This window comes from Tinamus guttatus, unplaced genomic scaffold, assembly GCF_059628265.1.
Source record: "Tinamus guttatus ecotype Peru unplaced genomic scaffold, ASM5962826v1 Tinamus_guttatus_pri_ptg000089l, whole genome shotgun sequence".
In the NCBI taxonomy this organism is placed as follows: domain Eukaryota; kingdom Metazoa; phylum Chordata; class Aves; order Tinamiformes; family Tinamidae; genus Tinamus; species Tinamus guttatus.
In genome coordinates, this window is record NW_028288623.1 from 3,700,060 (window position 1) to 4,267,764 (window position 567,705).

The window sequence follows — 567,705 nt, forward strand, 5'->3', positions numbered from 1 at the left end:
TAAGGTTTGATTTTACAGACAAGATTTTTGCAGACGTGTTTCTATATTCACAAGCCATTGCAGCTGAAGTTTAGTCCCTAGTGTTACTAACAGGTACAGGAGCAGAAACCCACATGACATGGGCCATCAATCGATGAACGTCACTGAGGACAGGGTTTACATTCACCGGCCGGCACAAGCAGGTGGATACCTGCTAATGAGCGCCCATAATGAACTGGAAATAAGATGCCCACTGCTGGTTGTGGCTGTGCATATTGCCTCTCTACCCTAGCGCCCGATTCACCTGTGCATTTGGAGCATCGAATTACTATGTCAGTGAAGTTCTTTATTTAAATAAACCCCCCAAGAAAGTGTTTCAGAACTAATTTATGCCTGACTAGCAAGATGGTAGGATATGAAGAGTGGAGGATGGACTCTTGCGGATATAACTCAAATTACACACATTTGCTCTGGATGTCACAGAACTTGAACTATCCTGACTGATAATAGTTATTGAAAAGGCAGCCTTTGTTCTCAAACTCTAGTTATTTCTTCTTTGATCCTAACACCTTAACTGTTACCTCCGTTTTCTACTTCCCATCAGTTATTTTATTGGTCTGAAAATCCATACAGGAAACTCTTTAATCACCAGAAGCACTAACTCTCCCTCTTCAACATTAAGGTTACAACTATGTTTCAGTGCTATAAATATATATGTATATATATTTCTTTTTTCAGTCATCACCATGTACAACAATGAAAGCTAAACAAAAGAATCCCATACTACACATCTATAAATAAAGTCTTACAATAAGAAAACAAAACCACAAAACACGACAGCCTCCCAGCTGCCTGCAACCACTCTGCAGGGCTTCAGGCCCGGGCTGAGGAGCCAGGGGCTCCCCAGGGCAGAGCGAGTCTCATCGTGACTCTCCGAAATTCGCTGGGTTGCCTTGGAGAGGTCACTTAAAGAGGACCTAGATGGGGAACGGAAATAAATGTGCATCCTCTTCTGTACATAAATTACCGCAGCTCTTTAAGTGTTGAGAGCAGGTCAATGCTTGAAAGTAAAACCTCTGCAAATAAAAAAATATCTGAATTCTCTCAACCTTCATGCAAACTTAGTAGTTTTTCTGGCAACTCCGTCTCACGCAGCAAAGAAGATAAAATTGAAGAATCTTTAAGTTCTAGTTTGCAGTCTCATGCCTTCTGTCTACTCACCATTAAGTTCTACAGCAACTAAAGAATTAGTTTCCTCATAAAAAATAGACTAATGAGAGCCATAGGAAAACTAGCACCTGATACACACGCATATTTGCTTAGATAGGAAAATGAGACAGAAAAATGAAGAACAAACATCCAAGCATGATAATTCCAGTACCTTAAAAGGACTTAACTTTCTGTAGTTCTTAATATTTTTACAGCACGGCGCATGCTCATCCTCACAATAACTGCTGACCCCTGCGAAGGCCGCTCCGGCGGGACGAGGTGGTGGTGCTGGACACAGGCCGCGAGCTCCTCCGCAGCCGGGTGGCTTTGGGATGACTGCACACACTAGATGAACCGACGGCCGGTTCACACGTGCTCCGGTTTGCTACACTGCTCAGGAAGTGCTTCGCACAGCCGACATCACCAACCTGCAGCACAAGGCTCAGGTCCCAGGAAGGCAGTTTCCATGGCTAACAGCTTCACGTGGCAACAGTTCCATGTCTGCAATGGTGCTACTTAACCTCGGGCCATTCTGGCAATGGGAAGGCACCCTGGCTTCAGTGCTGCTTGCACAGAACTTCTTCCTAGAGCTCACAGCTCTGAAAGTAAGGAATTATCAGTCTATTTGCTCTTATTGACAAAAATTAACTATATTTCGTAAGGCCATACTGAATCAGAGGAGCTTGACAATTCAAAATCCCATACCAAAGACTTGCCAGAGAATAGTTTGTGACCAATTAAACCTGTAGCTTTGGGTCTCAACAACACTCTGGGCATTTGGGCCCACTAGGAATCAACCCAGAGCAGTTCTCGTGGAAAGAGGTATCCACCAATAGGGACGTTCTGCTCCTGAAGATTAAGTGTGATTTTTTTCTTGTTCATATCCAGAGTGCACAGGCAAACTTATATTCTCTTTCTCACTCTCATACTTGTATACACGCACACAAACTACAATAATATACTAGAAAGATAAAATCAAATATATGGCTCAAAAATCACCCCTATTAACAAAGAAGGTCTGAAAAGTTGCACATTTTGCACTGTTTGTTTTCCTAACATAAAGCCTGAGTAAGTAGAAATGCACGATGAAATCTCAGCTATTCAATTTGCTGAGATTTTCTTTAGAGGCCCTAGTGACACGGACTGTAAGCTCTCTTTGGTGTAAGTGTACACGGCCAACTCATGGATTAAATTCTGAAATATTGGGGTATTTTAAAATTTGTAATTTTAACTTTAAAACTCCAGCATCTAGCAGTCACATTTCTGTATCCATTTCTGCCTTCTACTAAGAACATGACCAAAAGAGAAGATGGAGCAGTACTTAAGTATGTTCACTGCAAGCTAAAAACAAAAAGTATTTTAATTTAACACTAAATATCAGAGTTTTAGAAATGTAATTTTTGATTGACTGCTGAAGACCTGACATTAGCTTGATTTTTAAATCACGCTCCATCTTACTGGTCTGAATACAACAGAAATAGCAAGTCACATTTTTAAATAGTCACCTGGATTTTCAGCACTTGACTGTGTATGACCCAGAGCAGCCTGATCTAACTTTGAAGCTGGCCCTGCTCTGAGTAGCAAGGTTGCACAAGATGACTTTAAAAACTCCTTCCAATCTAAGCACTTCTGTGTTTCAGTAGTCTAATTTTTTAAAAAAGAAATTAATTTCTCAGGTGCAATTCCCACACAATAATTCCACTGCTTGCTTTCACTCTGGTAGGATTACCACAGAATTTGACCTGGGTGAAGGCACAGAGTGCTCCCTCAGCAAGTTTGCTGATGATACCAAACTGGGAGGAGTAGCCGATACCCCAGAGGGCTGCGCTGCCATCCAGAGGGACCTGGACAGACTGGACAACTGAAAAACCTCATGCAATTCAACAAGGCCAAGTGCAAGGTCCTGCACCTGGGGAGGAATAACCCCAGACACCAGTACAGGCTGGGGACTGACCTTCTGGAGAGCAGCTCTGCAGACAGGGACCTGGGTGTCATGGTGGAGGACAAGTTGACCATGAGGCAGCAGTGTGCTCTTGTGGCCAAGAAGGCCAATGGGATCCTGGGGTGCATTAAGAAGAGCATCTCCAGCAGTCCTGTGCCACGTGCTCTAGGTGACCCTGAGTGTGCAGGGCGGTTGGACTAGATGACCTCTAGAGGTCCCTTCCAACCTTAAACATTCTATGATTCAGTGAAATGAAGAACATACTTAAACAAACTTTCTTTGATATATACATACACTAGCTTTTTGAGTGCTCCCAGACAACATGCATACATGTGTGTATATATACACACACACACACACACACATATATATATATATATATATAAAAGAAAACACCTCACACACCACTATTACCAAAATGACGATAAACAATTTCAAATCAACTTCAAACTTTTTGTCAATGTTTGTAGAACACAGAGAAAAGTTACTCTTTCATGGGACTGTATTGAAACCAAATACCTCAGTCACAAACTCTGCTGTTTATGATTTGGTAGTCACAGAGGATCAGGAGAAATTCCCCTGGTTAAATGTTTAGTGTGTGGCATTTGAAAGTTTAATAGACTATCTAAATGCTAAGTATCTGTATTTTAAAACGTTCAGTTACATCGATCAGAGACTAATTGTCACCTTATGTCATACAATAAACTTTATACTACTTTTAACTATACTACTACACCTTTGGAAAAAGGTGTAGAAACGAAGAGTCACATTCGTGGCAGCCCCTTGGCACCAGCCCTTGCACCCCGCAAGCTGCTGCGCACAGTGGCTCGACGGCACGCAACGCATTGGTGCCCATCAACACCACGGCATAATTTAGCTTTACTTATGACGAGTCGAGTTTCCTGCAGTTAAAACGCACCCAATTTGGTGAACAAACAGCTGGGCTTCTCCTCACAAACACGTCCCCACTGGGCACATTGCAGAGCAATGCTGTACAGCACTAAGGCCAACTTTGTCTTAAAACACAAAACCCCCAAAGCTACACACACACAGAGCGTTGATGGTCTTTAGACGTGAATCCCTCAAAGCAACAGCGATTCTTCATGTATTTGGAAGGCATTCTGTATATACAAGACACTAGAAGTATCTTCTAGGAAGATAATCATCGCAACAGTTACTTTAATATCATTTATCATTCAAAAATGAAACAGCTCGTACTTCTTAACAGGACCAAACCATGCACCAAGCATGCCCCGGCGGGGCGAGGGCCTATACAAGCTATTTCAAGGGTCGCTTCTGTCAGGCTCCCGTTTCAGCAGCCGCATTGCTAGCGCGGGTGCTGTCATCTCCGGGACCAGGAGCGGGTCTCGCGCGTGCCGGTGCGAGCAGCCCCATCTCCGACGGGAGCCGCGCTGCGGGGGGAGCTGCTGGCCCTGGTGGCCGCGCTGTGAGCGCCAGGGCACACGGGCCTTCCTCGCCCTCCTCCTCCTCGCGCACACCTGCCCCGCACCCTCTGCCTGTCCTCGTGCGATGCCCGCGCCGCGGTGAGGGCTGCACAACCTCTGCGGCCGACGGCCCTTAAACCCGGCCACAGAACAGACACGACTTCCAGCTTAAGAGGCCCAAAACTGACTGCGCTTTGGGACATGTGGGCTCGCTCTCCCCCAGACCATTCAGAAAACTGCCAAGCCACATTTTCAATGGCAGCGCGTGACACCATCAGTATCAATACTATATTTAACATATAGACAGAGCTGAAAGACTCATTACGGCTGAAAGAGGCTATCCCCACCGTATAGAAGAAAAACATTCTTTACAGTCTTACTGAAATACTTTATAGTCTGTAAAAAAAAAACTTTACAGTCTTATTTAAAAACACATGCACACTCTCCTATATAAACAAAACTCTACAAAAAACATTTAAGCAGGTAAAAATTACAGTGTTATTTCTGGTTTCCCACAGCCACCGCTCTATCTGAAATAAACAGGTATTGCTGAATTTTGTCTTTCTGCTGGGGGGCAGTGGAAAAGAAGAGTGGATGGAAAGCACCCCCAAGCTCAGGAGGCAGCAAAAGCAGCAATCCCATTTGGCCCGGAGAATAATTAGTATGAATATGTTTCAAAATCTCTAGAGTGTCCCTCACCTGCAGGGGCTTAGGAGCTACAGGGCTTTGCACTTTTTAACCACACGCACACACACCCCTGTCAGAACCTCTCACACGGATGAGGAAAGCATGTGCTAAAGCCATTTATGTTAGAAAGGGAAAAGTTTGCTCGATTCCTCTACCTCAAGGATTAACCATCTAAGCCATCGTTAAAATAAAACTTATCCTCTCACTTTTCCCATTCATAGACGTTCTCCCTCTTTTCCTAGAGGGCAAAAATAGGGGTTGCCATTTTAAAAATCTCTCCTTAAAGAAAACCACCCTGCCCTTAAAGCGGAAGGGTCACTCTTTTGAGCAAAGGCTCAAAATCAGGGCACTTTTTACCCCTTCACGACTACCTCGGTCTCCTTCCTGGTCTACATTATATAGATGCATAAAGATGCGGCAGAAAGGCTGGGCTTGTTCTTGGAAAGTTTTACTGCATTCTGCACCATTCTATAAAAGTTGCTGAAAACCTACAGTCTCTTTAATTTAGGAAAATATTAAGTTTCAGTTAAGCATCTTTTGCGCCAAAATAAAAATAATAAATAAATAAATAAGAATCCGAAGTCTTCAAACTGGAACCACATTTTTTATTTAAAATTTATCTGCAAAAGCATGCACATATTTGGGAAGTAAAAGATGGAAGGTATATAGGAAAAGTGCTTCTCTCCCAGCTGTACCAAATCACTATTTTGTTTTAAAATTTCTGAAGTATTTCTAAAGTTATTTGCAGTCTACTTTTTTCCCCACGTGCCTAGAAAAATCAGTTCATTAACGCATACTGTCCTTAAGGTGTGCTGCAAATTCATAATCCCAGCAGTTGAGAAGCTGCCGCCTTCCTTGTGCATTTCAGAGAGAGAGAGGGGCCTATTTTGGGAAAGGAGGGAGAAGGAGAGGAAGCAGTTGTGATGAGGAGAGAAGACTATTTTATAAAGAGAACAGCGTTTGAAATAGATTAAACACACATGAAATACAAGAAATTGCTTCAACAACTGAACAGGCAGAGCACAAGACAAATTAGGAAACCCTCCTCCAGCATGGATTTAAACTCTTCTCCGACTCCATTAAGAACAGAGAGATCTCTGGATTTTTGATTTACTTTTTAAACTTCAGGGTGGGTGAAGGGAAATGATATTAAGTGCCAAACTATTTTTCCCCCCTTGGAGCAACCTAGTTCCCCTTGAAGGCCCCTGCAGAAGTTCAGAGGAGGAAGAGAGGAGAAAAAGGAAAGAAAAAGAAAAAAGCAGTAACCAGTCCTTCAAGCACAGGACAACAAGGCCGAAGGACAACTACAGCCTTTCACTTTTCCACAGCAGAACTAAGTGCTATTAGCTCAAATTACCAGCAGGGGGAAATGCCAAACAAGCGAAAAAAAAAAAGTTAAAGAGTAAAATAGTAACAGCAGAGAATAATTTTTTTTTTAAAAAAAAAGAAACCATAATAATAAGATGAGCACACACTCACAGCTTCAACAGTTAAGGGAGGACAAACATTCTGCCCTTAGAACGGGGAGGAGGGCTAAAGATGAACATAACTCACGAGTAACCGAGTTCTGCTCATTCTGCCAGACCGGGGAGGGGAAGCCGTGAAAGTGCCATGCCGAAACGTAAGCCCTGGGGAACAGCATCAGGAAGCAAAAACAGCCCTTGGACACCCCGGCCAGCACAGAGCGACTGCAAATCAAGGGCTTTCTGCAGCCCAGCGCTCTGACCAAGAACAGAGTTATGCAATTGCATGACAGAAAAAGAAAGGAGGTGAATCTGAGGGTTTTTTGGTTTGTTTTTTAAAGGCCTGTCCAACATGAAAGTTGGAACAAGTTTGAAGTGAATGCATATTTTATAGAAAAATCATTCTGTATTACGGAAGACTTGTTACATTTGTACAGAATCCCAAGAGTCCCCATTTTTTTTTTCCTGGAGATATTTCAGAACAGCAGGGGTCCCACTAGACACCCCATTTTTCCTCCACGTTATAAATATTATCTGTACAGCATTTCCATGGTTACAAAGTATCACAAAAGCTACTTAAACAGAATACCAGTTAAGGAAATAAACCTGTTTTAAACATTTTGACGAAGGGCCACTCACATGCAACAGACAGTGAACAGATACGATTACACGAGGCATTTTCAAACTTGGAAATGCAAAACTGAAGCGTGAAACAATTTGTTCAACAAAAGGAATTTAAAATGCGTTAACAACACACAAGGAAAAAAAAGTAGACACACAGACAAGCCCTGCAGTCACTAGGAGCTGTAGTTTAAAGCATTACAAGCTAAGAATTGAAAATAGCACTGCAGGGAAATGCAGTGACAGATATGTGGGGTTTAGCTGCACCACCTTCCACTGCTTTCCGACAAATATGAGAGAGAAGTTAGGTACACAAGTAATAACAAGTTAAAAAATGTTAAAAAAAATCAGATGAACTGTGATCAGAGCTTGTACGTCAGGGTCCTCCAGAGCAATAGGCATCTTTTACACTCCTCCACTCAAAGCTCCTTCCCCATCAGACACTGCCCTGTCTTCTCTCAGCGTCCACAAACCCACTCAATGGACGGTAGTTCCCCAACGCACACAAGGAGGGATCAAGCCGCTCAGTGCCGTGGCAGTGCGAGCACAGCCCCGTTCCACTTGCAGCTCTGTCCCGCGTGCCCGTCACGTCCCTGTGGCAGCAGGGCGGGCGCTCCCACGGGCAGCAGGCCGAGCATCCCTCTCTCCCTCCCGCATTTTCTGCTCCAGCTGTGAAGTTCAACTTCCTCCTTGCACCAACTGTGTTGCTCACTGCAGCCTTTTGCAAAGCAAAGCAAAACAAAACCCGCAGCAGCAACCCCCCTCCACACACACGCAGTTCAGCTCCCCAAGAACGATTCTCCTTTTTTACTGGGGGAAGGAGGGTGCAGCAAACTGCAGCGGTTAAGGGACAGCTCCTGGGGGCCACCAGCCAATGTGTAAGCAGAAGCACCTGGCCAGCGCAGAAGTAGAACCCCCTTCCCTCATCAGCAATGAATCCCTTTCATGAGGGCTGAATAAGAAACTTAGCACCTCCCTGCTCTTCTTTTCAGCTAAAGAGGAAGCCATCTCAGACACACAAACATACCCCAGCTCTGCTTAAAGTTTGGTCTGTGAGTTGTATATTTCACTTTGAGACTGGACTCCCTGGAAAGCTACAGGGGGAAAGAGGCACCTGCATTTGCCAGGCACCCGAATGCCATGTGTCCTGCTTGTTACCTCAGAGTAAGAACCACTGGGGTTTTTTTTTTGCTCATCATCATTATTATGATACAGAGGACAGCAATCCTTTAGTTATTTACTACATTTTCTAGAAAAAGACTGTGTAGAGAGATAGGTGAAAAATAATTCATTATCCCAGACACAGTTTAAACACTAAAATTAAACTAATCTGAGGCATTTCAGCTACAGGTCAACCTGTGTGTCCGTGTGCAGAACAGATACAGGCCCATATAGCCTGGCTGGCATACTATTTAAGATAAAATGAAGAATTAAATTGAAGAGGCCAGTTTAGTGCATGCATTAAAATAAGCTATTTAATGCATACAGAATACAGCAATATAAACTTGAAATTTAGCTGCGAGTGTAAATTCTCATGGTCTGTACTTTATGATACTGTAAAGCACTTAAAAGTAAAAATTACAGGAGATCATTTTACTTTTTACACAATTTTTCTTTTAATAGGAAACAAGATTGCTCAAGATTAGAAACTACACGCAGCTCCTTACCTTTGCAAGGCTACAGATCACTCTGGATCTAATATGCCATAGACTTCTCATTAATTGTCAAAAGATGATACGAAAATGATTTGGTAGTGAACAGATGTTCACATGTCCAAAGTATCAAAGAGGAATCATTTTTTTCCTGGTTCTTCTAATCTGAAGACAGGCCAAGACGAAAAAGGTAATGCCTCCCCTTCTGCAAGTGGCTTCTACAGAAAACACTGGTGATTCGCCCAGTTCTGTGCTAGAAACCTCTCAAGCTACTGCTGATACCACTGGATGTTGGGCGCTCTGAACCCTGCAAAAGGGCACTGGGACCCTCTGTCGCTGTTGGAAAGTTACTACGTTTTCTGCACTCCAATAAATGCAACATCTGTTCCAAGAACAGCCTGCTAATATTTACTAAAAAACATTCTGTATCTGGCTGGCTTTTTAGTCCAAGTCTGATTTTATTTTGCCAGCCATTATTTCATTATACTTGTTGTCCTGATTTCCTGAGCACAAAGGCCCACTAAAAACAAGACAAGTTTAAGACCCTCGGTCTAACAATAACTGCAGCATGCTCCATGTGCGGATTACACAGAGAAAATAAACAGCAACAAGGCTTTCTCCAGTTTCTAGCTTTATATACTGATAAATCATAGAATGCTTAAAGGCAACAGCTTGCATAAAATAAGGACTAGAGCATGAATAAGATGACAATAAGCATGAATAACAGAATGAATAAGAAGACAATAAACAGAATCAGATTAAAAAAAAAAAAAAAAAGCAATTGGCTCCCAACTCTGGGCTAAATATAATAACTAAGGGTCCTTTCTCTACCCCTCCAACCCAAAATAAAAGCACGAGCGAGGACGGACTCTGTTGCATTCGCAGAACCGTTACACGCGAAGCCGAGCGGAGCTGCACGCGCGCCTGGACACGTTGGGAAAATACGCTGCCGAGCTCCCTGCCTTCCCCCGGCCGCCAGCGCCGCCGTCACCGGGGCTAGGTCAGGCAGTGCTGCTCACGGAGCCTCCCCTTCTCCCCATTTCCCCCCTCGCATTCGGCACTGCCAGACCCCGCCAGCACGAGCTGCCCCCGCTGCTGCTTCCCTCAGCAGAGGTGTCCGAAGCACAGTTCGCTGCGTGAGATTTGGCCCTATTTTTTCCTCTCTGCTCCTGCAGCTCTTGCAGCCTCTCGGCCACCGGCGGCTGCTGCTCTTTGTTGCTCGAGCGCAGAGGGACTCGCTGGGCTCGTGCAGCACCTCTACGGGAAAGGGAAAATCCCCCCTTCCAGCTGCTCCATGCTGGGCTCTACGAGCACTCAGATTCCCCATCCTCTCCCAGGTAAGGGCACCAGCCCCGAGGCTTAATATTCACACACTTTCCCTTCCCCACCACCATCTCCTTACCCCTGCTTAGTTCCACACGCAGCTATAACATCAAAAGTGCTACTGAACATGGCCCAGGTGCCTCCAGCATTCTCAGAAACACCATCGCTTGTCAGGTTAAGCCTATTCCAACCATGTTTTAGGCCAAGTCAGCATTTTTCTTACAATGCCCGATCCACCTTGTGTTTTTGAAAACCCAGGTTGAGGACAAACTAAAAAGTTCCGTCCTTATATAGCACGAACTTTCACATCCAGGCGAGATGAAACAACGCTGACATAAACACACACATTTTCTAATGGCTTTACCCCGAATGCCTTTTTGGGCAGAGTACCTGATGCAACAGCAAGTCTCCCCAGGCTGCCACAAGGCTGATGACTGGGGAAACATGGCAGCATAAGCTAAAAGTGCAGATGAACTCCTAAATGTTATTTTCATCAGACCAAGCAAAACCAAGGAGGATTCTGGGAATAAAGAAGTATCAGAATATTGTATTTATATTAAAAAAATCAAAAAATGCTAATTAAAGAGGTCTAAGACATAAGTGGTATAAAAGGAACGCACACTTTACCCAAATACTGCAGGCAAAAATGGTTTCATTGCATCCTTTTTATAGAGTTTGTTCCTTCCAGGGAACAGCCCACAGCAATTCTAAAATCAAAGGCTTCCCAGACAATCCAGAGTACACACAACTTTTTTTCTCTTTTCTTTAATAACTATATGAACAGCTTAATAGCTTTTTGCAGTGAAAACCTAACACGCTTGATACACAAACATTTATGACAGAGTCCCAAAGAGCTCCCAATTTGACAACAACTAACACAAAAAAAAAAGAGAAAAAGAAAAGAAGTGAAGACAAGCTTATATATGACCTCAGGAAGATTTATTCTCTCTCCCTCCCCCATTATTACAGATTTGTTTTCTGATCTCAATGCATCACAATCTTTCCCTATTAATGACTGTCAAAACAACATTTCCTCCAGAATTTGAGCAGCCCATTTTGCCCCTCGCTCCACACCCCCCCCCTTTTTTTTTTTTTTTTTTTTTTAAAGTAGCATATGCCTGAATTAAATCTTAAGATGTATTTCAGTCTCTTGTCCTCCAAGAAATGCTTGCCCTAGACTGAGAGGAGGGGAGGGGGGAAATCAGGAAGACACAGTTACAACACTTTTCAGCCCCTTCTGTTATAAGAAAACATAAATACCTCCTGCTGGTGTGACGATGTAAGTTCCCAAAACAACAAATACAAATATTAAAAAAAAAATCTAAAATGAGAGGCAATTAATGCCTCAGAAGTCACTCCTAGCGAGTAATAGTCCCCACTGTCATTTTAACCTGTGCTAAATGGCATATTTTAAAATTGTCTATTGGAGAAACATTAAGAATTACAATTATTTCAGCCTTTGCTATTTTCTCAAGCTGCATTAACAAGCACATAATATCTGGCACTGATTCCGTGCGGGAAGTGGTTTCCCTACCATCCTTGGAGCCTCGCTACAGGCTTCTCCAGGCCGAGAAGGCGGCAGAGCGCTGAGGGGAGCTCTTCTCCTCCAGAGGCCGGGGTGGCTGTTCCGTGAAGAAACGAAGGCACCCAGGGCTCAGCAGAAGGACCCGCATCCAGCGTCAGAACCGCATCGCTTGAGTGGCCTCCACTAAGTCACTGGAAACGCTTCAGCTTCTAAATACAAACACACAGTCAGTAACGACACCTTACTGGTAACAGGGCAAGGATTCATCCCTGGTCTCCCAAGCACCTAAAGCTGCGCTGCTGCACAAAACAGCGGTTTGTGCGACTGCAGACAGAATCCAAGCAACTTGCTGCTGTTTAAATTATATGTGCTACAAGGGAAAATGTTACTCAGACTTCCCGTTCGTGAACACCTAAAATGTCAGTCCCATTTTTTTCAAAACCAGCATGAAAGTTCACATATGAGCAGTGAAGATAATGGTAATTTTTATGAATTAAACTTCTCTCAGTTAATAGGTTCATGCCGCAGTTACACAGTACACCAGAGACTGTTCAAATTCCACAATAGATTAATACTAACCCACCAAAATTTTCTTCCACAACTTGCCAAGCACTGCAACCATGCACCCACACAAGAGCGCAAGCTGCTAAGAGCTTCTCAATATAATAACATAAAGTTATAATTCAAATTACTAAATGCACAAATATCAAGCAAGTTGAAAGGGGACTGATTCCCCACTAACAATAACCCAAACCACCTAGACACCCAGGAATCCGTACAGTGCTGTGAGGCTCTGTACGTGCTGAGCAAAGCTGAAGCAGAGCAGGCAATTCCGACAGCAGGAGGACTGTTACGGTCTGCATGTCACATCTGCACACCCGCGCTTGAAGCATTAGCCCTCTTGCCCTCCAGGCTAGGAGCCTTCCAGACAGAAGTGTCTGTCACGGCCTCCTGTCCTCAGCCCTCAGAAATGTTAAGAACGAACACATGCACTGCCCTGGCAGCCTCATAATCTCCTATTGACACTTAGGGGAGCAGGGAAAAGACAGACTCCCAATGTAAAAAAGGTAAATTCTCATATAGAAGCACAATAATCAAAGTGCTACCTCCTAAAAATACCTCCCTGAAAAGGGTCTATCCCCACTTCTGCAGAAATTCAACCAGTTAGTGCAAGCTCCTCAGAAAAGCAAACTGAGATGTTCTCAATAAGCAGGGATTATAACTGTGAGTTAACACCTGCCCTAGACCTGAAAGCCAAAATGCTTTATAACTCAGCATAACACCCCTTACTGAGAGCAGAGCTGGGCGAGTGAGGAATTTAGCTTTAAAAATCCACTTCAAAAAAACAAACAAACAAATATAAACAAACTATGAAAAGTTCTGCAGAGATGACAAAAGAGTGTGCAAAGTTTTCCTGGTATCTATTCAGAAAACAAACTTACGGCAGGTTATAACAAAAGCTTGACAGGCTTGGTGAAAAAGACAAAACAGTGAATTTCACAAACTGGAAGAGAAATGGTCTGAAAATAGAAGCAGGGGTGACACTACCGACCAGCAGCAGTGTGATGTAATGCACAGTACTAGAGCTTACAAAGCACTGGCTATTTAAACTATCTTGCAAAAATCACATCTCTGAGGAACACTCTCTTCCAAGTGTTTATTGGAGAATATAGCAGATTGCAATCTTAATGACATGAAGCTCTTCAACGTTCAACTTCAAAGCAAAAGAAAGGGCCCCTGGAAAAAGTAATTCAAACAGCAAAAATTCATACACCATATTGCATCAAAAACAAGGGGAAGGTGAACATATTTGTATTCCCCACACCACCTTGGAACAAAACTCGTGAGAGGGCCTTCCCCTTCTTATTAAGAATACATTTAAAGGACCGAAAAGAAAGGAAAGCAACAAATGGTCACAAAGCAGACAGATTATCAGAGCAAGGATCAGGACTGAGGCTTTGCCATTGAACATACTTGTAAGTGATCTGGCAAAAGGAGAGAGTACAGAGATTATGATGCCTTCCATTATTCCAGATGGTTAAAATTAAAGCAGACTTCAAAGAGTTACTGAGGATCTGATAATAGCAAATGATAGATTTTCATTTGTCATGTTATTGTCCCATGTTGACAAGCACAAAGTAATATACTGGGAGGAGAAAAATAACCCTAGTTATACATACGCAATGATGAGTCCCAATTAGTCACCAACACTTGGGGAGGGGGGAAATAAATCTTGAGATTACTGCAAGGAAACAGTTCAACTCCCAGCTGTGATTCAGAGAGTCAGAGAAGACTTGGAAGTTACCAGGAACACAACGGAGGGCAACGTAACACACGTTCCCCTGCGATGGGTACGACGCTAGTCCCGGTCCCTTCAGCTCCAAAAGCAGACGGCTCGCAGGACACCAACTGCTGAGCACGCCTGAAACAAGGGAAACTGCTTTTCTGACACAGAGCCACCCTGCACACAAACGAGCAGTGCAATTAAACTGCGTGAAACTCGCTCCTGTGAAAGCCAGAGATGCAAATGAATCCAGAAAGGCAATAAACAAATTTACCCATAAATAGGCTTAAAGAGCTATTCACAGCTCAAACGCACCTTCTTCATCAGGCAGTGACCAAACAAGTGTTCATCACAATTTACCCTGTTACTATTTCAGAAGTTGATACACTTCACCTGTTTCTTGCAGAGTTAAGCCAGCTGCTGTGGGCTACTGATAAAGGCACAATAGTGGATTAGATGGACATTTGGTCCAGCACATGATGTTAATTCTTACATTTAATCACACTGAGCAGCCACAGGACTAGGGGAGTCCTTTGGTAAATAATTCAAAAATAATATTAAAAGCAGAAATTGTAGCTTCTGAAGCAGAATATATTGCATCAATAAAATAAAAGAATAATCAAGTATTCCACACAAACAAACAAAAAATAAAAATAAAACCACCACACACACAGTGCAAGCTAAGAAAAAACACAAATACTCTTACAAGCCCCCTCACTAACCCCGATGACAACCCAAGGAGATTCAGGCAGGCAGTCTCTCCCAACCTAGAAAGACCCAGAAAGTTGGAAAGCAGCACTAAGCATAAGCCATGGATATTTGCTGGAAAAACTGCCAAGACCCATTTAAGATTGGCAACAACTTGGCTTCCTCCCAGCTGACCAGAAGAAAGATCTCCTGAACCAATGCCTTCAAAGGAACATGTAGATGAATGTCTGACTCCTGTCCAAGAAAGCTGAACTTGCCAAAGACATCGGGTCTTGTCTGACCCTGGAGCTGTACTGGATGCTCTCCCTTTTAATAAGGCAGCCTAGCTGAAAAAATACTCCTGTTGCATAAAATGCATAACCTCTAGCTGCGACCCAGGACAAACCCTGAACAAAATCCTGCTAGAAATACAGCAAGTGCTGCTAAAAAGTGCTGCCTAAACAAGCCGGTGAATGTCTGTTTTCTCATCACTCAACTTCCTTCTCTTCTGACAGATGAGCTTGTGAAGATAGCCAAGCTGAAAGCCATACAGGATAAACAAGCAGGTCTCAATCTGTGAATCCTGACAAAGAAGCTGCATTTTCTAGAGTCCAAACTGGAAGAGTTTGGAAAACAGTCCATGTCCTGTACACCCCACCTTTCAGTACTGCTGTACGCAGTACGATGAATGTGCCCAAAAGGTTATTAGCTTGATCTGGATCACACGAGCCACAAGGATTAAGAAAAAAAAAAAAAAAGAAGTATGAGGAAAAGAATTGTAGCTTTCTGATCAGGTTCATGAAGACACTGACATTGCCTCAATAAAATTATTGCTTGATGGCACCAGCAAGCAAGCTGGCCATGAAATGGTTCAGATGAGAAATCTCAGAAATCACACACACATACACACACACAAAAAAAAAAAAAAAAAAAAGAGAGAGAGGGAGATGAAATTTCATGTCACTTTATATTGTTTTCTTTTCAGGTAGGTCAGTAGGAAGCTTATCTAAATAAGAGGATGATTCTGCATAAGGGATCGTACAGGTTGCCCTTTTTTTTTTTTGGCTTTTGGATTTTTTGTTATTTAGGCCAAGAACAGCATTGGAATCAGTCCTGCTGAAAAAGAACAGCAACATAATGCCTTTGTCATCCTAAAGACCATTTGTGCAAGTTACACAGGCAAAAAAATACTCTACAAACCAATAATTCAAAGAAATTGGCACTCTAATTCATAGCTGGGAACTTCAGATTTAGTAAATGTTTTCTCATCCAACATTGTCATAGGCTGAATGCTTCAGGTTGAATTTGTTGGTATCCCCTTGAGACAACTGAAGGGAGATTTAATCACAGCATGTGTTTGTTCTGAATTTATCCATGCTTCAAAGCTCCTGCTGATTGTCCATGGGACAAAATTTCTGTTCTCCATCACACCAGGAAACTGTACCACAGATACCCAATTTGTCTTCCTGATGCACAACTTGGAAAGCCCTCTTCAAGTGTCCTGTCTCTTCCTGGGACCAAATTCCATCATCAGACAAGGTAGACAAGAGCTCCAAACGGCACCAGGAAGCCTCTCGAATCTCATTCACGACTTTTGCTCACCATAAAATAGATGTTTATCCTTTCACTCTACTCCTGAAAGTAAAGCGGGGCGGGAGGGAAATTCCTCTGGCTCCCCATATCATGCGATACTATTTCGAATGCTGCAGAAAAATACTGTGACGATTTTGATACATCAACCCTTTGATGCATCTTGCTCTTTACTCACACACCAGGCTCTGTGGAGATGGTGGAAGAAGGGAACAACTGCATGAACTTCTCTGGATTTATGTCTGCTGCCTGCAGTTGCAAGCAATTGGTCTCAGCGATACAGGCTGACCTTTCTAGTGTGATACTGTTCTCATCCTGTTCTACTTCACATTTCCATGTCACCTGCACACAGAACAGGCTCCTTGGCATCACAAATAACAAGGATCCAGTCTTCTCTACTGTAAGAGAATCTGCTCCAGGATTAGAGTAATAAAAACACTCTACCAGACAATACAATCCCATTGGATCTAAGAACTTTAATGGCACAGAAAAACAAGTGAAAAGTATTTTAGAAACAGTATTTCATTAGACACTGGCAATGCCTGTGTGCCTGACTGCACATAAGCAGAATCCAACTGAACTGTTAGCGCAAGAAAACACGCCGGGAAGTTTCTTTACACCTCCTCTATAGCCCATGAGATCAACAAAAATGGGGATTCCTACTTCACAGAAGTCATGCTGTACAGCAATGAATGAGACACAGTAGTTACTGAAGTTGTCTTATTTTTGGCCTTGAAAGTATCTCCAAAATTTCAAAGTGTTGCAATATAACACTTCAGTAAAGGGACTGTACTAGAACAGTTCACTGCTGAAAGTCAACCCAAAGCCGCCACAGAATCAGTCTGAAAACGTAAACATTTCCAACACATATTCAAGGGGCACACACCAAAGGTCCTGAGCTCCAAAAACACTGCAAGACACCAGCTAACACCAGAAGCTCTACTACTTATATGAACTTAAGGCTCTTACCTGGGACGCTCCAGAGTAAGACACCCATGTTTACAGGGCCATGACCCAAAGCACCTCAGAGGTTGAGAGCCTCGTGCTACGGTTAATCTCCGAATCACCACATGAAGTTCTGAGCATTGCAGTCAGCCCTTTAGGCGAACCATTTATGCTAAACACAGATTTAAAAACAAGAAGTTTTACATTTACAACTTTGGATGTTCGCTATGAACATGCTAAATATAGAAACACTTTATTTAAATAAACACAATAAATGGGAGATGGACCTTTCAGATTTGCATTGGTAGATTATAACTGAATTGAGCAGGACTCAGATTCAGGACCAGCAACACCGGGTCCATCTCAACGGGACTAATGGACAATTTGGGTATTGCCAAATTTCCACATGGAAAAGGAGTTCATCCAAACGGTCACCTAGGCGAATCGGAGGATTCTGCTCACAGAAGCTGGGCACAGAACAGCTCTAACACACTCAAAATTTGGGCATTGATGGGACCAGTTACTCACTGTCATTTCTGCCATGCACTGAACCATTCCAGGCAACTAGTTATGCTGCCAGAGCCAGAAAACGCAACACAGAAACCCCGTGGTGCAACGCACCGAGGACACAGCAACGCTGACCCCGTTCACCACGCCGAGCCCGGGGAAGTCTGTTCCGGAGACGTTTTAATTCAGGAACTTAAGTCCTAACCTTAACTCTGAACCTTAGGATGCACTAAGAACATCCACCTAACAGTATCTGTTGAAACATTCTCATATATTATGCAATAAACACAGTAATATGTAATTTCTTGCATTAATTGTACTGTAAAACAAAGGCGCCAGAAAGGTGGGCAAGACAACAGCAGCAAACTTTTTTCTACATTCTTCCAGGTCCTCTGCAACTTGACTCAGGACCATTTTAAACACTAATACTTTTCTTCATAACCTAGATTTCCTTGGATTTCAAGTTCACATTTATTAATCATAATCTCTCCTATACACCCAGTGGTCTCCCATTCATATTCAAACCTCTGCTTTTCCTTCAAGTGAAGATAACCTAATAAAAACATACCCCAAACTTCAAAAACAAGCTACCCTATTTATTATGTACAGTCTGTTTTGCAAAAATCTCAGCTCCTGCGGGGCAAGCACTGCTTACTAGCACACTGTCCGTGCTTTAGCAGTAAGTCGTTTTCAGGGTTGTTTGTTTACAACGTAACACCACTCCTGACTCAGAGAAATCAGGCAGTGTACAGGATTGAACACAAAACAGTGAAGGCCTCCACTCCCAGCTTAAGGCCTTCAATTAATTTATTGCAATGTAGAATAAATCAATTTTTCCCCTGCCTCAGTTTCTAGTCTGAAACACTGCAATACTTGCCAGCCTGATCTATTATCTTTCAACAGAAGCAGATTTTTGAAAGATAACAGGCACACCTATATCCAAGCGAATAAACTATGCTGATTCACAACAGCAGACTGCCCGGGCCCAATTCCATACAGTATTAGCAAGTCAACAGGAAGCACTCTAAAATTATTACACTAATGTGCTCTCTTTTTCCTTCACCTACACTCCAGTTAGTTGGCACTCTGTGTTCTCTATCTATATATTTACTTTTTAAAAACATATATATTATACATATAGAGAGACACAGGTATCAACTTGAAATTCTGCCTTCCCTTTCCCTTTTATTACGTTCTCCCTCATCACACCTTAAAAGGTTTTCTTCTTTTTTCCCCTCTCCCTCCTCTGCCCTCAGCAGCACAGGAATGGGAACTGCAGCATCTGGAGAATGGTATTTGTAGCTGGGGTAGTCACACTCAGTGTGGGAGGGCTGATGGTAGTCACTAATCCAAAAGGAAGAATTCAGAGAAGTGCACACTAAATAAAAGTTTCTTTCTTCTCAAAACCATGATTATTCAATATAAGTAAAGAGATTTACACACTATATCACATCAACACAGTCCTGAATCACTGTGCCAATCTAACAAGGAATTGCATAAGTATACAATTAGTGCTGAATGAAAGAAAAGCAGAGTGCAAGATTGCTGTACAATTTAAGTAGACCTCTGCTACAAGAAAAACAACGCGTCCAAAACATGGCTTTACAATTACTCACCCTGATTGCCATGGATTTTTAACTGAATAATCATTTACTTAGAATAGGAACATTAAAATGTAGATTTCTCTGTTTTTAAGGGCCACTATAAGCAACTGAAAGCTAGTATTTTAATCTTTGGCAATGCTGACAGAGAGTAAAAGGGCAGCAAGGAGCATGGTACAGTCAAACTTTCTAAACAGAAGGATCGGCAGTTTGAAGGAGGCTTTGAAGGAGTTTGGTGGCAGCCAGGCTCCCCTCTCCCTCAGAGGATTCATAGCCCCATAGAGCCAGGGCCTATAACCAGGAACTCCATCCAGAGAGGACGTAGCAACATGCAGCTGGGCCACCCTCCTCCAGCTGCAGATCCCCTCTCGGCAGCGTGGCCACCTCCTCACCTGCTCTCCCTGGGGACCCACAGGGACAGCCCCCACGCAGCTCCAAGGGAGGGCACAGCAGCGGAGATGGCAAAATAGGGCAGGGCACTAACCTAGTACTGCATGTGCCACAGCACCATCCAGACTGGCACGGGCGATCGCACGCTTATAGCCGCAAGGCTACTGTGCCATCAGTGCACTCTCCGTCGGTACTGTCGTTTCCTTGCAAAGCTACTCTTTAAACAAATTCTATGTCACACGTGCCAAAACATTTTTAATGATCTTATTCCTATGCTAGGAAAGATGTCTAAGCACATTCATCTCTCTTCACACACAGAAGCTCCCAGGTATTCTTTTCTTTATATCTTCTTTACATACTCCTCTCTGCTGTTCCAAGGAGGACATATTTTTTTTCCAACCTACTGGGAAAATCCCAGCTCCTCTCAATTCAGATTCTGCATGGCAGAAGGTTAAACAAACAAACACCCCACCACACACACGAAGGCCAGACATAAACTTTATTTTCAAGTGTATAATGTAACTAGTCTAGTGTAACTTTTGATCCCCAAAAAGCACACAGGTCTTATTGTCTATTGAGCTAACACAGATCACGGCAAGAAAAGATACAGGAAAATACAACAGAAGTTTTATTTCCTTTTTGCTAGGATTATATTTTAAACCTACAGCTATACGTGGGATGACGACAAAAAATGAGTGAAAACAAACAAACAAAAACCCACCACGCATGGGTAGCACTTATCACCTTTCCTATATTATGCAAAACTTCTGGAAGCTGACATGGAAATTTCTGACAACCTCCTATTGACCTCGGCCAGTCTGAGATTTCCTGTTGAATCAGGACAGGGACAGCTGGCTCTTACAAAATAGGAGGTACTTACAGAAAAGCTTTTATTTGCATCTATGCACCAAATCCTTTTATACACCCCTACCAGCCTCACTCCTAGCTGGAATGCCATGAGAAAAGCCCTGTTAGAGGGGCTACTGTCACAGGCTCTCTACGGAGGGTGAAACGTCCTTGAAGGACAAGATCCATCGTCATCCTCGGCAACGCACCCCAAGAGATTCTAGCACACGCAAATTTATCTCGTTTTCTTTCCTACTGTTGTATAAGCCCAATCAGTTAGTGAATGGAATTTCATCTTTACAAGGCAACACTGACCATCTTTCTAATCATGTCAATATACTAAGAGTAACCATTTCAGCTAACCACGTGTCCTGTCAGCAGTTTGCTCCATATGTGCTGCAGTAGGAGTAGGGAAAACTCACAGAACTCCCTTACTATCTATTTACAAACTTGATTAAAAGTTACCATATATAGAAAGATTCAACTCAATCCTTATACCAGAATTACTTTTTTGCATCAGTTTTTAAACACAAATGTCAGCAACGTATAGTGTATATAATGCATCAGGGCTGACAAAATAAATTCCTTGCCTCAGAAATAGCTATTTCCACCTAAATATCTGTCTCATTTATAACTTGACAGATGAAGGAGAGCACAACTTTTTGTTGATTTTTTCTGCACAACTGTGAAGCAAATGTGCTCTCTGAATTTTACCAAGTGGAATTTCCTGTCAGTTTCCAAGCACAGAATCTTACCACATGAACCTACATATAAGCTAATTACACTAAATACACAGAAATCTCTTTCCAGCATTAGAAATTTAGAAGTCCTGACCCTAAAGCTTAAGTTCTGGATTTTAGCATTCAGATATTCTCTCCAACTCCTGCAGCACTTAGAGTAAAATACACTTTTTTTTTCCCCTCAAAACTGGAGCTCTAATTAATTTCTCCAAAACATTGAAAATGTTTATTTCACATTGTTTGAGCTCTGCATTACTATTTCACACAAACTTAAAAACAAATAAATTGACTTAGATGAAGATAAACTTTTAAGTAAGCAAACACTTAACATCCAGGCAACTGCAGCATCTGAAACTTGGCGTACAAGACCACAACGAATATTAAACTTGCTTCTGGCCGAACAGTTGGTGTCAAATTAATGTTTACTTAATCTTTAGTAAATTCTACTAAACGTTATACACATTTTCCCAAGAGAAATTAATTTAACTCTTATAGCTTCACAGAATAAGGATTCTAGACCTTACTGTTGTGCTGTCCTCACTCTGACAGCACTTTCAGTCTCTTGGACGAGTCTGGGAGAGTTTGAGCTTGAAGGTCAGGACTCAAACACCCCAGAAAAAAAAAAACGCATCCAGGTGCGACCTGCTTCCTGTCTCACCTGCCAACACCTGGATTCCGGATTCTGTGTTTCCTTGGAAACAACTAAGGACACCGCTAACCCCTAAAGCGGTAAAAGAAATGCACTTCCTGGCTCTGCTGCACGAGTTGGTCACGTCATCACTCGACCTCAAGAAACAGCACATGGAAATCGGAGCTTGGCGGGCAAAGCCTTCCTCCCAAATCACCGCAGCTGCTGGATGGCGATTTAAAAAGACAGCCTGGCGCGAACACGTAATGGAAGCGTCCTCCGGCTAATGTTCCCATCTATAACCTCACCCTGGAAGATGTGAAGCTTCGAAAATATCAAATAGGATACCTCCCATCACAGATCAAGCAGTATTACATAGGCATTGCTTAAAATATATATATTCTTTGTACAGAAACGTATACGCAGTTGGAAGACATCAGCTGCTCTCCTCTAAACATACTACTCGATGAGAAACCATCATCAACTTGTACATAAAAATAGAGGCTGCCGCACACTATTACCGGTGCGCGTCTAAGCTCTCCAGCGAAGAATTACACACGGCATCGCATATTTAGTCACCAGAACGTAAAAGCAGCCTTTCCCTGCCATCCTGAATCCCTAAGTCCTGCTCAGGAAAACTGCAGGTCCCAGGATGCATTACTTGATCTTTTTCCAGGCAAGCAATTGAGATAAAAACAGAGCACTGCACACTGGGGCCTGTAGTTTCCACGAGGCACGCTCCCAGCAAAGACGAGACCAGATGTAGGCCATATTGCCTACTTGCATGGGCCAGCACGCAGCAGCGCACACGCCGCGCGCGCCCCTACCTCCTCCTAACAGCCAGGCAACCCAGACTAACGGCCATTTCTACAGGTCAGAGGACTACTAAAACTACAGAGATTTCAGTAAAAATAAACATCAGCTAAGCAGTAATTCCCAAGGAATCAAAGAATAACCGGCAGCTTAGCTACTTTCAAACACGCGAAGTAGGCTAGAGCTTTCTAACACCTTCACATGAGCACAAGTGAGATTTTTAAACTTCTCCCCCCCCAAGCTGTTAACATTTTTAAACATTAAAGCCTGCTTTCAAAGAGTGCTCTTACCAATTTCAGTAAGCAAAGCATGTTTGGCGAGGGGCATATCCTCCCTGTGCAGAGTTTAGTAATCTGGAAACAAATTACCCGCTCCCTCCGTTTCCAAAACGTACTGCGGCAGGAGCCTGCCCTCCCTTCCCCAAAAGGAGCGGAGCTCGCAGAGAATTAAATAGCTGAATCTCGGTGTAGGCCTCAGAGAGGAATACACTGTGCTCCTGCAAAGGGAAGGGCAGCTCCCCCTACCAGGCTGTTCTAAGAAGGCTTTAATCACGGAAGGAAACAACCAGCCATCAAAATGAACAAGTCTTCCCTCCCCCTCCAGCCCCCCGGCTTCCACAAGCTCCGGATATTTTTTCTTTTTTTTTTTTAATATGTGTGTATACATATATATATACACACACACAAATATATATATACATATAATTCCATCTAAGCACTTGCATGTTTTACTATTCTCAGCAGAACAACACAGTCCTCACAGCATTCCCAGGCAGCGCCCGCACAAACACACGAAAGAAGAAGCTCTGAGCCTCCGAACCCAGCGCGAGGCAGCGTCCTGTCGCGACGGAGCAACACACAGGGACGCTCCAGTCACCTGAAAGGCGTCCTAATGCATTTCCCAACATAGGCAAAAGGCCTCAGAAGCACCTAAAGGTTTTGTCAATACAGCAATACTGTCCATAGGCCAAAAGACAGCTGTTGCCATAGTTACTATCAGCCAGCTTATCAGAAAATAATTATTGTGATTACTCAGAAGTTTTGTTAAAACAATTTAAAGCATCGGTAAGATAGTACTTGATCTCTTTCAATTAACTGTTTGCAACTGCCCTGCCTTCGGGACCCACACGGTTAACGACGCTCCGAACGGCAGGCTCGGAGGGAGCGAGGGAAGGAATCGATGCTCCTTCTCCGGCTCGAGCACTGACAGCTTCTATTTCGCAGGCAGAAGCGATGAGACCAAACCGAGCCTAAGGTCTGCCGCTAGAGTTCCCTTTCCACAGGCCTAAAAGGGAGAGTTCAAGCAAAAAATAAAATCTTACAGGCGCAGGCTCCAACATGCTGAAATCTGTCCCCGTTATTTTTCTCATTCATTCATCGGCACCCCCATTCAAAACGGCACCAGCTACAATTTCAAAATGTACTTCTAATTATATACATACACAGAGTCCCTCCTTCAAGAGGGAAGCAATACAATTTCTGCATTTTCTGTGTTACCCAAGAACCGGGTAATGTATCCTCCTGTCCTACAAGCACAGCATTATCAAGCGGAAGGGCAGAATCGGCAAAACACACGTTTTTGAGACTTCACATTTTAAAACAGTATAAAAGCCAGCGCAAGCGCGGCCTGCAACAGAACTCGCATAAGCAGAGTTGCGCTCCGTACATACAACACACAGGGGTATTCCCATCAAAACAAAAACGTTAGGCTAGGTTTTAAGGGGGCTGCAGTATTTGCATGCCCTCCCCCACACACACACTTTTTTTTTTTTTTTTTAAATAAAAAGTGTTTTGGACATGCAAGCTTTAATCAAGGGGCAAGTGGCTGGTTGCAGTGATCATGAACAATAAAAATCTCAGGTAATAGGGGATGTGCAATAGGGCAAACCATCCATGCATAAAGATATTTAGGCATGAGGCACTCAGTTCCTATGGATGAACTTTAACAAAAAAAAAATCATTAAATGTAATGTTTACATCATTAAGATGGTATAAACAGTAGAGGTTTCTCAACAGAATTTATTTTTCAGATTTACCGAGTAGCATATTCTTTCTTCAAAAGCCTACAGTGATCAAAGTATTAAAGCAGAAAAATCAGTGACAAAGTTGAAGCTTTGTTAGAGGAGGAGGCACAGCAATAATCTGAGACAGAATGAAGGGACCTTTCAGAACTTTCTACAGCTTTAAAAATTATTTTAGAGACACGTGATTCTATTTTTAAAATTTAATTGCCACTTGAGTTGATGACCTTTTCTCAACACTAGGCAAGTTTTTATAGAAACTATTTACATTTCTGCATGTTATAGCCAGTTTGTATCTAAACTTACTGTTTCGCTTTTGCAGGGTTTTGACCTAACAAAGGCAGAGCCAAACAACTTTAATCAGACTTTATCAATTTCTCTACAGCGAAGAACCTGATAAGGGTCAGGAGCAAAAAAAAAAAAAAAACAAAACAAAAAATACCATTTAAAACTTGGGAAAAAAATCCTGTATATTCTGTAATTAAACTCTATTAGTAATAAGGAAAATAAATAAATTGAAAATAAGAGAATGCAAAGTGCCCCCCAAATGTAAATAAACTTCTGTTTTGCCTGCATAATGCATAAACCACCACGAGCATAAGCCAAGTAACCGGCTTTGTGTTGTGCTGCACATGAAATATTAATGTAGGATACCTATAAAAACTATCCTTCAGTTCACCCTCTATTTACAGGGTATGGAAGTATCTCGCCCCTTGCATTCAGTGCACATCTTGGAGCTCTTCTGCACAGCCTCCCACCTTCCCAGGATACGGTCTGTTCCTAAATAATAATCCTTTGTGCGGCTAAAATACATCAGAAGCAGGACGCGAGCTGCTTTCTGGCACGCAGTAATTGAACAAGGGCAATTCAGGAACGTGCAGGAGCCAGGCCTTTTGTGGAGTCTTGCACTTCCAGGCTACGGCTACGCATGTGACTGCACAGTTGTGAGCATAAAGGCCGAGAGGGACAGCAGAGAAATGCTGCTAGAAACCCAGTGAGAGATTTTTAGCACTGCCCCTCGTGCACAAGGTCTTTCTGCGAGATTTGAAACAAACAAAGACCACACCAAATAAATAAATAATAATAATAAAAAAATCAGTACGGAAACAACAATGCTAAAAAGGTTAAGTCACCTACCTATATCTCAAACGTGGAGTTTATCCTGAGTTTCTGGTAACGTGTACAAGATGCCCATAACATATGAAGGGATGAGACAGTCCACCAAGGTTCTCACAGACACATATGAAAATGAAGCAGCAATCTTGGTTGTAAACAAATTCCAGCAGCATCAATTCACTCCAGTGAGTAAAGTTCTCCGTGGCTCGGAGAATAAGTATCAGGGGGATCGAACAGCTACAACATGCCCATATGCCACTATAACCGCCGCAAGCGAACGGCAGGAACAACCAAAAGGGACAGCAGGACTCGCCTTCAAAAAGCACTCAGCATTTCACAACTTTTTAAGGCACCACCAAAAGACATTTTGTTTCACTAAAAAGATACACATGAAACTTGCCTCCTTTGTGCAGATCCAGTCCAAAGACAACTTTTAGAAATTAGTTTCAACAGTGAAGTGGAACACAGACGCACGCTCGCACACAAAACCTCATCTCTAAAAGTAAGAGTAAAGTTGGAGTAAGTACTTTTCAGGTCCAATACTTGAAACACAGCTGAAGCTGAAAGGCCTAGGGTGAAGAATGACACACACAAAAACTAAAGGCAGAGAGAAGTTGCTTTTAAAGCTGGAAAACACAACCCAAACAAACAGCATTGTTCTCTGAACTGTCTGAAAGGCTTTATCTTTTCATTCATGAAAAGCAGAAAATTAATACCATCTCCCCATGCATCCTGTTAAGGATGTACACTAAAAAATAAAAAAGGCGCAAGCTTAAAAGCCTTCAGATTGCAACCTTATAATGAATAATAGTAAAATAATTATTTTAAGAGCAAAAAAATCCTGAATGTGACATCTTGAACCATACACCACATAAGCTTTGTTAGTTAACTGAAAATAAATAAATAAATTACTAAATCCCCTAACGGAAGCCACTCCAACTTTTTTACTGCTCAGGTCAGTAGAGTTAAAAGTTGTAGGTGTGATGAAGCTGACATCCGGCTGGTATTAAGACGTTCTTCTGGCAAACGGTCTTTTAAGACACTGAGGTGATACTCTATACAAGCCACTACACAATAAGAAATCAATGGATAAGGAGGTTGCTTAATATTCCCTCTGTATCTACTGCCAGATGCTCAAACTCCTAGATGATATAACAACAACACAATAATCTAATTTCTCTACCACAGTAAGGTTTAAAGGTTCAAAAACAAGTGAGAAGCATTTCACCTAAAAAAAAAAAAAAAAAAAAAAAAAACACTTCTGAAGTCTCATTTACTGAGCTGCAAAATTTCTAAGCCCCCCTCCCCCCCAAAAAAAATAGCAATAATAATGCAGCTATCATGAAATGTTCCCAGATATAAATGAAATTCCCAAACCCAAGCGTGGTAATTAAGTTCTCTAACTCATATGGGTCGTTGCGGACATTTTTCGGTTTACTTGCTTAAGATCTTGTTCCCACTAGTAATTTAATACCACTTCTTATATGCAAACTATAAAGTTATATTGCAGACAGTCATTAACACGCTTAATAAAAAAAAAAGTTACAGCATTATCTCTTAGCTGGGTAGAAGGTATGAATTTTAGATTTCTAGTGTTCAGGATTTTACAAAGTTTGTTATTTTCTTCCCAAATTACATCTCAAAATAAGCCTCTCTGCACTAAAGTTGAGCACCTCCCCAGACTCGCTACTTAACAAAGCCAGCTTCCCCAGCCAGCTCCCAGCAGGCAGAGCAAAGCCAAAGGAAACTGACTGGCAAAACTGAAACTGATCAGGTGTGCTAGGAAGGAGCACAGTGCCCCAAAGAGTAAACAAGCATCACCCCGGAAAGATTGGGCTCTATCAAAGTCCACGCTGTAAGGGGGAAAAGCGGGGACCCGTATGGGGATAGAGGAGTACCTGTACTTTAGCATGATGCAAGAAATAATGTGTCCAGATAAAAAAGCTTCACCAGCTCGAGCGAGGCTACTTCTTAGTGTAAACGCAGCGCTCCGGGGCGCCCTCGTCTCCCCACGCTCGGGCCTCCCCCGCACGACGTCCCACAACTTCCTCGCGACACGCAAGTTGCCGTCCCCGGTGGGAGCTCGCTGCGCGCAGCCTCTCCCGCAAACAAAAGTTCATTGTGGGGCCCGGCGCCTGGGCCCAGCCGCGCACGCCGGGGGCACGCGCGCCCGCCGCGCTCGTGGGGCTCGCGGGCGAGCACCGTTACTCACAATTAAGAAGGGGAACAGGTGTAGCAGATACCATACTTTGATAGCTGAACAAAGAGTATCACAGCACGTGACTGAAATGTGATGACATTTGTACACCAATCGAAAACAAAAGCCACTCTCCAATGGCACTCTTTCCTCCACCCCCAAGAATTAGGAACTTGGAAATCACTCCATATTGAAACACATCTGCTCACAGCCTCATTTGCTGACACTTGAGAAGAAGTTGAATGAAGAGCTCCCTACACGGCGCCGGCACAAATTCCACCTCAGAGCCCTAGGTGCATGCTCCCGCGAGCGCCCACCAGACTGCCAGCACGGCCGCAGAGAGAAAGGGGAAAAAGATCTAGCAACAATGCAGCTCAGAATAATAAAATGGAAGGAAAAAAATAAAAAGAGATAGAAAAAAAAAAACGAGCACAAAAAGCAGCCAGGCAAGCGGAGAGAGGAGCACGCGCGACAGGACGGTACCAAATGGCAGAGTCCCACGGAGGCCCCGCTCCGCAGGCGGCGGGAGCCGCGCGCGTCCCCGCTCCCTCATCCCCGATCCCGCTACCTGTGCGGGAAGGGCCGCCCCAGGCCGGGCGGCGGGGAGCAGGAGGAGGAGGGTGCGGGGGGAGGCACTTCGGAATAACAAGTTGCAGAAGAAACGGAATTTTCCCGGCGCTGCTTGGGCCACAAAGACAAATGAAAGGAGAGGAGGAAAAAAAAAAAAAAAAAATGGGAATGGAGGGAGGGAAAAAAAATAAAAAACCTGCGGCGGCGGCGGCGTGGCTACGCATTACCGATGGGCTCGGGCGGCACCACCGCGGCGACGGCAATAACGAAACTTGCGCGGCGGCAGCATCGCGGCGGCGAAGGGCACCGCGAGCGCAGGGCCTGGCGGCGGCCGCCCTGGAGGACCCGGCGCGGCGGCGGCGGCAGGAGGAGGAGGAGGAGGAGGGCCGAGCCGCTCCCCACCCCCTCCCGGTGCAGTGTGTCATCCCCGGGCCCGCTCCGCCCCCCCCCGCGCCGCCTCCGCCGCCCGCCCCGCGCCCCCCCCCTCAGCCCGGCCCGGCCCGGCCCGGCCCGGCCGCCGCTCAGAAACTTCTGCCGCGGAGGCCGCGGCTCCCCGGGCGCTCCCGCCGCCCTCCCCCGCGGCCCGCCAAGTTGCTGCTCCGCCTCTCCAAGTTGGCCGGAGCGCCCGGGCGACGCTGTTGCTCCGGCCGCGGCCGCCCCGCCCGGCCCGGCCCCGGCCGCGGCCCGGCCCCGGCGCGGCGGAGGAGGAGGAGGGAGGGAGGGAGGAAGGGGGGGACGGGGACGCGCGCGGGGGCGGCGGCGCAGCCCAGGGGGGGATACTACACCCTGCTGGTGGCGGCGGCGGCGCCGCGGCGGCCCGGCCGGGCTCCCCCCGGCAGGAGCTCCCGGGCACGGGGAGGACTCTTCTTCATAGGGGGAGGCTGCGGGCGCCGCCGCCGCCGCTCCGGGCCGCCCCGCGCGCCGCCGCCGCCGGGCGCCTCTCTCGCTCGGCTCCTCTCACTTTCTTTAAGCTAAGCGGGGGGTGGAGGATGGTAGGTGCTCCCTCCGCCGCCTCCTCTTCGCCGGCGCTCGCCGCCGCCGCGGGCTCCTGCTGCGCGGGGGCCCCGCTCGCTCTCTCGCCGCGGGGGGCTCCTCGCGCCGCGGCGGGCGGGGGCGGGCGGCGCCGGGCGCGCAGCAGCGGGGCAGAAACTGTGACACAAAAACAAGCCGCCAAGCTCAACTCTTCTTCAATCCCATTCACCCGGCCCGGCCGCAGCACCCGCTCGCGGGATCCCTCCGCCGCCGGCCTGCCCGCCCGCCCGCCGCCCGCCCGCCTGCCCGCCGCGCGCGCCCCCGCGCCGCGCGACACCCGGGCCCCCGCCGCCGCGGGGGGGGCCGCCGCCGCCCGCTCCCCCCGCCCAGCCGCGGCGCGGGGCGCGGGGCCGCCGGGGCGCCGGGGCTTTGCTCCGGCGGCGGGGGGGACTACTTGACGTGTCGGTGCGGCGAATTTATTTCCCTTTGCCTAAGGAACGGGCTGTGCTGCGGCTCCCATTGCCTAGGGAAAAAGCCCGGATGTGAAGTGAGTGAAACTAAAGTAGAGTGAAGTAGGGCACCAAACTCTGCCGCCGCCGCGGGCCGGGGGGCGCCGCCGCCCGCGCCGCCATCGCCGCCGGCCCCGCCGCGCGCGGGACCGGGGCGGCCGGGGGGGGCTCTGCGGGCGCGCGCCCCCCCCCCCCCGCGCCGCCCCCTCGCGCCCCCCCCCCCCCGCTCCCCTCCCCCCGGGCCGGCCGGCGCGCGGGGCTCCGCGGAGGCGGCGCGCGCGGCGGCGCGTGCGCGTGCGCCGGGCGCGCTCCCGCGGCGCGGTGCGTGCGCGGCGGCGGGCGGCGCAGCAGCGCCGGGCCCCGCCGCGAGGGGCTGCGCACAGGAAGTTGATGCAACAGGGCGGGCGCGGGGGGCGCGCAGGAAGCGGCGGGCGGGACGGCGGCGGGCGGGCGGGCGCGCTCCCGCGGCCCGTGCGCGCTCCCGCGGCGCGGGGCCCTGCCGCGCTCCCTCCGGCTGGGTCGGGGGGGTGCCGCGTTTTTATTTATTGACTTGCTCACCAGCAGTTCTTGCTCACCATCAGCTTGCTAACCAGCAGTTCGCTCCCCCGCTTCATTTTTACACCCAGCCCCCCAAAATAAATAAATAAATAAATAAATAAATAAATAAATAAATAAATGGCGGTGGGAAGTTAGGAAGTTCCCGGGCGGTGCAGTTCCCACAGGATCGATACTGAGCTGCCGTTCCGGGCGCCGCCGCTGCCACCGGGCAGGGACGAGGAGCGACCCCCGTCCCGCCGGCCCCGGGGCAGTGAGGGATGGGTGTGAACGGGCTTTAGCAGGGAGCCGATTTTGATGCAGTGCAAGCCCGCGTTCTACCTTTTTTTTCTTTCTTTCTCGCCCTCTTTTTTTTTTTTTCTCTCACTGCCTTGCTTCTTCAAAGCGTGCGCGTGCCAGGGGCAGAGAAGCAAGCGCGCGCCTTCCCCCCGCAGATGCTGCAGGAGCCGCGGGCCGGGCTCGGGGCTGCGCTGTGAACCCAGCCGCGGGAGGCGCCGGTTTTGTCGCCTGCGGGATCCCCGGGTGCTCGGAGCGAGCGCGGATTTACCGCGAGGCGCCCCCGCCGCGCGCGCCGCCGAGCCCGCCTTTGCTTCATCGCCGTCAACTTCCCGCTCCTTCTCCATCAGCTGGTGGACAAGCTTCGGGGGGTTTAACTGCGGACCTTGCAACATGCGGTGCCTTTTGTAAAGCTGTAAAGCTCGCGTGATTAATGGGGAGACTGTTTTTTTTAAATTCGATTTTTAGCTTGTGGGTTTGTAGGTACACACTCGAAGACACAAACTTTAAAGGTGCAAGAAGGAAAAGGTACAAGTCAAATAAAATTATCCAAAAAATCATTGTTTTTTGTAACCTCTCATTATTTGGCCGTGTTTTCAAAGCAATCTGCTTTCCTCCCCCTGCCTTTTTTGAAGGCCTTGTGTGATATCCGATCAGCAGGGTTGGGACAGTACTAAAAAAAAAAAAAGAAAATACGAGAATTCACATCGAATAGTTACCGGCATTCATTGTGCATCTCATAGGCTAACGGGTGCCAGGGACTAACAAAAATCAGTTGACATTGCAGTAGTCTCCAAAATGTCCAAGTGTGGCAAGAAATGTCATTGTTAGTGTATTAAAAATACTGTTTTTATATTTTAAATAAACATCTACTTGCTTTTTATGCTTATTTCTGCTTTAATTCTACAGCCACTCAATAGATCAAGTAATCCTGAGATCAGGATGATTATAGTCTGATCTGTACGTTAGTTGCCTGAGATTTCTTTTTTGGGGGGGGGGGCGGGCATTATGTCCAACCACCCTCACCCTCTTTCACTCCTGCAGTCTTGATTTTGTACCCAATAACAGCTCTAATACTCAGATTTTCCTTTCAGATGAACTTGTACTATCAACAGTTCAAGCTGCAGAGGCTGAGCATTACATCCCAAATAACAGCCTGATTTAAATTTTAACTTAAGCAGGGGTTTGAAGTACTTGGTGAGAAGACTGGTCCATATACTCTGAAAAACATCTGACTAGAGTTGAGTTTGTCCTTCAGAGTTTTAAATACAGGCAGCCCAAAATAAATACTGAGTAAAGCCTGTTTATTTCTCTCTCTTTTTTTTAAAAAAATATTTTTGATTAACAAGCAAGTTAAAAGAAGTTAGAACTGGTGATTAGGCGTTTTTACAGATTTGGCATGTTTATCCTGTTGAGGAGTCAATACATGCACTTTGATTAAAGTTTGTTTTAGAGATGAACTTTGGACAAAGATCAAAGAGAAAAAATCATTAGCTGCTACCACAGATGTGCAAAGAAATTTTGCATAGTTTGTCTTAGAATTCACGGGCTGATCAGTACCTTGTGATAGTAGTTGTATTCAGCATGTGCTGCCTACCATGATCTTTTGGTCATAACCAAGTAGAGTAGCTTAGGCCTTTTTACTCTCTGAACTCAGCAATTTCATATGCAGATGATGATTATCAGAAATACACTGCAAGTTTTTCTTTCAATACATGCCCCATTCCTTTGCTCATACTCAGATAAAAAAGAGAAATGATGCCAGTCCCTGTGTTGCTTGGCTTCATCTGCCCATCGCTGATGAAAACTTGCATAGGTGCCCAGGTAACATTCAGTTACTAGTGGCATTGAAAGGGGCTTCATGCAACTGGGAGCAACGGTACTCTCGGGTGTCCAGCTGAATGCTTGAATAAGCTGACTCCTATAGTCCGTTGGCTTCATATAAATAAACCTATCATGCCTTGTTTGCCTGCCTTTATAGAAGCCTAAAAGAATGTTCCTTCTTTACTTGACGAGTTTCTGTCCCTATGTCTCTCACCGAGTTTTGGTTGCCCTCCGTACCTCTCCCTCCAAATGTTGTACTGCTGCTGCCCACCAGAATTCAAAGTTCTCTTTGTACATTTTTTTCCCCTCTCTGGTTGATCACATTGGCCTGGGTACTCACCCAGTTCTCTTTCCCAAGTGCTCCTTACAAGCACAAGCCAAACCCAAAGCCTTTCTGAAGTTAGTGAAAAACTCATACAATTGAGCAAGCCTTCAATTAGAACTTGCTGCTCCAGGGTGATGTTTCTCATTGAATGTTATTTCACCCGTTCGGGCAAGTGTCAGAGAAGGAAGTAGTTCGTGTGAAGTATTAAAGCATTTCAAGAGCTCGTGCCTACAATTCTTGTAATAAGTGTTTTAAATGTTACATCATATCATGACAGTTTCACTATAACCTGCCCATCTCACAGTACCATTTGCTAAGAGCACTTAGAGCAAAATTAGAGATGACAATAGTTAACATATGGAAACAAACGGTCTTGTAGCAGCTCATATTAAAAGGAATTAGCAACAAGTGCAAAAGCACCTAAACTGTGGGTCATGGGTTAAATTGACAGAGAACGGAGTTGACCCATAGCACTTTCCCTTCCCCTGGTTTCCAGCAACCTTAAAAATACCTTTAAAATAATGTAAAAGCTTTTTGCTTGGCTATGACTGTTTTTCTTTTTTTCCGGGCTTTTGTCAAGGATGAAAAATGGCTGCATGTAAGAGGGGAGAAGTCTGTGAAGTTGTATTTAAAAGAGGAAGGCAGAAGACCATTTCAAGCAAGACATGCTGTGGTATACGAACCCACATTGGGCTTCCCCAAGCCCGTCTGGAAGGACTTGCTTGCAGCAGTTGTCAGCTGGACTCAGCTGTGAAGGATTCATCTGCAAATATCTTGGTCCTGATGCTCCGCCATGGCAGCTCAGGGCTGGCAGGACACGTGCACTGTGGGGGTAAGAAATGCATGGGAGAGGGTATTGCCTGTTTTGTGGTAAAGGTGATTCAGCCACTGGGCTGTCCCTTTCTTTTCACCAAAGTCAATGTCCTCTGAGTTGCACCCAGAAGTGGGGACAGGGAAAGGCTGTGAGGATAACACGAAGTTGCCCTTCCCCTGATCATTTCACTTATTGGAGGTACCACTTATTTCTCACAGAAGGTCTTGGGCAAAGAGGGAGATTTCCTCTGATGGGTAGTTAACCAGGAGAGATCAGCCATTCTGGGTTACTTTAAGACCAGCATCTGGCCTGTTCTCACGTAACTCAGGGGAAAGTTGTGAGGAACCGCTGTCATCTCCTAGCCACTAGAAGCCCTCACAGCTTCCTTCCTTCCCACTTCCCATAGTTCCAGTCATGTTAAGGTTTGGGTATGTAGCCTGCAAAGTCGGGAAGGTGAGCTGCTGCTTATCTAATCTTACCTCCAGAATAACATTGGCCATTTTTACCAGTAATTCCTTACCAGATCTGCAATTTGGATAGGCCAGAGTGTATCTCACCCTTCACAAGCCATTGCTCAGTGCTTCTGGAGAAGCATCTGTTTTCAGAGAGTGTGGTGGTTCTGACGGCCAGATTGAAGGGAGATCTGACCAGTGATACTGTCTCTGGGAATGGATTTCTTTTCCTTTTTTAAAGTCTTTTCTCTTTAGATAGATGAGAGCAGTCATAAAGGAGATGTCCCTTATGACTCCTGAGTGGCTGGCCAGGCTGACTAAGCACACTTACAGGTCCCAACTCGTGTTTGGAATAATGACGGGCTACATATTGTGTGCCCACGTGTGAGTGGCCCAGGGAAGAGTCACTCATTTTTAAGTCACCAGTATGAGCTATTTTAGGACATATCATAGCTACATTGCAGGGTAAAAGAAGCTCTTTTTGGCTCATCACCCCTTTTCGCCAAACAACATAATGTCCCCTAGTTCAGGATGGTTTGTGATAACACTGGTCGCTCTGCTACCATTTTTCTGCTGGAGGTATCTTGACCGCTAATGATTATGAGAGATCTAGACTCCCTCAAAATACCCTTTTCCGGACACCTTCACCATAATTCTCACTCCATCGTTTTCAAGGAGTTTGGAGGAGAGACAGTTCAGTAGAATCAGAAACCTGCAGATGGAAATGAAACTGCCGAGTAAGTTTCCAAGGGCTCACTGAAGGGAAATGACAACTCTCATAACAGAGCATTTCAGTGTGTCTCTAGTCTGATAAGCAAACAGAAGCCTACAGTGGTAAAGCAAGGACACAAGTCAGGGGCTATGGAAGCAGCACCGAGGCTTTGACACACACAGAGACATCTCCAGAAGCAGACTTCCCACGTGCACAAGATCAGACATTGCCACGAACAACATGCACAGGAAAATGTCCACCTCTACAAACAGTATGCCACCAAGAGACTGTATGCCATATCTTTTTAGCTCTTTTAATTGCTGACAGTCATTTTGGCGCTTAGCGTGAGCACCACGATAAAGCAGAACCTGCCCTGAAGAACCTACAATTTAAAAGTTCATCATGAGGGTGACCAAGGCTCTTGTGGAAACCAAAGTAATGGTGCTGATTTCAAAACCATAACTGTTTCAAATATCAATACTGATGGCAGTTTGCAAAAATCTCTGCATGTATTTGCCTCCCAAATATTTACCTCTCACCAGATATTTAAAAAGTCTGCGTTTTCAGTGTGTGGGGCACTGAAACAGTAATTTAGGTCTCTCTTAAACATTTACTTAGACATATATTTAAGTTGCCAGTCTGGGTCTACTGGATGACTTCACACAAACTTCATACTATTCATTTCAGTCTTAATCTCAGTATCTCCCCTCCTCTTTCAGAATAACATAGTGAGAATACTATCAGTGTTTGAGAGCTGTGCAAAGTACTAGGCTTTGGAAGCATTAAAACATGGGACCCCCTGTGCTTATCAGGTGTCATCTGGCTTCTGGAGGAGCAGGACCATTCTCTTGACAGCAAGTAGCCCAGCACCGGTATAGAGAGAGGGCAGGGAAGAGATACTGTGAAGCAAGTATTATTAAGGGGTGATGCAAAAGGGGTATCTAGGAGCAGAGCTGTGCATGGTGTTGCATGTGAGAATAAGGGAGTTAACTGTGATCCAGCGGACAGAGAGGTTGGTGGCAGTGCAGAGATTCAAAGTGGCATTTCATGGCTTAACAATAAATAAAGTCATCCAACTCTGGATTCTCCAGGATGCGGTGTATTGCAGGTGCAGCTCTGATGCTGAAGCCACGTGGGCTCCTGGAAGTCACTAAATCCCATGCAAGGTGGAATGGCAGCTTCGAAGGCACTCCGGCACCCCAGCACTTTGTGGCTGCTGGGATCACTGTCCCTTCTGTGCTGCATGTCACCCTGTTCTCTGGAGCTTCCTATACATATGGCTATTTCCACTTTGGCTACATTCTCTTTTCTTGGTGCTTTCTCAGAAAATCGAGAGTTGCGTGGAGCTACATTTTGAACAGACTGTGAAGGGGCAAAGTAAAGATTAAAAAGGAGTCAATAGACCTGATTTACATGGAGTGTATATGCAAAGTGAGACCATGCCCTTTTTACTTAGTTATATTTTAAATAGAGCTACAGTATAATAAATTCAGAGACAAATGCGTAAAGTGAGAGGTCCACACAGATTTTCATAATTTATTTTAGTATCTTCCATTCAAGGCTTCTGTTGTTTGAATGATAGCCAACTTGCAAATGCTATCACTCAGAAGTTAGGAAAATCAGCAATTAAGCTTGCTTGTGCCTTTATTTTTTTTGGTTCAGAATTGATTAATAATAGTAAGATACACCAACATTTTGCTTTGCAGCTAAAAAGACAGTTGGATAATGTCAATATATTCACAAATCTCATTGGCATTGCTTCCCTATATGTATAGTACACGTAAGCATAAGCATATTTTCCTCTCACTAGTGGGGGCATAGCAAAAAGACTGTTTCTCTCAAAATGCTGTTAGGTAATCAAGAGGAAACGTGGCGTAATTTGATTAGTTTCTCTCACAATTGGTTGGATATAAAATAGTAAATTAGAATGAAAGTCTCCGATAGTTTCAGAACATTGCAAAGTTTCTGCTCATCTTAGTCTCACTGGTAATATAATCTGGCTTCTTGAAAACATCAACTCAGTGCTCACCATCAGTCAAAAAGTTAAATAGGCAGCTAGAAAGTATCAGAAGATGGTACAATTAACTGGAAGCCTGTTTTTTGTCCAGTTGTGAAGCCATAGCCTGCCTACCCACCAAGAGTGAGCCAAAGGTCTGTTTCAAAAAGGATACTCTAAAATTAGACAGGCAACAGAAGAGATATGGAATCACTTTCATCTGAAGAAATATAGAAAACAAGTCAACTAGGACTTTTCAGTTAAGAAAAGAGAAAACGGAGAGCCAACACAAGAGGCCTGCTAAATGGTGAGTCACATGGAGAAGGAGAACAGGGAGCAATTGTTCCCTGCCTCTCAAAACACAGGAATAAGTGGTACTGAAGGAAATGACTAGACAATGTTTAAAACAAAGAGCAGCTATGCTTTTCACCCAGTGCATAGCTACCTGTGGAACTCACTGCCACAGGATGTCATGGAGCCTGAAAATACAAATGCATTCAGAAAGGCGTGGAAGACATGTACTGCAGGATCCAATAACTGACTCAGAAAACCTCCTCACCACAAACTGGGAGGCAGGATCAGGAGGAAGATAGGCACCCCATTTCTCACAGTCCTTCCTAAGTATCAGAGATGGACTTTATCAGACCCAGCTGAAGATGTATCTTTGGTATCCTTCAGTATTGCCATTTTTACAAGCATTCAGGAATAAAGGGAGTAGCGACACTTTTATAGAGGGGAAAAAAATCAGTGCAAGAGGTTTCTACTGCGTTCATGCATGCCTACAGTGTATATAGTTCATCTGCCTTCTGACTCTTTAGTTGAATGGAATGAAACTTCTTGTACTGATTTTTTTTTTTACCACTACCTTAGGAAAATGAAAGCAGTCCTTCCCCTGTCATTCATATCATATTTATTGGAACGAGAGACTGCTTATCCTTTAATAAAAATACATCACTCACATAGGAACGACATGAAGGGGCTGCCTGAAGGCCGGGGAGGAGATGCATTGCACACACTCGCCTGACCACTGAAGTAGCCTGTGGCCCCCCGGCTCAGAAGGAGGCCCAGAGGCAGAGGCCAGGGTCAGGACGATGAAAATATTGGCCCATGCTTAAAAAAAGAAAAGCCCAGGTTGCCAGGAAACTTTTCTGAAACTACAGGAAACACGGCTGTCTTGAGGTTTTATTTCTAGAGATTTGGGGCATTTGTTTGTAATCCACTCAGCAAATCTGTATTGAGCATGAAGGACTGCCAAAATATCTGTATTGGTGCACACGAGAGAAAAGAGAGATAGCTACTGGGACAAGCAGTGTCTGTTTTATATCCAGTGTTGCAGGACTGAAAATTATCCTGCTGTTAAATTACCCCTTCTCCCTGCAACATGTGAACTTAGAGGGGCTGCAGATTCCTTATTTCCATGGGGTGATGTGATGCTGTGAAGGCGAAATGTCATCTGCAGCAGCACATAAGAGAGAAAGCAACACAGGTCATAAGTGAAATTTTATTTACAAACATCTATATTTAGCTTGAGGTTCACTGCTTTCACTTTGGACCTATAGAAAGCTTGTGTGCCTAAATGCTTGTGTATGTTTTCCAGCAATACTTGTTATCTAACAACATGCATTACCTTCAAACTTGCCTTTCTTTATCCTTAGGCTATGGCAGCTACAATGCTACTAAATATAATATATTGGTAAAATATCTACTTTTTAATCCCTAGTTTCACATGAACAACGTCTTTCTTCACACAGGATGGTTGCCTTTTTCTAGGACTTCAGTACAAGCGGAACAGAGCTTAGAGGGCCAGGGAGTAATTATATCAATGGATATTTCTGGGGAATTCATTCAAAAGTTTTAAACTCTTCTGGGAATCCCTTCTGGCACAGATGAGAAGCTTGTATTAGGTATATTAACCTTGGTGGATAAAATGTGAGCCCTCAAACTCTGCCTGCCCTCAAGGAGAAGAAATGCTTCCTATACAGATTTAGAGGGAAATTCAAGGAAAATGTCTACATATGTAGAGGTCCTAAAACACCATTTCCAGCCCATCGCAATTCTTGGCAATTCTGTTTTCAACCAGAACTGACAGAAATTAATTATTCCCAAGAAACAAATGTTTCTCTGCTATTTATAAAGAGCTCGGGGAGAGGAAGTTACACCCTTTCTACCTTAAAGTCCTTGGAGGGGATCGGATAGCTTCTGTTTATTTATCTTTAGTAGCATAACCGGCTGTCAGCGGATTATCTCCTTCTGGCATCGAGATGGCTCCTTTTCACCATCAGGCAGCTGCAGCAGCAGCAGAGATTTTCTGCTGATTTTTTGCTTTCTAGTTCATTGTGTGTCTTCCTTTGGTTGGCTGGAGTGAACTGCTTGCTCGGGAATCTGCCTCTGTGGCCAATCTGCTCCGTTTCTCTGATACGCATCTGAAAAGTTTAGAGGCTCCTTCTTTGTTTCAATATTGAGGATAAAATGGTGTGATTAGATAGATAACAGTGACACTTTGTCCTCTCGCTCGACACACAGTTACCCCTGAATGTGCTTTGAAATGGTACAGGCAAGTGAGGCTGTGCTGGGAGGTCAGATTGTCTCACAAGTACAGTTTTTCTCCTGCTACAGCACCGTCAACACCTGGAATAAGAATGTAGTTTTTTAGTGCATTGTGTAAGTAATTAAGGAAAAGATTTTAACATTTCTGCTTCTTAAACAACATGCACAGCACTGGCATTAATAAATGCCAGCCCTCACTGCAGTCCCAAACTGCATGCAGTGAGAGAGAGTGCTCTTAGCTATCACCTTCTTTGCTCCTACTGCTGCCCTTAAGGGTGTGCTTAACATCTGCAGAGGGGATGCACCTGTGCCGGAGCAGAGCGTGCAGCATGGGGGATATTCAGGAGCGGCAGTCATCCTCACCTGGAACGAGAAAACGAATGCAGTGAAAAAGAGTCTACTATAACTATTGGCTGCCACTTTCTAAGGTGTCACAGCTTGGTCCCTGCAGAAAGCTCCTTCTGATGAATTCAGTAGGAGTCATCTTGGGACGTGTCGCACTGGGGGAGCCTTGAGGTGGTGTGTGGTTAGCAAGGTCTCTGTGACACCTCTGCACGGGGGGATCAAGGCCCTCCAACGCCATGTGGGCAGGGCGGCACTTGGGTGCCTGTGCCTGGAGCAGCTCAGGGTGCTGCCATGCGGTGGGACCCAGAACACAGTAATTTGAAGGCTTAGATGGTTCAAAATTTTGAGGTGAGGGCTGGGCACTCGATTACAAGGTGCTTTAGGACCACCTGGGGTTCCTGAGTGGTCCTCCAGGGTGGAGGGGGGATATTCTTTTCTACTCATGTTCAAAGGGGAACTGTAATGTTTTAGATATTTCTCTTTCATGACAAGGAGTGAAATATTGGAGTTTCATTCCCAGAACCCTGAGAAGTTACACAAGATGTTTAAGAGAGGACCTGGTTTTGGTGATAGGTAACGTGCCCATGCTTTGGCGGGTGCAGTTAGGAGGTGACATCCGGAGAGGGCACCTGAAGAGAGATGGAGAAATGTAAAGAAAAGAGACAGGCAACAGAAAGACCCCTAGAAGGTGTCAGAATACGGTGGGCTGCAGGCAGTGAGGAAAACACAACTAGAAACTCTGTAAGTTGTTTGAGAACAACAGGCAGAAAGGGAAACTGGGCTGAGAAACTGAAAGGGAAAGATAAAAGAAAAACAAGGGAGCTAGAGAGAAAGTGAGAACAAAGAGAGAAAAACAGACTGCAAAATCCACCTGAAAAGATAAGTGAGTTCCTCACTCCCTATCTCTCACTGCAGTGAATATTTGGACTTGACTTGCTGCCTGAAGTAAATTATGTTAAATAATGGGGAGGATAATGGGGTTTACACAGGGAGGGATCTTCTTTCCTCCCTGCTGCTGTTTTGGTAACAAGTGTGTGGCTTTACATTATGCCATTTGTATAGGAAAGGGCTGTACACTACATCAAGGATGGCTCAGAATGTGTCTGAAAATGTTTTAGTATTTTTTAAAACTGTGTGTGTTCACATCATTGTTATATTTGTAATATTTGTTGTAATATTTGTAATATTTGTTTGCAGAAGATTCTCTTCATAACTGTTTTAAGGAAGAATTCTGAAATATTCCAAGGCTACTGTCTTTTCCTTCTTTAATTCTGTCTTTTCACCAAAATTCAGACAATCTTTACTTCTTTTTTTTCCTTTAAATGCTGTGGTTTAGGTTCACATGATATCTTTCCTGTTTTCTGCTTCATTTTTTTCCCCTCTCCTGAAATGTCCTTCATCTGTTTTAGGATTTAAGGTTTGTTTTTTGTTTGTTTGTTGTTTTTGTTTTTTGTTTTCCTTACATTCCTTCTTTTCCTCCATCCTTCTGTTCCGCCTTAACTAAGAGCTTTGCCTGTTGCCAGTTTTAATTCTACCTTTAATTACTCCCTTCCACAAAAACTCCCTTCTCGCCTGCCCCATAATGTGTGTTATCTTTCATACCCTTCTCCTTCCTCTCACACCCTTGTACATTCCCTTCTTTTTTCTTCTCTTTCTTCCTCCAGTCTCCCCTGATGTTTTCTCTTCTCTCTGTTTTCCCGCCTGCCTCCCACTGAGGGTCCCTCTGTTCCCTCGCTCTCCCACAGTTCTCCTCCGCGCTCGCTCGCTTGGCTCCCAGCTTTGCCCGTCTGCCAGGCCCCCTCTCCGCTATATCCCTGGCTCTCCTTTTACCCCTGTGCCCCCCACCATAGCACCCCTCCCTCCCCACCTACTGCCTTATGAGGTGGAAATAGCCCACTTTAGGCTACCCTGAAGTAAACCAGGTGAAGCTACTTTTGCCTAGTGAGGGCCTCACCTCATTTACCACCCAGTAAAACTAAAATTCCTTATCTATGCTGTGTTTTCAGTTCAGGCTACCCATGTATATAAGATAGCTGAGTCAAAACAAAAACCTCAGAAAACTCACTTTTCAGAGCTGGAAGCAGAAAGGCAGGGCAATATGGGCTGAGGGGCAGCGGGCATTGCCTGGATTTAGGCAGCATCAAAGCTCAGGGGCAACCAACGCAGGTGCAAGGGGGAGGTGACAAGGATATATTCATGTGTACCCTGCAATGAAAGGGAAAATGTCCCTTGGAGAACAAACCATACGTGCTGGGAAGCAGCAGAGTGGCAGCAGTTGGGTTGCAAGCCAGGGTACCAACTGGGAGTAACGTTTCTATAGTGGCACTGGGCTGGCAGGGGGAGGATTTGGGAAGAGGAACAGTCTGGGGGGAAAAAAACATTTATTGTGACAATGTGAGAAGAACAAGAGCATGGAACAAGCTGTAGGGAAAGTTCAGGAGGAAGCACAGTGTGCAAGAGGCAAGTAAGGGAAAGGAAATGAGATCAGGGAGGCAAAGCCAGAAAGAAGAACGAAGTCAAGGAAACACTGGTACACAGTGCGGGGGGAGAGAGACAAAGAAATAGGCAGCTGGGAAATGCTCGAGAAGAGATAAGGGTGTTCCTAGTTATCTTTCACTGTGGTAATAGGTCTGAATCACTGAATTTCATATCTTTCATTCATATGTAAACAAATATCTCCTCATCCATGCTGCAGTGGCAAGCAAAGGGTGCCAATCAACCCACAAGTACTTCAAGGTTATTTGCACCCTAGAGTCCGTGCAACATCTGAATCATTTCTGCTCTAAGGCAAAGGCAGACACCAGAGGGGAGTGTAGAGCACACGTGCGGAGCTGTCGCGCTGGTGTTGGACAGAGGCTTAATTACTGCTTGGGTTGTTCCTCCACCAAACAAAAAAATCACATAAAGAGAACTCAGTAGAGAAATATTAGCAACATACATATTTTCCTCATGTGAAAATGTGAAATATGACTCTTACGTGAAATATGACTCACTAATAGTGCAATATGCATTCTTTGCACTGAAACAGCAGGAGTGCACATATTGGGAGGTATAAAACACATTGCAAGAGAAGACCAGAAATGCGGCAGACAACATGTCCTTTCTAAAAGACAGACGGAGTCACCTCTGTGATGTTACGGACAGGGATTTTAGGATAATGCTAGGGACAGGACCTGAGTAAGAATGACGGGGTAGCATGATTTATTGATGTATTGTGTTCACTCTTACTTTTAACACCAAGCCTAGTGCTGGTAAGTGATGGAGTGCAGGGAAGCCGCTAGGCAGAGGTTAATGCTGTGGCTGGACACAAGATTTAGTAAGGTAGCACCTGAACACAGCACTTAGCTCGACCCCTGCACAGATAGGACTGGTTTTAATTAATCTCTGGAGTGGCATTAATTTAATAACGGCAGAAGATATTGTTCTGCTAAAGATTAAAAAAGACATGACATGATAATGGCATGAAAACAAGTAATCATTATAAAAAGTGACTACCTTTTTTAGGGATATCTTTGACCATATGTCAGTGTGAAACTGCCTCACCTTTTCATTTATATTTGTTAGGGGAAGCTAAGTAAAAGCTGTATTTAACTACTCTTTGCCCTGGTCCTGTGGTACACAGCCAATGCGAAGTTAAAAGACAATTTAGATTGCCATCACCAGTCCTGGTAATGACATTTTTCACTCCTTTCATTTAATACAAAGGAAATCATACATCTGCTGCTAAATTTTTGGATACAAAATGAAGCTATTAAACATATTTGCTTTTCAGTTTGAGAGCACTCCGTCCCTCTGATGCAGTAGTGCTGACTTCACAGGGACTGCCTGTCTAGAAGTGTTTGTGTAGAGCTGCTCACTGCACTAGAATACTCTCTTAGTGCATGCTTCCTGTTTAAAACCATGTAAATTGGTTGTCAAGCAGAAGGGGCTCTGAATATGGTTTGGTCCTTACAATTGCAATCACTTTCTAGAGAGCAGAAAGTTCCCTCAGGCAGCAAAAATATGTTAGCTTCATCAGCAAGACAGCTAAAAGGCACAAGATTGAGAATGTTAGTACTTAATGTATGTAAATTGCCAGGACTTCCAAGTCACCCTCTAAACCATCTCTTCTGAAGGCGATTCACTGCAGCCCGTTCCTCTCTACAAGTCTTGACCGACTCTTGTTGCATCAGGCTATTTCAAGAATCAAACTGTGAAATCCTTACAGAGTTTTTAGTGCTAAAAGGGATAACATATTTTGAAATGCCATATTTCAAGCATTTAGTAGAGAACAGGAAAACAACATGCAAGAAAAGCGATCTATGTTCAGATCTTCTCCTTTTCAGTGACTTGCTTGTGTGCTAGCCAAATCATTGGATTTCTCTGCCTACTCTTCCTTATGCAAACAAGGGGAAGTGATATTTAGTCATTATTATAACATCTAGGGATGCAAATTACTGTGTCAATGATTACTGTTTGTTCTCAAAATACATTCCATTTCCCTTTATCCCATTTACAACACCGGATTAGTCACTTCCAATGTTACAGAATCATAACCATTCATTCCCTGAGATAAAGTACTAGTTTCCCTAAAAAGAAGAGAGTCTCTTAGAGGTAGGCCACTGATTTAATGCAAGGGGATATGAAATCAAGTTGCTTAGATACTGGAGTGATGGGAGCTATTAAGCACAGAGGTGACCAGTAAACAGGCAAGTCATCTATTCAAGTAAACAGGCAAGTCATCTATTCATTAAAAAGTGCATCATGTATTGAGGATATAGCAAGTGCTTCTCTAATGTAATGTCTGATGGCTAATGAGGATTTTTAAGTCATCTGTAAGAAGAGATTTACTTTCTTGCAATGATACTCACTGATTGCATTGGCAATTTCCAAGTAGTACAGAACAGTACATAAATTAAAATCATTAGTGTGATGGGATATACAACTGCTAGCACCCATCACTGTGCTTCCTTGAAAGTGGGTTTTACAAAGTAAAGAAATATCTTCACGAATTGACCTATATTTTTCTGTTTTCAAATAGGAGCTTTTCACCGAATGCATGTTAGATAGTGCCAAATGTTCTCATCCCTTGCTCAGTTTGGGACTGTAAAAAGTCTCTGATCTCCTAATTCTGACTTTATATTGTCCTAGCATGGGAGGAAAATGTTTTATTGATGTTTGCTGGCATTTTGAATGAGTTTAATCACTCAGACATTGGAGACTATTGTTTAAGCTATAGTTGCACACAAAACTGCAGTGATTGAACAGAAGATTAGAAACTGATAAATCAATTTAAGCCTGTATAAAAATACTCTTAGCTTAAATCAGTGTAGGTTCTATATGTTCATCTTAATAGGTAAGAAGAAAGCAACAGGAGTTATTCCTTTTGACTCTTATAAGGTTCTGACATTTCATGTGACATTCTCATAAGCAAAAAAAAAAAAAGAAAATGCAGTTTAGATGAAATCCTCATAAGGTAGGTGCACAACTGGTTAAAAAAATGTCTTTAAAAAGCAGTTATCAATTGTTCTCTGTCAGACTTGGAGGAATTTTCAAACAGGGTCCTTCCAACATCTGTGTGGAATCCATTTTATGCAGTATTTTCATTAACAACCTGTGACGAGGGAATAAAGAGTACTCATAAAATCTGCAGACATCATCTAGCTGGGAGAGGATGCAAACAGTTTGGCGGATGGACTGAGAATTCAAAATGATCTTGCTAAATTGGAGAAAATCAACGACTCAGTAAAGAAAAGTGCAAAGTGCTACACTTAGGAGGAAATCAAAAGCACAAAGAGAAAATGGGGAATAAGTGGCCAGGCAGCAGTACTGCAGAAAGCGAGCTGGGGGTGCAAGCCATGGGATGAATAGCAGTCAACAGTGTGATGCTATTCCGAAAAAAAGGTAAGGCTAATGCTGGGAGATTGGGTGCACAACACAGCAGGTAACTCTTCTGCTCCTCCAGACACAGGGAAGGCCATATACAGACTGAAGATTTCAGAGCTAAGCAGCAAATATGAGAAGAGGTTTTGAAAGCATGTCCTGCAAAGAAAGTTTAAAAGCATCAGGTTTGTTTAAGAAAGACAAAACCAGACACTGATGTAATTGTTGGCTTATAAAGTTCAAGCATTCTCTCTGACAGCTGGGAGCAGGACAAGAAGACATTTCCTTTTACAAAACAAAGGCTCCAGAAAGGTATGAAAACTCGTGCCATTTGGTTATAAGAGAGTGAAGTAGTGAAGCTACCAAGCTGGGTGGACGAAGTGCCATTCGTGATACTGTGACGACCTTCATCTAGTGATCTTGTAGGAATGCTCAGGCCTTCTGGAAGGCAGTGAAAGTAGCTGTGGACAGAGAAAAACTCAAGGCATCTGCATGGAGTGGTGAACACTGGATCGTGTTACCCCAGAAATGAAGACAAAATAACTTATTTTGTTGAAACCCCTCAACATTCAGTCACAAGGAAACCCTCTGGCAGCTGGTACGAAAAGTCAGTGAATTATTTCCTGACCTTTTCCATTGAGCAGTTTCTTGCCATCTTGGCAAGGACACTACAGTAGGTTTCAGGAGGCAAGCTAAAATGCCTAAGCTCATGTCAATGCAGGGAGTCTCTGCCTTTTCTGGACACATGGACATTTTGCGTTTCAGTAGCTACTAGTCTCTCCTGTGATTTAAATGAAAAATATTTGACAATTTTGTCCTCCACATTTTCAACTCTCTCTAGAGCTAGTTAGAATTTCTTTGAATAGTGGAATATTGAACTCCATTTAGGAAATAAAATACAAAGGAATTTAGGAACCCACTGAGCTTCTCATGCAAGAGAAGGAAAGTGTAGGAGCTCAAGAAGCGATGTAGTGGCAAATACGGTTTTGCTGACTTCTCTCTAAGCTTAGTGCCTAATGCATCCTTTGTTTTTGAGAAACTGAGATTCACAGGTACATGTCTGATTTGAATAAAACCAAAAATAATGAGGTAATATAGGATTCTAGGATAATTTCTTAGTTTGAGAAGTTTTATGGAAGTCCATCAACCTCACTTAGGGAGTCATATGCTTCGTAACAGACTTGTAGCTGAGAAGGCACGGGCCTGTTCATTGAGTACTAGCAGAGCAGCAGAAGAAATAGCACCAAGGAGGAGTGCATGGCTCAGCCCTGGTTGGGCACAGGACAGGAGCTGGGACTAACTGGAGCTCAGAGATGACTTGCTGCATGGTACTGCGGGCAGGCGGTTTCACCTGCCTCTGTGCCACAACATCTCCCACTATCAAACGAGATAATGTTTCTTGCCTTTCCTTATAAATGATTTTAAGGTCTAGATATGACAAATGCTACACAGAAGAAAACAGGCTCTGCGGCATTTTTGGTAATGGTAACACAATTCTGAACCCAAATAACTTGATAGAACGGTTACGGATGCTGTTCTCCTTAAGGAAACCATGTGCTTTCAAAATGTGTTGTTAGTATAAAAAACAATTCACTGGATCAATTTAAATGTATTAGCTAACATTTAACCTGCACAAATTTAATTACAAAATTAAAACACTTAGCAAGGCAATCATCAATGTTCATGATACTGCAATAGTTCACAAATAAATTGATAGTATCTGAAGCATCCTATAAAAAAAAGAACAAAATAATCACAAATTAGATGCATTTTTCACAACATTTTGGGTTAGAGTTCAAACAAGAAACTTTAGCCATTAGTCACTGCCTGACTGCTTACTCAGGCTACAAGGTCCATGCCAGAACTCACGGGATTAAAGAGATTTGCTGCAGCCCAGTGTAACAGAGATCCCCTATGAGACAGTGATTAGTAACTCAAAGAGGTGTCTTATGATCACAATTCATGTCAATGCAGGGCAAGATACACATCTTCCAATAGTTAAGCACTTTGATACATAAACAGATACACAAGCCGAGACCACGGACTGAGTCAATTCACCCAGGAAACCAGGCATACTTCTTTCCTGTAAAGTTCTTGAAATTAAGTGTCTTTTCTTATGCTGTAGCTTGCTTTCTATTTGTAAGCTGAAGTTTATACAATGGCTGCTGCTGTTGGCGGCCCCAACATGCTGTCACATGTCATGTATTTGAGGATGTTAAACATCATCGGTCTCTTTTATGTTCTTTCTGTCCATATACAAACAATTGTAATTAGTTGGGTAACATTTGAATCACCATTGGAGACTTATGGACATCTTGGGCCTCTTTTTCTTTTTGCAGGATGGCTGTTTTGTTTTTGTTTTTTTGCCCTTTCTTTTCCCTGCCTTTGGCTGGGACTTAGGAAGTAAATGTTTTTGATCTAGTTCAGGGGCTTGGGTCATTATTTCCATAATGTTCCAAGAATTACTCAGTTCTCAGAATTTTTCAGTCTTGAGATTGCCAGCTGTGCTGGTGGAGAAGGCTGAATGGATGAACTTGACCTGGCTAGCAGGAACACGCCGATCTTGCTGAATATTTTTGAAGAAGCATCCAGTTGTTTCATTTCATTGGGGTCTAAAAACTTCATTTCCACAAGGTGAATATGTCTCATTTAAATTCTCTTAAGAACAGAATCATGAATTCAGTTCTTCAGCCTCATCAAAATAAATGTCCTCAACCTGGCCACTACTGGGCCTGCTAGCACTACACTAATGATAATAGTATTTCTCCGTATGTGCAGTTGTTCACAAAACTCAGCTTAGCCCTTTCACAACACATTCTTAGCACCTTCAAATTTAGCACTTAGCACAGTGAGCAGTATGTGGCCAAGGAGATGGAACAGGAGAGAGATATGGACTGATGCTTTTTGAGGGAACTTGTTTATTAAAACAGATGATAATACTAAAAAACAGTAATAAAGTACTATCTGGTAGACAGTAAAAAAACCCTCTATAGGACTAAGTATCTTCAGACTATGGTACTGGCTCCATTTTAACTGAAGCAAAATCCATTTGTTCTAAAAATTTCATTGGAATCAGATATTTATTGAGTATATAGTTTGTTTGAGTTTAGTTGACATCTCTTAAAGAGCTAACTTATTGTCCAGTTATTTCCTCCTTTAGACAAGCATGTGATCCATGTGAGTAAAAAAGTGCCCATGGAATATCCATTAGAAGGGATAACTTGCTTGTTGTACTGCTCCAGGATGACCCGCTCTTTAAAAGCTCCCTTATTCACTGTTTCACATGGTCAACTTGCAAATCCACGATTTGGACTTCAGACTTTGCTCCAGGAACTCTTCTATATTGATACTATTTTTGCTGCACAGTTATATGTAAGTAGGCATCTTGGCAGTGCCTTATGGCTTGGAAGCCTTCCATGTACATGGATCCCATGGATTGGACAGCTCACATCTTAGGGTATCTGTTATAATCCTTTTTATTTTAGTCCTTTATATTTCAGTCAATAGACTACCTTCTATACAGTCTCCTACTAAATATACAAACATAGCTTTACTCTCTCAACAATTTCTCTGGCACATTTTGAACCCTCTTTTCTCACAGATCTTTCATAAGTTAGCACTGGTTTAGAGATTTTCCGCTGATACTCTCTGTGCTTCTGTTTATGTGGAAGTTATTTCCTCAGGATTAACTAGATAGAACCTGGTGGCCCCAATCAGCCTGAAATGCATCTTCTACCAGGTGCTACAACAAGCAGAAACTGCAGGTCCAGGAGTGTCATGAGTCAACATCAAAGTTAAAATATTAAAGATACTGACACAGCAATGGCACTGGCAATCAGCTCTTGCATATACGACAGAATCATATATTCCTCTTTCTTCCATTTATTGTATTAAAATGATTCACTATCGGTTACATGGCTTTGTCAACTGAACCTGACTTGCCAGTTTAGTCACTTACTGTCACCTAGAACATTAATATGGAAGTTTCCATGTTCTTAAATTTATCCATTTACCTACTACAAGGTTGGTCACTTTCTGAATATAGTGTTTCCTTTTAGTCACATGCTAGAAACCCCTTATAAGCCCTAGATTCTCATAAGGATGGAGAGCTAACCTGTGAAAAATGGGATAGTTCTGCACTAAGCTTTTGTTTCCTTGCTTTATTTGGATTTTGTTTTAAAAGATCATGTGGCTTTGCAAAAAATACATTTTGTTATAATCCAGAGCATAAGTTGAAAGGCTGCAAAACCAGGAGCAATGAATTCCTTGCTTATCCCATCCCTCTGCACAGCAACCCTTGCTTATCCCATCCCTCTGCACAGCAACTCTAGGCGCCTGCAGGGCACAGATGACTTGACACCATCAACATAACGGCGTGCAGTGAGCATGAGCACTTCTCACTGCATGACCACATTGCCACCAGGGTGGTGGAGACATCCTGGAGCCAGCTGCCGGCTGGGAACTCCTACCGGGAGAGCCTTGGTTACTGGGGGGTTCAGTGCCTGGGTCTTTGCCCAGTTTCTCAGGCAAGTTTGTAGCTTGTGTGAAACTGCATGCTGCTTTCACTGTACCTTTTAGTACCCAAGCTAGTCAGTTAAAACTAGCTCTGCTACATGAACTGCTGTTACATCTGACTTATAGAGTCAGCTTTCCTCAGCAGGAAAGCACAAACTCACAGCCAGCCTAGACAACCCATCTACATCACCACAGTTTTCCTTCAAGACCTTCTTCCCTATGCTACTGCACCTGCAAGACAAAGACACCAGCCATCAACTGATAACCATGAGTGTTTGAGTACAGATTGGGGTGGTTTTACTTAACCAGCAGATTCTTAAAAAAAAAAAAAAAAAAAAAAAGGAAGGTTCCTTCCCTCCTCCTTTTTTTTGTTTCTGTTTTGTTTTGTTTTATGTGCCACTAAATGATGTGATCTTTTTGAAATTCTTCCTCCATATCTTCAAGTCCCTTGCCACATCTCATCTCAGAGCCCTTCACCTTGTCACTTGTGTGTGTTGCATTTCAAGTAACAGGACGCTACCTAGCTAGCAACCCACGTGGCCATGAAGAATGAAGCACGTGAGCACTGGCTTTGTGTAAATGCAAGGACGGGTATGGCAGAGCCAGCCCTCTCCTGAGGATGCAGCTACATATAAGTGGTGATAGTGATGCTTGACTATCCCTGTGATGGCAGAGTGTGCAGTGCCAGCAGCTTTCACTACATAAGGCAACTTCATGATCCCCTCTGCCCTAGGTCTCCCACATCAAATTTCCTTCTCACACAACTCAGTAAAACCAGTGAACTTTGAGGTATTGATGACGAGATATCACTCAACATGAGCCAGCACTTGAGTGTTTGAGGACTTCCCCACCATTGCGTCGTTTTGGGACACAGGAAACGCTGAGCTGCTGGCACGGCCAACTTCTGACAGAGTTTGGCCAACTTCTGAGAGGGCTGTGGTGGGTTTAACCCCAGCCCTGCAGCCCAAGCTCTCAGGCACAGGTGCTCAGGTGGGAGAAAACTGCCCAGCCTGCTTGGCTGGCCTGTTTCTAATCTGGCCTTCCCAGCCTCATATGTGGCACATCTTTAGGCAGCTAATTTTTTTCTTCTATCTCGGTTCTGTAGACAAAAAAAAAAAAAAATAAATAAAATAAAAAAAAACTTTTTTACTACATTTTACTACATCTCTTCATTTTTCTAGGATTTCTGACCAGACGTCTAGGCTCAGGCATTGGCCGACGCCGAGTACCTCTTCGCATTTCCTCCACGGCCCACCGGCACCTGAGCAAGCCCCGAGCAGGCTAAGGAGCCCGCGGGAGGGCCAGGGCCCGGCCGCGAGCCCCCGGGACGGCGGGGCCGGGGCAGCCGGGCAGGGCGCAGCCGGGCGGGCGCGGGACGGGCGGCGGCGGCTCATGGCGGCAGGAAGACCCCGAGCGCGAGGCAGCGGCCATGGCCGCGGCGGCGGCGCCCCCTGGCGGCAACGGCGCGCGAGGGCCGAGACATCTTGGGGACGGCGGCGGGGGAGGAGCCGCGGGCGGCTGCGGGGGACATGGGGCCTCTCGGTCCTTGCCCCTGCTCAGTGCATCAATAAATGACTTTTTTAATGTGGCCAGTGGGCGAGTTTGGGACGGGAGGACGCAGCACGCTGACCCCGCATGAAGGCAGGCCTCGGTAGCTACAGGCTGAGGCGAATCCCAGAGAACCGGGTGGAACATCACTTCCAACTCCGCACTTGTGTCTTGATTGGAATCACCCGTGATGGGCGTCGTGAAGGTGCACATCTGTTCTGAACCTCGCTCTCCTCCAGCAGGAAGACAAAAGTGCTTGAGAATAAACAGTAGAAATTACTGCAATTTGGAAGAGAAAAAGAAAAGAAAAGAAAAGAAAAGAAAAGAAAAGAAAAGAAAAGAAAAGAAAAGAAAAGAAAAGAAAAGAAAAGAAAAGAAAAGAAAAGAAAAGAAAAGAAAAGAAAAGAGAAAAGGAAAGGAAAGAAAAGAAAAGGAGTGTGCCCCAAAGGCAAACAAAAACAGAATGACGTACAGCAACACGTCATCAGGACATTTACGCAAAGAAAAGCTTGAAACAGGTTCCATATCTTCTTGCAAGTTTGTGATCCCTTTACCAATATTAAAGTAGCAATAGAGACAAGCTTTCTCTCCCTCTCCCCGCGCCCCGGAGGAAAACAGCGTTAAACACGAGCACTATTTAATGAGCACTGCAAATCTTTTAAACTTTGTGGGGAACCGCCGCAGCCCCGCGGCGCGGGCCGCGCGCGCCAGGCCGCCCGCCGCCAGGGGGCAGCGCCGCCGCCTCGCCTCGCCGCGGCGCTCATGGCGGCGGGAGGAGCGGGGAAGAGGGAGGACGCAGGGAAGGAGGGACGGAGGGACGGAGGCGACTTGCGGGCTCTCCACTGCCCGTCCCGGGAGCAGGCGGGAGCCGCGGAGCCGGGAGGGCTGCAGCTGCGCTGCAGCTCTTCAGCTCCTGGGACGGAGCTTCGCAGACTCCGCCGCCTTCATGCTGTGTGCAGCCCTGCGAGGAGATCTGCATGGTTTTTTGCTTGTTTTGATTTGTTTTCTTTCGTGCATTTCTCCAACATGAATAGCAACGGAAAATGGGTGGAATTGGGGTCCAAGACAGAAAATCAGTCCCACTTCAGAGCGGGGTGGGGGGAGCAAGAATTTAACTTCTCAGCTCTTTCCCCATTTTCCTGAGTAAGGGGCCAGTAGCACTTCAATATGCATGGCTCTGGCCCACATCTTTCACCAGCACAGGAGGAGTTAGGTTTCTGGATCATCGGTTGGTTCCAGCAGGGCAAGCTGCACATTCCTTTGATGAAGGAATTGGATCGAAGGTTTGACCAACCAGCCAGTATTCAAGAAAAAAAAAAAATCCTGAAACAAAAGGGAAGAGAACCAGTCCATCCCTCTGGAAGATAAAAGCCATCTTAATTGCTGAGCATCTGCAAGCTGCCTGTGTTACTTTCAGAGGATAAGTAAGTTGCAAAGGCAGTGTGAAAACCTAACTGCCAGGGTATCTGGACTGTGTTGGAAAGGCTCTTCCTGTGCTCTGCCTTCTCAGAGCTAAAAGAAAACTCAGTAAGTTGCTGAGTTGAATGCTTCATCCTCCTACCTCCTTCACAAGCTTCTGGAGGTGACAGATGTTTCCTCAGGGCCTGTTATTTTAGACACCTCTATGATTTATATATCTCTGCAAGCCTGGTGGGTGGAATTGGATGTCACAGACATGCTGAAAATAACTCGTAGACTCAGACTCAGATACCTACTAGCCCATGTAGAAATACTCAGAGATCAAATAGAATCACATTATATATGCCTGGCAAGTGCACTGGGATGTACAAATGGAGCAATGGGGGTTAAAATGAAGTTGAAATGTTACATGGAGAGTGCTGGCAAGTACTCCGCAAGAACATTGCACACACAAAACCACCCTAGCTTAGCTGTAATTACTATTTTGCTAAGATCTGCAGTGAGCATATAAAAGAAAAACTCTTCCTTAGAAAAATATGTAATTCCCTGTGTGATCATGGCTGACAGCTGGACAAAATGCCTTTGGTCCCTACAGTGAGAGGTTCTGCGAGATGCTGAACCTCTGAACAGATGGCATTGCAGAGCTGTGCTTGGGTGTGCCTGAAGTGCAGCCAAGGGAATGGAGCCCTCTCCCAGGTTCCTTCCCACTAGAAATAGTGCTCAGTTGGAAAATAACACTCTGTGGCCTTGGAGTCTGAAGTTATTAATGGCTTCTCAGGTACTTTGGGGTAATCTGGTGGAAAGGACAGGCAGCCAAGTATGCTACACCCACACGCCCTTGGTCCTCCAAAAATACACACGAGGAGATTCTCTTCCATTTATGACACATGGACAGGTATGTCTATGCTGAAGGCAGACTCTGGGGCTGAGGTGCAAGGGATAACTCTCAGGTGAACTCCAAAGCCAGCGTCTCTGGAGCACAGCACCTCGGTAGCTCTTCACTAAGGATCCCAGTTTTCCTTGTAGGCAGTGTGGCCTCCGTTGGATATACCTCCCTGAGACCCAGTGTGAGACGGCAATGTTTCCCGAGACTGGGCCACTCTTCCATGGCAGCCTCTAGAGGGTATCAAGAAGCAGTGCAGAAAGGCCTGGGCACACCCTCTGTCTAGCAGGAGGATGTTCGTAGCCTGCCAATGTAAACTGCGTGGTGCGCCCGGCATTCACAGCCAGGCCTCCAGTGCAGGCGCGGTGGAGGAAGAGAGGCAGAACATTAACTCTTTCGGAGGGGCTGACAGCAGAGTTTGAAATGGAGAATTGAAACTTTTGGAGGGATTCCCACATGTGGGGGGAGCATATCTTACCGAGGTTCATGTCAGAATTTCTGCTATGACACAGCCTCAGCATGTGACATTTCTGCATTTAGAATGCAGAAACGGTGCATTTTTTTGCAGCAATCACCTTCAGATATTTGTTCCCACTCCACGGAGTGCCTACAAAGACTGGCTTTAACCCCCCTATTCTCTGCAGTCCCCACTGGGCAGTAAGCCTTGGTGACTAGGACCTCCTGAGGCTTAACCCAGTACTTTCCCTCACGAAAAGATCAACCTGCCTCTAATTAATCAGATTAGATTAGGCTTGTGCTTCTCTCCCTTTCTCTGAGACCACGTGATTTCCACTGTTGCTTTGTATCTTCCAACCTTTCTGTCCCCCAGTATTGTTTGCTGTTCATCTCCTTTGCTAAGTGTTGCACAAAATTATACTTTTGGATGTACAGTGAAGTGTCACTGTGGGAATTAATCCTGTTCTTAGGGGTCTGTTTAGAAACCTGAAAACACTCTTAAAACACAAAGGTCTTGGCCAAAAGATTCTAACTTTGAAGGTGATGAACAGATATTTTGTGCCAAAATACTTGTGCTGATGCTGGTGATGTGGCCCAAGGGAATTCCAGTTTGCGTATCTTACATTACTAGACTTTCAGCCTGGCAGATATCTTGGTCCAGACTACATTTCCCATGTTGCATCATGGTCTTAGACTTATAGCCCGGCTCATGCAGGAGGAAAATATGGAATTTTGGAAAACTGAGATGTAATATGATGAAGTGGCATGACCAAAAATAGCACCCAAGAGCTCGTGCCTTGCTCATCGTTACCCAGCACATTTTGAACCTGTCTGTCCAAAATCTTGGATTAGGTCAGTGGGAAAAAAGTAGTATAAAGTTACCATTCTGTCTGGTAAGATGCTATATCTGCCTTCCTCTCACAGTGTCGTGATGTAGGTGGCCACAGGAAAAAAAAAAAAAAAAAAGCAGTACCTCCTCTGATCTTGAACCCATTGTTGTAGTGGAAAAAATAACAGAAATATCATATAGTTGTTTAAAAAAAAGAAAGAAAGCTTCCCAATTCTCCTGTCAGTAGGTGCAGTCCAGGAAACTTTGTGTTTATAAAGCACTGTGTAAATTTGCAGCTCTCTATAAATGAATAATCAATAACAATGATAACAGTAACAGTGCTTAGGCCAGCTCTATTAAAAACTCAGGACTGCTAACTCCTTGATAAGATCACTTGCTTTACACAGGCACCTCCTCACCGTGTGAAAGCAAAGCACGAGGAGCAGAACAGAAAATACTTGTGTTCCCTGACAAGAAAGGAAACATGGAAACAAAACGTGTTCCCCGCAGCAAGTGGCAATGGCAGCAACAACCCAAGGGACTCTCTCAAATTCTGTCAGGCAGCCCTTAGCCTCTCTGCGGAGAGCGGCAACACAGGCTTCCTGTTCTGCGAAATTAAAATCGCAACAGCTGTCTCCTTGTTTATGGTATCGCTTTTTCATCTCTTACCCCAAGCACACAAGAAGGGGGAATCCCCAGGAACCTGACGGGCTGAAGCAAAATTGGGTGTCTGGTGTGCAGCAAGATCAGCGAACTGCTTGTGTGGCTGGCCCCTCTGAACACTGCTCTACGCAGTGACCCCACCACAGAGCCGGGTTTAGTAGGGCATCACCTGGGCCGTTTCCAGGATGCCTACAGGAGCTGCTGAGTGGGAGGACGCGACCGCACATCCTACATCTCTGATGACAGTTCTGCCACCTCAGGCTACCCCGATCATCCCTAAACAGGAGGGCAGAAGGGCCTTATTTTAGGAGCTTTGGGATTTTTTTTAGCTGGATTTGACTACCGCTGTCAATAACTAAGTCTGTACCTCAGGATAGTTGTGTACTCCTAATCCTGAGTGTCTAACAGTTGGCCTCTAACCCCCTCCCATAGATGAATCCCTTAGTGGTGAAGCTGCCTCAGGCAGCTCAAGTTGGCTCCATGCAGTCTGGTCCTTTTTGACCAGGTCCCCTTTAATCCTAGATTAGGGTTCCCAGATGGTTTATTGCCGTTTCCCTTCTAGGCCCGTCCAGCCTCGGTCGCGACCTCTCACAAGCAGTTAGTTCCCTGACTGAAGTGAGGCGCTCCCCTGGCAGAGACAAGGTGAGAGCCCAGAAGGAATCTCCCTCCCCTTCCCTGCCTACCCCTGTCAGTAAGCCGAGCCTCAGCTTGCTCTTTGGTAGGTTCACAGTCACCCTGGGGGTTTTCTTTGCCCTGCTTCTGTAGTAAATCAAGTCCATTTGTATCTCCATTCTCTTCAGTTATCTCCTTCCACTACCCCTGCTTGCTAACCTATTCATAGATCCAATGACCTCCAGCACAGGAAGAATCCTCCTTAAGTGCCTATCCCAACGGGGGTACTCACACTATTAAGTAATAATCATCCAGTAATAATCACCACAGGGCTGGCAGGGACTTCAGAAAGTCATCAAATCCATCACTCCCTGCTCCGAGGTAGCGTCACCCAGGAACAGTCCCTGACATGTGTGCGAAATGCTTCTAATGATGGGCACGCAACGGCTTCCCCAGCAGCCCCCTGTGGCCCGGGAGACCTTCCTGGGAAGAAAGCACTCTCCTGAATGCAGCCCAAATCTTTTCTCCTGCAAATTAGGCCAATTATTACTTGTCCTTCTCCTGGTGGATCTGGAGAACAATTGATCACTGTCTGCTTTATAGCAACCTTTTATATAATAACAAGACAGCTTTTAGAGTAACTGAAAAAGAGGCGTTTGCTCACTTGCAAAGTCAGGAAATTCCCTGCCAATGAACATTCTTTGTCAGGGATCCTTTGCCAGCATAGGCTGAGTGCTAAGCCCCACAATCTGCGTTTTCCTTTTGAATGACTCCCACAAAATAAACCAAATATCACATCCAAGGAGATTTATTACATCCCTTCCAAGGGCAAAACATTCCTCAGCTACATTCCACTTCTGTCTTTTGTGCTTAGGAAAGGGAAAAAAAAAATCTCTGTGATGCCTCTGGATCCCACCCCTTGAGGGCTTCTGTCATTAATAAAGCCGAGCAGCTGGAGCCAGATTTGTCAGACTAGTTCTGAATGGCTGGCTCGATGCTGCTCGCAAGAGCAGCAGCATGACAGCAGCGCAAGGCAGACGAGGAGGAATACTGCCTCTGCTATAAGGTTAATAAATCATGGCACCACGTTTCCCCAGTAAAAACACCTTTTGTTGTTCCGAGTGACACCCTATCCCCTATGGCAAGAGCTGCCAGAGTGGATCTTCTCACTTCCTAGCTGCTCTGGCTTCTCCTGCCTTTGCATGATGCAAGAGTTTGCAATGCTTTTTGGGAGCTCAGATGTGCTCTCAGGGACTCTCTGCTTGAAGCTGTTGCTGACATTAATCTCTCTAGGCTTTGTAGTGAAGCTTTTATCCAGATGTGCAAAGGAGGATTTGTCTAGAGGCAGGGCAAGGTGGGTGGAATCTCTGTTGTGTTATCTGAGCTTCATTAAGCTTTTCCCTAGGCAGTGACTAATTGATTGACCTTAGGACTGCAAAAGGGAGCAAATTTGCTGGAGTTCATTACAAGAGCAGAATTTGGAATTTGCACTTTTTCTTTGGAGATGTATATCGTTAACTGATGTCTCGCTTACTGATACCCAGTGAAACAAACACTACTCAGCAAATGCTTTTAGGTGAATTTGGCTTCTTAAATCCAAATGAGAGAAGCAGTGAGCCATTGCAGGCCAGTTCATCATCCTCATGTCTTCTGCCACAATTTACAGGTATCAGTCAATTGTGGCTTGGAAATTACTATTTGTCCCAGCCTGGGCTGTGAAAGCCAGCCTTGTAGTCCATGTAAGTGCATGTCAAATCCATTTCAGTCTCACAAGCTTCCCAAGCATTTTACAAAACTAAGAAGAAGCAAAGCAAAACAGAACAAATATCAATTCCCCCATGATAAAATGCAGCCACTGCAGGCATGGGAGAGACAAGTTCTGCAACTGCGTAGGACAGCATTACAACATACCTGATTAGGAGATGAAGAAGGAGAAAAGATTCTATGTGCAAGGGGAACTGTAGAAGGAATGAAGAGGGCTTTTGTCACTTCACAAATGTCGGGGACGTTGACATCACCAAAAAGCCTGAAGGGTCATATACATTTGGGTGGTGTTCTGATCCATCTTCTGATCCATCCATTCTAAAATTCAGTGCCCACAGAGCCACCCACCACATAGGGCAGTCTCTCTTCCACCTGAGTAGGAGTTCAGGCTTGCGCAGGGTGATAGGTGAAGCCTTCTGCATCTTGGGGCTTTCTTTGCAGGTCTTCTCTGCAAGTACTGACGTTGACTTTTTGTTGCTGCTTTTTAAATGATCAAAGCTTATCCTCTCAGGACTGACACATGGCCAGTGTGTGGAAGAGGCTAAAGGAGGACAAAGTGTGGAAGTGACACACACGCTTGAAGAAGAACATCATGAGCACAAGGTGACCATTTCAGATGGACTTTAAAGCTATTTAGAGCATGGAGGGAAGAGTCATAGATTGCAGCAAGTTCAAAAAGCTATGTGAGCCTCCTGGGTGTGATATGTTGCTGGGGCTTTTGAATTTTCTCCTCTCAGCATCTGCCTTGTTTCCCTCCTTTTCCTAGCTGGAAAGGGCTGTCATTCCATTCACTCCTATTATCCATTCCTGAACAAGATGTTCAAACCTCTTCTAAAGCACTTTCTCTGTATTCTGCAAAGTGTTGAGAGGATTTGGTGGAACTGTCGTGCTTAGAAATAACATGGATAAATGGTACCTTTCCTGTATGGCTTTCATAGCAAACACAACCGTGCAGTCATGGCTGCCTATCCCTACCGTGGACTTGTTTTGTCTTTAGGACCTGAACACTTCTGGTTTGCTCTTCTGTGTGTATTGTTTAGAAAATGCCCAACACCAGTGAGCACTTTACAGGAAAGTACCAATTTTCAGACTGTGTTTGGAGGGAAGCAGTTTGTTGGATCTCTGGGTTTATCTAGTGGTGGGAAGAATAAGGCTACAGCGGTACCTGTGAGGAATGGACCCTGTCATTGTCTCACAGGTAGGATGGAGTTTGTCAGTGAGGAGAACAGAAGCCGATGCTCTCAAGGAAAGAGATGAAGCCAAGTGCCCCCTCTCAGGCACACTGACTTCCTGCCGCAGGAGAACACTTGTGACCCTCACAACCCCCTTCTGCCTGCTCTGGCTGCCTCTTTGACTTGCTTCTTTTCCTCTCTCCTCAACCACACCCACTATTTAACCATTTAGATATAAAAATAAAAAATAAAAAAAACACCCAACCCACTAGACAGAGGGTTTGCTGAAGAAGGGTAATTTTAAAAGTAAGTCTTTGAGGTCAGCATGTAATTGTAACATTGGGACTGTGTGATCCAAGACAAAAATAATCCAGTGGGTATTTGGTCAAGGAGGAGATCATGGCTGCCTGCAGTGAGGGCAGAAGAACACTCATGAGATTGATCAGACAAAGCAAAAGACTACTCAAAGCTAGTCACTGGCTAATATTTGTGTAGGGCATTGTAAGATTTTCTGCACGTGACGGGATCATAAGAGCTGCTGAACTGGGTCACAGCCTCCCTTGGTTGATAGCCCTGCCTCTGCCAGGGGCTGGCATAGGATACTTCTCAAGAACTTAACAGTGTTCCACAGAAATCCAGGTATGGTGTGGGGTGTGTTTGTTCATTAACCTGCCCGTGAGGAACCCTCCCGCTAGCTGCCAGCCAGAGCGTTAGCTGCCAGCCGGGCTGCTCTGCAATGCAGGGGGCCGAGGCCCGTCTTTCTAACCATACTTCGTGTTTCGCTCCCCTGCTTCGGAGCTTCCTGAAATCCTGACTTCTTCAAAGCCTTTGCAAGGGGTTGCCAGACACACTCTTCTCCTAAGTGGCGTGATGGAGGGTGCTTTCACCCTTACAAATGCCAGGTCCCTTTCTCTAACCTCTCCACAATTCTAACACGAGATCTAACTTATGGCAATATGTTATGTAGAGCAAATAATATGTTTTTTAACAGTATTTCTTCTAATGTGTTTTGAATGAAGTAATGAGGAAATAACCCTTGTAAGTCCTGGAATGTGTCAGTTGTCCATTTGTCCTGAAAGTACAATAAAAAGGGGGTAGGAGGACCACACAACAGGGCCGCTTTTTGCAAACCACACTGGTGAGAGACATTGGCAGTCGCTTAGAAATACCCATGCTAATCATTAGCATAAAGTACCTAATGCTCACGGAGGACCAAGGTTTTCCTGGCTCTAAAGGTGGCATGGATAAGACTGAGAGCAGCCTTTCACCTGTTCATCTCAGCCTAAGGCTGAATTTCTCTCACCTCTGCTCCCAGATGAAAGCACCAAAAAAAAAAAAGATTTGTTTTACTGTGAAAATAAATCAGAGGAGGAGACAAATAAATAGGAGGAATCATGTTTGTACATTGATGCCAAAGGTCAGGGATACAGAGCTGTGCCTGAATTAATGCCACTTGTTTTTTCATTCCATGATGCGCAGCCATCAGCTCTCCCAGCTTTCTCTGCAGTTCAGTATTCCCCCTTCACAAAGCACATCAGGGCTTGAAAGAGATTTATTTTTAATCAGAGGTCAGCACTGGTTGCAAGGGTCTTTACTTTGTGACCTTCAATTCTGTTTCTAGGAGGAGACAGTGGGTTTCAGTACCTTTTTGCTGTGGCCGTCTCTGGGTTAGCCCTTCCCAGAACAAATGCCACTGATTCAGGAGGGCTTTCTGCCTCCCCTTTATTTAAGTGCTGGTTACATTGCTCCGCCAGGACCCATTGCAGTCGTAAACCACGCTCAAGGGATGAGCAATTTAGGTTTGGAGTCATTGTGGACCAACCCCAGAGACCTCATGGAATTGTTTTTCATCTTTCGTACACCCACAGTTTTACTAGATCAGAGTTACTGCAAAACCCAGGGAGTTTCTGGCTTGAATTTGAGTTGGGAAAGACACACAAAAGAAAAGAATTTGTGTTGTAAATTAGATTTCTCAGATTTCAGTGATTTGTCATGGAAATGTGGCTCAATCTATGCAGTCATTAAAACGTTTTGCATGTTCAAGTGCTTCTCATGATCCTAAATTCCCTGATGTGACATGGAACAGCGGCTGTGGGAGGTAAGGTTAATTTTAAAACTGTGGTGGTAGCAAAAAGACTCAGCACCCCAAGTGGGAAAGCATTAAACCTACAAAATGAGGATCAGCCGAGAAAACGTGCCCTAGTTCTAATGATTTATATTATAAATGTACTTTGCTCAAGGTATTTTCTGCCTTTTCCGAAGTCTCCAATAGGGTATATGCCTCTGTTTTTCAGCTTGTTTCCATTTACTCTCCCTTTGCTTGCTGCTGCTTCAGAGCCAAAATATCTCCACTGGATAAAAGCTGAATGCTGCCTCCTCAGCCGGCCATGGCCCCTCTACAAGGATGAGTTGAGCTGCTTCCATGGTGGGAGGCTGCTCCCATCCCTGTCCTCGCTTTTGGAGAGGTTGTTCTAGTCTCAGCAGGGTCCAGCCCCAGGAAATTAATGTCCTCCAGCGTCCTCCTCCATCCTGAGCACAGCAGGGTCAAGAGCTGCCTCCCTCTTCCCTTGGGAATGAGGCACATGGAGTTTGGCAAGGCCGTTCCCTCAAAGACCAGGCTCTGTCGGGGTGCTGTTCACGCTCCCACCTGGCTCTCTCCTGCACCATGGGGATCAGCACTGGGATCCTGCCGGTGCCTAGGCAGAGCAGCCTTTCACTCAATGCCCCTGCATGTACTGCCTTCTCCCATGTTCCTGATGAAAACTGTCATTCAGGATTCAGTCAGTGGGGTGGTCTAAAACGGGATTAAAAAGCACAAAGTGGTGGCTTCCTATATTTGCCTGCCTGCATCACAACTGGCTTGTCTGCATTTTCAGTTGCTCCCTGCAATCATCAGGAAAGTTTTTAGGAAGTTCCCTTCCTAAAAAAAAAAAGAGCAAGAAGGTTGTGAAGCTTCTCTGTTGCCAGGACTCCAGGATCTGGGGCTTTAAGAAATACATTCAATGTCATGAAATGCCTGATGAGCACATGCTGAAGGAGATGTGCTCAGCAAGCTGAGGGCATGGGCACATGCAGGACAGAGGAGCTGCTCTTCCTTGCCTTGCTTCGCCTGCACTCTCAGTGAGCCTGAGAAACCACATCTCGCGTATCTGCTTCCTTGATGGGCATCTATCTCGCAGGGGTGAAGGCCTTCCTGAGTGGAGCTCTGCAAGGCAGCTGATAATTTTTATCTCTTTATTTTGCGACTTGATCAGTGTATAGCCTGTGGTTGGTACTTGTCTGCTTTTGTTAGAGACTCATTGGCCCAGGAAGTCCCTCCCAACCCTGTTCTTTCGTGCAGGCTGAAAAAGCCACACTATGGCTTTCTACCTGGAAACGCTGACGGGCTCTGCGAGCCCTGCTTACCAGCACCTCACCCGAAAGAGGCTCTTGCTAAGCCCGAGCGTGGCTGCCGCCGTGCAGCGCGCGGCAGGGCCGGGCCGCCTTCCCGCGGCCAGCGGCAGCCCCGCGCCAGCGCCGCGCGCGCAGGGCCAGGCCGGGCACTTTGTTGCTCCGAGTGACAGTTTTGCATGTGCCTGACAGCATCTGTTGCCATGGCGATGCCTATTGGAGCCTGAGCGGAACTGCATCTTCCGCAAAGTTGTGAATTGAGCCGAGCTTTATTTATTTAAAAACAACCATAACGAGTGATAGAAAGAGGAGAGACACGTTACAAATCCCCTCGCGCAGGCTGTAGCCAAATGAGTCAGAAGCACTGCAGGCTTTAATCAGCGCACCTGACGTCAAACCTCTCCATCAGAGGAAAGTGCCGCCTGGAAATGTCAACATGCCCAAATGGAAAGGCCAGAAGGTAAATCTTTTCCTGTGCTCACTCACTAAGTAGGAAAGAACAATTAAAATTCAGCCAGTACCCCAGACACATCTTAATAGCAATCTGATTGAATGCTTTTCCTCTCCTCTTCCTCCCTCATGCCTGCCTCTAGCTCTGTGGTGACGAGGCCTCTCGGTTTAAAGTATCTTTCTAATACAGCATCAAACACCAGGTCCTGCAAGAATATGGTGTTATCACCAGCAACAGAAAATGGGCTCTGCAGATAAACTATTCCTGAAATGAGCTCTCCCATAAACACTAATGTAACTGTGCCATAAGAAGCACTTGCAAGTCTCACGTGTGTGAATGCCCAGAGGTAAGAATAGTAACTAATGCTTGGATCTGTGTCATTTGCTGATATAAACTACAAGTCCTGGGATGAGGAAGAAAGCAATGGGAATGAGACCCTATTTGCTACAGAAGGTGCCAGCCACCTGCCAGCAGATAAACATCAATGCTACCTTGGAGAGTTACACCAGGGCAATGGGGAAGTGGTCTTGTCTACAACAGAGGGGTGACCTGCTCAGAAGAAAAAAATCTCCTTTGTCCTCTTTGCATGTAACAGCTGAAACTTTGGGCCCTGGTGAAAGAGGAAAGACAAACGGTATTGTGAAAAGGAGCCCCCTGCTTTGGATACAAGAAGCCCATGCTTTAGTGCATGTGTTAATTGCAGGATAGATGTGCAAAAGGGAAGGGGTTCAGCCAAGGACACCCCCATCTGCAGATTTATGAAAGGAAAGGAGGCTAGTCCTCCTGTGAGGAAAGTCGGGCTGGGTGCCTCGGGAAACTTTCCCTGCCTGCCTTCTGGCATTTGCCAGGGTGACAAAGGGACACACACAGACACAGGGGATATGAGCACGCGGCGAAGGAGGAAGGAAGGAAGGAAGAATACAAGATGCAAACCACACTGCTTGAAAATAGGGCGTTTTGCCAGTTCCTCCGAAAAGCTCCCCACATCCACTGCTGTGCAGCAGCCAACGTGGTGGGCCTCTGATCTTCTCAAACCCCTTAACACTTCTCCCCCTTTTATTTTTGTGCTAAATGTAGGCTTTTTGCCGTGGTGGATGATCCTGGCAAAGTGCCCCAGACATTACACTGGGGTTTCTTTTGCTCTGGGAGATGTCTCTAATGAAGGTTTCCTCCGCCGTGTCTCTCCCCCGTAGTGAAGGTCTGTAATTACCCACGGAGGGGCGAGGCAGCCAGAGCTCAAACAATGTCATTTGAACTAGGGTGAGACAGGCCTGAATTGCTGGGTTGTACTTTTCTCCTCTGCAGTACTGCTTGTGGAGCAAGCTTGTGGAGCTTCATTTTAACCCTTTGCAGGGTTTTCGTTTCCCTCCTTAAGCCCCCCAAAACCTGCATGTGCCAGATCTGCCTGGCTTTGACCAGGGAAATCCTGCATCGTGTGGTCAAGGGGTAAGTGTCCAGCCTCTCTGCTTGGGGCACTGAATGGCTCGAGCCAGCAAGGGTCTCCCCTTGGTGGCCGTGGGGTAACTCAGGTTTCAGTGCTGACTCTGTATGGCACAGCCTCCTCATCTGCACTCTGCTAGTTCTGTTTGAGCGGGTTGTTCAACTCTCTCCTGCACCAAAACCGTCTGCTTCCAGCTTCTTGACACAGGATATCTTCTTGGGGTAAAATTCAGTCAAACAGGGTGTGTAGCTGTACTACATCTGTATCTATCCTCACCCTTTCTGGAAAAAAAAGGGGTTTTAGATGTGGGAAGCTGTTAAGCAGCCCCCTCAGAAGGAATGTTCCACATTGCCACAGGGCAGCAAGAGCCTCTGCCTGGGGAGCTCTGCCCAGACGCTCTCTTTGCCTGTCCTGCGGCTTCTTGCTGATCTGAGTGTCCTGAAGGCAGGTGATTTAGACTGCTTTGAGCTCTGTTTCTTTAATTAATAAGCAGTAATTTCAAATGCTAACAAATGCTGGAAAGAGCTGCCCTCATATGACAGTTTCTCTGCATTCAGTTAGCCACCTGAATGTTGCCTCCTTCTCCAGGGAGGCTGCCATCAACGAAAGGAGGAATCTCTCTGCTTTTTGTCAGGTAAAGACTAGACAAGGCAGATTGCCTTATACATATAAGGCAAAGAAGTTTTCTTAGTCCACCATGGAGTGAAAGATACAGTATGATTTTTCCTCTTTATCAATTACCCTCAAGGTCGTCAGTTTGCATTTCTCATCTTTTGGTCCTCACCTATTAACTATTTGGGGACATCCATCCCCAGCTTGCCTCATCCTGCCACAGGTAGCTCAGTAGCATTCTCAGCGGGTTGCAGGGTTGCAATATAAGAACACCGCTGGGATGTGATGTCTTGTATTAATGGGTTTTCTTTCCCTAAGTCTTTAATTCCCCATTTCCCTGCCTGTCACTCACTGCATGCTTGGAAAGCTCATTTAGATCTATCCAAGGGCCCTAAATTCACCCCAGAAAGAATAATAATTGCAGCACTGAGCTCTGTGACTTCCCTTTCATTCCCCACATAGCATTAGGGTGCTCACTGAAACCACAGCATTCATGGAGCCCTGCCATATGCAAGCATGCAATTAATACTCTCCTCACTTTCCCCTGCACTTCCCAGGCAAGAGGGGAAAAGAAGCACAAGCTGTAGTATACGTTTCCCTAGCAGGCACACATGTGAGTCTCTGACTCGCTTGAATAATCCAGCATGTCTTGCACCTATGTGGACTGAGTAGATCCTAACAAAACGTGTCTGCTCACAGGCAGAAAGTCAATTTGATGCAGCACCAGTTCTGTGTAGCTGCACGCAAAGCAGTATGCACGAAACAACTTGTTCCCTCTTTGAGCTGCTGCAGCAGATTCATGACCAATCTCATTTCACAGCTCTCTCTCTCTCTGGTTTTAGCAGAGAGCTCAGATATGTGTGATTTCCTCGCTGGCTCACCTCCTGTCTCTCTGATGCTCGTTGGTGGTGCTAGCAGGTGTGTTGGGTACCTGGCAGGGAGGCAGCACAGACGAGAAAGCAGGAAAGAGAAAGTAGCTGAATCTGGCTGGAGGGAAAAAATTATGTGTGTGAGAGAGTTTAAACCAGCCGCTGGAAGAAAATCAAAACTTAGGCAATTTCCAGGATTAGGCGGAGCTGCAGGATACAGGGCAGAAAAAGACTCTGGCATCGGCAAAATCCCTCCTCGAAAGTGACCTTCTGCTAGAAGAGGTTTCAGTAGATTCCTTGTCTCCTGTCTTGACTTTTTTTTTTTCCCCCACAGCTTTTAAATCATTCCCACAAAAAAACAAATGTAGAGATTGCAGCCTGAATGTTGGATCTGTAGCTACTTGTGTATTTGTGTGACTGCTCTCTTAAGAGACTGGCGACTATAGTAGCTCTTCTCTGAACTACATGGAAAGTCCTGTTTCTATCCTCACCTTGTTTCTGTGGGACTTGAGGAGCAGAAGGGGCCTAGAACACAGCAGCTGCTCCCTCAGTCTGTGGTGCACAGATCAGTGAGCCAACTTGCCACCAAGAAGTACGCTAAGGTGTCAAATCCAGAGAACTGGTGAAAAATAAAGTCAAGACAGACAGAAAGAGCAACTGATAGACCCAAATATGCAAGATCTGGGCTCCAGAAAGCCTGACTGGCTAGGGAGATGGCTTGTGGTATGAGCCAGAAGTTCCATTCGTATGAACACCAAAGCTGGAAGAACAAACAAGCCAAATGGCATCCATAGCCATACTGCAAGTAAAACCTTTGTGCTGTGGTGGCAGTCCCCAAAAGCCAGTCTGAACATCCTGAATCTCCAAGCAAACAGTTCTCATAATGTGAATGCTGGCTTTCTAGCCTAAAAAAGAAGGCAAACATCATCCAGATCATCTCTCCTGTAACAAAGCAGTGTGTATGCAGCAAACCAAAAATCACCAATGTGTGCAATTCGCCCACATTCCTCAAGAAACACTCATTCTCTGTGAGTTTTTCAAACCTCCTGGATTGGTCTGGAGGGAAACAAAAACTAGCTTTGCAGGCTGCAGAATGGGCCGGATTGCTGTGCACGTGTTCAAGTTAGGAGTCCGGTTCTCTCGCCACAGCACAGAGTGAAGATGAAGTAAATGCAAAGTGATATAGCGAGGGGCTTGCATTTCTCTCTCTCCACAGGTATAAAGGAATGCAGTGGCAGCAAGACAAGCCAGAATAGAGCACAAACGAGTAGGATCCTTCTGTTAAGAAAATTCATAAGATCATTTTCTGCAGTGATCTTGGTGATAGACGTGCATTTGCAGCATCAAATGTTGCAAAGCCAGGAGGGATTATCTGTGGTTGGTCTGGGGCTGGTTCAGTCTGAGCATGCTTGGCTGCTATTCCAGAATCTTTCTGTGATTAGATTGCAAATAAATATAAATATAAATATAAAATCAGAGAAAACAGGACTGAAAAGAAATTTGAGCTATCATGTGATTTAGCCCCGGTCCCAAGAGTAGATGCTGATCAGAAATATCTATGTCTCAAGGGATGTCTGCAGAAATTACTTTTAAAAAAGCTCCAGTGATAGAGATATTGCTACCTCCTAGACACCTAGTCACTATTTTTGCTATTAGGTTGTTTTTTTTCTTTTCTTTTCTTTTCTTTTTTTTTAATTAAGGTGTGAGTCCGTACTGCTTGTTCCCTCCACTATGGCCATGGAAATTATTGCCTTCCTCTTTCCCACAATTGTCTGAATGCTTAAAGACTGCTGGCATGAGAGTCTTTTCTTTAGACAAAAGAAGACCAATTCTCTCAGTCTTTTTCACGTCCCCTTTTACCAGATCTCCAGTTGTTCTCAGTGCCCTTTGCTGAACTCTGTTCAGTCAGTGCCACCTTCCTGGAGGTGTGGAAGCCCAGAGAGAGGGTGTTCTGGCTAACACTGTACTCTGCAACACTGCTGGGCAGGGCAGAAGGGGAACCTGTGCATGTCCTAAAGGTTTGTAGGAGGGTCCTGCATAGTAGGAGCAGCTTTGCAGCTCAGATATTGAGAAGGAAGATTTGTTGCAACCTTTCCTTGCCTGCTGAGGTACAACAACAGCTTCAGTAAACAAGGGAGTTTGAGTCTAGGCATTTATGTCCAGTACTAAATGTATTAAATACAAACAGGGTCTCAGAACAGACATTTCCACATTTTTGAGGGCTTTGAATCTTTGAGCTGAGCTTCACAAAACTCCTGTTTGACTGTGCCAAAGTAATTTCCCTTTACACACAAGCAAGTCAGGTTTACTTTGCTTGACTTTTCCTGATGTCACTGCCCTCCATTCAGTGCCAACAGTTGCTGTAACTTTCACTGTCTCAGATTCCTCTGCCAGCACTGGGGATAAACACAGTGTGTGCCTTGACTTTTCTTGTTTCCTTGTGTTAACTTGGGTGAGGCCCTGAACCAGAAACCTGTAATTTCATTGGTAAATCCTAGCAGTTACGGAAGTGATATCCGTGTTTGGTTAGTGACAGGTGATGGAAGCTTCCCCTGCTGCTGCTCCACAAAAGGGTGTTGTAGCACTTTGACTGCCATTGGGAACACCATTACTTTCACAGGTCTTGATCCTTCTACTACACCAGAACTGAGAATTCCTCTAACTGCTCGGTTAAAGGAGATATGTTTGTCCCCTTGATTGGATCCACTCCTCTGAAGGCTCAGGATATATTTCTTCTCCCCATCTTCTGGTGGTAAAGGTTGCTTTGTTTCCAACTTAATATCCACTGGCTTCCTCATTGACAAAGTTATTTCTTTACCACTTCAGCAAGACAAACAGATCTGCTAAAACAGCATTATTTTCTCTGTTTAGTGGCAGAGATGAGACGGTTATTGCACTGCAACTGACCATGAGGGATCAGGATGCGATGGCTATCCCATTCCTGAAGTGGCAGCTGCTTATGATACTCCATGGAGGTGACGGGAGAGTGGGCTGAGGTGATCCTGTTCACAGAAAAGACACATTCTATTTAATTCCCAGCATTTTGATGCAGTTGGATCCTAGTGCTGCTTAATGGAAACTGCAAGTGTCTTTTCTTTTTAGAAGATGATTTTCAAATACCATTCCACCCTCATGTAAGTAAGAAATTAACTGATTTTGTGAAAACAGCAGCACGGTTCCTTCCTGGCTGAATTTATGTCTCTGACTGTTTTACCTGAAGGCTCTTTACACATGACAGAAGCATAAGGTAAAAGCAAACGCAACTGAAAGAGCCCTTTGTGAGCAGCAGCAGAAAGGCTTTTGTGCGGGGAAGGCAGTGTGTGGACGCTGGTGTGATGAGCAGCCAAGGAGAGCCTAGGGTAGTGCTGTTAATCCTACCGTTCGCGTGGAATATGGAAAGAACCTGTGATGATGGCCACACCATGGAAACCCAGTGACTCCCGCAGACACAGGCCCCAGCCAGCCTCAAAACTGCATTTCCCCACGGTGACCCTCACAAATGACAACTTCCAGCTATGGCTCTCCCAGGAGAAATGCACTGTTGCCCTTTTCTTTCTTTTCTTTATTTAATCCATATGCTTGTGATCAGGAAAGACACTGATGGGAGCTGGAACTCTTGTCCATTCACCGTGGAGCCATGAAGATTAATAAAACATCAGAGTTCCTGCAATGGGATTATTGTAAGTGGTTTTCTTGAGTATTGGTTAGAATAAGGATCAGGGAGGACAAGGATCCATAATCCTATTTATCTGAAGCCATATAATCTTCCTGAAGCTCTTTAATTACAGCGCAGTCGGATAGGCCGCAGCAGCCAGGCCCACCTGCAAATCCGTTATTGAGAGCCATGGGCACGGAGACCTCCCTGCAGCCTTGTGGCTCTCTGAAGACCCTTTTTTTCTGGCTCTGCTCCCTGGGGGAAAAGCAAAGAGACACCACAGACTGCCACTGCCTCTCTGCTTGCAGTGTTATCTCTGGATCTGCTAAAGGAAGGGTTTGCTCAGTTCATCAAACTGACTGCTTTGCCCTCAGGCACCCTCCTCCCCGCAGCCTGGGGAGCAGCCAGGCAGCCCCAGGCAGCCTCGGGGCAGCAGCAGGAGCCCCGGGCAGCAGCAGGAGCCCTTCTCCCCGCGATCCTGGGGGCCTCCTGGGCACGACAGCGGCTCACCCAGGCCCTGGTGTCCCGGGGCAGTTGGGGGAGCCTCGGGAGGAGGCCCGGAGGACCCTGCGGGAGGGACGCGGCGCCCTGGCCGCGGGTGTCCCGGAGGGGGCCCGGGGCCCCGCGGGGAGCTGAGGGGGCCCGCGGGGATGCAGCGCCCTGGCCGCGGCCCGAGGGGGATGCCCTGCCGGCCGCGCGGGCGGCCCGGCTGCAGCCGGAGCCGGAGCGGGGCCCGAGGCGGAGCGGGCCCGGCCGCGAGGGGCCCGGCGGCCCCGCGCTGCCTTAAGGGGTGTGGGCGAGGCAGGGCCCGCCCCGCGGCCGCTTCGCTATTCATGAGGCGGGGGCGGGCCGGCCGCCCGGCGCTGCCCTCCGCCGCGAGCCCCTCGCAGCCGCTGACAGCCGGCCCGAGCGGCACCCGGCGGGCGCCCCGGCCCCGGCGGCAGCAGCAGCAGCAGCGCCCCGGCCCCGGCGCCCCATGGCCCGGCCCGGCGGCGCCGTCCCGCGCGCCGCGGCGCCGCTCTGAGCCCGGCCGCGGAGCCCCCGAGCCGCCGCGGGCACCATGGACAGTATCCTGGAGCCCTTCCCCGCCGAGCGGCTCTTCCCCGCCGCCGGCGCCGGCTTCCTCGACCTCGGCGACTTCAGCGAGGCGGATTTCCTCAGCAATGTGGTAAGGGGCGCCCCGGCGGGGGGACGGGCCGCGCGTGGGGGCACTCGGCGCGCCCCGGCTGCCGGCGGCGGGACCCGCGGGTGCCTGAGCGTGGGTGCCAGCCGGGCGCTCGCGCGTGCCCGGCCCGGGGCAGCCCACGGCACCAGGCACCGCGCAGCACCGGGGGCGCCCGCCAGAGACGCCCGCTGAGAATTCCTTATGTTTCTTCTTAAAATGCCCGGTTTTTAAGGCTCCTGCCTTGGGCAGAAGCGTGCGGTGCAAGGCGGAGCGCACAGCCTGCTGCGGCTCTGCTCGGACAGCGCGGGAGGCACGGCCGGGAGGTGTCGGGAGACCTTTCAGCTCAGTGCTGCTTTCCATGTGCTTATAACTTTTTTGCAGAGTGGCATTTGGGAGATGAAGCATCTCCCACCTGGTAGAGCTGATGATTTACTTTGGAGAAAAGGGTGAGGGGGAAAAGTGACTTGAGAGAAAAATCTATTGCCAGTCCCAAGAAACCAAAGAGACGTTGTTGACTCTAAGGAAACTGCCCAGCCTCCCTGTGGAGTCATGCGAGCCCTGAGTCCCGCCGCTCCGGAAAGCCTGCCCTCAGGCTCTTTGCTGTCCTGCCTGAGCAAGCGGAGCTGTGCTTTTAGTGGAAGCTTGTGCTGCAAATCCTGCTGCCCCTCTGCCAGGGAGGGTGCTGCCTTGAAGAAGGGGAAGGGCTGCATGTCATGGGTGCGCTGAGATGAGGGTGGGGGGATCCTTCCAGACTCAGCGAGGAGGCACTGCCTGCGCTCAGGGCTTCCCCAGCCTCCGAGCAGCTTTGGCCACAGGACATGCGCCTTCCACAGCCCAGGCTTCCAGGCAGAGGGATTTTCATCCGGACTTGTCATTCCCTTGCCAGAGTACTGGCACCTCCTGTACTCCCACTGCAGCACCAGGAGTGTTTCTGAGCGCCAACCACGCAGTGGGAGTGGAGGTGATGCCTCCACCAAGACACAGGAGCGGGAGGCAGGGAGAGGGGGGCTCTAGCCATTAAGTACCTGTATAAATCCACTTCTGCTTTCCTAAGCAGAAGCCTGAAGCCTTTTATGCTGCCTGCCTTGTGGAGGAGACAGCACAGAAGCAAGATTTGCTTCTATATAACTGCACCGCACTTGTGTGTGGAGACCCACAGGGTCTGCAAGAGAGATTATGAACAGCCAATCCTGCCTCTCAGAAATCTCACTGACTCCTAATTTCCAAGCGGCTGCTCTGCCTCAGGGATTGACGCCAGTTGGGGACGACGGGAGGCAGCAGCTTCCCGCCTCGGTCACAGAGTGGCCAGGGGCAAGTCACCCTGAGACTGCTTGCCAGCACCGCGAGGGCTTGTTTGCTCACGTCTGAAAGACCTGCTGCTATGAGCCTTGGGTTTTCCCTAACGCCACCTACATCAAACGTGAACGAAGCTCTGCTTTATGCCAGGACCATTTATCCCCTTACCTCCACGAGAACAATATGGAAGGACATCAAACCTTTTCTATAGGTGCAGCATGGGCTGCAATAAGGAGGCAAGGAACCCCTTCAAAACCTACCAGTTACCTCCTTATAGTTTGAATACATCTTCTGTGTGCAAGCAGACTATGTCAAAAAGGAGCTTTTGTGTAAGAGTGCCATCTGGTGCCACCTGCCAGGACAGTGTGTTTAAAGTATGCACTGACCATGAAGAGGCTGGCTCCTTCCTACCTCTTTTAAATGGCCTTTCTGCTTGCAGTGCTGCTGTCTCCACTTTTATTAGGTTGCACTGACTCTGGCACTGCTCAGTTTACCAGTAGAAAAAGGAAAGATTTTTTTTTCTTTTTTTTTCATTTTTTCCCCCCAACTGCCAGCACCATAAACTTCCATGGAATATGAGACTCAAGCTAATACCCTTTTTTTTTTTCCTGTTTTTCCTGGTAAACAGAAGAGATTCTGTAGCTATTGCTCAACTATCAAATCGGTTGATTATATATGAGACAGAACACAATATATTATCACTTTCCTTGTTCTAGTTCTGCATGATAACATGGTGGAAAGGAATACACTTATACTTTGTTATTAAATTCAGCAGTTCTAATGGGATCTTCTTCACAGACATATTGAACTGTGCACAGCATCATGATGCACAATAGCGTGCAGAGTTGCCAGTGCCTTTGCTTCAAAGATGGGCAAACTTTTCCAGATATTGTTCAGCAACTTTTTTTTTTTTTTTTTAGCACAGGAATTTTGGCCACTATGGAACCTTTTTTTTAGGAAGATTTCTTCTGTTCAGAATTGAAACAGAAAGAAAGAAAGGATGGATAAACCTTCATATTCCTTGCTGATGAGGCCATGCTCATTTGGGATGGGAGTTACATTGTTCTGAACTGCTCTCCTTTCTTGAATGCTAGCGCTCTTAACTTATCATCATGTCCTTTAAAAATGATTCTCTATATTCATATGATAATGTGACAAGCTGAAATAATGACAGCACATGTGTAGATGGATCCTTGAAGAGGTCTGTGTGCTTGATTTTTTTTTTAATATTGTTTTGAATAAGTCTGAGGCCTACCATTCAGAGGGACCTAGACAGGCTAAAGATGTTGATAAATTTGAGTGAGTCCAAGGGAAAATCATTAAGGGAGAGTTGGGGGAAGGTATACAGACTTTGTGACGAGAGGCTCATGGGCCTGGGCTTGTTGAGCCTGGAGAAGAGAAGTTTTGGGGAGACCTATGTGCCTGCCAGCACTTGTGAAGAAGTTACTGAGTAAATGGAGACAGGCTTTTTATATAAATGCGTAGCAGGAGAGAGAGACTAGAAGTGGAAAGGCTTAGACTGGGTACAAGGAAATGATTTCTCACCGTGAGAGCAAATAAGAATGGAGCCAGTTGCCCAGAGAGGCTGTAGGAACTCCATCCCTGGAGGTTTCCAAGACCTGACTGGATAAAGCTTTGGACAACCTGGTCTGCATTTAGTGTTGGCTTTGCTTTGAGCAGGAGGTTGCATGAGAGGTCCCTCCCATCCTGCATGAGTCTCTGATTATATGATGTTTTGTTTTGAAAAAACTTAACAAGAGTCGTGTCTACTTGGTATTTGGAGAGGAGTTCTTCAAGGGATGCAAAACACTTAGTTCACGCAGCTTCTTCTAACAAGAATTGTATACAGTGACTGCTAACACCTGGATCAGTCTCTTTTTATTCAGAAAGCTGCTGAACACCCTCAAACCTAGACAGCTTTGCTTACCTTCTGTTTTTTGCTAGAAAGAACTTATGCTAAATAAGGCTAACCCTTCATGAAGTGTTTGCCTATCGATTCCACCTGCCTGTCTCCTGTTAACCACCCTTCTATATTTCTAGTTTTGCTTCAATTTTGCTAGGACTCATCAATTCATTTACAATCTCTTATAGATGCAATTAGAGAGCTCTCTCATTCTCCTTCAGCTCTTATCAGCATTGTGAAACTCTTCAAAATGCTTATGTTCTGAGTCAGATTTACTACAATGCTCCACTCAGTTTATGGCACTCCAGTGTCAGAATGAAACCAGGATAAACCAGCATGACAGGATGCATGTGTTTCTTCTTAACACTGTACCCTAGTGGATTTGAGTTTTTCCATGTTTCCATATTCTATAATATGAAAAATATCTTCAAAAGTGGCTTTGGAGGGTAGATGTTCATGTAAACACAACTTTGGTTTTGAGTCCATGCTTTTCTGTATCTACTTCTAAAAAGGAGACTTAAGGCAAAAAAAAAAATAGTCTACATGCTAGGTGAATTCTCCTCTGTTAAAATTGCAAAATGGAAATTCAACATGTCTCAGCAGTCTAAACCAAGCTCTTTGGGTGGACACATTGCAATGTGCACTTTCACTGTGATACTGTAAGCCAAGGCAACATGACCAATGGTGTTTTCTGAAACCTACTAGGCTTCAGGAGGGCAAATTCCTACAGCAGAATGGTAAAAGAACTTGCTTGTCGTTGCAGGCTGCTCCTTGGGTGTAAATTGGGTTTAGTGCCTACTGCCTGCTCTTTCCACTGATATTGTCATGGGCTGCAGAGAGCAGGAAGGCATCTGGGTTGTATGCAGTGAGCAAGCTAAAAGCAGTGCTGGCAGAACTCACAGAGGGAGCTTCCCCTGAAGATAAATACCAGCTATTCCCCATGGTTGACTGTCACTCTTGCAAAAGGCCTGTACACACTTCTATTCTTCTTATGCCTACTAAACAGACATAAGGAGCACTCAAGTGGCGCTTAGGTCTTTTGCTGGCCTTAGAATTTCATGCTGGGTAAATTTCCTCCCAGCACCTCTCCACATAGTGAAGATGAAGAACTCAGGCAGATTTTCTCATCCATTTCTCATTCCTTCCAGCTGCTGCAGAAGGAAGCTCAGCTGCAATGGGAGGCAGACACCTGTCTCTGGGATTGATGGTAGTCTTGCATGGGGATACATGCAGAAAATATCATGGCTTTTTGTTCCATGTACATAGTAAAGTTTGGTCGGTGAGACATGCCCGGCTACTCAGACAAGTACTGGGCAAGGCAAGACTTTTTTCTCTAAATTTTGTTTAGAACTTGCCAGTCAGAGCTTCCTGTGGGATCTGGACTACAGCTACATCGAGAACCGGGGCAGACATCAGATTTGGCCTGAAGAAAACAAATCTTAAAATAATAGTTCACAGATTTTCCTTATTTCACAAATCTCTCCGGATCTTCACAGGTCTCTCTGGATCTATCACATAGTTCTTTCACCACATTGCCAAGTTGCTCCTTGACATCTTGTAGCTGGATTTATACCTGTAGCATGAAAACCAATGTAGTTGAACACAGTAGTTCATGGGGCTCTGAGCCTACATCATCATCACCACAAAGTCTTCACCAGGAAATGTATTTCCATTTTGGAAATGAAGAGAGGGAGAAATGTGAACTTCTTTTGGAAGTCTCCAGGCAAATACTCCTTTCAAAGTAACTAGGGATCATTTGTGTATTCCTCTATCTGGAAAGAAACTGAGAAACATTTGGAATACTGTACCTGAATAAAGATGTTCACCTGTTGGACAACCACCGGGACATGCTGGGAATCTGCTGCCCAAAACACTCATTCAGCCAAAGCTGAATAACTCTTTAGCTACGCTGATAGGCCCGAGCAAAGAGAGAGTTTATAATTCAGAGCAGGAGCACAGAAAGGCATGTGTCCAAAAAAGAGTTAAACAATCATCTTGATGGGGAGAAGCAGGAAGGGCTTTGGTGAAAGGCTTGCAGAGTAAACAAGGGCAACATTTGGCAGGGGGGAAACACATGTGTGTACACAGTCCACTCCCCCCACGGGCGTCAGCAGCACCAGCTGGGAGATGCTGGAGGTGCGTTTGGCTCCAGCCATGCCTGCCAGGCAGCCACCATCCCCTCCGTCATGTGGCAGTTGTTCATTGCCACCACTGCTATCAGAGAGAAGGAAACCTGGGGTTCTTATCTCGTAACTTGAATAGCTTAGGAAATCTTAGCAGTGCTCCTGTTAGCTGTTCATGAGAAAGTTTCATGTCCTGAGGACCATCAGGACGTGGTGAAATGCCTTGGTGCCTGGTGGATTCTGAATCACCATTCTGCGACTGTTGGGTTCAGAAATGCAAGGCGGGTTGTGCTACCCAGGAGCCCCTCTGGCACTGTGCTGGTTCTGCTGAAAACTGCAACAGAGATGTCTCTGGTAGAGAGGGTGAACTTACATGTAGTCGCAAACAAGGAGAGATCTTTCTGAAGCAGAGTCCTTAAAGGAAATTCTAGAAAGAGTGATTTCATAGCTACAGATGGAGTTTCACTATTCAAAATACATCACGTCCCTTCCAACCTTAACCATTCTGCGATTCTGTGTGATTCTGTGACACTCCTGTGTCTCTCTCCTCACTCTGAGAAACTTCTGGTCCAGGGCTCCCAGAATCCCAGAATGGCTGGGGTTGGAAGTGACCTCTGCACATCATCTAGCCCAATCCTCCAGCTGCGTCACCTAGACCACATTGACCAGGAATGTTTCCAGATCGCTTTTGAATATGTCCAAGGATGGAGACTCCACAACCTCTCTGAGCAATCTGTTCCAGTGCTGTTACCCTCATAGTAAAGAATTTTTACCTTATGTTCAGATGGAGCTGCCTGTGTTTCAGTTTGTGCATATTGCCCCTCTTCCTATCACCTGGCACCACTGAAAAGAGTCTTGCTCCCTCCATTTGTTTTCAGCATATCCCCATAAGTTTTAAACTGGTAGTATTTAGTTAGCATTTAGCATATTATTTATTCACCATTTACAGAATTCTTGTAGTATAAAGGAAGTGAATTAAAATACGTCACTCTCTGGTAGTGTCTGATAGGATCTCCACGGCAGTCACAGGGCAAGTTCTCTTCTCATAGACACATATTCAGGATTGTGCTTGATATGGAGGTGATTTGATTCTCAAGACTGGTTTATACACTGCATTTTAGCAAAGAAAGCTGCTAAAGCACGTGCATCCTTCATTAGTTTGTCCTGCTGTAGAGAATCCATCACAGGAAACAAGATGAGGTGCAAAAACCTACTGGTGACTCTCCTTGCTGCAGAGATACTGGGGAGCAAACAGAGCACTAAAGGAGAAAGTGGACTGTTATAACTCAGTTAAGAAGCAACAGGAGCCATCCTTCAGCCTGATTTGGCTTGGAGACTTCCCAGAGAAACTCATGTTATGTGCTAAGGAGTCAGATAGAGTCACCAGTCCCTTGTTCCTTGTGCACACATCATTCCTCTGCAGGAGAGAGATCTGTTGGAGGGGCCAAGTCCTCAGTTCCAGGCCAGTCTCAGTCCTGGCATAACCACATCCCACGCACCCTTGCTTCTGTTGAGCTTTCTGCTGGGGTCTTTATTTTCCCCTCTCTGCTTATTTGAACTGCTGGGACTTCATGTCTGCCTTGGAGACGAGAGGTGAGAGTGGCAGTGGATCCAGGGTAGTGCTTCTTGGCTTCCCCCCATGCTGGCATGGTGGCTTTCTTGCTGCAGGAGGTGACTTCTGCACATACTGCGTGAACACAGTTGGCAACCCCCTGCCACAAACCATCCTGGAATTGCGTATTTTCATCAAATGGTATGACAGGAGGGTGCTTGCAGGATCCTTTTCTCACTTGCCTGTCTTTGGAGCTCAACTTGTGTTGTGAGATAGATGTTAGATGTTTTCTTAGGCTGTTGTGTGCATATTTTGCACCAGCCTTCAGAGCAGAAAGATCTGAAAGGATGTGAGGAACCTAATGGCAAGGCCAGAGCATGAGAGGCTGCAGGTAGCATGCTGAAAGGCAGGCTGTGTCTTTCAGCCCAGTTGCTCCCCACATGTCCACTGTGCAATGTTTACATCTGTCTAACCTATTCCTGTCTGCTCAAGAAAACAAACTTTTGTATTGCCTCTCCTGTAGGGGCACTTCATTTAAGATTTTCCTTTACTGTAGTCTCTTGAGCTTACCTGAAATCCCCTCCTCACATTCTCCTTTCACCCTCCCTTCCTGACATTTTTATGCACTGTCTCTTCTTTTTCTTTGCCATCTCTGCTTTTATTCTTTTTTCTTAAATCTGTTAAAGGCTGTTTGTCTTTGAAGTTTTCTGGAAATGCTCTGCTCCTGTCAGTATTCAAGTGATAGATGCTTGACACTGATCTTGATGTGTTGTTCATTCTCATGAAGTCTGTAAATCCACAGGCTCTTTCACTCCTTTCCTTCTCTTCCTTGTAAAAACACATCCTATGTTATCTGTTTCCTTTATAAGATTGCAGAAATTCCGTGTCCAGGATGGAAACAATGTGTATGGCTATTCTGTTTGACATGAGTGCATCATTTAAACCAGTACTGGGATAGCTGGGGTAGTTACTATACCATCTGTAAGGCTCTAGGGAAATATCTTGTATGAGGTCATTCGTTGTGGGCACTGTCCAGCCTAGTACAGAGGAAACTCAGCCTTGACTACCTCAGCAAAGTTGCTTTTGGCTTCTTTATGCTGTGACTTTGTCTTGACTAGGATGATTGCTTGTTTAGGTCGGGCCTGGCTGACCTGAGCAAGGAAGGCCTGTTCAAAAACGAGTTATCAGTTTTCCTAGAATAGATGCAAAGTAACATGTTCAGCTCAGCAATGTCAGGAACTTCTGTGCAACAGGAATGTCAGGTTTCCCTTGGGAGGAGCCTGGCAGCTGAGGCTGGAGGATAAATACAGTTTGGGCCAGTTACCAAGTATGTTACACAGGAGGGAACAAGCTCTAGCGCTCATTTCAGGCACCAGCACTTGGATTATTAGGATTCCTTCCTCCTGCAGGTGAGCTTTCTTAGACCGACATCCAAAGAAATTCCCTCGTGAGGAGCTCCCCCACCACAGAGTCACTGGAACAACTATTTTTTTGCCACTGCAAGCCTAGGTGGGAGCACTTCAGCTCTGGGAAGGCCAGGGTCTACCCTGTGAAGGGTTTTTGCAGTATTTACAGCCCTCCCTCTCCTGGGACGGCTTTTCCAGCCCATAGGGATACACTGAAGCAGGATGCAAGCAGGGGGAAGAAGGACCAAAGTCCAGAGTCTGGCTGCCTGTCAGAACATCTTAGTTTTAAATGAGCTCCATGAATTCATGACAACTGAAGGAAAAGGCTAGGCAGGTGCTTTTGGCTAAGCTAACTGCTGCCCCAGGGGAGGGGTTGTAAGCTGGGCCGTTCAGGGAGCAGGGAGCTAGCCGTGACATTTAGAAAGACTGTTGATGGAAGATTTCTTTCAAAGCCTTTTCAGTCTCTCAGTCTGCGAGCTCTTTGCTCAGGGAGTGTTGGAAATCTGGCTCTTCTTTCCAAACAAATGTGGCAGACTGGGAGTTGATGAGGTGCTGTTTAGCCACAAATACTGAATTGCCATTTGAATGATTTTATTTTCTTATGGCCAGTTGAGCAGTGACTGGGACGTGAGACTGTCAGAGATGAGAACTGTATTTTAGTCCCAGCTCTGCCAGTTACTTAGCATGTGATCTTCAAGATGTCGCTTGCTACACTGCAGCTTTTGCTGGCTATAAAATAACATACATTCTCATTCTCACTTGGTTCACACAGTACAATCAGGAGATGAAACAAACTAATGAAATATTGGATGGTGATGTGTTTTTGCTAGTCAATATCTGTCAGGGAATATTTGTAGGAACTATTACTTTGCTTCCTAAGTTAAAATCTCTTTGACTGTTTCTGCAGTCATGGATGATATTTGCAACATTTTCAGTTTGACAGCTTCTTCCTCAACTGATGTCACCCCCATCCTTCACCCCTCTCTGGTGCGGCACCCTTTTGGACACTGTGAGTCTGACCTCAGATGCTGTAAGCTAAACAGAGCAATCCTGCTGTGTTAGTCTGAATGACTAAGTTGGTCAGCATCAAGATTTAAACCAAACTACTTGGCCCGCTCTTTTGCTGGACAGGCCTCTCTGGGTCATACTGAAAACCAAATAATTTGTTCTTTAGAAATTCAGTGATTGGATTGCCCTCATATCTCATTCCCACTGACCAACCAGATCCTGGCTCAGTTGCAAAACCTATCTCCTTCCCGGGTTTTGGTGCAAGTAGCTGAGAGCACCCCATTACATTTCTTTACGGTCAGGGCTGTGCTGAGTTTCCTGGAGCCCAAAGGATGTGTAATCTGCTTTAGAAGGAGGTTACAAACTGAAAGTGTCAGAATGTCATGGCTTTCTCGGTCCATTAGCAGCGTCATGTCCACCTCTCTCAGGCCTTCCTGCTGCTCAATGCAAAATTTAGCACTTTCTCCTTCTCTTTCAAGGGGTATTTTCCCAACAGTAAGTGTGTCTGGCCTGTGAAGTTAGGATTGCTATCGTCCACTTGGAAGAGTGATGCAAAGATAGTTTTCCCCTTCTCTGATTCCTCTTCACCTCTCTAAGACTTGTCAAACGTAATTGGCAGCAGTGCAACAGCTGGATTACCATTAAATAACAAGCAAACGGCCTGCAGCTCTTTTTCAGACCCAGCAAAGCACATACCTTTAGTTCTTTTCCTGCATGTTTTCTTGCTCTGTTTTTATGACAGTGGCAGAGACCTGAGTACCACATGCTGCTCTGGTCAACTCTGGGGACAGAACAAGGGGCACTACCCTGTTTTTGTAAGTAATTCATGCCCGGCTGATAGCTAGAGGCTGCAGGCTGCGAGAGCAAAGCCCTTTTCTCCCTCCCCCATGGCTGGAGCCAGGGCTGAGCAGCCCGTGGCAGCTGTGAGCAGCTGGGGTGAGCTGCAGCAGAGCGGGAGCACAATGCTCATTCCTTAATTTTCCTCTGCGCTCCAGACGCCAGGGGATCTGCCCTAGCAGCCCCCTCCATCGCGGCCAAGGATGAAATCCCAGGTGACATCAAGGCTTCCAGTGCTATATCAAGCCCCACAGCAACACAGTGAAGTCACCCACTAGCCTAGATGCCTGTGAATGCCTGACATCTGTGTCCTGACTAGTGTCCTGTCCACTGGTCTCAGTTGCCTTTCTGATATTTGAAGAAATTATATTATGTAAACTTGCCAGAGGATTTATTTATTTATTCTGAGGGAAAGGGAAGGGGGAAAGAGGCCAAAGAGGGATGGAGAAAGGGGAAAAGGAGAGGGAAGAAAAAGTAAGGACAACAGAGAGGTAGCTATGCAGTGAGCATTCCTGAGCCATCTGGACCTGTTGGCATGGCCCCAGCTGGCCAGGCTCACAGGTTTATCCATTGCATGATGTAATCTCCATCGTGCAGCTTTTGATTTTTCTCCTTGCTCTGGATGGCTTCGTATCTGGTGCATGTCTGGAGCGGGCATTTTGATTTCCTGTTGCTATTTGTGGACTTTTCCTGGCTGCTCCTCAAGCGCAGCTCCAGCGGCTGGCGCTCCCGCAGCCGGCGGAGCGCGTGCCATCCCGCCGGAGCGCGAGCCAGCGCGAGGCAGCCCGGCTGCCCCGCACGGGGCCGGCGGCGCTCCGCGCTCTGCCGTGGCCTGGGGACGGGAGGAGGGCACCTCCGCCGTGCGCCGGGGCTGCTGCCCCGAGCTCTGCAGCAGGGCGGCCTGCAGCGCCAGCGAGAGCAGGGCTGAGGAGAGCGCCTGGAGGCCACCCGTTCCCTGCCCCTTGTGGGCATCCCTTGTCTGCTCATTCTTGCAGGAGTACAGGAAGAAGGAGAGTTTTATTTGGCCCCAGACCCTTTCCTTTCTCTGGTAGATGCGAGCAAAAAGCAACAGATGATCTCAGGCCCTCTCTCCTGCTGACCACAGCACAGGGGAGCCCAGCGCTCCTGGCTGACGGAGAATCAGCTGGGCATCCCAGGGACACGGGAAGGGGACTGAGGTGAGGACACAGTCTGGCGCTGCCCTGTGCAGCAGCCGCTAACCCTTGCTGGAGTGAGGACTGAGGGTGCTGCACCTTCATCCCGCAGTGCCGCAGGGCAGAGCCGTGCAGCCGCAGGCACAACAGTCTCACGGGCGGCAGCTAGGCCTGGGTGTCCTCCAGGGTCTCCCAGGGACTGGCAGTGCCCCACCAAGGCATTTCTCCCCTTCGGCCTTCCCCGTCCACACAACAGAGAAGGTTTACAGTTCCACCTCCACAACCACACACTGTTTTAACATCTTTAAGGCCACACAGGGGAAAAGTGTTCTTACTCACCAGTTCAAGGTGTGGACGGGCAATGGCCAAGAGCATTAGACTTCAGACCTAGAGCAACCCCCAACACCCCCTTTGGCCAGAAGGTCTGCGATGCCCAGAGGAGGCAGGTGGGATTTCTCTCGTGTAGCACAGCTGCAGCCTCAAACACAGTTAGTCGGTTACACCAGGGACTGCTTCGGAGAACGCTGCGCTCTGCTCTGACTCAAGAAATGTGGGTAGCTGTGCGAGGAGCCATTAGGCAACAGTGTGACAACAACACACAGTATTTGCTCATGGTGCCTCATCCTGCCCACACGCCTTGCTTAGCTTTGCTTCCTGCAGGAGCCTGGGGACGGGGAAGCTGAGCAGTGACCCCCAGGGAGCAAAATTCTCTTCAGCGGAGAATTCCACTGCCCGATTCACAAGTTGTCCTGCTTGCATCCAGAGGGAGCAGGGCTCTGCTTGCAGCAATATCCCAGGGCTGGCCTGTCCACAGCAGCTGGGATGGACTTACTGGAACCACACAGCTGAGCTTTTCCACCAGACTCAGCTCAGCTGAGCGAGAGAGTAGCTGAAAACGATGGCCTCTTTATAAACCGACTGGCAAAACTCTTGCATCTCTCCTGGGAGCAGGCCAGGGATTCTGAGTCATTGCTTCAGCCAGTTGTGGCCAAGGTAATCTTACCCAAGACATTAAGAGAAAGAAGGAGAGATCCACCCAGGAGTGCCAACAGAAAGAGAAGTAATTGTAACCATAATTAATAACAATACAACGATGAAAAGATTCAGAAATGTGCTGCCCACTCCAAAAATAAAACTTGAGGACAATTCAAGTGCTGCGAAGAAAAGAGGAGAGGAAAAGAGCCGAGAAAGACTGTCAAAGTCTGCATGTCAGCTGCAATGTGGGGAGCCCTGTCCAGCTGGCCTTGGTTCAAAGAGCTCCTATTGTCCAAGAGCAATTCCAAGACACCATTCAAAACTTTCAGAAAATGAACCCAAGATGCAGGGTGAGATTTATCACACAATAAAGACAAGCCAGATGTGTGCACCCTTTTACAGAAGGGAGGAAGGCAATGGCAGGGAGCAGAACAGGGGACAGTCGGGCTGCAGAGGCTTGAGCGGAGAGGGCTGCACGAGAAGGTCCTGCTGCCAGGGTGCCCACGCTGGACCGGGCCAGCTGCTTGTGCGCAGGGGCCCAAGGTGGGCTCTTCTGCGCAATGGTGTACACAAGCAGAGCTCCATAACCAGGAAAAGACACTTGCCATTGCAAGTCAGGGGCAGCAGGGGCAGATCTCAAGGATCATTTTTCTCTTTTGTTGAACATAAAGCATCCATTGATCCTATCCTTGCTCTTGGTCTTGGATGATATACCTGTTATACATACCTGCTATATTGAAAGGATGCCCAAAGCCAAACCACTGCAGATTTGGTGTTAATTTTCCAGCAGCCTTTGTTTTTTTTTTTTTTTTTTTTTTTTTTCAGCACTAGCTGCCATGGCAGGGTTGTAACTTCCTTTCCCACAGGAATCACTCAGTTTCTTTGCTTTGATTATGTTAAAATCCCACAATTAGTTATTCAGAAAGACAATTTAATCTTTCAATCTGCTGCTAACATTGACTTGCATGACTATAACCTGCCATCACGAAATAGGTTCTCCCAAATTCTCCCTGCTTGCAATGAGGCCAGCACTACTTTTGCTGTTTGCAGAACAACCTGTTAGCATGGGTACACCATACTCCACTCCACAGACAAAAAAGGTGACTTGTTTTTCTTCTGAGGAAGATGGCTGGTAGGTAGTAAGGGCTGTTCATCTAACAGCAAAAAGCCTGAGAAAATGCCTTGTCTGGAAGCTTAAGCTAGACAACTCACTTTTTGAAATGACTCATACATTTGGTGACTGTATTTAGCTTCTACAACAGGGTTTTTTTTTTTTTTTAGAAAGAGGTGGATTTATTTGAAGTATTTGAACTCAGACTGAGTGTTTCTGTGTGGCTCTGTTGCAAATGAAGACCTGCAGGAGCCATGAATAAGGCCCCTGCGCATCGCTATGGAAGGAACCGTATTTGCGTATATCAGAACTGCTCCCCCTGGCCCTCCAGCTCGTGAAGGCAGCAATCAGCTCCTCCTGCCGCCCCCCGAGCCATCAGCAGAACAGTCTGAAATCCACAGCTTTCTGCAGAAATCCTCGCAATGCTGCAGTGCAGGTGCTTGGCCCAAGCTGAGACACAGCAGCTTTCCAGGGAGGGTATAATAGGTTTAATATCTTCATAGAAATATGGGATCTCTTATCCCCAGGACAAGCTTCTAACTTTTCTTGAACAAAATGATGCCAAATACCTTCAGATTTCTACTTGTTTTTGCTGGTTAGAAACATGAGTGAGAGCAAACTCAGGTCCCAACCGTGGGACCTTGTGATGGAGAAGTCCTGCTCCAGGATATGGCTGGAGAAGAAAACTGTTGGGAAGGCCTTGAGTGCCTTTCTCCTTTGGTGCCGATTTTCTTCCCATGTCTGATGTGACTGAGCTATCTCCAACCACCTGATCTGCATCCCCATCCTTGGAAATGTTTTGGCTTTGACATCTCACTCATTAACATCACTGCCTTTGTTCTCCCTATTAGCCTAGCCTGCCCCAGGAGTGAGGAAGAGTCTGTCTGAGGGGTGTTACCACCTTTCCAGGGCTAGGAAGGATTTCCTCATTCTCCAGAGACTCTTGCTTCTTCAGCTCCACCGCTGAGGTGAAAATGATAGTTTCAGAGTTGGAGCTGAAGTTTAATTTCCGATCTGCTGCTCAGGGCACAGATTTTCCACTGGGATACTGGCAGGAGGTCAGAAATCTGCATTCCTCGCTGAATTGCTTTGAAAACAGTCTTGGTGCCCAAAAGCAGGAACGTTTCTCACTCACTCTCCCTCTCTATCACACACCCACGTACACACACACACACACACACACACCAGGTCAAGCGGGGCTCCCTCTGTGCTGTGACACCTGCAGGTATCACGTCACTGAGCTTTTAAACAGTTCAGCAACTGGTAGGACCCCGCTCAACTTGCTGGTTGCATAACCCAGCTGACAGCAGCTCCTGCTCAGCCTGGCCACTGAAAAAGTCCCTGTTCTGGCTTCTTGCAAAATTTAGGGTATCACAGTTTGCCTGTACCCCAGTCCAGGCTTCCTTGCTCTGTAATTGCCCTTAGCAAACTCCCAAGGAGTGATAGCCACCAGTCATGTTTGCTTGCCTTCGCTTTTGGACTTGAACTGATTATGACTATCTTGCTTTTCCAAGTCCTGCTTTCTTTACGGCTCTCTTGGGACCTGCTGGGGACAAAATGTGAATTATCTCTGATTTTGCTCTCCGAGTATTAAAGAGAAATAGTTCCAAATGAGGCAAATGAATCTGATCATAAAGATATTACAGTCTTTTCTCCTGCTCTGGTTATCTCTCAAAGTAGATTTGTTCTGTTTCCCAGGGCACCTTTCTTATTGTCACTTAGGCTGCCTTTCAAGAAACATGCACAACAAAAGGGCAGGACAGGCTGTTTAGGAATAGAGACCTGCCTGCTCTGATGGCTCCAACCCAATACTGGACAGGGCCAGAAGCTTCCAAGAAAGGTGTAAGAAATAGTGGAGTTCACTGCAGTACATTTCCATTATGGAATAAATTTCCCTGCCCCATTGACTAGTAAATACCTTATGTGATTGCACCTCTCTAATTTATTTTTAATTGTAATGAATGCTTGTGTTGTATTTTGTGTCCTTTCAGGATCTTGCGAATTCAGCTTCATTGCAGCATGGCAATATAATTCAGAGTCACGCAGAGCAAAGCAGTGTTTTCTTTTATGGGCTTTGCCTGCTGCCTTTCGTTATGCTGTGTATCCCTTTCCTACAAGACTATTGAGATCCAAACTGGTGCTCCCAGGTCACTGACTCCAGGCACTATTTTTCCTTGTGTCCTTAGCTATCCCGGATCCCTAATCACTGGAGCTGATGTTCTCTGCATCATTTCTGTTATCACTGTCCTTATGGAGACCCTGTTACCAGAAAGGAAATCAGATGAAGCCCTCCTATAGCAAGGCACAATCTTATTCGAATTACTCTCCCTAACCCACTTCATATGCATTCTAGCCTTTGTTCACCGCACTGACTTTCACTGTGCATCAAGGAGGACTTTTCCCTAAATTGTCCAGGCACACCTGCCACAAACAATTAAATCCATGTGGACTTTCTCTAGGCAGATTTTGCCTTTAGATTTACAGGGTTGGGCCTCAGCTGCATCTTTAGATTGCACAAGGTGCTGCATGCAAATGTGTATGGCTGCTGAAACCCAAGTGCCTTCTGGCTACCTCGCCTTTGCGGGGACTGAGGAACGCCGTGTTTGAGCTCTGCCATAGGCATCTGAGTGACACACAAGGTAGCGCTTCCTCCAGGCTGGTGGACTGTGCCACCACATACCTCACACCATAAAGTCCCCCTTTCTGGCTACCGCAGCTGAGAGATGCATCGGCCTTCTTCACTGCATAGAATTAGGGTGTATCTGGAGACCTGTTGCAAACTCAGCTGAAGCTGCCAACACATGGACATGAAGGCACCAATTTGACAAGAGATCAGTGCTCTTCACCTGAGGGCACTAATGGTCACACAGCTTCATTTTTTCAGAGCTCCTGCTCATACAAAGTCTCTGTCCGGGGACTGTGTTGTCCTGGAGGCTTGGTGGAGGGCAACAAAGAGGAGAAGCTGGCCCTGGGGGTAACTGTACTCTTGTCTTGAATGCCTCTGTTCCAACACAGCCCCTCTGCCACCACAACACCAAAAAAACAGGCTGCATTGCCTGGCAGTAGGCAGCTATCTACAGCTCTCAGAGCTCAAGAAGGGCCTTGAAGCCCAATCATTCTATTTACCTTTCACGGACTTCTAGACATAGTCCCCAAATCCTCTGCCAAGCATGGGTTAAAGATATCTGACCTAAATGTTTCATTTTGAGATGATTGTGTCCACTTCTGAATACGGCTTAAATCGTACTCTGACTTTTTTTTTTTCTTTTGCCCAAGTCAGCTGCAAGCAAGTCATAAGCCAAAGGAAATTTGGGATGTTCATTACATATGTAGAGTACACGCAGCAAAAACTAGCTGGAAAGCAGAGGCATTCCTCTTATCCTCCAGGGTGCTGCTGTTGGGAGGAGAGATGCTCCTGTCTCTGCAGACTCAGCTAGTCTCGTGCAACAGGCAAGCTACATATTCTAGCCATCCTCCACCCCGGGCCAATGGAGCCTCCTTTGCCCTGGTGGAATCCGACATGTCCACCCTCCTCCCTGCTTGCACACCGTGGCTTCGGACACACGGATGGCCACACCACTATGCCCTTTACCTTGTGATTCCTCTCGCCATGGAGCTCTGCCCTGCCCCACAGCCATTCCCTTAGCTGGGTGCTTCCCATCCCTCCCGCAGCACCGCTACTCACAGCCACTTGCTAATCCCATTTATGCTAAGCAAACCAACGCCAGATATTAATATTCTACTGTCCTTGGCTCCTCTGTGATTGTAACAGCAGGTGCCTTTAGTGCCTCTTTCAGGGACACTGGGAAACCCACTCATGGACTGGCAGATTGCAGCTTTCTGTATAACTTTTTTTCTCATCTCTTGTGCTTCAGGGAGAAAAATATTTAAGTTAAAAACCAAACTATCTCTGCCTCTCACTCCCCATGTGTCTGGGTGTCTACCAAATTCTTCCCCAATGAATGGCAGACTAGGAAAGTCCAAGCTCAGTATGACATGACTGATGGCAGCCACAAAATTTTGATGTGGTCTGTATTGTGTGTGTGCTTTCAACAGTATCATACATTCTGTCAGCTGCTTTTCTTTCCACTGGGGCTGTGGGGAGCGAGGATAAAAAATAGAAAACCTTTGTGTCTGATATAGAAGCCACTGGGAACCGTGGGAGTGGTATGTGCCGAAAGTGGCAAGTCAGTGGAGCTCCAGGAGAGACAGGGCCTACCTCCTTCCAGAGACTCATTACATCCCAGGGTGAGAAAGAGACAAGAACACGAAGGAGCAAAGAACAGACACATTAATAGTCACAGGGATAAATGAGGCCACGTTATGGTTCAGCTCATTTAGGGGAAAAGAGGACCGGGTGCTAGGCACAGGGTGGTATTTTTAGTATTTTGTGTATTTTGGACCTGGATCTCGGAGAGGACTACAAGTCCATTATAGAAAGCGGATGGTGGAACTGAGCGAGCGAGCCCAGCTGGCGTAGCAGCAACAGGGCCCGCACGCTTGCGCGAGGGCAAGCGAGTGCACAGCACCCACCAAGTGAACTTCAGGCTTACATACTTCACGAAAGCAAAGCTACACACTTCCAAAACAAAGGGCAGAGCCGGGGGTAATGTGCCCTGGTTGGAGTCCCAGGGGGGTAGAGTCTGACTGGTTTTTTATGACCTCCCTCCCCCCTACAGAGATTAATTGTTCCATGTTTGTATTCCCCAGCGCATGAAGGGGGGAGTGGCTCCTGCTGTATATAATTTGCACTAACATCCTTTAGCGGTCAGAGGAGGCCAAGGTCCTAGAGGGGTTTACAAAACGGCTGGCTTTCCCTAGGCATTTACTCAGGCAAGGTAGTTGGGAGCCTCAGTCAGTGCCCTGTATAATAAATGCAGGACAGTTGCTCCCTGGTCCCTCCACTCAAAAGCCTCCCTGGTCCCCGGTCTCAAAAGCCCTAAGTTTTAATATGCCAAGATGATCTGTACTGATGGCAGCGTGGTGCTTTGAAGATGCAGCAAAGCGCTGCGGACGCTTGTTTAGACCCCGCTGTCCCCCGGAGGTGCTGCCAGGGGAGCAGGAGGCCGCACTCTCCTCGAGCAGCGGCGACTTTGTGCGTCGCTCACTCGGGCCGTCCCGTCCGCAGCTGGAGAGCGCGGCCGCCGCGCGAGTGGGGGCGGCTGCAGGGCGGCCTTCCCACCCCACCCCCACGCAAGCACAAATGACTCAAAGCCTCGGACTCCGGGGCCTCGGGGAGGCCAAGGTCTCGGGGTAGGAAAGTGAGGCAACACTCGCTGCTGGTAAAAATGCCTAACCACAGCCGCAGGGCCCCAGCCGGCCGTGATGGGGCCGCGGGCCGCACGGCGCTCCTGCGAGACGGGAGCTGCCGGCCGCCTGCCCTGTCCCGCGGCACAGGCAGCCTCATCCGCGATCCTGGGGACGAGCAGCCCCTTCCCGGGCGCCCTGGCCCGCGGCCTCGGCGTTTCTGGAACCTTCCAGCCCTGCTCGCCGCGCGCCCCGCAGAGCCCCGCCGCGCGGGCTGGGGGCAGCTCGGCCCGGGGCCGGCGCGCGCTGCCCTGCAGAGGCGCCGCCGCAGCGCCGGGAGGCGCGCGGAGCCGCGGCCGCCGCCATGGCCCGCGCGGCCGCTCCGTCCTAACCCTGCACTCCTCCCGCGCGGCCCGGCCCGGCCCGGCCCCGCTCGGCCCCGCTCGGCTGGCAGCCGCCTCCCCCTGGCCCGGCCCGCGCGGCGCCGGCCAATGGGCTCCCGCTCCGGCGGCGCCGGGACGCGCAGCGCGGCAGCGCCTCGGTGCGCGGCCCGGGGGCGGGCGCCCCGCAGCCCCGCCCGCAGCGCCCGCCGGCCCCGCGCCGCCCGCCGGGCCCCGCCGCGCGAGCGGCCGCCGCGTCCCCGCCGCCCGGGCCGCGCCGCGCCGGGGCGGCTCCCCGCGGAGCCGGGGGCGGCTGCGGGCCGGGGGGAGCTGCGGCTGCCCGGCCGCGGCGCCCCGCATCGCGCCTTCGCCTGGCGCCCGCAGCCGCCCTCCCCTGAGCGTGCCTCGAGCCTGCGTCGTCCCTCCTAGGCCTTGTGGCGCCTGGTGCTGGAAATTGTAAATCCAGGTCCTTGGCACGCGTGCTCCAGGGAAGGAGGTTTCCACAGCGAGCTGTGCCGGAGCTTTGCTGGGGCTCCGCACGGCACCGGGAACAGGGCTGCCAATGGAATGTGACAGTTCACAACACCCCTGCCGTGAGGGGCTCCCCATGTGGAGAGGGAGCTGATGGCTCCACTCCTCCACAGGGAAGCAGGTGCCCTGTGTTGCTTTGGGCAGCAGTGAGCTCCCCGCTTTGCGTCCTCCCGTGTTGATTTTACAGAAGCCGATGCATCCTGGGCCTGGTTCCAGACAGGGACAGGCAAGCTTGGAGAGTGGGTGCTATATGGGGAGGCACCCATATAGCCCAAAGTTGCAGCACTGGAAATAATCCTGGGTTAGCTGGGCATTATCTGGAAAAGACTGAGGGGTGCTGCTGGCCAGGGTGCCATTGAGTAGTGATGGATTCTGTGGATGGACAGGCCTGAAGAGCTTTGGCTGTATCCCGCAGAGATCCGGAAAGAGCAAGGGTGGGCAGGTTAGGATCAAGGCACGCAGGCAGGATGGAGCAGCAGGAACTGGATACCTGGGGAGTGAGAGAAGAGGCCAAGAGCAATACAGGTCAAGGCAGAAGGGTGCCAGAGGGGATTGAGAGCCAAGGGCTGGTTGGATGATCCCTGGTGCCCCTCAGTGTGCAGATGCACTGGCTAGACTGGGTAGGGAAGTGAAGTGTGCACAGCATCTGTCTGTCCTGCCTGGATCTTGTTAATGCTGTCAAGACCTTCACTTTCATGAGCACTAAAACTCACCGCGTTTTAAAGAGAGCAAAAGGACTGTCTGGAGTATATGGGCTCTTCTTTCCTGGAATGTAAAGGAAACCTCGACTGTGAAGCTGGAGTGCAGGGGGCTTCATTCCTTAGTGAAAGCAGAGAAGGGAAATGCAGATGTCACAGCTGGGACAGGAGATTTATCTTGGCAAGCAAAGAGGAAAAATACTTTCAAAAAGAAAAGAGAAAACTTATAAGAATCCCCTCCCCATCTGCACTGCCTGCCAGCTTGAGCAGAGCCTCCAACCTGCAAAGGCCTTTAGTCTCCTGGGCCTGGGCTGCCGCCCAGCTGGATTAGCCCCTTGCCGGTTTCTCTTTGGAGAGAGACCGTTGTAGTGGGAGCAAGGAGGCTGTGAGAACTAAACTAATCCTGAAGGGAGGTTGTCTCTAAATAACTCAGCTGGAGGTGAGGAGGGAGAAGTTAACAGTCAAAAGATGGGGGTGCTGAAAGGAGAGGGAGGCCCAGACCTAACCAGTTGTCCACAGAGTTTTAAGAAGTAGATTCAGGCAGAGGAAGCAGTGGTCTCCTCAGCCATACGTGGTGCCACTGGGCTGTGATCATGGCACATCAAATCATCCCGTTTACAACTGGGTAAAAGAAAAGGCTCTCACCTCCCCAGAAGGCTCCCAGAAGTCTAATGCAGGCTCTGAGTGGGGGGAATTAGAGGGTTTGCATTTGGATGCCTGGATGCTTTGCATTAGCTCCCAAGATAACTGTTGTACAACAGGAAGGGGTGTTCGAACGAGAAATGCATGCACGCACACACAGTTTGCTATTTAGACAACCCTGAGCATGAGGTCAGGGTGAAAACATGTGGTAGAAACATGTTTGGAAGAGTCAGTGCCTATGTCAGTCACCAGGAGTGGGAGGGAGCAGGAGCCAGCGGCTGACAGATTCGCACTCTATGTGGCTGAGGTGGCCTCAGCCCAAGCAGATTCTCTTGTGGCATCAGAGCAGTTCAAGGCTCTCTCTTGTGCTTGGAGAGGAGGTGATTTTTGCCTCCTCTGTACCTGCCATGCACCGGAATGTCCCTGTCTGGTGCTGTCTCTCCATCCTCCTAAAATTGTACTGGGGGGGGGGGCGGGGATGGGCAGCCAGGAGTCAGGCTTGGATCAGGCACTCGAGCACATCCTCGCCATTGTGTTTCTGTCCCTTGGCTGCCCCCTCCCTGACCGCTCACTGGTAATACGGCTTTGGAAACACATCTCGTGCTATTTCTTGGCTTTGAAGCACAGTTAGGAGATGGAAGGAGGGTGTGAAAGGGAGGGGGAGATAGCAAGGGGGAATAAGGCGAAATGAGATTGTACTGTGAGCTTTGCATCCCATCTGGAAGCCGTTTTCCCCCAGTACACTTCACACCCGCTCCCTCTGGGCCAGGATGGTAAGGATCACGTTTCCCAGTTGTCTGGTCCCCTTTGCTCAAGCCAGGCCCATCTGCTTGAAAGCTACTGGAGATAACTTAAAGGAGAACCTCAGCAGAGTTGCAGAATCTTTCAGTGTCACCGTTAGAAATATTTGGCCAATTCCCAGAAGAGCAGGAGCTGGAAGATCTCCCAGGGAAAGAGTCTACACCTTAAAGAGGCTGCAAGATGAGCCTCTGCTTGCGCATGCCCGTATGCCCCACCTTCCTTTGGGTCCAAGTCCTGTGGACCCTTGTGGACCTTCCACTTATGCATGCACCTCCTTGTCTGCTGAGATTTTCACTGCAACAGTGTTAGCAAAGGCACGTGCAGGTCCTCAGCTGTGCTAGTTTCAGTCTGGATGGGAAGGGTTAGTGACTGCCCAGCATCTCCCATGGAAAGCGACCTTCTTGGAATGACCGCTACAGTCCACTACAGTCCAGGGTGACATAAACCTGCTTCTGTATTACAGAGAAGTAAGTGTTGTGTTTATTGTGCAGAAGTACCATGGAAAAGCTAAGCACCAACCCCCATGCTCCGTCAGTGATCCACATAGCCATGAGACACTCCCTTGGCTCCCTTGGAGCCTTCTCTCTCGATTTAAGGAAGAAGACAGCTGTGGCCTTCTCTGCGTTTTGCCACATAAGTGCAGCTCCCTCACCATATTCATGGAGACTGAGTGAGAAAGAGTTGGCACATCCTGGGCTAGGTGGATGAATCTAAGCTTGATAGCAATGGTTTTGATGGCATCTATCCAAAACAAGCTTTGGATGGCCCGCCACACTGCCCAACTCAGTTATATCTGGGCAAGAGGACACTTTCTGCTGTTACCAGGTGACTAGGTCTTTGGATACCTTTACTGCTTAGAAGATTCTAAGGTTAATATTATCTGCTGACATCCCTCTTCTTGGAGAGAACAAAGCCAAGGCAATATGCACAGCAATCTGCCAGGGAGCTGAGTTGGCTTCCTGCTTGTCCTTCAGTCTCCATTGTGAATATAGTGGGTTATAAAGCTGTGTTTTTATCTTTTCCTTTGTCCTTCCTTTCTCCTGGCTTCTTTTTCATTACAGAGAATAGCTGACCTCTGCTCATCACCCGTGTTTTCTCCTCAGTGTGCAGCAGGTCTCTGTCCCTGGGAAGAGAACGGGCTCTTGAGGAGTTGACCTCTTAAACACTGGGAGAACAGCAGTGCTTCCTCACTTCCAAGCAGGGAGGTTCTCCAGAAAGCCTGCTTTGTGGTGTCTAAAAGAGGCACCAGAAATCTGCAATGGCTTCTGCCAATTATGTTGCCCATATCAAAGGTCTGATATTCAGCCCCTTGCCCTCATTACTGATCTGTCACCCCTTCACTGCTGTGGTGGTGACTCTTTGGTTTTAAAATAAACTGAGACCCATCTCCTCCTCGTCCCTGTGGGCAGGTCTTTCCTACAATGGGAAGACAACTGATTGACCAAGATAACTAACTGTGGTTAGGGTGCTGCTAAAAGGTAACTCCTGCTTAAGTGCAACTTTTCCCTGTCTTCCCTCCCACATCTGCCGTTGTTATTGCAGAGTTGTGAAAGAAATGACAGTATGAGACTTGGATGCCTCATGGTGGAGCCAGCTCCACTGTGTCTGTTGGCAGACAGAACCCCGAATCCCATCACTCCTCTGCAGTTGCACTCTCATCCTTACCATGGGGCTATCCTGTCCGTATCCTGTGTTTGCCTGTTTTGTTTAGAGAAAGCAAGACAGAGAACAGCTGTTACATGAGCAGGCACTCTCTGGGGTTAATGCTCAGAACTGTACACTCACACTCAGAGCTCTCCTCTCTGCTACAGGATGGAAAAAAAAAACGTTTTCCAGTACTTTTTGATAAATATCTATTCCCTCTGCTGACTCAGCTGCCTTCTAAAAAAAATGACTGTGCTCAGCACAGATGGGAGGTGTTTTCTGTCACTTACCCTAGTGCAGAAGTGCTTCTAGGCACCTTGGAAATGGCTGGGTAGATTTTACCAAGCTATCTCACCAGTTTTACTGCCGGTATGGGAATGAGTGGAGAAAACTTCAGCACAGAAGTCCCAGGGAAGGCCTCAACACTGGGATTTGCCATGAATTTGCCTTTTCCACCTTATCTTCCCGGGAGAGGCCTGGATGGTGTGTCAGGCTGTCACTCAAGACAGTGTGAGGACCCGACAAGTGGGAAGGATGCAGAGGGAGAGAAACCCCGTGTGCAGCTGGTTACAGGCATTCTCCCTGCTTGCAGCACGCGCCAGGGGCACCTCCTTTTTAACCGAGTGGCTGGGGGATGACGCGGGCAGGGAAGGGGCCCTGCCGTGCTGCAGTTTGCTGCGCCAGCGACTCTGCCCGCCTGGAGGGAGCTTTGCCCCCCAGCCTCACCCTGACATTTGACAGCCAGCGTTGTGTTGACAGAGCAATATCGTGCTCAGGTAGAACAAACAGACCTTCCTGCAGGAACAGGAACTTGCCGGCTCCCGCATCCGGGGTCCTCTGGCCAACTCCTCCCTGTGTCCTGCTGCTGGGGAAGGAGAGGCCCGAGCCCGGCCGCGCCGTCCCGGGCTTTCCTGGGAGCGCGGCTGCCCGCGGGGCTGGGCCCTGCGCTGGGGATCACGGTGCTCGTGTCTCTGCTCCAGGAGCTGCCCGCTCCCCCCGCTCTCCCTCTCATCCACACCCTGTTGCTCTTGGTATTTCAATACGCTTCTTTCAATGCCTTTCTGCCCACCCAGATGCTTTTCCAGGCCGAGGCGGGGACCCCCCCCCCTCTGACTTTGCTCAGCTCTCTCCAGTTCATTTAAGTTACACAGTTCCGCCTGTGTAATACAGTCACTTGAATGTATCTGTCTTTTCTTTCCTCTCCCTGAGCCAGAAGCCTCAATCTGCCAACAAATGGGATAATTTTTCAGCTGGTGTTTGGCAGCCATCATTTTTCTCCCTGCCCAACCAATGCTTTGTTGTAGCAAATGGAAAAGTTAGTGATCTGACTTCTGAATAGGAGAATATGCCTCAAAGGAAGCAGGTTCCCTGTAGCATCAGGAACTCGGCTCTGCAGCAGCACTGGCCAGATTTAATGACTGTTACTGGAATGATTAGTGGGACGATTGTTTGTTGTTAACAACCCATCTGTAGTGTTTAAACTTCATTGGGGAGCAGAATTTCACAGGCATTATCTGGCTGGAGGACAGCCTCATATGGTCCGCAGAGGGGCTGTGAAATCCCAGAGGAAATTAAATACAACAGGGGGCCTTCCTGTTATGTTGATCCAACAGATTTTTTTTCCTCTGATAGAAATCAGCAGCTGGTTCAGTGCTCTTCAGGGCATAAAAGTGCCCACCGCTGCTGGCAGATAACATGAAAAAGTACCTCTCATTGAGGACAGGTGCTGAAGAGCACGTCTATCTGCTACCCTTGCACTTTGTTTTCATGGGGATTTCTTGCCTTTGCGCCTTCTTATGCTAGATGTCATAGCGAGAGGATGCTAGGAAGCAGAGAAGAGTTTCCTGGGCGCTTGTGGTGTAAATAAATAGATGGAAAAGTTGCAAAGCACTTAGGCCATTTCCATCTTAATTGAAAGTGTTTTTAATAAAACTGATGGGAGCAAGGGATAGGAACTCCTTTTTTCCCATCCACACAGAGGTTTGCTGGGGTTTGGCCCTTCCTTAGGGCTGGGGAAAGCTCTCAGATCCCCTTGGAGTTCACACTAACGCTCTCTCTCCCTGGTCCTTCCTCAGCATTTCTCTGAGAACCTCGATCACTTCTCCGACAACATGGAGGATTTCTCCAACGAGCTCTTCAGCAGCTTCTTCGATGACCCAGTACTGGCTGAAAAGAACCCGCTGCTGGATATGGACCTGGATCCACCTACTCCAGGCATCCAGGCAGAGCACAGCTACTCACTGAGTGGAGACTCTGCTCCCCAGAGCCCCCTCATGCCTGTCAAGACTGAAGAAAATGCTAACGGTGAGCACGAGGCATGCACGTTGCTCAGCTTCAGCCACATCTGCTAGCAGAGGCTCTGGCTGTCTTCTGTATATAAGGACAAACTGGCTATTCCTTGGACTTGCGCATGGCTAATCCAGGGAAGAATTTGATCTGCTACTTTCTGAATGCAGCCCACATTTTTTCCTTCAGTTTGCTCTCCGGCAGTCACATTGCTTCTCCGACGGGCTGTTATTTATGAGAATGGTAATGGGTTGTGGTTCTGTGCTCTGCCAGCTTCTGGCAAGCAAGAGGCAATATCTCTTTAGGACCCTGCAAGTCTGGGTGTGGATGCCCTAGATCCAGGTCTGTTTTGGCACCCGCCAGCAAGGCTTTGGCTTCAGTATTGGAAGCATGAGTCTCTGGCTGCAGCCAGTGCTGGTACTTGTGGAAAGCTAAGTGGCTTCCTCACCAGCAGATCCTTTAGCAGGAGACGGAGAGGAACAGTCATTTCAAAACCTATTTTTAAAACAATTCCTTTCTGGATAATTTATGATGGCTAGATATTTTTAGAGCTGTCCTAGCAGAGAGTCCTGCAATTTGTGGGATTGTGTGGGTGTCCCAGCAGCTGATGGACACCAGGCTGCCTGAAAAAAGCAGTGGCACTGGCTCAGCATATACAGAAGAAAGCCATTCCTTTGTGTGAGAATGAGGCCTGGTGCAGAGTCTTCCTATCATGGCCAGGAATGATCCCAGCTCTGTAGTACCAACACCAGAGCAGGAGGAGAGGAGCTGCCTTGCCCTCCATTGCCTGTTTGTTCCCTGCAGAGGGCACAGCCATTGGCAGCACATTCTCTAGGGACCACTCGGAAAAGTGCTGTGAGAGAGGTTCATAGCAGGCTGAGCAAGTTCTGCCCTAGCACCAAAAAGCTGTCCAGCAGCACCCATCCTGCTCACCAGCTTTAACGCCAGCTTCTCGGAGGGTGCTTGGCCCAACAGGCAACTGGACGACTAACAGAAAGCCAACCAGCACCAGCGCACACAGACACACACTGATGTTACTCTGGCAGTGAGCAGTGGGGGTGAGAAAAGGAAAGAACATGAGGTTGTGGGGAATAGTGAAATGGCCCTTGGAGTCAGGCTGCAAAAAGCTAACTCAAGGAACTGTCTTGGGGACATTTGTCACCTTTTCTGCTCTTCCCATATGTATCTGGACATGCCTCTGCTTCAGTTGTAGTCTCTCTAAGGCAAGGCCATGATGCTTCTGCATGGAGGGTGACATTCACCCTTGGGCAGAGGCCAGCGCTTCTTAAAACCCAGGGGATTGAGACGGACCTGGCATTTGCTTTCTGAGGGTGCAGGCTAGTTCTCAACAAGGGCATGAATATTAACGTGTCAGATACAAGGCTATCTGCACCCAGGGCTGCAGTGGGATCATTCAGCCCATCGTTCCAGGGCTATCTTGGCTCGTAATTGGATGAGTCATATTCTAGTGCAGCCCTGAGTCAGGTCCAGTATTTGTAACACTGTGCAGTCGTTTTGGCACAGCTCCATCCAGTCTATGTCCTTTTTAGACATTCACTTCAAATTAATTACCCAGGAATGGCTTTCCTTAAATGCTAGCTGTGGTGTAGCCTGCCTGCTTGGTCTGCAGAGCTTCCCAGGAATGCCTGGGCTCTCTCCAGACTTGGAGCTGGCTGAGGCTGGCCACTTAATCAGCTTTCTTCCAGCTTTTCTGTGATCTCCAGCACTTCCAAATCCTGCCCTTTCCCCCATGGTACCCCACTAATATGGTCACCTAGAGGAAGCTGCTGGGTGCATTTTGACTCTGTTTATCCATGGAGCTTGCCTGCCAGATGGTTTGCACGTTCAGACTGGATGGTCCAGTTCTCAGCAGCAGCCCTCAGTTCTGCGGTGATTCCATGCCAGGAGCAGGGGCTGTGCAGAACAGCATGTGCTGGGCCAGCCCCTGGCTAGTCACTATGCATCTCTAGGGGTCCTACAGCTTCACTGCCCTTCACCTTCCTCCCCACCCCGGGAAGCTATGGATATCGCACGGCCAGGCCTGTGCCTCTTATGTCCAGAGCACCTGGAGCGGAGGATGAGCTTGCTGGCATCCCTCGACCAGCAGGACACGGTGGTATATGCAGTGATTACGTACCTGCAAAACCTCCTCTCAGAGAGCAGAGCGTAGATATGTCCATACATGCCTCCTCCTCGATGACCCCTCATGGCTTATGGATTTCTGAGCCTGTAACCTAATCGCTCCCCAGATGAAACTCAGAGGGTGGGAAAGAGATCAGGGTCAGAATGTAGACAGGAAATGGGAGGACAGCATGTACTTACTTGGGTGTCTGCTCCTCGGACTGTCTGCACTGACAGGGGGCTGCTCTCTTGCCTAGTCAAGTCTGGACAGGGAGACTCCTTGGTGGTCTGCTTGCCTTTGCCTGGTTAACTTGCTTCAGCAGCCGTTCCCACAAGCAAAGGATGCCCCACACCCTGAGAGAAAGAGAAGTGCAGAGCTCTGAGACAGAAAAGGAGCGTGAGAAATAATGGACTTAAACCACAGTAAAAGAACTTCAAATTAATCAGTAGGCAAAACCCTTCTGTGGTGGGTATAGTGAGGCCCTAAAAAAGATTTGATGGGAAAACTGAAGTCTCCATCACTGTGAGTTAAGCTAAGGAGGACAACCATCTGTCGGGCTGACACAGGTATAATTGAACTTCAAGTTTGGAGACAGGGGAATGGACTGGAATCCCTTTCAGGATCCCTCGAACCTTCATCTCTGTGACAGGCTGCGGTCAGGCAGAAGAGGGCTAAGTTTTCTGGTTGAAAATACTTGTGGCTGTGCAACACTTTGCCTCCCTCCATAGGATAGGGCTGTTACTGAGTCAACTGGGACTTTATTAGTTGTGGGTTTGGTGTCCTTAGCAGGACAGAGGAAAAAACAGTTTGGTCTGCGTGAGCTTAGCAGCCTCTCTTGTCCTGGCTGTGTCTGAGCTGCTCCCTGGCACTGTCAGCCCTGTGCATCATGAGACGCCCGGGGAAGCTTCCCTGGAGCGCTGAAGCCTGGGCACAGAGCACAGAGCTCAGAGCAGGGCACAGCAGCTTATGGCTCCCCTTGAAGATGTCCTGCCACACCAAGAGCTGGAGGGAAGGACCCGCAGCCAGACAGACCTATCCAGAGAGCAAAATAAAAGGTGCCAAACCAATAACAGGAAGACAACATACACCACTGGCAAGGACAACTGTATTAACTGATAAGATTCCTCCCTGAGCTTTAAGCCCGCTATGTGCATGCAAAAGCCAGAGGCAGGATTCTGCCCTGTCCCCTCCTGCTGGGCCACACAGCTTAAGATGGGCAATGATGACACAAGGGTGCCTTTAAGTTCTGTGTGGATGGCAGCTCCTGCAAAGACAGCTGCTGCCTTGTACCCCTGCTCGTGTGGGCTGTTCTACAGCTGAGGAGGACCCTTCCCTTCCACCCTCCTCTGCCCAGGACATCTTCCAGACTGGGAGCTGCACTGAAGAGCTGCTTTAGGCAGCCAACATCCAGGAAGCTCCTCTGAGCCCACGGGGGTTGCAAGCAGAGAGAACAGTGCAGAGGGGCTGGAAAGGGAGGCCAAACGCGGTCCTATGCCTTGAGCCAACTGGGACACTCTCTGGTGACACACATGTGTCAAGACAAATGCATTTCTGGTTGTCAGATAAAAGAGGAGAGGAAGGGATAAAGATTAAGGAAGAGGATGTAGGCTCCAGGCCAGCTAGGAGTAGCTTTTTGGCAGACTGAAGTGTTTGAGGAGCAATGAGGGGACCGAAACTTAAAAGCAGAGGCCAGGCAGCTCTCCTGCCTAGCTGTTTTTTGTTCTTTTTTCCCCTGATCCGAGCTGCAGCTCATCCCCTCCTGCCCACACAGCTCAGGGAGCTCTGCTCCCCTGGCCAGGCAGGGCCGTGTCACAGGCGTGCGTGGGGACAGAGCAGGCAGGGGACAGCAGAGCCTCCCCACGGAGCTCCGCTCGGTTCTCCTCGGAGGCCGCCTTGCCCTGCGCGTGGCCCCGTGCTCCGCGGGCAGCCGCGGCCAGGCAGGGCTGTGCACAGCAGGGCCTCTGCAGCGCGGGCAGCAGGAGGCACCTCCGAGGTGCCACTCATGGCAGCAGCCGTGCAGAGGGTGCCGCGCTGGACCTCCTTCCACAGAAACGTTCCTCCTGTCAGGGGACAAAGCTGCTCTTCACCATCGTGTTCTCAGCACGAGGCTGCAGCAGCACATACGGCTCCCTGTCAGCCCTTTGCTGTCATCACATTTGCCCTCTTGCCAGCTCTCTAGCACAGGGATGGTGCCATTCTTGGTAACACATCTGCACCTCCGAGATGCTGGCCATAACTCCTACAGAACAAGAGCCCAGCATCCTCCTCCCACAGAGCTCTAAATATAAATAAGCTGCAGAGGGCCAGACTCAGAGAGCAGTGCAGGAAGAGCCCCGCAGCCGCCCGCCGGCACCCTGGCTGTGCAGGGAGAGCAGAGCCGAGCCCCAAGTCCTCTAGCCCCAGCCTGTCTGCTCCGTGCATGCCAGGGGTTCCTTCCTTCTTGTGCTGTGTTGTGGGCCTGCTCATGCTTGTGTGGTGACAGCGCTAGATTTGGAAAGGCAGCTTCCCCACGCTGGGGGAAGCTGTCTGCATGGGTCTCTCTTTTTCTTTGTCCTGTCCTTGCCAGAGTTTGACTCTCGCATTGTGCGTGTTTCAGAGCTGGAGAATGGAGTGTGGTCTCTGGGGCCCAAGCTCTGCTCCATCCTGGTGAAACAGGAACAGAACGTGGCTCTAGACCTGCCTGAGCCCCAGCTAGCTGCCAGCTCCCTGCCAATGCTGAACCTCAACCCTCTGCAGAGACTGCCAGCCCCTGAGGAGGTGAGCCCATCTAAGACACGTGGGGAGCCAGCGCGCCGACAGAGCTGCAACCAGGGGATGTGGACCCTGCCATGTCACTGCAGGGGCCTGCTGGGTGATTAAACATTCTGGGCAGAAGAAGGAAGGTGTTGCAAAGTCAAAGTCCAAATACTGCGTTATTTGTCTTTCTCCTCTTGAAAGGGCAGTTAGAATAGTACCAAACCTGATGCTAGTTAGAAATGTGCTCTTGATCCCATGAGTGAAGGTACAAGACAGCTTATCCTTCTGGAGAAAATGATGGAAGGAGGATTTTCTCCAGCTTTACAATCTGGGTTAAATACAAGCCTATTTCCTTGGCACAGACCCCAAAGGCTTTTAAGCTTGTGCATGCTGGAGGCCTCTCCCCTCCAATTTGCCAAAATTTCTGCAGCCACTCTTATCTTATTTTCATTGACTAGGGATTACATTCTGCCTGAGAGGAGAGTGTCAATTAATTTGGTGCCAATGACCCCACTCCTCCTGAGTACAGGCCCCTGTCCTGCCACTGGCTTTTTCTTTCATAGTCTTGGGCTTCCCACACCTCTCTGAACTCTTCACTGGAAACGGTGGTCGCCCTCCAGGTCCAGCTTGCTTTTGGCTGTGAAGCAGCCATTACTTCTAAGAAGCAGCAGGCTGAGTATCTTACTAATATCTAAGTTCTTAAAAAGTTTGTTTATGTGAAGCAGACTCATTCATGCCGTTGGTATGTGGGAGGAAGCTAGGGCTCAGTTTGGCTGGCCTTGAGTTCAGCTGGGTTGGAAAGGAAGGTCTGGCCAGTGTCATCCAGACCTGGGCTATTGAGTAGCAGCTCTGCAGATAACAGCAGAGCATCTCTGGGTTGCACTTCCTTTTTTCACTCGCACTGAGCTTCTTCCCTTTTAAACAACCATCCAAAGCAAACGGGCACTTCCACCCCAAACTGCAGAACCTTCCCGCGCTGTTTACACAGCTCGAACTTGCCGTGTGTGCCCTCGCCGCGCGCTCGGCGGCAGCGCCCTGGCGCTCTCCAGCTGTGTTTACCGTCTGGGGCAGTTTGCAGTGCATCTGGTCAGTGTAAAAACTCCCCCAGCTCGTGGTGGGTTGGGGGTCTGGGAGCTGAGGGACAGCACAGCCCGGCTGGGAAGAAAAGTGCTCTTTATTTAGCTCTCAATCCCCTCCGATTGGAAACAGCTGCCTGGTGGCCCTGGCAAAAATCATGTGAGCAGGAGAGGGTTTTGTTCTTCTGTGCAAGCTCTATTTATACTCCCATATCTAATGAAAGCACATCAAAGAGGGACTTCCCATGGTAAGGCAGAGGGTGGTTTAAACTGGTTTCTGGATGCGTTTGCACTCTGTGTGCCCAGCAATGGAGACTCTCTTGGGTTATGTTTGGACTTCTGGTTGCTGCTGGGTGCAGTGGGAGGGGGGCTGTGTGACACAGGTGTGAAATGGGGCAGAACAGAGTGTTGGAAGCAACAGTTATGAGCAGAATTGGTGGGAGCCCTATGGGCAGAAGAGGTTTGTGACAGTGCCCAAGAACTACTTTGCTTCTCTTCCACAGACTCCCATAGAAATGGCTCCAGCACCTGTGATCAAAGCTGAGCCCAAAGAGGTGAACCAATTTCTAAATGTACCTGCAGGTAAGAAGACAGAAATTGCAGACTGTCACACACCCCTCTAAATTACCCAGATTATTCCTACAAAGTGAGGAGAAACAATACCTGAGAACAGAGCCACGCATGCAGGGTGGTGCTGGAGTGCAGACTAACTGAGCAGTGAACACTGTTTCTGATCAGTGCCTGGATCAACAGCCATGCACAGGCTTGCTCAAACAGGGACTCCCTGTCAAAACAGGCTACCCCAGAGCTAGAAATGTGCAAAAGTGCCTTTAAAATGCTATCAGGGACCTTGTCATTATATATAAAAAAAAAAAAAGAAAAAAAAAAAAGTCAGGAAATTCAGTATCCAGTTTAATTTGAAAGAAACCCAAGCATCTGCAGATGCACAAATAGAAGCACTATTACAACTCCCACTCTGCTCCTGAGAGACGCTCCTTGGGCATATTCACACCTCCATTAAGAATCCCAGGGCTCTCCGATACAAAGTGGGGACAGTTTTCAAGTGTTTGGCAAACGACTGACCAGAGCGCCTTGAGTCAAGTGTGCTGGCAAGTGCGTGAATCCTGTGGTGCTTTTGGAAGAGCTCTTCTCCCAGAGAGCTTCCTAAGCATGTGAACAAGATACGCAGCAGAACACCATAGGCTTTGTAGTCTGTTTTGATTGGGGTTTCTCACTGCTTTGTAAATACCCTTAGTGTGCTGGCAAAGCCCTTGCCTGTGCTGTGCCTCCTGCAGCTCCTAGTTCAGCCTCAGCTCTGTGTTGTGCAGGGCTCAGCCCAGCACTGTGTTCTGACCACCCATGTGGTGAGGCTCCTCCATCACCTTCTCCTTTTGGTCCTGTTTTACAGCAGTGCCTTTCCCTGTTGCTACTCCCAGCCCTATGCCTGTCACAAGGGCTGACATGATAGCAATTGACTTCATCTCCTTATTTCTCAGTGGATGACCTGGTGCAGATGCCTCCAACTCCCCCCAGCAGCCACGGCAGTGACAGTGACGGATCCCAGAGCCCCCGGTCCCTGCCTCCCTCCAGCCCAGCCCGACCTGCTGCTCGCTCTTCTACTGCCATCTCCTCCTCACCTCTCCTCACAGCACCACATGTAAGGAGGCAAGAGGGCATCATTGAGAAACAGGGCTCCTTCATGCTTAGAGGGGACAGGAGGTTCATGTGGTTAACATCTCCATGCTGAAATGTTCTGGCAAAAAGGTGATATCCCAGAAGGAGGGTTTGGGGATGTTGTGGAGTTCACAACAGCTAGGAGAGGGCCAGTGAGTCTTGTACAATGCCTACTAGTGGCTACATTGTTTGAGTAAGCACTGTCTTTCATCCCATGCTTTGGGAAGTGGCCCACGCACTGGGGGACTCTTTCAGGAGAATAATGGAAGAAAAAGGAATTCCCATAACCAGCCATTTTTTTTAACCTTTGCCAAAAAAATGAGCTTTGGCAGGGTGCTTCAGCCCAAGTGTCTAGCCAGCCACACCACAAGGGAGCAGATACCCTCCCAGGTAAAGAGGGAGGCAGCTGATGAGTTGTGCAGGAGTTGGAGGCTGAGGGCAGGGATGAGCACTGCTTATTTGTTGTCTGATCTATTTGCAGTGAGCCCACAGCTGCTCTGCAAGACTGTAAGGAGGACCATTGGGATGGGGCTTATTGCTGACACTGATAACTCCTCCCTATGTATTTCAGAAGTTACAAGGGACCTCTGGCCCTCTGCTCTTGACTGAAGAGGAGAAACGCACCTTGATTGCTGAGGGCTACCCCATTCCTACCAAGCTGCCCCTCACCAAAGCAGAGGAGAAAGCACTGAAGAGGGTCAGAAGGAAAATCAAGAACAAGGTGACTGTTGCCCAAATACTTACCCATGCAGTTCCCATGAGCTCAGAGCATCCTCAGCCAGTCACTGCTAGTTTCTTAAGCTGTGGTGCAGCTCAGGGGGATGGGACCCTGCTTTTTGCTGTGGGGTGTAACTCTGCGCACAGCTGGACCTAAGGAGACAGGCAAGGGCTCCTGTATGGCCCCCGTGAAGGGAGCCGAGAACCACTGCATAATGGTAGACATGAGTGATACATGGGGGTCATTAGCCAGGCAAAGGCTGATTTTAAGATTTTGACTGATTAGCAATCATCCTGTGGGAGAGCTCTTGAGACCCTGCATTAGTCAACTGATGACTCAGAAGTGGTCTGGGGCAAAATCTGCCCAGATGGCCACAGCACGTACCCATATGAGTCAGAGGAGGCTAGGACAACCTCAAGGATGCTCTCAGCAGTGAGGAGTTCAGGCATACTCTAAAAAATGGTTGTGACCTGCACAGAGGTCTACAGCCAGAGGACCACACGGATGCCGTTTCCATCCCTCCCAGTTTTGGCCTGGAAACCAGTAGGAATCATAAACTGAGAGGTGACTTCCCCATTTACTTCAGGGTACTATGTGTACAGGGAACAAATGAGATGAGGGGCACAAAAGGAAATATCTTGAGACTTATGATCCTGATTTTCTCACGTCCCCCACCCCTTGACAGATTTCTGCTCAAGAGAGTCGCAGAAAGAAGAAAGAATATGTGGAATGTCTAGAGAAAAAGTAAGTGTCATCTTCTCAGAATTAATTTTGGAAAAGGGGCCCAGGCCCTTTTCAGCCCCCCTTCATAGTGCTTTTGGCTCTGGTATCTCTTTTGTTTCCATTAATCCGTAATTATTATTCCCCGCTGCATCTCAGCTCAAAAGTGGCGTAGTCAGAGTCAAAGCTTCTCCCTGCCATTCCCAGTACGGTACAAGGATGGTCCCAGACCCTCTGCTCCCACTGGCAGTAGCACTGCAGCACTGGGGGGCTGACTTTGAGAGCCATTCCTTTTCAAGGCTATGAAGTTTACAATGCCAGTGGATCTCAGCTATCTCCTGTGACACTCAGCAACTTGTGCCACCCTGTGCCACATGCTCTAGGTGACCCTGCTTGAGCAGGAGGGTTGGACTAGATGATCTCTAGAGGTCCCTTCCAACCCTAAGCATTCTGTGATTCTGTGTTCAGCAGACACTGCACTTGCAAGGGCACTGCAGAGAAAGAAGCTGCTTTTCCACACACTACGCTACCAGATAGCTCAAAGACTGCAAGTCTGGCTGCACAGAAGTTTGGTTTGGGATCCTGCCCTGACTCCCCTCCCTCCTAGAAATCCTCTTGCAGGATGAAGATTGCTCTAGAAACCTTGTGTTTCTGACTGCTTAGATTGGCTGGTTTCCTGCTGAACACAGGCCATTTTGGCTTCTGGCAAGGTGGGATTTTGGATGAGAGTCATGTTTCCCCACTGGAAGTTGCTCCTATTTTGCATATGCCACAGGGAGCAGGCCATCTCAGGGCACTAACACAGCTTTCTCCCCTCACTCTGTGAGAGTGAACACAAACATTTGCTGGCAAGAAAAACCTTCCCCTATAGTTACTCCCCACAGTCAAATCCATTCCCCCATGTCCTGCCCAATACTTGGTTTTCTGCTTGCAACCCTCAGTTCCTGCCTGTATAGCAGATGCAAGCCTAAAGTGACACTAAGAAGAGACCTGACACTAACAGGGTAGAAAATAACCCCTGTGTTCCTGCTCCCATGATTCCGTCTGTAGGAGCAGCCTCCCAACACAAGAGTCTCCCCATAGGCCTTCCCAGCAAAGAAGCATGCAGGGATCCAGGTGCAAGCTCACGCTTAATACCACCTGAGAGCAGCAAGATGGAAAGTTGGGGGAAAAACAAACAAGCAAGCAAACAAAAAAACCCCAATCTTAATTAACTCTTTTCCCTGGTTGTATTTGTTTATATTGTCTAAGTGCAAAGAAATGGCTTTGGTCAACTGACTTTCTGTAAAAGCTGGTTTGTACAAAATTTTCATTTGAGTGCTTAACCATTCAGTTTGAAACCTTCATTGTATGACCAGTTTTTATGTGGAACTCCTGGGTCAGCCTCCCACGTGATCGGTTATGTCCTTAGCTGTTCGTCGTCTTCTAGTGCTCGAGGTAACCCCTTCCACTCTCCCAACTGCAGCATAACCACTTTTCCCAGAGAAAGGGTGGAGGGAGCCTGCAGGTTCTCTGCTGCCCTCAAGTGCCCACAGTCAAAGCTGGCCCAAGCATTTGCACCGAACTGCCTGGTTTTCATGTGCAAGGTGCACAGCGAGGGTAGATTTTCCATTTGTAGTGTTGGGTCCGTCCTGATTTACCCTGCATGTAACTCGATGCTAACAGCTATTCCAGTCCTAGCAAGAGCTTGAACCAAGACTCATGGGCGTGCTGTTGGACATAACGTGTTCCACCTGCAATCTCATCTCTGATCTGTTTGCCTGGCTGCGGACAGACTAGTCATGGACTCTGGGCTGCAGGGCCATATCTGCAGATGAGGGATGAGGCCGCTGCGCTTTTGCAGCCCAGGAGAGGCAAGAACTACATTTGCTTCATCTTTCTGGCCTTCAAAACCAACTAGCCGTGTGTTTTATCCCTGCAGGGTTGAGACATACACATCAGAAAACAATGAACTCTGGAAAAAAGTGGAGACCTTAGAAAATGCAAACAGGTGAGCGGGGCCAAATTCTGTGGGGCACGTGGGCAGGCAGGGAGGCCAGGGGAGTGTGTGAGCAGGGTGGTGAGAAGAGCAAGGCAGTTATCCCCCATGTTCTGGCAGGACGGGCGCTGCTCGGCGAGGCGCTGGTTTTCGGCCCGTGGCAGCAGCGAGGCAGCTGGGTTTGGTTAGCAAGCTTGGAATGTTTGTGTTGGGACGGCCAGGCCACGCCGCAGCGAGAGGAGGGAGGAAAGAGGTTTTTTCACATCTCTTCCTCCTTCTCCCTGCAGCCCTTTGGGCTCCTGCTCCCCTCCCGACAGCCCTCCAGGCCTCTGGCTGCCTCCAGGGCAGCTGCACCAAGGGAGGCCTGCAATATCACCCTCTCAGACCTGCTGTTTCAGCTGTCAGGCTCATGAAGGAAGAGCAAGCCCTGGGCACAATGTAGCTGTTTTGGGTTCCCTTGGAGAACCCTCTAATCAGGGTGGAGATACCAGCTCCTAGATAATCCAAGGCATCTCCCAGTGCATCTGAAACCCTTGGGAGCCCCAGGCCTTGGCCTGCCTCTCCTCCATGCGAGGGAAGCTGGGAGGATCTCACTCCCATCTGCTCTGTAGCGGCTCCCTGGGAGGACTAAGCCGGTAGGGCAGCCCCAGTGCAGGCCACGGCGCCCTCCCCGAGCCTGTGGAGAGCGCTTGTGCTCCCCATGTGCAGGGTCGGAACACTGACTGCCGGGTGAATTTGTGCCTTTGGAAGCCAGGAAGGAAGACTCATGCCTCTGCGGCGGGAATGGCTGCAGAAGCTGGGGGAGGGCCCATCTCCTGCAGGGTAGGATAGGTTTGAGCGAGGGCAGCATCAGCTGCAGGGTGGGGAGGGGGAAGCCCATTTTCCTGTTGTCATTTCTGCCACCCTGCCAGCTCTGATCGTGGAGGAGGGAAATACAGTCAGGAAGACCCTTCCTCACCACCCCCTGCACCCTGGCCCTTTCTTGCTGCTCGAGCTTGCAAGGGGCTGCAGAGCACTCTCCAAGGGGCTCTCCCACACCTTTCCTCTCATCCCTGACACGAGTGCCGTGACCCAGCACCGAGGCCCAGCACGGTTCCTCAGCGGCCGGCGCTGAACGAGGCCGGTAGAGCGGCCTGGGCGGCCGGAGCCCGCCATCTGCTGGAGACATCCCCCGGCCAGGCCCGTGGGGCACGGCCGGCTCCCCGGCCGCTCCTGGCAGCCCTGGGGTAGAAAAAGCACCAGCCCCACCCCACAAAATCCAGAGAATGGCCAAAAAGCCAGGAGATCAGCCTTTTTTTTCTTTCTTTTCTTCACAACACACTGTGTTTTTTCTGGTTGGGTTTGGTTTCTGAGTGCTGCCAGGGAGACTCTCTGTGCTTTTCTCCAAATGCATGGGGAGCAGAAGGGGATTTGGAAGGAGACATAGGTGGGACTCTCCTGTGGTGTCCTGGCTCTGGGACCTGGCATTTCATAAAAGTTCTGACATATTTGTACAAAACCGCCAATGCTCCCTGGAGAAAACACTCAGTAGTCTGTATTTCAGTAATCTTGGGCCCTTGGGAGCTATGTGGTCAGTAGCTAGTTTCCCTTGTCCCAGACTTCTTCACCAGCCCAGCGAAAGGTTTGTCTGCTCATAGTAACACACCTATCACTGTTCTGTGTTTATGTGTGCAGATGTCTGTGTTCATTTAAATGGGGCAGAGAGACCTTTGCATGCATTCCAGTCAGGCCAGCCAGAGGATGAATTAATTTCTGAACTCAGCATTTGGCCTTGCCCACATCCCTCTGCAGAGTTTGCCAAGAAGAAGCTGGAGGGGATCAAAACTGTTTTTGGTTTCTCTCTCCAGCTTATGGTTTGGGGAACAGACAAACTGCAGAGCACATGCCTCTGAGTGTAGTGGAAGCAGGAAGGCCTCTCTGCTTTGTCTGATCCTGACTGAGAAGTTCAGCCTCCCTCTCAGAGCTTAGTTTTCATGGTAGCGCATCCCTCCACTGCTTTGGGAAATGATTGACCGAGCTTTGAGGCACCCAGGGATCCTAAACAAACGGAACATCCATTCCCCTGTGTGGCTGCAGTGAACGTTGTCTTGGTTGCACCAGTGAGGAGACTCTGAAAGAAGGTGCTGCAGCAGTTTACCATGGCACCTCCCAATTTTCCCTCAATTGCTACACAATTCATATCTCAAGTTCACTCTTTTTTCATTTTTTTTTGCTTTCCAGGCATGTTTGATAGTAGAATTTGGGAAAGATAGATCAATGTGGGGACAGGTATTGTTATAAGAACAGAAAATCATGTTAAAGGCATCTCTCAGTATGTGTTACCTCTTCATCAAGGTTCAGTTCTCTTTTTTTCCCCTCTTCCAGGACTCTGCTTCAGCAGTTACAGAAGCTGCAGGCTCTGGTGGCTGGGAAAGTCTCCAGACCTTACAAAATGGCTTCCACACAGACTGGGACCTGCCTAATGGTATGGGCTTCATTTTCTTCCTTCTGTATCTGCCATGCATCCCTAGTAGGCTTTGTCCAATTGCCTGCCTCTGCCCTCTTTCTCTGCCTGCTATAACTGTTCTTTTTTTGTTAGTGACCAGAGTTGGGCGCTATGTTGCACAGTGAGGGCTGTCAGTTGTTTACACAGCAGCATTAGAATAGTTCCTGTATTTTCGCTATCTCATTATTTGGGCAAAACATCACTTGGTTTGCTTTTCATTAGCAACTGGAGATTCAGCAAAAAATCTTCAATCAGCTCCCATCATAACGGGTAGATTTTTCTTTCGCTGAGTTGGTAATGCTTAACGTTTAACTCAGCAGGGTGGACGAATTGTTCGAGTATTCTTCCCAGTGGGCATTACCTTCTGTATATCAGCAAGAAATGGCATCTGCTCATGCTCTGCCTGCACATCAGGCATCTGAAATTCTTCCTGTTTGCTCTCTTGACTAACCGAAATGATTTGGGGTCAGTCATTGGTTTTGGAAATCCCTGCTTGCCTCTCATTCCTCATCGTGGAGGATCGTAGGTAAGCAATCTTGGCTTCACTGTGGAGCTTTAGGGTATGTCAGTCTGTATCCATAAAAGTCAGCTGTTTAGTCCTCCTTTTTTTTCCCCTCTTGCCTGGCAGTCATTTTCTGACCCATGACCAAAAAAAAAAAAAAAACCCAAAAAGCTCTCCAATCCTGTGATGTCTTTGAAGGATTGTCGTGGTGGCTGTTTGTGACAACTTTTTCAAGGCTATCTAGTTATCTGGTCATCACTTCTGTGCTGGTAGCAGTGATGAAACACAGATAACTCGTGAGATACTTGCTTCAGGGTCTCAGCACCCCCAGTGTCCTCAGGGCCTGCTGGTTCAGAGCCCCTACTCTGTAATTCCCAGTACTTTCTGTTTTCAAAATCTGCTCAAAGCTCAAACTTTTGCTATTCTTTGCTGCCACCATGTCAGAACAGATTTTAATGAGAGATTGTGTCTTCTGCTGACTACTCTGTTGCTTCATTCCCAAATTTTTTCCATGTTTTTGGGTGTGACCTAGCTGGGCCCAGTGACTCATTGCTCCTTAATGCAGCAACTCATCAGAGCACTGTTGGCTACAACAGTTCTTCACCACAATTACATGGAATGAGAAGTCCATCCAGGAAAGGTACCTTTGAGACACCTCATGTGCTATGGGTTGATAAAATACCCAATTTAACTTCGCAGAAGTGTCTTAAATCTCTCCTTACTGCTCCCTTCATACCATAGCATCCCAGCCCACACACCAGCTCTTTTACAGGCTTCTGAGTTTTTTAGCATTTCAGGATTTGCAATTTGCTTTTCTCTTTGGTCCGTTCCACTCATAGGCCTCCTACTTCCCATTGTCCATATCCTCTCGAAATAGATCACTCCTTATCACAGCAGCTATGTAGAACAACCGGGCCCTGTGGTATGGGCGTAGAGCGGAGAACCCTTCCCTTCTATCTGTAGTCATTCCTTGTGGATGTTTGTCCAATCGATTTTTGAAGGTCTCCAGTGGTAGAGTCCAGTGCTTTGCTATCTTAAACAGATAAAGCTTTCTCATATGTCATCTGATTCTTCCTAGCAGCTGTTCAAGCCTATTACAACCTTTCCTACTCTCTGTAAGCAGGATCAGTTTATCCTCCCTTTTTGCAGCTGCATTTTACATATTAGAAAACTGTTGTTTTCAAACAACTGTCTTCAGTCGGCTCTACCAAATAACAGTGTCTTCAGTCTTTGCTTCTAGGCAGAGTTTTTGAATCACTGCTCTTTCTCGGTTTTCTTTTTCAAGCTTTCTCCAATTGCCCCACGTTCTCCAAAACTGGACAGATCCAAAACTGGACAGATCATTCCACCCAAAAACTGGGTCCAAAACTGGACAGATCATTCCACCCAAAAGCCCGTGCAGATCCAGCCAGTCATCCAGAAGGTTTATTCATGTGCCCAAGGCTGAGGTTAGCTCTTTGCAGAATGACACTGACTTGTGTCCATCTTGTGCTCCCCTTTAACTCCCCAGATCGTTGTCTGCAGGATAGCTGCATGACCAGTTAGTCACCGTCATGTTTTTTCTGTTAATCTGTCTTGCCACCTCTCCATTGTCTGCATTTGTCTGTGTGGTTCTGCCAGCTGTTCTCTTGGGCCATTCCTCTCCTTGGTCAAGATCATTCTGAATTTTAAACCTGACCAAAAGCCAGGCTGCTTGCAATCTTTCCCATCTGCAGATCTGACACAATCCGTTGTCAAAGTCAAGCTTAAAATATTGACTTTTTTAAGAGCCACAGTAGATCGCTACTCCATCTGCTACATCCTCCGAGTTTGACTGAGAACCATTGGATAACTACTCTCTTGAGACTTTTTTTTAAATGAATTTTTCATCCACCTTTCCAAGATTTTGCAGTAGTTTCCTCTATTTTAGCTTCCCTAGATTTTTAAGAGGACACTGTGTGAGATGGTCAAAAGCAGGGAGATGAACTGTGCTCAGACTCAAAAAAGAATTTTTGTTATGAAATGCTGTGGAATTTGAACCAGAACCGAATCAGAACATCACTCAAAGTTAAGCTGAAATAGAACAAACCGAAAAGTGAAGAGTTGCAAAGCCCTAGTGGAAAACCTTGCTAAAGCAAGATGTTGTGTATACTGCTCTTTCCCTGCCCATAAAGCTGTTTTGTTGTAGAGGAGAAGAAAAAGCTTTATGGGACTGGCTCCCCTTTCTGAAAGCTGTGTATTTGGCTGTGATTATTCAAAGCAACATCTATTTAGACTTTTTTTCCCGTCTTAGAATCATAGAATCATAGAATGCTTAGGGTTGGAAGGGACCTCTAGAGATCATCTAGTCCAACCCCCCTGCACACGCAGGGACACCTAGAGCACGTGGCACAGGACTGCATCCAAGCGGGTTTTGAAGATCTCCAGAGAAGGAGACTCCACAACCTCTCTGGGCAGCCTGTTCCAGTGCTCTGTCACCCTCACTGTTAAGAAATTTTTCCTTAAGTTCCTATGGAATTTTTGATGTTTCAGTTTCCGGCCATTTCCTCTAGTCCTATCAGTGGCCACCACTGAAAAGAGACCATCCCCGTCCTCTGCACTCCCTCCCTTGAGGTATTTATATACACTGATTAGATCCCCTCTCAGCCTTCTCTTCTCCAGGCTGAACAGGCCCAGCTCCCTCAGCCTCTCCTCATAGGGCAGATGTTCCAGGCCCCTGATCATCCTTGTAGCCCTGCGCTGGACTCTCTCCAGCAGCTCCACATCCCTCTTGTACTGTGGAGCCCAGAACTGGACACAATACTCCAGATGTGGCCTCACCAGGGCTGAGTAGAGGGGCAGGATCACCTCCCTCGACCTGCTAGAGATGCTCTTCTTAATGCAGCCCAGGATTCCATTGGCCTTCTTGGCCACGAGGGCACACTGCTGCCTCATGGTCAATTTATCATCCACCATGACACCCAGGTCTTTCTCCGCAGAGCTGCTCTCCACAAGGTCGGTCCCCGGCCTGTACTGGTGTCTGGGGTTATTCGTCCCCAGGTGCAGGACCTTGCACTTGGCCTTGTTGAATTGCATGAGGTTTTTCACCGCCCAGTTGTCCAGTCTGTCCAGGTCCCTCTGGATGGCAGTGCAGCCCTCTGGGGTATCGGCTACTCCTCCCAGTTTCGTGTCATCAGCAAACTTGCTGAGGGAGCACTCTGTGCCTTCATCCAGGTCATTGATGAATAAATTGAACAGGACTGGACCAAGGACTGACCCCAGGGGGACCCCACTAGCCACAGGCCTCCAACTAGACTCTGCACCGCTGATCACCACTCTCTGGGCCCTGCCATCCAGCCAGTTCCTAATCCACCTCACTGTGCACTCATCTATCCCACACTTCCGGAGCTTGCCCAGGAGGATGTTGTGAGGGACGGTGTCAAAAGCCTTGGTGAAGTCGAGATAGACGACATCCACCGCTCTCCCCTCGTCTATCCAGCCGGTCATTTCATCATAGAAGGCTATAGAAGGCATAGAAGGCATAGAAGGTCTTCACAAGCTCTTTCTTGGAGAGAGGGCTTTCAATGACTTGTGTACCTAGTGAGATGTGCATAGACAACATCCATACAATCCATGTTCAATTGACTTTAAAACCAACCATGAAGAAGCTGGAAAGTGGAGCTCCTGCTGTGCATAGCATAATATCATTGTGCTATTATTTGGTCTTTCACATCTTCTGGAATCTGCTGGTGGTTGGTCTTACCTTGATGTACCAGCTTCTCTGTGTTACTTAGGCATGAGATGAAAATAATCACCTCATTGGTGCAGTAGAGTTGACTGTTTCAAAGAACAGTCAAGAAATGCTGCTTGGATCTCTGTCCCCAGAGGTGACATTGATCACGTTTATATATAAACAGTAGAAATCATCAGCAGACACATTGCCTCTTTGGACTTTTCTCAGGCTCATCAGTGAGCTAGCATTATGCCACCCACTAGCATTATGCCACCCATGCCACATGGGCCAGGTGATTTAAGATTTAGCTGTGTATCATTTCTCGTGTCAGGTCTTGTTTTCTGCTGGTAGCACCCTAGACTCTACAGAGCTGTTTAGGGTCACCACAGGCTTCTCATTTTGAACCTTGACCATTATGGCAGGATTTATGGTCAGCGAGCCCCAGATGGACTTTACAGAGGGAGATTTCCAAGAAGCTTGCCTGTGCCGTTCTTCTTTTAGTACTGCCCAGTGGCTCTGGTTGATCTGCCTTCAGCCAGAAGTTCCAGACATTTGGCCCTGCTTGCATGCAGATGAAATCTGCAAGTGCTGCGTAGCCATTCTCAGCCCAAATTAGAGGTTTGCCAGATGTCCAAGGCTGCACATGCACTGCTTGCCTGGACTGCAGTACAGGTACTGCCCTAGCAGATGCAGGGGAGTTATGTGTAAATGTGCCCATGTCCTGAGCTGAAGTGATAGCCCCATGTCCATTCTTCTTTCATGTCAGAGCTGTGCCATTCCCTGGGAATACCACCAGGCAATTTTTATTATGTTCCCATGAGCAAAAATCTGGGTATACCCATCTTTTCTTTCTGCCAGGAATTTGCAACCCCCTGGCTTTGCTTTTAGCTATCAAGCATGGAGATCACTGGAATCATTACTTGTGATCTAACACTTACTTCTATTCAGCCTTCATTTGACAAGTCCATTACCAGCAAAACCATCTGGCATTGCTTAGGCTCACAGGATTGAAAATTTTCAGCTCAAGAGAAGCAGCAATCCTATTGTTGCCACTACCAGTAGCTCACCTCTGTAGCTGTCAAGCATAAATTTAACTTCTTCCTTTGACATTCTGCTCATGCTGTCATAATTTTGCTGTCATTTCTGTCCTAGCATACAGAATAGTTTCACTTCACTGTATGGTACCATACAGATTTTTCCTAATGAGCTTTTTTTCTTGCAGTTCACTTCAGCTCCTTTTGTGCCAGTGGTTAGGTCCTCTTTGGCCAAGACAGAGTCCAGCTCTTTTGTTAAGCCTCTTTCTCCCTCCTTCCCAGATTGTTACCCAGCCATTCCTTCTGCCATCTCTCATAAGCTGATGGGCAGGTTCTCACTGTTGAACCAGAAATGCTTCCGAGAAAGCAATAGGAGAAAGCTTCTGACTTCGCCCTCTTAAATCTTCAGAAGAGATTAGCAGCGCAAGCCCTTTCTTTTGCAGGAGGACCACGGTGACCCAGTTGCCAGCTGACCACATGGCCTCTCACAGCCTCCTGTTTGTGTGCTGGGGGGTGCATTCCTTGTGGCTGGCTGCACTGACTGTGTTCTGATACCTCCTTGCTAGGTGCTGGCGCTCTGTTTCGTTCTGATCCTGGGATCCATGATGCCCTGTCTCCCTGAGTTCTCCTCAGCATCACAGACAGTGAAAGCAACACCAGCACCAGACATTTACACAACTAGTAAGAGTGAGTCTAACATAGCACGTCCCATTAATCCTCTCAAAGCGTTTCCAACTCTTCTCCTGACACAGTGTTCAGGGGGAGCATCTTCCCCTCAGCACCAGCCCTGTCTGCTGGGGCCCTGGCAGGGGGAGGTTCCCGGCCTCTTGGTGTGAGCCCTGATAGCAGCAACTTGTCTGGACCTATTTTCATTCTCTCCTAGTCATTGTCCTAAAACATGACAGATACTAATAGATAGACCACAAGGGAAAAATCCCAGGGCAGACTGGTTGTCTTCTGGAGAGCCTGTGTGTCCAGGGGAGCGTTTGCCTCACAAAACTGGGGGGAGTGGGGTATCCGGTAGAGCAGACTTCCTGCACAGTCACACATGGACTAGGCTGTAGTTGGGTGAGCATGTGCTAACCACCACCATGACCCACACCCTGTGTATGAGCCCTTGTCCTTGCTGTTAACCCACACTCTCCTTGTTTCCAGTTCAGTCGCGGAGCCTCCTGTTCTATGATGAGGGTGCTGGCTCCTTAGAAGAGAGCTATAGCTCCTTTCTAACCATAGACCATCCTGAGGGGTGGGAGGCTGAAAAGGGGCCGTCTGAAGAGCGAAGGCCTCATCTGGCCAGGACACACGAGACAAGCAAATATCTGAGCAAATCCCAGCTGGAGGGTCCTGACCAGAACCAAACCAACCCAACTCTCACCCACCTCAAAGAGCAATTCCATGAGAGGTAAGCAGGTGGGGGACACCCTCAGAGCCCCGTACCATATCGTGATAGCTGGGAGAGACCACCAGACATTTTCCCTGTGCTCAAAGCTAAAGACAGCTGAGCTCCCTTGGGCAGGCAGCTATTTAATGGAGCCTGGAGGAGGCCACTGCTGGCAGGGGATATAAGAGCAGTTTGTTTCTGAGAGCAAAAATCTGGGGCTTCCATAAAGTGGTGTCCCTCTGGCACAGAGCTGAGAACCAGGTGACTTCAGGTGGTCTCAGATTTTTTGGTCATTTGCTGCCCTGAAAAAGGGGTTCCATCCTATCAGAGCAAACCAGCTGGGCACAACAGCAGGGAATATGCCCAGGAGGGTGTAGCGAACCTTTGCTGATGCTGTGTCTTTTCTTTTTTCCAGGGAGACAAGCTCCAGTGAGACAACTGAATATTTGTAGCAGCTGCTGGACCTCAAGGCCTCATCTGTCTGATTGCAGGATTCCCTCCTCACTGAACAACCGAGGGAACTTGGCGGGAGAGGACGCTGCATTCAGACCCTCCTAAACTGGCCTTGGGTTCAGCTCCTCCCCTTCCCCATGGCCTCCTTAGTACTAATCTCTCTGAGGGGAGTTGCAGGGCTGCCAGAACCAGCAATAAAAGACTGGCAAAGTCCTGAGACACTCTTCCCTCCTGGCCTTGTCTCCGGCTTGGATGAGCACCACCCTATGGGTGTGGACTCATCCTGGAGTGGAAGGAGGTGAGAGGGAAGCCCCTAGACTATTCAGCACATTCCCAAAGCCCTCAGACCGAGGGGGCTGTCCCCAGGCATGTTCCCCTTGGTTACATCAGATGCACCTGAAGGAGCGAGAATGAGTGCTGGGTTTACTACCATGCCTGAAGGACTCGGGTGGGTGATGCTGGGGTAGGAGAGATGACTATGGAAAGTTTGAACTCATTCCTTCCCCTCCATCTGTTAATATGCTCATGCCTCCGTTGAGAGAAAACCTAGTTCTTACTGCTCTAGTTTGCTCTTGATGGATGTGCCTACATAACTTCCACACCAATTCTCTGCAAAGATCTGCACACAAACGGAGTGGGGGAGACAGATCCCAGACTCAGATAAACCACCATGAAAATTAACAGGCAGCTTCTGGGCAACCAGAGCTCTCAAAGATAGAGAACAATTTCCTCCCACAACCCACTTCTTCCCTTCCTCAGCACCCTTGCTCTGGTAGGGTGATATTTCCCTTTCTGTCCCCAGCTTGGGCCCTACAGTGCAGTGCTAACCAAGTCAGTGGCCTTCCTACTGTCCATTCTGCAGCCTGCCCTCTCCAAGTATGTGGGAGAAACCTGCTTCCACTACCTGCACCTTGTGCCAGCTCTCCATTCCCAATTCTGCATTGGCGCAAACAGGGCCTGTTTAGGAACCACGAAGAAGTGCTCTGCAACCCCTTGGAGGGCTGTCACTGGGAGCCATCATCCACCTCACACCCTCTGTGCGTGCAGCAGTTTTGTGAAAGCCACCGAGGACATGTGGGCAGCTCTGGTGAGAGGCGCTTCTGTCAGGAAAGAGATGAAATTGGCTAGTCACTAAATACTGTTTTAGGCCTTTTTCTTCCAAGTGCTGGCACCAAAGGTTCCAACATCTTGCCATATCACCCTTCAAGCAAGATCTGTTGAATGTGGTGCTGGAACAACCTCATCTCAAGCTAATACCATTCCCCTTTGCCATCCAGACACCTATTTCTGCCCCTTCTCCCTGCTGAAAGTATCCCTTCAGTCCTGTTTCCTTGACCACAATTTGCTGGAAGGACAGTGTGGGACACAAGCAATGGAGACATGCCTGTTGCCCCATGTTTGTACATGGGAGGTCTCCCAGCAGGCCTCCCTGCAGGCCCTCCTTTGCCTGGTTTCTCTGGAAGCAGGACGAGCTCCGCCCCATCACCACAGCCGCTCCACCAGCCCTCCTTTCTCTGCAGACCAGGAGAGGGGAGGGCTCCCTGGACAGGCAGCGTGCGGTGGCTCTCATCCAGGGACATCCAACACAAGAAGAGAGGGATGAGTCCTCAGAGCTCTTTTCTTTCTTTGAAAAATGTCTTTTCCCCCTGAAGCTGTTTGGGACAAATTTGGACACATCTAGCTGTAGCCATGTATGGTTGGCCAGTGGGGTGGGGAGGAGTGAGGCCTTCAGCAGAGCTCTGCTCCTCTCAAGGTTCGCACAGACCCGCTGGTCACCACATATCACTGTGCTCCCCATCCTCTTCTTCCCCACCAGCACAAAGAACCACTGCCGGGCCCAAGTGTAGCCTCCTCCACCCCAGCACTTCCACTGAGCATGACCCATGCCTCCCGCTCACACCGTTGTACAGAGACCAAGAGCAGAACTCAATTGTACATAGTGAACCTTATTTTGTATTATTGCCAATCCCTTAAGATATTGTATTTTGGAGACTCTCAGATCCTATTTTCAGTATTGTATTTTATTAAGAATTAGTGCGGGCTTTGCATCTATGAACTTTCTAGCAGCTCACCTTCTCCCTATACTCCAGCAGCTGCCTCTTTCTTCCATTTTTTATTTTTGTTTTTGTTTTCTTTTGTTTTCAAGACACTTCTCCTCCTCCTCCTATCATTTGCTCTGCGTTCGCTTTAGAGAAGCAAAAAAAAAAAACAAAAATAAAAAAGATGCAGCATCAGCCCTGGGTTGATGGGTCCTTTTGTTCAGACGCGGTTGTCCTGTGAGTGCACCTGCACGGCTCCTCGCCCGGTGCTCGCTGCCCGCCCCATTCTCTAGTCATGTGCAGGATTGCTTCAGCGCTGTGACCTCCTGCACAGCGCTTGTGGTTAGGAGCAAACTGGAGACTTGCGCTGCGATTCCTTTTGCGGTTCTGGACAAGTCAGTAAGACGCAATGAGCTCTGATGAGAGGGGCGTCTGTGCTGGGCCATGGTGGAGTCCATGTGGCAAAGACAGTGCTAGTAGCACTAGATTCTGGTGCTATCCCCTTTGAAGCAACACTTCTTAGGTAACTGTAGAAGTTCTTAGTTAGCTGTAGAAGTAGAGCACCTGCACTCTGGTAAAGACTTGAGGCTTGGCTATCCGTTAACCTCTGATAGTTCATTTACATCTTCAAAAAGTGGTAGGTTCCATCCTGATTTTTTGTGGAACAGAGGCAATAGGGAGCTGGTATCTACATTTTCAAGCAAACTCCAAGTGCATTTGTTAAGATTTGGGCACTGAAACAACTTCTCTCACAGTCAGCACCTCCACAACTGGAAGGGAGCCAAATCAAGAGGCAGTGGGGGTCTTGGGGTCTTGGAGATGCTAAAAGGGGCTCCATCGCCTGCCTCTGCCTGTGACAGCTCTGCTTGTGAAACCTCAGCAGGGAAATTTCTTTGCCAAAGGAGGGGATATGAGGGTCAGTGCAACTACCTCTTTCCGGGGATTATGATTTTTCAGTAGGGATGAGTGAAGCACTAATCTGATGCCACCCGTTTATGACAGGGCAGCTAGAGAACAGCTTGGGAGAGAAAAGAACTCTCCTTTACTGTCTGGGTCTGTACTGTTAGGCTGGGATTTGATGCAGGCTCCATGGCTGGTTAATCTGACAGTTTTTGCCTAGCTCCTGCAGAACACCCTTCCCCTACACAAAACCTATAGACACAAAGAAATGCTTGTTTTTCCCTGCAGCTTGTGTCCTGGGCCGGAGCTGCGTTCACGGCACACCTGCAAGCAGGTGCTGCACCCAGGCAGGTGACGGTGTCGTTAAGAGGAGGGCAGGTCGCTCTATTTCCCACTTGGATCCTCTCTGAGAGGCATGTTTTCTGCAGGACTGAGCTAGTTCTAAGCAGAGGTTCTGGCATTTTTCCTTTGGCATTTTGTCCAAAAGCAGCCTCCTAGTCTTGTGTTAGTGTGGAGCTGAGACACCTTTGCCCACTGTATGCTGTGGTTTCTCCCTGCACTTGCCAGATTTTATCCGAGGGAAGGGCCCTTGCCTTCATTCCCCCTAAACCAGTGAACTCTTCAGATATCATCTGCAGGAGATTTTAGCCTTCGTCCCTTGCACTCAGAAATGTCAAGGGAATTTCTTCCCTTGCACTCACTTGGAAATGTCAAGGGAAATCAGTGCGAGGGGAGAGTTCTCAAAAGGACATGTTCTCAGGCTTCTGCCCCTTTAACACTCATGTGGATCCAGAAACAGAACCCCCACCCATCAGGAGCAAATTTCCCTTCATCTTGACAAATCCTCCTGATTCTGCAGCCTGCTGAATAATTCTCTGAGCTGCTCCAAATAGTCACATTAGGATCTTTAATCCCTGCTAGGCCTCCCAAAATGCAGCCAGCCAATCACACCTCCCACTTTGGCTACAGCAACTAATTAGAGCAGAACAAGTGAATTAGCAAAGTAAGAGGGCACCTTCTTGACAAGCCACCTTCAGCTTCACTCAGTTACGCTTGGTCTGCTCCAAATGCCCACAGACATAAACTCTGCTACTACAAGCTGTTTTCCCCCGCCATTTTCTTAATAAGCTTGTGTGCTGTTAATATGTACAAGTCCCAAACAAAAAGAGCGCTAACAGAACACAATCTTCATTTTTCAGAGACAAATTATTCCAAACTGCTTTCTGTTACCAGGCCAAGTCAAACAAAAACACAACTAAATAGACTTTGCAGCTCATTGCTGCAGAGTGGGCTGCTGGTGGTCTATGGGAACAGTGTAACTGATACATTGATTCCCTGTAAAAGGACGTGTGCCGTTGGAGTTCTCTGTAGAGCCTCTCTGCTCTCTAAGTCCAGCCTGTTCCCTCTTGGTGTTAACGTTTGGGATGTCGCACAAGTTGAGGTCAGATAGGCATGGTTTGGTCCTGCTTCTTGCTTTTGGACATCTTTTGAGGAGACCAGAGCGCAGAGGTATGAACAGTCATGATAGTGCATGTAGTCACTCAGTGATCACAGCTCTTAACACCTGGCTCAGCTGTGCTTTTAAGGGTTTCTTAGTGATGATGGTACCCCTGGCCAGACAGTGGCCAAGCCTAAAAGCCTACAAGGTTTGGATTTTGAACCTGGATGCTGATACGGGGCTTGCAGGTGAGCAAGGCAGAGGTCTGTCTTCCTGTGCCTGGAGCAGAAGCCTGTAGGCTCGCAGAGCTTCACTTCAGAAACCCAATGCCCTGCCTGTGACCTGGAAAGACGAATAGAGGAAGGGGTCCATATTGGAACCCTGAGCTGTCATTGTGCTGTCCCATGTGCTCGGGGAGCTGGGGAGGCCTTTGCCCACATGGCTCCCCAGTATATCCCAGGCACAGGGAGGACAGGACAGGCCTCTGAGTCACCCTGTCCCTGACTAGTATCTGCCTGCTTTTTTAGAAGCCAGAAAACCAGAGAGCTCTAATAGCTTCCAACTGAAGGCCAAGGTAAAAGTGTTCTCTTCAGGAACAAGAAACATAAAATCTCCTGCAGAGACACCGGGACAGAAAGAGATGCAGAAGCCTGAGCAATCTTTATCTCCTTCTCTTACAGGCTGTTATACTCCATTACGGCTCCTTTTTCTCTCTGGTGGCTAACAAGCCAGACACCTGCAAGCAAAATTAGAACGCACTGCCTGTATGGCAGCCACAGATTTTGTCACACAAATATAAAGGGCAAAATCCTCTGCTCATCAATCTTACCCTCCAAAGAGGTTTTCTCCAGCACACAAAGAGCTCTTGTGGGAGGACAGAACGTACCTAGTGACTTGTTCCTCTCTCCTCCTTGACAAGAAGTGCTGAGACACCAAGGAGCTGCGGTACTGGTGCTCTTGGGAGGTGTCCTGCCATATGTACCTCCACTTTCCTCCTCAAAGCTGCTTTCAGTGCAGCCACCAGCAAGAGAAAAGCATCCCAGGTCACCTTCCCCTCCTTCCCATAGCTGGTTTGTCTGACCCCCCCGTAAGTGGCACCTGTCAGCCACACGTAGGGTTTGCACCCAGCGTCAGCGCTGGCTGCAGTGGAAATGTCACAGCACGGAGAGCACTAGCAAACTTGCTGCAGGGGTGGAACTTAGAGAGCCTCTTCCCAGCATGCTGGCAGCATGAGGCCAGGGCTGTGGGCTTGCACCCTGGCTCCCCAGGTCCCTCCTGGAGCAGGATCCTTCTCGAGGCGCCCTGCCCTGCTCCCCGGCCAGTGCTGAATGCAGGAGCTCCCGCAGCAGAGCAAGGGCCTGCGCATTCCCAGGCCTCCGTCCCACAGGGAGGCCCTGCAACCTGCCTGGCAGGGCTCTCCAGGCTCATTCACAGCCCTGTTAATCACCCATCACCACGCATCGTCTCTGGGCACCTCACTATTGCTTATAAAACAGCTTTGGGTTGGGAAAAACCCTGCCCCTCACCACACTGTGGGGGCTTCCCTTCCCTTTCCTGGCTGCAAACTGCCCTGAGCCCATGGTCTGGGAGCAGAGGGGCCATCCTGGCTCAGCCTGCAGGATGAGCCATGGGCTCTCTCAGTGCCTACCAGGAAGGCACCTTCCAGCTTGCACAGAGTGACCTGCCAGTGGCCTGGTCATCCCCTTCTCAGCATGGCAGAGAAATATCCCCCAGGGACCAAAAAAGGGCTGAGAGACAGCAAGATACAACTAAGCCCTGCCTCCTGGGACCAAGCAGCCTGCTGCTGGTCCCACTGCAGGGGCTGAGCCTTGGACCCCATGGCAGAAGGCCGGGAGAGGCCGCTTCCCAGGTGCAACGTCCCCCTGGCGAGGGTGCTGCGGCGAAGGCGCAGCCAGGAAGGGGAACGAAGCCTCTGTGGGGGCTGTCGGGGCTGAGTCACGCTGCAGGAGGGGAGCGTGGCTCCCCAGCGAGTCACGACTGCGCGGGGGAGTCACTGAGGGGCCCGGGGACTGGCGGCGCCAGCTCTGCAAGGACTGTGACGGGCAGCACACAGGGCTAACGTCATTGCGATGTTTAGGATCGGACAGCGCTTTGGCCCCTTGAACTGGAGGTGCCCGTCGTGGTTCCAGGGGAAAAACACGGCCCTTTCACAGGTCCTGCTTCTTTCTGCATTTAGGACAGGAGAAATGTGGGAGCATCTTCCTTCCTTCCTGTCCAGAGCCGTGGATCCATCCTTCCTGTGGACGGGTCAGGGAACTTGGTGAGAGGGAAGAGGGGCTAGTGAGAGCTCCCCAGATGAGCAAATAGTAAGAGGAGGTTGAAGACTTTCCCCAGATCCTATTCTGCCATGGAAAGATAGGGAGTATTGCTGGGATTAGAGGTGACAGCAATATAGTCTCGCTGTAAAACATGATTACAGGACTTCGCCATGGGCAACTGATTCAGGGGGCGACTGTTACAGACTCGAGGCATAAATATCTCAGTGCTCAGTTAATGAAACCTCAGTATATGAATCTGAGTGAATACAGGAATGGTCATATGACTGGTCAGAACAAATCCAAAACAAGAAGCCATAAACATACGGGAGCTTTGTAGGGATCTCTCAGCCCAGCAGGCATCCTGCAGCACTGGCATGGACAAAGCGAGGGCAAGCCAGAGATGAGACTGGGGTCACAACGTCCAGCGCCTACAAAGCACATGCAGACAGTACGGCTCTCCTGATGACTGTGGGCCAAAGGGCCTTTCTACAGCTGGACACAGCAGGCAGTTTGTTCTGCTTGTGCTGCTGTCATGCAGCTTTTCAGGGGGCTCTGACTTCACCTGAACGTGTATATCTGGCTAACGAGCACAGCTCAGAGCCACCTCGCTGAGCATCCCTCAGACACCGCATACGCCAGCCCGGCTGCCAGCAGCGAGGAGCGGCTCGTGCTGTCAAACCCCTCTGTCTCTCTGGTCTCCAAAGAGTTAAGTGCCAGTTTCTGAGTGTCTCTAAGGTGACACCACGCTCGCTCGGTGCACACTCCCCCTCCACGCGCACACAGGCACACGCTCACGCTCCCATTCCGCTTTGTCTTGGAAGTGCTGCCGCAGGATTGCTGCACAGGCACCTTCCTGCCTGCCGTCCTGTCCCTGCTTCTTGAGTTTACCTTTTGCTACAGGAGACGCTGAGCACCGGGCCTGGTCCTGGCAGGGCTCAGCCCTGACCCCCACAGAAGTCATCCCAGGCTCTTCTTTGTCTGCAGGGAGCATCGGCCTCCCTGGACTTGCTGTCTCTTAAGACCCCATTTCTGATCAGGATTGTGTTTCCTGCTCCCTCCTCGTGCCTCTCCTGTCCTTGCAGTGCCGGCACCTCTGAGGAGCAGCAACAACGTTTCTAGGTTTCTGTGAGTTATTTCTTCCCTCCAGGTTCCTCCTGTTCCACTGCTGCAGGGCAGAGGAGACAGACGGAGGCTGAGCTGCGGAGTCCGAGCTGTGCAAACTACTATCAAGAGGGCAATAAATATCACTGCAAAAAGTTAGACTGTTGCTCTTCTGTTTTTCTCCACGATTGTGCATCCTCAGGAAGTTAAGCCTTGCCAGGATCATCCTAGGGCCCTGGGGAGGCAAGGCAAAGGAGCGCTGCGGGACCGTGCTGGGCTGGACTGAGCTGCCGAGCAGCTTGAAGCAGCACAACAGGCTTCCCTGCCTGGAGACACATCTCGCCCGAGCATGGCTGAAGGTCGCGGGAGCTGCAGAGACGTCGTCGCGGCCAGGAGCGACAGCGACGTGGCCAGGGGGGCCGCAGCGGGGCCGCCGGCAGGGACGGCCGCGGGCGGCGCGGGGCGAGCACGGGGCACAGGCCGCAGCGGCGCGCACGGTGTGTGCGAGGAGGCGAGCGGCGCCCCGGCCGCGGCAGCGGAGGCGGCGGCGGAGCCGTTCCTGCACGTGGCCATCAGGAAGCAGGTCTCCTACAGGTAGGGCCCCAGCGCAGGGGCGGAGGAGGGCGCCGGGGAGCAGGGGCAGCTCTTCCCGCGGGCTGCTGGTGCCCCCTGCACATGCAGGGTCCTGCCCGGCGGCGTTGCAGGTGGTGCTGAGTAAACAAGCCCTTCGGGGGCCTGGGGCAAATCACCGTGTGCCCATTGTGGTCCCTCAGGGCCGCAATCAGTCAGGGAGGTCAGCAGTGAATGGGCCTCTCCCTGACACTGAAATTGGTCCCCTTATCCCTAAAATCTGTACTGGAACCAACGTGCTCCTTATCTCCAGCATCCCTTTCCTGTTGCAGCCATCTGACCATAGGGATGAGGGGAGTGCCTTCCCCATGCTCATGACAGCCTGCTCCCTGTTTTCCCCTTGTCACCTTTACAGGCCCCTTATTTTCTTTCTATCCAACTCCCTTTTCCTGTCCCAGGACTGTGGTGTCTCTTAGGCCCTTCTCCCTGATGCTCTGGGTTGGAAAATTCCCAGTTTCTCTGCAGTACTGGCTTATTACAGGTTATTTCTTTGGATAAAAGTAACTTTGGATGAAATCAATTATCCTCTTCCTCCTCCACCCCAAAGCCCCTTGCTTGGCTGCGGGCCCGGAAGCTTTGATCCCACCTGGGGAGGCTGCGCATGGATGCAAGGATGAAGGGGCTGAGGTTGGGGCTTGGGCTGGAAAGCCTCCGGGCACATACTGCAGCAAGAGGAGTATCTGTCCCCGCTCCTGGTGTATCTCCTCTGCCACGACTGCTGTGTTTGCAGCTCAGTACCCCTGCTGGAGCCGAGCAAAATCTGTGGAGAAAAGGAGTGCTTCTCATAGCTCCCAGGCTGCTTATGGGAGCCCTTGCCTGCTTATTCCCAGAGGAGCTCCTATTCCCATCTGCAGCCAAGCTGTCCCAAACCCTGCTTGGGTCAGCCCCTCCAGGAGCACAGCAATACTTTTTCTCCTGAAGGAAATAAGGTCCTGTGTTTCATTTCCCCCTTTCTTAGAGCATTTAAGCTCCAGAGTCTGCAGAATGGCTCTCAGATCTTCCTGGTGTAAGCGAAGATCCTTTAACCCTGCCCCATCCTGGAGCAAAAGTGAGCGTGTTCGGTATCGCCGCTGGGCTGCTGGTGACTGCTGGGGGGACTGAAACTGCAGGAGAAGGCGAGAGCTGCCTCCTTACCCTTCTCCTGAGCCGGCTCGGCTCAGGGGCATCTCTGCATCCTCACAAGCGCAGGGGTCATCCAGCGCTCAGGAAGCGCCAGCTGGTTTGGGAGCAGGCGGGATTCGCGCGTGGCGCTCTCGGCACTTCCCACTGTCCCACGCCACACGCTGGCGCCCCGGGGGACGTGGCGGTGCAGAGCTCTGCGGCCAGCAGGGCTCCCGCGCGAGCCCTCGAGCACGCTTGGTCAGCCCTCGAGCACACTTGGTCATCCACCGGCTTTGCTCCCCTGAGCACAGCAGCCCTTTCTGCCCCTTGCCGGGGCTGCGGCACAAACTGTGAGCAAATTGCTCCCTAATACTGCAGTAATGGGAATTAATGGGAAGCCCTATTAGTGCCTGCGGAGCAGGAGGGCCCCAGAGCTGACTCATCTCAAGCAGATGTTATTCCTGCAGCGGGTGGCGAGCAGGAGCCAGGGGTGGCAGAGTCCTTTGCCACACAGCCCTAGCTCCCTGGGCCTTGCTGTGAGGTGGGGTGATATGCTGAGCTTGTGACCCTAATTCGGTACCCAGGGCTGTCTCTATAGCACCAAGCAGCGCTGTGAAGGTTTCTGCCCCGATGCCAGGAAGGATGGGGGATTATTGTGCAAAGCGGCGGGGCAGAGCAGGATTTTCTTCCCTCAGCTGTCTTCCTCCAGATGTGCACGGTGCATCTCATGAACGGATTAGCCAGCTGCAATTATCCAGACTCCACAGGGAGGAAGGGAACATATTGCAACCTAATTTGATCAGCCTGAATTTGGTCCAGAATTGTCTGATATTGCTGGGGATTGTTTACATCCTGCTATCCTACCCCAGCATATCCACACATTGCAGCTCTGCTAGCATGGGTTAGTCTGTGCTGTCCCTCCACAAAAGAGTTCTGTCCTGTGATCCCCTCGTGATGGGTTTCGTTGTGAGAAGCTCTACTCAAAAACAGTCTGTCCGACCCTGGCTTTGCAGGGGCAGGCAGCCTAAAAGGGGCTGCCACAGCTATCTGCAGCCCCTATGGCGAAGGGAAGGGGTGGCATTCAGGATGAGCTGCTTCCTCTAGCCTCCATGTGGCTGAGCAGAGGGAATGGGAACCACGGGGAAAAGGACGTGTCTCAGGGTGGGAACGTGCTCCTGCCATCCTGGGAGAGCTGCCCAGGGCCAGGCTAAGCGTGTGCTGGGCACAGCGGCCCGCAGCCCCTTCAGCAGCAGGGCTGGCCCCGCAGTGGGACAAGCCCCGAGGTTGCCCAGAAGGGATCCCCTGCGGGTGCTGCCGGCACCCCACTCTTGGCGAACTCTTGCAGGGCGCTGCAGGACCTCCCCCATGGCCACGGCCATCGCAGGTGTCCTTCCTCAATGTCGAGTGAAGGTTGGAGGCCCCCATTCTTGTGCTGCCAACCTGCCTCTTCCTGCTGGGACTCATTAGTCATCACACGGAGCAGGCAACGTTAGCTGCTATATAAAGGTTTTGAGATGAACAGAAATGATATTAAGCCTATGGAAATAAAGTTCCTTCCATAAATAGCTGCTGTGGTGTGTGGAGGCGCCTTGGGCGGGTAGAACAGAGCGCAGCACTCAGGTTATATTTAGGGCTTTGAGTAGCAGTTTCGTGCCAAGCTTGCTAATGATGCTGGCTTGTGCATCAGATTTGCAGATTCTGGGATATTTTTCCCAGTCGGGAGGTGCTTCTGCAATGGCAAAAGGACCCTGTGCTCTCCATCGCTGCAGAAAAGCTGAGCAAGTGCCAGGCCTTTACACTCACTTACTGGAGAGCCTCAGTGCTCCACAGGCATCATCCAAGCTGAAAGGCCCCATCGAGGACTCGGAAGTTCGGCCTAGCTGCTGCTGTGTTTAGGTGTCTTCATTCTGCTCTTGCAGTGGGACAAGAGCATCTCTGTCTTCCAGAGGGCTTAGTACAAGCTTTTTTTTTTTTTTTTTTAGAATGTATCTTAAAAACGGCAGTACGAGGAATTGGTTTTGGGTACACTGCAAAGGGCAAAATCTCTGTCCGACCTTAGCAGCTTCTGTGTCTGAGCGTGCCATTGCGGAGCTCAGCACTTGGGGGTGCCTTTGGCACTTCCTCAGTTACTCTCGGAGTGACACTGCAGCAGTGGCCGTCCTCCACCTCGAGCCAGCCAGGGCACAGGGCCATTTACCCGGGAGGGAAGGCACGGGCGTGCAGACACCACCAGGGCCGTGTGCGCGGGCGAGCAGCGCATGGGGCGCTGGGCCGTCCCTCTTTGCTCTCAGCTGTCACTTCTGCCCTCCCCGGGGCTCCTCCTGAGGCCTCCCTGAGCGCCAGGGCCTGGCGCTGCCTGCACACAAGCAGGACAGGGCTTGGCACGGGCACCTTGTGGCAGCTGAGGGGCTCCTGCACCTCGCTGTGCGCTCCAGCCAGGGCTTAGCTCCCGTGGAGCAAAGTACCGTGCTGCCTTGCCCGCCTCCATGTCTGGTGTGCAGAGAACAGAGCCTTGGCAGCTTGCAGAGCTTGGAGACCACTGACGGGACCTGGGGCACCTCAGCCCCTTGCCGTGGTCACTTGGGTGGCCAGTAGCATGCAACTAATGCCTCTCTCAAGCTGTTCTATGCCGGGAAGCTAAATATAACCCAGAGAGCTGGAGCGGGGAGCAGGGCGGGTGCTGCTTTGTAATGTAAATAGCAGAGAGGCCAGGGCTGGATCACGGGCCCCAAGCAGAGCCGCGCGCAGGGCACAGCCGGGAGCTGGCAGGGCCCGCTGGGCACAGGAAGGTGGGAGCTGCGCTGCCGGCGGGAGCTGCCTGCATTCCCAGCTCTCCGCTGCTGCCTTTTCCTCCTGCCTTTAGATCTGGCTGGGCTCTGGCTGAGTCTCTTCCTCTTGGTGCTGCTCACTGTCTCCATCTCACCTCATTAGCTGCTCCACTACCCCCAGGACAGCCCCAAAGACTTGAGAATTCAAAAGCTCTCCAAGCAGCAGATGAACCCCATCTCCTCCAAAGCCACAGACCGCTTACCACGCTCACCCGCTGGACTGAGGGTGCATATGGCCAGTGCCTCAGCAGGGCCAGTGACAAACAAACAGCTCATTGCCCCTGGTGCTTTGGCAGTGACTTAGATCAAAGGAACTGCTCCTGTCACTAGGGCCTTCCAGAGGACGCAGGACACAAGCCCATCCCACGGGGATGCGGAGCTGAGTCTAAGCCCCTGCAACAGCAAAGGATTTGGGGACAGAAGGCTTTGCACTGAAGCAGGTGTTTATTGCAGCACTGCTTTTTCTTGCGTATGGGTAGGTAAGTCTCAGCCCCTCTGCTGCACCTCAGGAAAGGGAGATTTCTGTGTGGCCGTGGGCCAAAGGGTACGTGTCCCCCCTATCCCAGCTGGGCTATGTAGGCTGGGTGTGAGCCTGCGCTGCGAGCAAGGGAGAGCTCCGGCTGTGCGGGAGAGGGGCTCCTCGCGCGCAGAGGCCCCAGGAGCTCCCTCCAGCTCAGCCCTTCCTCAGGTCCTGCCTGCTGGCCTGTTAAATCGCATTAATCGGGCTGTGCAGAGCAGCATAATCGAATTCCCATTCATCCCCATCCAGTCAAGCCTGTGTGGCTTTGGCGGAGACGCCTCTCAGCATCCCTCTGGACAGCAGCAGCAGAGGAGGTAGGTGGCTACCCCCGTCCCCCAGCACTGCTTGAAGGAAGCTCACAAAGCCAGGAAGACCAGGAGAATAGGGGTAGAGGGAACCAGAGTGTGTCCCCAAGCTTCCCTTGTGCCACACTCGCCTGCTCTGGCCCTACGTGGGGCCCCTGGGCAGAGCAGTTCCCGCATGTGGCATGGGACAAAGGTTCAGGGGGGCCATTTCCTGGCCCTCCAACACCACAAATCCTGCTCCCTGGGCACAGCCCTTGTGAGAGCTCCCAGGTACAGCAGCAGCCCCATCGCCAGCTGTTTGCCCCGTGGCCCAGCCACAGGCTCTTGCTGAGGCAGGAGTGGGATGGTTTGGGCCTGGTTCGGGAGCCAGCATCAAGCAGTGCCCAGTGATAGTCATGCACTTGCTCCTGCACTTGCTCCCTGGCTCTTGGCCTCAGTGCTCCTAGCCCGGGAGGCAGCGAGGTTTAGGAAATTGGGATGTAGGAATTCGTTCAACCTGTGGTGGATGGAGATGTGGTCAAGCAATGGGCAGCCTTTCCAGGGGTTTTCTGCTTTCTAGCTGCACTGTCTGTCCTGAATGATGGCGTAAATCATGTTTGGCCCATATGTAGAGGATGAGGCAAATAGTCTGGGAGGATAAGGCAAATATTCTGGGAGGCAACTGTGGAAAGACCGGGAGACTGTGGGTGCAGCCTGGCTATAGAGAGACAGGCACACAGCAATGCCACGGGCCTTCTCCTGGGCTCCCTCATTTAAGCCAATTAGAGACAGTGCTGCTACCAAAAGGGAAGCTTCTGTCCTTTCTCCCGCTGGCACTTTTCCACCCCTTTCTCTGCATAGGATTTATCCATCAAATGGGCCAGTTCAGCTCAGGATGCAGCAGAGGACTGATGCCTCCTTGGCCTCGACGCACGCAGTAGGCTGGCAGTGGCACTGCCGGAGGAAGAGGTGCAGAGCAGAGGCCGCGCGCAGAGAGCAGAGTGGGATTCCCTCTCTGGACACCACAGCCTGCAGATAGATCGGGTTAAAGGTAGTGCAGAACTGCACCCCAGGCTTAGGAGTCCTCTGTGAGGAGAGCTGGGATCAGTGAACTGAAATTTCCATCCACTCCAGTCCCAGCAGTCCCCTCCCTTATCAGATCCCAGTAAAACAATGGGATGTTAAATGGCAGGTGCGCTTTCAAGTTTGGGCCAAGGTAGCAGCTTAACCCTTTCCTTTACTGGGAACACACTAGCACAGAGAGATGGGCCACAGGGAATATAACCCCTTCCAGCAGGACATGCCTCCCTCCTCCTCCTCCCTGCTGTCCGTGCTGCCTGAGGCTCTGGGCAGGAAGCCTGTGCTGGCAGCATCCGTCCCCTCAGGTTTTCTGAGCAGGAACAACCAGAATCAGACTTTCTTCAGGATGCCCCAGGGGCCAAGGGACAGGACTACGGAAGGACGTGCTGACACAATGGACACAGGATATTTGAAGGTCCAGAGACCTTGCTGTCCAGTGTTTTTATTGCAGATTCACCGGGAACCGAGAGACCAACATACATAGACTGGTAAATGCTACAAGACTCCTTGTAAGGCCTGTTTTGTGCTTGTGCTACCTGGGCAAGCAGGGAGGAGGGAATGGTGAGGGGTGTCTCTGTGAACTGGAGGGTCCTGTGGGTCCTTAACTGTGGCCTGCACAGCAGAGCTTCTGCCTTATATTTCCGAGTCTGCCACTCTCTGGGATTAGAGCATCCTTCCCACGGAGATATGGAGTCAAGGCATTCATATGTGTAATGAATCCGCATGGAAGCAGCGCATTCTTTCTGCTGAAGCTGAAGTGTCTCCCAGTGGGCACTGGCAGCCATGAGCTGTAGGCCACATTTACATCGTGCAGTTTTTTACTTCTGTGCCAGTCTCACCAATGAACTGGTGATGCTTTCCAAGGGCAGTACGAGTCCCGCTGGTAGGCGGACTGAACGTTAATGCCACAGGGCAGAGTTTGAAACATGAAAGGGAAATATCTGCAAGCAGAATGCAAAAGCAAGCAACCTTTCATCATATGCAAAGCGGTGGATGATGAGCCCTTTCAGTAATAACAATACCGCTCCCATCCGATTTCTGAGCGGGAGTTAGGCATTCAGGACTTGCCTTTTCCACCCTGCACATGTTAATTAGCGAAGTGGGCTGTGTTCTTTTGGAGCTGGCCTAGCAAGATCACGGTCTTTACTATTTTCCTTTAGTCGTGAGATTCTAAAGCAAGAACGTGCACCTCTCTAGAAATACCGTCCATGTGGACGGCAGTACAGCATATAGGACCTGGCTTTGCTTGGCTGCCTATCTTGAGCCCTACAGAAGCAGCCCATAGACGCCCTTCAGTGATGTAAAGGTTTTCTGTAGCTAGAGCTGACCGATAGCAGAGTGTCTGGTTATAAAGAGCTGCCTTTTCTATGTTTGGGACATGCTATGCCTCTCAGCTCGTTCTCTCCCCTGCAGACCGGGTGATGCATAAGGAATTTCAGGCACACTCTTCACTCCTTGGAAGCTAAGCCGTAATTTCCTAGATGCCTGGACCTACCCTAATACCTATATCGGGTTTACTTAGCTGCCTTCTGAACCACTGCCAGAGCCTGGCTTAGGGTGAGCAGCTGCTCCCGGAGCAAGGCGGGGTAGGAATTAGGAGACTGATCTGATGGTGCAGCTGGTCCGTGCACAGCCAGGGCTCTGTCCTGAGCGCGTTCTGCGAGCGGTGTCTCCAAGCGCCTCTGGTTCCGCCTGCATCCTGTGCGCAGGGAGGCAGCTGTGCAGGGCCCAGGGCTGCGGGAGCCTTTGAGACTTCACCCCTTTTGCACTGCTAAGTGCCTTTAGCAGTAATACAAGTTATCAATGAAGGGGCACCTCCCAAAGGGCCGGGAGAGAGATCCTCCTGGAGCCCGGGAGCCAGTCCGTCCCCAGGGCACACGCTGCTGGCTCCCGTGTGTGGGGGGCTGCAGAGGGGCAGGCTGCCCCCATGTTGAGGTCTTGGGAAGAGCCGTCCCGTGGGAGGTGCAGTGCCTCCTCTCACAGCCCAGTGCACAGGGCTTGTTCCTGCTTGCTGCAGCGCGGAGAGGAGCCTCTCTGGAAAGGAGCCTGGCGCCGGGGCCTTGCAGAGAGGCTTGCCCTGTGATGTGGGCTGCCGGGGGAAGAGGGTTATGCAGCAGGCTGCAATGACAGCCGCGCTCACACTTCCAGGAAGTGCGGAAAGAGGAACCAGGTGGAGGGTGCAAACAAAGCTCCCGGCCCCATGTGCCGGTGCTAGCGGAGCGCTGCCAAGGACCTGCCCTTGGGATGACTCCGGAACCCGGCTGCTGGGGAAGGAAGAGGGAGAGTGAACCCCGGGCAGGCTGAGGAGCATCGGCTTGTGCTGCAGCAGATGTGGCGGCACCGGTCATGGGACGTTCCCCAGAGCCCTGCAGGGGCTGTAGAGACAAGGTACCTGCCGAGCTGGGGGTCTGCTGCCTTCCTCTCGCTCTTGGGGGTTGCGGTGGTGCTGCTGGTGCTGTCAGCCCCTGCTTCAGCGGGTGGGGGAGAGGTTCCTGTCAGATTTCCCGTGTTTTCCCGGTTCCTTGCTTGCAGTCCCCTCCTCTTCTCCCGCTGCCGGGGCTGGGCTTGCGCAGCACGGCACCAGAGCAGAGATGTCGGGTGGCCGGGCGGTCACTCCTCACGCTGATCCCGCGGGCGCACCGACAGCAGGGGACTGTGGGGGCTCTCCCATTCTTCACAGACTGGAAATGGTTTGGAGGACAACAGCCTCTTGCCCACCCCTCAGGCCATCCTGAGAGAGGTTGTTGGTTCAGGCTGCCAAACTGGAGCTGTCTAGAAAGCGGTTATGGGTTAACACAGGCAGGACATGCCAGGCTCAGAGCTGGCTCCACTCGCAGCGAGGAGCCTGTCCCTTATAGCCTTTACAAGCTCAGCCTCCAGCTTTGCGCCTTTCAGGGACGTGGTGGCAGGGAAGCAACCACTGCAGCAAACTCATTTTCCATGCAAAAAAGGGCTGCCCATCCCTCCTGTCCCTGGAAGCAGGGAGAGTGAGACCAACCTCTCGGTCCCCAGGCACAGGACAGGGCCCGTCTCTGCCCCGGCGCGCGCCTGGCCGGGGCCAGACAGGCACACACACCGCCTTTCCCATAGGAAACCGGGAGGAGAAGCGTGGCACGCAGCATGGTAGGAACAGAGGCCAGGGCAAAACCCTCCGACACGGCCGGAAAGCCTTATTTTCCACTGAGGTGGTGGCTCAGCCTCCGAGAGTTTTGCACCAGCCCTGCAGCTGCTTGTGTCAGGGCAGGGTGAAACATGGAGCATGTTCGTGGGGCTGTTGGGGGAATGGACCGAGAGCCAGAAACTGTGGGCAGAGGAGAGGGGAGCAGGAGGAAGCTGAAAAATAGCAAGTAGGGGGAATTCTTAATTTGTGCCACAGGGATACTTAAGAATTTAGGAATCAGGTCCTGTCTGAGGGCTCATTGCTGGGCAGGCTGGAGCAGGCGAAGGGGCTTAGAGGCTGAAACCGCAACTGTTCTAATGATGAAGACTGTGGAGGGTCCCTGCCGAGAGGGTTCCTGTTTCTCCAGGCACAGGTGCTTGATCAGGCACTTGTCCAAGGTCATGGGCCTGCGCACGGCACGAGGAGAGCCGCGGTAGCGGGGACAGGCTGCAGCAGGGCCCCGCTGTGCAGCCCGGAAGGCACCCCCAAAGTGGGGGACACGCCAGCGGGTGGCCCATCCTTCGCCGCTGTGCACCACCATGGTGCTGGGGCTGCTTCTGATGTGGGCAAAAAGTGGGGGTCCCTCAGAGGGGCCCAAGATCAGGCCAGCCCATACCGAGAGGTCAGAAGTGCTGCGGGGAAGCGTGGGCTGGGACAAGAGATGGGGAGACAGGAAATTTGGAGAGTCCCCGCCATCTCTCTGGGGCTTTCCGGTGTCAGCATGCAGGCGGTGTACGGCACAGGACCCCAAGGAAGCAGCCCCCAGGGCACCCCATAGGCACGAGGGTCCCAAATGAGGACCCCGCTCAGCCGGGCTGTGGCCGTCCTACTCCGCCGGGCTGTGGCCGTCCAGCTCCCACCACGGTGCAGCCCGGGCCTGCAGCAGCACGTGGGGCGCTGGGGCTGATCTGCACCCCAGCTCTGCTCAACCGCAGAGCACACCCGGCCTCCCCGGAGACACCAGGCAAGCGCCAAGGTGAGGTGACAAACAATAGGAGGACGAGGGAGGCCCTGCTTTTGTTTGCGAGCTTTTCCCCGGCGCGGGGGCGGGAGTGCGGCTGACACTTGACTTCCTGAGCGGGCAGGCGGGGTGGGATCGGACCCACTCGGCCAGGCCCCAAGGCTGCCTCGCTGGGACACCGGGGCCGGCATGACGCCCGGCTCGGCCCTTTCCTTCCCCACTTCCCGCCACTGCAGCAGCGCCAGGTCTGCCATGCCTGGAGCTCGCCTTGGCCGAGAGGCCAAACACGCACGGCTCCATCCTTGGCTCCTGCCAGTCCAGGCTCCGTCCCTCACTCCTGGCACCCCACCGCGCTGTCCGGAGCCCCGGGTGGCCTCGTGCGGCGCATTTTGGGCACGCGGACAGCCCCGCGGCCGCGGCGGGGCGGAGCGCGGGGGAGGAGCAGCCCGGCCCGGCCCGGCTCGGCCCGGCCCCGGCGCGGCGGCAGGCGGCGCTGTGCGGGCGGCGGCGCCGCGGGGGCCCCGCGCGGCGGCACTTCCTGCGCGGCGGCCGGGCCCGCGGGGCGGGCGGCCCGCGCCGCCCCCTCTGCCCGCCCCGCCCGGCCGCGCCGCGCTCCGCCCCGCGCTCCGCCCCGCGCTGCCCGCGCATGGAGCCGCGGCGCGGGCCGGCGGCCGCAGCGGCAGCAGCAGCAGCAGCGCCGAGCGCCGGCCATGGAGGCGGCGGAGCCGCCGCGGGGCAGCTCGCCCTCCTCGTCCTCCTCCTCCGGGGCGTCGGGCGGCGCCGAGGCGGAGCGCGGGCCGCCGCCGCTGCCGCCGGGCCGCCGGCACAGCAACAAGCGCTTCACCGGCCTCAAGCTCTTCGGGCGCAGGTGAGCGGCGGGCGGGCGGGCGCCCGGCCTCGCGCCGCCCGGGGGGCCCCGCGCGCCGCGGCACCTGGGCACCGGCGGCCGCCGCAGCCCCGGCCCGCCCGGCCCTTCGCTGCGCGGAGCTGCGGGCGCCGAGCTCGGCCCTGCCCGGCCTGGGCTCCCGGGGCGCGGGGCGGTCGCGGCCGGCGCGGCGGTGCCCGGGGCCAGGCCGAGGTCGGGCACCTGCGGGAGGAGGCGGCGAGACGGTGCCGCGTGGCCGGCGGGGGCCGCAGCCGGGGCGGGCGCCCCTCGGCCGCTCGTGGCGCGTCCCCCGTCCCAGCTGACGCGGTCCCGGCGGCGGCAGCGCTTGCGGGACAGGCAGCCCGGCTGCAGGACGGGGGTCGGCAGCCCGAGGCTGAGAGCAGCCCGTGCCCGGTGGCTTCGGCAAGTGCAGCTTGGGGCTGAGCGTGGGGAGCGGCAGCATCTGGGAGAGGGGTGTCTGAGAGGCGGCAGCACTTGGCTGCTGCCTTCCCCCTGCTTGGGACCTCCTGCCTCGCCTGGGGGTCGAGGTGCCACCATCGACCTCCGTCAGAGGCAGACTGTCCCCGTTCAGGGAGGTTTCAGCAAACCGCTCCACGGTAAGTTGTGGCACCAGGGCCCAGGGAGGCTGCTGGCCCTGGCTGTGGAGCAAGAGGCTGAACTGCGGCGAACCTGCCGAGGGATGCGGAGCCCGAGAGGTGCTGGAGGTGATGGAGGAGGATGAGTTTGCATTTTTTGTCCTTTTGAGCTATTGACATGAATAATGGGAAGTTGGGAAGCATTGCCCTTGATGATTTCAGCCTCCTCTCTAGAGGAGTCAGAGCCTTACGTGTGGAGGTTTTGTTTCCACATTCTCCGAGCTTGTTTTCATCCTCAGCCACGCTGCCTTTGCTGCCGGATCAGCCAGTGACTGGGAAGGGCTGTGCTAGTCCCGGGATGCTTGCTGAGGGGCTGTTTAGCTGCAAGGTGCTGGTGTGCTTGCTGCTACCTGATCCAGTGTCCTCAGTTTGTGTGCCTGGCCTCACCCCCAGCATCAGGCAGGTTCCTTAGCGCTGCCCCAGCCTTGTGCCCGAGCTTCTCTGAGATTCTCAGCATGCTTTTGCATGTGCTATCCAGGGGCAGACAGAAACAGACTAACTTAGGTCCAGAGGGGGCTCTGTAGGTTATCTAGTCCAACCCCGCCCCCCGCTTCCTTCAAAGCAGAGCCAACATTGCTCAGGTTAAATTTTGAATATCACCAGAGTGGAGATTGCACTGCCTTTTTGGGCACCTGTTCCAGTGCTTAAATTCCCCGAAAAGGAGAGGGGGGGAAAAAAAGAAAAACAACAAACAAACTGATATCTAATCAGTTCCTTCCATGTTGCAACTTGTATCTGTTGCCTCTGGGCCTGTCACTGTGCACCTCTTGGCTGACTCTGGCTCGATCTTCTCTACATGCTCCCAGTACGTAATTGAAAATTGCATTGATACCCTCCCCCGCCCATAACTTTTTCTTTTCTAGGCTGGACAAGCCTATTTCCTTCAGCATCTGCTTGCGTGTTAGGTCTCCTGGCAGCAATCATGCTGGTGGCCCTCTGCTAAACTTTCTCCAGTTTGCATACACCTTTCTTGTGCTAGGGCTTCCAGAGCAGGGCATGGTGCTCCTGGCGTGGTGTCACAAGTACCGAAGGGAATAGGCTCTTCCCCCAGCTTGCCGTCTGTGCTCTTGCTGACGGAGCCCAGAGAGGCTTAGACCAGAACTCTTGGTTCAGAATTTCCTCTGCTTGTTTTCTGTCCCTTTCCCCTCATGAGCAGGAGCTGGGAATGAAGAGTTTCCAAGGTTACACCACCAAAGGACGAAGTGGAAGCGTGAGATACTTTCTTCTTTTCTGCTTTCGGTTTTGGCAGCAGTAGCTGCATGAAGCATCTCGCAGCCTCTGTCCTTTTCCCAATTCTGGATGGTGTCTCCGTTCAGCTCCCAGGAGTGCTTGGGTCCTTGAGCAAGTAGACTGTCATTGCTGGAAAGTAGATCAGAGCCTACACAGAAAAGGGCTGAACAAAGTGTGTCTGGATGGACTTCGATGCAGACACATGTGGGAGACGCAGTGCGACGAGCAGGAGCAGGAAATGCCAGCCCAGCACATGTCCAGCAAGGCTGGAATTCCCCACACACTTGCTTGGTGCCCATGCTCGTCTCTTGTTCCGCTTCCACTGGTTGCGACTCGGCTCCCTCTGGCTCAGGATGATAAATGGCACTTGGCTATAAAAAGGTGTAGGGGAGTAAGAAGAAACTCCCATGGGCCTTGAAGGAGGAGGGAGCTCCCACATATTTCTGTGGGTGGGTAGAGTTGGGGGAAGGCTGTGGAGAATAATTGCGTGAAGCTGCTGAGTGCTGTTGAATTTGTACCCACGCGAATGCTGGAGTGGAAGGTAGCGTGAAGTTCCACTTCAGTGGAGGAAATTGCAGGGTAAGGTGTGTGTTCGTTCTTTGCTTTGGAGAGAAGTACAGTCAGTGCCTATCCCTGGAACACAGTGATTGGTGGAGAAAGTTGTACCCCCTGTAGATTCTGGAGCATAGCCAGAATGTGTTTGGCCAGGAACTAGAAGAAATTTTATGCTTGGCAATGAGCAGGAGCTTGCCGTATCTGGAAAAAAATCCCCTCAAGCAGCAGTGTTGCTGAGTCTTTGGATGGCCCTGGAGAGAAGTCCAGGATAGTCTGGATAGCCCTGGAGACTTAAAGGAAAGGAGTCTCCTGAGGTGGGTACCCAGCGTTCGCATCTACCTGTGTGCTCCTTCGAGGCTGCTTATCCTCGTGTTGCTCAGGCCTTATGCATCCACATGGGAAGGCACAACCACAGCCTTTATGAGTGCAGGCAGACGAGTGACAGATCCAAGGAACGGTGCCTCTGAGAGAAACAGTACCGATACTAAATGCTTCATGCCTTGTTTGGCCCCCACAGTGCTCTGAGAGCCCACTGTCCTTAAGAGTTGGTTCCTGGTGCTCTGCAAATGAATCCTGAGGGAACTGTAAGCAAAAGAGGAGGGATGAGACCCCAAGTTTTCTCTGGAATTCAGAGCTGCAATAAGTTAGTCTCTTGTGTTCTGCAAGCAGACTTATTTCTGTGTCTTGTAATTGCCTTAAAGGAGGGTGGAGTAATTGGCTCCAGCACTGACAGAGACAAGTGTACAATATATGCATCCGGGGCACAGATGGGTAATTCTTTTAACTGGGCTGATAAAGAGATTGTTGTTGATAAGATAATAAGCGGTTAGGATTAAATTTCTTTCCTAGGTGCCTCGCTTCTCATGCTATAAGCGAACAGCAGAATTTGCCCCTTCCAAAGAGGACCTGGAAAGGGAGTACCATGTGAGCATTTAGGATGAAATCCCTTTCCTGCTCCCTCCTTCACTGGAGAAAGGAGCTGCTGAAACGAGTCTCTCCCTATGGGCTTCAGGGCCTTTAGCACCTTTTCCTATAGGGGAGGCGTGCAGGATGGTTGGGCCGCGCGGCGTGGTCCGAGGCAGCAAGCGTGGAGGTCCTGTGAGCCAGGTTTCAGCGGCAGCCCTTGGCCGGGCTCCGTGCGGTGACTTGCTTGCGAGCCTGGGGCTGTGCGCGTTACCCTGGGGAAGGTCTGTGGGTGGCATAGCATGTGGGTAAACGGCACTCGAGAAACTGAGCCGAGCACCCGCCTACATCTTTCTGGGTTGTTGCTTGTCACCGTCTTTCTGCTTGATGCTCGCACTCATGTGAAAGCTGGGGGAGAAGTGCCTTTGTGAGTGTCACGCAGCGTGCGCTGGCCCCTCGCCTTCCCCAGGCTCGCTGTGCCAGCGATACCAAGGGTGTCCCTTAACTAGGGGGCCCCTTGTCTGTGAGCCGAGCCTGAGAGCTAGAGCTATCCCCAGTGACCGGCCCAGACATGAGGGCCGCCAGTCCGGAGCGCAGGGCTGAGGATCTGCTTCAGCCTGGCGCGAGTGTGGTAAAGGAGCTGTGCCATGACGTAAACCCCAGGTGCTCTGAGGGGAAACCAGACAGCTGTGGCAGTAACGAGAACCCTGAAGTTTAAAACCTGCACACTAACAGCGTTAGAGCGGAGCTTACCTCAGGACATGGTTTTCAGAAAGCACCTTTGTTGCCAGCTAGCTCTTGAGCAACAGATACCTACTCCACCACGCATGCAGACTTTGATCTAACTGGGAAGCCTCTAGCACTGGAAACTTGCAGCCTCTGGCCTCATTTCACAGGCGAGCAGCAGCAGGAGGAAGGCAGGGGACGCCAGCCGGGCAGCCCCAGGGCTCCTCGAGCTGTGCCGAGCCGGGCCGGCGGAAGCGACCCGGGCCAGCCATGCCCGAAGGAGTCCCCAGCTGCTCTGGCTGCAGCGGCACCTGCACTCGTTTGCATAGTACGTCCGATGTGCTGGGAGCCCTGTTCCCTCTGCTGCGTTTGCTCTATCCTCTTTGCTGCAGGCCTGGCCTTCCGCGGGATGGATCAGGGAGCTTCGATCTTGCCTGGAAGGAAATGCAGCTGAGCAGCCATGCGCTGGTGCAAACACGGCCTCCCGGCAGAGCGAGGCTGGGCCAAACTGGCTGCTAAGCCCTCGCAGGGCTGGTGTGACAGAGTAGGTGGTATGGGAAGGATCGGAGCGCTCCTGATGGTGGGCTGGCAGTGTGGCCGGCAGGGCTGTTCACCTGAGGCTAGGATCCCCTCTGACTTGCTCCCTTCCTCCCAGCCTGCTCCACTCCTGCCGTCTCTGACTCCAGGTCACCCTCCAGCTGGTTTGGCTACAGAAATTAGAGCTGGGGTTGCTGTGGTGCAATGCACCGGAGCTGGAGCAGGTGACGAGACCTGTAATCTGATTAGGAGTTACAGTGTGCCTTCCAGGAAAGCACGTAATCCCATCAAGAGGATGACAGATGGGGTGGCAGGAGGGCAATGGACTTCTTTCTTCCTGCGAGAAAAGATGCTGGGAAAGAGAGAAGGAAAGTGAAGGGGTAAGGAGAAGCATGGTGCTAGTGGAGGGCGTGCAGATCTTAGCAAGAAAAAGGCACTTAGAGCAAAGAGGCCGAGTACCGAATCATGCGAGGCGAGAGAATCTGGGAGTGGTTTGATTGCGTCAGTTTGCTGGAGACGAAGAGTAGCAGATGCTCATAGGTCAGGAGCAGCCCTCTGGGATTGGCAGAGATGCTGTGGTGGAAGGTGACCTGAGCTCAGGCAGAGTTAGGGATGCAGTGTTTTTTTTTTTTTTTTTTTCCTTCCTCTCCTCTCTTCATAGTGTCATGCCCAGGGAGCAGACAGTCCTGCTGGAGACTTGGAATTCCTCTAAACAGATTAACTTCCATATTCAGCCTTCTTTAATTTTTTTTTTTTGGCTGCTATGCCCAGATGACTCCGAGCTGAAGCTGGTGAGTTAGCTCACAACCACACATGTGCTTGCTTCCATAAACGGGTGCTGATTTTTGAGAAGCTGAGTCCAGAACCAGTGCTAGGACTTAAGACTGATGCTTGGACTCGTTGATCCTTGGAGCAGTAAACCTTCCAACTATGCTTTTGAGAAGAGACTGGGGATGGGCAGGAGAGGACCTCTGGCTGTAGGGCTCTGCAGGACATATTTGGGGTCATGCACAAGGCGTGGAAATATAGGAAGCCTGTCTTGCTGTTTTTTGAGCTGGCCCCAGCCTTTGGAGGAGTAAAAGCCACTTAGTGATTCTGAGTCCAGAGGACTTTCCCTGGGCCCTGCTCTGCAGTGTTACAAGAGTGCCATCCCCTTTCCCCAAGTTTCTGTTCAAACTTGCAGGCTTGGCAGCAGCTGCAGCCTCCTCCTGGGAATTCAGAGCAAGGGAGGCTTTTGTCTGTTTTTAGGCAGATAGTCTCCATCCTCGTGGCAGGCTCTAGTCACAGTCTCATGGCCCCTTGGAAGCCTAAAAATCCAATCCGGACCTGCAGAGGGAGGATGAGGGCTTGCCCCTTGCGTGGCTCCTGACAACACCACTCAGCCCATCTCCCTTCCCACGCTGCTGGCCGCAGCTCACCTCTGCGTGGGGCGGAGTGGGCCCAGGCTCCAAAACACTCTGCGGCTTTGCTGACAGCCGTGTGACCCGGCTTGCTTTCTGTCCCAGGAAGTGGGAGAAGCTAACAAAAAAGCTCGGTGCAGAGGGATTTCCCCTCGTTCTGGCGCGGCTCGGCTCCCACAGGAAACGTGGGTGCTGGAGCAGCTTGTCTCTCACTGGCTGGCAGCCGAGGTGCATGTCTGGAGATGAGATCTTGCCCTCGCTCCGGGCAGAGGGACGGGGCCTCCTTCCCTGCCCCTGTGGAAGAGGCGTGAAGCTGCGAGTCCTCGTGCCACGGGGTGAAGCTCAGAGGCTCTGTGTGGGCTGCCAGGTCCCCGCACGCAGCCCACAGCCACCTCCGGCTCCGCAGAGAGGGAGCGGGGGCTGGCACGTCCGGCCACGTGCCGACCTCTCCGTGTGAAAGTTCCCTCTCAGGCAGATTATCTGTATCTGATCTTGCCTTGCCGTCCCTGCCCGGCCCGCGCGCCGCTCGGATTCAGTGCTAAGCCTCTTACCGCAAAAGCCCGAGGTCACCACGCGGGGGAGCGTCGCGTGGGGCTGTCTGACGGAGGGGGTGCTTTCTGCGGGGATTTCGCACCCATTAGAGACTGGCAGATGGCAGGGTTAAGATGCAGCCCCGCTGGCAGGGGCTGCTCTGTGCTCGCCTGCGCACAGTGACGCCGGCCTGTGTCCCGGGGCTCCTGGAGTGCGCGATGGGCAGCACCGCTCTGGCCGGGGTGGCAGCTCGTGTGGCGCTTGGCCTGCGGCCGCTCCTCAGGGCAGGCAGAAGGGCTAGGCTCTGTGTTGGGAGTGATAAATGCATTTAGTGACCGTTACAGCAGCCTGAGACGGGTGACCCAGAAGCGTGTCCTGTTTAAGACGCGCAGTGCTCTGACCTCTTAAAGCCATCAGGGTGGCTGGGTTTTAAACTTGGCTTTGGGTGTGTAGGTTGAAATTGGGGCCATCGAGCCAGCCGTAAACTTTCTGTAGTCGCTTCTGCTGCGGTTTCTTGCACTCGCTTGGCTTCGTGCTCTGCAGCCTCCTGAGAAAGCAGGCGGAGGGGCGGGAGCAGGCCAGGGCAGAGCACAGCTTGGCGGAGGCTGCCCAAGAGATCCCCTTGTCTCGGCCTTTGAGTGGCGGCATCACCTGCTTTCAAATCTCACTGAGGTTTGAATGCCAGGCCAAGCAGATGAGGCTGCAGCAGGGGTGGGGTGTGTGTAGAAAGCTCCCCCCATCCATCTGGGTGATGAACTCGCTTTGCTCCCCGGCCGTGGGGCCTTGGGGCTCTCTGGGCTGAGCCCAGCACCGTTCCGCTCAGGCGGGCTCTCTGCCTCCTTTCCCCCGGGCAGCGCCTAGGACCCAGCGCAGGGGCTGGCGTTTTCCGAGGAGGCAGCGTGCCCTGCCCTGTTCAAACAATGCTCCTTGTGCGAGGCTGGAAATGCCTTCCCAATTTATGTGAAATTTAAATCCATACCTGGGCCCAGCAGGCGAGGCGAAGGCTGCCAGGAGGCAGGCTGGCGCAGTGGGCAGCGGAGGAGGAGGGAGGGGAGCAAGGCTGCCTCCTCCTGCAGCCTGGCGCTGGTGCCGAGCCGGGCTGGCGAGCGGCTGCGTCGCGCTCCTGCGGCCCCTCAAGTGCGGCACATGCTGCTGGCACCCAGAGCTGCCACCTTGTGGCGCGACTCGAGTCCACTGCTGCTCTCTGCACGGGCACCCGGGACCACAGGGAATGAGAGGGACATGCAGTCTCCCTGCGTCCACTCTTGGCAGTGGCTTTTGGCGAGTGCCGAGACCCCTGAGGAGGAAACTGGCGAGTTACTGTTCAGTCAGCCAGGTGAGGAATAAAGTAGATGTGAGTGGCTAGAGAAGGGTCCTGGGACTAACCCTCTGGGTGCTAGTTGACGTTCTTTGGCCAAGAGCAGTAGGTGGTTCTTGCCCTGTTTTGGCCTTGGTTCCTGGGTCAGGCCTGAAGTGACTCTGGCCAGTTCATTCTCTGCGGTGATGTTGCCTTTATCAGTCTGCACAGTGGCAGCAGCGGTGGCGACACGGTAGCTGCAGGGACTCTCACACCAAGGGACCCACAACACCAAGGCTGTGGGGGAAGCATGCAGGGTGGAGGGCAGATCCAAAGCAGCAAAGCTATGGAGGGGGAGAACACATCGTGTGCCGGGTGGCCACATCAGTTTGCGGGGAGGGCTCTCTGACCACTCTCTTTGTGTCCCTAGACTCCACCTGCCCCACAAAGGTGTCTTCCCTTGTCTCCAGGGCAGCCAGCCCCGTCGATGGGGATCCAGGAGGATAAAGCACTGGCCGGCGGTATATAAGTATGTGGTATTTTTATTGGCTTGCACAGGCTGTGCAGTTCCAGCAGCCGCTGCATCATTGCTGCTCAAGAGCTCTCTTCCCTCCCACCTATGTCTCACCCCACGTCACCCCCTTGTGTCTGCACTAACCAAGGCCGGCAAAAGCCAGGCTACCTGCCCGCTGCGTGTGTCGCTAACCTTGTTCTAGAGGGCACCTTGCTGCTGGACTTTATCTGCTAACGTGGCAGCGCTGGCTTTGCTGGTGCTTGGAACAGAGACCTGTCTAGGCCTTCCAACTCCTAGCTGTTGTGACCATGAAGATTGTAACGCCTCGATCCTATGCTAGCTGAGCACAATGAAGACCTAAGATAAGAAAATTGAGGGGGCAGCTTAACTGGATGCCCATGCAGCCTCAAATTCAGGAGGATTGGGCCTGGGATGTAGTTATTGTGTGGGGAAATTATACTTAGGCTAATCATGGTGCTGGGGGCCTGTGTGTGAATCCCAGTAATGTGGAACTAGGGAAAATCCCAGATCCTCTTCCCAGGCTCCCTACACCAGCCCCGCTTTGTAGAGCACAGTGGCTGGGTGAGGATTTGGCTGCACTTGCACAAGTGCTGTGCAGAAATGACAGGAAGACCTATTCTGAAGACTGTCGTTTCCTGGTTTCTGCTAAACGGCTTCTCAGAGTATTACTCTGTGCAGTGTCCTGGGCCTTTGAGTTTTCTGCTCTTTCTGTGAGTGGTGTTTCTGATCACAGCAGTCGTGAGCTTGTCCACCTTTCAGGCACAAAAGGCTTCATCCTGCAAAGGTGAGAAGAGCTGCTCTTGCTGCTGCTTGGGAGACTTTGGCAGGGCAGTGTTCTGGGTGAGACTCAATCTGTTTGGGTAACGCTCTGCAAGCTAGAGGCAGATGGGGTTTGCATGTCCCAAAGTGCTGTGCGCTGGACAGCAGAGGGCAGGATCACTCTTTGTGCTGCAGGCTCAAGGGGTGCTGGGCAGAAAAGTGCTCATCAGCCCAGTTCTGGTCCTTAGGTGGGCCTTGGTTCAACTGGATGTTGTGGGAAGTTCCCCCTGCACGGACCCTGGCCCTGTCTGTCTTGCTGCTGGGCATTTGCTGGTTTTTCTTTCCTCGCTGTGTCTTTGCAAATAGTCCCCAGGGACCTTGTTCAGCGTCCCTACGGTTGAAGGGAGCAAGCTTGCTGGCCTGGCCCTATTAGCCCCTGCCCTCTCTGTTCCTTGATGCTCAGAGCTGGCCCCTCCGCTGACCTTCACAGCAACCAATATTACTTGGTGTTAGTGGGACTGAGCAAGCACAGGTGGCAGACTGGGCAAAAATCATATTGGTGTGAGGGTGTAAGGGATTGGTGTAAGGGTATAAGTAACCAGTGACTGTCCTCATAGCTGAGGCTCTTTGTGTCCCTCATGACTTTTAGCTCTGGGGTGAAAGCTCCAGCAGGAAGTTTCAGAGTACTCATTGCACAGAGCCCATGTGTTACCTCCCTTTTCAAAGGAATAAAGTCAGTGTTACAGTATGGTTGGAATAAAGAAACTCGGTGAGCAGAGCTAGGCAGCGCTGTGCTGGCCCTCCTCAGAGCAGGGAGAGCGTGCTGTGCTCCACACCAGAAACGCCTTTCCACCTGGGAGCTCCCCCCCATAACACAGTATAAGAATGGCAGACGTTTCTAGGCCAGGCAGTATTAGGAAGAGAGAACAGAGAAGAAAAGGAAGCATGTAAGAGCAGATATGCTGAAGGCAGGCAGAACAAAAGCCGTGGAGGCAGCAATCATCTTCTACTGCTCTTGTATTTATAACAGAGGAACAAATTGACACTTAGCAGAATTGAGAAGTGATGGATTTAACATTGACAAAAAGACTGACTTTAATTTTAGTGTGAGGGGGCAGAAAAACACTGGAAACTCACTGCCAGGAGTTGCAAAAGTGAAACCAAAGATTAGACTCGAGATCAGTAGTAGGGTCATGGTTAAACCAACAAATGCCTCTCAGGTTGTGAGGCACAGCATGCTTTGCTTAGTCATGGGGTTATGATGAAGGCTTGGGATGCAAGAAAGAGGAGGTGCCTTCCCTTTGTGTCGGGGTAGATCAGCGAGGAGCTGGTTTCTCGGATGCAGAGCAGCGCCCCATGTTTCCAGCCTCAGTCCTTCATTGCAGACACCTGTAGTGAGTGCTGCTTGATGTGTGGTTTCAGTGGTGTTCCCCCAAATGAAACGGAGGCCTCCTGGCTTGGAAAGCCTGACTACGTGGGGGAAAACGGTCGCCTGGAGCTTCTCGCTTCAGAGCTGTGGTTTCAGCTTGAACACATCAGAGTGAAACTTGTGAGGGCGCCCTAGGGAGCTGGAGGTCTCCCTGGCCTCCAGCCCACATGTGTGCGCACGTGGGCTCGGCCCTGTCATGAAGCAGGGGAAGGACAGAAGCAGCAGCAGGGCTTGCCTGGCTGCCTTGAGGAGAGGACTCGTGTGCTCTCTCTTCAAGCTGGCTGTCTCTGATGGAAGGGACTTGGAGAACCAGTGAGCTGGTGGTCTCTTGCTAGTCCTGGCTACTTTGGTTTTCCCCAGCCCTGTGACTTACAGCAGAAGGAATTGCAGGGCCCTTTGGGAGGCCTGCTTGAATCTGCACTGGGTGTCCCTCTGAGCTGTTTCTGTTTTCAGGTCCAGGTATGCCAGCCCAAGAAGGAATTTGGAACGTGGTGTAGCTGAAAGGCAAGAGCTCAGCAGGCAGGTCTCTGCTGCCTATAGGCTGATAGGGATGGGGAGATCAAGATGTGCAGAGAGCTGTAGCTGTAAGAAGGAAACGCATTTGACCAAGCAAGGAAAAGAACTGCAGAGATCTCTTCCAATGTTCCTGTTTGCTGTGATTGGACATGATTTTAATTTCCTCTTTAAGTACATCAGGAAAATATTCTGCCAGTCCTAGTTAGTGGATCTTAGCAGTGGTGAACTCCACTGCCTTCCTTGGGTGCCCTTCTAGAGCTTCTGCTCCTCAGCCATCCTTCTCCTGTAGTCACAGCCACGCAGGGCCTGTGAGGGCAAAGAGACAGGCTCAACTGCTAGCAACAGCCAGTCCTTTCCCTTGCAGCTTCTTTGGAATAACGGGCACAGTAAGGTAGTTGCTGCCTCCAGCTCCAAAAAAAAAAAAAAAAAAAAAAAAAAAAAGTCCAACAAGTTCTCCATCCTGGAAGAACTTTGCATCAGGGATTGCTGCAGGGCCTCAAACAGGCAGGGAAGGAGCATGGTGATTAATTGTGGGGGAAGCCCTGGGCGCTTCCTGCAGCAGTCCTGAGCAGATGCCTTTTGGTACTAGGGAGGGAAGTGCAAATGAAGCATACTCTGTGTAAGAAGTAGGAGAGACAGCTCCATCCTTCAGCAGTTGACGGATTTGACAGGCAGCCACACTTCCTGCTGCCTTCCCTGGGGCATCTCCAGCTCCCCTTCCTGGTCAGTAGCATGAGGACAGGGGCGAGAACAACCACAGCAACAAGGTGAGCAGCAGCTTGGGAGGCACAGGGATTTCCTGATGCATTCTCTCACACCCACAGTTCTTGACGCTTTGCAAAGGCCACTTGCTCCTTCTGTGTGACAAAGATTGAAAAGTGTAGCAGTAGTTCAGCCATCAAGCCGAACTCCCCTCTGGTTAATGGCTTCCTGTGAACTGCTTGCAAGATACCCATCAGCAGTGCCGAAGCGGGAAGGCGCCTGGCCGTGTTTGATGTTGCTGCTCTGGCAGTAATCTCCACTGACGTTTTGTTATTATCGTTTTACTGTGTACTAGCTCCAGCTCCCGAGGAGTGCTGGGCACGGTCCAAGCGCACACACGCACGCTCACACACACACACACACACAAAGAGCTCCCAGTCTAATTTTAGCCTGGACATGGACGCAAGGGAAACAAACAGGCAGGGGGGGAAGAGGGTGTGAAAGGACGAGGTCCCAGCTGTGGGATCGTGTGGTGACTCACTGCAGCCGAGCGCGCTTCTATCAGATCCAATTGCCAGTGCTCATTTCTTAAATAACAATAAGCAGTGAGTCATTCCTTACGGGCAGCGCGGAGTGAGCGGGTCTGGAGCGCACCTCTTCTCCGTAAGGGCCCCGTGCTGTGCTTACCTGCTCAGTGTCGGCGGCGCTGCGTGGGGCTTGGCTTTTGTGGCTCAGAAAGGCAGCGGGATTGCGTTTCACCTGAAGTGCTGCGAGCAGCAGGGTTGGTTACAGCTGCCAGCTTGTAGGTGTTCAAGGCAAGGGAAACCCACCAAAGGCCCTAGGCGGCTGAGGAACCTGAATATGAGTGGTGGCATGTGATGGGGAAGACCCTAGCTTGGCTGTGGGGTCTTGTGAGAGGTTTGCAGCACCAAAGGGAGATAAAATACCTTTCTTAAATCTTCTAGTGAAGCCTGTGTGAATTGGATCCTTAGAACCTAATTTGTTTTGATTTTTTTCTGAAGCAGAATTGTTGTTTTGAGAAAGATGTGAGCGATGGTGGCAGTGGCAGGGGGTGTGAGAGTCCAGGGAAGTTCTTGGGGAAGAAGGCACACAGCAGAACTCTCCTCTTGCACGTGCGCTGTGTGTGCCCTTGTGTGCAGAAGGGGACGAATAACAACTGTTAGCAGTGGCTGTACAAGCCTCTGCTGGTGCTTCCTCTTAGCCCTGTGCCCATCGTCACAGCCTTGCTGGATCCTGCGAAAAGACATGCTCACCCTTTGGGTGAAGTGCACTCCTTGCTGTTGATCCCAAGAAAGCGGCAGCACTTTGCAGGAGGACGTTGCTGGTGGACAGGTCCTGGGCAGTTGGCTCTGCTCTTACACTGCCTATTAAAGGAGCTGTGGAAGCTTTTGTAGCACTTGTGCAGCACTGTGTCAAATGAGAAAGGATGTTTGTGCTAGTGCTGTCCGTGCTGGGCCTGTTCTGTGTATAACTGTAGCCTCTGTGGCAGTTCAGCTCTGATCAGCCATGTCAAACCCTTCGGTTTTAACGGTGTTCCAGAGGGGCAAGAGAGGATCACCTCTACGGTACGCTCCTTCCACGATCTTTTTTACTGCTTTGGGGGAAACTGTTGCATAGAGTAGTTGGGAAAAGCCGTTTGTGGGCTGTGGGAGCTGTGAGGCTACAGCGCCCTGCTGTGTAGCTGTAGAGCCTCTGCTTCAAAGAGGAGCTCCCTCTACCTCTGCTTGGCACTGCTTGCTGTGCAGGGGGCCCGCAGGGGTTGCCCCGAGGTGAACTTAAGCATTAAAAAACAAAAAGTCAAAAAGAGTTCACTTCCCAGATGCAAGGCAAGGGGTTTTCTGTGGCGACTCCTTTCTCTGGAAAGGAGTTTTGCTGGCGTAGGCGCAGTGGCCTCGGAGGAAGTGTGATTCAGTGGCAGGGTTGATGCGGCGCGGCTGGGGCTTGGGCATTGGTGGTGTTTTGGGAGGGGAGTGCATGGCTTGGGAGCGAGGGAGGCTTCCCAGGAGGAGCACGGAGGCTGGAGTGAAGGTGTTAGTGCTGCCGCGGCCAGGGCTGCATGAGCAAATGGTGCTTGTGGGCCGGCAGCGGCGTGTTGTGTGATGCTGCCGGCCGGGCTCAGTGCCGGCGCGCCGGGGGCTGCAGGCCGGCGCTCGCAGGGGCTGGTGCCCGGCGCGACGCAGGGGGAACGCGTCTCCCTCCGTGCCCCCCGCGCTGTCTCTGTTGGCGTGGAGCGAGCCTGTGCCAGGACTGCGCGGGGAGGAAGTGCTGCTGGTTATTTTAACGAGCGCTGTCACGGCTCGGCTCGCAGCACGAGGAGGAGGCGGAGGGATAAACAGAGAGCTCGCTCTCCAAACTAGGGCTTGGTTGGAGAGGGCTGGCCCTCCACTTCTGCGCAGCCACCGCCACACGCTCTTCACCTGCAGGGACCTCGGCTCCTCCGATCCGGATCAGGTCACAGAGGCTTTTCCCTGCGCTCGCTCCTTTTTCTTTCTTCTGCTCCTCTTCCTTCTCCACCCCTATGAATCACTTTGGTTTGTCCCTGCTGGGGGATGGGATGGGCAGGGAGCGGACCCTTATCTGGGACTGGGATCTGAGCAGGTACCGGCAGCTGCCACCTGGTTATAGGGCAGCAAGGAGCAGACCCCAGAGCCACCTCTGAAGCCTTCAGCCTCGCTCCTCCTGGGCTCTGCTCGCCTGCGAGGCTGTAGCGGGTCGCATGGGGCTGCAGGCATGGCCCTGGGCTGACACGGCTCAGGAGTCCTTGACTCCAGAAAACACAGACTCAGAGGTGTCTTGCCACATGTGCCCTTTGGGAAGTAGGGGAGGGGTTTTCCCTGGGGGAGGTAGATTTCCAAGGGCACACCCTGGCTGTGTGCTCCATGGATGGGACAGGGGAAGTGGCACGGTGAGATCCGCAGTGTGGGGAGGACTGTGTGGCCTCCCTGGCGTTGGGCTCCCCACGTCCCGCAGCTTTGCCCCAGAGCTGCTGGGAAAGCAGGACAGCGATTTCCGGGCTCGCAGGACCTCCCTGGAGGCTGTGGGGCGCTGCTTCTGCTGGGAAAAATAGGATGGGCTCTTCCCATTCGTGCTCACAATCTGTATTCTGCTGCTGTCCCTTTTCAGCTTCCCGTAGCCGAGTGCCGGGACTTGGCTAGCTTTGCTTCATGCCTTTGGGAGGTCTGCGCAAATGCCGGGCCCTGGGAGTTGCTGTGACTGTTTGTGCTGCGCAACTGTCACCCTGGAACCCTCTGGAAAAGCTGCGCTGCTCTTTGTACCCCTTCACTGCCTCTGCCCTGGGACTGCTGCGGCGACAGATTCCCCTGCCAGGGTGGCACTGCGCCAGGCTGCTCTCCCCCTCACTCCCGGAGTACTGGGAGAGAGCCCCAGGGATGCTCCAGGAGCTTGGATCAAACAGCTGGGCTGTGGGACTGGCCTCCCTTTAAATAACTTTTCCCTGGAGTCCCTCTTTTATGTGAGGTGCAGAGCTCACAAGGACGGGGTCAGCTCTGGGGAGGAGGGTGGGAATCTGCTAAATAAACCACGGATTCAGCCTCCCCGTGCACCCAAAATGCCAGAAGCAGCCTGCCCAGCTCGCCAGTGCTGTGTGTTTAACGCTGCAAAGGGAGCCTCCAGAGATGAGAAACTCTGAACGTCCTTCCCAGCCTGAGTCACCGGTAAAGCTGACAAACGATTTAAAATAACTATATGGAGTGTTTAGCTCCCACTCCCCTGTTCTTGCTCAGTCCCTGTGTGCTGATGTTGTTTGCTCACCCTCTGCGTTTCGTCTTGAATAATTCATTGGCCAAGTCTTGCTTTTTGGCTCTTGGCACACCAGCTAGGCACAGCAACGCACTGTTTAAATCAGAGCTGTCCAATTTCTTGATAACCAGGAGGCAGATTATTTAGTGTAGTGGCAAATAAACTTCATAATGTTATGATGGTGGAAAGTTGTCAAGGGATATAAATGCCCAGACCCAGCCTGGGAGCCTCCAAGGAGACAGCTTCAGTTTAAATTAAGACAAAACACTGTCTTCCATGGATTTGGGGATGGAAATCACATTGCTGTAATGGGAAAATTACTCTGAGCCTTAGGGTTGGCAAACTCTTGACTTTATGAAGGATAAATAGAGCCAGCGTGACAGGGGAGCCTGAAGGCAGGCCTGAGGCCTGGCCTGCAGCAGCGTGTTGAACAAGGCGCGCAAGGAGGTGTGAGGGGGCCAGGGCAGCAGGATTTGGAGCAGGGCCGAGATTTAGGGAAGGAGAAGAGTGGGGAAGCTGCGGAGCGTGTTAGCTCATGCTTTTCTGCGTGTCACCTCCAAGGGGCTCAGCGTGGCCTGGTTTGTGCTGAGAAGGCCGTGAAGGGGAGGGGACACCAGAACAGCACGCAGAGCCGGGAGAGAGGCAGGATGTGGCTGCCACACAGAGATCATGGGATTATGCGAAGAACTGTTTAAAAAAGTCAGACCTTTCTTGCTCCAGTTCTTCCCAACAAGCTGGACCTCGAAAATATTTTCTTGCGAAGGACAGGCCTGGCAGGAGAGTGGGGCAAAGGATCCCTTTTGTCTGACCAAAGCATGACCAAGCACTTGAGACTGTGCCTGGGTCTCTGTGGGAAGGATTTGCTTGTGCAATTTCTTTCACTGTACTCTTTGAGGATGCATCTGTAAAAATCTGCGAAGCGGCAACATTCAGCTTCTCCTGGTTGCCCGCGAGCCCCTTTTAAGACCGCTGCTGGCTCGCAGGCAAGGCTGCTGCCCCTTCCTTACACTGCCAGGGAAAAAGGGCTAGAGGGCTGGGCCTTCTCTCTCTAGTGGAGTGTTAAATCCTGGTGTGCTTTTTTTTTTTTTTTTTTTCCCTCCTTTATATATCCAGATAAATACTGCTTCTTTCCCCTCCCTTTGTGATTTAACTTAACAGACTCGTAAGGTGGAAAGTGAGCTATGTAGTCCTTGCTCCAGTGTTGTGACAGTCTCTTAGGTGATATGTGTTTGAGAAGATGTGGCCAGGGACTGTGGAGTTGCAGATAGGTGGGTTGTAGGGCCTGGAGCGGAAGGGAGGAGGGAACTGTTCTGGCAGCACTCCCCAAAGCCGGGGACTTCCTCCTGCAGGGCAGGCAGGATGTTCAGCCCCTGGCGTGCATGAGGCTAGAGAGGCCTAGTGCAAAGGAGGAGCGAAGTGCTGTGTTAGCTGGTGCTGTTAGTTGTCAGCTTCATGGGGCCTGTGACATGTTTTTTCAACAACTCTTAATTAAAATGTGTCAGTGAAGGTGCCTTCAGCCAATGCCCGTTAGTGTCCTGGGGACAGGCCAGTGCGGGGGGATGAGGGACGGTCCCAGCCTGTCCTTCTCCCCCACCTCACTGGAGCACAGGGGGAATCTGTTTTCCCCCCAGGCTCTGGGGTTTCCTTGACTTCTTCACACGTGTCCTGTCTCCTCCTCCCAACACACGTGTGTGCATGCAGAGACGTTCGCTGTTCAGCAAGAATCGAACTCCTGTGGCTTAATGAAATTGGTCAAAGTGAGGCGATAGTGAAGAACTAGATGGTGCAGAGCAGAGTGGCGCTTGGGTGTTTATGACTGCTTCAGGAGAGGAATACGTCTTGTTTTTTTAATGGTGAATTGTTTCCTTCTGACGTTTGCTGAACATATGGTTTGTGTTTAAACATGAGTGGTAAGCACATGTGATTATGCATGACTGGAACTACCTGAGTTGACAGATGAGCGTCGTCTTCTCTTGGACAGGGCAAAGGGGAAATGGTGACGATCCTGTTTTGATCTGCTTGCTGGGTTTGGTGGCAGGATCAGCTCTTTGGCATGTCCAGCTCCTGGAAGAGTGAAAATATCCAGAAAGCCTATAAATGGTGTGGGATTCGAGTTAGTGGTGACTGTCTGCAAAGTCTTGTCTCATCCCTGGTGCGCGCTGTGTGGGAAGCTGCCCTGGGCATCTGCAGTCAGCAGTGATGCTGAACCGGTACCACTTCACTGACAGCACTGCTGTCAGCCAGGGTGTCTGCGGAGTGCCGAGAGATTCCTGTCCCCTGAAGTAAAGCATGTGGGCAAGGTTTGCTTCCAGCCATCTTGTGCAGGAATCCTATTGCCCTTTGGTGTCTAGAACGCGTCAGACCTTGCGGGTGTTTGGATGGGGTCCCTGTGCTGGCTCTGTGGTGAGGTTGCGGAGCAGAAGCTTGCTTGGGTGGGAGCAGGATACTGGAAGTTTTGCTCATATTTGGCAGGGTGCTCCGCAAGAACAGCTAACAGCCTCTACACTAGGTCTACATCGTGGTGCCCTCCATCCAGTCTGTGTGTACAGACCTATCTGCAAAGCGCCATGGCTGTTGTAGCAGGTGCTCCTCTGAGCTTACAGCATCACCTTGCTGCTTTTCTTTGGCATGGAGCAGGCTAGGAGGAACATGCAGGCACCAGAAGGGAAGGAGAGAAGTCTAGAAGAGAGTTGGGCTGGGGATAAAAGTGGGGGAAGGAGCCGAGAGAAGTGAGACAGATAGTGAATGACAGGAAGGTACAGAGCGGTCAGACTGACACTGCCGCCGTCCCTGGCGATGTCATGTGGTCCAAGCTGCGCTCCTTGGGCTACCTACGCTTCTATTTTAGCATCAGGGAGGGCGTCACGTGTCTGATGGGCTGAGTGTCGGTGACTAATAGCTGCAAAGCGGTGACTTGCACCAGGCAGCAGTGGAGGTGATCCTTGAGTTTGATGAACCAAAGTACCAGCAACACTGATAGATTCCTGATCAGGTTAGCAGAGCCCTTAGCTGTTGGCTGGAGTGAGTTGCCATCGCTGTTGGTGCTCAGACATTCCTGATGGGGATCTCTAAGCAGCTCCCTGCAGAGAAGGTGCTGTGGGGAGGTGCTGGGTAGCTGAACCCACGTGAGCAGCCAGCCAGTTTCTAGGCCCCTGCCATGTTTTCTTGCTAGCAGGGAGGTCGGAAGTCCTCTGGATCAGCATAAGGGCTCGCTTAGAGACGGATAGGGATCTGTTTCCCTCCGAGTGCCCTGCATGGGCCAGAGTCCCCATTCTGCTATGTGTAGGGGCAAAGTTGGCATTACAGCAGCAATCTCCTCCCGTGATGGTACACGGGGTGAGCCACGCTTTGCCCTAGGAGTATTCTTCTCCTGTGACTCAGGAGCCGGAATACTGGTGGCCCAAGTAGGCTGTGGCACTTGTTGCAGTTCATCAAATGAATGAAGCTTAAAATAGGCAGGCACAGCCTGTCGCTCACCCCCTCCCACCACACAGCCCTTTTGCACCCTGCTTTGAAAGACTCATGGTTTGGCCAGAGCCTGTGGCTCTGCGCGGGAGGAGCGGGGGAAGCTGCGGCTCGTTGCTAATCCTGGAAGATGCCATGTCCCCAGCGCTGGGTGACTCCGGGCCAGCTCAGCGCGCTTGCCTCAGTCTGTGAGTGGCAGCATTAGTCACACATCCCTGTGATGATGCACAGGGTGGGAGCAGGGCTGGCCTTGACAGTGAACAGGAGAGCGGCTGCACAGGAGGCAAGTGCTGCAGTTCCTGCTCTGGAAGCTGTCAACAGCTTGTGCAGCCCACAGGCTCTCCAGCACTGCCAAAAGTGCAGGGAGGGCTGCAGGGAAGCTGTTCCGTGCTTCCTTCGGAGCCTGGTGGGCCTCAGCGCTGCCCAGAGAGATCCTGCACTGCTGGAGGAGAGCTGGTCTTCCCTGAGGTACTCGGGGTAGTCGTACTCAGTATCAGGTTATTTTCAGAGCTTTTTGCCCTTGTTCTCATGAAGTTGCCCCCTCAAGCAGCTTCTGGCTCTGTTTTATTTGACTGATGTAGCACAGATTACAACCTAGGTGTAAATTTTGTGCAGGAGAAAAAAAAGCTGCATGGAGTCTTGAGACTTGCTGATAACTGCTAACTTCACCACAACCAAAACCCCAAGGAGTGTCTTCACTCATGTGCTCCCTTCCCCACCTGCACCTGAGGCTAGTGCTTGATGCTTCTCCCACCCTGTGACAGGAGCTAGTGGTTGGTATTTCTGAGAAAGGGGCTCCTTTCTTGTCAAATCTAATCCATGTGGCTTGCCTCTTCCTGTGTTGGAGAGGGCTGGCTGGGGAACCTAGGGGAGAAGAGGGTCCGGTAGCAGATGTGTGGGAGCCAGGAGGGAGAGCGGGGCAGGATCCCTGTGGAGCTGGTATGGGGACAGCAGAATACGTGCAAAGACTTGACTGTCAGAGCACTGGGAGGATGGGTAGTGCAAGCTTGTGATGGCAATTGTGGCTGAAGGCAGCCTGTGGTATCTGAATGGGGTGGGAGATGCCATGTGGCTGGAAAAGCAGTCTGGGTCCTGGCAGAACCAGTCCGCTGGCGGGGGGCCAGGAAAGCCTAATGAGGGCATTAGGCTCAACTGAGCAGCTGTGTGGCACAGCATCAGTGTGCACAGCCAGGAAGGGCCCAGGGGCCTTGCTCGCTGCAGGACACAGGGGTTTACTTGAGGCTCCTGGAGCAAAGTAGAATAACAGGAGCTGAATACCAAGAAGCTCCCTGTGGCCTGAGCAAAGCCTGTGCCTAATGGACAGTTCATGTTTTGGCCTAAGAATTGGCTTTTCTGGTTCTGGAGCTACCACCACCATAGAAGACTTGAGTGCTGGGTATTTGCTGAGTATTTTGGTGGCTCTCTAGAAAGTGGAGTCCCCTTGTTAGCTGATCCACCAGCTGTGAATACACCGAAGTTACGAGATGTCAAGTTTTCTTCTTAAACCCTGGATTAACTTTCCAGGGCTCCTGGATCCTGCTGCTGAAGTTAGCTCTGTCCTGCGAGAAGCAGCTTGCAGCCTTCTCTGGATGCCCAGGAGCTCCCTGCAGCCCCCGGCCCACAGGGGCAGCGCAGCCGCCTCTCAGCGCTGTTCCTGCTTCAGCAGCATCGCTCCGCCTGAGGGTGCGAGGCTGGGAGAGCAGCCTGGTTGAGGCTGAGGAGCGCTGAGGGGTCAGGTTTGAAAAACAAAACAAACAAAAAGACTCAGCATCAACAAAAAACGCTCCCCAAAGCTCCGATTGCAGATTATGAGCGCACCAGAGCTGCTGACTCCTTCCTCTTTCACGGAAGCAGATTGTAACGATAATGTACGGCTGCCTGTAAGTAGAGTTGATATCCTAGTGCATGCAGCATTATTTCCTTTTCCTCCTGTTCTGCGGATGCTGGGCTGCCTTCCATCCAGCCCGCTTACCCAGCTTAACTGAGCATTGCAATCCGCAGAACAGTTACAGACGCTGCTCCTGATCCACCTCATCAGATGCAAGCAATCTTTTAAGAGAAACCTCCAGCTCCCAGAAATGTGCAAGTGTTAGGCCAAAGGCTTTCAAAGCTTAGGTCTCGTTGTTCTCCTCCCCTGCAGTGCATGGTTCTCCAGCTGCTCTACTCATAGCTCTGCTGCTGGTGCACCGCAGCCCTGGGCAGTCCATGCCTCGTTGTCCTTAGTCCTTCTGCTTTGCCAGCAGCAGCTCTCAACGCCCACGATATGTCATTTGTCTGCTAATCTTGCAAATAAGATGCAAGAGATGGGGAAATTCTTCACCATTCTATCTGAACTGCTGCATGGTGCCATTATGGGCTGTCAGCTGATTTCCTGGTAATAGCCCTCACCACAAGCAGCTGGAACAAGAGTCTATGTGCCACTTTTTAATAGCCCTGAAGATAAAAAGGAACCCTAATCAGCTAGTAACTAAAACATAAATGTGAAGCAAAAGTTATTGAGGCAGGTTTCCTCACGAGACTGTGGTGCAAAAAGGAAGGAAGCTGTGTTAAGAGATCTTCCTGCCCATAGTAGCAGCTTGGCCAGCAGCACACCAGCCTGAATGCCGGTAGAATATGTGGGGCAAAGGGAGCACCTCTTCCATTCATTCAGGACGTGTTCCAGCAGTGCATTTACCCTGGCAACTAACCGTTGTCGGAAAGAGTTCCTTGCAGTTTGTCATTCCCAGTGTTCTCTGTTGTTTTTTTAACTCATTTCATTTGTTTAGACAACTTCAAAGACTGTTGTTGATAATTTGGTTTGCTGTGTTACCCCACAAATGATGGGGGAAGGGACAGGAGTAGCACATGAGAGAATCAAGGCTGGAAGCAGAGTGGCTGACAGAACATACTGATTCTTGTGAAGCTGCAAGAGCCTAGGTGGTACGATAATTAAGTGTTCCAGTGATCACTTAGCACTGGGCTTATCGGTATTGTTCGCTGTGGTGAAACTTGAGAAATTTATCTGAGAAGACTCTCTGGTGTTACTTTCAACTGAACAAGGCTTTAACTCCTCCTGTGCTGCTGTCTGAACTGCAGCTGCCTCTGGAGAGCATTGCTTACTTTCTCTTCTTCCTGGGCTGTGCTGCAGAGTGCAGCACTAGCACAGGGACTAGCAGTGGGATTATAGAAACTACAGAGCTGGCTTCCTTGCCTGCAAGGAACTGAGCCGCGTCTTGTCCTCTTCAAAATGCAATCTTGGCGTTGTAGTCTCCTCTAAAAGAAGTACAGCCCAATGGTTGCTCATGACACAAGAACTAAGCAAAATCCCGTTTGCAGTGGCACCCGTATGCTCTCTTAGTACATATCCCAAGCAGAAAATGAAGCGTCTGCCTCTTCCCGTGGCAGTCAGGGTTTAGGCCAGGATGTTCTAAAGGTCTTCCAGGCGTGCTGGCCAGTGAGTGCATAAGAAAACATGAGAAGAGAGGGAGACAGAAATGTGTGCAGCTAATCTTAGTGCAGTGGTGAGTGACATGCCCGCACCCTCATGACTGGAAGAGGAGCAGCCCTTTACAGCACGGAGGAGTTGCTCAAGTGACATTGGTAGCTTGTGTGCCCGGAGGCTGCCTTAATCTGAAGTCTCCTAGCTCTGTAGCACTTACAGAGCCAGAAATCTGTTTCCAGCAAGCTGTATCAGTGTTTCTTGAGTCGTCCTCAGATAAACCCTCTCTGTTTAGAGGCTGAACTCAAGCAGGGGCTGGATGGTCAGAAGAGAAGCGTTCACTCTAGAGCAGAGGAGCTTAGAGTGCTCCTCTCTTAATGGACTGGATTAATCAGATCCAGTCTCTTCCATTTAAACCTCTGCATGCCAAGCTGAGAATGCTTAAGCCAGTGCTGTAGCAGTTTCTCTCTGAGGCCCAGTGCTTTTCATGGGCAGCTCTAATGCCCTGGCAAACTTTCAAACTTTGCAAGTTGGGTAAGAAAAGCTTGAGGGTCATGTTCAAACTCTTTCTTCCAGGAGAGGGAATTTCTGAGCAGGACAGATGGGAAGATTTTCCTAGCCCACCTCGACTCCTGTTCCCTTTGCCGGCCTCTGCCAGATCTTACATGCCCCACTTTTCCTGGCTTTGTTTTTCTTCTTGTGAATTCAGAAGTCCTTATTTTTCATTAGCAACCAGTTCAGTGGAACTGCTGCTTAGTCAGAGTGTTTATCCCTTAAAAATCAGGAGGGCCAACACAAGGGGAAAAATGAGGGTGATTGGGGGTAGTAAGCAAGGGCTGATCTTTTCAAGCAGTGCAAGGGCTGTTTATCCACAGGGTCATCCAGGGGGAGCTCAGCCTCTGCAGAGCTCACAGTAGCCCCGCAGATATTTCTGAGCACCTTCTCCAGGGGAAGCCTTGCTGTCCTCACTAAAGGCATGGAGCACATGTGCTTTTATTCCATCCAGCTCAGCACATGGTATCGTAGGAAAGGTTTTGCCCTTTTTAATGGAAATCTCCTCCCTGCCGCTCCAAGTCAAGCAATTATCCGTTTAACACTTCCAACTCCCTACATGCACTTTTTTTTTCCACCCAAAGCTCTCTGCAAAGAAGTAGTTGCAGGAACCAGATGTCATCCTAGTGCTGACAGGAGGCTGCATTTGAATGCTGAGGTTTTTTTCCATGCATTACAGTGCTTGAAACTGGGAAATCTGAAGAGGGCTGGGTGATTTTTGAGAAATTGGAAATGGAAGCTGTGCAGTACAAAAGAGGGTTTAGGACTATGTTGATCCTGCAGTGGTGAGCATGGGATCCAGGGGGAGCTGGGAATAGCGTGTGACGCCTGTCCTGCCATCACAGCCCCCTTGACTAAGCTGTGAAAATAAACCTAGAAACTGCCTGAAGAAGAGGGAGAGCTTCATTTGGCTCTGAGCTCAAGAAGGGAAGGTGCCTTGTGGCCCGGCTGCTCCTGCAGTGCTGTTAACCAGGGAGCAGTGTGTCGTATACCCGAGGCCAGTCCCGGTCTTGCCGCTTGCTCCAGGTGGAGGATCCCAGTGTCCTGTTTGTGCATTGCTCCAGACCTCTCCCCGTCTTCCTTTTCTGCCCATATAGAGGGCTGGGGCAGGGAGAGGCAGAGCTCAGCAGCAGCCCTAGAGCTCTGGCAGCTGATGGGGGTTTCCTGCTCTTTCACCTTCTTCTTGCCCTCTCCTGCTGCTGTGCCCTGTGAGCTCCGGGCTGTGCTCTGGCCTGACACTGCTTTGATCTCTGCAGCCTTGCCAGAAGGCTCTTTAATTGCCGGTTTCTATGTTAACAGCTATGGAAACCTTTTTTAAGAGGCACTTCCAGCGGAAGGGGCTCTCGGGCTCGCGGCGTGCCAGCGTGGTGGCAGTGCCCACCGGCAAGGCCAGGCGGCGCTCCCAGGCGGGCCTGCCCTCGGCCTCGCTGGCGCAGCGCCGCGCGCGGGCGGGCACCACGCTGCCGGCCCTGTCCTGCCTGGGCCGCGCGCGGCCGGCCAGCCCCGGCGCGCGGCGCCGCTCCAGCACCATGCCGCCCTGCCTCAGCCCCCGCTTCGCCGTGCAGAAGAAGCGCGGCGGGCAGGCGCGAGCCATCGATACCCACCTGATGGGCCCTTCCATGCTCCTGGCCAGCCTCATCCAGATGAGGGAGGAGCGCAAAGGGGTGCCCTGCGCCGACAGCTCCGGATCCGAGTCCCTGGAGGATAGTGGCGGTGGGGAGGAGAGCGCGGCCGCCGGAGAAGGGGAGTGGAGCCGACGCAGGTGGCAGGCCGAGGAGGCCTGGCTCTCCATGCTGCCCGTGCTGCGGCCCCTGCGCGCCAGGCCGCTGCTGAGGCGCCCGCGCTGCCTGCGCCGCAGATCCTCCCATCTCCTGCCCGCGGAGTTCGCGTGTGGCAGGGCTGCCTACGGCCTGCAAGGGCGCTACCGCCGCCTCAGCCAGCACCGGCGCTCCAGCGACGGCGTGGGGCCTGCGGCGCTGCTCGCCTCCGGCGCTGCGTGGCAGCTGCCCGGGAAGTGGATGGGGGCAGCCAGAGCCAGGCACCCTCCTCTTGCCCTCTCCGAGTGCCTGGGATCGGAGTCCGCCTGCCCTGCCGTCCCCGACAGCTGGAGCCCCCGGCTGCTGTATGTATGGCTGCGTGTGACGCTGGCAAGGCACTGTCTGGGAGGGGAGGTGGGTATGGGGCTCCAGGCCTGCAGCAGGGAAGGGCTGGGAGCTTGGCTAGAGGCCAAGGTGTGCCAGGCCTCACTGTTTTGGCCTCCTGCTGCTGCCAGGGTCTTTGTAGTGCTGCTTGTGTGCCCAGAGGAGAGCAAGGAGCCAGAGTCTCCTCTGCAGGTCCCTGAGGACCGAGAGCTTTCTCTGCCTGTGTGATGCTCTCACCCAGCCTTCTGGAGCTTGCCTCACATCCCCTTCCAGCTCACACTCCTGTTCCTTGCCTTTTCCCAGCCCAGCAATGAGGAGAGATGCCAGGGCTCTTTCTGGGCTAGCAATGGCTGTTCCACCTTCTCCAATTGACTAGACCCACAGTCCTTCTTCCACCCTGACATACCTGGGGGAAGCTCACCAGCTCCCTAGCTCCAAACAAGCAGCTGCTTTGCTTCAGCCAAACTCTGACAGTGCTCCAGGCTCTCAGGTACTCTTGTGTGTGGGAGCTACGGGGCAGAGCTATGGGGCAGCCCCGTGGGACAGAGGCTCTGGGCTGCCCCTGCACAGGCAGCCCCAGCACCACAGCATGGTGGAGCCTGCTGGTGGGTTATGCCAGGCTGTCATGCAGTGGCTCGTCATCCCTGAAGGCTTTGACCCAGCAGGTTGAGTCCATCTTGCCGGATGTAGGATGACATGTCAGCAACGTGGCCAGCACTCCTGTATCCCACAGGGCCTGACTTGCTGAGGGATGGATGTTTCTCAGGCAGCGATCCTGCGGCACTTGCTACATTTCTGCTGCTTGGTTCTAAGGATGGTTTTCTTCTCCAGTATCTATTCCAGAGGAAAGCTGTGCTTTGCATGCATTCCTCCTCTCTTGATCTAATAGCCAGCCCTCCTGTGTCTTCCAGAAAAGCTATTGCCAAGTCCAGCCTCCAGCACATGGTAGCCCCGCCAAACCCTGCACTAGCCCTGAGGAGCGATTCGGAGAGGCAGATACGCAGCACTGTGGACTGGAGCGTAAGTTGCATTGTGTTTTGCTGGACATCACGTGGGACGGGCTTTGGGCCAAGAAGCAGCAGGTTCTTCCCAGGCTGAGGCTTCCCAGGTGACTTAGGCTTTGATACATTTGTGGCCTCTGCTGTTGCCACCATCTGTACTGCTGGCAGCAGCCCTTGATGCTGCAAGGAGAGGCTGTGCGGGCACAGCTACTTGCCTAGAAGGGTGGCACAGCTACTTAGTTTCTGTCTCTTCTGGCAAATGGAATCTGCGGGGCATGGAGCTCTCCTTGCCTTATGGGTGCCAGGCTCTGCTCCCACTCTCCTTCTTCTGAGACAAAGCTGGGCAGGTTTTAAGTGGCCCCTATAAGTCAAAGAACAGAGGCTGTTTTAGAAGAGACTCCAGCATCGGATTTGCGAGGTGTCTGTCCTGAGGAGGCAACAGGAGCAGTCAATATATGGGACATTTGTGACTAGACTGTAGCTGTTTCCCTAGGGTCTGAGAGGAGGGTTGGTTTCCTGGGGAGCTGTCATTTCCAGTGTGGTGGGCAGAGGCAGCAGCTTTGTGAGGTCTCCTCTCTCCAGGTGTTTGCCCTGGTTGTTCTGTGCATATTGTCTCCCTACCTACGTCTGCCACCCCTTCCTCCCCCTGCCATCCCCAAATCAAGCTTTCTTGCCTCTAGCACAAAGCATTTTAGGAGACCAGGTAATTGTTTTGGGGTTGCTCTCAGAGAAACGCTGCATTGGCTTGTGCCTTTCAGGAGACTGCAGTCTATGGGGAGCACATCTGGTTCGAGACCAATGCCTCTGGGGATTTCTGCTACGTTGGGGAGCAGAACTGTATGGCGAAGCTGCTGGTAAGTCCTCCGGGGTCACTCCTGCCCCCTGGCAAGCTCCGTGGGGCGGCCTGTGCTGCCACCCAGCGGAGAGCCTGCGAAGGCCCCGCTCCCGCCGGGCGCTGCGGGGAGCGCGGGGGGCTTGGGGCTGGCAGGGGACACTGTGCTCTTTCTGCTGCTGTGGGGAAGGCAGCCTGAGCCAATGCTGCCTCTGAACTCGTACTGGGGGCCTGGCACAAGGTGGCCAGCAGAGCGCAGGGGACATTTCGTGGGGCTTTGGGATCACGAGCTCTCAGAGGGAGAATCCGATTCCAAATTTTTTGGGAAGATCTTTCAGTAGAGGGGGAAAATGAGCAATGGAGACCCATCCCTGACCCCATCTGCAGGACTGCCCTGGGTGATTTTTTTTTATGAGGATGCCGCAGCAAGGGAGAGCAAGGCTCTCCCTGCTTGCAGACTGAATCCTATCTGAGGAGTTGGAAAGCCCTTTGGTATAACTGCAAATAACTAAGCCAGTGCTCCACAAGTGCCTTCCCAACCACCTTTTGTAATGCACTCAGGCAGGGTCAAAAGAGGCCAAGGGTTGATTATTATGCAGTGGGAGAGCATCTTCCTGCTCTGCTGCAGACTGGAGAGCATCTGCTCTAGGCACATTCTTAGATCGCTGTACTTGCAAGAAGCGTGTGTGGTATTTAACTTTCCTATAGGGCTTATTTTACATCCTGAAAAATGCAAGGAAAAGGTGTGGGGGAGGTGGAATGAGCTTGCCAGTCTGTTCACTGCTATTCACATGGATATTTTTCTCCCCTTTTTTTCTCATCCTCCAGCAAAAACCACTCTCCAGGCGTAAGTGTGCGGCCTGCAAGATTATAGTGCATACACCCTGCATAGAACAGCTAGAAAAAGTGAGTAAAGACTATTAAAGCCCTCTTTTTTGTCTCCCAAAGTTGTAGAAGCCTCTTCATGGGCAGTTCTTGTTCTGAGACTTGTTGTGAACTCCAAGAAGATTGGGTCTGACTATTGTCATTGCAAAAAGAGCTTTTTTTAAGGAGACGATTCTGAAAGAAGTGTCTAGCAACGTGATTAGCACCCAAGACCTCATTTTAGTTATGAAGAGAGGCATATGGTGGGTTTCACAGACAGCTACTGAACATATTCAGAGGTTCTGGGCCTGCCGTAGCAAAATAATCTCCAATAGGTTTTCTTTGGGTTTCACTGATTCTTCTCATGTGTGTTCAATCCACAGATAAATTTCCGCTGCAAGCCTTCCTTCAGGGAGTCGGGATCCCGGAACGTTCGGGAGGTGAGAGATGTGCCTGAGACTCTGCCCGTGTCTTCCCAGTTTGGTGGTGGAGGCCCCAGGTCCTATCACATGTTGCCTGTCAAAGGGCAGGCACTGTGCTGTCTTCTGGTGCCAAAATGTGGCGCGTTTTAAAGGAATGCTTCTTTGCAAGGCAGCAGCTCAGGCTGAATGTTACAAGTGGAGAAATCACAGACAGAAAAAGATAGATAACCTGCCAGTTTGCGTGTTCAAAAGCTCCTGTATCTGCATGGGGGAAGCATGCAAGCAGTGTTTCCTGGGAGAGTTTTTCACCCAAGCAAATAACGGATGCTCTGGCAAGCAGCAGTTCCCCAGGACTGCTGCAGCTTGGAAGGGGGCAGTACTGGTTCACTCTGTGCATCCCCTTAACCCTGTCTGTAGTGCCACAGGTACTCCAAGATGCATCCTTTAACTCTTCATTCTTGGGGTCTGGTGTTTGTGTCCTTCTCAGTCTAAACTCTCCATGTCCCCCTCAGTCTAGCCAGGACTGTCCTCTGTGACTGTTTGCAGGGGCCCTCTCTTCTCTGATGAAAGTATCTTTCATGTTTTACCCTCCACCTGTGGAACTGGAGCAGCCCACACAATGCTCTGGAGTGGGTATTGATGGTTCAGTCAAGGGCCACTGGCAGCACAGCTGCTGCACCCACACTGTGCTTGTGCTGGCACAAGAAACACAATAGGAGAAAGAGTACTCAAATTCAGGACAGCTTGTTCAGAAACACCAGTGTGATCTGATAAGATGGAGCACTAAAAACGCTCCTTCTTTCGTTGCTTCTCCTGCTGTATACTCTCATACAGCCTTCCTTGCAGGTTCATGGCTGAAAGAAGAGGGGAGGATATAGGAAATGCAGTACTTCAGTGTAAGCTTCCTTACCTTCCGCAGTGTTCAGGGATCAGCCTGCCATGTTATTGTGCTTCCACATTTGCCCATCAGGCACCAGCCTGTACCCAAAATGAGCCCTTCTCATGCCTGCAGCTGGAGAGAAGGTGCCTCTGAACAGCCTTGTGCCTCTCCCTGAATGCGGGATCCAGGCTGTCAGGGTTGGGTCTGAAGTGATGAGCAAGACATGTCCATACCTTATACCTATGCCTGCATTCTTTCACGTTAAGGGCTCATCATTTTTTTTTTCTTTTCTTTTCTCCATAGCCTACAGTTGTCCGGCATCACTGGGTGCACCGACGACGGCAGGAAGGGAAATGCCGGCAGTGTGGCAAGGTGAGGAGGTGTCTTGTTTCTGGCTCAGGCTGAAGGAAAGCTAAGGTCAGACTAGGGAGGGTAACAGAGCTGGAAATGTGAGATAACTATTTCTGTCAGACAGGAAGAGGCTGTAGCAAATTCCAGACTCACGTCCTGTTTTGCACAGGGACAGGGAGTGAAGCAGTAGATAACCACCATAGTTTGGGGGTTCTTGCATAGAGTTGTTCTTCCCCTGGGCTCAAATTACCTGGAGAGGACTTCCTTCCTGACATACTTTCTCTGGGCAGTTGAGGACACTACTGCAGAGCACAGTGCTCTAGTGGTGATTGAGGCTGTCAGAAGGGGACCCAAAGCACTCTGATTGCAGACATATTCTGTTTAGTGATGTCTCTTATGGCAGTGGAGAAGTCCTGTTCAATGGTAGAGAGCTGTGAGGGAGTTCCCCAAGGCTGTTATCTTTCCCTCCACAGGGTTTCCAGCAGAAGTTTGCCTTCCACAGTAAAGAGATTGTAGCTATCAGCTGTTCCTGGTGCAAGCAAGCGGTAAGCAAAGCCCCCATCTAATATCTTAACCAATCTGTTCTGCATCTATGACCTCTGCTTTCTACTGGGAGCTCCGCAGGCTTGTTCTCTGCAGCATGCCCTTACAGCTCCTTTTACTGGGAGAGGCTCTGCTGTAGTAGCTGGGAGTTTCCATGAGACACTTTCTTCTCAGAGCCTCTCAGGGGAAGCCTTCTTATTACAAAACTCATGCATCATTTCCCACAGCAATCCTTGAACTGGCGTGGAGAAGCCTGGGGGAGGAAAAGGCGGCAATCCCTAGCGAATTGAGCTGCTGATTTTTTTTTCTCTGTCTCTCTCCCTTCTCTCTCTCTCTCTCTGCAGTATCACAGCAAAGTGTCATGTTTCATGCTGCAACACATCGAAGAGCCCTGCTCACTAGGGGCTCACGCTGCTGTTGTCGTTCCTCCCACCTGGATTCTGCGGGTCCGACGGCCCCAGGTAAGTCACTTCAGCTCTCATGGTTTATTCATGACTCCTTTCTCAGCAGTTCCTGACAAAGTTTTGGGATTTGACTCATTTTTTTCCCTTCTCTCTCTAGAATCCACTGAAGTCTAGTAAGAAGAAGAAGAGAGCATCATTCAAACGGAAATCCAGCAAAAAGGGGGCTGAGGTCAGACATGATGGGACTGGGTGCTGCGGGGGTGAAAAGTCTGGGCAGTAAAGATCAGGAAGCAAGGACACTTAGCACGGTCTGGGGTGAGCTGTAGGGCTAAAGAGCCCTACAGTGGAGGGATGTTGGGTCAAGGAGGAACCATGGGAGCCATGGAAGATCTCAGTAGATGCAACAGAGGTATGAGAGGCTGGGAGGTGAGTTTTGCCTTCTGTCAGGGCAAGTTTTAGGATTTAAGGCTTACAGAGTGCCTGGCACTTTCCCTCGACACCTCCTGCTCCCAACCTGTGTGACATTAAGGTTCACCTGAGGGTGTGTTTGCATTTCCCCAAGCTTGTTGATGGACCTGTTGTGCCTTCTGCAGGAAGGGAGGTGGAAACCCTTCGTCATCAAGCCTATGCCAGCTCCTCTCATGAAGCCCTTGCTGGTGTTTGTGAACCCCAAGAGCGGTGGTAATCAGGTACATCCTTGTTCTGAATCTCCCTAAGAAGGCAGCTCTGTGGGGGCTTTGCAATTCAGCTGCTGAGAGCTCCGCATAACATCTCTGCTGCAATACCAGTTGGCTACATAATACTTCCCACCCAGCCCTGAGTTTGCCCAGGTGCCCCAGAACAGTGTTGTCACTGCCTTCCCCTTAGACCAGATGCCTTCTTTTCTCTGTCCATGAGGATCTTGCTGTTCCTTGAAGTCTTTTTTTTATCCCTCTAGGGAGCCAAGATCATCCAGTCCTTCATGTGGTATCTTAACCCACGTCAAGTTTTTGACCTCAGCCAGGGTGGACCCAAGGAGGCGTGAGTATTGATGGGGGGAGCCCCATTCTGCCCCCATCCCTGCTTCAGAGTTTCCTCCCCCTCCTCTTTCTGCAGCTAGCAGAGGCCTGATGCTCTGTAGATTCTTTGTGCAAAGAGGCACTCAAAGCAAGTTCAGGATTTGAGAGGCTTCATTAGGACTGCCTGCAGACAGTCCTGGCCTTTCAGTGTTTCTGTCAGGAGAGATGGTGTAATTTTATAGCTAATGGCTAAAAACTAAGATGCAGAATGATATTCCCAAATCTAGTTCATAATGTTCCATTAATGGCACACAAATTTTATATGCTTGCTGTGCTTCAATATACCACTGTGTACTAGGAATGTAAATACTCTGCTCTATTGCTCTATTTCAACAAGCAGCAGTGAAGGCAAAGTCACTATGGCTGGCCAGGACTGAACTGCTGAGGTGCTGAGAGGTAGCCAAGCATGGCTTTGTGAAAACCACCTCCTGTGCGGGTCAGGAACTCTTCAGCCACTCAGTAACACCTCTCCCGGGCTGCAGCCTCAGTGCTTGTTCTCTCCCCTCCTCACCTGCTCTCCCTGCTTGCAGACTGGAGCTGTACCGGAAGGTCCACAACCTACGGATCCTGGCGTGCGGGGGAGACGGCACGGTGAGTGTCCTGGACCCTTTCAGGCTACAGGGCCCTCTGCCTCAGGCCTTTTCAGTGCTGGCAGCAGCCCTCGCTGTGATCCAGAACAGCGCAAAATGTACTTACTGTGTCTGCGATACAGTTCCCAACACTAGACAGCTGTGCCCTCCATCCCTGCACTGTATGCTGCTTCAGCAGGTGCTAACTGTGCGTCACATCTGAATTTGTAGTTCTGTAAGGGGCGTTGGGCCCCCAAGGTTACTGGGACCCCCTTAGAGCATAAAAGGATGTGAACAGCTTCTGTAGTGGCTAAGAGGACCGCAGTCTCCTCCCCTTTGACCATAGCTGGTGTTCTGACTCACCTTCACTTGCTCCCTGGCTCTGAAGTAACCAGTTGTTTCTTTGTGCTCTCTTGCTTAAATAGGTGGGCTGGATACTCTCCATTCTCGACCAGTTACGCCTCAACCCACCTCCTCCAGTGGCCATCTTACCTTTGGGGACAGGGAATGACTTGGCCAGAACACTGAACTGGGGTGGAGTAAGTGACTTCTGCTGCCATCAAAGCGCCCACTGATGACAGAAGTGGACTGTGTGCTTCAACTCAAGTTACTGAGACAGAGATGGGGATTTGCAGCAACTGGTGTTTTGACTTTTCCTAAATATTGACCAACAAATAAGCTCTTCTGTGATTTGAATTATTCTGAATTGTAATATTGTATCTGATATTAGGACATTAACACAAGCGTTAACACAAACTTAATTTTTATTTGGCTGATTTTTGGAAGGAAAGTATATTGTTTTAAATTCAAAGTTCCAATTAGTTGTTTATTCAAGCAGAACTGAGAATTTTCCTCATCCTTTTCTTTGGCATGCTTGCCTAAGGTCCACCATCTCTGGGGCATCTCTGCAGGAAGCAAATGGGCACTCAACAAGTTTTCTTTATCACCAGGGTTACACAGATGAACCTCTGTCCAAGATCCTATCACACGTGGAAGATGGGAACATTGTGCAGCTCGATCGCTGGAACCTCCATGTGGAACCAAACCCTGACGCAAACCCTGAGGAGAAGGATGAGGCAGCTGCAGACAAGGTGAGATGCTTCTTGCTGTGTTTGTTCCCTTCTCTGGGGCTCTGTGCTGTGCATCTTAGGTTCAGGCAGCCGCAGCACCTCAGGGTACAGCAGAGGGTTGCCCTTGTCTACTCCCTGCTTCAGTTCTATTTTCTCCTCATGGTTCTCATTCACTTTGTCATTGTGGGGTAAGGCATGTAATGGTCAGACCTGAGCATCCATAAAGGATTTTTAATGACAACTTGCAGAAGTTATAAGCCCAGTTCCCTCCGAAACTGTTTCTTTAGCAGATAGCTGATGCTATGGATGGCTGAAAGTATCTCAGGGAACAGAGTGTGTTCCCTTAGAGTGCTCTTCACCTGGACATACTGACCAGGTGTCCGATGCCTCTGCTGGCTTATCTGCTGCACCTCTGCCAAGCAGGGCGTGAGTGGGATGCTGCATTCCCATATTCTCTTGGTCCCTGTGGCTGGATACTCCATCTCCTGTCCAGGAGCTTGCGCAACTGCCACAAGGCCACTGAACTCAAGTGACAGAACAGGCCAGTCTGTCATTTCAGACTGCCTTCCCTGGGAAAAAGGCAGCCCTCACTCCCTCAGCCTCAAGAGTGCAGTACTTGGCTCTGCTGTGAGATGACCTGTCTTTTGCCATGGCTGCACAGTGTCAACCTCATCCTGCAAGCACCAGTCTTACCCCTTCTTTCCATTTCAGCTTCCTTTGGATGTTTTTAATAACTACTTCAGCCTTGGCTTTGATGCACGGGTGACACTGGAGTTTCACGAATCCCGAGGTATGTGGCGGGGGTGGCAGATCCAAGGCAAAATGTGATGGGATGACTCAGAGGTGGGCTAGTAAAATTCTCTTCAGCTGTAGGAATACAGACAAGGAGAACTGACCAGAAAATCTGAGGAGCGAGTGGAGGCTTTAGAAGGGGAGATGGGTTTCCACAAGGGAAGAGAGCTGTGGCCTGTGTTCAGGCTGAGACTGGCTGGAGAGCGCAGTTCAAGGGAGAGCAGGAAAGTGAAATATTTCCACATGCAGGCAAATGACCTGAATTTTTTTCTCCTTTCTCTAGAGGCAAATCCAGAGAAATTCAACAGCCGGTTTCGGAATAAAATGTTCTATGCTGGGGTGAGTACATGGAGAGTATTCAAGTGCTGAGCAGGGCATGCATTCATAATAGCCTTAACTTAAACACACAAGCGTGGCTCCACTACATCCTATCCACACCCTTAAGTCACTTCTCTGACTTAAATGTGCTTTTATGTGCGCCCAAGCTGAACTGTCCTGCTGAAGCTGGTGAGGTGCTACAAAAAGGCTACAGTACTGGCAGCTGCAGCTGCTTTTTGACAGTGAATGCTGCTGGTGGTACAGCTTGCTCCCTGACCTGCAATACAGTCACTCTCTTGATCTCCTTCCACTATTGTTCATGTTCTCATGGACAGTCATCCAAGCAGGACCTCCCTGGAGCTGAGGGGAGGCAGAATGTCCCTACTGCTGTGAAAAAGGAAGCCTCTGTATACGTAGTCCCCAAATTACTTTGGTGTTTTATTTTACACCTCAGGCCAATTCTAGCCTCCTGGCTAGTTACGCCACCCTCCTGCATCTCACTTCCAGAGCTTTGGGTCTTCATGTCCATGCACACGCGTGCATGCGCGCACACACATGTCCTGGTGCACCTTTCTGCCCAGGTGGTTAAGTGATTAGCTGCTTTGTGCTGTCTTCAAGGACAAGTGCTGCTCTGCACTACATCACATCTCTCCTGTCTGCATCTCCTCTCTGTACAGTTAAACCCAGAGAAGACAGATTCTAGGATCTGTGTAACATAGGCCATGCAGTCTCTCTTGGTATCTGTAAATGAGGTCCCATCAGTCCTGTTTTATCATACTTCCTCACAGCTTGACGTTTAACTTCTCTCTTGTGACTCCAGTCTTACTGGAGAAGTCCAGCCTTGCCAGCTCTTCTCTAATACAAGTTGTGGACAGGTGAGGAATTCTGGACTATGTTATTGAAACTACGAGATGCCCCAAAGAATTTTGGTGGGAAAAATGACAAGAGGAGTTGGTCAGGTTGTTCTAAGAGGGGGAGAGAAGATGCCTTCTGTCGTTGGACAGTGACGTGATTTGCCCCTCTTTGCACTGAGGTCTAGAGGTCTGTGTGGCAGTTTTCATGGCTGTCTGGGGAGACTCTGAATGCAAATTATGTTTATTTCTTTGGCAGACAGCTTTCTCTGACTTCCTCACGGGGAGCTCCAAAGATTTAGCGAAACATGTCAAGTTGGTTGTGAGTATGAAACAGTGCTCAGGGCCAGGGGTGGGGGTGCATTGTGGAGCAGGAGAGGAGTTGTCCTTTTCACTCTGCTGAATATCTTGGACAAGGAGTGAGGATGAGTTCCTTGAGGCATTGGCTTCCCTTTGGTTGAAGGATGGATACTTTGGGTTGGAGGAGCAGAAGGGGAGCCCGTTTCCTTCCAGGTGGGGAATGTGAGCGAGACTCCTCCATTACAGTGGCCTGAGTATACCTTTGTTGTCTTCAGTGTGATGGGACAGACCTGACCTCCAAGATCCAAGACCTGAAGCCCCAGTGCTTGGTCTTCCTCAACATTCCCAGGTGAGTAGCCACAGGACCCACACTTTTGTGCCAGGTTCCTCACCCTCATCTATGAGATCCTCATAGAATTGGAGGTGGGGGCTCTCTGCATCACCCACTGTTCCTCCACAGATACTGTGCAGGCACCATGCCCTGGGGCAACCCCGGGGAGCACCATGAGTTCGAGCCCCAGCGCCATGATGATGGCTGTATTGAGGTCATTGGCTTCACCATGACGTCCCTGGTGAGTGTGTGCTGCTGCTGGGGGTTGCGAGCAACCAGGGAACGACTGTTCCCGTTGGCCAAGAGTCATCCAATGCCTCTGGTCCCCCTCTACTGAGGAGTTACGGGGCTGGCACGTCTGGCAGTATCTGTTCTCTAAGAGTTTAGACAAGATGCTGTTGTGCATTGGTCTCTGTGGATCCTTTTTCACTGAAAAGAGGTTTAAAACTCTGGCAACTCAGCTGATTTGTGGCATCTGTCTGACACTGCGTGTTCTCCCTGTCCACTCCTCAATCTTTGCTCTGTTCTCACTCTGGTTCCTTTACAGGCTGCCTTGCAGGTGGGTGGCCATGGGGAGCGCTTGTGCCAGTGCCGGCAGGTGGTTCTCACCACGTCCAAGGCCATCCCCATGCAGGTAGATGGGGAGCCCTGCAAGCTGGCAGCCTCCTGCATCCACATTTCCCTGCGCAACCAGGCCAACATGGTGCAGAAGACCAAGCGGCGCAACTCCATGCCTCTGCTCAACGAGTAGGTTCCTCAGACCAGCCTACCACCTCCTTCCCAAAGCAAAGGGGCATTTTGATCCATGGGAGGGATTGGGAAGGGATTAGGTCACAGAAATACGGCCAAACTCTAATGCTGCTGATGGCAGCACCTCATACCTTTGAGCTATGACCTCATAGCTTTGAGGAGGATGGTGCTGGCCTCTTTTCACTGGTGGCCACCAACAGAACTAGAGGTAATGGCCACAAACTGAAATATCAAAAGTTCCACAGGAACTTAAGGAAAAATTTCTTAACAGTGTGGGTGACAGAGCACTGAAACAGGCTGCCTAGAGAGGTTGTAGAGTCTCCTTCTCTGGAGATCTTCAAAACCCATTTAGATGCAGTCCTGTGCCGCATGCTCTAGGTGACCCTGCATGTGCAGAGAGGTTGGACTAGATGACCTCTAGAGGTCCCTTCCAACCTTAAGCATTCTATGATTCTATGATACCAGTCTTGCCTTCCTCCCTCCTTTGTAACAAGGATGGTAATAGGAAGAAAATTGACTGTCACTTTTTGATATCTTCCTTTTTCCTTTTCCCTCTATGTTCAGCCAGCAGCCAGTGCCGGAGCGGTTGCGAATCCGCGTCAGCCGAATCGGCATGCGTGACTATGAGACACTGCACTACGATAAGGAAAAGCTCAAGGAAGCCTGTGAGTGGCCAGCTGAGTAGCCATGGGAGCCGCTGTCGCCAAGCCCAGCCCTCAGCTGGGCTGTAAGAGGTGTTGGGACTCAGGCATGGGCTGCTCACTCAGTTGTCTTTGTCCTCTCCTACAGCTGTGCCGCTGGGAATCATTGTGGTTCCAGGAGACAGTGACCTGGAGTTGTGCCGGACCCAGATTGAGAGGCTGCAGGAGGTGAGGTGCCATATGGGAGGTTGTCACAACTGGATGCCAAGGATGAAGAGGCTCAGGGAGGGATTTCTAGGCCTCTCCAATGACCTGCACACACCCATACATGTTCCTGCTTCTGATAGCACTCACCATTTGCCTTCCACTCATGGTAGAGGCAGTATCCGGAACTGATTGGTCTGTTGATCTTCCTCTGACTGACAGCTTCTTTTTCAGAATCGTTCTTCTTACCCTGTACCCTTGGCCCAGAAAAAATTGCTGGGCAGTGGAAAGCCAGCACCTATTCCACAAGGGCCTGTTGCATCCCACATGTTTGGGGAGGTGTCTCCTCTGTTTGCTGCACTATGCATCCTTCAGCCAGGCACTTCAGTGCCTTCAGTTTCCAGGCACTGCTCTGCCCCTCTCTGGGTGCCAAATTCCCTCCTCTAAATCTCTCCATTTGCAAGTATGAACTTTTGTGCTCCTGCCAGTGTACTGGTGCAGTGCATGTCCTTGACCTAGATGTGGGCTGTGTAACACTAGCTCTGGTGAGCGGTACCTTCTGAGCCCTCAGTAAGTCCTGCTGCAGAATCCATTCCATCTCAGAAGGTTTAAGGGATCACACTCAGCCCACAGCTGACTGGCTCTGGAGGCTGAGGAAGTCCCATTCCACACATGTGCAGCCTCCTGCAGAGCTGAGTTATGGAGCCGCTGCCCGGCCAGCTCACTGGCACCTGCTTCTTGCTCTGCCTGCTCTCCTCTCCCATATTCTGTTTTACATATGCCCAGGGAGCTGGTGGGGAGACCTACCCAGACAGGAGGCTAGGAGACTCTTGGACTCAGAGGGTAGTATTCTTTTTTTGTGTGGCATCAATCTGGCAGATGCCTCTAAAGCTGCATGTTGAGACTGGTGTGCCTGGGTTACCTCGTATTTCACTTCTCTCTCCTTGAGCAAACGCTGTGCTCTGGCTCCAGAGCAAAGCAAGGCTGGGACCTCAATCTGGCAGCGTGTAAAGTGAGGGAACTGCCTGCCCTGTCTTCTATAAGGGGACAGAGGAAGCCCCTATGGGACAGAGAGGGAAGGGAGTGACCAGCCAAGCCCTGTAACGGCACACCTTCCTTGCCTTTCTGCAGGACTTCTCTCCACAGCCCTCTGCTTTACGGTGCCTGCTCTTTCAGGTGTGTATGGCCTCTGTCCCCCCACCAGGCCCATCTGTCATGTGCACCATGCTGGTATTGTGGGCTCATCTTGTGGCACCTCTCCAGTGAGTTGGTGCATGTCAGCTCAGAAGTGTCCCGTGCTGCTCCCTGTCACCATATGTTGTGCCTGTGTTCAAAATTTCTTTCTGTCTAAGCACCTGCAGCCCTTGGAGTCTGCAGGGACCTCCCAGAGCAGGAGGGACAGCTTGGTGAGAGGCAGAGAAGCCAGGAGACATAACTTGACTATCCTTTCTGTGCAGGAAGGGGATGGAGCCAAACCAAAGACTCTGTCATCCCAAAAGCTGTCCCCCAAGTGGTGCTTCCTGGACTGTGAGTATCGTTTCCCTCTTGATGCTGACTCTGTGCGAATTCGGGGACCAGGAGACAGTCTCACAGTGAAAAGCCGGTGAGAACTGTTTGAGATTTAGGACTCAGGGATGTTTGGGATCTCTGCAGCTAAGCTGGCCAGTTCTGTGACCCAGGCACTAGCTGTGCTCCTGCCTAAGGCCCTCGAGTGGTATCTGCTGGTCACCTGCCTCCACTCAGCTGCAGCTGTGCAGTGTCAGGGCTCCTTTGAGACTCTGGTTGCTGTCCTGTGTCATACAGGCAGGGGGCTCTCATGCTCCAGTAAATGCTGAAGCTGTAAGGAAAGCCTCCAAGGTGGGTGCCAGTGCAGGGGGAAGAGACAGGTCCCCAGCTGGACTGCCTGGCTGGACCAGGCGCTGTGCTCCTCCTCCCCTCTTGAAAACAGCTTTCTGCTCTTCCTTTGCCTTCCCTCACCAGGAGGGTACCTGGTAGCCAGACAAGAAAAGTGACCATGGCCATCACTTTGTTCCCAAAGCCTCCAGGTTGGCACTGCTGCTCTTACTAAGCTTTATTTTAGGGTGTGAGTGTGTGTGTGTATATTTATATGTATATATATTTTTTTTCCCCACTGACCTCTCTGTGGCTCCCTGGGATTCTCTCGCAGCTTAGGGCAGAGGAGGCTTTTGTGCTGTCTTAACAATGCTGGAGCAAGTCCCCAAACACGCAGAAGCAGCCAAGAGAGGAGGCAGGGGGCACCATGCTGAGCTGGCCCATCTTTGCAGCTGACAACTGTCCTGCTTAAGGCCTTTTGGAGCACGAGGCTTATGATCCAGGGATCATAGAAGATCAGCAGGGAAAACCGGCCTTTTCCCTCCCCTCAACAGAGATGCTGCATTTCTGCTGAGACCCCAGGTCTCAGATGTGTGTTGAGATCCTGGGGGGGAAGACAGGCACAGCCATGGTAGGCCTGGCAAGCCTTGGGCTGGGCAGAAAAGGTGCAGCTTCTGCTTCGGGCTTTCATCCATGCTTGTGGAGCTGCTGGGATTACTGCTCCCAGGTGACACTACCAGAACTGCTTTCCTTCCTCAAGCCAGTCTCCCAGCAGCAGGTTCTGAGCTCAGGAAAATGAATCAGGAAAAAAGCCAGAGCCTCATTCAAGACAGCGTGGACTCATTAACGTGACTGAATTACAGTCCTTCATCTGCAGATCCATGGCCGTAAATCTCCAGCTGGGGCAGGATAAATGGCAGCCTTTCACTCCTATAATCTGCTCTGGCTTGTGTCACAGCCATCCCCATTCCTGATCTGTTTGTGGAGAGAGTTCCCCAGACCCTCAGGGGTCCCTTCGGAACCTGTCTGGGATAGGCACAGCAGCAAAGGGGCATGAGAAAAAAATGCCACCATACCGGGGTGGCTGTTTATCCTGCCACTCTGCCTTTGCTTGTCCTGTCCTCCTCAGGTAATGCTGGCAAGTCCCCAGATTCTCCTTGTTCCCCTAGGAGTGTTAGCTGTGTGGGTCTGGTTCCAGCACAGCCACTTGGCTCGTTGCTGTTGAAGGAATTCCTCTCCTGGCATGGGGATTTCTCCTCTTAGGAAGAGGGGTAAGTGGAGAGGTGCACCTGAACAGTGGGCTGCGAACAGCAGGCTGGATGCTAATGTGAAGCTCTCCTCCTGTCCTAGGAAATAGGAACTTGGATCTACTGGATGTTGTGTGTTTTGTTGTGACCAGCAGTTATAAGTTCTGACTTGGCCTCTTGGAGGTCTGTGGGTTGTTACATAGAAAAGCCAGAGCATGGAGAGGCTGTGCTCCCCATTCTGTCAGCCTCGCTTAGTGCTCATCTTTCTCTGTGCACCATAATAATGTGCATCATGTTGAATCAGAGTACTTCCTCACTCAGTCTAGGGATGTTCTGAGATGTGCAGTGTGCAACCATGAGCTTGATCCGTTTTGTGTAGTGTTGTGTTACAGCTGCAACACCAAAGCACCTGAAAGTCCCCAGAAAGGCCCCCAGGGGATGAGAAGCAAAGACTTGTTGCATAGGGATATGGTTGTCTGTAGGCACAAGGCAGAGAGTAGCAGGGTCCGAGCAGACCTGCTCTGGTAGCAGGTTGCTCTTTGCTTTGCTGTGGCCTTTGGGCAGGACAAGAAACGGCTTAATAGTTTATTACCACTCAGTGTAGAAAGTGGCCATCTTCCTTGTCCTACTCAAAAATCACCCTGTTTCTCTGTGTCTCTTTTACAGCAACCACAGCCGATCGTTTTTATAGGATAGATCGTGCACAGGTGAGTGTGGCCTCATCCTCCAACTGTGGTGTCTTCCCCCTGCTTCCAACTGCTTCTGCATGTCCTGACGGGTCAGACTTGTCATGTTGGCTCAGCCACAGGGATGCCCAGGTCTCGCCCCACGCTGCCCTGCCACCGAGTGCTCCCCTTGGCACTGGGGCAGGAGGACCTGCCTTGTGTTGCTGCTGCCCTGCCTGGTGGAGATGGGACAATCCCTGAGGTCGCTAGTGCTGCCTAGCCCAGGGCCTGCCCCAGCACCTCCCGGTCCCCTTTGAAATGGGAGAGAGAGTGGGTGGGAGCACAGGGGCTGGGTTGGAAGCTGCCTGCAGAGTCCTACCCAGGGCAGGAGACAAGGATGCAGGAGAGGTCTCCTTTCAACCTGGCCAGGTGGTGATTATTTTCCAAGCATCGTTAGGATGAGCTTTGGGCATTGGCAAGAATTTGGTGAGAGACCAAAGTCCTGATGAGGAGCAGGGGTAGGATTTGTGCTAGTCTGGGTGTGAAGACCGGGGAAGAGTGATATAGCAAAAGCGTGCATGACCACGACCTTGGAAGCTGGCAGATAGACACTGGTCATTACAAGTTTCCTGGGCATGGATGAGGGGGGATCCAGCTCCATTCTTTTCACTGTCTCTGGCTCCGTGGGCTCCACAGCATGCTTCCCCCCTCCCCGCTTCACATCAGCCTTAGTGTTGTTGATGGGGCTGCCCAGGCATAGGGCCCATGACTCTGAGCCACCATCACCTTGGAGAGTTAGTGGGCTGGCTACAAAGCATGGAACATGAAGGGATGGGAAATGGAGCTATGCAGAAGCAGGTCTTGCTTCTGAAGAAGCTGACTTGTGCCTTCCAGGAGCACCTCAACTACGTGACGGAGATCTCTCAGGACGAGCTCTATGTGCTGGACCCGGAGCTGGTGATCACCCAGAATGCGGGCACCTCTCCTGCCATGCCTGACCTCGTTGACTCATCCTCCACTCCCACTGGGCACCATTTTGCATTCCCCTCCTCTTCCTCTTCTCCACCCTCCTCTCCAGCCCCTGGGTGAGATTGCGTGTTGTGAGCTGAAGTGAGGGGTAACAGAGTGCTGGGCCTCAAGAGTGATGGGGAGGGCAGGAGTGAGAGAGCTGGGGCCTGGCTTCACAGTTGCAGTTCTCAGGACAGGTTACGGAGGGGTCCCCAGGAAGCAAGTGCAATTCCAGTGGTGAGTTTAGGCCAGGGATCGGATGCCTTCCTATCTGCTTGGCTCCCTGCCAGAAAGTAGTGGAGTGTCACCAGGTGATTCAAACACGGGGTGAAGCTCCAGGGCTTGGTCTGCAGGGCAGAGGGCGTGGGTCTCTGTAGGCCCAAATCATGGCAGCCTTGGGTATGGGTGAGCACTGGAGCTCAGAATAGAGGTAGAAATGGAAGTGAGGATGAAAGAGAACCAAGATCGAGGAAAAAGATGGTATGGCCAAAAGGTGGCTCGGTCCTTTGCATGCCTTTCTTTTAGTCTGCTGGAGGAGCATGGCAGATAGGCTTCTCCAGAGCCATTTCTCTCCCTACTGCATGCCCTTCTGGGGGATGTGTTGACAGGGTTAGTTATGCCTCTTCTTTTTGCCTTCCAGCCCTGAAGCTGGGCTCTGCCTCCCTCCTAAAGGTGAGTTCTTCTGTCTGTACTGCAGGTATCTAGCAGCTCTATCAGACTCCCAGGCTGTTGTGCTTCTTCTGGTGTCAAGTTATTTTGGGTCCCCACCACGTTTTTTTTTTTTTTTTTTTTTGCCTGTCCTGTCTCTGAGATGTGTCACAAGAATGGAGTGGAGTTTCCAGGCCCTGCTGCTGGTGTGTAGGTGGGACAGGGTGACCCTGGAGGTGGGCAAGGAGAGATGTGACTGTGATTTGCAGACCAGTCAATCAAAGCACTTTCCTTGCTTTTCAGTGCTGTATGAGGAGGGCAGGAAATGACGTGGCAGAGGGAGGTTAATTCCCGACCTGCAGAGCCATGTGCTGTTCCCTGGATTGGGGAGGGGAAAAGGTGTCACTGCCAGGCACCAGCAGGAGCTCAGGAGGTGAGAGCACAAGGTCAGGGGCCTCTCTGAGCAAATGTAAAGAGTTTCCTGGAGCTTGAGCAGATCCCAGTGCCTGGAAGTGTGAGTGAGTCGCTAGTGAGAGGCCTCTTGGCTGCTCACTGACTTCTCACAAATCTGCTCTCCACTTCCATCGCAGTCATCCCGCCTTGGGTAGAGGCAACTCCTCTCGCATACCCCTGCTTCACCAGGGCTGAGGCCTGGCTGCAACTCCACCTGGGTGTCCCCTGCCTTCCCAAAACAGCTTGTTCCTCACATAGCTGAAGATCAAGCAGCCATGTAAAACCAGCCTGGCTCCCATTTGCCCTGAGAGCTGGGAGGCAGCGCCTAGAGCAGCTCAGCTGACTGCTTTGAGTCCCCCAGCTCTTGGCTCCCCAGGTAGACAAACAGCACTGCAGCTTGGCTTTTCTGACCCTGACCCATCTCCCTTTTTTGCAGATGACCTTCTGATAGAAGCTGCCAAGAATGGCAACTTCAGCCAGGTAAGTGCTGCTACCATGTGATGTGCAGTGCAGCTGGGGCTGGCTCTGGGCACTAGTGGGGCCAGGGCTGGTTCAGATGCCTTTCGGGCATGTGGCAAGCCCTGCCAATGTGAGTTCAGGGGCTTTGGGATTAGAGGTGAGCTGAGAAAGGAAACTCATCCAGGACTCTTTGTAAATCTTGTAGTTCCAGGAGCTGCACCGGGCTGGGAGAGACCTGATGGTGCGAGATTCCTCAGGCCAGACCGTCCTCCATCACGCCGTCAAGTCAGGGAGCAAGGATATTGTCAAATACATCATTGAGAATGGTGAGCTGGGACCATCCTGCTGGGAGCAAAGGGCCCCCCTTGGCAAGAGAGGCTGGCAACGGAGCCTGACCATCTGCTTGGAGAGGATGCTCTTGAGGACAGACCCCAGTCCTTCTGGGTTTGCTACATCCTCCCTCTAGGGCTAGCACAGGCTTTCCCTAGCATCTGTCTGCTGGAATAGGAAATCATGGCAGCTCCCACCGAAATGCAGGCTGCTTTGTTTTTATTTCGATATTTCCCTGTAATAGTGTCCACAAGCAACTCTTCTTCCCTGATCTCCTCTGTGAGACAGGGATGCAGTTGCTCACCTGAATGCTTTGGCTGGGAGACAGGACCTCTTCAGATAGCATGGGTGGAAATTTCTGTCCTGCAGCCTAGTCTCACTTGTCCTGCATTGTATTTCTCTGTCCAGCCCCTTCAGATATCCTGGATGCTGCAGAAGAAGAGAAGTAAGTTGTTGAGTGATTTGTGTTACCTGTTGACCCTCTGTAAGGTGACCAGGCTTGTTGGCTTGCCTTTTTTTTTTTTTTTTTTCAAACACACTTGCCCTTGCTGTAATTACCATCCCTCATTTCCTGCCCATTCTTGGACTGAATGCCCCCTTCTCAGTCTAAGACTGTCGGGGCTGGGAGCAGATGTTGCTGCACAAGCTGCAGCTCCCTGCGAGCTCTTTCATGAGGCCCTGAGCAGTCCCTCGCTGCTGTCTCTGCGCACTGCATGTCCCTGCTCAGCATGTCACACGTGTCCTGCTTTCTTCTCCTCAGTGGCGAAACCAGTTTGCACCAGGCTGCAGCCTTACGCCAGCGCACTATCTGCCACTACATTGTGGAGGCCGGGGCTTCGCTCATGAAGACAGACCTGCAGGTGATGGCGGGAGGGCTGGAAAAGGGCCTTTCCATGGGGTTGGGGGGAGTAGTACCTTACTAGGTCCACAGAGGAACAGAAAACAAATCTTTGGCTTGAGTTTTTGCCAGCTTATGGCCTTATGTATGTGGAAAAGATGTGCAGGCCTAGGAGAAGAGGAGGCATTTATGATTCCTGGTGAGTTGATGTGAAATGTAAATGCTCACCCAGTAGCGCCCACCCGCTCAGCCTGATCCCAAGCTGCATAAAGGGTTAAATCCCTCTCCTCCTTGCTTCTCTGTGTGTTGTTTTATTAAATTAGAAGCGAGGGGCTGGAATGTCTCATCTCTCTCTCCCCCCTTTCCACCCTCTGAGGTCACAGCAAGGACAGTCTTGCTGACAAGTTCCTTCCCAGCTGCAAGGCTCCCCCCGCTCTCCCTGGTATGGAGCTGGGATGGGAGGCCTGGGAGCTCTTCGGGTGAACCAGGCCCACAGAGACCATTTGCAGGCAGCCGGGGCGCTTTCAGTCACATGCCGAATTAATTGAGATGTGCCTTGGTGTCAGGGGTTTGTGCCAGCTCCCACAAGAGGAGTTGTAGGAAAGGAGCTGAAGCTGTGTTTTGGTACACGAGGTTCCCAGAGTTGACATGCAGTGGAGGGGATGTGGCCATGTCAGTCTGGCAGAGGATCCTAGCTGATGGGCTGTAGTGGAGGAGATGAGGTGACAGACCAAGAAGGTTAAGTCTATAGGTCTGGGACACTGGGAAGGAGCCTGACTGAGGATCTCCATTTGCTGGGACTGGTAGAGCTCCAAGGTCTCAGACAATGAGCCACCCCTGTGCCAGCTGCCAGGGAGATGTCACACAGACAATCTCTGGCTCCCCATCAGTCCGCCTTGTTCCTGGCCAAGACTAGAGGCCTTGCGCAGCTGCAGAGCAGAGCTAGTTTGCCTGGAGACTCAGCCAGCAGCCGCAGGAAGAGAAGGCAATGCCCAGGTGAAGAAGGCCCTGTGCAGAGCCAGGAGGAGAGGGCAGCTCCAGAAGCACAGCCGCTCTGCGCCCGTAGAACAGAGGCTCTTTGTGGCAGGAGCTCAGGTCTCTGCTGAAGCATCTGCCTGAAGCAGATGAATGGCCCCTAACCTGCCAGCGCAAAAGGGAGCCTAGTTCAGGAATGACAGACTCCCCCAGGGAATGGGGCTTGCACGTGCCTGTGTAACTGCATGTCTGGCTTTGTAGCTGTCTGGGGACCTGTCTGCTCTTCTGCGCTGACCTTGCACAGGCCCCAGGTTACAGCTTGCCTGCACAGGCAAGAACTAACCTCGCTAGAAATCCCCGCTGGAGGAGCCCTGTGTCAGACCTGTAGTGCAGCTGGGGCATGAGTTTGGAAAAGCCTGGCCCTGTATCCCACAGTGTCGGGGGGGCTGGGTCTTATCAGGTAGCGTGCATCAGCCTGGCCAGGCAGAGGGGCCCCGGGAGCTCTAGTTTCAGGCTGCGGATCTGGGCAGGCAGCGTCACATCAGGGCTTCTGTGGGCGGACTAAAAAGAAACTCAACTCCATCCCTTGTCCCCGGCCCCCCACCCGCTCTGTTAAATAAGTTCTTGGATTCAGTGGATACGGAGAGGGGGGCCCCTGAGGAGAGCTGCGGCGGTGAAGCACAGAACAGTCTCTGTCCCCACGACCTGTGTGTGAGGGGATGAGGGGAGGTCTGTACAGGGATGCTGTGGCAAGGCCAGGCTGTGGTGTGTGAGGAAGAGGAAGGTTCTTGGTGAATGCATACCTTGGTGTGCAAATGGAGATGACCCTAGGTAGGAGTTACCTGTGTGAGTGAGCATGAGAGAGAAGGGAGACCGCAAGTGGCAGCCCTGTCCCCACAGCCTACCTGGTGGCACGGGGGAGCTGTGTGCGTTTTTGGCATCGCTCCGCCTTTGTGGCGAGTGTGTGCGGGTGGGCTCAGGATTTTGTCCATGGTTGTGCCCACTAATGGGGGAGTCGCCACATCTGACCATTGTTTGCGATCGAAAAATACAGCTGTGGGTTGTCCTGGAGGCACTTGGGCCACGCTGCAGCCACCCTGGCCCTGCTGGGCACCACGAGGTGAGCTGGACAAGCCCTGCCTTCCCTCGGGCTGCTTTGCAATGGCACCGGCAGAGAGCCAGATTTCCTTGGCCAAGGGTTCGTTCAGCACCACAGATCCTGGGCACTCAACTTGGAGCAACGAAGAGCAGGAGGAGGGAAGGGGGAGAGGAGACGTAGCTGAGAGCTGTTAACAGATTTGCTTTTTATGGAGTGCGGGAGTTCATTAGTGGACACAGTCCAGATGGCTGCAATAAGCTGGTGAAATGTGATCCTCCACTGGGAGCGGGAGCGCTAGAGAGGCTGCGAGCGGGGAGGGGGGTTGGTATTCCCGGGCATTCCCCAGACATACTCCTCATTCCTCACCCTCTCCCGCCTGCCTCGGCAGTGCGGGAGAAGCAGCAGGTCACAGGGACTGACCTTTGTCTGCTTTTGGTGTGGTGGGCAGGCTGGAGAGACAAGGGCTGCTCTCTGTGCCGGCCCGCATGAGGGGCAGCTCTCCCTTCAGGGGACTCTTTCCATTCTCAGCACAGATGGGCTCCTTTGGAGCATGATTTTGCTACCGGCCCCCTTAGCACATTGCCCACCTTGGGGCTTGGCTCTGAGGACTGCAGGCCCTCCTGGAGCCACCTTCCCCAAAGGGGAATACAGGGGAAGGGAGCCCTTGGGTGCCGAGAGCTCTGCAGGGCAACCCAGTGCTCTGACCCGCTGCCTCCTCGTTGCAGGGGGACACTCCCAAGCACAGGGCTGAGAAGGCCAACGACCCCGACTTGGCTGCCTACCTCGAGAACCGACAGCACTACCAGATGATCCAGCGGGAGGACCAGGAGACAGCTGTGTAGTGCTCAGCGTGCCTTAGCCCAGGCCAGCTCGGGCAGGACAAGAAGAGGATGGCACTGGCAGAGCTGTGAGTGTGGCCCAGCCCTCCCTAAATCTTGGCCTGGTCCTGGAAGACATGGAGGCAGCAGAGCTCTGCTCCAGGCTGGGCTAGAACTCTATTTATTAGGACAGTGGGTATTGGGATTTGCAGCCTGGCTCTTTGTGTGTCCCTGCTTTGTTCTTCCTCCATCACGTTCCCTGCCGTGGATGGGCTCCATCACACAAGGCCTGTTGCAGCAGGCAGAGATGAAGTCTTGTCTCCCTTGCACATGGGAGTGATACCAGAGTCCCCATAGGCTCTTCCCTGTGATCCTTGTGAGATATCGTTGCTGGACTCCATCTCCCCACGGGTGGTCTCCACTGGACACTTTGCTAGGCCCCCATCCAGTTCCTCCTGTCCTTCGCAGCACAGCCACGGGGGCAGAGGCTGTGCTGGGCAGGCTTCAGGATGCTGTGTGTGGAGTTGTGGGTCTGAGCCTCATTCCCAATGGAATCAGCATGGCTCTTCACTCCTGCTGGTCAGGGACTGTGCGGATCTCTGTATTGCCCTACTAGGGCCCTTTTGTGGCAGGAGGAAGGTCCCTGGCAGGTTTGAGGACGTGCACCAGCTCCCCAGAGCAGCTGAGGCCAAGCACTGGGGCTTTGCTGTTTTAAGGCTCCGTCTTTCTTGGCTGCTTTTAGCGTGGTTTTCAGTGTTTGGCCAGTCTGCAATCTGGCATAGGACAGATACACGGGGAAAGGCTGGTGAGCCCCCCGGCTCTGTGGCTCTGCTGTCGCTGTGATGGAGACGCGCTTGGCCTCCTTGGTGATGGAGGCACTTGCATTTCCCTAATGCTCTAGTGCAGTTGCCCTCTCTGCTTCAGCTCCAGCACAATATGAGGAGCGACACGGGGCTGGAGAGGCAGTACCTGCGTCCGTGCTGCTCCTGGGAGTTCCCCACACACCTCCTCAGCTGTGAACTCGCAGCCTCTGAGCGTGGCTTCCACCATCCTCCTCAAAACTGGAGGGTAGTGTGCAGGGAGTGCTGCGGGAGTTCACCCAAACACAGCTTTCCTGGGCAAGGTGCCAGCTTGACCTCTCCAGTTTGAACAGAAGGATTTGGATGCCTAGAAAACAAGCAGTAGGAATCAGAGCGTTTTCTTGTGTGCATTGGGATGGCATTTTTGGGTGCCACCTGCCACTGGGCTCAAGGGCACCGTGGCCCATCTCCCCTGCAGGTACAAATGCAGGCTGTGGGAGCAGGCCAGGCCTGGAGCAGCCCCGGCAAGCTCTGAGATGAGGAGGTGCCAGCACGTGAGGTGAGCAAACAGCCCCGGGGGTCGTGTACCAGCCTGGCATGTTAGGTAGGAGGCGCTTGTGGAACCGCTCTAGGCTGCTGTTCTCAGGGCCCCATGGGCTCCATGTGGGCATCACTGTCATCCTGAGCTCAGGCAGGGTGTGAGTCTTGACAGTGAGCTGTGCCTGTTGAGTAGTGCTAGGTGACACCTTTCCAATCTTTCATTATGCCAATACCAAAAAAGTGTCACAGTACCACTGAGAACCACGGTGTCATTCAGGCTCTAGGGCCAGGGGTCAGGGAGTTATCTTAGAGGACCAGGGGAGTGGTGGAGAGGCACAGAGGCCTACCTGGGGCCAGGGCAGTGCAGAGAGGAGCACAGGGTCTGCTGTCAGGCATCCAGCAGTAGCATCAGCAGCTGGTACCATCAGTATCCCAGCGCATTCGAGCTGCCCAGCGCATTGAGCAGCGTCGGGGCTGCCCAGCAGTGCCGCTCGCTGGTGCCGGAGACGGGGCTGGTTGTCTGGGCAAAGACGCAGACTGCTGCGGCCCATCCAGGACACCAGCCTGGCCTGGAAGGGTTTACAGCCCCAGCTTGCCCCCCTCCATCCGCCTCGCTCCCTAGTTTTGTATGTTCCCTTGGGTTTGTACAGGTAGTTGAGGCACACACTGTCCCCCTCCCGCCTGGCCCGTGCGCCCGCGTGAGCTGAGTTGCTGTGCAATTCCAGGCCCGGCTTGTTCGTAGGCAGAGGCGCAGGGGGTGTTACGTAGCTCTGCCTGTGGAGGGCAGAGGTTCTGTGCAATACCTGGTTCTGTGTTTATTAGATGCTGTCGTAGGACTGTATTTTTGTAACTCTGTAAGGGTGCTGGCTCTAGCAGGCCACTGGCCTGGCGTGAGCCCGTGTCCCCACTGCTTTTCGACTTCAACTGTTTGGATGTTGTTGTTTCTTGCCATTGAAATAAAAAGATGGATGTTTTCCTTCCTGTCTCCCTCCTTCCTGCCCTCTGCATCTGCGGGAGCGTGGTAGGTGCTCTATGTATGAACACCTTTTCTCGGGTGCAAACAAGGTTTTTCCCCAAGGCTTCAGTCCCACGACTTAACCACAGGCTCAGAGTACTCTGTGGATTTCCCTGCCAGATCAGATTGTCAGTTCTCTTCCCTGCACAATTGCTGGATACAGAACCTTTCTCATGTGAGACCTTCTCCCTCAGGAACACTCTGCCATACATCAGTATTTACTGCAACAGGGAGATGATCCAGCAGCATCCCAAGGGGTCTGTGTGAGCCTGAAAGCCTGAGCCCTGAGCTGCCAGCCTGCTGTGCTGCCCTGCTCGCACCGCTCTGGCAGGGAGAGGGCAGTCCCAGGGCCTGGCTGCCCTGCCCTGTGCAGCCACACAGCTAGTCAGTGGCTGCTGCAGCAGCACCCAACCTCCAGATTTCAAAATGCTGGTGCCAATTCCTCCGATGTCCTTTTTTGTGGTGAGTGCAGCTGTCCCCAGCCATGTTCATCTGCTGGGGATGAATTAGCTTTCCCAGCAAGAGCAGAAGCCAGGGCTCTGCCTATTCATTCTCTGCTTCGGAGGGGGCATTTGGTTCCTGCTTCTAGTGCTCAGGGCGGGTGCTGCGGTGTCAGCCCGGCTTATCTTCCCAGCTCCTGACAAAAGGACACGCTATGACTGCAAGAGCGAGGTGACTAAGAGCTCTGCTGCTTCCAGCTCAGCCACTGCCTCCTAAGGATGATCGTGACCATTTCTCTTCCAGAGTTTCCTTTGGAAAATGGAGGTAAGAGTGCCTGCTGTGCCCTGCTGTGCTGTGGTAGGGAGCTGAAGCGGGGCACAGTCTGGGATTCATACCATCAACTCGGATTTCTGAGGGCAGCTTGGCAGCCTGCCTGTCACCACTGCCTCCCCCTCTCTGGCTGCAGAGAAACAGCTCCTTCCCCCAGCACATTGTCCCTTCCACCCCCAGAGCCTCCCTTTCATTGACTTGGGCCTTTAAACCTCTGCCCGAAGCTAACAGTGGGATTCTGTGAGGGGTGTAATGCACACCAAGTTGTCCCAGCCCTCCTGGGTCAGTGCCCAGGGACCAGATGTGCATGTGATTGCAGCGAGAGGCTGAGTTCAGGCCAGTGTCCGGACCGAGCATGTTGGCCCTTGGCCCGTTCCTGCACAGCAAGGATTGTCAGTAACCATGGCAATAAGAGCTTTCCAGCTGCCCTGGTGTCAAATTTATGGTGGGGGAGAGAAGAATTCCCAAATGCAATTTCTCCGATGAGGGGTGTTAGGAAATGGGCGGTCTACCTTCAGCTTCCTACCCTGGAGAGAGCCGTGCAGTTTGGTGCAAAATGCTTCAGCTTTCCCCATCTCTCCCCTGCAGCGGGATGCGGGGATCAGGCCAAACGCTGTGAAAGCCTCTTTGGCATCCCACGGTACAGGAACACCTCTCTGCTGGGTGTACCTGGGAGGGGGGTACACAGCACATGTCAGCGTATGTATGCACACACACGAAGGCTGTGCAAAACCAGCGCTACCTCCACGGACCTGGCGTGACTGTAGGTAACTAAGTTAACTATTGGCAGCGCCTGCGACCCTCGTGTCTCCTACCCACGTATGAGCAAGGAAACTTGCTGCCTTGCACAGCTGTGTCGTTGCACTGCCACTGCTGCACCATACAGTGATCATGCCCCAAGGGCCAGGCTTTTAGTGGGGTATAAAATGTGGAGTCTCATGCCATAAAGTACCTTGCTGTGACATTGTTAGAGGTAAAATCCTCTAGCTAAACAGCTGCAAGGAAATGCACCTGGGTTTGCCATGCTCCCTTCCCTCCTTCCCTTGGTATGAGGCTTCTGTCTAAAAGCACAGAGTTCTGCTGCTTATTTAAGCTGGAAAAGCTCTACATCCTACTGAAAGGGGAAGAAGGAACCAAGCAGAGCCACGCTGGAGAGGGCTGCATGTGATCCCCTTTCTCACACAGTTACCTTGTGGCTTCTCATTCCCAGCCAAGGAGACATCAGAAAAATCCGGAGGAAGGATAGGAATGAGGAGAGCAAAACTCAATGGTGAGCTTCTCAGTGCTTTGGACTGCTCTGTGCTGGGCCCTTGGGCAGGGTCTCCATGGCTGTGCCTGGAGAAGGGCGAAGAAAACCAGCCGAGATCACCCCCCGGGCAGCTCTAGCAGGCCCTAGTTTGCCCATCACAGCCCCACGACTGCGGACTGCAAAACTGATGCTGCTGAATCCTAGCCAAAAGCAACGCACCTCGTCACTTCGCATTCCTCTCTGGACGTGGTTGGTCCCTGCAGCTTTCTCCTCCTTTGGTTTAAAGGCCCCAGTAATGGGGGACCAGGAGGGAGCCACTTTCTGCACTCTGCGCCCCGAGATCTGCTCTGCCTGCCCTGCTGCTGCTCCTCATCTGGCAGAACCCCGACCCAAGCCGCAGCCACTGATCTGTGTGTGTGGAGAAGGAGGGAGATCACCCCCTCCGGGTGCATGCCAGCCGTCATCTAAACCTCCACAGATGTGCAAGAAACCGCCAGCAGACTGTGAGTTAAAAAGCAGGAATTTCTTGGAAAGTGATTCCTGGTTCTGAAGCAGCTCATAAAAAAACAACCCCAAGCCCCACCTGCGGCTGCCCTGCTCTCTCGGCAGCTTTATTCCAGCAAGAGGGGTGGAAAAATGGCTTGGTTCCCCACCACAGCCCCATTCTTTTGGCATAACACCAGACCTCTTCACTGGTAACTCAGGATAGAGCTGTTTGGCCCCAGCATACCCTTTGCCTATGGAGAAAAATCTGTAGTGGACGTGAGAAGTCACTACAAAGTCTTTTCATCCCCAACCAGCAATTTGATAATGCACTGATGCTTCATCCAAGTTGGAAGGCTGCAGCTGGGCTGAGCCCCAGACTGTCACAAGCAGGTTGTGAGGGGCAGGACTGCGGAGAGCCCTGAGTCAGCATGAAATGCAATAGAAATAATGCATCCCAGGGTGGGGTGGGAGGCACATTCTGTCCCTGGAGGACGTAATGAATTGGGAAAGATAAAAAGGGCAGAGACCATGAAAGTCCAGTCCATCAATGCCAGAAGGAGCAGGAAAGAAGACATAAATGGAGCTGATGCAGATACAGTGCTCCCTCTTACCCAGATGCACCAGAGGGACTCTTCAAACGGAATCAGAGTCCTGGCCCCCAGGAGGTATCGGTCCTGCGTGGACGAGGGCCGGGTGGCCCCTGCTCACACCCCTTCCCATCACTCTGCAAGGTGCCCAAGGTGAGCTGAGCCCCGATGGCTCTGCTGGTGTCGCACACAGACCCCTGCGCTGAGGAGCAGCAGAGCCCTGTGAGCGCCCCGGGAAGGAGCGATGCGCCTGCCCGGGCAGGGGGCACATGCCCTGCTCGGACTGCACCCCTCGGGGCCAAAGCCCCCGCGCGCCGGGCAGCAAAGTCGCAGGGAGCGAAACCAACCGCAGCGGCGGGAGCAGCAGCGGGGGCTCCCCCGCGCCCTCCCTCCGCGGGCTCCTCCTCGCGGAGCCCCGTCCCGGCGCCGGGGAGCGGGGCCGGCCCAGAGCCCCCGCCGGGGCCGCCCTGCCTTTGTGCCTGGCCGCGCTCCCGGGGGGCAGAGGAGGAGCTTGGGGAAGTTTGGGGCTAAAACCACCTTTTGCTGCCAGCGGAGCCCGACGTCAGGGGCCGCTGTGCGCCGTGGGCTCCGCACGCGGCCGCGCCGCCACACAAAGGCGAGCAGCCCGCGCGCCCCGCGCACCCCGCGCCCGCCGCAGGTGAGTGGGGCCGGGCGCCGCGGGGATGGGCGCCCCGCTCGCCGCCCCGGGGCCCCCCGCGGTGGGGGCGGCAGGAGCGGGGCGCGGGGCTCTGCGGGCGCCCCCACCCCGGGGTTGAGCCTGGCGTGAGCGGACAGGGAGGGCCCCCCGCGCGGGCAGGACTGTCCGGGGCACCCCGGGGTGCTGAGGGCCCGATGGGACAGAGAGGAGGCTCCCCCGGGGGGGCGGCGCAAGGCGCGGCTGGGCACGTGGGGCAGCCGGCCCAGGGGGCAGCGGGTCCGGACCCCCTGCAAGGGGGGGAGCCGGGGAGGTGTCTGCGGGGATGGATGTGCGGGGGGAAGGAGATTCGGAGGGGAGCCGGGCTCCGGGAGAGGCAGCAGGCAGGGGACGAGGTGTGATCCTAGCTCCTCTCTGCGAGAACGGATCAGAGGCTCTCGGGATGATCCGAGGCGGCAGGAGCTGCTGCAATCAAACTTGACTGCAGCCAGACCTGGGGGCTACTGGAGAAACCCCTTGGAGCATCTGGGGCTCCCCAAAGCAGGGGCTTAGCCAGGGCCAAACTCCCTCCCCATCTGAGAGGAAGAGGGGGAAGATCAGGGAATCCACCTTGATGGGGGGAAGCAGTGTGGGGAAGGGGTGTTGCTGGCAGCATAGCAGAGAGAGACAGAAACTGCCCTGGGAAAGGAGCAGAGGGAAGTGAGCACAAGTGTGGAAGGGCACTGCCTCCCCTCTGCCTTCCACTCCCCTCTGCCCCACTCAATTCAGAGGCAGCAGGCAGGTTTCTAGAGGAGATGGAGCACAAAGCAGAGCGAAACACCGTTCTTCACCTTGAGGGAAGGTCGGTGTTTCTGCTGGAGAAGCTCACAACCCGCAGAGCTCCGCTCCCCTCCTGTCCCGCCAGCAGTGCCCTGCTGATGTCTTGGTTCCTGGGAAAAGCTCTTCCCTCCCCCTCCAGCTCCTGCTGGGAGGGCTCTGAGCTCCCCTGGCCAAGGCTGCTGGGCGCTGGGCTCCCTGCCCTGAGGCTCCACTGCGCGGGAGGGCAGACATTCCTGCGCCCACCTCCACCTCTGCCGCCGCGCAGTGCAATTCCAGACGATCCCTCCAGAGGGTCTGCAAGGGGGCTGCACGTCCTGACGGAGCAGGGCCACGCTGAGGGTGCGGGGCCCGGGGAGCATCGCAGGGCCCACGCCAGGAGGAGCGCTTGCCGATGGCGCTGCCTGGGCCCTGAGTGGTGCCCAGAGAGGGATCCTGGCTCCCCGCTTCTTGCATCTGGTAACTGGAGCCCTGTTTCAGTGTCACCTGATGATTTCTGCGGGGTCTGAGCATAGTTCAGGCAAATTCATAGCACATAAGGAGGGGAAAGGGAGAGGAGGAGAAATGGGGATGCCAAGGTGGAGATACACTCCACACTGCTGTGCCACATGCACAACTCATCCAGGGAGACACCATGTGAGAAAGCTGGCCAGGTAGGAGCATGAGAGGACCCAGTGCATGAGCAAGTGCTAGCGTCCAGCAGAGCCATAGGCTGAGCTGGCTGTACTAACAGTAGAGAGGTCATCTGCAGTCTGACTTGGAGCAGTTCTTGTTTCATTGGGGAGCAGAGAAATGTTCAAGCTGCCTGGAGAAAAAAAAAAAGAAAAAGAAAAGAAACACCTTGAAAAAATTTCTCCCTTGCATTCTCCCCCACCTATGAAAGCTCTAGGATGAGTTTGTGCTGAGGGTCCCTGAACACCTTGTGTGGGGCACAGGAACAGGGTCATGGTGGAACTGGGGAGCTTAGGGGCTGACTCAGGCATCCCTATGGCAGCAGGACTCTCCTGGGGGCATCCCCAGCCTGTCCCTGTGTGCAGGTCAGCAAAGCTTCACGCAGCCCCCCTGTTACCCACTGCTCCATGGGCAGCTCCGGCACTGTCTGCGGGTGGTTCCTGCTCGTCCGGACGGGTTTGCTCTGTGCCCAGGGCCAGGACTCGCTGCTCAGGGACAGCTGGAGGGGATGAGCACAGCCAGGTCTCAGCACCAGCTCTCTCGTCACTCAAGCAAAGCCCCCTGTCAGTGCTGAAGCCAAACGGGAAGAGGAGCTGGGGTTGGTCAGGTGCTCAATGAGAAGCTCCATGGCAGAGGACGGAAGAACTTCTTGGCGCGCCTGAAAGCTGGGGCACCCAAAGAAGTGTGTGGGTGTTGGAGGTGTGGGCAGTGCTTCGCAGCAGGAGAGAGTGTAGAAGCAGGGCAGGGGGCCAGTTACCGAGCGGGCTCAGCCCCAGCCCTGGCCAGCGCTGAAGGCGGCTCTGTGGGGCGAGGACTGAGCCGTGCCCTGGCCGGCGCGGCGCTCCACGGGGTGACTCCCGGCAAGGGGGCGGCAGCTCTCATCGCCTCAGCGTTGCCTTCAGCCAGCTGGGCTGTGAAATTCCCCCTGACAGCTCAATTCAGAGCGGAGCCAGCAGCTCCCCAGTGACAGACGCATGAAAGGTGGGAGCGCTGGAGCCTGCCTAATGCAGGGGCTGCTCCCTCCGAGGCTGCCGAGGGGAGCCTGGGGGCAGGGAGCGCGCGCTGACCGCGGCCTCTGCTCTGCGGCTCCCTCTGGGCACGCGGGGTCTCCTGACCTCCCCATGCCCCGTCCCAAGCTCACAGCGTGACTGGGGCAGGCGCACTCTAGTTGCTCGCTGCTCACGAGCGGCTGATGAGTGTCACTCTAAATGACAGGGCTGTGGGGGCATGGGGGAGAGATGGCTAAACTGGAGACACTGGGTCTGAGCATCCACACTCCTGCTGGGCCCAGGCACACCTCTGTCAATCTCTAGCGGAGGTCTCTGCAATGATATCGCCAAAGGGGGAAAGCGTGAAGTGTGTTCGCCTCTCTTGTCGGGTTGTGCCCTCACTTCCCTCCTGCAGAAAGAGCAGAATCAAGGGCTCAGGCTCACAGTGCTGCCTGCTGTTAGGCAGCTGTGGAGAAGGGACAAAGTGTCATTGCTGGCAGTAGTGTCCTACAGAGATCATGAGCTGCTGAATGATTTCAGAAGTGTGCAATAAGGAGGCTCAGCTTAAGGATAGGCAGCTGAGCTGGGGAATCCTGGCCTAAGGACAGCCTGGAGCTGCTACCAAGGACAGAGCCAGTCCTGACAGTGATGCTTTGGGATCAGTGACCGTTGAGGGGGTGCCGCTGTGGCCAGGCCTTGGCGCACCTGGATGCACACACAGCGCCAGTACGTGCGCTCCTGGGTGCATGCACACGCACACCCACACGTGTACACACACCCACACGTGCACACACACCCACACGTGTACACACATCCACACGTGCACACACACCCACACGTGCACACACACCCACACGTGTACACACACCCACACGTGTACACACACCCACACGTGCACACGCACCCACACGTGTACACACACCCACACGTGTACACACACCCACACGTGCACACGCACCCACACGTGTACACACACCCACACGTGTACACACACCCACACGTGTACACACATCCACACGTGCACACGCGCGCTGCCAGCCGCACACGCACAGCCCAGGCGCGCTGCCGGCACACGTGGTGATGCTGATGCTGGTTGATCCAGCAGTGGGCGCAGCTCTCCCTCCAACTCTCCCCTGGAGCTCCCACACTATGTGGATACGTTCATGTTTAATCTGTTGGTTTAGCGCTCAACGCCCTCATGGCAGTGCGTTGTTTGTTGTTGTTTTCTTCTTTCCACCCTGGAGCCAAAAAGAAGGTCCCTGAGGGCCAGGAACAAGGCTGCAGCAGAGCTGGCAAGCAGGATGGCCTCCCCCTCTGCCCTCCCACCCTGCAAAGCAGCAGCCTGGTGTTGCACCCTTGCCCCTCATAGTGTCCCTTCCTCCCTAGGCATGATGCAGGTCCGGGGCCTCCTCCTCCTGCTGGCCTTGGTGCTCCTGACCGCAGCCACCGAGGCTGGCAAAAACAAGAAAGGTGAGTGGGACCCACCGGCGAGCACGCGCTGGGCCTGCTGGAGCGGGAGGGAGGCTCTGGATGTGCCCTGGGGGACTGCAGCGAGCCCTGGCTCCCCCTGCCCTTCCAGACAAGGGGAAGAAGGGCAGCTCCGAGTGTGAGGACTGGCGCTGGGGGCCCTGCACCCCCAACAGCAAAGACTGTGGCCTGGGCTACCGTGAAGGCACTTGCAAAGATGAGACCAAGAAACTCAAGTGCAAGATTCCCTGCAACTGGAAGAAGAAGTTTGGAGGTGGGTGGTTGCCCATTGCAATGGGGGCCGGCCAACCAGGGCCCCCTGCCAACCCCAGCCTGACCTCCAGGCCAGACCTCTGGCCTCCCTCTGGGAGGCTGGGATCCCGTCCTCATCCCGTTCTCATGTGTCTGACCTCTCTTCCAGCTGACTGCAAGTACAAATTTGAGAGCTGGGGTGGGTGCAGTGCCCAGACAGGGGTGAAAACCCGCTCAGGCGTCCTGAAGAAAGCCCTGTACAACGCCCAGTGCGAGGAGATTGTCCATGTGACCAAGCCTTGCTCTTCCAAGATCAAGTCCAAGTCCAAAGGTCAGTCTGCAGCGCTCCTGACCCCCGAGGGCCCAGTGGCCATGGGCAAGGGGGCAAGGCTAGCGCTGCAGAGGGCATAGCACCACTGCATGCGCCAGGCCCAGACATCTCAACGGTGGAACGCAGGTGTCTCTAGGCAGAACCCTCTTCCTCCCAGCTCATCTCCAGCCTCCGTGGGATGGGTATTTCCCTATGTGCCTCCACATGGCGGGGGCAACGCGTGGCTTTGTGTGGTGGGATGAGGCTGCCGGGATGTGACCTGTCAGCATGTGGGGCCTGCCCGTGCTCCCCGCGCGCTGGTGGCACCCATGCGCGTTCCCTGCTGCTGCGCGTGTTTCTGCCAAGGCCGAGCACGGGGAGCAGCTGGTGCTGCCGGCAGAGGCACTAACTCTTGTCTCCTTTTCTTACTGCAAGCAGCAAAGAAGGGCAAGGGGAAGGATTAGCCTGGGAAGACCCCATCCTCGCCTCCACCTCCTTGACACGGAGCCTGCGCGATTGGAAGAACAGGCCACCCGCGCTGCAGCCAGGCCCCCCTGCTTGGCAATGCCTTGCTAAATGCCAGTCTTCCTCCTCCTCTTCCTCCTCCATCACCTCCTCTTTGACTGAGGTGCCTTGTTCTACACACTAGTTTATAGAGAGCAAACCCACTCCCTTCCCACAGAAGGTGCTGTCTCTTGCCTGCTGCTCCAGTGGCACTGTCCGAGTATTCCCCTCTCTCATTCTTTGGGTATATTTAAAGGTTTTCTGGGATGCACATTAGAATGAGGCTTCTTTCCGTCTCCTCGCTACAGGTGCCAGAGCTTCCTGCAGCAGCTGGGAGAAAGAAAGACATTTTCCTGCCTGGCCCACATATCCCCTTCCCTCCTCTCCTCTGTCCTGTTTCGCCTCTGTGTCTTTGCACCAGAGCTGCTGCCTCTCTGCCTTCAATGCTCTGACTGGTGCTGGGTGGGAGCTCTCTTTTTTTAATGGGGTTTGTTTGCTTTTCCAATAAAAAATCTTAAAAAAAAAAAAATCAGAGCCCAACTATAGTCCTTACATTGTACTGCTGTGCTGGAAACCCCAGACACTGCTGCGCAGGCCGGGTCCTTGCTCCCGGCATGAGGAGGAATACTGGCTCTGCTCACGGCAGGGCTTTGCTTTTCCTTTTTTAACCAAGGGCCAGCATGGGAAGAGAACAAGAAACGAGGCTGAAAGTCCTCAGTCAGCTGCAGCACCTTCGCAGGAGCCCTGCAGTGCCCGTGCGGAGGCAGGAGCAGGGGCAGTGTGGGCTAAGGGACGGTGCCGCTGGCCGTGAGACCTGCTGCAGGCAGGCTGCATCCGTGGTTCATCCCCCACCAACCCCTTTGCAAGGAAGGAAATTTCCCCTGGAGCTTCAGATGTTTCCCAGGGCTGTTCATCTGCAACATGTGTCACGAGCTCAGGCCTCTGGCTGCACAACCCCACAGACACTGGGGCAGATGCGATGGGCTGGCATGGAGTGAGTGTGAGTGTGAGTGCAGCCGGTCTCTCCTGCAGCCCCCCAGGCAGGCCGGCACCTCCGGCACAGAGCAGGATCCCACAGCAGGCAGATACCCAGCTCCCCAGCCGGTGCGTGGGGAGAGCTGCTGCAGCACGGGCAGCACGGGGCTGCCTGGGCAGCACGGGCCATGTTTGCTGCACGCAGGGAGCCTGCAGTCCAAAGAGCCTCTGGTGCCGTGGGGACACGTGCAAGGGCCGCCGTGGCGCAGCCGGGAGAGCAGGGGCTAGGGACAACACAGTCATGCCTCATACGCCAACTTGGGGTTTCTGGTCCGAGGCCTTTATTTGTCTCAGGGGATTCTGCTGCTGCAGTTGTAATAATTTAAAAAAAAAGAACAATCAAACAAAAATACCTGCCAGGCATTTTGGGTAATGCTATGTAAATCCTTCTAAAGGCAGTGGCAGAGAGCAGGAGTCCCCACCTGGGTTGGGCAGCCTTTTTTCTAACCGGCACAGCACTGCCACAGGCTGGGGGCAGGAAGGACCCACAGACCCAGAGACGTGGGCCACACGTGCCAATGCGGCCCCGGCCAGGCCTCACTTGTGCAGCTGTGCCAGACTGTGCCCACAAAATGCTTGCAAAAAGTCTGACTTTGGGAGAAGCTGAGCAACAGTGTTACTTGATTTGGTCTGTATACATAAATACGCCAGGATGGGGGCCGGACATGTACACTGAACCCCACATGCTGAGGACTCTGTGACAACACTGACAACAGGGGTACATCCATTTACAAAGATCGGTGGTCAGATCCTCCAAACACTCTTGGGTGTGCTGCTGCGACCAGGGCAGGAAAGCAGCTTCCACCTGACCCCCAAGCCCAGATCACCCAGACAGCACCCAGCAAACGGTGCGTCCACCCCTGCAACGGGCAGCAGGGAGGGCAAGCGCGGACCCAGATGACACACGGAGCATCTCTGCTGTGTTACAGGGCCACTACCCGCTCCAAGACCCTCTGTCTCTGCATTTCTGCTCTGCCCAATGCCCTGTGCAGCCCTGTCCTCTCAACCGCACAGCAGCTCCCTGTTTCCCTTCCCAAGGGTAGTTACTGCCTGGTTCTCAGAGGCCATATTTCCTCAGGGCTGTGGAAAGAAATCCTACATGTTATCACTGCTTTTCTTTGCAGCTCTAATTTCTTTCTTTTTAGCAGATGACTTAGTTTTTTACACCTCACCCAGAAGAGAGATGTTTATTTTGTCCATCCAACCATCTAGCCAACTACCAGTTCGGGGCAGAAAGGGCACGAGGGGTATAGCGGAGTCAAAGCCCGGAGAAAAAACTTCCCATAGTCTCTAGATCAGCATATCTCTAAAGGGAAAGGAAAGGGAGCCTGCAGCATCCATGTGGACGCAATATCGACTGCCTTGTGAGAGAGGCTAGATGGGCCAAAAGGACTTTCTGTGAGCACATCCATGCCAGAGTGGTCCAAAATGGCTGTCAAATGCTTGGCACTCATCTCTTCGTCTTGGAGACTGATTTAAGAGACTGTTAAAAGCACCCAGTGGTTGGTCCGGCACAGGGAGACACACTTTGAAGCCCTCCAGAAGGTCAGCTCGGGAGAGAAGAGGCAGCATCTCAAGAGCAGAGAACTGAGACAGATTCCTGTTAATCCCATATCCTTGCAGCATCTTGCCTATGGTTTTTTCCTCTGGCTCCCCAAGTCAGTCCCCAGGCCAAAGGCGACTAGAAGGAGCTGCAGCCCAGAGTGCCTTGGATGTTTGTCAGCTTTGGGTGAAGGGCATCATCTGCATTCACTGCACAGTCTGCACTCTTGTGAGTGGGGAGCCGAGGACTCACCCCAGCAAAGGAGGCAAAGGGAAAGATTTCCATAACTTTGCTAAAGTGGTCCCTGAGTGCCAGTTTATCTGGCTGTGCCAATGTTCCTGTATTGGCACATGAGAAGGTGCTTAAAAGTTTTCTTGAAAGTGGCATTGCAGAGGGCGTAGCAGGCTGGGTTGATGGTGCTGTTGACGTAGCAGAGCCAATAGCCGATGGCCCACACTGTCTCAGGGACACAGGTCTCACAGAATGTGTTAATAAGGACCATCACGTTATATGGAGTCCATGTGAGTATGAAGGCTAGCAGGATAGCAAATATGGTCCGGGTGACTTTCTTCTCCCTGGCTGCCATCTGGCGCTTCTTCCGTACTTGGCTCCTGGCGATACTGGCAAACTTTCTGGCAACGTTGGCAGGGCGACTGTTGGCCAGTGAGTTGTGTTCAGAGGCTCCGGCCTTAGCTGGGACAATCTCAATAGCAGTGACACATTCGGTCCCAGTTTGCTTGGTGACGATCTTAATCTTGGACCACTTGGAAGATGGGTTCACCCGGGGGTGGGATGGGCTCTGCCCTTGCCCCACTGGCAAGATTTCTGTTGTTGGCTTGTCTTTTGTGGTCTGGGTCATGCTGACAGTGCTGGACTCATTGGAGGTCTCCTTCTCCTCATGATGGCCAGTAGCCTCTGTCTGGGCTGAGGTCTGGTCATCTACTTTCCCATTCCTCATCTCTTCCTTCACTTCCATGGCCCTCTTGGGAGAGTTGTTGTTGTTCTGTTTGATCAAGGGGCCTTTGAGGAAAGTGATGGACTTGCCTTTCCTCTCTTTCCTGCTTTCAGGCTTGTGTCTCCTCACTCTGCTCCTGCTGGCCAGTGAGATGTGGATGTACAGCACTGTCATGATGACCACAGGCAGGTAGAAAGCAGCAATTGCTGTGCCAAAGGTCACTGCAGGGTTGGAAAGGAACTGGATGTAGCATTCCCCCTCGGGGACTGTCCTCTTGCCAACAATGAACTGCCAGAACAAGATGGCAGGGGCCCAGAGAATGAAGGACAATATCCATGCGGCTGCAATCATTAACCCTGCCATCTTGGTGGTCCTCCTGGCTGGGTACGTCAGGGGTTTGGTGACACAGAAGTACCGGTCAAAGCTGATGATGAGTAAGTTCATGACAGAGGCATTGCTCACCACATAGTCCAGGGCCAGCCACAAGTCACACACTACAGCACCCAGTGGCCAGTAGCCTTTGATGATATAGACTGTGTAGAGATTCATGGAGAAGACCCCAATGATGAGGTCTGCACAGGCCAGGCTGAAGAGGAAGTAGTTGTTGACGGTCTGGAGTTGGCGGTTCACCTTGATGGACAACATCACCAGGATATTCCCCACCACGGTGACGAGGCTGAGCGAGCCAGTGACTGTGACAATGAAAACCAGCTCCACGGTCTTGTAGTTGGTGGGAGACTGAACGGTTGCCTCGGAGCGGTTGCTGGCGGTGAAGTTGTCGTAGGTCAGATTGGCCATCTTCACGTGCCAGGGCTGAGCAGAGAGGTTGTGCACGGACTCTGCAAGGGGAGAAGAAACAGAAACGAAGACTATTATATCTATCTGGTGACCCACATGTCTAGCCAACACCACCTTAACTATGAGCTTCTTTAGTTAATTTTAGTTTAGTCAACGTACCAGCACCATCTACATAAGGTCCAACCCTTTCCTTTTCATATTTTCTCTCCCTCCCTTGCCCTTGCTGTGCTGTTATGCTTTTTTAACCAGAAAGGCTAGGTGTCTCCGGAAGTGCATGAAGCTCAGCCCAAGTGCTTGCAACGCTTTCCACTTCATCATTTTCCCAGGCCAGTGTTCTTTGTAGCTAATACTCAAAAATTTCCCAGTGTTATCCGGTTCCCATCTACATGCTTAACCCATCTCTGCAGGAGCTATTTCAAGCTACATTTAGTATCCCTAGGGTGACACAGTCTTGGGAGCATCCCTTGGCCTTTTTTAGCAAAAAAAGAAAAAGATACACAAGGCTGCAGGGAGTAGGGATCTAAGAGAAGGGATGAGGCCACACTAGAAAGCCCTGACCTTGGGCTTTCTTATGGTCACCCCTGCCCCTGCCGATAGTGCTGCACTGGGCAGACAGCTTGTAGGAGAAGGGAACCTGGAGCAATGACCTGTCCCTGATTTGGAGGTCAAGAGCAGGCGCTGAGGTTCCACCAAAGTCCTTTGGCTTTACAGAATAGCTGTCTCTGGAGCAGCAGGTTTCTTTATCAGGGGGGCTCCAAGGCACTGGGCACTGTCTCAAGTCCTTCACTCTACCTCCTTAAAGGTCTCCTTGGTCTCACCGACTCCTGAAACGGACCACTTTGCTGCCTGTGGTCACAGTGAGCATTTTCATTTTGTCTGTGTCCCTCAGAGCAAGCTCTGCAGTCATCCCTTGTGCGGGGCCAGGGTCCAGCTGGCTGGAGAGGGGTCTCTTCCCTCAGCTCTGGCTCTGTGGGGCCAGGGAGCATCCCTGCATTAGGGAGCCTGAGCTCCCGGGAAGGTGATAGGAGGTGGCACAAAAAGGGCTCAGATCCTGCAGGGTCGGCCCACAGGAAGGTGCTGCCTGAGGTGAGCGCCGCTGGCTGCAGAGCCCGGCCGCCTCCCGCAGCTCTTGTTGAAGGACCTCAGGGCACAGAGCCAAGGTCCTGCCAGGAGCAGGGCCTCAGGCAGGCCCCGCTGCGCCTGTTGGGCCATGGGGAGGAGGCCACCCGAAGTACCTCCAGCTTCCAGAAGGAGGGCGAGCTCTGAGGAGAGAATCCTGCAGAGGGCACCAGGGCCCACACATCTCACCTGCGTCTCCAGCGGCAAACAGCTCCTTCTGCAGCAGGAGACCTGGAACAGAGGACACAGCCCAGCGTCAGCCCTGCGGTTAGAGACTGCCCCACAGTCTCTTAGCGGGTACCAACCTGGACGCCTGGGCCAGCTCTTCCAGCAGAGGCTGCAGCTGGTTTCACAGCAGCTTGGGCACATGCTGCCATTCCAGGAGGAGCCCTATGCTCAGGCCTCTCCCCATGGTCCTCTCTTCTTGCCACGGTGCTGCTAGTCAGTGGGGGATTTTTCTCCCAAATTAAGCTCTCCCAGATGACCAAAGGGGCCATCACAAGAGAGTACAAGCTATTGATGACCCTCTTCTTGCACAAGGAGAGACACTGGTATGAGCAGATGCCTGTGAACCTGCCTGATTGCAAAAAACAGCTAAGCCATATCCAAAACAGCAACATAGGATCAATTACTTGCATGAGAGATGCACAGTAACACCACTTGGAAAAAGATACAGAAAACCTAAATAAGCCTGATCCCACCCCAGCCTCAATGCCATGTGGGATCAGTAGCTCTGATTGCCACTCAGCCAAAGAGCCTGTTCCCAGCAAACACATGGATGGTGTCTGCGCCATTGCCTCTGAATAGACACAAGCCAAACCCTGTAATGTTTTCACAATCTATCCCTCCAGAGCACAGCACTTTGCAGGGAGATCTGTGAGCATGTCAGCAAGCAGATCAGCCTGGGGACAAGGTGTGCATGCGGCTGCGATGCCTCCGAAACAGGCAGTGCTCAGGAAGGCAGCTCTGGGAGAGTGTCCCTCCGTCCCTCAGCGTTATAGGGGCCTGCAGCTGTGACAGCAAGGGAGGCATGCATTAAACTGGGTAGAAACAGCCAACTCTGCTACGTAGGATAATTTACAAAAGGCAGCAAGAAATGACAGAGAGAAAGACTGTCTTCAACCCAAAAATGTCTGTGATTAACTCCCAAGGAATTTGTTAAGAGGAGTATGGAAATTAAACAAACAAACAAAAAAATGGTGTGTTGGGATGAAGGGAAAATATCTGGAAGGGAGAAAAAGGAAGCAAGGATGCTGGAGAAGGTGGGCTGGACAGAGGAGCCTTCTTATCAGACCTCTCTCTCCCTGACTAGACACATCCCGACACATTGGCCAGGAAGAGAATCCCCCAGCAGCTCCACCTCATCCCTGAGCAGGGCCTGAGGCAGAAGCCCTGCTCTCCCCATGCCCTAGGCACCCTTTACCCTCTACCACACTGGTCCCAGCGGTCACTACACTGATGCCAGAGCAACAGGGAGGATGATTTATGAGAGCGTGGCGCGCTGAAAGAAAAGGAAAGAAATGAGGAATATATATATTTTTAATGAAGCTTTACTTATTATTTCGTAGTACTTCCAGGACCATTTCTTTTTTCGTTTTTGTCTCCTGGATCTTTAACAAAAGGATAATATCTTTTGTGATGATTTTTACCATATAGCTAAGCACCTACTGAGAAATCAATCTCCCTCGGACTGCTTGGAGTCAGTGACAGGATCAGGAGGTCACTGCAAGACTGTGGGGCCAGCTGACTCTCCTGGAAGTAGCCCAGCATGCGCCCGAGAGCTAACAAACAGCCCTGGCAATGAGCGTGCTTGGCAAAGCGTTTCTCTCTAAGTTAGCTTAACTAATAAAGCTGGCTTTAAATCCCTTGGGCATTACTAAGTTGTTTTTGCTAAATGCATGAACACTCTATTAACGCTCGAGTTTCAAAAATAGATTTTGGAAAGTGTTGATAACATTCCATATTTTTTAAGTTTGGTTAAAAAAAATGTCCTGTGTCTTTGGTTTGCAGTGAGAGTAGAATTTATTTTTGTCATGAACAAGCATCCAAGATTTTAATGTCCTCTCTTTTTAAAGAAATAAAGAAGTAAGAAAATGGAAACATGATTGCTGAGATGCTAAAACCGAGCATTTAATAAAAAATGGGGTGCCAATGTACCTATTAAGGCCTTTTTTTCCATTAACCATGAGTTAGGATTCAAAATCCTGTGAAAGGACAGTGGCAATATCAAAGCTTCTGTGATCAGTGTGGAAAAACCATGGTGATTTTGAGCTAGTTTCTGCTCTGTGCATGGGAACAGAATCCTGCTGAGAGGCCATAGCTGCTATCGTGAGTCACAGGAAAGCCGGTGGGTGAGGGAGCAGAAATACCTCTGTACTATCATCCTCTTAGAGTGTTACAAATGGCTTATGAAGACAAAAGCGCTTTTAAAAGAAAGCAACATCTTCAGGTGGAAATAGGAGAAGTGCTAATTATTAACCTGGCTGGGAAGCACAGTGACATACACATGGCAATGTCCTGCTTCGTGCAGTGAGTGGCGCTCCAAGTGAAAAAAAAAAGAAGGCCACATCAAGATGAATTTATACATTCTGGGCACTTAGCCAAGGAAGTGATAAGAGGTGGTAAATATATAAATGGGTTAGAAACATATAATCAGGGAAGATTGGGTACTGTTTAAATACAAATGAAGTGAGTTGTAAATTCTTAGCTTTGGTAACGTGGGAAGATTTAGCTGTCATTCTTGTAATATCTGATCAAACAATTGAAAAAAACAATCAAACATCTATCCCAACTCTTTCATAAAGAATTTGTATCTCTTGAAACAAAGCCATTTCTTTTTTTCTACCAAAACCTTTTTTTTCACTTTATGAAATTTTATTTTTGTTTTTAGTTTATGCAACAACATTCCATTTCAAGTGCATTTTGTTAATAATCACATGCTTGAAAGAAGTTTGCACTCCTAGCTGGATAAAGTAAGAAAAGTCCAGCTCATGCATTTACATAGAATCATTATGGCTAGAAAAGACCTTTGCAATCTTAGAGCATGACCATAAGCCCTTCAACACCCTACCTGTTAAACCATGTCCCCACATGCCTCATCTACATGTTTCTTGAACCCTGACAGGGATGGTGACTCCAGTGCTTCCTTGGGCAGTCTGTTCCAATGCTTGACTTCTCTTTCTGTTTAGACTATTTTCCTACATAAAATTGTTTATATATTGCCAAAAAATTAAGACGAAAAGACTGTTGTAGCCCAACTAAAATGTCTTTGGAGGCCAGTCACGGGTCAAGCTGGAAACTTGTGTGCTGAAAAAAAGGAGACTGGATCCTAAAAAATGAATAACTTCAGATGGTGTCTTGAAAATGAGATGTCACTGAAGGGCAAAAATAATGAAGTCTTCTTTGAAGAGTAGATGGGAGAATGGCAGCGGGTAAGGGTGCTCAGTCAGAAAAGGCTGAGTGCTCTTGGCTTGCTCCTGACCTGCCCCAGCACACGAAAATGTCCAGCATCCTGATGTGGAGGGAGACTCTGCCTGACGCTGTCAGCAAGAAGACACATGTAGCATCTGGAGGAACCTCAGACATCTTGGCTGTTTTCTGCCCTGCAGAAAATCAAGCATCTTTCCTTTCCTCATCTTCTGCTTTTCCTGTCTTGCAGCTTCTCTTTTCTGCCCAGGACATTCTTTGCTTTCCAGGACAGCCTGTCCTACAGAGATGCTTTGCATCTATGACTAGAGCAGGCAGCTTGGTCTAGAGCTGGAAACAAGCCAAAGATGGCGTGAGTTTGCTGGGCCTCCGTGTGGCCGACCAAGATGTAGAATCATAGAATCATTATGGTTGGAAAAGACCTTCAAGGTCATCGAGCCCACCTGTAAATGCACGTGGTGCGTGGGACTGACCCTGCGGGGAGGTTCTTGCTCAGAAGAACCAGCTTGCTCAGCTGCCAGATATCTTTGATGTGGGCCAGATATCAGGATGAGGGGATATGACCTCTCTGAGGCCATTTTAGCTCTCAGAAGTGGTCCTGAAGCTCAGGGAAGCAAGGGGTGTGTGTGTGTGTGTCAGTGACGTCCTGGGCATATAGATGGGCCAAGGCCAGGCACAGCCCTTGGGCCTGCCAGGGTTGGAAGGCAGCCAGAGAGTCCCGGCTCTGCCTGAACACAACAGGATGTGTCCAAGGATGGATGGAGCAAACAGCAGCTCTGTGACTGGCACTCCAATGCTCTCCTACTCTGCTTTCCTGACAGGCACATCACTTGAAGCCACCCCCACAGCGTGAGGGACCTCTCCAGCTGCCAGGCACCCACATGTGACGGGGAAGGGTGGAAGGCTGCTTTCCAACCACCCTCTTCCCTCACAACATGCTAAATCCCTCCCCCTTGTCTGCCATGCACCCATCTCTCACCTCCTTCACATCCTCCATGCTGCATCTTCCTCTCTGTCTCTATCTCCCTCAGCGCCCATCTCCCTCTGCATCTTCCCTCCACACCAGCACCCATCAAGAAGGACATGCAGCCTTGGTAGAGCCTAGATGACATTTCAGAAGAGCTCCGAGGGCTGATGCCTGACAGAGAGCATAACCTGAGACACAAATTGGATTTACTCCCGGCACTCACCATCCCTCGTCTGCAGCGCTCAGTGGGTGCCCTCCCAGATCCGCTTTCACCAGTGAGCTGCAGCAAACTCAATCACTGGCCTTCTCCCTCCCTAAGCCTTTTAGCAGTGATTTATGGCTGTTTTTTTTTCTGCTCTCCTTCTGAGCCATTAGGAGCCTCGGACTTCTCACTGATAAGATCTTTTGGTTTAAGGGTTTCTGTGGCCCCAGCACTGCAGAGGCAAGCCATTAGCAAGTGTATGCTCCAGGAAGGAAAATGCCTTTCCCTTCCCACACCCCTCTGGTGGATTATGGATGAGAAGATGGGCAGCAGAATCCAGAAGAAAAGGTTATAAATGGGGTGTGATACACCTTCCTTGGGCAGCACTTTTTATGGCAATATGCCCATTGCTGTCTGGGTTCAGAGCTGCTCCCATGGAAGGGCCAGACAGATCAATTTGCTACAGAGTAGCAGTCAGTCCAGTCCCCTCCTAAATCACGGGATAATACGTTAGTGGAAAGGGGAAGACCCCTGTTCTTCCTTTCCCATGTACTTTGCATACAGCCCTAACAGGACTTCCTGGGTTTTCAGCCTCCTGCAAAGCGAGTGTCTGGCAGCCCACTGCCAGGTAGATAAAAGCGAGTCCTACCACGAACTGCTAATGATCATCCTGTACCCAAAAAACATGCATTAGATGGAAGCAGGCACTCCATCTGGTGCAATTAGTAGCTAAGCACCTGCTGAGCACTCTCAGTGTGTGAGACAGAGGGCCCGGAAAGCTGCGCTCCCTCCTCCCCAGCCCATCGCTCGCGGTGCCGTAGGAGACCAGCTTCCTTCCCCATGGCCTTTGCCACGGCTGGTTTCCCACCCGCTTCCCTGGCGCACACACAGCCGTGCACGGATCCCCACAGGACCAGCTTGTCAGCAGAAAGATGCTGGTATTTAGCCACACGCAGGCTGCGGCACCTCGACCTGCAGCACCAGCTCCTGGAATGAGTTGCCAAAGGCAGGCTGGCCCTGCAGCGCTGCTGTCCGAACGCTGCGCTCATGGGGAACAGGCACTCGCAGGAGAGCGCTGCACATCTCTGTGGAGATAACTTGGTGACTCCACAGCCACACTGAGGCCGGGTGTTCAGACCAGGCGCTCTGACTGTTCCTCCTGGCCTGAACACACTAAGTCCTTCTTCTGCAGCCAAATAGCACGTTTCCTGGAGGTGAAATTTAGACCCTCCACAAGAGGGGAGGGTCTAAGGAGGTCTAAGGGGGAAGGGGTCTCACCCCTTCACAGCTGACGCTCCTCCTGGCATTCCTGCCTGTCCCCGCTGCCTCGGTGTCTCCTGACTCTGCTTCCCGCTGCACACAGCCGTCCTGCTGCACCACGATGTCCCCCCAGCCTCTCCTCCACCCCAAGTGCGGCCACCTTCTCCCTGCTCTTTGCCCCAACTCTGCCCCAGCCCCAGTCCAGGACCTGAAACCTGCAACCATATAGGCTGCAGGGCTTGAGCGGGTGGTGAATGGGAGGCTGGAGATGCAGATTCATATCTGCTCTGTGCATGACTTGTAAAGAGGCCTCTGGAAGAGCAGGACTGTGCAACACACCCAACATCAATGAAGGACATCACACATCATCACGTGAAACAAAGCTTGACACTAATACATCTGTCAGAGGAAGACATTCATAGAAGAAGGACAGGAATTAGACGAACCCTTTGCATTCTCAAGGAATGTGAGTGTAAGCTGCTCCCAGAGGAGACGGGCTTTTGATCTGTGCTTATTAAATCAGGATCTTTGGAAGAACAGCAAAGCTGAAAAACACTGAGGCCAGTGTGCTCCCACCCCAGCAGTGAAGGGGCTGATGCAGCCATCGACTCCTGGTTAGACAGACCCATGTAAACTCCAGGCACATCACTTAAAGCCTTTCCAGGCGTCGAGCTCAGTTTAACTCTCTAGGAGGGAAGGAAGCTTCCCCACTCCCTGCTGTAGGGCCAGGGAAGGCCTGGAGCAACACACACATTCCCGAGTGCAATCTGCTGCACCCTGAGGATGGGTTGAGCTCAAAGGCACAGATGATGCTGGCTGTGGCCAGCCGTGGGTTTTGCTCAACCCCTTGCAGTGCAAGTGGTGGATTCTGACCTGACCAGTACCCCGGAGCAGGGGGCTCTGACAGGTTCATTGCCCTTGGGAAGCAGCTTTTGGTCGCGGTGCAGGGACTGATGTTCACAGGCAGACGCAGCCCTTGGCAGTGAGCTCCAGCTGGGTGAGGAGGGCTGAAGGTCAAGGGTAGCGCAGGGCCAGCCCAAATCAAGGCTGAAATTGCTGCTAAAGGAATGTGTCCTGAGCAGCACAAAGCCCTGTAAGAGCCATCCCAGCCCACATCCCAGCCTCCCCCTGTTTATCTTGGCCTTCCTAAAAGCGCCGAGAGGGTAGAAATCTAATGGGATTAGTTCTGTCATGTTAAATTGCTAATGTAATGCAGGTCTGAGCATTTAGTGCAGAGATAACTGAACTCTGAGAACAGGGAAGAAGAGAAGGAAAGAGGGAGGGAGGGAGGGAGAGAGAGAGGGAGGGAAGAAGAGAGAGAGGAAAAGATGGGGAAATACAGAAAATGCTAAACGGTTACTTGTGTTTATGGTGTGTGTGTGTGTGACACAAAGGGAAGGAGTGAGACTCCGCAAGCAGTGAGGGTTTGTGGTGATAACTGCGTTACCTAATACTCATTAATTAGTTACTGAGTCACGGCAGCAGTTTACATATAGTGAGCGATTGTTCTGGTTGACAGATTCACACCCCTCCAAGAGTGTGAAAATATAGCTCCTGGATACCAGTAATAGGCACCTTAGAAATATGATAGATGGATGGAGAGAGGGGAAGAATACAGGCGGGGAGGAGGGAGTAGTATTCCTGGCAGTGGGATTAGCCTGGGTTTGCACAGTCAGGGAGGGCTCTGCCTGGCTGATGTCAGGCTGGGCCTGCTACTCCTGTGCCTCTACACCGGGAACTATTAAGGCAATAAAACAAACAGGAAAACAGAAGGGAGAACGGCCAGCGGTATTTGCTCCATTAAGATGCCAGGGCTCCCTGAGCCCTCCAAGCTCCAGCTGGCAGGCAGCGCTGGCACCTGGTCAATGATCCCTTGAAGTCCTTATCTATTTCTAAGCAAGACATGATCCATCTCCCTGGCGGAATAGCTCCTCACCAATAATGAATGCGATGGATCCAGGCATCTTATTTGTTTCCATTGAATAATTTATTCCCGTTTCTTTCTCTATTATTCAACCGGTTCTGAAGAGGTAAAAGAAAATTCCTCTGTCCCCACAAGTGGGGCATCTCTGACAGTTTTTCCAGGAGCCACAAGACAAGCAGAGGGCAGGGGAATGGAGAATCAGTCATCCTCGTGCTCAGCACATTTGTGCTTCAGAATTTGAAAATTCCTATAATCACTGCCCATAAGAGTTGCAGTCACCTAACCCAACTACCGGCGCAGCACGAGCCACAAGTCTCTGCTGTATTCGCTGCTGTTTGTGACTGCCTGGCTGTCACTGTATTCCAAAAGAAAAATGAGAGCAAGCCCAAGCTGATGTTGGCTCAGCCATGAGAAATGCCTGCTGGTCAGAGCCCATTGCCTGCTACCCATTGTGGGTAGCAATCACCCCAACAGATTAATTAGCACCTATAGATTCCAGCCCAGGAGCCAGCTGAACACTCACCCTCCATCTCCGCCTGCCCCGGTACTGCTACACCCTCATGACCAGGCAGGGCACTCCCGTCCCTGATATTCCCTGGGTTTGCCCAGATCTCTAACGTGCTTTGCATCATACATAGTTCACAGGGGGCTAAGACACACTCTGCTTGTGACATTATGAGACAAGAAACAAATTGGTGAGAAAGTATTTTTAAGTGTTTAAAAGTCACATATACAAATAATCTTCCAGCATATTGGCCTTTCTGACAATTGATTAACCATCTGCTACTCATTTATTAGACCTAATAAACAATCTATAAACAGAACTCTAATAGAAAGCGCACCAGTTAAACAACATGCAGAATAAACCTTGGCCTTACCCTGCTGTGCCCAGCCCGCGGTTCGTGGGTGCCGGTGGCTCATGAGCAGCTCCCACAGCGGCCCCGGCTCCTGTGGCTACCATCCCTGTGGGCGCAAGCAAGCTGGAAGCGGCTGCGGGGGCCAAACTCTGGCGTCACAGCGGCGCCCGGCCGCCAGCCCCGCGCAGCACCGTGCCGCAGCGGCCCCACGGCGGACCCCCCGGCCCGGCCCCGCTGCAAACCATGCCCTGAGCTGCCAGAAGGCTGCAGGAGGCGGCGAGCGGCTCTCGCGGACCTCAGCCCGCGCGGACCAGCGGGAGCGGTGCTCGGCTTGCAGCCGTGCTCAGCTAGGGCGATGCTTCTCCTCTCCTGTCTACTGCATTAATCCTCTCTGCCTCAGAGAGATGCTCACGTTCTTTTATATTCCTGGGCTGAAGCTTTAATAGGATCCAGCTGTTTCAAGACAGTGCAACAGAAATAACCCTATGCAGCTACAGGTCTCACTGCCGGGAAAGGCTTATGGACTCAGTCAGCAGAGAGGGCAAGGCGGGTGAGGATGACAGAGGATTACAGCAACAAGTGGCTGCCTGGATTAGCTGCGCTCTCCCCAGGGAGAGGTTAGTGTCTGGGATCAGGGGCCTGTGGGACAGGCAGTGCTACAGGCGAGACCTGGGGAAGGAGCACACCGAACTGCTCCACCTGCCCCGGAGGCAAAGCCCGTGCCCTGCACGCGCTGCCCGCCCAGCTGTCCCCAGCCCCTCCACAGGAGCCAGGCTGTCACCGGGCTCGCTGGGCCCTGTGCTGAGCATGGAGCACCCTGTGCCAGCCCCCATGGACCTGGGCTGGGACACGGCCCAGACCAAGCACAGGCGTCCAGCCGTGAGGGCTAGCTGCCCTTCTCAGACTGTCTCAGGAGCAGCCTGCTGGCTGCTGGGCTCCTTTAGAGGTTCAAATCAGGAGCTATCCTTCAGTCAGAGCATCCTGGAGAGACGCTCTCTCCTTCTCCACCTTATAGCAGGGAGAACTTCACCTCCTAGGCCTCCCTCAGTAATCCTTCCCTCGCTGATGTTGCTCAAGGGTTTTGCTCAGGCACCATTCGACTAGGCTCTGAACAGAGTAGAAAAGAGCCATCCAGCAGGACTGGATGCCCTGGAGGCGCGAGCATTGGGTTGGGCACTGGGCTCTGTGCACCAGGGACCGGGTACTTGCCATTGCCTCCACAGACACGGTTACAGAGGAGAGCTGTTAGCAGGGCGGTGGGGAGCCCTGGTAGGCACATAGTCACCTAGCTGAGCAGCAGCGGAGGGGAAGGCACCAAGGTGTTCAGCTGGAATTTCAAAGAACAGGCCAGTGGGACCAGAGATCCTTGCCCCATGGAGCGAGGAGAAGTTCTGCAGTGCTTTGAAACAGACAATAAGTCACATAAGTGATGATGAGAGAAAAAAGGAGCTGATGGAGGAGAATGCCAAGGATAGAAAAAGAAAAGGCAAAGGACAGGGGGTTGTGAAGTGGATGTGGAAGTGACAGTGCAAAACTGTGCTTATGGAAGCAAGAGGGGAGGGACAGTGCATCTGCTGGGGGATCAGAGGAGAGCTCTGGTCTTGGGAATGAATAGGAGAGGTGAATCTTCTGAGTGGCTGTGAAAAAAAGAACTGAAAGTATTAGAGCCCTCCCGGCCATAAGATTTGCCCAAGAGCTTGGGGATGAAAGTGATGCTTGAGCAATGGGCCAGAGTAGAAGGCAGGATACAGAGTCACCCACAGAGATCAAACAAGATAGGAGCAAGATTCTCAAATCTCAGAAAGTCAGAGCACTCTCCTTGCCACACACAGTTTGAAATTAGTCCTACAGGAGTCTCTGAGAACCGTCCAGGATCTCAGCAGAGATGCAGTAACAGTGTAGGGCTTGCAGGGGACATTTCTCAGTGCTGAAGCAGGTGGAGGACAGGGCTGTATGAGATCCTCCTGGTCTGACAAGGCTCTGCAGAGCGCTGCACAGAAGAGCAGGCCAGAGCTCTGGGCCAGGGCAGAGTCATGGGAGGACATGTGTGAAAGTGAGTGCATGGGAACAGGAGGAGGCCTGTGCCTGGGGTGGAGTTTCGCTCATCCTAGGTGCAGGCACGCACTACAGCACTGGCAGAACAGTTCTGTGGTGTTCAGGCAACATGGAGGGAGACACAGCAGTGAGGGGCTCCAGACAGTAACAGTCAGGTTTGGGATGGGATAGAGATGAAAGGGGACAGAGGACACACCCCAGCACATGCTCAGTGCCTGCCACCCTGTGCCTGGCCCCTTTCCTCGAGGCTCCCGCTCGGCCCAGCTCTGCTCCCTTGTTGTGCAGTGCGTGCAGGCCCGTGAGGCAGGGCCGGGCACGGTGTTCCCATGCCATGGCCTCCCTGCTCGGCCCAGCTCTGCTCCCTTGCTGTGCAGTGCGTGCAGGCCCGTGAGGCGCTGCAGTGAGGCAGGGCCGGGCAAGGTGTTCCCATGCCATGGCCTCCCCGCCAGCCTGGCCAGCCGGTGTGTGGCAGCAAGGAAACACCACGCCAGCAGAAGCAGACGTGTAAGGACAGCACCACAACCCCCTCCAGCTCCTGGCTGAGCAGAGGAGCACTGCTCTGCTGGAGCTCCCGCACGTGACGGCCTCCCGTGGCCCCAGGGCCCCCCCAGCCTTGAGGGCCACGCGCAGGGCCCCGGCAGAGGCGCTGGAGCTGGAAGCTGTTGTGGGTCATGGCTCTTCTGCTCACAGAGCCCAGCTCCTCACAGGACTTGCTGTGTGAAGAACTCTGCTCTCTCTTGATGGAGGCTGGTGGTCCCCTGCACCGACTCTGCAGGCAGTGCTGTGTGGTGGCTTTAACCGTTTCGTTGCCTGTGACTGCACACAGCATCAGAGGGTTTTGTGAGTTGGAGAGCATTTACTTATGAGCAATGGTTGGTGACATGGGCTGTACAAGTCCTCAGGCTAGGGTCAGAGGCAACTATGCTAGATACTGTCCCTAAGTACTACAGGATCTTGGCAACTTCCCTTTTCTGTCAAGTAGAGACTGATGCCAATAGGATTTCACTGCTCTGCACTTCTGTACATACTTCTCTGGCTTTATCTGGGACTGAAAACAGTGTAGCTGCCAGTGGAGCAGAGATCCAAACTATCCTAAAACCACTAGAGAAAGCAAGATGCACAGCATGTTCTTTTCAATCTCAATCATGCACAGACCCTACAAGGAGGCCTGTCCCTCTGAGGCAGCAGTCAGACCATTTGACTGCCTTTCTAAGGGAACTAGCTAATATCAACATCAGGGTGGTTTCCAAGTGAGTGGCCACTGAAGCGGCACTTTCCATTCGCAAGCAGCTGTGGTGGGAGTTGCTCTGTGACCCAGAACAGCACGATGGAGGCCAGGACATTGTGTCTCCAAAATGGTATTTTCAAACCTTGCTACTGCAACTAAAACTTTCAGTTTCCCACAGAATAATCAGTCTAACACTGCCTAAAGATGAACTGACACAAATCAAGACAGCATTAACCCTTAAACGTGCAGACAGTACAGTTAATTCTTGCCCTATCCATCACAAAACATGTCAGTAATTTCTGTAGTTACTGACAAACCTGAACACCTTTGTCTTCCAGATGCCAAAATCTGAGGCACCTCTCGTTGTCAATGTAACTTGCAAGCTGTAAGGTGCTGCAAATTACATTTAATTCAATTCCAGTTGTGGTAACACAAAGATTGTTCCCCTGGCTAGATTTCTTATATCTGGTTTCAAGGAGCTCAGACAGAGCCCACTTTGCCCGAGCAGCTCAGTTTGGCAGATGGCTGTGGTTTATGTAGTTCCTCTATAAAGCTAAAAATTTCCAGCTCCTTCACTTTCTGCCTGAATGAAATTCATCTGCAAGCCTCTTGAATGCAAGGAAACAAAACAGTGTGCTCCTCATGGTCCTCTCCAGCCCTCTCTGAAGTACAGAAATGATGAACAGGACTGCTGCTGGTCCTCTACTAAAGACCCATCTTAGCCTTCCTAGTGCTCAGGAAGGGGGAGAAGGAAGTGAGGCAAAGAGGTTGTGGCACGTCTGCAACTGCATTGCTCACTGAGCAGGACTGAACTGCACGCTGCTCAGGAGGAGGAGACTGATGGGGCAAGGGCATGGAGAGACTGGAGAGTCAATGTTGCTCACACATCTCCAGCTTGCAAGACCTGATGCAGGGAAGTGATGCAGGGATTGTCGGAGCAATAACGCTTTGTGCATGCAGCCACTGTTTGAAGACTTTGACAGGCCAGTAAAGTTTATTTTCTTGGCAAAAATATTACATGGTGTTAACCGAGTCTTGAGTTCCTCTGTCCTATTGTGCTGCTTAGGCCTGAATGTGTCTCCTGCAAGGCCATGGGAACAGTCCTGAGATGGAAAGCAGTGCCTGGAGGCTGCCTTGGACCTGCCCCAAAAAGCCTCCACGCAGCTACTGGGTGCTTTTGTGTCAGTGTGGGGGGATTCCCCCCAGCATGCTGGTAGGAGCAGTACCCTGCTCTGCAGTCCTGAACCACTGGGCACTTATCCCTCTGCATCCTTGTCAGAAAAATACTGGCACGGAGAGCCAGCCTGCCTGGCAACCACTTGCCCAGGAAATGCCTGTCTCTGCCTTGAAGATTCAGCTAAGGAATTCCTGGGAATACACTGCAAAGGCCAAACTCATCGGGTACAAGGCTCTGCATGCAATGAGTCTTTTCCCTGACTAAAGGGTTTTATGGATGTCACTGTGGGCAGTGCTCTTCCAGGCGCCACAAGTGTTTGGAAACGGTCAAGGCTGAAACGTTCTCCCACGTGGCTGCTATTTAAACAACAGCTTCCCGTTAGCACCAAGCAGACTGGCCCAGCACTGCGAGGAGGACAGGAGAGCCTTCCTAGGCATGGGCAGGTCTTTCTGCTGGTTGTCCGAATCTCTCAGAAGAGAGAAGGCTTTGGTGTGACTCCAGACGACGACTCGAAGAGGCTGCAGTGTTGTCCAGATGCTGAGCCCGCTCCTGGCACCTGGTGCAGCCACGCACTGGCTCTGGTAGCGGCGTGGGCTGAGGCGAAGGGAGCGGGTGGTGAGAGTGGGCGAAAGGTGGAAAAACGTAAGTATTGGGAAATGACTTGATTCAAACTTCCACTTCTTTGCTGCCCTGGTTCCCGCACCCTTGCAACTTCCTGAAACATGTACTTCGAAATGTATTTTAGACCCAGCGCAGAATAGATACTGAAATGCAAAGTGAACCTCTTCTCTGTGATTTCCAGAGAGTGAAAAGGGCACATCACCATGTCAAACTACGCAGAGACTTTCTCAAAAACAAAGCCTGTTTCTGCAAGAGATGCCCATTAAAGCTCTGACTGAGAGGGGCTAAGAGATTATGTTTGTGCACAAGAAACTCTTGCAGCCTCTATACGCACACGGAAAGTCAAGCTGCAGTTGCGCCCAAAGCAGCAGTCTGTCACAGGTGGGGCCTCCATTTCCCTCTTCTCTCTTGCTGTTCCTCTCCCCACTGTCTTTGCAGCTATCCAGCTGCCTCCTCACCTCTGCCGGGCAGAATGACTTGCTGGCCCAGGCCTGTTCACCTCTGCTTCTCGACAGCTATCAGCACATCAGGGAAAGAAGGGCTCCGAAGCAAAGATCCTAACTACTAATGTGTATCAGCTGTCCTTCTTTTTTTCACTATTTTTACCCCTTGTCCTTTTCTTCCCCTGTGGAGAAGTTTGTTATTTTTCTTTAAAAATGAGCAAACAGACAAACAACCAAAAACAACAAACAGAAAGCACAACAATAGCAAAAAAACCAACATCAACAGGATCCTTGTGGGGACAGCCTAAAGGAAAAATCATGCTCCTTCTGCAAAGTCAGAGTAATTGGATCACAGCATTAATTAATCACTTCATCTCTCTTCTGTGAGAGAAAACAGACGGCCAGCAGAGATGGGCATGCCCCCTCGTGTGAATAAACAAACCAGTTGTGCCCGTAACCTTCCCGCTCCTCCCTCAGCCCCGCTACCTGCTCAGCGGGTCGCTCTTCGTCCCGCATCGCCCCTCTGCTCAGCAGACCCGCCACCTTCCTGCTGGGCACAGGCTCCGGCAGCGACATCCCGGCCTGGCGCGCAGGGGACCGGGACAGGCAGGCGCCATGCACAGCACAAGCCCCTCACAGGTATCCACTTCCATGCCCCTTTCTCCTCCCAGGAGGAGAAAATCTAGGGCTCTGGCCACCAGTATGGCTGAATGGTGAACACAGAATACATCGCTGTCTCCTACAACAACTTTGTGGGTGGAAACATCCACTCAAGATTCGCTGCATTCTGTCGGGACACATACGGGGTCCCAGTCCAGGCCACAGAGCCACAGCAGGAGCTCCAGTCACAGAGATCAATGCACTAGAAAGTAGCAGGCGATACCCAGCAGTAGTGACAGCTAAAAACATCTTGCTGTTGCCTCAGGTTTAAATGTGAGCATCGTCATTGATAATGTGAAAGCCTGAGCGCTAGGACCCTGGCAGAGGACTGTTTTGCTATATAGTGCCAGCATCCACAAGCCACCCCACTGGCTGGGTACCAGCCCTCCCCACACCCCTCTCCTTCTGCCAGTGGATACAGGAGCACCCAAGTCATTCAAGGGGGTCACTCTGGGCACATGAGACAAACAAGGGAGCCTCTAAATATCTAACCAAAACCACACCATTGTGAGCTGCCAGCAGGGCGTAAGGGATGTTAGTTGTTTCTTTTCTCAGGCAGGAAAGTAACTGCCTAGGCATGGTGTTTGCAAAGAACAGCTAGAAAATGTGGCCACAACAGAGCACGCAATACAGCAGGCAGCGAGAGAAGCCAGCACTGCTTCAATAAAAAATATTTTTAAAAAAAGAAGAAGAAAAAAAAAAAGAAAGCAGCAGAAGAAAATGGCAATAACTCTTCCTTGATTTGAAGCCAATGTCATTATTTTGGGAGCAGAGAGGGTGGGGCTGCCTGGTTCTCCAGGCCATGGCCAGCAGCGAAGCTGGGCCACCAGCAGCGGGGAGGGCAAGTGTGGGCTGCGCAGCCCAGGGTGCAGGGGCAGAAATCTCCCTCCTTTGCCTGCCCAGCCTGGAAAGGGCTCTGCAGAGAGGTGGGAGAGCTTCTGATTTGTCGTGTCTTAAAGTCCTGTGAGATGCCCACAAGGACCAGAGGCTTTTTGTCCTCAGCAGGGACAAACTATGCAAAAGATAAGGAATATATTCCCTGCTGTTCCTGTTGGAAAATAAGGGGATGCAGAGAAAAACTGTGGGGAGCTTCCTGTCCAGAAAGCAAACCTTTTCCCAAGAGAGGTAGCTGGGGAGCAAACAGTCCTCGCATCACGCACCTCACTGCGAGGGATGCCTGCCTCACTTGGGTGCGGGCTGCCCGGGTTCCCCTCAGGCTCACCTTTTCCATGCAACGGGGTCCCTTCCAAGGTGATCAGAGGGACCCGAGGTGCCTCGGACTGGGGATCCCGAGGAGCACTCACCGTCTGGGTGGGAGCGGGGAAGGGGAGCATGCCAGTGCCATGGCCGGGCTGCCGCCTTGTGCAACACCAAGGGGCAATGAACCAGGGAGCAGCACCCGGGGTGCAGGAAAGTTGACACGGAGACTCCCTCCCTCCCCGCCGCGCTCCGGGACGGCCAGGACGCGACGTGGCCGGGGAACACGCGCGCACACACGGACACACAGACACACACACCCGCGCGCAAGGCAGGGCGCTGCGCTGCGCCCCCCGCTCCCCTGCCCGCCCCGCCGGGGGCTCCCGCGCTGCCCCGCACCCGCAGCAGCCACTCACCGGGCAGCCCCGCGGGCGCCGCCGCCGCGGAGCGGTTCTCAGCGGCCATGGTGCCGCGCCGCCGCCGCGCCCTCGGGGGCTGGGGCGCGCATGGCCCCGGCGGCGCCCGGCGGCTCCCGCGCGGCGGAGGGGCGGGGAGCGCGGGGGGAGGGCGGCGGCGGCGGCGGGCGGAGGACGCGGCTCCGCCGGGCGCTCCCGCCTCCCCCGCCCCCAGACGTGCCGCCCCCCGCCGCAGAGGCATCCCGGCCCGGGCGGCCGGCGCGGGGCACGAGGACGTCACGGAGACGCGGCCAATCCCGGCGCCGCCGCCCGCCCCCCGCGCAGCCCCCGCTGGCCGTGCCCGGCCCCGCGGGGCGGCCCCGCCGCGCTCCGCGCCGAGCCCCGCGGCGGCGCCGCTGCAGGGGGGCAGCCCGCGACGCTCCGCGCCCCGGGGCTCAGCCCGCAGCCCGGTGCCGCCCGCCACGGCCCCTCCGTGCCGTCCCCGGGACGCGGCGCGATGCCCGGCGCCTGGCCGCGACGCGGAGCCCTGCGATCGGCCCCGACGTCCCGCTTCGACAGCGACGGCCCCCTGCCCCCAGCTTTCCGCTTCCCTCCCCGCAACCGAACGGCGGAGCGCAGGAGGCGCCGGAGGCCGTCGGGGCTCCCTGCAGCACCGCGGACAGCGGCGGCGCCGGCCCCGGGGGGTCCGCGCGGCGGGAGCGACTAAGGCGGCCGCGGGCCGGGCCGGGGGAACCCCCAGCCCTCCCGCATCGCGGGCGGGAGCATCAGCTCCTGCTCGCCCCGAGCCCGGGGCCTCCACAGGGCTGGGAGGGGAGCAGCGGGGTCCCGGGGCGCTGCTCCTCCCTACCCCCCGCCAAATAAAGCTGAAGTCTCGTCCCCTCACACAGCTTTTTCACGCTTCAGAGACCAGAAGAACGCTCCCAGGGCTTGCCTGTAATAGTGTGTTTTTTTTGTTTTTTTTTTTTTTGTTTGTTTTTTTTTAATAACAGGAACAAAAATCTCAAAAGACAGTTTCTCACCCTTCGACTGTTCGCTGTATAGGTTCTGCTTTCTCCTTTCATTGTAGCTGTGATAAAGTGTTAGGCACAAAAAAAACCCAACTTCTCTCTTCCCTTCCCTCTACACCTTTCACCTTCTTTCTGCTCCTAAATAGACCAAGTTTTCCAGACAGCCTTTGCCTCTTACTTGCAGTGTCTCAGAGATACACGTGGGTATCGGTTTTTGCAGCTGCTCTGCTCACTCATACATATATAAATACATGTTAAAAAAAAAAAAAACTTTTTTTTTTTTTTTTTTTTGCCTTCTTGGAGTGATTACAACCCCAGACATGTTTTCACAATCCACTCATTCATCACTGCACTATCCTCTCTGGTATTTCTTCCTCTGGGAGGTGGCATTTAACTAAAAGTCAGTACCTGATGTCAAGTATCTGCAGAACATTAAGCAAATGTGCCCAGCTTACAGATTTGACCTGTCTTTTCCCCAAATCCTGTAATCTAGGACTTCCTCCCTGAAGATGAGGACACATTTCTGAATCTCAGCAGAGAGAACATTGTATGATAATTCACACAATTTTCCCCGATGACACATTTGCAGCTTCAAGTGCTCTGCTCTGCACCTGGGAAGGTTAAGTCTATTGGCATTTGCATGAACACTCAGACTGTTCCCTCTGAACATCTCCAGGCTCCTGCCACAGCAGCAAGGCAGGAGCATCATTTTTATTTTGCTCACCCTTGGCAAGATCGTGGCATTTATTTACTTGTATTCAGGCAACTGGGTATTCATTTTCTCTCCTTTGGAAAGTGTGAAGATAAAGCTTTCCCCACATGGGCTAGTGCAGAGCAGCCCAATTGCACTGACCACAGCAAGGCTTCATTGACTTTCCCCAGCTTAACAGCCGCCCGCAGCATCTTCACAGTCACTGCCCAAAACCTGCCAAAGCCTCAAGTCAGTTAATTGGAGTCTCCCCGCTCTCCCCACAGCCCTGACCCCAAATAATACCGCTCTCTCTTCCTCTCCCAACCACCAAAATAATGTATATAAGACTTTGTCATGCTCTGGCTGAACTCATCAGACAGAGGAAATAACTGCTCCAAAGACTATTTGAACGTCCTGGAGTCTTGTTTGAAGCTGCAGCTCCTTGCAGCTAGACAGAAGACTGCAATGACCTGCAAGGAGTCTTCTTCCAATGCTGATCAGTCAGGTGTATAAAATAAAAGTGCAGCTAAATCACATATAAAGTCCTGAGCTTCCCAACTTTTAACTCATATGCTAGCTTTATCCACCCTCATAAATCAAAAGACGTAGCATTCCTGAAAGAAAAGGCTCCCCATACATATTCCAATTAGAAACAGCAGTTGCTTGTCTTCACACATTCCCTCCTCAGGCACTGCCAGGGAGTTGCACAGGACACTTGCTTTTACTTAAAGTGACATCATCTTCTTTCCTAAGCAGTGTATGAACCAGCCAAGAAAAATGGTATTTGACTCCAGCTCCCATTTTCCCCTGGCCAGATTGTTATGTGGGATGAGTCTTTCCACAGACTAAGGCAGGAGGAACTTCTAGTTGCCATCTCTCTGATAGATACATGTTGCATTAGCTAACGTGTCTCCGTGTTAGTGGCCCAGACAAAGCCAGGAGCTTTCTTGGTCTCCCTAGGTGTAAGTCATTGACAGTCAGGACCTGTAATCTGGGATTAATCTGTAGGGATCTGGGAAGACCCGAGGACTGGCCATGTCTCGTGTAACTGTTGCCAAGGCTCTAGCAGGATCCTTTATCTCAAATATTACCCCTACCCCAGCACAATGTAAAATCAGACTTCTCCTGCCCCCAAAATAGGAGATGTGGTGAAAAGTGGTCACCCTGATGTCCTGTCTTGGTGCACAGCTCCCATCCAAAATAATCTCTGAAGAAGATGAATGCCCTAGTGGGTCATGAACACCACTGACTTGCAAGAGCTCCTACTCAGGAGAGAACTCGATCTGAAAAACCATAAAGGACCATACTTGTGAGTCCTCAGCTTGCCCATCTGCACAGTACAGGCACACAAACACCCATCCATTCTTCCTGCACAGAACCCAGTGCCTGGCCACTATATCTACACATATCCTTCCCAGGATGCTCACAGTGCCCCTTTAGGGCCCAGGGCTAACACACGTCCTCGGGCAAGGCAGGGAATGTGTTTGTGTGTCACCTCCCATTTGTGAATCAGAAATTCCTTCCTCGCACCTCTGAGCCAGCTTTGCTCTTTGCCTGCAGGAAAAGGCAGGATAGGGACTGGGGCCAAGCAGCTGTGTGGGACTCTGGCACAGCGGGGCACCTGCCTCAGCAGCAATTACTACCAGTTCCTGGAGCACAAATTAATGCCAGTCTTTGCCTTTGGAGGATTTTCTTTCATCCTATAGCCCCATGCTCACAGCATGTGCTTTGCAAACGAAGAAACACGTATCACTCATTACTTCAGCGTGTGAAACAGCTAAACAGCTGCTGGACTATTTAGCATGTGGCTGTTCAGCTACCCAGCTCTGCTGCTGCGTCCTGCCCGGGACGAAGCCAGCACCGCCTCCCTCTCCGCAGGCTGCGCTGTGCCCCACGCTGCCCACTCACTGCCCCCTCTCCCGACACACGCTCGCTGCTCGGCAGGCAGCCCACATCTTCCCTACAGGGAAAACCGCTCGGCCCATCTCGACCTCCCATCCCGCTCAGTCTGGGCAAAGCTGCGGCATTGCAGGAAGAGTCTGTTTAAGCCAAAAAAGTGTCGCTTTGAGGGGGCTTCTGGAAATGTGGGAGGGAATCAGGGAGAGTGGGGAGCACAGGGCTGCCTGGAAACATGGAGAAAACTGCAGCGGGAGGGGGAAGGGAAGAGCAAGTGGGGCAAAGGTCTTATGCACATTGCTTCTCTGCTTCCTTTTCTCCCTCAGACATCATTCTTGCCCTCTTGTGCAAAGATGCCCTCATAGATATGCTCAGATTTTTGCTCTCCTTTCTTTTTGTCTGTCTCTCTCTTCCCCAGATTTTCCTTCTGTCTCACATTTACCGTTTCATGCTCTGCTTTCCTTCCTCAGGCGAGAGATCCCTTTGCCCTGAGGCAGATCTAGATTCCAGAGCACATCACACACACTCAGCCCACCTTCCCCCCTTGAACAGACATTCTCCCACAAACCTGGTGAACCCATCCATACGTCTTAAATATTCATAAAAGTCAACTCTAGTCTAAAGGAAACGGGGCTGAAGTATTTACATTACAAATCACTTTTAATAACGCCCCGGGAGTCAGCTTGGTAATAAATGCTAATCTGTCTATCAGCTTCCCCTGCCCTCAAAAGCAAAGCAATCACAACAACAAAAAAAAGAAAATGCAGAGAGGGAGAGGCAGAGACACAAAAAATACAGTTATGTTGACACAGATTCAGCCCTCCCAAGCATCACCGTACGAAGGGAGTTGCGTGTGAAGGCTTATATCAAGAATTGTTGTTAGCATTAAAGTGCCAACATATGGAGCAGGCACAGCAGCTCTCTCTGCTACTAGGCCTAGGAAGGAGACAACCTGGAGAACTCTGCAGGGAGAAAGCCATGTGGGCATGCATGTGTGTATGCCAGACAACATGACAAAAAATGCAAGGAGGTAGGAGAAAAGAGCAGGGATAGGTAGTCTTGTGCAGACATATATGATGTATAGCTGCCAGAGTGTGCGTGTGTGTATGTGAGAAGCAGAGGAAGGAAGGGACAGCAAGAGAAGCGCATACAGACATAGCACATGTCACGGAGAGAGAGCGCGGGGGAGAAAAGCTGTGAATGTTTGTGCAGAAGAGACGGTGCCCGGCAGAGCTGCACGCACACTGCGTGCACAAGAGGTGGCTGCAGTTCAGCTCGGAAGAGCCAGGAACTGGCCCTCGTGCAGCCTGGCCCCCAGGTCTCAGCAGCAGAGCCCGAGGCCCTCCAGAGGAGGTGCGATGGGAGAGGTGGAAGGGGAATGCATTTCCCCTTTCCCAGTCTGTTGCTTGTCTGAGGATCCCCAAGGCAAGCCACGAGCTCTTCCCAGCTGAGGGCATCCTCTGAAGGGGGACAGAGCTGCTTGCCAAAATCCTGTTTGAGGTGCCAGTTGTCATCCCGACTTGCCTTCAGGGAACACCACCCTACAGCCATCTGTCTCCCTCCTAATAGTTTGTTAAAGGAAATAGGATGACACATGTGTAAAGGGAATCAAGACAGAAGTAAGTATTGCCCCTTAACCACATTTGCTTGGAGCCTCCAAGTGTGAAAAGGCTGATCTCTCAAATTAGAAGCAGACAGTTATGAGGACAAATCCTCCTCTTCCTGATGACGCAATTTCCATATTGGAAACAGCCTTCCTGCTCACCTGTGTGCCTGGGTAGCAGCAGATGCACTCCACGGCCAGCTCTGAGAGAGGGGAGTCACTCGTCAACCCAGGACTTGCTTGGACAAGGCCATGCTGTAGAAAAGAAGCTCCTGGAGCGATGCTGCAGGGAGGGCACAGAGGACTCCAACCTCAGATCCTTGCAGGGATCCATGAGGAACAGGGCTGCTGCAGCTCTCCAGAGAGGAGCAGACTAAAAGCGCATGGCCTGGTTTTATTACTACATCCAGGCCCTGTGGGAGGTATCCACAGCCAAATCTTATATCATGCTTCATGAAATGCCTATATCAGTGACAGAGAAACAAACATATCCAAGCCAAAGCTGCTAGACACATCACTTAATGCTCAGCTGTTACCCAGCCTCCTGGGCTGCTTGTAGAGACAGGGTAATGAAAGATTCCTTCATTATTTGTAAAAAGTCATTTTTAGCAGCAGTGAAAGATGCCAGAGCAAGAGCCCCAGGAGCGGGTGCCTATGTTTAGCCACAGAGCAGGTGCAGAGCCAGCAGCAGCGGAGAAGGTTCGCACGGGGCACACCAGCAACCTCCCACACAGGCCTGAAGGGCCCTTGCAATGGCATGGCAGGGAAAGGAGGGTTCAGCCTCTACAGCCCGTGCTACGCTCGGGTTCTCTGCAGAAGCCAGTAAAGAAGCCAGCTGGGTGTGAAGATAATGTTGGGGACTAATATGGAAAGTCATCCCGCAATGCCTAGGTCCAGACCACTAATACAATTGACATAAGTCCCTGCATATCTGTCAGATGTCTGGGGATTACACATCTTCATACTCTTGGAACAATGGCAGATATTAGTGTCTTTCTTCACACAGCTAATTAGCTATTTCTGGCATCTGTGGAATGACTAAGTATCTATAGATTGTTCAGAGCTATTTTTCTGTTTAAATCATGCCGCCAAGGGATGGTGAAATAGCTCATAAATTTAATAAAGGTGTTCCTGAAGACAAAATCTCTGCAGTGACAGGACAGGTGAAACATTGGACTTCATCCCAGTTGACTTCAGTCCTCTAAAGTTGATTGTTTTTTGGGCACAGTCAATTGCTCAAGCACCTTCTCTAGATAGGCACTGCCTGAGGGTGATTTATTACATATATTGCACATGACTGACTTTGGATCACCCTCAGGAATGAGCCTAGCTCTGTACACAGAGCAAGCTTGGATAACTCTTTGAGACTACATGCCCAAGCTGCAGATGGTAAAAACCGGTGTGGGTCCCACAGACACACTAGAAAGAAGATGGGAGTTGAAACTCTCCTGATCCAATTTCACTGGTTGCAGGGATTCCAGAGACATTCCCGCCTCATCAGAATTGAAAAGGAAGCTACAACCCATGCCCACTGCAACTTTCAGGGTGCCACAGAGAGCACATACCTCTGGAGAGAGTTAAATACAATAGACTGCCTCCCACTCTGGCACACTGCAATCCCTTTAGTCAATAATCATCTGCTTTTTGTGTTTTAAAAGATTGCTGCTGCTATTTTAAGGTTGCACTCAATTTTGTCACATTTGCCATATAAGCACGACTTAGAATATTTCACTATAATTGTTTTGTTACAGTCCCATTCTTGCAACTCTTACTTGCTTTCTGGGTAATTTAAGGGGTAAAGTGTTTCTGAATCACTTCTTTTATATCTATTATCACAAAAAGACAAAAAAAAAAAAAAGAACATCACCACAACAAGAAAAAAAAGTAGAAATGTAGGCTTGAGCTCTTCCCTTGGCATATTACTAACCTGTCATTTCCTAGCAGCGGTGGAAGACAGCAAGAATCCCTGGTAATCATCGACACACTGGGCCTGTTCTGGCCTCCTGGAGCCTGCCCATACATTGGGAAGCAGCACCTGTGGTGCTCATAACCAGCCATCTCGCTCCCTCAGGGGAGCTTCTCTCCAAGCTCCCACAGCTCTGTTCTGGCTCGCAGCATCCAACCTTGCAGCAGCGTCCTGACTCTCTGCTCTGTTCCTTCCCTCCCCTGAGGACCAGCAGTGAGCAGCTCCTGCTAGCACCAGAGCACCCAGACAGTCCAGCACAGCTGCATGCCAAGAAGGTGGGTGATGGGTGACCAGGGCCAGAGATTTATTGTCTGAACTGTGAGAGCAGAGCTGAAAGACAAAGGAAGGAAAAAAAATATTGGTTAGAGTGATAAAACACAAAAAAAATTCATTTACAGCCATGAGCAGACAGTGATGGTGGGACAGCATTAAGTGTCAACTTCAGGACACCACTGGTTTGGAGAAAGAGGCAGCATAACCACAATAAATCCACTCATATCAGTATGGGTGGGAACAAGTTCTCAGGGCAAAATTTCTATCAGATTCATGTACATTCAGTGCATGACTAGGGCAGTGCCTGAGAACGAGGAAGGGAATTAGCTATGAATCTTCAGACGAGAGGAAAAGGCGGATTCCCGTAACGGTTTACTGGTGGTAACAAAGGAAATCAAACACCTACATATTCACCTGACAAGAAAATAGCCCAGAAATGTGAATAGAAAAAAAACACCCTTCTTAAATGAATGTCCTTTAAACAGCCTTGGGGAAGGGTATGCAAAGGAGCCTGTGTTCATTGTCTTAACTGATGGATAATTTGTCCGAAAGTGAAATCTGACCCTTGGCTAGTCTGAAATCAACACACTGTGGTTAAAGTTAGGTTCATCCTAGGACGTGGTCTGGTGCACTGATGGATAGTGACGGGGGTCTGAATATGACCTAAAAGTACCAAGAGCAAACTCACAGATTTTGCAAGCAGTTGCCTCCACTTGCACTTGACACCATGTTCCCAGCTCTGCTGCCATTGCTAAGATACTGCCCTATCTGGCATGCCCTTTGAGGGATGAGAAAAGAAAACCCAGAGGCAACCCCGGGACAATGGGTACTAAGCTAAGGGGAAAGGAGTGTCTAAATCCTACAGACCCTCACTAGATCCAAGAAGAACTAAAACAGTGGCAGCCATCCCCAGGAAAGAGATTCACCCCAAGCTCCAGACCCACATGGGTACTGAAGCACCAGCGTGCAGTCACAGAAGCCTCTTTGCTTGAAAGGAGTGCCACGGGCACCGAGGCAAATCCAAGCCCTTCTATCATCTCCCCTGCGGCACCATGGGCTTCTCCTCCCCTGGAAGCAGGGACAGGGAGCCAACGGCCCTCACTACATCACAGTGTCTCTTTGATCAGATTTAACTCACTAGGCAGCTTGATGGAGCCTAGCTTATTGTAATCATGCAGCCTAATAAATATTTGCTTTAATGCACCTACTGTTTTAAAGGATTCTATTTAAATGTTTGATGTAATCACCTATTCTGCTGTGAGACAGAGAATTCTGTGTGTGTCTCACCTCAGGCGGGGCAGCTCGGCCCCTGTATTTGGACAGAATTTGTGCTACCCCCACACATATTTACCTATCTGAGAAACTCCATTAATATTAACGCTACCTACACTCCTGCTCACAAGGAAGGAAACCAGGAGGAACACAGCAAGCAGGCAAAAACCACAGCAGGTAAAAAACAGTTGGCAATTGCTATGTCAATAAAACATTTAACACAGAGAGAAAGAACGTGATAATTAGTTTCCTGATGAAAGGCAGGCTCCAGCACCCCCTCACATGTCCCTGCTCCAGGCTTCACCAGGGGAAAATCTAGCGCAGTTCGAGGAGTCTTCCTCTACATGTTCATCCTGAAAAAGAAATGGGCTACTGTGTAGTCAGCTTGGGAAGCTACAGCTTGGAAAGCTGCAGCAAGGAGCTAAATGGCATCTTTCAAACTCCAAGGCAGAAGGCAAGTGGATATGACAGATGCTTGGGTATGGCTTCATAGACACAACCAGATATCTCCACAAAAAAGCTCTCCAGGCACTTGTAAAACCCTTAATGGGTAAGCAGGACAGAATCTGGTGAACAAAAAAGTAAGAAAATAACTCAAAGCCTGGAGACTCTTCCTAAAGAGCAGTTCAAAAGTGAAGTATTCTATCATCACAGAAGAGAGAGAAAAGGCCTAGATGTCCACTTAAAATTGGACTACAAAAGAGCTCCCGAAGGAAGGCAAATCCAGAACAAGGAATTCACCACTGATAATATTTTATCTTGCCAAATATCCATGAAACCTGGAAAAAATCCTCAGATCAAAAAAGGACAATACTGAGGGTTAGGGTTAATATTTTGGTAAGGGATAAGACAAAGACAAGGTATATGAATGGAATAAGATTCAGGATGAAAACAGGCTGTGAAAAAAATGACATAATGAATGACAATGCAATGGTACCAAAAAGGAGTCTCCAAGGGAAAAAAAAAAAAGAAAAACACCATCAAAAAAAAAAGGCCTGGGTCAGCCTTTTCCAGGGAATCCCTACAGTGCCTCCTTACCTTGACTCAGCACAAACTAGAGATAGGGTTAGACTTGGATTTAGGATAGGGTTTGGAGAGAAATAGTGCATGGAGCTGTCACTGAATCCCCAGTGAAAGAGGAGCCCCAAGGGAAGGAAAACTCCACCAGGTTATTGTCCTCAGACAACATTTTCCTGTCAGACACCTCGGGGTACCCTAGCTTCATCACTGCTAGCTAGGGTCAGAGAAACACAGACACAGATCAGCCATTGAATTGCCAAAGAAAAAGAACCTCCAAGAGAAGGAAAAAGGCACCAGAAGTCTTGCTTTGGGACAAACGTTTCCCGTGAGACACCTATGGGTGTCCTTGCCTTACCTAATTGCTACCTAGGGTTAGCTTAAGAGAAATACAAGGCATAGAGCTGTCAATGCACTGCCACTGAAAAGGGCTCTCCGAGGGACAAAAAGTACCACACTGGTATTCTTATTACGGGACATCCTTAGGGAAAACCCTTTCCCCTTTTGATAGAGACTGCACAAGGGCTGTAAAAGAGTTGTCCTCTCATACTGTTGTCTACCTTTAAAACATATGGATATTCTTTGCTAAGCAACAACCAAACACCGCCTGATGGATTAGGGCTACATTAGGGAGACAGCCTAATGCTTGTGGGAACCCCCACCAAGGAAGACGTAAGATGCCCCAAAATTCTCCTCCGACACCATCTCTGTCTGGACACAAGGATAGGGGTTTTGGAATGGACGCTCCATCAGAGCTCATTGTGAGGGTTAGTGTTACAGAAGGGTTTTGGTACAGGTTAGGTGCAGGGTTTGGTAACAGACAATCCCTTGAGGTCCGCCAAGTGAGTCTGCCGAGGGACTTCTAAGGAAAGTCCTGGGCTGCAGAAAGAAGTGTCCTATGACATTTTCTGCTAGATCTTGTGAGAACACTTTTACCTAGACTCAACTCCAGCTAAGCTTAGAGCTAACATAAGGTTCAAGTTTTAGAGAGAGACAAAGCAGGGAGCTGCAGCTGGACTACAAATGCAAAGGAACTGGTGGACTCCAAAACTAGATCTCCTCTGACAACATGTTCCTCTGTGTGAAGGATGTGTGTTCTACGCTAAGGAACAGCCAGCCCAAGATTTTAGGACAAGTAGTAGCACAGGTAGGGAGAGACCAAACCTTTAATGTCCAGTGAGAATGGGGCTACAAAGTGTCTCTAAAAAGAAGGCGTAGGATGCATGGAGATTTCTCTTCTGACAACCTTTTCTTTTGCACCTATGGTAAGGGTTCTTAGCTTATTCTCATCCAAAGCCTACATTTAGTCCATAGTTAGGATTAGGTGAGAGACAAAGCTTAGTGGTAGAGCTATAATCAGTCTGCAAAGGTGCTCCAAAGGGCTATGCAGCAGAAATATCGTTCACTGATAACGTTTTCCTTCTAGGCTATGGGTTGGACTTCACTTATGTCAAGGTTAGGATTACGTTTCAACACGTTCCCAAAGGTAACACTTCCTCATTACATTCCCATACACTTAGCTACACTCAGTGAAAGCCTCTCCAAATGATTGTTTCATGTCTGTGCCTGTCCTCTGGGGAGGATTCTCACAGAGCCTAAAAGCAAGGTGAGGAAGTAGAGTCCAGAGCCCACAGACCATCATCTTCTTCAGTTTCCCACACTGCTCCCTCCCTGACTTACTTTCCAGTGCTCATTTCTCAGTCACTGCCCAGGGCTGTTGTACCTGCTCTGTGCTAAGCCTTCGGACCGCAGTGGCCCTTGCCCCTCCATAGGGCCACTGGAAGTCAGCAGGCCAGCTGTGAGTCACTTACCTTAACCTCCAGGGTGGGCGAGCATGCTCACAAGGAATTCGTTCAGTATTCACAGCTTCTGGATATGTTTCTCTTCATCACCTGCCCCCTGACTGCCCTACTCCACATCCGGCCCTAGACCAGTACTCTGCCTGCCCCACAGAGGAAAACTCCACTGCCCAAAGCCCTAGCCAAGACTAAACCTCACTAAGGGCTTCAGCTATAGGAAGAAGCCCTTTCACAAGGAGACTCAAGGCTGTGGGATGAGCGCTCTGTACTCTGCTGGCCCAGCTAATAAGCCTGTATTAAATTACAGGGCCAGGGTTTTTTTTTTTTGTTTTGTTTTGTTTTTCTCTTGTTTGCTTGCTTGTTTAGATAAACTGTCTCTTTAGATTTATCAGCATAATTCCTGATACAGCCTTGCTGGGGATCATTACAATAATCTCACTGCTATGTCTGTCAGGTAATTGGGAGGCAGGCGAGAGGCTGCTCAGAGAGCAGGAGTGGTTGGGCAGGAGGTGTCTGCAAGATACAGCCTTGTGGGCACTGGGAGCAGCTAAGGGAAGGGAGGAGCAACACAGTTGCAGAAGATGCGGCCCAAAAACCCCCTTTGCTGTGCTTGGAAATGTTGGCTCAGTGGGAGGCAAAACGCCTCTCCCTCGCAAGGGATGCCAGGACTTTCCTCATGCTGAGGGCCACAGCAAGAGGCAGACTGCCTGTGTGGGTCGCAGTGGTGGCAGTTTGCCTTCCTGGTGGCCAGAGAGGGGCCTGGCTGAACGGCCACTGAAAGCTGCCTCCTCCCAGACAGAGCCTGGAATGACTGAGATTCACTCGAGCCTTCCCCGCCACATTCTCTTAGCAGCTGAGCTCGGGTGCCCCTGCAGCTTCACTCACATTTAACCCAGGACAGCCTGCACTGGGGCTCAGCCCTGAGCAGCAGTCCCATCATTCATTAAATTAACAGCTTCAGTTACAGCGGGCCAGGCCAAAGGGCTGGGAGCAGGTGGGAATGCAGCAACACCACCAGAGCAGAGAACCAAGGGTGGAAAATCAGCTGGAAGAGCAAAGGAAACAAAGCGCTGGGCAGAAAGAGGGTCAGTGGAAAGGGAGCTGGGACACAGGCCGATTTCACGCCCCCAGAGAGGTTACCCACCCTCTGCGGGGGACACTCCTAGTTCGGCCAGCGAGGTGCCCAGTGGAAGCCCATCACTGCATTAACCCTCCTACTGCCCGCACCGAGCAACCCCGCTCCCTCCACCCGGCAGGGAGCTGATGGAACAGCAAGCAGGAGGCAGATAATCACATCAGAGAAATAAATTAAAAAACAACCCAGCCTGATGTTTTTATTAACTAAAATGAGCCTGCGATGGGACTTAATTTCCAGCCTCTCAGTGATTAGGTTTGCAGGTTGAGATGCAGCACAGTGGCACTGCCGGGCGGCTGAAGAGCTTGTGGCACAGGCAAGGGGCGTCCCGGTGAGACCAGGGAGAGACCAGGAGAGCATTAGAAAAGAGCAGAGGGAAGGGAGGGAATGCACATGCAGCCTTACAATCCAGGAATCCGAGGAGAAGAGTTCCCAGCAACTCCAGAAAGCACGCGACTTGCGGAGCACCCGATGTTGCAGCCGTGAGCTCTTCGGCAGCGTGCAGCCCAGGGAACAGCAAGCTGGCACGTTCAGGCCCTCCACACAAGGGGTGCTGTGTCCATTCCTGCAACACGTGTGGCCAGAGGAACAGAAGAGCAGCTTTGTCAAGGCAAACCCCATGTGCCGTTTGTGGGATGTGGTCTACAGAGAGCAGGGTGGTTGTTCACCTACAGCCCTTTGCCCGGCCTCCCCCCAGCAAGCGACACGCCATGCGGCCCCTCCACCCGGCCCATCCTCCCCGAAACCCCAGCTCTCAGCATCCCTCTGCCCACACTGAGCTTTTACTTTTGCCAGGAACCATTCCTTGCATCTCTACATAGCAGGCACTTTGCAGACGTACTCATATTTAGTTCTTTTCAATCTCCCTTCATAAAACTACCCCTTCAGGTCCTCATTTGTGCCCTTCTCTAAGCTCCCTTCAGGTGGTCAACATCTGCTAGGAACTTTCAGGGTTTTTCCTGGTGTGAAATGGAAGCTGCAGGTACATTGATGAACAGATCGAAAAATAATCTGTTTCTTTTTTCTACAGTAAAGGGATTTCACCAACTCAGAGACTGAAGCAAGCCTGGAAACCTTGCAGCATCCCTAGCACAGAGAACAAGAAGTTCACCTATTTTGCAGTGGGGTAGGAGCCCAGCATCTATGCCAGAGCCCGTCCTGAAGTACAGATGGCCTGTCTGGAAAGCACAGAGCAAAGTTCACACAAATAATCCATGCAGAGTTTAAAAAAATAATCCATGCAATGTGCTAAAGCAAAGAGATTGATAGAGAGGAGTAATCCCTTCAGGCAGCAACTGGCCAGTGACAAACTTGCACTGTCCAGGTCCGTACCTGGCACCACGGCACAATGTTGAGCATGCCAGTCTCGCGGTATATTTTGCAGTGCAAGAACAACACGGGGCACCAAGGTATCCTGCAGATGCCATGGCTGAGCCTCCCCTCCTCACCCAGAGAGGATGCCCAGACTGAAGGCAGTGACATCGCCAGACAAGGAGCTTCTCCAGCAGCCATGTCACTTGGGCTGGTGGCTGCTTCTTTCTGTAGGCAGCAGCACAGTCAAGTTCATTTCCATCTCCAGGCGGAGTAAGAGGGTAGCTCTTGGTCTGAGAAGGGATATACTCAGTGCAAAGTCAAGTATGTGCAGAGACACACACTGCAAAATGGGCAAGGAGTCTTCCCTTCCTGGATGAACTCCCTACTTTGGTGAGGCCCAGACTTTGCCTCACGAGCACAGACTGGTATTGCTGGAAGGTCTCAAAATCTGCTTGCTGCAAAAATATCCCTCCCTCCTGGCAGCAGCTGCTACCAGTGACTTCCTTGGATCTCTTGGTGGGACCTGACTATCAACAGTCTGGTGACCATAGCTGTGTTTCCTCACAAAAGCCATTCAAATCCTTTCTTGGCCCTCCCCAACCCAGCTGGGGACTCCAGTTTTCCCCACAAGACTTTCAGAGCACAGCTCCCTCCACCCACCATGTCCGCAATGAACTGAGGCAAACGTGCAACTGGTCCAGCCAAACTGTTACCACCACTATCAAGCCAGGATTCCTCAAATAGTTCTGAACTTTGATACAAAGTGTGCTTTGATGAGGTCCATTAGACCATCTGGACAGCCTTAAACAGCCTTGATGAAGTTGAGGCTCAAGACAGAAGGAAATGGCGGTTTCAGGCCATTTACCACCTCTTTAAGCTAACATTGTGTAGGCTGAAGGAAGAGAGGGTACTGAGACTGGAAGTGCTGGGAGCACCGGCCCCTCCATCAGAACCAGGCAGGACCAAACCCAGCCAGCCCTGAACTCCTGGCTCTCCGGTGCACAGCAAGTGGGGAAGGGCTGGGAGAGCGAAAAACCAGGGTGCAGAGGCAGCAGACAGGCCACACAGCTGCCAGGGCCATGTTCCTCTCCAGGCAGCACGCAAAATGCCTTCCCCAGCCCAGCCCGGGCAGCAAAGCTTAACCTCCAGCTGCAGCGTGGGGCTCCCCACGCCAGGGGTGTCCTGCGCGCCGCAGCCATCCCGGGAACACGTGTGGCCCTGAAGCATCTTGGAGGGGCGGATGGCAGGACGCAAGCCCTGTCCCCATGATCTTCTCCAACCGCAGCAAGGGCTGTCTTCGAACCAGCCCGCCCCCATCAATCCCATTAGCTGCATGCAAGGCAGAGTTCCCAGGAAAAAAAGCCAGCTCAAGCTGACAAGCATAAGACAAATAAAATGCTGGGAGGGGATAATGGGGACTGAGAGGAGGAACCGAATGAAACTGCTGGAAAAAAATCACCTGGCAAGAGAGGTAACAGACAAAAGGGAGCATGGGGCCAGGTATCTGGTAAGGAGAGCCCTCAGGAAGAGCCAGGAGGGGAGGAAACGCTGATGCCGCTAACCCCACAGCTCACTGGGGAGCTCTGGCAAGGAGACCTGGCGGCGGGGACAGCACAGCAAGCAGCAGAGGAGAAGGCCCCAGGAGCCCGGCCAGGCAGGGGCAAGGAGGGAAAAGCAGCCACCCCGCTGCCCGCATCGGGGCCTCCACAGGGCAGCCCGCCCTGCGCGGGGCGGCCAGCACCTGCAGCCTGGCACAGGGGTAACCAGTAGCCCCCCTGGCCTCAGGAAGGCTCCCAGGGCAGGAGGCAACAGCCTCCCAGGTGCCCTCTCCTGCCCCACCACGCTGCCCTTGGCCAGCACCTACTACTTGCACATCCCTTTCTGCAATGGATGGGCCTGGGACATTTCAGCCCCACACAGGCTCAAGGAGCACAGGAGAACTAGCCCCACAGGGATGCGATGATCCCCTTGCCTGGAGCAAAGCAACAAGGGACCCTTGAGCCAGGCAGCAGAGGGTGGAGGACATTGGCCTTGCCAAAGGCTTCTCCTGGCCAGGTAACGGACCCCCAAGGTCACCTCCAGCATCCCACTGGGACGGAGATGGCTTCAAGGCAGGGAGCAGCACACGGGACCCATAGGGAAGTTTTACTCGCTGGCAGTTTAGTGACTACTGACATCCCTGCCCATGCCCTGTGCCCTTCGCGACACCTCTGATTCCTATTAGGGAGTTAGCCAGGATATTCCCAGGGCATTTGGCTTCCAAAATAACCTCTAGGCAGTTAGCTCAGTCGCTCAGCCCCTCTGTGCCACTGGCAGTTGGGCAGGATGCCACAGTAAGTAGCACTAGTCACTTGTGACACCAGGTTCTCAGCTACACTTAGTGCCTGCCATGGCCACCCAGACCCCCTCCTCGCTGCCTGCAGAGAACAGCCCTCACCCCCCTTGCCGTGACCTACATTCTGGGTCCCCAAACATATGTCCCTGCACTTAGCTGCATTAAGCCCACAAAGTGCTGTATAGGGCTAATTTCTGATCAGGCTGTCATGAAATATTATGTCAAATACCTTACAGGAGTCTAAGCATATTATGCCAACACAGCTACCTTTGTCAAGCGAATCCAAAATCTCATCAAAAAACAATACCAGGTTTATCCTTCTTCAGCACTCTTAGGCTTTTCCCAGGGCTTTTCCCAGGTCACTGCACTCTAACCTATGCCAGACATTCCATCTGAGGCCAAAAACGGCAACGATACCAGCCCACACCCCCAACCAGCACATTTGAATGAGTTTTCCAGGAAGGACCAGCCCCTGGCCCTCTTACACCTACAGGGACACCTGTCAGTAGCAGAAAACCCAGTGCCACCACAAAGGAGCTTTTGGGACCTTGGAGTAAAGGACCCACCACACAGCCCTTCTCTCGCACTTCACTAGCAGCAACACAGAGAAAGAGAGTGAGAAAAGCCACACCAGGCACTAGGTGGGAGCAGGGCAGGGGCAAAGGCTGCGCTCTGTCCTCACAAGGCCTCTGCTCAGCTTTCCAGGAAAGCCTGCTCCTCACAGGCTACATCCTGCACTCCAAGTGCTCCCTGCACGTTACCAAACTGCTTTCTCCTTCACAACACCATGTGTCATTGCTATTCACACCCAGCCCCAGAGCCCAAGAGCTGTTTTTTCATGGCTGTGCTCGGACACCCTCTGCAGTGCAGGATCAGCCTTATTTCCTCCCTAAATAATTGTTTTAATTAACATTTGCTTTGATGTAGGTGATTAGTACCAGGCTGCTGGCAAGACTTCCTAGGGAACTTTTGCAGTGGGCAGACAGATAAACGCAACCCTTTGTACTGACATAGCATTTAAATGCTTTAATATCACCCTCCCTAATAGCTGCCAGTCAGCCTTCATTAGACCATTTGAATGTTTTGTAATTCTGTCTGTGGTTGAAGCAGTGTTCGCAGCATTGCTATCAGGTTCGGGTGCCTCCTGACAGAAAACGCTCCCATCTCCATGCCAGCCATCTGCCCTGCTGCCTTCCCAGACGCAAAGTGCAGAGCCGGAGCCCTGCAGCGGCACAGGCGGCTGGCACGACCTGCTTTTCCTGCCACGAGCTGGACTCGGCACCAGGCTGCTCGGCGGGAGCAGGGAGATGCAGAGGGCAGGGGGTGCCATGGGTGGGCAGCCTGCAGGGGGGCACTCAGTGACCTGCCTGGCAGGGCTGAGCAAATCCAGGCTGTCAATACCCAAGAGCAGCAGCAGCCCTGATCTTTGCTGCTCCATTTGCGCTCTTGGGGAGGCTTCACAAGGGCAAGTGGAAGGACAGAGGCTGGATTTGGGGAAACCAGATAGAAGAGAGCGGCAGCACCTAGCAAACTAATCCAAATTTCAGCAGTGCCTGGTCAGCAGCCAGCAACCGCCACACCAATAACAGGAACTGGTTTATCCCCGAGCCTGAAGTCTGCTATGAAAGTAAATAATCTGCAAATTAAAGTTTCTTCTCAATGTGGTGGCATTGCCCCACATTCTGTACTCTGGAGAAGAGATTAGAGCCAATCTGTAATCAGAGCCAGCCACGATCCTATCAGGGTATTACTGTATTATTGAACTGGGAATTGAGAAGGAGTTTAATAGCTACAATGTTATCATGGATCAAACATTAGACTTCAGGAAAGGCCAAGACTTTGAATGCTTTCCCTGCTTTGAGGCAGTAATGGCATGCTGTGAAATTCTTGAGGCTAAAACTATTTTAATCTCTGCATCTAATTAACCCAGATTCATGAATAAAAGCCATCAACAGGGCACATAAACCTATCCTCTAACCCTCACAAGCTTTCCAACAGCACAAGAGATCACTCCTGCCTTTGGGAACATAGGTTCGCAGGGAAGGATGTGGTTTGACTGAGGGTAGAAACTAGCTACTCACAGCTTGAATGTCTCATGGCTCTGCTGCTGCAGGAGCTCGCGTCCAGCAAACGCAGCTGTTTGTCAGCCTGACAGCATGGGCCAGGAAGAGCAGGACTGGAGCACGTCAAAAGCAGAGGCACCTGAAGGTGCCATAGCAGGCAGAGTCAGTATGCCCAGCCCCCTGGATTGCTATAACTTCCCTATCCTGAGACATTAGGAATGCCTAGTGTGGTGGCTGCATGGGCAGAAACCCCCTTGTCCCCAGGTGAGCCTCGTGAATGCTACAAGGAAACACACGGCTTTACTAATGCTGAGCAAGTTCCTGTAATGCTGTTGCCACACGAGGTGACTCTTGTGATCAGAATGGGAAACGGGAACACCTGGGTTCTGTTTCCAAACATGCCTCTCATTTTCTGAGTGAAAAGCCTGGGCATAACATTTAATCTTTCCTCTGTCTGTCCATCTGTAAAATATGTGTTATGTATCTATAAAATTATAAATTTCAGTTTCTCTTTAAAGCCAACATAGGGGCACATGCTCCACTGCCCAGAACTTCCCTTTCTTGATAAACGCCCCTTGAATCCTGTGCACCTGAGGCTCGGGCCCCCCCAGTCCTGCCTGCACAGCACCTCCGCGGTGGAGGAGCCCGGCCTGACCTGGCATATGAGACTCTCCCTGCACAGCGCAGTCCTCGGCACCCACCAGGAACCCCCATGGGGAAGGGGCATGGTTGGAGGCCCAACAAAAAGCACGTGATTTTCAGGGGGGAGGCACTCAGGAAACCTTGCTGCACCCTCTCCAGGATGCTACAGGAGCTGGCTCCAGGCCGGAGCGGAAAGGGGTGCCTTGCAGTCCCCCAGCCCTCTGGCAGGGCCACACGGGGAAAGCACCCTGCCCAGAGGCTCAGATGATGCCCCCAGTGCCAGCTTCCAAGCACAGAGAGATGAGCCCTGCTACTTCCTGCTTGTACTGAACGCTAGAAACAATCACTTAAGAGGAAAAATAAACACTTGTAGAGGGAGCTAACCAAGAACAGATGAGAGATGCTTCTGTTCACGACGCTGCGGGGAAACAAATTCCTGCATTCACTGGAGTGCACTGAACACGCTTTAATGAGCCTCCCACCGCTTACCACGGCAGGAGCGCCCAGCAGCAGGGCAGGAGGAGAGGCCGGTGCTGCCGCAGAGCGGGGAAGGGGGGGCACCGACATTAATTGGCTGGCAGGATGCAGAGGGTGTCAGCTAGAAATCAAAAGCCGTCTCCCTGCCGGCCCCTCCGTGTGCCGAGTTACCCCTCTACACGGAGTCAGCAGCCGTGTGACATTTATGTGCTGTGCACCAAGATCCCAATTACAGCCCGGGTGGCTCACATACTGCACGCTTTAATTAATTTGCCTTTTCCTGCTGGAGAACAGCTTCTCTGACAGATTGGGGCTGAGCAGGGAGAGCAGCTGCTCCCCAGCAAACTGCCTCCTCCATCAGCCCGAGCAGAGGTTGGAAAGGTCAGCTCTGGACTTCAGCTTTGGCCCAGGGAAGGCTGACAGCAGCCAAAGCCTCCTCCTTACTTCTAGCACAATCTGGGCTCCCCCCAGGCCAACAAGGCTGAGAAAAGCCATGATGAGCAGTAGGATTCCTATCAAGTCACAAGCCACTTACGGTCACAAAGAGATCTTACCTGAGGACATGGTTCACATCTCTGCCAGCATCTCCCCCTCAGGGCTGAGCACCAGGCAGTCCCTCAGCTCACGTGCCCTCCGTGAGGCACACCAAGACGTAGGACAACAAGGATGGAGGAAAAAGGGAGCAAAGGAGAGAGGACAGGAATCCTGGTACCCTGGGACATTAAGTGGGCCTCACCTGGCCCTCATCAGGAGTTAATTTGGCCCCAGGGAGCTGGAGTATCATCTAGCACAGCAGATGCACTGAGTCGCAGAGAGCGCAGCCGCTCCCACCTGAGCTGCCCTGTTGCTTCTGGAACCTTCTCCCCTCCCACCTCACCTAAGTGAGGAGGTGACCTCTGGCTTCCCTGCCAGCTCCTTAGGGCTTTCAGGCAAGGCTGGCTCCCACCACACCAGGGCCACCCACCATTAACCTCCATCCACAGCGAGAAGGGGCCTTTATCTCAGACTCTGACTCCCCTCTCAAACAGTTTTCATCTCCTGGAAAACTTTACCCCCTCACCCTTTAGGCAAGCAAGTTTCTTTAACAGCCTTTTGTAAGGAATTTTATCAAAAGCCATTTGAAAGATAAATAAAATTCTTTGCACCGCTTTTCTTCTTTTTCTAGGTCTTTTCTAGCATGTTTAAAGGTTCCTCACAGGCTAGAGGTGAGAAAAGCTTTTGGTTTTAAAGATTATTTCCTGCTCCTAAGCAGCAGAGCTCTCATTTTCTAAATGGGGCCAGCAAACATGCGTGGCTCCAGCTTGGTTTCCTCAGGCAGCTCCTGTTGAATTTCCACCTCGCTGCTGGCAGGGTGTTTGCTGCATTATCACACTGCAGTGCCTGCACGAGGCATGAGGTTTTGGGAAGGAGGCCTGCGACACCACTGCATGGGAGCACTCGCACAGCCTCCTGTCCTGCAGAGACTCCGTGCCCCAGTAATCACACACATTCAAAGGGCTGCTAGGCCTGAGCACATGAACCTGTCCAAACCTTCAACCAAGGTCTGAACTTCAAGACTATTGTGGCAAAACACAGAAGTCCAAGTCAGGAAGAGGGCTTTGTCCCACGGGAAGCACAGAAGGTACAAGTAACATATACCAGGAAAGCAACATGAATCCCCAGAGACGAAATGCCTGCTTTTATATCTTCCCCTTCCCACACCCTTCTGCCCCTCCACCAAGTCTCAGGCAAGGGAGAGAAATGCAGCTTGGCTGATTCTGTGCCCGAAACACAAAAATAAAATGCTGCGCTCTCCATGTTCACAACCACCACTTCTGACACTGAAGAGCACCCAGTAATCTTGCAGTAGCAGCAGGACATCTACAAGCAGCATTTCTAAAGCAGCATCTGAAGATCAAGTCCACTCTCACCTACTCCTGCCCACTTCATAAAGCTTGTATGAACATAGGAAATAGGGTGCAGCTCTTCTCAGCCTTTGCCCCAAAGCTGCAACTCAGTTAGGAGAAACACTGAATCTGCCTGCTCTAATCAGGCCTCCATCCTTACCTCATCTGGAGGAGTTTCCCTACAAGCCTCCAAATGAAAAGGTGCAGAGAAGCGCTGAATCCACATCAAATGGAATAGCTGTGGTTTGCTTCTGCTCCCAGCAGAGTTCCCCAGCTGCTCTGCCACTGTCTCCAGTGGGGGCAGGTCTTCACCGATGGGAGGTCCAAAGCAGAGCAGGCTTCAGACTGTGACAGCCCGGCCAGAGTGTCCCAGCAGTGGTGCACATCAGGGCTTTGAGGATCTGCCAGCACTACAGCAAGGCATCCCAGAAGACCCTTCTTTAATTGTGATGGAAAATTTTCTGTAGGCAGTTAGGCTCTGACTATGGAAATGGACATCCTTAAATGCTCTGCGATACATTTATTAAGCATGTGCCTCAAGACTCTTCCAGGAATCACAAAGGGAGAGGGATCATGCCAGGCTGAGCTGAAGCAAAGGCCGTTTTTTTCCAGGCTCTGTTTTTCTTTGTTTGTTTTCAAGAAGCGCAGTAAACAGCTCTGCCTAGACTCGTACCCGCCCTGTCTGCACAGTCTGTAGCTAAGACACATCTCCTTGGGCTCACAGTGTCAGCACATCCCCAGGCCACTCTACACAGAGGCAAGAGAGGGATGCAGGAAGCCTTCCTCACCACACATGGGAATCCCGTTTTTCAGGCTACTCTTCTATCAGATCAGGGATGTGGTTGGCTCAGGGCAGCTTTTAGAGCCTCATTAACACTCCGCAATGAGGCCTGGCAGCAGCTGATTTGATTTAAGGTTCATTTCCAGGCTATGATTTAAGAGAAGATTTGCTTAATATTCTCTAACAGACTCTTTTGATTGGGAGCTTGAGTGCTGCTTAATGACAGTCTTATTTATTGTAATGTTTTTGCAATGCAGAGTCTAAAGGAGCAGGGTAGAAGCATGGCAGCTGCTGGCAGGTGCTCATACGGCAGGGGAAGCATCTCTCCCTGCAGGAAGTGGTAACAGGCACTGGGAACTGCATTCCGTTATTCAGGGCGGCCAGATATTGTATCTGCTCCCTGCTATAGGAGGTCTGCCAGACAGACTGCTCTTGGTTTGCCTAAGGCAGACAGCACTGCAAGTCTGTATGCCTTTTTTTATTCCTCCATTTTCTTCCTATTGCTGTTTTTCAGTGGTGGGGAACATCAAAGTGCCTGCTTATCTCCAGAGAGGCTAAAAGACCACTCCAAAACAAGACTTCCTGTTTCTCCTCCCTGTTGCCCAGTTTTGGGCTTCCAACTCCTGGGAGGGAGATGGTTGCAGTTTGACATTGACAAACTGCTTTGAGCTTCTGAGCTGGACATACCCATCCCAAGGCCAAATGTGCAGACATCCATCACACAAGTGAAGACAGTAGGTCGAGCAAGGGTTTGTCATATTTTAATGACATTGATCTTTGGTGTTTCCCTCGTTAGCACTCGCGCTCTCCCCGTCTTTCCTCCACAAGCCTGCTAGGGATGGAGAGTTACAAACAAAAAGGAAAATCACATTTGAGACTAAAAACAAAATATCAGAGCCTTGATTTCTCCACTAGAAACTACATGTACAAGGTCAATATTTCACATGCAACACCTTACATCACAGACCCATACCTCACACCCTGGCCTGGAGCTGAAAGTATTCCCTCCATCCTGCTAAGGCGGTGCAGCTCAGACCTGGTGTCAGGAGATTGCTGGGGTGGCTCATTCACGTTAAGATTGGCACAACTTAGAATATCCTTCTGTGAACTGCACCCTTTGGGAAAGCAGTAGCCCCTTTTCCTCTAATCATCTGTAACAGCAGCTCTTCCTAAGGCTCCTGCCAAGTACTAAACCAACACTCTAAAGGGGAAAAGAACTCCACTCAAGCATTTTGTGAGCCATACCGGTTTTGGCAAAACCCAGCTCTTCCCAGAGAATACCACAACTCAGGCAGGAAGGGTCCCAAAACACACTGTGCTCTGAAAGGGGGCAGAGCTGTGCCATGGAGCAGGACTGCGGCCTGGAAGACTCCTCCACTCCAGCAAAAAGCTGGAGCATCACACCCAGGTCTGCCCAGGAGGACTGCCTGTCTCCAGAAGGATGCTGCAAACTCCTTTCCCTTTCTTCATTCTACTATTCAATCCCTAGGCATAAAATGGCAGGAAAGAGGAAAGGAAAGAAGCTTTACAAAGGACGTTTATCAAATTGCAGGACTAGGGTTGAGCTCTGGGGATTCGAGGGGGCTGCAAGATCTGCACAAGATGCAACCAGGCTGGTCTATGTTTCTGTTAACTATTCAGCAGTAGGAATGTTGGAATTTAAGATAATATGCCTTCTTCCCCATATGTTCTCTTGCAGTTCTTATCCCTTCCCTCTTACTTGGGGCACAGATACCTTCTGAACTGCCAACATCCTGCCAGAGCCACAAGTCCCTATTCTTCCAGCTCCTGGCCAGTTGTGAGGTACAGGTCTCCGCTGAGCAGTACAAGGGTAGCACCAACACACAACTCATCTCTACCTGTTCCGCGACTCCCCACTGGTGCTGTCATTACTATAGAAGTTGGTACTGTCAGGAAGATGGTTATTATTAGTTAGGTCACTGTATTCAATTGGTCCCTCAGTGTCCATGGAAGACTGAGCCTGCTCTGACAGGTCCACACCACCAGCTCCTTGTCCTTCGCTCCCGACAGGGGCTGTCCGCGGGCTCAGGCCATGCTCCGACAGCTGCATAGACTCTGAAAGGATCCGTCCCTCCAGCTCAGCTGCCAGCTGCTGAGAAGTGGACTGCTGCGCCGAGGTGCCCTCGGCCCCAGCGGACTCTGCACCAGTCTGAGAGCTGCGGTGGATGCGGTGGCTCACGATGATGTTGTTGCCGAAGCCGCCCATGGACGCCATGGTGGTGCTCTGCTCCCGCTGGACCACAGCGGTCATTCCACCTTCTGCCATGAGCCTTTGGATCCTGCTCAGGGCGTCCTCCCCACCAGCGCCATATTCTGGACCTTCGCCTGAAAGAGAACAGAAGCAAATTTGGCACACGAGGAAAACTATAAGATAAAGAGAAAGCATGCTCAGCAGATGCATCACTGTGCACATGAGTTGGGACAGAAACCATCTTTGCTCCAGAAGCCTGATGTTTTATTCCCCTTTCATTGATGTCCCAGAAAAAAGAAAAGACCCTCAACTCTGTCGAGAAAATTTTGCTGCCATTGTCACAGATATCCCTCAGATTGCATGTCCTGGCCTTGGAGAAGAAGTTTTTACCCAGTCATACAGGTGAGAAAAGATTAAAGTCAAAGAGACAGAGCAGTTTCTCACGCTTACAGAGACAGTCCAGCCAGTCAAACAGGGACAGGAAGAGAAAACCTTGATTTGCGCTGCAATAAAGCAACCACTTTGCAATGGTGTAAAGGAGCCCTGTAGCCTTCCCCACTTCACCCATTTGAGGACATGGCAGACAAACTAGTTGTAAGCAATTCCCCCACTACAGCAGGGAAGCCGGGAGCAGGTAGCCCAGCAGAGATTGCAGCTACAGAACAAAGTCTGTTTCTACAAAATCTATGCTTGGGGAAAAAGAAAAAAGAAAAAAAAAAAAAAAGGAAAAAGAGAAACAAACAAACAAACCCAAGCATTTAGGCTCTCTCAGTTGGTATCTTTTGAGGCCTGCAACCTTGACTTTTGTATAATTAATCTCCTAGCCTTTCCTTCATAGTCGGTTCATACTGAGCTCTGAGTGAAGCATCATCAGGCTCCTTGGTTGTTCCAAAGAACAAAATCTCACAGAAACATGGCTGGCCCATCCAGAATAATAAATCCCCATGGCAGAAAAGTCCAGTCCAGCTCTCTTTCCCAGCATCCTCCTTTTCCTGCAAATCTCACCCAGACTGTTGGGAGAAAATTTTGTAATCATAAACTGCTAGAATGGTTTCACAGTGGCATCCTGCTGGTTCTTATTAAAGAGATAAATCTCACTCCCAGCTCCACGAAGCCATCACAGTACTGATTAGAGGACAAGAGAAAACCATGATATCTCCTGGCACCAGGGAAATGAACACAAATGTCAACAGGCTAAAGAGGCAGGAGTTTAAAAACAATAACATAAAAAGCCACACTGACTAGGAAGACAAAGCAGCTTAGGGCCATGGGGTAGAGAACGTGTCTCCAATATGGGGATGTGGTATTCAGCACAGCCCATGTCATACCACTGTAAAGGCAATTTTTTGGGAAAACAAACAAACAAACCGAAGATAATTAAGGCTGTTAACATGCACACCATCAGTGACAGCTTATTCCTTCTCCTCATGGGCTCAGTGGTTCTTGCATCAAACAGCAGTGACTGCCTCCAACTCAGGGTATGGCTAATTTCACCTTCAGACAAGCTTGCTGACATACTGCCCTGTCACTGAAACAACACAGATATTAAGAGCAAATGTAATTCTCACAAATAGAGGGTTTTTTTTTTTCCCCTGCCAGAGGTGTAGGGCCTGCTATATACACTATACACATGGCAATTTTATAGTTCCTTGGTTAGAGGATGACTGAGACTACTGATACTAGTAGCCATGGAGCGTCTGCAGCAGAGCCTAGAGGAGCATAAACACCCACTGAACAGAGTCTGGCCAACAACCCCGTTTGAAGCACGAGAAATCCTGTGCATGACCTGGTTGATGCATGAACAAGGAACCGGGTTGACCAGCATAGACAGCACTGGGTGCAGAGTCAGTCTCTGTCAAATGGCTGGAAATTTCATTGTGAAAAGTATAAATACCTGTGGACTTTGGAGCCATGATAAGTAGGAAGTAATTGGAGGGTTTCAGAAGCACAATTTTGGATTTTGTCATCATTTCCTGAGGGCATGGTCATAAGTACTTTGTTACTAAGCATCTGTCTGTGCCTGACAGGAAAGCTGAGAAGACCAAGGCTGTGACCTGGCTCAGAGGCCTGCCAGCCAGCCCTGTCCACACAAGCCTGGAACAGCAGGTATTCGGCCCCTCACAGACACTTACTACAAACTGGTCAACACCAGGAGCACTGGAGCTGCCCGCAGCAAGGGCCCCCACCTGATGCTCCTAACGTCACGAGCATGTGCTCAGAGCCACAGCCCATGCAGGCAGCACGCTCCCCAGCACGCTCTGCCCTGCTCTGCTCTGCCCTTAATTACCACCTGCCATGGCTGAAGTTCCAGGTTTTGAGGCTGTTGCCTCCTCGAGGAAGAGGCAAGGGCTGAGGCAACACCAAAAACTGGCAGGTTATTAGGACATGATCTTCCAGACTATAAGCACAGAGGATGCTGGAAATTCCAGAAGTTCCAGCCACCAAAGGCCAGAAGTCAGCCTCACCACCCAAGCTGTCAAGAGACAACTCTTTTTTTTTTTTTTTTTTTTTTTTTTTTTTTTTGCAGGGGGTGGATAGGGGCAGGAGGGAGACAGGCCACAAGGAAACAGCTTGTACAACCTGCAGGCAATTCAAGGCCCATTTTACTTGAATCAAGAGCGGCAATGCTGCTGTCTTACGCCCAGCTCCCCTGAGAGGATAGCAGACATTTTGTCTATACAGTCTTCTGCGTTGAAGTCTTGTCTTGCTGAAGCAGCGTGCCAGACCACTTCCGAGGGGAGACGCGGTGGCTACAGGCCATCCTGGCTGCCATTGCGCTAGTTACTGGAGCCAGTCACCTACCCCGACAGAAATGTCCTGGACTTTGGGATGAGGACACGGAGAGCACACATCCAAAAAAGTGAAAAGCCCATGGAAGCAAGGATAAGACTGGGCTTATCAGTGACGGTTTCACACACTAGCCTCACTTTTCAATTTTTCCAGATTTCTGCTTTACTCCTTCCGAAAAAAGCAGTGTTCAGTAGCTAGGCTTCAGAACAAAGCTTCAGAACTAGAACTAAGTGTAAGCACTGCAGAGATGTCTCTGTCTTCAGCGCACATGAAACAACAGCTCTGAGGTATGAGGTGACCCACTAATTCAGGCGCTCAAAGACAAAAATATTAGCATTTTTAAATTAATTCACTTGATGCATAAGGAGAGAAAAGGGAGGGCCGCAGCTCTGCATAACCAGATATGAATGATTACATATTCCTTTACTGCCACAAGAAACACTACTTGCTACTCTCCTGCCCAGCCAAGCTCAGATGCATGCTCAAACCTCAAGCAATTATGAAGAATTCGGAAAAGGCACAATTCCTTTTGTTTGTGACAAATTCCTTGACAGTATCTCACGTATGAGTGAAACTTACTGTTTAAGCGTACTGTTTAAGAATTTTAAGAGTATCCTCTAACGTTTAACCCTAAGACAGCTAGGTACTTGAAAGGTCAACGTAAAGACTTCTTATGGTAAAACACACTTCTAGAACCCTGTGGTATTTTCTGGTAGTGCTTTTGAGAAGGCTTTGAAGAGAAGCTGAAATTCGTAATTCTATAGGATACACAACATATTTTACAGATGGACAGACAGAGGAAAGATTAAGTGTTATGCCCAGGCTTTTACTGGAAAGTGAGGCACGTTTGGAAACAGAACCCAGGTGTCCCACTCCAATCACAACAGTCACCTCACATGTGGCAACAGCATTACAGGAACTTGCTCAGCATTAGCAAAGCCACATGTTTCCTTGTAGCATTCACGAGGCTCAGCTGGGGACAGGGGGTTGCTGCCAATGCAACCCCCACACTAGGAAGACAGCAGGAAATTTACACTAGGACATTTTCATCTCTATGTGATCTCTTTTCACTACAATTGGAACGGACAATCCCACAAACCTGTGCCTTCATTTTACAAATCTTCTTCCTCTCAAAGCAAAAACTCTCACCATCAAATTACAGATGCCACTTCTGAAAGCACTTGTGCAAGATGGTAGTTTGTAGTGGCCAGTGAAAAATATTTTAACCAAATATGTTATGAAACTATACATGGCATGATAGCAGCCAGCTGCTGCTCCCTAAATACAGGTAAAGCAGTGATCTATTTACAGCAAGTTGTCTGACATCTACAAACACAGTAGTTAACAATACATGACTATTTACTCAATGAGCATCTAGCGATCTAAATTTCAAGCCATCTAGATGATAGGAACTGACATGACAACTGCCATTCACTTACTTCCATCAGGCTTTTTTGGGGGATTGTTTTTAAACCAAGTGCATTAACCTGAAGAGACATTGATATACCGGTGAGGGTCAAGGACAGTGTGCACACACACACTCAATCAGCCAGCGTTCTGCAGCTCTATTAACGCTCCTCAATCTCAGTCTTCAGTACCTTTTGCACTGTTCCAGTTCTGACAGCTACTGCCACTTGCACTATATGCCACAGGTTCAACAGCATGAATAAGTGTCTGCCACAGCTGACCCAATCTTGGGAATTACACCTTCTAAAGGTTAAAACTTCAGGTCATTAAGTCTCATAAGGAATCTTTGTTCGTTTAGGATTTAATTTGCAAACAGATCCCACTGCACCCTTCCATTTCCAAGGGAAAAGGCTGTGTAAATCCCATCAGATTGTTTCTAATTAAGAGTGCCACAAAGTTACAGCTCATCAGAATTTCCACTATGCCTGTTAGTTTAAAAGAAAGTAGGAGATGGCTGAAACATCGTTTCAGGCACTTCTTGGTACCTCTCTTCATTTCTCTCCCACCTTCAGTGCCTTTTTTTTTTTTTTTTTTTTTTGGCTTATGCGGAGTTCACAGAGTTCATAAGGAAGCGATCAACTACCATAAAAAAGATACAGGCATTAGAAGGATTCACTTCTAATAAAATCATCATTCCTCTAAAGGAGGTAGAAAGATAAGCAGAACAGCTACATCCCTGCAGAGCTTTGCATGAGAAAAGGAAACTATTTATACCCGCATGGAGCTTAATTAGATTTCTGATGCAATTCTGCATACATTTTCTACAGTAAGTACATACCGGCAAGATCCTGATCCAGAATTCACCACATCAGGAGGGCTGACAGAATGCTGGACAGAAAACCCATGTTGGGGGCAGCACCAGCACCCTAAATTCTTTTTGTTGTTGTTAAAGAAATATTCACTTTTTTTTTTTCCTCATGGTGAGATGATAGCTAAGACACTTTCCTTTACACTACTCAGTCACATCTGATTTATCCATTCTGCTGCTGATAATACTGCTAAAGCCTTACATAGTAATTTACATCTTCAAAGCCCATACAAAACACTAATTAATCTTCACAGCCCGTGGTGCACTGTACAATGGGAAGATATTTTCCCCTTTTGTAGAAGATTAATAACTTGCTCTGCGTCACGCACCGAGTTAGTAGCAGCACACTATTTGTTTTTAGGTGTGCCTGACATCTAGATCCTGTCATTAGGAAACATTGCTGCTTTTTCAAAAGGCAAAGAATTACAGCAGATTTAGTGAGTAAATTTAACCATCAGAAAAGCCACACAGCACCTAGCCTTCCTGAACACACTGGACTGGGATCTGGGATGAGCTTATGGTCCAGACATAACCGTAACCTTAATGCCCGGGCAAGCTGTGCTAATGCAAAGCACTAAAGGCCCCTTAGATCAAGCATGCCACTAATGCCAAAAGTCCCTGGCTAATTTACTGTGCTGATAACAGTAAATGAGCAAGCCGGTCTATTCAAACTTGTCTTCCCACTTCACAATAGTTCTTTGTACTATTCTTCTGTTATGGATTACATCTGCTCTTGGATCCTACACTCCTGCAGTAGTTAACCTCCTGGCAGCTCCCTGTCTGAGCTGCTTTTGAGCCTTCAGACAGGAGTCTCAGCTGAGAACCCAACTGGCAAAACACCTGATCAGCTACAAGGTAAGGATGCTTGGCTCGTCTCCAGCACATGCATCCATACTAAAAATAATTAACCTGCTTTGAGAATTCTTACAGGAGACAGGAAAGTGACAGCCCACTTCACAGGTCAAACCACTTGCAAGGATATGCAGTAAGTCAGAGCCTGAGACAGAGATCACATGCAGATGTGGAACCTGTCAATCTTCCAAGCAAAAAAAAGGCAGAGAGGACACAAAGTCTCTGCTTTGTTATCCACACTCCATTTCTGACAAATGCCATGTTTTGCTCCTTTCCAGAGACAGCCTGCCCAAGGCACTGGTCAAGGGCACCCTTTCCTCCTCTCATTAACAGTCTGGTCACAAACCTTGCTCTAGATCTGAGAATTAAAAGGCTAATTAAAAAGAATGGGATAATGAAGCTTTCAGATGACTAGCAGTGAACTACTATGGAAGTCCACTGGTTTAATAGCAAGACAGAGACGGCTTCCCAAAGCTGCAGCATCAGCCATCATTATCTTGATGGAAGGATATCCCACATCTGCTGCACACACCACCATGTTTTCAGTCAGCATAATATATTCAGTGGAAGAAGTAAGGCTATCTTTCCCATGAAAGCATTTGGTTTGGCGTTTGTCCTGATACTCTGCTTCCAAACCTGATTCACACACCTTCAACTAACCAGAGATTTTAAATCCAGCTCTGCTGAGATAAGCTGGTGGGTAATCCCTGAAGTCATGAAGGACTTTGCCACTTCACTTTGAACACAAGAGCCAACAGGAGAGAAATTCAAAGTCATGTCACGTATGCTAGATACACTATCTAGCAGAAGTTATGCAAGAGCTGCATGCAAAAACCAACTTCCAGAACAACAGGGCCCAAACACACAGGCACAAAAAAGCATGCCATGGCTGCTTTCCAAAGCCAAGTAGGATGACCACAAACCTACTCTTTCAAAACTGCCTCCTTGATTTTCTCTGCCTTTCCTATGTATAAATTACTTGAATCCTTCCAAGCTAAGCCTTCAGGGTTGGACCTGAGCACCACGCTACAATACGGAGACAGGTAGCTTGGATATAATCACCATAAGATCAGTGGCTTTCAAAAGATGGGAACTGAACATCAGGTGCTTCCAGTTCTCTACATGTTCATTAATGTTTTTAGACTGGAAAATGCTAGAGGTAGTTTCCGAGCAGCTGATCTGGACACACACAGCTTTTACTTATCAGATTAAACAAAATACTCATATGTGCTCTCCGAGAAATATTTTGCAGTACTTTGTTGTCAGAATTGCTGAGCTTGTGAAACTTGCACAGGTTTTATTTACTGGGGTTGGAAGGCCAGGCTAAGCTTTAAAAGAGGATAGAAGAATAGTACTTAGCAGTTTGCAGCCTTACTGATGGTTAAAGTGCAGGGGATTTGGGAGGGGCAATGCCAGTGAAACTGACTTACAAAGAAGCAAAAATCCAGAAAAAGAGTTCATTTTCCCTCTGAAAGCAAGCAAAAACAACTCTTTACCAGATGGACAGAGATTCACTGTCCTGATTATCCTGGCCTGGCTACAGAAAATTCAGGCTAAAGAAATCTTTGCTGAAGAGATGCCAGAGTATCCACCAAATGCATCCACAGGATGAGTCCCCTACGTGGAAGCTCCTTACCACCAGGCTGACCTATGTCGAGTTAGTCACTCCTTGGGCTCCTACCTTCACCAGTCCCTGCAGAGGCGGATTCCTGCTCCTGTACCTCCCTCTCCGTCTGGGTCTCGGCATTCTGCAGCTGCGGTGCCAAGGTCTGGGTACCCTGCGAAGTCACAGAGGTGGGAGGGTTTCGGGGTTGCAGGCCTATGGCATTCATCAGGCCCATGTCCCTGTCTGTCCTCCATGTGGCTCTGCTGGTTCTGAAAAGAGAGAAAAACAAATAAGACTAAGAGCATTAGAGATCACAAGTCCCAACATGACAGAAGCATCCACCTGAGCCTCCTCTTACTTCCCTTCCCACCAGGAATCTGCTAGCCACTGTGCATGTAGACAGGATGGAGGGAATTATGTTCTGGCACTTACTACACACATACAGATACATCCCTCCATCCTCAGCTGGCTGATCTCGAGCCAAGAAAGCCTTTTACACCACTCACCCTTCCACAGAAGCTGTGTGCTTCACCGGCATTGACGTCCCTGCAGTACCAGTAAAGCTTATAGAACAAACTCAGAGTCTCAGGACACTGAGTTGTGGAGGTAATGCAACCTGCAGAGCTTCAGCACATGCAGCCTCTCTGCGAACGTTGGCAGGGCAGTTTCAGCTTCCAGGGACACAGTCTGTATCCCTGCCCTCCTCTGGACCTCCTAGTTCGTCAGCATCACACATGAATGCACTCCAGCAGGCATTTCTGCCCATACCAGTCAGACAAGAGAAATTCTCTGTTCTCCAATGCAAATAACAAGAGCAGCCTCAAGGCTCATTAGCTTCTTTTCAGAAACAGACAACTGAAGTGTATGGCATTACAAGAACTAAATGCTGGCCACGGTTGGATGTTCTTCCCAAAACTAACCTCTGGTAGTAAGTGCTGGGGATCATCAAGTGGCTGTAGGAAAGATTGTCTCATTGCACAATCTACATTCTTTCATAAATATTTGAAATATGCCACACTTTTTTGCTCTCTGTTAGGAACTAGTTTGTTCTCAAGCAAGATTTCTGCCTTTGATGCCTGATCCCCCTAAAGAAAGGAGGGGGAGGTCTCAATTCTCATCCTTCAGCTACTTTTAAGCCCACAATGCCCCCAAATATGAGTAGTGAGTGGACATGACCAGTGGATAGCACACACACACACACACACAAAAAAGTATCTTTACTGTTTATTAATCATCCCTAGTCAGACTAAGGGTGTGGGAAAGGACAGAACATTGCTTTGCACACCAGCTCTTAACCTGCTTAGGCTTCTGGAGCTCACAAGCCAGAAACAAGACTGCCCCCTTACTGAGAAGGGCTGGCTGTGCAAGGTGGAAAGGAATGCAACATCACCCTCCTGTTCGGAATAGCACGTACATCACCAGACAGGTGGGATGAAGTGGCCAACAGTGTACTGAAGGAATTTAGATTTAATAGTTTACCATAGAGAAATAACTGCCCTATGACCAGAAATCAGAGATGGGGGGGGGGAAGACTCCCAGTCCGCACCCAGTGAATTTTCACTCATCTTTACGACCCTCACACCATTCTTCAGTCATCCTCCAAAGGCAGCGTTTACTTTATGTGGTGTTTTTCATGCAACAAGATGCACACATTCCTCCAGCAACCTGCTTAAGGATATTACTGAGGCCAGAGATGACAGATAATACTTGACTATCGCTAGCAGCACTTTGAGGTACAGAACTTCATTTATTTGAAGCATGACAGGCAGCACTGTCATGCTCCCCATGGAAAGGGGAGAGGGGAAATTGCAAGTTTAAAGCAGGTGTAATGACCCTAGCAGAAACAGTCACCTCTTTTGTACCCAGAGCCAGGAGACTCACCCAGGCCGCTCAGTGCTCCTGCTGCTGGAATGCACAGTGAAGACGTTCTCGTTCTGCTGGTCCCAGTGGTACTCAACTCCAGAGTTCACGGCCCTTTAAATGCCAAAGGAGAAAAAACATTAAGACAGAGACTACTATCCACACAAGTTCACTGCCCAGCGAACATCGTTCCAGCCAGGCTGCATTATTCCCACACGAAGAAGATGCAGATCTAGCATAGTTCACATTTGCCTTACAAGGGTATGCCATCATAAACAGCCTTACAGGGTACTCTATTATCCAAATTGCTCTGAAATATCCCATTCATTTTAACTGAATATTGAAGTAGGAACAGAGAGACGTTCAGGAAATAAAGATGAACACCTGTGTGTTTAAAATCAGGTTATTGTACTTCCAAGAGACTAAAAGAACAGAAAGACCAGTCCTCTTTGTAGTGCCAAAGCATTGTGCCAGCATTTCCTGCACTAGGTAATACTAAATAAAATATTGGTCTTATTTAACAGGTTTTTTTCTTCTCACAAAGAGTTCACGTTCTACCAATAAATAAATCTTCAGACAGCTCTCTCACTCACAGTCACTGTAGAGCAAGGACAAATGCAGAGAACATTCTAATACAAATGTCTACAAAAGAGTTTGTACTGAACTAATTGTGTGAATGACAGAAAAACCCAAAGTAGAAAACTTCAATTTTACAATTAATGCTACTGAGTTCAACAAAACAGCCAAAGCTCTGACAACCTTTCACAGTGTATTTCCCCAAAAGATGTGCAAATCCAGGGCTGGCTAATTAGTTCACAGGAGCAGGCAAGGTTAACAACATGCTGTTAATCAACACACCCTCACCAAAGACTACAGACATGCACAGAAACTAAGCTTTCATAAGCTTAGTTTCATAAGCTTTATAGATTACAGCTTAGAAATTCAGACCCCTCATTTCGGAGGCCCAATCGTTCTTAAACTAGGAGAGGCTATAAGGGGAGCCAAAATATTCTATGATGTACAGAAATGCTCAAAACCTCCTAGCTGCATGAGGCTACGCCTTCTCCTACAGAAATGTAGTGCTGAATTACAGGATTTGAGCTAGACAGCCTTCTGGCCTGCACAGCCACCTTCTACTCCCCAGAAGTCCTACAGCCTGGACTAGACCTCACCTACCTGAAACATGCAGCGGGAGTAGAGACATAAATATAATGTGAAGGACCACGCACAAGACTTTGTAAGGCCATTCTCCTCACAGGATCCGTCGTGCAGCATAAGGCCTTACGCGGGAGGGATAGTTTGGGTATGCAAGATAAGAGCCACAAGAGCAGCAACTAGGACTCTAGCGATCACGCTGCAGGCGTAGAGCCAGCCAGCTATGTCAGAGAACTTCACAGAACGCTGTTCCTGCTTGCTCGGTTAGCAGGATCGGGGAACGGGTCACAGGTGCGGCTTTTCTCTACAAGCATGGGTCACCCAGTGAGAACAATGTCTCCAACGATAGAAATACACAAGCAGCCTGGTGGGCTCAACACAGGCTGCAGAAGCAGGGAGCAGCTGAAGCTCGTTCTGTCATCAGACAGAAGGGAATTACATATGAGGAGCCAGACTCATTTCACACCATAGACCTTCCCAGAGCACAGATTAAGGGTAGGCCCACAACCCTGGCATGCAGTTGGTGGCTGGTGATGGCTCAGGTACAAAAGCAGCACTTTACACGTGCGTGGTGTCTGAACAATGAATTGCTTCAGCAGAACTGAGGCAAGAACCCCAGCGTGGAAGAGGCAAGGGGGCTGCAGGTCACATAGGCCCCAAAAGAACTGTGGGTGCTGCAGGCCTAGGGCTACAGCAATAAGATAGCACCCCTCTCAGCTCCACTCTGCTAAAAGGTTTCAAATGGCAAAATCCTCAGCACAATCTCAGTCTTTGTTCTCTGTTTTATGCACCTGCATCTCCCTGACTCGGAACCCACTTGTCTGTTTACAGCATCAAAAAGGATATCCCGGTTGCTCCCGGCAAAGTCCTTCAGCCTTTAGATAATTGACTCTAGAGAAGACACACTTCAGGCTGCATTGAGGCACAGCAGAGAAGGCAAATGTCTGTGAAGGGAGCTGTTTGGGTACAGTAATTTATACAAGCAGACACCTTCCTTCTTAAAGAGCAAAGATCTTACCAGAGAAATTCTGCTATAGTGCAAGTCAAATCCCAGTCTTAAGGCCATTAAAATCTTGACTAGTTGCATTCTAAGCCAAGCTAAGTAAACAGTAATAGACGTGTGACAACTACAATTACCTCAGTTTAAATCAGATTTTCCATTAGGCTTAAAATTTGTACTGGTTCAGCCACATCCATTTAAAAAACTAGAATCACCCTCCTTAGAAAAGTTATTTAAAAAAAAAAAAAAAAACTTCCATTACAAAATATTTCCAGAATTTTGTAAGTTAGCAAACCTTGCACAGTGTGTTACCCAGAAGATGTGCATATCAAGGCCTGACTACTCATTTCACAGAAACACAGCTAACACTGCAAAAAGACTTTTTCAAGTAATGGAAGCACTTAATTTTTGCTCCAGCAAGCTCTAGGCATTGAAATGCTGGAAGTACTTTACATTTTCCAAAGCATGAGACAGAACCTTTGTATAATATGGAACATGTTGCCACTTGGATGTGGAAGCAATAAGGAGGACATTTGTTGCCCAGGGCTTCTGGGTGAAAAATTGGAATTTTCCACACATGGGCAGTGAAGTCCACTTAGTCAAGTTCTTACTTTCTTCCTTTTTATGTCCATCAACTAAGCTCTCTAAACTCTCCTTAGAAGTTTCCATTAGCTTCGCTGAGCACAGAGCTGGTCAGAGGGAGGTTTTCCCAGCAGTTCTGTTCCAAGAGGGACTTTTCCCTTGCCTCTGTCCAGCTCTCATCATAAATGAGCTTGGAGAGTGCGAAGGGCACAGACTTGCATGCTCTGCTGAGAGCTGAATAAGGGATTCAAAGAAGGGCCTGTAAGGACCAAACGGCTAAAACCAAAGAAGCAGAGCCTCTTCCTCCGTGTGGAAGAAGTACGTACTACACTCAGGCATAGCCCCGAAGAAACTAAAACCAGTATCTAGGAATTAGCAACAAAATTATTTACATGTGACAAAAACACAAAATACTATTTACTGTATCTGCTTAGAGAGTATTTAAAGAGTTAACTGACAAAAGCACAAACTAGCACAAACTGACTTAAAAGTTTTGATAACACCCTCCAGCTCACATATTGAAGTTCAAAGTTGAAGAGGAAGAGGAGGAATTAGTTAAACAGTTCATCAACTCTGCTAGAACCCTAAAGCTCAGCAGCAAGATGGCAGGATAAAGAAAACATTTTGCAGGTAGCACATGCAGGACCAGGCAGGCACACGCTGTGTGTGCTTTCTGCATCCCAAACACTGAAGGTTGCACCAGCAGTGAGCAAACGCACCACTCATTCCCCAAATCCTGCCACACAGAAAGACCCAACAGCAGCATACTCGTCTGCTACAGCACTGAACTTGTCTTTTTTCCTGCACAGCCCCATTAGTGGCATGTAAGATTCTGGGAGGTTGGATATGGGGAGAAACAGTTACAAAGTGAATTCGTGCAGCCCATAACTAGGTGAATATCTGAGTATTTTTCCCCACTTTCTCTGCAGAAACAAAAAACAAACAAACGAAGAAGTCCTCTTTCAAGACAGTTTCAAACATACTGTCCATTCAAGATCACTGAACCAGAATGAGAAATTGGGTTAATTTACAATTTCTTTGTAATTTCATAGGATGCATTTTCCTCCCTCTATGAAAGCTTGGCATTCCTGATTCCTAATCCATTCAAAACAGATGTGGGATATATAGAGCGAGCTGCACCACCTAAGGTGACGCTATGCTGAAGAAACAGCAATCCACTGTCCTGGTTTAGGCAGGATGAAGCAGCAGCTCATGGTATCCACACAAAGCTCAGCCGCATCTCGGATGCACCCCTGTAAGCAACTCCTCACCTCTGCTGCCAGCATGTGATGATCACCAGCACAGCCAGCCCAGCTCCCAAGATTAACTAGGCAACAGTATATTAGTCCTAGACAAAGTTTGGCATTTCCAGAGGCTTCCTGGATAGGAAAGCAATAATTTCTAATGCCTCACGCTATAAATGTGTAGCTTTCTGTGCAGATTAAGCTTGTGTAAATCCAGGTGGAAATTGGCTGCAATGCAAACTAAACAGAACCAGCAAGCAAGATTCCTGGAGCAGGTCTGATGGGCAGTAATTCCCTCTGACCGAGGAATAGCTGGCAGCATCACTGACACCAGCTTATTTCAGAGCACATCCTTGGAGCCCAGTCCACATGAGAGCAGCCAGGGGAAGAGCAAGGGGCTGCGTAAAGGAACTGATAAGGTAAATCCTATGGAACACAAGGTCTCCAGTTTAAGGTTTGAGAACCACAAACATTTAAGTGACATGTGAAATTAGCCTGCTCATCCCACTGAGGGGAACAAAGGAAAGGTTACTCCTCCTCTAGGTTACTCCTCACTGGCAGGTGCACTTCTCCTGATTTCTATACTGGTACAGGCTGCATATTTTCCAAAAGTCTGCATTCTTTCTCTGCCTGGAAACCAGCAATCATGCCAAAAGACATCCTAAAAACTACTTGAATTTCTAAAGTGCTGCAGAAACAGGAGAGCAGGGCAGGTTGATGCAGCTGGTAGCCACACTGCTGCTTCAGGGAAGATGCCAACTCAACTCAGATAACTATGCAAGATGAGTGACCCAGTTTATCTGACTTTGTAATCCTACCATCTATGTTAAACCCTGGGATTTTTAAGAGGCTGTACTCAAACTCACACCATTTAAGCAAGGATAGCCTTAAAAATCTGGAAGCACCACTAACAAACAATACTTCTCTGTCTTAACGGGGTGAATTTTCACGAGTTTGTTCTATTCACCAGTGGGCAACTACAGCTAAATACAATCCAGACTCTTGCAGCCTGCGGATCAGGTTTAGATAGAAGGTACACCTCTATCAGTCTTCTTCCCCGGACACAATGTGATAGCTCAGGAATGTAACTGCTACTATAAGCAGTACTCATCTGCCAGCTAAACTGTTAGAGATAACAAGGCAAGAGCACAAGCAAACAAGAGCTTAAGTGAAATAACGAGCATAAGTGAATAAGTGACTTCCTGGCCCCCAAATCTGTAACTTGCCACTTTAGCACACTGCATGTAGCATATGCACAGACTCAGAAAATGAGCAGCATGGAGGACATCCCAAGAGAAAAGACAAGTGTAAGGGGAAATTGTCTCACATTCACTAGGAGAAAATCCTAAATTAGGACTGGTCCTCCAGCACATTCGACAAGAGCTATAAACAGAAATTGGGCTTTGCAACAGTGACGGGGCAGAGGGCAGCAGTTCTGCGTATAAGAGTGGGCACTGGATTATCTTGGGACCCAAGTATGAATATGGTGGTCGGGGAGCAGTGGCCTCAAGGGACCCATACAGGAGAACTGCTGAGTTGAGAAAAAGAACAAAAAAGCCTCATTCACTGTCTTAATGCCCACAGCAATTCTTCCACCAAAATGCATTAATGTCATTTTCCAAATTAGCTTTTCTCCAAGCTCTTCCGTGCTACTGTCAGCATGACACAGGAAGTCGTAATCCAGACCACAGAAACCAAGGGAAACCTCTTGGCCCCAAATTTGACTCTTGCATCCTGAACGTTGTGACTACGTGTCAGCTACTCTGACACTTAAAGGAGAAATACCCCAATTTGGACTGACATGCTAAGGCCATCACTAAATGCATTTTTTTTTCTCTGAACTACTAATGTTTTCAACTACAATGTTTTTGTAAGCAGATAAAGGAAGCACTCAAGAGAAGAAAACCCAGAGCCAGGATCTGTCCTTGCAACACTGCTGCAATCTGTGTACCATGTAGCCAACTACACAACATTTTCAACAATTAACAAATGCATGTCACTTTTATGAGATTAAGAATATATCACTCAGACCAAATAGCCTGGAATAAACAAGACAGAAATAGATCAATTCAGGAACTTCCTGAATTTTTATTGACTTTCCTCCCACCCATAACAACTTGCCAGCATTCAAGGGTATCCTTCATTTATGTGGGCTCCGATCCACTGCAAGTAGCATGTAGAGATACTCTGGAAAGGAAGTCTACGGAATGCAGCCTTTTAGTTCCTTTAACAAGGCAAATTTAGCTGGATATTACCTTAAACCAAGCTCTAACGACGAATAACTTACTTAAAGTCCTTGCAAATCTTAAAGAAAGCCTTGTTAATTGCTTACTGTGTTTAGAAGCAGACTATATGAGCTTTGAACCCTTAGACTGACTTAAGCTATTTATGTCCCATCAACTTGCTCAGTGGCTTAGACAACTTAGGATATTAGGAGTTTTGGGGATTGAAAATTGCTTAAGCCTTGTCAGTATTTAAACATCTTAAACAGCTACAAGTCCTAAGAGCCAAACTCACTCCTTAGTTTACTTGGAGCTTTCACTTCCATTTATCAGAGACTAGCATTTAAGTCAATTCAAAGACAGAAGCTACAAAGTAGGCTTTTCTAGATCTTATGCAAAGATGCTAAAATGGGAAAATGTTTCAAATGGCAGAAACCAACTTTAATAGATCAATGCAATGAGCACATTGGAAACTGCCAATCTCCAGGTCCAAGATGTTGGCTTGATCCAATCTCAATGAGAACCACAAGACCAGACAAGTTTGCTATTTTTTTTTTAAATCCACAAAAGCCTGGAAATTAGCCAACTAAAAAACTAAGTAGTTTTATATATAGTAGACAGAGGGAAACCTGCTCAAAAAAAGCAAAGAAAGAAGAGGGAGGGGTACAATTATTACTCTATTAATCACATTTTCACACCACAGCCATTCACTAGAGACAATTTGCAGAACCAGACAGATTGAGGATTTAAGAAAAGGAAAGGAAGAAATGAAGAAAGTGTTGACAGTTGTACTTGCTGCCTGGAATCACTGTAGTCCCACTGGAGAAAAACAAAACAAAAACACGCACACACAGGACAACCAATAACACTCCACAAATGAACTGGATCAAAGACAGGAAGATTAAAGATGCTCTTACTGGAAAGAGAGGGGAGACAACCAAACAAGAAAGGTCTGGTACAGACTTGTACAGAAAAGAAAGCTTGTAAGAAAGTGGGATAGGCTAGGGCTGCCAAAAAGGAAAAAGGGTCTAAAAATAAGCATGAGGGAAAAGGTACTAGGAAGAAAAAAGGTCTATTCATGAGTGAAGCAAAGGACAAAAGCAATGATGACTCAAAGTGGTGGAGACACTGAATTGTCTCTCTGAAGCCTCCACATTAACAAAAAAAAAAAAAAAAGCTACTTAGACAATTAGAGGTATGAAAGCCTTCAACAAAAGACAAAGCACCATAGGGCAGCTAGCTGTACTGATTAAGAAAGTTAGTAACTTAACTTTTTTGTGCCACTCAAACTTGGTTTTTAACACATTACAAAAAACTGGGGAAGTAACAAAAGGCCAAAGAGCCACCTTAGCAGATTTCTTCAAAAAGGAAGCTATCCTTAAATTGGCAATTACTCTCTTCTAAGCCTATTTTTTTCCTTAAGAAAGTAATATAACAAAGAAGAAGAAAAAAAGAAGTATCTGAAAACAAAGAAAGAGCAAGCTACAAGCAGTAGGCAGGGGGGGTTTAGTAAGTCACCTAATTGCTTGCATAAAATTTAATTGCTCTTGTAGATAGAATTAGAAGAAAAAAAGTAAAGGAAGAGAAGGCGGCAGATGTGATCTGAATAGATATAAATGAAGCAATTGCTAAGTGTTCTTAAAATACATGGCCAGTCTTAAATAGGAAGACTGCTATCTCAACTAAGAGCCAGTAAGAATCAGCAGAAGCCCTGTGACTTTAAAAACAAATGGGTAGCAGCCAGTTTGGTTTCTTTAACATTGAGCTCTGAACCAAGCTCCATTTCTCAAGAGGGAAAACTAAATTCACTACCTAGCTCTTCAGCAAATGTTGAAAAAAAAAAGGATGAAGGAAATGAACTTGCTAATAATCACAGACTTAAAGCAACTCAAAATTTATCTCCAGGAATCACAGACATACAGAATTGTACAAGGGCATCTTCAAACTAATAACATCATTCATCTTAGACATCAAATTCACATACAGAAATAGAAATGGAATAGAACACAATTGCATAATGGAGATAAACATTTCCAGCCTCCAGATTATTACTGTACTTCTCTTGCATCTGCAATGACTGAGTCTCTCAGCACTTAGGTTACTAGTTCCTTGAGCAATTTAAAAATAATCCACTTCAGTTTTAAAACATATGAATGTTAAAATCCAGGTAAAACTGTCAGAATGCATCTTTGGTGCAAACCTGGCCATCTCAAGCCCTTAATTTTCAGTCCTTTTATCAATTAAAACCATCTCTTATCCTCTTTTACAAAATTCAACATGTCCTGCAATTAGCAGACTCTAGAAAAACACTTTCTGGATTTGCCAAGAACAAAGGCCACTGCTCAGATCTCTCCTTTTGCAAGGCCATTTGCAGAGGACACTCGCACATAACCAAGCTCTGCAGCTGCACCAGGTAACGGTTGTGAAAATACTCCCTATTCAGAGGGTTTGCCAACAACTCTCAGTTACACACAAAGGAAGACAGCTCCTCCTTCTGTCTCCTTGTTTACTCCATTCTCTTGAAGCTCTTCTTAAAAAGCAAGCCCTGCACCAGGGCTTATGCTGCTGGGAGGCATCATTGCTGACGGCTGACAAGTGGAGTCAGCTGGCCAAAAGACACGACACGCCAGGCAGCAGGATGGATGACCATCTCCTTACCAGCACTGATAACCAGATGCAGACACATTGTCCCCATTCCTAGATGAGAGGATATGCAATTCTCGGAGGGAACAAAACCCTGGATTGGCATAGGCAGACAGTTGCAATGATCTTCTGCAAAGCATAGAAATCTATTGTGAAGAGAATTTTCACTGAGGAATTTCACTTTAGAGGGAAATTTCACCACAAAAATCAAAATATGCATACTGCATAGCACTGAATCAATTTGCGAGTCTCCATATCTACCTCCCCATGAATGAATTCCATTGGATGCTGTCTCTGAACCAGACGCATCTTCAGGGGATAGTTTAATTCCATTACCAGATGCTCTGTCTGCAGAAGAAATCCTTCTTCTCTTGCAGATGCCCGAATTAGATAGCTAGCCTTAAATGAGGTACTTTCAGTACGTGGTTTAGAAACAGTATTTACAGAGCACTGAGATTTTGGGATTGGTTTAAAAGCACCTGAGCCCTTCCAGAACCCACTCTTGAACATGCGTCCCCCTCAAGATGAGAAGGGAAGGATTGGATATTCAGACTCCCTGGCCTTTCTCCCAGGGCAGCCCTCCCCAAAAGAAGGGGCAGCGCAGGCAGTAAGCAGCATGCAGCCTGCACCAACTCACTTTCAGCCTCACCTGCTCGTGATCTACAAGACTACTAAAATCTGAGGAGCTACATCGTGGCTTGTTTCTGAATGGGAAAGCTCTTGTTGACAAAATAGGAAATGCTGTGACCATTAAAAGACAAATTCCTTTTTAATTCAGTAGAGGAGTCTGTACTATACAAGACACTACATTTCATTCTGTGCTGCAAAAAGAAAAAAACCTTGAACTACAAAGAAACAAGTACAAAACCTTAAGCACCAGCCGCAGATACAAGAACCATAAGGCAGAGTATGGTGAAGGAGAAACAGTTTGGGGGAGGCTGAAAAGCACGGGTGGCTACGCAGAATTCAATTCAGTGTGCAGCAGGATACCAGTGGCGAGGGCTGAATTGACACTGCTCGGTATTAAAGACAGTGACAAGTATACGGTAACCCACTTCACTTGCTAAGTGGAGTATGCTACCTCACACAGTATGCCCAGAGGTATTCCAGTGGAATGGAGGTACTCCAGTTGGAAGAGTATTCCAATGTCCCTCCCAAAGAACACTACTGCCATGAATCGGTGTCTTTATTTAGATCAACTGCGTGTAGCCTTTAAAAGGGCCCAATCCCAAAGCCTTTCAAAATCCTACATTTCTGGACCAAACACAAACCCATACACACCCAAAAAGCACAGGCTAATGTGAAGCCAAACGCAAGCAACATGCATGCAACAAGCATGCAACAATCTCATGATTCAGCATGCATGCTTAAGTCTACTAATTGGCAGACATTGGTACTCTGTACTGTGTCAAAACTGGACTGCAGGACTCTCAAGGAAGGAACAAGTTGTCAAAATCTCAGACTAAAACCCGTTTTATTCCAGTCCACATCTGAAAGACCTTCATGCATGGGGCCAAAGGCCAAAACTGCTCTTTATGGGCAAGACTTTACACCCTTGCTCCAGCCTATCATCGCTACAACTGGGTAAAACACAACAAGACAAGCATTAAGCATCTCCTGAGGACACCACACTGGCCTAAGCTACAAAGAAAGATGAATGGAACACAGTGCATCTTCAGATCTTCCATATGTCCTTCGTCACAACACCTAACTGCTCGTTCCACTTTCGCTGTCTCTAAACTCACTTCCATGAAGCTTCTCCCAGTGACTCCTTCTCTAAAAAGGAGATTGATGATTTTTCAAAGAAAAACAAAAGATCAAACAGACTTTTAAACTTGCAACATGAAAAGTAAATTGCTTGTCCTGTTAGTCACTTTTCAAAGGAAGTTATTTCCAAATGCTAGCTTCCTTTCCTACTGCTTTGAAGCAGACCAAACTTCAAAAAGTCAGTAATTCAGCAGGGAAAGTCAAAAAAGTTCTAAGCAGGTCTTAGAGATCTGATCCAAGATAGGCTGTCAATTGATTTATTTGCAAGCAAGTCACACCAGCAGCTAAACAAGCAGAAGACAAGACAAGAACAAGGAAATAACAGGCAGGCATGGCAGAACACCAGCTCCACCACCTTTACTACTCATTATCCCTATTCAGGCTATTATTTACTTGCTGGAAATTGGGATCTTTGGGTTTTCAATAGAAGTTTGCAATTAACACTAAGTTCAAACTAAGGTATCAGTAAACAAGCTAGGTCAGTTGGCCTTCGCTTGTCTGGGATAGGAAGTCATATCCAAAGTTTCTTCCAATACAGTCGCATAAAAGGAAGAACGAGTAAACTGCTGCTTCTCGACAGGTCAAAACAGTATACTGAATGTTACCCTGAAATCTAAGGAAATGGGTACACAATGTTCCTTCTTTCCCTTGCTCACGACAACACAACAACACAATAAGACACATTTTCTGGTTGCAAACCTTTTAAGGTAGAAATCCAAAAGTCTTTGGCTAATAAGATGTTTAATCTATCCTCACAGCTACTGCACTGAATGCAGTACATCGCCATGACACAAGCGGCAGTGGCAGTTCCCCATGGCTTTGGGGGCACTGCTATCTTCCCATCATTTGCCCAACACTAACCTATTCTACACACGCTTCATACAGAAAAAGCATGTTTTTGTTTAGCATTCGATCACAGAACAGCTTTCTTAGGGCAAACGGTAGCCACAGGGGGTTTAGTGATATGAACTCTTGAGAGAGGGAGTGGGACGAAAGGCCTTTTCTATGTAAAGACAGAGCAGGTACCAATCCAGGTGTTCTGTACTGTGCCCGTTATTCATTAACTTGCCCACGGGGTCACAGCCAGAGCCTGCAGAGCAAGTCTATAACATCTTACAGACAGAACAACCTGTAGTGGTAATACCTCACCATAGCACATGAATTCTTCTCTCTCAAAGACGTCTTTCAGGTCCATTTAGGTGTGTTTCTGCCTGCAGATAAGTGTTGTCATTGCCTCATCCCTCTGTGGTACAACAGCTCCAAGAGCCAATGGGTCTATTTAGAGACTATTAGACTACAACTATTTAGAGAGGGATCTTCATTCAAAATACTAAAATGTGCCTCCTTGGTCAGCAATGCAGTCCCACCCACGTTACAAGCATTAAATTCAAACACTTGCTTTTGCAAGACAGACAAGGTACTTCTCCAAATAGTTAAGCCTTTTGCATCCATCTTACCTACTTAGAGGCTACTGAAGAAGTCAGATGGTTTGAAACTTTATTCTAGCTTGCAGCCACAAGTGAAAACTATAAGTTTAATAAATTTTCCTTGCCTGTGCTTTACATGCATTTCTCTTGTGAAGTATTTATGGAAGACTATATAACCTCATCCTTTGGCTAGGCTGGAGACCCCACACTGCAGGCCTTCTTAGGTAAATAATGGCATCCACTGACTCTACTAGCAGCTCTTTTCAGCTGCAGCAGATCAAAGGTGCATCTTCTAAATATACATACACAAATTTTAAATTGTCACACCTAATGTCTCTAGTTACTTCTGAAGTGATATTAACATTCTCCTATCTCTACTTTTAAGTACCTTGTGTCTCATCTTAGAATTGCATTTGTTGTTTTCACTGCCACGAAATCCTGATGCCTCATAATCGCCTATGAGCAACTAAAACCTGAAGTCTTTCTCTTCCTCTGTCATTTTAACTACCGAGCTTGGAGTTATTAGTCACTGAGTGCACTTTGTAAGAATAAATTATCTCATTTCTGTATCTCCAGTCACTTTCAAGGCAATCCAATTTTTGTGCAATACTCTGATCCTTCTCTGATGACAACAGTAATGTCACAGCCTCTTCAAATTTATTCAGCACACCCTCACAGGGCATTAATGCTAATAGTAATAATAACCATCCTCAGAACAAGTTCGTAACAAAGCCCATCAATAACCTCCCTTGGGACAGAGCTCACCTTCAATCCGTATTCTTTCCTTTAGCCAGACCAGCCTTACTCTTTAAAAATTGAAATAGATTTACTGTAGTAACACGTTAAGTGCCTTCTAAAGTGCAAAGATATTAGACCTGGAGTAACTCCTTCGTTGGAAAGGGGCTGGGTAAGGGAAAGGCAACCTTAAGGGCAGGTATGAGATAAACTTTCTATAATCTGCCTTAATAAACTGCAATGCAATTTTATCCCAGTCTTCACATTTTCAGGTTTTCCTTTCCTTTTTCCTTCAAGAAATCTGTGTACTGAGCTCCCATTGTGGATTTCCAAAATAATCTGACTTCCCCACTTCCATCTGCAAAATACCCTACCATTGGTGCTACGCCAATTTAACAAGATAACTCCAAACTTGATTTTAATTTCCACTTCTTAAGAATTTTCAAATAGCTATTCGGATATTCTCTCATTTATGAGCCAATAAGCTTCACATTACACTTTTGCTTCTGCCAGTCTACTCATCTCATTTTTCCTATACATGTGCTTTCCAAATCCTGTATGTGAGGCACAGCTGCTAGTCCAATCTACTTACGTTGTCCCTATAGCACTCAGTTTCAAATGCCTCTATTATACATGGGAATAAAGAAACAGGGAATTATAACCATCTCTGTTGTTCCGTACTGACCACGTTGCCCTCTTTGCCAGATGAGAACAGTGGGGGTGGTTTCAGCAGTACACTGTCTTCTTGATCCCTGCTGTTTCTTACACTACCCCCATATACTGTCCTTGGCCAACTGCTGAATCCACGAGACAGTTTACCTCTTCCTCTGTAGAACTGCATATGGAAACTACACAAATATTTTTATCTGCTTTCCTCTTTTCTCAAGTTAAGTTTTCAGATATGCCAATCCTGAACCAAGTCCATTAACCCAGGAACTACTGGGATGCCATCTACATGTTGCGGTTTCTCCTTTCCCTGAGCACCTCACAAGGAGGTCTGCAGTAGTCTGGGGCAAACACTGCAGCTGGAAGCCACTTCTGCTCCTCCACAGCCTTATTGATTAGCATACCAAAATGTTAGAATCTCAACGCAAATTGCTCTGTTCTGTGACTATCTCTGCCTTCATAGAGGTTTTAAGTCACTCTGATTGTTCCTGGTCTATAAAATAATGCAATCTAAAACAGCACATGAATCAAGCATCCTTCTCCAAAATGGACCCTTCAGTCCATGTAAGGTCTAAATAACCACCAGAAACATCTGTTACTCAAAGCCACCAATAGAGAACCTGCTGAAGCATCTCCGTCAAACCAACATTAAATCTCCCACATCTACACCCACCCTTTTTCATGTCCATATAAAAGAGTTTATTTTAGCTGGACTTGAGCGTGACTATTGATAAAATAGTTTATTTTTGCTGGACTTGTGTGTGACTGCTGCTGGGATAGAAATAAGTAGACAAAAGAGTGCCCTACCAAGACTGCACGCTGCAAAGGCTGCAGAGATGTTGTGGAAGGCCTGACAGTGCTTCCATAGCACACAGAAAAGGTTCCTATAGAGACTTTAGTTAGCAAAGCACCAATAAGAGATATGCCACTTAACCTGGGCTACTGCAAGCACCAAAATGAATATTTACTGAAAGGTGCAGCAAGCAGGGATAGCCAGATCAAGTTCAGCTCAGCAGAGACTTTCATCAAAGCAGCCCCGCTCTGGCAGATCTCCTTCCATTCCCCTGTGTTCGGGTGCAAATTCACCTCCTAAGCCACAATCAGGAGGCCAGAGCTTACCAGCCCTCTATGCTGAGAATAGCTGGAAATGACTCCCTAGTGTTCAAGAATGAGAACCATTATCCCTGAATAATTCTTCTGCTTAGAAAGTACAGCAACTATTCTTGAAGAAAGCCACTTATCCTGGAAGAGAGTGATTATAGCTTATTTCATAATAATATCTTATAAAACTTCGTGTATAAGTAAGGCCTTAATGAAAGATTATGCTCAAGAGAACAGGAGTGCTGTTTGAAGAGGGCTGGCATTCTGTACTACTGAAATTGGTCCAATCTGAATTCTGACTCCAGATCTCACCAGAAGGCTGTAATAAATAAGTCACTATTACAATTGTATATATTTATTCGGATTTAGATTATTTCTATACTGACCATATGACTCTTCACAGCCACCACATGCTGGTCTCATGCACAACAGATTGAGTCCACATGCATGTGGTGAGATTACCAGCGGTGCTGCAAGTGCCTGGCTGCCAACCTTAGAGCTACAAGGAACTTCAACACAAGAAGCATAACACAAGTGCACCAAGGTAGTTCAGCAACAGGAAATAAATGAAGCAGAGAATTCCCATAAGTGTGCCCACAGCACAAAAGAAACTGTTCCAAAAGAAACACTTGCAGAACACCACGAGGAGAAGGGAATCAATAAATGCATGGTGCAGAGATCTCCCACAAATACTGAAAGCAACATGTGCTTCACTGTTCAGACTGTTGGCCATCACCTCTGTCACAGAATATCCAAATTACCTAGTGTTTTCTTGCAAGCTTTTAAAGGGACAGTTGCACCTTCCATGGCACTGTAATATAGAGAACTAAAGCCTACACATCACACCAACAGGCTTTCAAATGAGTACCAAAACAATTCATTAACTAGCTCATAAAAATGATAAAAATCCTTGCAGTCCATATAATCTTATGCTTAAATACTGTAACAAATATTTGATAGATCGGTATCATCAGCTTTCAGCCTTTGTCTGGTGGATTCCAGTGCTTCTAATCCATGAAAGCTAAGAAAAACAAGTACATTTTAACATCTTAAATTTGCTGTCTCCACTGGAAAGTATAAATCCAAAGGCATTGAAAGACACTGCACTAGACATATACGAAACGTAGCAGAAACCTAGAAGGACATGAGAAGGATAATGAACTATATGAGACAAACCTCCAATGGCCTCAAAAGTTTATAATCAGCAAAACAAACACTAATTTAAAGAGATTAATGTAAACACTGTGGCAGTTCAAAAGTATTAGGACTTTTTTGTTTGCCCTACAAACACAATGCCTTTAGCAGTAAAAAGTCATCTTAATTCTCCACTGCCCTAAGAACAGAAAGGTTGAGAGTTCACAGCAGCATAAAATGTAGAGCAATCACTTACTCTGGTCGACAAATCACCAGGTCCCCCTTGTTGGTACCATATGCCAATCCCAGACCTGGTTCAGGCAGCCAGCGAGCAGAGTTTATGCTGACGTGTCTTCTCTGGTCAGCAGGCATCGGGTACAGAACGTTGAAAACTCTCTGGAAGAGCAACAGAAAGTTACTTGACAGGACAATGCAAGGCAGGAGAGCCAAGGCAGCTCAAACAACGAACGTTCAGTTTCCCTGCAGCAGAACTGCTAGCCCAGGAGAGGGGCCACTTTACAGAATGCTGCAAAAACCCCACTAACCTAGGAACAAAAGCACCTGCCAGAAAAGCACATATGTGTGCCCATGTTTAATAGACTGATGAGCACATAGGTGTAGAACAGAAGACACCACGGGGAGAATCCAGCCATCATTCCCAGTGAGTTGCACAGCCCCTTTACCCAAGGCAGCTACACAAAATGCTGGGGACAAGGGGTAAAGCTGCCAGACAGCTGCACAACGGGGAATCTTCAAGTCTTTTAACTTCTCCTCCCAGCTTAATCCCCCAGGATGTAACAGGAAACTGGCAAACATATGGGCTTACGATTTCAGTTGTTTTTTATTAAACAAAACTTTACACAAAAATGATATGACTTACTTAGAAAAAAAACAAAAACAAAAAAACAGCTTTCTAAAAATCTTTCAGGGTTGGACCAACTCCCTCCCCCTCAAGGGGCTGCAGCAACCTTCTATATGGAGGGAAAAAAATAAATCAAGTCCAGAGCTCATGAGAATGGCACAAGTACAGAAGTAACAAACCCTAAGTCCAACTCTTTTCCCAAAACTATCCAAAGTAAAGCCCTCAGTGGGATAAGAAGCTGAAGAAACATTTAGATTGCAAGCAGTTAGCACTGCTGCAACCCAGTGCTTCCAAGATACTGCATTGAGAAAGGAAAACAAGAACACTGTGCTAAGGTCGTGTCTATAACCCAACAGCAATCTTTGCTTTCAAGTCTTGCTTTCTACACTAGTCTGGCTTCTGAAGTGCAGCAGATTATACCCGTGCAGGTACTCTCCTTCTGCTCCAAGAAGTTGACACCTTTCATACAGCACAACACTTCTGTGCGCTCTACCGTCCAGTAACCAGAATTCAGCAAGCTGACAACATACCACACAGCAAGAGAATGTGACAAATCTAGGGAATAAAACTAGAGTTGTGGGAAGTGGAAAGCACAGTAATGAGCTGGTTTGACTACTAAGAATACATGGGTAAAAACTGTATCAGGGGACTGCGTCATGAGGGCTCAGAAAGGAGGACTAAATGCTCATGTTCACTAGTCCTAATCTTTAGGATTTGAGATTTCTTAAAGAAATCTTCAAGATTTCTGCAAAAAAATTACCTATTGCTTTAATCTGGAATCACTGCAGTAATATAGACTCAGGAACTAAAGTTTCAAGGGGTATATTTTCCAGCACAGATTCAGAAACTAATCATCTAAAACGTCAAAAAGTGTGTATTCCATCATACACTTCTTCGGTAAACCAGAAACCATTTCTCTTTCCTCATGAGGAATGACTGTGTAAGGCACCACAGCTAGTGAAGCTGCTTCTCTGGGCAATTCCTAAGTTCTCTTGCACTGGTAGGTCAGCCTCCACAGTTACCATCATGTAGGCTCAGCAACTCATCACATAAAAGTGGAAGACTTGTTAGATGTAACTCAACACCTAGGTGCTTTACAGTAAGTGGTACCCAATGGAAAGTGCTGCCAAGGAGATGGCCCTGGCCCTACAAACCTGAAAAAATATCAGGTGAGGGGAGAATATCTGATATGGGATGACTTAAAAATTATGCTTAAAAAATAGTTGCTTCATCATTCCACTCCTCTGCTTATTTCTCAACGGCCTGGCTCTCTGAAGAGCTCCCCTCCCCTGCTGCTTCCCCACTCCCACACTAATGGGACAGCTCCATGCAGTGTTAAGGGTGGTGATATCCGTGTGTGTAGTAATTAGTACACAAAAAGGGAGCGCAACTCCTGCATAATCATCACGCGCAGCAGTAACCAGGAGCCAGCTAATCAATCTGATGCATTCGCACAGGTCGACTGCTGCAACTGCATCCATTAGCCAGACCCCCTACTCTACCCATGGCAGGTGGGGATGGAAATCAAGTTATTTCAACATCAGCAGGTCTCTCTCTTCAAAGAAGGTCAGAAACCTGCCAGGAAGCATCATTCTCCATAGATCACAGCCAATTCATTTTGGATTATTTTTTCCTTTTTGCATTTATCACTAAATTTTATAGAAGGTTAACGAAACAAAGTTAGTGAAGTTCCCTTTTAGGATCATTCTACAAACTAGTTGCAGACCATGTGTAACAGCCCTGTTGAGCAGCAAGGGTCCAGGAACCACTTTAGAATGGCTCTATTAAAGTGTCCACCATTTTTGAGGCATCCACCGTACCATACTAAAGCTTCCAGAAAGATGATATCTAGCAGTGTGAAATTTTGACTTAGGATAGGCATCATATTGCACCATTTCCTCAACTCATAATCACTATTAGCAGCCATGGCAAGCTTCCAGACCATTCACCACAGCCAACACCAAATTTGCCCTTGGCATCACTACACTACTACTACACTACACTACTTGGCATCACTACACCACCATTACGCATAGCCACTCAACAGGTTAAGCTGCCATTTACATTTCATTTGTTCCCAGTCACCATGCTGTAACAGGGTTTTGAATTTCATGGTTCTCCAGTTATAAGTATTGTGAAGTTTGAGGTGTGGGAGCTTCAGGAGATGCCCTGCAGGACACTTCAGAGAATTGATATTGAAGCTATAGCCCTGACAGGCAACACAACCATAGCAAGTTATTTTCTTCTTGGCAAAAACATAACATTGAAATGTCATTTAAGTAAGCAGGAAAGATACTCCCCCCTCCCTCTAGGGACCATACAGCCTGGCCTGGATTTCATGAAGCAGTTGCTTAACCTTTGTTTACTGGGTTGTAGAAAATTCTTTATCAAGTGATCATCCCACATTTCATGAGAAACTTCACAAGTTTCCTGTAATTTAAGAAATTCCATCTCTCAGAATAAGAATGCCATCAAGATGAGAAGTTTTCCTCTAAAAATACTAAAACTGTTTAGGTAGCTAAGCAGCTACAGAAAAGGCAACTCTGTAATACTAAAATAAATAGTTGGTTACTTCCATTTTACATCCATGTATCCATGAAGCCTGGGGAGAGATTTGGTTAAGTCATTAAGACATGTCTGCACTCTGCTTTCAAAGATCATACTAGAAGCAACTACTTACTACTTTGGTGTGCCCGTTTCATTAGCTCTCCATTAACAGAGGTGGGCATAGACAGCCTGTACAAAGCTCCCTAAAGCTCTTTTATGCAGCTTTGCATAAAATGCAAAACTTTGCTTTTGCAAAATGCATGCAACTTTGCAGCTACTTCTGTGGCTAAACTAGAAGCAACGTTGGATTGACAGGCTCTGAGAAAGACCTGTAAGGCAGGAGGAAAAGCAAAGAAAAAAAAAAAAAGCCGCCCCCAAAAGCAGCCAAAGAGTTCAGCAAACCTGTGGCTTGGGGAGTGCAAAGGCCATCCAAGTCCCTGCTGCTGCTCCCCCTTTTACTCAGCAGTGCTGGCACATCAGCACTGTAGCACCTGTCAGAGTCACTGCTTAGGTATTAAACTAAATATTTACTTATGGCAGAGAGCCAGGAGACGCTGCATGGCAATCAACAGCCTCGAGGAAACCTTCCTGATGATCTCTCCTTTCCCATCAAGCTGCTATACTTGCATGGGAAGGAGGGGGCCCAGGGCACAACTCAGGCACAGAACTGGAGAGCTAATTTGTTCCTGCCCTGGAGGGGTAAGAAAACTTTGTGTGAGAAGCCTCTGCTCTGTAAAATCCTAGTTATGGACCTACTGCTTCCCCTTTCGCCTCCCACTCTGTTCCAAGGAAGGTGCCGCTATTCAATTACACCATTCAAATTCCATCTTCTCCCTCCATTTATGGGGTCTGCCAACATTAAAAAGCTGGACAGGGCACTCTCCCGGATACTATCCATCATGACAGGAGCAGCAGGCTGCCCCAAGCCTGTGCTACTGCTGTCTGTTGGAAACGGTGCTGTATCCTGCCCTGGTCCCAGCACATGCCTGGCCAACGCAGAGGCACCACCTCATCAGCACAGCCATTTGTTTGACCAAGGTCCTCCTACCTATAAGGAGAGCAAAGGAGAGCAGAAGGCAAATGCCAAATGCTTGCTTAGCAGAGCAGGACTGTTTTTTTACCTCCTTCTCTCTGGCACCCAAGGAAGAAAAACATGTTTTGAACCTGGAGAAGAGAAAGTTGGCACAAGTGGGCAGGGAAACTCAGCAGGAACTCTTGCTTTTTCTCTTTTCAAATTCAATAGAGACACTTCTGCTCTCAATGAGATGCCTCTCCTGTGCAAGATGCCAATAAATTTCAAGCCATTACCTTTCCTTTGGGCTGAGAAATCAGCCTCAATAAAGAACCAACACGACTGGGGGAGCACAGGGTGCAGCTGTTCTCCTGTTTACAGGGGGAAATCTTGTTATCCATGAAGCTCCATCCTGACAGGTAAAAGAAGAGGAAAGACTGGAGCAGGCCAGGTGGGTTTATCAGGCCCTAGACTAAAATTTAATTGTTAGTTTTCAACTGAACTGATGTTCTCACCAGAGGCTGACTGACTGTGAAAATACACAAGAAGAGAAATACCTAACATGCTAAACCCTACAGAGACACAGCAAAGAGAAATATATAAAGGGAACTGGGAGGTGAGATGGGACTAAGAGGAGGTTGCTATGAATATACACTAAGTTACAGAAGGGAATCTGAATGCAAAGATGGCAAGTACCTCAAGTATATCAACCTGCAGAAGAAACAGCATCCTATATGGGGCTGACTCTTCTCCAGGAAGAAGGTGCTAACGCCAGAGCTGACCTGAGGACCCAAAGCTGCATCACCAAAGCACACAGACCTAAAGGACAAGTTGATTTCACCTGCATTACTCCAGGAAAGCTTTTCTTCCTACCCCAGGGCTGTTCATGCAAGAAGAAAGACCCAAGATGCAGCCACCTCATTCGACTCTAACCATGGAGGAGACGCTCTTGCATCCTTCTGCTTTTGTACAACCATCATACTGTGCATCCTAGACAGCAGGGTATCCCAAGTGGCCATATCCAAAGCTTCACAGACACTCTGATATGCATTGTGGGGAACAGAGCTTCAGATCTGGCACAAGATCTGCGTTGCCAGTATAGCTATATACATACAGCAAACAAGGTGTTGTTAGCATGAATACAGGTTACAGAGCAACTGTAGAGGCAGCTTTGCTGATATATCGGCAGCTATTCCGGGGCTTTTAGCCAGGAGCGACACCTCATATGATAATATGCTTTAACGAGCTACGCTACATGAACTACACAGCAGCTTCAGGAGTGCAGTCAATCCACAAGACTATAATGTTCACCAAAAGGACATCCAAAAGCAAAGCCTGCATTTGGTTTGGGACTATTTTAAGAACATTTAAACACAGAGAGAAAACTTGACAGAACTGCACTTGTATTTTACAGAGCAACAGATGAAGCACAGTAACAATTGAAAGACAGAGCAAAAAGAGCAGCAGCATAACTTGAGCTGCATATATTTTGCATTTCTTCATCTACCCATAATTTTCTGCTTCGCAGTTCTGACCTTGAATAAGAACTTGAAGTTTCAGATGCTTTAACTCATTTCTTTCAATTGCAAGCATCTTACTGAGACTGAAGGGTACCTAAATCAATTCAGTATCTTTCTTTGCCCTATTCATCTCAATAGGGTGTTGGAACTTAAAGACTTCACCTGGTTTAATTTTTAATGTCAACATATTAACTAGTCTACCTACCATACTAGGAGATAGGAAGTTAGAAGACAGAAGTTGCTATAAATCATCTGCTACTCTGTACTGAATGTACTATATGCCCTTTGCTTAGCTCTTAGGAAGCCATCTGCATCACTGACTTCTACAGTGTTGTCAATTAGTTTAAACAAGTCTGTGGTTTTTTAAGGTCCAGGCGTGTGAAAGAAACAGACATCATTAGCTGACCTTCTTAATAAATAACACTATCCTTTTTGTGCTTAGATTATAATTCTTTACTCTGCTTGCCTATTTTTCTTTTCTTAAATGAACTTCAGGAAAGTTGCTGAAATTCAAGCTTTTATACGGCACTACCACAGAGCCTTCAGCAGTAGGATTTAGGTCTAGCTTGTCTATAACAGAGGACCTTGAATGTGAAACAAAGCACACACACTCACAAATAGGCTATCAATGGTTCAATATATGAATTCACAAGAAACTGTAATTCAACTGGCATTTTGAAACAAGTACACCAAGAGATCTTCCTCTACTTGTCTCCTTTCTGTAGCTGTTTGCAGATAAAGGGGAAGAGGTGCAGCCCCCCACACCCCCCAAAAAAGTATGCATTTCACATTATCATCCAGAAAAAAAACAATCTCACTTTTCTACTCACAAAGTCTCTTCTTGTTAAACAGGTTGGTCTGTACTGCTCTCATCTCCTCCCCCACAGCTAATTCCTGCCAACACAATACATGTCTTCCCATTAGATCTTCTCTATTAAAATGGATGAAGCAAAAATAATGCATGCATCTTTTTGGATTTGTCAGTCTTATCCTCAAATGGATCTTATCATCCAATGCTCAGCACAAATAAAGTTTCTTTCAACTCCATTTATCTTTCCCAGATGCAATAGGATCTTATATAAAATCCATTCTTCACTGATGCAACAAACTTCCTTCTGCCCTTCACCCTCACTTCCCAATTGTTGTCAGTGCTGAAAATCCTAACTTTGCTTTCTGGACCACAGTGAATTAACCGAGAATTAACCCTTAATTCTCAGCAACAACTGAAACCTGAACTGAGGATACATAACCCATTTCCAAAAACCAATAAGCACCAGGAGCAGCTGTGGATGGAATGGGATATTCTACAGAAAAATTAAACCTTGTTTGTTCTTCCTGACCATGCTTGATCACATAGTTTATTGCTGATCTTTCAAACCAGCATAGGTCTCATTACAGCACACCAAACTTCCCCTTTCTTTAGAGTATCTCTTGGCATTATAATCTGGTACTCTCTATCTCCCAAGTCTGCCATACAACTAATACATAGGAAACAGTTTCTAATTAAAAAGTGGGAAGATCCAAAAAGTTTACAAGAACTAGGTCTAACAAGCTGATCATTTCAGATAACAAAGCTCTCACTCAGAACAATACACACTTGGAGTAAAGTGGCTCATTAATTTGCTAACAGCCTCCCAAGGGCTTCCAAGACAGGGCAGTATCTCCAGAAGCCATTTAAAGGACTAGTCCAAGCCTGGATCTGAACCCTAGGGCTGAGTAAGCAAGAAATTGCTAAACAAAACAATTGCCTTATCAATCGCCTGTGTGTGTGGTTGGAACAGATGAAAGGACAGAAGCAGGAATGCCAAAGGGCCCTTTAGCATGACGGAAGATAGATAAGCAAACTCCTAGTGCAGATGCAAAAGCAAACCAAACTGTGCAAACAGAACTGCGCCTCCAGCTACTGCTATCTCTCATAAAAATCACTGACAGCTGTCAATGCTGAAACAAACTAATAAAAATATGGTCACTTCTGTGGCAAGAAGAATGACAAGTGTCTATTTTTGCCTTTCACCCAGACTGCAGACCAAAAGCAGTCCCTCTGAATTCCTCTCTAAATTAATGACATGCTGTGGCTGTAACAGCAGAATCTACAATATGTTAAAGATCTAAAGACAAGAGCAAAGGATTCGCATGCAGCTGCCATTCCATCCTGTTCTCCGTCTGCTTAGCCTCAATAGAACAGCATACAAGAGCAAATGTCAACAATATGTTGATGACAGAGCTATATGCATCCTCATTTGGATGAAAAGAGGTTGTCATCCAGCTGCCTACACGTCTGGAAGGAATAAATGCTAGAGGAATAGTTGATTTAAAATTATTCAAGAAAGATGGCAGGAAGAAGTACCTGAGAAAACCATGATGAAAACGCATACCTATTCTCAGCCCATAAGCAGATCTGGAAGTAATTCATCTAGGCTATCCTCACCAACCTGAATTTGGCAAGATGACTATACCTAAATCATCTCAAATGCATAACTACCTTCGGCACAGTCATTTCTATATAGTAAAAAAAAGTGTTTCTATGATACAGTAGATACTGTGGGGACATCCTCTGTTTGTCCATGAAGACACAGCACATGCAGATAAGCTGCACCATCTCCATCCGTTATTATGTTATGATTTAGCCCAGAAGTTCTCAAACATTATAGAGCTGCCTAGAGTCCATGCCCAAAGCAGTCTAACATGTGTGCAAATCCACACAAACCTCAAAAGAATTTGCAGCCAAGAACTGAATTTTTGGGTGAGGCATCTTTGATGCTGCACACAGCTCTTACAGAGCAGCCTATACAAGCACGCTTCCCAAAATGAGTTCTGGAAGTCCTCTGTTTACCCATGATTTTTAAATGGGCTACAAAAGCCTATATTTTTTCTTCAAACTTCCCACCACTGAAACTCAGCTGTTTCAACACAAATCCCAGTACAACTGCTACCTGTATCAAGCTAGAGACCAGCTACAAGCAATTCCCTTGCTACACTAGTCAGCTACAGATATATTTCAGAGATGTTATCTCAGTCGCCAGGATAAAATCTGTCTCAGCCTTACACATGCCACACTCTTGATAAAAGCCAACACCACTAGTATGCTTTTTAAGCTCCAGTTTGAAAAACAAACTTGTTCTTTGGTGAAGACAAGTTTCTATCTTAAATGCTAAGCAGATCGATCTTAATGGAAGGAATGGATAGAGCCTAAACCTCTGTCTCATGACTCTGCCATACTCGATGACAGTTCACTTCATTTCTGAGTGCAGTTTCCTAACTACCAAATCACATCAGTCTTGACCTGTAGAACTCTACCCGATCTCTCCAAAATACTAAGTTCCTTTCTACTGTAGCAGGCAGCATAGACAGCGCACAGCTCAAAATCACAATGTTCCTCAGCACAGTAGAGTGACGTAGCCCTCAGAAAGGGCATTTCTCCCCAGCTCTGAAAGTTACATCGGTTGCTAGTTGATTTCTAGGTGCAATTAAATGCATTAGGATTTCATGTAATAAAGCTAATTAAACTGTATCTTCGAAACCTCACTTTCGACAGCACGACGAGGGATGAGGAATAGAATCTTGCACTTCCATGACTGCTAGTCAAGGATAGTAGAGCAATGTCTTGCCATTTTAGTTGGAAGCAGAAGCAATCACCATATTTCACCCCTCAGCAGGTGGCCAAACTTTTGCAGTGACTTAGTGACCACATTGCCAACCCGTAACTCACCCAGTCCGTCATCAGCTGGGAATCAAGAGCTGTCTGAGGAGGAATGACCAACCATGGGACAGCTTTTAAGAATTTCCATGGAACCTGATGTAGCATTTGTCTTCAATTTATCTCTTGGGAGTTTTGCAAAAAATGTGAAATTAAAATATCATAAGGCATTAGTTCAGAGCATGGCTATAACTTATTTTTAATTTAAAAGCTGTGCAACAATGGCTTTGTGTCACAAACTGTTTTGGCAGAGAGGCAACAAAGATGCTTCCTACTTCTCTCTAACGCATATTTTCAATTACAGATTGAAGAATTCAACTCTACTAGTGCCTCTTCCTAGACCATTTTCTACTGCATGCTGGCCAAGCTGCGAACAAATTTTTACTCACTAAATATGAATACAGCAGCCACTGTTAAGACTGTGTGTGCTAGGAATATTATGAAGTCTCCTATTTTAAACTCCATTTATTTTACATGTCCTGAAACGTATTACAAACTTATGGAAGTGCCTTATTGCAAAACTCAAGACAGAAAAAACAAAAGTTGATTTATTAATGTTTTACTAGTAACTGAAGAGATAATGTTTACAAAATTAAACAGCTCTGTTTTCCAAGTCTGCTCCTACAGACAACACAAAGATGACCAACAACATGCCAGAATCCTGAAACAATGCTCAACATCATCCCAGAGGAAGGCTCTTTAACCAAATTAATTCAGATTAATCTAATGGTGACGCTGTCACATAGGCAGAAAAATGGAAGTTTTAAGCAGTTGGAAATTAGACTTATTTAACATCTACAATCATGATGTGGAAGAGGGGAAAAACATCATTAGTTAGAAAATGCTGCTAGACTGGATAGATTTGAAAACACGAGGGAAAGGTTTTTGGAGGCTAAAAATACATGTGCAAGAAAGATGAAAACAGCAGCCTTCGCAACACGCTCAATCCATCTGGAGAAAAATCCAGAAGCACAACAGATGAGAAAGACAGGGGGTGCAGTGACGTGAGTAAGTCTGAAAGAGTGGGGAAAAACTGGATAAAATTTTCTATGTACCAGAGCAACAAAAACAGATGTCAGTTTTTGACTGCCTAAGTAAAGCCCTGTTAATCAAAAAAAAAAAATCCTTTGTAGTGTTCAGTAAGACGTAATATACATTGACGTATATCCTAGAATGAGGTAAAAATGGTTATTTTGGAAAGAACTCAGGAAAGAAAGAAAACTAAAAGCTGGAAGATTGAATTACTAGAAAAGACTAAGGGAACATTAAACATTATTTCACTGAGTGGTGACTAAGAACAAGGATAAAAGTTTTTGAAGAATATAAAACATCATGGGAAAAGAAAATAAATTTGAAATGAAGATGAAGAAATACAGATGGAAGAATTCAGAACAGAAGATATAGGCAGAAGCTGAGGGCTAGAAGCCTCAGCAAATGGAGTTTAGAGCCAAATGTAAAGAATAGATGAGAAAAAAGAATTCTATTGTAGAATAGCCCCTTTACAAGGGCTACAATGTGGGATAACTGGATTTCTACATCTTGATTTGTTATGATGTGGTAAAAAAGGCTGTGGGAAGAGATATTACTGTATCTGGCAGAGCAACCAACAAATTTCAGTGGGATCTTAAAATAAACGAAAAAGAAGTAGATGCAAGATAAACGAGACAGTTAAAAGGATCCTTATAGGAAAATGAAGTCATGTAACTAGTGATTGGCTCCTATCTACACAGCTTTCAGCAACTGCATCTACTGACCAAATAGTCCTGTTTTCATAAATCCTCTTTATCACTCATCTAGGTCTTCTAGCTTCAGAGACAGGAGAAAAACAGCCCAGAACCAGGGCTCAAAAAGTGACTTTGGTTCCCTTAAAAAATAAAATAAAATAAAAAAATAAAAATCTCATCCTTGACCTTACCTTGCCTCCATATGCAGCAGGTGATGAAAATAAATGTGTTTTATAACAGCTGATAGAGCAGCTACATCCTGAAGTTGAATCAAGTAATTTGTCCCGGAGACAAGTCTCTCCCCAACACGAGGTCAAAGGGACAGATGGCTCAGAGCAATCCTTGTCCATGGGGAAAGCTCCATTAGTTGCTGGGGAAACCCAGCAACTAGGCTAGTGCCAAAGCAAGTCAAAATCACTTGCAAAAACACACAGAAATAAATACACATACACTCACCCTCATAGAGGTTTCTCCACCATGAGGCTGTTGCAGCCTGAAGACTTGGGCGACCATGTGTTCTGTGGAGGGGTGCAACAGGATACGTCGAGAAGCCAGGCCCACCATTACGTATCTGCCCATTGGAGACAGGCTCACGGAAATAGCATTAGGGCCTATAAACAGGATAACGGTTAGTTTTCTTGAAGACTGTTAAGCTTCCTGCACCCTTCCTGCACATAGCTGCTTCTTTCCCTCCCAACAGTCCTGTAATGTAGGCACACTAAACTTCTTGCAGGGCATAGAAAGGAATAAGCAGACTTGCACAAAAACATTCTTTTTCAGTAAATTTCCTTGTAGTAAGTAGCTTCCCATAAAAATACTGCCTTGTGAAGTGAAAGGTTCTCCCCTACCAGCTCCCTCCGTTCCAGCACCTATATGCCCAGATAGTATCACAAGCTTCTCCCTAGCAGTGCTATATCTGCAGCTGTGGCAAGACCAATAAACCGTCTCCTCTCACTAGAGCAGACAGTCACCAATGTCCGGGCTACTCCATTTCTCACTGAAGGCTGAGCTCCGAGGTAGCTTCGCTCACTCCCCCCACACTGCCTCCTTGCTACAAGCTTACCAAAGCGCTTTGTGTAAAGCATCTCGCCCAAGTTGTGGGGTGCCAGAGAATACACGGCCAGTATTCCTTCATCAGGGAAGCCTCTCTGACTGCTGGGAATGAAGGCTGCCAGGAGCTGCCCGTCTGCAGAGATATCGCAGCTAGCATCATTGTAAATCTTGCAGTTTTGAACGAGCACATTCACAGAGGCTGCAAAGAAAAGGGAGAACAGTGATTAAAACAATGAAGTTCAACTCAGAATAAAGCAAGATTAAAGTCTGATGTTGGAGGAAAAAAAAAAAAACTGTGCATGCAAAAAGTTTTTGAGACATTTAGCTTCCTCCAGAAGCTTATGAAATGTTAACACCCTGATAAATACAAAACTTACCCCAAAACAGAGATAAGACACTGCAATGAGACTAGGAAACGAAATATACTTACCTCCTGGAGCCTTCATCAGACAAGAACTAGTGGTGGTTGCATTTTATCAAACCCCTCCTTTCTTTAGCACAACACCATCCTTTGCAAAGGACAGCACAGTTTAAACAAGTCCCAGATCATGATTTTCTGACAAACTCCAGCAGCGGTATCATTAGAAACAGGACATCTTGATTCATTTCCCCTTCTCACGCGGAGCCCAGAGTCCCACCTTCCCTTATCTCTAATAAGCAGGAGGTAAGAAAAATATTCCTCTCCGTAGGTACAGATATTCACTTCTGATTCACTTCTGACAGCTAGTTGATTTTTATACCAGCCTCAGATAAAGTTAGTGAGAAAGGCCAGAGACTTCTCCAGCCAGCTCACCACTCGATTACTCCACTATGTGAAACAAAATGAGATTATATTCGATTCACTCATGCAACCAGTGAAGTAACTACTTAGCAGAAAGGGCAGTGAGCACAGTTCAGAAGACCCAAGTTCTACTTCCATCTCTGCCAGTGAGTGTCTGGGTGACTTCCTACAAATGTTTTCCCCCCTGTGTTTTGTGTACTCAGTCTACAGGCTCCTCAGGCTGTTGACTCTTACTATGCACCTGGGTCCCTGCAGCACAGTCAGGCTACAAGGCCCATTAGCAAACTCATAACCATGAACAGGTCAAAGGAGGGTTGATAAGTTACAGATGGGATTGTGTTTGCTCCCTCAGCCTGAGTTAAAGCACTCCATTTTTTTTTTTTTTTTTTTTTTTTTTTTTTACTAACACTGCTGCAACTATTCCAAAAGATTTGGAGCTGAAGTTGCATAGACCATATTTGGGATGCAAAGGGAATTTCAGGTTCTAGCATTTTAAAACTCAAGGGAATATAGAAATTAAATTGCACACCAGAGAATCATACACACTGTCCCACACACTTGGAGCTATGGCATAACACAGAGAATTGTGTCAACATCTGTAGTCCAGGAACTCTCTTCAACACCTTCGCAACCAGCCTAGCATACAAGTGGCTTTGGTTTGTTCAGCTAAAATGGCACAAGTTTTTTTGGGCTATACTACTTTTAACAACAGAGCAGTGCCAGGAAAGCTTTTATATATACTTTTGAATATCCTAAACTTCCAAATCAAATCAAGGCTTTAACAAACTGCTACTGTTGCCAAAAACAGGCCATGCGCCCAACACTTTTGTGAAAAGCTACATGGGGTAAATGATGCAGCTGAAAAATCTCTCAGTCATTTCTCAGTCAGAACAGTTTCCTAACCTGGTGTGCCATGTGGCCACACAGACACACGCACCGGCAGGAAAAAATTAGCCATGATAAGGAGTCAAACAGGACTGCTCCTTCCCCTGGTGTGGCCAACTCAGAGTGCTCACTGATCATCTTTATTTTTCTCTCATCCTGAGGAGATTATTCATGTGAACTGCTTTCCTATGCAGTTAGTAGGAACCACCAACTTATACTGTTTCATTTAAGAAATCCCAATAAAAAGACAAAAAATGCACTGGTTAATTACATTCTATATCAAACCACCTACACCTGTACTCTAAAATTATTCTGCCATCTTTTTTTCAGTCTCAGAACTGCCAAACCCAGCAATTTTTAGGCTTGTATAAACAAAAAGGTGTTGAACATTAAAAGGTAAATAATGCTAGTCACTGCCAGTGCTATGATAACAAAACCCAAAATACACATGGTACTTCAAAGAACAGACAAGATGACAAGATTCCTGAGTACTTAGCCCAAAGCTGCATGAACAGAAAGACCACAGAACAAAGATTAAAGACTGCATCACATAAATTTTAAAAAGGAACAACTAAAATTTACCACTACGTTTTAGTACGCTTTAGTAAAGTACTGCCATTACAAGAGAAGATGGGCATTAACATAAGAACTGCAGTGTAAGCAGGGAACTAAAGGACAGCACTCCTGCTATCCCCATCAAAATGGGGGGATTCCTGCAGAGTTCCTCCATGACTCATTTCAAAACCAGACCTATTTGGAGTCTTTATCAATGGGCTAGACAGAAAGAATGGAGCTGGGTGACGAATTCTGCTGGTAAAGTTGGGTGGTTTCATTAACAGAGCATGATCAGAACACAGATGGAAAACCAAACTACACAGAAACATTAAAAAAAAGAACTGAAAAAAATTCTAGTGTGTTAACATTTATATATTTCTGCTTTATCTAGGAGATTGTCAGTTGGAAACAGAGTATCAACTCTGGTGATGATAACAGTGACTGAGCCACCCACATGGCATAACAGCGAAGGAGATGGCAATCCTAAACTGCATCAGGCTTCACACTTTCCACAGCAATATCTGTGCTAATACAAAGCTTATGCAGAGACCACCTGCAGAATACTGGGTACAGTTTTAGTCATTCACCTTCAGGAAAGATTAAACCCTAAAGGGGTAACAAGTCCATCAAAGAGCTCTGAAGATGACAGAGGAAATGCAAAACCTATTTTTGAGAGAATGAGAGTGTGGTTAAAAAAGACTGAGTGGAAAGAAGATTGCATTTACAAAAAAATATCAGAAATGTAAATGGCAAAGAATATCACCACACTTCCCTTAAAAATACTGTTGGTAGGTGAGTAAATGGGTAAAAGAAAATCCATTAATCTTAGAAACGGTATGATTTATATCTGAAGAGTAAGATTATAGAAAAGCATTTCAACTGTAATGTATGGAGCAACGAATCTGACTAATTTTAAGACAGCACAAGAGGAATTACAGGATGTGGTTGCCTGAGACAGCAGGGAACCAGGCTTAGAGGTTCAGAGGGTCCTTTCTCACCTATTTCTTTGGAGCTGTACTCTAATCTGCAGTGATCTAGAAAACAGTACAAGAAAGGAAGGCTGTCAGATGGCTCAATATTGTGACCCTCCAAGTTAAATAGACCTGTTTCCTAAATGATGCAGTTGGTCTGTCACTTTTTTCCTCCACAAGTCTCTAACCCTCTCCCCCTCATCTAGCTTCTGTATATTTTAAAACAATGTTGACTTGGGGTCACTGTTCACCACAAGTCTCTTCAGCCTATAGAAAACAAATAAACATGTGCTTTAACTACATGTTTTTGGGGTTTTTTTTCCCTTTTTTCTCCCTCCTTCAGCACCTTCAGAGGTTTTCAGTGAGCTGTCTGCAATGATGTCCAATGATGACTGTTAAAGTTTGCTGCATATGGCGAATGCCTCCCAGTAAGACAGATTGTGAGCTCCCCTGCCAAGAGAGAACTCTTTCCCCTTTGATGTGTGCCTGGAGCATAAAACATCACAGGTGAAAGTTGCACTGAACAAGAAGAACACCCTTCATTTCAGTCTTTCAAGATCCAGCTCACACTGACATTGTTAAGGTCCTTTGCTCTTCCCTCATTTACAGAATATGAGGGGCACAGGTAGCACTGACACCTAGAGCCAAGGGAGTCTCGTGTGCCAGAAGGAAAAGCACAGCACAGATTGAGCAGTGGAGATCTCAGCACGGTTTCATTTTAAGGAATGGCATCTAAGAGATTCCCAAGCCATGAAGAGGATGAAGAACCTCATGCATTCAACAAAGCCACAGATATTTGATTTCTTTGAGTCCGAAGCCAATGAAGGCAATACAGAAGATTTTAGGGTAAAAAGTGCTATTTTTGGAAAACCATTTGCAACCCTTTCATCTTGCTTTCTTTTGTACTGTTAATGCAGCCACCAAGCTGACAGAACAGATCAAAAGGAACATAAGAGAACAAATTAATCAAAGTGCTCTACCAACTTGGAGCACTTACACCTACGGCATCATTATGCTGGAAGAGGCCCGGAACACCAGCAGGATCTATTTGCTGGAGGAAACCCAGGAAAGAACGGTGGGTACCGGGGACCATCCACTCCTAGCCACCCTTAAGGATGCACCCTTAACAGCTGCTCCGATTTATACAGCATTTATATGGACTTTTTTCCCCTTCTTTTAAGTTCTGCATTATACTGTGGATTAGTGAGTACCAATCGCATCTCTCTTCTTAAATTCTGGACTGTGTTATAATGGAGGACAAATTTCTGACTCATGATTAAACACGGAAGAACATGACTATACTTTTACACAGCAGTTAAAAATTGAAATAACAAGCAGTGAGCAGTAAGAGTAACTATATTCAAGAGATGAAAAAGACAAAAGCTTCAAATATTTGCATTTTTACTGTGTTCATGGATTGAATTTCCACCTGTTAGCTCTGGATATCACTACCTCCAATCCTTAAAATATCAGTAACACCTACTACAGAAAATAAAATAAGTGGCAAGGGAGAATTTGTCTCTGCTGCCAAATAAACTCCTCAGCCCAGTGCTGCTGTGACTGATGATTACAGTCTAAGATGGGGTGATGTTCATTTCAGAGTTACTCAAAGCAAAACTGGCAAAAGGAGGGAAGAAAACGAAGTCCATCTTCTTTCGATTTGTAATTAACAGGGAAAGATGGAGCAAGATCCCGTGTGTCCCTGCAAAGCCAGCTCCTCCTCAGGCCACGCGGCTCCTCCTCTCCATGCAAGCTGGTGTCAGCGAGGTCCTTCCTGGGAAGTCAGCGGGGTCCAGCGGCCTCAGGTCACCCAGTGCCACTGCGGCCACCGCTCACACATCTCCGCTGTGCTGAAAAACATCCTATTTCCAGAGGAGCTTTTCTTCGTTTAATCGAAGCAGGAAGAGGAGCTCTCCCGAGGTGCACGCTGGCCCAGAGCCTTTTCTCTGATGGGAAGTGGAGCTGGCAGGCAAGCTCACATTTCAGCTGCATCATTTCATGTGCTTCAAGCCTCAAACCTCTTGGGCTCGAGTCAGCCCCAGGAAGCGCAGGAGCACCCCCTCTTTGTAAGCAGACTCTCTCACGTGACCATCACTAGTTTACACATCGGAAACGATGAGGGGAAAGGGAAGGACCAGCCTGGCCACATGCTTTTCTTGGAAAACAGTTTATTTTTAAGATCAAGGACAAAAACAAAATTCTCCACTCCGCCACTCCACCGTCACATATTTAGCTTCACAAATATCTCCTTACGAACTTGTGTACCTGTACCAACACTTGAGTAAGTGTGGCTTGGGATAATGAGTTTCTATAAAGAAACAAAACAATTTTGCACAAGGATATTTTTTATATAAAGCTGAGCCTGGGGTTTAGGGAAGAAAAACAAACGAACAAACCCCGCAACGCCACCAAGCCCCAGGAGGATAGGAGGAAGAGGAGGACGAGCAGCCCTGGTCACCGTGAACATCCTGCGGTTTGGCAACCTTGCTGCTCGCCTTGTCCGGTGCCTGCACCCAGCAGGAGCACAGCTGCTCCACTTCATGCTGCTAAGCCCTGGCAGAGGCACATACGGCTGACAAGGTGGAAGCGCCAGATTGGAGCTCAGCAAGCGGAAGAGAAGAGAGAGAGTAAAAGCAGTCTCTTCCAAACAGTAATATGCCAAGATGGGCAAGCTAAGTACTAGGCAGCACAAAGTGGGGATTCAAAAAAAGGCTGGGGATGGGCTTGCAGCACAAATCCTGCCTGAAGGAAGGGAACAATGACAGCGAAAACCTTAGGAATATCCAGGTCCAATGCCCCACTAATTGGAAGTTATCTCAGAATTGAAGTGTCCCAACAGGGAAGAAGGAAAAGATTTAGATATAGATGTCTTCAGAAACAGATGGTCCTTACTATCTATGAGATTCCATAAATTATAAACAAACATCTTGTAGAAAAAAATTTAATCAGCAGCCTACTGCTCAGCAGCCAGATGAGGCCAAAAAAGCTATTAGCAGCTGTACCACTCTTCAAATGCTATGCAAGCCTGCAGAGAAGCCCCAAAGATCTTAAACCAGTAGGAAGACCCTTCCTGCTCTAACCTCATCTTTGGTCTGGAGTCTGGCTGGGCTGTGGAAAGCACTCCTGCCACAGGGTAGAAAGTTCACCTCATCCACAGCTCTGATCCTCAGCCCACAACCCTTACACTAAAACTACAGCGCTCAGCACTTAACAAGATGTGTCAAAGCCGTGGCATGCTGCAGTCAAATACAATATTCTGCTTTCTGGATGATACTGCATGCTCCTTCCCAAAAGACAAAATAGTTCTCGAAGACAAAACACAAAGCATCTTTTTCTTGAACAACAGAGAGAGTTAACTTTCAGAAAACAGGGCTTTTATTTCCCAGCAGACTGTAAACATCACACCGCAATTCTCCGGACAGCGTGCGGGGGGGAAAAAAAAAAAAAAAAAAGCCAGATATTTTATCTGCAACAATGACATAAAACAGCTTTCTGTGATACAAGTGGCTATTGCCAGGTTTCTCACAACTACTCTGACTTCCAGAGCACTAGCGGGAATAACAGCTCCTCCCCAGCCAGGTTCAATTCCCAACATCTCTGATACTACGGTGTCAATACATGCATGCTCTTTTAGAGGGTTCTTTAAGCAACAGGATACACTGGATATTATTTTTTTGATGTTATAGAACAGACAGGGGTGGTATGGGCAGAAATTTTTCACTCAGTTCACTTCAATGTCTGCCTGTGAAAGCAGACGACTAGAGGCCCCCTGAAAGCAGCGAGCCCGAAAGCAGCGCTCGGCCTGGGTTTTGTTGTGCAGCCAAGCACTAAGTTTCACACGCACACGAAGGTGGCCTAAGCTACAGCCACGCTTCAAATAAACTGTCCTACCCACCCCCTACCTTCACCCCAGGCAGCCACAAACACTTCTTCAGCTGTGCAGCAAGCTACATCAAGAAACTACTCTGAGAAAAAAAATTAGCCTTCCTAGTCAAGTTAGTTTTACCCCCCAAATAATTCCTTGGTTAGCTCTGACCATGAGTCTGAGAAATTCTTGTGCCAGGCTAAGTAAACCTCATCCAGTATAAGAGCTGGCTTACTGCCAGCATAAAAGAGACGTTAAAACTATGACCAAATTTTCACAAAGGGAAGGAAAAATTCAGCAATACTGCTCATATTCTTGATCTGCAAGCAGTTTCCACCTGAGATCTGGGACAATCATTGCTTTTCCAAATGACAAGAAGCCACATCTACCCCCAGCTTACAAGACACCAGGGCCCAGACCCCTCAAAGAACTTCAGTGCTTTAACCCACAGCATTGTCAGCATCTTGAAGAATCCAGACCCAAGTTACCAGCAGTTTTTAATGCAAAGGCATAGAGTCAATACATCAGTCAGCCCTCTAGCAAATTATTGATAATGAGATTTGATACAGGATATTTGTAAGAGGACTGTATATTTTCATGAGAAGGCTCAATGAAATAACAACAAAAGACAAGCCCCAGTTATGCATTAATTTGCTGAGAGCAAGAACAAACAAGCTAAACAGAGTAACAACAGTTTTGTGTCTATTTACTCAACTTTCCCAAAAGGCTACACATTTTATGGTTTCCTATGCAATAAGATAATCAAGTAACCCTAGCGTTTCAACATCTACCCATGTAGCTTTGGAAGAACATAGGAATTACGGCAGCTCTGGCTGGCAGAGAGTTAAAGCAAAGCACTCCCCAGCTTACCGTTGCTGATTTCAGGCAGATCAAACTTTGTGAAGTCCCACCACTGGAGCCGGTAGGTCGTGTTGGCAATGTTGCTGGCCACTGCTGACTGTCCATCCCCAATCACAGCCCCTGCAGAAGAGGGGGAAATAATTAGTAACTTAACCTCCAAAAGATCATGCAGAAAATAGTTCAGGAGACAAAAACCCATAGAATACTTTTCAAAATCAAATACTCAGAACTTTCTGGGTTCTTAAAGAAATCATATTTATAGAAATGGCAACATCTTTTAAATAAACCACAGAGCACAGGAAATTAATAGGAAAGCAAATCCCAGCAACAGGTTTCTGAAAGAAAATTGATAAGAGAGAAATATTTAGCCAGACACAGGCAGAAATCCTGATCAGATTCATTCAATCCAAGCACATCCTATTCTATTGACACTGATGAAGTTAACATTTGTCAGACCCCAAATTTTCCAGTGAAGGTATGAAGGCAAACCAGAGTATATAGTAAGCAACAGTGTTGCACTGTCAGATTACAAACATTTGTGGACACACTCTTTACTTCTTCTGTAAACTCCACTCTTAGAGGGTGTAGGTTGCCTACAATATTTCCTACACAGTGAAAATTACGACAAAATATTGACAACCCTAAGGTGAAACCCAAACTCACTATTAATCTCTTGACAAAGACAGTTCCTTTTGGACCCTCTGAAATAGCTGGAGGGTACCACTCCAGGCAAATGACAATATCCTTGCTAACATCCCTAGGATTCAGGCAACAGCCCGAAGCACAAAGCTAAGCAGAATACTTTAGAAATTTATGCAAAGAACATCATCTTCCAGCCAGAAAGGAACTGCCACTGGTAACTCGAGTTGGCATATATGTAGAAAAGCTCACAGGTGTTAAACGCAATCCTATGAAGAAAAGTGGAGGAAAGAAACACTCCTCCAATAGCAGTACTAAAGTCCAAAAAAGCCCCAACCAAATAAAAACAAAACAAAAAACCCCGACAACCCTCCTGCTATTCCTAGTTGCTCAGACATTGACCTTCATATGCAAACCACCCTTGTACCACAGTCACACACTGATACTCAGAAAAACTCAAGGCAAGAGAATTTGATAAGGGAGAGCAAAACAAAATCACCCCCAAGCAAAATTAGGAGAAACACAGCCTCCAGACTCTAGGCAGTCTGGATTTAAACATCTCAGCACTGTCGCTGATGGGAAGCCCAGGGAAGAGCCGGCAGCATTGCTCTCCCGGCAGGACCGGCCCAGGACTCTGCTGCCACAGCACCAGCCGTGGAAGAGACAACATCTCTTGGACAAATCTGCTTCCGATAAAAGGCAGCCAGCTGCCCTGGCAGAGAGCAAAGTTTGCTAATGCAGGTAAATGATGGCAGTACGGAGGGAGGTGAGTAGACTGAGGCTGGATTCTCTTCATTTCCTTGTAGAGTTCAAGCAGAACACTCAGGGCTGTAAAATTAAGCTCCCCTGAAAGCAAGCGCGCGCGCACACGTTGTACGGTTTTCTGCAAAGTAAAGAGCCAGGAGAGGGGAGGGAGGGAGAGAGGAGGGCAGGGCAGAACAGGCAAAACACATCTTAGACCGATGCTGATAAACAAAGAGAAAGACACCAAGAAGGCTAGTCCCATTTCCATAGATAAGCTGTCCGGGGTCCGTTTTTTGGTTCTGGAGAAAATAGGCTCAGAAAACATGCCAAGAGCAAGATTTCCGAGCAGCCAGCGCTGCGCTGTGTATTCAGCTGTGCCGGGCCTCCAGCGACTGAGACCTCCTTTGTGCTCCTGCTCACTCCCTGTATCTGCCTCCATCAGATGCTCACACATCACTTGGAGAGCAGAATTAACAGTATTTCCATTGCCCTTACACATGCCCAAGGCCTTGTTCTCTATATCCCCCAAAACAAAGGCCTCCTCTGAACAAAAAGACATGCACTTGAGAAGGCAGATTCAATACACAAATGAAATTACATTTGCAACCAAAGTGGAGGAAGGACAATTACATTTCATGGTGCTTCATCTTTCAAAGTCTCCCCCTCACAAATCAGTGTCTGGTGCAGAACGGCAGCCCTTTTGCTGTGCTGCCTCCAACCACCAAATGGAGAACAGAAAATCAGTTTCTATATGAATTTCAAGGTCTGGGACTAGCTGCACAGAAGCAGTAACTAACATTACTAACTAGGTCATAACTGCCTTACTTGACTGAGACAAAGAAGGAAATACTCTGCAAAGACAGGCAATGGAAGTACTACTCATGGCACATAATTCCAGAATATTTATCTCATTATAGATGAACAATTACAAGACCTTCTCCTGCTTTAAAATGAGAATGTGGTAGACATAACAAGTAACATAGGAAGTGGAGAACAATTACTCCTAACAGAGTAATCTTGCTCTCCTTCCACCTGATAGTAGAAGCCAAACAACATCACTAACTACTGTACAAACAGCCCAATGTACCTGGCTCAGGCAAACGTTGTACCTATTACTAAAAGCACCATCAAGAAAGTGCTAGTAGCAAGTGTTCTGAGAGCTATCAATCACTGTGTTAGTGCTTCAGATAACTTAAATACTGTTACCAAAAAGACGAGGACACAAACTCGGTTCATAACTGAGTGAAAGCACATCTTCAGAAGGATTTAGTCCACTCCTCAAATTCCATATTCTATATACCTTTATTAAATAATTACCTCTGCTTACACTAATTATGTCATTGAGAACTATAATTATTAAATTAGATCTAGTTACATATAACAAAAGGAAACATTACTTTTGTATCACAAATCCCGCCACAAGACTCCCACATGCACTGTCCTACCATAAAGGCAATTAAAAGTAAACCACATTTCAGACAGTGAATGTAGGCAGAAGAATAATCCCCAGTACACAACTCTCCTTCCCAACCCCATCCTTTTTTTTTTTTTTTTTTTTTTTAAATCTCTCTCTCTCTTTTCCAGTGTTTAATACGGAAGATTTGTGGCTATATATGGAAAACTTAACACAAATGTTAAAATCCTTGCTACAGAGTTTCCACTGACTGCACAACTTGAGAATTCATTCTCAGTGCTGGCTTTGCTTAGGCAAGCTCTGAGCCTGGGTAAGAGCATAAGAAGAGCTTAAGGGGCTGTTGCCTCTTAAGTTCTAGTGAAACCTGCAGGCAAAAAAAACAAAGAAAAACAAGAAAAAACCCCGCCACTTCATCCTAAATCTGGGCAGCAGAGCAGCTCTTACAAGGCACAGTTCTCACCAAACACTTGACAGTCTGTCCCGATTCCTGCATCTTCCATTGTTTGACGGAATCACAAGTGACTGCAGTAGCTACCCGAGGGTCTCGGGCTTGTCATCACCATGCACAAAACGACCTTTTTCTGCAGAAAAGATGTAGATTTCAGAACACTGAAATCCAAAGTGAAGGCCAATTGAAATGCAGTGAATGTAGGTTTGATTGGCAGCTTTCCTGCGTCTGTCTATCACTGGGTAACAAACACTGGGTGACGGCAGAATTGGAGATAAACGTTTTCAGCAGCCCCCCCAGCTGCTCCCCCCATCTCTCCAATCTCCATCCGCCTCCACTCAGCACATGACAGGAGAGTTTAAAGAGTAGGGGAAAAAAAAGTCTTAACAAAGACTTAAAAATCCAAAACGACTCTTCTTACAGGCCACCTACATGTGGCAATTATTTAACCATCAGTCTCAATCCCCTCAGAGGTCCAAGTCATCTTGACATGTGGAGAAATCAACTTCTGTCAGTCAACTATTGCTCACTTATGAGCCAAGGCATGCAAACCAGTGCTTGAGTTTAGACTGAAATGTGGTGCAAAGCCCCTCTCCAAGGCACTCCAGCATCCCTTCAGTGAAGGGGAGAATACTCCCAGGCTACTACTGCAGGCTCTCAGAGGAAGAAAGTGCACTTTACAGCAACACCGGCGCAGGGGTACAAGCTTCAAGCATGAAGAACACACACTTCCATACTACAGGAACTTCTTTGTCATATATTCAACAGAAACCAGAAGTTTTTTTTTTCTTTTTTTTTTAGATCAGATCCTAGATTCTTAAATTCTTACTGTCTGGCTGTCTGGTAGACCCCCTGATACTTGGAGGAAAAAAAAAGTTGTTAAGATGTTTAAAGATAAGGTGGATAAGCTGGAGAAATCCCTGAGCTAATAAATTTAAGCTGCTACTCAATCTGAGACTGTGATTAGGCCCGTTAGAGAATTCCCTCCATGCTGGTACCTGCATCTTTAAGCAAGAGTACCTTTGAGCAGTAACTACCCCTTTGGAGCCTGTTTGTAACACTTGCTAGTGATACTGTGGTTATCCAACATTTGCAGAGCGAATCTATCGCAGCTGGGGAGTTCCATATTTTCTAGAATCAGATTTACTCTAATCCAATCTCCAGGAAACCCAAAACACAGGACTAAATTATTTAACAAAACAAGGAGAAAGCTCTTTGCTGCAATAATACAAGAAATTCTCTTAGCTGATTCTGAAGCAATTTAAATTCAGTCAAAATATGACTACTGGTCACTGAATCCTAATGAAGTGGTTGGAGTTATAGCAGATTCTTGTACATCTCTGACCCTGAAGTATTCTGTGGGGCAGCCTTGTTTGGGAATACCTTTGATTTCGGGAAACCATTTGCTCCTGGACATGACTTTAAGGAGTTCCAGCAAATCTCTGTTCCCGGCTACTGCAAAGACACCACTTTTGAAAGGAGCAAAGCTGGTATTTTCAAGGATTCATTTTGGTAAGTAGCCATTTCAAGAGACTGTTTTATCAGCAAGCTTTAAATATGAAATGGGTAAAATTATTATTTAATGAACGAACACACAAAATGTTACGTAGTTGAGCATATATTGCATTGAAAGAATCTTAGATTCTGGGATATTAAATGAGAGAGCCCCAAAGAGATCTATGTTGTCCAAAGACTGACCCGTTCAAAAAGGTCATTATTTTTCCTTTATCCCAACTGCACAACAATAAGAAAAAATGCAATTCACCATTCACACCTATTATGGAATTTCCTTTCAACAGGGCAATGTTTAGCATGCTCATTTCCACAGCCCTACAATCAAGGGGAACTTGAGCAGGCCCCAGCTGCAGGTCGTGAAGATAACTGCCCTAACAGGAGCTTATTCATGTGCCCAAGGGCTTCTTCTCACCTTGTAAACAATGCAAGCTTCACATAAAGGAAATTTCACTGTCACAGGCTCCAGACGTCAAAAGAAAATCAGTTGATTTGCAACAAATATGAAAAAAGAGATGTTTGCCCTGTGACCCTCAGTAAGCTCATGATGGTTCTTTGACATCCTACCTTGGTGACATTAGAGACTTTCCTTTGTCTGGCCAGCTAACATTTAATAAAGAAATGCTAACTGAAAGAGTCTATTTTTGATGGTAGGGTCTAGTTTCCCTGAAAGGAAACTGGAAGAGGTTAAGATGCTTTTCAAATGCATTCCCCTCACCAGAATTATTTGCAGTTCAGCAATCAAGGAATTTCTCCCTAAGAGAGAGGATCCCTGCCTCCCTGCTGTTCTTCACCCATAGGATGCCACTATTCACGCCACCCTGCTATACTGGGAAGTAGGAAAATCTGCTATGAAAGAGCACTATGACTTTCCATAACTAGCAAAAGGTAAGACAAAAGAGAATACTGAAATAGTTTCTTGTAGAACCATCCCTCAAACTAGAAAAAAACATCATACTCTCTAGGGTGACAAATAAGGTAGCTTATTTGGTAACATAGACTTTGTACACACATGGATTAATCAGGATTTTTAGAAGGCACTTTCATCCTACTCAGCACAACCAGTAAGGAACAAACAGCTTCATTTCCTTCCTTAAGCTACCTCAAGCCTCTTGGCCACTGTTAGTGAGACTGTGGTCTCAGTCTTCAACTTGCCTAGAACTTCTGCAACCATCCATATCAGATATTCATTGCTGAGCAAGAACCTAAGAAAAGAATTCCTTTTTGCTGTCAAAATCACTACTCATTATCAACTCTAACAGCTTCGCCACAATAAAAGAGTGACAGGATTTAAAACAAAGACTTTTTATCTGTAAGATCTCTCATGCCACCTAGAAAAATCTAAGTTATGAGCAATGCTATCTGAACTCCGGGAATATCAGCATCTTACTCAATCTCACCTTTCTGATAAATTGAGAACAAAATGACTGCTTAGCAGCTGCAAAGGAGTAGCTTAGCTAAGCCTAGCCGGAAAGGGAGAAATGAGGCAAGCAAGAGCCTGACTTTGCGGGGGCGGAAAATCAAACATATAGCATAAGGCTCCTGGAATTCTCATACTACACATCACTCCAATACTATAACTAAAAAGATGGAGATGCTCGATGAATACCACACAGGCATTAAAAAAAAAAAAAAAGTTGTAGAAACATAGAAACAGAAGAAATTATCTGTTTTTACCATTGGCTGAAACTACTCACAAGTTGCCTGAAAAGTTGCTGGGCAAATTTCTCTTTGGGATCCTTGAGCCAAGACTCGAGTCTTCCCACAGCTGCCATTGGAAGCTTTAAAGAAGTGTCTATAGACATTGTTCCTTGTTTTGAGAACACTTATTTATTTCCATGTGACTATACTGTGTGTCAAAAGCATGCCTCATACTACCATGTGATTCATGCAGTAAAGCATGTTTTCTACAGTATAGGCTTTTAGGGAAAATATTCAAGCACTAAAAATACATTCCAATTTGCATTTTATTTCACCTAATATTTTGTTTCAACCTTTTCTGCAGATTCACAGCCTTTTAGATGATTTTGTCATTTGTACACTCAAAGAAAGCCTAGCAAAAAAAACACAATGAGTAAAGGATTTGAGAAAGGAATTGACACTTTCTTCCTAATTTCTATTATTTTACACACCATAAAATCCTCTACTACTCAGGGATTCACAGTTATGATAGCCATCAGCTATTGCCGTGGCACAGGAGTCAGGAAACTATCGGCCAATTAGTGGGGAGATAAAGACAGTTTTACTTTGTCTGCATGAGCAGGAGCAATGATGTGGCTTGAAGTCTTTTCTCCATCTGGAGGTACATACATCAACATATTAAAAATCAGCAAGATACTACATTTGCAATCACTTCCCTTCCAAACAACCAGCACTCAAAGAGAAAAGTGTTTTTCCGGATGAGACTGACAGTGGTTGGGAGGATGAGGGCAGCAAATGAGGCCAGGGCACACAGCTGTGTGAAAAAGCAGGGAGCTGAACTTTGCAATCTCGAAGGAAAAAAGAATTCTTCCTTCACCTTTGTTTGAACCCACACATGAGGGCATGTTCACAGCCTTCCTATCTAAATTTTCCAGAAGCTGTAGGTGACTCTTGAAAGCAAAATGTCAAGTCTCTCCCGCCAGAGTTGAAGTTTCGCAAAATGCCTGCGAAGGCGAACGCAGCCAGCAAGGTCTGCATGGCTGATGTGTGCCGTGGCTCGCTCGCGTCCCTCCCTCCGCCAGCGCCGCCCCTTGCAATGTCTCCATGCTCTTGCTCTGCTAAATCCCTCGCATTGCTTCCAAGCCCATCATTAAATTCTGTTGGAAGCCTGCTTTTTAACCTTCACATCTGTGTTTATCCTCTGCACAAAAACAGAGCGAAATCTGTGCCTGGCAGGCATTTCCTTTTGTAAAACTCCCCTTTCTTTCCCTTTCTGACTTTTCAGAGCATGAAATGTGCCTGCTAATCCTAATTGCCTCAGATGGCGAGTCTTGTGGAGATGAGACAAAGCGGGGAGCTTCCCCCAACCAGCGCATCCCCGCGCAGGCCATGAGCAGGCACCGGACTCAAGCCCTCAAGTCTCCGGAGCTCCCATTTTGCTTTGCCCCGTTTCTGGAGTACACAAGGGCAACCCCCATGCAGCTGTACCAGAAAAGAGGGCTTATTTTCCCTGATTTCCCCTCCTCTGCTTAAATAGTCCTCTGAGCACAAGAGGCTACAACCTCATTGCACCACACAACCCAGGTACTGCTCGAGCTGAGTCCTCAGATACAGCAGCGATGTGCTGAAGCAAAGCAGCCAACTGTCAAATCCTGAAGAATCATTTGCTCGTCTGGGCCCCCGTCCCAGTTCTCTTATCTGAATAAAAAGCTAGCAAAGCCTCACTGGCATGCCCACAGCCAGCCTTTCCAGCAGCAGTGCCCTGGCCAGGAAAACGGGCCAAGAAATGGCACTGTTACAGTATTAATACCCTTTTGCCTCCAGCAGTCATTAATGAAGTTAACTGTCTGGTCTAGCAGAGGTTGCTTGGATTCAGAGGAAAATTTCAACAACAGCTGAAACAAAAACTCTCGAACAAAAACAGATGAACAACAAAACTCTTTTCTAGACTGTTCTCATTCCCCAACCAGAAGGTCCTTACCACCCAAAGCTGATGCTAACTTGGGTTCTCCAGAGCTGTCACACTACCCACGCTATTAGCTCTATTATCATTTACTCAGAAAACATGAAGGATACTGAAGTATCAGACTCTAAAGCAACACTACCAAAAGGGCTGTATGAAATTCTAAATAATTCCGAGCTCCTGCAATTTCCTATGAGATTTTCTTTTACAGACTGACACACTTACCAATACGATATTCAATGTAGGTTATGGATTGGCGTGGCCACAATTTTAGCTCACCCTGATTCCTTTCCTGAGCAGACCCTCAGTGTCAGAGGCACTTCCAACAACTAACATCACTGCACTAGCTGCAGCAGCACCCAGCTGCAGAATAAATGCACAAATAACTGGTGAGACTGCTGTTACGCAGAATGACCCTTTTTGCACTGTGAACATGCATTTTAACTACACAAACCCCATTTATTCAAATAAATTAGCAAGCCGAATGCCTGCTACTGCCTCTGCAGCTCTTACTGCAAAAAGGTGCGCTTAGAACAACTTTCAACGCAAAACGCTCATTTTCAGAGGAAGAAACTCAACAGTATCTTTATAGAACACAAACACCTTATCAGCCACTACCTTTAGCATAAACTTTGACTAATCCAAAAAGCAATATGTTCCCTAGAAGCATATGAATTACAGGATTTTCACTGTATATCAGTATAATACAAAGCTTGCACACCGGAGACACTTTTCATTGAAGAAACAGCAGTATGCAATATCAGTAAAAACTCCAAGCACAGAAACACGTTCAGAGGCTTCTACTGGCCAGTGAATGGAAGACTTAGACAAATTCTTTCCAGCCCTGAACACATTTCAGGACTAGTCATATCACAGCATAAGTCCTAAGCATCAAAACCTACATGGAAAATGCTGTGTTAGTTTAGCAACATGAACCAAGCACCATCACAATACAGAGCACTAGGCTAAACATGCTTAGTGGTTGATTACATTTCACAGTCATAATATCCTGTGAACAGGATACCTCTGCTGAGGAAATACTTGCCTGCTCTGAAACTGTGCTCGTGTAGGGAAGGGGAAGATGAAGCCATGTGTCCTTGGAGGAAATGCAACTCCATTAATAAGAATGCAAGTCCTGACAACTTAAATAAACAAACTCCATATAATAAAACTAACAGAATGTCTTAGGGGAAATGAACAGCTAACAGGTGGCATTTATGTTTTAGTTTTTTCTTTTTTCCTTTTAAACAGTGTGCTGTGCTCAGTGGAGTGCCTACCCAGTCCAATGGCTCACTGTATCTGAGAAGTCAACAGGTATTAACCTTTCCTAGTGAATGGAAACCTGGAAGACCACCACAGAGGGAGCAATTCATGAGACCTCTCCAATTTGATGAGCGAAAGGGGGAGAAGGCAGAACTGCAGCTGCAGAGCAGGCAGGCAGACTGACTAGCGCTTTTCTGCATAAAACAGGAGTAAACAGTCACATGAGAGGGGATGAATATGCTCCTGAGAGGGGAGCAAAGTGGGGAAAAAACAGAAACTTTCGAGAGTGAAACTAATGAGAAGGCAGCTTAAAATTAACGGACAATGAGAGGGAAAGTAAGAAGCCAAAGCTGGAAGAACATAATGGGGAGACCGCACTGTTCCAACTGGAAAAGAACAGAGTAAAAGAAACCTACCGTAAATTAAATACTTGGCTCACACAATGTTTTGAATACTTTCTGATGGAGGAAGTTTTGAGGGCAGTTTGGGATGACCTAGATGACAGCAATGCAAGTGAGACTCCTTCCTTACTGCCGTTACCTTCAATACACAGAGCAGGTTGCAGTATCTCAGTGAGCAATAATCTCTGCGTGAACCCAGTGCAGGGAGTCAGGCTCACAAAGATGATTGAGATCTCAGAGTAAGCAGAACCAGACTGACAAAGCACCCAGGTCCAGACTGCATGGGAGCACTGTGCAACAATATGAAAATAATAGTGCAACACACAAAACAGCGTGACCTTCTACGCAAAATCGGAGTTTGTGACTTGTGTAAATCACTGGCACAGCTGAGTTCAGCCCAGAAAGGTCCGATTCACTGCACTTGCAAAAGCAACTGCAAGATCAATAGAGACTGCCACACTTTCCTTTTATTTTAAGGAGTGTTAAGAGTCAAACTCAGCCTCATAGGCAGGAAATCTCAAGCCAAAGCAGAGCTCGGGGCAGCAGAAGAGCAGCTCGGCTACTCAGCATGCAGGCCCTGGGCTGTACAAGAGATTGTTCCTTCAAATAGGTCTTATTTCCTTTTAGGGCAGACTTGACCTTAATCCGACTTGAATTAATTCATAATACTTTCAAAGGATGCTAAGCAGACCTGACCAAGAAGCTGCTATCAAATATAACCAGTTCAGCTACACCAATGTATTTGTAAGCAAGGATGAAGGGAAATTCAGACACTGTAAATGGGGCAATCCCTATTTGCTGGTTGATACTAAGATTTTAGATTACACAGAATGAAGATGTGGAACAGCCCAGGCTTTGTGGGAGATAGGGGTCACAAACTAGTAGGAAACCCTGATGAGAAGCTCCAAGATCTCATCCTCTCAGCTGCAGAACCTAGAGGATTAGCTCCCACCAACGTAAAGCATCAGCACCAGCACAGACTAAATGACGATGAATACTCCAGGTTACCCTCTGAGTTCCAGGGCTCAGTGTAAAATTGCATCCTCACAGGACAATCTAGTTGGGACTTACCATTCAGAGGGACAGCAAAAGGTAGGCAGTAAGTCACTAAAACTGTAAGAGCGGGAGACAGGCGTGTATCTTTTCACAGCCAGCTGGAGAGAAGGCACTGTTACCAGATTCCCGCTTTTAATTAAGACACTTAAAGCACAGACATTATACATGGGCACCCAACATCAAGAACCTTGAAACAAAAGAAACTTAGGGCAGAGAAAAGATCATTACCGAGCTCTCAAAAGCAACTTTTTCCAATGAAAAATAGAGTATCAGTAAAGCCTACTTTGCAGATAACAATAGATTGCTAGGGTATTAGCTCCTGCACCCTGTTCCAGAAGACACTCTGCTGGTCTGTAGTAGCTGCTAGGTGTCACAGACAGAAAAAAATAAAAACAAAAATAAAAATAAAAATAAAAATAAAAATAAATAATAAATAATAAATAATAAATAATAAAAATAAATAAATAAAATAAAGATCACATTTGCACTACTCTGACCTTCCCCCACAGTAACATAGGAGAACATTTCCATCTAACACTATTTTCCTTGCAAACAGCAAATTCACAGTAAGATGTGGCCTTCAGCTTCCACTTTTTCTTGTGTCAACAGAAACAAATATACACCCAATAAACAACGAATCTTCTGTGCAACCTCAACAGCCAAGCCAAAGCCTGGAGAAGGCAGAAACACACTCTCTTCACACTCCTTCTATGACTCTGCCTTCTGCACTCCGGCCCTCAGCTTAGTATTTTCTCACCTCATCACTCAAAGAACAGCTATGCAGATCTGTTCACCCCATCAGGACTGTAAGCAATTAACCTGTTACTGTCTCCCTCCCTGCTATTCCCTAATGTCTTTCGGTATTCACTATCAATCCTTCCTCACACATGGTCACTCCCTCTTGTACGACTTTCAGTCTATAAACACTATTAGTCACCTACCCTCAACCCTCTTCCTCCTATGTCTTCTTTCTCTTTTGTTCTGTCAAAGCAGTTCTGGATTTTCTCTAATTCCCTCATAAGGAGGGGGAGGTTTCTTTGCCTCTTTCCCCAAAGTCATGTCCCTCACCAGCTTTTGGGCCCATCTCCCTCTGGTTTGCAGGACATCTCTAACGAAAACACCGACACACGGTTAATTCCGTGCCCTCCACAGACTACTCCCGCCATTTCCTCAGGGAGGCCACGAAGGTCTAACCCAGCTGGGCACGAACCGGGAGCCGCTGCGAGGCTCTGCGCGGGCAGCCCGCCAGGGCCGCGCGCCTCGTGGCTGGGCGCACGCGTGCCCACACCGGGGCTGCTAATGGGAACAATTGTTTGAGAGAAGAAAGAAACTTCTCCCGCTTAACCGAAACCCACGCCTGCAATCCCAGCTCCCTTGTCACCACCTTTGACTCATTCCTCAATACCCCCCCTTCTCCAACCTCCTTTTCTCTTGCAGAATCTCAATTACTTATAAGAAAGTTACAAAATTACATTACTTCCTCCATCTTTCCAACTCACTTTACCTTTCCCCTCCCACAGTTTCTTGTCACATACAGAAGCATCTTCCCAGCACTTCTGACTTAATAGCCACCCCAGTGATTTTATCCTCCTCTCTCCATTTCTTTTGTGCCAATTTCCATCCTTTATCATTTGTCACTGTATCTTTTTAGTGCTCTTCTCTTTCCTCTCACAAAACAAAATATTCACTAAATTTTTACATCTCAGAATTCCTCAGATTCACCGGACCACACTTTGGATGTGTAGGATGAGAAGGGAAAACGATCCCAGCCACCTCTTCCCTCCGATCTATTGTCCTCTCATCTCTAGCTCTCAAACTACACCGTGTCAAACCCTAGCACCCACTTTTTTTTTTTTTTTTTTTTTTTTTGGAGAAAACCACTGTGCTTACTACCAGCTCTGAAATTATTTAATGGATCATTAAGCCATACCTATATACTCTCTCCCACCCATTGCTGCAAACAAGACAAGGGGGTTGAGGATGCTGAATGCAGTTGAAGTTCTAGATTCGAGCAATTGTAGTCATTTCAGGCAGTGCATGAGGCAAGAGATACGCATCTTGTCCCAAGGCAAGGAAGAGCCAGACTCTTGAAGCCAGGCTAGCAGGGAATTTAGCAGAATTTGATAGTCCAGAGCAACTACTTCACAGATGAAACGGCAGCTCACTGCTCTTGCTGATTTTGAACTCTCACACATGGTAACTCCCGAATGCCAGAAAAAGCTGGACTACCGGCAGCACTGAGTTCAACAGGAGAGAGCGGCAAGCTACTGTCCAAGGAAACAAAATAGAATCACGTTTAACAGCTCCTGCTCAGCTCAGAACCAACTCCCTGATCTGAGTGAAGACGCCATCTCTCCTGTGCTCTACCTCACAAGCAGCATTAGGCCTTTCCCTCCTGTGCTCTACCCAGCAAGCGGCATCAGGCCTTTCCAAAAAAAAAAAAAAAAAAAAAAAAGGGGGGGGGGGCATGGAGGGAAAACAGACTATCAGAAGAATAAGCAAGAATCATTTCTCTTTCTATCTAACATTTACATTTGACTGAGCTTTGCAATAGCGCATTGAAGGGTTAATCTGAGTTTACACAGTGCCCCTATCTTGCTCAGGGTTTTTGTTTGCTATTGCAGCAACGTTGCTGGGGTTTTCTGCTTGACTGTCTTTAAGAGACTCTGTCCCACACAGAACATTTGCTACCTTTTATGTATTCAACATCCATAACGCTTGCAGCTTTTATGCTTTGGAAAAAGCCCACAGACTAAATTTATTTCCATGGGCTCTGTCCTTATCAAGCCCATTTTCAGAACTCCTTCAGCCTCCATACAGAGAAGGACTTCTTGGCATGGCTTACATTAAGATAAAACATAGCACGAAGGACAAACTCATAAGTTAAAAGTAACTTGAAAGATGCAGGCAAGTTGTGACCAACTTACACTATCTTCCTGTGCATCCTTCCCCTATAATCAGGGAAACCCATCAGAGCAGAACCATAACAACAAGACAAGATATTAACTAAGACGACAATATGCTGAGGGAACATTAGCAATGCAGCATCTAACAGCTAGTGACAATGTTAAACTTGCACACACTGAATGATAACAGACTCATGCATTACTCAAATATCAAACTTCCAAGGTACCAGGCACAAAGATTCAACAGTACAGACATAGGGAAAGAGCCAGAAATCAATATGCAGCATCTTTACCATCTCCCTCATACAGCTATGTTGCCATAGCAAGAGTTTCTCATGTTTTTATGCCCAGGTGTCCACAAAAATCTATACAAAGGTACTATATAGGGTAAGGAAATTTACCCCTTTTTAATGTTATAACAGCTAAATAAAAAAAAATAAATCATGACTCTTCTCCATAAACTGCAGACAAATGCTGCAGGTCGCTGAGCATTTCTATCCTGTTTGCACAGACTGCACAAATTCCCTGTACTCCCTCTGTGCACCAGAGTGTGGGTAACCTTTTCCTTTTTTTTTTTTTCTTTCTTTTTTCTTTTTTTTTTTTTTAAATAAAGAGAATTTGTGGAAAATTACTTTTATGGCTAAGTGCGCTTTACCACCCACAAAGAGACGTGTCCCCAAGGGGCCCTACCAACTCACAAAAAGATGAGCACTTCTGCAAAATGTTACCCCTTCTGATACAACGATATCCAGAAATTCATAACTTTAACAATGCACACAAAACACAAAAGGAATCAGCCCAAATTCTTCAATTGTAGGAACATTATCATCTCCCCAAGCTACATTCTGAGCTATTCTCTGTCTCAAAGCAACCTTTAGCTTTACAGCCACCAATACAGGAAAGGCTTACTGGGACAGCCCACATCAGCATATACGATACAAGCTTCCTCAGCTACCACTCTGGGGCACTGGAACAAACTATATGTAGCTCACGGCATGATGAAAATGGTTGTCTGGACCTCTCCTGCACTGCAATCACTGAGGACATCCAATTCAGACCCCTGAGCACCAGGAACCGTGGACTAGCAGCATGCTCAAACGTTCTTTGAGCTCAGGAATTATCTTCACTAGCTTGAATACTGCAGTTACTGAAAAGAAACATCTGTTTCAGAAGTTAACTACCATAAGGGAAGTGGTGAACTTTATGCACCAGAACCTGAAGGAAAAAGGAAAAAAAAAATAACAAAAAGCATTATCAGTCAAACATTTTCCGTTTGTTTCCAGTCTAAATTGGTCTGGTGTCAGCTTCTGCATCCTTTTATGCCTTTTGTCTATTAAATTAAATGGTGCTCTACCACAAATCTTTCTCCTTTACAGATATATCTAGACCAATCAAGTAGTTACTACTTCTTTGATTAGCTAACTACAATAAACTTCTTTAAGAGCTGCAAGTGGATTTGCACGTCATCTGGAATGGCATTACTAAGATCATACACACAACACAACAACAATTTCCTGCTCCCTGACATTGCCTGCCTTATATAAACTCTTAGAACCATATCCCCACAATAGTAATTCACATTCCCTTGGTTTACTCATCACAAATTCCCAAAGGTATTTTCAGAATTCCTATTTCACCCAAAACAGTAAACAAAACCTGCAAATAGGATTTAAATTACTGGTGGCAAGTACATTATCTCACACTCAACTACAATAACATGGACCCACAGTGTTCCTTTATTTGGATCAGCACAGGGGATTAAGGAATTGCAAGAAAGATCTGCCCCCCAAATACACAAACTGAGATTGCCACTGTCGTACTCCATATTCTACTATCTGTATATTGAGATTGCCCTAGTCACACTCCATAATTTACTATCTGCAGATGAAAGACTGGCGTGGATCAAACCTAGACCCCAAACTCCTTGTTCTTCTAAAGGTCAACAGCAACACACCAGCAATGCTGCACTCCAGGTTTCTAACAGTATCTCACAGCTGGTTTACTTGGAGCACATCATGTCTCCGGCCCTGAGTCATGCTATAGAAACTGCTTCCTTTAACTGCTCAAATAATTCAAGCTGTTCAAACTGTTCAAAATCTTCCATACCAGTTCAGCCTAATTTAGGGCCTTCAGTACCACTCCATGAAATGTCTTTCCAAAAATACACATGGAGACCTAACTGTACACTTACATCTTTACCTCTCTTTTGGAAAGTGCAATCATCACTCCAGCCATCTTCCCAACAGGATGGGAAGCACTTCAGGTCTCCATGTCTAGAAATTCTTAATCTTTTATCAGGACCTCATGTGGAGCATGGGGAAGGGTGGTCATACATATTTCTCCTAAATGAAACTCTCTCACAGGACAGCATAACCAAGGACAATGCGTTGCATCTCCACAGCTCTTGAAATGCAGCCAGTCATAGACAATGTCTGGAGCACTTGAGTTAAGGCAGATCTTCCCAACTAATGCCAATCTCAGTGCAGTCACATTTCCAGACACTAGCCAAAAATCCCCTGATATTTCAGACCTCAAACATATCCGGTAAAACGAAGTGGCCTGCATTTGCTCTGACTGGAAAAGCTACACTCATTCGAAACAGTGATGGCAAAAATATATATAAGTGATGCTTCTAATACACAGCAGCTAATCTTCTCCAAATCTTTCTACAGGCACTTACTCTCTGTAAGCAGGTGATCAAGGATTTAGGTTCAGCTTGCCAGAAGAGACAAAAAATAAGAGAATCTTAGCACAAGATAAGTATTCTTATGGAAAGCTAGTAATGAAGAATGCTCCAGTGAAGTCTGCTCGCTCACAGACAAGACTTGAAAGAGCCAGAAGTCCTCTGCAGTCAAAGTCACCAGAGGGCTTTATAACAGGTTCAGCAGATTATCCCATTGCATACAGCTAGTCACACCTTTATCAACTAGTGAAATACAGGTTTAACCCAAAATAAATTTTCTCTCACCTACAGCAAGTCAAAAAAATCATTTCACTGGTCCTGTGTACTTACATGGCTCAGAAAATCACTGAACAGTTGAGTTTTGAAAGGACTTCGAGATTATCTAGTCCATCCCCCCTTCTCAAACCAGGCTGAATTACAGCAGGTTGCTCAAGACCACATCGAGACAGCTTCTGAGTATCTCCACAACCTTCCTGGACAACCTGTGCCAATATTCAGTCATCCTCACAGTAAAGTTTTTCCTCACGTTCTGACAAAGCTTCCTGCATTTCAGTTTGTACCTGCTGCCTCTCGCCCTATTGCTGGGCACCACTGAGAAGAATCTGACCGCATCTTCCTTACACCCTCCCTTCCGATGCTTAAACACATTGAAAAGATCCCCCACTCAGTCTTCTCCAGGCTGAAGAGTCCCAGCTCTCCCAGCCTTTCCTCATACAAGAGGAATTACTTCAAGCTCTTGAGTGTGAAGGGACAGCTCTTTCCATTTCAAAGAAACATGCCATAATAGCGCAAGTTTATGGTAGAAGTTAAACTGGTTTTGGATCCTCTACACAGGCCTTGAGAGTAGCCTAGTTATTGGAATCACATGGGGGTAGCATGTCACAACAGTTCTCTCCTTAAAACAATTATGCTTCTTGCTTTGATTCAAGGCTGTTTACTCCCTTTTTCCTTCAGTCTCTAGTGCTTTATACTCTCAATGCCCCAGCCGAATAATTCAAATGGAATCTGTTCACAGCCAGCAACACGGAAACCTCTACATCCTAGCCAAGAACAAGCAAGCAGAGACACAGAGTAAGAAAGGCATTGAAGCAGACAACCCAAAGTACTCTTAACGCTTTCATGCTGCCTATGCTTTCTATATCTGAAAGCAAATGTCAGGAGTGGATGTCAAAAAGAGGATAAGTAACTGCATAGATTCTTGCTGCAGAATTTGACATTTTGGATGGCAGTAACTGGAAGCAACACAAGCAACCTTCATCATATTATGGCTTCCTCTCAACATTATATGCTCCCCTCTTTCACGAGATGTCCAACTGGACAGAACTAAATCATCTTTTCTCACAGTAGTATTGAAACCAATGCCACCCGTTCAGGAACATATTGAGGTCTTTGCTGAGGACTAGTATTTCAGAAGAGATGGGCTGTGGCTCATTCCAAACCTAATCGCATTAGCTACCTTTCAGCCTTCACTGAGCCAAACTACAATGCTACAGGATGACACAGATTACAGTAAGAGAAAAGGGGCAGCTGGGCTGCCAATTAAAGTGCAGAGCCGGAAAGAACACAAGTTCACTGGTATCTCGCAATAGATAAGAAATGAGCGATGTACTTCAGAGATGGAACTGTTAGAGAAAATGTAGTATCTGTGGATGAGTTTTGTGACTGCTGTACAGCCACAAGAAGTTAAATACAAGTTGATTTCCATTTTGTCAGCACGAACAAGCTAGTTCCTACCTTCAGGGGAAGTCCACAGGTGGCATTCCACTTTAAGAATGCTTGCTAAGAAGTTCACTTTCAGACCACTTTCATGATGTGATACAATCTTGTAGCCACTACTACAATATCTAAAAAGCAGAATTCAAGAATCAAGGTAATACCGAATAAAGCTAACACACAGCATAGGATTTTATTTCACTCTCATCTGATCCATCTACAATACCAGTCTATGGAGGTATTTTATTTAAGGTATACTCCCCTGTGACTGAGTGTTAATATTTTCCATAGAGAAATACTGGTCTAGGAGAGCACCAGTAGAAGAGGGGCTAAGGCAGGTGAGAGCTGAGCTCTGGCAGCTAAGCTTCATGAAAGCTCACTCAGTGCAAGTACGCTATTAGAACAGATGAAGCCACTTTACAAATGAACTCTTAAATAGGCGTATGTCACATAATTAAAGTCTTATCCACATTTACAAAATCCTGTTGACTTCAGAGGTTTCGGTACTGCACTGGGGAAATCAGCACCTCTGCAAATACCTAAACAATTCCACAAAGGCACATTTTCCATTCCCTTCTCTTCCGCAAGCATTTTCTGTGCTGCACTTTCCTTCTTTACATTTATTGCATGGGAGGTTGTACTTTCACATGCATTATAAACAGTTCCCGAGTCTGTCATGAAGAGGATGGGTGTCTATAGCTCTCCAGTCACAAAAAGAGAGATATGTATTTCAAACCTTCTGTGACATTTAGTGAGCACTCAGACCATGGAGAGAGCAGAGAGAATGAGGCTACTCAGAAGTTCCCATCTTTCCACATTAAGTGGTACCCAGCAGACTTGCAATAGAAACCCTCTGCAGAAGAAGCCACACAGTTATGTTCACCATATAGCCTTATCCCACTAAAGATCTGTTTAAGGTAAACAGGAGGATCAGGACACTACTCCAAATTCCTGTTGCTGACCTACTTCAAAAGGCAAAAGTAAGTTAACAGCAAAAAGTCAATGATACATGTTTGAAGTTAATGGTCCCAAAGCAACAGTTATTCCCAGGCAACTGCTGAGAAAGCCTTCCCAGAAAGTGATGCATACACTTGCTGATGGTGAGAAAAACAAGCATACATCAGAGATAAGAAAAATACATTTTCCCATCAACTCTTGTTCATCATCTAGAGCTCTGATGTCACCTTTCTCAGTCTCCACAGTTGTGCACCACTGTAAGCACATTTGAAGGGTGAAGACATTGCAGAACAGAATTCATAGCTCACCAAGGGACACCACAAGCAACAAAACAGGATTAGGTCAAGGGAACTTGAGCAATGGGAATCAATCACACCTCCAGTGCCAGAGGAACTGGAGCATCTGCCTGCACTACTGTTTCCAAGGCAACCAAGCCAGCCTCTTACCACGATCACTCTTCTCATCAGAGCAGAAGTGAAGGGTTACGGAGCTAATTCTAGTGCAGCAGTAACTGATTCTGTATCCACTGCCTATGTACCCAGGGCTCATCAACACCCATTTTAATTGGTCCTGGGTTGGCACCATGAGTGTGTACTTCAAAAGCAAGCTCTTAATGTGGCTGGAATGATCAGAGGGAACATGCACTAGGAGGCACCTCAGTTGCTGGGTCTGGTTCATAAACTTGGACTCACAAGAAGCCACTGCCCAAACTCTCATTAGGAGAAATAGTATGCCTAACAATACGTCTTCTCATCACAAAGAAAGGACAACACTTACCCACCTTCTTAATACATTTTTTCCACAATGAAACTTTAGATGAACAACTGTGTTCTAGTGGTTTCTGGTACAAGCATAGAAACAAGAGACTGAAGTTCTGACTCAAAGACATGTGACCTGAAATTCTGCCAAGGACCCAAACATTCAAGAATGGGATTGCATACACAATTTTGAGAGAAATGGCATCTGAGCAGATGCTGAACATTACACTTTGGAGTCACAGATCCCAATCAAGGGCAGGCTGTCAACACTCCAACATCATTACCTTCAAGAGAGTTGAGCAAGGCTTCAGCTCTGTTCCAGTAAAAAGGCATAAACAGCCATCACAATCTGCATTACATAGCTCTGTTGGCAAACAAAGCAGAGATAACCACGGCTATACCATTTTCACCTTTATAGCAGGCCACTGTCTGACTAGGAGCAGGCTATGGAAAATCTCAAAGAATGATGAAGCTCGTTCTTTGAATAAGTGCAAGTGTTCAGCCTCTGGTCTGAATCTATTACATAGAAATAGCAAAGGAATCACTCAAAACTGAAGATGAAGTGTGTCATACAGCTCAGTCCTTATGTCAAGCGTAGTTTGGATCTCCCCATTAGGTGCAGGACTCACAGCAATTATGCTGAATTGTATTTATACGGATAACTCTTTTTGGCAATGGCAGAACAGACAAACACTATCTGTGTTCATGCAAAGAAAAAATACTTTATGTATTTTATGAATTGCACAAAACTGAATAAATGCCTATTAAAACAGAGAGAGGTGAGACAGAAGCATTTCATAAAGCTAGGTAACCATATCTTAAACGAGCAGACTTCTTATGTAGGCCTCCTGTTGGGCACCAGAAATGAAACTAACATCTGTGCTCAATTTTTAAAGCCTCCTGCAAGTTCCCTGACAAACACTAATTTTCTTTCTCCGAGTTTCCACTGAATTGAAAATAAAGCATTTTTTATTCCACTACAGCTCTCTGACTACCACAAAGCAGCCAGGTAATTGCTATAATGCCCCAAGGAAAAGCTCATAGAAACACACATGGGGTCACAAGCACTTGGTCAGCAGTGAGTCAGAACAAAGATAAATCTGAGAGAGAAAGCAGTCGGCAGAATTATTCAGTGCCAAGAAAAACAAACAATTAAACAACAACAACAACAAACTGTAGGAGGTCACACACATACAAAACTGAGCTATAGGTTCCTTGATCCAAAGCCTGCACATCACACTGCTGAGCTCTGCAGCAGTACTAGCTCCCATTAGCAAAGGTGCAAGTTCATGCCACAGAATAGCTCTTCCATGCCCCAGGGAAGCACAAAAGCCCACCAGAAGGAGAAAATAAAACGAAACTCAACCCACCTCCGTTAGCTGGCAAATGGAAGAGGACCCAAAAGATTAAAAGACTGAAACAGCCCCAAGACACTGTATTCTACTTGTTACACTGCACACAGCAGGCCATTTCCTATGGAATTAGAAGTCAAAATGTAATTTATCCCTTTCCCAGTTTCAAAACATACTTCAACTAGGTTTCACTTTATGGACTTCTCCTTGGAAACCATAACCTCATCACTTCTGTCAGTTCAACAAGGAAAAGAGAGTCCAGAGGGTAGCTTACAACCCACACTACCAAGAGCTTTAGAAAAGCTGCCAAATGAACTCTCAGATTTTTTGATGAGTCTTGAAATAATAGAGGAGTGTGGAAGACTGAAAAATATGCTAGTGTTATACCAGTATTTTAAAAGGTTGAAACAGGATGAGACATGTCAGTCTTGTCAGCCTGACTTTGATTCCAGACAAAATAATGAAAAAGCTGATATGAGACTCAGTTAATAAAGGATTAAAGGAGGACAGTGTAATTACTGCCAATCAACATAGACTTTACAGGAAAATGTAACTTGTCAAACTAACAACATTTTTTTTGGTGAAATTACAAGTTTGAATGTTAAAGGTAACAATGTTGATGTAATAAATTCTGACACGGCGTTTTACTTGGTGCCACAAGGCACAGTGATACAGTAGATCATACCAGCTAACTGAGAGGCATACACTGTACCAGTAAATGAGGAGTCAGTCAGAAGGGTGCTGTCAGGACTCATTTTTGTTCTAAAACTAAATGCAAATTAGTTTTATGACATGTAGATATGTCTGTCATGTTGACTAGTACTGCTTCATTCTCCCTCTGAACTCCCACCTGCTTCATCCATCTGTTGTCCCCTTCTTACACTTTGCCTGGGAGTGCTCTGGAGGTCTAACCTGGACCTAGCATCTCGGAGCCCCACCGTACTAAAAGAGCTGTTACATTATACTGATGTACAATGTAATGCACAGACTTACGGTGATGTTGTATTAGCCTGTCTGCTTAGGCAACTTGTAAGTTTTAGTGGTTCATTAAACCAGGCTGCTATAAGAATTTATTCATATGATGCTCTTACCTGGCCTGAGGCTGCTGCCTACTACACTTGCATGAGAGCAATACTTAAACAACGGGAAGTTGTTTATGCAAAGCAGACAGCTGCAAGTAAATGCAGACAGAACTCGACAAAAAGATCGTTGACATTTAGAAATTTAACATACCACAAAGCAATTCCCACACTCGTAAGATCTGTCTCCTCTTATTTTCTCTCCTCATACAGCAATAACTGGGGAAGGGGGCAGAAGAGAAAGCATAATTGGGTATTTCCCCCAAACAGTTCTCACTGATATTTGACCACAGTTACTGCACTACAGAAGCCTACTGTTAGTGTTTAGCAAACTGTCAGATTAGGAGTACAGTTTCTTGGCATCTTTTCTCAAATGCTGGAGATGTTGCATAAGAAATATATTTGGCATTTACAAATTTAAACATAATTCAGAAATGACAGTCTGGATACAGGATAAGATCAGGCACACTAAAGCACTCGATCTTAGATTAGCCTATGTTAATGGGAACATAATTGATTTTCTTCCACCAAGACTGGTAATCTTGGCCATAACTGCCAGCCCAGGGTTAATGTGCTTGTCAGCTTGAATGGAGAATTTTGCCATGGTATGGTAATGAAGAAGGAACTACACCACCACCTTGCTCTGGCCCAGGTTAACTAAAAATTATGTTATCAGTACTGTAACTTTCAGTAGCTCTGATGTACAATATTTAAAATGGCAATGCTGCTGACCAACTGGGCTTAACACACGCAACTCTCATTATTCCACAACTCTAACCCCATTTTCTAGTTCTCATCTTCCACGTCTCCACCTAATATTTATGTCTTCAATTCTCCTCGTTTCTGTAACAACGTCCATGTGTTTAGAAACACAAACGTACTGCATTCCGAAAGCTAAAATTGTGGCTATAAAGTAAAATAAACAGAATACCACAAGGAGCTATTGCGCTAGTGGAATGAATCATTTTTGTATTTAAGTCAATAAAAGCCGTTACTGTGGAGTCCCAGCCATTTCCAGTGTAAGGTACCATGATGCAGGAAGAACCAGCAAACACTGCCTTGAGTAAGGCCAGCAGAGTATCATACAGAAAAGATTGGCCTTAAGACCCCTGTTATTACAACTTCTGTCTTCTTTTCCCAATCTTAGCTTACACGCAGCACTAACATGCATTTCGGGAGCCAAGTTGCCTAAAAGATGCAAGTAGAGAAAGCCAGGCTATTTCCCTGCCACAAAGGAATAAGGCAAACTGTGAGGAGCTGTGGAGGAGGGTTAAAGGCAGGTGTCTCCAAAAAAGCCAGGCTGCAGAGAAGTTCTGCAGTGTTGCCTGGCAGCAAGTAATTATCTGCAGCGTGTGGTTTCCACGTGCCAAAGGCAAAGCCCACACAGTCAGCGAGCATGGGGAGGCATGTGCGTCAGCTAAGCCACAGGAGCGCTCCGACTGTTCCTAAGAGAAGGGGAGGAGGTGTCTTGGAGTCCAGCCTTTGGTTGCTCTCTTGTTATTATGGCAAAAGCAAGGACTACAAACCGTACATGCATTCAAACGAGATGTCCATAGAGACAAAAACACAGGAGATGCTTCTGGTTCTTAAGAAACAGGAATCAGTTATTGAAGATTGTATTAAAAATAAATAAATGGCCACCACAACAAATACTGTTATGTTAAATTAGCCATGTAAAAAAAATCACAACAAGTCCACATTGAAATGTTTTGGAAAGCTCCACCAATGGAAGTTCTTAAAACAGTCTTGACAAATTCTATTAAAAATGGTTCAGGTATAGCTGATGCTGCCTTAAGATAAGGGAACGGGCTGCACAGCCTCTTCAGAGGCCTTCCAGCAATCCTTCTAGTGATGCTTTTGTGATTACCTACAGAAGGGAGAAGAAGCACATCCCAACCTAACTGTCCCATGTCTTCCCTCTTTCACCCTTAAGCTCCAAGATGACTCTGCTGCACTGGGGGGTTAATTACAGAAAAATTCACACCCAGCCAAAAAAGCACCCTCAAGAACGATGCCATCCGTAATGGTTTCATTCATGAGCTGCTAAATAGCCATATTCCTTCTTCTCTCCAAAGTTCCCCCTTGTGCCCCACCTCTGCCTGCCCTTTCAGGCTTCCCAAATGCCTGTGTGCTGTATGTGGTGGCAGCAGAGCTCTTAATGCGCAATTACTAAGATCCTAATTGAATCCCGCACTGCCTTGTCTGCATCTTGCCAGCCGGAACACGAACAAGGCACCCTATAATTCAATTAGAAGGACTTGCAGCAAGCTGATCATTAGTCTGTCAGATTGTTAAGAAAAAGACATCTAGGAACAGGGGAGGAAGTTAAACAAAGGGAGATTTGTTAAGAGCAGCCCTCCCCGATTCATGCAGAGATACACACGTTTTGGAGTATGGAATCTGCAGTGCCCAAGCACTTGGATGAAACCTCACCACTCTCTGGCAGCCCTCTCTAAAGAGGACTTTCCCTCAAGAGACTTGGGTAATACCTCAGTGCTTGAAATTAGAGGTCTCCTGATCAATCCTTCCACACACAGATTCCTTAAAAAACACCACTAATGCACACCATACTCCAAACAAGAAAATCTCATTACCTGCCAAAACCCTGTTGACAGAGGAATGGGTGGCCAAGCCAGGTTGTCCACGTTCATGGAAAATCCCAGCATAAGGCAAGTATTCTGGCAGCAAGAAGCGCCTGCAAAATAAAGAGAGGAAATTTATATGGTGAAAAAAATCCCAGAGCACTAGAGCTCTGGAGAGCAACTACAACTTTTTTGGGAACAGGACTGAATTGCAGCAGGGTATAGCACAGAAGTGTGAACTCCTCTGCTCAGCTATTCCCTTCAGTGCTTTAAACAGGAGGCAAGTTACTGATCAGATCCTTTCCAATCAATGTGGCTGTGTAGATCACCACTAAGCTTTCTAATTGCAAAGCAGCAAGCCTTGCTAAGAATCCCATGAGATTTTCCTTTCTCTTCTATTCTGCCTTCACACCGCAGCCCCAGCTTGCATGTAACAATGGCTAAGACAAAATTCTCCTTGTCAAATTGTCAAAGAACGAAACCACCACACTAACCTGTCATCAAAGAGGTTGCAACAACTGCAAACCAAGCAAACAGAATCCCAGTGCAAGAAAAAGCAAAACATCTGAAAGTACCATAGAGCTGTAGTGTAACTGGCGTCTTCTGAACACTCCAACTCTTTCAATGTCACACATGCAAGCCTTACCTGGGGACAAAGCGCCCCAGCGATGGCGCGGACATGCGGGCGTTCCGGGGAGCTCGGTGCCTGGATCGGTCTCCATTGTCCCTTCAGCAAAAGAAAAGAAATTATATATACACGCATATATACATATAAACACATGCACTGTACATTAAAAAAAAAACCTATGCAATAAAGGAAACTTGAAAGAAAGAAAAATCCAGCAATACCAACTAGACATCTCGAGAATACCAGCGAGTTTCAATGATTCTCTTGCATGAATCATATGATTCTAAAGTTCTGAATTCATACAGCTTGCTACACCCAAGACTCCTAAAATTTTAAATACGGGTCACCCAAGAAATAATATACATCTTCTGCACATTTTGACAGTGTCTCAAAAATATCAAACTGCAGAGAGTCAGAAAGTCAACAACAATTCTGAAGAAATAAATATTTGAATTTGGACTTTGAGAGCAAAAGCAACCACATCACAGTCCTGAAATGAATTTTCTCATAGATTGAGAGATCTGTTAAGTTTTAGTCCTTCATTTCCAGCAGTGCTGGTAATGGAGCATAACCTGGAGACTATTCTCTTGACCTCCTGTAAGATCTAGTTTAAGTGCCATCATAGCTTAAGATAATCTTATACTTCACAGGCTTTTCCAGGAAAGTCAGAAATATTAGGTGATATCAGTACAGCTCCTCGAAATCACTCATTCTTTCCCACAGTAAATTCTTGTGGGAATGAAGCGGAAGGCTCTAGTATATATGGTCCTACAGTAGACAGGAAAACTTTCAACCTTCTTTCTCAGGAAGACAGCACAGCCCTGGAACAGGTTACCCAGAAAGGCTGTAGAATCGCCATCCTTGGAGGTCTCAAAACTCAGCTAGACTGGACCTAATGTCTGCAATGGCCCCAGATTGAGCAGGAACCACCAGAGGCCCCAGACAACAAAACTCCTTTAATACTTCATCCATATGTCACATACTACCTATACACATACGGGGCTAAAATTGCAAGGAAATTAGCAGGACTCCATCATCAGTTCCTGAGCTCTGGAACCGACCTCCCCAATGCTTTATTCTCAGTTTAGAAATCTCCTTTCTATGCGACCTTGCACAAGCGGCAAGTCTGCTCTCCATGGATTCCAGACCCCCATTTGTAATCGAGTGGTACTTTTCTCCTTCCCAGACAGTTGTGGCAAGAATATTATTTGCAGAGCCTTAGGATCACTAGAAAACCAAGCATTCCTTCTGCAAGACACCAGCAGCACATTCCTAACCCACTCCAGCAAGCTGTGCATGTGGGGATGTTTTTTTAAAGTCAGTGAGCAAGAAACGTGGGCTGAGAAGAAAGTCCATTACGTGGCTGTTTCCCACACATTTGAGGAACCAAGAACACAAGAGCAGAGGTTGTTCTGCAAAGCTCATTAGCATTTCAAACTATTCCACCAAAACCAAATCTAAAATCAAAGCTCAAGTTTCCACCTCTCCTCCCATTTCGCTGCAGATGCAGCATTTGCAGTTTGCAACCAAGAGACACAAAGCACCTTGCCCTGAGGTTTCTGTGAAACCAGCAGGATTCCTCAAATCAGCAAAGCAAAAGCTGCTGCTGCTCTTTCCTCAGAGGCCGCCAGCCTGTTAAGAAGGGGATCAATAACAGAGGGAATACTGTGAAGTCGAATGCTGACATATCAACTTTTCCTGCCAAAGAGAAACAGCTAAAGGGAACGGGAAGCGTCATGTTCCAGATCTTGCCACACAGTAAAAGGCAGTTGAAGTCAGACAGGCAATACACTTTTAAAAAGTGTTGTTACTGTTCTTGAAACTATGCTGATATGCAGCCCTGCGAGTAAAGGAGCAAAACAGCCTTGAGAATTTGCATTCACTTTGGACATTTACCAGCATTAGAAGATGCTCGACAGCCAAATAGCAGCAAGATGAAGAATAGGAATACACAAGGCAGAATCTTCCAGTTAAAGAGATTTTCCACAGGAGATTTTAAAGGAATAAAGAATTAGCTTTTGTAAACAGAAAAAAAGTAAAGTCTCCCCTACACAGTATTTGTCAAGAGATCTAATGAAACTAATTATTCATTAAACTTTTTTTTAATGCCACTAGCCAAAGTTCTTACCATCTGTGAAATAATTTTGGACACATTTTCCAATCAGCTAGACTTTCTTATGGGAGAGCACTGATTCTGTACTGCCCACTGAATATACATCCTTCACCACAAAAACTCTATACAAGAAAAAATATAGACTAAACTTTTATTCATTTTCACCATAACAGACATAACCTATTTTTTCCCGATCCAACTCTCAAACCATCCCCAAAAGAGACAAATTATTACTGCCCTATACTCAAGTCACAGGATTTGGAGTGAGAAGCAGTGACTATCCTCTGAGCGTGCCAGAATTTTCATTTACCACAGTCCATAAGGAAAGCATAAGACACAATCCTGGAGCTGCCTATGTGAAAGAGCAATGTTACCAAACAAGTACTCTGAAACATTAATTTACAGTGTCATTTACATCTAAACTCTCATGCTCAGCTCTATGTAAGAGTGCTTTAAGCATCGACAGTTGAGAAGCTGGAACAGCCGAGGTGCCAGCTGAAGATTATTTCTGCACCTTCTAAAAAGGAAAATAAAAAAAAAAAACCCTACAGCTCAGTGAAGATGGGTGGCACTTTGTGTTATTTCTGTACTGCACAGAGCCTGCTAACAGGGACAAGAGCAGATGTTAACACGATTGGCATGCCAGTGTGAAGCACTCCTGCAAGAAATGAAAAATTCCCAAAGTTCTCTGAAGCACCAGTGAAGATCTCACACTCTGCTTTCTGTCTAGTGTCATCTTCCTACAGATGCATCAGATAATGATTTGCAGCATACGACCTAATTCCATAACACAATCTGAAAGAGTGGATCCCTCAGAACAGTAAAAAGTCTCTTCTGAAAGCCAAGACAATAACCTTCTTGCAAACTTAACTGAGACAAAAAGATAAATTATAAATAGAGAAAAATGGAGCTAAGTCTAGTTGGAGGCCTGAGGCCAGTACCGGACCCAGTGCTATTCAACTTGTTCATCAATGACTTGGACAAGGGCACGGAGTGCACCCTCAGCACATTTGCAGCTGACACCAAACTGGGAGGAGTTGCCAACACTCCCGAGGGCCATGCTGCCATTCAGGGGGACCTAGACAGGATGGAGAGTTGGGCAGAGAGGGACCTCACAAGGTTCAACAAGGACAAGTGCAGGGCCCTGGACCTGGGGAGAAATAACCCCAGGCACCAGTACAGATTGGGGTTGACCTGCTGGAAAGCAGCTCTGTGGAGAGGGATTTGGGAGTCCTGGTTGACAACAAGTTAACCATGAGTCAGTAATGGGCCCTCATGGCCAAGAAGGTCAATGGTCACCTGGCCTGCATGAAGAAGAGTGTTGCCAGCAGGTCGAGGGAGGGGATCCTGCCCCTCTACTCAGTTCTGGGGAAGCCGCACCTGGAATACTGGGTGCAGTTCTGGGCTCCACAGTACAAGAGGGACATGGAGCTTCTAGAGAGGGTCCAGCGTAGAGCAAGGAAGATGATTAAGGGACTGCAGCATCTATCTTATGAGGAAAGACTAAGCAAGCCTGGCCTGTTCAGCCTGGAGAAGAGAAGACTGAGAGGAGATTTGATCAACATGTTCAAGTACCCGAGGGATGACTATAGGGAGGATGGGGCCAGGCTCTTCTCTGTGGTGGCCAGTGACAGGACAAGGGAAAACGGGTCTAAGTTGAAACACAGGAAGTTCCACCTCCTTATGAGGAAGAACTTCTTTCCTGTGAGGGTAACAGAGCCCTGGAACAGGCTGCCCAGAGAGGTTGTGGAGTCTCCTCTGGAGATCTTCAAAACACGTCTGGATGCCACCCTGTGCCACGTGCTCTAGGTGTCCCTGCTAGAGCAGAGGGTTGGACTAGATGATCTCATTCTGTGATTCTGTGAAAAAGATGCCACTTTTAGTGCTGCAACAAGTCTAGAAAGTTTCCTGGAATATCCTTGGTCACATGTATGCCATCAAATGCGAATAGCATAGGGAAGGTTTTGCAATGAAAAAAAAAAAAAAAAAAGAAAGAAATTCAGCAACCCACTAAGCAACAGAGGAAAAAAAAAAAAAAAACAGATAATCAGCATGCAAAGTGACACAGTCAACTTAATACCATAATCAGTGAACAGACTAATTTGGTTTAGAAGAAAAATGGCAAGAACCAAGAAATGGTCAAAATAATTTCCTAAGAGTTTGGCTCTCAATTCTGCTCATGAATAACCTGCTTAGATGCCAGTATGAGACAAATCAAAATGAAAATGCAGAGATTAAGAGTTACTGGGGGAGATAAAGGGAACACTAAGTTAACACTAACACAGAATGGAGCAGGAAAAGATAGGAATTCAAACATATTCAATGAGGTTGATGGAGCTTTAAAAGAGTAGAGAAAGGATGCAGATTCATCCTAAACTGGATTAGACAGCCAAAGCTTTTTTTTTTTTTTTTTTTTTTCTCTCTCCTGCTACTGTTTTGTTTGCTTGTTAAGGGAAAAGACTGACAATGCAGAAAAAATGCAGCAGCAGTGACAGCTCTGAAAAGAAAGATGGAGATGCAGCACTATGCATCCTAAAGTTAGGAGAAAAAGCGTTCTTTCCATCAGATAAATTGGCTACCACATTAATCAAATGAGTGGATATAGAAGATAGAAAAGCAGAATGTAGTCAAGATTGTTAGAAACGGAAAAACACATATCTTGGCAAGAATTATTCTTAATATTTAGAGATTGTTGTATTAGGAAGTGAAATTACACACACAGCATGGGATTTCTAATGCAATCTGTTGGCCTAACTGTTCCCATTAGAGTCAACATTAAAACTCCCACTGACTAAAGTAGCAGGAGAACTAGGTCAACAGTGGCCACTTTGAAAAGTCATTCAATTAGGAGAACCAGCACCAGCAAGTTCCAGAGTTCCTAAGAATCCGATTATGCCATCGGATATGCCGATTATGCCAACCCAATTCCTTTATTATTTTCAGCATTTGATAGTGTTTCATGTGATCCAATTCAAAATGTTAAATCAATTTCTGTCAAAAAGGTTAGACACTTAAGGAGAAGAGGAATGCTAAATAATCTGTTAAGTGACAGATACTAATATCTTGCAGCATTTGCACAAGATTCAGCTGCACCCTCTCTACATGACAACAGAAAGAATAAAATATTTCCTCAGTACTTCAAGCATAAAACATTTTCACTTACTTGCTTATAAGTGTGTATGATTGCAGCAGGTTATTTAAGAAGAGATAGGAATTGGAAAGGCAGGAATAGCATACAGATCATATCAGGAGCTCAGTAGAAGCTACCAGAAAATACCAGCTTATTTAGATTTTGATATGAACAAATTGATTCTCTCAAGTCTATCCCTAGGTTCTGTAGAGAAGGTATGTGAAGGATGTCTTATCAAATTGGCCCTACCAAAGGATTAAGAAAGATCCTGAGACCATGCAGTTTTCAGGATTCTCTGCTGAGTCAAATGGAAACATCCTGTGCAGGGTATCCTCACGAGAGCTGCACGGGCCTACAAAGCAAATCATGTGCTTCGCTCACGGAGAGTATGAAAGTAATAATAAATAAATAGAAAAGATACATTACATTGTTTTGTGAATCTAGAAACGTGAACCACCTTGGAGGATCACATTGATGGGTAAGGGACATGTAGTGTTGTGACCACTACAACAGAAAATTACCTACCAATTTTATCCACTGATGTCAGAACCTTTTTATTTGTCCACCTGATTCTGCAAGATCCTGAGCGTCTCCTACAAACGTTAGGGAAAGCTAGGGGCATTTTCAAGAAATAAGCCTCTGACAAATAAACGTAAAATAAATAAAACCTAGATATTCTGAATATTCAGTTAGGTGCAGGTATCCCAGAAGGAAAAAAAAAATGAAGGTAGCAAGCTTGTTATAATTCTGCAGTGAGACATGGTAGTCAAATTAATTTCTTCAGGATCAGTGAGACTAGTCTGTTAATGAAAACATCAAGTTTCTGTCCTGTATACTCTGTTTTGCTCCCAATCCCTAAACCTTGGAGGAGTTGCACACTCAACCCATGATCAAGAAACAACTCTACGCATGGTTCTGATGACAAAGGCATCTTACAAAACGAGAAAGTTGTTTAAAAGAAAAGATGCAGAGGAAGTGGAAGAACTGTCCTACCCCTCTTTGAAGATGACCTCTTTTTCTCTAAGTAGGTACAAATAAGCACGTTGGGAGCATTAAGCACATTAAACAACAAACATTGGCATCCACAGACTTTAAAAGGATGAAAACACTAATTTAAAAGAATACGCATCATCTAGTAAAAAATGAGAGGTATAAATCTATCTACCCATGTTTGAAGGATATGACCATTACTGAAGGAGCAGTACTTAAGGCAGGACACAAAGATGCAACAAGAAGGAACCAAGAAATTAAGCAAAATGAAGCATCTCCCACACAAAACACCTTTCCTGGCATGGAAATGTATTAGGACTGTAAAAACAATCCCAAGTGTACCAATGGAAGCCAAAGTTGAAGAATAAAAACAGCAGAGAAACTGTAAGGAGCTGCTCTGCTGGAGAGACCCGAACTAGCCAAATACATCATGCAGCAATTGATAAAGAAGGTAGGTAAGTCAAGACCTGGTGCTTTTCCATTTTCACATGTTCTTCTGAGGAACATAAAGGCAGCCTTTTGCTAGTAACTTTAAGGGAACACCAGAAGAAAAGAAAAAAAATCTTTCAGCAACTTACCAGATAAACTTCTGATAAAATGGAAGTAGCTCTGTAATAGCTGGTTACTAAACTTTTTTTTTTTTTTTTTTTTTTTTTTTTTTAAGTCCTTCGTCTTGATTATCTCTTAAGAGGATCAATCAAGGAGAAATTAATTTAAAAGATTAATAATGGCACTTCAGAAGATCAAGTATTTCAGAGACGCAGCACATAAGTGAAGACTGATCATCTGGTCAAGAGAAACAGTAGAAACAGTAGCATTTGCCTGTTACATGCAGAGGATTAATTGCTTCAGAGAAAAGACCAGTTTGGAACTACTGCAGCGAAGCACTCACCCTTACCTAGGCACAGAGAAGGTATCCAGCTGCCTCTATTTTGACCACCTCATTGTGTGGTGGGCTCATAAATTGATGGCATCTTTTAGAACAAGGCAAACAGATATCACAGCTACAGTCAATCACTAGAAAACAGAAGCTTCAGAAGACAGAGGAAGGTAGATAATCTCTACTTCCCAGTTAGAACTGGCATACGAGCATGAAGAAAACCATTAGATTCAATATGTTATAAAAACGGAACATCCAACACAAAAATCACCCTTTAATTAGGTATTTTCCTACATTATTCAAGGATGAACATAACTAGGGAAAACTTCACCATGGCTAATTCTAACCACGAGGAAGCTTCACAACTGGTGTTGATCGAATACAGTTCATAAAGCAGCTGCTTCATCAGCATTCAATACTAGAATTGAGGGTCAGAAGTACACACCACTTTTTTCTATGTTTTCCACTATCACTCTGCTGCTTCCAAAAGAAATACAGGTGAAAACATAACTGCACAATCAACCCTACTCTTTTAGACCTCCACGTCTGCAGGATGCTAACTGCTGCCAGCTCTGCTCGGCCAGCAACAGTCTTCTAACAGCCTGCTTCCTAATTACTCTAATGCCAGAAGACACCTATCAGGTGTCTTAAGATTATTTCACAGGTACCAAATAAAAAGAATGAGCTCAGCCCTTAAGTAGCCTCGGTGGCAGAAAAACTGAGATGGGGGAAGGATCCCATCTTGAGAAGCCCAGGCCAGCAGTGATGCTCAACACAACGCGAGCTTGCCTGGCAGCTGGCAGCTTCCAGAAGGCCCTCAACTCTTTCACCACCCTCCTGCGAAGACACTTGCCCATTTCTGTAGCCTGAGCTAATGGAAAGAACATTATTCTGGAGAGGTTAGCAACACTCTGGAGTATAGCTAAAAGGAAATAGTCATTGCCTGTTGCTACGTCCAGGCAGTAGTATTAAACATTAAGACCGAGATAAGGAGACCAAAATAAGACTTACAAAAGTTAGAGATAATAACACAGAAAATGAAGCTCCAGGCTACTCCGAGTAGATCATAAACCAAATTAAGACTCTAATCCTTGAAAAAGTGAAGTTCAAAGTATAGAGTCACTATCACTCCCATTCATCCAGGACTTGTGAGCATTCTTAACTGGCAACTGTGTCTAAGATGATGAACATAATTAACATAAATTGCTATGCATTTAGAAGCAACAACCCAATGCTAAGTGCTCAAGAGATCTTTAGCAAAAAGAACAAAACGTGACTGCTAAGTTCCACAAAATTCAGTCTGCCTTGAAAGCTCTTTTTGGGAAGGAACTTCAAAACCAGTGAGGCAGAACCATTTGAACTGAAAAACAGGCATGGCAGTGACGACATTAAAGGCAGAGCTGCATACATAAAAAGCACTTGGAAAGAGAAAAACAAAGGCAGACAAATGCAACAAATAGCAATCCTGCTTTTAATACCTCTATCTGAACTCAGGTAACAAAATAGTAACACAATTTTTATTTGTAGTGGCTCAAGCAAGAGAGACAGTTATGACAAACTGTCACATCTTAGACTTCCAGAAAGCAACTGCTACTTTTTCTGTAGTATACTTGTGCACCAAGGATCCTAAAGATCTGTAACTATCAGATATCTAACTAACGTTCAAGCAGCAGGTAGAGATCACATCTATTCTTACACATCGCTTCTACAACGTTTTTGTTAACCTCAAAAAGTAAGTACCAGAATGGAAACTGTAAAAAGGGAAGAGAGGAGGGGAATTCAAAAACCTAATCTATTTTAGAATGCTTATAAGACCATCAATTGACAAAGGTTACAAGTGTGGTTTGGATAAGCTACCTGACTATCACTAAGTCAAACACAAACCAAAGGGAGATCAAGCGATCTCTTACCCACCTTCACTCTGCCCTGGCAGGGTATTTGGCATTCTCTCCAACTCAACAAATACATTTAGGTGACCAAGTTACCTTACAGAATAACCCCCTTTGCTCACTTCTGGGTTTTCCCTCCAAAAAGAGGGGGCTGCTCTTAGTTGCTTTTCTGGAACTGTAAATCAAAACTCTCAAGTCTCGCCAAAACTTTAGCTACTCTAGCCTCTGTTTTCTCCTGGAAAGAAAAGTTCGTTCATACTTTTAGGAATTTCTTCTGAAGAAGCTGTGAAGGAGGACAGCAAAGACAAAGATTAGCCTCATAAAGAAAAAGACAGAAAGTCACCAGAGTTCTACCCGTGAACTCTGTGCAGCTGATGTGCACAAACAGCAAAACAGCAGGTGCACTGTGAATTGATTGCACTTCTACAGATTCATGCTCCAGTTGTTCTGTGCCTCCAGGAAGCAATGAGATATGGTAAGATTGAAGGGGTAAAGACTGGATATGAATATAACCATGGAATTCCTTCAAAAGAGTGGGGAAGCAACTACTTCAAGAAGTGGTAACCTCAAACCTCTCTCTCCTTGTTCACTGAACTTTCCAAGCTGTCTTGGCCATTAGGCAAAAACCATGCTTATTTGTACTATGACATACAAATTCTTACCCCCTCCCAAATCATTTATGTGATTCCACTTGACAAGCCATAAAGAGAACAGACCCAAAAACCTAAACTATCCAAACAGATACTTTGCTGAATAACCATACTCTTGTGGCCACTACAACTCCCCTTCACTTTCTCATCACATAGTGCCAATTCAGATAACACGGCTTCCAAGAATTTGCTAGTTAATAATTTCAAGTACCTATCCACACACTGAGCTTCTTACACAAAAGAAACTAACAAGAAAAGATGCTTTAACTGGAGACATTCCAGAGAAGAGCAATTTCTCTCACATGAATATCTATCTAGCCAGAGCTCATCATCCTCAATTTAGATCTTAGAACTTTTTAAGAAAAGAGACTACTCAAGTAACACAGATTTGTTGCTCCTCCAGCTGCAAAAATGACAATAAGACAAGCAAGAATGGTGAAGACATAGTGTATCTTACTCACTTATAAGAGATCCCTGCAAGACACTAATCTGAGAATCCAACAGATCTACATCCAGAGCATGCCTTAATTGGAAGGGTTTAAATTTGACGAAGAAGGTTAAAAAATGTTACATTAAACCTAGTACGCTTTCCACAGCGGAATCATCATCTCCCCAATGCCACAGCCTGCTTTCACAGAAGTACCGTACTCACTAAGGTCACAGGAATGCAATACCTGCAAGCAGTGAGATTCTCAGTCTGAGTGTTTAGTAGTGTTTCAGAAACAAATCAAGAAGGTAAGGCACCAAAACAAGATTCCTTGTTTTGCAGCAAGGCTGCAAAGTAAAGCCCTTCTCGTCGTACAGCAGTAATACAGCAAAGACTGTGTGACTGTGCCATAGTCACAGACTAGCAAGGATCTATTCCAGCACTGATCCTTCTGGGCAAAGCAAGGAGGAGAAGATAGAAGGGGAAAAAAAAAAACCCTGCAGACATTAAACAAGTGTAATCGCTAGTCTTCTTCATATCTATATGCTACCAGACAGCCCACTCTTCAAAAAGCAGACAGAGGAGTCAGGCACAGTCACACCTTCAGCCTTCGCTTGAAAGCCGTATGGAGCTGCACTAGAGGATTTCAGCAAGGCTTCCAGACACCAGCGTGGTGCTCTGTCCTAAATATCTGCTTTTCAGTCTGACACACAAAAGGAACCGAGATTCCTTCCCATGCTTACAGCAGACAGGAAAGGAAAGAGACAGTCCAAATTCATCTGCAGAAACATCTCTACATTATGATAGTGGTGACTGATAAAAACTCCAATATGAATAGAACTCGTTTTTAATGTCCAAGGAGTTATAGAAGTTTCATCCACAGTACAGATCACCCCACTGCCAGAGCTGTTTCAGACCAATGGAAATCTCTGGAAGAGACCAAGTTAAACTCAATCCAAGAGCTTAAGCTTGTAGAATTTGCTGAAGTAAAGGCAGGTTGGCCTTTATAAATAAAAAAAAATAATTTATTGTGTGTTCCAAACACGACAGGACACTCAAAAATACCTGGAAACTTCAGCTTCTCTGACTCGTCTACAAAAAATCTGGTTTTACCAATTATGCTGGAAGAATAAAGTGATGCCATTCTCCATTTAGAAACTTTTATACCAGAATACAAGAAGCCTTTTCTTTTTAGCTTAGGATTCTGCTAAAGTTAACCTAAAAACCCACTCATATCAATTCATCTCTTAACAACCTTATATTATAATCTGTATATAGATTACAACCTGTATAAAACACTCTGATGCACACATGATTACATTTACAGTTGTCAGTTGTATTTAATAAGCAGTAAGATGACAACAGTGACAGATTAAACACAGGTAGCGCATGTAGAAAGATAACATCTTATTAGACCAAATAATACAGGTAAAGCTTGTGTCTTCCCCCTCCCCAGTAACAGCTAGCACAATAATAGGGTATTACTAATCCCCAATTTAAAAAAAAAAAAGTGCTACCACTACCACAAATCAAATGCATTCACAGATGAATTCAAATAAAATTCCATTCCTGAAACACAGTCTGGAGAAAATGGCATCAGGAGACTGACAGCAGGGAGGACAGGTTTTAGTTCGAGTGTTACAGGCCCTATGTGCAGAAACAGTGCAGAGGCCAAGTCTCACGTGTCCCTTACTTGCTCATTTGGTAGGCAAAGCTTAAAAGATTTAACAACAAACCATAGCGGGAAAGCCTTTAGAACCCCACGAGAGCAGAGAAAGGTCTGGCCCCCGACACCCTGTGCAAGCTCAGAGCTCCCTCCCTGCTCTGCAATCAAGAAGACTAATTGGTATTTATTGCCACTTACACCTTTCTCCTGGATCTCTAGGAGGAGAGCAAAGGGGAAGATAATATTTACCAATTACATCATCAAGACAAACTGATAATCGCTTTTACATCAGACAAAGTTCACCAGACTCTGGGAGAAAAAAGCAGGAGCTGTAGACAGCTGGATGCAGAGTAGAATGTTCCCTTTCCTATATCCAAGCCTGAAAGGCTGGAAAGTCAGAGCGTGTACATGATGCCAGAACAAAATAAATGACACTGCTTAGGTAAGAAAACAAAGTAGTTGAAGGGGTGAAGGAGCCAAGGGAGAAGAAAAGGACGCTGCACGAAGAAAAAACTCATTGTGAAGCATCAGCAGAAGTCAAATGAGCCATGAGACAAGTTCCAGCTCAAAGGACCCCACACAGCAGCTTCGTGTTATCAGTCAGAAGAGATAACCAAGCAGAGATGGAAAAAAACAGAACATCCCAGATGAACAGAAGGCCACTGTTCAATACGGAACATTCAACCACCAAGTTCAACTACTGCACAGTAAGGAATAAAATATCTTCTTCCATTAGTATGAAATAAAGGAGAACCTTAGCATGGCTGATTGACTTGCTTCCCGAACAAGTGCTCTTACTGCATGAATATTATCTGCAGAGGAAAATGTTTCTTTGAAGGTATCTGCCTGGCTCTGAACGGAGAAGCTGCCATCCTTTCTTTCCCCAGCAGAACAAGTTGCCCAAATGAATGGGACAGAATAATGGGAATATTACAGCTGCTAGACACCCTCCTCACAAAACAGGCCCAGCAGCCACTACATTTCTGCTTCTCCACATCACAAAGCTGCTTTTAAAAGCTACTAGGCAGTGATTCTTCTGCAGCATATCCCCCCTCATTTACATCTTACATAAGCAAGGCCACAATGACAGGGGAAAGACATTCCCTCACCCTGTACTTCTGAGTATTTAATTGCCAGAGCATGAAAGGACAACTTCACAGCATAGCATTCTACACAGGAGAAGAAAAAAAACATCCGCCTTCCTTCCCCCAAAAATTCTGTCACCACTTTAAAAGTTGGAAAGAGATTAATTTAGTGTCTTTTTTTTTTCTTTTCTTTTTTTTTTTTTAAACTAGTTTTACCGGTGCTCTTCACAGAGGGACTTCACCCTCACACAAATGACAGGGAGGTTTAGCATCACCCTGGCTGACACACAGGTTTTTTGGTTTAGCCACCTCATTCTGTGCCCCTGCAGCAAGTGAGCACGAATGCTCTGGTAGTTCACAACATGCTCTGCCAGGAGCAGCATAAAAGCCCAGACTTCTGAGAAGCTCACAGTTTCCCTCAGCCAAACACACCTTCCTACTACAGTACCTCTGTAGACTACTTTCATGATCATGGTCACGATCAGCCTATGTTTTAATCACAATATACACAAAGGAAGGAAAAAATAGGTCAAATATTTAAAGCAGATGGGGAAAATCCCATATTCAAAGGGAATCACAGAAGAGAGACTTAAAAGTTCGTATCCTCTGTTCTGCTGATAGAGAGGATTTTAACTCACGTCAGATATCACTAAGTTGGATCTTGATCAAACTAAATTTGGTCCTGACACTGATTCACAATCACCAAGTCTCCCACAAAGCAACCCCAGGAACTTCAGTTAATCTGACAAGACTCTACAGTTACAGCAAGTAAAAGAAACAGAATATATTGGCTGCCTACCACAGCCTTAGACCAAAGATCTGAAGCCTGGCAAAGCCTCTTAGTGGTTCCTGCTTTACCCTAAGATTTGAAGGCTTTTATATACCAGTCCTTTAAGTCGGTTGATAGCTTGACATGCCAAAGGCACCTTTCATTTTTGTAACAGAAATGATGGGGGCCCATTTGTAGCAATCACTGCTTTCATGATTGAATGATTTAATTTATCTTGCTCCTTTAAGAAGTCTGAGATGTCTTTCCTTGCTAAGTAACAGGAAGCCATAGAGTCTTGCTGCACTGACAACATAAGCAAGAAAGCAAGGCAGCGCACACACTTACTCAAAATCTTCAAATTCCAGATCATTTCCCTCTACAGAAGGGCTTGAGTTCTCTGAAGTGGAAGAGGAGGAGGAAGAGCGGAGACGGTTTTGTTGGTATCGCATAGAGCGCTGACGAATACTGTCCCTCCGGGAAAGATACTGGATCATCCTCTGAGCATAATACGCAGCAGGAGACAACCTGAGAAGGAGAAAGATGGACACTCATTACAAGAGCAGAGAATGACAGCCAGTCTTACTCTTCCTTTTGAGCTCCAAGCTCCAGGACAATAGGAACACAACACAAAATAGGTTGTTTGTATTTTAACAGTGACTAAAGCAGAGGTAAATAAAGAAGCAAGTGCAACTTCCCTTCTATAAATTACACTCCCACATGATTCTGCTGTCATGCAAACAAAAAATATTACCTAAAGAGTCCATGGCACAGAAAAGTTTTTTTCCACTGTTTCTTCAGAGTCTTTCCCTTTTTCATTCTCTTGCCAGTTCAAACAACTAATCCCAGCAAGCATCCCTGCTAAAATTTAAGCCCAAACTCAGTCTAAACTCTGCTTACAATATGAAGAGGAAAGCAGCAACAGTCTTCACACAAATATTGAATCAAGGTCCTGCTGTTCTGTACTTAAAGGAGAGCATCATAAAATATCAAGCGGGGAAGAAAAGTTTGACCTAACTTTATAATCCTAATAGTGGAGATTTTGTACACTAGCAATTTTATGAAGCCTCCCCAGGGTTAAGCTCAACTTTATAGTGGCCAATATCATATAGTTTCGCTTTGTTACACTACAGCTAGTGGCAATCATCCCTGATAATATGAAGTGGCAATCATCCCTGATAATATGACTAAAAAAAAAAAAAAAACTCAGTACTTCTATAGGGAAGTACTGGGAATGAGATGTAGCGTATATATGAGTAGACTCATTCATCAACATGAGCAACAAACAACTAGATCAGGTCCGATAAAGTGCTCTGCTACTATCCTTAAAATCATATTTCAAAGGAAAACTGCATTTAATAGCATTTTGAGAGTGTTCCCTAAAGCAGCATGAGGAGTGTACTATCTCTTGAAAGGATGGATTATTAATGTTTTGGCTGCAGAAACTGATCAAGTGCATTCAGCCTCCCATTCCTCCACGTGTTCAGAGTATATAGCAAAAGAAGGCGGCAAGAAAGAATTACAGCTCATGCAGATAACAAGAGAGAGCCTCTTCCTGAAGGTAAGTTCCCTGTACCATACTGCTACCTTGATAAAAAGGCAGATATAGCAGAGAGTCTGCAGGCTCAAGGATCTAAATATTTAGTCAACAAGCAGCAAAAGCGGGAGGGGAAATCACACACAAGTGCTTTGTTTTCATTTCTTCCTGGATCTTTTATGCACAGTTTGACAAATTACAGCTGTTCATGCTTATATGTACTTCACTGTACTTCCCTGAAGATTGAATGGTCAAGTAAGAAAGAAAAATAAGGCATTATGACAATGCACCAGTATTCTGGAAGCTATTTTCTTTACTGGATTTTTCCATATGCCAGGCCTCTGTGTATTCCTTAGAAGCCCATAACACGAGATGCACAGAGAATGACAGAAAGGACCATTGAAATGAGGCAACACCATGAAACACAAACAGTCTCATCAGCCCAGGAATCTAATCACCAAAACTTTTTCTTTGTTAGCATCAAACTAAGTGAGGTTATGAAGAATGAGATCTGCAGATGTTTAGTCTTCTCAAAATATGCTGTGCATCACAAGAGAGAGCAAAACCATTCTTGTCTGAATAGCAAGAAAGACTAAGCAATGAAAGCTGGCAATAATGGATGACCAGAGGCCAAATTCAGCTTCCTGACAGCACATGTTATGCAAAACAGACAGATTGCAAAGATGATTTCCAAAGGGAAGACAAGAAGCTTAAATCTGATAAACAGAAAAAGGTGTTTGCATCAAATGCAAAGAGACAGAAAGAAACATAATCAACACAATAGAATAGGAAAAGATCTTTGCAGATGGACACATGTAAGGGGAAAAAAGGGGTATTTATCAGGCTGATTCTGTCCTTGAATGAACATAGATGCAACAAACCCGCATCAGAGCCAGCAGAAGAGGTTTAGCTATGCTGGAGACAGAGAAGTCTGCAAAGTGGCATAAGAAAGGCTGGCTAACAATGAACACTCTGCCTATCAGACAGCGATTTAACACAGCTGCAAAGCAGCCCCTGACCAAAGTTAGCCTATCAGCTGTCTAAACATGATCCAGTCAAAGCATATTGCTTGGTTCACTTATTTCTCACCTGTGCTTCTAATCACAAGAGCTAAATTAACCAGCTCCCTGAGGCGCTGGGACCCCAGCGAGTGAAGCTCTCCGAGTAGGAGAGCCCGTCCCGCCAGCACAGGGCTGCCAAGGACCGAGGTGCCAAACGGGCAGAAACCTGCAGGGCAAAAGCCAGAACCCAGCAGCTCCTGTCTTGCCCAGCGAGGGACCTCATGGGGAGGTAGCGCTTTTGTTGGGGAAGGGGAGAAAGCATTTTTATAAGAGAAAGCTCACTGAGCAGTGCTGCTGGCCAGGGAGAGCCTGTAAGAGAAGGAAGCGAAGGAATGTTTTGATGGCATTAGTAAAGCACAAATACCTTGCTCTGAATGGCATCACGAGCATAACAGAGCTACTAGATAGGACACGTCGTCAGTCAGATATCCAAACAGACTAGCTCTATACACAAGCAGCATTTTTTTAAAGCAAAGGCTGCTTCTCTTCACCCTCCCCATTTTAGAATCTTCATAGGAAAATAAAAATGACACAAATTGAGCTAGAGCTGGGGAAGGTCTGGGTCCAGCTTCCTGCAACAGACATAACAAGAAGTGGCACATCTGCATCCAAGAGTAAGACACTGCTCTGCAAATCTCCAAATTTCCTAGCATTTCAGAAACAGTGATGCCGCTCATCGAACCCAGCCTTGATGCAGTTGGCTGTGGTGTTTGCTGTTGTCATCACAACTTACATCTCTAAATGCTTCCCAGCCAGCAAACACATTCTAAAGTGGTTACCTGATGGTTGTTATTAATTTTCTTGCTTATTACCACAGATGCATAGTTATCACTAACCCCTGAGCTGAAGGTAAGGCTTATATAAATAACTACTTTTAGTCATTTCCTTTCCACTGAGACCTTCAAGTTCCAGGCAACACTTGAGACTGCCAAAACATCAGCCTGAGGGCCGGGTACCTTTCATATCAACTGCACTAGTCCTTTAGATTTGCCTAGAGACTCATCTACTAAACACTCCAAATTTATATTACTTTATAGATGTAGTCTAAGAGCATTTTAAAATCTATTTTAAAATGTATTAGTATAGAGCATTCTTTAATGTCAGCTCTACTTGGAGGGTAAATTCTTCCGCAGCTTCAGTTTTCTGAGCTTAGTGAGTGTAAAAACTATGGAGAATGACGTAACAGCCAAGCTGACCTTAACAGAAGTTCAGTGAGGCCACTGAGAAAGACGGCAGCAGGCTGCACCATCCTTCCCAATTTGAGGTAACTTAAAAGTGTTCTCTCTGCCTCATTCCTGACCTAGGTTATTCAAATAAAGCATCACTCCTCAGAAGCAGTAGACACAGCATAAAAGTTTAATAAAATAAAACTAACTAAAACAAACACTTAAGATCCCCAGCATATACATGAAGTTTTAAAAAATTCCACTGGGAACAGTTTGGTCTTAAGGATATATGTATGTTTATTTCACCTTTGTTTCACTTTTTCCGCTTTGTTTTTTAAGGACATCTGGAGGTCTCAGCCTTTCTGTTACAAATTCTAGATGCTACCAAAAACTCAAAATGCAGTAGCTATTTTTTAATCATATCCTTCAATTCCTACTGAGGTCAAAGGACAATTAAAAAGATCCTATTAGCCTAGCACACCAGTTAGTTTTATAGAGGAACACACTGATCTTACCCAACTCAAACCTTCAGCTGATGCTGATTAGATCTATGTATCTCATCTTTGAAAAGGACAGAGCAACACTTAATGGAACAAACTAAACCCCTTAGAGGAGGATTCAACATTGGCCTTTTCTTCCAAAGCTTTTTATAAACTCAGACTGCCGTAGCTACAACCACAAGCTAAAAAGGGAAGCTGAACTTCCATGTGCAGAACGCCATTTCGGTTCAAAAACTGCTACAAGCAAAAACTGCTACAAGAGCATTTTGACAATGTTCCTTATGCTACGAAATGTCTCATGAACGTTCCCTTTTCATACACATTAATAAGGTTCATTGTGGGAGTGATCTGGGGGGAGGAAGGGGGCTAAGAGAGAACAGCAATCCAGGCAGACCCTCCTTCTTTGTTCCTTCCTAAAATGCAGCACCTGGAAAGCCAAAACTACTTCACTGAAGAAATCTCTCTTCGTTAGAACAGGGATTCCAGAAAATAAGGAACTGTCCACTTACAGGCATTTAACAGCTCTTGGCATTCATAAATTGATCTCAATATCATAACTTCTTTTAATTCATTATTTGTAATATTTCACTTTCACCTCTCCGGGTAAATCAATGTCTCTATCTGTCATTTAATCAGCTGCTATGTAGAAAGCTTTTACATCTACCAACACAATTCAGATATTCCACTGCCAAAACTCAGTAACCTCACGATGTCTTCAGGACCTTACACGGAAGTCACACACATACTTCATCTTACTTGCATCTCATTTATTCATACCGTTTCTGAGCTTTGAATTACCATGCTAGAGCAATCTGCTTTGTGATAGGAAAAAAGAAAAATCACCGCTACAGAGGTTTATCGGCACAGAGATAGTTCAGAGTTATTTACAAGAGTAACTACACTGTGTGGGCTGTTCACAACACAGCCTCTTGTTTTAGAACTTGTGCATACAGCATAGTCTATAGCAAAATGCAGATCTTGTCACCAGTGATCTGAAACACATTAGTGGGGAGAAACAACTTTCAACAGAGATACCTGATTTTCAAACAATGTTATTCCTGTAAACCCTTTATGATAAGTTCCAGTAGCCTTTAAATCATGCAACTATGTCAGAGGTTCCTTAACAGGCTAAATCAGAAGCATTTTACACCTACTGAATTTTACTTTTTCATAGCTTTGCTAAATCCACTTAAGAGAGCAGATCTGTCACGATTTAGTCTTTGAAAGTTTCCAATGCTTCTTACTGTTCATGACTTTATTATCCCTTCTGACAAGGTCTATGGGTCAAATTATCCCATCTGTTGCTTTCTTAATACACTAAGTGGTAACTGCAAAGATCACTTCTTTCCATTTTTGATAACTCTATCATGTTTGCTTTTTCTGGTCCTGCGAAATACTCCCACCTCTTCTGGGTATTAAGCAGCACTACAGTTGTTTATATGTCTAATGTCAATGATTCACGATTCTTCAGAAATAATTGTCAGTATTTCGTTCTTAGTTAAGTATACTTAGCACTTTGGTTATGCTATCTCACATGGATACATTTAGGGAGACATTCCATTTTTCTAAGCATGCTGTCTGCTTACATCAACTCCTAACTACTTTTACTGCATTCTCTCTTACTTTCAAATTAACTATTTTTGCTTCAGTTTTCTTGAAAAGAGATTTTAAATTTATTGATTTCATGTCATCTACTGTTGCACCTGCTTGCCACCTAGTGTTCTCCATCCCAAATGATTTCACAAATCCCTATGCACTAACTTTAATGGCAATTTCTTCCTCTTTTCCCCATTCACTCTAAGATCAGACAGCATCTTCTCCTTTGGTTTGCCTTCTCTGCCCATGACAAGTCACACAGAAGGAGATAGGCGAAACACTAGGACCATTTCCAAGAATTCTGAGAGTTACACATAAGTAATGCTTTGGGGTATGAAACAAAAGTGCTTTGAGACAGCATTTTGTTCTTACCTGGCTGGATCTGGGTAGATTGGATGCTCCCGGGACCCTGCTCCATCATAGCGAGATAATGAAATGAGGGAAGACTCCAGCAACCTCCTAAAAGAGAAAAACAAATAGCGAAATCAAAGGCCAGTCAGGATCATCCCTCTCATCATGCTCTACTTTCTGAAATCTCTTAAGAATATTTCTATCACTGGTGCAAAGAACTCTATAACATACTTAACCACTAAATGATAACATAAGACTTTTGCTACACAGCTATTCGAATCACAATATTCTCACTATACATGAGAGTGAGCATCTCAGATAGGAAAGAGTGTTCCCATTCCTGCTTCCAAATTTCAAAAAAAAGATGGAGATGCTAGTTCTCTTTGGAGATATACTATCTCAGTTTATCAGGTTAACAAAACTACACCCGTATTAGCTATCTGTCTTACCAACTCAAAAATAGCACACACACAATGGGCGAAGGACCATGAGAACCCACTGCTTACTGCCTACTCAAATTTAGTCTCAAAGCTCAGAAAAAAAAGAGGGTTTTATCCACAAAAAAAAAAAAGTTGGGCTCCTCTATATCTTAATCTACCACAGGAAAGGATACCAATATTCACCCAAAAAGTAATGTACGCAAATGCAGCCAGACAGCTTGAATATGTGAGAAGCAAGTCTGAGTCACGACAGAGAGAATGTAAGTATAGAGAAGGAACATATCCTCCACCCTGGCTTCTACATGCACCTCTATCTAGCTTCTTGTCACAGAGCAGAGCATGGCTTTGTTTCAAGCCTGACTCATTCAAGCCTGCTGCAGCCATTACGTTAACACTCGCAGCACACTTGAGTTGGGGTGGGTGTAGAGAGTGGAAAATCAACTACCAAAGGCTGCTGAGATCCCCTTTTTAAGGCTTTTTGCCTGGGCACTCCTACTAAATTTCATTTCCAGTCTTGGTAACTCAAGCAAAAATTGTTATGGTTGGAAAGCCAGAGATCCACCAGCATGCCTGTTTTATTTCCCCCCACACACACTTGGTGAGAAAGAGGTTGGAATCAGTCAGTCTCAGCCCCACACTCCTTATTTGCAACTACCAATTGCCATGCAGGACAGTAAACATCAATCTCCTCAGAAAAGAAGGAAGATAGACCAGATATAATCCATGTACAACTTTCTATTTCTTGACAGCAAGTCTTAACATCACAAGAGAAAAGAGATGTTGAACACAAGGCAAACCAGAATGTTTTTCAGATAAATATAGTAGAAATGCAAATCAGAGATTCCTCTCCTTTTCCCTCTCTCACTCCTTCCCAAAAGAAAGAAAGAAAAGAAAGCCTCTCAAGGCAGCTCAGTATTGCTTTCCAAGAATAAAAATTTTCCTTCCGCATCTCATTATAAATGTAGGATACAGAAAACAGCAAGAAATTGCCCAAGTTACTAGGAAAGGCACATGTCAGATGCAAAGAGTTGATGGTTACTACAAAATACTGGGACTCTACAGAAGATAAGCAATCCTCTCCTTTCTGGCAAAAAAATACAAAAAATTAAAAAGTTGCTTGGCAACCCTTTGTCTTATTCAAGAACAGTTATTAAATCTCTTAAACTTTGAGATGAATTAATTCCCCAGGTTACTGAGTCAAAAGCTCTAACCTTCAAAACCAGTAGATACTAGGAAGTTCTTAGCTCCCTAGGAAGATCTCATCATGCCTCATCTTGGCTTACCAAAACCTCTCTCCCTCTCCAAGCACAGAACTCAATAAATGCAAACGCAGCTAAATCCTGAACAAACAGCAGAACAGTTTTATAATGTATACCTAAAGTCACTGTCTCATAACCTAACACTCGCACCATATTTAAGCTGCTTTAATCCATCCCTCTCCAGAAGGAATAAAAATTGGTAGAACTGTCATTCTATGCATTCAACTGGCCCCTTTCTAGCTTGCTGACTCAGAGTTCAGCGACTGGGTTACTGGCATTGCAAAACCAACATATTTCTTTAGAGTCTGATCTTCGGGGCTGCTTATATAACAGAGCACTCTAAAAACAGCAGTCTGCAAGTAGCCTTGATGTGCGGAGGCTGCCACCTCACTCAGCACAGTCCTGCCTCATCGCTGCTCGAGTGGAATATGCAGTGTTCCCCCCAGCAACTTAGACCACTTTATTACTAAGTCCAAAGTGGTGGCTTCTTATTCTGCAAACGATGCTTCAACAAACCAGCAAAAACAGGGCAGTTGCTTTGTTCTGTGTCAGTCCCAAACACACAGAAACCCCCTCGGCCCCTTGCAGCCCTGCAGGCTCTAACCACTAAAGGAAACAGCGAGGAGCAACACAGGGAGATGACCAGTCCAAGCCACCTGGCCCAGCAGCCTTTGCTGAAAAGGAGTCTCTAGGTGTTCGCCTCCTGTACTTCTCTCACATTTCCAAAGGCTGACAATTGCCTGAAGAGAGCACTGAATTAGAGGGATCGTCTTCAGAAAGCAGCCACCAGCTGAGCTGAAGGAAATAAAAAAGTACACCAAGCAGAGGGCACCAGAGGGGCATGGCAAAAAGGAGGAGGCAGAATACAGGAGGGAGGCATGCATCAGAGTTAGCTTGTTAGAGCTCTGGCAGGAGGCAGACTGCAGGGCTTGGAAAGAGCACTTCAAGAAATCCACAGTTCTCAACTTTACACCCCAGCTGACCCTTGGAAATGAATACTTGAAGAGCCCAGCTCTACAAGGTACTTGACATCTTGGCTGAAAACTGTTATAAGTTTCTGTGGCAGCTTTCAAACCAACAGCTCCCTGAGCAACAGACTGACATTCACTGTCCAGTTATCTGGGTACACACAGCCCTGTGATCTTACCTGAACTGCTTGCAGTGCCACCCCATGAAGCAATAGGAACAACTGCTGCTTTGGAAGCACCTCCTTAATCAGACAGGCTCCTTGGAAAGGACTGTTGTTACCGGTGTAGGGGGCAGGAGTGACAAATGCACTCCATTAAACACACTCCATAGGACACTGACTACTTGGAGTTGAACGGTCTCAGCTAACATGACCTTCAAGCAAAGCATCCCAAGGCAGCCAACACCAAAATCACCTCTGTGGTTATGTTATATGGGCGCTTGTGACCCATGTTGCTAGAGCTACATTCAAACCACATGGGCAAAATAGTTCAGTTACCAGCAACCGCTAATGGTTAAAGCCAATTATAAATCTATTTGCCAAATCTTAATCATCCTGCTACTGTGCTCTCTCAGACTATTAACAGCAAAAAATAGTTGGATATCAATCCATAAAAGGAGTACAAACAAAACAAAGGCAACGTGCAATCTTTGAGATCCAGACAGACCATCTCTGTACTTACTGGTCCCAAGTTCAATGCAAAATCTGTACTGAAACCAGGGTACTGGACACAAATTAAATATGTAATTTAACCAATTCATTCTGCGCTAAGCTCTTGAGGCCCAAGTTGCAGATCTGAATGCATTCGGTACTGACAAATGGCTTCAATAACAGATGCATTGCTATGACCACCAATAAAGTGTCGCATTCATGATACTGATGCTGTAACCTACTGTCCCTAAGGAAAGTATGAAAAAGTGTTTTTAGTGTTTTTCATGTTGCATTCCTTAGGAGTCTTGCATACTACACAGTTTTTGTCAACCTGTCCACAGTCTCAGAAGAGTCAAGGACTATTCATTTTCAGTAACCCTGATATCCCACCAAAATATATGCTGAGGTTTATAGCAATTCTGTTAAGAGGGGAAAAGACGATCCATGGAGGAATAGTAGCAGCTCTGACATAGGGAAGTGCTAGCCACCAAGTGTGTAACAGTTTCAGACAGAGGAGGATGCAGAGAGAGGCCAGAAACACATCCTGCTTGATTGCACCTCCTTTTTGAAACATTTCACAAGGTAATGCTCTACTCCAGAATCCTTCCTGTAGCTCCCTCTTCCTGTCCTCACCTCCTTACCATTTCGCTTCCCAGATCTGCAACACACTAACACTAGGCTCTGTGAAAGTGATTGCTCCACTATCCCTGTCTAGACAATATGAAATTGTCACAAATGACATCTAAAGTACAATTAGAAGAGAAACTGCAATTTCCACTCTCCTCCCCCGCTCACTAGGGGAAAAAAAAAAAAAAAAAATCACACATTAACATCCCTCAGGTTGTCAGTCAATGCTGTGGTGATGAAGATTAATTCTGTTCACCCTGGGAGATGCTGCAGGCCCAGCTTGCTAAAAGAGCAGGAAGGGGATTGTGGGGTGAGGGGAAGGGTTGCTTTCTTTTATTATTATTATTATTATTACTACAAGGAGATATAAATTGTCTCTGTTTAGTTGTGTTGAGTTCTCAGCAGCCTCCTTTCCTATCAGACACCAATCACTACGGAACATCCTTCCTATGCTCCTTCATTTACTCTGGCTCTGCAAACAGCAAAAATCACTACTGAAAGGGAAAAATGAAACCCGGTCCAAGTTACAGGACATGCATAAGATGAGAGAGAAACAGAGAGACTATCAATATGCTAAAGGATATTGACAACACTAGCAGCTTATGTGAATCTCCTCCCAGGGTTTTACATCTTCTCTAAAAGGGCTTTTGCATCCCCTGCTGCTGCCCATTTAGAGGTGAAATTACTGCACTGTTCTGTATTACATCCCTCTTCCAGTCCTCTGATTTACAGCTAGCAGTCAGTTGACTGCTGGCCCCTATGGATATGCTCCTACAGTTAAAATACACAAACATAAAATAGTGATAGTGTAAAACTACATTCTAATCAGTCATCTTCCTCTTATGAAGCTGCAAAACTTAACAAGAAAACCAAAGCACAAAGTGAGCTGAATATTCTCCAGCTAACCAATAACGTTGCTACCCTCCCTCAAACCCAAGCCAATTATTAACTGTTAACCGGCCCAGTTGGCTCCCAGAGATCCCTTCTAGTCTGAACATACACACTAAACAAAAAAGTCACCCAGTGCAATCCCTTGGTTTGGGTTTTCAGCTTTACTTCTCAGAAGAATAGGAAAAGAAATATTTCACCAGAAACCTCTGCAATGTATTGCAGAATTTCAAAGAGTAAATTGAAGCGACACAAGCAGAAACTATCAGGTGTTCTGTTCCACAGCTTCATTTTTTCATAAAAGTTTTATAGTTCTTTTCTAACAGCCAAACACTACAGCTATCACCAGTTTCATATGCAAGCTTAAAATAAAGAAGCAATCAGTATGCAGTTCTAAAGATTCCCTGAAAAGATGATTTCCAAAATTAAATTTATAACAATCTACCCTGACACCTGTATGCTAACATTTCTAGCCCATTTCAGCCTCCGTGTGGTTACGGTTAGTCATAGATTCTGGCACTGGGATTGAATCAAAACAGCTCCCAAATAGAAACAGATATATAATAAGGCCATATTTTTCCTCAGACAACTAGAACTACATACAAGAGGTCAATACCCAGCCTTATCCTCGAGAATTCTCAGCACTGAAAATTTGCTATGAAAAGGTATTCCCCCGAACTAGCTCTTCCACCGCTTTGTTCACATCTCCACCCTGAATTCCTCATCCCCAGTGACATACTGAAATAGGTGACTGTCTTGCCTATGAACACCCAAGCTCTGCTAGGCATTGGTAGTGTTTGTGTTTTTGACTGTTTTTTTAGATTGTGCTGCATAAAGGCCACCTCTTACACAAGAGGTCCTCCTTTCTGAAGGCAAGCATGGAAAGCAGTGCAATGGAAAGCAGTAAACATGGAAAGCAGTAAACATGGAAAGCAAAGATGCAATGCACAACCCTACATATGTTCCAAAAACAGCCTTTGTAGAAAGCTTTGGTCTCTGAGGAGTTTTTGCTAACTGTGAAGGGCAAACAGAGACAGAGAAGACATCCTTCCCAGGTGAAGGTGTTGGTTATTACAAACTGAGAGAAGTGGTTCATACACCAGAGGACTGTGCTGCCATTCAGAGGAATCTTGACAGTCTGGAAAAAAGGACAGAGAGGAACCCCATGAAGCTCAGAAAGGAGAAGTGCAAAGCCTTGCATGCAAGAAGGAACAACTTTATGCACCAGCACACACTGGGAGCTGAGTGGCTGGAAAGCAGCATGGCAGAGAAGCACTTGGGGTCTTAGTGGACAAGTTGAGCCTAAGTCAGAAAACGTGCCTTTGTTGCAAAGACGACCAACAGCATCTGGCTGTATTTGGAAGAGGGTTGTGAGCTGGTGAAGGGAGGTGATCCTTCCCCTCTGCTCAGCACTGAGGCCACCGCATCTGGAGTCTGGAGTGCTGGGTCCAGGTCCGGGCACTCTACTACAAAAAGATACGGAGCAAGTGGAGCAAGTCCAGCAAAGACCTACTACAATGATCAAAGGACTGCAGAATCTGTCAGATGAGGAAAGCTGAAAAAGCCAAGATTGTTTAGTCTAGAGAAGAAAGGCTCAGGGGGATCTTATTGCGTATAAATATCGGAAGGACAAGCGTAAAGACAACAGAGCCAGACCCAGTAGCGCCCTGTGGCTGTGAAAAGACACGAGATAACAGACACTAACTGAAACACAGATATGTCTGAAAAAGAAAAAAAAAAAAAAAAACTTTATTTTCTCTATTTTTACTGAAAAGGTGACAGCACTGAGGACAGCAGTGAACGGAGCACAATTACAGGAAACGAAGAATCAGTCTTTGCATTTTGATTAAAGACAGAATTCTGATAGCAGAAACATTTGAATTTTAGTTCTTTAAATCTGAAGAAAGGGCACAGGCATCTTCAAGAACATGGTTAACTGAAACTTTACCAGCTTCAGTCCAATGAGGAAGTAATACCACAAGATGATATTAAAAGGGTCAAGACCAGCTGTGACAGTATTGATTAGTTTGAGAATAACTCTCAAATGAAAAGGACTATGAAACATCTTGCACTCTCATTTTGCACGGGCAAGACTTTGGGGATGCAGAAAGAGGAAAGGTAAGCCAGCTCCAGCTCAGGCTACTGAACCTGCTGTTTTGCTCTGCAGGAGCAGTTTCATACCAGTGCTCAGAATGGAACAGGCACCTCAGCCAAACTGAAGACACAGACAACACATATCTGCACCTAGACTCCTAGCAACACCTGTTTATGTCAAATTCAGCTAGAAGGGATTTGTTTATAGTCATCATGGTTATTAAAACAGGCTTGAATGCACGGCCAGAACAGAGCCAATACACTGTGAACTCCCTGAGCCTACAACTTTATTCTTCTACCCGCTCTCCTACATATAAGGTACATTTCAAATTCTTTTTCTTTTAGGACTTCTCAGCACCACAGATTGTGTGGACAGCACAAATCTCCGCTTACCCACGCAGGCATATCTGCGTCAGCTTCTGGGATAATTACATAGGACTCCTGCTTCTCCACAGGGAATCGAAGAGGAGGTGTCTTTCCTGAGGTGGCAGAGGCATAATGTTATCTCTACAGGTTTCTCAGGTCATGAAAACAGAGGTCCCACTGCACATCAGTAACTTCCCTTAAAATGATGTTTTTCAGTCTAGAGTGATCAAAAGACTCTGGCCAAAAGAGGACCACAGGGCAGCTCAGCCACTTAGCCCTGCCTTGCTCCCCTGCATCCTGAAGGAAAGGGGAAGGACCCGATGCTAATGCATTTCAAACATAAAAATGAGTCAGTTTCCTGGCAGATAATGAACGCTGTTTGTTCACAGACTTCGATTCCAGGAGGTGCTTTCTCAAGACGAGCAATGGAGGGAGGCTCAGCTACCTCACACAAACAGCCATTTGGCGCAGTCAGTCAAAGATGTACGTGGAGAATGTTTCAAATGCCTGTTAACTTTTCAACAGACCAGAACAGCTCAACTGGAGGAATCTAGAGCCACTGCTATTTTAGCTACAGTTCTATTACTGAGATTCCTCTGCTCCAGGCCCAGAGAGCAAACGTGTGTTCTACTGTAAATTCTCCAGCCCAGATTCTGTAAGGAAGAGCAAATAATTGGATGACGACACTTTGTCCCCAGGCACACCATGCTGTGTGCATTTATAAAGAGCATGAAAAATGAGTGCACGCACACATTACATGTAAGTGACTGCATATCTAATGACTAAGAGCTTACATTAGCATTAAAAAATAGGCACATTGTACTGCCAGCGTCTCCAGCACCTCCCCACATCTGAGGAAGCTACCAAGTGCTTTTAGTTAAGCATATAGGACTGAAGTAGGCCTGAGAGCCTGTCCATAAGTTGTTTCTCGGCAATAAAAAATAAAAATGCCTTAGGAATTGTTTTAAGGCAAAGCAGTGGTCATCAAACAACAAGGTCTGAGAAGCAATCTTCTCAAATACTTTTGTGGTATGTCCTCACTCAGACCACTTCCTTTCTCTGGCCTCTTTTTCTGCATGGATTGACTTCCACAATAGGCCTCTGTTATAGTAGCGTTCCTCCATCAGCTTCAATTGTGGCTGAAGAATTAAGTGCAGGCTGTTGAGGCTATTTCTTGGAAAAAACAAATTTACTGTTGTCAGGCCTCCAATTTCTGTTTGGCAGGTGCGCCCTCTCCCATGGAGATCAAATTAGCAAATTGTAAAATGCTTCATATTTTTCCTATTTGTCAACAAAAATGGCAAAGAACAGTCTGTGCTCTATATGAGGTACTGCTACTGAACTCCAAGATTTACTGGTGATCTTTCAGGGACGAAGCATTGTTTACAATCTCAGCTTGTCACTCTAAATGTTCAGCTTCCTCACCTTCTATTCAATACAAGAACTATATATCGTAGATGAGTAAAGCGTGGCTTTTCAAACATCTAGATACAAAACAGCAGATAGATATGTCCTGGTAAACAAAATGGGTGAACTCACTGTTTGATATTCCCGACCTAGCCACAAGCAGTTCACCTTAAAAAGAAACTGGAAGCTATCTGCAATGTACAGATTCCAGTTTGTGGAACTGTTCTGGGGCTTTGTTTGCTGTTTATCTGCCTCTACATGGTAGCAGGGGAACTTGTTGGAATTGGACTTCAGTGATGTTCCTTAATAAGGACCAAAGAGATGCATGTTTCAAAATCTTCTCTAACTTTACTACTTCATCCAAAAAGTAGTAAGATCTGTTTCTCTTTTAAAAATTTCTGAGGGAGGAAATGACATTACAACAAAGATCTCAGTTAAACACAAGTTGATTGAAAGTTATAAGATAATTAAATTCAAACAAATAGCTATTGAGGATATCATAAAAACAGACAATAAGTTCTCAGCTCTTCTACGAATCGGAGAAGATGTGAATAGCTTCCGTACCTTGAAAAGTTCTTCCTTTGGTAGGCTGGCTATGCTGTCTGCAGGTGGCTTCTCTGAGCCCCTCTGGTCCAAGCACAGCATGTCCAGACAAGTTTGCTTCATCTGGGAAGAGCTGCTCCTCTTCCCTTCCGCTACTTGTGTGCATAGAGCTCATGCATTTGTGTCTCTAGAGATGACTGCTCTGTACCCTACAGATAGGGAAATATTCTGGCTTTTTTGTTTGTTTTTAAGGCCAGCATATAAGTGACAAGCACCTTTGCATTCAGTCCTTTACACAGTGAAAATACTACTATAGGCTAATACCAGTTGAGATCTGAACAGTCTAGTCATTTAAACCAAATTGGAGCTTCACGTCAGAGCCATAGGCTCCAGTCTCAACTCAGGAACAGGAGTGACTATTCTCTTTCCCAACTTACCTTTGCTGGGCAGAAGTGTCATTGTTCCTGTCCTGATAACCCAATTTGACCATAGACTAGTCCCAGCTTGACCACAAATCAACACAGTACCTGCAGTTTAGTACTGGAAGAAGCATCCTCTCGAGGTAAATGACTAAGCCTATGCGCAACAACAAAAGCATACCCAGAGCCTTCTTACATGCATGACTAAAATTTTAATAAGAGTTCAAGACTTACTTGAACTAGACAAAAAACACACTCCCATGTAAAAGTTGGACTCCAGTCAACATGTGCTAACCACCTGAGAATAAATCCTGTATTATGAAAGTCTAGACAAGGGATGGGCAAGCATTACAGATTACGAAGAGTACATGAAAGCTTGGCAGACAGCAAGAAGTTGGGATGACTTCTGTGAAGTTGGCAAGTCTCTTACAGGTTTAACTTATTCTTTCATCAGAAAAACAAAATAGCAGTTTCACTCTGAGATCTAGCTTCTTATCCATTTCAATCCCTTATAAAACCAACAGGATAAGCTGCTTCCTTGCTTGCACTCTGTATCCCCATCCACACCTATTTCATGTACAGGAATAATTTGCAGCTGTATGGTTCCTAAGCAGAAACAAAATCACGATTTAGGACTCCGTCGGGAAAAAAATGAAGTTTCAAGGTATATTAGCATCTTTATACAATAATTCAGAAAGTGTGGTTCAGTAAGGAGATGGAGGAAACAGAGAGCAGAAACAACATTACCCCCTTGTGGCTGAAAGGGAATATGGAAACGAAATAGGTTCAAAGAAACTTCTTCCAGAGAAAATCAGAGGGAAACAAACTAGGTTTGTTCTGTGTACAGTAAGCTACATGCTGCCAGGGGGACCACGGTTACTGAAGAAAGGTGCAATATGGGCTGGGATCGCGGTACCACCCGCGCGGGTGAGAATGGCACCACTGCTCCACACTGGCACTTCAGGACAGCCCCAGCCAAAGACACACAGATCGAAGCCTGGCTATTAGAGGTGAAACCACAGGTACAGCTTCTGTACCTTTCTAAGGGAAACACCACACAACCAAACCCGCTAGCGGCGTACAGCGCTAAGGACTGGTTCACACCAGCAATCTTATCTATGGCTTTACTCACGTGGGCCCCAAACCCTGCAGTCTTTGCTTAGGAAAGAATGTTGGCCTCGTGCAACAGGAACACAAGCAGGAGGGACATCCATTTTCAGACAAGAGCTAGCAGTTAAAAACAAATTTAACCCTGGATGCTATTACATGAAGTTCCAGAAAACACTGTTTGCAAATGTCAGTATACACTGTCTCCAACAGACTAGAATATGTTAAAAAACAACAACAAAAAAAACGATCAAACACAGTGCTTTCAAGTCAGCTGTGCAGATTAGACTGTTCCTTTATCCACACAGCACTGAGGACTCTTCATTTCTGTACACTCACCAATTAAAGGAGTTTATACAAATGTCACCAGCCATCATAAACTCTCTAACATCCCCCACTTATTCCTCACTGTGTGGCAAAACCATTACCTGGGACAGTTAGAAAGGCTTTTTAGTTTTACAGATAACTTCAGTAGTTCATCTTGGCTGCCAAACCAAATAGATGAGCAGGACAAAAACATTATGAGTTATTCCAACACAGGCACAGAGGTTACTCAGACCACAAACTACGGAATTTGTCCTCTATGATATGCACAAGGGACTGGTTAGAGAAGCTTGAGATAACTGCCAGACAGCACTTCTTAATGAAAGGATATAGACAATTAATGGCCTTTCCTCCTCAAACACAGGATCCATTCAAACCTGTGGCAATAACATAGAGCTCATCTGTCATTTACAGTAATCCCTAGTCAAAATAAATAGGTAACCACTATCAAAATTTCTCCCTTAGTTAGTACACTATAAGCAGCTAAATTTCGAATGTATTGAGGACCACTTTAACTCTGTGTATGTCTCTTTGCCTTTCCAGGGTGGTTTCATAGGGTGAGGTTTGAAACATGTGAACAGGGAGACAGAGCACACTACTCACTCCTTGCATCCATCCTACGAAGAAGTCTGAGGGGCCATGCCAGACCATGAACCACCATCACATCTAACAGAGGAGTTTTGCTTTTGTGAAATACCACAAGAGTTCTGTAAAAGTCTCTGCTACCATGTTAAAGTGGCCAAAGATTTATTGGAGACATGTGAATATCAGGATCCATTTTACTGGACAGCATTTGTACCGCCTCTGTCATTAACAGAAGAGCCAAAATATATTTCACAGAAGATCAATGTTACCTCTTTTTTAGAAGCTAGAACTAGCTATCATTAAACAACGAGCTGATTAGAAGGAACTGCTCTCATCCACTTCACAACTTTTCATTATAAACTTGAATTGGCCCACATGGCAGCAATGGCTCAAAGTACTCACAGGATCTTTTTCCCACACCAGGTTTATAGCACTAGCACAATGCTTTCTCAACCCATTTTTAGATTACCAGGAAGTTATAGAAAAATTACACCATCTCTCATCTGTTGCTCAATTATTCTCCCGTCATCCAGATCTTGCCAACAGCCAACACCAATTTAATGCAGCATATTTCACATGACACAACTCCAGATATTTCTAAGGCTTGTCTCACTTCGATGTTAGCAGTGAGGCACAGAGATCCACAGGGCGAAAAAAAAACAGCCTTGTGTTTGAATTAATGAGATGAACCTGGAGACCCTCAGGAAAGCTGAAGCTCAGTCTTGGCAACTTCTGCATAAGGTAGACCACAGTCCCCCCTGCTCCCTCTCCAACCTGGTATGAGACCTCAGAGAGCCCCCCGAGCACACAGGCAGCTTCCAGGCCGCGCCGAGCGCGAGGGCAGGGCTGCCGCGCGGCCGAGGCCCTCGGTGACGCACCGCTGCTAATAGAAGTGCCAGAGCTGCCAGTCAGGAAGAGCTTCATTACATGCTTATTAGTGCACTTGTGATGAGCCCAAGATAATTAGCCCAGCATCATCAGAAAGGGCAGAATTCTCTCCCTGCCCAGCTGGCATAGCTGCATCAACAGAATTCAAAGGGGAACAACCTTCATTAAACCACCTATTAACTTTAATTGACCCTCTACAGCAATGTCCTCCTAGCGAGCTACTCCTCAGCCAGGCAAGCCAGGTCAAGGGCTGGACTCTGGTCATGAACAGGGAATAAGAATATATGTGCAGTTTTCAGAGGCAATATTTATCCAAAGTATTTTGGCTAGCGTTTGAATACAGAGCTCTCCTGCCCAATGAGGACACCTAATGGAGAGACAAAGAAACACAGAAGATAAAATGTTGGTTACAAGCTAGCACATGGATTAACTCAAACACTAAATTCTAACCTACAGAGGTCCACGGCACAAAATTACACTGCCTGAAAGCGAACACACAGACACCTCCCACGTTTCCTCAGGCATGCAGGCCTCACCTTCCCTCCTCTTGTTTTCCCAACAACTTGAACATTACATAGCACATACCTCGTGACTCGCAGTTGCCATCTTTGCACACTTCCAGAACTGCAAAAACTAGTGGACCTTTTGCACTGCTGTGCAGAAGCAGTGGCAGCACTGCCCACTGCGGGAGCAGGCTCTAGGCCCAGGGGAAGAGGCTGGGCTCACGGATGTCCCTTCTAGGGAAAAATCAGGTAGGTGGGTACCTGCTGTTATTACTCTATAAGGGTAGAGAAAAAAAGCAGCTAGTTTGGGAAGGCCAAAAAATGAACTTGCAGGATTCATCTGTCCCATATCAAGGGTTGCTTTAAAGAAGAATTTTCATGGCTGGACCTCTGGAGAACTTCGATGTGTTTAATTAGCAGGCAAAAAGTTTCACTTCAGAGAAACTGCTATAGCATTTAACAGTAAATTCCTCACTGCTTCCAGCCTCCTGATCTCACTAATCTACAATTACCATTAAGTTCAGTTAGAAGGGAAGCAGAAGCCTTCACCACATCTGTTCTGAAATGAAACCTATGACAGAGCAGAAGACTGAGAAAGTAAGAGTCCCTAGATGAGCTCTGCAGCAAATTCTGTAAAAGGATTTCGCTGAAGTTCTTACTGTAGGAATTCCTCTGGACTTAGGCTCACATATTGGATCATTTGCTCCAAATTCATATACCTCAGCAAAAAAAAAAGCATCTGTTTGCACAGGTGACTGGGTAGGCAAATAACCGCGCACCAAGATGCTACAGTCACCAAGGCAGCAGCAGCAACCACCATCTGCGGAAATCAAAGTCATCCAGAGACTTAGTCACAGGATCCCAGCTGTCGGGCTGCAGCCAGCCCAGCCCAGGAGAGCTCGAGCAGGCTGCCATGGCATGTACTTCAGGGCATTTTTAAATGACATGGTTTCTACAGAGTTAGCTGGAAGGTAATATCCACGGAGCTCACGGCATCTCACTATCCAAGCAGCTGCCAAGAGCCTCATGAATAAAAAGGCTATTTCTTCCCATTACTTCTGACAGTACAGGGACTTGGTCCACAGAACAAACTACACAGTGGGGATATTACAAGCACACACAGCTATTTCAAAAAAGAACAACAACAAAAAGTGAGACATGCTCAAATATCATTTTAAAGCTAAATTTGTCAGCTCCTTCTCACCTCCCTATCCTTTTAAAAAGAATTTAGAAGATATCTGATTTAAATTAATGGCAGGTAAGTTTAGGCCCAAGAAGCAGTTATCATATAATCAGCTTGAGACTCTCACTACGGTAGACTATAAGAACTGGGGCAGGGATTTAGAAGCAGCTGAATAGTTTCATGACCACCGCCACTTATTTGCTATGCAACTAAGGCAACAAGAAAGGCAGCTAGTGTTCAGCTTGAGTATAATCAGCTTATCTTCAGGAAGAAGGAAAGAATTCCCTTTCCTCAGGCACTCCTGTGAACAAACCCCATTCAGTTAACTGCATTTGCATCAACCTGGAATCTTCACTTTCCCGAAGCACAAAGCATCCATTTCCCAGAAACAGCAGGGCTAGAGCTTTCCTCCAACAAACCTCACAAGTCACTTGAGACTTGTATCAAGAGAGCATGTCAAACCAAAGCCAGGTGGGAGACTCTAAAGTATCAATGTCGCTAAAACAGCAGCACATAAAAGCACAGTCAGCTCTTCATGGTGCAAGCATATTTTAGTTAACTCTGTTTCCTGTAACATATTTAAATTTTTCAAAGTCCCTCCAAAAAACAATCACCTTTCTAAAAAAAGAATCAGATGGCTAAATACAGCAGAGTCCAAAGTCTTCAGCAATCAACACGCTCCTTGAAGAGCTCACGCTAGAGTCAGGTGAATGGAAGGAAAAGTCAAATCTTAACCTCTGTCAAGGGCAAGCAAACCACATGGGTTTGATCAAGCACTCAGAACTAAAGTGTATTCCAAAACCTCTGATAGAAAGCGCTGGCTATTTTAACAGCAATAGCCCAATGTTACAACAGCAAGAAAATATCTGTTCGCCCTCCTATTTTAGCACCCGCAACCTTCACAAGATACATCACTTGTGAAGAAGCTGTCATTACTCTTGCTTGATTTTTCCATGTCTGGTCCCAAGGCAGGCTCTCAGTGTGCAGCAGGTGCTCTGCATGGAGTATAAAGACAGTGTAGTGCCTCCTATGTTCCCAGCCTCCTATAATGCCAGGGAAATATGAGGAGCACAGTTCATCCCAGAGAACTGCTATTAGAGGCTGCCCTTTGGCCTGTCTGCACTGTCCATAAGAGGTCTTCTTTCCATAAGAGGTCTGGCCTCTGCCATTACAACCTTCAGAACCTGTCTGCGGTGTGACAGTGACAACTATAAAAGACATCAATGCAATGGCTCTATTTGCACCTACATAAACAACACATGAGCACATGAGAAATGGAGTTTGAGCTCTGAAAACATGGAAAAACTCAGACCAGAGGGAAAAGGTTTAAGAACAAATTGGGAGGAAGGCAGAGGCGCACATCTTACCTCCTGAGTGAATCCTCCTCTGAGCTTTCCTCAGGCATTTCCTGGTTTAAGGCCTCCTGTGATACATTCCCAGGTCTGCTTGAAGCCGACTGGCTGTAAACTCTTTCCCAGTGCCCCGTCTCCTGGTTAAAGACCACTCCCACGGTCCTCTCCTCCTGCGGGGTGGAAGAGCTGCCCAGCTGCAGCCTGCCAGAGGCAGAAGCTCTGCCCTCGGTTCTCTCTGCAGGCTGCACCTGGCTGGCATTTGGAGGCACACCCTCAAACGTGCTTTGGACCTGCCCTGGTGTGTAGCTAGGCGTGCTTCTTTCCCAGCGCAGCGTGTCATTGTTAAAGGTCAGCAGGTTATGACAAGCGCGACAGCGGTTCAGGTGACCCCGGGACAAATTGGAATTGTTTTCACTGCTGTGTGGAGTCTGCTGATGGGAGGGACCAGGCCGATCAGGCTCAATGTTGTTGTTGAGCATTTCTTGAGCCTGTTGTGACTGGCTGGGCTCCCCACCAATCCCCTGATCTAACTCCTGCAGCCGGTCATATTCCAGGAAGAATCGCCTCAAATCACACTGGAGCTCATTACGGATGCTGGCGGGGTTGCTCGGGCCAGCGCTACCACCACCGTCCGCCTCAGCCCCCGGGGCCAGGAAGCCCCTCCCTTCTGTAGCAGAGGTATAGACTGATGCCTGGGAACCTCCCTCCTGCTGCCTCAGCACGGACAGCAAGCTCACAGACGAGGCACTGGTCCTAGGGGGAGGCATGGCTTCCAGCTCTGACCGAGAGCTCATGTTCAGCACTGTCCTAGACCAGTCAGACCCACCCAGGCCCGAAGCCATCTCTCTCGCGGACTGCTGGTACCGGGACTGGTGGCCTGCCAAGGGCCCGCTGAGGGACCGTCGTGTGGGGCCCAGGCTAAGGTTGCGCAGGGTGTTGCCAGCAGTGCTGCTCTGGACTGTGCTGAAAGCAGAGGGCCTGTTAAGTATCCCCTGCTCCTCCTGTGCTACAGATGCCTGCTCTGGGGGTTGGTAAGGCTCTGTCTGCACAGAGGAGAAGGAGGTGCCAGTGGCCCCAGAAGACGTGGAGGGTGCATTTTCCTGGTGTGGGAAGAGAGAAGAAGGAAGTCTTGCACTAGAGCATCGGCTGCAAAGGCACAACATCCCCAGGTGCTGGCAGCACTCTGCTGTGGGGTAGCTGACACGCTCCCGGAGCCTGTTATAGGCAGATGCCCTCGTGTTCTCACTGGTTGGAGGCGGAGGTGGTGGTGGTGGAGGCGGTGGAGGGGATGGGGTAGCAGAGTCTTGCACGCTGTTTTGCTCTCCCACCTGTATGCCAGAGGAGCGGGAGGACAACATATGCAGGAAGTTGTGGAGGAGAGGTGTGCGCCTCACAGGCTGAGATGGTAGGATAGCACGCTGGCGATAGTGCGGCATCTCCGTGCTGTCCACAGAGATTTCCACTTCCTCATCGCTCTGAAAAGGGAAGGGATCAAAGTTCAGTCACCCCACAGTAAAACCCTGCTCCTGCAAGCAAACAGAAGAAAGCCAGCTACCATCCCAGAAGAGATGAAAGGATGTGATAAGGCTCTCCCAGAAGAGAGGAAAAAAGGCCTGGCCTTCACTTGCAGGAAGTCAGCAGTTTCTTTTACGGATCCAGACAGCCTCTTCCTACAACCCAAACTTCAACAATAAACCAGTCCTACCAACAGAAGCAACAGCATCTGGGGGGAGCACTGCTAATATAATGTAGCTTAAAGGGCAATTAATTCAGCATAATGTCACAGAACCAGAGAAAGGGGAGGATCAGTGAGGCATATGTCCCACCACCAGTGCAAAGGACAAGGCAGGACAAGAGCACTTAAGAGGGCTCATCAATAGCCTCATGCATCAATACCATGTTTATACAATGCATGTATTATGAAAACATTTATGTGACCAACTACAGTGAGATAAAACTCAGCCTAGGAGGGCTTCGGGCTTCAAAAAAGCACAAAGATGTTTAGGAACAGACTAGGGTTAACATATGTGGAACATCTCATAATCAGTGAATCAACAAAAACTCTGATATTATACCTACCTGTTGGTTGGAAGGGTTAACAATTGCTGTAAGCAAGTAGTGCCCCAAGGGATCAAACCGTACCAGTCTGAAACAAAAGCAGAACCAGAATATCAATCATCAGTTCACATTCCACAGTGGTACAGGAAACTAGACACAGTAGGAAAAGTCCCATGTGAAACATTTTCAAGGAGGACATTACCACATTACAGTCTGTGTTTCTGAAGGATGTCAAAGTTTATGCATCAACAACATACTTGTCCAGCTGAAGACTGCCACTATTTTATAGTTCACAACAATACTAAATAGAAATTAAGAGGTGGAAACAAATACTCCTGTATCCAATTAAAATAGTCAGGAAATTTTAGGAAAGATTCAAATACGTATTACACACACTGGATTGCGGCACAATGGGAAAGATGAACAACCCTTGAATGTTATCTCATTGCCTCATTTTAAATTGTTCAAAAGAAAATATTCAATTTCCAGTAACACATTTTTCTTCAAAACTGCTCTGGAGTAACTGTTCATCACTCTTTTGGCAGCTTCTGGGTTCTTTTATCCTTCTGTCATGAAAGTTTAACTATCAAGTTTAAAAATGAACATGTAGTAAATCTTGAAAGCATCCATTGGGCACACAGATGATTACAAATGAGAACAGCCAAGCCGATCTACTATTTCCAGCTGTGTTTATCCTGCCAACAGGACTGTTGTCCTACAGGTTGGTCAGGAAGCTATGAACAATGCTGCTCTCTGCTGCTTCACCACAAGAAGGTATATAGCATCCAAGAGAACCCCCCCGCAACCTTGAAGCCTCATCATTTTTCACATACAAATGTTCTTTTCCCCTGGAAACAAGCACTCACCGGACCCGCTCCATTTCACTAGCTGTTTTCACCACTGCAAAAGGTTCCCGACGACTCCAGTCCCAGAAATGTATCTCATTGGCAGTTGCAATCAGCAAGAGCTGAGCCGTAGGATGAAAAGCAAGCGATGCAATGGCATTGTTGCTATCTGTAAACCAGCTCTCACTTCCACCCTGAGTGAGGAGTCAAGAATCACAAGCAGTTTATTACACAGTTTAAGATCAGTAGGTTTATCATTTCAAGGCCTTGGATGGTACCGACATGCTCTACTGGCAACAATAGCAGCTGCTCTTATTTGAGGTCATGTTCAGAACACAGTACTGCTTGCAACAATGACCACAGACAAGCTTCTGTAGATAAGCGAGTCCCAAGCAGCATGTACAAATAGTACATTTCAAGGCAATACAGCGTTTCAGAGCAATCAGCTACATGTACATATATTGTCTCTGAGCCAATCAGTAGCCTAGGCAAAACTGACAAGGCAGCAGCTTCCCTAATGAAAAGTTCAAATAAACTCAGAAGGATGAAAAAAACATGAAAGTCTTTCATGTAAGCTACATAAACCCCTTGCAAAAAAAAAAAAAAAAAAAAAAAAAAAACCACTTCTCCAGCACTGTTTGTATCACATAAATACTTGGGCAAGGCTAAGGAGCACAACCTACCTGTCTGAATCCAGTGAAGGATCTGCCACCTCCTGTCTTGAGGGAGGAGGAGGCTACAATCTGTTGCATACTTTGAGGGACAGGTCCCAGCAAAACTTTCAAGCAACTCTCTTACCAGGCAATGTTTGGGAAATAAACTTTCACAAAACAAAATCACCACCCTCCAAATATCAGAGACACGTGTGTTTCTGGAAAGACTTAAAGACTTACATGTAAATCCCAGATCCTAACCTCCCCATCTAGGCATCCTGAAGCAATGAGGCCAGGGATGGTAGGATGGAAGGTCACACACCAGGGAGTGCGACGATGCCCCACCAGTGAATGAACACACTTGCCCGTTTTCACTTCTGTGATGTAGATGTTATGATTCACGTGTGTGGAAGCCATCAGGGTCCTGGGAACACAAAAGGCAGGACAAACATTAGCACAAGACAAGTATCACAAAATCAGGTTGCAATTAGCTTCATCTCAAGAGGGCCTGTTCACACCTATCCCAGCCAGCTCCCTCACACAGTCCCACACTCCAAGGTTAAGAGGGTACTGCATCACCAATTGCCATATAGCTTCTTGTGGTCAGACTTCCGAGTTTATGTGAACAAGAACTTATCAAATCCGAAAACACAAACCTGATCTTGAAAGTGAACATCAACATGCATCCCAGAAGGAACTTGATGTGTCAGAGCTCAGGGCAATTCTCCACACCAGTTCAATTACTGTCAAGTCAAGGGACTAACAAAGATACTACCTCCATTCTTTTTTTCCCAGTATGCACATCATTGTGTCCTGTTCTTCGGTATCCCAGGATACATGACCTCCTCATTTGGTCTGTTGTACTGTCTTGGTTCAATAGTGAAACACCCTTTACTCCCTCAAATTATTCACTAAATCCCACAGTGCCTGGATAGAACCTTTTCCCTTAGAACTATCCACCACTTAGGTACCTCAGAAATTAAACACCAACTACGCGTGAACCTGTAAGATGAAGTCCCATCCATGCATGTCAAAATTCACAGGTTCCCCTCGGCTGATCAGGGCTGGACTACTCAAGGGACACAAGCCTCCATCACTTTTGCTTGTGTAAGGAGACTGTTGAAACAGGGGATGAACTAGGAGTTAATTACCTGTCTGGACTAAACGCCAGCAAGAAGGTGGAGCGTGGACTGTCTGGTAACTCAACTTTCTGAAAAAGCCAACAAAGCAGGAAGTGTTGCAAGTGTCATATGATCATATTTTAACTGTAAGCCACACAAACAAGAAGGGGAACCCCCTACAGGAACGTATCTATCATGACATCACTACAGGAACTGAACAGAGCTAAAGAGCAGCTTATCAAATGTAATACAATCATGAAACAATTTATTTCAAATTCCTGCCTCCCTTCCCCCACACCAAGATCAATCAGAGCAGCTCAATTTCACAACCTTACCTTGCCCTCCCACTTCATCCATCGAGTTTTGTCCTCCACCAACTCCTGCAGGAGTCGCTGAGCACCCAGAGCTTGGGTGCCACGCTCCCTACCCCAGAGGATGCGGACGGCGTTCTTCTCCGGTACAACCTTCATGGCTTTCAGCTGCCAATGTTATGCCAAGCACTGGGAGAAGACACCAGCAGGTCCAGATCACTACTACCACCAAGCTATGAACAGGCTGTCCACATTTCAAATGTTTTTCTTAATGGAAACCTAAAAAGAGAAAAGAATTATAAGAGAGTCTCCAAGGAATTATGCAGATTTCACTAACAGTAACTATTACCACTGAAAGGTCAGATGATTAAAACACTTTAAGTCCAAATTACTTCTAAGTCCATCACAAAAGTTTTACACCGCATGGAAGCAGACATATATCAAACTCAAAAAAAAAGTTTTCACTAAGAACTGTAGTGGCATGTAGAACATTTGCTGTGTTAGATGATTTATTTAGCCTCCATGCCTATCAGTATTCCCCGAAGTACAACAGCAACAATAAATTGAAGACGTTTAACAAACATTTTAATGTTTATGTCATAATAAGTCTACATATTGTAAAATAAATAGGCAAATCACATCTATGACTGCATTCAGTGAATATACAACTGCATCATGTATTCATCTTGTGGAAAGATCAAGTCACCTCTACCAGATAAAATCAAGAACCTATTTTAAGCCAATTTATCTAAATCTTCACTGGTTTGTACTAATCTGCTGAACTAATCTGGGTATATGATTACATTCACATTTGATGTTATTCTCTTAAGGGCTCATTTTTCAGCTGTTTTGAACCAACTCACCTACTTACCTGGGAAAACAAAACAAAGCAAAAAAACACACAGCTAAAGCCTAGATAGGCTCCCGCTAACTTGCTCTATGTTTTCGAAAGTGGGAACCTGATCAAAAGGTAATGCATCCTTCTTGAGCACAGCTCACATTTTAGAGCCATCCTGGATTCCTTTGGGAGCCGAGTTTAACCTGATCACAGTTGCTCTCCACTAGTTTGTGACACATGCAGCAGCACTTGAAGACTGCATTTACTTCTCCATTTGAAGGCTCTAATTTTCTTTCCCTTTACTAGTATAGACACAAGCTTACTTTAAAAAGAAGTCTTTAACCTTATTAATAGATTACTAAAAAAAAAAAAAGGAAGAATTACTTTTGTAATAAATTAAAGATAGCCATCAACTCTAAACAGTTTGCTCAAATACAAAAAGCGGAGTATGAGGTAATAGGTTATTAAATATCATTAGCAGATAAAATGCTGAAGTACAAGTGATATTTATAGCCAGACGGTAGCCATCTGACTAACAAAGTTTAAAGGAAGCTCAGTGGCCTTGAAAATACTATTCTGGCTCAGCATAAAGACAGCTTGCAGGTCACTGGATCCAACCTGTCTGGAGCAGGGGTGAACTGACTCAGTAGCAGTGCTGCTAGTATTACAAACACCCAAGCTGGCCCAAGTGATAAGCAGCTAATCACCAGAACAAGAAATTGCTCTGGGATTGGCATAGTTCTCTCGTTAAAGTCAATATGACCTAAAGTGGTGTTCAATAACTGGTAGATTAATTGATGCCCTGGATGCGGCCCAGGGCATCAGAGAAATTCTGAAAGTGGGAAGACAGAAATATTTCTACAATTGGCATCTCTGTTTCCTTAACATTTTTTTTTCCCCTTCAGGGCACTTCAGGACAGTGTGCTGGGCTGTTTACAATTTTGGAAAGAGCATTACACAGCCCAGCCCCAAGCCTTCTAACTTGAGCTGTGCCAACTGTCCCCAAAGAAGCCTTAAGGATTCCCAGCCTCAGAGCAATTTGAGCTCATTTATAACTGTCATTTTTACAGGTTCTAGATGTCTAGAAAGTCAAAATGAAGTAGCAAAGAGAAGAAACTTAGCAGTGGTTGGAGACCCCAGGAAAAGAATGAAAAGTTGGGGAGAGAAAGAGACTGAAAGAAATACCTCCAAACAACCTTATGGCAAGGATGTCAAGGTATTTTATGCACTATGCAGTAGCTGAGTGTACAAATCAGAAACTTCAGCACTTTGTGGAGATCTTGGGCGTCTCCCCACCCACTCCCGCTACCCCTCCATCATCTTTGGCATTGATGATTTGGGGAGAATCTCGTACCCCTGTTCTGGAAGCACAGCTGGCTTTGGTAGAAAGCATTTCATATCTTCCTGTCAGCCAAGAACTGCCTCATATTACTGAATCCTCCATTGGGGAAAAAAAGTTATTTCATGTGGCCTTCAGCTCTCAGACTAAAAAATCTTTCTTACCACTCCTAAGGACTTGTTGGTTGGATGCCGAGCCCAGCACTGAAAGCCTTTCCTGATGTGTGCATGCAGAAAGGGTGGGAACAGCTCTACCAGTTTAAAAAAAAAAAAAAAACTGCAATCAGTAAATGCTATTTATAAAAGAGAGTTCTATCCAAAAGACGGAAACATCCATAACTTCAGACTGTTTTGCTGCCTGAAGAAGTCTCAAGTGACTGATGAAGAAAGAGGCAATATTAAGTGAAATATAAAAGCTGTCTCTGGCTTTGCAATCCGGGAAACACAGAGAATATATATACTCAAGCTTCTCCAGAAAAGTCCAGAGAAAAAAAAGAGACATGCACTATTTGTTCTTATCCCAGAGCTCCTTTGCAGAATTTTAAGATTTCCAAATCAAGTTCGACTGCAAAACTGATGCGATCCTGGTAGGTTACTGACCAGCATGTTCAGTGCACTAAGACATCAGCTAGGGCCAGGGAAAGCTTTCATTAACAGATGAAGGGTGCCACTGATCTACAAAAACACAAGTCACCCTTGTCTCTAGCAACAAGGGCTATCAGATTATTAATACTCTGTACTGCCCCAAGCTCTGGCCATGGCCCTATCCATCTTGTAAGCAAGTATCTTCTATTTTTGAAATGCCTGTTCTTAAGCAAAGTGTCCAATCACTAACAACAAAGGGTGCTTTTTTATTTATTCTAAATTAAACTCTAGAACTGCAGCATCTGAGGCTTTGCCTAAATATCAGAAAGTCATTTTTTAAAACAGTTATCACCTTGCACTGACAGTAATTATTATAAGATCCATCTGAATTTGCAAATATTTTGCAAACAGATGGTCAAAACTGATTCAGAAAAAAAGGCAAATCAACTTCTGCTGGACTATATGGAGCACTGAAAAAAAAAAAAAAGAGGAATCTTTTGATTGTATTTATTAAATACTGACTATATCTTGACAATCCATGTACAGACGAGCGGATTTTCCAAAATGATCACAAGATGTTCAGACAGGCACGAAAATATACCTGGTGGTAGAGGCCAAATGCTTTATCTTCACTGTACAGGATCCTCATATAGGTTGTGGTCACAAGACATGCTATTTCCTCAAAGTGTTTTCTACCACTATTTTCCCTTGCATGTTAAACAGGTTGATTTGAAGCAGACTGCTTTACTGAAACTCCAACATATTCAAGAGGCTCATTACAGCAAAGGAGAAAAACAGTACGGCTACAGATTAATGCTGTCCTTCCTTTTTTCCTTTTTCTTTTTTTTTAAAAAGCAAGAGTTTCATTCCTAAGGCAATACAACCTTACTCTCTGGTACTCAAAGACAAGAGCTCTCCAAGAAAGAACAAGCAGATGTCAGCAAAAACACAACTCCACCCAATGACTTTCCAGATCCCTTTTTACTTATAACCCAGTCAGGGGTATAAATCCACTGCTGTTCCACCTGCAGTGTGGCAGTGATGATGCTGACATCCTCCTGAAGAGCATACATTGAATTCTACCAGTAGTTTTATTAAAAGTATTGATTTGATTCACACCATGTGGCTGTCTAACTCTTTTCATGTTTCCACTTGCAAGACAGCAAAGCTTATTTAAAACCAAACCAAAACAAAAAAGCTGATTTTCCCTCTTTACTGAATTAACTCAGCTGAACAAACAGCACAAGTGAAAGAGTCCTAGTTTGGTAAGTAATCAAAGTATGCAGCAGTGGAATTTGAACAATGCAATAACAGCAACAAAAATCTGTAAAAAAGGGTGAGATGACTCATACAGAATAGCTCCGCTCCTAAACTCAAGATAAGTTGGAACAGAAGCTTAGTACTATGCTCAGTACAAGGCCACAGAGTTTCTGAAAGTGTGTCTGATAAGCTACAAGTTTTCCTCTTGAATTTACTGAATGGAATTTACTCCATTTATAGTATTTTTATATGAGGTTTTATAACAGTGCTCTTCTTGGGACAGGAAAAGCTTCTAGAAGGGACAACTTCAAGAAACATTTTAGATATTGCTGCAAGATATCTTACATACATACTGAAAATATAAGTCATGGTACAGTGAAATTTTAAGCAAGGCTAACTCACAGGTACAGTTCATAGACGCATAACCAGCATATCTTAAGCATGACTAATCAAAATAATGAAAGAGGCAAAACTAGAATTCCAGAAACCAATTCATTGTCTTCTTTTATATGCATATACAAGCGAATATATATAATTATATATGTGCATATGCACACACGTTTGAATATACGCACACACAAAGCACAGTGCACACACACAGAAACAAACAGGTGGCCTAATTTAAGACACTGCAAGCATGCAGGCCCCTGGCACAGAGCTGCTCAACAGCAAAAAGCCAGTCTTCAACCTAAATATCGCAGTTTTCAGTATCTTGGGTAAAGGACTACCACTGTTCTTGTTTCTCACTGACAACTGCATCTTGCAAGGTGGATGCTTTCAAACCATCCTCCTTTTTGACCTGCATTGTTTTCTGCTAGCTTGCTTACACAGAGCCGAAGCTGCCAGTTCTCAAGCTGCATCACCCAATACAACTTCTTCAGGATGAAGGGAAAGGGCAAAAGCAATAAGCTATCACTCTGTTTTAACAAAGTTGTGTTAATCAAATCAAAGGTATTTAACTGGGTAGACCTAAATCTGCAGTCTAGACAAAGTCTAAGTCTACAGTCTAAGGCAAAAAAAAAAAAAAAAAAAAAAAAAAGGATCAGTTTTGCATGCAACTACAGAGTCCAAAATTATTACCATAAAGGTGCTTCTGTTCTACGATCCTGTTTTTAAGTTTTTAGAACTTCCCCAATCTAACATTCTGTAAGCTGAAGCTTTCCCTTGATTAAAGCCAGGGAGACTGGAATGCAATGTCAAAGCACATCTTTTGCAGATATATTAAATACCCTACTCTAAGTTGTATCGGTAGCTCTGAACATTTCAGCATAAATCAGAACAGAAATTTAAAAGAGAAATAGCTTGTATCACCGTTTCATGATTACAAAATTCAGTATCATGTTTTAAAATGAAACCATAAACAAGACAATCAAGGAAATTTGATTAAATTACACACATATCAATAGCATATTTTCAATTCAAACTACTATATGATTGCAAGAAAAAGTTTACTACATTCAAAATTTTAATTTTTCTTTTGAGACTGGTTTAAATAAGCTATAAGACTTTCAAGAGAACTCTTTAGTCAAGAGTTTAATTGATGGTTATTTACAAAAAAAAAAGGTGAGGAAGTGGAAGAGAAAGTTGCAGGTATCAAATGCTAAAGATTAGAAAAACTAATGGAAAAAAAATGACAAGAGAAATTGTAAAACAAAACAAAAAAAAAAGTGACCAGCTGCGTCTGGAACTTGACAGTTTCATTTACCAATGATAACATGGAGAACTTCCATTGCTATTATTATCATTTCTGTGCAAACTTCACGAATTCTCACGATATTAGTCACAATCCAGAAGCAAAGATGAGAATAAAAGTAATTTCACAAAACTGCAAACTAAGCCAAACAGTAGAAGTAAGTTCCAGGGGATTAAGAGTTTTTTTCTGAATTCTATTCTCAGCCTGTGGCATCTTTCACTAAGTCCTGCATGCAGTGGGAAATGAGGAAGAGAAAGAAGAGACAGGAGACGAGGGGAACACAGATTAACCATAAGAGAAGTGCTCTCTTTTTAGAAAGAGAAGAAATTTTAAATCCAAAGTCCTAATACATACAGTAAAAGTCACACCAAACTTCCTCAAGTTCAAGAGCCACAGATTGTTCCAAGTATTGACGTTATATGTGGAAGAGAAATCTGAGAGTACCTATAAGGCAGAGGAGCAAAGGAATATCCACAAGATGCAAATTAAGTGCTTTTCAGCACCAGGGCTACATTTAAGGCATGTGCACATCAGCTAAGTAAAGAAGAAAATGCAACTGGAAGCAAGAACATAATTTAAAAACACGGTTCATTCAATTCCCTGTTCACATGGAAATAATCAAGTAAGGTAACACATCAAAAGCAGAGTGATCCACACACAAGCTGAAGCTGTCCTCATGCACACATGTATAAAAACTAAAGGAGTCATAGGAGAAAAAGAAGATCTCGACTTTGAAAACAGAAACACAGCCATTTCTTAAGACCTTTTCCTTTCTCATTCTGGGATTGAGAGTACGAGAAATGCATCAAGAACGTGTCACCAACCCCTTCCAGCAATTTTACATGACACAAGGTGGAGAACTAGTGCTACGTACCGGGAGCAGGACAGCAGGAACCGCTCTGCCAGGACAGCCCAAAGGACCCCACTGAATGATTCCTTGTGAACATCAGAGGTGGAGCTGCGCTCACACAAAGATTAGAGCAACCGTCTCCGTGCTCAGGCCAGGGACCTCATCTTCCTACGAGCCACCAACAAACAGCTCACAGAAGTTAGAGACAACAGAGTTACTAGGTACAATTATAGTCAAAGTTCTTAACAATAAACATTAAATCTCAAGAAGTAAACAATTATATCTCCTCACACGTTAAACAACCCAGTTATCAGGTCTTTCATTAGCAAACTACTATACAGACGTTTTCAAAAGCTCACATTAGAATATTTCTAATATTCGGTCTTTAGAATATTTCTAATATTTAGTCTCTTCCCTTGCACATTAAATTGTTATTCATTTCTGAAATCCACGTTCTTCTTTCCTCATCTCATTACTGTTTTGATTCTATTACTTTCAAGTTAGCGCATGGCCACTAGCACAAGAGAGAACAAGGTAGCTATTAACACACACTAACCCCTTGACTAGGTCGCCTGGACTGCACTACTGCTATGCAAGCTGTAGAGAAGGGTTTCACATGCCAGAAATGGCATTGCTGTAGTGTTTCAGAACACAAAGGTTTTAACTTCAGGTGCTGTTCCTGAACCTGACTCATAAGGCATTCAAATCTGCTCGGCTTTAACCTCGTTCCACATCCTGAAAACCAGCCCAGCAACAAAACTAAAAAGCACTGTAATGGATTGGCAGTAAATGCACGTTAGCAGGAGGTCATTTTTAGGTCCCATTTTACCATTCCCACTACCAATCTGAAAGAGGATAGGAGTGACAAAGGCTAAGAAGCCACATGACATTTGCAAAGGACACCAAATTGAGTGGCACAGTAAACAAGAACAAATATAGAAGTAAAAAAAAAAAAGAAAAAAAAAGACATTAGGTTCTTCTGTAAAGATCTGTGAACATTTCATACAGAGGAGAAATGGAGCAGCACGAAGCACTCTTCCTGAGCCCAGACATACAACTAATACATCCCCCACATTCATAAATACGATCTTTCTGAGGACAAACTTCCACCTAAAAGAAGACTGCTTTCTATTCTTAAATTTGTCTCTTAAAACAGAAAGTTATTATAAGAAAACATACTGGAAAAAAAAAAAGCGGTCCTCTGAAACTCTATTCGTTCTTGAAGTTAAAACACCTTTTTAGTGCAAGAATTATGCTGAGCACTTTCCAGAGACAACAGAAAGCATGTTACTGGTAAAATTAAAAATAACCCAGAAAAAAAAATAAAAAACAAAACTCCAATAAAACTACAGAAATGGAAGTGTTGCCTGAAGGGCTGCAGGAAAACAACACGCTAGGGAACTAACTGGGGCAGCTCCCGCACAAGAAAGGGGCAAGGCGGCCGCGCAGCGCGGGGGCATCTCCGTGCACGGGCTCCTGGCAAGTGTTTTGCAGCAGGAAAAACAAAAGGCGGGCGCAGCGGCAGCGCCCGCTCCGCGTCCAACGGGCGGGACGGGGAGCAGCCCCCGCGAGCAGCCGCGCGCACTGCGGCTCGCTCACGCCGGCCCCCGCTACCGAGCACAAAGGCGGGAGAGCGCCGGGAGGGCGGCCACGGAGCGCGGAAGGAAGGAGCCGGGCCCGGGCGCGCCCCGCGCGGGGCCCAACGGCCGCTTCCCCCGGGCCGCGCCGCGGCGCCGCCCAGCAGCGCGCGGCCAGGCCGCGGCCGCGGCGCCCTCGCAAAGCCGCAGCTCCGGCCCCGCGTCCGCTCCGCCCGCCGCGGCCCGGCCGCCCCGCAGCCGCCAGCCCGCGCGGCCCGGCCCCGGCGCCGGGCGGAGCGCGCAGGCCCCGAGCCTACCTGGTGCGGGCCGGGGCCGGGAGCAGACGGGGGCCGGGAGCGGGGCCGGGGCTGGCGCGGGGCCGGGCCGGAGGGAGCGGCCCCGGGTGTCGCTCGTCGCCGCCGCCGCTCCGCGCTCCGGCCAGGCGAGCCAGCCGAGCGCCGAGCCAGGCCCGAGGAGCAGAGCCGAGAGCGGCGCCAAGGCGCGAGCAGCCGAGGCTCGAAGGGCGCCAGGCGCGGCGAGCCGAGAGACGAGCGCTCCCCGCCCGGCCCGCCGCGCGGGGGCGGCAGAGCGCAGGCGCGGGGAATCGAGCCCCGAGGGGGCGCGCAGGGCTGGGCGCGGGCGTCATCATCCGCGTCATCACCTCGTCATCATCCGCGTCATCGCCCAGACGCTGCAAGGGCTGCTTGGACTGCAACAACAGCAAAATCCCTCACTTCGAGTCTAGCTGGGATCACACGGAGGGGCTGCTCGTCTTTTGTTTTGTTTTTCCAGGTCAGCCTGCACCATCCAAAGTATTATATGATCGACAAAAACTTACATCTTCTCTCAAACTCACGTCTCAAAGCTCTCCCTGTAAGATGTTTTCCAGGTCTCGTATCCTCAAGATATCAGGGAGGGGAAAATGCAATTGAAAAACAGGCAAGAACAGGCAGATGGTATCACACGTTCAGAAGGAAAGAGATAACCATATCAGATAAAAGTTAATTGAAAAAAAATTATTTTCCTTGAAAAGCAGGCAGGCTGTTAATATTTATTATTATCTATTTGACTCCAAGATCCTGGCTGCTGAAGACAAACATGTACATAACCCCTCCAAGAGGGTCAATCTGTGACAAGAGCCCTGGGGATGCGTTAATACGAGTTGTCGTAATGGTGGTGCTGCCTGCTCTGTATCACACATGAGAGTCTCTGGAGAGACTTGAATATTAGGAGCAAAATCTAAGCAAATGAGGGCACTCAGTGCCTACAGCATCAAAGAAAAGAGTCAGAAGACCCAAACAAATGAAGTGTACAGCACGAGGTTTGCTGCATTATGCAGCATAAGAGGCAGCTAACAGCTGAATGAGGCAGTCTCTGAGGAGACAAACTGAGAAGGGGGGTTGGTGGGATTTTTAGAGCAATTTAGTCAAGCAGTGAAAACTCCAGTACGTTGGATAGTCAGTCACTGTCATCTTCCAGCAGCTGGCTAGGATCTGCCAGGCAGTACCAGCATTTGACACTCAGGGCAGACTTTGCATCTCACAGCTCTGACACTGCACAAACTTCACGTATTCAGGAAAACAGCTGGTAAGCTTGCTGCAGGGGAAGCAAAAAGGAGCTGGAAAGCAGAGAAGAAATGCTTCTCAGCTGTCAGGTTAAAGTGTGATCCTAGCCCAAGGGAAGCAGAAGAGTCCAGATGAGTCATTTTGAAGGAAGCTGCTAGGAACACATAGGGCAGCCTCTTCTCTAGATGAATAAACCCCATTTCCCAAATCAACCGAGAGGCCCTGACACAAGGAACTGCAAGTTGGTCTTGGCAGAACAACCTGATGCAATTTTTGCCCAAAGTGATAAGCAGAGAGATTAGTTTTGAAACTATGCTCTACCAAAACTGACCACGACTCCAGCAAGACAAGTTCCAGTGGTGAAGAGGTTCCAGGAAGTGCCACCACTTTGGTCTCAGCACATGCTGTAGAGAGCTATTAATAGCATAAATTGAGAAACTTCTACTAATTATTTCATGACAGCTGACTGTAAATACACATATCCTAGTCCCGCTTGACTTTCACCTGAGCTCAAATTCATACTGGTGTCTAGGTCTAAAGATAAGCATTTTTAGTGCAGCTGGATACTGTGATGAGACACCAGACATAGGGCAGCAACTCTCCTTTCCTCTGGCATTATGATTATTTTACAAATGATTTTCTAGAAAGTAATGCTTACATGTTTCTTCCCAAGTAAAAGGTTCAGGGTTTTCTCCATAGTAAAAATAGTAGTTCTTAAATGGCACACATCATGGAAGAAAGTATAAAGAAAATAGAAAAACATCTCAGATTGTTGGAGATGTAATTGTACAGTTCTAACCAAGGCCTCTGAAAACAAGCTACTTATGCCTCATCAAGCCTGCCTGTTGTCTATAAAGTAGGAAATGCTTATTGCTACTGCAAACTGACAGAACTATATCTAATTCCAAATCTTCACTCAGTTCTTAGGAACATGTCCTATATTTTCTCATTTTTCAAACTTGTGGCACATGATCCAGGCTCATTTTCCCTACAAAGAGCAGAAAGAACTGCTGGGCTAAATGGCTGTGCTGCTGCCTTTATGGCATCCTATTTTCTTTTTTTCCTCCCCCCTCCTTTTCCTCTCATCTTCTTCTGCAGAACTCTCAATGCCTTGACACTTGGATGTTACATTTCCTTCTCAGTAAACAATAAAATCTCCAAGAAGCAAAATAATCTCAGGGTGCTGCCAAGCGATATCCTTGGAAATGAGTGTATTCTTTGGAAAGAGAGCATTGCCAGGACACTTCAGTCTTGTGCCAGCAACAACTGTGTGCATTAGAGACTTTTTTCCACTGAATAGGGACATTGCCAGCAACATCAGAGTAGCCTTCCCATTCCTCAGCTCTGATCCAAATAGAGAACTTACTTATGCAACCAGTTCAATTTTTGTCATCCAGTCAATCCTTCACATTTCTTTGAGCATAACAAGATGACAGTTTCTGTTGTGGTAGACATCTAGTGAGAACTAGACTTAAATTCATTAGCCTGTTTCCTAATATACATTAAGTAACAAACACAGCCAACCATAAGCTGTGCCAATGAGGCTAAACATCTTCTCAAACTTGGGAAATACGAAACATTCAGCCCTTCTTTACCTTTTAGATATGTGCATATATTAATGTGAATATACCAGAAAAGCCCAACTCCTCCCAGAACACAAGCAACAACATTCACAGCAATCACTGTGTTTTAGGAGGTATGCAAAACCACTGAGGGAATTTAGTAAGAACTTGTATCTGCAAGCCAAATGAGGAGTGTTTTTTGTATGCTGCTGTTTATAAATTGAGAGTAGACTGGAGCCCCAAAGGCAGTTTATTTTTTGTGAAATGTTTAAAAATAAATGTTTATCTTACAAACTGGCATAGAACTGTGCTTTGTAAAATAGTTCAAACCTTATAGATTTTTCTTTTTTTTTTATCAAAGACCATTTCCCAAGTTTCTCCTCTACTCTCACATAACTGTCACTGTTCCCTACAATAGGTGAAAGGAGATATCCATCACAACGGTGAAATATTAACAACTATATATGACATTTACAGAGAGATCAACAAAAGTTCAGAATACCCCTCCTGCCTCAAAATCAAAAGTCGGTCAAATTTCTTCCCGTCTCCCAACTGCTCAGTCTTAATGAACTCACAGAGGAGGAAGATATCTGCCCTGTATTCTTCTCACATCAGCCTTTAGAAGCTGTCACAAACTCAACTAAAATGAGTAAGCAAAAGCTCCTGGCGTATACGACAGGCTTCTGAGTCCATTGATTCCATTTGCTCGTAGTCTTCTTCCGGTTGCTCCAAGTGTCCTGTGGCTGGAGAAGACCATACGTCCAGCCCGTGCTCCAGGGAGATGTTATGAAGCACACAGCAGGCCAGAATTATGTGGCTGGATTTCTCTGGAGAATATTGCAGGGTGCCTTTGGACCCATCCAGGCAGCGGAAACGCGAGCGAATGGTCCTGAACGTCCGCTCGATGACGTTGTGAGTGGCAGAATGAGCCATGTTGTAACGATACTCTGCAGGAGTCTCGGGGATATGCAGAGGGGTCATCAACCAGGTTTGGAGGAAGAAGGAGCTGTCACCTGTTAGCAGCGACAAGCAGGAGAGATTAGAAACCTACGGTGACTTTCAACTCTTTAGCCTCAGTTTTCTGGAACTGAAGATATATCTAATGTAAGACATAATAGCTATAGCTAATGATAATAGTTATATAATAGAATATCTATTTTGGGGCTAAAACAGAACACATAAGAAAAAATGAAAAAGCAACAATAGCTAAGGTTTACAAGTGTGGGGAAAAAAATGAGACATTCTACACAAAGAAATCCTAAGGAATATGGAAGAGGAGTTTAAGAAAACTCACAAAATTGAAACTATGACAAACGGGCAAGAACTGTATGTAGAATTTAAAACTGCATAATTCAGAAAGATGTAAAATACTGAAAACAAAAGATTACCAGAAGGTATATAATATATACAGTAATTGGACTCTCTCTCTCTCTCTCTTTCTATATATATATATATATATATAAACAGATTTTGTTCTAGCTTTCTAAGGGAAGAATGGTCCCAACAATCTCAGATTTCAAAGAATCTGCAGGAAAACAATTAGAAACTAATCACTTGAGCCCCGATGCTCTAGACTCAGTGATAAGCCAATATCTAAAAGATTCTCATGAAAATCAATGGAAAATTGACTTACCAAGTAGCCAACCATCTTTATGTAGCTCACTTTCAAACTGGCTTGTAAGGGCTGCCTGCTGTAGCACAGTGCAGTCAGGCAGGCTGCCTGGCCAGTGTGTTTCTGCACTCAGCAGGACTCCTCTGGCATCACACACCATCAGACAGTTCAGAGAATGGAGACCCTTCCGGTTCACATAGGACAGGTCCTCTGCGTTTGGTGCTTTGATTGCCACGTGAGTGCAGTCGACCACCCCTAGCACTCCTGGCATGCCTGCCAGCCCGTAGAAGTCATCCTTCAGGCTCTGCACCGCAGCCTCATCCTCGGGAAAGTGAATGAACTGGGGGGCTCTTTCCACCAATGCCTCGGTGACGTTGGCAACACAGCGGCTCATGGAGGCTTGGCTAATGCCAATGGCATCGCCCATGCGAGTCTGGAAGGAGCCCGAGGTATAAAAGCCTAAGGCAGCAAGTATCTGCGTCTCCGGGCTGATGGCCCTGGAGCGCTGCGTGGGCCGACACAGGCTGGCTCCCAGGAGATCCACCAGGTAGTAAATGAACTGTCGGGGAAAGCCGTACGTGGACACTAGATACTCATCTGTGACATCGTCCAGCTTGAAGCGATCCAGCGTCCGATGTCCACGGCCGTAGAGCAGGAGGTCGCAGTCAAGGACAGCAATGGGCACAGCCATGGCAGGCGCCCCACGGCTCCTCGGAGCCGCTGCGCCAGAGCCTGCCACCTCCGCAGTGCAAAGAGGAAGGGGACTCTCAACAGCTCTCAATGATGGTAATAATGATGATCAGTCTTTCAGATACTGTTGCAATTTTCTTTTTAACCAGCTTATATAGCATATTTTTTATTCCTTTTCATATCTGCTTTTTTAAAAAATGAGGAGCAGCAAACCCCGTGGCCCACAAGAAGCGCACGGGAGGGCAACGCGGCCCCAGCACAACCACGTCCTGTAGCCTGAGCTTCCCCGAAGCGCCTCAGCCTCACCGGCGCTGCAGGGCGCGGGAATCTCCGTCCTACACCTTGCAGTAACGCGGCTGAAATCCCAACGGCCGAGATCCCCTGCTCGCCCTCGGCCCCCGCGTCCAACGGACGAACCCACGGACTGACCGGGGACTGCGACGCTATGGGGCGAGCTGCCCGCGGCGGCGGGGCCGGCCTGGCCGCCCCACGGCTGCAGGCGCCGCCGCTTCCCCACCGCGGCCCCGGGCCCGGCGCCGCCGTCACCGCGCGCCGAGGAGGGAGGCGGCGCGCGTGCGCACATTCCCCGCTGCAGATTCGACACGGCGGCGGGCTCCGCCGGGGGTGGAGGGGTGCACCGGGCGCTGCCCCCTTTTTGTATCCGGGCCACGACCGGCGCGACCGGGCGGCGCGGGGCGGCCCCCGGTGGGAGGGGCCGCCGGGGCCCCGTGTGGAAAGTGCCGCCGCGGACGCTCAGGCTCCTCCCCCCCGCCGCGAGCCGATGAAAACAAACAGCGGCGATGGCGGCGGCGGGGGCCAGGCCGCGGCCGCCGCTCTGAGCGCCCCGCGCAGTCCCTCCCGCTGCGATCCGCTGCGATCCGCTGCGATCCGCTGCGATCCGCGCGCCCCTCCAGCCCCCGCCGCGCCGAGCCCCGGCGCTGACAGCCGCGAGCCGCGCAGAGCGGGGCCCCCGGGCCGGCCGATAGCGCGATCCCCGCGGGGCCCGAGGGGCGAGCGCGGCGCTGCGGCCACAGCGGGGCCCCCGGGCGGCCGCGGGGCTTGGAGGCGCCGGCCCCGCGCGGGATGAGCCGCCCCGCCGCCAGCACTGCCTCCGCCGCGCAGGTACCGGGGCGCGGGGGTGGCGCGCGGCCGCACGGGGCTGCGGGGGCCCGAGGCGCGCGGCGCGGCGCGGCGGGCGGGGGGTCCCCGGGGTCGGGCTGCAGCCTTGTGCCACCTCCTGCCTTCGCGGCCCGCGTTTCTGAAAGCGGGAGTTGTCTCGAGGAAGTGTCAGTTGGCGCCTGAGTGCCCGTGTGAAGGTGGCCGGGGCTGCTTTGGCGAGGGCTGGTGGCATCCAGGGAAGGGCCGTGGTTGTGGCATGCTGAGTTGCTTGAACTGCCCCCCAGAATGTTGCCTTTTGAAAGCGAAACGCAGCCGAGCCTGTTAAGTAGCATTTAGAACCTGAAACCACAGGGTTTGTTGTTTTTAGCTTTCCTGTAGCACATGAGTTTGCTTTCTGTTGGCAAACAGAAAGGAAAGATCAAGAAATATGCTAAAAATCACATTCTTCTTTCCTTTTGAAGCTATGGCTGCCGCAAGAAAACTTCCTATTGATTCCATAGGAGCAGCAGCTTGTTCCATATTGGCGTCCTGATGGAAGAGGGATGCTGTGACCTGAGTCTATGGACTAGCTGCTTACCAAGTTCAAAAGTGGTGTGACTAGGTGCATTGCGAGTGGGAAAAACATTGCAAATTACTGCCTTAGATGAAAATTAGTTGACCATGCAAATGTGGTCTAGAGCATCTCCAAACTATTGCAGGAGTGGCCTGACCTGGTGAAACCTCCTTTTTACAGGAAGAAGTTTCCAGGTCAGTCACTGATCTTTGTTCATATGACCAAGAAGATCTTACAGGATCACCTGATTTGGTTTGAATGGTATCTACATAATCTAAAGCATTCTTTACATGTATTTTCACAGAAGTTGAGAGTTAGTGATTATACTGGTGGTTGTAACATGGAGTCTGTAGAAGCAGATTCTGTTACTTTGGTCTGGCAAACAAAATGAGAACATGGACTTTTGAACTGATACCATTTTTAGACCTGAGAGAAGTACAGAAGTAACTGCCGGTTAACAGGAATTACTCAATTTTTTTTCCAAGCCCGTGGAGAGCTGGCAGTGCAGGCCATTTCGGTCAGGTATTTCCTAAGCTGGGAAACCATTTCTCAGATAGGAAGTAAATCCTTATAGTTAGCGGGAAAAGTGCCTCTCTTGTGAACTAGGTAGCATTTGAATTGTTGAGAATGTTTATGTAATGTGGAACCATTTTTTCTCTTGAATCCACTTGGATTTTTTTTTTTAAATAACAAACTTTAAAGAGTAAGAATAGCAGATCTCAAATTTTAAAGCTGTTCCCATTCCATCTCTTTTTCTCTTCCCAGGTTTCTGACTAACCTAAGAAGATGAAATGGAAACTAAGTAATTGTAGGATACTGAACTTTAACTTACAGGCTAGCCTTGAAACAGATCAATGTCTTTATGGAGATCTTTTTATAGTTGCTTATTAATGTGCTCAAAATGCCTTTCTGCACTGAAACTCCTTGGTGACGGACAGAAATGTTCTAGGAAAGCTTCACTGGCTATTTATCAAAGGCACCCATTAAGAGCTTGAAAAACTTTAATGTGCTTCTTGTTTCCTGGAATGATCCAACAAGGATTATCTGGAACTGCAAGCACAACATACTCGGTGTGGGATTTGGTTCCTGTATTTACAAAGAGTTTAGAAAAAATGGTAAAAAGATGGAATCCAGTTTTGGAGGCTTTTCCAGTGGGAAAAGAGGTCTCTGTAGTCCTCTCAACAATGACAGCATGTCTTATTTCTTTCCCATAGCCTTCTTGCTGTCACTCCCTGATAGAAAGCTTGAATAATTATATTGCACTGATAATTATCTGTTCTAAAGGAAGCCATAATGAATTTCTGTTGTAGCAGTCATGGCTCAGAGTGAAATCTCAGAGGAGCGAGGTAATGGAAGGGGCCTATGTGCGCTTTCCCTGCAGCAGTAATCATGCCGGTACATGTCAGGTGCTTCTCTCCTTTCCCATTTCTGTGAGTGTCCAACACATGTGCATGCTTAATGCCCATAGGTGACGTTCTATAACATAAGTGCTCACAGGTGTTGCTGTGCACGTGCTGAGTGCCCGGGCTACAAGTGTCTGTGGGCTGCTGCTGCTCCCGCAAGAGCTTGGCACGCTGGTAGCTGCAGCTTCTCCTGTCTTTGGGTTGTACCAATGCATGAAAGGAAGGGAGCTCTTGCAGCTTCTTGCATCATGCAAACAAGATGCCATCAGCTTATGTGGAGTTGCTAATGAGTCCTTCCCCCTTGAGGAGGAGAATTCAAATACTGACTCATTTGCTCATATGTCAAAGTATTGGGTAGGCCTAATATTCATCTCTGCCTCAGAGTCTTGTAAGAAAGAATAAGGCTTTAGCCAAAAAACAGCACGTGGCATTTCTGCTTTGAACATTTGTCTCTGACTTTTCCGTTCAGAGGAAAGAGATGACAAATTCATATGAACTAAGGCAAATAGTATGAAAACGGATGTTGCAAGACGTGAGAGACAAAGCAAAAAGCCATGTGCCTAAGATACTTGTTTTCGCTTGTGAACAGCCTGTGAGTTAGATTAAAGCGGTGAGGTATCTGTTTTTTCAAAGGATTACTTGGTCGAGAGGAAATCAGTCAGTTGTGGGTTTCTTACCTAGACCAAAGGTTATTGCCTTATGGTAGCTATTCAGTAAGAAATTAGATAGCCCCGTCTTTGAGTTAAGCCTGACTAGCGAAAGGCACTTTCCTGCATAAGTGGCACTTTTTTTTTTATGCTGTATTTTATTGCCCATATCAGCATGATTTTGTTGTGCACCTCAAGTCCTCTCAACCCCTACAATGCTTTGCGTAAGACAGAAGAATAATGATTCCTTCTGACCTATTTTATTATGCTATGGCTAGTAATGGGAAGCCTGTGTTCTAAAAGCTTACTTTTTCTGTATTAGAGTACTGCATCAGTCAAACATCTAGCGCTTTTACGTGCTGACTTCTTTTGCAATCCCTCTGTGCTACAAAAACTGTTATAATCTCTGTCTAGTTGAGATAAAGGGGAGAAAGAAAGCGTAATACTGCTGGTGATGAGGTTAAACTATCCAAAGGACAATTTGGTAATGTATCCAAAGCTGACTGAATTGCTTTATTAGCTTGCAATTTAAAGTGAAATCCATAATGAGAAGTGTACTATTCTGAGAGGTGCTGTAGGAATATAGCCTAGGACCTTTTAACAAGATTAGGCATACGAGCTTTTTTTGTGGAGTCATTCAGAAGTTGTCACTCCTCTATAAAGTGCTTTATAAATTGCAGTATTCGAATGGTAGCAGCATCTCTTAGATGTTTCTCCTGAAGCATTACTTCAAATAAGTATTTACTGCTATTCAGGGGAGATATTTTATATGCAAGTACTGGATGCATGTAGTCAGTAAAGATCATACGCTCTTTCCTGATTGAACAGGATTATTAGCCCCTTTGTCCTTTTAAGCTTTAATTTGTATAAACAGAGCACTCGGGCTTGCTGCAAGTTCCCTCTTTGCACAAGGCTGCAGAAGGAGGGCAGGAACCTTGCGCACAGCAGCCGCTCGTGCTTCCTGGCATTCCCAGCCTGAGCAGCGGCCTCCCGAACTACGGGATTTGTTTGACAGGCTGCCTCAGGGCGGCCTCAAAGCAAAAACAGCCATGGAAGCTAAGAACGAGTTAATACTTGGAAGGCTTATGAATAAAAAGCACAACTGATGTTGCTAATTAAGGCAGTCCTCCCCCTGGTCCCTGTATGGTTATTAACTTGCAAGTGGAAAAAAAATGAGACACAGAGAAATTCTCATGTATCCAAGGACACGTCATGTGCGGGTGGCAGAGATCTGATCAGCACCTTGGCACACACAGCTTCCTGCACTGTACCAATTTCATTGTACTGCTAAAACATAAATAGCACTTTGAAAAACAAGCCAGTGTGATTGTAGGAGCTAAGTATCTGTCATCAAAGGCTTTCAAGAGAAGCAAATGTAGAATTTTGATCTATCCTTTGGCAAATTGCATCTTTACAGTTGGTTGTGTTAAATTTGTAGCCTAATGAAGGACACAAATACAGGCATAATGCAAGTACATATTTCTTGGAAGAAAACAAGCAAAGTAAGTCATTCCAGCAACAGTTTGTTGTGCAGATTTCAATATCTGCTGGAATGCTACTGGAATCCAGTTTCAGGATTTGAGACCCAAGAAATGAATTTGATTTGGTTTTGACCAGTGCTGATAATAGGAAAGGTGTTCTTTTTGAAGCTGAGACTGCTGTGTCTGATGTGTAGTTTGGTATTAAACCAAACATGTTGAGGTAGCTTTTTTTTTTTTTTTTTCTTTTTCCCATTAAGCTAGAAAAATTGGAGAACTTCTAGTCAGTTTTAACTGTGAGCTTCCTTTAGTTTTCTTCTGGTACCTTTTGCACTGAGAAGCTGTATCATTATTACTGTGGATTTAACACCCCTCGCAGAGGTGTTAGCATGTTAGACATTTTGTTTCTCTTGAGCCAGCCTCTAATGGCAAAATATTTTGAAATCTTAAAATCCAAACAGAAAGCTGAAAGAAGACTTAATTCCCAGGCGTGTACTGTATTTCAGATTGCCATATGCAATGGACACTGATCTCAGTTCCCAGGACAGGAAGGACCTGGACAAGTTCATCAAATTTTTCGCTCTGAAGGTAACTCTCCCTCTTGTGGGCAAATCTCCCTTCTTTTGTGTTTGTAGAGAAAAGCCTTACTCCTGGTGGACAGCATATCAAACAGAAGTTTTTGCTTGCAAAACAAGAAGAGCTGAAGACAAATTTAGAAAATAAATTCCTAACAGGAAATAGAAAAATGTATTTTCTCCATCTTCAGTACATCTTCCCTTCCTGCAAAATATTCTGCTATAACATCAGTTACAGGCTGGTCATACCTCTGTCAGCTCTGAGCTCCTGTCAACACATTTATCTGCACTCAGCAATTAGATAGTATCTCCTGCTCGTTTCAAACCTTTATTTTCAATCCATCTAATTTTTTCTATTGAATCCAGAAGAAATAGTATCTGTTATTTTGAGATGTAATGTGTAACAATATAAAAATGTTTGGCTTTACTTAGCACATAATTTTTTACTATTTAGCCTTACTAGAGACAAGTAGATGCTCTGACATCAGATGACACACTTGACTGTCTCTTATATATATATATATATATATATATATATAACTATATGTATAAAGTTATAGTTATCTAGGATATATAAATCTCGTTTCAGTATTACTGAAGACAGTGCAACTCCTGATCATGAAATTGATTTAGTTCCTTCATATTATTACAAAAAAGGATCAGCTTAAAATCACCTTCAGTCTGAAATATGTTAACCTATTGTACATAATAATTCAAGAAGATTATACCTGAAGATTAGCTTAGCAAATTCCGCTTTACTTTCTGGTCAATCCTTTTTTTTTTTTTTTTTTTTTTTTTAAGCTGGAATCTGTCTAGCCCAGATTTGGAATAGAGGGTTCTGCTGAGCTCAGGAAGTCAATGTGCCTCTTTTCCTCTCTCTTTCAGACAGTACAAGTAATTGTCCAGGCCCGACTTGGAGAGAAAATCTGTACCCGATCATCCTCCTCCCCAACAGGCTCTGACTGGGTAAAGTCATAACTTTTAAAGCAGCTCTGTAACTGTGTTTTAGTGTTGAAAACACACACAGTTCTTGTGCAGACTATGTAACAACTACTGTATTCCATTATGTTGACTTTGTTTGGTGTTCTTTTCTTTCCTTGTTGACGTGGAGCATGCCACTCTGGGCTCTCTAAGGCCTAATTAGAGGAAAATACCTTTCCTCTAATTAGACTTAATGATACCTATCAGCAGCTCATACCTGCTGAATACTGCACGCTTCCAAAATCTGCTGGGGGGCGTCTTGAGTTCTTTCTTTCCTTTTTGTCAGATGTTTGCAGGATTCTTTAAGTAATGGGCTCCATTAAAATTGAAGAGACTAAAGATATTCTGTAGGTGATTCAAGTGAAGAAAAAAATTAAGATGACTTTGTACAGCAGGATCATGAAAAACATTTGAATCAGCCAATGAAATGCTGTCTGCAAATGTGAAAAGCTTGAGCGAATTTCTGTGTTTCATAAATATTTTAAGGAACACTAGCCTACTATGTTATATACTGGTATATTAATCTGTCTGCATTGAACCTCGTTCAAAGAAATAATAATTTAAAAAAATTCTCATTCATTCTGCAGTTCAATTTGGCAATCAAAGACATACCAGAGGTTACTCATGAAGCAAAGAAAGCCTTGGCAGGACAGCTGCCTGCTGTTGGACGGTCTATGTGCGTGGAGATCTCTCTCAAAACCTCGGAGGTGAGGACCAAATCAAAACAAGGTTCCTGTCTTTTACCTTGCACCTGAAGTCACCTACCAAAGCTTCTGTATTTTAGCCTGAGATAACATAAAAATATCTGCAATCATGAAGTTAGCTAGCATGTTGATGAAAAATACTATTTAACAATGCACAGTGCAAGTACGCAAGGGAGACAGCAGCAAAACATAGCTTCTTAGCCCACGAAGAGCTTAGCCATTCTGAGGAAGATTTGTGCTCAGGTGATCAAGTTCTTCAGTGAAGCTTCCAGTGAACCTTTGTCTCTTGTCAAGATGACAAGAAAGTAGGAGCCAGACAAACTTTTTTTTTTTTTTTTTGAGAGAGAGAAAGAACAAGATTTGGCTGTTGCTGCTCAGTAATGTGGTGTGAAAAGATGAGTGTTCTGAAATGAGCCTTTGTTCACCATCTTTTCTCTGATCTAGGGAGATTCCATGGAGCTGGAAATTTGGTGTCTAGAAATGAATGAGAAGTGAGTGCATTTTTCTAACTTTCTTTGTGTTTTGTTTGTTTTTTATGTTTGTTTGGGGGGATTTTTGATTGATGAAATAGGGAAACTTGCTCAAGCAATGTTGTTGAATGAGCATACAATAGCTATGCTGCGTGTGACACTTCAGAGGAAAATCCCGTCTATTTTATGCGCAGTCCAGTTATTTAATACAGTGTCAAGAAAGGAAACCAGAAAAGTAATTCTTTCTTCATTCTTCCATTGCAATTAGTATACCTCCTCAGATACAAGAGTTCATACACTCAATAACTACAAATAATTTTAATGCTGTAAAGATGCTTCTGTCTATTACAAGGCTGTTTCAGCAATTAATTCTACAGGAAGTGACTAGACTGAAGTAGGACTCATAGCTGGTTGGTCAACTAGGTGTTCAGACTGAAGCTTTCTCTTTTTGTTTCAACAATTGGGCCAGACTCGATTAAAAAAATCACATTGATTAAACAAGACTTACTTTTTTCCTGTGTGTTCTACAGGTGTGACAAAGAAATCAAAGTTTCATACACCGTATACAACAGGCTGTCTCTGCTACTGAAATCTTTACTTGCTATAACCAGGGTAACTCCAGCCTACAGACTCTCAAGGAAACAAGGCCATGAATATGTAATACTGTACAGGTAAAGCAAAATAGAAAATTCACATTTGAAATAAAAGTAGCTGGGGCTGTAGACAAGCACAATGCAGCTGTAAACGTGGTGAAAAAGGATGAGCTACAATGAATGCAAATCATGAATGCTTTTTGAGATGGTCTTTCTGGCTACTACATATGTTTTTTTCTAAAAATGAATTGTGGCTCCAGCCCTTCCTTTATCACAAAATTAAATAGAGAAGACCTAGCATTATGTCCCACTAGACCTAATAAGTTTTCTTGTTCTTTTTCCTGCAGGATATATTTTGGTGAAGTCCAGCTGAGTGGCTTGGGAGAAGGTATGGTTAGACAATACACACCAACTAGAGCAGAATTCTTTTCCATACTTGAGACATTTATTACCATGTTTAAGAGATTCAAGAGCAATTAAGCCTGATGTTTACAGATGCTTTTTAAATGTGAGTGTTTTCTGCAGAGGGTCAAGTCGTAAAGTGACAGATGCAATGTACTTTGACAAGATCTAGGGTGGCTGCCAGTTTGACTCTGTCAATCCAGAAAAGAAATAAAGGTGGAGGCATGTTCATAAGGGGCAGGACCAGTGGAGGAGAGCTTCTTGGGATCAATAAGCACCTCAGAGCAATGTGTGAGGCTACGATGGGAAGTCCACATCAGGAGTCTTATAGACAAGGCCTAACAGCAAGGCAGCCTAGTGCTGCTGTTTTGTTAAAGGTTCTCTGTGTGTGTGTTTGGAATTCAGATTGCAAAGAATAATGCAAACAATAAAAATAAGATGATACAACCTCAGAACAGGGGAGTACAGAATATAAATAATCAAGTTCTGCATAACCAGTGAGTCTGATAATTGTCTGTAACTATATAGGTTTCCAGACAGTCCGTGTTGGGACAGTGGGTACTCCAGTGGGCACCATCACTTTGTCTTGTGCCTACAGAATCAACCTTGCCTTCATGTCAACCAGGTGAGAAAACATGATCATGCCAGAAAGTGTTTTATCATCATGTGTTATTAAACCCCTCATATTATGAGCCTCTAAATCTTTCCCTTCTCCTTATCCTGTCCTGCTGAGATGTTCCTTCATGGTGAATACTCTGTCATGCTTAAGTGCTGCAGCAAGGGGAGCATTTGGGTAGCTCTGAGCCAGACTCTGGGATTCTGAACTGTTGATGCTTGCTTGGAGTTGCAGAGTTGACTTGTAAAGATGCTGTGGTCCTGCTAACAGGTACTAGGGCTTTCTGTGAGGGCACCATGAGTTGGGATGCGATAGAAGGGAATACCACTAACAGCATTTGCTTGTTGCATTGCAGGCAGTTTGAGAGGACCCCTCCTATCATGGGGATTATCATTGATCACTTTGTGGACCGTCCCTATCCCAGCTCTTCGCCCATGCATCCCTGCAATTACAGGTGAGGAAATGCTGAGTGCAGTCATGGGCTATGGTGAAGGCATCGTTATGCCCAAACACAGAGCCTTCTCCACTACCTGCTGACGGCAGGGGAGGGGAGAGTGGAGGATCAGGGTCAGTCAGGCTGAGGACATGAGGAAAGGCAACATGTTCCCCCCCAGCTCTAGAAGGCTGAGCATAGCAATCATTAAGTTCCCAAATTCCTTCCAGAATGACTCTGCTGCAAAAGAGGCTGAGCTTCATCTGCCTTTGGGAATTTTAAAGGGTAGCAGTTAATGTTCCTGTAAAACTAGATGTCCAGAGGCATGCATCTCCAGAGATTTCCATGGGAGATAAATTAGAGAGTTGAAAATTACCTTTATAAACGAGGAGTTTGCCCTCTCTAAAATTCACAAGAGGAGTCGAACTGGGACCAGTAGCACCGTTTGACAATGGTTCTCTTAACACCATTGGTTGATGAAGCCAAGAACTTCCTTAGTTTAAAAACAAAAACAAACGAAGTGTTCCCTTTTGGGGGTGGGAAGAAGACTGTCTGGGGTAAATAATCTTAGGGAAAACTAAAGTTTCTATACCCTGTTTTCCTCAGTTCTGCCAAAAATATTAGAGACTTTCATAATTCTCCTTTCAACTCCACTCAGATACTCTCAATCTCCCTGCAATGTTTGTCCCACTGTGTTTTACTAATTCTTTTTTTATTTTTCCGTGGCATATTTTCAGTTAGGACTTGCCTTTTTTTTTTTTCCCTTTTTTTTTTCCCCTCTCCTCTTTGCTACTGCTTTAGAGCTGGGGAGGACAATGGTGCAGTGTACCCCTCGGTGGAAGATTCCCAAGAAGTTTGTACAACATCTTTCTCCACCTCTCCTCCATCTCAGGTAGGAAGAAACAGGCTCTTTCTCCTAGATAGGCCAGTCATGATTAGCACAGGGTACCTGCTCCTGCATCAACTACAGTGCAAGGGGCAGCCTCCTGCTGCTAGATCGATTTGAAAAATTAAAATTTAATATGTAAGCTTATTATTTCTATTCTTGTGCTGTGGAACTTAGTGCTAGAACTAAAGGACTAGAAAGACTGAGTTATTGAAAGAACCAAGTCCTGTAACTGTGCTGAGATGAGCCTGAAGAGTATAGCAGCATACCTGTATACAAATATATAATATATATAAACATACTGATCACTGCAAAAGACAGATTCAAGACATTGATGCCAGTCAGCCTTACTAGAGAGGTAATAAACTAAAACTGAGAAAGAAATATTCATATATCACAAAAAGGCTTATGGCACAGTCATGTCTTCTGGACTGCAGAATAATAAAAATTAGGAAAAAGATGGTCCATTTGTAGAACCATCTAAAAGTAGCAGGGCCAGCAGAAGTAAGTACTGGCAAGCAAAGCAGTTTGTAGTATTGAACTAGGTGGAACTTTAAGTAGAATTATGTGTGTTCCCACCTATTTGTGCAAATTTCCATTATTTTAAGTTATAATTTTAAAAGAAACAATAAATGGATCCCATCTGAATCTTGAAAAAAATATAAACTCCAGTTCTGTCTGGTTACACATCTGACTGCACAATTCTGTATTTTGCAGACTTAACTACTTTAGCTGTTTTCCTATAGCTTTAAATATTCAAGAATGTTCTCCCTTGTTATCCAGCCAAGCAGCTTGTCTTTAAAGTTCAGTAGAGCAATCTAAAGATCCTATAAATCTGTTTTACTGTGGGTGTAAGCACAGAATGAAGTGCATTTGGAATGCTGTTCCAATCTGAAAGAATTTGCTACAAGTCTTACCGCTTCAGAGGAATTAGGCTGAGGGGTTTAGCAGAATGTATTCTGCTGAATGAATGAGCTGGAAATGAGCTCCCCTTAGGAGGTACTTTTGTGCTGACTGGATTTGGGGTAACAGGGCATCTGGCATCGCTGAACTGAGCTAGTGCTCGTGATAAGTCTAATGGAATAAAGCTTTTCTTGTTCCTGGGTATACAGCTCAGGAGATGGGTTTTTGGCTGAGCTGCATCTTGCATTTTCACCAAGCAGGTGAAATGCAGCAGAGTTCACGATTAGTTTTCCACTGACTTGCTCATGCCAGTGTTACTTAACAGTAACAGTGTTTGTAAGTACATCAGAACTGACACTTCCCCAGGGAGCATAAAGCTTTCCCTCTCAGTGAGGCTGAAGCTTCATAAAACCAGGAGAACCTGAAGATTCTTGTCAAGCCCCAGCCTACATTGCTGCCTTTCTGTAGTTGATAGCTAGCAGACACTGCACACTTATGTGTAAAGCAACTGCCAGTTGTAACCACCGTGAGAATGGTGAGATCATCTTGGCAGAGTGGGCTCCAGAATAAATTAGAAGGGAAGAAAAAAACCCCAAAAGACTATTTTCTTAGTTGCTCTTCCTCCAGCTTTTTGTATGAAACTCAGTGCTTAGGAAAATACGAGCACCTGTATGGTATAGACAACTCATGCAGGTTATGCACAGCCCAATAGAAATGAGGCCCAGCCTGCATGATGCAAGGGTTTTAGCTTCTTCCCCTGGACCTGCCTAGCATACCTGTTACACGGGTTGGAGAATACCCTAAAATTCAGGATTAAAATGGGAGTGCAGATGGTACCCACACCCACAAATAAACATTCATAAAACTGCTGGCAGGAAAACAAGTAGGGAGAAATGAGGGGCCAGCATGGGACTGGGATGCAATTTCTGCATTAACACCCTCTGCAAGACAAGAGTTTAACTGTGGAGTATCCTGGTGAAGGAGCCCTCTCCTCATATCAGTATATTTGAGCTGTCCCTTTGCTGGGCCCTCTTTTAGTCTGAGTGTGCAGTACAGACATGTCAAGATATGATCCTTGCTGTTTTCTTAGAAGGGTGGAAGATTAAGGGTGTATGAATGTAGACTATTGAAATGGATATAGCTCATACATTTCCAAATAAGATTAGTGTTAATGGTTTTTTGGGCAACTGCTCAGTCTTCTCCTTGCTAATTGCCTGTTAACAATTCTAATTAGCTGAAAAACAGGGTTTCTGGCAGTTACTTTTCTGATAGCGTTCACTGGAGCCTGAAACATTAGCCATGTCAAATGGTTCCCCAAGATTGGAAAGCAGTCAATTCTACACAAAACTGTGTTTCTTGGCTGCTGCAGCCACACTCTCTTCACTAGCATTCAGTTCATCCAACTCTTTATAGCTTCTCTGAAGTCCTTCTCTCTCTCTCTCTCTCTCTCTCTCTCTCTCTCGTTTCCTCTGTGTGTCTGTCTGTGCACAGTGTGTTTTTACTGTCACAAAGGCACATTTTCAGACCCCTCCTCCTGTGGTGACGGACACCTTGAAGGTCCCAGTGATGGGACTGGCCTTTTCACATCAAGTGAGTTGACAATAGAAAATGTTATTCCTGCCCAGATAACACTGGCATGTCAGAACAAACACAGGAAAGCCACAAATTTGACAATGCAGAATGTTTGTTGTGCATCAAAAAGACTGGTCTACTCCGGGGGGAGGCAGGCACATCATTGGGTCTAGTTTGCAAAGCCACTGCTCTCTAAAAGACACCTGCAGTTTTAGAGCTGAACACCAATCCTGCAGGAAGCAGCCTATAACATTTAGTGAGGATATTGGGAGGGAATAGTTTTCAGCAAGCTCTTACAGTCTTCCAGTTAAAAGAATGCCCCAGACTTTCAGGCTGGTCAGTGTTTGAGAAGGAGCTCAGCGTTCCCCACTGTGGAAACGAGAGCCCGGCTGACAGCTGTAACACTGCAGGTGCCTAGAAGAAAACAGCCTGCCATGGGCAAAGGAGGGCTGTATCTACCATGCCAGGCAGAGCAAGAAGAGGGGACAGAAAACAAGAGTGGAAGGGCATATGATTTTTTTTTTAATACTACCTTGACAGCCTTTAAAAAGCAATTGAATAGGAATATGGGTGAACTTTGGTCCCACTGACAATGTCACTAACTTCAGTGAATGTCACCTGCTTTCTGTAGGGCCCAAGTCCAGCAAAGTTTTCAGTTGTCTCTTGTAGGGATTTCAGTGCAAGCTGGATGCTTAAGTGCTTTTGCAAATGCAGATCTCCCAAGACAGGAAAAGCACCTTTGAGCAAACATCAGCTGTTGAAAGTGTTAACTCTTGGTCAAGGACACATGTAAAACAGCACAGTGCTGAGTGCTTCCTCTTAGCAGGATCTATGCTCTAGAATCTCTGCATCAGCTAGACCTTTTCCTGGGCTAAAGCAGAGATACTGTTAATTTGAAGAAAATAAAAATCTCACTTATGTCTGTCTTCATGGTTGCGAGAAACATTTACGAGGACCTGATTTACTGTTCTTTGTTTACATCTCACACGTTTGTCTGAAGTCATGTTTCTCATGCTTGTGTGAGCCTCAAAGCAGAGGCCAGAGAAACACTTCATAAAGTAGGCACATAGGGAACACTCAGCTGCTGCAAAGCTGTGGGAGGATTTTCAAAGACAGGTGGAGAATGAAGCAGTTTGAACTGAAAAGTTTTACGTTTCTAATGCTAACAGTGACTGCAAGACAAGACCTGAGACAAAGACATCAAAGAATAGAGAAGCATGACTGTATATGCTGAAGATTTCTTTACACAGCTAATACTAGGCCATTTCACTGAGCAACAGTCCCTAGAGTTTCTAAAGGGATTTTTACAGGAGTATGTGCATAAAATAATCTGCAAAGCAATACTAATTCCTGCAAAAAGTGTCAAGCAGGCCAGATATCCTCAGGAGCACAACATGTAACAATTTCACTCTTGCCCTTCTCCAAGAGGAGTTTGCTCCATTCAGCTCACCCAGCCTCAGGCACAGGAGAGGCCCCTGTAAGTGATGGGTCATTGCTGGGGTAGCACATGCAGGGCTCTGAGCGAGGGCTGCCTTTGAAGATGAGGAGGCCGAAGCAGGAAGGAGCCCTGCCAACTCGATTTCTACCTACTGCACGCAAGGAACTTCTCCTGGGTTTCACAGCTTCCAGCACTTCATTCCTAAAGCCATTTCACAAGGGTTAGCTTCCTGTTTCTAACTGGCACACCTCCAGGGCCCTATAATCTATTGCTGAAGCTGTTTGAGATGGAGTTGAAGATCAGCTATTTCAATGTACAATGGAATTGAGTTCAAACAGCTGATAATGCAGTTAATTTGAAAAAAATATATTTAAATATTATCTCTTTAATAAGTTGGTGATGGCATTCATGCTTTTTTCTAGTATGTGAAACAGACCTGTAGAGCAGAGCTTCCCTGTGTTAGATGTCAGCCATGCCTTGCCCAGCCTCCTATGCGTGTGAAACCAGTCTCATTTTCATGTCAAGACCAAACCTTAGTCCCCTGCAACTTTTTAAAACAAAAATCTTCATCATTGACTTGTAATGAAAATCTAGAATCTACTCTGTCAGCCTGAAACACTGTGCTGTGCCTCCAGCTTCTCCTGTTCCTTCTCCAGTGACTGATCATTATTCAGACTGTTGGCCATTCCCCTTCCCTTTCCTCTCTCCTCTCCCTTTGCCCTTCTTGTTTTTTTTTTTCCCCTCTCTTCTTTCTTAGCTTTCCAGCTCTCGTCTTTCCTATCAGCCTGCTGCCCTGGCAGTTGGATCGGCTGACATGGGGTATCCTCTACTCTTTGCTGGTGGCTTGACTGCTGCACACCCTCACCAGGTACTTGTAAAGGGTAGAACGACAAGCGTGGCTGGTGTTGCAGCCCTTATGTGTCACCTGTCTGTCACAGGGGGAGCTCCAAGCGCGTGCACTGCTTTCCTGTCTGCTCAGGAAGGCAAAGAGCCTAGGCTAAATGAAGAGCACTTGCAGAGGAGCTAGGAACTGGCTCCTGAGCATCCTTAGCTTTATCGGGGTAGGGCAGGAGTAGCATGGAGAAACTACACTAGAAGGACAGCTGCCAAACCTGTTTGCTTACACCTGTTTGCATCACCTTTTGCAAAGCCTTGGCTCTGTTACAGAACTGCTGTCACTGTAGCTGTCCGAGCGCAGCGCTCCAGCCTGGATGAAGGACACACTGACAGTCCATTTCGGCATTTTTGCATCCAGCTATAAGATAAAATAAGCTAAGAAATGTTTTTCTGCCCGCTGCTTCCACAGCAGAGCTTTGCTGACACAGGGGTGGTAGGAGAGTGCGATGTCCCCTGCGCTGCTGCTCTGACGGCCGTCGCGCCCTGCGGCGCAGGGGAGCAGCCTGAAGGGCAGCGGGGCAGGAAGGCAGCACAAAACTTTGCGCTGGGGAGAGCACCTTGTGCTCGACACCTCTGGGCTTCGGGGCTTCAGGGGGCCAGGTGCATGTCAAAGCCACAGCCGAGCCCCGGGGTGACAGAACCTGCTCTGTGTCATATGTGTTGTGGAATCAATGTAGAGATATCTAACTTGACTCTCTCTCTCCATCTCAGTTGATTGGTCCAGGAAAAGAAGGGGGGGTGCCCCCAGTTCCTAGCCAGCCAGCACATGGCACCCAAGCTGACCAAGAAAGGATATGCACCCCACTGGATGGGGCACACTACTCAGCAGTTACTCCTTCTAGTAGGTAGGTCAGTCTTAGGTAGTCCGCCACTTCTCTTAATCCATTTAAAAATCATATAAAACTGAAGCTTTGTTTTCTTTTTTTAAGCTATTGTTTGTAGCACAGCTATTGTCTTCTCGCCCTCACCCCCTTGAAACAGCCAGCAGCTCTTCACACTTTCTAGTGTAGCTACTTACACCTTCTGGTCACCTTAACATCTCTGCTATCTTCTGCTATGTCAGTTTGAGAGAGCAAAAATGCAAATTGTTATGGAAAATAGGCACAGATATATCTACACAGATAAACAGACCTGTACTATGTATTACATTAAAAAAAAAAAAAAAAAAACTTTAGGCACTAAGTTACTTAGAAGGAAATAATGCAAGCTCAAACTTGTTTTAAAATCACCTCCCTTTCTGCTAATTGAGTCCTTAATTTTTATGATACCACATTCATTTCTTGTTAAGTGTCTCTTGTCTTCACAGATAATTCTCAGTTAAATCTTTTAAGCAGAGATTCTGCTATGGAGAGACCAAAAAGCACTCTAGTTGCACTAGTACCTTTCTGAGTACCTTATGTAAGTAGTCCTCTTAACAGAGGACTCAACCAATATTTGTATTTTATAGAGCTAGGAAGATCTCTAGTAGGAAAAAGACAAACAGGTCACAGAAATAGCTAATAGCTGTGCGTTGGATTAATCTTGCAAAGCATGAGCCTTGTCTGTATCGTTTGTGCCATGAGTCACTAGCTAGTCTCTCTTACTCCCTCAGTGAGGACACAGAAACAGTGTCAAACAGCAGCGAAGGGAAGTGTGGCTCCCCCCATGACCTTCTGGAAACCATCTTTGTCCGGAAGGTGGGAGCTTTTGTCAACAAACCCATTAATCAGGTAATGGCAGTCGAGCTCCTCAGAGGGCACTGTAATACCCTGCTTTTCCAATCGGTTCTGCACGGAGGAAACCCAGTACAACAGTGCCAGGGCAATCCAGGAGAACGAGAGGACAAATTCCTGCCTGAAGGATTTGCCTGCAGGGTCTTGTCACAGGCGCATTTTTCATAAAATCCTCTTGATCTGTGACAGCCATTACATTTGCCCTGCCTTACCAATACCCCATCTGGGTATGGAAGACTTAATTTGGAAGTCATTCATGACTTCACCAGGCCCCACAGCAAACTGCCCCTGCCACAGGTTCTTACACTGGAGAAATTGGCAGCAAGCCCCTGTTCCTTGGGGGAATGGGCAGTAGGCCAGTTCATCACCACTAAGTAGCCACTTCAGAAGCTCAGCCAGGGCAGCTTTAAGCTTTTTTCTAGGCACTCTTGGATGGATGAAGGGGGATTGTTTAAATCTGTAGCAGTTTATTAATGCCTGTTTTGCATAGGATCTACATAACCCATCCCACCTCCACTGGGCACATATCTGTATTAGGTCAATCAGTAGAGTCTCTCTATTTCCTGCCTTTTAAATGAGGTTGTCAGCCTCCTGCAAACTGCCAGCATGATGTTAGGCAATTTTTGACAGACCTGACAGAGACTTCCAGTATCCTTTTTTTTTTCTGGGGAAGCAGAGCATCTTAATGAAATTCTGTTTGCTAAATCTCCTCAGGTAACCATGGCCAACTTAGACATTCCTTTTGCCATGTTTGCTCCCAAGAATGTTGAGCTCGAAGATAACGACCCCATGGTAAGCCCCTTTCAGAGGTATAATCTGTGCCCTCTCAGCATCTCATGCAGCAGCTATCCTGTTTCTTGCCTTATGCACACTTCTTTTTCTGAGCAAAGAGCTAATTGTCTACATTTGTTTGATTTCAAGAAATTTCCCATATTTGGCCTTGGGCTCTGCAGTCAAGAAAGTGCAATTACCACCCCAGCTGTAGCGTGTGCTTGTTGCCAGCCTTCTCCCTGCCCCCACACTCACAGTATGCAGACAGGCTCCGTGGCAAGATCGGCACTCACAGTTTTTGATTTCTTGAGCAGGTGAATCCTCCTGAGTCCCCAGACACTGAATCTCCTCTACAAGGCAGCTTACACTCGGAGGGCTCCAGTGGCAGCAGCACAGGGAACACCCACGATGACTTTGTTATGGTTGACTTTGTAAGTGCCTCGTCAGTGCTCTCACACACAACCCCTGCGCCTCAGGGGGGCTCCAGGTGCAGCTCATTGGCAAGAGTTTCCCCTGGGTGTAAAGGCCTGGGATTCACCATCCTGGAACTGAGCTGAACAGTCTCAAAACTACAAAGGCAGTGATACTCTGAACCCAAAGTTACAAATGAAATAATCTTCTAGTTCCTACCAACACACGTGCTTGCTCTCCTCTCTCTGTTGCTTAAAGGAGACAGATTCCAGGGAATCTCTTCCTTGGGCTCAGGCAAGCAGGTATCTTGGCCTAGGCAGGGGCTAAAGGCAAAGCTTGAGTTATTTAATCTGAATAGCTGTAGTGCCAAGATGTTTACTGAGAGCAGGTGTTGTCTTTACCTGAGACTACAGTAAAAGGAAAGCCAAGTTTCTGAACAGAAATTAACAGCAGTATGTTTGATTCTAGAAACCAGCATTTTCAAAAGATGACATTCTTCCAATGGACCTGGGGACATTTTACCGTGAGTTTCAGAATCCACCTCAACTGAGCAGCCTCTCGATTGACATTGGAGCTCAGTCCATGGCAGAGGATTTGGTATGCAACCATGAGATTCCAATCTGTGGAAATTACATGTTCTTTATATTCCTCTCCCTTTTCCTCTCCTGACCAAGCTAGTATCCCTCCAGAAGAGAGATCCTGCCTCACGGGGTCCCTTATTTATAGGCTTGCAGACAAATGCACCCATTTGTGGCACACCTGAGCCCCTGAAGCAGGTGAATTTAGCTTCAAGATGACAGCAGCTGCAGTCTGCTGGCTGTGGAGGGGGGAGCTGGCTGCTACACACGTGCACACACACGTCTGGCGCGTGTGGTACTGATTTGCAGCCCTTGCAATGGGCTGTCAGGGAAAAAGTGAGTATCATAGAATGCTTAAGGTTGGAAGGGACCTCTAGAAGTCATGTAGTCCAATCCCCCTGCACACGCAGGGTCACCTAGAGCACGTGGCACAGGACTGCGTCCAAGCGGGTTTGGAAGCTCTCCAGAGAAGGAGACTCCACAACCCCTCTGGGCAGCCTGTTCCAGTGCTCTGTCACCCTCACTGTTAAGAAAATTTTCCTTAAGTTCCTGGGGAACTTTTGATGCTTCAATTTCCAGCCGTTTCCTCTAGTTCTGTCCGTGATCACCAGTGAAAAGAGGCCAGCACCATCCTCCTCACTGCCTCCCTTGAGGTACTCGTAGACACTGATTAGATCCCCTCTCAGCCTTCTCTTCTCCAGGCTGAACAGGCCCAGCTCCCTCAGCCTCTCCTCATAGGGCAGATGTTCCAGGCCCCTGATCATCCTTGTAGCCCTGCGCTGGACTCTCTCCAGCAGCTCCACTTCCCTCTTGTACTGTGGAGCCCAGAACCGGACACAATACTCCAGATGCGGCCTCACCAGGGCTGAGTAGAGGGGCAGGATCACCTCCCTCGACCTGCTGGAGACGCTCTTCTTAACGCACCCCAGGATCCCATTGGCCTTCTTGGCCACGAGGGCACACTGCTGCCTCATGGGCAACTTGTCATCCACCATGACACCCAGGTCCCTCTCTGCAGAGCTGCTCTCCACAAGGTCGGTCCCCAGCCTGTACTGGTGTCTGGGGTTATTCTTCCCCAGGTGCAGAACCTTGCACTTGGCCTTGTTGAATTCCATAAGATTTCTCGCCGCCCAGTTGTCCAATCTGTCCAGGTCCCTCTGGATGGCAGTGCAGCCCGCTGGGGTATCAGCTACTCCTCCCAGTTTGGTATCATCAGCAAACTTGCTGAGGGAGAAGTACCAAAGGCTGGGAGCTGCAAGCCACTTGATTAAGGCAGCCACATCAGCAGGTTATTGTGCTGCAGCTGCTGGAGGGAATTGTACAAGGCCAGGCCCCAATGCACGCACTGTTTCTGCAGAGCAAACAAGCTCTGGGCAGAGTGCCCTTCTCAGGGTCGCTTGCTAGATGCTGCCAGAGGCCTCCTGGTTTGGTACTTGTGTGGGAAAGAGCCTGGAGCAGGGAGTGGGACAGCAAGACTCAGAATGAGAATTTTAGCATTATGGTGTGTGTGAGAGCATCCTTTTGTCTGCCATGAGTGAGTCCTGATCTGTGCCCTTCTTTGCTTTCCAGGACTCGTTACCAGAGAAGCTTGCAGTCCATGAGAAAAATGTCAAAGAGTTTGATGCCTTTGTAGAAACCTTGCAGTGAAGCTGTTTTCCAATTTTGCTGCAGCAGTTCTTCCTGAAGGCATCCTGGAGAATGATGGCAACAAATATCTCTGGTTTTCACCCCCACTCTGCCTTTTGTCTTCTTCAACATTTTCCTTCCATCGATGAGCTTTATTTGATCGCTGTCTTCAGCAGCAGATCCAGCTCATCTGCCAGTTTTCTCAGCTACACCTCTGCATAGATCTGGACTGCTTTTCGTGTTCACATTCAGTTTTGAGTTTGTGAATTTAATGGGGACACAGGAAGTCAAACTCCAATGTATGAAACTTGTTTTCCTTTCAGCCTCTTGTCTGTGTGGAGGGGTCTGTGAAAAGCTGCCACGCGGCTTCCTCCCGAGGTCCTGCAGTTTAATTTCTCCAGTTAGAGCTTCTTGCTAACAGACTGTTTTTCCTACAGTCCTCAATCCTGTTAGAGCATAGAAAGCTTTGGCTTGTTTCCAAGGTCTGTGAGTTCAGCAGCTTCAACAGTTTTGCGTCTAGGCCGTCCGTTCTGCAGAATGGGGCATTTCATCGGGCCTTGGGTGCGAGTGCCTGGAGCACAGCGAGACGCTGGCACCCGGGCAATACAAGTTACCTTTGGTCTTTGCTTGCAAGGAACTGGGTCTCTATGTGGTCTTTTTCTGTGAGGCCTCCTGTTATGTTCCTCAGCTAAGCAGGAGGGAAACTACAGAAGCGCTTTCCATGTTTCCACCCTTCCTGAGCGTGCGGACACTGCCACGCTGAGGTCACCAGGGCTGACTTTGCTGACAGTTCTGCGAGTAGCAGCTGGGATGATGCTGAATTCATAGTCTCTGCTTTTGAAATGCACCTGTAAATATTAGGAATCCTATTTCTTTAGGGTTGTGTAATTAGGAGTCTTAGTCCAAGATTCTTTCCTCTAACCCTTGCAAACTTTGCTGCTTTATGGTTAATAGATGATCTTAAGAATCGAGAAATATTTATTGCTTTTAAAGAATCCTATATTTAAAAGATGTTCTGTTTCATGTAGTAGTGCGGGTCATTCTGCCCTGGATCACTGCAGACAGCAAGTGTGCCATGGAATCCTGTGCAGTGAGAATGGTTTCCCTTTGCTGGAAAAAAAAATCCAGGATATTTATTTTCTGAGACAAACTTGATTACTCTAATATGATACTCTGTTTTGGGGACTGTGTTTCCATAACATTCAGTCAGGGCCCATCTGTATAAGAATTGCACACATCAGTGTAGTGCAGCGGCAGGGACTTGGCCAAAAGCTGCGTTCTGATGGGCAGGGATGAATCTCCTTTTTCCTTCAGCCATTCAGAAGGCAGAAGCACATTTTGGGGGGGGGAGGCTTATGGTACTTTTTAATCAGTTGGCTTTTGATTAACTGAAAGTTTATTTTTGTAATGAGCTGCCTATTAGCAATGGGAGTAGCTGGCAATGCCCTGTGGCTGCTTTGGCTGTTGCGTGTCTTTGGCTGCTGTGAGGAGGGGAGTGGAAATAGTGACACTAAGAAACTTAGGTAGGGTGGGTTTTTTGTGGTTCTCCTCTCCTCGCACCTGTAACTAGAGTGAACAACTGCAAGGCCCCTTTACAGTCCAAAAACACTTTTTTTCCTTCCCCATAGGAGGGGTTGGGCTTCCTCTGTAGTGAGGAACCATATTAATTTCCTTGGATGGTGGAGTAATGAGCCCTGTAGTCACTGAAACGTGGCCTCTCCTGTGTAGCTGAATTCCTTGTTAAAAGAGACTGCCTGCACATGACAGTAGGCAGGGGGAACCAGCTTTGTGCTGCTCCTACACCAGGGACTGACGTGAGGATAGAGCGTGGGAGCGTTACTGAGGGAGCGTTATCCACCAGACCCTTTCTAGTTCAGCCAACGAATCCATCTTTTCAGCAATGTCATATGCAGCACGTCCTTACTCCTTGCAAAGCAGCCCAGGCATTCAAAAAGCCTTTCTAGATCAACAGCTTGCAAGAGGGCTTTGGTGACTGGGCTTGGGAAAGGGCTGTCAGCTGAGCTGCCAAGCAGCAGAGACCAAGGGCTGGTTCACACTGTCTTCACAGGGAAGCCTGGACTGGGCTGGGCTTCACCCGGCCACTGCTGCTGCTGTCCTGTTGTTTCAAAGCAAAGCTGTGGCTGTGCAGCTGGGAGGAGGCGTGCTGGCCTGATGAGCCCCAGGTGGAGACAAACATTCGTGCTCAGTTGTTGCAGTTCCTGCTGTCACTACAGCTCCCACATCTCGCAAGACAGAATTTCAGTGTTGCAGGTTTTTTTTTTTTTCCTGCTTCAAAGGCTAGAAATTTGTCCACATGAGCTGTGAGGGCTGAGCTGGACAGTCACAGCAATAAAGAACTTCTCTAGGGCTGAGCTATGTGCCTGTTTTCTGGATACTGCTCAACTTTAACACCTAGATTCCATATCTAGGCTCCCAGATCTCTGATCACTGCATTAATGTTCTGCTTCAGGAAGGGTCGAGCTGCTGCTGTGGTCTGCCACAGGTTGCGTTATGAGGACTGTTCGGTGTAGCAGCCCTCCTCATTTCCACGTTAAGGACAGTACGTGTGTAGCTGCTGATTTACAGATGCTTTGAGTGAAGGGGAAGGGTCCTAAATTGAATTGTCTTGGAAATAGTCTCCAATGTACTTTAAGTATTCAAAGAATTTCCAATAAAACTTTTACGTAAGCAACAGACTGCCGCACTGCTCTGTTCTTGGGGCGTTTCTCCTCCTACAGGTGTGGAAGAGCTCGAACCTTTCAGTCTGTGAGTTGCCTAGAGCAGCACGGAACAGTTGCTGCTTCCAGCGAGACAGGCGGCACTGGTTCCTAAAACCAGGTGGAGGCAGCAGGATCCCAGTGAAAAAGCCCCTCTTGAGAAGAAGGAGGGTGAAGGAAGGTGGGTTGGGAGCCCAGCTGGCCCCAGAGGCAGGGCTGGGGGGTGGTGATCTGTCCTGCAGGGTTTGGCCCTCCCAGCAATCCCTGCTGCCCATTACAGCACCCGGGGGGGACCTCCTGCTCCAGGAGCCCCTGCGAGGCCAGCGCGGAGGTGGCCCCTGGGCACGGGCACACCGGGGCTTTGCTGGCCACACAGCATATCGCGCACAGGCGCCCTGTCCCAGCTCATCTCTGAAGGAGGAGGGGACAGGCAGCAAAGCTCTGGGCAGGGCCAGCTCGAGGCAGACAGAGCGCTCGTCCCCTCGTCACTGCAGCAGACACTGATGTGAAAGGAGCAACCACAGCTCAGCGAAGAGCCAGAGCGGCAGCGCTGCGTTCTCACCGTCAACCTGCTCCCAGCCTCACGCCGAGGCCCCTGCAAACAGGGACTTCTTCCCACGTCCCTCAGCCATGAGGAATGTCGTTGTCACTTCCCTGTGACAATGCTGTGTTTGGCAGCGCGGCCGCCTGTTTCTTGTAGATGTGGCACAGATTCTGCCAATGGACGGATAAAGATGGATCTAGGATTAGATTTTGATTTTTATTGAAATACAAAAAGTGCAAACTGTGAAATACAAGATTGGTGCAGATTAAAAAGGAAATAAACATAAATGTGAACCAATACCACTGTGGAAACCCTAGCCCAGCACCTGGTGTACATCGATAGAAAAGAAGGCAGGGGACACTAGCAAGAAAAGCAAAAGCCAGAAGTTTTGCACAAGGGCTCCGCGTGTGAAAGAGGGAACAAGGGTCAAGCTCGGCCTCAGCCCTCCAGCAAATGAGCACACGCTGCTACGAGGCATCCGCACGGCCCCGCCACCAGCTGCGTCACCCAGCGGCTCTGCTGTCAGCGCAGAGCTCGGGCCAGGGAGACACGGGGGCCCTTAAGCCAGCGCTAGGCTTGGCAGAGTGGAATGGTCGAGGTGCTAAAACGCAGAGGCTGCCAGTGGAAGAAGTTCTCTGCCCCTTCACAGGGGAAGATGGACAAGAGCTAATCTAAAAAACAAGCTGGGGAAGAGAACCCTGGAGAGCCTCACACTAAGAAGAAAAAAAGAGTGGTAAAGACCAGCCCCCTAATCGGACACTGCCCCCACACTTCTATGCAGAGGGGAGAGCCCTGGGCCCGGCCGCTGCCGGGGGCACCTGCGCGAAGGGCTGAGCAGCTGAGGAGGGAACGGGCAGGCCGGGCACGCGGGGCCGCCAGCTCCTGGGGCCGCCCGCCCGGCCCAGGCTGCGGACAGGCCCCGGCTGCCACCCGCCCTGCCCAGCTCAGGGCAGGGACCTCTCAGCAAAAGGCAGCCAGGAGAGGAGGCTGCCGGAGCCCAAGCGGCCCCAGGACTGAGCCTGCTCCAGGGCCTGCAGCAGCTCCAGCACGAGGTGCAGCACAGGAAAGGGGATATTTACACCGGGATTTACAAGCACTTTCCCATCATGATCAGTAGGAGCTTTCTGAACACTCCAAATCTGCTCCCTGCAGGCACTAATGTGGAGCAGGCTCTATCCCTGCCCGCAGGGGATGTGCCAGGCTTCATTTCACTAAAAAAAGGAAACATCACTTCAGGAGTTTCATTTAAAATCAGAAAAAAAAAAAAAAGGAAAGACAGAGCACAGACACTTGCTTCAGTCCCTGTGCCCTCTGCCACCCTCTGCCGAGGGCCACCGGCAGGGCCAGGGCCTGGTGCCCCAGCGCAGCCCACGGCAGCCCCTCGCCCGCAGCCTCTTCCTCCGGCGGGAGGTGGCTGCGTTTCCTCCCCTCCCGGGAGGCACGAGGAGCGAGGCTGGGGCCGGGGAGCGAGGCTGGGGCCGGGGAGCGAGGCTGGGGCCGGCTCCAGAGCCGCAGCTGCCCCGCTCCCTGGCTCCTGCCAGGGCGCCCGCTCAGGCCCCGCTCCTGGAGCCGAGCGCTTCTCCCCAGCGATCCAGCCCTCTCCCCTCACTCCAGCAAAGACCCAAGGTGATTCGGGAGCAGAGCGTTGCCTCCAAACCTTATTTAACTACTACTATGAATTGTCCAGGCTAGAACCTTATATGCTGAAAATGTATAGCCTAATCAAACAGGGGAGATTCTTCCTCTTATGGCAGGGAGACTAAGTAGCCTGGTAGCCCCCGTAGGGGAAAGGCCCCCAGCCCCTCACAGGGATCAGAGCCAGCCCTGGAGCCTCTCGTGCTCCAGCCGCCCGGCGTGGGGCTCACGGTTCCGCCTGCCCCACACGGCCCCGGGCAGGCGTGGGCTCCGCGTGGGCACTGCCCGGGCAGCGGCGGCCTCGGCCTGGGATGGTGCCCACCCCGGCCCCGTGACCGGGCGCAGCAGCAGCAGCAGCTTACACGGCTCCTGCTGCGGATGCACCGCAGCCCTGAGGCAATTACTGCGATTACAACCAAGGCACCAACCTTCAATTGGTGTTTAAAGGCAGGTTAAAATACTACAAAAGAGTAAATTCCATTTAGACTCTAATGCCTTTTAAAAAGTGAGCTCTGCCTGGTCCAACGCATTTGTCCCTACGGCCAGATTCAGCAGGGAGCAAGACTGATGTGGGCATGCAAGGCCCCAGACAAAACACTGCTCGAGTACGGCTAGGAGCTTCCCCACTAGCACCCTCTCAGGCCCGGGCTAAGGAGAGGGGTCTCCTTTAGCTCAAGTAAAGGGAATCCAAAGGCGACAACGAAGCACTAACCGTGTTGCAGCTACTTTGGGAAGACACCAAGCCCACCCTGCTCTAAGCCTGACCCAGACTTCCCCATCCATGCCCAGGGCACACAGGAGGCATCAGATCAGGCTTCCACAGTAGGATGGAAGGGAAGTGTGAACTGAGCAGGAGATGGGCACAGAAAAGCAGTCCCCCAAGTTTTGGCACATGAGTGTTCAGCATCTGGGCAGAGACTTGAAAGCCAGGTCTGCTGTACTCCAAAGTAAGGGCTAGCCCCAGTCCCCAGACCTTCCTTGGAGGCCAGGCTCTCCGTCATGCGGTGCTGGAGAAAGTTCTGCTCAAACTAAAGAAAAAAGGAATGACCAAGGCAGTCCGTGCCAATCAGCACAGATATATGTGCCTGAAAGGGTCAGCGAGGCCTTGTGCTGTTGCGACAGGAAAGGCAGTGATCATCAGAGTGTTCAGCAGTTCAGTGTCACCAGGGCACTTGCGCCCTGCAGTTCTGATTCACTGTGAGTGACCCAAACCAGGCCCCACACGCAGCCATAAACCTTCCCAGCAAGGCTGGGAATGCTGTGGGAGGGACATTAACACCTGAGCTGGGTGACTGCGGGAGGCACCTCACCAACCCCAGCAAAAGCTGAAGAGTATCTACAAAAGTGATCTCCAAGGAGGGTGGGCTAAACTCAGCTCCCCCGGGCAGCCCAGGCCCCCAGCTGAGCCTGTCCTTCACTTCCCTGCAAAAACACACAGGCTCTGGAGAGCTGTTTGCCAAGTGCACAACATGCTGCTGCCTAAAGCGCGAGGGCTACCTGCTCCCTTCGCTGCTTCAGGTGCTTTTGGAGAAAGGCAGGATGCATGTTCAGGGCTGAGAAGATGGGACTCACAGCAAGAACATCCCTGCCCACCCCACCCTCCCCCAAAAAGCAAGCCTGCCCTGGCCTCAATAGCCCAGCTGAGACAAGGGGGATGTGCTGGGACTCTGGGGAGTCTGAACAAATTGGGTCTTTGTTTAGGGACCAGGAGGGCAGAAGAAATACAGGTGAGGAAGGAGGAAAGGAAAGAAGGAAGGAAGGAAGCTTACATGGGAGCAGACTGGTGATGAGCCCTGGAGAAGCTGCACAGACTGGTGGGCTGGGACCCCACTCGCAGCAGGCAGGAGACCAGCTCCCCTCCCCAGCTGGAGCAGGGGGCTCCTGCTCGCTCACTCACACACTGCACCATCTCCACAGCCCTCACGCCGCTCATCACCCAGGGAATCAATAGCCCCTTCGCACTGGAGTCCCTTGGTCACAGCTCCGAGACAAGGTGGGAAGGAAGGTGGGCACAGTGTGCTTGTGTGGGCCAGCCTGGGCTTAGGCCTCCACATCCTCAAACAGCTCCTTCTGGTTGTCCAGTAAGAACTTCGTAAAGGTGTTGATGGGGTTGATGGCTTTGAGGGTAATGGCTACATCTTTGGCCCACAGCAGATTTGGGCCAAAAACAACCGCTAGGTTGGTGTTTGTCATCTTGTTTTGGTCACTGTGAGCAGAGACCTGTGTGTGAAGGAAAAAGACCACTATGAATCCTACAGAACAGCAGAGCAGCTGCCCTCGACCCTCCCCAAAGCCGGAGTTACCAGACTGCTGAGGGCAAATGGGAGCAAACGGCAGCTGCAGAAGCTGAACACCAGCTGGGGGAAACACCAGCATTCAGGAGACAGGGAGACACATCTTGCTACTTTTCACATCTCGCCTTGGTTCAATCCCAAGGACACAGCATGATATCAGGACAGAGAGTGCTCTCAGCTAATATTTCTTTGGTCCTGATCATCACTTTAGCCAAAGTCATCTTCCTTCTGGCTAGCATGGCTTTGCAGTGGCTTCCCAGGAACAGAAGATCCTCTGGGGTGAGTCTGAGGCCCCTTTTCTAGTTCATTCTTCTGCTCAGATAATTTGCAGATGCACCCCAGGGAGCTTTCAGCCTCCTCAATACAGACCACACTGACTTGATGCCTGCTTGCACCTCTCAGCTTTATGAGAAGGGATTGCTTTAGGCTAGTTGCTCATGATCATTTCCAAACTCTGTATAAGACCAGCATACAGTGAAGGAAGGCAAGTTCCTGGCCTGAGCCTAATTTCCTCTCAAAGAGAAGGAGAGAGTGGGCAGTCAAAAGCTGACGACAGCAATAGAGAGTTGACTGCCTACTTTGGAGCAGCTCACCTGCACCAGAAAGGCTGTCAAGAAACGAAGCACTTGGTAGTTTTCTTCTGGAAGAGTCTGGAGGATTTTGCGAACAACATCCACACGATTCACCTCCTCCACAGCTATAAAGAGAGAGACACAGGGCAAGCAGGACCATGAGAAACCCTCACCTCTCCGTGCAAATGGGGAAGACCTCAGCACCCACCGCTGCTGAAAGCCCAATCTGCAGTCAGAGGGCACCCCATGCAGGGCTGCCCCTTCTCCAATCAAGGGTGGTCTGGAAGGTGTCTTTGCTTTTCCCAGTGCAATATTCAGGGGACAGCAGCACACTCTTGTTACAACTTACTTTGGAAGCTGACAACATGGCTGTAGAGGTCAAAAGTGAGGAGGGGCTCAGGTAGCTCCCTCAAGAAGGTCTTGAGGATCACAGCAGGGAGGTGGATGTCTTCATACTGCTGGAAATCCACTGACAAACCTGGAAAAGTAGAGCAGAGATTCAGTGTTCACTGGTCAACCAAAGCACGATCTCCTCCAAAGTAGGACTTGAGATTCAGAGCCTAGAACTGGGGAAGGAGAAAAACCTGCTCCAAAAGCACATGTAAAGCACTGATGAATTTAGCACTACACTTCTAGAAGTCACCAAACCAAGCAAATTGTTTCTTCTGGATCATCTTCTGTCCTCACTATGATGGGATACCCTGGGCAACAGGAAAAATTTCAGGAAGGTTTTCCACACAGCAGAAGCATTATCTGACACCTCTCCCTTGCAGCTCAGATCATGCCCTGATAGCAGAGCAAGGCCTCACCCCCAGCCCCACCAGAGGAGAGAAGCCACCACAGAGCAGCTCCACTACAGCTCTGTTTGGATGGCAAGAGTTAGGGGACAAGAAGGGCTCTGCTGAGTAGGGACACCTACCCATGTTGTATTTTTGCTGGACGTCCCTGACAACCTGTGTATTTGCTGATCTTCGGAAAACCCCCTCTGTTGCAAGAGCTGTAAAGTGAGAGCAAAAAAAAGAAATGTCAGTCACATGGGAGTCTCTGCCAACACCAGTCCTAACAGTTGTAAATCCATGTAGCAAGTTGTTCAGATAGATGCTGACACATTCCTATTTTAGGGTACTGAAATTCTTCCTGACTACATGTAGCAGCAGGCACAGAGTACAAGGAGCACCTGCTGTTCTTATCCAAGTGGGAGTATGGACAGCAGGAAGAAAGAACTCTGCCAGGGCCTGATACTGCACAACCTCTCTTGAAGGCTAATTCACCGGCCTCAAGTCTTTACACTTTATTTTGTGCTGCTATTTTGCTGCGTCTCACTACTCTCTGGATGGGAACTGGATGGGGTAGAGGCCATTAATGTGGAGATAAGAGGGGCTGCAGCTTCCCTGATCACTCACCGTGCTCCTGCAAATGGGCAATGGTCTCCCTGACCACCAGAGGAACAGCCGACTGATCAGGGCTCTTCTCCCGCAGACTGTGGGAAGAGATGAAAGGTTAAAAACGCTGCTCAGCTCTGCCCCGCGCACAGCCCCACACACGAGCACCTGCCCTCACAAGCAGCATCCCTGGCTGGCACATGGCATCCTGCTGCCCCATCTCCAGTTCACCCACCGCTCCAGCCTTCTCTCCTCTCACTCACTATGCCAAGTCATTCACTGGAGCAAGTATGGGCTCGTTACCACACCACAGAAATATTTCTCTGCCTTCTATAAAAATCATGGCATGAAGATGCCAGGGCAAAGACGCTCCCAGAAGACAAGTATGTTAGTTACAACTTCCTGAAGAGGCCTCAACTTCCCTTTTCCTTCCCCACTGTAGGACAGGACAGAAAGCAACTGACACATGAGAGAAAGATGCACAGAATAAACTTGTCCCTCCTATGCCTGCCCACTGTAATGGGAGACATGCCAAACCCACTGGCAGAGAAGGTCTGGCGTTGCCAACGTGTTAGCTGCCACCCTCACACATGACAGTCCACACCTCTTCAAAGCATGGAGTCACTCATCCTCTCAGGCCACTAACAAGCTCAGGCAAGTTTTATATTTGAGAAAGTTTTATATTTGTTTTATATTTGGGAAAGTTCTGCTGAAGCTGGGGAATGTGTCTTCAGATTGCTTCAGAGGGTCTCCTTGGCCCAGAGCCATCTGAGAACAATTCCTCACCTTCAGCAGAACAATCCCATCCTAATTTACAGTGGGATGTAGCCTGCAAATCAGCAGGGTGGAACTGAACCAAGTTAGTCAGGATCTGGACATGAGAACAGTTTCTCAAAAGGATGACTCAAGTTTTCTGGCAAGTCTGAACTGCAAGAAATTTTACAACTATTTCTGCAGCTGTTCACCTATAAATACAGTGACTTTGTATCAGTCACGGCAGGGCAAAAGCAACACAGTCCATAACTACTCACTGCTGAAGTGAGACTCCAAACTGCTGGTTTGGCAGTGGCGGGCGTGGGGGTATTGGCTTCTGTGGCACTTGGGAGGGCTTCTGCAGGGATCTCAGATATTCATCATATCTGTGGCAAAACACAGACTAGTAAAAAACCATTCCACATTTCAGAGAGAGCAGCAACCCAGCTCTACACATGACTCACTGCTGACCCATGGTAACAGCTCTTAGGAAGCTCCAGCCTAGCACAGTTGATTCCACCTGCACAAAAACAGGACATGCAGCTCAGGAGCCCAAGACAAACATTTGGTTTCCAGGAAAAAGCAGACAAAGGGAAAGATCTGTCTGGAGTCAGAAAATGGACTGGAGAAATCAGAGACAGTATGGGCAGGAGGCCAGGGCAGCACTGCTCATGATGCAGCTGTCTGCCTACATGAATAAAAGGGAATCAGTCTGGTGGGGCCAGGACTGTGATGACTTTGGGAAGCCCCAAAGACAAATGAACCTGTGCTAAGCAACCAAAGCAGGTACCCACACACAGCAGACGAGCAGCAAGAGCTCCAGGTCAGTGTTAAGAGTCACAGTCTGCAGAGAGCCCCGAAGTGGTAGGTGGCAGGAGGAGGACAGGCACTGCACCAGAGAAGCACTTTTAATTTCAGCACAGAGCCAGGCACAAGAGCCAGACGCATACGAAGGGAAACAGCCAGAAACAAAGGTCTCTGCAGCAATTTGGCACCACTCCCCTGCTAACCACTGCCTGGGTGGAACAAACTCTTCCATCCTCCTTCACTTTCCCCCCCAGAAAGGTCCCCTATCATAGAGCCCTAAACAAATGGGAGGGCAGGCAGCACTCTCACTTCAGCACTTGGCTTGGGATTCCCAATTGCTCCAGCTTCACGTACTCCTCCAGTTCACTAAGAAAGTTCACGTAAAAAATCTTTCGTCCGAACTTAAAGCTGAAAAATAAAGAAATTGGGAAATCTGGAATAAGAAGAATTGACTCCCAAAGGCAAGGAGAACATGGCTCTTCAGGAGACATCAGTGGGGCAACAGAGCAGGTACAGGCAAGAAACAGAAACGTCTCCCACAAAGATCTTCAATTTAAAATATTTTATTAGGACTTTCCAAGACTTTCCAAGTCATGTTCGAAGCCACAGCAGAGCTGCCTGAAGCTCTGGGCTTCCGTTTCCTAAGCTCAGCAGTAGGCTGGAGAACACTTCCCTTTTCATTTATGTTACAGCATGAAGACAAGAGACTAAACCTAGTCTGGACTGACGCTCTCCCTTCCTTTTTGATTAGCTGCAGAGTCAGCAACATGTTGCCTCTGCTTGGCTGCAGAGCAAGAGAGCAGCACAGGGCTGCAAACTCAGTGGGCTCCCAAAGCAGTTGTCCTTTTGCCTAAATATTTCTGAATTCAGAAGTACAAGGAGACCACATAAGACATCAGGGCACGCTCAGCAGCCTGTGCTCATGTTGTGCCCCACTGAGAACGCCCCAGGATGACCCCGCTGTGTGACAATGCACATGAGCTTCCTACGTTGCTTCCTACCTGATCAGGGGTTTGAAGAGAATCAGCAGGGTCTTGATGAACATAGTTGGGTGTACAATATACAATGCTTTGATGTTCTTCTTGTACCTGCCAAGAGAGGCTAAGTGAGGATAAACTGTGCTTTAAGCAAAGGAATCAACCTTTCCATTAGGTTATAGCATCCGTGAGTACCCCATCCCCTTTGCACTTTGCCTCACCATGGCTTGGCCTCCTCTTCCCATGTGTCTCAGGCAGTCCAGCAGCTTGAGGACAGGTTCTACACTGACCAAAGATGCCCCAAGGAGCAGTGAGCAGCCTCATCAGGAAGCAACAATTATACTATGGGGCTAACACGTTTTGTGCTGGTTCCTGGTATTGCTGCTTGCCTGTTGCCTGAAGGATGCAACTACAAGAGAGGCTGTGTTGCCCATGATTTGGCCTGCATTAAATTACTCACCTCCCCAAACAGTAAATACAAGCAATAGTAGACTATAGGGCAGGAAGAAGACTTCCTAGGGTAGGCTAGAGGACAGCATACTCCATCCTGCCCCGGTGCCTTCCTTACTCACTTGCGATCGAATTCCCGGTAGGCATCGCGCAGCCAGCCCAGGGATGGCTTGTTCTCACTGGTCAGGCCATGGTGCAGATACACCAGTGTGTAATCACTCTCCACATACTGATCCAGTGTGAACTTCAGGTACCTGCAGAGATAGAGCATGAAGCAAGTTCAGCAATTGTGTCTCAGAGAGGCTCTTTCTCCCTTGGGGCTGCATTTTAGGGCGCAGTAAGAGAGGACTGATGCCCCCAGTAATGGAGACAAGCAGTCTGCAAGGATGTGTCTAGCTGAAGCAGCCACCACATATGAAACCAGCCTCAAGAAGCCAGCACCTGGGAATTGAGGCTAAGGAAGCCAAACAGCCACCACCTCAGACACTACTCACCCCAGCAGTTTCACATGATCAAGTTGATGACTTGGGGGCATCCGGCAGGCACTGAATAAAATGACTTTCCGTCCATACTTGTCATCACCTGCAGATGAAATACAAGAGATTACAGGGAGACCTGGGACTACATTGCAGGCTTTGCAGCCAGGTGGAAATGGAGCACAGGAAACCTCCGTAGGTTTCCCTACAGAAGACCTAAGACGTGGTTGCCACAGCTGCCAGCAAAGATAAACCTGATTTGCAGCAGTTGCCCTGGGTCCAGGGGGAAGCAGAAACCTGAACACCAAGGGTCTGGCAAGCTGGCAGTGCTCATGGAGAACAGGATCCACTCTCCAACCCTGAAAAAGGAGGAAAGATTAGAAGCCAGGATGCATTGGGGCACATAGTGATGGCGGCCAGTAATACAGAGCAGAGAGTGTTTGCAGCATTAACACTGCCCTTGGAAAAATTCTCCTGATGATGCATACACCAGGCACAGAAAAAACTGTCCCTCACAAACATGAGAATGCCTCCTCCCATCCTGCACACAGACTAACTGCTTATGGGCTGGTGTGTTTGCTTCTTGCTTCACCCGAAGCTGCTCTGCATGCAGAATGAAGCCATTTCATGCCCTGCAAAGCAAGAAATTCACGGAAACAGGCAACCCCAACCACATCCCAGAGAAGAGAAACAAGGATCATCACAAGCCTCTTCTAAAGATGCACCAAGCAGGGCTGCTAAATTCTCCAGGGAGGGGGCTTAGGATAAGTTGTTCACTACTTCTTAGATTTTCTATCCATGGTGATAATTTCCTAACCTGAGAAAACTCCAAGAAGCTTTAAAGTGCAACAGAACAAACCCTTCTATGTTGAAAACCCAGCAGAGAACAATCCCCATCACATCAGATCCAAGTAACTCATCTCAGGGGAGAGGGCCCCAGCCACCTCCTGAGGCTTCAGGGACAGTGGGGCAAGCTCCCCAAAAGCAAGTCCAGAGAGCTCAGCAGACCTCTGCCAGCAGAGGTCTTGGCCCCAAGACAAAACCCACGCAAATGGGCACACAGAAACCTAGACGAAAAGCTAGGGGAAGCAAGAAATTCAGACCAAGAAGAACCAGGTAACAAATCTTTTGGATATATGAAGTTGAAGGGAAAGTCTGGTTCTCTCGCAGGCAAACACATCATTGCATCCATTACCGTAGGGATTACTTGCTTTTTAGCATCAGTGGAGATGAAATTTGTTCCTTTACTGTGAAGAGTTTGACTTTTCCCATCTTTCTAGCTCCCATCCTACTCAGAAGGCTAAGTTTTCTTCTCATGTAGGAGTAGTACAGGGAGGAGGAGGAAGATTCTGAGGCTATACTTAAGTAAAACCTCCATCCTTCTTTATAGCACAAACATCCCATCAAGGCTGCAGCACAGCAAAGCCATGCTCTCTACTTGTGCAGGACAGCCCTACAATCCCTCACTCTTCTCCAAAGATGCCCTTTGCTTCATGTTCATTTACAGTATTCACCGCACACAATCTCTTTTTCACCCTTGCATGGGCTCTGAGCTTCAGCCAGCTCTTGGCTAGACTTGTCTTGCAGCAACTGAGGTCTCAGATGACACCACGTAACAGCAAACCTGAAATTTGCAGGAACATTGCCTGTCTGTGACACAAGACCGCTTGCTGCTGCAAAGGACAACCAGACCACAGCACCAAGAGGCCACCAAACCTCCCTTTTACCCCCATTATGGCCTGAAGAACAGATTCTCTAGTTGTTCACTTGCATATTCACTTGCTTTTTTTCTTGCAAGCCCCCTTTCCATCCACTCATCAGACAGTACAAGAGACAAAGTGTACTCATACACATAAGCCAGAACCTCTACAAAAGCTAGGGACACTGAGGCAGCACTAGGAACAGACTGGGAAGGGTCGCATAGGCCATCATGTTGACATACACATGCACAGGTATGGGGCAATTAGGAAGGACACAGACCCAGAAGGCAGGACTAAGAGAGAGTGATGCAAGAATCATCTGGACAACCAGATACAGAAACAGCCAGGCCACAAGACCATCATCACATCATTGCATATCCCACGGTAGCCCACTCTCTGCCTAGCCCAGAGGTTCATGGTAGCTTGGTCTGAACTTTAGGGCTGGATCTAATGCACATAAACTGTCTGTGGAACAAAGGTGCAGGCCTCAAAGTCCTGAGCCAAAGGATAGGGCATCTCACGGCTCTTCCAAGTAAAGCCAAATCTTTAATCACACTTGTGTTTCCATCTGGAAAAAGGATCCTGCCTTCACAGAGCAGCAAGAAGATGGCAGCATTTGGGAATCTCTCAAGTTTCAAGAGCAATAAGGATCTGTGAAAGAGAATAATCGGAAAGACTACAGACCTCTGCAAATTATAGCTCCTTTCTAAAGTCAGAGTAGGTGCTGCCTTCAGTTCACCGAGAGGCGGAATGTCATGCCAAGCTAGAAGGTCTAAGGGTCAGAAGCAGATCCCAAGCTTGATCAAGGCAGGCCTTGGTTGTGAAGAACTGCAGCACAGCACTTCCTTCATGAAACGTTGTGGGTTGCTGCACACTCCGCTCAGTTTCCTGGGCACTGATTTCCAAGCCTCACAAGGTAGAATGCATGAACCAAATAGCTCAAACACTGTCCTCTGGAATGCCATGAAAGCCTATGGAAGGGCCCATGCAGACTCTCCTTCCTTACACAGCTGAAAAGGTTGTTGATAAAGAAAGAATATGTGACTCATCTGAAGGGAAGACGGCATGTTTCCTCTGGATAATTTCCAGGGCCAAGTACACTAAAAGATAATCTGTAGTCCCCTGGATCGCTGAAAAAGGAGTGGCTCATTTTGCCTTCCAAACCAGAATGAATTTATGTATGAAAACTGCACAGGAAGCAGCAAGCTGCTTACCGAGTGCTGGGTTTCACTCCGGTTTCATCACACCGAGTTCAGCCTGTCAGCATGGACACATTCAAAACAAGGAGCTGCCAATCCTGCTTCCACCTGACATATCAGATCAGCCAGCTTCCTCCAGACAAGGCAAAATTCAGCTCTTGAGCATCACGTTTGAACAATCCGTTGCTCCAATCTATAAACAAGAACTTAAAACCCATTCCACACATTCTTGGCTGTCTGAGGAAACTGCCTCCAGGTGGCCTCTCTGCCTCAGACTGAGCAGATTCTTATCGCACTTGATCTTTCCCAGACGCTCCATCCCTTGAACTGTTTGCTCTCCTGTTTGCAATATTAATCTTAGGTACCTACAATGTCACCCCTTGTTTGCAATTCCAAGCAATTAAAATTTCCACTGAACACAACTACAGAGCATGTACTAATTACTCAGCTCCTCAGGCTGTCTCTTATCTCTCTCTCAGGAAAGAAACACTCAGCCACAGCTAACAATAAGCCAGCAAAAAAGCAATTATGTATCGTCCACATTCCCAAAGCATCCCAACAGCATACATACCCTTGTGAATATGTCCACACATAAGAGAAAAGCTTTCGATCTACACTGACGTACAACTACCTCCCTATAGGCTGGAATGCAGAAGCTGTTCAACAACCAAGAGCAAGAGGGCAGCCGATATTGTATTAAATAAATCCGCAAAGCTTACAGGTAAAATATTTCCTTACTTTGCAAATCCTGCAAGGTATTTCCAGGTGTTTCTCCTGAAAAAAATATCAGCCAGCCTTTATGCCATGACTTGAGGCTACCATATGACTTGGCTGGCCACAAAACTACAGTCTGGAAGAGCCTTTTCATACCTAATTTTGTCAGGCATCATCACCTAGGGATCCCACTTTGATGCAATATTTAAATGGGAATATCCTGGTACTTTGATACCAAGAGAATGGAGACAGATAAAAACTGCTACCAAAAGCTCATGTTACAGGTTAACCAGAGAAGCTACAGAGTTCAGGGCAAGGAGGGGACACACTAGAGAGTTTTGGAACGCCTCTATACAAGATTTACGGAGCTTAGGATGTTTATCAGAGCCACTGTCAGTAAAAATCTTCTGTAATGTAATTTCAGCTCCTTGCCAAGCTTATGACACAGCTGAGCATTGTTTACTTGTGGTTGGTAGATTTTAGTTCTCTGTTGAATTCCAAAGTGGATTTAGTATCTGAGGAAAAAAGGAGGTCATACAAGTTACGCACTCAAAGTCAAAGTACTTCAGCACATGACATCTTTCATTTAGATATTCCCAGTAACCAAACACTGCCAGAATTATAAAGTCTTCTCAAGAGGTTACCGCTCTGCTCAGCTCATGGGTATCAGTGGTTTTCCCCATTGCAGAGAGCTGGGAAAACAGGCAAGAGGCAGGGCAAAGTTAAGGCAGGAGTCTATGCATTGCCACCAAATCAATGATTCCAGGAGGAAGGACAAATATCACAACCCTTTAACGTCTTACTGGTGAATACAGTTTTAGCTTGATAAAAAAAAAAAAAAATCACAGGGTCAGATGACAGAAGGCAAAATGGGAGGATACCCGAGAGCACGACACAACTGGGAGAAGCACCAAAAAATGAGGTAGCAGCTTTTCCACAGACCGTGCAAAGGTCTTGGCCTGCTGCCCAGGAACAGCAGAAAGAACTGCACACCAAGAGGAAGCCTCAGCTGCACTGTAAGTGAGAACGCCCCAATAGCCACGTTCCTAAGGACTGGGACTGAAGTCCAGAGAACATGAACGGGGCTCACGAAGCCCAGAGCGGTGTAGCACGGCTTCAGTCTGGAATGAACAACAAGCTGCCAAAATACAGCATCTCCTCTGAAGCTACATGGAGAAGTTGATAGTAGTCACTTTCATGATCGAGAATTCAATGCAAGTGCCAGCTGCCCAGCAAGTGACAACAGCAGATCATACGAAGGAACAGGAAGCAATCCTAGGATGAACTTCTGAAGCACGTAGGACAAAATGATTTACCACTTTGTGTTCAAACGGAACTGGTCCAAAGAGGCCACCACCATGGCAGAGGAGGAACAGAATTTACATTGAGACCCAAGAGCCCCAAAGTGCCCAAAGTAAAGCCCACAGGCCAAATTGACTCAGACGATTCTGCTGCCCCTGAGGCAGAAGCGCAGCCCTCAGAGATGGCAACTAAGTTCAGCCTTTGGACTCCTGAGAAGTTGCTAGTGCAACCCAAGGCTGAGCAAAGTTTGGGCTCCCCTGAGATAACCCAGCTGCAGGCCATGGTCATGCTAAAGGAATATCATGATCTACAGCATCAAATGTTAGTGCCACAAAAAATCTACCTACCTGGTTGAGCCCCATCAAGTGCACCCTGGTCTGGAGGAATAGAAACAAAGTTAAAGCAAGCCAAGTTTCACATCCTTTCCCAAGAGATCATCGGGATGTATTCACTTGCTCTCAGCACTCAACTCTCTCAACTTCATCTTTTCCCCAAATTTTTCCAAAGCAACATTTTGACAAATAGAAGTGATAACAGCAACTCACAATTCCTGAGTCTTTCTTGAATTTTCATCCAGTGCTGTGTAATCATAGTCAAATTTCTTACCCTTGCTGTTTTGCTTGTCGCACATGCAAAATGGCAGCTGCGATACCACCCCTTTTAATTGGGTCAAGGGCACCTAATTTGGAACATCAAGGGCCCTTGAACAACCTTGGAAGCGTACAGAGGATGGCATCGAACTGTATGAATAATATATTCCAAAGATTGCTTTGCAAGAAGCTACATTTCACAGATAAGCAGAAAATGAAAACAATTTAGATTCCAATGAGTCTGTGGCTTCCTAAAAATCTTCTTAATGGATGCTTAGGAAAAAAAAAAAAAAACAACAGCAACAAAAAAAAAACCCACTATTCCCCATGGGCAGGGAGGAGTCTGTGAAGACATTTACTGCCATCCTCAAACACTTCCCATCACTTCTGCATCTATGCTCTCAACAGACCTGCACATGTCGACTGTGACCTACTACAAGGGACAGCTTAGAGCAGGACTGTTTTAAAAACTCTTGGTTCCCTTGATCACACATGTCAAAAAATGGGGCACAAGCTGGACTTCTTTTGGGAGGGCATCAGAAGCAACTCAAACCTTACCATGCCAATTAAATAACAAATAAATTTGCACCAAAGCCAGAAACTACACCCCAATGCAGCAGAAATGCACCCATCCTGTGTTAACGGAGGAAATAATAACATACCACACTGGAGAGGAACACAGTTAAGGGAACAAAATTCTCACCAAAGATATACCCCTCATACTTTCAATGGAAGTTTCACCTGCAGCTTTGGCCTTTGCTTCTTTCATGAGAGAGCAACTGCCAGCGCTGCTATATTGATTTATCTTCCCCTGTCAGTGATTAGCAGCAAGAGCAAATCATCAGCACTAGTCACAGGGTTGTCACCAGCACCCTGTATGGGATGGCATCAACAACAGGCAGCTGCAGTGCTTTTCAAAGCAAGTTTGGCACTAGACACCAAAAAGAGTCACCATCAAAACTGCTGGAAATCAGCAGCTGGACACTGTCAGCTCTCCACTCAGTTGCCAAAAAGATAGAAGTAGCACTTTTGCCATATAAAAAACAGCAACAGGATACAGAAACACCCCTACAGAAGTTTGGGGTAGATCCTCATAGCCTTCAGCCACAAGCCTGGGTTTCCTCTAAATGCTATGTGATGTGAGCAAGTTAAAAAGCCAAAAAACCCACACTGCAGAAGTGGTGTGTACAGTGAAATCAAACCTCCTGTGCTCCAGCTTCTAGGCATGCGTAACGACAAATTTGTCTGCTACAATGCCCACAAGATGAGGAACTCGGAGTCCAGGACAGCACTCAGGCAGAAACCTCTCCAGGGCCAACATAACATAACCCAGGAACAGACACTTTAAGGCAAGTCAGAAAGTCCAGACAAAGATTAGCATGTGCATTTTTGGAAGCACACTGAACCAAAAGGCAGAATCTCACACTAAAATATTCTTAGAACTGTGGGGTGGGGCTGGGGGAAGGAGAATCTGGGGGGCTCGTGCCCCCACCTTCCCCTGCCACTGCTGAGGGACAGCAGTGACACAGCTGCTCCTTACCAGGGGACACAAAGCAGGGCACTGCGGTCAGCACATGCTGTGCAGATCCAGCCCTGACACGAGACAGGGGCACAGGGTGCAAAGGAGAGTCCCCACGAGGCCACTGCACTATTTTGAGTGGAAAACAAAACAAGAAATCCATTTTCTGGAGAATTCTACAACATATTTTTGAATAATTCTCTTCCTCTGGGGGGTAGATAGCCAGGATATTCAAATCAACATGTCTTGCGCTGAATCAGCTAGAAAATGCGTGTGAACTTTTTGCAAATATAATTTTTTTAAAAAATTAGCTATTGTCTATTAGCACAGTACACCCATCCCTCAAGAAACAATTACTATTCTGACTGCACGAGATAACTCCGGGCTCATGGAGCTCAGCCCGAGGGTGGGAACCGGCCCTCTTCTTCTGTCCAAAATAGCATCAGCATCCCAGAATGTATTTCAGGGAAGACAAAAACAGAATTAGCCATACACTTTCTGCTCTGAAGTGCAGGGCAGGGCAGGACTCAGCAATGAAAGCTCGTGCACAGCAGAATGGATAAAACTGCACGCAGTCTGTGGCTGTTTGCTGCTACACCAGAGGCAGCAGCGAGGGGTCCTCCCTGCTGGTTCTGCATGTTGAACCTTCCTTGCCCCTAAAAGCAGAACTTGTCAGCAGGTCAGGTCCAAACAGTTCAATTTTAATCACCCAGGCTACTTCCAATAGGATTTTTCCAGATCTCACAGATTGTTTGCCTCCTATCACAGCCCAGGAAACATCACCCTGTCTGATTCTCTGAACAGTTGACATTATTATTGTCCAGGAAAACTGAACAAACAGCTTCAACTCAGAGCCCAAATTATGATTCAGGTCCCTTTGATCAACTTCATAAATTCTGCTTCCAGGAGAAGAGACTCCAGTGAGCCTCAAAACTATCTGTAAGCATATCCACCATCTGGAGCTGTGCTGCTAGGCATTCCTTGCCCTAGAAAGACATTGCACCACCTTCTGGGGGGAAGACGTTCATAAGCTTTTACATAAACCAGGGAAAAACAGACAGCGGCAGCCAACAGCAGATGCTTCTATGAAAGGCTTTTACTTTATAAAGGGATGCAGGAAAAGGATGAAAAACTTGCCAAAACCACAAATTTAAACCATGATGGGGAAGAAATTTCTCTCATAACACAGCCATATCTTCCAGTCAGCCATGATACCCCCTGGAATCCTTCCAGGAAGGCAGGGATCACTTCCCTTACCACCCTAGACGTCCGTGTCAAACTGCTGCTTTCCAGCAGCAGTGCTAGCCCCGTCCCAGGGACACTCTGCCCAGAGAGCTTGCAAAAAAGCATTGTGTTACCTTGGAATACAAGTGCCCCAGGAAGGCCGGTGTTTACATCAGAAGGCAGCACAGAAAGCGTATCCTTGGTTCAGGCGACATTCCAGTCTTATCAATGGCTCTGATCTAAGCTCTCTGCTAAGTGCTTAGGTTTTGTCTGAAGTCAAGAGAAGTATCATTTAACTCACCAGTCCCCAGAGTTCAGAAACAACGGCTACCTCTGCCATTTGCATGCCAAATATTCTAGTTATCACTGACATAGCAGCATCCACACATCTGCCCCATCCGAATTTCAGCAGTAGGGAGAACAAGGTGCAGAGTCATAGCAAACCCAGTCCTGGGAGTAGGGTTCCTGAAAGTTTCAGGTTAGTAATACATTTGTGAATCAAAGCACTAAAAAGAGAATTTAAAAAGGCACAGCAGCCCAAAGGCTGAAAACTCACCTGCCAACCCAAGCAGCCAAGGCACAGTGAGATAAAGAATGAAGTTTTGAATTCACGATTACCATTTTGTGTTCCTAAACAATGTAATACCAGGAGTCAAGAGAAAGAAACTTTGTTCTAAGCCAAGGAAAGAACAATGAAGATAGGACAACTCTTACCAAGGTATCTGCCTGAGAATCTTCCCTCTCCAATCAAACCCTACTGCAGAACAACCTCTAATTAAAAGGACTCCAGGTTACAACTCTGCTTCTCTTGAATTTCACATGCTGGACAGGGAGTAGGGTACATAAAAGAAAGGCAGAACGAAGGGGAAGAGATAATAATAGATAATCAAGGAAGAAGTGTGAATCAAGTCACAACAGGTTAAAGAGGCTTTTTGTAGCAGGGAGTGCAGAACAAATTGAAATTACCTTCTCTCAGCCTTACCACAGCAACTCAAAACTACTCCCAAAAGTCTTTCTTATGGAGCTCCCGGGAGCACCTCGCTAAAGGTTAGTGTAATTAAAATAATATTTACAAGACAGCCACAAGTAAGAAATCAGAATGGATGTGACCCATCACAGAAAAAACATCAGGACCTTCCTTGCAGTGGGCCTTGTGCATTTTCCCCATATTCCGGACTTCTCAAAACTGCTGTGTAGGGACAGGACAGCAAGCTCTGGTCGTTCAACTGTAACAGCTGCCAAGTCTATTGTGGATTACTCAGTCAGCCGACGAGCTTGCAATGACACTGTGTAACTAGACAATTTCTGTAGCATTATCCACATCTTCCACTGAGGATAAATCTAAAACATTTCTGCTAAAGCAACTGAACCCTACTGAACCCTACTAGTAATAAAATCAAGACAGTAAGACCCAAGAAACAAGGTCAATGGAAAATTAAACTTAATTAACACATTCTAGATGTTTGGTGCTCCTTCTCCTTATAATGCCAGCTGCCCTTTGCCACTTGGGCCTGACATAGAGCAGATATCTCCACCGCCCCATCAAAAAGGCCCTTCCTCACCCCAGCTGCAACAAACATCTTGAGAGGAAACAGACAGAAAAGAGCCCCACCTGCTACTTCCACGATGTGGTGCCTGGCGATATCATAGTAGGGATCATCCCACCGCAGATGAGTGACAGGCTCAGGGGAGGCTTTGGAGTCCTCTGCACAAAACACAAAGAATAAACAGTCAGCAGAATGTATCTAGGGCACCTTGGCAAGGGGCAGGGCAACAGAGAGGGCTGGAAGCAAATGGTTTCACAACATGGGGGAATTCACGCATGGACCTGGCTGCTCTGGAAACCTGCTTCCAAAAGTCTAAGTACCAAGGGCACCATCATGGCCGCTGACAGCAGGAGGACCTCCACATACTCCCTGGAGGGATGGCTGTCCAACACCTTGGGGCTAACTCTGCTGCTCTCTTCGGGCAACGCAGTCCACAAAATAGTGTTGGTTGGATTCCTACAGGATTTCACAGCAACTACTCAGATCCCCAGTCCCACCTCCCACATGGAAGTCCAAGATCTTTCCAACAAGGAAAGCCAAGCTATCTTGTAAGAGACCAGAGGCCACTCCAGGACTTACAGCATGTCTGTACTGTCAGCATCAATGTGTAGCCAGACCTGGTCTGGCAGGACTATATTAATATCAGCGAGCCTTGATTTTTTACACTTAGTTCTTTCAGTTGTTCAGTGGCAGGGCTAACTCTCTCAGGTGTGGTATGAGCAAACTTCCATATGGAACTGGGACTCTCTGTACATGTAGGTACAGCCACGGTATTGCAGGACAAATTAATGCTTTTTGGACTAAACCCAGACGTTAAGCAAGCAGGAATACTCACCTGATTTGGGAAAAACAGGGACTTCATCCGATGGCCAGTCTTTATCATCTATGGAGGCCAGTTTGAGCTGGTTGAGGGACTGGTTGGTATCATCCAAATTCAGGTCATCCTGAAGTTCTGACAGTGGGTCTGTAGCCATGGTCCCCAAATACTGCAGTTCGTTTTGCAGTGTCTAGAAGGAAAACTGCAGAGATTGCTCGGTCAGACACTGAGATCGCACAGCCTGTCTGAAGCTCTTCCTCTCTTCATTGATTTCTCCAAAAGCTTCCCATAACACACCTTTAACCATTCAGACGTCATCCCTCTCCCTGGAATCAAGGCAGAAAGGCATAAACTCCCCCTCCTCCAAAGCCCAAAGCACCAACACGTCACGTTCTTTCCTACAGGTTCCATCAGGAGCCTGTACCAGCCCTCGGCGAGTCCCTGCTCGAGCACAGCTGTGTCCACATCAGCTTCTCTCCCGACACGGCAGCAGCAGCGAGATGCAGAGTGGGGTGACAGGCGGCACCAGCCCCAGCCTGACGCCCTTGCTGTAGCAGCTACAGCCCCCTGCCACAAAGCCCAGCTCTTTCCCCAGTGGTGCCCGAGAATCACCCCTGCCCACCCTGAGAGAGGGCTGGAGCTCCCAGCAGCAGCTGAGCGGGCGCTTCACTCTGCTGGGAACACAGAGGGGAGGAACTTGGAGCTGCTTCAAACAAGCTTTCAGCTGAGCAACTAAGATGGGAGAATGACACACACACACACACACACACACACACACACCAGACCTCCTTTCAGCACCACCCAGCAATTCCTTTCTTCTACACAACAGTAAGCAGCACAGGAATCATCCCTTATACTAAAGCTATATTGCTAGAACAAGCACTTTCCACCAAGCCAAACTGCTGAGGAGAGCAAGGACTTAGGAGGTGGGGGAAACAACAGAGAGCTCATTGTGTTTGCTGCTGTTTGCAAACACTTCTCGCTCAGAGCGGTGTGTATGCCAAACCCAGAGCAAGCGAGCACAGCTGTTCTCCTAAGGACCCCGACTCTCAGGGAAGTCCCCAAGAAAGGGCCACTACCATCTAATGTCACTGTTCTGGGTATGAGCAAGGAAAGACGGGACAGGAAAAACATGCAGGTCTAGAGGGCTCACACAGCCCAAAGGACAGTAATTCAGCAGCCAGGAGGCAGCAAACCAGGAGGAACTGCAACAGAACAAGCAGAAGCGACACCTTGCACCAGCAAGATGCTCTGCAGTGTTGCTCCTTGGGCTTAGGCAGGCTTGGGCTTGCTTTGCAGGTGATCTAAGGAGCCTTAGAATGCCCTTCTGTAGAAAGGCTCAGTTATTTCCTTGGGCAGAATGGAGAGGGGCACTAACATTTCGACCCCTCCATCCCTGGAGCATGAATATATGCATCTATCCAGCACATGATGATCAATCGGTTACACAGACATGAGCACAGAGAATGAAAGCTCAGAGAAACTGAGCAGAAGAAGGTGTCATGCCCATGCTTGGGGCAGCATTGCACTTTGGCAAATTTTGAGAGGACAGGAAATTGGATATTCACTGTTTGTCCCCCCACCCCACAGATCTCTCCAAGGTGTCCTGCCACCCCTTAGCTCTTACTCACCAGTTTACAACCAGTTTCTACTTCCTTGTGGCTCCCAAATGCCTGGAAACTATTGCAAAACAAATGAAATGAGATCTCAAAATAGGAAAGAGCAAGACATATAAGGGCAGCAGAAGGCCAAGGCAGTTCAGCAAATACACAGGGGCTGACAGTTTCAGCCAGCCAGAGATGCAGGCAAAGTTAAGACGCGGTCCCATGGGGCCTGGCAGAGCTGCTTGACCTCTATTCCCAGAGGGACAGGGAACAAGAACTTGGGCTCCCTTTCCCCATGAGCTCACGCTGGAACCATGCAGCAGCAGAGCCAAGTGACGACCAACTCCCCATCCCTAGCAACAGATCCCATTTCTATGGTAACACCAGGCACTAATTCCTATGATTCAGCGGGCTTAAAGTATCCTCGGCTGCAGCACAGCAGCCCCACGACCCAGCGCTGCGCACGGGTGCTCACACGGGGAAGCGCCCGCATCCTCAGCTGCTCCCTGCAGCACCCTCCTCTCAGGGGGGTGGTAAGAGAGGACACACTTTCAATGGCTGCCCATGAGGTGTGTTTTGTGCCCAGTTCTCAGGAAGGCCCAGCAGCGCCCCAAAGCAAGCTCCAAAGTCACTGGGACCAAACCTGAGCCCTGCCCAGTGACAGGCCTTTCATAGGGCTGGCAGGACACCAAGTTTCCTTCCTATAAGGAGGACTACAGCCTGGCTTCAGAGCCAATGTGCCGCACTTCACCTGAGGTGCACATGCTGATTATCAGACAGGGCCAAGGGACTGCCCATAAGGTACTTCCGAGGTTAATCCCAGTGTAGCACCATGTGGAAGAAGGAAGCAGGATCCTTACGCAGTCCAAGGAAATGAGCTTGCCAAAACTCTTCCTCACCCTTTGGACAGGCAGGCCAGACTCCCCAGATATCCTCACGTGCTTTCCGCAAGAAGCTCTTCCTCGGCTCTAGGGCAGTGTTTCACAACAGAAACGGTGACGGAAGAGGGATCCAGAGCAGAAGAGCTCTTAGATTTTTTTGCTCTTCTTATGACCCTGCCTGCAGCTATCAGAGCACTCTAAAAGGCTTTTCATAGAATTTGCTCACTCCTTTCCCAATAGTGCAAAAGGCAAAAGTTCAGAGTCTCACATCAGATAACCCTAGAGCATTTGACAGAAAGAGTGTCTTCTAATTGCCTGGGAAAAAAAAAAAAAAAAAACAGGCACTGAGAAAGGAAAACCAGGAAAGCAGGATGCAAGAAACCAAGGGAATGGCAGCACAAGGGAACTGCTCTATTTCCTGACAGAGCACAGTCAAAGGTTAAAGGAAGGTTAAAGGTAAAGAAGCCTCAGTCCTTTTTGCCACAGTTTGGGGCTGGAGACTCCTCCTTGCACAAGATCCCAACAGAAGCTACCCTGGGAGGTGGCTCACGTCTGCCGAGGAAGCCTTAGGGGCTGCAGCTCACAAAGCTGCACTGAGTTTTCTTTTTGATTTTGCAACTCCATGTTTGCTACTCCTGCATTATCCATTTCTCAGCTGGACCTACTCTGCAGTTTCCACTTCTCATTCTGTTTCCAGATGTGCTGTTAATTCAGAAGCAAATCTATGCATTGCAACATATCCATCCATGTGTTGACAATCCTTGGACATATATTTATATATGATAAAGAATTGCAAAAGTCACATGGCTTTTTCTTTCCTGACTTCCTAACAAGTGACGCTCAGACTGAGGAGGAATACAGATTCTGGAGTTGTGGTGTTATTTTCCCAACGCTGCTGCCACGTGCACCTCCTCCGGGCTGAGGTTAGTGCGCCCACACGGCTGCTTTCTTCGCACACCAGCCAAATCCCTGCACTTCGCTGTGGTCCTGACCTCAAGCACAGAATTAACCCACGTTCGATTTGCTAGTCCAGGGGCTCCGCTCCCTCGGCCGCGCCCCTCGCCGTCCTCCTCCTCGCCAGGGGAGGCCGAGCCTCCCCGAGCCCCTCCGCGCTCCCGCGGGGACCGAGCAGGAGCCTCCCAGCCGGGCCCGCTGCTCACAGGGCTCAGCGGGGAGGCGACGCCGCGGCCGGGCGCGGCGGGAGGCTCTCAGCAACCGGGCGGCCCCGCAGGCAGCGCCCGGCCCGGCCCGCGGCGGGGAGGACACGGAGCTCCCTGCGCCTCCGCCTTTCCTCCAGGAAGCGCCGAGCCGCCCGGCGCCGCTCCCCGCGGGCCGCGCACGGAGCACCGGGCGCTGCCGCCGCTCGAGGGCCCCGCTCCGTCCCGCTCCCCGCCTGGGGGCCCCGCTCCGCTCCGCTCCCCGCCCGGTGCCGCCCCCGGCCCCGGCCCCGGCGCTACCTGCGGTGCCGCCGCCCCGGCCGCTCCGCCAGCATCCGCCACCCGCCGGAAGCGCCGCCCGTCGCCACGGGAACGCGCCCGCCCCGCGCGCCGCGGGAAGGCGTCCGGCCGCGCGCGCCGCCCCGCGCACCGTTCCGCAGGGCCCGCGGCGCCGGTCGCTCGGGCTCCCGCTCCGCTGCGGCCGCTGCGAAGGGGCCCTGCTGGGAAGCCGCTCCCCGAGCGGGGCGAGGTGGCTGCGCTGTGGCTTTTTGGCGAGCAGCCGGGCCCCGCGCCGCAGCAGGGCTGTGCAGGGCTACCCGCAGGCCCCGCGCCTCGCCCGAGGACGGTGCAGGGGAGCTTCGTTCCTCACCTGGGAGCGTGTGAATGTGCGGAGCAGGGGAGCACAGGTGTAGGGCTGCGGTGGGCACGTGTGCCCGCAGCCATGATGCGCCCTGCAGCCCTCCCTTTGGTGCCTGGCCTAACTCTCGCCTTCTTTCAAATATTGACACAGCTGCAAACTGTTCCCATGGGCCTGCGTTCCAGGCGCGTGCTCCTTGTCACAGCACCCAGGTGAGGAAAGGCGAAATCCAGGCCCTCCTGTTTAATCCGCTGATCTGTAGATACCTGCTTTCTACTGAGATGAGAGAATAAATAGGAACACCCATGAAGCACTTGCTGTTGTGAACCTAACAAGAAGACTTTTAGTCCACTGAGGAGTTAGTGAGCCATGTACCAGTTGACCTGAGCCAGCACGGATCCCTTGGCTGCAGGATAAACATAACTGGCTAATCACAGCAGAGAAGCTCCCAGCTGATGCCTGGTGGTGACACCTTCACTCTCATCATGTCCACATATCTGTCTTGAAGGCAGTGTGTCTTAATATAAACATCCTTTTGCTCAGTCGTAGACATTGTGGATAGTGGTGTTTATGTCTAACAGCACCCTATAAAACTCTAAAGACTGCAATGACATTGAACCTCATCATGATGGGATCTGTGCAGTGTGCCATGCCCTGACTAGAGGTCTGTGCAGTGCTGCAGAACCAAAGGTTCACAGCCTCTTGAGGGATTTATGGTTATATATGCAATGGTCTCTTTCTTTTTGCGTTTCTCCAATAAATGGTATTTTAATTAATGCTTTGTGAAGTCTGAGTGCCTCTCCTATTGGGATCCATTGAAATCACTTGCAGCAGTGCATAACATTTGGCGTAGTTGGCAAGGCCCAGTAAGAAAGGCCTTTCTGGAGAGAGAATTGTGAGGAGAAGACAGAACAGGTGCCCAGCTGGCCCCAGGCACAGGTGTGGGGAACAGTGACACAGTGTCTGGCCTGGGTGAACTTTGTAGTGAATTGGAAAAATGAAAGGATTTATCTGGATGTCCTATCCCAGCTGATGTACTGGCTTGCCACTCAAAATATGGGCTGGGAAAATAAGAAATCAGCAAGATCAGCATTGTATTTAGTTGTTACTAACAAGCTCGAAATGCGTGTAAGAATGCCTTGACCAGATGGAAGAGTTGCAAGAGACCAGGAACATATGGGAAGAGCTAACACAGGTACAAATTCTGGCGAAGGAGCGCCCTGCTTAGTGTGCCGTCCGGAGGCGGCCTGTGGTTCGTGAGCAGCAGCTGCAGGGTGAGGGTCGGCACCTCGCAGCTTGGGGCTGTTAATGGTGAGCAAAGCCAAGTCGTCCCCCTCACCTGCGCGGGGGAAACCTCATTACATCGTCTTGGTGTGAGGTTACACCCAGAGACAGTTGCAGACCCTGGAAAACAAACAAACAAACAAAAAAACCCACCACCACCACAACAGAGTTGAGAGCGAGTCTGAAATAGGTAAAAACTCTAAACCTATTAAGGGGGGGCCTCTGCCAGGAGAGGATGTGTGTCAGTGTGAAGCTTTATAGTACTGATAACCATTACCTTTTGGGGCAACATGGATGGATGGAGCAGCTGAGATGACAGTTGTGTCAGTCTTCCTGTAATGATCCTTCTGTGCTCTGCATTCATATCCATGGGGCTTTGTTGAGTCGTGCCTGGTGGAAGCAGTGCTGAGGTCGCTTGTCCCACCTGCAGTGTGAGCTGAAAACCAAACCGTCACATGAAGAACAGGGAGACTGTCCTTGCTCTTATCCTCTGCACCCCCATCAGCTGAGTAAAGCCCCAGCTGCTAGTGGGGCCACCAGACGTGCAGGACGTCCCACACTGAGAGGAGAGGGTGACCGCTACGTTGGACATGGGATGGCAGTGGCCCTGATTTCATTGCTGTTTGGAAAACTTTGTGTACGGATGCCTCCTTCCCACCCCAGCCTTGAAGCAGTACCTGCCCTTCCATAGCGCCTCTTCCCTCTTGTAAGGTAAAACAGGGTATTCCTAGGCTTGCAGTTAAGCCAGCACAAACACATTCTTTCACCTAGGTCATCTTGGCCATTCCTAAAAATTTATCTCCAAAGTCTGGATGGGGGAGGAAGAAAACAGGGAATACCCTTAGACAACGGACGGAGTCTGGTGCAAGTGCTCTTTGTACCAGTGACCAGAGAGTCATTCCTCAGCTCCCCCAGTGCTAATATTTGCACATCTACTATGGAGATAAACATTACAGATGTATTTGCCACACGAAGGCACAGCACAAAACACGCTCCCTGCTGACAGAAAGTACTTTTGTGCTGTGTGGCAGCAGGGAGTGTGCTCACTTTGCCCTGATTTCTGCTCTTTTCTCACAGTGAGAACACAGTGCCATTTTTTGCCTGTTGCAGGAAACGCCAGAGCTTTCCTCAGTCTAGCAGCCCAGTTCCTGGCTTATTTGTTAGCTGATATCACAACGCTAAAAGTAGTCCTACCTCCCTGTTCCTGGAAGCCCTTGTTTTCCTGGCTATTTGGGGTTTGCAAGTTCCCTGCTTGGCAGAGCTTGTTTCCCCTTTTGGATTCATTTTAGCATGTTCCCCTGGTGTGGGAATCAAAGCAGGAGCCCAAACTTCACTCTGCCTCACCTTCCTCCGGGGAATCTTATGCAGTGGGAAGTATGCACGGAGAGGAGCCTTCGCCACCTAAGTAGGGAGAACATACATTCCACGAGGGCTGTGGCAGGCACGCCTCCTCCTCGGCATGGTTGAGGGAGGAGAAGGGAGAGGCAGGCTGGCTCTTCCAGACTGTTCTAATGCCAAAACAACCGTGGCTGAGCTTGCTGATAAAAGAACTGGACTCTGAAGGGGAAGGATGGGCTTGCAGCTTAAAGGAGTACTGGGATTGGCTAAACTATCCCCGTCTTGCTAAGCATGAGGCTACTAGAGTCCAGCCTCTGAGGAGATTTGGCCGCAGGGAACCAGGCCAGCATGGTGGGGAGGCAGTGATCCTGCCAAGAGCCACAGGATGAGCGGAGTGAGCGGCTCTGTCGGGGTCACCGTGAGCTGGCAGAGACCTCCCCAAACCCAGTTCTCCCTGCACCCTGGGACAAGCTCATCTGTTGCTCCTCATGCCCTCTTCTCTGCTATGAAATGGGATACTACCCCTAGTCCCATGGCCGGGGTAAGGAGGGTCTCCAGAAATTTATTTGTGTTACGGTGTAATTTCTGAAAATGAAGACGCGCTGGCGGAAAGAAGCCAAGAGAAGAGGGTAAGAGGAGCCTCAGCACCACTGTCCCTGACACACCACGACCTCTGGAGTCCTGTTTCTTCATTCTGGTTCAATATTAACCCAGCAGGGCTGTGACTCCACTTATTCTGTTCCCCTTGCGGTGCCCCTGCAGCCAGGGCCGGGCAGCATGGCGCACGACAAAGCCGGCCTACTGAGGGGCCTGCTCTTCTCCAGCCTTCTGCACCTCACGCTGAGCCACGATGGAGGTAGGATTCAGGAGCCCAGGGAGAAGGGCAATGCCAAGAGGTGCTGGAAGGAAAGAAAAGAGAGTTACTTCTCCTCAAGGGTAAAGCCTGTGGGAAGTTCACTAGCCCAAAGAGGGAGTTTCTAAAAGCTTGAAGTTGAGAGTTAAAGGATGCAGACAGTGGCAGAGCTCACCTGAGGAGGGGGTGCAGCAGCCTCAGCTGCTGTCAGGAAAGCTCAGTGAATTTTGTGGTCCCCAGGGGAGAGGGGAGGGAAGGGACAAGCCTAGGTCCAGTATCTTGCATGGCACAACTGTGGGCCTTCTTGGGCTAGAGTTAGCCACCCTGGGTGGCTGCAATTCTCTATTTCCTCTGCTGCCCTTGTCTCCACTTTTGTTCATCCTCGATTTGCAGCTTTCCTGTGCTCACTGCTCCTTACCTTCTGTTGCATTTTCCACTTCACCTTTCTTTTCTTAATCTAAGCCCATCACTGAGCTTGGGAGGACCTGCGTAGAGGTCTGAGAGCAGGGAACATGGAGTCAGAACCAAATGTTGCCTCTTACAGCAGTCTGAGGTTGGCGAGACAGAAGGCAGCGGTTGGCCCAGAGCGAGATCAAGAGCAAGCTCAGGCCACCAAGCCTCTCTCGAAGTGCAAATGAGCCCAGCTGCTTTGCCAGGGATAGTGAGGGGTTCCCATCGCTTCTGGTGCTTGCATGAAGGCAGCCCCCACAGGAAGACTGTGCTGAGCATCAAGGTGGGCTTAGGGGGTGCTGACAGGGCTTCTCCACTGTGTGGCGGAACGGGGGCTGGGACCATCACACCAGCTGAGTGTGGAATGTGGTAACTACAAAGAGAGATGGGGGGAGGGACCCTGTCACTGTGAGCATCCCTTTGACCAGCACTGTTCTGACTTGCTAGTTTTCCTGGGCAAGGGGCAGGCCCTGTCGCTGCTCAAGCGCCCCCGACGTGCCAACAAGGGATTTCTGGAAGAGATGCTTAAAGGCAACCTGGAGCGAGAGTGTCTGGAGGAGACATGTAATTATGAGGAAGCTTTTGAAGCCCTCGAATCCACTGATCGCACGGTACGTACAGGGCATGGGGGTGCTCTTCAGAAACAGTCTCTCAAGCAGCTCCTGCAGTGAGACCAGAATATCAAACTCGCAGCCCAGACCTGGGGGGCTGTTAAGACACAGCTCTGAGGTACAAAGAAGAGGCCAATGTGCGTGTGCCCAGGGACAGCTCAGACTTCCCTAGGGAGTTTCGCTCCAAGGGAGAGGAGCCACTCCAGGGCACGCCCCTCAAAGCCTGGATTCTTTGCCCTCCCTCTTTATTTTAAGCACAAAGGCAAATGGAAGGAGCCCTCCCTCAGCCTTAGGTCAAGAGCTGTGCCTTCCCGTCGAGCATGCTGCCCCGCACCTTTAACTGCCACAGCCCCCACCGCCCCCAGGACACTCACAGGGCTGCTGGCTTAGCACCCGAACACTGCGTGCAGGTGCCTCAAGCCCCTTGGAGCTCAAGCTTTGGCTTGTGGCTTTTAGACTTGCTCCTTGCAAAATCTGTTTGGAACTTTTTGGGAAATGCTCCTAGCCCCAAGAGCAGTATTAGCACCCAATTCCACATTTCAGAAAATACAGCAGTAAGAAGATGAACATTTAAGAGTTAATGCCAGCAAGATATAAGCTCTACAGAGTATTTCTAATACAATCACTCTCAGCCATGAGATATCTGACAGACATAGATTTAAGAGCTGAGCAATATCTGCATATTCTCTGTAGCCTGTTTCCTCGCTGCTGGAGCCCTCTGCTTTTTTTCAGCCTTTAGAAGTTCTAGGTCCATTTCCTTGGACTCAGTACAGTAGCAAAGGCTGTGTCTTCTCTGCACATTGATGAGAGAACTGCTGTGAGCAGCTCTGGCATTTTTCAGAAATGAGAGTCTGCTCAGATTCAAATCCATTCAAAGCTATCAAAGCCTCTCCTTAGCTCACCCATTGGTGGATTAACAGCCTAACATAGACAGAAAATGTTCCTGGATTTGTAACTGATCTTTTGTTGCACTAAGATTGCATCTCTGCATTTGTTAGGAGTAAGATTTTCCCTTGGCACATCTAGGGCAGTAGAGAGGCTACAAAGTGAAGGCTGAGGACAAATTAATTATCAAATGTCTTGTACAGAATGGTGTAGATACTTGCAGACGTTAGGTCAATTAATCACATGGACACTGCCATATTATAGTACTGCTTCTTACCAGCTTAGAACATAAAGCAAAACACATTATATTGTGCTGGGATAAAAACCTATAGTTTGAGAGATCCAAGGTTATGAATAGGGAGCAGCTAAGCAGAATCCACTGTTGTAGTATTCCTGCACAGAGCTGTTTGATGCTCACTTACCTAGGGACAGGGGCTTTCAGCTGAGGTGGTTTCCAGGCTTCAGGTTGTTGAATCTGATAGAGATCTGAGGTCTTCATATTGTAGTGGTGCAGAAACAGAGGGACCTCAAATTTTGCCTATTTGAGGCAGAGCTGTGACAGACTCTCTGATTCCTAAGTCTGATGAGAAGGAATATAGCTTTGCAGCGGTATTTTTTTGTGTGTTGTTGGGCTCTATAGCACTTAGTATCAGCACAGCATAGGTTAGTCTGCTTCATTTGCTGAGATGGGGTATTCTCCTATGGGTTTGAATTTCAACAACTAAAAAAGATTTTATGTTCTGTGTCTCTACTCTTAAATATTTACATTTGTTTTTCAGGTGGAGTTTTGGTCAAAATACCAAGGTAAGTCACTTCAAGTCCTGCAGGTATTCTGCTGTCCCTCAGGCTGTATGGATGCATCCTAAAGAGATAGTTCCCTGTGCTATTAGAAGGGTCCACAATCCAGGATGAAGCATTTATATTTGTCCCTGAAACTGTGATGCGTGTTTAGATTCCTTTCATATAATGGCTTTCTTTCTTCTTCTGCTAGCTTGTCAGGGCATAACGAAGTCCAGGGCAGTTCTGGATGCTTGTCTAGAAGGTAAGAAAGTCATATTCCCCTTATGAGCTCCCAGATACAGGGAGTACCAGAAACTTGCCTCCTGCAGAATTTAGAAGGAAGAAAAAAAAGCAAAAGTTGGTGATGCCCTCCACTTAGAAAGAAAAATAGCTGGATGGGAGTTCCCATGTCCTTTCTTCCTCTTCACTTCCCCTTTGAGCATTTCACAAACAGTCTAACTCCCCCAGTATAACAGCATAGTGTAGATACCCTAACCCTATGACATAATACCACGTCCAGCTCCAGAAGAAAATAGCCTATCAGAACTGCTGCCATCTGAACTGAGGTAAGGAGCCTCAGGACAATCTCTACCTCATTAGAGGGAGCTTAAGTTATGTGCTCTTCCCATCCCATAAAAACATCCTTGCTTGTGCACACAGATTGTAAAAATTAAAGGGGGGGGGGGGCACTTCTGTTCTTGAAAAGTGTAACCTCCCATGTCCCTTAGCTCCAGCTTACCCTGTGTTGGGATTTTGACAGGTAACTGCTCCGTTGGTCTAGGCCAGAACTATGTGGGAACAGTTAGTCACACCAAATCAGGCATTGAATGTCAAATGTGGACAAGCAAATATCCACATATACCTAAGTAAGTTCTTCTCCCTCATATCCCTGAACGGTTTGCCAGACTGTCCTGCATTCAGACTAACCAGCCTTTTCTTATAGATTTAACACCACCATTCACCCCAACCTCCTTGAGAACTACTGCAGGAATCCAGACAACAACACAGCAGGCCCATGGTGCTACACCAGAGACCCAACGGTGCGACGGGAGGAGTGTCCCATTCCAGTGTGTGGTATGCTCAGCAGGCCCTTTCACACACAAAGATATCTTACACTAAGACTGACAGTAAAAATGTGTCAAGGAAGGGGAGAGCTTAGGAGGAAGGGATCTTACAGGAACATAAGTCCTTAGGAGTAAAGGACCTGTATCCTAAAGGGTAAAGAGGCAGAGAAGAAACCCTCACAGAGCTGCCCATTTCTCCACCTTGACTAGCTCCTTCTAATGGGCTGTTTTCTCTAGACCAAGCTAAACTAAATCTAGATCACATCTGGCTCATCAGTGCCTGTATCATTTTGCCAACCTGCAGCACTCTAAAATCCTACCTCAGCTGCCTCTATATCACAACAGGGAAAGTAGCAAGTCACACTATTTTTTTTTATCAGAACTTCCCCTTTTAGGACAAAACTGCTTCAGCTTATATATGTACATCTACCTTAAACATGTCCACTCATAGAGAAGACCACTTTTCATTACATGCCATCTTCTGTCAAGGAGAATGCAAGCCCCTCTCTTGGCAGGACAGAAAACTATCCTCATGCACCTACTTGTACCTCCATTCCTTCTTAGCACCACAGAGCTGCCTCTTGTGGGGCTTGGCCTTTGCTTCAGAAGAAATGATAGAAAGCAGAAAGCCTTCTCCCTGCAGCAGCTTCACTTCTGAAAGCCTAGGCAACAGCTGCTTCAAAGGGAGCAGTAACCATTTCAGCAGAGGGGTGTTCTGAAGTAAAGCCTCTTAACATGATCCCTCTCTCTCCTATGGCAAATCAAGGGAGAAATATTGCTCTGCCCTGGGATGATCGGCTATCTAAAACCATCTCTATTCACTAGATAGTTACAGGTTAGAGTAACAGGTTACTCTACTGTAGGGCAGAAACTGTTACAGTTAGGCATACACATACCTGACAGGACTAGAAAACCCTTCTTTTCTTATATGCTGCAATCATGTTGGCATAAATCAACCTTACAGCCAACCAGCCTCCCCCGTTAAGCTGCTTGCTGGGAGGCTGCCACACTGCGAAGGGAACAGTCACAGGATTTCTCTTCACACAGGGATTCCCACAGTACTCAAGGTGGTGGCAGCTTGAGGTCAAGCAGCTACTGCACAACAGGTCACCTAGTGCTCACTCATCCAGGAAATTCCAGTGGGAGCTTGAAGCCAGTGGCAGATTAGCAAAAAGAAGTGCAGAAAGGCTGACAGGAATACTTTTCTCTCATTATTTGGGGAAGAAACATCTTGGGAGAACTTCCGTAGGGGATTTTAGTAACACTGCACTGCAAATGCTCCTGAAACAGAGCCTACTTACACATCTGAAAAGGCAGCACTGGAGGCTTTAAGTCAGCAATGCTGATTGATGCCCAAAACCCCCATCTTCTGAGATGGGGAAGGAGATGCCCAAGAAAGGAATAAAGGATTAGGCCTCTCCGGGGCACTCATATCAGAGACAACAGGGATTATCAGTCTCTGCTTAGCTCCCATTTATAGAGGCACCTGACAGTGCAATGGTGTAGGGGCCCATGCTGGAAGGGAGACGGCCTAGAGGAACACAGAAGCTCTCAAAGATGAAGGGATTCCCCACGTAACTGCAGCCTTTAGTAAAAGGGGTCACATCCACCTATCAACACCAATATTTTCTAGGACAAAACAATGACTTAGGGCACAGCTTTCTACCTTCACAGGTGAGGAGAGGACCACAGTTGAGTTCACTCCACAGGCCAAACCTCCAGCCTCAACCCAGCCATGTGAACAAGAAAAAGGCCTGCTTTACACTGGAACCCTTGCAGTCACCATCTCTGGAGCTGAGTGCCTACCCTGGAACTCTGAGAAGGCCAAAGAAGTACTCCAAGGAAAGAACATCATCACAGAGGTGAAGCTGGTAGAAAATTATTGTAGGAATCCTGATGCAGATGACGAAGGTGTCTGGTGTGTTACAGCTGAACCACCCCACTTTGAGTACTGTGACCTGCAATACTGTGGTAAGAAGCCTGGAGTGGTTTGGGCATGCACAACTGCAAAGCAGGGGCAAGCAAGAAAACTAAATCAGTAAACCTGCTAGTGTGAAGAGGGGCCTGGCTTCAGGGAGGAGGGCATAGAGTAGGAAGTGGGTGGGCCATGCCTGCAAAAGTCCTTTGTGTCCAAATATTACACATACTAACCTGCCCTACCTGCTCCTGGCAGTTGTTTCCCCCCACTGAGCTCTTCTTTAAGAAAAAAGAAAACAGTGTCTAGCCAGTAGGTGATTTATTATAGAATAAGCATTAAAAAGTAGCTTTGAAATAAAATCCCTTTATCAGTCCCTTGGATGTAAAAAGGGAGAGTTATACTGCTGAGAAAGTGGGAAGGTACAGTTAGGCCTTCCACCATTTTTGTATTCCTGCCTTTCTCAGAAAGCGCCTTGGAGGAAGAGGACGAACAATCGGACAGAATAACAGGACGGACTGACCGCCCTCAAGAGTACAAAACCTTCTTTGATGAAAAAACGTTTGGTTCGGGTGAAGCAGGTGAGCATGAACTCTGGGCACAGCATCCTGTTTGTAGAAAGGTTGCAGCTTCTTTGAAAAAGGCACTCACTCTTCTTTAGAAAGGGGCTTGCCAGTTACACATCAGGGAGGCAGAAGCTCCTTCCTTGGTTATTCCAGCTGAGCATGCTTCTTACAGGCAGAACTTCTCCTTTATGAATCAGGTACAGTAACAAAGCCAGATGGACTGTTTTTTCAGACTGTGGCATTCGTCCTCTGTTTGAGAAGAAAAAGTTGGCGGATGGCACAGAGAAGGAGCTGCTGGCGTCCTCCAGGGACAGCAGAGTTGTAAATGGGGAAGATGCAGAGGTTGGCAGCTCCCCCTGGTAAGTAATACATTATAGCTGTTCCTGGGTACTCTACCTTCCTTTCAGTCAAGCAGGGGGAAATAGGAGGAGTGTGCAATCAGCATCACTTCTACTCACAGCCTCTCTCCGAGGAAGACAAGGCAGGACTAAAATGCTGGAAGGGAAGTCCTCCTCTTGAGCCAAACGCACAGCCACCAAGAAGAGGTGTGCTGGTGTTTCAACTTCATCTCTACCCTCCTTCTAGCCTTGCTAGAGGAAAGCTGTATGGGTGAAGGAAACACAGTAAACTGCTTAGTACAGTGAACATACTTTCAGCTTTGGGGCTCAAGGCCTCAAAAGCTTTTGCTGGAGAGCCACCTCTGCAGTTCCTTGTGTCAGTACAGCACAAAAGTCTTCCTGCTCACTGCAAGTTCTCCTTCAGCCTTTAGGCCTGGTAAGACATAGGCCACTAACTCAAGCAACCTACCCACAGTTCTTCAACAGCTTGGTGTCCCCATTGTAGACCAAGATACCTGCATTGCATCTGTCCACCAAGGTCAAAAATCACTGGTAAGTTTTCCTCCTTCCTTGTCTCTTAGGCAAGTGATGCTCTACAAAAAGAGGCCTCAAGAGCTGCTGTGTGGTGCCAGCCTCATCAGTGACAGCTGGGTCTTGACTGCTGCTCATTGCCTTTTTTATCCACCCTGGGACAAGAACTTAACAACAAATGACATCTTGGTGCGGATTGGCAAGCACTTTAGGGCAAAGTAAGAGCCTGGAAGAAGCAAGAGTGAATTAGCCTTCCCCTTGGAGTAATGAAATAAGGTTGGGATATCATTCAGCATACAAAGAAAAGATACATATATGCAGTATGCCTCAAAAATGGGATCTAATGGAGCTCTAGCTGATGCTTGAGGTTGAAATGAAAGGGAGGGCAGAGACATGGAAGGTCTAAAGGGGAAATCCTTGGTTGTTGAGAGTATTTTTTCAGACAGTACAAAGCACCTGAGAGCCTCTTCAGCCTACACGGCTCTCACTTGCTGTTGTAGTCAGTTCTTTCCTAAAAATTTCAGGTATGAAAATCACAAAGAGAAAATTGTTCTATTGGATAAAATCATCATTCATCCCAAGTACAATTGGAAAGAGAATATGGACCGAGACATTGCACTCATGCACCTGAAGAGGCCTGTCATCCTCAGTGACTACATCCATCCTGTCTGCTTGCCTACCAAAGAGCTTGTGCAGAGGTGAGGAAGGGGGTGGCATCACATTTCTAAAATGACAGGCTACAAAAGCCTAGTTACAGCAAGGGAACCAGACCGGAGAACATTATTGCAATAAGTCTGATAACCATGCTTCCTTCCACAGGCTGATGCTGGCAGGTCACAAAGGGCGAGTAACTGGTTGGGGAAACCTGAAAGAAACATGGGCTACCAGCCCAAGTAACCTGCCCACAGTTTTGCAACAACTCAACCTCCCCATTGTAGACCATGCTACTTGCAAGGCATCCACCAAGGTCAAAGTCACTGACAACATGTTCTGTGCAGGTAAGTGGCACTTGAGGCACAAGGCTAAAGGCTACACTGTCAACATGAGGGGTTGGAGCTCTTGATGAGGCTCACGCAGCCAGATTACTTCCTAATAAACTTAACACTGCTGTCCTAAAAAATATTTCCCATGATAAAACTCAAGCTGTCAGTTCACAGACACTAGAAAGGCTGGAGGGAAAAAAAAAAAAAAAAAAAAAAACACACACACACCCACTATAAATAAAGTTTCTAATACCATATTATGCCAGTTTAACCAGCCTAGTAGGACCACACTGCTATATAAAACAGCTACTGCTGATAAAGAACTGAGCACATGTAAACCGATCTTTTCACCAGTATAAGTGGTTCAGTACTTCCTTAAAGACCACTGAGTCCAGCTACTGCACTCAGGAACCTGTTCTCTAACTTGTCTCAGGCCTTCAGAACCTATTCATGCTTACACCCACAGCTTCTGTGGCCACAGGCTGTATAGACACATTATGGCTTGTGGGAAAAGAGTAATTCCTCACAGCCTACCAAGTTTTCTGTGTAACAAAACTACAGGTTCACATCTGTACTCATCTCTTCAGAAACAGCAATTCCTTTTCTCCATATTATATACTATTCCATAGATCTCATAGCTTGCTATCATTTCACTTCCGAGCCAAGAAACACTTTATTTAATCTTTCCTAACCTAGAAAAAAAAAAAAAAAACTTCCATACCTCTACCTCTCCTTTGTTGCACCTTCCTCAATCTCTTTACTACATCCTTCTTTAAAGGAGACAGAAGTGAAAACAGAATTCAAGACAAACGCATTATGAGTTTATGTTCTGGTGCGATGCTTTCTACAGTATTCTTTATTCCTACAGCCTTTATCAGTTTCTGCAAGCAAGTCTTTAAACAAAGCATCTAAATGCCAGCAGTTGCTGGAGTTAGAATAGAAATCATTTTCATGGCAGAGCATGTTGACAGTACAGTGTTCTTGTTTCTTTTGCTAGACAATATTCTTGAAAGATAGCTGAAATGCAGTCATACAGGAGCACAGGGAAGCCTCAGATGATGTTAAAAGAATATTAGTTCAAGTGAAATGTTCTGTTATTGGGAAAATGCAGAAAGCTGAAAGTCAGCTGAAAGGAAAATGGCAGAGCCTGCAGAATGAAAGGAAAAAAAATGGAGGAGGACAATCTGTCACAATAGTAAATAGAGAGAATGTGCAAAATCCTAAATATAAAAAAGGTGGTAAACCAAGAAAAAGCACCATAGCTCAAGCTACTGCTGCAAACAAGATGGCAGCTGATACAAAGTGAATCCTGATGAAAAAACCCAGGAATGAGAGCAGTGTAAGTAGCGAAGGAATGGGCAATTGTACAGAGTGGAATTAGCTACTTTACATATAATTTTAGAAACAAAGCAATTTCCTAAAAGTAACATCAAGAAAAAAGATGGCCATTAGAGAAGACCAGTTATTCCTCCCCTACAATCAAATGCGTGACTTTCTTTTTCTGGCCTGCAGGGTATAGTAGTGAAGACTCAAAGAGAGGAGATGCGTGTGAAGGAGACAGTGGAGGCCCATTTGTAATGAAGGTATGTTTAAGAAGTACAAGGTCATAAAACAAATGGAGCTAGGCTTGTGTTGAGCTGAACCTCTGCAATGGGCTAAGGAACAGCAGACTGCTGAGTGACGGGGGGTGAGGGGGATGGGGGGAAATGAGTACTCTGAGCCAAGCAGCCAAGAAGATGCATCCTGCCATCATCCAGCTACTGAGTCCTCAGCATATTCAACAACTAGCTGCAGAATTTGAGAGTGATGGCTGCTTCCAACATGGATGTTTAAGAATGGAAACTATGCAGGCAAGCTTGGCTGCTATCTCACAAGTGGTTACCTGTCAGTCTGAATTCCAAAGCAGTATTAATCACTAAGCAGACTAGGGTGCTTACAAGGTTCAGATTTGGAAAAGCTTGCCTTGTGCCAACACTACTTTTCTCTCTTTTAGAGCCCAGATGACAATCGGTGGTATCAGGTGGGAATAGTTTCATGGGGAGAAGGCTGTGATCGAGATGACAAATATGGATTTTACACCCATGTATTCCGCCTGAAAAAGTGGATACGAAAATCCATTGAAAGATACGTGTGACACGAAGCGCTTCCCTTGCTTGCTCTCAGTTTTGCTGCAGTGCTCTGCTTCTCAAAGTCATGAGCAGAGAAGATCTGAAGTAAAATGGTTATAGGAATTTAACTTGACAAAGGAAATTATTCTCTCAAAAATAAATTTCTGAACAAATCGGTCTTTCTTCTGTGTTAATATTGAGTTTAACTAAACTTGAACCTATGGCAAAGCAGTCACGAGATAACCAGCTGTATTACTAAGCACTTTCTGTGCTTGGAACACATTCTTCTCCTTTCCGTCGCTTATAAGCAACAACAGATTTTAAACATCTAGTTGTAGCCTTAGACAAAGCACTAACCAAGACTGGGGCCCAGGGCACTCTCCCTTTGTCTATTCACCTTCTAGTTTAGAAACTGAACTGAGAATGCCCTGGCCATGATCACCTTAGAGCAGTTATGGCATTATTCAAAACATTAATATATATCTAAAACACAACAACTCCAACCCCCCTTTAGTAAGCAAGCTATTTCTCAGCTATATTTGCAGACAACAAATGTCAGCATCACTGCAACACTAGTGCCTTTAGCAGGTACCAAAGGTTTGCAACACATTCTATAGAGAAATACAGGCTTGAAAAGATTAAACAGCACTTCCATCACTGCATGGCAATAGCCTTCTGGAAGGCAGCTCTTCTAGTGATTAAGTGCTCAGCCTTCACCCTTCCAGTACTACCCAAGCATCTATGAAAAACTGAGTACCTGAAGAGGGGAATCAAGAACATACAGTTTCTGGAGGAATTCACTCTCAGTACTGACTCATTACAAAAAAATACAGAGGAATCATTTTTGAAATTCAGTTTAATGTTATTTAAATATTTTCTGGGCTAAAGATAAGGCTTTATTAATTTATGTGCACAAGTTTTAGCTTAGCACTCCCAGGATATTGAGTCCAACCAAACACTACAGAGATACAGGGCAAAAACTCATTCATAATGAACAGCTTTTGTCTTTTACTCTTCCATTACTCCTGTACTCCACTTCCAATGGAGTTTTGAACTTGAACCATCTACATGCAAGTTTTTAGGCATTGCTATTTTATCATCCTGAGCTAAGTGTAGAAGAGCTAACAAAAAGACTGTCTCTTCAGAATATGTTAGACATGGTACAGTTAAGGAATAAGGTTTTACTTGGATGGTAGTAAGTTTCAAAAACAAGTTGGTAAATGAGAGGTAGCAGCATTATCTCCAATACCAGCCAACACAAGCATCCTCACTTCACATGCACAAAACCTCAGCACTTGCCCACCTGTCTAAAACCTCTCCTTGTCATACAACTTCTCCTCTTGTCATACAGCTCTGTTCCACAAGAAAGGGCACGATCACCTCAGCTTAGAGTAAAAGACTGCTACTGCTAAACCAGAGTGGCGGGGCAATGAATTGCAACACATCAGTCAACACAAGATGCAGAACACTTGCAAATCACCTGTTATCACAGCGTACAAACTCACCGCAGGCACCGAGCAGTTATTACACATCAACCGCAACTCCGGCCTGTAAAAAGAAAAAAGATCCTGTAAAAGGAGAAAAAAAAATCAGCCATTTGCAGAAGCTCTGGTAGATTCATTGTGCAAAGATTCCAATTTTAAAGCCATATTTTTTACTCTAATCAGGCGAGACTGATTTAGCAACAGACCTAACACAGAAGTTGCTTGCCCACAGAACAAACAACAAAAGCAGCAGTTACAAGAAATAAAGATTAAAAGCTAGAGCAGAAGTTTGCTACTTTAAGCTGCCTGTCCAAGTCTTCGGTACTCCTGGTCTAGCAATGGAATTCAGCTCATATAGAAGCCAAACAGCTAAATGAAAATATCATCTCCCCAGAAATAAAAGGGCCAGAAGGCTACAGAGCATAAGCCTTATACTTTCATACTTGTTGCTTCTGAAAAAGGCTGAACAGAAGACACTCTTACAAACAAAAAAAGACTATGGTTGTCACAGGTGTTTTCTAGTTACATGAAATAGGACAGTTTGCCAATATTGAATGTTTCAGTGCAATCAAGCAAGATATGGTCTACTTGCACTTGAGAACCGAATGAAGGCTGCTTAAGCAGATTAGTTCAGGATAAGCAAGTCGACTGACAGGACATCACTATAATCTATTCCATATCAATGCTGCTATTTCCTCAAGGAGAATGCATTTATGCATATTCGCTGGGGCTATGCATAATCCAAGTGAACACATTAAAAGGACTAGGTAAATTTAGAAGAGCATTTCAGTAAACTAATTTTTAACTCTCAACTTACAAAAAAAACACAACAAAAATGCAATTGTATGAAAAATGCACTACTGCTCATAGAAATAAAAGTGCAAGGTCTCGGAACTGCATTCCCCAGAGACACAATATTAATAGGGAAGATGAGCAAATATACTAAACCCAGGGTTCAATATTAGGAATCACTTAATTCAGTTCCTGAATACCCAGTTACAGCATTCAGGAGTACAGAGTAGCTTCTATTCTTATCAACAGTCACTGCTGTTCTTACAGAGACTGGTATAGTTAATGCAAACTTTATTTACAAAAGACACTTAAATTAGTTACTTCATGCCATGTGTCCATACAGAATCAACAGTTCAAGGATTACATGGAGAAGAATTCACAAAATTAAAAGTGAAAACACTAAAGGTCTAAGTTAAGAACTAGGGAAAGATCTTAAAGACAGTTTTACAAATAAAAACAAGTTATGAGAAACTAGTCTGAGCAAGAGGATGCTTGTTTACAGGTCTGTACACTAAAACTAATACACAGACAGCCTTCTATTGTCAAGAGATGCTCACTGAGAAGCAGAGTATGTACAAATACTTGTGCCACAATGACTCAATCCCCCAAAATCCACTGTATTATACATAAACCAGTTTGTATACACTAGGCCTAAACGAGGCCGCTTAACTATGAAGACTTCTAGTTTAGTAAACTAAAGCTGAAGACAGCCCAAGCAACAGTGATGCTGTCTCTCTCAGCTTTATTTGCGACTGCTTTTTATTCTCTCCAGTCTTTTTTTCAAGTCATCAATATTAGCTGCTGTAGAAGAGGGAGAAGCTGTGGTAGTTCCAATGCCAGAGGAATGAGTCTGATTGGAGTCCAGGTCCAGGTGTTGGTACTGTTCCCGTGACTCGCGCAGCTGGGAGAGCTTGCTGTGAAGCATATCTGTAGAGGAGGCAACTGTAGGGACTGCTGGTTTAGAGAGCAAAGACGTCAGAGGCGGTCTGTCTTCCTGCTACCATGGGAGAGAGACAAGTGTCAAGAGAGGTGATGGCAAAAGCCACTGAGAAGCACACACGATAACCAATGGCTTCAGGAAACCCTGAACACAAGAAAGGGAAGGAACAATACAACCCCGGGAAACTAGAGCAAGAAAGTCTGTTATTGTAACAGACTCATGCAAAGCTAGCTATGATAATCGGCTCCTAGAACTCCTAAGCTATTGTCAACAGTGCAACCTCCTGCACCAAGCAGGAATCACACTATATGCATAACTTTTTTTTAATGTTCAGAGCCGTTCAGTCTCAGAATAAGTCTAGTCACAAAATTTTGTATTTATTACATTCCCTCCCTTCCCCCCGTTATTAACTCCAACTAGAAAGCACACTTTGTTTGGATTAAAGAAAAACCACATTTTACTGGAAACAAGCTACCCAACTGGGTATACCAGCACTATTTATATCAACCTCTGTTTATAAAAGTTGCAAATACATGGACGTAGGCCTTGCTCTGGAGAATAAGCAGCTACAATAAAGATGAATAATTCGCACCAAATTTGCATTGAGATGGTCTGGTACAATCTTGCATAGCCTAAATTCTAATAGAAGAGGAAGATCTGTTCCTAGGTGCAATAGCTACATTCAGTGACTTTCTGGAGTGAATGGGAAGTGGAAATTTGGATTGACTGGCAATATCCATCTCTGCCAAAAAGGTCAAGCCACTGCTCTTTAACCAGGTGACAGTTTCACATTGATAAAATTACTTTGTTACCAGTATCTAGGAAACATGTTTTTTCCTCTCCCCAGAGCTGCAAGCTGATGTACAATTTTATATTAAAAGGTCAAAACTGTGATATGCTTTGAGTCCTATGATTACTCCTGGAGCAAGTGGTACTTCTCATGTGACTGAGGATCCAAACTCTTCCATAAATGGCACTCAATACATATAATACACAAAACACATCATTTAAAACCCCCATTCAACTCTTTTGGATTTTTCAGAATGGAAAGATCTAGAATTTCCACATCATTCGCCTCAAAGAGAAAACAATATACATTAGTCTTTCAAGAACAATGAAGTTGTTCCGATCTTTGAAAAGCTGAACTACCTGGCAAGGAAAGATACTAAACTGCAGGGCTATTAAGAAGTTGCATCGACATCATGCAGCAAAGTGAATCAAAACATAAGTCTGCCTGGCCAAGCAACAAGTAACAAATAGTTAGAAAACATAATATAATGTATGATGATCAACTCCGATTACAATCCATTTCTGGCAAATAAGAGATAGCTATTTGAATTCAGATTTTTTTAAAAAATGCAAGTGCTGTCAAATACAATACCTTTGCATTGTCAAGGCCACAGCGCTGCCTGAGGATTTTTAACCTTTCCAAATAGACTGAAGGCCCCACTTCCTCCCCATTTGTGTTTCCTATAGATGAAGATACAGTGTTGGTAGAAGCAGGGACACACGTTCCTTCCATCTGAGGAGAAATTCCTGGGGGAGGGAAGGGGGAATAAAAAAGATAAATGAATAAGATGAGGAAGTCTAAGACTCTTGGTCAGATCACTTGAAATATAAAATGGATGAAGAATCAATCAGCCTATAAACTACCAACAGTTACTTGTATTTGCTAGCACAGGCATATTAGCCTTTTCATGTCCATGACCATTTCTTTTAAAAGCGACAACTGAAAGAAAAGACATTATGACAGAAATAGCAGCAGCAGCATGACTCCAAAAGAAACACTGAGACTGACAGGTTAAAAAAAAAAAAAAGAAAAGAAAAAAAGAAAAGAAAAGGATGATGCCAATACCAGTGAGAGGTAACCATGAAATTCAACAGAGAACTTGGAAAGTTAGAGTTGCAGGAGGAAAGATATTTTGAGTTCACTGCTCTCGGTAGTACTCTATAGAGACTACACAATGTCTTTTAATCTTTTTGTTCAGGTAACTGAAAGCTATTGCTGCTTCTAATTCTATCTATAAAACAGAGATGTCTAGAAGGCATGTAGCAAGAAGACTAAAGATTATCTACCAAAAGACTAGAAAATAACTTTGTTATACAAAAAGTTTTTTATCCTGAAAAAAAATAGCAAGATCTAAGACTCAATGAGGAAAGGGATTTGTTTTCGCTAGTTCACTGCAAGGATCTTTCAAACATAAGAGAGTTAATCTTTAATACTTTGATCTAAATAGAGCTCAGTTTGTAAGGTAAAGCAATATCCTTTACTATATCAAACTAATACAGAGGGTATGAGGGGCAAGACACATGATTTCACATGATTTCTGTTTGGAAGTTAATATAGTTGAACTAAAATCTCCGGATTGCACAGAGCTTTATGACACAAGATAAGATATTGTCCTACGTAGTCAGAAGCATTTAGGAATTTGTGAAAAAAACTCCTTACATCTTCCCAAAGTGATTTACCATATAGTAATAGAAAAAGGAAACAAAGATCAAAGACTCCTAGGACACAGTTACATACCTGAAGAAACAAATGCTAAAGGTAGTTTTGCCAGACTACACAACAGCTCATCATCTGTCACATTCCCTCCTTAATATATTACAATACTGATTTAGGCTCATCCCTAACAAAGAGGCTGAATTTAAAGCTTGCTTTACTGCAATTGATCAAAATGAAGTTGATTAGTTGGAAAAAGGTCATCATACACTGCTACAAAACAGTTTGGGCTATTTAAATAAACTTTCAGATTCCATAGCAAACAATACTTTATCAAAAGACGGCTGCACCATTTTAGTAGCCCCAATGTGAAAAGAGAACCTGACAGTTGCTGGTGATATAAGCCAGCTGTACACTTCACAGAAACAGTTCTTGAGACCAGAGATAGGCAACTTAGCATTAAATTCATTCCAAGCTACAGATACAAATCAGAACACACTTGGAAGTGGTTCTACACTTCAAGAGTTTTAACATTCTCCTTGCAAACAAAGAACAGTGCTTCTCCAAATGGTACTAAATGTTGCCTCATGAAACAAGTGTAACAGCATAGGCAAATTCCTTTGGAAGTCTGTAACTGTTTCCAATACTAGCTTCTCGTGGGGCACATGCAACTGCTCCCCTTGGATGTCTGGTTCTCCCGATTCACCTGCGTTGTTATAACACATACCTGTAGAAGAAGGAATACGTCCCTTCCCCTCACGTTCTGTTTCTATCAGCCGGAGGCCCCTTTCCACATAGCTCTGGAAGAACTGAGATGAGTTTTTCAGGAAGGGCTCAATGTCTGCATCAGAATATTTCTTTTTGTATTCATAGAGTTCTGCCAAACCCTGTGAGGGAAGAGTTCCTTCACATTATCACAACTGCTGCATATACCATTCTAACGCATCGTCTTCCTTGCAGGAAGGAAGCACTTACCTCTTTAGTGTTTTCCTTGGAGCCAATCTTCTTAAATATCTCTGCCAAAATATCATTAACTTTGGCCTTTGAAGACTTCTCCTCCTAAATACATAAAGACTTTTTCAAAAGACAGTAATATAAACCTTCGCTACAAATAAGAGGAAATTAGACAAACTTGTTAATAAACACACAGATCTGTTGGCTAGGCACAGAACTTCAAGAACAAATCAAATCTTAAGGCAGCTAAAAGTTTTATATAGTCACTGGTTACACAGAGTAAGATTCAGGATGCCAACACGTTATAGGCCTTCTCAGGGAAGAATTTAAATCCTGTTTTGGTTATAGTTAATTTTTAGTATATGGAAACACAACAACTGTCAGGATAAAACCTATGCTGCATAACTGAATAGGTTATGGAGCATCTTATCCTGGAATATGCACAGAATGTTCAGGTAAGAATAGAAATACACTGCAAGCTCCCAAAATAACTGTGAACCTCAAAATTGAAACTAGAAAAGCATTTTCACATGGAGAAGCATGTGCCACTTCATTTTCAGCTGCTAAATAATGCTGATTTCTTGAATAAATTGCCTTAACATCCTTTCTTTCTACCAACATATTTATACCACTTACAGTGCGAGAAGCTCCTTTCTCCGTTTCCTTATCAGCCTTGCTTCCAGTTTGGTCCATAGAGTGTTTCATTACTCTACACAGGTGAGCCTCCAGCTCAGATTCATTTTTGTTGTCTATCATTGTTAGGTGATCTAAGATCTAAAAGAAGGAGGCAAAGCTTTAGAAACCATATGAACATCCAATGTAAAAATGCATGACTAGAGACTGCTCTGACCTTGGGCCCTTTCAGCTTGCACAGTGTGTGAAGCAATGTCTTCAGTGTCCTTATAGGAAACTCACTCTTACATTGCTTCAGCTTCTCTTTGGGAAAGACCTTCATGAAAATGTGGATATCCAGCAGAATCCGATCCAGATTGATGCTGTTAATGGTCTCAGGGAGAAGCCGCACCATTCTCCACAGACACTGAAAAGAGAGTTTGACTTAAAACAAGGTAGCTTGGGGAAGAAGCATTTCAGATGCTGATTATGAATCAGAGGCAGGTTATGCATCTTTGACATGTTTCACTCTGCTAAAATAGCACCATAAAGAGTCAGCACATTATTTCAAGAGTTATAACTATATTTCATATAAAATACATAGCTACAGTGCATCCCAGATCCCTCTTTGGAGCTGATACATAAAAGAACGGAGTAGTACTCAGTTCACTACAAATGACAGGACACTGAGCACTTTGTGTGGATAAGTGTTGACAGATAACACTAACATGCTGTATGTATCCTCACACAGCGTCGACCACCAGGTTCTACCTCATTAAGGATACCTAACTTGTTTCTAAAACAAGTCGGTTAAAAAAGGGGCTATATGATAATAGAAAAATAAAGTTACAGCATCTAGGCTGTTACTTCAGACAAACCAGATATTTCAGAGTACAAAACCCTACTATAGGCTCACCTTCATGACAAGTTCTGAGAACTTAGGTGAGCTGGCTGTTGCTAGCAGACTGTCTTGAAGCAGAACAAGCAGAGCACTAGAAGGCATAAATTTGTAACAGAATTACACAGGGCAGCACCATATATAATAAAGATGCCAACTCTCCACAGAATGCCACACCACAGACTGGGGTTAGTCAAGTAGTTTAATGTCATGCTGGGCAATAGCTCTTTATCTCTACTACTTCACATCAGAGTTTATAAAGCAAAGCACTGAACTACAACACATACAAAATAACATGAGATTAGCTGGTTTAGCCTGTCTCCAACTGCATAGATTGTGTGGGTAAGTTCTGGTCACAATTAATAATCAGTCACAATTTTTTATTCACCAGCTCAACTATTCTACAGACAAAATGATGAATGAACAAAAACAGCCAGCAAAGAAAAGGTTTTAAATGCAAGAACAGGTGAAGAGAAGCAGCTAAATGTCATTTTCTTTATATACCTCAAGATGTTGGTCTGGTCAGACTTTTCCAGAACTTTCACTACCAAGAGATTGACTGATCGGATGACCTGCTCACCCTCCTCGAGATCCTCAACCCGGGAATCCAGCATTAATGTAATAAGACCGTGCATTAGGTCCTTCAGCACACCAGTGGAGGCCTCTCGAGCCAGACTCTCTATCTGAAAGAGCTACCAATTGAAGTCAACATTAGAGCTCTCTAGACCACATTGCCAGTTTTTTTTTTGACATCTCAAAAGAAACCAACACACAAACAAAAACACACACACACAAAATGTGACCCCCCTTCGCCCCCCCCCCCCCAAAACCCCACACCCACATTTAACTGAACAGACCTCATCACAACTATCCCCAACACATTAAAACCTTAAAGCACACTTGAAAGGAGGTTATATCTTCATAGGTGTCTCAATATTTACATCACCAGTTAAGCATTCAGAGAGATTAGGAACACTGAAATGGCACTTAAAAAAACACTAGAGTGGCTGTATTTTGGAGAAGCAGCAAGCAGATCTTCCCCAACTTCTTAATCTCTCTCCCAAAAGGTGCACTGATGAGCAGATAAGCTAGTAACCAACCCTCAAATAAAACACAGTAGCAAGCTAATCTAGACACAGGCCACTGCTGGAAGAGCCCTTTGTTCTCCTGTAATTTCTGCACTGAACTTATTTTCTTTTCATCTTACTTCAAAAGTCTTACCGAGATCATGCTCCCAATTATACAGCTGTAAAGTTTGACTATCTCATCTTTGTCCAGTTTCTCATCTGCCATGTGCGTATTGTAGATTAGCCGAAGCTGCATAAACGTAGCTATTAGAAACTGGTCAATGTGGCCAGACATAGCTTCTGCTTTGTCTTCTTGTCTAAGAACCTCATCAATCTAAGAGGAAAATAAAAATATATATATATAAAAAAAAAAAAAAAGAGGAGGGGGGCAGGGAAGGGAAGAGGGAAGAAAACACATGCAATAAGGTCAACTCTTGATGCTACCAATCCATTCGTCAAGGCAATAGTTTTTTTTAAGCCTTCAGCCAGAAATCAGTGACCACAGGCTCCTGTGGCTAATCCCAATACAACCTACAAGTGACCTTTCCTACACCATACACATCTGAACAGGAAATGCTTCATTATGACTTCTAAAATTAATTGCTTGTGAACTTCTGGATAAACTTTAAGTAGTGAGAACCACCTCAGAAGGAGTGAAAAAAGGCAAGCATTTAAAAGCTGAGCCTCACTGGCAACAGTGACTTTTTCAGATTAGTAGCATAAGACAAAAGCAAAGAGATTTTCACATATTTACTTGCTTACTGCTTTAGTGCAGCATAGACTCTTAACATATTTAAGTGGAATTTTTTTATTGTTAAAGCGAGTCAGATGGCCCCTGTGCACTTAATTTTGTCATCAGGGAGATTCTGAGCAGAGCCCACATCACCCGACATGGATGCTCCGCCAGAGTGCAACTCATCACCCTCGCAGATACAGCTTAAGTACAGTGTGAACAATTGCTACCTATTAATTCTCTTACCTGTGCCAGAGCCTGAATGCTTGTATTTATATCACCACTGGCTACTTGGGAGATGACAAAGTTGATGGTAGAAGCTGTATTACTGTGCATGTCATCAAAGTGTGGAGATACAGCACGGATCCTAAACAGTTGAAAGAAACGGGATTTGTGACACTCTGGAGAGACAGTTCTAAGCTCACTTCTCTGCTGTTTTCCTGGCACAGCTTATAATCAAGAGAAAAGGATTTCCTCCTCACAGGGGACGCTCAAGGAAAGAGCTGTTCCTTTTAGTGCATCTATTCCACTACATATATAAAGCCACTGATGACACATTTATGAACTCAATATCTTCTTATTTCAAAAATGCATAAGGAGAACTATTTTTTCTTCTCCATTAGAAATAACTCCTATCCAGATTTCAGAATACTGCCAGATGGCCTCTCTAACACTGCTTTTCCAACTATCTGAAGCTTTACACCTTATTAAGTAAAGATGTCTGAACACAGAGACCAGTATTGCCAATTCAGTTTCTCACAAAGGTTGTAAGTCGGCCCTAATGGATCCTCTTAGGTGTCTGAAGCTCTGATTAGACTCACTTGGGCTCAGGAATCAGGACTGGCTCAAAGATGTCATCTAGTTTGTGCTGTACAAGTGCCGGCATCTCACACCTGACAGTACCATTGTCATTTTCAATTTCATCAAGATCCAGCTGAAATTCCCGTGGAACCGAATGCGCTGTCTCAGAGTGACCACCCATGTTGCGGTTTTGGCTATAGAAACCAGGAAAGAGGTGTTTATTACAGATGGAAGACACAAAGTACTAGTATTAGCATCCTCTGGTAGCCCTAAAGCCATAACAACAGGATAGCGTAGGTTTTGCAGATCTGGTTTTATCCAGGCCCCTTAACAATAACCCCCCTTTACCATTCCCCTCTCTGTTAGTAGAAGAAATGTTTAGAGGCCAGAAGAACAGCTGCTAGCTACTTGCCTTTCCTGTTTCTCCCCAAATTCACCGTAAGACCCACTGAGAGAAATATGCACAGATTTGTTAGAAGAGATACCCAGCATAGTTTAAAGTAGCATTAACAGAATATTTTATTTCAGTTCATGTGTGGTTCTTTTTGTTATTTGCTTGTTTGGCTTTTGGTATGATAAATACAATGCAGTTATGCATAGTAACCCAGCAAGCTAATCTGAATCTAAGACTCCCAATATCCCACAATATTTGCAGGTCAAAGTGCTGCACTTTTTTTTTTTTTTTTTAAACAAAAATCCATTACTTTCAAGAGGCACTTTTCCTCTAAGATAGAGGAGATAGGAAGTTTTGTTACTAGTACTGTTGCCCCAAGGCCAATTCACACATCATCCATTCTATGCTGTAGGTTTACTCTAACAAGTTAAAACCAGGGTGCAATCAATACCAAGTTTAATGCAGCATACAGGAACACATTCTCCCAATATTACCAGCGGCTGCTTAACATGGAAGTGCCATGTATGCCCTGCAGTCTGATTTGTAGTTGCCTTGGTAGAGGTCCTATATTCTTTGTTTCTTTTGTCTGCAAATAACCTAGAACTGGCCACAGTAAACTTGTCACCCTTAAGAATGGATGACTAGAGTAAAAATTGAAAGATACAAGAGCCTTTCTACCAAGGAGTTAGGGCAGTACTTACATCCTATAAGTGCGATACATAATTCTGTCCATGGAGAAGCAGTGAAAAAAGGCACAAGACCATTTAGAAAGATTTCAAGACAGACAAGACAAAAGAAAAAAAAGTTTCAAACATTTTGTTTTGCATTATTTGGCCTGTTTTCACAACATGCACAGATGATGGTATAAGAACAAAAATAACATTGCCAGAATGATATTAGCACACACATTATGTAGGCAAGAAACCATTAACTTGTCATGACATACTTGAGTTTGGAGGACATGTCCTCAGCTGGTCCCTTCCGTAGCATGCTAGCATTAGCACTGATGTTCTGAGCACGCGGAGGTTTCTCCTCCACCTGCCTCACTGGAGCAGCAGCTGGTCTCTTGGCTGACCGCTTTATTCTCTCCTCCAGCATGCTCATGTCCTTCTCCGAGAGCTACAACACACACGTTGTTTTAAAACTTCTTATTCTTTTTATGTGGCAGTGCTAAAAATGATTACTAGAGACTGAAAAGGCAGCAATGAAAAGCAACATGGTACTGACAAATCTTAAGCCCCTGAGTGGAATAAACTAAAACAAAAACTGCTTGGCACACTTCGGCTATTAATTCTGTCTCCCCACACACACCTTGATGGGGAGTCTTGACGGCCCTTTTCAGCCAACTGTTTTATCCAAATCTCAGTGTTATAGAGCAAGTTGCTCTTCAAAGTAATTTAATTGCCATAATAGATCAGTGTTTTGTTGATTTCTTTAAATTGAAGAAACCTAAAGTCTTCAAAATTTGTTATAACCCGTTATAAATCTGATAATCAGTAATCAACCAGTAAACTTTTCAGGTATCTATGTTGTAGCAGGTTATTTCCAACAGTACAGCAAGCCCTCAACTCCAACAGCAAAAGATGCTATGACCAACCACTAGCAAAACAGTGAGAATCCCCTACAAAACTGTGTCAGGATTACAAAAAGAAAATTGAAGAGGGAAAAAACAAAAAAACACCACCACCACGACACAAAAAAAAACAACCTTCCATATGTTATTTCTGCTTTCACTCACATTTCCAATCAGCTTGAATACTTGGTCACCGTGAACATTATAGACAGTGACAATGGTGTTCAGTGCTGCATTGCGCACAGTGTTATCTCTGTCACCAATATGAGTTGCCATCTCTTTCAAGGCCTTCCCCGGAGTTGGCTGGCACACGTTCATGCCATAGGATTCAACCAGACATCCAAGCTCTTCCAAGCACTCTAAAGACAGAAAACAACACACGTGCACATTGAAATTTAAAACTGTGGGGAAGAAAGCCTTCAATTGTGACGCTGAATTTGGTGACAGAAAAGTAGCTCTCTTCCTTGCTCCTTTTAGAAATATTCAGGGTGATTTATGGGATGAGTTGTAAACTAAAAGTTCGAATTATTTTAGCCAACAACATTTGAAAGCTGCCAGCCATCACTGCACCCTTCTCCTAGATATCTCCCATTACAGTATACAAGCAACGATACAGCTATTTCACATTTAAGTTGTCTAGACAGTTATGAGCTTGCACCACACAATTTAACTTACTGGTTATATCAGGATGAGATATTCTCAAGGTTACTAGGAAACTGTTTGAACTACATCTTTAATTCAGAAATTTGTGGTATAATGTTTGAAGCAGACATACAACAGAGACATTTCTTTACAAAGCCTTGACCAAATTATTATCCAATTCCCTTAGCCATTTGGGAAATACTATTACCAAAATTCTCCCAAGTACTAATTTCCCAAGTGTCATTTAAAAGGCAGGCTTATAATCTAAATGCTGATATGCAGTTTAAGTTTCTCTCATTACTTCTTTGAAAGACGCAACAAGTAACACAAAGAAGCTTGATTATTTTTCCTTAGAATCTGACCAAGTGTTATGCACCTCCATAAAGTGCTATATACAGGCAAACCAAGTTTCAGCAGATGTTATGTTGGCTTTTCCAAGTTAAAAACAAAGCAACTTCAAAGTGCTTCTGACAACTATATATTCTTATTTGAGGATGCCCAATTCATTATTTCCTACCTGCACGTTGTTTTGAGTTTTTAGATTTTGTCCCCTCCATGATGAACGTGAACATCTTACTGGCTGGATATATGAGACACATCCTGTTCAGGATGGCCCGCACATCCTTGCGGATAACATCTTTTGGTTCTCCTACCTAGGAGGCAGTGAAAAGAAGCCACACAGATCAAATAAAAGAAATACAGGAAATAATGTTATTCAGATTAATCACCAATATCAGGAAACTTAAGAGAAGCTAAAGTCATTCTCAGAGGAAAAAAATCCTCACGATAAATATCTTTTAAAGGCAAACAGGCAACATACATTATAAATGAAATTTCTACAGTGTTAAATAGCATTCTCCTATATTCCTCAAGAAAAATAAAGTTAATTTATGTAAAGATGTAGAGTACCTTTAGGATAAGATATGGGATGAAAGAGGATGCTTCATTTTCAGTAAGGTGATATTCTTCTTGACTCAGCAAATTGAAAAGCAATTTAAGGTATTCAAGTGTTTTCATTAAAACACTTGTGTTGGTATCAAAAAAACGCAGGGTAAGCCACTTCAGAATCAGATCCAGACAGCTGATGACTCCATCCTTTTCACTCTCCAAATGCTTGAGTCAAAAGGGAAAGAAGGAGAAAAAAGGTTGTAAAGTTAAAAACAAACAAAATAATACTGCTCAAGAGCAAGAACAGAAAAACAGAAGAGTTATGCCTGATGAGATTTTCTATTACTTAGAGGTTAATTTGCAGAGTCAAAAGTACTCATACCTTACACAGATTTCTGAAATTCTAAGTGAAGTCTTCAGTGAAGAAACCAATTTACCCTTCTCACAAAGGGCAACTAATAATTTTATCATTCTCCTGAAAATATTTCTATTTCTTAAGTCTTAACCTCACAGCACAATGATCCCAACTTCTCAGAGATTATCTAGTTGAAATCAACTGAAGAGGGGTCTTTCATGGCAAAAGATATTTCTATGTATTGTCATCTACTACGACAATCCAAACTCACCTCAATCATAACTGCTAGCGCTTTGTTGTGGTGCTGGAAGTCTGCATGAAACATCTCATCCTGTAGCCATTTGGCCACACAACTGGACATCTGCATTTTTAGCTGCTCAATATATTCGTCACGGGGAGTAGTGAAATTCCACTTCAACACCTACAGAAGGCAACATTTGAGACTCAAAACAAGCAATATACTTTCTTCCTGAAAGAGTCTACATATCATAACCTTTTTAATCCTGTTTTACAATTTACTTTCAAAAATCATTTTACTATCCACAAGTAAAGGATTCCATTAGAAAAGTGGAAGCAGCGGCACTTGCTCATCTCTGTTTACACCCAAAACACTTGAGTGGTTATCTTGCGGCTCTTACCTGAATTACTACTAATTAAAGTGGTTGTTTAAGCTAGACATAAGCCTAGCAAGTAATCAATAAAGTGCATATTTTAAGTGAGAGTATTTCACTTGATAGAGAGTGCTGCTCAAAATAAGTACATGAAAGTACTTACATTGGATCCCCAAATAAGGAAATTAAGTCAATACCACAGCAGATGCCAATTGAGAGAGTCTGTTATCAGTCTATCCACAGGATGGATAGAAACTAATATTTTCAAGTCAAAGCTTTTAAAATTCTCAACTCCAAAAATAAAAGTACTCAACTAATATTACATAAACTTCAGTAAGTGAAGATATTCAAAGTTCTCTCACCTTCAGGCCTTTCTCATCTTTCATTCGCTGTTCTTTCCCATTTGGGACTATGATAAAGATAGGACCCGATTTATCATCATCTTCCTTCAGACTAGGCTTAGTTGGTACTTTCTTCCCTTGCACACCCTGAAAAAAGCAAGGTATTAGTAGATAACACAACACACATACACGCCTCAGTCCAAGCAATCACAAACAGCAGATACCACCCCACCTCATGCTGCTGAAGTGTACAAGAGCCAGGCAGAAGCTGGAAGAATAATATTGATTAGAACTTTAAAAGTATGTGCTCTGCTGCTGTGGAAGCAAAACCTACAAGTGCAAAGGTACCCTGTGAAATGTAACACCTCGCTCAATTAGTGCACACCAGTCACCCACACAAATCCCTGAGACCCCACATGATACCTGTTTGATAGATTTGCTCTTTGCCAGACTGGTATTGCCTTTGCTGAGGTTTGTATTAGCTTTGGACAGGCTGGAATTGCCCTTGGACATACTGCTATTAGCATCAGACTGCTGTAAACAGGCCATAGAAAAGGCTTTGTGGTTAGACAAATAACATTTACTCCTAAGAGTTACCATTCCATGTTGATGTGTTCAGCAGAGTCATTAACTCTCCCATCAGACTCTTATCAAGAAGACTACATAAACTTAAGTAAAGCTATAAATCCTTCAAGGTTTGTCCTGTTCATCTCTGACATGAATTTGGGCCTCTACTAATTGCTCCAACACCACAGTGAAGGCAACGGGACCAGAGAACAATGCATGTTTGTGTATAATTATACACATAGGTCAAATTTAAGTTCATATAGAGAAAAAAAAATATGTTATTGTAACAGAATCTAACCACAATGTGAACGTAATCAGCTGAGGCTACTACTACATATAATGATCTTCTTGGCCTTCTTGCATCTTGTGCTACAGAGCCTTTTACCCTTCATACTGTAAAGATGGTAATTTCTTTGATACATAGGCTCAAAAATACTGCAGTAAGGGTAGCACTGGAACTGCAAAGGTAAGACTGAAATCTCAGGCAAATCCAATCAAGGAGATCCAGGAGACTTAGAGCATGAAATAAGCAGCTTAGGAATCTGCATTTGTGACACTTTTTAGACTTTTTAGAACTAACCAGGCAATAATAAAAGATAGTGACTTAGCAGATGATAAAAGAACATTTCTCATTTAGAAAGTCAGACCACCATAGCGATTCTCAGTAAAAGCAGTTTCTAGCAAGGCCTTCTACCCATAATAGACTACCAGGCCACAACTATGCATTTAGTAAGACTGGTTTCATAGGGAATCAGCATACCTTAGCTTTAGAAGATGTTCCTCCTGCTTTGCCTTTTTTGGGATCTGGCTTGGATTCCATGGTATTGGACCCTGAATCTTCAGCAAGGCCTGGAGAAATAACAGATCATATCAAAAAAAAACTAGTAACAAGCTCATTTTAGCTCAGCACAACTTTTCTAGTCAAAGCACAGAAAACTGTTCATGGATACAACAACACTTTCATGATCACATAGGGCTACAAGGATTTTAGATGAAAAAAGAAGTTCCTTAAGTTGTACAATAGCACACAAAAGCTTTCAGAATTAAGATCATAGTTAAGAATACGAATTAATATTGTCCCCATTTGATAACTTTTCGCTACTGAAACAAATTTAAAGGGTACATACACACACCTAAGGTCTGAAGCTGTAGCTGCACTGCCAGTTTGAGCAAGCAAGCTAAACTAGTGCTCAGAGTAATAGAGGCAGACTGCTTCTAATGCACCCTGTTTCCTGAACCTGCCATCCCCTCTTGTATCAGCAAAAGCATTCTGGTCCCATAATGAACTATGTTAGAAAAGTGACCCAATTAAAATTAACTTAGTAATATTAAACAAACGTAATTTGCCACGGGAACTCAAGTCAAGCCTTCTAGCCTCATTTCACGTAGACATCCTCAGAGAGAAGTTGACCAACGAACCCGTGGAAAGCAGGACAAGCTACTCCAAATCTACATACGAAGTTACTGTCATTCATATACCTTTAGAAGCTTTTTCCTGCAAATAATCAACTTACTATTTTGATAAAACTTAATACTACAATTTGAACCTTATCCACTAACTCCAATATTTTGCTCCTGCAAATAAAATCCCATCTTTAAGCATCATTTTTTCAGAGCCCATGCACTCAAGAAAACATAACTGAACAGTAAAGTATTATTTTCTTAATGTATCTTCCTTAGGGAAAAGAAAAGCAGAGTTTCCTTCTCAGAGCTTCCCAGAATTTGCAGAGGTTACCTGATGTAGCCTGGAATTTGGCTGTAGTTGCTCCCCCTCCCGCTCTGGAAGAAGCTTTAGCAATAGGAGCTGGTTTGGCTGGCATGTTGGCTTTGGCTTTCTCAAGCATGGCCAGTACCTGGTCTTTGGATGTGGGCTAGAAATAAAAATATGGAGAGATCATCATACTGATACATACCACACACACACAAAACAACAGTACTTGGAAATAAGCTATTCTCTAGTTAACATCTTCCATAATACTAATCTAAAAGTATCTATTTTCACATATTTTATACTGAAATAAAAGACCTTTCCATTAGTTTCTCTGACCAAACCTATTAGGACTATCAGGTGAATCAGAAATTTGTTTTAGGTAACTCTCCACTAACTTCATTATGACTGCTTAAGTGATTCAGCACTCAAGAACCCATAACATACACACGAGTGCCAGAAGCAACCATAAAGATGTGATCAGAGGCAAAGAGCTGACCAATAACTAAGAGAGAAGCCATCTACAGGCAGATTTCCCTCCCTGCCACCACAACCAAAGAAGGAGCAGAGTGAATAAATATCAAGTTCCTGAACTGATAAACTTGCAATGGCAACAGCCTTCGAGATAGAAAAAACTTCAACTTGCAGCCTCCTGAAACTAACAGCTCCTCTTCTCACCCTGCCAACAACGTATACAAACTTATTTGAATCAAGACAACATGACACAAGACTGACTTGTTAATATCTACTTATTCAAGCTCGCATTACATAGTTTTAGTGACAGCAGTACCTTCAGCTTGCCGGTGGCTTTTGCCATCTTCTCAAAGCCAAGGTGCATCATAAAGGATGGCAGGGCATCCTGGGCTTTCTTACGTACATCCCCATTTCGATCTTCAAGGCAGGAATAGAGTTGAGGCACACACAAAAGCAGGTCAGAAGGAACAGAACGGAGGGTTGGCAACTTCTCAGCCAACCAACCGAGAAGCTGAAATAAAATTCAGGTAAAATTTGTTCATCAAGAAGCGCTCACTGTATTTGGAATATCTAGCAAAAATTACAAAAGTCTGAATAGTACTCCTACACAAAGGCAAGGGCCTCCTCTCCCTCTTCTACCATGCTCTCAAAGAACAACAAAATCCTCCTTTTTTTTTGGCCCTTCAACATCAACTTCAATTTTCAGGGGTAGGGAAATGATGGGGTTTTTTGGTTTGTTTTCGGATTTCTTTTTTTAGTACAAAATTAGTACTAATAGTACAAAAAGTCATTACACAGCTATTTTTAATTATGAAACCTGGCCTGGTAAGACTTTCCAGGCTCTTTCTTCTTTTTGAAAGAAAGAGCAAAATTACATGGTGCTGCTGCTAAGCTGCACCTTATGAACCTCAACTATATTAATGTCTCCAATTCAGTTCTGTTCTTCATCACCATGTGCCTAATTTGAGGGGAAACACACGTACTTTGAGCAGCTCCTAAAATGCTCAAAATGCTCAAAATAGGCTTAAGCTTTTATTTGGGCAGCACTGAAATTTGAATTAGTTACCATGTTGAGAGACAGACTGGTTAACCTTGTAAGGTTTAATTTTATGTCAGTATGAACACTGAGTTACTCATTGATTACTCATGTAATGATAGCTTTATAATTTCAATTTGCTTAGATAAATGTGGCCCATAGGAAATATGGTTATTTTGATTAAATGAACATAAGGAAAAGTTTACATAACAGACACCTTTACCTCTTGCCTTAGGAAAGGATTTTCTTTTTTGAGCTCCTCAGAGAGATCCTCGCCTTCCAACCACTCTTTCATGCCAGTTTGTTCAGCCCAGGCATTCACTGTTGCTAGTGCAGCAGCACGAACATTATTCTGTAGCAAGAACAAGATTTAGGAAGAATAATCTTCAAGATGAATCAGAAGACCATAGCAAAAGAGGTACTGAATTCATCCTTTCAATTAAACAAAAAAATCTTTCCTTATCACAACACATCAGAGATGCTATTTTTGTTCACTGTTTGAAAAGATGCAGGTTATGGAAGAAATCAAATTTTAATGATACTACTAGATTAAAAAAAAAATCACAGAATTGGACAATCTACTTATCTACCATCAATTTGAAAGAATCTAGAGTCATCTTGAAAAGCACTTTGTACCTGCTGCCATTTACTGATAAGGATTTGGGCATTTAACTCACAAGAAAACTGAATAAGGTTAATAACTTTTATATTGGTTAAGATAGATGTACATTCATAAGCAAGGCAAGCAGGTTATGGAATCAGCTGTCAGCTTCAGGGCACTCTTATTTAGGTCACATATGAACAAAAGTAAACTCAGGAACAGAGGAGTCCTCCACCCAGTACCAGTCTCCACCTTTTTTCAACACAGACTATAGAAGCTGCTTTCTTTGAAGCAGCTACCATGCAGTTGGAGGTGTCAACTGAAACGTCTGACTTCTTCATAATGCTGACAGTACAGACATGACTGCACAAACCAGACCAGACTCCTACGTAGGCTGAATTTTTGAAGGAAGCTGCTGATATGACAGAGCTTTAGTACGTTTCAGTTGCATTTAGAATTGCTTGATTCAGGCAGGTGTCTAAACAAGCAACCAGCATTTTTGCTGATATGCTGTCCCATTTTTAAAGTCATTTGAAGAAAAAATCCAAATCAAGTACCAGAGGCCAAATGTGTGCTTAGCAGGCTGTCTAAAGGTCCCAGTTCCCATCACCCCCATTTTGCCTGTCTTGATTCACGCTATTGGTTGTAGGGCCTCCCTTAACTATTCCATGAATCTAGGATTAATATATGCAAGGAGAACTCAAATAAGAGCCTTCATCTTCGACAACTCTAGCAACTGGGTAAACATTGCAGTACTACTAGAGAAGTTACTACAGTAACAAGGCTTGATTGAGAGTATACAGTCATCTGTGAGCACTACAGTGGGTGCAAGAAATATTGGAATTATGTATTTCTATAATAGGGCAGGATAAATACAGTTAGTCTCATCCTTAAACCATGCATTTACAACTGAAGCATATTTGCTGTTTCTTCACATGATTAGACTGAGAATAAAACAGGAAACTGAATGATGTAGTCTCAGCTCTTGAAGACCCCTAATTAGGAAACAATCTGAATTAAGATGGTTTTATCTAACCATATGATCAGTACTAGTCTTCCCACAGTTTTTGGACAGGTAAATAAGTATTTGTAGTCTTCTTGGAAACGACAAGTGCTGCCTGCTCTACAGCTAGTAAACATTCCCACTTCTATAACCAAACTGAAACTGTAGACAACAACTTAAACCTGTACTCTTGCAGTTCCATTAGCTAGCTTCGAGCTTCAAAGGTAAGAGAAGCTCCCAAGCTCAAGTAGGGGCTCTGTTCCATTCTAAGCTTAATTAAGTTTCCCCCACACAATGTACTCCTGTGAAATCAAACACCTGTAACTCTTGACCTTGTGACTTTTTGTTTGAAAAGCGGCTCTTGAATGAAGGATCCTAGAAGAGGAAAAGGAACTAAATGATACAATAACAATTTGCGAAGAGTACTACACTATGATCTCTCTACTATCAATGATCAAGAAGGTGGCTTCCAATATAAGGGATTGCTAAAATTTTGGATGTTGTTCTAATGTCCCTTTGAGTTGACTGGTGTCAGCATAGAGGGCAGCAAATCTTGGCAATCTTGTCTTATCACCACTACCATAGGCAAACAACACTGACTGGGTTTATTTACAAGCAAGAAAACATACATCAATCAGAATACACACTCAGGTAGACATTCACATTTGTGTTATATTCTGTACATAAGAACTTTTCCGAGAAGTTTTGTAAGCTTCCAAAGAAGTTTTAATTCACTATGCACCTCAAAAAACCCCAAGCAGTACTAGTTATCCTCAGGCACAATTTAGACAGCAAACTATGAAAAAGAACCTACCTTACTATCTCCAAGGACTGTGATGATGGGGATACCCAGATTTTTCACATGCTGTTTGATATTTGGGCCCATTGCTGTTGCTAGCTGCTGGAGAATGCTCAGTGTTTGTTGCACCTACACATAAATAAAGTTTTGAATAAACTACTGTTAAAAATGACATGCCCAAAGCTCCAAGTCACACGAACACCACTATGTTTAGATTTTTACTTTATAAATATCTGCTCAGTTATGCCTACTCCAGACATTTATTTCATCACACAAGCAAGTTTTATGCTAAAAATGAATTAAAATTAAGGTCAAGTAAAAAAGAACACACCACTTGCCACAAGCAGAGCAATTATTCAAGCTTGGGGAAAAGGAGTTTTTTTAATCAATTGATTATATTTGGAGTACAGAAGCTGACTTTTGTGAAAGTATTTGTACAGCACAACACAAAAGCAAACTTTTATGAAAAGCAGGCAAGCATGCAATCTGGAAACACACAATTCACTTGATTCAAACTGTTGATTTCATGACATAGATACTTCAATTAGCAATGAGCATGAATCACATGCAAAATTCAAAACTCAGAAATATCTTGTTTTCAGTTCTAAGCTGAAAGCTACAAACAGGACTTTGAGTAACATACCAAGATTTTATTGGAGTCATTGAGACGACTCTTCAAAGCACCTGGAAGTTCCCCTATGTTTGGCTGTATGAACTTGGCATCATTAATGATGCTTGTCACTTCATCAAGACCTTCTTTCCGGATCTTCCAGTTTTTGTCCCCGATTTTAGACACTAGTTCAGCTGTAATCTTATCACTGTGAAAGAAAAAAGGCAAATAGTCCATTTTCCTAGATCTGTGTTATTTAGTATTCGAGTCATACTTTAACAACACTGATTTATTTGATTAGAAAGTGCTAAACACAGTTTGGTGTTGTATGCTGCACCAGCAGTATGTCTTCAGCTTACAGAAACCAAACTTACCCAATATCTGTTCTTGGTAAGAGATCCACAACATCATTCACTACATCCTCCTGTTCTTCTTCCTCAGCATCATCCCCACTGCTCCCACTGTGCCTGGAAATGCCACGGGTTGGGGCAGGTGCTGTCTGACCTTGCATCTACAAAACAGTACAAAAATCAGAAACATACAGTTAAGATTTCTTCACTTAATACAAAAAAGCGATATCTGCACAATATAAATAAGCTATCACAGGGCAACTGACTTAAATATTACTCCAAAATAACTTAAAGCTGTTAAAGACTATCATAAAAAAGGCTATTAATAGAGAGTTTGCACCTACTGTGGTGAATAGCCTTCCAAAACCTACTTCACTTACAAAACAACAGTTTAGACCATAATTTTACTACAGATTCCAGCTGCTGGTGTTTCCATATAGTAAGTGATACTCAATTTAAAGAGTACTACCCTTCTTACCTTTTCAAATTCTGCATCTATCTGAGACAGAAGGGCTGGCTTCTCATCCTCAAAAAACATTCGCAAGGGAGGCCCCACATAAAGATACAAGACTCCCAGCAAGGAAATGGCAGAGGTCCTTACAGCCTGCCAGAAAGATGACAAATCACTTGGTCTTCAGATTAAGGACTGCTAAAGATTCTGGACTAAAATCTTAAATTTACTCACTGGATTAGTGGCAGCAAGAGCTGTCTTTACATTATTGATGAAAGCTTTGACATTCAGTCTAGAGGAGAGAAGGAAAAGAAACAAATAAGTACACCCCATGAAAAGTAACGCACGAAGCACCAACATGAGAAAAAAAAATACAGTAAGAACAAACAGATTCATACAAGCAACTTAAAAGCAGTAGATACTAGGACTTGCAAAATTACATCACAGGTACAGTGTAGATGGTAGCCATTTAAAAAAACTACATGAAGATCTTTGGGGGAAGTCACCTACTATGAAAATCCAGGAAACGACAGTTGATATCTAAGACTGCTAGTGCTGTGGTTGAGTTTTATTCTACATTACTCACACAATTGCTAGGACTCAAATCCTGAGGGGTAAGTCTAATATTATATAGCTGTATGATAGGTGCCTAAAAGGCACATTTTATTAATCTTTATCAGGATCTTCCAGAAAAAAAGCACAAGTTTCTTCAAAACCTAATCTAAAAGTACATGAAAATTATTACTCAATCTTCTGCATCACCTCAGAAATCAGCACAAGAGGAAAACGAGCTGCTTCCTTTTAGCTTTTATGAAAGTTTTGTATCCCTGCACAACACAAATTGAGCATAGTCCCAAACAGTGGGGATCTAGCAAGACATCCACACAAGATGACAATGACCTTGGGAGGAAATACATACTGCTATTTATTTTTCCCCCTCTCTGAATTTATGTTAACATGCAAAAGGTCACTGAAGAGAGTTTATTTAGCAAACTTTAACATGACCATCCAATTAACATCCAAAGCAATTCTAATAGGCACAGTAACTGCCCGAGTAATCAAATGAATTAGTATTTAAAGACTTGACAGCTCCGAAGTGCCATTCTCATGAGTAAACTATACATCAGCACAGCACATAGGCCTAACCACACACTTAAGAGACTGTTGCTTTGGAGAGAAGAAAAAAAACACCACACCCAACAAACACCACATCAAGGAATATCATCCTAATTCTAAGGACACCATTTTTGTTCCCTCACTCCAGATGCAATAATAGTCACTTTGTTAGCTGAGACATCATCTGATTATCAGCATTAAAAAACTTTCCCTAGGAGAGCAATAAGCATGCTGGTAAATGCTTTTCTGGATTATTTTACTTTGTTTACAAAAATACAGTGATTGACCAGGCTGCAAGTGTATCCAAGTAAAATGAAAATAAGAGGTGTAATATTATCATTACTTGTTCATCCCACTCCTGTTGCATATGAAGTATAATGCTCTTCAGAGAGGGCTCAGTGATGAATAAAATATCTAATAGTAGTGTAATAACAGATACAGAATCCTATGGCTAGTGTTATTTATCTTGCTTACATGTTAACAGTTAGAAGAACACAGTTAGAAGAGGTGACATCATAGTTTAGGAACAAAAGTTCAGATATATTTGCACTCACACTCCTCAAGACCGATTCAACATGGGAGAACAGATTCTGTGTCCTAGATTAGAAATATTATCATGCAAGTTTCAGCAGTTTACTTAAAAGGCTTACCCAGAAAATCCAAACTCTTTAATGGCATTTGAGAGCCAGTTCAATGTTTCTGACTGATTTTTAGGATTCTTTTGAGAGAAAGCCATAGCTACAACCTGAAACAGAAGAGAATAACTGAGTTTTCTCTGGCAGAGCAGATGACAAAGCACTCTATTAGAGAAATGAAAACACCTGCTCAGACAGGGCAGTGCAGTTTAACAAGGACAGATGGGCCAATAAGCAAGGGAAAGCATTATGCCACAGTAACAAAACACAGTTGCAACCAAAGTGAATTTTAAGTTACCAAAGAACCAAAAGGCAGGCAGACATAGCTGTATCAGAGGTTTACTTGCTTTGGCACTTTTTCAGAAAGTCACTGATCCTTATCCTTATAAGGAGTGAATAAGTCACTCCTTATTTCCTCTTTCAGAGTAACTTGTTTAATTTCTACCTCAAGAAATTAAAGACATCTACCTCCAGAAACCTTGAGAACAGACAAACCTGTTTTAGCTAACATTGAAAATGAGAGGTTGAGTATTTATTTCTCAGACTCAAGAAATAACCTGAATAATATTTCTGTCTTTCTTTACTGGAAGAATATTGCTTCCATTTACTCACTTGTTCAGCAGTCCATGGCAACTGACATGCCTCTGCTATTGCTGTCATGGCTTCTTTTGCATTACTCCCACATTTCACATCACCAACTTTGTCTACAAGACCATCTAGCACAATCTGTGCTGATGTTTTGGAGAAGTTTCCTTTCTGTGCTACCAATGCAACTATATGAAGTTTCATCTGCATCACCTGGAAGAAACAAGTCATGTGCGATGTTTAAGTAACATCAGAAACCAGAATGAAGATATTCATGTTTTAATATATTTCAATATATTTAATATATTTTTTTCTTTAAATGGCATCATCTTAAGTTTCAGCTCTAAGCAGAAATAGAAACTACTTTCAGAATAATAGTGTAATTGACAAAACTGTGGTCACTATGCTAAGACTGCTGGCAGTGATATATATGCAACTATGCTTTTCTCAGTTGAAAAAACAGTTTAGCTTAAGTAGCAAAAAAAACAGACTGTTAGTTACTTAAGGATAATGTACTACCTGAAAATTGGTTTCCTTCCAGCCAGGTTTCTTGGCAAGCATTCTTACTAGAGCCTGGCAAGGCATTTCACTTCTCTCCATCAGTTCAACAGCCTTAAAGATAAATATTAAGTTAGCCAGTAGATCACAAACTATGCACAAAGTAAAACAAAACATCCCCTCAAGCACATATAAGTTCGCAGCAGTCCTGTAAGTATATCCTTAATACTGAACAAATTTGTTGAACAATTTAGACCTGTGAAAACATAGCAAAATTTTGAGTACAATCTTGTTACAAAGCACCCCACTTCCCCTCTTTTTAATTTTATTATTTTTAATGATCTCATTTAAATGTTGGCTTAGTATCTGTAGAAGAAAGCCATTCATGGTTCTACAATCTATTCATTACAGTGGGTGCTTTCAAGCAACCATTGCTTTCCATGGGAATGGTGACTACATACAGATTAACAAAATACTAAAACTTAATTTGGGTGATGTTCAGTCTTACATTTTTGCATTCCAAAAATAAATAGAATGAATTCCAGTGAAACCATAGCATCTTTACATTTGAGTAAAGCTATTTTGTCTTCTGCATCAGCACATCAGTATAGTCAGGCACAGTTTCAGAAATACTGTTTCACTTAGTTGCCTTTTTTTTAAAGTACAGATTAATACTCTATAGCAACTGGCATGCAGTGTTCTGAACTGTTTGGACATCTAGTGTCAATGCATTTTTGAATGTGAACTCTCAAAGGTCTTTTGAGAAGAAAGCCAGGCCTGACATCACAGCTGCTTGTGATTCTTGATGTCCAAGTTGTGACACACGATGCACTACTTGCACGGAAGCACTTATTACCAGCTGTGAAGATGGGCATCTTAGTCAGATGTGGTATTTTAGTTGTCAAATATCTATCATACCAAACACTGCCAATATGCAACCAGCATGACCCTGCTTACAAGGTCATGAAAGTTCATTAAAACAAAAGGAACCTTCAAAAAAGCTTCAACATAGTTATCCTTAACACTAAGTTTTAGAATTACTGACTTTTTAGACTTCTCCATACCTCCTCAATCTATGTGTAAGTACATAAGACAAAAGCCCCACATATCTACACTAAATCAAAAGCCTAATTCCACTGTCTTCATGCAATAATACCATTTATAGTTTAAGCCACATAAGCCATGTTTAATTTGCAAAATTGTTTCTCTACTGAAGTGATTTGCTGTCCTACCACTATATCAGCATGTCTATTAAAAGAACTACCAGTCTTAAAAACATGAAAGAAATATTACTTTTTTACCCCTCCAAATCTCTTCTTACCTACTACAATAAACTTACCTTTTGAAATTCCTCCATGCAGGCAAGCCTCTCTTTCCAGTTACCACTGTCCAACTGCTGGATGCAGGAAGCTGGGAGAACAGCAGCAGCTTTTTCTTCACACACTTCTATCTGCAGACAGATCAGAACAAGGTTAACACCTTTCTAGTTCTCTTAAATAGGCATAGCAGCTTTAAGAACAAATAAGGCGATGCAATGACTCTTTCATGCAGTACACTTACAAAATAAAAGCGAGTCCACAGAATGAAGAGTTTTGTGTTGCAGGTTGAAAGTTTTTGGATTAATTTTATAAATTTGAGAAGCCTCTACCAATAAATGATGCAAAGGGACACTGCACCAGAAATTGTCACCAAATGTAAAACCATTTATGTTATATAGGCAGCTTGCAATAAGACTAGACAGCCATTATCAACTTTTAGAATTAAGCAAGTCTAAGATTTGTATGACAATTTTATATTTTACGAAAAAATTTAACTATCAGATTTACATGAAGTTTATATGAAAAAATATTTACAGTAACAAATCAAGTGGCTAGTAAGGGAGCTGTGTCTTCTCCCTATATTCCGTGTTCACTTAGACAAAATGAAGATTAAGTTGTTTCGGTACATGAATCATTACAAAAGCTTCCCTTGTTTCACTAGTGTCTGTATTCTTCTCCGGGACTGTGTATTTATCCTTCACTGCCTACAGATACAAATACTTTCTGTTTGCTATCTAGTATATAAGAGTTATTTTAAATATAATTAGTAATCTAAAACATTTAGAGATAGCCCCAGCACGGGAATAGTCATAATTTGAAACTTTTTGTTGACTGTTTGATCCACAGATATCTTAGCTTACTTGGTTCCACAACCATAAGGGTACAGGAAAAGGTAAGAACCTACAACGCCTAATCCATTATCATATGACAGATACATGGCTCAACTAACATGCAGAAATCAAATGTTTTTAAGTGTAACTTAATCTGAACAGAATGGGAGAGGTTCAAATTAATTCATTTAGTTATTAACATTCTATTTTAGATTTCAAAGTAAACTGCACCATACTATATTTTTTTAGGATTTTACCAGCAGACACCCACAGCAAGTCATGCATTCTGAACTATATTTAAACTGGCCTGCTCAGCTTTTGGTAGTTCAGAGACAACATGACAATCCTCAATTGCAAGGCATCTTGTTTATTGTCTTATATAGGCTGATACAGATAACACCTGAAGAACAGGTCTATTTACCAGACTATATCAAAAAAAAAAAAAGTTTCAGCTATTCTTTATTAAAATGCCTTGGTATGATAAATATCCTATACCCCACCCCACTCCCCCGCCCTTTTATTTTTTTTTGGGGGGGGGGGGGGAGGGGGGGGAAGGTGAGTGAGAAGACTTGTAATAGCTCACTATTTGATTAACTAAAACTATTTATATGCAGAACTTCATATTTTTGTAAATATCAAAACACTTACTGAAAGCTCTGATTCAAATATCTCTTTTGTCTCAGGACCCTTCTTGCCTTTAGCCCCAGCACCTCCCATGCCAGCAGCTGCAGCTGGTTTGCCTTTCTTGGGCGGGCCACCAGACTAGAAAGGAAACAGACAAGTTAGCCAGGATCAAACAGGCCTGTAGTTCACCAAGGAATTCTTATTTTACCACAACTCTTAATTACAGTAGCCAGAAATACATTTGGTAGACTTATCGCTCTAGTACCATATTTACCACAGGCAAAATAGTCATCTTCTGCAATGGCTTAACTCACACTTTGCTTTCTGAATACTACATTGCAGAAACCAGGTACAATAACAAGACAAGCAGGACAAAGATGAAAAGGAAGATGTGCATGCGTTTAAGAAAGGTAAGGAAATATGCAACCAATATCTAAATGAAACCGCATGAATCAGCTTATTAAACTTCTGACTGGCAGCCTAGAAAGAGATTCCAGAGTATCAGTCAACTGTGAAAGATATGATCTAGCCTACTATTCATTCCTAGGATTTTACAGCTGTTTTCCCCAGCCAGGGGAAAAAACAGGGCATTACAGAGACCATCTATAAGTACTGCCTAGTGGTTTTTGTTGTTGTGGCTTTTTGTTTGTTTTTTTTAATCTAAGCAATTATTTTAAAATAATATGAGCTAGTGGTTAAGCAATTCAGTAGCTAATTAAAACAGCACTGCAGAAAATACTCAACATGTATGTAGTGGTCTTGCTTTTTTTTAAAAAAAAAAACATTTTTAAATATGGAAGAAAAGTTCACTCAAATAAATACTACTATATTATTAAAGCGTATCTGAGGTTCCTCTGAACTTCTCTAACAGTCTACCAGCACTTCAGTATCAAAACTTGGTATTAAGCAGAAGCAACAAAACAGTTTAGATGACAAAAAAAATGTTATCTCTTTAAGTACTTTTTGAGAAAGTCCCATATTTTTGCTGGGCTTATCTAATACTACAGAAGAACAAACAACGATTCCTGCATAGGAGGAGACATTTGACAGACCACTTTTGTTCTTTCAGAAGTAACTATTCTTCATAATCATTTATCAGACAATCTCTCAACAATCGCTCTTACCTTCGCAGCAGGTGTTTTTTTGACTGGCCCTGGTTTGGTTACTGCATCTTTTGTTTCCTTGTCTCCAGCAGCTCCTGAGAGAACAGGGGCCTTTCCAGCAGCAGGCTTGCTTTCCTTTTTATCAGCCGTTCCTCCTGTCTTTTTACCATAAACCAGCTCCACCTTTTCAGCACATTCTTTAATCTGACAAAGAGGAGTTGGGGGGCAAAGGAAAAGGAAGAGCAACTAGTTTGAGCTACCACAACAGGTGTATATATAATAGCTCAAGTTTTATTATTCCAGAGAAAAGTAAAGTTTTAAGTTGTTCACCTGACAATTTTATTCCCCTGTATTACTTCTGGTAGCAGTAAGTCAATGACATTAGCTGTCACTGTATTTCTATAATCATTTTCCTCGTCCAAAATGAAGTACATTTACACATAGAGAAACCATTAAGACAACCTCCCCCCACATGTTTTAAGATATTTGTGGATGTCTAAAGAGCAATTCTTAGCACCTTAGCATCACCCAGTAGTATACAAACATGAAAAATGAGTATGGGAAAGCAAGTCTTAAATAACAAATCTTGCCTCATAATATAGGATTGGGCCATGTAGTTGTAATCTAAATCCCTATAAATTTTGTTTAAGATAGAGAAAGTATGTGGTGCATGTGTATAGGGGGGAAAAATGGGAAGCATCACTTAAACAGAAGATACAGCCTTGAAGACAGACAGACACTTTACATTGGTCTGTAGTAGTATATCACTAACAAACTTACCCGATCAAGTTTTAGTTTGTCTACATCTGCTAGAAAAGGGTTCACAGCTTTCTCTCCAGCCACTTTCAAGGCTGTGCCTAATGCTTCAAACCCAGCATCTCTTACTTCAGGGGCAGAATCATTGATATGCTGCGGAGAAAGACAACTTGTATTTTGCAATTTGCAGCTCACATTTAGTTGAGATTTTAAATTAATTTTCAGTATAAAGATCTTTTGCTCTTTTTAAATCTATAGCTACTACAAAATAATTCTTAGTATTCCGTTGCAGAAAGAAAAAGGTCATTTTCCACATCTGTTTTCCTTCATGCTTAGAATTGATCAGACCTATTTTCCAGATACAGTCATTTTCACATATTTTGATCTTTCATAAAAGAAAAAAATTATTCATGCTTTTAGGAAGAGAGATACTGTAATACCACAGAAATTTACTTAAAGTTCTTCAATCATTTTCAGAATTCTTCTTTTTAAGCTAGGGAAAATTCCAATAAAAAGCAAAGGGTTATTTTGGAATGAAAGTGAAAGGCTGAGAGAGGATCTGATCAGTGTATATAAATACCTTAAGGGAGGGAGTGAAGAGGATGGGGCTTGGCCTCTTTTCAGTCATGGCCACCGACAGGACTTCAGGCAACAATCACAAACTGTGATTGGCACCAAAAGTTCCACAGGAACTTGAGGAAAAATTTATTGACAGTGAGGGTGACAGAGCCCTGGAACAGGCTGCCCAGAGAGATTGTGAAGTCTCCTTCTCTGGAGATCTTCCAAACCCGCTTGGACGCAGTCCTGTGCCACGTGCTCTAGGTGACCCTGCGTGTGCAGGGGGGTTGGACTAGATGACCTCTAGAGGTCCCTTCCAACCCTTCCATGATTGCTATGGCTTAAAACAATAAAAACAAACAATAAACAATAAAACAAAAATAAAAGTACTTGCAGTTCATAAGAACATTGGTAGCCAATAAAGGTTTGCCAGAAGCATCTGTTCAATGTTTTGTAACAGTACCGCCTAAGTCAGCGCTAGAAATTACCAACCCTCCTACTTTACCTTGAGGAGGGCAGCACAGAACGGTTTTAACAGGCTTTTTGGCAGAGTAGAAGTTGTGCAGTGACGGAAGCTTCTTGCAATGAAAAGGGATGTTTGCTGCTTAATTGTTGGGTTCTTGTTGTCCATCACCGCTAACACATCTTCACTTATATTCTGCAATGTGGTCTACAGTGTTGGATACAGAATTTATTAGTTTTGGTAAAGAAAAGGAACAATAGATCAAAATTAGAGACCAACTCTGAGACAATGGAAAAACTGTCGCTTTCTTACTTACAGTAAGAAAAATTGCATCTATGGCCTCCTGCAGCGCCTGCACCACCTGAGGCTTCTTCTCTTTGAACTTCTCCAAGATTGTGGGTACAACCTATAAAAGGCAAGGAAATAAATGGTCAAGGGGATTGTCAAGCCATTCTTCACTAATATAATTGGAAAGCTTAGTAGCTTGTTCCCTAATATCACATAAAAAAAAAAAATCCGAACATCTCTTCCGCTCTCTATAGAGGGCACAACAGCAGTATGAACTAGTCCATTATAGCCAACCTATTAACAAATACACTTTGTAAGGAACTTCACAGTAAAGCTAATCAAAAGCCAGAAATGCACATAATTACAAATGAATATTCTGCATCTACCAGTTTGAAACAGGAAAAAAAAAGAATAGAAATTAGATAACTCCACAGCTGAGCGCTATGCACTTATACAGCAAGAATCCAAGGACATACATAACCTGCTCCCTCCTTCCCAGCTTCCTGGGAAGGATTAAGATGCTTGGCTCAGGTGGTAAGGTAACATTACCCTATGCCACGTGGAAATTTCAGAGGAATCTATACTCAATATAGCTGCTCAGTCAGCCATTGCTATAAGAGATCTGCTGACATTCTCATGCACCAATAAGGTGAGCAGTTCCATCTAACTAAGGTCACTATAACTTATGTGCTTAGCAGTGTTGCAATAAAAAACAAACTGTCAGACAGGTATTGAAACATCAAGCCCAAGACAGGTTGAGTTAACTGGGAAAAAGAAGTTATTCTGAAGTTTCTGTAAACATAGAGTCCATAGTTTGGGAGTTGTCAGGCTCCTTACAGAAGTGCTAAACTCTTATATAAATGTAAAATTTATTATCTAGAGATAACATTTAAACATATAAACATTTTCTACTCAAGCTGACTATGCAATCTCAAATCATTGTGAGAAACACTGACTTAGACTCAGCCTATAACCTTTGCCAGTCCAGAGTTTACAAGTGATCTTTCACAGAGCCTTTAGCACTCCAAAAACTTCAATACAAAATATAACACCATAGATCTGCATACATGCTACTGTAGTCAAAACTGAATTCCTTCAGCTTTATAGATATTTAAAAGATGTATATATATACACACACACACATATACAAACATATAGAAAGAGCTGTTGGGTACTGGTAAAGAGTCATAAAATTGTTAGGCTTGTCTTTAACTCTGGCATATTTTAAGTTATACACAACAATAATAGAAATAGCTTAAATTTATGAATACTACAAATGCCAGTTCTCAAGAGGAGTCTACAATTGGCTCAGCAGTATATAAAAACTGGACTAGCAAAACAAACCGAAATTATGCAACTGAAGCTGGCATTAGAGTTCAAAACCAACCATCTCCATTTGCTCAGGAACCATGGAGCTGTACTCCAGAAGTTATTCCAGAAACTCAGTTATTTTAATACTAATTCTGCAGCTGAGAGTTCTGTTAACCTTTAAAACAAACCCAGCGTAAACCAATGCAATAATGCTTCCTATAACTACAGCCAGTTATAGGCTGAACAGTACAACTGCTGTTCAATCAGAACTAAGTAGACTTGAATGTTTCTGAAGCAGTGAGATTTGGTACATTTCCAATCTGTTATAAAATACAATGCAACACAGCCATGCACATCAGCACACTCTGCCTCCAGGCTCTATCATAAAGAGGAAGCTGGAAGTAAAGTGGAATCAAACAGCTTAAAGAACACAGCAAGAGGGAACCTGAGAAACAGAGGAGGTAACTGCAATTAACTAAAAGCTTCCCTCCACCTCCCCTCCCCCCCCCGCTTTTTTTTCCCCTCTCCTCTTTTCTAAAGATCCCTTTCTGTCCACATTCTATCATACTAGTCACTGATGACAAAAGAATATGACAGGAGAACGCAGAAGAAAATGAGATTAGAACACTTTGGTACTGAAAGTGTCAATAGCTCAGCTATTGAAAACAGCCAAAAGAAAGAAAGGAAAAAAAAAAAAAAAAAAACACACACACACACAACAACAACAGAACTGCTAAGCAGATTCTGGTTCAACAGCTATTTAACTCCTGTGCGCTACAAGTGCATTTCTCTGTGTGTATCTCCAGGATGAGGCAACAAATAATATGCATTTCAGGGCAGAGTAATTTAGAGTTATCTTAGTACACAAGAATTATTGCAGAAGTTTCATGTCACTGAGAATATGAACAAACAGTGCAAAAACAAGGGCCTTTTACCTTAATGCCGCAAGAGATCTTGGCAAATATTTCATCATTTACTCCATTAAGGAATAGGTAACAGCATAAAGATTATCTTTAATACCAAGGCCTCTCAGTTGAACAATAAAATTCAGAGTCTCTACCAGTGTCCAGCATCAAGGAGAAAGTACATCCTCTTACTTACATGTCCTGCATATTGTCCAAATTTCTTTCGGAGGCCAGTAGCTAGTCCAGCAAGGCATTTGGCAGCCAAAGCAACTAACATAACATTTGTATCCTTCCCAACGACCTGCAGAGAATAAAGCAACAGCAGAGAATGAAGAGACAAGTTTCAGAGGCTTGAAAGAACTCCTTAGTATAGCTAACAGGCCACAGATTGGGTTATTTCCAAAGTATTATCTGGACTAGAACATTAAGTTTAATACAAATAAATTGCAATACTAGAGTGACTTTTTTTTTTTTAATTACCTTTTTGAGAACTTTGACCAAGTCTGCATAGTCTCCTGCTTCCAATTTGGGATTTTTCACCAGCATTTCAACAGCTTCTAGAGCTTCTTTCCTCTCTTGCCACTTTTTTGCTTCCTGCAGAGCAGATTATTTGTATTAACTTATAAATGTAAATAATCATAGACAAGCATCCTTATTACAAACAATAAACTTCAAAGCTCAATTCTATCCCAGGAAAGCCTCCCTATAGTTCAACATCAGTAATTGCAACACAATTAAATAGAATGTCTGGCCCAAGACATATCTTGGGATCTTAAAATTACAGCTTTATTTCCTGGTAAATCTAATTTTGTGATCTTTTTATGATTGCATTCATTTTGCCAACATGGCTCTGTTATTATCCATGTAGCAACAGAGCTTACGTTGTAGAATACAAGCCAGCCTTAGAATTCATTAGCTCCACCTGCAGTAGGAGTAGCTGTTAGCGTAAGTTTATACTTACTATTTTATCATAGAAGTCTTTGGGAAGCTTGGAAAGAATTTCTACAGCTTCAAGTAACTCATATGCATCCACCTGCGGCACAGCCTCATCCCCCTCATCACCTCCTGCAACCGGAAGAGAGGCAAACATAAGCAGAGTGACTTGTGTAAAAATGAAGTAACGCATTACTTCACAAATCATATACCACTGATATATTTTCCAAAGGAGTTGAAAGATCAAACAAATTACCTCCATCTGCATCTTCTCCAACTGCCTGCTGCTGCTCAAACTTTGCTTTCAACTCTTGTTGGGAACGCAAGAATCTGGTTTGCTTAGGAGCGGCTGATGGTAGTTTGACCCATTCCTCCTCTAGCTCTTTCAGCTGCCAAAGGGAAATGAATCACCTATCAGACACATTTTGCACATATTCCAGACAAGCAAACCTTCACATAAAGAAAAGGAATTTTCTCCTCTAAAAGACCCAATAGTACTATATTCAGGGTCACTCAAAATATTGCTCTGTAATAATATCTGTCCTGCTACTCACGTGACCACGTTCGCTGTTCAGATGCTCACAATTATATTAACATTATGCGAAGACAGTTGGCTGTTCAACGTTGTGTTTTACTTGACAACATTCTATGTTAAATACAAAGCATTTTCATAAAAATAAACTACAGAACAATCAGAATGTTGTCTCTCCTCTGGAGGAGAGGAAAATAAGAATGGCTAGGCATAAAGGAAATTCTTTATGTTGTAGCCGTGCTCTTATCACAGAGTAGCACCAGGATGAGACCACTACGTTCAAATGAGTTTGGTCAGACTGCCGAAGATTAGTTTTATCATTTTAGTAATGTTCATGAAAAGGTCTGACTTTAACAAGACCAAATGCCCACACAGGATCAGCAAAGGTGACTGGGGATACAGACAGAAGTCCTCTCTTGAACATCTGGTTACAAATTTCCTTCTGCCTACCTGAACAGAATTTATGTTCTGTAACGGAGGTCTCAGAGCATCCCTTATCCAACGGTAGATCTCCACAGCAAGGAGTTTGGCTTCATCTCGAACAGCCTTTTCACGAGATTCAAAAAGTTTTGGCAATACTTTAATAATTGGCTTCAGCAAGATTATTTTTGAACCAAATTCACTGAAAGACAGAATAGACATGAAATAGAATCAGTGCCTAGAAAAGAAAGAGTAAACCACCAAAAGCTAATTTTATTTAAACAGTCTACAAAGTACATCCATTATACAAAGGATTCTCCCATACGTTCAAGCATAACCTCCATTATTTCGTGAAGCTACTCATATTTGCCGCAAGATTTTAAACAATCTGGCCTATAAGAATCATCTTCTACATCCAGAAGGAAACAAAATCAGTCCTCTAAAATTATTCCAGAGGACCTAATGCAATCTGCTGCCTAAAACTGTTCCCTTACAGGAAGGGGTGGAGAATGTCCTTAGACTGAAAATTGTATGACTTTTATTTATTACCCTCCCCTCCTCAATCAGAATAGAATCTCCTTTGTCTATCCTTGGAGGCAAACAGCATTAGCCATTTTACCACTTGTTGGACTAGATAATTATAGAGAACTCAGGCCATGCATTCACAGATAACACACGTGTTAAAATATCTGCTGCTGAAAGGACACAAGAAAGGAGGTCCCCAGGCCAAATATCCTTCCCCACCAGCAGAATGTTTTTGCTGTTGAACTTGATATATTTTGCTTCACTTATTTTCAGTCACTGTGGAATAGGAATGCACAAGCATTCCTTTCATACTCATATAGTAAAATCTCACCAGCTCCTACAGTATTTACTGCATATCTAATTATCTCATAAGCCATGAAATATTTGTTTCAGAACTATTTCTCTTCCTTGAGAACTTTAACCGACCTTTTCAACTCGCATTTGTGTATCAATTCATGAAAGAGCTAATAAAAAAGACTGCTTAATTTCTAAAACTTTTATGTCTAATTTTCTACAAGCTTTACTGCCAAGACCGCTTCATGTAAAGCATTATGTGTTCAAAACCTATAGAAGAGGTTCCATTCCTGGAGTTAAGACAACTTAAATGTAGAATATGAATGTATGTGTCGCCTAGCATTACTATGTTTTTTGTTTTTTTTTCTGAAAGGCAAACAAACAAAAAAAAACACCACCACCACACACACACATTAGGAAAAACGCTTAAGCAACATCAGACTTCAAGTTATTATAATTCATAAAACAATGAATCACAAAATTGGAAGCTTTAACAAAAGATAAAGAATATCAGAAACTAAAGTAGCTACACAAGCTACAACACAAATTCTGCCAATAAGGCAGAATCAAGTCAATATACAGGATAAATCCAGATAGCAACACAAGTCAAAAGCTGAAGCTCAAGATTAAGTCCATAGGGCCTCATCAGATTAAAAAAAAATTGTTCTAGTCATCACAGGTATAAGAAAACACTGTCCCCAAAATTGACAGGGAAAACTTAACTCTTTAGATATAGTTAGGTGAAAGATACTGAAGACTATGCAGGTTTCTATTTACAATTACTATCAAAAGAGCATTTGATTTGATAATAATTTAAAATAGCTAAAATATTATTCTAAGATGTAGGACAGTAGTTTCACTTAACAGCATTGCGTTTGTACTGGGCCTGCTTTTATGTTGAATTTTGTTACTTAAGCCTGGAAGAACTAGTTAACAGGGACCATTAATACACGTGCTTCCCCCAACTCACTAAAAATTATCTAGTGCAAGATATTCTCCATCTATCACTATGCATGGAGTTTTCATAAGAAAAAAAAATCTCTAAGAAAGAGATACTCTGACCTTCAGTACTGAAATGATCTATTCTTAGTATTTTTCATTCAACTTTCATAGGCAGCAAATATACCCAAAGTGGGACAAAAAAGAAGCTCCAATTCCAATCTTGCAACCTACTTTCAGTTTTAATTAGATTTGATTTTTTAAGAGCATTATCATCTTTTTTATCAACAAAGTTTTTAACAGATAATGGAAAATGACTGCCTTAACACAAACTTATCATGCAAGAAGCTTTCTTTTTTTTTTTTTTTTTCTCTACATGATGTAGCCAACTGAGGTAGTTCACATCCATAAGGAAAACTGAGTAACACAAGATTTCGTAAGTTAGGTCTACAGATTTTAGTTTTACAAGTTGTCCATAGTCTATGTTCATAATCTATGTCCTATTTAGTTGTCTATTTCAACAGCTGAAAAAAGAAGATCCACAGGCTAAAATAGATATGTTAAACCTGCCCTTCACCTTTGGAGATCCATTAATAAATAAATAATAAAATTTGGTAATAATTGTCAACAACAAAAGTGATCCAGATGAGTCTTATAACAAAGACACCCCACACAAAAAATCCATGTCTCTCTCACAATTGCTGTTGCCATAAAATATCAATTCTATGAAGACACATGCTGTTAAACAATAAAAACTGAAGGTTTCTCAAAAGGCCTAAGCAACAGACCACTGTACGATGTTAGAGTTGGGGAAGGAGAAATGGAATCCAAAAGCTTACCTTAGTGCTTTCCTCAATGTTTCTACACATGCAACTATGATTTTGGGGTTTTTGTTGTCCAGACCCTTTAGTAATTCTTCTTGCACTGCCTCCCCTTTCTCAATTTCTATATACATTAAACATATATCCAGACCCAGCTCTTTCGCTCTGGCTTTTGGCTGGTTGAACACTTTATTTACAACTCCAGAAGCTACTTCTCCTGTTGTCCTGAAAAAAAAGGAGAGAGTTACTTTTGGCACAGTTTATTAAATTATACATCCTACTCCATTATTCCCAGAGAAAAGCAAGAATGTGATGTGAAGATGTGAAACACTTATGAAAGCTTGGTAGGGCCTCAGCTAATAAGAATCAAATTCTAACTACATTACCATCAAAAATATTAATATCTTCTAAGAGAAGACACCAGTCTCTAGCTGGAAGGGTGAAGAGCTCAAAAGAGTTCCTCTAGACCAACTGCTCTTTAGTGTGTTTCTAATAGTGGACCACACTACACAGTGACTCCAAGACTTTTCTCAAAGAGTATGAATACATATTTCTTGGTCAACATGTAAATGCCATTACCCAAGACTGAAGATATTACACTTAACTAAAGTACATAATCTTGGCATAGTTTTATATCTATTTCAAAACTTCCCACCAACTAAATTATTTATAGTTTCCTTAAATGAAGGACTTCGATGTGGCTGTCCAAATTTTAACCCGCTATTTGTGTGTTCCCCTACTCCTTTTTTAAATAGTGTATTTATTCATTTTATCAGGTCACTTAATTTAAGTGGCCCTAAGAAGTGATTAGAACTGTCCATTAGTCCATACTTCTGAGGGTGAATTTAAAGTGCCCATTTCATAGGTTAGCATACAGTGAAATACATAAACAAGCATTCTGGGAAGGGAATAAAGTGGCAACTATGCAAGATTCAGAGAGATTAAATTGGATACAACACCGCCAAAGAAATACTACATTTCATTTCCAGGGAGATAGAATTATCTGATCCATATTCATCCAGGAAGTAAAGGAACCCTGTATATAGAGACTTCAGTCAAACAAGAACAGGGATTCCAGTTCAGATCACCTATTCCATCAACTTACTGCTTCACTTTGTTTCAGAAGTCTTTACTGCTGACTTGACTAGTTTCTTAATGCATGGCTTTACATAAACAACTTCTGACAAGTTAATGTGCACAAGGAGACCATCTATGGGGAAAATCATGGGAAATTCTACAGATGAGAATATAAATTATTTTCTGTCAGTGAGCACTAGAACTGTCAGGGGCCACTGTGCAATTTACCTGCAGCCATCCTCAGAGAGAGGAACAGAACTACTAAGAGCAAGGAAAGGTAACTTACTTCCCTGCTACATGAGCATTTTCAACAAAAACAAGTGCTGCTTCCAGTCCTTTTACTTGAGCCACTGCATTGGAGTCTGTCACAAATTTCTTTATCAATCCAAGATACTTGGACCATTCAGGACTCTTCTCATCCATCTTCTGGAACTGATTAAGGGCTTCTTCATAACCACTTTGTCTGGCTTTCCACAACTGAAAGCAGAAGTCAAACATGTTTACATGCTGCCATGGTATAGATTAAACATGTAAACTATCTCACAAAGTATTTCAATCTTTGTTAAAAGGGTACTCTAGTAACCTGGCATGTGCAAGATTCCTCTTTAGTAACTACTTAAACCATTAAAAAAAAAAGAAAATATTATTTTTTCTCCTCTCGGCAATGATCTGGATAGGTAGGTGTCAGACTTCCCCACTGCTCTTTATAAATTTCAGCACTGACAAGTAGGCATGGGGCCAGCAATAGTTTTAACTACAGATGAGTTATTTCTGCACATGAATGAGCACACTGATCTTTTAGCACACAACTTGAGGTCAGAAGGATTATTGTGCAACTAAATGCGACCTACCGCTATTCAACTTCTACATTGCTGAAACAGTTTCAGACTTGTTGTATCCACGCTGTACAATTGCCAAGATTACCTAACTTTATCACAACTAGCAGACGCAGAAGCTCTGCAGCAGATAGGTAAAACTAGCCCAAACCAAGACTTCCTACCTTGTGTTCACATTTCTGGTCAATGGGCAGTTTCATCCACTCACTGTCGTCCCCCATTGTACTTCAGGTTCTCTCTATGATCACAGTAATTCCTGTGGAAATAGAGACAAGTTAAAAACTTGGTGGGGAGGGGGAGAAGGAGAAATTGTTCTACCTGCAATATGCTTTTACCTAAAGAAAAAGACACTCTGTAGCAAGTCTTACAGTCAGTGTGCAACTCGCTCTCTGAAACTCGCAAATATATTGAGATACATTTAGATATGTAGTACTAAGACTAGACCACTACTTTGTCAGCCTTGGAAGGCTATCGGAAGCCATAACCAACTAAAGAACATTGCTAGCTGTAACATTTCTGACACTAGAAGTCTCAATCTGTAAAAGTTTGACTAATCCAGGATAAGGCCTGGAGAAAATAGCCTCATTTAAGCCTGGTAGAGAACTTACTATGATTAAAGAGCTAAAAAGAAACAACCACCCACCAACACTAGAAAACTGACTCTTACTGACAAGTATTTTCAGGAACAGGTGCCATGAATCAGTGTCAAAAAATAATCACATGTAGTGTAAGGACAGCCATTTTAAACAACTTTACAAACTGTGCAACTGAAATGAACGCTACAACGGATGGAACAAAATCCATCTATGCCAGCCAGCCCATTTATGCCTTAATTCTGGCACAGCTCACATTAGCAATTGTCAACATGAGATTAGCTTCTTACTGCACATAAGGTTATGAATCCTTGCCACTCAAGTCTCTAGAAGTCTGTTTATTTTAATGCAAAAGGAATATAGACCTACAAGAGATGGGAACTCAGGCTCAGTGCTCTTCTTGGACATATTGTACCACTAATCCACTGTCCAGAGAATAACTAGAGAGTAAGTTGATGAAAGAGATCAGCAGTGAAAACAGCAGTAGTAATGAGGGCTCCCAGCATTATTTATACAAGGAATGAAATCAACCCATAGACAAAGCAACACAACCACATATGGGTTAGCATGCATAAAAGAGAAGGAGCAAGACAAGACTCCTAAAAGGCAAAGAAACAAAAACAAAACAAAAACCCAACAGAATTGGTCAACATACCTTTACAGATAAACTCTTGTGTAAGTTCATGTACTGGCAGAACATTACTAATGCAAATTCAGTCATGTCAACAAGGTTGCAGGCTTTAACCTGCAAAGTTTTTTTTTTTACATTACATACAGTTGTTCTTGACAAAAAAAAATCCCAGAATTACAAATTACCAATATCATTTTATTGGTGTAAATATATGTAAACAAGTTCTACAGAACCACCTTCCTCAGCCAGGTGGCACTACATCTAATTAAATAGCATATCTGTAACAGGAGTGGTCCACCACAAACACAAAACCTGTCTTCCTTATCTGGAAGGGTTAAAAAACAACACTCAACCTCTCTCATCCCTCCACCTTCTCCCCTCCCTCACCAAAAACAAAAGCATCAAACTAGATAGTATTTATAGAAAATAAGTCATTTAAGCAAGTACAAATATTGTTTTCACTGCAATTGCACAAGGTTACTAATTTAATCAGTGTCACTAAAATTGAAGTCACCATAGGAAAGAATTGACTATTCATATAGCATAACTGTTACTATATTTGACCTACATGATTTGCAAATACTGATGTGGTCATTTTGACTTGCCATCAGCAAACTTAGGCCCTGCTACTGAGAAGTCTGCTTTTTTTAGTTTTACAACTACTCTGAAACTTGGGAGTAACGTTCAAGCCATCACTTGCCTACAGAAAAGCGTAAGGAACCAACACAAGGATGAGTTATTCACTCTTGAGAAGCAAGGCAGTAAAGCACTTGCCAGAAGCCTTCATAAACACCAGAACAAGAAGTTTTGACACCAGGCTTGAGACAAACCTTCCATACCCTCTTCTGTTAGAGGAATGTCAGCAACATGCATCCCCTACTTCTATAGTAAAAGAAGTTCCCCCGCCCCTCCTCAGAGATCTGCTCCACCAAGGGTCCAGGACAGTAGCTACCACACCACAACCCTTAATTATCTCAAACGCTAAAGTTTGAAAATGTTTTTTTTTTTTTTTTTTTTTTTTTTTTTTTTTTAAATCAGTGCATGCAGATACCAGCCCATTCCTATGGACTGTGATTCCTGTCCAGTACACCTCAGTGTAGAAACCAGGTAAAAAGAACCCAAGGAGTTGTCGATACTGGGATCTCCCCTCCCAATATCATGCTGTTGGCAAGGGCACACGTACTTTCTCACACATGCTTTTCAGTCTGTCAATTTCCCTATTTTTAAACCAGAACATCTACAATTATTACTTCAATTATAAAATAGGTGAAGTTGCCTTCCAAACAAAATTCAGCATCTAAAAATAGTGATAAAACTGTACGCCCTCCCCATTAACCTACAAATCCCTTTAGAACCAGCAGTTTATCTGAAAGTAATGTGGACCATAGCTCCATTGTTCATTATCACTTCCTTCTAGTTTCAGCACAGTTCAGGCCTGTCCTAATCCCTAAACCTTTTATATTCCGATAAAGGCAAGATGCAGACAGTACAAGACTGTTGTTTTCCCCTTCAGTCAACTCATTCAAAGGATACTGTTTGCATCTCAACCTTCTGAACGTTCAGGGAACGTCCCACATTTGATTCAAGTATTTTGTTGGTTTGTTTACTTCTTCACAAGTAAATCTCAGGCCATTACTTCTTGACATCCAATAGCGGGTAACCTCTGCATAAAATGATGCAGCTAGATGGTCTTATTACTCGGGAATTTGCAGCAATGAAGTGTTTGACCTACATAGTGTTCCTATTATCATAACCAGCTTTACAAACTCAGGAAAAAAAAAATCTTTCAGTAACAACGTTCATTTTGGCAGAAGCCAGAAAACAAGACCTCTGAATTGACTAAATGGCCAAAATAAGTTTTGAGAGAGAAGCTCATTAGCATAGTCAATAAAACATTTACAGCTGCAAGTCAGCTGAGCAAGGCAAACTGTGCTGAAGACAAACAATCCACAGCAGGGCAGGTTCTTATATTGTGAAGTGAGAAAACAAGAACCATCAAGGAAAGAATAGGATGTCTTTGGAAGGAGACTGAATGTAAAAGCAGCAGAAAAATATTTGCAAGGCAGCACAAATGCAGAAGTATAAGTGAAAATAAGTGAAAATTCCCACTGAATATAATTAAGCTTTGGGAAAAAAAAAATCATCACCATCTTAAGATATAAGGAAGAAACGAATTGTTTGGATTAACCATGTATTACTTGAACAGTTGCTACTCAGCATACTTGTTTTCTCCGCTACAGTTTGAGGGCTGAACAGCATCAGAGAGGTGTTACAGAAAATCTTTCTTACAAAATCCTGAAAGCTAAACATTTTGTTTTGAAACACATATTTATTATTTCCTACATTTTATAGTGTGAAGTTTTTAGCTTCCATGCCATCTTCCCCCACATAAAGCACAACAGCAAAACAAGAAACCAAAAAAGCTGATGATAGTTCATTCTCCCTCCTCACTTCCATATTGTGAACATCACTGCTGCATAAGACAGGCACCAACTGAAAGAAAGCTTCTCTTGATATTTATTCAAAACAAGTTCTGAAAAAGCGAGAGGCCATTTTTTTAAATTCTGAAAGCTTGTTTGAAATATTACTGAATAGCAGGGGCACATACCTGGCCAGTGCAAAGCTACCTTAGGCATTTCAGCTAAGGTTACACCTGTCATCCTTCTCTGACAGCTCCCTGCCAGCATAGACCAACTTTCGCAGTAGAAAGATTACTTGTATAATGGCAGTCTTGAGTCATATTTTCTCTTCGGCTTCAAGAACATTAAGTTTTCCTTTCTTAAAAGTCTTGCACAGCATGCTTTTACTGTTTACCGGTTAACCTTTCTAGTTCCAATTAAATACAAAAATAAAACAGCTCAGAAGAAAAGCTGTTGAAATAGCTTTTCCAGTAATCATAACACAGCCCAATTTATTTTTAGCAACATCCTAAACATACTAAGTATTTTGAAGAACATGCAAATCTAAGAGCTGTAGCCTCATCAGTACAGTGGAGATTTAAAAAAAAAGTTGTTTTACCGAATTCCATAGTCATACAGCCAACTGAAGTCCAGCTACCAATTCTGAACTACAGACACCTGCAAAAGCAGCAAGGGGCAAGAACTTTGAGTTGTTAATAACATGAAATGCTGGCAGGCCACAAATGTGTTTTGCACTTCAGTCCACAGATATTTTGACAATGAGCAAGAGAAGAAGAGGTTAAAAATTCTAATAAAAATGTACAAACAGAAGGTTATTTGCTGCTTTGAAAGGTAATAAAAAATTGTTCGAATTTTAAAGCCTGTATTTTTCAATAAAAAGACACGAGATAAGCACGTTCCTGATGAAATGAAAGCTGGACCCGTCTGAATAATGAAAAGGAGACAGGAGAAATGTACATTAAAAAAAAAAAAAAAAAAAAAAAAGCACTCTGCAGGCCCTGGAGTAGGCTGCAGAATGGGTCCTCAGCTTTGGCAGCAATGCAATGGCATATGAGAATAAACAGCATTAAATTTTTTCTTGCCTGATAAAACACATGTTTCAGCCTAGCTCTCAGTGGTATCTAACAATGTAGAAAAGGCAAGTTATTGGTAAGGGGCTCAATACTTAATTCTTCTGGCTGTTTCAATAATGCCGTCTCTGAAAATAACTTGGGCATTCCCAGGCAAAAAAAGAAAAAAGTAAAAGGCAACACAAAATAACCTGACCTTCTGCTACAGCCAAGGGAGCAAAAAATGACTTCTTACTGCATGGATAAGACTGGAAGGAAGCCACTCCACCAGAGCAAAGGGGCAAAAGAGAAGGTGGCAATACAGGAAGAAGGCAGTGAGCACTGCGGTTATTCTAAGGCAAGACAGAGAGAGAAGATACTGGTGGGGCAGCAAACGCCCCCCGCCCCACCGTGTTTACAAAGCCCGGGTACGAAGGAGCTCACATGCCGCCATCCCCTGCCACACGCGGCCACCAACACCCTCCTCCTCGAACGGGAACAGCCTCGGCCAGCAGCCCGCGCGGCACCGGCTTGGCTGCCCGCGGAGGCCGGAGGCCGCCGGGCCCCCGCAGTACCTTCCAGAAGGCCGCGCTCCAGCCCCGCCGCCGCTCCTGGGAGGCGGCCCCGCCGCGCAGGCCGCCCGCCCGCCCGCACCCCCGCCGTACTGTTCGTGCCGCCGCCCCCGCCGCGGCCCCGGCCCGCCGGCCACTCACCGGGACAGCTCTCGGCCCGGCGGCGGGCGGGGAGCGCGGCGGGGGCTGCGCCGCGACGGAGGCGCCTCCCGCGGGCGGGCGGGGCCGGCGCCGCCGCACCTGGGCGGGGAGGCCCCGGCCACACAAAGGCAGCGCCGGGGAGCCCCGGCCCCCGCGCCGCTCCCGTCGCCGCGGCCCGGCCCCGCTCCTGCCGGCCCCGCGGCCTAGGCGGCCTCCGAGCCGCGCCGCCGGCACCCGGCCATGTTGAGCGGCGCTAACGACAGTGCTGCACCGCGCCAGCGCGACGCGCGTGGATGGTATCGCGGGCATCACGCGGCCATCCCCAGCGGGGGAAGCGGGGCAGTCTGGGGAGCCAACACCTGCCTGGCAGGAGGAACCGGGCCTGCCCTGAGAAGCAGCACCTTACAAAGGAGAGGCAAGCAAACAGCCAGCACCGTCCCACCACTGCAGGCACACAGCAGCCACGCTCCAATCCAGCTCCTTCATCAGTGTCATCGCGTGACATTGAGAGTACGCAGCAAGACCAGCAGCCATCAGTATGGTGGAAACAGGGAGTAAATACCTCCCTCCTGAGAAGGGTATCAAAATACATGATGCAGAGCCATGGCTCCTTCACACATCTGTCTAGCTCAAAAGCCTGCTCTAGGTCCTCAAGCACCAGCTGTGCTCCCCACCAAATCATCTTCAAAGTTACTTTCCACCGCTGTCCCAAGCCCCCTCCCACCCCCCAATAGGCATGAAACACACACCAGCTTCTGCTTTCCGTGTTTGCCACTCACCACAATGGAGCTGCCATAGCAATGGCAACGTGCAATTGCTCAGTTAAGGAGGCTCGTTAAACAAGATGCCATAGCAGCAAGGTTTGGGACAAGGCAATGTTTAATTTAAACACAAGAATGCAAGACCTTCCCATGTTACACTTAAAATGCAGCTCCTACAAGATGTGCTATTGGAAAAGCCCACAAAGCAACAACGGAATGATACCCCTAATAACCACAGACTATGTTGTCCTGAAACCAGCCATTCTGTAAGGATATGAATGCACTTAACCTCTCCTTACTCCAGAGCAGGATTCACAAGCCATTTACAGGGTATTTCCAGTTTGTTTGGGAACCATTCTCGAGACAGACATAGCACATTTAGAATGAAAACAGGTTTCTATCTGGAAGAATGGAACAGAAGGGAGAGAAGGGGGCAGAGATCATGGATTTGAAATCATTAATTACAAACTTTACAAATGTTTCTCTCTTTCAAGGCTCTTTTGGGTCACACATCCTATACAAAGTCTTCCAAATTAGGGAGACAATTACCTTTATTCCCACAAGAGAGTCACATCCATTTTCTAATTGCATGTACTGTTCAAAATATTCATAAGCCTTCTATACAAAGGGGTGAGCAGAGATGTTACAGTTTGCAGATAACAGGCTCGTTTATTCGGGATAATAAGAAAGGAAGAAAGAAAAGATTGACTGCAAAAACCTGCAACAAACAACACAAAGCACGTTTCAGCTGTCACTATCACCCAGCACACACACGGGCAGTGATGCACAAGCCTCTGAAAATGAGATGTTTTGAGCACTACTTAACAGGAACAAGACCTTACTCTAGGAGACATCTATGTGAGAACATCAACTCAACAACGGCACACACCAGATTTTTAGAAACCCAGGCCCAGATTACATAACTGGCCCATATCAGTGAAAGGACAAAAGTCAGCACAGAAGAAAGTGCCATCAGATACAAGTGATGCACATATGAGAGTAAGCAATAAGCTTCCATTCCAAAATATTTGCTTTTTTATTATTATTTATAACAGCTAATAGGTCTTGCTTTAGCTCAGGGAAGATTTAAAGCAGACTAACTCCAATTCCCTATTCTTCTAAAAACACAAGTTCCACCTATTTTCCTAGGTATTGCATAAATATATAGTTTCTCCACAGCAGTTAATGTTTCCAGGTTAATACACTTAACATTTAAGATTTACCTTCTATAAGTATGTCTATAATTTACTTAAAATCAGTTCATTGCCCCCCCCCTTTTTTTAAATCAATTCTGCTTTGATGTATCAAATCCTGCTTTTGCTTAAAAGCTTTAATCCTATTGTAACTCTTAACAGGGAAAAAGGTGCATCTTTTAAGTGAAGCCACCAAACTAGTAAGGTTTAAAGGCTACACCCGTGGCAAGCAGCAGTTAAACCCATTCCCTCCCCTACAAACAACAGATCTGACATTGAACACCAAAGAATCAATACTGTAAAGACAACTTGCACCTAATCATTCACCTTGATTGATTAGATAGTATCATCTACCTTGATATGATCACAAACTTTTAATAGTAATATTCTATAAATAGCTTTTTATAGCAGTTAATATTTGAGACTGCCAATGAGTATTTGCAAATAGGCATCTTCAGCTACAAACCAATAAAAACATGCTTTGAAAGCCTACATGAATGCCCTCTTCCACGTGTAATAAACACAGAAGGTCTGCAGCTAGCAGCCTGACATCCCGGCCACTGCTCATTCCCTTCTCACCCACAGCAGGCAGCTGTAGACAAATAGTCACATAGTGCATGGGCAAGAGCAAGCCATAGGGTAACTAACTGTGCAGGAATCCTCAATCATAGCTCTAGGCTCTGAGAGAGCTCAATACTACAAAATATAAGTAAGTTAAAACGGAACAACTAGGACATAATTAGATAGCTGATAGGCACCCTGAACAAATAGGCTCGGGTGCACAGCTGACAGAGCTCCAGATGCAGGAGAACCCCCTGCGCATCAGCCTGAAAGCTACTGCCTTAGGAAAGATCACAAGACTCTGACTCAGAACCAAATGAAGCAGGAGGAAAAAAAGAAATCCTTTCAGGAGCCGCTCTGCACACACTACTGAAGACTCAACATGAAGCTCTTTTTGAAGAGGGACCCTGGGGATCTGGGGCAGACAGCTGAGCCCCACACGGGCACTAGAGCAGCGCGGATGAGCTCCCCGCCTCCTCACAACACCAGCCTCCCCCTGGGAACACCTCCCTCCGGGGGCTCAGGGGGAAGCGCCCAACTCCGCACAGACCCAGGCGACAGATGCAGCCGGGCCGGGCCTAGCCGAGCGCGGCTGCCAGGGCCCGCAGCTGCCCCCCACAAGGAGGCGGCGCCGTGGAGCAGTGCAGGCGGCAGGGCAGCGCAGGCCACAGCACGCCAGGCCCGGCACCCCAGGCCCGGGCGCGCGGCGCTCCCAGTGCGGCCTCGCGCCGCCAACGGCCGCGGCGCCGCCCGCGAGCGCGGCCCGCTCCGGCGGAGGGGAGCGGCGCCGCCCCCAGCCTCACGGGGGCAGCTCGGGCCCGGCGGAGCGGGAGTAGCAGCCGCAGGGAGTCGCGGGAGGCCGGTGCCGCCGCGCGGGGTGCGGGTGCTGGCGCAGGGGAGCTCACCTGAGCGGCGGGGTGGGCAGGCGGCCGCTCCTCAGCGCCGTTTGAAATCGCTAACACCGCCCGCACCTCGCAGTGTCCTCGGCGCCCATTGGCCGGCGCCGGCCCCGCCCGCGCCATCAACGCGCTCGCGCCATTGGCTCGTTTGAATCCGGCAGCGCAACGCGTGCCCGTGCGCCAGGCCTGGAGCGGCGGCGGGCGCCCCGGCTCCGGGTGTGTGGGCGAAGGGGCTGCGTGGCCCCCGGCGGGAAACGGGGCTCCGCGTGGTGACAACGCGGGGCCGCTCGGGGCCGGTGGCGCGAGGGCGCCCGCAGCGGCCCGGGGCGCGCCGCTGCCACCTGGGAAAGGCCCCGTGCCGGGCCCGGGCGGAACCGTCCCCTGGCCGCGCCTGTTGGCGAGTGCGGCCCGCCCGGAAGGGCCCGTGGGGCAGGGCCGCAGGGGCCGGTAACGAGGGGCAGGGGCTGGTGCCAGCACCGCGACCCCCCCAGGCCCCGCCGGAGCCTCCTCAGTTCCCCCTCCAAGGAGCGAGGAAGGCAGAGAGCAGGAGTGTGTTTTTGCTTGAGCTTAAGGAAGCCATTTCTGCCCTCAGCTGCAGCTTAGGAAGGGGCAGGAGCAAAGCAACGACATTCAGTGTCTTGTGAGAGGTCCAGCAGAACAGGACACAACGGGGCACAAGGCTCACAGCAGTGGTAGGGTGTGAGGGAGTGCTGAACATGCCCATTGCTGTTCAGATGAGGACAGCTTAGAGTCTTGGTCTTCATAAAAAAAGAAAAAAGCAAAATCATGTGCAAAAGACCTGGTGTGTAGAAAACAGTTCTTTAGCAGCTCTTTAACAGTTATTTTCTACTGGTCAAAGGCACAACACCATCGATGAGCCCCACAGCCCATGGTGCTTGAGACCAGTGTGACAAAAACCACAAGAGCAAAATCTTTGGCTGTTGCCATGTTTAGCAATTTAGTGATAATAAAAAGGGGGAAAGCAAGGCAGAGGGGAAAAGTGTGCACACAGGCATTTACCAATGAGAGTGTGTGGCCTCTGCTCCTAAGCTTTAGAGCTCAAAGCAGAAGAACCCAGATCCGTTCCTACCTTGTTCCTTTCAAGCAAAGGAAAAGTAAGGTTCTGTGCAAGCAGGTCCAGGAGCTCCTTTTTCAAAGGAGAATCAAAAAAACACATGTACATTCACAACCAAAAGCCAGGCAGAGTGGTTAAGAAAAGCTAAATTTATATTAAATTATCATCAACCCCTAAAATATTGAACATAGTGGTTAAATAACTCCAGAAAGTCCAATGTCTCCAGTGAGTAACGTTAAAACCATTACACAGGGACGCAGGGAAATCACTGACGTTAGCTCAGGACAGACAGGAGAAAGGTTGCCTTTTTACACAGTAGTCAGTGCTCTAATCATCCTCCCATGGCCTTCCTACATTCCTAACAGCCTAAGCGTAATGGGGGCCTTCTTTCCCTCGGAAAGGGAAACGTGACACATCCTCAAGGCAGCACCTCACCGGGGTGGTCAGCACACTTCAGGAAAAAAAAAATGCCATTTGACCACTATGTCACTCATGGACATGAGGCTGTGGCTTTTTTTTTTTTTTTTTCCCCCCTCTCCTTTTCACCTAAATCAGCCCAGGAAAGGTGTGGAGAGCAGGGATGTTTGGCTGCAGCGTGCAGGGTCCCTCCTAAGAAGCAGCAGAGATTACATCAAGGTGGAGATCACAAGCACCATTAATTGTTGTGAAGACTGACTGGGTTTTCCTTTCCCTTCTGCACTTGTGATTTGGACTGAACCTCCAGTGACAGGTCTGGGCCGATGTCTCCCTTCACCCCTGTCCTGCCTCAGGATTTTGGAGCACGCTCACACAGCTACAGGGAGAGGACACAAACCCCACCTGCTCTCCTAGAGGTCAGGCCCTTCTTCCTCATATGCTGACTGCCAGCTTCCTGCCCCTGCGCTGTCCTTGGCTCCTCTCGCATCCATTCTGCTGCCTACACTCAAGCCCCTCACTGTTGTCCCTGTGTCAGGCAGCCAAGAGCCACCCCAGCGAGACAGCCTCCTTCCCCAGTTCCCCACTGACTCCACACCTCAATCCAAATGTGCCCCTGCCCAACAAGCACAATGCTTCCCAAGCCGGGGTCAATCAAATAAATATTAAATTAAAAAAAAATCTAATAATAAAAAAAATCCCTCTGCGCCTAGGGAAGAGTCCCACATTATCACAGGGAAATGTCTAAGCCTTAGCTCCAGTTGATCTTCCACAGGAATATACACCAGTCAGCCCAATGGTGCACATTATGGACAGCTCCATGCCACCTCGCCATGTCACAGCTGTGATCCTTCCCTTGCTGCAGAGGCAGAGCCACCTCCGGTGTAAAGAGTATTGCCAACCTGCTGGCAACTGTCATGTTCTTTTCCAAGGGTATCAGGATCATTAGTATCCAGACAAGGTTAGAACAGAATAGGATAGATTTTTTTTTTTTTTTTTTAAAACTAGTTGAAAAAGTATTGTGTCTGAAATGCGCTCTCCCCACAGTTCCCAGCCATACCCCTGCTGTACGCAATGCTCTTGTCGCAGCACAGGTGGAAATGCACTTGGCCTCCTGCCAGGACATAAAGAGGTAAGTTTGCTGCAAGGGATTCTTCCCTGGAAAGTTTTGCTTATAAATAATCTGACATAAGACTTCATCTTACCACAAGAGTATGCACAAGAGTGGCACAGTTCTTCATCAGGAGGAGGCAATTTCCTGCTGCTGCTACATGTCCGTAACTGCGAGGGGAGGATTATTCCCTAGAGGGTAAAGGCCTCGGAGGCCAGGGAAAATCTGAGATTCATACAGCTGATGGGAAGAATGCGAAGAAGACTCTGTGAGGAGAGTGAGTTGCTAGTAATAATGGAGCTTAAAGTGCGTTTCTGGCTGATAAGCAACTACTCAAAAATGGCCCTTATAGCTCCATGATTATTGTCTCTTATTCTAGGTCAGATGGGCTCAGTCTACTGATAAAGCAGTTCCTAACTGTCAGCACTGAGGATTTCCCTGGGGGAGAACCAGCCTAGGAATTCTCTTATTTTCCTCATCACTTTAATCAAGGGTCCTAAAGGTCAAGACAATTGGGAGGTTGTCGAATTGGAATGTTGTTTTTTTTTTTAAAAAAAAATATATATATGATATATATAAATACACACATATGTATATATACACACACACATATCCCTCTGTGTGCATGTGTGTGTGTATATATATATATATATGTATATATATATCAGTTAAGGAAGAGTAAAACCTAGTGCTTGCTGTGGTACATCTCATACCATTAGCTCAGTAGAGCTAAAAACAATGCTAATTTATTCTTTCCCTTGAAGACTCCAGTATCTAGAGGGAATAATTCTGAAAAGGCCCATTTGCTGACAAGAAACATATTTTAACAGGAAAGGGGTGAGCAGGAGCAGCGTCCACCGCCAGCAACAGACACTCATGCTCTCCTGAAGCAAATCATGGCAAGCGCAATTACACTCTCTACACCCTTAAAAGGTGCCTTGATACTGTGTCACTGTCCCCTTGGCCGCAAAGCACACCCCCATCTGTTCTGAGACATCTCTCAGGTTAGAGACCCACAACACAAAGCCTCAGAGTGCTGCTGGCACTGGAATGACCAGGGGAACTTCTGTGACCAAAGGCTAACAACGAAGCAACTCCGCTCTTCATGGGCATCGACCGTGAGCTGAACTGTGTGGGATTTGCAGGTTGCCAGAGAAGACAGAATCTCAACCAGACTCAGGCCAGAGGAGTCACTGCAAAAATTCATGTGGCAGCTTCCAGGAAAAGGGAACATATAAATAAACCACAGACAGTGAAAAGGAGCCCAAAGGTCTCTGGGTTCCAACCCGCCCATCCTCCCTCTCCAACCACAACAGGACACAGTTGCCCAATTCCTGCTGAAAGGCAGTCACAGTCTCTCGGCCCCTTGCAAGAGGCACCAGTCTCTGCACCCTTCCTTGCTTGGCCGGCAGAGTCCCATCTCTTTTGTGCAGAGTGGAGGCCGGAGAGGGAACAAGCTCCTCCACAGCAGCGCGTGCTTTAGACCTCGCTCTCTGTGGAGGGCTTGCGTTGGTGCTTCCAGCCGGTGTCTGGGAGCGAGCCGCGCCGCTCCGGAGTGGCCGCGGCTGTGTTGACGCTGCTGCACTCAGACTGTTCTTCCTGCAGCAGCTGCTCAGTTTCAGTGTCATCCAGCGAGCCAGAACTGGCCTGAATAGAGACCGTGTCTGTCTTCACGCAGACGTGGTCCCGGAGGATCCCTCCACGGGAGCTCCGAATCTGCTTAAGGTCATCCCATTCTGAGTCATCACTGGACAAAAGGCAAATCCCCTCCACAATCTTGATCTTCTCCTTGGTGTAGCTGTGATCAGGACCAGCCTAGGGAGCAGATAAGTGAGTGAAAACACAATACATTTATGGAAAAATAGGGCAAAGAGCAAAGCAGAGATGGAACGAAGATAGTGCAGCAGACAAATGGCTGGACCTCAATGTAAAGAGCCACCATCTCTGAATGTCATAATAGCAGAACCTGTTCTAAATTTCCCTTCAGATCTTCACCCCCTGCATGAATCCTCCCTGCAAGAACTCTAATTCCAAACTCCAGGAGCCTTCAAATCACAGAAGGGGAACAAAGATGAGGCAGCTCCTTTAACTCAACTAAATATAATCCATGACAGCAGGGGGCAAGAACAACACAGAGCCAAAAAAGAAAGAAAAAAAATGAAAGGGAAAAAAAAAAAAAAACCCACACCTTTGGGAAGCAGAAACAGCCAGAAGACTCCAGGGTAAAAATGGGTAGGATAGGGAGTTGATTATAAATCTGCAATATTCTTGTATCTAAGTCACTCTAGATGAACTCTCAAGAAAGCTCACCTGGAATTCCACTGTCTATTCTGCACCTCACAGTGATACAAGGAAAGCAGATTATACGGAGACAATATAAATGATCAGGGACAAATGGGACCACACTGAGATTAAAGTAGTGAAATCTGTATAGCTTGGCCCAGTGACAAATAAGCAGCATTAGAAGATCTGATGTAAACCCAGAGAAGAGAGTGCAGTGAGGGGCAATACATATGGGTACATTTAGTAGCGGGGAGATTAAGAGAAAAGTGGAAAGGATTTAGATTCCCAGATAAAGCATCCTGGTTTATCCTTAGTACGTAAAGCTAAAGTGGCAAGAACATTTTGAAACTCTATCAGATGCCACATTTGAAACATAGGGCTGGGGTAAATGCTGCTTCTCTGCAAAATTCCTGCCAGGATCCCTGCTTTAAGGACCAAATGATCTAATGGAATATCATAAATACTCCTACAGAAGTTATGTTTTTTCAACCTCCCATATGAAGTAGCCAAATTAAGACCAAGGGGTCTGCCCTAGAAAATGACCGCTACTTTCCTGCGAGCAGTAGAGCTGGTTCGAGGACATAAAAAGCAGGGAAAAGGCAGAAAGAACAATTAGTAGGGGACAGTGCTAGAGCCACACAACAGAGCTTGAGTGAGGGAGGCAGAACCAAACACATTACACAGAGTAGTGATACCTGACGTGAGGATGTGGACGAAAATCAGAAGAGGGAAGATGAGAAGCTATCTGAGTGATAAGAAAGCTTCTGAGGAGAAAACAGAGGAGAAAAAGTGCTGCAAGATATTATATTAAATCCTGTCCATCCTGTCACACACAGGGTGGACCTCTGCAGTGCCTTTAAATGCTCATTTATTAAGGGCTCCAGTTCTCTCTCTATCCCATCCCTTCCATGCACTGCACCAGAAGCCATGTTCTTGTCATCAGACCCTTTCTGGTTGTCTGATTTCTGTGATGACTGTCTAAAGCAACCTTGGGGAAACAGTCACTGAACAGAACTGTTTCTAAGGAGGACCTTTAACTCCTTTACTTTGATGTCCAGTGCCCAGTGGAAGAGAAAAATACAGGATTCAATGAATGAGGAGGAAGCAGAAGGTTAAATGTAGGTATATGTCACTACAACTCAGTGAGGGAAAAGTGCTGCTGGGTGGTCCATAGGAATCAGACTGGGCAATGCTGGCAAGTTGCAGTGTTTTCACATACCAAGACTCATAGCTCAGCAGTGTGAGCTGGGTCCCCATGTCCCTAGCAGCAGCTCTTACCTCCTTTTTGTAGCACAGTTGGTTGTACATGGCTGGTTTGGGAATTGTTTCAATCTTCACCTCCTGGGTAGATGTCCGATACGATGGATTACTGTAGGTTAGATTCCCCAAGCCAGGATCTGTGAACTTGGATTTATTATGCCTAAAAGAAGAGAGCAGTCAGGAAAGATACAGAGTCCTCCTGCCAGGATCTTAAGTTCCTGAGCCCTCAGCAAGCATAGAGCTCGAGCAATTTTCACTATCCCTCAACATCAGGTAGCATTGGTTTCATCAAGTTCTTCAGTTGCCAGTAAACTCACTAGCTATCTGTGCAGCATGGCACTGCCAGGCAGGCACAAAACAATACTGGCAATAACTGGAGAGAACCTGGCAAGAAGCACATGGCCTCATGCTGCACTGATATACGAACACTTCTCATCCCTTTCCATAATTCCCAATCTTTCTGCAGAATATTTGGCCCACAAGGGTTAAATAATAAATAATAAAAAAGGTGTATGCCCAACTTTAAAGGAACAGGACCCAAACCTTGCAAATAAAATCAAACAGTGCCTCCAACAAAATGAAGGGCTTGTAGAATACATAGTCTCTCCTTACTGTGATTTACAAGAGCTCTTTTCTCTCACAAGGCTATATTTTACCACAGTCCAGAAGAGGGGGAAGATCACTTACCTATATATAATTAAAGCAGCAATAAGCAGCAAAATAAACAAGATGCTGAGAAGGCCTCCAATAATGTAACTAACGTGCAATCCTTCTCCTAAAAGTGAACAGCAAAGGTTAAATTAAGCAATCTCCTTAATTTCCACGATATAATGCTGTCCTTATAGTGTATATAACACCTCTTATGGAAGTATGCAAAGTAAAAGGTCAATGCACAAAGCTTTAGCAAAAGGATTTTTTTGCCATCATATGAACGAATTCCTTCCTCCTACCCAAGTCCCAGCAAACCAGAAGCAGTGAGAAGCCCTTGGTAATGGAATCAGGTAAGGATGAACTAGACCTCCTTGCTGACAGATTACCCTTGAAGTAACAGTAATGAACTCTTGAAGAAACAGTCACATTTATCATCCATCTTCAATGAAATACAAAAGAGATGGTGGAAAAAGAGTAGCATTAGCAAAAGAATCCAGTGGATGAAGTAGGCGAGAAAGGAAAACAGCCATATTCTTCAGACAAAACAGTCATTTGGAAAAGTCTCCATGCAGGCTAATGAATGAGCACAACTTATACTCAACATTAAGATACATTTTACTCTGCTCAGATGGCAATTGAGGAATTCAAGTTTTAGTTTCAAACACTATGGATTAAAAAGCCTGGGGCACAGCTGGAAGAACAACACTAGTAGAAGAAGAGAGTAACAGGAAGAAACTCACCCATGGTTGCAAGCACTGCCTCATTATCAAGGGTACACAAGCCTTGCCTGGCATCTTTATCAGAACAGCTGAAAGACAGAAGGACACATTTAGTACCCTAATATCAAAATTAGGCAGGTTCTCCCTGGGTATCAGAATCCAGGACATGACTGGTTAATAGAGATCTTCCACTTCGGGCTCTGAAAGGAACCCTCCTTTTTCTGCTCCAATACTCATTTGCATCCATAATAGAGAACCTGATTTATGTGTATATTTCAATAGAACAGAACAAAAATCTCAGTCTCAGTCCTGAAGCCAAAATCAGAACTTTGTAAAGTCAATATAGAAAGATATTTCTGTTCAATATATCATTCCCAATAGAGGAGCCATGTGCTATATTTTTTGCTGAACAGTAGGAACAACAGGCTGTAGGAAACTAGCAGGAGGAGAAAAAAAAAAAAAAAGGCTCTCAACTACCTGTACTGTAGCTTAAATATTAGAGCTGCAAAGGCCCTGTCCTATCCCAGACAAGCCATCTCCCTGTGGCTGGGTCCAAACTATTCCCTCAAATACCTGGGTCACATGTGAATTGTTTGAGAAAATTAAAATAACAAACCATCATGTCTTCATCTCAGAAATAAGTTCCTTAAAAGTGTAGTTCAGAAATCAGTCAAATGAACACTGAAATTCAAACACTTACTTTCCTTCCACTGCTTCCAGAGAAGTAAGAGGTTTGGTGGTGGAGGTAGGTATTTTTCCAGGCAATGTCTGACTTCTCTCACTTACACTGGTAATTTCAGGACCAAGGGGCACCACACCAGGAACTAAAACAACATAGAGAAAATAGGAATCACAAATCTGTGGGACAGATGAACAAGTCTGGTAAGAAATCTTCTGAAACAGGGAAGCTTAGGAACTACATCCTGTAATTTTCTTATCCCAAACCAAGCCTCTCAGTAAAGGACAGGTGGAGATTCTGTTGCTCACAACTGCTTTACTCCCAGTATAAGACTTTGTAGAAGTTTTTGTACACTGGAGAGGCTCAGGGGCTCTGGTTCCCACAGACAAATGAGTAGTCAATGCATAAATAGTGGCTGTGACTCACACACAGAAGCTAATACCCAAATGAAACTCTCTCTGAACTCACTGGTGGAACAGGGGCGCCCATCTGGTTCATCTGGACACGCGCAGACAAAGTCAGAAGCTCTGGCAAAGCAGAGGTGAGTGCAGCCTCCATTGTTCACCCCACAGGCATTGGAACCTAAAAGGGAAAAGCAAGTTTTAAATCTGGAGCATACAATTATGTAGAAGATCTGAGTAACAACCATTTTCTTTTCCTGCAAAGCCAGAGATACTTCCTAGAAGTAGAGCTGCATAGAGAGAAATAAGCTTGCATTTTTCTGTCTTAGTGTGATGTCAGATGAATAACTCAGAAGATGACATTTGCTGATCAAAGCTGTAACACAGCACAGTCAACACATACTTGGCTGAAACATCACAGGTTGGCAAAGACCATGCCCAGAAAAATTGAGGAAGATGGTTTGAGAGACATCAAACACATTTAATGTCTCCAGCAGCAGAATGGTTCAAGAGTTCTTTGTCTACAATTAGCATTTGCTAGAATCAAGATTCTCCTGGTTACCTGTCTGTCTCTGAGGGGAAACCACAATGATATCCATCAGTCCCTCAACATTGGCCAGGACTGTTTCCTTATTCCGCCCAGAGTACTTGTCCACTCTCTGGATAGATTTGGTTTGCCAGTCAGTCCAGTATATCCACCTATCCTGCTGCTCAGGGAGTTAGCAAGGAAGAGAAAGACCACAGCTATTAGCATGCTTAGCCAACACAGACACTGGACCCTCATTAAAAGGAAAAAAAAAAGCAACAAACAACAAAACAAAACAAAACAAAAAAGTCCCAGTGACAGAAGGCTCCAAAGACCTTTCTAGTCCTTCACCTTCTTATCATAAAGAAAATGATTGTCTACATCCCAAAGCAGTTCAAACTTGTGCTAGCACCACAGGAGGGTAAGGTACCAGCTCCTCAGTCATTTCTGCTTCATTCAAGCTACAACATTCCCCTGGCCCTACACTCCACTGTCTAAACTCAGCACAACTGATGTTGGTACCAAGGGAAAAATCCTCTCACCTGTGTCAGAGCAAAGGGATGTGACACTTGGCTGACCAACACTTGGCGTAGCTTCCCATTGAGATCACAACTCTCTATACGATCAAGATGTGCATCCACCCAGTAAATCCTGGAAGAACAGGGAAAGGGAAACGTGAGCCTCCACCTACACCTATACACCCCCTCTTCACATTCTAGTCATTCATTAGCCAAGATGGATCAAACCAATTAACACACTTCAAGAAATTAAGCTCAGGTAGGAAATATATGCATATATACATATACATGTATGTGTATCTTAATCCTATGCTGAATTCTCTCACTGACCTCCTGGTGTCATAATCCAAGGTCAATCCGTTGGGCCATCCTAGGTCAGTGTTGATCAGGATTTTACGTTCGGAACCATCCAAGTTTGCCCGTTCAATCTTAGCAATGTGACCCCAATCAGTCCAGAATAAATACCTAAGGATAGAAAAGGCAAGTGCAAGAGGAAAAAGACATTTCATTTAGTCCAGTCTTAATTATGAATGAATCTGCCGTATTCTTCAGCGTTCAAAAAAGCTCATATAGTCCGTAGCTTACTTCTCTCAAACATGTGCCCCAGCCTTCAAACCCGCTCACTTCACTCTGCCCAATCACTTCACTCTGCAAATCCACCGTTCTGCCTCTCCTCCTCCAGTCTGCCTCTGCACAGCCCTGTCTGCCCTGGACAATGCCCCACACTTACCCCTTCTTGGGAAAGACAGCAATGGCTCGGGGCTCATCCAGGCTGTTATTGATCAGCACTTTCCTTGAGCTTCCATCCAGTCTAGCTACCTCAATTGTATTGCGTCCTGTATCTGTCCAGTAGAGGTTCCTGGCCACCCAGTCCACTGCCAGGCCATCAGTTGTCTTGAGCCCCTGACCAATAACTGTCTCCATGTTGCTGCCATTGAGATCGGCCCGCCTGCATGGAAGTCAATGACAAACGGCAGTGAGGAATGGCTAACTTGTCCTGCAGAGCTTTTATCCTTCCACCCACTAGCCACAGGGTCACTTCGCACTGGTACCTCCCTGATGCTTCCTCCCTCATGCTCTAGCAGGTTAAACACACATCCAGCACTTAGCCCAGCAACAAGCATGATGCTGTGTGCCACATACAGACTGCAGCAGCAGAGTACTGCCAGCTGACGGGGTCTCCCCAGGTCACTGCCATATTTCACAGTTCTCTGTGGACACCCAACACGAGCGACTGGGTAACCTGGGCAAGCAGATGACTGGTACCTACCTGATGACATCCAGGAAAACATCCGTGTAGTAAATCTTGCCATCCACGCTGTCGTAGTCCAGAGAAATTACATTGTTCAGCTCAGGGACGGGTATGTGCACATCCGTGTGGTCACTGGTGTCCAGCGAGATACGCCGGATGGAGGCACGACTGGAGAACAGTAGATAGGTCTCTGGAGAAGAGTCACATGTCTGTTCATCTCTCTTCAGCTGAACACCAGTGGGGCAGGCACAGGAGAAGCCAGTGGGATGAGGCAAACAAAGGTGGGAGCAGCCGCCATTACGAACTCCGCATTTATTAAAGCCTTCAGAAGTAGGGAAATGGAAGTTTAAGGATCTCTGCAGTCCCGGAAACCAAAGCTTTACTCCACACATGCACAACTTGCTAGCAGCTGAGTTCACCCTAACTGCAGCTTTGCTGAAAATCTACAGCCCTTCAGACACTGCCTCCCTCCCCCTCCAAGACGCATTGGTGGCATGGGCACAGTTGGGCAAGGAGGACAGGAAGGCACAGTGGAAGTGGGAGCATTAGGAGCAAAATCCTGACCTGTATTCCTTGCTAATCACAGTCTTCCCATGGAAAAAGGAACAGCCAAATGCTGAGAGATTCACAGGACTGCAGTTTAGCTCTGTTATTGTTGCAAATGGTAATGCCGACAGTAAGATCCCACCCTGTGGGGAAGCAGCACGACAAGACACCAGAGGCCAGGATAACAAAGAAGCTTCTGTTTTAATTTAGCTGCACATAGTGGTAAATAAACAAAGGCATCAGAGAACCTTGTGCTTCAAGCTAAGTGCTTGATGTATTAGGGTCATATCTTAACTTCTTTTTTTTTTTTTTAAATCAAAAAGCCAATATCCTTTTATTAAGAAGGGATGAGCCTAGAAGACAGGTACAGGGAGGAAGGGGGAAAGACCACAAGCATATGATGGCTGAAGTTTAGGTTGGCTTAAAGCTACACTGTAAAGGGCAGCAATGTTCTGCTGTTAGGAGCCACAGGAGAAGCAGCACAGAGTTTTCTGTAGAAGATAATATCGGGAAAAAGAATTGCACTGAAAGGAAAACACAGCACACAGCAATAACTCACACTGAAGACCAAGGAGGCAAGATGAGGTTGTGTAGGTTCCCCAAAGAGTAGCATAAGGATTCTAACTCTGGCACAGAATAGTTGAAAAGGGTGATATATTAAGAGCCGCTAAAGTGGTGGACAGGGAGACAAAGCCTGAAATAGTTAGGCTAAGAATGACTAGAAATTGAAATAAAGTTTCAGCAACTAGCATAAGAGGAGTAAGTGCAATTTGGAATTAAAAAGGGAAAGCATCCAATGCCATAAACAAGTCTACAGGCAGAAGATACCGATGAAGCCTAGCAGGCTACAACTCATTTGAGCAGGGAGAGAAATTAAAAGGTACAGAGCAGTAAAAATAAATTCCAGAGCTATATAGCTTTGTAAACAGGAAGAAGTACAAAAATAGTTGCACAAGAAGCAGGAAAAAACAAAAGCTGAGTTTGAAGGCAGTGCTCTATTTCCATCACTCATGCTTTCCCAAAGGACCCTTTACTATGACAGCTCTTAAGGGCTCCCCTAGTCACTGTACTCAGGTACCAGTGCCTCAGGAGCCGCCCAGCAACTCACCCAGGGGCCGTGCCCTATCAACAGCTTGAATGTCCATGAGCCCGGGCAGGTTTGCCCTCACCAAGATGACATTGGCCCCAGTATCCTTGTCGGCCCTGTGTATGCTGCGAGTTTGCCAGTCGGTCCAGTAGATGTAAGAGTCCAGCAGAGTGAGCCCATAGGGATGCTGCACTGGGGACAGCAGCGTGCGACGGTTTGCACCATTGAGATCTGCAGTCTCGATACGCTGGAGAAAGAAATGGACACATCAGTCTCGCACACAAAGCACAATGCTGTTAACAGCAATGCCTGGATCACACAAAAAGCAGAGCCTAAGCAAATGATTTTACTCAAGCCTCCCTTCACATAAGGCAAGCTCTTAGAAAAGCTTGTTCCCCTCAACCCTCAGAGAGCTTGCTCAAAAGCTTCAGAACAACCTCTGGTCTATCAGAGCCCCAGCAATGTACAATGCTGAAGAACAGGATCAGACCTCAGTGTGAGCATCAGCCCAGAGCAGCTGGGATCCAGCCTTGTCCACTGCCAGTCCATTAGGCCAGCCCAGGTTGTTGCTGATCAGCACTACTCGTCCTGAGCCATCCATCCCGGAGCGCTCCAGCTTGGCATTTTCACCCCAGTCTGTCCAGTACATGTACCTGGGGAAAAGCCAGCAAGTATTAAGGAAACAGCAGAGACAGAAGCCCTCCTCCAACCTCTTGATAAGCTCCTGATAACACTAACCCCATCTCATGGTATAATGCTATTGCCCGTGGGCTGTCAAGGTTCTGCCAGACCAACACTTTCCTCATGGAGCCATCCAGGTTGCCCACTTCAATCCTATTTGTTCCTGTATCTGTCCAATATATCTTCCTGCCAATAGCATCCACAGCCAGTCCATCTGTAGTCAAGAGACCTGAAAAAGCAGAAAGGTGCAGCAGTCACTTCTTGTTCTCCCAACTTGCCCAGAAATACCTGCCATACGCTCTATGTGCCCATCAGGCAGCAAGCTTTATGACTCTCCTTGCCCTGTAAAATTTAAAGAATTTTCCACTAGGAAGCTTAGAGGATCTCTCTTGGCAGCTGCACAGAGGCTCCCAAATGAAAATTCTTCTTACCTGTGGTGATGATGTCCTCATATTGGGAGCCATCAAGGGCAGCCCGGCTGATCTTCCGTAGTGTGCTATCTGACCAGTAAACTTTTCCTGGATGGAAAAAGGAAGAGAAGCTAAAGAACAGGTAAAATCCTTAAAAGTAAAATCCAGGTCTTTAGGATACAAACATCGAGATTACTCTGGCTAGCAATAGTCTGTTCAGTATGGAGATCTTGAGGTATAAGAATAAGAACAGCACAAGACTATTCAACTACAGTGACTAAACAGTAGAAAATCTCTTGCTCCAATCCTTCCCAAAAGCTTTGGGAGTACTGTCTCTGGGTAGCTATTCTAACTAGCTATTCTGCTATCCTAACAAGGCCACAAACATGTGACCCGATCTTTATTCAGACATCTAGATACTAAAGTCACTTCTTCCCTTCACAGCAAGTAGTTAGATACATCAAGAAGTTCTGACCTTCCTGAGGATCGACCCCAATTGCAATCGTGTTCTTCATAGTGACATTGACTGAAACGACGACATCTGCAAAGTAGGGAATATCCAGAGACACCATCCGGATGTCAGTCCTTCTGGCAAAGATCAGAAAGCTGGTCATTCCTGCAGAGAGTTGAAGATGGATAGATATCAGCAAAGGACAAGCCCAGTCAACTACAGGCATAATTTACTGAACATCCTTGAGCTGAACTCCACTTCAGTGGAAAAGGGGAAGACTCAGACATAGCTCTGCTCACGGGTGTCTGATAAACTTACTGAGTGACATGGCACATATCTTTATTTCCAAGCTGGAAAGGAATGCTCTCACAGAAAAGTTATTCTTCCTAACATGTGCAGGGAACAGAAATAAGTAAAAATCATTTTTCCCACTAAAACGAATATGCGGATGTACCATAGCCTGAAGCCAAAAGAAGGTTGATAGGGATAGCATGCATGACCTGTTAAAAGAGTCTTTAACAGGTCAAAACACTTTCTAGGTCAAAATAGAATCTGCCTCAAGATTAGGGCAAAGGTATGGGGAAGAAGAAGTGACATGTAGTTAAAGCCCACGGTAATTTCAAGAAAAATTTCCTCTCTATCAATCCAGATACCCTCAATTAACTTCATAGTAATTCTCACTTATATATGAGAGGTGCAATTGTTAGTGAGCTTTTCAAAGGGCAAAGGAGATAAATACAAAAAATGAATTTTCCCTAACAAAACAGGAGCAGCAAGTAATTGAGATCCAACTACAGTGAAGAACCTACAAAAGTGACTCACCAGCAGAGCAGGTCTTGCCATCAGACTGCAGGTTGATCCCAGTAGGGCAGGTACAGCTGTAACCTTTTGGGAGAGGGGCCAGAAGGCACAGGTGACTGCAGCCTCCATTGTTAACTTCACATGCTGTGTGTACTTCAGGAAAAGGGGGAAAAAAAATTCCGTAAGACAGTAGCACAGGCACAAACAATGGGTGTAACAACTATAGAAATGTGTAGTGTGAGAATCTCTTTGAAAACAAAGGCTCACAGGTTCCACACAGAGTCTTAAAGCTTTCAGGGCTGACAGACAGGGCAACTACTTGCAGGAGAGCCATGCCACGTACCAGAGCCCAAGCAAGCTCTCAGCTCAGTGTGGCATGGGGTCAGCTCTGTACCTGGTGGCCTGTGCCGGTGGAAAACATGAATATCCATAAGGTTCTCCAGATTGTCCTGCAGCGTTTCCCGAGCCTGCCCAGTCCTTCTGTCTGCGCTCTGGATGCTTTTGGCCTGCCAGTCTGTCCAGTAGATTCTCTCGCCATAAAGAGTAAGTCCAAAGGGGTGAGGCAGATTGCTCCCAATCAGTACCTGGTCAGATTACCCCCAGACCCCCCCAAAAAACATTACTAAGCAGTCACTAAGGGCAATATGCTTCCCTTGCTCCCTCTCAACATTATAGGAACAGTCACAGCAACAGGAGGGGGATGGGAACATCAGGAGCCCTCAAACAGGTCTCCTCACATGATCTGCAACTGAAGGGGAGCTCTTCTCTCCCAGTGAAAGCAGATGAGCATGCCTGGATTTGGGGATTTCAACTGAAAAGAGAGGCAGGGGCCATAAGCACTCTTTGCTCTAGGACTCATACCTCAGGTTCCCATGCTCTCTTACCCAGGATGGTTTCCTTACCTTCCTGTTGCTCCCATCCAGGCTGGCATATTCAATGGTCTTCATGCCCGCATCTGCCCAGTACAGACGCTGCGACTCGTAATCGATAGCCAAACCGTTGGGCCATGTCAGGTTGGAGGAGATGATCACCAAGCGCTTTGAAGCATCCATACCAGCACGCTCAATCTTTGGGCTGGCTCCCCAGTCAGTCCAGTACATGAACCTGAATGCGAGCCCAGAAAGAAGTCAATGCTTCCACTCCACTGCCTCTGAAGCTAGACGGTGTTACAGAGAAACCAAACTGCTGGTGCCATCAGCAGCTATCAGGAAGCATCATCAGACTAACACTATCTTTATGGCAATCTTGGCTACTTATAACACTCCTAGAACTACAGCAAAGATCATATCCCCTCTACTGCCTATGTGTGGACTTAATTACAACATAGAGAAAAACATAAAAGTATTTACAAGACCTAATAATTAAGCAATTATTTCCCACTCTCTGACACTGGACATTTATATTCTTGCGGCCCTTGTCCTCTAGTAATCCAGCCAAGGAAAGAACAGCATACTTCCATTCAAAACCTTCAATGGTTCTAACACAAGGGCTGGCCAGCTTGTGCCTATTGACCCTAATCTAGTCTCAGCTCTTCAAGTCCCATGATTCAAAAGCAAAAGCCTTTATTGAAGCCTTTTGTTTTTGTTACTCTTGTCAGGTTTCCTTTCCATGGCACAAGTTGATCCCTCAGTGCTGTCACGGACAAAACACTCTGAAGTCAAAATGACATTAGTGTTAGAACTCACTTGGGATCAATGCTAATTTACTGGAAATTCCTCTGATTGCAGTGTAATTGAAAAGTGGGGAGTTTTAATAAAAAATGAACACAGATATGAAATAAACACACAAACGATCTAGACAGATTCATTCTCATTCATTTTCGGCAGTTTTACAACAGATCTTTAGTTACTAAATCCCCAGGATAAGCAAATAGAAACACTGGCAGGCTCCTGAAAGCACTACAGCTTAACAGACTTAAATTAACCCTGCTTATCTAGTCTCACTCGTATCCAAAAGCTATCTTTTCTTTCAGAGTTTGGCAGGTTATAGAACAAAAATGCCAGAAAGGAAGGCAATTGTATAGTATCTTTAGACACAAGAAGTGGGATATCCTCACAGAAAAAAAAAAAAAAAAAAGAATCTCTCACCCTCCAACAGGATCCACCACGATATCTCTGGGTCTGTCAAGGTTCTCCCAGATCAGAACAGTCCTCATGGTCCCATCCGTGTTAGAGACTTCTATCCGATCTGTCCCTAAAAAGATTGAGAAAATGAAAAAGAAAATCAAAAACCTCTGGAAACACAAAAGATAAGGAAAAAATATATATCCACAGTGCAGTGAATTCTTCTCCTCCTCCGAACCTTCATGCCATCTGGAAGGCAGGTAAGAAATATGGATCAAAAAACCACCTTCTACGAGGTCCCTATGTAATCACTGGTGCTGAGCCCTGCATGGATGATGAACTGCCCTCTGCCAAGCCCCCAAGGTGCCTACGTAGGCATGACAGAACAGCTAGAAAAGAATCATGTTCCTTATATATCTCTGAACTATTGCTCTCAGTGAAGGAACATCCTCCAAATTTTACCAACTGCAACCCAAGATACACTGTTGAAACATGTACACACACACACACGCACGTGCACACACACACACACACACACACACATATATCTGCAGCAAAAAGACAAGTGACGTTAGACTTCTAAAACAAGCCTTTCTACAGAATAAGCATTGGGGATACCGCAGAGAAAGGATTAAGCAAAAAGATTTGACATCAGCTCCCACTTGGTTACAAACTCATAAGGTGAGTTTCATTTCCTGCCAAATACACAGACAAATCTGGATGAAATGGAAGTGGAACTCTATGTCTGTTACTGAATTTTCATGATTAGTGAGGAAGACTGAACCCTGTGCAAAGTGGAGGATCCCAGTACCTGCATCAGTCCAATACAGCTTGTTGGTGACCCAGTCAATTGCCAGTCCAGCCGGACTTTCCAGGCTAGTGTCTACCACAACCTAAACAGGAATGAGAAGAAAGTTACTAAACAGACCTTCATGAGAGAACACGGAGCCCAACGCACTACCTGTTCAATAACAACATTTGCAAAAGGCAAAAGCCCAAGCAGAACAAGGCCATAAGAAGGAGGATTAGGGTGTTAAAGTTTCACATCAGTTGTACATTTGGAGTAACGTCTATATTCCAAAACTGTTCAAACTGCAACTCCAACCCCCGAACTTTGAACAACCCCTTCCTTGATGGCAACATTTGCTTGAAGGAAATGAGCACAGAATGGTCCCAAGGAATGTGGCTCTTGTTCCAAGTGTGGCACATAACACATCTTCCTTTCTGCTTTTAGTAATACAACAAAGGAAGCACCCACAGCTTGCAAATCAGAATGCTTCACATCCCAGTTCAAAGTTTCCCAGGCAAGCATGAACGCAGACCAAACACGCATGAAGTGTTTAGTGATCTCAGAGCTCCTCTGAGCCACGGCTAGGCAAGCTAATGAACTAGTGACAACATAAATTGCGACTCCTTAGAAGTCCAGTTTACTCCAGTAGCTTCAAAGCTGTTGCTCAGAGAGTCTTCTGACTAGATTATCCCCGCAATAGTTAGCACTGTACCTCTTGGCCTGATCCATCCCATTTAGCTCGGCTGATGGAGTCAGTGCTAACATCTGTCCAGTAGACATAATCATCTTTTGAGTCCCAATCCAGAGCCACAGCACTGCGCACATCAGCAAGGGGAATAACATCATCTGACAGGTCATCTGTGTCAAAGCTGATCCGACGGATGTCCATCCTTCGGGCAAAAAGCAGGAACTTGTCAAGACCTGATCAAAGGTCGAAAGGTCTTCTTTTAATTTCTCTAAGTTCAACAACATAGTGATAGACACACATAATTCCATATTATATCCAAACTCCACTGCATACACTATTTCTCACTGTTAGGTCATAGCCCAGGATTTTATTTGTAGCAAAAAATATCTTACAGGAGAGGAGGGGAAAGGAGAACAGGGCTGTTGGGAGCTGCCTCCCTGAGGGTGCCGATGTGCTGGGGAGGAAGTCAGACAATGCTCTTCAAAAGAATGGCACAGATCTCTCTCCAAACCCAAGATCTGTGCTACCTTTTGAGAATCCAGGGGACAGGTGGCCTCACTCTCCTATCTGGCTGCAAACCAACAGTAATTCTGGCAGTCAATAGGTCCGATTTTTTTTTTTTAATTTACCAGTGACAGCTCTCATGGGGACTTTAAGGAAACAGTCACCTATGACAGGGAGTACAGCACCAACCGCAGCCCTGGACTGAGGCCTGAAGAGCAGAGCTTCTCTGCGCCCTTACGCACCAAACCCATTAACGGGAAAGGTGAATGTATCAAAAAGATGAGGCATCCTCCTGCGCAGCCTCCAACACCACCTCTGTTGCATCCCCTGGGAAGGGCCAGCTGCTGCTTATTTCTCCTGTCAACCCTCTGCCACCCGCTGACCCCGGGGCGCGCAGGCTGAGCTCCCACCTCACTTACTCTGGGCGCAGGCACGGCTGCTGATCTTGCGGAAGCCAGTGGGGCAGGCGCAGGTGTAATCCTTGCTGCTCGGCAGGCACAGGTGAGTACAGCCCCCATTGTTGGCCCCGCAGCGGTTTCTCCCTGCTCAAGTGGCCAAAGACAAAGAAAAAAAAACACACATAAGGCAAAGAGTAAAGAGAATGACAGAAAGTGCCAGCAAAGGCAGAAGGAAAAGCCTACTACAAGTAGTGGCACGAATTTCTGCTTTGCCCACCATGGTGTCTGAGTCCCACATGAACAAGATAACTCTTCTACCAAGAAAAAATATTTGAGAGTAAACGAAGGTAAATATTAACACACTGACTGCATTTTTAGAATCAGTCCATTTGGAAATAAAGTGTTTAACTCTACTGACTTCCAGAGTGGATTGCAGCAATTTAAAAAGAGTAGTGGAGGTTCCGATCATTATTTGTGCCTATCTGAGTCTTTTTTTCCGAACCAGCTCACATAGACAAGCTCGATGTTCCTTACTGAAAAGCATTCACTGCCAATGTCAGCAGGGGGAGCTGTAGGAACACCCAGCACCAGACAACTGGTGCTGAAGGACCTACAATCAAGAGGCTGGATGCAGTGAGCACTGTGGGAGCACAGGGCAGAGGAAACGGATGAGTCAAGTGTGCCGGGTTCAGCTTTGTTATCCCCCTGTCCAAAAGACTGAGTGGCAGCTGCAAGTCTCCCAGCTCTCCATTGGCTCAGCTGGGTCTCTACCCTCTCTGCAGTTACCTGCAGGCTGGCGCTGAGGGTGCAGCGTGTGGATGTCCATAGGGAAATGGAGTTTGTTGCGGATGATCTCCTGGTTCTTGCCTGTGAATTTGTTGGCACTGTTGATGCTCTTGGTGTGCCAATCTGTCCAGTACAGGCTGTCCTCAAACACGGTGATGGCAAAGGGATGTGGAAGGCCTGTAACAGAAGTCCGTTACAGGGACATTTCAGTCACATGCTACAGGAGTCAGGCTTGCAGAGACAAGGGATAGCTCCTTCCATTGCCCCATCAGCCTCGGCACAGTCAATCTATCAAATTCACCTCACACCAATGCAACAGACACTTCCCCTCTCATGTCCACTGAAGTCTGGGAAGATGATAATAAAGCTTATCCCTCTGCAGTGGCAGAATTCATCCCACCATGAAAGGAGACTCACACAGATGCAACAGTCACTTCCAAGCAAGCGGTTCTCAAACTTCCTCCATGTTACTGCCTTTTTTACTGCATGGAGCTGTTCCATTCTTACCTTGACTAATAACAGCCTTCCTATTCCGCCCATCAAGGTCAGCCCTCTCGATGACGTGGTGTTTGGCATCCACCCAGTACATCCGATGCCCTGCATAGTCAATGGTCAATCCGTTGGGCCAGAAGAGATGCGTATCTGCAATGATGCGCCGATTGGAGCCATCCATGTTGGAATACTCAATGCGCGGAGTGTTGCCCCAGTCAGTCCAGTAGATAGTGCTGGAGGAAGCAGGGAGAAACAGGCTAGGAAACTGATGCCCCACTTACTCCACCAAGCAACACTTCCTATCCAGGGCAAAAACATATTATTCCTATGACCCTGAGCATGAGACTCGGTCACAGACATAGGAGAAGCGACAGCCAACAAGGCAGCAGCCTTCAGTCTCACGCTGGTGAAACTTGAACAGCCGAGAATACGATTCAGGAGCTGAACCTCCCAGTTCCATGCAGTTCCCCAAATTGGGGATACAGAGCCCAGAGGTAGCCCTTGTGACCAAGAACAGTCTTCATTGTTCACCCTGACATTTTTGTATGGAGGGCTCATCGAGGCCCCAGGTTCCCACTCACCCCTCCATCGGATGAAGGGCAATCGCTCGTGGCTTCTCCAAGTTCTGCCACAAAAGCACTTTCCTGTGGGTGCCATCCAAGTTTGCTACTTCAATTCGAGATGTCCCAGAATCTGTCCAGTATAATTTGTCATGGATCCAGTCAATAGCAAGTCCACCTATCTCCAGGAGAGAATTAAACACAGAATGAACAAAGGAACAGGTTCTGCACACAGAAACAGTTCCCTTCCCCTCTCAATCTCAGGAGAGGCCCAGCCTCAATCTCTGTGTCTCTTCTTCATCCAATTGAGTTGAACTCCAGGGAGACAATGATCTTGCACACATTTCATCCAACCTACCCCCTTGCTCAGGGAGATGCTCTCCATTTTGAATACCAGGTATCCACTTCTCCCTACTCACTCACCCCTGCTCTCACGCCATCACCAGTTCCCCAGGCTTTTGCCTTTTTTTGCGGTGACGCACCTGGGCTCTCCAGCCCTGTGGACACCACCTCTTCCACATTGCTACCATTCAAGTTGGCCCTCATGATGCGGTCCAGAGTGACATCAGACCAGAACACCAGTTCTTTGCTGTGGTGGAAGTCAAGAGCAATGGCATTTTCCAGGTTGTTCAGGAGCAGCGTATACTCCGAGCGATGAGGCAGCACTTGTCGGATATCAATTCGATTGGCAAAAAGCAGCACTGGCTCTGGTCCTGCAGATATGCACAAAGACAACATTAGATTACTTTGACAGGGTCCTGCCTGCCATTCCCTTTCCTTCAAGTCCCAGGATAAAGTTTTGCAGTACTGGCAACAGGAAGTCAACCCCTAGGTGTGAAACACATCAGAGAAGAGTCTTCACATCCCAAATACACAATCCCAAATCAGAAATGAACAGTTTCAAAGCACTAGACAAACATTAATGCAGCAAGAACTGATCATTCCACATCCCACCTGAGCCCATCTCACCTCAGCCTCTGAGGCTATACCACTATGCAGACACCTGACAGTTAGGCTGTAGTTTGCTTTTTCCCATATCCACCTCTCATCCATCCCAAACCACATGCTCTACCACACCTTCTAAAGAGCTTACTGTCAAGACAAGACAAGACACGCTTCAAGTCTACTCATTGGACATTTCCATTGGGAAAAAAAAACCTGAAATCTTTTAAGAGTTACATTAGGGAAGCTGAGCAGTCGTGTTAAATGTATGGGTGCCCTTAAAGACAACAGGTGTCCACACAGCAGCCACTCACAGCACTCAGGACTAAGTGATCAGTGAAGGTCAAACCAGAGCAGGGAGGTGTGATACAACCTGACTGACTAGAAAAGCATAAAAGGTAGTAGGCAGTTTCTATCCCAGAAAGAGTCTGGGTCACCAGGAATGTCAATGTAGTAAAGGACTGGCGGGGGCAGGAAATGGTATTGTCCTGGACAGGAAAAAAAAAGAAAAAAAAACAGCAAAATACCTCCCTATGGTCAAAATCACACACACACACACACACACACACACACAAAAATCTAAAGGCATTTGCTGACAACCTGTGCAGATCTAATACAAGCCAGAGTACTTGCTCCTTCTCACAGACTGGCTTGGTGAACAGAATAAGGCTGTCAGTGAAAAATTAGAGGTAAAATGATGGGAGCTGGACAGACACACATGGATATACAAAAGGCTGAATTCCTCTTTACCTAAAGCTTTGCAGCTACGCTTGTCAGGCCGCAGCTCGTAGCCTTGCTCGCACCAGCACTGGAAGCCTCCTTCACTGTTGGTGCAGCCTTGGCTGCAGTAACCCTCCTCCGCACATTCATTGACATCTGCACGTTGCAGACAAGGGGACAAAGTTACTCTTACACCATCGGCATGCCAGGAAACACCACCGAGAGCTTGCTTCTGCTTTCATGATGTGATTTACACTCTATCACAGCCATTATCTCCAAGCAAATCAAAGCAGCAGGGAGGAAGCTACTGCTCCAAAAACCCACCTTGGCAGGACCGGCCATCTTCCAGGAGCCTGTAGCCTGTGTGGCAGGTGCACTGTACCATCCCTCGCACCATCTGGCACTTCTGAGCACAGCCACCATTGTTGATATTGCAGTTTTCCTCTCCTGTTCGTGGACCTGTGACAGTAGCAGGTGTGAAGATAACCAAGCTGGATTCTCAAGGCAGCTGCCTGTGTCCTCAGCTGTTAGGACAGCAGCCGCCCCTCAGAACAGGCTGAGTTACAGGGAAAAGGCAGAGGTGGTGACGGAAGCTGCCCTGTCTCAGTCATAACGCTCCCTGGAAGTCCACAGCCCAAGGCCATCTGCCCCAGCTGATACTTGGACAATGGAGCATGGAACAACAAGTCTGGGGATTCACTGTCTCTGCAAACAAACCTCTACATCTGACAGCCTATTTTTTCCCATTGTTCCCTCTCTGCAGTCTGTAATTGGCAAAACCACCAAAGAAGTCATTTTCCTCAGTTTTCAAGCCATACTCTCCCATTACTGCACTCCGAGCTTCCTTCCCTAAACATATCCCTCAGCAACACCAGACTGACTCCGCCTCTGACGATGTTTAAGACAGGACTTGGAAGACTTACGGCAGTTTTGATGCGGGCTCTCATCGCTGCCGTCTCCACAATCATTTGCACCATTGCACAGCTTCCTCTGGCCAATGCAGCGCCCATTCTCACACAGGAACTGGTCTGGGGCACACTGCGGGGTTCCTGCAGTTCAGGAAGGAAGAACTGAGCACACAGGACACCTGACAGAACAACTGTCAGAAAAGGATGCAGCATCTTTCCAAGATTTGTTACAATCATTATAGCCACAAATCAGTGGTCTTCTTTCCTTGGGTTCAGCTCATCTTGCACTCCTCACTGATCATCCTATCTTTATGCTGATTCAGAGGCCTGCAAACTCTCCTTCAGACTGAGGATAATGTTGCTTTATCAGGAAGTTCAGCTATTTAGTTTCTCTCGGAATGACTGGAAGGCCCTGGCTTAACTCCCTTTGGTTCCAGATTCCACAACCCTCCTCAGCATGTTAGAGAGGAGCCAGTTTCTGACTTTAATCATCCGAGATGCCATCCTAGCATGGCTATGGATCTTAAACCTGCCTAGGAATGAGTGTCTTTTCCAATCCTAACCGCACTGTGACGGACTTGGAATGGGATTTATATGCATCCTTGAAATGTGAGCTCAGGAACAGGATTTCACACATGAGCTACACACTTCAACTTCTGCTTCAAGCAGGGAGACTCTACAGAGTATTCTTGTAAGTAAAGTAATACTGTTTGTAGGGACTCTGCCAATATGTGTCTTCAGTGACAACTGCACAGAAATCACTGTTTAGTGATTTCTAAATCATCACACTCTGATAATCCTAGGAACACAACACAGTAACACAGCTATCTTACACACATGAAAAACAACAACAACAACCAAACAAACAAACAAAAAAAAAACAGATTGGCAGAGGGCTGGTAAGCTGCATAGAAAAAGGCAGCTGTGAGATTAAGCAAAATAGTAAGAACCAACAGACCCACTGACTGCGAACAAAAACAAATCACATGAATTCACTTCTCAGCAGATAAGTGGTTTACATGAAGGATTCCAAAATTAAATCTCATTTGTTATAATGACCATAAATATCCTTACTTGAGCTGATTTCCTACTACCCTAGGAATTTTATCACTGTGCACGATAAAAATATCAGAGATGACAAAAGTTATTAAACCCATGCTACAGACACTGACACAGTGCACTGTTTCTCAACAGATGAGGCAGGATGCATTCTGCTAAGACTGGAAACTCAGTTACCCACTCTTTTACCCACCATTTTTATCCTCCCCCCGCCCCCCCCCTTTTTTTTTCTCTTCAAATTTCAGAGACTCTGCATGTTTGATTAGGCCTCTGGGCTGCAACTCTTCCTCAATGTTTGTTTTCAATACCTTGTTTAACAGGATGAGGACAACAGGGTTACCACCCTGCCTGTTAGTGCAATTGCTGCTTTCAGGATCAGCACTCCTGCACGTGGTGTTCATGACAGCTGACAGATGTAGAGCAGCAGCTCTCAAATTACTACAAAGTGTGCCTCTCCAGGGCCTCTGAGCTCGTCTTTCTTTGTGCAAGAGTCACTATCCCATCTCCAACAGGCCCAAAGAATGGACACAGTTTTATGAATCTCTTTTGTCACATTTAAACCAACTAAAACTCACTGATCTAGAACTGTCAGTATGAGTACCTGGGCTCTGCTCAATTGGGAGGAACTCACTAACCTTGCCTCAGCAAGGCCTTCAGACATCCTGGAGGAGCTAAGGAAAATGGAAGACTCCAGACATTCCCTGAGGGTTATCACAATACTAGGATATGTTGAAACCCTTTTCTTCTCCATATCTACCATTATATAAAAGGCTGTCTGCGAGATGATTGCTAGAAAGGAGAGAGGGCTGAGCAAATGCCTGAAGGTGGCTGGCTCCCTTTGTTTTTAAAGCTCTTTCACTGTTATTAAATGTCCTTTTTGATTCTATTCCCTTATAGAATCACTTGGCAAATTCATATGGCAGCATTAAAGCTATCTCAAACTTTTGGGAAGGCACAAATTAAACTCAGTCCATTAGACATAGGTAGCAATTTCACACAGTTAGTGTTTCAAAGTCTGAATGGAATTGCCTCAGACTTATGTGGTGACAGAACAGTCATGGTGTGGAGACAGAAGAGGAAGATACAAGGATCTACTATTTAACTTATTAACTCCACTATTTAAGTTAGCTTAAGCGCACAGACCTGGACCTGTCTGCAAGTGTAGACAAGAGGCTAGAGATCTTGTGCACTGAGAAACATGGAAAGTTCAGGCTGAACTCAATTGAGTAATCCAGGAGACTCCACTACCTATTACCTCCAAGAAGGAATCATTAGCTAAAAACAGCAATGCAGCAGGCCAAACCTGTGTTCTCACAGTTCTCCTCATCGCTGTTGTCTGAGCAGTCATCTTCCCCATCACAACGCCAGGATAGACGGACACAGCGCCCTGATTTACAGCGGAACTGGTCAGCAGTGCACATCGATGTAGCTGAGGGACCAAAGAGACAACTACATAAACAAGGAGGATCAGAAGAGACCTGATCCAAAACTAATGCTCCCACACACAGTCTTGCATCTACAGAAGCAGAACACTCCCACCAGTCCCCAGCACTCACTGCAGTTTCTCTCATCTGACTGGTCATCACAGTCGAAGTCTCCATCACACCTCCAGCCAGCATTAATGCACAAGCCACTGTTGCACATGAACTCCCCGGAGCGACACGGCTGGTGAGATGCTACAGAGATGGTAAAGAATACAAAGAGCAAATTCAGAATGAAACATCTCAAAAATCCCTCAGCGCCACTCTTGCGATTTGCTGTCATGGAACCTGGTCCTAAATAAGCCCCTCTTGGGAATGGCTTCAGTTCCTGTATATAAAAGTGCCCTGACCACACAACAACTCTCACCAACATTCTCACATTCCTGCATTAGAAAATAAAGAAATGAAAGAGCTGGTTTGTGTATTACCACTAGACAGCTGTCTACACAGTAACCCTTCCTCCAAGCAGTGCCAGATCCTTCTAAATTTGCAAGTCAGGTACTTGGACAAGCATGTCACCGTGTACTCACAGCAATCAGATTCATCAGACCAGTCCCCACAGTCATCATCTCCATCACAGTGGTAGATGTCCAAGATGCAGCGTCCATATGCACACTGGAACTCCTCCAAGCTGCACGTGGCAGCTGGAACATCTGATGCTACCAAGGGAATAACAGGAAACAGATCAGAGCTGACAGAGCACAATCCAGTTTAGATATTACCTTCTTCAATCTAGTAACAAACTAGCAAGCATCCACTGCAAAAATGGTCAAAATTACTAACTACTGCTGCATACTTCTGTGTTACCTGTCTTACAGAGAGGAATTTGAATATTGTTTCTGATTAGCTGGGGGACGGTTTAAACTTTTATATCAAGACAGCTGCTCAGTCAACCCACAACAATAAAAACAAACAAACAAACAACAAAAAAAACTTGCATATGATGTTACTCTACAAACTTTCTGAGAGCCATTAGAGTAGAAGAAGGAGCAACTATGCAGAAAGAAGAGGGTGATGGTAAAGCAAGAAAAGGATCCAGGAGTGTCACCTTCTTCCTTCTTACATTAAAGATACTATGGCTTCATGCCCTCTGGAAAACTTTAAGTTGTTTATTACACTTCAAAAGGCATATAAAAAAAGAAGGAAAAAATAAAGTTTTTTTTTTGGTGTAGCTCTACATTAAGGATTGAGATATGTCAGAATGCAACATCAAAATATAGAAATATAAAGGAACAATTCCTTTAAAACCATAATAAAATAAACATATGAAGAGCAAAGGAAGTGAGCATCAAGGTGCCCAGGTTTGTACTTGTCTGAGATTTTACCCTTCCCTTTCCTCTCCAGATGTCACCAAAACAAACTGTGCCTTATCAGCAAGGAGCACTGCCAGAAAGGTGACCCTGTGCAGAGGCCAGCAAATCCGGTCAAGGATTTCCCCACTGTTCTCTCTTCAGCAGTACACTAGTGGAAAGCAATGAAAAATATCCAAGCCTCACGTGACAGAAACTGCCATCTCTTCTCATACTGTCCAGAGAACTTATTGTTATTTTCAGGTATAGACACTCTGCCTTCAGCCAAGGAGCTCAAATAATACATTTAAGAAATAAAATATAAATTAAAAAATAAAGGAAGGAAGGATGAAAAAAAAAAAAAGACAAGACTGCCAGAGCCTGGGACACGAACCATGCCTGCATCTCCGACCTCAAGCAGTGGCAGAGGCAGCAGGCAAGCAGCACAGAGCTCCTGTTCAGCCAATATCCAGGGGCAGATACTGAAGGAGAATTTGAGTCATTGACTTCATTTTCTTTTGCAGAAGACCCAAACACACCTTACAGATTCCTTTGGTGAGGTATACATTACTAGGCCTTTTAGTGTTATTCAACTGTAACAACAAAAGAAAACAAACAGCACCACCACTAACAAAAAAATAAGAACTGCATGTAGTCCCTTGCCCTAGAAGGGCAAAAAGGCAGGACTGGAGATAAAGATGGCAACCACACAGAAAATGGTAAAATAAGAGAGGGAGGCAGCCAAACTGAGCTTCTAAACAAAGTGCCTATACTTGAAATACCTTACAGAGTAGAAAAAAAATAGCCAGTCAGGATCCGAGAAGCATGCCAGGGGAGGGGATAGAGACAGGGGCACCAATTCTAGCCATCTCCACACCACCTTATGGACAAGGTTGAAACATCCCCTCTCCCTTCTCCAGGGTAATTCATGGCCTGGAGGGAAGTGGCAGGCAAGGGAGTGAGAAAGGAGAGAGGAGGAGAGCAGACGGTGCGAGGCTGCCTTCCTCTCAGAGCCCTTTCCTGGCTTAGAAATGTTTGCAGCCTTTGGCTCCCTGCCAGTTCTCATTATCTGGAGAGATAAAAGACAACTCCCCCATGCATCCACTCCCCCTGCCCTTCAGGAGCTGGCGGCCCTGATCCCCCTCCCGGAGCCTTTTGAAGTTTCCTGCTATCTAGAACAAATCCTGCAAAATGCCTTTGAGAGCAGCGTGGGGGAAGGGGCTGCTGCAACTTCCACAGACACCAACTGCTGCTCAGGGAAATGGGAGGGAGGCTGTGCCAGTTAGTAAGGGACAATTTTAAGCTCCTGTCCCACTTGTTTTGTGTCCCCTCTTTGCAGCCTTGCAGCAACTGTTGTGGGCTCTCACAGCACCCCCTGCTCCCATCCCCATCAGCTGAACCAGCTTCCAGCTCACTCGTCCTACTGGTCCTCATTGGACTGAACCCCGAGAAGCGCATTCGAGTAGAGAGGCCAGCACGGCAGGCAGCCCTCGCGGCAGGAGCTGGGCACGTGCAGCCCCCCTGAGGATGCTGTCAGCGGGCAGAGTTCCTCAAGAACTTCTAGGAATTAGACAAGATGATAAAGAAGGGAATCTTCTTCTCCTCTTCCCCCAGGCCCTCCATCATGGTTTAACGCAGAGTTGTATTCACTAAAGCGTAAGCTCTCGGCTCTGGCTCAGGGTCACGCTGCCTTGGGAAGCAAGGGGGAAGCAGCTAGGAGCAGTCCAAGTACTTCCACGTATCATCCTCTTGTGCCCTCTGAGACAGACAACAGATGATAGCAGAGCTGCCAGCACAGGCAGGACTAACCCATTTCTGATCTCTTCTGTGGAAAACATGCCAAATACCAAGACAGTGGCAAGTCCAGAGGGCTATTTCCTGTGGTTACAAAGCAAAGAAGACACTTACGGCAGTTCTCTTCATCTGAGCCATCCTTGCAGTCTGTGTCACCATCACAGAACCAGTGCTCAGCTATGCAGCTGCCATCACTGCAGCGGAACTCCTTCTCAGAGCACTTTCTCATATCTGCTGAGACACAATGCAAACCAAGCCCTGACTTTTCTCTGTGTTTCCAGGAAATGACTGCTCCACACTTCTGAGGCTCTTGGGAAACCCTTGAACAATAAGGCTGCTCATTAAATTTAGCATGCCCATACCATGCAGTATCTAAGCAAACCCACCAGTGTTCATTTAGCTTGCGCAGAGTGACGGATTCAGAAGGAATCCATGGGAATTCACAATACCATGTCAAGGAGTAATAAGTCTCAAGTGATTTTTTTGAGGTAGGTGAGCCACAGCCTCAGATCACGAGCAGCTATCTATGGGAAGGGAATATCCCACAAGGTCAGCCCAGACAGGCCAGCTGTGAGCCCTCACTCTGCTAAAGGGTATCAAAAACTGTCTGGGCAGGAGTCTGTGCAAGCCCTTTGTAAGGGCTGACAGGGCAGGTGGCTGACACTGCCCTCCTGGCATTGTCAGGGCCACCTTACTCACCACACTGTTCATCGCTGTTGTCACCACAGTCATTATCACCATCGCAGTGCCACAAGCTGCGGATGCAGTATCCATTCTGACACGAGAATTCATCTTCCTCGCATTCCCGTGGCGCTGCAGGGACACAGTGGAGAATAAGCCACAGGCCAGACAAGATATAATACTTCATCGACAAAAGTTTTCTTTTCTTGATACACGGCTCCTCTACCAGGCCCACTCTGGAGTACCACACACACACCTTTTGCAGAATTCAAGGGCTGCAGAGCAATGTCTGTTGAATAGCTACAACCATCTCCACCAAACAGCAAACAGTTCTGCTCCTAACTGCAGTCTGATGCCAGCCCTAGCAACCAGTGCAGTCTCAGAGAAGCTGAAGCTCAAGTGCTACATAACAATCTGGTTCTCTGGCACGTGCTGCCAAGGACACACAGGCTGATTTGTTGCAAGAAAGGGAAGTTGCATCCTTGAACACTCTTTGCTAATGAAAGCCAACCACAAGTAACCCTTATCCTCGGCACAAAGGGGAACGATGTGGCTGAATTCAGATAGCACAGGCAGAACTCTCTCTATTTTAGCCAGCTTTACAGGCAACACAGTAGCCACAGGTGTGTCCACAACTAATGGCCTGCCAGAGCAGGTGTTTTTGAGTTGGGCCTCAGATCACGGCAGACCATCAGCTTACAGGCTGACCCATCTCTATGCAGACACCTTCCCGCAGGGAGCTCTGTCCGAAGGGCAAGGAGGCTACGGAGAGCTCTGCACAGCAGAGTCAGACAGTGGAACCTGAAGCCACAGGAAGTCAGCCAGACAGGCAGTTTGGTTGGAAGGGGTTAGGCGTTTCCACAGGCAGGAGTGCACATGAACAGCTTGGGAAAGTGCTTCATGGGACATTAACTACCAGGCTGCAGGGTATAAACTGTTCTCCAGCTGGACGGAGAGGCATCCCCTCCCCCAGGCCATAGAGCTGAAGAGCAAAGCCAGGTGTCAAGGGAGGAGGGTCTCCCTGCTTTGAGACGTCAGGCAGTCACCTCTGCCAGAGGCACAATATAGCTTCTGCAGTGAAAGGACCAAAGAAACAGATAAATCCTCACATTCTTAGGACAAAGAGTTAACTTTCCCCAGCTATGACAGGCAGGCACCAATCTCCCTACCCGCCGCTAGGGAGACGACTTACGGCAATCCTGCTCATCAGAATCGTCCTCGCAGTCGTTGTCTCCGTCGCAGACCCACGAACGGCGGATACACTTCCCGTTGTCGCAGTGGAAGTCCAAGGGGGAGCAAGTGGGCAGCACTGCAACAGCAAAGAAATACCTCACTCGAGCTGCAGCCAGCTTCCTTCCCGTGAGGGAAGTCCCTTCCCTCCCCAAGGAGAGGAGCTACACCTCTTAGAAACAAAGATGTGAAATTTTGAGTCATCAGGAAAAGCCATGCCTCAGAGGGGGGCCAGGACAGGTCAGCAGCCCGGCAGTCTCTTCCCCCAAGAGAATCGCTGACCTTTCCACTACAAAGTAGCAGCCACAATTCCCCACTGAGTTTCTTTCCAGCCTGTTATTATCCCATAACTGGACTTGTTTTTATAATGAGCAAAAATACATTATCAACCTTTTGCCATGTGCTTCCCGTTGTGGTCTGCCCTCCTGCTCCTACCCAGTGTACAAGTGAGGAACTGTGAGAAGCAACGGGTTTGGGTGCAGCGTTTTCCAAGGCACGTGCCACAGATCAGCAGGGATGACTGAAGCATGCATAAGGCGAAGCTCAGAGGCAGGAATTCACTGCTGAGGGCAGTTTGCTATGCCCCAGGTACAGGCACAGCAACCCAAACCCTGCTACAGGTCTCCAGGAGGGGCAGGGAAAGGGGACAGGTATGGGACATTGCATATGGGAGTCTGCTGGCAATCGAGTGGAACCACAGCTGCCCTGCCTTCAAAGAGGCCTGAAGCCCCACAGCTGGAATTCAAGGGGCAGCGTGAGCCTCGGCCTTCCCCTCGCAGACCAGAGGGCCGCTCGGCCCCGGGAGGGTGACGCTCTCGAGCGCTGCCGGCTGCGCAGGGCTCCGCTCCTGACAGGCGCCTCCCGCAGAGCGCGACCCAGCCCCGCGGCGCGGAGCGGAGCGGGCTCCAGGGGCGAGTGCCTGAACCCCTTTCATCCCAGCCCAGCCTGCTGACGGCACCTCCCATCTGTCACCAGGCTCTGCTCTGCTCCTGCTGCTTCCCTGCCAACACGATCCCGGAGGTGGGAACGCACAGGGGGATGGGCAGGAGGGGCCAAAGAAGGTGAGGACAGCAGCCACACAGGCAGGGAGGATTTCATAAGGAGAGCAAATAGGAACATTTGCAGCCTTTGTAGCTTCCTCAACCCTTCACTTCCCCTGAGCCCAAGGTTTCTGCCAATGTCCTGGGAAAGCAGCATGGACGAGGTGATGCAGAATCACACCCAGCTCTTCAGAAGAAATGCTGGAGGACCTGTGGTAAACGGCCTGTCCTCAAAGCCTCCCATGCTGAGAACATACCAGAGCAGTTAAGCCTAGACGTGCTCTAACAGACACATTCTTTTCCTTTTCCTCATAACCAATTGGGATTATCTTCTCAGCAGTTTCTTGCAATAGAGTAATGTCTCACTCTCTTTACTGGGTAAAGTATTTCTGTACACCTGAGACTACACAGTGCAAGGGTGCACCTCTTCTCTGTGGTGGCCAGTGACAGGACAAGGGATAATGGGTACAAGTTGGAAACATAGGAAGTTTCATCTCCATGTGAGGAAGAACTTCTTTACTGTAGGGGTGACAGAGCCCTGGAACAGGCTGCCCAGAGAGGCTGTGGAGTCTCCTTCTCCGGAGATCTTCCAAACCCACCTGGATGCCACCCTGTGCCACGTGCTCTAGGTGTCCCTGATGGAGCAGGGGGGTTGGACTAGATGATCCCTAGAGGCCCCTGCCAACTTCAACCATTCTGTGAAGTGACAACTGTTCTGCTTTCACCTTATATATCCTTTGGAGAAGATATGTGAGAGAAAAAAAATGAAGTAAAAGCATCCTGCAAAGCAGAGAAATATCATCTTTTTGGTGATCAGACAGAGGGGCACTGCACAGAGCGCTGAATGCTACTGGGTCACAACATATCCAATCTGGGACTGGTTCTTGGGGAAAAACCCTTCCTATCACCTCCAGGATGCCCAATGCAGACACATGTCTTCATGATAGGAACAGGATAAAGAGAGAGGCACATAAATCTTTATTTGTGTACCACAGATCTGATAGCACTCAGGTCTTGCGACTGCTGAGCCATTTGCCTGCACAGAGTTTTCTCTTGGCATCCCAGTTCAGCCACATTGAAATGAGAAGAACCTTGCCTGCTTCCCCAGGGCAGACAGAAGGGGAAAATACTATAGTTCCCAAACTGCTTCCAAACAAAACCACAACTGATTTTTGGATTCAGAGTGTCAGTCTCTCAGATGAGCCCTCTCTACCCCAAGAGCAACTTCCATACGTCGCACACTGAACAAATCTTTCCTGGCCTCATCTGCAGCTTCAGGCCTGAGACCATCCCCCCCAGCATGTGCTTTTCTGCCTGTTCTCCCCAGTCCCAGCGTGACTAATCACCAAAGGACTGCACAGGAGCCGCCTCGAAGGGAATTTGCATGCTGACTCTCCAGGGGAGAATTCTTGTGGCTCCCAGAGGGTTAGGACATTAGCACTGGTTCGGAGCTGACACCATTATCCCATTGAACTGCTGCATCTCTTCATGAGGTAACAGCGCAAAATGAAATTCCACCCCTCCAGGGAGCAGTTCAGCCAATTTCATACTCTCCCTAAATACGAAAAATGGAGCTTCAAGAGCAGGGGAGGGGGGCGCAGGGTGAAGAGAGCAGGGCACAAACTGCCACATACAAAGAAGGACCCAATTCCCACCCCTGCAGACAGCGTGTGCCAGCCCAGACAACACCGGGGGGGAAGATAAATCCCCCTCAACAGGAGCTCTCCTTTAGAGGAAAAACAAAAACAAAAAACACTCACAAATCCAACTTAAGACAAAAAAATAACGAACAAAGCCTGAAATTTCACAGAGTATACAAACTGCCAATGAGATCAGGCCAGTGATCCATGTAAACCACTAATCTGAATCTAATAACACTCAGAAACAGATGCTTTGAAGGAAAATGCAAGAGATTCCAGGAACAGTTTTCATACCGGTAAAGTTCCTCCCTAACCTCCTCTTCCCACTCCTAATCCACAACCCCTTCTTGCTGTTAAGGAGTAAACTGTCTACACTGAAACATCCCTGCATTTCCTTTTAGCTCTGAATACGTTTAGCTCTGAATTTGGTTTCACAGAAGCCCTTTATGTCTGAATTATTAATATTATTCAGCTCTTCTGTTGGTCATTTATCACTTCATAGTTTGATGAGTTACACTCATAGGGAGTTAAAGCTGAGGGCATAACACTAGTCCAGGGTTAATGCTTAGTGCTGTTTCAAATATGTCCAAACAATCTGTTTGGAAATACAAAAGTTAGGAGGAAATTCAAAAGTTGAAAAGTTCCACTTAGGAAAACACACAGTGTAAGATTCAGCTAACCTCCACCATTTTGTCATAACATCATGGAATAGCTACACATTTGACAAGAGCATTTTACTGCTTTTAAAAGTTTCAAAAGCCGCAACTCCATGCCCATCCTCCTCTGGTCAGAAGGAAGGTACTTGACAGTACAAAGTTAGCAGTAAGAACTTCTGTCAGGCTCTTCCGTTGCCAGAGAAGGAGTAAGATCCTTCTGGACAAACTGTGTTAACTGGCCAGCAGAACCCTCATGTTCTCTTCCCAGCTTTGGTTATCAACTCTTGCACAGCCCTGTCTCTCTAGCTCCGTTTTCCCCTCATGTAAAAATAAAGGATATTCATTTTCTTCCCCAGGAAAGCTGCAAGTTCTTCATAGGCAGTGCCCTCACTGATGAGAAAGTAATCACAGAGTGCCCTAAAATATTCTTGCCCTAACATGTTCATAATATTCTTGCTACTACTCGCAGCAGGATTAGGGAACACAGTGGTACTCACAGCTAAACCTCATGCCCCTTCCCCACTCACTTCCAGCCAGATCTCCACATCTGTGCAGAAACGCAACGCGTTCCTGGAAGAGCTGAGCAAAGGCCGGTCCTAGGCCGCAGCTGAGGCCAGCTGAACACAGGGAAGGGCAGCAAGAAATCCAGCTCTGCAGAGCCGAGTCACCGTGTGGGGAACAAGTGCAAGGAAGGGGGGCTCTGCAGGAAGATCAAACTGGCCAGCCCAAGAGAGTGCATTTGTCAACTGACAGTAAACGACACAAAAAGGCCTTTGAACTTCCAACCATTTCCCTGAGCTCATCCCTCAACATGGTCATGCTGGACATCTTCCAAGGTTTCAGCAAAGCTAGGTCTATCGTAGGCCTGCTATTCCTCCCCCTCTCCCAACTCCTATTACACAGGGAGCTCTTTTATGGCCAGGCAGAAGGGGGGTGGGAAGGGAAAGGGCAAGGGGAAGTTTATAAGGTGGAATGCAGAGTGAATCACGTCCCACTGTCCCTTGAACACATCAGCCTTGTTGCCTGTAGTCACCAGGTTGCTCTATACTCAAGGACATTGAGTGACCAGTGTCCAGTGTTCAGAGCACATCAGTTTGAACAGCACTGCTTGTTTACTTAGACACCCTCTGGGTTATGTGAAGAATAAACTAATTTAAGAAGAAAAAGAAACTAAAAAAGATTTTCATGCTATCTACATTAGAAATAACTACAGACTGGTCCCAAGCATCACAAAAACATCTCATTATGCCACTCTTCAGCTGAAGTTTCTCACATCCACCTATAGCTATACATGTACAAGCACAAACACAGATCTGTTTCTGCTAAGATCTCCAGCGCGGTGGGCAATAGTTCCAGAGACAAGAATAGGGGACCTCAGTCCACCCTTCAGAAGAAACAAGAGACACTCACTAACTGTATTTTGGAAAATCTAATTCCAGAATTACAGAAAAACTCATCTCCAACAGCACTGCTGAACAGCAGCATGTTGCTGGCAAAATAAACCAACGTCTCCAGGGTATCAGCACCGAGTCCTTCACAGCCCTCAGATCACAAAGGCTATACCTGAGGGGGGTAATGTATCAGTGTGATGCTTTCTACAGGAAACACACGTACACCAAGTCAAATAAAATACCTAGGGAATGGGATAACTTTTGTTCACAAGGAACAGCAGACAAGAAACTGGTATCTTTTCAAGAGAAACCATAAACTGAGTTCCTTTTTACCAGGAGAAGTAGTCAAACTCGATGCTTGGAAGTAAAGGTTCACCTGGGCTCTCATGTCTCAGGTAAGACTGGAGATTATGTGAAGAGAAGAGGGAGAAGGAGAGTAATTCTTTTAAAGTTTCCATCAATTTTAACAAAAGGCTCATGAGATTTTTATGTCTCTATCACCTGAAAATATTTAGTCTGGAACAAATCAGCTTAGTAAATATCTAACATCTAATATCTATCTCACATCTCTACTTCTGGCATTGAAGAAACCATCTCCTGGGCTTGAATAACTGCATAGGAGATACCTAAAGTTCCCAGTGAGATGGGAAGAAGAAGTCACTTTCAGTAATTTTAAGATAAAAGGAGTAACTTTTTCTAGGCTCTTTAAATAAACAGTGTATGGAGTTCAGCAAACAAATCTGTGTCCCAGGGCACTACAAATTCACAAGCTGAAAGCTCAGGGCAGAGTTAAAAAGAGATATAGCATATCTTAGGAGAACCAGCATCATTTACCAGTCCTCAGGCCAAGTTTGCTGAGCTATCCTCTCACCCTTGCCACAGGAAGCAAGACTCATTTACACGGGGCTGGACTTCTTGAAGGAGCAGAGAATGAACACCATTCCTCACTTACATGCGGCTTTCACGAGGGAGCATCCAGAGTTGTTTCTGCAGGCACAAGGCAGGTAGGCAGCTGAGCTACTCTGGGCATGTGCAGCAAGGGCTTCCAAGCTAGACTCTGTCAGCAAGCCAAGAGCTGACACCCGAGAAAGTCTATGGAGCTGGTGTGACAGCTGGGAGCTTGCTTATTACTATTATTACTACAGCACTCTGCCTTGTAAACACGAGCCGGAGCAGGAAACAAACATGTCACGGAATAATCGGCTCCCATCGCAGCAGGACTTCAGATCTGCAAGATAAACAGATCCTGTTGCAGCCAGGTAGGCAGAGGCAGGGTTCTCCCAAAATCTGTAGGAAACTCCCATGGGAAGCATTGGAATAAATTTAGGGGAACTGCCCTAAGCTGAACATTCATAGAATTCAGTCAGACTGAGGTGAAGAAAAAAAGGTAACAACTTAATGAGATAAACTTAGTGTAACTGACTCAAATTCTCCAAGATGAAGTAAATAATAAATTCTGATGTCCTATATCAAAATCGAAAATCTCTCTCAAAATGAATAAAAACTTTCTCATCTCTGCTCCTGCTTTTGGTTGACACAACCCCTCTCATTACTGATTATCTTGCTTTCTTGCACGGAATTCTTTTCAAGTCTTCTACCATTCTTTACGGAATAAAATAGCAGTTCAAGGCTTGCAAACTGCATTAATGTAGAATGTAGTAAATTACAGTCAACTAGTCAAACATAAATGCATTGCTGCTTAAACACAGATACAAGATTCTATCTTAAATTGCTATATAGTCACATTTCCTACCCTACCCGGCTTCACTACTCTCCTTTAACAAGAGTTCAGCATTCCAAAGCTCTCCCATCCCCACATCTCTTTCCCAACGAAGTACACATCAACCCTCTCTGGAACTCATTTGTGCCTTTATTACCAGTGAGCTGGTAATAAAGGTACCACATTATCACCAGTACATGTGAGCTGATACATCAAGGGCAAAGCATACCTGAAAACAGGCATGCCCACAGCTTTATTTCTCTGGAAAGTCTAAGCAATCACAGAAAAAAAAATGCTCTAAATTATTCTATTCCTGTAAGTATAAGACTAGCCTGCAGAAGACCAGTGGAAACATGACATCCTTTGCAATCATTTATGTTCACTCTCCTGACCAGAGACACCTACTTGATGGATGTTCTAGCACCTATCACTAAAACTCAGAGTTGTGGTTAAAATTGCTGAACAATACTGCTGACAGCTTTACCATGTCAGAAAGGTCCATGGAAGTGGCTGCTCAAACTAAATTTCCTGAGTCAGAACAAAGCACTTGGCTCACCCCAGCATGAAAACCAGCCCCTTAGTTTTTGAGGAATCCCACCAGCATCTTCACTTGGCCTCTAGTGCTTCTGGGGTCTGCAGGATGACCTTAAAAAAAATCGAGGCACTTCAGCTCAATATTTGTGTCAATAAGAACCAGCGAACTCACCAATTTCAGATGCAGTATAAATCAATAAGGAGAAAATATATTACATCCAAATAAAGGAGGCCAAAATCTCACTTCAACTAGAACACTATAGGTGTGTCACAACTATATGGCCAGGGAAAGAAGGAAAAAACCCAAGAACTGAACATTCTTGTATGCTATTTGCAGTGCTGTTTCATGAGAAGCTTGAACTGATTCAAGTTTGAGCTGTTTTTCAGAGGTGTCTCATCCCACCCAAAGAGTGGTATGTCAAGCCAAAAAGGTATTTGGCACACGATCTGCTCTAGCCAAGTATTTCAGGTCCATCATGACCAGGCTTGGGAGGAAACAGAAAGACAACCACAAGGAACCTACTCTGTAGGGTAATCCTTACAAGCTATAACACTATCACGTATCAGGACTCGTACTGAGCAGCTACTCCAAGACTCAGCAGGTTCAGTGGAGTAAGATTCTTAGGGGCCTTTCATTGCAGTTTTTGCGTATGTGCACTGAAAGTAGGCATTTGATATTTCTTTAAAAGTCATTAGCCCTATTACTTAGCTTTCATTTTTCCTTTTTTTTTTTTTTCCCTCCCTACTGTATTATACTTGGAGCACTCCTGACTGTCAGCTGAAAAAAAAAATCTTTAACTTGTATTTACCTACTACCCTGCAGTCTTTAAAATTGCAGTTCATATTCCAGTCCCTCCCCATGAGTCATTTTTCTACTCTGGATAAATTTAGCTGTTTCTATCTCTTCTCACATCCTGCCAATTCTGCTGTCTTACTCCATACACTCTAGTTAGCCTCTCTTTTTAAATTGTAGAGACCTAAATCACAAGTAGTATTCCAAGTAAGAGCTCTAAACATTCCCACTCCAACTTAACTGCTTTCAAGAAAACTCCCCTCACTTCAAGCTCATTGGAAAAAGAGAAATTAAATGAAGGCACTTATTCTATTATTACCTGTAGCAGAGCTACACATCCAGGTGTGCAGATACCACTTTCGCAAGGGAGGGAAAAGACTCCTCCTTCTAAAACACATACCCTCCTTATGTGTTTTTAAAAGCTGCCAAAGGCACAAATGGGTTTTCACTGTGGCTTGTGTGAGTGGACATAGTGCTAGACAAAGTAACACAGGAGTCACACAGAGCCCTGTAAAGTGAAGAGGTGTCTGCAGAGAAAAGTGAAGACATTCAACTTTCGTAACCGTAAATCCAAAATGGTTTTCTTACTACAGCCATCTTCATCACTGTGGTCCCCACAGTCGTTGTCTCCATCGCACTGCCACTGGGCCGGGATGCAGGTACATTCACCGAAAGCGCTGACAGCGCAAGTGAAATGGTTACGTCCACACGAGCACTCGTTGTTGCTTGCTACACCTGCAGAGGAACAAACGAAAAAAGGTATTTTGAAGCGATACCTCTATTTAAGGGTGAGTAAAGACATAAAATACAATTATTCTCCATGTACACACATGTATGAACACCTTCACTACTGCAAAGAAAATTGGTCCCTCCTTTCACATTGTTGACTGAGGCGTCTTCTCCAGACCCCGTGCTTTCTGGATACAATCAGAAATGACCACAAGGATACACAGTCCAAATGTCCATATAAACACACGAGAACGTTCTCTTCAGCCACAAAGTTAGCAAAAGGAGCTCGCCACCTTTTTCTCCCCTCTCCCAAATACAGGGCCATACTCTGACTTTCACACCTATGCAAATGCAAAATTTATGATGTTATCCCATACATTCTGTTCATAAATCTCTGCCTTGAGAGAAGACAAGCCACAGCCCACGGCTCAAAATGGAAAAGGTCATACTTGAACTTCTGCCTGAATTGAGCTAGACAAACAGTACAATCAATATCACTGTTAAACAAATGATTGCCCTATCAATCAGCAGTACCCTCAGGCTACTCTGTGACTGAATTCCTTTTGCAGGATTCCTTCTTTCTGCAATTCAAGCAAATCTAAAGGTCTCAGATTAAGCAGCAACAGTCATAAGGAAAGAATTAGAGCAGGATATGTGTACCGAGTGGTAGTTATATACCCCCCTGAACTCTCTGGTTGTGGACTTACTGATCTCATTTGTTACATTTAGTAAATCTGGGATGAGCCATAAACTGTAACAAGCCAACCACAAAACCATAAGAAAAAAAAAAGAGAGAGAAAAGAAAACTCATAATTTCCTTATTTCCTTTTCTAATTAAAAAAGCAGTATCTGCAAAATTTTGTGTGTATAATTGTTCCACAAGCTTTCTCAACATCAGAATTCCCTCTAACGAAGACAACCACTTAGGCAAGTTAAGCCAAGATTTATGCTGAGCGCAGCTGCACGTCCTCTTCGAGGAACAGATCCATGACAAACTTCCGCAGCAAAACGGGCTCCGCGAGGCTCCTGCCAGCCCCAGCGCTCCGCCTGCTCCCACCGATGGATGCCCTGCTGGCTGCCGGCTCCCGCAGCCAACCCCGTTCCCTCGGGCAGCGCTTGCCTTGTCTTCCCTCTAACCGGCTGCCACGGGGGCAAGGAGCTCTTCATCCTTTCACCTGGCTACAGGTTATCTTTAAGAGGCTTAGGAGAAAAAGAACATTTCAAGGCATTAGTATAGGGACTAAAGGAGAAATCTATGGCTGATATCGAAAGGAATAGGAACTGGAAGAATACATGTTAATGAGGGGGAGAAAGAAGAAAAAGCAAATGAAGAGGGACAGGGTGATAAGATATTCAATGGGCTCAGCAGGTATGGCCAGAGCAAAGGTTGATGGAAAAAGAAAATAGCTGGGTGATGCACACTCCCAAAGACAAATCTAAGTGGAGAAAGTCTGATGCAAGTCAGAGGCAACCCAGCACAGTTATCTCTAAGGGAAAGGGATGCATCATTGATTTAATATATCTGACTGTTGGAAATCTTCACAAGGAAATTCAGAAGAACCACAAACCTCCAGAAGGAGAAAAAAACAAAACAACAATAACAAAAAAAACCAAACAAGTTCCTTCAAACAGGCAGCACAAGAAATTCAGGACAAACCACCTTTTGCCTACCCGAACTTAGAAAGGGTTGCTGTTTAGAATCACCTTTTCCAAGGCAATTCTTCTGCCATTTTGCTCAGCAGTACCCCCAAGCACTTCTCCTGACTACTTTGAGCTCTAATATCCTTTGCTGCTGGAGCACACCAGGATGATGCCTCATTGCCTCAATAAAAACATAAATATCACAGAGCAAGTGATCTCCTTTTTTACCCAGGTCCAGCGTGCCATGGGGTAGCTTCACTAGCAAGAAAGGATAAACATCAAGGCAATTGACAACTAGTTCTTAAATTGGGGGGGGGAGGAGCAATATTTATTATTTCTGGGTAAATACAAATGAGAGAGAAATTAAGAGAGAGTAAAAGCAAGAAGTTTTTTAGCTGCACGACAGCAGCACAGAAGCACAGATCAGGAGCAGCACTGAGAAATCTGCAAACTTAATCTGCTATGCTGCCAAATATGCTATTATCTTCAAAAATAACAACTAATATCAGAGTTTATGCGGTACGTATTCAATCTGTTCCTCCCATCTCATCGCAATTGCTATGTCCAGACATTTCTGGCTTGTTTTTACCAGGCTCCAGACACCGTTGCAAGCTGAAGGATATGTTATGACCCAAATACCAACACTGTTATATGCATGAGCCTGCACCTGTGGTACTAATATATAAGCTTAATTGGTTTAAGTCTTTCAAATTATGACCTTTGTGAATTCAGTGCTTTGTGGTTTACCATCTCTAGCATGAATAACTTTCTAGTCATTGTAATGATGCATTTTATAAATCACGATTTACCCTTGTCTTACACTTGGACAAGCAAAGCACATTAATATTCAGACAGCACAAACGCGTCTCCTCTTAAAGATGATTAAAAGAAAGCCTTTTTTAAAAAGTACACTAACAAATTCCAACATATAACCAATATCAGAAGAATTAATCCTGAATGAATAGCATCATTCCTATAAAGAGGACAGGTTAAGTGAAACTTCGGACTCTGCAGTCAACAGCAACTTTTGCAACCATTTCAATGGGGCAGTATTTCAGCCTTGGTGTCCCGTGCTTATTTCCCCAGCTCTGGTGACATCACCCTCTGCAACAGGAGCGGGCCGGGAAGGATAAAGATCAGCAGCACATTCTCTCCAATCCCCTCGAAGCCAAGCGGAAGGAGAGCAGTTGGTGTGAGCAGCCTCAATGGAAGCCTTGTATTTCTGATGTTGAGCCCTCGCTAAATATAGGGAGTGCAAGACCGAAGACCAAGCATGCACTGGGGTGGAACACAACCCTCCTGTCTCACGTTTCAAGCCCAGTAAGCCAGGGGAATCTGGGAACAAGACAAGAGTCGGCACTGGCCCTTCAGGCAACTGGACCAACAATCAAAGCAGCAAGATCTACTTACACTTCTGCACATTCCTCTACAGCAGGAACAGAGAGGGGTGCCTCAGGGCTTGGGCACAGAAAACATTTTCCTGAAAGTTTTCATCATACTGGAGAGTTGGACGTTTTAACCAAATCTCCGTAACCAAAAATCATTTCCCTTATGCAAGGGGCAAAAGAAGCAGAGGTAGTTTAACAATATAATACATATAAATGATACACAGAAGCTGTGCAAAAGCACTGGCAGTTGCTGAGCTAACGCTCACCTTCCTTGGCTCATCTTGGTACCTCTTATTACCATCCTACGAGTTTCCTGCTCTCTGGCTTGGCAGGAGTTATAAGAAACCAAAAGTTATCTTACTATCTGTGCCTCAGTTCCCCCCAAGAAGGAACAGCAGGATCCAGTAATCAAGCAGTTTTTGTAGCAAAGTATTATGCAAACAACCTCTGTATTTTAAAAGAGGAAGTCAGCCCAAACACAGGCATCACACTTAACATCGGTCACCACCTCAATTTCAGCAGAGAACACCCAGTTTCTTCAGAATCCTTCCGAAGGATCCTCCGGCTGCACGTTCCTCTGATAAACGAACCACCTCCTACAGGAGGGAATTTTCTCCCCATGCACCCCCTTCTGAAAAAGGTAATTGGGATCTTTGTAAATTTTGGCCAAACGCTGGCAAAACACTTACATCAGTACTGGACAAGAAGCAAAAGAACATAATCCTCTTGTGATCTCTGCAGCTCCCTCTTCCAATAGGCCTTTTTTTCCTTTTTTTTTTTTTTTTTCTCCCCTCGGGTGGGAGAGTGGTGGGGAGAGAGCTGCTAAGCATCAAGTTGCTGGTCTGCCTGTTTTTTCCCCCAACAGCACTTCATTAGATCAGATCAGTATAGCAAACTTACATACAAAGCTTCATTTTGCAGACCAGGTCACATGTGGCCCTCGAGCTATTATGTAACAGCCCTGTATTTGCCACAGATGCATTGAAATGTTGGCATTACAAAGGAAGATTAAGAAAGAGGAACAGTCACTAAACTGAACTCTGGAGTCCTTGTTTTGTTAGAAATAGAAAATTTTTAGAGGATCCTGAAAATATTTTTTTTAAGTCCTGGCGGCATACTTTTTCTTTCACAAAAGCAGAGCTGCCAATTAATTTCAGTACGAATAATGAAGGATTGCAGCTCTTACTCCCTTTCTGTAGCAATTCCATCCTCTAGAGGCGGCTGCTTCAGCACGTTCTTGCTTTTTAGAGTCCACGACCTGATGTCGGCTGCTCACCTCTGTCAGGTCTGGTAGCATCCGACAAATAGCAGAATTTTCTCACAGTCCCAAAATAGGCATGAAGTTACCTCAAACAAATGTCAGGCATGGATATTGCATAAATAAAACTGCCTGTGACTCATCGGCATCCATAAGTCCATTGGCAGTACTAAGCTGTCTTTCCAGAGGCTCCTTTATTGCAGACATCAAGAATCGAGTGCATAAGGGGCTTTTCCACTACCTTGGTAGTTGTATCTTCTCTCCTTTATCCAAACACAGAAATTATTTAGTGTTATTTTTAAAACAACAGAATTAAGTCAGATGAAAACAGTTTGTTTGTTTGATCTCCCAATTACACATGTACCCAGAGCTAGATATGGCTAAGTATGCATTCAGCTCTGCAAGGACGACAGTATCAGCAGGCTTAGAAATCCCGAATTGCTAAAACGCTGGATGCCTGTTCAGTTCTGAATCGGAAGCATCTGGACCAATAATTACTCTGGTCCAGACTAAGTAACGTATGGACCTGAGTTTCTTGCCCTTTGTGTATAAAGCCTAACTCTATATTTACTAGCTTAGAAAAGACCTTCAGTGATACCAGAGTAGTCAGGCACCTCCTGACTACAAAGGATATAACCAAAACAAGATGACAACACCACCAGCTTTTATATGGTAGGATTAAAAAGTATAAGAATGCCTCGCAGAATACAAAAGTTCTAGGCAGATATTGAAAGGGTGTGAAAAGACAGTACCACTATGTGACCATTGCAGTGATAAAGAGGAATACCCCAAGACTGTGCAAAAGAAAGTGAAGTAATAGAACTAAAGTAAAAATGATGGGAAAAGGAATTCTAACAGTGAGATGCATAAAGCTGTGAAATCACTTCCCAGAGGAAGTATGGAGGGATTCATCAGAAGAATTTCAGAACAATTTTGAACTATCAGAATATTTTGCCCTGCCTTCAATAATTCCTACATTTAATGAATCCATGAGCACCTGATCATTTATTTGGGGAACATCCTAGTCAATTCTATTGCAGAGCCTTTGAAGACACCTTTTTCACCTGCTCTTAGAAGGTCCATGTCAAATAGACAAGATTTCGCTCTCTCTTCACTTCCCATCTAGGCTTGCTTTCTCATTCCCCTCATATACACATCTCCTGGAGATGAGGGCAGACTTTGGACATTTCTGATGGCCTTGAACAGTTCTATTGACACATTTGCTTTCCTTGGCCAGCACTTCTCAGCATCTATTTCTATCATAAAAAACAGCCCAGCTTTCTTTGCTTGCCTATCTTGAGGAAAACCGAATTTTGGAATCTTCTCTCTTACCCAAACAGCAGTTTCCACTGTAGGAAAGTACAGTTAATCCGGCTTTAGAAGACAGATTTGCTGACCATTGTTTAAGGCCAGAACTCCACTGGCAAACACAGCAAAAGCAACGTTACATTAAAACAGTCAGATGTCAGGAGGGGCACCACTCTCTGATAAAAACCAAGAGGTTTTTTTTTCTTCTCATGCTCCTGCTATGGAAGAATCTGAAGGAGCTCTCACTGGGTACCTGCAGGGCCTCCAAAAAAAAAAAAAAAACAACCTCTTCAAGTGCTATTCAGAACAACATCCCAGAAATGTTAAAAGCTCTAATGGCCACTGTTTCAGTTTGCTTTATGGAAGAAGGCAACAGCAACAGGGATTAAAAAAAGAGAGAGAGAGAAAGAGAGATAGACGATAGACGAGAGGAGAGGTCAAAGTTTTATCTTCTTCTGAAGAATGGGTTCCTTTCTGGAACCTGTCCAAGTAGATACAATACTCAGTTTCTAAGAGAGGACAAGAGTTCTCCAGACTTAGAGCTTCTCCTCAATTTGGAAAAGAGAGGACACCTCACTCCTGAAGCAGATGGTTCCTGACTAAACGTGCAGTGGAACCAAGTCCTGGGAAGAGGCACAACAACCCTTCACATCTCATATGCAATAGCACAGCAATGCAGGACTGCCCTGAAAAACATTGCACTTGATACAACAACAAGGAATAACGAGCATAAGGAAGGTTCCACGGATGTCTGCTAATTAACATCTGAAGAAAACAGAAGAGGGTGGCAGGGAAGAGAGCAACATGAGAGCCCAAGATAAATTAGTGTTTGGTGCAAAGGGTGCGTGTGTCTGCAGGGCAGGAGACAGGAAGAGGCGATGTTTTCTAAAGTACCGAATGGATTCAGAGACACAGAGCATAAAAACTCTCTTTACTCTGAGCTCCAATTATGCTCCTGCAGCAGTAAACATGACCAACTCTACTAACAATCTCATCTTGCACTGAGGAAATAGGAAAGAGTTTATAGAAACAATGATGTTAAAAAAAAAAAAAGCAGGATTTGAACATTAAATGGACTCAGGAAGCAAGATGCAGTGGTTCCAGTTCCTTCTCCCACATACTTCAAGTCATAAATAAACACGGAGGAATAAAGAACACAACTAGAGCCAAGGCCTCTAAACACACGTCCTAATTTTATCCATATCTTCTTACGGCAGCCTACCAAATTACTTCTCCTCCTCTAAAAGGTGAGGATATTAGTACTAATTTGGCACTGTGTGTTGAGGTTCACCTTGCATTTTTAAACATTCAGAGTCTTTGGACAGATGATTCAATCGAAGGGAAAATATTGTTGCCATAAAATCCTACTCGTATAAACTAATTCATTGGGTCAGATTTGAGCATACACAGAGATTAAAAAAAAAATGGAAGGATGATAAACAAAAGCTAATGAGCAATGGCAGCAAGTCAAGATGCAGGGGGTAGCGAAAGCTAGTAGATACCATAGAGATCAGCACTGAATCCAGATCATTAAATATCTTCATTAATGAGCTGGAAGAGACAAAAAAATATCATGTTAAAGGAGCCTGCAGACGATACCAAAATAGGAAATATTGTTATGTCATTTCTGGCTACAAACACCTAAAAAAACACTGCAGAGGACGAAGAATTAATTCAAAAGGGACCTTAGAAGGTTAGAATTATGGGCAGGAAATTAAGATTCAACCTCTTTAAAAAAAAAAAAAAAAGTTAACACATCTGGTGAAAATAATTAGAAACAGACACTCAAATGAAAAGAGAAATCTGGGAAGCAGCAAGGCCTGCAGAAACCAGAGAGCAACAAAAGACAAGTTAGCCGTAGGTTTCTGTTATGATCCAATATGGCAGGCAAAAACCTACTTGTGGGCTAGATATGCAGAGGTGTCTCACGACAGAGGAGAAAATATTCTCCCTACACAGAACTAAAGGAAAACATGCTGTTCACATCTCAGCACCAGGTTAAATAGAGAAACTGAACAAAATACTCTAACAGCAGCAACAAAATTTATCAAGAAGGATTGATGGAGGAAAGAAAGTTTCCACAACACAAATACAACAGCTAAAGAATTAATTTCTGTTACCTCAGGAAATGAGGGGAAGGCAACATGGAGGCCACTAGTAGTGGTGGGTGGATCCACCACTACTCATGAATGTGAGAAGGGAACTACCCAGTATCAGCATCGTCCAGCTCAGCAGCACTAATACAGTAAACTGTCAGGGATTGCAGCTGGTCAGTGAGATCCCTGACTCCCTTGGCAGAGACTGTTAACCTTGAGAAGATTAGAATGTATCTGTGAGATACGGAGTTCACACCAAGACAGCAGACAGTTGTTAGCAAGTTTAAGGAGGTTTGGCCACCCAATCATAAATCTGTTACTAGCTACTGTCCTTTGTAGCCCTCACCAATAAGCAGCAGCCACGACGAGGAGAGCGGGGTATAAATAGTGTACCTAAAAAATAATAAAGCGTAGTTTTGCGTTGCATCTACCCCAGTTGTTTGTGTTTTTGGCCGCCACGACTGCGACAACTGGTGACCCCGACGTGATAATAAGAAGTGGACCGCCTGGCGACTGGCGGTGGTGGCGGAGCCCGGCGGAACTTGAGAGCAGCGGGGAAGCTGCGTGGTCCGGACCTGTGATTTGACTCCTTGTGAAGGTGAGCCGCCGGGAACGGGATTGACACCTCTTGAAGGTGCGAGTGGGACTGACACCTCTTGAAGGTGCGAGTGGGACTGTCACCTCTTGAAGGTGCGAACGGGACTGACACCTCTTGAAGGTGCGCTGCAGAGAACGGAAATACACAGACATGGGGCAAAACCTGACAAAGCAGGAAGCCCTAGTTTTATCTACATGGAAGACCTTACTTGCTCAGAGAGGTATTAAAGTTACTGACTATGAGTTACGCCGCCTGTTGCTCTGGTGCCGAGGACAGGGGTTTGAGGCCACTTCAGCTGTTGCATTTAGTGTGAGCGCTTGGCAGAAGGTCGGTGATAAGCTGTGGGATGCGCTTTCTAGAGGCTCTAAAGAGGTAGAGGGTTTGCCTACTACTTGGCGACTGCTGCAGGACACCTTGGAGGATTGGGCAGCGGGGCACAACCAGGAGAGCATTCCTGTGATGCTGGAAAGTACCCCCCTATTGGGGGAAGACAGAGAGGACCAGGAGAAGCATCCTTCTCCTATAGAGTCTGTTACGGAGCAAATGGACGCTTTGCAGTGCTCCACGGGCACCTCTGGGTCATTGAAACATGAAACCAACTTGAGTCGTAAGTACCCCTCGCCTGATGAGCTGGTTAAGATGCGGCGACGGGGGAAGTCTCCCAGTGAGTTTTTGCCCCCCCTCTATAAGACACCTGCGCAACAGTTGGCCGAGTGGAATGCTTTAAATAAACCTGTGCTTCCCTCTGCTCCTCCTGAAGAGGGGGAGAAAGAAAATAATGAAGAAATCCGCAGTAAAAAACGTTTCCCACCCCCCCTCCCCCATGACTCCTCGGATGAGGAGGAGGAGGAGGCGGTTTCTGCTGTTCGTCCTTCTGTGAAAGAGACTATAGGGAGTTCTCAATGTCGGACCTTGAGATTAGCAGCTGAACCCTGGACTCTCCCCCCCGTCACGGTGACTGTGTTGCCGCGGCAGCCTGGCAAATTCTGGGATCAGGTTAGAAAAAAGGCAGCCGAAATGGGGCAATGGGATTTGTTAGATAAGATCGGTTACCCCTCAGAGGCCTCCACTCAAGTTGTCGGCTGTGGTTTGGAAGCTTTTCCTGTGTTTAAGGCGGCCCCCAACTCGGGAAGAAGGGATGAACATAGCACGATTGCCTGGAAAGTAGTGCAAGACCTGCAGACATGTACATCAAAATATGGTATTAACTCTTCAGAGGTAATGCGGCTGATCCGAATTATTAATACAGATCTTTTAGCCCCGTATGATATAAGCCATCTTGCTCAGATTCTGTTCCAGCCTGTAGAGTATCAAGTGTTTATGGAACACTGGAGGAGATTAGCTGAGCGGGCTGCACTAGACAACATGCGATTGCCGCAAGGAGATCCGCGGCAGGGAGTTGGCCTTGACGCTTTGATGGGAACGGGCCTTTTTGCTAACCCTGATCTTCAGGCTCAATGGGACCCTAGTATTCTTGAACAGGCACAACGTTTAGGTATGTCAGCTCTGACACGAACTATGGAGCTGGCCTCGCCCCGTCCTAGATATACAACAATCAAGCAAGGGGTTAAAGAGCCATTCTTACAATTTGTTGAACGGATTGCTACATCATTAGAAAAACAAGTAGAGGACGATGATTTGAGACAGAGACTGTGCACTCAGCTAGCTAAAGATAATGCTAATGAAGATTGTCAGAAAATAATTGAAGCAATGCCAGGGAATCCAACTATTCCTGATATGGTAACAGCTTGCTCAAGAGTGGGAACAATAACACATAAAATGACTGTTCTAGCTGCAGCTCTTCGTCCCAATCCCAGGTGCTTTGGATGCGGTCAGGAGGGGCATATCAAGTCTGCTTGCCCGTTTCAGAGTGCAGCTGCTAAGCAAAAAGGCAAAGCGGCAAGGCATTTTGCTAAGCCTGTGGACAATACTTGTAATCGATGTGGCAGGATAGGGCATTTTGCCAAACAATGTCGATCTAAATTCCATATTAATGGCTATATTTTGACGGGAAACGAGGAAGCGAGCGCGAGGAGGCGCGCGAGGACACAAGTACCTCACACAGCGATTCCATGCATGAGAACACCTCCGACGGCTTATCCCTCTGCGACCATCTCACAGGGAAAACCCGTGGATCAGCAGGCATGGATGTATCCACCGCCGACACAGTAACTCTGTCAACTACGGATATTGTTAAAGTGCCTCTGGATGCAAAGGGGCCTATAGGCCAAGGACTCAGTGCATTATTAATTGGACGGTCTAGCAGTATTTTAAGTGGATTAATTGTTCATGTAGGTGGTATTGATTCGGATTATACTGGGCAAATTTGTGCTATGATGTCTACTCCCTATCCCCCAGTAACCATTCCTAAAGGTACCCGTGTTGCTCAACTTGTGCCTTTTTTGAGTTGTGTTCCTCACACAGAACTTAAGGAACGACGAGAAGGAGGCTTCGGTTCTACAGGTCCACCTCAAGTTTTCTGGTCGCAAATTGTATCAGCGCAGAGGCCACAAATGACGTGTACCATCTCCAACAAAGGCTATTCACCATCAGCGTTGAAGATTACGGGTTTGTTGGACACTGGGGCTGATGTAACTATTATCTCTCAACATTCCTGGCCGTCATCTTGGCCCATTGTGAACACTGGGATGGGTGTAGTAGGGCTGGGGGGATCCACTCAAGGGGGCATGTCTCTTGTACCTGTGCTGATCACCAATCCTGAAGGGCAAATAGCAACGATCAAACCATACATAACCTCTGCACCCCTGAACTTGTGGGGAAGAGATTGTTTAGGACAATGGGGCGTTAGGATTACGACGGATTTTTTGACGGGGGCCACTGTGCTGCAGGGTGTTCAACGACCCACACTTGCTTTAACCTGGTTAACTGACAGGCCTGTGTGGGTGGATCAGTGGCCCCTAGCAGAGGAAAAGTTGCAAGCCCTGCAAGAATTGGTGTCAGAACAGTTTGTGACTGGGCACATTGAACCCTCTCACAGTCCTTGGAATACCCCTGTATTTGTAATTAAGAAGAAATCTGGCAAATGGCGACTTTTACATGACCTACGACAGGTAAATGCTGCCATGGCCACCATGGGAGCTTTACAGCCCGGCCTTCCTGCACCCTCAATGATCCCTATGGACTGGGATATTGTGGTAATAGACCTGAAGGACTGTTTCTTTACCATTCCATTAGCACCCGAGGATAGGGAAAAATTTGCCTTTACTGTATTACCTATAAACCATTCTGAGCCAGCCAAAAGATATCAATGGAAGGTGTTACCTCAAGGTATGAAAAATTCGCCAACAATTTGCCAATGGTTTGTTGCTCAAGCTTTATCTCCTGTTCGGCAGCAATTTCCAGACTGTTATTGTTACCACTACATGGGTGTTCAGCACATGACTGGGATTCCCCATTCCCCTACAGGCCAAGCCATTGTTGAACGTTTACATGGCACTCTGAAGCGCCTCGTGCAAAAACAAAAAGGGGGAATGCAGGGGGAGTCCCCACAGGCAAGACTAAAGCTGTATATGTGCTTAACTTTCTTTCCTTCCCTAACAACTCTACTCTGTCACCCATTTTTTCACATTTTTCCTCTTTGACTACAACAGAAAAGGTACCACAGCGGGTACCGGTGCAAGTTCGTGATTTGGTTACTGGCCAATGGTCTGGGCCACATGAGCTCATAACTTGGGGAAGGGGATATGCTTGTGTCTCCACAGAAAGTGGGCCGCGATGGGTTCCAGCACGGTGTGTGCGACCTGTGTTGCAGTCGCTGCCCTCCTCATCCTCGGAGGTTATGGAGGAGGAGATTGGTGTCCAGCCCCTCCCTGAAGAATTGGCAACAACATCTGGGTAACCTTAGCCAACACCATCAATCAATCAAAGCACCGTATGCCTGGCTACCAGCGATCCTCGAAATCCTCTTTCAGGGCTTCAACTGCTGCCTAATATACTGACAATGGATCAATGAGATCAGAGATCCAGACTCGGGGTGAGGGTAAAGACTACAATTGCTCCAACTGACAGAGTATGCAAGTTGCAAATGGATGATGGATGGAAGTAGTTAAATAAGTTGTTTGGCAACTGGGGTTTGTCTGGGTGGTTTGAAGAAGTGAAGACGTAAAGAAAGTAAAGACGTAAAGAAAGTAAAGACGTAAAGAAAGTAAAGACGTAAAGAAAGTAAAGACGTAAAGAAAGTAAAGACGTAAAGAAAGTAAAGACGTAAAGACGTAAAGACGTAAAGACGTAAAGACGTAAAGACGTAAAGACGTAAAGACAGTAAAGAAAGTAAAGAAGTGAAGAAAGAAGTAATTATTGTGGTTGTGTTATTAATGGTACCTTGTTTGATCGGTTTGCTGCAAAGGGCCCTGCAGCAAACCGTTAGTGCCATTTTTGTAACACAAATACAAAAAGGGGGAATTGTCAGGGATTGCAGCTGGTCAGTGAGATCCCTGACTCCCTTGGCAGAGACTGTTAACCTTGAGAAGATTAGAATGTATCTGTGAGATACGGAGTTCACACCAAGACAGCAGACAGTTGTTAGCAAGTTTAAGGAGGTTTGGCCACCCAATCATAAATCTGTTACTAGCTACTGTCCTTTGTAGCCCTCACCAATAAGCAGCAGCCACGACGAGGAGAGCGGGGTATAAATAGTGTACCTAAAAAATAATAAAGCGTAGTTTTGCGTTGCATCTACCCCAGTTGTTTGTGTTTTTGGCCGCCACGACTGCGACAGTAAACAGCACAGCTTTTCCTATAGCATAGAACACATGTAAGAGAAGAGAATTAATCAGCGTGACTCCATTTGCACATATGATGAAAAGTTACCCTTTATAAACATTGCTATTTGGTCAGATCTATCTTCCCATATGTTGGAAATCGTGAAATCCTCTCTCAGAGGTAAAGGAGTCCTCTTACCTTAAGACAAACTTTAGAGAGCTCTAATTCCCACAGCAATTTGGATGGTTAGAAAAGATCAATTATAAAGGAAATACATCAAATATAATAGAACTGCTTGAGAAAAGCCTGGAGATGGATGGCCAGTGAACAGCAGTGCTCTCAAATAAAAGATGCAGAAATGGTGCGGAAACAAAGCTACCTACAGGTTTCATAGAGGGTTTACTGCGGCACCACTACTTAAGCCATGGACATGACTCCAGTATAAATCAATTGCATGTCTACTGTTAAGGCTTTTTTTTTTTAATTTCCTTTCCAAATAGGATTTTATGTTTTGATTTCTGTCAGACCCCTCAGCTGCCTATGGAAATAGTCATGTTGGACAACCCACAAATTCCTAGTTTGGAAAGAGGAACCCTGCAACCATCAAAGCATCAGATATACATACCAAAATCTCTGCCCAAACTGTCTGTTCAAAAGCAGGTAGGAGGTATATATGATAGTCAACTCCTATCTTCAAACCACAGAGGAATTCTGTAGTGAGTGCCGGGATGACTTTTTTTCCTGTCTTCAATCCCTATGCAGCTCTTCCCTGCTAATACCAGGACTGATCTGCAAGAACCAGGTAAAACATCTTGATTTTAACTTCCCTAGCTGAAATAAGATTTAATTACTCTTCATGTATATTTCCTTTCCATTGAAAGAGAGATGTCCCACTTTTCCTAATAACAAAGCACTCCTCAAACATTTGTAGATGTTATCATAGGACTCAAACCTGTGGCTCCGTACGCCTGCCCATCACTGGTCTCATCCAAGAAACCCAGCACAGTATCAACGTTGCAAACCATCCTTCAGGTGTCATGAAGCTGAGGTGATGAGTCCAAAGACAACACAAATACAACTTTTAGAGAGGACTCTGAGCATCTGAGGAAAGCATGATTCAGAACACTGGTTTCTCCATTCTCTCCAGAGCAGCATTCAAAAACATTAGATATTCACCTTCACAGACTCCTTGTAAAAAAAAAAAAAAAAAAAACTCATGACAAAATCATGAGTCACTGGATCATCTCTGATATTTTGTGTCTCACCTCAAATGCACTTCCTGGAAAGGATCCAGCATCCTAAACCATTTTTTTTCTATGTATTTACCTTTTCTCTGTGTACTATTTCATTTGTCCTGGATGAAAACCTTATAAACCATGGAGCAAGAGCATTATGCTTCCCAGCTGTAAAATTTCCTTCCTGTTACTATTAAAAGCATACTTTCATGGCTCATATTTAGTTATCTATAGCTTTTCTTCTCAAGTATAAGAAGGAAACTCTTTCAGTTCTCTTCATCCAAGTTGTCCTATGAAGCGCAGATAATTCTTGAAGGATGCCATCAAGAATCGTGTTTTGTTGATTTTAGCCTGGAGTGGCTTTTCCTTGCATAGCTGAAAGCTCACGTGCAACTACACATCAGTAGAGAACAACAATGAGGAATCTAAGTGATAAATCTAAAGTGCTCACACAGTGGTAAATTACTTGTCATACAGGACCACTACACTCAAGCACATTAAACAATAATGAAATACTGCTCAGAAATGGATAAGATATTAAAAGGTGGCTGCTGCATAATGTAGTTCAGAAACACGACCATCAGCTCTAGAACAAGCACAGACTGTTTAGCTAGAACACAGCACCTGGCAGGCAGCAATCAGGTAATTCAAATCCCTTCCGAGTGCATGTGTATGTGCACGTGCACACACTAGATGAATTCTTCAAAAAGCTGCTTTAAAGCTTCACAAGAATTAGACACCTCAGCAACATGAGACAAATAACTTACTATTTTTTACGCACGCCTCTCTCTTCTAAACCACATGCTAATAACCTCCTTCCTTTCCTGTCCCATAAGGGATGAGAACGGTCTACTGCTCATTTATCATGAATTATATACAGCACATACACTGTATATAAAAGACAGCAGATAAAGGAACAACAGCAGAAATTTCACCAGTAGGCTTTGTAACTACTAGACTATTGCCAAGTGCCAGCTAAAGAAGCAACCTGTTCTTTTAAAAAGACAATCCATAGGAAAATGTCCTTTCGATGTACTTCACCTATTGAGGAACTTAGATTTTCACTAGTGTGACAATTCTTGAGAATGAAGTTTACTGACCAGTCAAGAATCCTTCTACTCTCACGCATCAAAGCTTATGAAGATAAATTATAGACATTGATTAGGATGAGTGGAACAGTAGAGCTGACTTTCCCACTAACAGGACAAAAAATGTCAGTATTTTAATTCTCATAAGCTTTGCTTCAACTTTTCCACTGCTGCATAGACAGAGGGATTTCTCTAATCTTTCTCTTCCGCAGACAGATTAAAGTGAACTTTAGAGTGGTATTGGCCCTGCTAGCACATTCTCTGTCTGTGATGGAGGAATTTCTACATGATCTTCTCTTGATCTATCCTCCTAAAAGTAAACTTGCAACAAAGTACAAAGCTGCTGTGCTTGTCTCAAGAACACACACAGCTGCTAAGAGGAGGAGAAAAGACGAGCATCATTCCTTAACATATTCATCAGTAACCTGGACTAAGCAATATTCAATATCCCTTCAAGATACCGACACAGGAGCATAGGAATACTACTAGCATCTGCTGGAGAATACAAGAGATGCACTGATAGGGAATGATCTTTATCAGCTTTGATTCATATGCATCTTGGAGGGCTTTCTGTGACAACAGCTAAAGTATAAATTCGGGGAAACTATGAGATCCATAACCATATTGTAATAATCATGGGCAAGAGGATCCTGCCTACTCCCCAAAAGGTAAAGCAGCACTTGAATCAAATGCTGCCACCTTCAGCCTTCTAAAGGAGAAGTTTGGGCAAAGTAGGTTCTCAGTGAGTCCAGAAAAATTTACCCCCACTCTTGTTGTTAAAGTCAGTGTCTTGCAAAATGACACCAATTTTACCCAAAAACAAGAATGCAGAATATCCCTTGATTCATTTACCTGTTCAAGGCAAGAGTCAAGTTCTACCTCCCAGAGCATACTGATACGGCAAGCCACACACCCCTTCAGGGTGTGCTCAGGGGACAAAACTTAGGCTCTCTGCAAAGGAGAATCTGGTGACACCTAACACTCTAGCAGGACTGCAATTGTCCAGGGGAGGAGAAGACAGGAATTCTGCCTCATTAAAAAAAAGCCTATTTTGGCCTCTGTGGGCTGCAGCCAGATTCTTACCATCATTTATGGTGGGATACAGAATGGCCAGGTTCCTGGACAAGACGAACATTGTTCTCTTGCAAGGTCATTTCAAGGAGTTTATTCTGGTCTCCTTTAAAGAGGCCATTGTGGTAGCAATGGAGCATCTGAGCTTTGTAGCTCTCTAGCTCTGCCACACAAGAGACTCTGAAGCCAACCACAATAGATCTGCGTAGCAGAGGAGCTCTCCAGGGAAGGGGTAGGATACACAGTGTGGTTTTGTGGCAATAAGGAGGCAGAAGATCATTTTTTGCAAACCCACAGGCAGAAGGACTTCAAAAGCACAAGCCACAAGATAAACTAAGCTATCTTGGGACAGAGAGAGTTGTTCTGTACTGTCTTTCCTTTTTTTTTCTTTCTAAATAACTCCACACATGATATTATGCTGCCCTCAGAGGATGAACAGCAAAGGGGCAATTATTAGCTGGCCAGACTGAGCTGGCAGAACAGGGGTGGGCCTGGAAAAGAGGTACCACACAACCACAGAGGCATCACAGCAACTGTGCTGCCTACCAGAGAGAACTGGATTAACTTAAAAGTAAGAAAAGAAACCCTTGACGGTTAAAATTTTTGAATATATATATATATATATATATATATATAAAGCACAATACAAGTATGTTTTATGGGCTCAGATGGGACATGTTCTTTCCAACGGAATTGCCAACAGGAGAAACAAGAACTTTGGTGGTGGGGTTACTGCAGGGCAGCTGTGCTGTACATCAGCCCCCACGCAGCCCACCCGCATCTGCTCGCTCTCTCGGCAGCTCACGAATCACCATCCTGAACCTCCCACAGCGCCCACACTTCAGACTTCTTTGCAACGTTTAGAAAGCAGTCACAGAACTCTTCCTTTACCTGAACTGTACTCCTGAACTCCTCAGCCCTCCCAGCTCAGGTGCTCTGTCTCTGCAAATCCACACGTCCCAAAGTTCATTCGGACTCGCATTCCAGAAGAACTATCACGGCAGTGAAAAACACCTGAAGATTCCTTACAGCTCCTTTCACACCAGACACAATGGGCTTCATCTTCACAGCAGCACCGAGGCAGGGGAGGAAGGTACAGAAAAAGAAAATCTGCCTAATTAGGGAACCAAATCTTCTACAGGTAATTGTGTGGCCTCCACTACTACAGTGTTCGATGGCCTTTTTATGTAACAAGGTAATTTCAGCACCCCTCAACACAGGGCAGTATTCTCTTCAGCTTAGAAACAGAAAATGGAAGCTCACCAGTGCAGATCTGGGAGTATTTGGATGCCTAACTCATTTAAATCAGTGGAAAATTAGACATTTAACTACCATTGCAGATCTGGGCCAGAGAGATTTAGACCTGGCTTTCAGTATTACAGAGTACTCATACCTCCCACCACAGCACTCTTCATGCCTTGGAAACCTGAGCCCTAAGTGACTCCCAAAGAGCTTGTGGCCAAACTGAGAAATTAACACAGATCCTACCCAGTCCCAAGCCGCTTCTTAACCAGGGCACTACGTGCCCTGCCCTACCTAGGGCCTTACCCCAGAGACCTCATTAAAACAAACTCACAGGAAATAAAAGTCACTACTGCACAAATGTGGAAGGATTTACACACTCTGCTTGGGAAGGCAAAATAACACCTCCTGCTCCACTTCACCAGCATGCTCCCCTCTGCTCCCTGACCCAAATGAAGTAAGATCCAAGTCCTGCTACCCCAAGGAAAGGTCAGAGTGAGACTCCTGAGACTCTCCTGGGGGTCCCACGTTCCTGCATTAGCCTTACAATTATTGAAAGGCCAACATTAAAGGAAGTCCAGCCCTGAGGCCACTGTTGATCTAATAAACACTGGAATTAGGTTTCTCCTCAGTGAAGAGGCTGCCCGCCTGCTGGCACAAAGCCAACATTTAAATGCTACTGTTGCTCAGAGCCCTAAATTAGTTTTGGATCTGGGGAGTTTGCCTTGAGCTACAGCCAAAAGAAACATAGGAACTGGAGGGAAATTTGTTAAACGTTAACAGAGCTGCAGGAGAGGACTACAGCAGGACTGGTAGGTGGCAGGGAGGAAGGAGGGGGAGGCACAAACAGTAGAACAGAGACAAGAAGCAGAATGTGGAGAGACAGCCGCAAATTAGAAGATTTTTGTGCCAAAAAAATAAGCAACCCCCCTGCTTAGTTTTGCGCAAAACAGACTTCTCAGGTCCCATTTTCTCACAGCTTCTTGCAACTACAGAAGATCTCCTCCATCCTTCTCAAGTCAAGACCTACTCTGTGACCCATGTTGTTCTCCATCTTAGTTGTGGATTATATGGACTTAGCACAAAGTCCTCCTCACCTTGTGTACTTGAATACTCCAAATAATATGAATCTCTGTGCAGAGAAAGATGAAGGATATTTCCAATTTCCCTTTTCCCACCAGGAAGGAGCTTAGCACAGATACGCATCTGACAGGTGCTCCCTGCAGTTCCAAGCCAGCAGGGGAACAACCACCAGCATCTGCAGTCTCTGTTGGACAAAACCAGAGATGCAGGACAGGTAAAAAGAAAATAGTAACTTCCAGCTAGAAACCTCCTCCTGCTTCCACCATCCCTTATTTGCAGAGATGAACAGCTAAAAGCAATCCCTTTTTCATGCTCCCAGAAGCCCACAAAGGACCTTTGTTCTCTCCCAACTGTATCCCTGTTCTTTTCACCTCTCCACGGAAACGTTTCCAAGCCAGTGGGCGCACACGTGCAGGGGGTGCTGTAGGAAACGATGAAATGGCTGGAGAATTTACTCATCAGGGGTCTTGCGCTGCCACCCCTTCCTACACCACCCTCGAAGACGGACATTGCTGGGGGGCAAGAGCAATTCCCCCTCCACCCCCTCACACTGCAGCACAGAGACCCCTTTCAAAGCCCTGGGAGTCTGTCTGAATACATCATCTGTGCTGCTTAGCAGAAGACACAAACTGCAAAAACGATATTAAAGAAGGAACAGAATGAGCAGAGGACATGCAACCGTGGCCGGACACTACTCCAGCTTAGTAATCAGCATGTTAAAGAAAGTCAGAGGTAACATGAGGTAGACATTTTCCCCTCTTTTTTGAACGGAAATCAATGTACAATAAAAGCTAGAGCTTTCACTCATAGAAATGGATGTCTAAGTAGTCTGAAACTCCAATCTATCACTGCTGAGGTCATGTATGTCCAAGTGATTCTTCTGCTTTCAATCACATCAAGCTGTGAGAAAGCTTTCTTCTCACACAGAAGATGATAACAGGTTTTTTTTTTTTTTTTTAAGTTCTTAGGATTTTATGTTGTATCCACCACAGGGGTATTAATGCTTCTACCAAGTTCATCTATATCAATCCCTAAAAGAGTCTGTGGATCTATTTTTATGCCTGCATGTATTTTCCTGTTGTATTCAGGAAAGCACTGAAGAAGAGTCAGAAAGGCAAGGACTGGCAATTAATAAAATACAGGCAGCAACATTTGTAGCAAGTGCTTTGCAACCACCACCAGTGAACAAGTTGGTTATGATGATGACTTTGAATAACTCCCACAGAGCCTCTCCACATACACACTACCCCAATACCCCATTTTCAACCTCCAGCCACTTGTCCTTCATGAGATAAAGTCTCTTTAGGGGCTTTCTGCAGTGCATACAAACCTTTCCCCAAGCAACATGTCCTTCCATCTAATACAAACATGTAAATACAAGTTGGGCAATGGTGACCCTGGTGAGCATCTTCCTCCCACATGAGCCTTGTAAAGGGTTAAGGGCTGGTTATCACATGCTGGTGGGCTGACAGCTTTATGTCTGTAACGTTTGAGGGAGGTTTCAGACTCTCCCTTTAATCGAGTTCCACCGCAGTTAATCAGTGGGCTTCCTTTTTAAGGGGAAAAAAAAATGATAAAAAACGGCCAGCACTCTATTCAGCCCAATTCAATCTGTCCGGCCAAATCTCATGACTAGCTGGAATGCCCCTTTCCTCGCCTGCCCAGCAGGATGCCCAAGGATGGCGTGTGAACGTTTCTCCCTGCTCCTGCTCCAGCGTTGAAATGAACAATAGTCTCTGCCAGTGTCATTCTTCAGCAATTCATCTCTTCCTCTCGCCAGACTCTTTCGTTCCTTCTTGCCCCTTCCACCTTTTTTGTATGAAAAACACAGCAAATCGGCAGCAATACAATAAAATAAAATTGTATTTACTCGGGAGAGCGGGGGGAGGCGGCGCAGAGCGGGCTGGGGAGTCCAAGAGCCCCCACGCGCTTTGTGCAATGAAGATGCAGAAGGGCAGCGTTCTCAGGCCCCAGCTGACCTGCTCCGAGCCCGTTCCCCTGCTGCAGGGACCAGCGAATTTGCCAGGGCGCTGGGGCCGGGGGCACAGGGACCTTTTCTTCTGGCGGATGTTGGAGATGTAATTACAGAGAGGCAGTTTCCGGGTGAAAATTTACATGGATCCCAACTCGCATTCCCTGTGTTTTTCATGTGCAGACTTGTGGCCTTTGGTCAGTGCTCTCATTCACCAGGGAATGGGTCTTAAAAAGAGAAGGCGGCAGCAAGTGCAGGGGTGCAGGGTTAGGAGGGACTCAGATTTCTTCCTAAAGGAGTGAAACCAAGAGTGAGATGCTACGGGACAACTCCAACAAGCAAAGCTTTCACCAAGGACTCACGGAAATTGTACAACTCTCAGCCACCAAGACTGGATGTGAAAAATTGAGCTCTGATGAGTGCTCAGTGAGGAACAGGCTAAGCATGAATGCGGCACTGCAGTAAGCAGCATGCTGAGAGCAGACACACTGTGAATCCAAATACCAGCCCACTCTCCATAGCGGGGAAATAAGGAGCTAGGTCAAGCATACAAACTGTTACAGAATCTGGGAAGTTTTAGTAAATTTATTTTTACAAGCGTGAATTTAAAAGAGTTGTTTCCTGGTACGCAGAAGTTTTCATGGCAGGAATGAATATGGCAAATACAGTATCTTCAAGTCCATGCTTTAGAGGAAAATAAATCCAATTGCTATTGATTCCACAGTGCATTTAAAAAATATACTATAAGCAAATAGAACAAAAAGTAATTAGTGACAAAACTAAATTCACCCATCCAGCCTTCAGCAGGCCCCTTTTGCACTTCACGACAGTCTAATGAACTCACATTAATTAACTCTAATCCCCACATTACTTAGAGCTTACCAAAGTCCTGAACTGAACACAGAATTATTATAAGGGTCTTCCAATGGCATTCATCACCATAACACTCAGGCAGAGCGTTGAACAGATTCATTTATCCTCACATCTTACTGCTCTGAATAGTTTCATCAGCTCCATTTCATAGACTGCAAACAGCCAGAGTCCTAAACCAAGAGCCCCTGCCTCTAGGTGTGCAACCTGAAGAGCGGGGGAATGATTTGCTGAAGAGCTGCACAGTCACAGGACACAGCAGAAGGAGAGGAGAGTCACATAGGTGGTGTTATAAGTTAAAGCACTGTACAAATACGTCAGCCTCAGCCCTGCCAAAACTGCCAAATTCCCTTTGCTTTTGCCCATGAAGAAAAACAGGCAACAGAACAGAACTAGAAGACGCAGGCTGCCCTATGGACAAGCCACTGATCACTAGCCTATTTTTTCTGCCTCTCAATAAGGTGTCCTAAGGCAACAAAAAAGCAAAGATGCATGCATAGATTGCAACTAGTTCTTCACATAAGAGGAGGGGTATAGGACCCAAGGAAACATCAGAAAGATGGTCCTGGGAGACTGCAGCAGACCACAGGAGGGTAGGATTTGGGACAGGAGAATGGGCAAGATGCAGGGAAGAGGAGCATGAGGCAGCCTCTGCCACTTCACACCTGCTATTCAGCCCACCCACATGCCCTCATCCCTTTTCTGTACCTTAACAAACTTCTCTACTTCCATATTCTAATCCTCTTCTGCTAATCTTTCTTGTCAAAAACTCCCTTCCATGTAACTATAACATACCCGCACATCAAGAAATAGCAGAAATAGATTACACTCCAGCGTGGCATTACGAACAGGCTAGTTTATTCTGCTTTCCCATCAGGGCAAGGATGTTATTCGATTTTCCATCAGCACCAAACTTGTTTGCCTGAACTGCCCAAAAACTCAGACTTTATGAGTGCACCTGGTTTGAATAAACACCTTTCTCCCTCTTCTGATGGAGCACACACCTATGTTTAGGCCAGCTGACTTAAAAACGGCTAAGTGATCCAGATCGAAAATAGCTAGCAAAAGGTTAACTCTATAGAACTACCTGAAAGAGTTTGACCAGGCAGAGACTTTGTATTATTCAGTATTTGACACCACACAACTGCACCGTTTTTATGCACTGGCTTTACTGTCTTATGGGAAGCCAGACTCATATCCATAGGGATTGCTGTGATGCTTCTTAGACCGTAACAGTCTCCAGTGCCACATGGCACCGCACAAACATTATCTTACAACTCTGGCTGCTCTCTCTTAAGAAGCTCCTTATGGAAAGTTATGTATATTCTTTTGACTGTGATCTGTACTTGGCACATTTTTTACTTCTTCCTAGAAAAAATTCTAGGAATTCTATTCTCATCTCCAAACGAGAGTCCATGATATCCCCCATTCAAAAGCCTTTGCTACGACTGAAAACTAAAGACTAAGACTTTACAGACAGCTTTACCACAGCATAGCAGCCTTGCACTCTCTCATCCTGCATGTTCTCCGATGTGCTGACATTGAGCAAGTCTCTACTCACTAAATTCTGCTATCACTTGGAGACTGAATTCCGTTTGGAAATTTTGATGGGATTTAACACACTGGAAATGGAAGATGAGCCAGGTCTCAGGCAGAGGGTTCAGGTAGGGCATCTACTGAGCAGCTCTGGTTAAGCACAGCTTGAAGTGTCTGTGGAACTACAGCTTTAGAGGAGAAGTGCTCCCTGCTCCAGGAGCATAAGACACAGGTGACCATCTCCTGCAGAAACTTAAGTTCTGACATGATACATTTGGAAGGAAGACGAGGCTTCTGGCATCACTCCTCCTAAAACAAGAGCATCAGTCCTAAGAAGACATTTGAATGTTTACTACAGAGCAAATAACACGTGCCACTCAGCTTAGCCACAGAAAGAATTTAGCCCAAATTTGGGGTCACACTGAACTTGCTGCAAGCTGTGCAAGGATGGAAAGCAACATTTTAAGCCTACCCTCCAGTATTTTTTCCTCCATCATGCCAGGGAGGACTGCACTTACATGGTCTCTTGGTCTCTCCTGGTCACAAACAAGCACTTTTCACACTATTTAGACATCTGCACTTCAGCTTTTGAACGACAGGGCAAAACCAATATGCAGATGTGAGCTTACCAGTGTATCTCAGGACTAGGGCAAGGGGCTCAAGGAACTACCAGGACCAAAAATCTAGCAGTCAACTGCAAGAGTTTGCTCTCAAACAGTCACCATCTCTCTGATTTCTTCTACATCTGGAGCTGGGACACAGACCAAACAAACTAGAAATTAGGAAACAGCTCACAGGTAGCAGAGGGAACATGAAGTATAAAAACATGCAGAACAGAAAGAAGAAATAAGCTAGACACATTTAGCACAAGAAAAGTCTGCACTTCCAGTCTATGCCAACACTTTGAACGAAACCACCCAGAAGGGGCACGTCAGCTAACGTTTCCTACAAAAAAAAGGAGGGGGGAGGCAAAAAAAAAAAAGAGAGAAAAAGACTGTCTGAGCCCAAACCTTTTGCACTGTCTGTCTCTGCCTAACTCTCGGTTCTTTCTCAAATCAAATGATGATGGCCCAGAAACCCTCTAGCTTTAACAAGGATGCTGAATGCTGACAAAGACTTCCTTTGGAAGCCTGGACCATGGGAAGCCGGAGATAAATCCCTCTACTCACTCCTCCCTCACATACACAAGTTTCCTTCCCCCCTCCTACCTCTCAAACCCATCTCACCCTCCTCCCCTTGAAAGTGATTAAGGAAAAGCTGTAGAAATATTTGCCCAAAGCGGGAGCCCGTTGCTGGGCCCGGCTGCATTGTTGGTGGGAATACACACGGCAAACTCGCGCTGTGAGGAGCCCTGCGGGATTCCAGGCGCTTCGGGGAGGCTTTGTGAGCCCAGCTCCGCATGCACCGGCCAGACTATTGTGAAAAGGAAACAGAAAAAGCGTTACAAACCCAAATGCTCCCCCAGTCCCGTCGCCACCGCCTCTCCAAGCGCTCCCCCTGCCACCTTCCCCAAGACAAATCGAGAGAGGGAGGGGGCTGCTTCGAAAGAGAGTGAAAAGGTTTCCCCCGTTCGATTTAAGGCAACAAGTCAGGGCTGCGAGGAGCCCTTTATGCGGCGGGGAAGCCTCCCGCCGCTCGGAGCCGGGACCCCGCGGGCTGCCATTGATTTGTCACCGGTGATAAGTGGGGCCGGGCCGTTCCCACAATCCCCTGCAGAGGCGAGGATTCTCCCACCGTGCGGAGCGGGAGGAATCGCGCCGGGACGCGGAGGTCGCGGCTGCCGCGGGGCTCCTGCTCCGCGCCGAGCGGCTCCTCCGAGGGCCACGCACAGAGGGGCCGCCGGGGCCGCGCACCGGCCTCCTCCGCAGCGAGACGCAGCCCGGGGAACGGCCCATCCCTCGTCTCCAAAGGGCCTCCTGGTGCCAACTCCGGCAAACAATATTCCTTCAAAAGCTCCCCCAGCGCTGCTTTGCCAATAGCAGGAGGCTTTTAGATCTCTTCTATTTACATAGAGACACTCTTCTTCTCCCAGCAGATGCTGCAGGAAACTCGTTCTTCTGCTTTTTGGGAAGGGATTTTTTTTTTCTCACAGTATTAAATAAATGCAACAGGCTAATGAACCACCAAGACTGAAAGGTGAATTCCCAAAGCAACAGGAGATCTTAAAGGAGCACCAGAGCTCCCCCGGGGAAAGTGCAAATAGCGCAGCAGCTGCCTGGGCAAGACCAGATGCAGATGGGTGAGCTGAAAGCAAGACAAGACAAAAATAAATAAATAAAGGGCGGTGGGGGGGAGTCAAAAAAGGAAAAAAAGAGAAAGGGAAAGAAAGAAAAGAAAAGCCATGGAGGAAAGAAAGAAACACAACAGTAGAAGAATAATAAAGATCCCTGGTGTTTTCTTATGTGACTAATTTGGAAGGACCATCAGAGCTGGCTAAACTTCCATTACAAACATCTCTCCCATGCTCTGCGATGCCAACAGGGTTTGCAAACACTTAGGATGTCTTCTCTACCTCTCTCTGCCCTTGGCAAAATCTCTCAATTAGCTTCCATTCTGCCCAGACCAGGGCTGCAGCACATAGGCCTTGCAACATGACCTGGAGACCAAGAGACTCAAGACTTCAAAGGGAAAAGTGCATCATGCCTGCAGCCTCCTTCCACTTCAATCAGACGCAATCCAGCAACACAGAGGATCTTAGCTGGCAAGATGTTACCTCAGGACAGTTCTGAGCAGCTCCTGAAGCATCGATTTATAATCCTCCACACTGAAATAAATGGAAATTGCCAGCCTGTGAACTGCAAGATTCAGCAATATTTTACCTCATATACAACTAACCCTAACAGAAGTGCAAGGCAAGTCATGGGAAGTGGGAATTATTTGAGAATCTTAGTTAAAATTTTTTGCTACAGGGGAGAACACAGCCCCAACTGACCCTTCAGCTGAGAAGGAGCAAAATATCAGAATGATAAAATCCAGCCCCCAAATTTCCAAGTTTAAACAAACAAACAAAATCTCATACCCATTTGGGAACAAGATGGCAGTCAGTTAGCTCAGCACATGGGTCTAACATGCATCTTGCCAGAAATATCCCTCTGCAGCCAGGCAGCCACATCCTAAACCAGTCAAGGCTTCTGAGCAGTCCCAAAGCGTAACCCAGTCAGAGCGCATGGAAATCTTCTGCTTCCTAACGAGAAAGGACTAAGTAACTCCTGGGCTTGGTGGCCTAATTATTGGGACCATTGCCACTCAAGGGAATCTGGAAATGGGCATATCCAGCAAGACTCCAACTTGCAAACATGTGTATTCTCAATAGTTACGTGAGAAGCAGAAGTAACAAAGCCAGTTTCATATGGATTCATCTCTTATAGTTAGTCAATTCTGGTATGCCTGTTGCCAAATGGAGGGACCAAATTCTTTGATGTCTAACAAAATGCAAACCCATGAGGAATCCTTTCCTGCAGCCAAGTTGCTTACATGGTGCCTCCCCTTCATTGTGCTGCCTATTTTCATGAAACTTGTGTTCTCTGGGACTAGTTTCCTGGGTGGGAAGATATGTATACATATTGAAATAACCATTACCTCCATATAAAAGCAGGCTAAAAATGCCTGCAGATTTTTCTCATGAGAAGAGGCAGTATCAACAGTACTATTAATATTTTTTTCTGACACCGCTTCCTGGACCGAGTTCTAGGATCCGAGGTACATCTCCAGAGAAAAGATGTAGATTCCTCACAAAGCTCACACTTCAGATCAGGAAGCACTGGATTCAGCACTGGATTTATGTACAGAGGAAAAGAGTTCACCATACAAGCAGTCATACTGCCTTATGCTAGAACCGCAACCTCAGAGCCAATGAGCCACAAGAAGAAATACGGTTATTTTCTGTTCACTCTTACCCAAGCATTTGCAACAATTATTTGAGAGTCGTTTTTCTTCCTTTATTCAATTGTATTTTGGGGAATAAACAGTATCTTTTGCATCAGACAAATCTGGTCAGATTAAGCTTTTGAGGCAACTGTGGGCACTGCAAGAAGTGATATCATCCAGCAGAACTGAGTGAACTTTTTTCTCAGCAAGGAAGGACCCAAGCCCCTCAGTGCTAAAGACACTTATCTAAATGACCCATAACAGTAAAGATGTGGTAGAATTTAGTGCCACTCTTCAAGGTATTTCCATTTGTAGCAGAGTTTTATTTCCGGTAATTACAATCTACCTTCAGAAGTTCCTATTTTTTCACAATTGGATGTAGACTTTTTTTTTCCTGGTTCCTTTTAACAGTTCTACAGTAAAATTACATTTTAGATCAGCAACAAATGGATTTCTGTGGCAGGGAAAAAGGCCTTGGTGTCTGCAGCTTGTACCTTGACCAAATTTGTTAAATACTTTTGCTACCATGCACTCTCATTCCCAGACTCAATAAGAACAGAATATTTACTCCTACAGCAGACAAACCATTCTCCAAGTAAGAACATCTGGTACATCTGAACCTTGGGCCAGCAGCCCGCGCTGAGCCAAGGTCAGAGTTACTGAAGCCACAGCCTGCCACGAGACTACACACAGTAGGGCCATGATAACACACATTACAACCGAGTACAGGGGCTTCCTCTGAGACGGAGCTCAAATAGCTTTTCCCGTTCCCAGCCCTTTTTTTCTGAGGTTGAATATGGCCATTTAATCTCATACTCTGAGAACAGCACTTAGAGGTTCACTCTCCTCCCTCCATTTCTTCTTGCACGCAGTCACACAGCTCGGAATTACAAACAGCAATCGCGTTCTGGAAATCCTTGCATGTCCTTCCTTGTAACTGCACAAACATTTGGCAAACCGAAACATATACTAGATGATTTAGGTCTTGAGTCCTCAGAACAGCATGACTGTTTTCCATGGGGAAGATACAATCTTCTGCCCTTCACACTATAACCTAGTTTCTGGATTTCTTTGCCAAATATCCTCCCAAGACAAACCCTCTTCTGTGCATGATAAGTTGAGGACAGGAAGTGGCCTTGAGTTGACTGCGCTTAAGTGATAGCCCAGCTTTCACGTCCTCCAGAAACACACTGATGTTTACTCAAAATGGAGAGGAACTCAAGGCTTCACCAGTAATGCCAGCTTACAGAGTTGTCAGCCTTCTTCCCTACTCCTAGCCCCATGCAGTCCCACAAGGGCTGGCATAGCTCCTTGGGCAGCCTCGCAGAAAACAGACCAGGGAAAGAGGTCCAGTGGCGGGTGTGCGGAGGAAGAGGGAAGAAGATGCAAACTTGAGGGTCTTCCAGTTCCCCCTTTCTCCCCCTCCCATTTGATTCCTCAGTCTGGCTCCAGGAATTATAGCCTCAGAAATGAACTGACAGGAGAAGTGAGGATCATTTCCTGTTTAGGGCTTTACAGACTTATTTACTAAAGTGGCTTAGGAGTTATTTTCTTCTTATGGTCTGTTTACCAAGTTTTAGGAACAGGGCACGCATGCTACTGTGCTGAAAATTCCTATGAAAAAGGAATAAACATGGTGAATTAGATCATTCTACACTTGAGTACGGTAAACGTTTAAAAATGTAACATTCTAATTTGGGAAAAAGACACTGACTTCAGCAAGCAGGGAGGAAAAAAAAAAGTGCTTTTGAGCAAGCAGTCTCCACGGTACAATTCTTTATTCTCCCAAGGAGAAACCCTGTAGCCTTCAAAATCAAGTCATCAACCAGGCTTAGAGAAGAAAATGACTGGTCTATAGCATGCCCGACCCAAGGGAACTGCTAAGTCACGGCCTGCAAAGAGGACGCTCCAAGTAAGTGCTGCATAGATGTTTGTCAGAGGTTATAGCCAAAAAACACTTAGGCTATTGGGTAAACATGGCCACTGAGGCCAACTGCACATTCACAGAATTCTACCCATCAATTTAGCTTCGTCCTACAAGGCAAGGACAGGAACATTTAATAATTATTGTTTGAAGCTGTCTGCAGCTAACCCATTTCAAGTCAAGAATTCAGGGTTTAACACTGGGATTTCCAAACCAAGTACCCGTTATGCTCCTATTCTTAAATTTCTTGACCTTTGCATGGTTTAATACATATTTACAATCCATCTGAAGAGCCACTAGAGTCAGGGGAAAGAAAGAGGTAGAAGAACCAGTAAAGTCAAGATCTTTGTGAGATGGCTTCAAACAATATCTCTCAGCAAGCTGATGCAAACCACTAATTGAATATGCTGACAGAAAACAGGAATATGCCCTACCTATGAAAAAATAAAAGAAAAAAAAGCAATTAGAAGGGCATTAATCTGAAAGGAATTTTCATTTCTTCGATATCAGGCCCCCCACACAGAATAGAGCCATAAAATTGTGGTCATGCAGCATGCAGTATGTCAAAGGGGAAACACCCAAAAAAGATCAGAGAAAGGCAGTCATAACAAAAAGATATTTTGGGGATGAGAGGATAAGGATTTTCAACATACAAAGTAAAGGACAAAATATTTAAAAAGAGCCCCTATTTATTAGGTTAATAAGAATTTCATTGTTTGTTTTCTAGTTATGCAATTTGTCTGTCAGTTTATCAGAATTTATGAGATGTGTGAATTACGACCTCTCCAGAGCAGGGACTCGCCTTACTGCATGCACATGCTGCACAGGGCACCGCAAAGCCCTGGTTTCCACTAGAGTGGAACTTCGTATGATCCAATTGACAACTCATGTGTGAGATTCAGCCCATCTAGATCTTCCCTTCAATCTGTCACATATGCACTCAGGGAGACGGGGAATGACTGTTTAAACAGCTTACGTTTCCAAACAGCAAGCTCTTCCTTCCTGTGACCAGACACGTGGAATTAGCACTTGCCACTTGCATTTCTGCATAAACTCTGAAGGAAGACGGGATCATGCCTCATTTTGCGTGCACACCCAAGTCAGGCTTGTCAAACCATAACACAGCACTGCGGCAGTGGAGACACAGGGAAAATAAGCAAAACCCAAATCCAGATCCTTCAACCAAAGGTCGAAAGAACAGCACTTCACCATGCATCAGTCATTTAAAAGGTAACATTAACACAGAAAAATCAAAGAGCTAGCAATTGGATTAAATTTTTCATATTTAGGTTACCAGTCTCTCTGGCAGCAACTCAGAACTATGAGAGCAACATTAGTGCAAGTAGAACACGATAGTGGGTATTCCTCCAAGTGCTAGCAAATAGATGCTTCCACCACAGCACCAGTTACTACCAGTTAGTAGGGCACCAGTCCTTCCACCCACAGGCTGATCTTTCACTGCACTTTGACACAAACGCAGCAATAAGACTATCATACACAGATAATAGAGGCTTATGCTTACATGCCCCAGAAACTTAATCTTGGGTTTGAATTCTCCCCTTCTCTTGTTTCCAAGGCAAGTCGTTCCAGATAAAGGTTAAGGCAAAATAATGGTAAATCAAAAAGGCTGGTCTTGCTCCCCTCTACCCTTTAGGTTCTGCCCTTCTCTTTCAGTTAGCTCTATGCTGATCACGCCACTAAAAAGCAATCCCGTTCCACTGGCAGAACAAAAATACTTTTTACTGTTATAGGTTAGCTCTACGTCAGATCAATGAGTGGAATCTGTGCAGCAATCATACACACACAGCCCCGTACAAAATCATACACACGCAGCCCCGTACAAAGAGGCAGAGGGGCGAGACTGCTCTTGTGGGGCAGCCCACGGCTACAGGAGATTACGTGCAACATGAACCTACACCCTGTGTGTCAGGGAAGCCGTGCAGCTATCGGCCAAGCCGCACATATCCCAGGCGGAGAACAATCCTCAGCAATGACAACATCCCAGCACCCCACCAAAACATTTCTCTCTCTCTCGCTCTCTTTCAGAGAGGTATCAAGTTTACTAAAAGTGAAAGGCAGCAGAACCTAAAATTCCTGTCATTCTAATAATTAAAAATATGGACTCTGAATTACTGTGAGGATGCATTAAAGTCACCTATAAAGCTAGATTATACTCGACTCTACTCCAAATCAGTAATGTGTCCTTATAAGTCATTTGTAGTTACATTCCTAATATCATCTGAAACAAGACGCTGAATATGTTCCAGGCAAGCCACATCTCCACTGTCCAGCCTACTGTTTAACTACTTTAAGTACTATGTTTAATTTACAAAGTTTAAACAGGAAGAGGGGACTAAGTTTATAGAGATTAAGAAAGAGAGGACATCAAAAACGCAATTCATGATCCATACATCATTTCTTCTCGTGCCCCTGCAGGAGACATTGATTTGCAGGAAGGCAAGTGGGTGATAATTAGGGACAGTTGGGAACACTGTTTATTTCCTCCAAGAGGAGGCAGCAGTTCAGGCCTCTAAGGATAAATGAGATTTCTTAACCAGATGGAAGACATTTCATTTTCAAAGATAAACCATACAACAATGGACCACAGAAAGGAAGAAGCCGATCCACAACAGCAGCAAGAAAACAGAATTGCTAGAGATTGTAAAGAGGAGATCTCATCAAAATCTGCCCTTACAAAGAGCCTCATGTTGCATCAGAACTTGCACCACATCCCACCACAGTCAATTCAAAGATACTTTTATTGGCAAAACAAGCTCTACAAGTGTTACCCACATGTAAGAGAGCACACGAGCTTCTCCCAGAAGACGACTCCCTGTATGAAGTGCCTGCCTCCATGAGGCTTTCCACAGAGAAGCCTGCATGACATGGAGTCATCTCGTCAGCAATAAGAATGAAAATATTCCAAGGAATAATGATGTATCCCTAGCAAGACTAATGTTCTCTGGCTCTAATTTTCTTCTGCATTTTACTCGCAAGATTAGAAGACTTCCTTCCTTCCTTCCCAGTCTCCCCCTCTCTTCTCTTTCTCAGTCATTTACAGTTTGATTTATGGTGTTACCCTGGTTTCCAGCCCAAGTTGCCCATGCCAGTTCAGTGTTTTTTAAAAGTCTGACTTGGTTTCGCACATTTCACTAAGTACTATCTGCCAGCAAAATACTTCGTGCGAGAGCTTGTCACCATCTAGTTGGATACTAAGTTTGGACCATTCTTTACAGAAACTTGTGTTCTGGTTTAGATTTAGACTAGTTGCTCAAACATGGTTTGATTCTGGATTAAGTTATTTGCTCTATCAGCCTCAAAAGGACAGCCAAGTCCCAGAAGCAATGTTTTCATGGGAATGGACAGCACTTTTATTTGGTTTCAGTGCATGCCTCTCTAGTATGTTTAGATGGAGGCAGCTTTTGTTGCTTTGGCTAAGGTAGTACCAGAAACAAGTCTTTTTATGCCAACATCAGCAGTGGAAATCCTCCCAGTTCTGCTCTGTAGATATCATAGCTATACTTTTACTGTGTATTTGCAGATTTGCTAGGTTCACCACCCAACTGGCAAAGTCATTTGGGCACAGTGGTTTCTGTATGCTAGAGCTGCTGAGGCTGAATGAGGGGCTGTAAAGGGACCCTGCTGCATGCCTAGCTCAGCCCACCCCATCCAGCAAGGGAGTAACTCTTTCTCAAGAGAGCTACAGTCATTTCCCTCCACTGAGAGGGAAATGACACTCCTCACACCCCATACACAGAGAACAGCCCCACAGTAGATACCCTGAAGGCTTTCGCATGAAGCTTGCAGACCCAAAAATGTTGGCTCCCTCAGCATGTTTGGTCTTCTGTGACGTAACTCAGGTGCTCTCCTTCCTCACAACACTTTTAATAGGCAGCTTTAGCATTCCCCACCCCATTTGTTTTAAGATCTTGAAATACAGGATGTAGAGCACTTTATGATATCTACGAGGAAAAGGCCCAAAACAAGCCCAGATATCACTCCACATCTTTCTGGGATTAACCTGCAGGACGAATGCATTGCAGTACATCAGCTAGCAAACGTAGGTGTTTTGGCAACTTTCCCAGTCACTTAATCGGAAGCCTGAGCTCAGAGGCTGTTTTGCCTGAGTGGGTAAGTCAAGATGCACATACCGAAGATGTCATCTCTGTCTCACTCCCTCCCTTGCTCGAAGGCCTCTGTCTGAGTTTATTACTGTTTATTTTTAGCATTCAGTTGATGAATTGTACATAGGTTTAATTTGCTCTCTCTCCCGTTACTTCCACATGGTAACCACGTTAGAATTAATCCTGAGCACGAGAGGAAACCAAATGGATCCTCGCAAGTGTTTAGAGTAGGCAAGTGCCGGTCTCCACCCTCTCCTCGGCCAGACTACTCGAGCATCTGTAACACAGAAACTGGTCATGGGTCCTTTCTCAGAATGTAATTATCTGAGCCTCTCTTCTTCCTCCAGCTTTATGGTGTTACTGCTACTAAGAGTTTGCTTCTCCACCAGAATCACCAATAAAGTGTTACTAGGTAAGACTGCAGGAATTCTCCTATTTTTTGAACTCCTTTCCAGTTTCAGAAAGGACTGCACAAGGTTTCATACATGGGTGTGAACATAAGCAAATAAAAAATATAAGGGACAATGAATGGAAAACTTAAATCTAACAAATTTACTTATTTCTTTCTATTTTGGAATTTGCACTAAGAGCAACAGAAGATGACAGTTTTCCATCTTCTATTTGGCAGAACATAGGTCACAAACAAAAGAAATCCGAGGCGGCAGGGGAGGGAACCTTCTCCGTGAGCAGATGAGCCATTTCAAGCCAAAGAAGTTTGCAGTGGAAGGTTGTAGAAGGCAGGGATAAACAGGGTCCTGCTTCAACAGCGCATGTTGTTGGACTCAAAAAAAAAAAAAAAAAAAAAAAAAAAAGCCTTTGCCTACTGAACAGAAGTGTCAAAACACTTAACAGAAGTGTCAAAAAGGCAAAGACAACGAATCTCCCTTCCAGAGCTGAGGTACAGGCAGTGCATTCACCTGCTCCACACATAAAAGTACCTTAGGCTCAGGGGGGAAAAAAAGAAGCCAAACACCTTAAAGCCTAAAAGCTTTCTGCTGCTTAAGATAATGCTAACTGTAGGTCTGAATTCTTCCTTATACCCCAAAATTGCAGAGCACAAAAGTCTACAGAGGGTGTTGATTCGTGAGCAGTGACGAATCAAACTGGGACAAAAGATGACGTTACCACCCTTGTGGAGGAGACATCTTAGCCACTCGGGGATCAGCTGCCCATGAGTCAACAGCAGCCTCGCACAGCTGCTGCTCACCGCTTGCCTGCGTACGGGAAAGAGGTCAGACCCACAGCCTTCCCTAACGCATGGTCAGAGCAGCGAAGGGCAGAACCCTCACCGGACAGCCCAGTTTAGACCTTCACTGCTTCCAAGGCATCACCCAAGCGAGGAGTCTCCTCAGGAGAGTAGACCCTGGCAGCAGGCTGTGCTCTCCCGTCCCGCTCCCACCAGGCCTCAAGCAGTTTGGTCCTCAGATATCAAACACAGGAGTCCCCAGACTAAGGTGTCTGATAAAAATCACCAGTGAAGCTCTCCCGAAGTCTAGTTAAACATTCCCAAAGGGCCTTCTCTTGTTCAGAGAGCCCAGGGTGCAGAGCTGTCACAGACCTCAGTAAGGTCTGCTCTGAAATCTGTACAGCCTCCCACTTCACGCCTTCTGAGGGTTAGTGCTTCACTTGGGACCCATGACCAAAATACACAAAGCCCACCAGCACTCCCATTTGCCAAACTCCTACCCTTTGCTGCTACGTGGTTGCTCAAGCCTCCAGAACGGCAGCTTCCAATCTACTTCCCTTTCCCATACTCTACACTCTTCAGACATTGTCCACAGCTAGAACCACTATGGTTTTCCTCACGCTAGTAAGTGCTAGGCTGAGCAGAGCCCATTCCAGGAGTAGGGGCATGTCCTCAAACAATAATAAAAATAAAAACCTCACCTCAGATTTCTAAAAACAGGCTCCAAAATCACAGTGAGAGAAACAAAAACCTCTGAGGCCTAATAAAACCTCTTTCCTAAATCTATCAGACTTAAAATAGTTGCAAGCACTGAATTACAAAGAAAGAACAGTGATAAAGTTGTCTTGCTTTTATCAAATGCAGTTTTAACTTAGAGATTATCCTACCTCCTGGCTAATCCTCAGAGGCACAGAACAGAAACAGTAAATGGTAATCCTGAGACTTCTCATTTTTGCCCTACCCTCAGAGTTGCAAAGAAAGGATTTGACTATTCAGCATTTATGAAAATTCAGAATTAAAGTTGGGTGGGAGCAGGAAAAAAAAAGGTGCGTCTGTTTTATTCTAATCCTAGATCCCATGAGACACTGTTCAACTACAGAGAATGGCTGCACCTTAGGCAAGAGCCTCTCCCAGACACCACCAGCTGTCACCAAATCAAATGAACTGACAGAGCTGGAGCGTCAGGCTAAAAGAGCAGGGTGCAGATTTCGCCCTGACCTTCTTAAATAGTCACACAAAGCTTCTCATGAGGCTTGCAGAGAATGAAAAACACCGCATGTCTGCAGTGTGACAGTTCTCTCTGCTAGTCTTTATGCAATGACTCAACACAGAAGATGAAGCAAGGCAGCATCCTTCTATAAAAGAAGTATTGCTTTCTGCCACCAGTCCTGCTGCTTCTGTATCCAGACTTCCTAAAGCTGGATACAGAAAGAGAGTAATATGTTCTTTAGGTATTTTTTCCAGTCAATCATCTCCAACCTCCTGGCTTCTCTCCTCGATTCTGATGTCTCATTTTACACACTCTTCCAGCAGGACTGTCCTCCAAACATCTCCTCAGACGTCCCACTCAAAAACCCTTCTGGCTGCAGGCACTCCCAAACTCAGCAGCTCCCTCATTCCCCTGCTTCAGACAGCTCCAACACTACCTCTATCTCACAGGCTTACCTTCTCTCTCAGCAACTTGCAAACATCAGTCTCCCCTTCCACCTCTGCCCTCATTGCCAAGCTCCTGATATTTTATAAAAATCACCCCGTTTGGACAGGGACTCTATTGTTAGAGTCCATAACAAGCTGTCTCACCCACCTTCCTTTAAAATTTTACTAAAGATAATCCTTTCCCTGGCTCAGTAGTAAAATCCTGATGACTGTTATTCTCCACTTTTACAACTTCCATCTTTTATACCACCTGTTTAACAACAACTCCTGCCATCAGATCTCATAAAATTTCTATCCTTCAATCTCTTTATAGGGCTCTTCTGTTCATTTGCCAGCTCAGACTCTTGGATTTCGTTTCCAGAATGTGTTTCTTTGCTTCTGTAAAATCTGTACTCCTATAAAAATCTGCACTCCTGTATCCCTCTTCCTTTATTCTCATGGTTTATGCTACTCTTGCATCTGCTTCTTAATCTTTATTTCCCCAGTTATCAGTTTCCTGTAGTCTTCCATGCCACTTCCTACCCACAGAAATCCTCTCAATCTTTGTCTTAGGAACTGATTGGAATGAAAAAGTTTCAGAAATGTTTCCTATTAAACTCAATCTAAAGGAAACTTAATTAGAAAGCTTTGCTACTTTAACATTGGACCTTATCTATCCCACCAGAATTATCATATTCCTCATCTTTGTCAGATGTCTAATTTAAACTACGAACCCTTCAAGGCCAAAGTAGCCTCTTCTTCCATGATATATGTAGCCACTTAGATCCCTCCTTAAGGTAAGAAAAAAATAGCTCAGAAATTTGAACAACTTGTTTTTGCCAAGACCAATTCCACTTCATACAGCAAGACTTGAGGATGACCAGAGAATTTAAAAGTATTCCTGCTTTGAAAAGTCACAAACGTAAGAATGTTTTTTTTTCCCCCCACACATAGAAGTAACGTCTGGCCACATGTGAGAAGAGAGAAGCTGAGTATAGACTGTACTTCAGTTTTCCATGGTACCTCTGGCCCTTTCCTGTCTCAAGTCCCCAAAGCCATCACTTATCCCCTTCAAAACAGCAGGAGTGTCGCGCCTTTTTTCTTCCCTCTCCAGAAGAGCCATGGCAGAAATAAACCTCGAATGATAAATTATGCACCACCTTTGTGTGGCTGCCTCTTGGCCAGACGGGATATTTTTCTCCCAAAGCCTTTTGTTTCCAGCTTTGATCCCACCATTGGATCCGCTCCGTTCAGTGCTCCCTCGGCATGGAGGTGAAGGGAGAGCTGACACAGGCCAAGTTCAGGCTTACTGCGAGTCACAGTCACATCTTCCATTCGCCTGGCTCCCCTCCCCCTTGCAAACTGGAACTGTCCTTGAGTTTGAAAAGGTCCTATTAAACATTTTCCAGAGGGCCTTACAGAGGATACATTATTTTGATGGATGCTGGGACGAAAGGAGGAGGATTTCTAAGTACTGGGAAATAATGGAGTTTGTTCTAATGGGTTTAAGAGATGCCTGGGGGCACCAAGTAGGTTTCTCCTCTGCAAATCAAAAACACAAGAAGACCAGAAAATGGAGCCGAACAACTAAACGCCAGGAAGCGGGGAAATCAGGCTCTATTTAACTGCTGCTCTTGGTTACAGCCAACTTCAGGCTGCTTGGAAAAACAGCACACACACACATCACTGGCACAAACTTAACAGGAGAAAACAAAGAGACAACAGGGGTCAAACTGGGGGTGGCAAGTAGGAGAAGGAGGCAAAGCTGGGTCCCCACCCCCTACCAGAGAGTTGGATCAATTATCCCTGAATACTAACAAGATTTCTGATTAGAGAAGTGCTGCTATGCAATGGGCACAGAAAGCTCCAGCAGCCGGGAGGAGCTGTCAGGCAGGAACAAAGAGGCACAGGGGACTCTGCCCCACTAGGGCACACGGAGGAAGTCACCAGCTGGCAGCCAGGACAGGGGTCTCCCCTCCTGAAGTCGGGACAGGCTCTCACTGCCAATGATGAATCCCGGAGCAAAACTTCACCCAGGCTCTACAGAACTCGGCTCTGCTCTCAGGCGAACACGTTCTCCGCCAGTTTTGGTGGGTGACACTGCCTTGAATCTCATCAGTACGGTGCAGTGAATTTTATTCCCATCCTGTCCAGAGGAAATAGCTGATGCTCCTTGTCCTGAATATTACAGCAACACCAGGAAGCTACTATTAACTTATTTCGGCTTGAGGAACAAGAGCCTAAACTGCTTTTGGTCATACCTCATTTTTGACAAAATTGTAATTTGCAGTACAAATATTTAATACACATATACAGTACTACGCCTTAAACTTAATGGTCTGTGACCTAACATTTATTGCTTAAATACAGAAAAGTCTAACATCCTGAGAAGAATCTAATGGAAAACAGACGCTTCTGCTACTATTTTGCACAGCTCAAAGGTTGTGCTAAAAATTAAACATCCTGACATAGGCATGGATTTGATGCCCTGAGAATCAGATTCAATCCCTCTTCGGGGAAAAAAAAAATAAAAATAAAAAAGAAAGAAAAGAAAAAATTCCTTGATTTGGAAGTTTTCAGATACCTACAATTTAGCAAGGCAAAACTCCAGGAACACCAGCTCTATCTGATGTTAATTAAGTCTTTATGAACACTTCTTTTCCTGTCCTTGCATAGCAGGTCTCCTTTCGTCTGGCTTCAAAACAGTGGAGCAGGAGTTTTGCTTCTGACAGAGCCATTGACTGCAGCTCCCACGTCTCTCAGACCAGATGCACAAGCTGGACTACTTCAGCATTTAGCAGGCACCCTGCATAACGGAGGCAAAAAACACTGCAAAGCTGAAAAACCTGAACAGAAACTCGTCAACAACAAAGAGCAGCCAAATGCTCTCAAAGTTAACAGGCCCAGAGCCAGCAGGTACAGAGTGAATAAATTTGCAAGCCTGTGGAATCATGAATCCCTAGTCCATATGTTTACAAAAAGAAGAGACTCAAGAAACAGCCTTTGCATCGCATAGACAAAGTGCCATAAAAGAGCAATGCGTAAAACAACAGCCACGTCAAAGAGCCACATCCACAGCAGACCCCAAAGCAAGAGCCGCCCCGTCGGGCACACTAGATTCACGGCCGACAGCTGCAATTAGTGTTCTCTGCCAGGGCCCCTGTGAAACACAGGCAGCCACTAAATACAGTATGCCAATTAATGCAGAGGGTTTGCTGCATGCCAGTGCTCCAGCTCTAGGTGTTATGTCAGGTAAAGCCAGGCGGCTTTAAAGGGAGATTGTCAGCTTAAATATACATACACATATCTCACCTTGTTACATAAAACCCTTTCGGGAAACATGAAAAATAACTAAGGAGGAAATGACCGAGGACTAGAAAAATAAAACATCCACTTGTAACATACACTGACTTTGACAACACTATTACAGATTCACCCTTTCCAGTGGGAAGTCAGAGAAATTTCTGCAGTTTTCTGGATGTTTTGATCATCAGCAAAAGAAGTATTAAAAAAAAAAAAAGAAAGAGCTGCAAAAATTGGAAGAATAATTCGGTGGTACATGCACTTTTAAGCTATTTTTAAATCGTAACTGAATTTCCAGATAACATCACTTTATCAGCTTTTATAAAGTGTTATGAAGCATATATTCTATTGTGCTCAATGGTAAGTTGCATTCTAGGGCAAACGAAGTTGGCCTTGGGCAAAAGAATTTCTGCTTCACTTCTCACATCTACAAACAAGGATAATATTTGCCTGTTTCACAAGACCACAGGAAGATTCAAAAGGACTATCAGACAAGAGATCATTCTCATAGAATGCATGTTTTTAAATATTTGTAATGTTAATTTCAGCAGTCTGGAGAACTATCATTTTTTAGGAGTAAAAATAAAATGCATGCTTATAATTTCTTTCCCGACATACAGCAAGTCCTGCATTCTGGTTTGAACTACAAACAATTGGATAATGTTTATATATAACCACATTTTCTCTGTAAGGCAGACAGTAGAGAACCAGCTCCAAGTTGTATTAAATCCCATTTTTGTAGCTCACATGAACAGACCATCCCTCGTCAAGGTTCACAAGACACTCTGAAAATACAAGCACTTTACATAACTAAGTGCCTATTAATTTTGTTGCTGCATACACCCACACTCCCAGGACATAAGAAGGGATTCTCTGTTGCAGAAAGCAATGGTAAAGCATGTAATTGAAAGCATTCAGAAAGAGAATATAAAAGAACGTTGCTTAACTACATGAAATAAATGAAACAATAATGTTAATTTCATGGGGGAAAACTATGCTTTTCCATCATTGTTAGCATGTTTTAGTATAGAAAAAACATAAAACAAAAACAACAGGAAAAAAAAAAAACAAGCCACAGCTTTTTGGCCTCCTGCAGCACCTAATCGACACTTTGGGACAGAGGCTTTGCCACTTTGACAAGAAGCGGCGGCAAAGGCAGATTTCATAATCATGACAGGTCCTGAACATCACCCAACCTGCCAAAGTGAAGCAGGGAATCCTCTGCACCCAGGAGCGAGCGCACTATCAGCTCCACATTGACAACAGGAAACTGAGCGCTTTGCAACTGGCCAAGAACCATGGAATTGGCTGCAATGCCAAGTACATGCAGCAGAGATCTCAGTTCCCAGCGCAAACACCGTTTCCTCTGTAGGTATCATGTTCAAGTTTATGTCTCCAAAAATGTAGTCAAGAGGTTTGGCAAGTGAGACTCTGAAATTAGCCATTTATTTTTCTGGCAGCAACCCAGAAGCTACAATGGCAAGAACATCACCCAAACAGGTTCTGTGACATTCTGTATTTATAGTATAAACTGTCACATCATCAGACCCTTCTTCTCTACCATGCATAACCACTGTATGGCATCATCTCTTCCTCTCTGTGTACGTATATGTATATAAATATACATTTTTTTTTCCCTGAAAGGCACTTTTCCAGGAATTGCAGACACCAAGAGATCTTTTTCTGGCACTAACTTCTGCAGTTTTAATGGTTACCATCCACCACAGAAGGTCAGGCCTGGAAACCTGCTTGCTAACACACTCCTCTACATTCCCCGGCATGGATGGACAGTGGTAAATCACTGAGACCTTTTAATATTTGCCATAACCTACCTGCGTGGCACCCCGAGATCTGTGGGTGCAGATGCTTAGGACAGTCAAGCTGGACACCTTCCCCACAACTACTTCTACGGGACAGCAACGCATAAAACTGTGCAGGAGCCAAAGGATGGGAACCAGGAATACTAGTTCATCACAGTCTTTGGCATTTTTCTGTGCCACCCCCATCCTGTCACCTTCTCATCCTTTTCCTTGCTTCAAAGGACAACACTGTCCAGACACTGTCTTCTTCCTAAGAAGCATAGCTTCTTATGAAGGAAAGGGAATACTCACTCCTGGATGCACTTGACACATCCCAGTGTGAACTTGTGCACACTTGATGTGAGGACACAGTGCACAAAGTGCACTGATGGGAAACTATGTAAAGAGAGACAAACTGCCATAAACGGCATCCGAGAGACATCAAGGCACAACCACCTACCAGCAAACTTGCGCTTTACAGTCAGACATCCCCCACATGGCTGTTAACAGCCCAGACACATTAACTAGGAGCACCTGGGCAACAGCCAAAAAGAAAACACAGCCAGATCTGCCCCTACATTAAGATCTACACTTTAGATCTTTCTCATTCCTAAATAGCAGTTAAATACCTGTGTGGCACTTGGGAACTTACAGTCCCCCTGGTTACTAAAAAGCAGATTTTCTGATATACAGAACTGCAATCCTGTACTCAGCCTCTTTCTTCGAGTTGGTTTAACACCTTCTTCAAAGTTGCATGCAATTAGGTTTCTCACTAAAAAAGAAGTAATATCACTTGAAACCAAAACCCCATGTGATTGTGCCCCAGAGGCAATTCTTGCAGAAGGATGGAGGTCAGCGGCGCTACTGCAAATGCTTCCTGTAATTTCAGAGCAGCACAGGAGAAAGCGGACGGGTGAAATTATACAGCAGCTGCCTAAGGAGCCACGGGAGAGAAGCGAGGTGCGTGCTCCTCCTCGCCCCACTCCCCTCCCCCAGAAGGCTCCAACTCTCTCCAAACACCGCGGGAAGTGTTTAGATGTTTTCTCCTCTATCGGCGGCACTTGTAAAACAAACCGCTGGCGCACAGGGGGCAGGAGCAGCCGTCGCTCACAGCCCACAGAGCAGCTGCAAGGAGAAGTTTTCCCGCGGAGCCGCCGCGGGGCCGCTCGCAAGCGCTGGGCCGGGCGCTGCCGCGGCCCCTTCGCGGCGCCTCGGGGGCCGCCGCTCCCGTGTCCCGCTGGCCGGGTCGCTCCGGGAGGGCTCGTGGCGAGGCAGGTAGCTCGGGGCGCCGCCGCCGAGCCGGGCTGCGCCTTTAAGGGCCCCGCGGCGGCCGCATTCCTGCTCCGCGGCGGCGGCTGCCCCGACACGCCGCGCACGGGGCAACCTGCGCGCCCGGCCCGGCCCGGCGCTGCGCGGCGCTCGCTCCGCGGGAACAAAGCGCGCCCGGCGCCGCGGGGCAGCGGCCGCGTGGGCGCCGGGACCCGCCGCTGCGGCGCGCGCTGCAGCGCGGCCCCACGCGCGCGCGGAGCGCGGGCAGGTGAGCGGCGCGGGCCGGGGCCGGGGGCAGCGCTCACCTCTGGCGCGGAGCAGCGCTCCCAGCAGCAGCAGCAGCGGCAGCGGCGGCGCGGGCAGGAGGCAGCCCCCGTCGCGCCGCCTCATGGTGCTGGCGGCGCCCTGGGCCGCCCGCCGCCACCTCCGTCCCGCGCTCCTGTCGCGCGCGGCGCAGCGCGCGGCGCAGCGCCCGGCCCCGCTCGCTCGCTCGCTCCCTCCGCGGCCGCGGCAGCTCGCGGGCTGGGGGCTCGGGGCTCGCTGCTCGCTCCCCGCTCCGCCCGGCCCAGGCCCGGCCCCGGAGGAGGAGCCAGCCCCGCCGGGGCAGCCCCCGCCCCGCTCCCCCCCGCGCCCAGGCGCTTCGCAAACTTTCCGCGCGGCGGAGGCGGCCCCGGCCCCGGCCCCGCGGCCGGGCTGCCCCCGCTGCCCCGGGCGGGCAGCGCCCAGCGGCGCCGCCGGGGCGCGCCCGGGGGGTCCCGGCACCGCCGCCCGCGCGGGGGCTCCCCCGGGAGCGCCGCGGCCCCTCGGCCGCCGCCCGGGGCAGTTTGCGGCCGAGGCGGCCCCGAAACCGGCAGCCTCCGAAGCACCGCGGCGCCGGCTCCCCCGCGCGGGAACGTCTCGGGCTCACGGCGGGCGTCCTGCGAGCGGCGGTCCGGGCACTGCCGCAACACAGGAATCTCGGGCACCCCAGGAAGGGCCAGGACCCCCATCGTAGGAGCGGGATGGACACGTGCACAACTGTCTTGTACCTCCCGGTTTCTGGGTTGTACTTGAGAGCAGGCAGCCTTGCCCTGCACCGCACGTTGAAGCCACGTTTCTGAGCCTCTGGGGTGCGTGCGACCTGCCAAGAGAAGGGTGGGCGATGCAAGAAACTTCGGTTAAACGGTTCCTCTCTGTGGATTTCTAAGTACTCGTTGGAAGAGAAAGCTGCCTCCGAGATGCCAAACTCTGGACCACAGGGGAAGGCGGGAATTCTGTCGGGCTGACAGCCTGACGGTGTTGGGAATGGTCTTGTTTGGAAGCTGCAGTTACTCCCCTTCTGTAAAGGATGGCGGGAGCAAACAAACGGCAGAGCATGCGGGTGGGACAGTTCTGCCACTGCCATTAATGAAGTGTAGCGTAGTGAACGCAAAGGATGTTATTAAAAACACCATCAGACAATTAAATTGGGGGCTAATTCTTGTCAAACTGAGCTCAGTCTGAAAAAAAATGTGAAACAGAGCTTCACTGTGAAAAACTCCCTTCCATGAGGGAAGCAGGACTTCCATAAGAAACAGAAAGTAGCAAACCACACAAGTTTAAAATCTAAGAACTAACAAAACAGCCAGTCTTTCTGTTTTTGTGCAGCATCACTGCATCAAGATGCAATGTCCCTTTTGCATAGCATGAGTGCTACTACACTGGCATTGAATTCTGCATATTTATCGACAAACTGCATGAAGTTGCAGAAACATAACAAAAACAGGTAGCCAGAGGGACTGATTTGGGTGTAAAGAATAAAAAACCTCTCTGTGCTAACTTTAACTGGGAAGCAGTGACTGAATGAGCTGTGAAAAGAATACACAAATATTGGAAGGAGAAAAAAAACTCCAAGATGCCAGAGCTTAAGATGACAGAAGTATCAGAGAACAGTGGCCTGAAGTTAAGGGAAAAGAAAATGTTAACATATTCTGGTTGAAAGGTGCCTGGCTGGTTCACGGGCTCGCCTTCCAGACCTTTCCATAGCTTCAACTTCCTAAAAATACAGAGTAAAGTAACCAAAACTCAAATAACTTTGTATTCTCTAAAGCTGTGAGATTCTCAGGTAATGGAAGTGAGAGGAGCCCTGCTGACTTCAGGTTCACAGAAGCTTGTGAGAAGATTCAATGCCCAAGTACAGACACAGGGCCCAGAGCGCCCTGACAGCTATATTCTTAGGTCACGGAATAGTTTCCAGCAGTTGAGATGAGCATTTTTCTGCATTTGAAACAAAAGTCCATTGAAAAATACCATCACAAACTCAAACAATTTTTCTTGTTGTCTCCTCTGTCCTTCCATTCGCCGGGGAACAAATGCTTTTGCTCACTTGAGTTTGTTAAAGTGTGCTTACTAGTCCTCTGCATTTGGGCTGTATGCGGCTCTGGCAAATCACTTCTCTCTCCATGCTCAACTTCCCTATAATTATATCTCTGTCTTCCAAATCGTTTTGAAATCCTGTGGTGAAATCTTAGAGAAGCACAAAGTATTAGTCTGGCTTTCACAACAATTTCCTAAATAGGCCACAGCAAAAAGAAGGAAAAATGTGTTATAAACGTCTCCGCTACCTCTCTGTTCATACAATGGTATGATTGAATAGAGTCTTGATTCCATGCAGGATATTTGGGGTATAATTGTAAAGGAGATCTATACAATGTAAAATAGATTTATTTTTTGTGAAACAAAAGAAGAAGGATTGCTAAATGCTCCCATTGAAATGGAACCACATGCTCAGGACTTGCTTCTCCCGAACCTGATGCACAAAAGAAAGATGAAGTAAATACCAGAATGCACTTCAGCGCATACATTAGGCATGTGATGGCTTTTGCACACAGTTGTGAGGGAGGAAAATTATTAGGTAACTTGCAATATTAATAAATTGCTGATAAGCGTTATATAACTCACAAGTATTATAAGAAAAGTAAGAAACGTATGTAACTAAAATACAACTATCAATTAACTAATATGACAACATACTTAATCAAAAAACAGGCATTATAAAGACATAAGATTATTATCATAATAACCATTTGAGGATACACTTTTTCCTTACCTTCACCCTTAAAAATAGACACATTACAGAAATAAACCAATGCAATAGGAAAAAATAACTACTATGAAATAATACTAAAAATTGGCATCAATTTCAAATTTATTTTAAATAGCAGTTATCTGTCAGGAAAGTGAGAATCAAGGACATGGGGTCATTGGAAAAGAAGGAAGGAAGAAAGAAACCAGAAGCAAATAGGATCACTAGGGAAAATACACTTTCACTTTTTTAAAACCACAGACAAGACCTTAAAAAGAGATAGAGAAAGAACAAATGGGAAGGCAATTTTGATCTTACCTGTCAAAGTGTTTCTAAAGCATTCATGTGAGACCTTCTTTAGAAAAGTGCTTCTCCCTGCCTCAATTTTCCTAGAAGAGAATGACAGATCAGACAGCTTAATTGGAGTGTCCAGAAGGGTTTGGCACTATCAGAGAAAAGGGAAGAGAAGGGAAGAGAAGGGAAGGGAAGGGAGAAAATAACATGAAAAAATATGCAAAATGCATTTGTGCCAAATCAAGCCCCCCCTTTTTAAAGTATTATTAGCTCTCTTGTACTTTTAGCACTATCTTTTGATGCTATCACATAGGACATTCTCATAGAATGATGTTCCAGATATAACCAGTAGAAGGTGTGTAGACATCTGATTGAATAACACTGTAATGATTCGTAGTTATTTATCAAAATGCAAAGGTCTCAGCTGGGACCTTTTGGGGTCTATCCTAGGCCCCATTTTGCTCAATATGTTCACAGACAACTTAGGTGATGCGATATTTATGGTGGTATAATCTGTCCTAAAAAGCGTCATGACCTCAAAACAACGGCAGGGGCTGAAAACACTACCAAGGATAGGATCAGAAGCCCCAAATACTGCTGTAAAATTGGACAAAAGGTCCAAAGTCAACAAGGAAAAAACTAATAATGAGAAATGTAAAATATTTTTCTTAGGAAAGAGAGATCAATAAACATTATAAATTTCTGACTAGGCAGAACCACAGCAGAAAGTTCAGAGGGTACCATAAATTAACAGTGCCACTGTCAAAAAATGCATTAATTCTGGGATGTGTTAACAGGTATGTCATATGCAAGATGATTTGTTTGATTTTTTCACTTCCCATGGTGCTGAGGCCCCAACAGCATTCTGTGTCTGCTCTTGGCAGAACACCTTAAAATAGACACGCAGAGCTGAGGAGAGATAAGAAAACAGTAAGTGTAGAAAGCAGATCCTCTGAGGAAAACTAAAGGAATTGTATTTGCCTAGTCAAGAAAATAAAAGCTTCAAGCACATAAAAGCTTATTACAAAGATGTTGGTTAGCTTTCCTCCATGGCTCCATTAGAAAGCTGTGAAAGAGTCAACCTAATTTGTGATGTATTTGTGAAGTATCTAAAAGATTTTTCTCATGAGCATTCTAACTAAGCATTTTCTAACAGTGGAGCAGAATGTCTAGAAGCCCTGTGGAAACTCTTTCACTGGAAGTTTTTGAGAATAAAGTCTGATAAGCAAGCTGGCACTGTTCTTGATATATTTAGCCTTGCTGCAGGGGAGGCTGGATGAGGTGATCTCTGAGGGTCTCTTCCAGACTTGTAATTCCACAACAAATATAATTCAGAAAATAGTAACTGGAAAGATCACTATGAACTTTGCATTTTGTTTGATCAAAATGTCTATTATTAGTGAGTTCTAATAACTAAACAGAAAAGCTAGGGAAAAAAACAAGCTGCTTCCAACAGTGCTCTGGGTCCAAGACAAATGTATAGCTCCTGACCCATCAGAGCGCAGGATTTCCCAATGTCCCCTTTATTTCTATCACTAATACAATGCTACTTTACACCCCTCAGTTCCCTCTTCAATAGTGAACCAAAGAGGCTATAGCTTGAATGCCTGGGAAGTTATTTACCCATATACAGGAAAACTCAGATAAAATTCACTGTTGGGTATGTAAAGAAATAGTTTAGTTTTCCAAAGAGCTGAGGGACTTAAAACTTCCACAGCTAGTGACCTAGTTTGTAAATGATGGTCTCTGTGCTAAATACATTAAATGAAACTTTAGCATTGATTTATATTTTATGCTACACTATCATTTTTCCCTTGCTGCCTTCTCTTAAGTTTTCAAACAGTGACATTACTATTCTGTACCCAGATGGGCTTGCAGATATTGACATTAAACAGATTTGAATTGCCGCACTGTCCTTCACAGTGCTGCTCAAGCACTGTGCCCACTTACTCGTAGCACAATATTGATTCATATACCATCTTTTGCAATGTTGCCAGAACTATTTTAATTTACAACAAAATAAAATGGAGGTTAACAATTCAGAGATTATGCATCAAATTATTATCTTCAACTTTTGATTATTTGCTGTCTTTTAAACATTGCAGTTGTATATACATTTTGGGGAACTTTGTGATCATCTCATGGACCACTATTAATTCTACTTTGCTATGCAGAACAGCAAAACTAAAGAAGCTTACATTAATGCCTGTATCCAAAGGCTGAGATATAAAGAATCTTGTAAAAGTCACTTTGTAGTTTAATGACCAAAGTGCTGAAAACCCTTTGGTTTTGTCTGAAAAGATGGGACTGAAGGCAAGCTGCCAGGCCGCTCAACCTTCTACTCTGTGGAAAAAAATAATGACTCTCAAACTAGGGAGAAAACAAAACCAAACCTTTCTTCATGTTTTCTTTCAGTTGGAAGCTCTTCCTGGGTGTCCTGCAAACTGGTTCTGTTCTCTCTCCTGTTCCCTTACATCCTCTATGTAAAAATAATGCAAATACACCCTCTTCTATTCCGATGAGACTCCTCCCTGCAGTGAAATGGCAATTTCCCAGGCCTTGCACAATGTCTGCATTGCAAAGGTAGCCTGTGGCTTAGCCTGAGGAAAAGCACAGCTTAATACCTTGACTCTGGCACAGAAAAAAAGAGGAGAAAAGAGGAAGAGCATAAAAGGAAAATGTTTCTTTTAAAAGCTAGCAGTAGCACTGAAAGAATTCAGTTTGAAGACAGAAGCCTAACCACCTTTATTCTCCAAACACATTCAGATGGATAAACAGCACATTGTGGCTCCTACATTAATTTTTGACTGCATAGAGAAGTGGTTTCCAGGGAATTGAGGACCTGTGCCTTTCTTTCATTCCAGGCTATTAATGTAGTTTGTAATCCATAGTGCCTGTGTTCAGATAAAATGTTTGTGGTGGAAATCAATCGCGCAGAAAGAAAGGTTACCTTAGTATCTGTAATCAGTATCTGGAACCTCTATGATGAGCTGAGTTTTCTTTCCTCAAAAAACAGACTACATGAATTGGGCCTGTAAGAGAAGCAAGCAGTCATGGGAAGAAAAATGAAAGGCACAAACATGTCTCTCCTTCAGTTCACAAACCTCTCTTGTTTGCAAAAGCCCAGCCACTATAGAGATGAGTGACATGCAAAAATGTAGACAGATAGATAAAGAGTGTTTTCTTTCCTGAAGATGATTCAGTCCTATATACTGGCATGATGGGTTAGGCAAGTACTGCCAGCACACACAAGACATAGCCCTTGAGTCTTTCTGATAAGAGATACAGCATGTCAGCCATCTGCTTTCCTATCAGGTGGCTGAATCACAGACGCCTCTTAACACCTCTCCCTCTCTTATATCAGTTCTTGATAAATGTGAATGAGGGAACAAATTAATTGCTTCTTACCAGCAGTAAATGAGACCTGAATAAAAGCACAGGTAAGATCCAGAGCTGCACACACCCTCCACATGAGTCTGAGATCAGCCGCCCACATGTGCATACAAACATCCAACCTCCCTCCCAGCCATATTTACTTATGTCCATCTCATTGTAATTTGGGGATTTTAGTGTACCGAAGCATTTCATTTTTATTACTGCTATGCTAATATTAACATGCTAAAAATTCAAAGTAACCTGAGTGATGAGGAATGAAACTGTCAAATTGCACGAACTCTGCCAACATGGCAGAAAAGCAGTGGAGAATCTTAGGGTAGTCTCCTCAAAAACAAAATAGGGAGGTGGGAATTCTCATGGAGGGGTGGTCTCACTTCACTAAAATTTGCAAGCAATACCCAACTGACTAAAGAACTGATATACCTGCAAGACGCTCAGAACAGGATCGAAACTCATCTTGCTGATGATGCTGATGATAATCTTATGGAACTCGCCTGAAGATTCTGGAAGAATCACCTTAGGGGCATGACCAGAGCACAGCCACATACTTCTTCCCTATGGATATAAAGGACAGAGTCAGACATTGATGATCAGGGATTGGGAATGACACCTGACCCCCTTGTCTGGCTGCATGTGAATATTCCTCCCTTCCCTTCCCCTCCCTTCCTCTCCCCTCAACCTGAGATGCTGGGCTAAGGTAACGACTTACAAGGTTGAGAGATCCCCGTACGTTCAGGGTGAAGAAAGGCTAACATTTGCCAACTCCTTGCAAGGTTGAGAGCCCCTTGCACACTCAGGGTGAAG

The 567,705-nt window shown here is 46.7% G+C and overlaps 11 protein-coding genes and 1 non-coding gene across 27 annotated transcripts; 5 read left to right on the forward strand and 7 right to left on the reverse strand.

Annotated features, from left to right (window-relative positions):
* The first annotated feature begins 71,242 nt into the window (after nt 1-71,242).
* CREB3L1 (cAMP responsive element binding protein 3 like 1) lies at nt 71,243-117,700 on the forward strand. The gene is made up of 12 exons (XM_088520527.1): nt 71,243-71,416; nt 96,797-97,025; nt 101,726-101,886; nt 103,445-103,523; nt 104,438-104,598; nt 105,187-105,336; nt 106,019-106,077; nt 107,975-108,043; nt 110,396-110,495; nt 116,310-116,430; nt 116,899-117,145; nt 117,540-117,700. The coding sequence occupies exons 1-12, from the start codon at nt 71,309-71,311 to the stop codon at nt 117,574-117,576; spliced, it is 1,521 nt and encodes a 506-aa protein (XP_088376653.1). The 5' UTR covers nt 71,243-71,308; the 3' UTR covers nt 117,577-117,700.
* An 18,908-nt stretch (nt 117,701-136,608) lies between these two features.
* On the forward strand, nt 136,609-184,675 carry DGKZ (diacylglycerol kinase zeta). 2 transcript variants are annotated; one of them, XM_088520508.1, is made up of 32 exons: nt 161,056-161,876; nt 162,807-162,915; nt 163,655-163,750; nt 164,557-164,634; nt 164,976-165,032; nt 166,198-166,266; nt 166,719-166,790; nt 167,133-167,249; nt 167,350-167,421; nt 167,786-167,881; nt 168,130-168,212; nt 168,781-168,841; nt 169,245-169,358; nt 169,770-169,910; nt 170,601-170,679; nt 170,965-171,020; nt 172,110-172,172; nt 172,426-172,499; nt 172,611-172,722; nt 173,029-173,228; nt 173,796-173,896; nt 174,021-174,100; nt 175,208-175,252; nt 175,534-175,603; nt 177,823-177,863; nt 178,716-178,906; nt 179,470-179,501; nt 180,367-180,410; nt 180,595-180,715; nt 181,128-181,164; nt 181,480-181,579; nt 184,357-184,675. In XM_088520508.1, exons 1-32 carry the CDS (start codon nt 161,056-161,058, stop codon nt 184,471-184,473), a joined length of 3,549 nt encoding a protein of 1,182 aa, XP_088376634.1. In that variant the 3' UTR covers nt 184,474-184,675. The 2 variants fall into 2 exon arrangements, with proteins under 2 accessions (XP_088376635.1, XP_088376634.1); XM_088520509.1 differs by lacking the exons at nt 161,056-161,876; nt 175,208-175,252 and adding an exon at nt 136,609-136,766.
* Nucleotides 184,676-194,420: 9,745 nt separating this feature from the next.
* MDK (midkine) lies at nt 194,421-195,522 on the forward strand. Its single transcript, XM_088520428.1, has 4 exons — nt 194,421-194,499; nt 194,609-194,770; nt 194,918-195,079; nt 195,494-195,522. The coding sequence occupies exons 1-4, from the start codon at nt 194,421-194,423 to the stop codon at nt 195,520-195,522; spliced, it is 432 nt and encodes a 143-aa protein (XP_088376554.1).
* A 2,887-nt stretch (nt 195,523-198,409) lies between these two features.
* On the reverse strand, nt 198,410-218,534 carry CHRM4 (cholinergic receptor muscarinic 4). The gene is made up of 2 exons (XM_010219386.2): nt 218,465-218,534; nt 198,410-199,934 (listed from the first exon to the last, which is right to left on the reverse strand). The coding sequence occupies exon 2, from the start codon at nt 199,891-199,893 to the stop codon at nt 198,457-198,459; it is 1,437 nt and encodes a 478-aa protein (XP_010217688.1). The 5' UTR covers nt 199,894-199,934; nt 218,465-218,534; the 3' UTR covers nt 198,410-198,456.
* Nucleotides 218,535-240,347: 21,813 nt separating this feature from the next.
* Nucleotides 240,348-353,791, reverse strand: AMBRA1 (autophagy and beclin 1 regulator 1). Of its 3 annotated transcripts, XM_088520512.1 has the most exons (18): nt 353,368-353,791; nt 353,063-353,121; nt 352,152-352,335; nt 351,280-351,452; nt 350,435-350,501; nt 349,684-349,830; nt 348,371-348,525; nt 332,774-332,860; nt 326,890-327,069; nt 312,964-313,047; nt 312,330-312,430; nt 287,216-287,326; nt 279,299-279,487; nt 278,692-278,846; nt 267,130-267,269; nt 251,219-251,311; nt 249,413-249,606; nt 240,348-241,948 (listed from the first exon to the last, which is right to left on the reverse strand). In XM_088520512.1, exons 1-18 carry the CDS (start codon nt 353,500-353,502, stop codon nt 241,458-241,460), a joined length of 2,745 nt encoding a protein of 914 aa, XP_088376638.1. In that variant the 5' UTR covers nt 353,503-353,791; the 3' UTR covers nt 240,348-241,457. The 3 variants fall into 3 exon arrangements, with proteins under 3 accessions (XP_088376638.1, XP_010224729.2, XP_088376637.1); XM_010226427.2 differs by having other exon boundaries at nt 312,964-313,044; nt 348,371-349,830; XM_088520511.1 differs by having other exon boundaries at nt 348,371-349,830.
* An 11,348-nt stretch (nt 353,792-365,139) lies between these two features.
* HARBI1 (harbinger transposase derived 1) lies at nt 365,140-366,929 on the reverse strand. The gene is made up of 2 exons (XM_010226428.2): nt 366,245-366,929; nt 365,140-365,624 (listed from the first exon to the last, which is right to left on the reverse strand). Exons 1-2 carry the CDS (start codon nt 366,912-366,914, stop codon nt 365,248-365,250), a joined length of 1,047 nt encoding a protein of 348 aa, XP_010224730.1. The 5' UTR covers nt 366,915-366,929; the 3' UTR covers nt 365,140-365,247.
* Nucleotides 366,930-367,966: 1,037 nt separating this feature from the next.
* Nucleotides 367,967-388,961, forward strand: ATG13 (autophagy related 13). 11 transcript variants are annotated; one of them, XM_088520517.1, is made up of 18 exons: nt 367,967-368,035; nt 372,620-372,701; nt 373,574-373,654; nt 374,257-374,376; nt 374,818-374,864; nt 375,374-375,514; nt 375,784-375,824; nt 376,367-376,463; nt 376,810-376,908; nt 377,689-377,779; nt 380,168-380,266; nt 382,444-382,554; nt 383,295-383,428; nt 384,175-384,292; nt 385,010-385,087; nt 385,381-385,497; nt 385,946-386,074; nt 387,625-388,961. In XM_088520517.1, the coding sequence occupies exons 2-18, from the start codon at nt 372,633-372,635 to the stop codon at nt 387,700-387,702; spliced, it is 1,650 nt and encodes a 549-aa protein (XP_088376643.1). In that variant the 5' UTR covers nt 367,967-368,035; nt 372,620-372,632; the 3' UTR covers nt 387,703-388,961. The 11 variants fall into 11 exon arrangements, with proteins under 11 accessions (XP_088376643.1, XP_088376648.1, XP_088376650.1 ...); XM_088520516.1 differs by lacking the exon at nt 367,967-368,035 and adding an exon at nt 368,707-368,846; XM_088520519.1 differs by lacking the exon at nt 367,967-368,035 and adding an exon at nt 368,707-368,846 and having other exon boundaries at nt 382,471-382,554.
* Nucleotides 388,962-394,582: 5,621 nt separating this feature from the next.
* Nucleotides 394,583-414,880, reverse strand: ARHGAP1 (Rho GTPase activating protein 1). Of its 3 annotated transcripts, none has more exons than XM_088520528.1 (14): nt 414,843-414,880; nt 410,919-411,102; nt 410,149-410,241; nt 405,551-405,580; nt 400,307-400,394; nt 399,935-400,066; nt 399,387-399,473; nt 398,695-398,793; nt 397,857-397,964; nt 396,847-396,923; nt 396,363-396,440; nt 395,793-395,921; nt 395,465-395,568; nt 394,583-394,797 (listed from the first exon to the last, which is right to left on the reverse strand). In XM_088520528.1, exons 2-14 carry the CDS (start codon nt 411,055-411,057, stop codon nt 394,618-394,620), a joined length of 1,344 nt encoding a protein of 447 aa, XP_088376654.1. In that variant the 5' UTR covers nt 411,058-411,102; nt 414,843-414,880; the 3' UTR covers nt 394,583-394,617. The 3 variants fall into 3 exon arrangements, with proteins under 3 accessions (XP_088376654.1, XP_088376655.1, XP_088376656.1); XM_088520529.1 differs by lacking the exon at nt 414,843-414,880 and adding an exon at nt 414,217-414,304; XM_088520530.1 differs by lacking the exon at nt 405,551-405,580.
* A 3,683-nt stretch (nt 414,881-418,563) lies between these two features.
* Nucleotides 418,564-429,042, forward strand: F2 (coagulation factor II, thrombin). The gene is made up of 14 exons (XM_010226438.2): nt 418,564-418,657; nt 419,552-419,715; nt 421,380-421,404; nt 421,592-421,642; nt 422,141-422,246; nt 422,324-422,454; nt 424,119-424,415; nt 424,827-424,940; nt 425,158-425,284; nt 425,845-426,012; nt 426,319-426,492; nt 426,614-426,792; nt 428,290-428,360; nt 428,771-429,042. Exons 1-14 carry the CDS (start codon nt 418,579-418,581, stop codon nt 428,909-428,911), a joined length of 1,827 nt encoding a protein of 608 aa, XP_010224740.2. The 5' UTR covers nt 418,564-418,578; the 3' UTR covers nt 428,912-429,042.
* Nucleotides 429,043-431,435: 2,393 nt separating this feature from the next.
* Nucleotides 431,436-478,228, reverse strand: CKAP5 (cytoskeleton associated protein 5). The gene is made up of 46 exons (XM_088520510.1): nt 478,207-478,228; nt 469,545-469,636; nt 468,831-469,021; nt 467,486-467,692; nt 464,919-465,090; nt 464,193-464,325; nt 463,965-464,068; nt 463,484-463,597; nt 463,200-463,304; nt 460,816-460,905; nt 460,542-460,706; nt 459,503-459,631; nt 458,744-458,926; nt 457,644-457,757; nt 456,186-456,296; nt 454,868-454,960; nt 454,376-454,561; nt 453,779-453,873; nt 452,247-452,304; nt 452,040-452,165; nt 451,586-451,722; nt 451,245-451,419; nt 450,617-450,730; nt 448,422-448,550; nt 447,479-447,673; nt 446,716-446,851; nt 445,741-445,829; nt 444,837-444,947; nt 444,435-444,560; nt 443,733-443,882; nt 443,128-443,331; nt 442,736-442,871; nt 441,742-441,935; nt 440,950-441,122; nt 440,705-440,728; nt 439,630-439,803; nt 439,055-439,175; nt 438,230-438,409; nt 437,513-437,700; nt 437,027-437,102; nt 436,349-436,537; nt 436,135-436,272; nt 435,520-435,603; nt 435,272-435,431; nt 433,483-433,637; nt 431,436-432,158 (listed from the first exon to the last, which is right to left on the reverse strand). The coding sequence occupies exons 2-46, from the start codon at nt 469,599-469,601 to the stop codon at nt 431,904-431,906; spliced, it is 6,246 nt and encodes a 2,081-aa protein (XP_088376636.1). The 5' UTR covers nt 469,602-469,636; nt 478,207-478,228; the 3' UTR covers nt 431,436-431,903.
* Nucleotides 438,894-439,004, reverse strand: LOC148595504 (small nucleolar RNA SNORD67). Its single transcript, XR_015913138.1, has one exon. It is a non-coding gene; the product is annotated as a small nucleolar RNA SNORD67 (small nucleolar RNA).
* A 3,754-nt stretch (nt 478,229-481,982) lies between the features above and the next one.
* On the reverse strand, nt 481,983-560,558 carry LRP4 (LDL receptor related protein 4). Its single transcript, XM_088520422.1, has 38 exons — nt 560,474-560,558; nt 517,813-517,959; nt 509,413-509,529; nt 508,239-508,352; nt 507,654-507,770; nt 504,987-505,115; nt 504,532-504,651; nt 504,279-504,404; nt 501,932-502,057; nt 501,333-501,467; nt 501,039-501,164; nt 499,829-500,059; nt 499,368-499,524; nt 498,802-499,019; nt 498,295-498,471; nt 497,530-497,655; nt 496,631-496,839; nt 495,940-496,021; nt 495,153-495,258; nt 493,968-494,169; nt 493,460-493,649; nt 493,087-493,218; nt 492,289-492,429; nt 491,835-491,921; nt 491,461-491,632; nt 491,213-491,375; nt 490,744-490,969; nt 489,108-489,411; nt 488,568-488,786; nt 488,168-488,302; nt 487,862-487,970; nt 487,356-487,500; nt 486,861-486,974; nt 486,414-486,537; nt 485,735-485,802; nt 485,031-485,118; nt 484,362-484,503; nt 481,983-482,615 (listed from the first exon to the last, which is right to left on the reverse strand). The coding sequence occupies exons 1-38, from the start codon at nt 560,556-560,558 to the stop codon at nt 482,280-482,282; spliced, it is 5,745 nt and encodes a 1,914-aa protein (XP_088376548.1). The 3' UTR covers nt 481,983-482,279.
* Nucleotides 560,559-567,705: the final 7,147 nt, after the last annotated feature.

Bases quoted from the DNA above. Each gene is read 5' to 3' on its own strand.
- CREB3L1 (XM_088520527.1), top strand. From the start codon at position 71,309: ATGGACAGTATCCTGGAGCCCTTCCCCGCCGAGCGGCTCTTCCCCGCC. The intron at 108,044-110,395 runs GTGAGCGGGGCC...CCCCTCTTCCAG, and splicing joins ACCTTAGAAAATGCAAACAG to GACTCTGCTTCAGCAGTTAC. The intron at 110,496-116,309 runs GTATGGGCTTCA...CCTCCTTGCTAG, and splicing joins AGACTGGGACCTGCCTAATG to GTGCTGGCGCTCTGTTTCGT.
- DGKZ (XM_088520508.1), top strand. From the start codon at position 161,056: ATGGAAACCTTTTTTAAGAGGCACTTCCAGCGGAAGGGGCTCTCGGGC. The intron at 168,842-169,244 runs GTGAGTGTCCTG...TTGCTTAAATAG, and splicing joins CGTGCGGGGGAGACGGCACG to GTGGGCTGGATACTCTCCAT. The intron at 173,897-174,020 runs GTGAGTGGCCAG...CCTCTCCTACAG, and splicing joins GGAAAAGCTCAAGGAAGCCT to CTGTGCCGCTGGGAATCATT.
- MDK (XM_088520428.1), top strand. From the start codon at position 194,421: ATGCAGGTCCGGGGCCTCCTCCTCCTGCTGGCCTTGGTGCTCCTGACC. The intron at 194,500-194,608 runs GTGAGTGGGACC...CTGCCCTTCCAG, and splicing joins GGCTGGCAAAAACAAGAAAG to ACAAGGGGAAGAAGGGCAGC. The intron at 195,080-195,493 runs GTCAGTCTGCAG...TCTTACTGCAAG, and splicing joins GATCAAGTCCAAGTCCAAAG to CAGCAAAGAAGGGCAAGGGG.
- CHRM4 (XM_010219386.2), bottom strand. From the start codon at position 199,893: ATGGCCAATCTGACCTACGACAACTTCACCGCCAGCAACCGCTCCGAG.
- AMBRA1 (XM_088520511.1), bottom strand. From the start codon at position 353,502: ATGAAGGTTGTACCGGAGAAGAACGCCGTCCGCATCCTCTGGGGTAGG. The intron at 349,831-350,434 runs GTAGGTATAATA...TTCCCTTTTCAG, and splicing joins TTAACCCTTCCAACCAACAG to AGCGATGAGGAAGTGGAAAT. The intron at 241,949-249,412 runs GTAGGAGCCCAA...GTTCTCTTTCAG, and splicing joins CTCTGCAGGGACTGGTGAAG to GCGAAGGTCCAGAATATGGC.
- HARBI1 (XM_010226428.2), bottom strand. From the start codon at position 366,914: ATGGCTGTGCCCATTGCTGTCCTTGACTGCGACCTCCTGCTCTACGGC. The intron at 365,625-366,244 runs GTAAGTCAATTT...CGCTGCTAACAG, and splicing joins TAAAGATGGTTGGCTACTTG to GTGACAGCTCCTTCTTCCTC.
- ATG13 (XM_088520517.1), top strand. From the start codon at position 372,633: ATGGACACTGATCTCAGTTCCCAGGACAGGAAGGACCTGGACAAGTTC. The intron at 375,825-376,366 runs GTATGGTTAGAC...GTAACTATATAG, and splicing joins GCTGAGTGGCTTGGGAGAAG to GTTTCCAGACAGTCCGTGTT. The intron at 380,267-382,443 runs GTGAGTTGACAA...CTTCTTTCTTAG, and splicing joins GACTGGCCTTTTCACATCAA to CTTTCCAGCTCTCGTCTTTC.
- ARHGAP1 (XM_088520528.1), bottom strand. From the start codon at position 411,057: ATGGCTACAGACCCACTGTCAGAACTTCAGGATGACCTGAATTTGGAT. The intron at 397,965-398,694 runs GTGAGAGTGCTG...GTTTTGCCACAG, and splicing joins ATCCCAAGCCAAGTGCTGAA to ATATGATGAATATCTGAGAT. The intron at 396,924-397,856 runs GTGAGTAGTTAT...CTCTTCCCACAG, and splicing joins TTTGGAGTCTCACTTCAGCA to TCTGCGGGAGAAGAGCCCTG.
- F2 (XM_010226438.2), top strand. From the start codon at position 418,579: ATGGCGCACGACAAAGCCGGCCTACTGAGGGGCCTGCTCTTCTCCAGC. The intron at 422,455-424,118 runs GTATGCTCAGCA...CTACCTTCACAG, and splicing joins GTGTCCCATTCCAGTGTGTG to GTGAGGAGAGGACCACAGTT. The intron at 425,285-425,844 runs GTAAGTAATACA...CTTGTCTCTTAG, and splicing joins GAGGTTGGCAGCTCCCCCTG to GCAAGTGATGCTCTACAAAA.
- CKAP5 (XM_088520510.1), bottom strand. From the start codon at position 469,601: ATGGGGGACGACAGTGAGTGGATGAAACTGCCCATTGACCAGAAATGT. The intron at 447,674-448,421 runs GTAAAGGTGTCT...ATTTTATTTCAG, and splicing joins ATCCTTTCCTAAGGCAAGAG to CTTCTCGGTTGGTTGGCTGA. The intron at 443,332-443,732 runs GTGAGTTTGGAT...TTTTGACTCAAG, and splicing joins CGCTAGCAGTTATGATTGAG to CATTTGGAGAGTGAAAAGGA.
- LRP4 (XM_088520422.1), bottom strand. From the start codon at position 560,558: ATGAGGCGGCGCGACGGGGGCTGCCTCCTGCCCGCGCCGCCGCTGCCG. The intron at 498,472-498,801 runs GTAAGAATGGAA...CTTCTGTTACAG, and splicing joins GAAGGCTGTTATTAGTCAAG to GCCTTCCACATCCCTTTGCC. The intron at 484,504-485,030 runs GTAAGTGATCTT...CTCTTCTTTTAG, and splicing joins GCTGCTTTAATTATATATAG to GCATAATAAATCCAAGTTCA.